This window comes from Mobula birostris, chromosome 10 (genome assembly GCF_030028105.1).
Source record: "Mobula birostris isolate sMobBir1 chromosome 10, sMobBir1.hap1, whole genome shotgun sequence".
NCBI lineage: Eukaryota > Metazoa > Chordata > Chondrichthyes > Myliobatiformes > Myliobatidae > Mobula > Mobula birostris.
This window is the reverse complement of record NC_092379.1, coordinates 103,150,114-103,726,829: the sequence shown is the minus strand read 5'-3', so window position 1 is coordinate 103,726,829 and position 576,716 is coordinate 103,150,114. Positions and strand designations below refer to the sequence as shown.

Below are 576,716 nucleotides of genomic sequence, written 5' to 3'. Positions count from 1 at the left end.
CCTTTGATAACTTTACTTATCAAGAACCTATCAATCTCTACTTTAAATATTTCCATTGACTTAGCCTCTATAGCTGTAAGTTGCAATGAATTCCACAGATTCACTACCTTCTGGCTAAAGAAATTCTGAAATATTGCTGGTATTTTCCACAGTGAAAATTGATGCAAAATACTTAAGTTTGTCCACTATTTCTTTTTTCCCCATTACTATTTCCAGCATTATTTTTCACCAGTCCAATGTCCATTTTCATCTCTCTTTTACTCTTTATATATCAGAAATTAAAAAGATCTTTTGGTATATTCTTTTTTATTTTAGCTAGTTTAACTTCATATTTCATCTTTTCTCCCCATTGCTTTTTTGAACTGCCTTCTGTTGGTTTGTAAAAGCTTCTCAATCATCTAGCTTCCCATCATTTTTTGCTGTGTTATATGCCCTCTCTTGCTCTGATACTGCTTTGACATCCGTTGTCAGCCTGGGTTGCCTCATCCACCCTTTAGAATGCTCTGCTTCAGAATAAAATGATCCTGCATCTTCCAAACTACTCCTAGAAAATCCTGCCATTGCTACATTGTTGTCATCCCTGCGAGTGTCCCTTTCCAGTCAACTTGGGCCAGCTTCTGTAGTCACTTACACTCAATTGTAATACTCATACATTTAATTTTAGCTTCTCCCTTGCTAACTGCATGGCGAATTCTATCAGAATATGATCAATGTCTCTTAAGGTTTCCTTTCCCTTAAGCTCTGTAATCAAATTTGGTTCATTACACAACACCCAATCCAGATTGCATTTTCCCTGGTGGGGTTAACCACAAGCTGCTCTAACAATTCTACAAGTTTCTTCTCTAGAGATCTAATGTCAGCCTGATTTTTCCTAATGTTACTTGTGTATTGAAGACCCCATGCCCTCCATAACATTACCTTTTTCACATCCCTTTTCTTTCTCTTGTTGCTACTTGTACCCCATATCCTGGTTACAAATCAGAGACCTCCATATAACTCCTATCTAGGTCTTTTTATCTTTGCTGTTTTTAAACTCTGCCCATAAGGATTCTACATCTTCTGATCCTATGTTACTTCTTCCTAAGATCTGATTTTATTTTTTACCAGCAGAGCCACCCCTCCCTCTCTGCCCACCTGCCTGACATTTCAATAAGGTATGTTTCTTAGAATCGCAAACACAAGAAAATCTGCAGATGCTGGAAATTCAAGCAACACACACAAAATGCTGGTGGAACGCAGCAGGCCAGGCAGCATCTCTAGGAAGAGGTACAGTCGACGTTTCGGGTCGAGACCCTTCATCAGGACTAACGGAAAAAAGATAGTAAGAGATCTGAAAGTGGGGGGGGAGGGGGAGACCCGAAATGATGGGAGAAGACAGGAGGGGGAGGGATGAAGCTAAGAGCTGGGAAGTTCATTGGCAAAAGGGATACAAGGCTGGAGAAGGGGGAGTATCATAGGATGGACGGCCTTGGAAGAAAGAAAGTAAGTGGCAGGGGAGCACCAGAGGAAGATGGAGAACAGGCAAGGAGCCATTGTGAGAGGGAGAGAGAGAAGAAAAAGAAATAGAAATTAGGGATCGAGTAAGAAGGGGAGGAGGGGCATTAACGGAAGTTAGAGGAATCAATGTTCATGCCATCAGGTTGGAGACTACCCAGATGGAATATAAGGTGTTGTTCCTCCAACCTGAGTGTGGCTTCATCTCAACAGTAGAAGAGGCCATGGATTGACATATTGGAATGTGAATGGGACATGGAATTAAAATGTGTGGCCACTGGGAGATCCTGCTTCCTTTGGTGGACAGAGCGTAGGTGTTCAGTGAAGCGGTCTCCCAGTCTGCGTTGGGTCTCACCAGTATATAGAAGGCCACAGCAGGAGCACCGGACACAGTATATCACACCAGCAGACTCACAGGTGAAGTGTCGCCTCACCTGGAAGGACTGTCTGGGGCCCTGAATGGTGGTGAAGGAGGAAGTGTAAGGGCTTGTGTAGCACTTGTTCCGCTTACAAGGATAAGTGCTGGGAGGGAGATCAGTGGGAAGGGATGGGGGAGACGAATGGACAAGGGAGTCGCATAGGGAGCAGTCCCTGCGGAAAGCAGAAAGTGGGGGGGAGGGAAAGATGTGCTTGGTGGTGGGATCCCGTTGGAGATAGCGGAAGTTACGGAGTGCATACGTTGGACACGGAGGCTGGTGGGGTGGTAGGTGAGGACAAGAGGAACCCTATCCCTAGTGGGGTGGTGAGAGGATGGGGTGAGAGTAGATGTTTGTGAAATGGGAGAGATGCGTTTGAGGGCAGAGTTGATGGTGGAGGAAGGGAAGCCCCTTTCTTTCTTTCTTAGAATGTTTTCTTTTAGCTCTGATCTTCTTTCAGCTATAGCTCTGTGTTGCCCAATTTCTAACTTTGCTATAAGCTCAACTAGATTGCTTCATATGTGTGCATTCATGTGATACTTTCTGTCCTCTATTCACCACTCCCATCTCAAATTGTCTCCACATTGCCTGAAGTTAAATTCTTATCTACATCTCTAAACTGTCTTTATTTTAATTCTCTCCTTCAGCGTGTTTCCTTCTTACTCTATTTATACTTTTCCAGTCTGTTGAACACCTTTTCCTCATTACTATATGATCTAATGCCCTATCTATTATATCTTGTAACTGTGCAAATTAATCAGAAGAAAAACAGGAGAGCCTGGGGATAAACGTGTCTACTTCGTTGACTTTAGTATGGTGATTACATATGATGTGGTGGCATAATAACGTATGCTATTCATATACTTTTGCATATAATCCATAATGAATTCTGTAAACAAGCAAAGAATGCTTAATCAAACAATATATTTACAATGTTATTCAAATATTACTGTAATATTGATTACAAAACAGTCCTCTCTGCTTAGCTATAAACTCCAATTTATGCATCTCAACTTATATACGTATATATTCTGTAAAAGTCTTAGGCACACTTATATATAGCTGGGATGCTTAAAACATTTGCCAGTACTGTGTTTATCAACATGGAGCGAAGAGCGAGTTTGTAAATCTGGCAGGAGCAAAGGATATTGGGATTAGGAAGGGTGGAGTGCTGCGGGTGCAGACACACCCAGTCCTGAGACACCAGGCAAGGTGATTTGATTCCAAACAATGAGTTTACTAATCATTGCAGAATATCTCTCTGGTGCTTCCTGCTTCCTCACCTCTCCCTTCCCCTTCACACTCTCAGTCCACAATAGAGACATATATCAGAATCCGGTTTTTCATCACTCACATATATCATGAAATTAGATTTTTTTTGTGGCAGCATTACAGTGCCATACATAAAATAACTATAGTACTGTGCCAAAGTCTTAGGCACCTTAGCTATGTATATGTGCCTTTGACTTTTGAACAGTATACTACATAATACAACTACTATATAGACATCCACAGCATAATAAATCTTAAATTGGCCCATTCAGGCTTAAAGATTTAATCTTAATCTTGTAAAATAGCATCTTTTCTGAGAAGGGTGTCACTCTGCTTGGCAGGAGGGACTTGTGGCTGTGAAACAATCTCAGGTTCTGGGGTCTCCCTCTGTGATGGTTGGAGGAGTTGACTGTAGGACTGGAGTAAGTGATTCTGAAAGCCTTGCAGACCTTTCTTCTCTAGCAATTGACTCTGTTCTCTTCAACTAATCGGTGTGTCATCTCCAGATGACATCAGGCGCAATCGTTACTGTGTAGGTGAGTGGTTAAGTCCCGACAGTCTTTCCAAGGACTCACTTTTGACCACCTCTGTAGTCCCTCAGCAGGAATGCTTGTCCAGGAGTGCAACATCGAACCTCCTCATTTGAGGAGCCCTCAATTTGTGTCAGCTGTTTGTCCTGCGTACTTCTCCTGAAATTGGCTTTGAGGAGATCCAAGTGTGAGCACAAGGAACAACCCAGGAACAGCATAGCTGGTGAATTGTTGGTTGTGGAATGTGCTGCATTGTGATATGCAAGGAGAAAATAGGTGAGCTTCTGATTCAGCGTTAGTGTGTGTTCTGCTGACACTGCTCGCAGTGCGTGCTTTAGACTTTGGACAAACCTTTCCACCAAGCCATTTGTGGCTGGGTGGTACAGAGCAGATGTAATATGCCTTATTACATTCATTTTCAGGAATGACTGAAACTATTCCACAACAAACTGTGGTTCAATATCATTGACTAAATGTCTTGGAACTCCAGTCCTTGAGAAGAGGCTTCTCAACACATCAAACTATATGAGGCTGTAGTGGAGGCTGGTGGAAACTCCTCTGGCCGCTTTGTAGCTGCACACACTACGACTAAGAAATTTGTACCCATGTATGGTACCCATGATTACCCATGAATGAATATTAAGAGGAATTGGTAGAGTGGATAGCCAACGCCTCTTCCCCAGGGCACCACTGCTCAATACAAGAGGACATGGCTTTAAGGTAAGGGGTGGGAAGTTCAAGGGGGATATTAGAGGAAGGTTTTTTACTCAGAGAGTGGTTGGTGTGTGGAATGCACTGCCTGAGTCAGTGGTGGAGGCAGATACACTAGTGAAATTTAAGAGACTACTAGACAGGTATATGGAGGAATTTAAGGTGGGGGGGTTATATGGGAGGCAGGGTTTGAGGGTCGGCACAACATTGTGGGCCGAAAGGCCTGTACTGTGCTGTACTATTCTATGTTCTATGTTTTATTAAATCCACAGAAATCCTCCATCGTGCCATTCCCAGGGTTGGAGGGGCACTGCTCTTGGCATCTTTGGGAAGTGTTGGTATTCCAATCAGTGCATGGAGAGCTGCTCGATCTGTCGATCTATCCCAAGGCACCAGACGAAGTTTAGAGCCAACAGTTTCATTTTGACGATGCCTAGAAGACTAGCATGTAGCTCTGCCAACACTTCAGCTGTCAGCTTGGATGGTGCAACAACTCTCAGTCCCCACATAAGGCAACCCCTGTCAAGGGCAAACTCATCCCAGCACTGGTAAAATTGGGGAACTGGAATTTCTACTGCACATTCAAGTATTTTGCGTGGCCATGTAGACTTGAGACAGTGTGGAGTCTTTTCTGGTTTCCCTTTGAGTCAGCTCTGCTGTAATAGGATGACTTTTGATTTGCGTTAGGGAAAAAACATGAAGAGGAGTGTCCTCTTTTGTAAATTTTTCAGGTATTTCCTTTCCCAAGTGTAAACAGGACAATCCATCAACATTTTCATGATTAGTCATCCTCTTAAATTCAATCTTGTGTAACTTCTGGTCAAGTTTTCCCTGCTAATGTTGTAGGGTATTTCATGTAATGGTCTTTCTGTAGAAGCAGTGTGTTCTGCTGGCAATGTTTGGGATACCGTTAAAAATAAGGAATGCTGAGGAATGTGTGTCACCCAGTCCGGAGAGCAGAACGGGGAGAAGGTTCTAGAAGAGTACGCGGGGGAGCAGTTTTTTGTGATGAACACTGAGGTGGGTTGAGGTCTTTGTTCTGTGGGAGGTGAAGGAGCTTGAGTGAACTGGCCGTGGAATTCCATCTGGTAGGAACATGCGATCCAGTGGAGCCCAAGAGGGAAACTTTTATTGGGAAGTGGTGAATAGGAGTGTACATCGAAAACAACGGCTTCTGGAAGATTTGAGCTTCACTGTGCACATGTATGATTGTTTTGTTTTTTTCTTTCTTTCCTTTAATGACTTTTTGCTTAAGTTAACATTCTTATATATACTTCTTTATAATTGTATGCAGTGAATGATCTGTTATTTCCTACCGATGGGCGATCGCTGGGGGCAGTGAATCACACAGCATTTAACAAACCGGGGTTTGGGTTGAAGAGACATTCCAACCTGACAGATTTGGTGCAACCAAAGTTCTATACAACTTAGACGTATAAAACCTGAGAAAGGTGGGTTCTCGCCGCGGAGTCCTGTGGCTGTTAGAGAGGGGCAAACGAGCTGCATTTCCAGAGACGCCCAGTAAAAAGGGGTTTCACTTGTAATTGTGTCATCCAAGAAAAGGAGCCCATCTCTGCATTCCTGCTGCTGCTGTTAATGGAACACCCTTCTGTGGATTGAAAATGGATACTAGGGGGTTGATGATCAGCAATGAGGGTGAACACTCTCCAATACAAGTACTGGTAGAAACGTTTTATATCCCAAACCAGATTCAAGGCCTCACTGTCAATCTTTGAATAATTTTTCTCTGCAGTGGTAAGAGAACGTGATATAAAGACTGTTGTATCACGTGATACACAGGCCGTTGTATCACGTGATACACTTCCATCACTCTTACAAAGTAAAACCAAATGACGTAGGTGACACCAAGGCTTTGCTCCCAGATGAACTCAGTGCCTTCTGTGCATACTTTGACCGATGTCCCTGTGATTTCAGTCTCGTGAGGCCGATGTGTGAGCATCCTTCAGGAGGGTGAACCCACAGAAAGCATCTGACCTAAATGGGGTACCTGGCCAAGTATTAAAGGCCTGTGCTGATCAACTGGTTGAATTGTTCACTCATGTCTTCAAATCTCTCGCTTTGCTAGTCTGAGGTACCCACATGCTTCAAGCAGGCTTCAATTATACCAGTGCCTATGAAGAAGATGGTAGCCTGTCTCAATGACTATTGTCCAGTAGCACTTACATCCACTGTGATGAAGTACTTTGAAAGGTTGGTGATGAAACATATCAACTCCTGCCAGAGAAGCAACTTGAATCTGTTCCAGTTTGCCTTGTGTCACAACAGGTCCACAGCAGATGCCATTTCATTGGCTATTCATTCAAACCTAGAACATCTGAACAGCAAAGGTGCATTCATCAAGATGCTCTTTATGGATTACAACTTGGCATTTAATACCATCATTCCCTCAGAACTAATCAATAAACTTCAAGACCTTGGTTTCAATACCTGTTTGTGCAAATGGATCCTTGATTTCCTTGCTTGCAGACCCCAATCAGTTCAATTGGCAGCAATATCTCCTCCACAATCTCCAACAACACAGGTGCACCACAAGGCTGTGTGCATAGACTCCTGCTCTACTTTATACTTATGTCTGTGAGGCTAAGCACAGGTCTAATGCCATATTTAAGTTTGCTGACAACACCACTGTTGTTGGCCAAAATCAACATATAAGAGGGAGATTGAAAATCTGAGTGTGTGGTGCCACAACAACAACCTCTCACTCAGAATCGCTAAGACCAAGGAAATGATCATTGACTTCTAAAGAAGGAAACAAGAGGCCTATGAGCCAGTCGTCATCAGGGGACCACAGGTGGAGAGGGTCAGCAACTTTGAATTGTTCACTGTTATCATTTCAAGCGATTTGTCCTATTCCAGCACGTAAGTCCCATTATGAAGGAAACAGGGCAGTACCTGTACTTCCATAGAAGTTTGCAAAGATTCAGGACGGCATCTAAAACCTTGACACATTTTATAGGTGTGAGGTGGAGAGTATTATGACTGGTTGTATCACAGCCTGGTATGAAAACACGAAGGGACAATCCTACGAAAAGTAGTGGCCCAGTCCCATCACAGGTAAGGCCCTCCCCACCTTTCGGTACGTCTATATGGAGCGCTAATGCAGGAAAGCAGCATCCATCAACAAGGACCCCCATCACCCAGGCCATGCTCTCTTCTTGCTGCTACCATCAGGAAGGAAATACAGGAGTCCCAGGGCCCACATCACAGGATTCAGAAACTGTTATTACCCCTCAACCATCAGGCTGTTGAACCAGAGGGATTACATCACTGAACTTCTCTTGCCCCAATACTGAACTGTTCACCAAATCTTTGGGAGTACTCAGCCTCTCACTGCTATGGGTGGAAGTTCCCACTTGCTTCAAAAGGCAACAATTATATCAGTGCCTAAGAAGAATAATATAAGCTGCCCAGTAGCACTCACATCTACAGTAATGAAATGCTTTGAGAAGTTGGTCTTGACTATACTGAACTCCTGCCTCAGCAAGGATCTGGACCCACTACAATTTGCCTATCGCCACAATAGGTCAATGGCAAACACAATCTCAATGGCTCTTCACATGGCCTTAGACCAGCGGCCCCCAGCCTTTTTCGCACTGCTAATCACGACCGGAATATAGATGATAATTAGCTAATACATTCAATTTCGTTTCTAAAAGGGTTTATCTAACGAATTTAGTATTAAACACACAGCGCATATTTTCCTCGCATGAACATAGTGATAAGTCAATTATCAGGGGGGAGGACAGGGGAGCTTGAAGTAAGTGTTGAACGAACTTCCAGTAGAAGTGGTAGAGGCAAGTTCGATATTATCATTTAAGGAAAAATTGGATAGGTATATGGACAGGAAAGGAATGGAGTGTTATGGGCTGAGTGCAGGTCGGTGGGACTAGGTGAGAGTAGCGTTCAGCACGGACCAGAAGGGCAGGGATGGCCTGTTCCGTGCTGTGATTGTTATATAGTTATATAGGTCAATAGTATCATAACATTTTAAGTATCGTTTGGATATTAAACAGGCAGCACATATTTTCCCCGTATGAACATATAAAATCATTGCAACACACCAATACTGCTGAATCAGTGAGAGCCCTGGGCTTGTTTTCCTGCAATGAGACGGTCCTATCGAGGGGTGATGGGAGACAGAGATAGTCGAACGGGGTTCCTAATGTCCAGTCTATTCCGCAATTTAATTTTCGTTGCATTCATTGCAGAGATATGTTGGAAATGGAAGCAACGTTTTCAGTGCTTTCGTGGCTATCTCAGGATATTTAGCCTTGACTTTGATCCATAATGCCGGCAGAGATGTTATGTCAAACATACTTTTCAGCCGGCCGTCATTTGCAAGCTCGAGGAGTTGATCTTCTTCCCGCGCTGAAATGGATGACGCGCGTGTAATGACCTTGCATGCGTAATGGCTCAACAGTGGGTGTGACAGGGAATGAGGAAAGGTGCAGCTGACTCATATCGCCAAATCATATCGTTTCCTCGCGGCCCGGCAGAGCATGCTCTGCGGCACGGTGGTTGGGGACCGCTGCCTTAGACCACCTGGACAATACAAACACTTGTCAGGATGCTGTTTATTGACTATAGCTCAGCATTTAACACCATCATTCCTGCAATCCTGATTGAGAAGTTACAGAAACTCGGTCTGTGTACCTCCTTCTGCAATTGGATACTTGACTTCCTAACCAGAAGACCACAATCTTTGCAGATTGGTGATAATATCTCCTCCTCGCTCATGATCAATACTGGTGCACCTCAGGGGTGTGTGCTTAGCCCATTGCTCTACTCTCTCTATACCTATGACTGTGTGGCTAGGCATAGCTGAAATGCCATCTATAAATTTGCTGATGATACAACCATTATTGATACAATCTCAGATGGAGACAAAAGAGCGTACAGGACTGAGATATACCAACTAGTGGAGTGGTGTCACAGCAACAACCTGGCACTCAAAGTCAGCAAGACAAAAGAGCTGATTGTGGATTACAGAAAGGGTAAGATGAAGGAACACATACCAATCCTTATGGATGGATCAGAAGTGGGGAGAGTGAGCAGTTTCAAGATTCTGAGGACCTAACTAGAACCCAACATTATAGCTATATGTAGCTATAAAGAAGGCAAGACAGCCGACTATACTTCATTAGGAGTTTGAAGGAGTTTTATGTCAACAAAGACATTCAAAAACTTCTATAGATGTACTGTGGAGAGCATTCTGACAGGCTGAATCATTGTCTGGTATGGGGGGATGGGGGAATAGGGGCTACTGCACAGGACTGAAAGAAGCTGCAGAGGGTCATAAATTTAGCTGGCTCCATCTTGGGTACTAGCCTACTAAGTACCCAGGACATCTTCAAGGACTGGTGTCTCAGAAAGGCAGTGGCCATTATTAAGGACCACCAGCACCCAGGGCAAGATACTGAATTTCAAGGTTGTATATGGTGAAATGTATGTACTTTGATAATAAATTTACTTTGAAATTTGACCTTTGATAAAACTTCACATAAAGTGATGTTCCAAAATTAATATCTGCATTGAGTGTTTGTAAGGAACTTCTCAGAACATCTAACACAATATCAAAAACTAGAAAGTGAGAAGTATTAATAACTTCTTGAAATATTACTTAATTGAAAATGTAGCTTAGTTTGAACTGTGCATAAAGATTACTAATCCTGATTGCTGAGAAGAGAAAAAGGAAGCTGAAGAGCTTAAAACTGGATTGCACCACAGTGTTAGCAAGTAAACATTTACATAGCAGAGAATCCAGATGTGTAAAGATGCGTAAAGATCATGGTGTTATTTTCACTGTGCATTACAGAATGTACAGATAGAAATGTGGGATACTCATTCAAATTTTGTCTTAATACATCTTTGTAACCTGATTATACACTGCTGCTCTTAGATTATCAGATAAATGAAGGATGGCTGTACAAATATTGAAGTGGAATGCCTTCTATAGGGTAGAAAACAGTTCAGAATGCTTCCATACTTGCAGCATAGGAGGAGGCCATTTCAGTCTACTACTTTCTAGGTGACCTTGGTGTGAGAGTGGAAATGGATTTTGAAGTGACAACTGGAAGAGTTTGACACCATGGAGATTTTAGCTATCCAGCCTCATTTTCATTCTCCTGAGCTCTGGAGAAGTGTTAAAGTAGCTAATACATTAGGGACATTTAAGAAACTTTTAGATAGGCACATGATGATAGAAAAATGGAGGGCTATGTAGAAGGGAAGGGTCAGATTAATCTAAGTGTAGGTTATAAAGTCAGCACAACATCATGGGCCGAAAAGACTGTACTATGCTGTATGTTCTATGTTCTATGTTGAAAGGCTGATAAAGTAGATTGAATTGGACTCACAGTCAACATACTTTATCGATTTGCATATATACCTTCACTTGTACTAAAGATTTTTTTCTATGAATTGCTAGGCTAGAACTTCTGCATAGGTGTCTTATCTCATTAAGAGGGTTGCTAACACAATCTGTCATGAGCATCCTTGTATTTTTAACCTGAATGTGATGTTACCGTTCTCAGTTTTTCCCACATTATCCAGAAGTTAAATATACTTTTGTGATACAAGTAAAAAGCAAAGTGCCACAAATTAACAGGTCTGGCTTTTTCTGTAAGGAGAGGGGAGAAGGTGATTGAAGAAAGCTGATGTTTTTTTTTCCAAATTGTATGTTCTGATTTAAAAATCGGAACATTAGAGCATGGAACATGTGCAGATCACAGGAGGAAGCTCTTTGGCCAATGATGCCATTTAGCTGCATGTGGTCCATATCCTTCGATTCTCTGCTTATTGATGAATCTATCTAAATGCCTTATAAGTGTTGTGGTTGTATCTGCTCCTACCACTCCCCTTTGGAGCGCATTCCAGGCAACCACCACCGTCTGTGTAAAAGAAAAGCGCCATGTAAATCTCCTTTAAACTTTCCTCCATTCTCTTTAAAATGGTGCCCTCTTGTATTTGACATTTCCACCCTGGGAAAAGGACTCTTATCTACCCTGTCTATGCTATTCATAATATTGTTTACTTTTATCATCCACAACAGTCCAGAGAAAACATCCAAATTTGTCCAACTTCTTCTTACTAATACTCTCTAATCCTAGCAATAAGCTGGCGAACTTCTTCTGCGCCCTCCCCTAAGCTTACACATCTTCCTGTTATGTGGTGGCCAGACTGCACACAAATGTGGGATAACCAAAATTTTATCCAATTGCAACATGACTTCAGCACCTGAACTGATGAAGAAGCATGCTCTATACATTTTTCACTACCCTATTGTTTCACCACCTTCAGGGAGTTATGGATTTGCAGTCCCAGCTCTCTCTGTATATTAATGTTTTCCGTCATCTTGCCTCTCAACTGCTGAGAATTATCCCAGCTGTCAAGGAGGTCATCATTGTTGTAACAAGAAAGGCCTTAAAGAACAGAAGCAGAAACAGCACTTTCTAATCCTTCTCTGCCAATATATAGAATTACTTGCTGAACAACTGCCCAAACCCCACAACACTTGATTGCACTGTAGCCCGAAAATCTACCTTAGTTTTGAAATCTACCTAGTTTCTGAGGCTTTAGTGACTCAGCCTGTACTGCCCTGTGTGTAAGAGAATTCAGAAATCTTGGAAAAGAAATTCTTAATCTTGTCCAGAAATTTTGACCCATAGTTCTGGGTTGTTCCACTGGGGAAGCATTCTCACAACACCTATCCAGTGACATCTTTCGGAAACTTGAATCCACTCCTGAATCTACAAAAGGATGCATTCCTGAAATATGCTTTATTAAGCAAAATTTCATAAATTTATAAGATCAGGTAAAATGCATTATGTACATCTCAGTACAATGTATTCTTATGCACCAAGAGTGGTACACCGTTCATAATGGCAAAAAAATCCTTCATAATTTAAAGATCATCTTGTAATAAAATTTGTAAATTGAACGTTTGTAAGTAATTACACCTTGTTCAGCTCACAAATTTTTGTTATAATGCAATTGATGCTCAAGTCAGTTGGTCCACAATTAGTCCAGTTCTCAATTTTTCAAAGGTTCATGAATATAAATAACGTTTACGAAATCAAACAAAATGGCAGTTATTCTGGAATAACTGGAAGTGCATCATGTGCTATAAAAAACAAAGGTGTTAAAGTGGAGTCAGTGGACAAAGGGTCAGTGGACGTGTGATGAGAAGACCCCCATGATCCCGTAAGTGAATCGATAATGCAGGAAAAGCAAGAGCAAATTGGGTGGACTTGAAAGAGGAAGAGTAGGTGCTGGATCTTCTGAAATTATCCATGTGTTCAAGGTTCACCATGGACAGATTTAATGTTTTGATAACAGTGCAAATCTGCATAATGTCTGTCTTGAGGTCAGATGATGTACATCACTTTGCTGACAGAAAATCTGAAGATGGCTACCCTCCTAAACAAGTGTTTAACATGATTGAATTATTTCAGCACATTAATCCCAAGGGATGGGAAAGTTCTCTTGGCTTCAAGGTAGTCAAAGAATGCTTTGCTCTTCTCCTTAGAAGACTGTAATCTTAAACCATTCATTATCTATGACTCAGAGAGACCGAGTGCCCTGATGTGGAACTCTACCTGAAGCTATCAGTGACTTTGCTGCTTTTCCACAATGTAATCATATAATTTCTCTCCATTTTTATTTAGCAATGTTATTTGAGGAGAAGCCATGACAACAGAGCCTTGTTCATTACAAATAATAGTCCTGGAATTCCAGTTATCAACAAGAACAAAGTTTACCACATCCATGTAGCATTTTTGAGAAAGCAAGGGTTTTCTTCGGAGGTAACAATCACGGTCTGGAGCAAAGATTTTGATGATGCTGCAAGATGGATAGTTCTATGTCTTGCTATAAGGAGATTTACCACTCAATACCTTCATAGCTGATCTGATTGCTACCTCAACTCTGCATTCCCATCATTTCACAGTAATATTTCACCCCCCCACCCCCCCAGGCTTAGCAACATTCTACCTCAAAGAAGAGACTGAAACCTCAAAAACCATTTGGGAGGGGACAATAATTTCCTCATCTCTGTGTGAGCCCCAGACAATATCTGTCTAGACAATGTAGTTATAGATCTCCCTCAAGATTATGTGCCCACACTGTCAAGATTCTTAAGACTATAAGACATAGGAGCTATTCAGGATGCTGTCCATCGACTATAGCTCAGCATTTAATACCATCATTCCCACAATCCTAACTGAGAAGTTGCAGAACCTGGGCCTCTGTACCTCCCTCTGTAATTGGATCCTCGACTTCCTAACTGGAAGACCACAGTCTGTGCAGATTGGTGATATATATCCCCTTCACTGACGATCAACAATGGCACACCTCAGGGGTGTGTGTTTAGCCCACAGCTCTACTCTCTGTATACACATGACTGTGTGGCTAGGCATAGCTCAAACACCATCTACAAATTTGCTGGCGATACAACCATTGTTGGTAGAATCTCAGGTGGTGACAAGAGGGCGTACAGGAGTGAGATATGCCAACTAGTGGAATGGTGCCACAGCAGCAACCTGGTACTCAGCGTCAGTAAGACGAAACAGCTGATTGTGGACTTCAGGAAAGCTAAGACGAAGGAACACATACCAATCCTCACAGAGGAATTCAGAAGTAGAGAAAGTGAGCAGCTTCAAGTTCCTGTGTGTCAAGTTCTCTGAGGATCTAACCTGATCCCAGCATATTGATATCGTCGTAAAGAAGGCAAGACAGCAGCTATACTTTATTAGGAGTTTGAAGCGATTTGGTATGTCAACAAATACGCTCAAAAACTTATATATTTGTACTGTGGAGAGCATTCTGACAGGCTGCATCACTGTCTGGTATGGAGGGGCTACTGCACAGGACCGAAAGAAGCTGCAGAAGGTTGTAAATCTAGTCAGGTCCATCTTGGATACTAGCCTACGAAATACACAGGGCACCTTCAGGGAGTGGTGTCTCAGAAAGGCAGCGTCCATTATTAAGGACCTCCAGCACCCAGGGCATGCCCTTTTCTCACTGTTACCATCAGGTAGGAGGTACAGAAGCCTTGAAGGCACACACTCAGTGATTCAGGAACAGCTTCTTTCCCTCTGCCATCCAATTCCTAAATGGACATTGAATCTTTGGATACTACCTCACTTTTTTTAAAAATGTATTTCTGTTTTTGCACAGTTTTAAAAATCTATTCAATATGTGTAATTGATTTACTTGTTTATTATGTTTTATTTTCTCTCTCTCTCTCTTTCTCTCTCTCTCTGCTAGATTATGTATTGCATTGAACTGCTGCTGTAAAGTTAACAAATCTCACGTCACATGCTGATGATAATAGACCTGATTCTAATTCTGATTCTGAGTCTGCTCTGCCATTCCATCATGGCAGATTTATTACCCTCTCATTCCCTTTCTCCTGCTGTCTTATCGTAACCTTTGACACTCTTACTAATCAAGAACCTGTCAACCTTTACTTTAAATATACCCAATGAGTTGCCTCCACAGCTGTCTGTGGCAATAATATCACAGATTCACCACCTGCTGGCTAAAGAAATTCCTCCTCATATCTGTTTCAAAGGAATGTCCTTCAGCTATGAGGCTGTTCCATCTGGTCCTAGACTTCGTTACTATTGGAAACATCCTCTCCAGGTCCATTTATCTGGGCCCTTCACTATTCAAAAGGTTTCAATGAGATCACCCTTCATTCTTCTAAACTGCAGCAAGTTCAAGCCTCAAGATCTTGTACTTTTCATTTGTTAAGTACTTTGTAAAGGCACATTAATATACATTATGTCTTTTGTTATCTTAATTTAAGATTTTATTAAGAAATTATATTGTTTGGATTCTTGTGCTAATGTATGTTTAAATGTTTTGACGTTTTTGACTGATCCATGAGTTTGGAATGCAATCAGAATTTTTACATTGGAAGTAATAAGAAACATACTGTTGAATTAAGAACTTCCCTATAATGCAATATTTTCATGGAAATCCTTTGTAAATCAAGGAATGCATATATATATATATATATATATATATATATTACAGTGAAAACATCAGATGACAACTCATCTTCTCTTTATCCAGACACAGACAAGTGTGGGGTCATTCCCCCCCCAAAAAAAACTTTTTTTCACAAACCTAGGATCATTAGGTAGAGTGAATATTATCCTATTCACCTTTCTATTAAAAAGATGTATTAAAAGCTTATTTTAACAAAATATTCATCAAATAAATGTTGTCTTTATGTTGAAAAATGGAATAAGCCAGAAATGTCCTTTTGATGTTTTTTGTAGATACTGAGCGTGCAGTGCAACTTCTGAGGGAATACTGCAGGAATCTTCCAGATTCAGAAGAAGGACAGCTTCGAGCAGTGATTGGCAAAGTTACCAACATTTTCAATAGTGATTTGTTCCAAGCACTATTAGGTAACACTTCTCTTTCAAGTTTGAGTTTTATTTTTAGCTTAGAACTTGCATATAATTATGAATGTATTAATTCTTTACAAACCTTTCATGAGCACAGCAATTCATTTATCTGGAAGAGTGAAAATGTTTGTTTTACATAGAACGCAGACAATAGGACAGCAGAGCACAGTACAGCCCATTGGCCAATAATGCTGTGCTCCTTTGCCCAACACTGCATTCTATCAATGTCTGTTACAACCTATGCAAAACTTTTTACATTATCCACAAACTTACCATCCTTTGTGTCATCTGCAAATCTACTAACCCACTCTTTTACTTCTTCATCCAGATCATTTATAAAAACCACTAAGTGTTGGGGTCCCGTTACAGATCCCTGCAGAACACCAGTGGTTACCAATCTCCAGGCAGGATATGCTGCTACCTTCTACTATCTGAATCCAGACAGCCAGGTTTCCCTGGATCCCAGGCCTCCTGACTTTCTGAAAGAGCCCACCGCAGTGACCCTTGTCAAACACCTTGCTAAAATCCAAATACACCACGTAAACTACTCTGCATTTATCAATTTGTTTTGTTGCTTCCTCAAAGAACTGGACAGGACATTGGTAAGATGTGCCCCTCACTGACTATCCCTAATCAAACTATATGTCTCCAAATGCTTGTAAATCCAGTCTCTAAGAAACCTATCCTATAGATTGCCCACCACTGACATAAGACTCACTAGTCTATACTTCCCAGGGGTATCCCTATTACCTTTCTTGGAAAAAGGAGTATCTTCTGATACTACTCCTGTGGCTAATGAAGACTTAAAGATCATTGCCAAGGTGCAGCAATCTCTTCCCTTGCTTGCTTTTTGTAGCAACTTAGGGTATATCCTATCCGGACTTTAGTACTTACCAATCCTAAAGTCTTTTAAAAAATTCCATTATATCCTCATCATCATGTTCCGCTATATCAACCTGTTCTACACTATCCCCACATTTACAAGGTCCCTCTTACTGGTGAATACGGAAGCAAATAATTTATTAAGGGCTTTCTCTACTCCTCCAACTCCATTCGATCTTACTCTCATTTAGTTATCCTCCTGTTCTCACACACCTGTAGAATATCTTGGGGTTTTCCTTAATCCTACTCTCCAAGAACTTCTCATATATCCTTCTAGCTCTCCTGAGTCCATTTTTCCTGGCTACCTTGTAACTTTCTAGAGCCCATCCGATCTTTGCTTCCTAAACCTTACGTATGCTTCTTTCTTCCTTTTTTCTAGATGTTCCATATCTATTGCAACCATGCCTACCATCCTTTCCCTGCCTCAATAAGACAAATGTATCCAGATCCCCTGAAAAAGCTCCCAAAACAAACTTCTCTGAATACATCTGTTCCTAGTTTATACTTCCAAGTTCCTGGCTAATAGAATCATAACTCCCCCTCCCCAAATTAAATACTTTCCCATACTGTCTGCTCCTATTCCTGTCCAAGACTGTGATAACAGTCAGGAAGTTGTGGTCACTGTCTTCACAATGTTCACCCGCCGAGAGATCTGTCGCCTGACCACACCTGTTGCCTAGTACCAGATCAAATATGGCCTTTCCTCTAGTCGACCTGTCTACGTACTGTCTCAAGAATTCTTCCTGGACATATCTAACAAATTCTGCCCCATCTTGACTTTTGCGCTAAGGAGGTGCCAGTCAATATTAGAGAAGTTGAAGTTACCCTTGACAACAGCCCTGTTATTTTGTTACCAGTTCAAAATCTGACTTTTCATCTGTTCCTCAGTGTCTGCCACTGTAGGATATTCTTTAGAATACTCCCAGTAGAGTGTTTGCTCTCTTCCTGTTTCTGACTTCCACACACACTAACACAGTTGACAATCCCTCCATAACATCCACCCTTTCTGCATGTGATTAGCAATGCCACTCTACTACCTCTTTTACCTTCCTCCCTGTCCCTTTTGAAATATCTAAACCCAGAAACATCCAGCAGCCATTGCTGTCCTTGTAGTGGCCAAGTTGCTGTAATGGTTACAATATTGTAGTTCCATGTACTGACCAATGTTCTAAGTTCATCACCCTTGTTCATGATATTTCTTGCATTAAAATACACCTATTTCAACCCATCCAACTGACTGAATTTTGCCTTCAGAATCAAAGACATTGGTATTACTCAATCAGCAATGTCATTTAAAGACTATATATGCATAAATTTCTGGGCTTTGTTCAGTACTGGGTACCACTGCATGAAAAGTAGAACTGAGTCATGGTCTGGCATTTCTGTAATGTTTCCAATTTGTTCTAAAAGTCATTTATTTTAGGCAATTCTCTACATTCTAAGTAAGAAGTTGCAGAAATTAGTGAACTCTGCCCAATATATCACGGGCACATCCCTCCCTCCATAGGAATGTAAAAAATAGGAGTAGGAATAGGCCATCTGGGAAATCTGCTCCACCATTCAATAAAATCATTGTTGATCTGGCATTTCCTATAGATACTGCCATCAGATCAAATATCTACATCTTTGATTCTGAAATAGCAACTTATAGGGACTTTTCAGATAGGTTGTATTTGGTTTAGCTATAGTATTTTCTCATCATTATGTAAGGAGATAAAAGAGTAAGAGATTTTTGAACATGATAAAAGGAAATTTCCCCTGAAGTTCCTTCGGGCCAGCTGGTGGTGCAATGACATCGGCGCTGGACCCGGGAGTGGAGGTTCCCGGGTTCGAAACCAGTCGGGTCTGCTCCCGAGTACGCTTTCCATCTGTGCTGGGTTGAGTGTCGAGATTGCAACTCAACCTCGTAAAATAAAAAGGGAAAAATACTGCGAAAATGTCTGTGTGAGGAGTGGCGCGCCACACAGTCTCTCTCTTGCTCTGCACCTTGTAAAAGCCATGAAAATGACGTCATCACGGACGCACGCACACGCACAGACTCGCACGCATGCAGGCACATGCCAAAAAAAAGGAATTTCCCAGAATGTTTCTTATAGGAATTGCAACAAATTAACCCTCCCAAAGGATTCAGTGACCAGGATTTACTCAATCTCAGTATTCTTGGCATGTCCTGCTTACTCTCTGCATATCACCGGACATTCTTTTCAGTTCTGCTGATTTTGTTATAGGTGATGCCCAAATCTTAGTGCGTTTTGTCTTTTACTGCTACTACTTCTTTTGCTTCCTGATGCAGTATATCCATCATGCCCAAATCTGCTGTTCCTTCTTCTCTAACCTGAGCTGTCACTGGCAAATGCTGCATTTCCCTTCTAAACTCACATTTTGACCCTTCTTCAGTTTCCTTCCATACACTAAGTTGAAGGCTTCACAATCTGCTGGCCACAACATTGTCCTCTATCTTCCTATGCTTGAGAGTCTTGGCTGTTAAGGTCCCATTTTCCAGTCTCATTCTAGCAGATTCATCACAGGCTCCTGGCTAATTAATGATATATATATATAGAGAGAGAGAGAGAGAGAGAGAGGCACACACACTGGGGATTGCAACAAAGAAAGAAGTTTGACTTTGAAGTTAAAATACAGAAATTAGAATTAAGTAAGTGATCTGGACATTGCAGTGTGAGAACTGTGTGTTAATCAATCACAGGAACAGATAATGAATAATAGAAAAAGGAGTCAAAAGAAAAGATTTACATATCCATGGATTCCTTTTATGAACATTTTGAGCCTACTAATTTTTTGACCACTGCTATATAGTCGTAATAGTAATGCAGGACACACAGTACTCAGTATGTACAGAACAAGTTCCTACTGTCAACAGTATAACAATAAGCAGATGATACGTTTTAAACTGTTGATTGATGGATAAGTATTGGCCAGTTTGTAAGAGTTAATTCCTCAGTTTTTTTTTCAAAGACATATTGATAATGAAATGTATATGTAAGTTTATTACTGTATTCAATGTATCAGTGCAAATTCTGGTCAATTGAGGAAAGAGGCATTGAGCATGAAATATGACATAGATTCATGCTCTTTTGGGTAGCGGTGATCCCTTCCTTCCAGCCTGCTACTGGCACCAGAAAGGAACTACAGACAACGTCCTCCAAATTCAGTGGGAGAATATGCAAAACAATATCAGAGTCCTCGTCCAGCGCAAAGTGCTGAGCCTTAAGGTGCCAAGTACACTCAGCTGCCTGCATTAGGTGTGCTATGTGATTCAAATATCCAATAGCAGACTCCCTTTTCTATGCTATGTCACAGAAAGAGTTTACCAGGCAGACAGAAGAAAAGATTCAATACAGTGAATTTTAGTTAATTGGGACACATTGGGACCAATACATTTTGACCCAATTAAGAGGCTGTCTCAATTAGCGAAGCTTCATGGAAATAGTTAAAACGGCTTAAAAAAGACAAGCTACTATTTAACAGAGTAACAAATTATAGAAACATAGAAAATAGGTGCAGGAGTAGGCCATTCGGCCCTTCGAGCCTGCATCACCATTTATTATGATCATGGCTGATCATCCAACTCAGAACCCCGCCCCAGCCTTCCCTCCATACCCCCTGACCCCCGTGGCCACAAGGGCCATATGTAACTCCCTCTTAAATATAGCCAATGAACTGGCCTCAACTGTTTCCTGTGGCAGAGAATTCCACAGATTCACCACTCTCTGTGTGAAGAAGTTTTTCCTAATCTCGGTCCTAAAAGGCTTCCCCTCTATCCTCAAACTGTGGCCCCTCGTTCTGGACTTCCCCAACATCGGGAACAATCTTCCTGCATCTAGCCTGTCCAATCCCTTTAGGATCTTATACGTTTCAATCAGATCCCCCCTCAATCTTCTAAATTCCAACGAGTACAAGCCCAGTTCATCCAGTCTTTCTTCATATGAAAGTCCTGCCATCCCAGGAATCAATCTGGTGAACCTTCTTTGTACTCCCTCTATGGCAAGGATGTCTTTCCTCAGATTAGGAGACCAAAACTGCACACAATACTCCAGGTGTGGTCTCACCAAGGCCTTGTACAACTGCAGTAGTACCTCCCTGCTCCTGTACTCGAATCCTCTCGCTATAAATGCCAGCATACCATTCGCCTTTTTCACCGCCTGCTGTACCTGCATGCCCACTTTCAATGACTGGTGTATAATGACACCCAGGTCTCGTTGCACCTCCCCTTTTCCTAATCGGCCACCATTCAAATAATAATCCGTTTTCCTATTTTTGCCACCAAAGTGGATAACTTCACATTTATCCACATTAAATTGCATCTGCCATGAATTTGCCCACTCACCCAACCTATCCAAGTCACTCTGCATCCTCTTAGCATCCTCCTCACAGCTAACAGTGCCACCCAGCTTTGTGTCATCCGCAAACTTGGAGATGCTGCATTTAATTCCCTCATCCAAGTCATTAATATATATTGTAAACAACTGGGGTCCCAGCACTGAGCCTTGTGGTACCCCACTAGTCACCGCCTGCCATTCTGAAAAGGTCCCGTTTATTCCCACTCTTTGCTTCCTGTCTGCTAACCAACTCTCCACCCACACCAATACCTTATCCCCAATACCGCGTGCTTTAAGTTTGCACACTAATCTCCTGTGTGGGACCTTGTCAAAAGCCTTCTGAAAATCCAAATATACCACATCTACTGGTTCTCCCCTATCCACTCTACTAGTTACATCCTCAAAAAATTCTATGAGGTTCGTCAGACATGATTTTCCTTTCACAAATCCATGCTGACTTTGTCCGATCATTTCACCGCTTTCCAAATGTGCTGTTATCACATCCTTGATAACTGACTCCAGCTGTTTCCCCACCACCGACGTTAGGCTAACCGGTCTATAATTCCCCGGTTTCTCTCTCCCTCCTTTTTTAAAAAGTGGAGTTACATTAGCCACCCTCCAATCCTCAGGAACTAGTCCAGAATCTAACGAGTTTTGAAAAATTATCACTAATGCATCCACTATTTCTTGGGCTACTTCCTTAAGCACCCTGGGATGCAGACCATCTGGCCCTGGGGATTTATCTGCCTTCAATCCCTTCAATTTACCTAACACCACTTCCCTACTAACATGTATTTCGCTCAGTTCCTCCATCTCACTGGACCCTCTGTCCCCTACTATTTCTGTAAGATTATTTATGTCCTCCTTAGTGAAGACAGAACCAAAGTAATTATTCAATTGGTCTGCCATGTCCTTGCTCCCCATAATCAATTCACCTGTTTCTGTCTGCAGGGGACCTACATTTGTCTTTACCAGTCTTTTCCCTTTTACACATCTATAAAAGCTTTTACAGTCCGTTTTTATGTTCCCTGCCAGTTTTCTCTCATAATCTTTTTTCCCCTTCCTAATTAAGCTCTTTGTCTTAAGCCCTTTATGTGTTTAAAGGAAATACAGAATAAATTAGAACACTACCAAAACTACTACAATACTAAGAAACTGTGTTTTAGTTCCAAATGGTTATCAACAAAAGAATTAATTCAGTGTACACTGATGCTCTTTAAGTTGACTGTAAATGAACAAAAGCAACACAGATACCTAGTGCAGATAATGGACTGCTAACGGTGCTTTTGATGGTTGCATCCTCCAAATATATATTTTAATTATAGCATTTAAGACGGTTGTCGATACCTTCAAATTCTTCATAGTTTCTTAAACTTGTTGAAATAGTGAAATTGCTTCATTTTCGCTCCCATCTGTTTCTGGCATTTCCAAGCCTGAATGCTTGAAATCACAGAGAGCAAAACAGTTCTGAATTGTTTTACTGTTTATTACTTGCTAACTATCAGTACAAAGATCACTGTTTCTTGAATACAAACATGCAAGTGATGCTATTTAAAAACTGTTCACTTTCAGTATGGTGTAGTGTCTAACGGTCACAAGATGTGCAGGCGACTGACGATAGTTAGAAAATGTTTAGCAACAGTCTCCTACCCCAGTTAAGTGGCGTCGTGTCCCAAGTAAACAAAGGGAATTCAGGGTATTTTCTCGATTAGTTTTGTCCTTCAAGAATGATCCCAAATAAGTGGCTGCCCCAGGTAAACCGATGGCCCATCTAACTGGAATCCACTGTTATTCCTAAAGTTGTCTGTAAAAAAACTGAAACATCCGGAGTGATTATTGGCTGGTGTCTATATATCAGATGCACACACAAAGTCCTGCTTAAGTAACAGAAGGAATGTTGCACCTCACCAACTACCATCCTCTCATGACAATGGTCACCTCCTGTCCCATCCATGGAAGGGAGTATGATTCCATCATTGGATTTATCAGCCATCTTAGAATCCACAAACATGAGGAGGAAGTAAGTAAACCTCAACCCCAATAATTTGCCTCAGGAAAGGACAAGAGATTCTCATCTATCAGATGACCATGCCACAAATCTACTTAGAAAATGTTGATTGAGGAATAAGTTTTGATCAGAGTAAGAGGAATACATCCTCAGCTCTTTATGGAAATAATCCCTTGAGATCTTTTACATCCATCTGATAGAAAAGATCTTGGTTTAAAATCTCATGCACGATGGTGATCTAGAACCCTGAGCCTCCTGACTCACAAATGAACTATTGCTGATATTAATAGCAACTGAGTGAACCATATGAAAATAGAATGGGAAAAATGAAGGAAATAAAAATAGACTACTTTCATCAGCAGTGGTACTAAAGATATTATAAAAGATTGTTCACTCTAGTATCATTCAACTCAGTCTGACAATGCTATACACCCATCAACAGTTACTAAAATCTTGCCTTGGTACATAGACCTTGAAAATAACATAGGCAAGTGTATAAGTACAGTATTATCAAACTTTTGTTCATTAGTTTACAACAAACTTCTTAAAAAGAGATAAAGAACTTAAAAAACTAACTTTGAAAATATTACTACATAATGTTGGAGTTATTTTGGACCATTTCTATAATGTGGGGTATATTCAAGCTTGAAGAATGACTCAGGTGGTAACTGGGTTGTGTATGAAAAGCTGGTTCCATGTGTGCTGGTTTGTTTTACTTTGAGAAATTTGGAAACATTTAGTAGGATAGGAAAGAATGATAATGGAAAGCAACTGTGAACGATAGAAGCCTGTATAGTAAATGTTGTTTGAGAGCCATTAGAATCTGAGAATCTCCAGCTTTCCTGTGTAGTATATTTAATGATGTGGATGAGTACTTTTTAAAATATAAAACTATTTTATAGGATAGTCCTGCAGGCAGAACTACCCCGACAAAAAGATCCAAAATGAAAACAATATGCCAGAACATCACAAAATGCTGGAAGAACTCAGCAAATCAGGCATCATCTATAGATATTGCCTAACTTGCTGAGTTCCCCCAGTATTTTGTGTGTGTTGCTCAAGGTTTCCAGCATCTATAGAATCTCTTGTGTTTCAAATGTGCCGGAAAACCCTTTGTTTAATGTATGGAATCAAGCTTCTCAATACCATCCTAATTGGTCCTACTCTGTTTTGACAAAGGATCTTTGATCTGAAATGTTAGATTTGCATCTTTTCCTTCAGATGCAGTCTGACATGTTGAGTATTTCCAGTGTTGCCTGGATTTATTTCAGATTTCCATCATCTGCAGTTTTTTTTTTGGGATGTTCACAGAAAGATCCAAAACTACTGTGGGGCAAATTGATGTATCTCTGAGTCTTGTCATCCAAAAGTTTTTTTTAAACTATGTGTTTTGGCACATAGCTGTGGCTGGCATTGCATTTATTGCCCTTGCCTAATCACCCTTGAGAAGGCCATGGTAACTTTCAATCCTTCCACAGTGTTATTGGGTAGTGAATTCCGGAAGTCAGACCTATTTACAGCAATGCACACATTGTACATTTCCGTGTCCGCGTTGTGCATAACCAGAACGATCAGTAGATGGTGGCATTTTCGTTAATCAGCTGACTTACCCATGGCTTGTCTTTGTAATGACACGTTCAACACGAATTGGAGCCAATTGGAGACAGTTGCATTCAATCAGGAGCACTTATCAACTGAGAATTTTTCAGTGCCTCTTCTACCTGGTTTCTTTCATTTATCACGCCAGCTTAATTATGGGTTCAAATGGCCAAGTACAACGCAACAGAAAATGCTGGTAGAACAACCAGAGAGAAAAGAGAATTTATATTGTAATGGTGGTCATAGTAGCCAAGGAGGTCAAAAATAACTCTGCCAAGTATGGATCATTTAAGAAGTGAAATGATTTGTATTATTGCCAAGTTTAATGATTAACTGGATTTTACACAGCTTCCTTTTATTGCTGTATCATGGAATTGAATGCACATTGTGACATTAGCTTACTTTTGATTTAATAGATTGTTCTGCTGTATTAGACATGCAGAACTGATAGCTTACTATAATGATGTTATTAATTATTCCACTGCATATATAAATATATAAAATGAAATATACCTCCAAACAGCATTTAGCTTCTCAAAGGAACACTGATTGTGTGTCTTTTCTTGACAGGTTCTGTCAAGTGCTGCAGATCAGAGGGTGAACCATTGGGTGGTTTGATGCATTTTCTGTAATTAAGAAAAGGACTCAAGTAAAGTTTGAAGTAAATTTATTATCAAAGTACATACATGTCACCATATGCAACCCTGAGATTTGTTTTCTTGTGGTCATACTCAGTAAATCTAAGAAACAAAATAGAATCAATGAAAGACCACACCCAACAGGACGGACATACAAACACTGTGCAAAGGGTAACAAACTGTGCAAATACAAGTGAAAAAATAACAATAATAAACAAATAAGCAATAAATATTGAGAACATAACATGAAGAAACCTTGAAAGTGGGTCTATAGGTTGCTTGAACAGTAGTTTGATGGGACAAGTGAAGATGAGTGAAGTTATCCCCACTGGTTGAAGAGCCTGATGGTTGAGGGTTAATAACTGCTCCTGAACCTGGTGGTGTGAGTCCTGAGGCTCATGTATCACCTTCCCAATGGCAGCAGTGAGAAGAGAGCCTGATCTGGATGGTGGGGTTCCTTGATTATTGTTGCTGCTTTCCTGCGACAGTGCTCCATGTAGATTTTCTCAATGGTGGGGGAGGCTTTACCGTAATGGACTGGGCTGTGTCCATTATGTTTTATAGGATTTTATAATAAGATTTGAATTGAATTGACTTTATTTCTTACATTCCTTACATAAATGAGGAGTAAAAATCTTTGTCTCCGTCTAAATGTGCAATGTGCAATCATAGTAACTTATAATAATTTATAATAAATTGAACAGTCAATGTAATATAGAGTACACTCAAATCAGCGTGAGTTAATCAGTCTGATGGCCTGGTGGAAAAAGCTGTCCTGGAGCCTGTTGGTCTTGGCTTTTATGCTGCGGTACCATTTCCCGGATGGTAGCAGCTGGAATAAACTGTAATTGGGCTGACTCGGGTCCCCAATGATCCCAAGGGCCCTTTTTACACACCTGCCATTGTAAATGTCCTGAATCATGGGAAATTCACAACTACAGATGCGCTGGGCTGTCCACACCACTCTCTGCAGAGTCCTGCAATTAAGGGAGATACAGTTCCTATACCAGGCAGTGATGCAGCCAGCCAGGATGCTCTCAATTGTTCTCCTGTAGAAAGTTCTTAGGATTTGGGGGCCCATACCAAACTTCCTCAGCTGCCTGAGGTGAAAGAGGTGCTGTTATGCCTTTTTCACCACACAGCTGGTATGTACAGACCATGTGGATGCCGAGGAACTTGGAGCTGTTTGCCCTCTCAACCCCAGATCCATTGATGTCAATAGGGGTTAGCCAGTCTCCATTCCTCCTGTAATCCATGACCTGCTCCTTTGTTTTTGTGACATTGAGGGAGAGATTGTTTTCTTGACACCACTGTGTCAGAGAGATGACTTCTTCCCTGTAGGTCACCTTGTTATTGTTTGAGATAAGGCCAATCAATGTAGTGTTGTCGGCAAATTTAATTAGCAGATTGGAGCTGTGAGTGGCGATACAGTCATGGGTATACAGGGAGTAAAGGAGAGGACTCAGTACGCAGCCCTGTGGGGCTCCTGTATTGAGAGTCAGAGGGGTGGAGGTGAGGGAGCCCACTCTTACCACCTGATGGTGATCTGACTGGAACTCCAGAATCCAGCTGCACAAGGCAGGGTTAAGTCCAAGGTCTCTGAACTTCTTGTCAAGCCTGGATGGAACAATGGCATTGAATGCTGAACTGTAGTCCAAGAACAGCATTCTCATATAAGCATCCTTCTTCTCCAGATGTGTAAGGACGGTATGTAGAGCAGTGGCTATTGCATCATCTGTTGATCAATTTTGTTGGTAGATGAATTGTAGGGGTCCAGTTTGGGTGGTAGAAAGCTGCAGGTGTAATCCTTGACCAGCCTCTCAAAGCATTTGCTTATTATTGAGGTGAGTGCGACAGGACACCAGTGATGTTACCTTGGTCTTTTTTGGTTCAGGGACAATGGTGGATAAGTTGAACCAGGAGGGCACTCTACACTGGGGGAGAAAGAGAGATTAAAAATGTCAGTAAACACACCTACCAGTTGTGCTGCGCACATCCTGAGGACTTGCCCCGGGATGCAGTCCATTCCAGCCTTGCGACTGTCCACTCGTTGGAAACATCTGCATACCTCAGCCTCAGAGATGACCAGGTTGCAGATTGTAGCGGTGGCTTTCCTCGGAGGCTCAGAGTTAGCGACATCGAACAGAGTATAAAAGTGATTGAGCTCATCTGGGAGAGAGACCGCAATGTTGGCAGCACCACAACGTTTGGCTTTGAAGTCTACGATGGTATGCAGCCCTCGCCACAAGTCACGTGTGGAGGGTGTAAATGAAAGATAGTACCTAACAGGGTAAGTATTATCTAACTTGTAGCAGTACAGTGCTGCATCTGTTAGAACCACTCTCTAAAAAGGACAGAGATCCAGATTTAATCCTTATCTTGAGTGTGTACATTCCTCCTGTGGCTGTGTGTGTTTCCTCTGTATACTCCAGTATCCTTGCATATCTCAACATCATGAGAGCTGATAGGTTAATTGGCCAGGGTAAATTATGATAGTATTTGGGTGTGTGGTAGTATCGGAGGAGCTGATGAGATGGTGGGGAGAATAAAGCGAATGCCACTAATGCAAGATTAGTGTAAGTAAGTGAGTGATGGGCAGCAGGAAATCACTGGGCTAAAGGAGTTGTCTATCATGTGTCCATGACGAGCATTTACTTGGGAAAGTCTACCATTCAAATGCAGGAGTATAGTTTGTGGAGAACAGCAAAAATGTTGTTTTAAAGTTTATAAATTTTGTGTTAAAAGGCAACAGAAAAAAGAGAGTAAATTGAATTTTTTTGGGCACCCAGGTAAACGTGAAAAAAAAACTTAAAAAATTTGGAGTGGCATTAGAAGTCAGAAAACACAGAAGGTTTTCTTGCGTATGCTTTTAAAGCAGACTCAGTTGTTGGCAAAGCCAGATGGTCTTCATGGGATTGCAAATCTATTCCTGAATGAAGCTAGGCATTTCACTTACTTAAGTGAAATTTAATGGGCCTGAAATTCTATCACTCAGCGTGTCTTTATGTGCCTTGTAATAAATTGGAAGTTAAATTGGAATTAAATTCAGTCAACACTTCCTAAATGTTCATTGGGAAACCACAGCAGTCATCCATGCATTACAGGCAGCCCATGTTTGACATGGCCAGTCTACTTAAATGTGTACAAGTACTTCAGAAAACATGTGGTCTTCAGCTGGCAGTAAAGTCTGCTTGCTCGCGAGCTATGTAATCTGTCTAAATTAAACCGCTGTTTAGAGATTTGCTGCTAAAGGTAACCTTGAAATCTTTTGTTATTTGTCCAATATTCCTGATAGCAGAGGTGAGGATTTTTAATTTCTTTGAGAATGAGGAGGAAGACTTGAACCATACCATTCTTTGTTATAGGTGTCCGTCATTCACATTGTCTAATTTGTGAAATGGTGTGCCTGCCAGTCTCAAAAATGATCCAGTTTCTCCCCACAACTTGCTATTGGTGGTTGGCATTGAAAGCTAACACTCTCAGAGCTGTACTTTCCTACTTTGCCTTCAGGCAACTTTGAAAAGTGTATCATTTATATAGGTAATAGTATTCAGGATGACCCTGTTGATGTTGATCTTCTGTACAGTATCATTTTAGCTTCTCCTGGTTTCAAAGATCTCACAGGGGCCCATTTTCACTTCTCCAACCCAGCACATGTGAAAGTAGTTTTTTTAAATGAAATGTTTAAAATGACAAATATCATGTAAGGAAGACGGCTGTGGAGGGTAAAAAGATCAATAAATAGAGCTCATGGACAAAAATGTTTTACCTTAATATTTTTATTAGCTTTCAGAGCACATTAATTATTAATGGAAGCAGTAAGAAAAATATATAAATTAAACCTTCATGAACAAGCAGTAAATTGAAGAGATTCCTCTTCACAGAAGAATGTTTTTTCTGGGTGAAATCTGTAAATTGAACTCAATTAATTCTTCACTTTAATTCTCTCTTGATAGAAGATTTCATCATACATGATAGCTGATGCACATCATGTACAGCATAATTCATGTCAAGGGAAATGTTTCAGCATTAAAAGCAGAGAGAATTTGAGCTTACAGAATTTGAAAAAAAAATATTTTTAGCAATTCTGATCTAAAAAATCTGCAGTGATTGTTGTGATGTTTCATTCTGAATATTTTTTACTAATTTTTGAACAAATTTTCAGAGTATCAAGCATCTTAATTATTGGGCTGTTTTAATTTTTAATTTCTAATGAAACCTAATCATTTATTGCAGCAATTGTTGAATTCTGTCACTTTAAAGTTATCCTACACTGAAGTGATTATAATTATATTCCAGTTAATTCTGCAGGAATTTGTGACCTCAGTAATGTGACAACTTTAATCAGTGTTAGATAAAGAAATAATCCCAGTGCTTCCTATATCAAAAGCACTCATAGGAAACAAATTTACATGGGCACAGCATTTATCAAAGTAGCTTTCATCTTTCAGCTGAGCATTGCTGGAAGTGGAATGGTGGCAGTAGATTATGGTTTGGGAAATGGGGAATCTGGGCTCAAGAAAAAGCAGCCTTCACTTTTCTACTCCACCAGTGGTCTCTTGCACATTGGTGTTCAAACCTATAGATAAAATAACTCCTATTAGGGAAACTCAACATTTTAAAGTTAATGGCAGTAAGGTTTATGTTCTTCATGTGATCATAATATCATACAATCAAATATAGAACGCATATACTTGTGACTTAGTAACAAAGCAAGCAAAAGCTAGCATTAGTAGTGAAGAAGTGCTGAAGAGATTTTGTGCTATTTGGTCCATGAGCCTAACCATGTGAAAAAATCAGTTGTTACTGGGGATTTCTAACATGTCTTACTATTGTACTTGTATGCTCAGAAGCAAATAGAATAATTCATTGCTGTATAGTCTAGATTCCAGAGTAATACTAAAACCAATAAACTGGCACGCTAATCTGTGAGAGCCAGATACCAATACTTCAGCTGCAAATGCAGTGTTGGACTGACTTCTAAACTGAAATAGGGAAATCATTCCAGGAATTCTAAAATTCTGTTACTGTCTACATTGCTGTTGCTGATACTGGCTACATATCCACTTGTTTGACAATTGACACCATCAAATAGTTTCAGGTAGTATCAGATGACATCTGCCAGTTCCCTTAACTGACAGTGAATAGTTCTATCAACTAAATCACAGACACTTTGTGTGGAATAATCAATTCACCCCTATGTAGACAGTCCTCAGGATCGGAATAATGAGTATCCACTCTGTTGATCTTGGATTTTGAGGTGATCGTTGGGGCCAATGTGAAAACTATTGTCTCACCTGCAGACAGGACAGGTAGCTGGGTAGTTTATGATGTGCTGCTCTCCTGTCATTTCGCTGGACTCTTGTGCTCACAATCTATGCACACCTATAGCATGCATCTGAGTTGTATTGCTCTGTAACTCTATGATTTAAATTTTCATTATCATTCCTATTGCTCCTTCTCCTCTCATAGGCTCCAAATGCAGACTTCAAAAAAAAAATCATTGGGAATTTTGCACATTTTCCAGAAGTCTTTCAGTACAGCATTGAAACTTTTCTGGTCAAGATGCCGCCAGCGTGCAATGCTCCCTTGGTCGACGTCTTTCAGATAGCTTACAGAAATAGCTTTTTCACTTCTTTTAAATCTGTTTTTCACCTTAAATGTGTTTCTGGGACTGTTAGAGCCTGCGATTTATGGCTTGGAGATCGCTTGAGTGATCCCGCACTTTGCGGGCTCCAGGAAGATTCTGGAAAGCAAGCACATACTCAGATGACCTCAATGCAAAGAAACTTCAAGACAGGATGCAAGCCGATGTTCGACTCTGCTTCACTGTTTAGAGCATCCATTAATTGCTGATTAAAGCATCAAGGAAGACCTAGACATCAAGGAAAATGCAGAAGGTGAAGGAGAGTTTCAGTGCTGACTGCCTGTCTTTTGATTGCTGCTGGAGAAGGAGTCTGTGGGTGGATTACCGCTGTGTGGCTCACTGTGGCAGGTGGGTTGGCCTCCCTGCCTCGTGTGGTGTGCCTCTCTTTCGATATTGGAGGGTAGTATCTTGGTTTTGCATTTATTTATGGACTGTGAACTTTTTCAGACTTATAGTTTCTATACTCTGTTTTTTTTTGTCGCCTGTCTTATGCGAAGGCAGGGTGTTTACAGTTTGATGTTCTGTTAGTTTTTTTGTCTGGGGGAGCAGTTATTTTTTGGGGGTCAAAGTTCCTGTTCTATTTTGTGCAGGGGAGGGGGGTTTGGAGGGGTTAATGACCGGGATGCCATTCTTTATTGTATAGGGGTGGGGGGAGGTTTGATGTTTCTCTTTGAATGACTTTCATGTTCTTTCTTTGTTTCATGGCTATCTGGAGAAATACAACTTTCAGAGTTGTATATGGATACATGTTTTGATAGTAATAAATGAACTTAGGAACCTTTTCCTCAGATTGCCTGGAATTGTCTTCCCAGTGCTCAGAGTAAAGTGTCTGTTTCAGGACTCCAGTGTCAGGCATATGAAGGTTAGTCAGTTCGTCATAGCTGTTGAGCTGAGAGAAGGCACTAACATTGGTATCCTTCCAGTAGATTTGGAAGAGTTTGCAGAAGCAATTTTGTGTTATGCTTCTAGGGCCTTGAGATGCTTACTGTAGATAGTTCAGATCTCAGAAGTAAGTAAGAAGCAAGCCAAGAGTTTCTTGCCAGTTTTGACATCTTGATCTTCAAGCACCCTTTCTCTCATTTGAGCAGACAGTGGTGAAAGTTGTTACTGTCTGCCTTCACTAAGAGATGATATGGCAATTGGACTTCATTTTCCATGGTTTTGCCCTTATTGTCAGAGTATGGTATTGTACAGCAGGGATATCTTATTAAAGGACATTTGCCTCGCAAGTGTAAATTGTAACGCCCACCTGCTCACAGTGGAGGACTCGTTGGTTTGGAGGAGAAGGTTTTCAGGCAGCCATATTTGACGAAAGTGCTCCACAGTTTCTTCTAGTCAATGAAGTCAAAGGCTTCCATAAGGTTGAAAGGGGTCACATTTAGTTTTACTCCCAGTATTTTTCTTGGAGCTGGTGCACTAGTGTGATAATCATGTGCACCATATACTGTGATTCAGTGAGCAGTTCTTTAACCACCCTGAGGAGGCAGTTAAGGAGGTCCTTATCATTGACGTACCTGTGGCAGTCTGTGGTTACTGCAGTTGTATTTGACTCTTTTATTAAAGTGGTCCTGATTGGAGCATCCCTGAGATCCTCTCGTATACCTTCTCCTCCCAGATGTAGATGATGAAATCATGACTAAATCCCTTCGTATTGAATTTTAAAACCTCAGCAAGAATACTGTCTATCCCCAAGGCCTTGATATTTATCAGCAGTGATATGGTCTTTACGACAGCCTGTCAGTCAGAGGTGGTGTTTGAGGCTTTCGGATATCGTCGTTACTGGCATCGGTGAAGATTCTACACACATCATAGTTGTCACTGTATTGCAGGTACTCCTGGATTTGATCCATATACCTTCTGTTTTTAAGCCATGGATATGCTATGGACCTCCAAGACAACCATGTCTACGTCAGCAGCCAGTTGAAGCCAGAAGATATACTTAATTCAGTCAAGTAGAAATTTTGAAACATTAGTAGTCTACCAGACAACATTCCATCTAATTTTTTTACCGCTGTGTGGACCAACCATTGTTATGAGCAGGAAATTTTTACACGCCCTGAAAACTGCATGGCATTTTTTTCGAATATGCATACCATGAAGATTTTTACTGCTATGCTGTAGGTATTTCATTTTAGCAGTCCTATATGAGCAGTCTGTTCTGTTTTTAGCATATTTGGGTTTGAGCTAAAGATAAGAGGCTATGTTGTTTAACTTAGGAATGTTATGTCAGCCAATCAGGATGGTGGAATTGGGAGAAGGTTCTAGAGAATGCTGGGCAGAGGGGTTTATGTGACAGACACTGGTGTAGGTTGAGGTCTTTTTTGGTGGGAGCTGAGAGAAGACAGGAGGGAGGATATCTGAGGATGTCATCCCTTTTGGATAAGGTGCTTGGTGCTGATGAATGGCTTCAAGGAGGAAGGACTATGGGGGAGCCCATTTTTTTGAGATGGAGTTCGAGTGACATTTGGATGGTGGTGTGTGCTTTCAGACAGGCCGTGGGTCCAGCACATGAGTTACAAACAACTTGAAGATGAGCTCCAACTTATGTGCACATTTGGATTGCGTTAACTGTAAGGGCCCTTTTTAATTTTTTTTCCCTACTAACTGTTTGATGAAACTGACATTTGTAAATATACTTTCTTTATAATTGTATGCAGTATATGATCTGTTATTTCTTGCCTACGGCTAATTGCATGGGACAGTATTTACACAGTATTCACACAGATCGGGATTTAGGTCGTCTAGACATCCCAACTTCCTGGTTTTGGTGGGACCCAAAGTCATACCGACCTTAGACGTATGGAGTTTGAGGAAGTTGCTTTTCTCACCATTGAGTCCAGTGGCTGTTAGTGAGGGGCTAGTGAGCCACATCTCTAGAGACGCCCGGTAAAAAGGAGTTTGAAATATTTAGAATGAAAATTGAAAAATCACCGTCTTTTTGAGATTATTTATTAATTGAAGTGTATAAACAAGTACAGTATAACAAAGAAAACCTTTCACATTTCATAAATTTTTTCTCTTCTGTCTTTATTACAAACTCATTGCCTTTAAACACTGTCCAGATTAATTTCATTCAGCAAGCCAGGGACTTATTAACAATGAGCGACTGACTTCCATTCTGTGTTTATTGTTACAGTTTATAACAGTGTTGTAATTTAAAACAGTGACAATGTAAATTCATTGAAGCTCTAAAATGTTTCAAAATAAAGATTGTGATACAGTCATTATTTAGAAAATTTGTGAATTATACTCATTAACACTATTACAGGTATTTTGCAATTATAATAAAATAGATTTCAAAATTATATTAGCATTATATAAAAGATAACTCCATGTGTGCAGCAACAAAGGCTATGTGCACAGGAGCATTTCAGTTACTGTGTGGCCATGTAACCGTGCAGCTTAGAGGGAGCAGTGCCACCAGAGGTGCCAAAGCATTCTCCTTGCATGTGATAAAGTGGAAATGCTGTTATGTGTGATGCGCATGAGTTAGTTTTAACATTATATCTGCAAAGATATTGAAGAATTCCCCCATCGAATAAAAAAAGCTAAGAAAGCTCCATGAAGACACATTGGCCTTTCCACAGTCCACCAATTGCCTCAGAAACCATTCTTACCACTTCCCTTCTCCTCTCTCTACTGGTCATCCTACATCTCCGCTCAGTCGTAATATGAAGTTTTGACCTGAAACATTGACAGAAGCTGATGGGTCTGGGTGTTGCAGCATGGGGGCAGTGGTGAAATGCCGCTTTAACTCCAAAAATGCCTGGTCAGCATCGTCTGTTCCATGGAATCCTCCTAGTGAGTGCATTTATAGGAGCTGTGATAGAGCCCAATTGAAGATTCCAGATGAAGCAGTGATAAAAGTTTGCAAACCCCATGAAGTTTGTCATACTTGTTTGACTGTAGATGGTTTGGATCACTCTGTTACTGCCTGTACTTTACTAGGTCCATTTGAACACTGGATAGAGTAAGTTTATGGCCCAGAAGCAACACCTGGTCTTTGTGGACCTCGCATTTCTCTGGCTTGGCATACAGGTTATTTTCAAGGAGTCATCTGAGAGCCCTGCGGATGTTTTAGATATGTTCCTGGTGCGAACGGGAATGTCGTCTAAGTACACAAAAACAAACTGGTTCAACATGTCCCTGAGAACATCGTTAACCAAGGTCTGGAAAACAGCAGGAGCGTTCGTGAGAAAAAAGGGCATCACAAGGTACTCATTAGAGGTGTTGAAAACCATCTTCCATTCATCCCTTCTCTCATTTGAACCAGATTGTAAGTATTGCACAGATTAATTTTGGAAAATATGGTTGCTCCCTGAAGATGTTTGAATGCAGACACCAGCAGGGGAAGAGGGTAGCGGTTCTTCACAGTGATATTGTTAAGGGGCTGATAATCGATGCAGGAAGGAGCTTGCCATTTATCTTGCTCAAAAAAAGAAGCCTGCTCCTGCTGGTGAGGTTGACAGATGGATGAACCCCATGGCCAATGCTCCTTTGATGTGTTTTCCATGGGTGGGTAAAGAGCCAGCCTGGGGAGACTAGTGCCAGGTAGGAGGTCTATGGCACAGTCATATGGCTGTTGCGGGGTCAGAGAAGTGGCCATCCTGTTACTGAAGGAGATTAGCATATTCAACCAGAATCCCAGACGGGTCCACATCCTTAGCTGACACAGGAGGTGATTGATAAAATGGAGCTTGAGCTGGACCCAAACAAGTACATAGGCATGCTGATCCCCACTCTTGCTTTAAGAGACCAGTCAATCCATGGGTTATGTCAGGATAGCCAAGGGAGGCCAAGCACCTATGGCAGTTCAGGTGAATCAAGCAGATTGAAGGAGAGTTCTTCACTATGGTTGCCTTTGAGCATGTTTGAGGGGTTCTGAGGAAAGGTGGATCTGGCCAGTGCCCTAAGGTCGACTGTCCAGGGCCTTGATCTTCTCTTTAAATTCCTGAGTCGGAACTCCCCCTCTTTGAGCTAGAGCGATGTCCGTGAGATTCCGACTGCACCAGTCGATAAATGCTTAATGTTGATGGGTTCGAGACCCCCATGACAAGGAAGCTGCAAGCATAACACAATTAGGGGAAGCTGATTGCAGAGAGAACTGACCCATCAGGACTCCCCCCCCCCCCCCCCCGCTGACGGGTTTCCTCTTTTCCAGGACACTTGGGACATGCCACCCGGAAATGTCCTGAATCACCACAATAGAGGCAGGAACCTGTTCTCCTGTGCCGCTCTCATCCTTCCTGACACAGGCGCATGTGCCCCACTTGGATAGGCTCTTCCGTGGAGTGGGTGCTGGGTGATGAGAAAGAGGGCAAGGTCGAGGAACGACGGTGATTAGAAGGTGCGTAGGAAGCCCGAGACATTCTTTCCCTGAGCCACTCAGTGACCTGGTCGTCAACACAAATAGCCAGATTAAACAGATCATCCAGACTATCCTGCTTGCCACAGACAGCCATCTCGTGCTGGACCCCTGCGTTCAGTCCATGCAAGAAGGCAGTGATGAGAGATCTCTCATTCCATGCTGCCTCTATTGCAAACATGCGGAATTTGACTGCATAGGACCTCACCGTTCCTCAGCCTTGGCATAAGTCCAGAGGTCAGTGGGCAAAACCTCCTGACCCCATACTGGAAGGTCAAAAACTCTTCCTAACTCTGCAACAAAATGCCAGAACGACTGGGCTGCAGGATACCCTTGCTCCTGTAAGGCATTGAACTGTCTTGAGTGGAGGTCCATCTAGAAGATTGGGTAATAAAATTCCTGTAGCCATCGGGATCACCAGAGTATCTGCCTGGTAATGGAATATTTGGTTCCTATATGAACATGGGAGTCAGTTCTGGACTGGTCACAGGAGTGGGAGCACTAGTGGCAGAGGTTGTCAGGGCAGCAGAAAAGGTGGGCCTGTGAGATGTTGGGAGTGGGACTGAGGCAGCCAGAGGCTGCTGAATTGCATTGGCAAGTACGCTAATTGCTGTCAGCTGGCTGTCCACAGTCAGTTCATGGACGGCGGCACTGAGAGTGGAAATCGCAACACCTGCCTTCAATCAACACACATCAAAGTTGCTGGTGAACGCAGCAGGCCAGGCAGCATCTGTAGGAAGAGGTGCAGTCGACGTTTCAGGCCGAAACCCTTCGTCAGGACTAACTGAAGGAAGAGTGAGTAAGGGATTTGAAAGTTAGAGGGGGAGGGGGAGATCCAAAATGATAGGAGAAGACAAGAGGGGGAGGGATGGAGCCAAGAGCTGGACAGGTGATAGGCAAAAGGGGATACGAGAGGATCATGGGACAGGAGGTCCGGGAAGAAAGACACGGGGGGGGGGACCCAGAGGATGGGCAAGAGGTATATTCAGAGGGACAGAGGGAGAAAAAGGAGAGTGAGAAAAAGGAGAGTGAGAGAAAGAATGTGTGCATAAAACGATGGGGTACGAGGGGGAGGTGGGGCCTTAGCGGAAGTTAGAGAAGTCGATGTTCATGCCATCAGGTTGGAGGCTACCCAGACGGAATATAAGGTGTTGTTCCTCCAACCTGAGTGTGGCTTCATCTTTACAGTAGAGGAGGCCGTGCATAGACATGTCAGAATGGGAATGGGATGTGGAATTAAAATGTGTGGCCACTGGGAGATCCTGCTTTCTCTGGCGGACAGAGCGTAGATGTTCAGCAAAGCGGTCTCCCAGTCTGCGTCGGGTCTCGCCAATATATAAAAGGCCACATCGGGAGCACCGGACGCAGTATATCACCCCAGTCGACTCACAGGTGAAGTGTAGCCTCACCTGGAAGGACTGTTTGGGGCCCTGAATGGTGGTAAGGGAGGAAGTGTAAGGGCATGTGTAGCACTTGTTCCGCTTACACGGATAAGTGCCAAGAGGGAGATCAGTGTGGAGGGATGGGGGGGACGAATGGACAAGGGAGTTGTGTAGGGAGCGATCCCTGCGGAATGCAGAGGGGGGGGGAGGGAAAGATGTGCTTAGTGGTGGGATCCCGTTGGAGGTGGCGAAAGTTACGGAGAATAATATGTTGGACCCGGAGGCTGGTGGGGTGGTAGGTGAGGACTAGGGGAACCCTATTCCTAGTGGGGTGGCGGGAGGATGGAGTGAGAGCAGATGTACGTGAAATGGGGGAGATGCGTTTAAGAGCAGAGTTGATAGTGGAGGAAGGGAAGCCCCTTTCTTTAAAAAAGGAAGACATCTCCCTCGTCCTAGAATGAAAAGCCTCATCCTGAGAACAGATGCGGCAGAGACGGAGGAATTGCGAGAAGGGGATGGCGTTTTTGCAAGAGACAGGGTGAGAAGAGGAATAGTCCAGATAGCTGTGAGAGTCAGTAGGCTTATAGTAGACATCAGTGGATAAGCTGTCTCCAGAGACAGAGACAGAAAGGTCTAGAAAGGGGAGGGAGGTGTCGGAAATGGACCAGGTAAACGTGAGGGCAGGGTGAAAGTTGGAGGCAAAGTTAATAAAGTCAACGAGTTCTGCATGTGTGCAGGAAGCAGCGCCAATACAGTCGTCGATGTAGCGAAGGAAAAGTGGGGGACAGATACCAGAATAGGCACGGAACATAGATTGTTCCACAAAGCCAACAAAAAGGCAGGCATAGCTAGGACCCATACGGGTGCCCATAGCTACACCTTTAGTTTGGAGGAAGTGGGAGGAGCCAAAGGAGAAATTATTAAGAGTAAGGACTAATTCCGCTAGTCGGAGCGGAGTGGTGGTAGAGGGGAACTGATTAGGTCTGGAATCCAAAAAGAAGCGTAGAGCTTTGAGACCTTCCTGATGGGGGATGGAAGTATATAAGGACTGGAGATCCATGGTGAAAATAAAGCGGTGGGGGCCAGGGAACTTAAAATCATCGAAAAGTTTAAGAGCGTGAGAAGTGTCACGAACATAGGTTGGAAGGGATTGAACAAGGGGTGATAAAACAGTGTCGAGGTATGCAGAAATGAGTTCGGTGGGGCAGGAGCAAGCTGAGACAATAGGTCTCAATCGTCTGCAGTGAGCTGCTGAACAGTTGCTGTGATGAATGATACTTGTTCCTCTAGATGAGATCGAGCCTGTTGGCATGAAATTATCTGCCTCATTGCTTTGGTAACTTCGCACAGAATATGTTCAATTGCCTATAGCTTGTCCACTACCTGACCAATGAATCTCAGGGCCAAGGTTATCTACTCTCTTTCTCTCTGCTGGGTGCATCTTTGTGTGGTCGAGACTTGCTGTCAGTATGTTTGGTTATGGCCCAAATGCAGAGAGAGAGGCACTGAAGCGGGTCGATCATTCACAGACTTTAATGCGAACAGTATTTTAAGGGAAAAGAAAACTATAAATGCTAGGCCAAACAGGGCCATTAACAAAATTTCTCAAATGGGAAACTAGATGCCAACACTGTAGCTGAAAGGAATATCTAAATATAAAATGAATACCGCTCGTCTTCAGCGTCAGTCGACTCGATAGTCCACTTTCTCAGACAAGGCTGAATGAAAGCTGGCAGTGTAATGTTGCTGTGCTTTGTACAAGTCTCGACAACCACTACAACGAAAAGAAGAGAGTTAAATACACCATAACGAAATAGTAATTAGCTGACATGTGTATATTCATGAGCACAATTGCCAAATCTGCTGTGCAACCTGCCTGTGGGAGCTCATAGACCCTACAGCAGAGTCCGTGGTTGTGACAGAATTAGCCTGAAGATTGGTATAATCTTATAGTGATTATCTTGCTCGACCCTGGTGACCGTAGACACATAATTAAGCTGCAATTTCAACTTTGTGCTCTGATATATCAAATGAATTCTTAAACTGCTTTGAAAATTGTGACTTGAAATTCACTGGCCTTCCTGCTGCATCCACACATGCTTACTGGAAAATTCCTGGCTGTTCTGCTACAGAATTGCAGGACACACATATGCCTGCATTTAATTTCCCTCTCATTAAATCTCAGGCTCCTCTTAAAGACTGGGGAATCAATATTTTCCGTAATGTTTTTTCGACTCTCCTGCCATTACTTCAGTCAAAACTTTCACCTTGGCAGAGTTCCAAACCCAATGCCAAAGCCTTTTAAGATATACTTAGCATGTCATTGACTTAATATTTCTGCTACACTAATGAGGCTCAGGGAGAACTTAGTAACAGGAACAAGACTGGGTGGGATGGATGAGGCTATTGTCCCTTAAGTCACCCCTGCTTGGTAGATGTCTCATTAAGAAAGCAGGATTAGCATTGTACCCTCTGAGGTAACAATGATGTTTGCAGCTCTCTGTTTGGTGTCCCTATATGTGGGTTCATCTCAATCTCTGCAAGACTCCAACTTACTGTATATGCAATGCTTGTAATCAGACAGATGCAGTGTAGTGTGGGAATAAATTATTGGTACTTTAATACTTTTCAGGTCTGATAACTGTTTTCTGATTATGCAAAATAGTGCAACAACACTAGATGTAATCATGGTAGATAAATAAGGTATGGGGCAAAACTGGGGACAACATTTGAACCCTTTCGGTGAGAACATGTATATAGGAGATATATTGTATATTCTTTAGTATCAAAGTGTGTGTGCTCTTAATGTAGATATCCCTGCTGTGAACTTCATTGAATAATTGCATTGCACAGCAATTCTCCTCGCAGACATTCAACACACAGGCACACCTCAAGGATGCATGTTTAGCCCACTGCTCTACTCTCACTACAGTCATGACTGTGTGGCTAAGCACATTTCAAACACCATTGATAATTTCACCAATGTTATTAGCAGAATCACAGTTGACAACAAGGAGGCGTAGAGTAATTAGATAGATTGGCTGGTTGACTGGTGTCACAAAACAACTTTGCACTCAATGTCAGCGAGACCAAGGAATTAATCATGAACATCTGGAAGGAGAAGGCTGGAGATCACGCACCAATCCTCATTGCAGGGCCAGCAGTGGAAAGGGTGAGCAGCTTGAAGTCCCTGGATATTAACATCTCAGGGAATCTATCCTTGGCCCAAAATATTAACGCCAATCATGAAGATGGCACAGCAGTGGCTATACTATGAGTTTGAGGAGATTTAGTATGTCACCAAATACTCTAGCAAATTTCTGCAGGTGTGCTGTGGTTGCATCACCACCTGGTATGGAGGTTCCAATATGCGGGATTGAAAGAGGCAGCAGAGGATTTTAGACTCAGTCACATCCACCATGGGCACAAGCCTCCCCAGTATCAAAGACATTTTCAAGGGGTGGTGCTTTGAGAAGGTAGCATACATCATTAAGGCCCTCACTACCCAGGGCATGCCCTCTTCTCAGTACTACCATCAGGAAGGAGGTACAGGAGCCTGAAGACTCACACTCAAAGTTTTAGGAACAGATTTCTGAATGGTCCATGAACCAATTAACACTACCTTGTTATTCCTCTTGTGCACCATTGATTTATTTACTCTTGTGACTTGTGGCATTTTTTTACGTCTTGCCACAAAACAACACATTTTATGATCTATGTCAGTGATAATAAACCTGATTCTGATTCTGAAAACAGGAAGCTATTTAGCCCACCAAGTTCATCAACTACCCTCAAGAACGTGAAGGGACACATGAATATGCAGGGAATATAGGCATATGTATCAAAGTTCTAAGTAAATTTTATTATCAAAATGCATATATGTCACCATATACTACCCTGCTTTCTTCAAAATTGCACTTATGTGCTGGGCCCAGGACAAGTCCTCTGAAATAGTAACATCTAGGAATTGTAAGTTACTAACTCTCTCTCCACCTCTGCTCCTCCGATGAGGACTGGCTCATAGACTTCTGACTTCCCTCTCCTGAAGTCTACAATCAGTTCCTTGGACTTATTGACATTGAGAGAGACGTTGTTGTGATTACACCACTTAGCCAGCTTTTCAATCTCCCTCCTATATGCTGATTCATCAACACCTTTGATTCAACCCATGACAGTGGTATCATCAGCAAACTTGGATATGGTATTGGAGCTGTGCTTAGTTACACAGTCAAAAGTGTAAATTGAGTAGAGCAGGGGACTTAGCACACAGCCTTGTGGTGCACATTTGCTGATGGAGACTATGGAGGAGATATTGTTGCCAATCCAAACTGACTGGGGTCTCCAAGTGAGGAAATCCAGGATCCAATTGCACAAGGAGGTGTTGAGGTCAAGGGCGTGCAGCCTATTGATTAGTTTTGAGGGGATGATGGTATTGAATGCTGAGCTGTCATCGATAAAGAGCATCTGGATATATGCATCCTTGCTGTCCAGGTATTCCATGATTAAGTGAAGAGCCAATGAGATGGCATCTGTTGTGGACCTGTTGCTCCGGTAAGCAAATTGGAGTGGATTCATGTCGCCTCTCAGACAAGAGCTATTATGTTTCATCAGCGTCCTCTCAAAACACTTCATCACCGTGGATGTAAGTGCAACTGGGTTATAGTCATTAAGGCAGGTCCCCACACTCTTCTTGGGCACCAGTATAATTGCACCCTGCTTGAAGCAGATGTGAAGCATATACTGCTGAAGTGAGAGCTTTGTGAATACACAAAGATCTCTGTGAACACACCAGCCATTTGATCAGTGCAGGTCTGTTGTACGTAGCCAGATCTTTTGTACGTCTGGTCTGGATGCTTTTTGTGGGTTCACCCTCCTGAAGGTTACTTGCATGGTCAGCTTCAGAGATGGAAATCATAGAATCATTAGGCAATGTGGGATTTCATGATGGCTCCTCCATGTTTTGATCAAAGCAAGCATAGAAGGTATTTCCACTTTGCCCATGAGATGGCTTTCCAAAGATTGTACCTGGCCCTCTTGTAACTTTCTTTGTCTCCAGGCTTGAACACCTCTGATCTGGCCCTTGGCAGATTTCAGATCTCATGGTTCATCCAGGGCTTCCGATTGAGGAAAACTCTGAATGATTTAGTGGGGACACACTTCCTCTACAGCTGTTTTGATAAAATCCATTACAACCACGGCTCTTTGGATGAGTGCTTAAACACGTCTCTTTCCACTGACTCAAAGCATCCGGTAACTGTTCATCTGCCTCCTCTGACCATGCCTTTGTTGTCCTAATCTCTGGAGCTTTGCACTTTAGCCCTAGCATATTTGCAGGTAGAAGCAGGAAGCCAAGTGATCAGGTTTCCCAAAATGCTGTCTGGGCAAGGAACAGTAGGCATTCCTTATCTTAGTGCAATGGTGGTCTAGTATGTTGAGACCTCTGGTGTTACAGGTTATATGCTGGTGGTAATTGGGCAGGATTTTCTTCAAACAAGCCTGGTTGAAGTCTCGAACTATGATTTGAAATGCATCAGGATGGGCTGTTTCTTGTTTAATTTCAACATCATGCAGTGTTGCGAATGCTTGATTATAGTAGGCCGTTGGTGGTATGTAAACTGTGGTCCAGATAATGGAGGAGAATTCCCTTGGTAGATAGAACAGATGGCATTTGATCACTAGGTGTTCAAGGTTGGGGAAGACAAGTTCGATAAAACCATCACGTTGGAGCACCAACGAGTTTCTCATAAAACACACACCTCCTCCTTTTGCTTGTCCCAAATCAGCAGTTCAGTCCATTCTGTGAATTAAGAATCCTTCTGTTTGACTGCTGAGTCTGACATGCCTGAAGAAAGCCATGTTTCAATCAAGCATACAATGGAACAGTCTCTCAGTTCTCTGCAATAAAGCAGTTCTGTCCTTGGGTCCTCAACTTTATTCTCCAGCGATTGCATATTTGCCAACAAGATGTTGGGTAGAGGAGGCCTCATCCCTCTGCACATCAGCCTGGCTTGGAGACCCCACACCCCCACCTTGCGTTCGGACATAGCGATGAACCTTAAAGGTGCTGCGCCTGACTGGTCCAGGTTTTTCAGTCAATCTTGAGATTTCAAGATCATTGAGTCGATTTAAAAGTCAGTTGTTTGGAGGGAAGTAATATGCTGCAGGTTGCAGTTAAGGTAATTCAAAGGAGCTATGTTTAAGAGAAATTTTGAAAGAACTTCCTGCAGTCCACAGAACATTGCCAATGACCATCGGCGCCATCATTCTACGTATGGGCAAAGATATTTAGTTTAATTCTGCATTATGTTTGGCACAGACATTATGGGCCGAGGGGCTTTTGTTCTGTGATGAAACTATTCAAAGATCTGTCCCAGCTCTTTTTGCAGCTTGTAACAATATTTTTCTCTTTCAAATATTTATCCTATTTGGATAAGTGAATTGATTTTCTCTAATCTATGAGCCAGTGCACTCCAAATCCTATCTACTGTATTTGTAGTCCTTCATGGTAACTCTGAGTCAGTTACCAGAAACATAAAATCTCTATCCTCTAGCTACCCTCTGGTTCTGCTACTACAAAGGTTTTCTGTTTAGTTATTCTTTCTAAAATCTTCATAGTTGTAAACAAGCCATAAAAATTGTAATCATAATTGCAAACGTGGCATAAATTACTTGTAGAATTGCTCTTGCAGAGACGTCCTCTGTATTACTATGTGGGTTGCGCAGAAAATAGCTTAAAACTATTTTAATAACTTATTATTAAACTTATAAACTTAACACCAATAACTTATTACGGGAAGATGCTGGAATCAATTATAAAAGATGTAATAGCGGCATATTTGGATAGCAGTGGCAGGATAGGTCCGAGTCAGCATGGATTTACGAAGGGGAAATCATGCTTGACTAACCTTCTGGAATTTTTTGAGAATGTGACTATGAAAATGGACATGGGAAAGCCAGTGTACCCGGACTTTCAGAAAGCCTTTGATAAGGTCCCACATTGGAGGTTAGTGTGCAAAATTAGAGCAAATGGTATTGGGGGTAGGGTACTGACATGGATAGAAAATTGGTTGGCAGACAGGAAACAAAAAGTAGGGATTAACAGGTCCTTTTCAGAATGGCAGGCAGTTCATCCAAACAATAAGCTCAGGAGTATTGCAGTAAATGTGCTTCTGGGAAAAAGACTGTGGACACTGTTAAAGATCTTATCTGTTGAAGAATTCTTCTCCTGCCTTTGTTCTATGTTGTTTACCTCTTTTATGAATATGACCTACAATAATCTGCCAGAAAAGCTGTCTTCAGTGTGGAAAATATACTAAGATTATTTAGTAATGTAGTTTTGTACAGGGTTCAGTATTGTCTAACTTTATAATGTCCTTTGCTATGGATCTATGATACATTTGGTAATGAAGTGAGTATTGTAGCTATGCAGAGTGCAGCGTTATGACAGAAAATTATGAGTTAAATAACATTCCAATTGTATGCAGTTATGAAACTATCAACATGATATGTTCATTAGTAAATCCATTATGATTTCATTTAAAGTTACTTAGAATGAAAGGGACTAGTCTTTCAAAAGTAAATGATCGGAAGTGTGTGAAGTAAAATCAATGGATTATCACACCTCAGTATGAGCAAGGGAAGATTCCAGTGTGAAGTCACAGATCAGAAAGAGGGTTTTAAAGACATGCTGCAACTTCAAAGAGAGATAGTTATTACGATAAGGCATAATGGGGATTCTTCTCCAGTTGAGGTCACCCATTTTTTTGAGTAGAATTTGGGAAATCCTGGTGAACTTTCCATTCTTAAAGCAGCCAGATGTATCAGTGGAAGGAGCTTCTGTCAGTACAGAAAATATAATGTAATATAATAAGAACCAATAGCCCAAGGACACTGATATTAATTATTTTCAGTTCTTTAGAAACATAGAAAACCTATAGAGCAATACAGGCTCTTTGGCCCACAAAGCTGTGCCAAACACGTCCTTACCTAGGGTTACCCATAGCCCTCTATTTTTCTGAGCTCCATGTACCTATCCAGGAGTCTTTTAAAAGACACGATCATATCCGCCTCCATCACCATCGCCGGCAGCCCATTCCATGCCCTCCCCACTCTCTGCGTAAAAAAACTACCCCTGACATCTGTGCTGTACCTACTTCAAAGCACCTTAAAACTGCGCCCTCTCATGCTAGCCATTTCAGCCCTGGAAAAAGTCTCTAATTATCCACACAATCAATGCCTCCCATCATTTTATACACTTCTATCAGGTCAACCTTTCATCCTCCGTCATTCCAAGGAGAAAAGGCCGAGTTCACTCAACCTATTCTCATAAGGCATGCTCCCCAATCCAGGCAACATCCTTGTAAATCTTCTCTGCATTCTTTCTATGGTTTCTACATCCTTCCTATAGTGAGGCAACCAGAACTGAGCACAGTACTCCAGTTGGGGTCTGACCAGGGTCCTATATAGCTGCAACATTACCTCTCTGCTCCTAAACTCAGTCCCACAATTGATGAAGGCCAATGCACCATATGCTTTCTTAACCACAGAGTCAACCTGCGCAGCAGCTTTGAGTGTCCTATGGACTCGGACCACAAGGTCCCTCTGATGCTTCGCACTGCCAAGAGTCTCACCATTAATACTATATTCTGCCATCATATTTGACCTACCAAAATGAACCACCTCACACTTATCTGGGTTAAACTTCATCTGCCACTTCTCAGCCCAGTTTTGCATCCTGTCAGTGTCCCGCTGTAACATCTGACAGCCCTCCACACTATCCACAACACCCCCAACCTTTGTGTCATCAACAAATTTACTAGCCCATCCCTCCACGTCCTCATCTAGGTCATTTATAAAAATCACGAAGAGAAGGGGTCCCAGAACAGATCCCTGAGGCACACCACTGGTGACTGACCTTCATGCAGAATATGATCCGTCTACACCCTCTCTTTGCCTTCTGTAGGCAAGCCAGTTCTGGATCCACAAAGCAATGTCCCCTTGGATCCCATGCCTCCTTACTTTCTCAGTAAGCCTTGCATGCGGTACTTTATCAAATGCCTTGCTGAAATCCATATACACTACATCTGCTGCTCTACCTTCATTAATGTGTTTAGTCACACCCTCAAAAAATTCAGTCAGGCTCGTAAGGCACGACCTGCTTGTGCCAAAGCCATGCTGACTATTCCTAATCATATTATGCTTCTCGAAATGTTCATAAATCCTGCCTCTCAGGATCTTCTCCATCAACTTACCAACCACTGAAGTAAGACTCACTGGTCTATAATTTCCTGGACTATCCCTACTCTCTTTCTTGAATAATGGAACAACATCCGCAACCCTCCAATCCTCTGGAACCTCTCCAATTGATGATGCAAAGATCATCGCCAGAGGCTCAGCAATCTCCTCCCTTGCCTCCCACAGTAGCCTGGGGTACATCTCTTCTGTCCCGGTGACTTATCCAACTTGATGCTTTCCAAAAGCTCCAGCACATCCACTTTCTTAATATCTACATGCTCAAGCTTTTCAGTCCGCTGTAAGTCATCCCTACAATTGCTAGGATCCTTTTCCGTAGTGAATACTGAAGCAAAGTACTCATTAAGTTCCTCTGCTATCTCATCCGGTTTCATACACACTGTTCCACTGTCACACTTGATTGGTCCTATTCTCTCATGTCTTATCCTCTTGCTCTTCACGTACTTGTAGAATGCCTTGGGGTGTTCCTTAATCCTGTCTGCCAAGGCCTTCTTATGGCCCCTTCTGGCTCTCCTAATTTCTTTCTTAAGCTCCTTCCTGCGCTGGCCCTATAATTTTCCAGATCTCTATCATTACCTGGTTTTTTGAACCTTTCGTAAACTCTTCTTTTCTTCTTGACTAGATTTACAACAGCCTTTGTACACCATGGTTCCTGTACCGTACCATCCTTTCCCTGTCTCACTGGAACATTCCTATGCAGAACTCCATGCAAATATCCCCTGAACATTTGCCACATTTCTTCCGTACACTTCCCTGAGAACATCTGTTCCCAATTTAGGCTTCCAATTTCCTGCCTGATAGCCTCTTATTTCCCCTTACTCCAATTAAATGCTTTCCTAGCTTGTCTGTTCCTATCACTCTCCAATGCTATGGTAAAGGAGATAGAAATGTGATCACTATCTCCAAAATGCTGTCCCACTGAGAGATATGACACCTGACCAGGTTCATTTCACAATACCAAATCAAGTACAGCCTCTCCTCTTGTAGGCTTATCTACCTTTTGTGTCAAGAAACCTTCTTGAACACACCTAACAAACTCCACCCCATCTAAACCCCTCACTCTAGGGAGATGCCAATCGATATTTGGGAAATTAGAATCTGAATCCCTGCTCCCTGTTCCAACCCCTCAGCCGCACATTTATCCTCCACCTCACTCTATTCCTATACTCATTGTCACGTGGCACAGGCAGTAATCTCAAGGTTACTAACTTTGTGGTCTTGCTTCTCAACTTCCTTCCGAACTCCCTGTAGTCTGCTTTCAGGACCTCCTCCCTTTTCTTGCCTGCGTTGTTGGTACCAATATGTACCATGACCTCTGGCTGTTCTCCTCCCACTTCAGGATATCGTGGATGCGATCAGAAACATTCCGGACCCTGGAACCTGGGAGGCAAACTACCATCCGGGCTTCTTTCCTGCGTCCATAGAATCGCCTGTCTGCCCTCCTAACTATAGAGTCCCCTATCACTGCTGCCATCCTCTTCCTTTCCCTACCCTTCTGAGCCACAGGGCCAGACGCTGTGCCAGAGGCACGGCCACTGTTGCTCCCCCAGGTAGGCTACCCTCCCCCCCACCAACAGTACTCAAGCAAGAGTACATATTGTCAAGTGCTACTGCCACAGGGGTACTCTCTAGCATCTGACCCCTGCCCTTCCCTTTCCTGACTATTGCCAACTTAACTGTCTCCCGAGGCCCCAGTGTGACTACCTGCCTATAGCTCCTATCTATCACCTCCGCACTCTCCCTGACCAGACGAAGGTCATCGAGCTGCATCTCCAGTTCCCTAATATGGTCCCTAAGGAGCTGCAGCTCGACACATCTGGCACAGATGTGGCTGTCCGGGAGGCTGGGAGTCTCCCGGACTTCCCACATCTGACACCGAGCACAGGACACCGACCTCACATATATACTTCCTGTCTATTCTACACAGGCAAGCTACCTCACTTCGACCCATTAACGCCTAAGCCCCATTTAGCCAAAGCCTTCCTACTCTGTTTTCCTCTACTCTGGCGCCCACCCTAATGACACCCGCTCTATAAAGCTGTCTCATTTTAAACTCTTCTCGCTGTTCTCACTGGCCGACGTCCACGCACTTGCCAGTGTAATAAAGAAAAAATACTGGGGAAACAAACATGGTGTCTGAAAGAAGGGGCTGTAAAGATGTTGGTGCATTAAAATTCTCTGGATTCTATAACAGACCTAGCGATATGGAAGTCAGACAATGTAACATCACTACTTAATAAAATTAATTAAGAACATGGTAATAAGAGTTTGAAACAGTATGTCGAGTCAGCATGTCTTCTCAAAGGAAACAGCGCGCTAAATAAATCTGATAGTTTAAAGAATCTAGCTGACAGGTTGGATAATGAGGAACTAGTAGAAGTAATTTATCAGGATTTTTACACCCTGATATAGAAAGCTTTTTACATAAAATAAGAGCCAGAGGGATTGTAAGATCGGTTAAGAGTTAAGCAAGGTATGAATGCAAAAGACTTTTTCAGGATTTTCATGTTGGCCAGTTGCTTCTAGTGGAGTAGCAAGAGTCTATCATATTTCACTGAATAAAAAGTACATTTTCACTTATGTGGTACTGGAATAAGCAGTTCCCCATAAGCAATTTTCAAGGTAGATTTACTTGAATTGAAATCAGTGGAGTACAGAGTCACGATATTCATTCCTTGTGTGAGGTGATTCAGTAAGATTAGCTTGCATCCGCCTTGATTCAGTCTTGCTCTTCCATTCATTTGGTTAGCTATCACTTTATTACTTTATTGTCGCCAAACAATTGATATTAGAGCATACAATCATCACAATGATATTTGATTCTGCGCCTTGCGCTCCCTGGAGACAAATCGATAGTAAATATAATAAAATTTAAATTATAAATCATTAATAGAAAATAGAAAAGGAAAAGTAAGGTAGCGCAAAAAAACCGAGAGGCAGGTCCGGATGTTTGGAGGGCACGGCCCAGATCCAGGTCAGGATCCGTTCAGCAGTCTTATCACAGTTGGAAAGAAGCTGTTCCCAAATCTGGCCGTACAAGTCTTCAAGCTCCTGAGCCTTCTCCTGGAGGGAAGAGGGATGAAAAGTGTGTTGGCTGGGTGGGTCGTGTCCTTAATTATCCTGGCAGCACTGCTCCGACAGCGTGTGGTGTAAAGTGAGTCCAAGGTCGGAAGATTGGTTTGTGTGATGTGCTGGGCTGTGTTCACGATCTTCTGCAGCTTCCTCCGGTCTTGGACAGGACAACTTCCATACCAGGTTGTGATGCACCCTAGAAGAATGCTTTCTACGGTGCATCTATGAAAATTTGTGAGGGTTTTAGGGGACAGGCCAAATTTCTTTAGCCTTCTCTGGAATCTACTGTCATTTTAATTTAGAGATTCAGCACAGTAACAGGCCCTATTGGCCCAAGGACCCCTGCTGCCCAGTTACACCCATGTGATCAATTAACCTGCTAACCTGTATGTTAATGGGATGCAGGAAGAAACCAGAGCACCTGGAGAAAACCCACACAGTCACGGGGAGAACCCAAACACCTTACAGACGGTGATGGGAATTAAGCCCAGGCAGCTGGCACTATAACAGCATTTTGCTAACCGCTACTCTACAATGCTGCTCCAAATTTTCTTTCACATGCCAAGCCATTTGTACAGATGACAACAATTAAAAAGGTTGACTGAAATACAAATATGTTAACAATATTTATTCTATGAAAAATCCATTCAAATTTGGACAGGATTTGTCCATAACAAAACCATGCTGATTATCATTGATTTATCCCTGTTTTTCCAGAAACAAAACCTGAGTAATGCAGATAAATATCTTTTCAATACCTGTTCTTACCTCTGAAATTTCCTTTCCATAAAATAACAAATACTCCTTAAACTAATGTCTTGCACACTGTGAAGATGAACAGGTAGTTTTTAATTATGATTATATCAAAGTAAAAGACAAATATTTTATAAAATATGGTATATGTATGAATACATAAGATATTGGTATTAATAAGAAAAGGTAATAAGACTATTATGCCAAGAAATTCTGTCAAAGAGTGCCATCTTTTTGTATGCTCCCTGATCTATTTTCCAGAAAGAATAAAATTTCCTTGAAAAACAGGGTTTTCATATGATTTTCACAGTTTGCCGTTTCTGTTCTGGATTGTTTGCCTTTGCTGCTCCAATGCACAAAGAACACATGGAGTCCAAGCAAGTCTGCCACCACTTTTACAATCCTCAATCTAACATGCATGATCCTTGCTATCTGCATTCCACACACAGAAACAAAGCTTCAGGCATGTTTCAGTATGACTTAAAACTGAGATTACTCACCCCATCTCCTTCAGGCACTAGCCCCTTCCCCAACCCAACCTCCAACCTCATCACCCCATTAACCAACAATACCACCACTGCTGCCCCTGAATTCCAAACCTACTTCTGGAACCCTGGCAGTAGACTCTCACCACAAAATATCCTCCTTCCCATGTCTTCTGACTGCAACCCCACCCCCCTTTGCCACATGATTTTCCACCTATACCCAAACTTCCATTTCAAATAGACTCCTGACCAAGTCCCGGACTTGCCTGTAGTTTTGTCCTTGTTGTTATTTATTTTCTCAGGGTGGCCTGCCGACCCAAAGGCTCATTGGTCCACCACAAAGTCCTGACGAAGGGTCTCGGCCTGAAATGTTGACTGCACCTCTTCCTAGAGATGCTGCCTGGCCTGCTGCATTCACCAGCAACTTTTATGTGTGGGGCTTTTATGAGGAATGTTTTTGAGCATATATTTTAGTGTGTGGTCTACTGCAGATTTTAAAATATCAGATTTTTCTTTGTGCATGCTGGAATGTCAGCCAAGCCTCTTGTCTGCTTCAATATCATAAAGAGCCAGAAAAACCGTGACTACTAAACACATAAACCTAGATTTTTTCAAACCACATTGTTTTAAAAGTCTAAACCGTAGAATTTAAAGCAAGAAGTGTCAGGGGAACTTGATTTATGTTGCTGGACAATTAATCATTGTCTCTGTCTTGCTTTCACAATTCTAATTAACCTTTGCTGTTTTTAGTTCCGAAGTGGTTTTTGACAGGCTTTTTTTTGTGTTAAGAGAAATGAAGTCCATTGTGTCTTGGTTTTGCTGACTGGTTCTGCAGAAAGATATATTTTAAGTTGTGTAGTAAGTTGAGCTTTTGGTTTATTATGTTCAAATGAGTCTCAAACAGCATGCACATGCCTCATTAAATCAGCATCTTTCCACATTGATACACTTGATGCCCCCATGCCTTTCCCTAAGCAGATCTGAAATTCCCATCCATTGCTTTATTACTATTGATGTGACTATTACATTGCACATCTGGAAGGCTTCCAGATGTTTAACCTTCATAAACTCCAGATCATAACGAAACACACTTCCATTTCCTCCCTTTCATAAGCTTCCAGTTCATCCATCACCCTTGTGCTTGCTGACCTTCATCTGCAGGTTAATTAGTGCTAATTTTCAATGTCATCTTTGTTTCCAATCACATTGCCTGACACTCCTCCTCATCCACCACCCCCCCCATCCCATCACCCCCAACCAGAATCAGGTTTGTTATCACCGGCATATGTTGTGAAATTTGTTAACTTAGCAGCAGCAGTTTAATGCAATACATAATACCCAAGAAAAATAATAATAAATAAATAAATTACAGTATATGCATATTGAACATTAAAATATTGCAAAAAGCAAATATACATATTAAAAAAGTGAGGTAGTGTTCAAGGGTTCAATGTCCATTTAAGAATTGGATGGCAGAGGGGAAGAAGCTGTTTCTGAATCGCTAAGTGTGTGTCTTCAGGCTTCTGTACCTCCTTCCTGATGGTAACAGTGAGACAAGGGCATGCCCTGGGTCTAGGGGGTCCTTAATAATGGATGCTGCCTTTCTGAGACACCACTTCTTGAAGATGTCCCGGGTACTTTGTAGGCTGGTGCCCAAGATGGAACCGACTAAATTTACAACCCTCTGCAGCTACTTCCGGTCCTGTGCAGTAACCCCACCCCCGCATACAAGACAGTGATGCAGCCTGACAGAACGCTCTCTACAGTACATCTATTGAAGTTTTTGAGTGTATTTGTTGACATACCAAATCTCTTCAGTCTCCTAATGAATTATAGTCATTGTCTTGCCTTCTTTACAACTGCTTTGATATGTTGGGACCTCAGAGATCTTGACACGCAGGAACTTGAAACTGCTCACTCTCTCCACTTCTGATCCCTTTATGAGGATTAGTATGAGTTCCTTCACCTTACCCTTCCTGAAGTCCACAATCAACTCTTTTGTCTTACTGACGTTGAGTGCCAGGTTGTTGCTGCAACACCACTCCACTAGTTGGCATATCTCACTCCCGTACGCCCCCTCATCACTATCTGAGATTCTACCAACAATGGTAGAATCCACCACCATTAATCTAATTTAATCCAAATTCATAACCTAACAATACATCTGCCCCTCTCTAATTCTGACCTCTTCAGTTCCCCTGGACGTGATTGCTCCATTGTTGATGGCAGAGTCACCAGATACCGGTAGGTTCTAGAACTCCTTTTCTAAAGGCTTCTGACTTCTTGCCTCTCTTTACTCTTGATGCCCTCTTTAAAATCTACCTCTTCACCAAACTTTTGGTCATTTGGTTTTCTCCTTCATTATGTGCATACTTTGAACTTTGGTCGTCTGAGCCCTGTTTCAGAATGTGCACTTTGGTAGTGTAACATCTTTTCTCCACAAGGTGGTGGTAGATGACAGTACATTGCATCAGAATGGTTACATTTTGTGTTTTGAATGAACGTTATGATGTTTAATACATCTTACAAGTAATATTAGTTTTCTAAAATATGACTAAATTTTGTTTTATTTTGATCAGCAGTACTGCTACCAAAATTGGTGATCGCTCTTTTGCCAATGTTGCAATAAATTGCTTGTCCAAAGTTAAAGTCAGGAGGAAGGTAGCATTAATTTTCAATATTCTTACCCCTGATGTAATTCCTGAACTTTTCTGGGCCATAATGCTGTGAAAAATGACAGGAATGAGCAAGTGAGCATTTATTCCTGCAAGCATAATACAGTGAGCACATACAATAATCTGAGCATCTGGTCTCTATAAAAATTAAAATTTTGCTACTTAATCCTAGCTGGCTGACATCTGTAGAACAGATACGGGTAGTGGTTAGCACAATGCTTTGCAGTACCAGAGACGCAGGTTCATTTCTAGCCGCTGTCTGTAAGGAGTTTGTACATCTTCCCTGAGACCGCTGGGTGCTCCAGTCTCCTCCCACAGCCCAAAGACGTACTGGTTGGTAGATTAATTGGGCATTGTAAATTGTCCCGTGATTAGGCTAAAGTTAAATTAGGGGTTGCTCAAAGGGCCAGAAAGGTCTACTCCATGCTGTATCTTAAAGATAAATAAGAGAGAGAGAGAATGCAAAGGACAGCAAAAGAGAGTGCAAAAAGCAGTTTACAAATAGAACAAGGGAAAATCGAAGAACAATAAATAAAGGCAATGGAGAGGAAAACAACAGGGACCAACAGAGAAACTATCAATTATTTCAATAATCAAACTTTGTGTTTGTAGTGTAGGTTTCTTACTCTATGTAACCTTGTGAGTAGACTGGAGAATATTAATAGAAATTAATTTTGTGTTGCAGAATCACAGTCATATTAGTATTGGATCTTGGATTTAATGTGAATGAAATGTACCAATCTATTTTGCATAATTTTCAAATATTTACTCACTTGTTCTAAACCATGAGCTTGTCATTGAGCACTTCTATCTGTTTAATGGAGCTCCACTGATGTTGTACCTAAATATCAACTGTCATTGGCCTTTTTAAGTTGACTTATGAAGATGGTGATTGAGAGAGAGCATTGTGTAAGATGTCAGCAATTCAGGAACAGCTTCTTCCCCTCTGCCATCTGACTTGCAAATGAACATTGAATCCATGAACACTACCTCAGCTTTTTTTTTCAGTTTTTGCAGTGTTTTTAACTATTTAATATATATACATATACTTATTGGAATTTATGGATGTTTTCCTATATTTTTCAGACTGTAAGATATAGGAGTGGAATTAGGCCATTTGGCCCATCGAGTCTGTTCCACCACTTCATCATGACTGATCCAATTGTCCTCTCAGCCCCAGTCTTCTGCGTTCTCCCCATATCCCCTCATTCCTTAACCAATCAAGAATCTATCAATATCTGCCTTAAATATACATATAGACTTGGTACACAGCCACCTGTGGCACAGAATTCCACTGATTTACCACCATCTCCTGAGGAAATTCCTCTTCATCTCCACCCTAAAAGGATACTCCTCTATTCTGAGGCTGTGTCCTCTGGTCTTAGACTCTCCCACCATAGGAAACATCCTCTCCATATCCACTCTATCAAGGCCTTTCACCATTCAATAGGTTTCAATGAGGTCACCCCTCATTAGAAACCATAGAAACTACAGCACAGAAACAGGCCTTTTGGCCCTTCTTGGCTGTGCCGAACCATTTTCTGCCTAGTCCCACTGACCTGCACACGGACCATATCCCTCCATACATCTCCCATCCATGTATCTGTCCAATTTATTCTTAAATGTTAAAAACGAACCCGGATGTACCACCTCATCAGGCAGCTCATTCCATACTCCCACCACTCTCTGTGTGAAGAAGCCCCCCCAATGTTCCCTTTAAACTTTTCCCCCCTCACTCTTAACCCATGTCCTCTGGTTTTTTTCTCCCCTTGCCTCAGTGGAAAAAGCCTGCTTGCATTCACTCTATCTATACCCATCATAATTTTATATACCTCTATCAAATCACCCCTCATTCTTCTACACTCCAGGGAATAAAGTCCTAACCTATTCAACCTTTCTCTGTAACTGAGTTTCTCAAGTCCTGGTAACATCTTTGTAAACCTTCTCTGCACTCTTTCAACTTTATTTATATCCTTCCAGTAATTTGGTGACCAAAACTGAACACAGTACTCCAGATTCGGCCTCACCAATGCCTTATACAACCTCATCATAACATTCCAGCTCTTATACTCAATACTTTGATTAATAAAGGCCAATGTACCAAAAGCTCTCTTTACGACCCTATCTACTCATGACGCCACTTTTAGGGAATTTTGTATCTGTATTCCCAGATCCCTCTTCTACTGCACTCCTCAGTGCCTTACCATTAACCCTGTATGTTCTACCTTGGTTTGTCCTTCCAACGTGCAATACCTCACACTTGTCTGTATTAAACAACATTTGCCATTTTTCAGCCCATTTTTCCAGCTGGTCCAAGTCCCTCTGCAGGCTCTGAAAACCTTCCTCACTGTCTACTATACCTCCAATCTTTGTATCATCAGCAAATTTGCTGATCCAATTTACCACATTATCATCCAGATCATTGATATAGATGACAAATAACAATGGACCCAGCACTGATCCCTGTGGCACACCACTAGTCACAGGCCTCCACTCAGAGAAGCAATTTTCTACCACCACTCTTTAGCTTCTTCCATTGAGCCAATGTCTAATCCAATTTACCACCTCTCCATGTATACCTAGCGACTGAATTTTCCTAACTAACCTCCCATGCGGGACCTTGTCAAAGGCCTTACTGAAATCCATGTAGACAATATTCACTGCCTTCCCTTCATCCACTTTCCTGGTAACCTCCTCGAAAAACTCCAATAGATTGGTCAAACATGACCTACCACGCACAAAGCCATGTTGACTCTCCCTAATAAGTCCCTGTCTATCCAAATGCTTGTAGATTCTGTCTCTTAGTACGCCCTCCAATAACTTACCTACTACCGACGTTAAACTCACCGGCCTATAATTTCCCGGATTACTTTTCGATCCTTTTTTAAACAACGGAACAACATGAGCCACTCTCCAATCCTCCGGCACCTCACCCGTAGACAGCGACATTTTAAATATTTCTGCCAGGGCCCCCGCAATTTCAACGCTAGTCTCCTTCAAGGTCCGAGGGAACACTCTGTCAGGTCCCGGGGATTTATCCACTTTAATTTTCCTCAAGACAGCAAGCACCTCCTCCTTTTCGATCTGTACAGTTTCCATGATCTCACTACTTGATTCCCTCAATTCTATAGACTTCATACCAGTTTCCTTAGTAAATACAGACACAAAAAACCTATTTAAGATCTCCCCCATTTCCTTTGGTTCCGCACATAGCCGACCACTCTGATCTTCAATAGGCCCAATTTTATCCCTTACAATCCTTTTGCTCTTAATATACCTGTAAAAGCTCTTTGGATTATCCTTCACTTTGACTGCCAAGGCAACCTCATGTCTTCTTTTAGCCCTCCTGATTACTTTCTTAAGTATTTTCTTGCACTTCTTATACTCCTCAAGCACCTGATTTACTCCCTGTTTCCTATACATTTCATACAACTCCCTCTTCTTCTTTATCAGAGTTGCAATATCCCTTGAGAACCAAGGTTCCTTATTCCTATTCAATTTGCCTTTAATCCTGACAGGAACATACAAACTCTGCACTCTCAAAATTTCCCCTTTGAAGGCTTCCCACCTACCAATCACATCTTTGCCAGACAACCTGTCCCAATCCACGCTTTTTAGATCCTTTCTCATTTCTTCAAATTTGGCCTTCTTCCAGTTCAGAACCTCAACTCTAGGACCAGATCTATCCTTGTCCATGATCAAATTGAAACTAATGGTGTTATGATCACTGGAACCAAAGTGCTCCCCTACACAGACTTCCGTCACTTGCCCTAACTCATTTCCTAACAGGAGATCCAATATTGCATCCCCTCTAGTTGGACCCTCTATATATTGATTTAGAAAACTTTCCTGAACACATTTTACGAACTCTAACCATCTAGACCCCTAACAGTATGGGAGTCCCAATCAATGTATGGAAAATTAAAATCCCCTACCACCACAACTTTATGTTTCCTGCAGTTGCCTGCCATCTCTCTGCAGATTTGCTCTTCCAAGTCTCGTTGACTATTGGGTGGTCTGTAATACAATCCCACTAATGTGGCCATACCTTTCCTGTTTCTCAGCTCCACCCATAAGGACTCAGTAGACAAGCCCTCTAATCTGTCCTGCCTGAGCACTGCTGTAATATTTTCCCTAACAAGCAATGCTACTCCCCCACCTTTCATTCCTCTGCCTCGATCACATCTGAAACATCGGAACCCTGGAATATTAAGCTGCCAGTCCTGCCCCTCCTGTAGCCAAGTTTCACTAATTGCTATAATATCATAATTCCACATGTCAATCCATGCCCTCAACTCATCCGCCTTCCCTGCAATACTCCTAGCATTGAAATATATACACCTCAGAAGATTATTACAACCACTCACAACCTTTCTATCAGTGGATTTGCTTAAACTTTCAACATCATTTATTTTCACCCCAGCCTCATTCTTCTGAATTCCAGTGAATACAGGCCCAGAGCCATTAAACCCCCTTCATATGACAGGCATTCAATCCTGGAATCATTTTCGTGAACCTCCTTTAAACACTTTCCAGCTTCAGCACATCATTTCTATGATAAGGGGCCCAAAACTGCTCACAATACTCCAAGTGAGGCTTCACCAGTGCTTTGTAAAGTGTCAGAAGTTTTCATAAAGAAGTTTTCATTGTACTTCTGTCATTAAATTAGTAAGTTTCATGACATATGCCAGTGACATTAATTCTGATTCTGAGATTTGCAAAATAACATCTGCTATTAATTGTTATTTTTCTGTTTGTTAACTTCCTCCATGATATCAGTTCGTATGTCCAAATTTATGAGGTAAATTCAAAATTTAGTGATGTTCCAGAAGTCCAGAATGTTGTTCTAGAAGTCCAGAATTTTCACCTGCCATAGTTTTCAAAGCAACTGGAATTTCTGATATCTAAACTAAAGATCTAAAAAAATAAGCTCATAAAACTTTAAATTGGGCCAGATACATGTCAATGAAAAGGACACGTTATACAACATTCAGATTAAAGGGTTAATGAATGCTACTAATTTCTCAATAACAAAATGCTGGAAGAACTTGGCAGGTCATGCAGTATCTACAAAAAGGAATAAACAGTCAATATTTCAGGCCAAGACCCTTCATCACAGCTGCATCCAGCATTTTTTGTGTGTTGCTCTGGATTTCCAGCATCTGCAAAAGCTCTTGCGTTTTATAAATTCTCATCAATTAGTTCAGTGATATCAATGCAGCTAAAATATTGTGTGCATTGGAAGATCTTATAAGTGGCTGGAGACCATGGTGATGGCGATAGGGCCTGATTGAGGGCAAATGGAGTAAGGTTCAGGCTGGCAGATGAGTAGCTGGCAAAGTCCTGGACGCTACATCCTCACATGCAATGCACTGCATTGGATACAATTGCGCAGTGCAGGTTGCTCCTTAGTTTAGCATGTCAAATACAGAGAGGACTAGGAAGGAAAATCATAGACATTACACCTTGTACTGGCATCCTTTTTTTTTAGCAAGAGCTAATTTTCCTTGAAATTTTCATTGAAATTGATTCCTGCACCTCTCAAAACCATGGTACCAAACAGTCCAATTACGAGGCAAGTGGCTTTTCCCATGTACATGTTGCACTGACTGTTTTATTTCCAAGTAAGATGTCATGAGGTGGTATTGAGCAGTTATCCATGTGTCTAGGAAACCAAGTGTGTGCTGAAACTAGTATAGAGAATTCTGACCCATAATATTGTATTTACCTGACATTGTTCCCTTTGGGAATACACAGAGGGAAAATATGAATAGGCAATAATGACTCAGACAGCATCTTATTTGTGACTTGACCAAAGAGTAATTTAGCTTGCTATGAATGCGGTCAACTGATATCAGCAAATTTTCATACATATTGAGAGAGCATTGTGATTTCATGAGACATTTCCACTTCCAATTTCCAGAAGTAATAAGAGCATTATTTCTGTTTCATTTCCTGAATCAACCTTTGGTTGTACTCCATCCCACAGAACTGGAAGAACTGGAAAATGCAATTAAGCCACTTTTTGTGGAGTGAAAGTAAGAATGCAGTTTTTCATTTTATAAAGCAGAAGAGAATTGACCTGAATTTCTTTTGTATTTATTATTATTTACTTTTGGAGTATCATTTGTATTGGAACATAGCTTTCTTATAGTGGGGGAGTCAAGGAATAGAGAGTCCAGCCTCAAAACAGAAGGATATCCCTTTAGGATAGAAAAGGAGGAGAAATTCTTTTAGCCAAAGTGTGGTAAATCTTGTGGACTTTGTTGCCATACCTAGCTGTGAAGGCCAAGTCATTGGGTATACAGTATTTAAAGCTGAGGTTGATAAGTTATTGATTAGTAAGGGTGTCAAAGGTTATGAGGAGAAGGCAGGAGTATGGAGATGAGAGGAATAATAAATTAGCTATGAGGCAGAGCAGACTTGATGAACTAATTCTGATCTATATCTTATTTGCTTATCATGCTGACTTCATGCAGCTATGCAGCCCTTTTAAATAACACTTGGTGAAGATAGTAATTCTCTACTGAATTAGTGTAAGAGCAGGTGAAACGGTGCAGTAGTTAAATTATCAGAAAGCTAAAATCAAAAATGAAAGGCTCTGCTCAGCTTATATTTGATTTGAAGACCTAATAATTAGCTTAGTGGTGCCAAGGAATCAGAGCAATGGAATCTAATGAGAACAGTTGTAATGGTATAAATGGGGATCTGGTGATTACTTTGCACAGAATTGCACAGAAAAAGCGAGTTAGAACTTTACAATGTCAGGGACCTGGGAGACATTGAGAAACAGACTGTGATGTACAAAACCATGGATCCTTGACAATGGCTGCACTGGTAGATAAGGTAGTGAAGAAGGCATGGATTCAGAATTGGCTTGTTCATAGAAGACAGCAAGTGGAATTATTCTGGCTGGAGGTCTGTGATCAATGGCATTCCACAGGGATCAGTGGTGGGACCTTTGTTGTTTGTGATATATGTAAGTGGCTTGGACAGCAGTGTAGATGGGTTGGTTAGTAAGTTTGCAGGCAACATAAAATAGGTGGAGTTACAGACAATGCAGAAGATTGACAAATAATATAGCATGATATAGATCAGTTACAGTTATAGGCAGAAAAATGGTAGATGGAGTTTAATCCAAGTAAATGTGAGGTGTTGCACTTGGTGAGGTCAAATGTAAGGGGAAACTATGCAGATAATGGCAGGGCCTTTAACAGCATTGATGTGCGGGAGGATCTTGTGGCCCAAATCTATACCTCCCTGAAAGTGACAACAGAAGTTGAGTGGTAAAGGAAGTGTACGGTATGCTTGCCTTCATCACAAGGGGCAAAGAGAATAGAAGTCAGGAGATCATGGACGGTAATGGACACTCAATGTTTTGGATTGAAACTTTGACTGTCCATTTTCCTCCATGGGTTCCATAAACTTAGTTTGTGTTGCTTCAAATTCCAGCATCTACATTCTCTTACATCTCTATTTTACGTGGACGCTGTTTGCACTAGAGTGTATTAGTTATAAGGAGGGGTTGGACAAACTTGGATTGTTATAACATGATCTTCAAACTCCTGTACTCAGTATCCTGACTTATGAAGGCAAACATGCTAAACATTTTCTTTATCATCCTGTTTATTTGTGTTGCCATTTTCATGGAACTGGGTGCCTGCATCCCTAGGTCTCTGTGTTCTACAGCAATCTTCAAGGCCCTACTGTTTTCTGTGTTAGTCCTGTCATGATTTGCCAAATACAACACTTCACATTTATCTGAATTAAATTCATCTGCCATTCCTCGGACCACTGGACCAGTTGATCAAGATCACATTGCAATCTTAAGTAAACTTCTTCAGTGTCCACCATTCTGGCAATTTTGGTGTCATGTGCAAGCTTACTAATCATGCCCCCTATATTCTCATCCATATCATTTATATAAATGTTGATCAACAGTGGACCCAGCACCATTCCCTGCAATGCACTACTGGGCACAGGCCTCCAGTCTATAAATCAGTCCAACACTCTCTTAAGACTTATCTAAGAAAGCACTTGAATTGCCAAGGCACAGAAGACAATGGGCTATGGCCTGAAAATGGGATTGGTGCAAATGGGTAACTGATGTTCAGCATTGGCCTGCTGAGATAAAGAGCTTGTTTTGTGACATTGAGTCTATGATGACTCAATGCCTCTGAGCCACAGGGGAGTGATTTTCATGCATGTCTTGATGCGTTTAAGTGGGCCATTAACTGCATACTGTATATTAGGGAGGCGCATATGAAGTGATGTCTTCTGCACAATCTCTTGCCATGGCTAACACTTTGACAGTGGCAGTACTCATTTGGAGCTGCTATCGGAAGGAGTGAGTTAACTTCCAGTGAAGTGGTGTGAAGACTTTCAGGAAAGATATATGAGTGAGCACCTCATATTTCCAGTTCCTAAATGAGTATCCAGGGAGAAGATCAAACTAGCTAGTCACGTCAGCAAAAAGAACTGTAATACTTGCTTGCAAAATGTATAAGTACTCCATGTTACATGAGACTTAAATCTTATTGACGTTCTGTGCTGGGTTCCACTGAGCACTTATAGACCTGCTTTTATTCCTTAGGGCTGGTTGCTTGAAGCCCAAAACACAAAATAATCTGCAGATGCTGTTGTCAAAGGAACACTCACAATGCGCTGGAGGAACTCAGCAGGTCAGTCAGCATCAGTTGAAAAGATTAGTCGACGTTTCGGGCTGAAATTCTTCGTCAGGACTGAAGGGAGAACTTTGGGGAGGGTTTGAAGAATGCTGGTAGTTGAAAAAAACAGTAATTTGAAAGACAAAGGGGTGGGGGAGGGGAAGCAGGGAGGCGATTGGCAGGAGAACAATGCGAAGTAGTAGAAGGAGGCGGAACTATGAGGGAGGTGATGTGAAATAGGGATAGAGGAAGGGAGGGGGAGGGAATTACCGGAAGTTGGAGAATTCTATGTTCATACCAAGAGGCTGGAGACTACCTAGACGGTATATGAGGTGTTGCTCCTCCAACCCGAGTTTAGCCTCATCATGGCAGTAGAGGAGGCCATGTATGGACATATCTGAATGGGAGTGGGAAGCAGAGTTGAAGTGGGTGGCTACCGGGAGATCCTGTCTGTTGTGGCGGTGCTCAACGAAGCGGTCCCCCAATCTGCGTCGGGTTTCACCGATGTAGAGGAGGCTGCACCGGGAGCACCAGATGCAATATGTGACCCCAACAGGTTTGCAAGTGAAGTGTTGCCTCACCTGGAAGGACTGTTTGGGCCCTGAATGGTGGCAAGAGAGGAAGTGTAGGGACAGGTGTAGCACTTACGCTTAAAGGGATAAGTGCCGTGTGGGAGATCCGTGGGGATGGACTTGCGGATAAGTGAGTCGCAGAGGGATCAATCCCTGCGGAAAGTGGAGAGGGGTGGAGAGGGAAAGATGTGCTTAGTGGTGGGGTCCTGTTGAAGGTGGCGGAAATTGCGGAGGATAATGTGCTGGATCCGGAGGCTGGTGGGGTGGTAGGTGAGGACAAGGGGAACTCTGTCCCTGTTGTGGTGGCGGGAAAATGGGGTGAGGGCCGAAGTGCTGGAAATGGAGGAGATGCAGGTGAGGGCATCATCCCCCTCCCTTCCTCTATCCCTATTTCACATCACCTCCCTCATAATTCCGCCTCCTTCTACTACTTCGCATTGTTCTCCTGTCAATCACCTCCCTGCTTCCCCGCCCCCACCCCTTTGTCTTTAAAATTACTGTTTTTTTCAACTACCAGCATTCTTCAAACCCTCCACAAAGTTCTTCCTTCAGTCCTGAGGAAGGATTTCGGCCCGAAACGTCGACTAATCTTTTCAACTGGTGCTGACTGACCTGCTGAGTTCCTCCAGTGCATTGTGAGTGTTGCTTGAAACCCAAACTAGCCCCACCTCCATGCTTGAATATTGCAACAATGATGTCAATCATGCAATGTATTGTCATTGCCATGCACTGAGCATCATTCATCTTTAGAGGTGCAATGCCCATGTAAGTGCATTGTATCAGATGCATTAAATCCTAGAAATTTCTGCAAGCAATTTTTGACCTCAATTCACTGATACAGCACAAAAGAAATCTTAAGTGTTTCATTGCACCTGTGCATACACGCTCTTGGTTATATGACAATAAACTTGATTTTGACTTTGTATTTGAGTTGGACTGCTTCATTATGTGTGAAGTTGCAAATGGTGCTTATCATTATACAGTTATTAGCAAACAGTCCCACTTCTGACCGTACAGCCGAGGAAGGTCAATGATGAATGTGTTGCTGACAATGATGACCTCCCACCATCACCTTCATCTTCCTCTGTGCTGGTTATGATTCCAACCAGTGGATTCTAAAACCAAAACTTGATATTCAGGGCCTCTCTGCCTGTAATACTGAGAGAGAAAGGGAGGGTCTTTGTGTTGACTGGATGTAGGTGACTGGAATGTAAACTGAAGAACAAGTCACAAGAGCAGATTCGGATCCTGAAATTGTTATCAGAATGCTATCAGTGGCTACTGTGAAGGCAGCAAGCAAAGGTTGCTGCAGCAGGTAAAGTCGTGTTTGGAATGGGAATGAGAGGCAGTAAAGTGTGTCCTTGATTGCTGTTGATAGATGTATTACAGCGGTGAGATTTGATCAGAGTGCTGGTGGCTGGGGAGCGGGGGTAGGATGTTAAGGGCTCTTGCTAATGTTGATTCAAACAGAGAGGTAGAGAGCTGTACTCGGAAATATATTAGTTAGGAAGTTAATGCTGGAACCCATTATTAAGGAAACAGTGCTAGCATATTTAGAAAATCATAAAATCACAGTCAAGCAGAGTTCAACATGGTTTTTTGAAAGGAAACCAGTGCTTGACAAATTTATTAGAATTCTTAAAAATAGAGGCCAGTGATCCATAGAGCCCTCCAGACACCCTACTTAAGAGTGTATTTGGAAGGAGGGGCAATGAGAGTTGATGCTGGAAAAAGTCCACAGGACATGGATGCACTAATGCAGAATGTTGAATGACCCTATACACCTTGGTTAAAATCAGTGAAGGTGCCTTTGAATGCAACATTACACCAAACGCTCAATGTACCAACCTACTACTGTTTAATTTCGATATTCTCAGTCTGCTTGACTCAGTAAGGCAGCTAGCACTGTTGCAAGCCTTAGGCTATTCATCCATAAGAGCTCCATTACCAAAGCACACATATGTAACATTCATTTATACATCTCCATCTCTCTTGTGGGACAAGAAAATCCATACTTTTGTAAACAGCAGTTGATTGAAGAACAGGTGCAGTTGGTTCACCTTAACCCATGCAGCAGATGGTGCTCATTACAACTGGAGAGGCTCTTACAAAACTAAGGTCAGTGGCAAACATGGCACTATAGGAGATTCTGATGTGATCAGACCTAATTGTCCTTCTTGCTCCTGAGATTTCATCTGATTTATGTACTGCACATCCCTCACTCACTGTTCTCTCCCCACAGTTTTACCATTCTCCCTTTCTTAAAATAGTTGAGAACTTCATCGTAGTCAGCTTGTGGTAGAGGAACAAGGGAATGAAGATTCCCTTGACAAACCGACTTAGGGAACTGGAGCTGGAGCTGGATGAACTTCGGATCATTCGGGCGGCAGAGGCAGAAATAGAGAGGAGTTACAGGGAGATAGTCACCCCTAAGAGTCAGGAGACAGGTAGCTGGGTGACTGTCAGGAAAGGGAAGGGGAATAGACAGAATGAGCATAGCACCCCTGTGGCCGTTTCCACCAATAATAACTACATTGTTTTGGATATTGTTGCTGGGGATGACCTACCGGGGACAAGTTGCAGTGGTTGCATCTCTGACACCGAGATGGGAACCTCAACTCAGAAGGGAAGGAGGGAAAAGAGGAGAGCAGTAGTGATAGGGGATTCGATAGTTAGGGGGACAGATAAGAGGTTCTGTGGAAGAGATCGAGAATTCCAGATGGTCTGTTGCCTCCCTGGTGCCAAAGTCCACGATATCTCGGATCGAGTCCTTGGTATTTTATAGAGGGAGGGTGAGCAGCTGGATGTCGTGGTCCATGTAGGGACCAATGACGTGGGTAGGAAGAGTGAGGAGGTTCTGAAAGGAGAGTTTAGGGAGTGAGGAGCCAAGTTAGAGGACAGGACCTCCAGGATAGCAATCTCAGGATTGCTACCAGTGCCACGTGCAGGCAGATTTAGAAGTAGTAAGATAGTGCAGATCAACACGTGGCTGAAGACATAGTGCAGGAGGGAGGGCTTCAGATTTATAGATAATTAGGCAGTTTTCCAGGGAAGGTGGGACCTATTCTGGCCAGACGGTCTACATCTGAACTGGAGGAGGACAAATATTCTTGCAGGTAGATTTGCATGAGAGGCTCCGGGGGATTTAAACTAGATACGAGGGGGGTGGGGAACCAGAATGTAGGAACAGATGAAGGGAAGAAGGAAGAAAAAAGAAAATAGTAAAATTGTTTGCACAGTTAGTGATAAACAGAGAGTAAGAAGTGGAAAATTTCTTAAATGCATTTATTTTAATGCTAGGAGCTTTGTAAGAAAGGTGGAGGAGCTTAAAGCATGGATTGATACCTGGAAGTATGATGCGGTAGCTATTAGTGAAACATGGTTACAGGAGGGGTGTGATTGGCAACTAAATATTCCTGGATTTAAATGCTTCAGGTGTGATAGAATGGGAGGGACAAGAGGGGGAGGTGTTGCATTGCTTGTCAAAGAAAATATTACAGTGGTGCTCTGGCAGGATAGATTAGAGGGCTCATCTAGGGAAGCTATTTGGGTGGAATTGAGGAATGCGAAAGGTGCAGTAACTCTTATGGGGGTGTATTGTAGACCACCAAATGGGGAGTGACAATTGGAGGAGCATTTTTCTAAGGAGATAGCAGATATTTGTAGTAAGCACAAGGTTGTGATTGTGGGAGATTTTAATTTTCCACACGTAGACTGGGAAGTCCATACTGTAAAAGGGCTGGATGGTTTGGAGTTTGTAAAATGTGTGCAGGATAGTTTTTTGCAGCAATACATAGAAGTACCAACAAGAGAAAGGGCAGTGTTGGATCTCCTGTTGGGGAATGAGATAGGTCAGGTGACGGAGGTTTGTGTTGGGGAGCACTTCGGGTCCAGTGATCACAGTGCTATTAGGTTCAATATAATTATGGAGAAGAATAGGTCTGGACCCAGGGTTGAGATTTTTGATTGGAGAAAAGCCAACTTTGAGGAGATGCGAAAGGATTTAGAAGGAGTGGATTGGGACAATTTGTTTTATGGGAAGAATGTAATAGAGAAATAGAGGTCATTTAAAGGTGAAATTTTGAGAGTACAGATTCTTTATGTTCCTGTTAGGATGAAAGGAAGGGTTAAACATTTGAGAGAGCCATGGTTTTCAAGGGATATTGGAAACTTGGTTTGAAAAAAGAGAGATAGCTACAATAAATATAGACAGCATGGAGAATATGAGGTGATTGAGGAATAGAAAGACTGTAAAAAGAATCTTAAGAAAGAAATTAGAAAAGCTAAAAGAAGATATGAGGTTGCTTTGGCAAGTAAGGTGAAAATAAATCCCAAGGGTTTCTACAGTTATATTAATAGTAAAAGGATAGTGAGGGATAAAATTGGTCCCTTAGAGAATCAGAGCGAACAGCTATGTGTGGAGCCAAAAGAGATGGGGGAGATTCTGAACAATTTCTTTTCTTCGGTATTCACTAAGGAGAAGGATACTGAATTGGGTAAGATAAGAGAAACAGGTAGGGATGTTATGGAAACTATGATGATTAAAGAAGAGGAAGTACTGGAGCTTTTAAGGAATATAAAAGTGGATAAGTCTCCAGGTCCTGACAGGATATTCCCTAGGACCTTGAGGGCCTTGAGGGAAGTTGGTGTGGAAATAAGGGCTCTAACAGAAATATTTCAAATGTCATTAGAAACGGGCATCGTGCCGGAGGACTGGCGTATGGCTCATGTTGCTCCATTGTTTAAAAAGGGTTCTAAGCGTAAACCTAGCAATTATCGGCCTGTGAGTTTGACGTCAGTAGTGGGTAAATTGATGGAAAGTATTCTTAGGGATGGTATATATAATTATCTGGATAGAGAGGGTCTGATTAGGAACAGTCAACATGGATTTGTGCGTGGAAGGTCATGTTTGACAAATCTTAATGAATTTTTTGAAGAGGTTACTAGGAAAGTTAACGAGGGTAAAGCGGTGGATGTTGTCTATATGGACTTCAGTAAGGCCTTTGACAAGGTCCCATACGGAAGGTTCGTTAGGAAGGTTCAATCGTTAGGTATTAATATTGAAGTAGTAAAATGGATTCAGCAGTGGCTGGATGGGAGACGCCAGAGAGTGGTGGTGGATAACTGTTTGTCAGATTGGAGGTCGGTGACTAGTGGTGTGCCTCAGGGATCTGTACTGGATCCAATGTTATTTGTCATACACATTAATGATCTGTAGAATGGGGTGGTAAATTGGATGAGTAAGTATGTAGATGATACTAAGATAGGTGGAGTTGTGGATAATGAAGTAGGTTTTCAAAGCTTGCAGAGAGATTTAGGCCGGTTAGAAGAGTGGGCTGAAAGATTGCAGATGGAGTTTAATGCTGATAGATGTGAGGTGTTACATTTTGGTAGGACTAATCAAAATAGGACATACACGGTAAATGGGAGGGCATTGAAGAATGCAGTAGAACAGAGGGATCTAGGAATAATGGTGCATAGTTCCCTGAATATGGAATCTCATGTGGATAGGGTGGTGAAGAAAGCTTTTGGTATGCTGGCCTTTATAAATCAGAGCATTGAGTATAGGAGTTGGGATGTAATGTTGAAATTGTACAAGGCATTGGTGAGGCCAAATTTGGAGTATTGTGTACAGTTTTGGTCACTGAATTATAGGAAAGATGTCAACAAAATAGAGAGAGTACAGAGAAGATTTGCTAGAATGTTACCTAGGTTTCATCACCTAAGTTACAGAGAAAGGTTGAACAAGTTGAGTCTTTATTCTTTGGAATGTAGAAGGTTGAGAAGGTAGAGGTATTTAAAATTATGATAGAGTTGATGTGGATAGGCTTTTTCCATTGAGAATGGGGGAGATTCAAACAAGAGGACATGAGTTGAGAGTTAAAGGACAAAAGTTTAGGTGTAACATGAGGGGGAACTTCTTTACTGAGAGAGTGGTAGCTGTGTGGAACGAAGTGGTTGAGGCAGGTTCGATGTTGTCGTTTAAAGTTAAATTGGACAACTATATGGACAGGAAAGGAATGGAGGCTTATGGGGTGAGTGCAGGTCGGTGGGACTAGGTGAGAGTAAGAGTTTGGCATGGAGTAGAGGGGCCGAGATGTAATTGTTATATGGTTATATAAGATGAAGGTACATTGTTCTTTGGTTTAATATCCAGGCCACTACGTTAGATGTTGTTACGTTGCACTAATTTAGAACTTAGTTTATAGCTGTGATCTGCATCGGGTTGAATATTGAGAATGGAATACCACCTCCCAGTGGGTGAACATGCACATGAATTATGCTGCAAAGGATTTAATGGAGCATTTGAGGGGGTAACCGACAGAAGCGTGCTCATGAGTTTGAAGTAGTACAGATTTGTCCAGAAGGCCTGTACTCAAAATCAACAAGTAGATTTCAAATATCAAGTACACTGGAAATTGTTAAATAGTACTTGTGTTATCGTCCTGGAATTGGGGAGAGTGTTTTTTTTTACTTTTGAGCTGTGTTCAGCTATATAGTGAAGGAAAAGCATGTGAAGGAAAAGCATTTAATAAATGTCAACTGTCCTCTTCCAAGACAAATTATCAAAAATAAATAGTAGAATCACCAAAAATTCCACTATTATTATGTTACATGTGTTCACCAGGGAAAGTAATTGGTTTTGGGGGCATGTTACATTGCTGGCAGAATGCAGTTTTAGTTCTGGTTCAGCAGTTTTGGTGTAGGTTTAAACTGAGATAAACACCAGGAAGTTAAACTTCTATCTTTGATTTATATTGTCTGTTTTACTTTCCACAGACATTAAGGAATTTTATGAAGTGACCTTAGTTGCTGCACTTACCGACCAGAAGTCTGTAGCAAGCAGTCAGTTTTCTGCTGACTTGCTGAGGACATCATCAGGGACAACCAGTGGAACTCTCAGTCCAGAGGTGAGCTATTTAATTGTCTCCATCAGTGCAAAATGATAGATGTTGGAAATCAAAAAGAGAAGTTACAGCTTAGATAAGTTCAATGTACCTTGAATTGAGTACACCATCTGTTATGATTCTGATAGACTATTATACAAGATATAGCCATTTGTTGAGAGTTTATCACCTTCATTAAAGGATATTTGGTAGATAGCTGATATTTGCCTTTGCAAGCGGAAACACTGAAGAGTCAACATGTTCTGTATAGTCATTTAGTTTTCAATGTGAATACGTGAGAGAGTATCAATATTGTGATCTTGAGCAAAGTTAAAGTTTGGGGCTCTCCAAACTGAGCAGTGATATCTGGGGGACAGCAATATAATACGTATGAGTGGCATCATCATACATAGGGAACAAGTGGAAAAGTTCATCAAGGTGAAAATAATGGAGTGGTCCAAGGAGAGTATACTGAACAGTGCAGCACAGCTATAGGGAACAACAGGAACACAGTACTGTTGGTAGTGATAAGGCAAATGAGATGATCATACTTTGAAAGGGAGAATAAAACTACATCTATTAGAATCCTTGCTGCATCTGCTGACCCTGTGATCCCTGTCTCGGAGGCTGATGACAGAACATCTTTCAAGAGGGCGAACCCTTGCAAGGTGTCAGGTTCTGGTGGTACACCTGGCAGAGCTCTGAAAACCTGTGCCAACGCAACTGACAGCACTGATCAAGGACATCTTCAGCCTCTCGCTGCTATAGTTGGAGGCTCCTTCCTGCTTCAAAAGGGTGACAATGATACTAATGCTTAAGAAGAGCAGCGTGAGCTGCCTCAACGCCTATTGCCAGTGGAGTCACATCTACAGTGATGAAGTGCTTTGAGAGGCTAGAATCAGCTCCTGCATAAGCAAGGACCTGGACCTGCTGCGATTTGCCTTTCACCACAGTAGGTCTGCAATAGATGCAGTCTCACTGGCTGTCCACTCAGCACTGGATCACCTGGACAATAGTAATACCTACGTCAGGCTGCTCTTTATTGACTACAGCTCAGCGGTCAACACCATCAAAATCTCAGAACTAATCAACAAGCCCCAAAACCTGGGCCTCTGTACCTCCCTCTGCAACTGGATCTTTGACTTCTTCCCTGGAAGCCCACAGTCTGTGCGATTGGATTTAACATCTCCTACTTGCTGACAATCAGCAGAGGTGCATCTGAAGGATGCTTAGCCAATTACTTTATTCTGTCTACACCCACGGTTGTGTGGCTAGGCACAGTTCAAATGAGGACTTTAGGAAGAGGAATTTGAGGGATCAGAAGTGAAAGGGGTGAGCAATTTCAACTTCCTGGTTGTCAGTGTCTCTGAGGATCTATCGTGGGCCCAGTACTGTATATCGATGCAATTGCAAGGATGCCATGACAGTGGCTTTATTTCATTAGGAGTTTGAGAACTGGTATGTCACCAAAGACACTCGCAAATTTCTACAGATGTACCATGGAAAACAATCTAACTGGTTGCATCACCATCTGCAAAGGATTGGAAAAAACTGCAGAAAGTTGTAATCTCAGCCAGCTACATCCACTAGCCTCCCCAGCATCCAGGGCACCTTTAATAGATGGTGCCTCAAACAGATGGCATCCATCATTAAGGACCCCCATCACCCTGGACTTGCCCTCTTCTCATTGACAATGAATCTTCAAATACTATCTTTGATATTAAATCTGATTCTGAGATGCTGTTTAGTCCACTGGCAGACGGTTTAAAAAGTCTGAGGCAAGGACAGTGAAAATTTTGAAGGGTCATTCTGATCCCCCACAGCCAGCGATGGCACATGCATCCAATGAGCAGAGAAAACAACTGGTGAATGCACAATCTTGCAGAAGAAATGGCAGGAAGCTGTGATAGCCAAACCTATTAGATTGGACGTTACAGGATCCCAAAGTACAGTATGTGCACAAGCAAATGAGCAGATTTAGGAAAGGACAGAAGGCCATGGAAGAAAGAAAAGGGGGGAGGAGCACCAGAGGGAGGCAATGGGCAGGCAAGGAGATAAGGAGATAAAGTGAGAGAGGGTAAGGGAAATGGGGAATGGTGAAGGGGGAGCATTACTAGGTTTGAGAAATCGATGTTCATACCTTCAGTTAGAGGATACCCAGACATTATATAAGGTATTGCTACGCAGACAGAATATGGTGCATGTCCATCACCTCCCTCTAGTGCTCCTTCCCCCCATTTTTTCCCGTGGCCTTTTGTCCTCTCCTAGTAGATTCCCCCTCCTCCTGCCCTGTATCTCTTTCACCAATCAACTTCCCAGCTCTTTACTTTGCCCCTCCCCCACTGTTTCACCTCTCTCCCTCCCCTCCTCCCCCCACCTTTTAATTCTACTCCTCATCTTTTTTTCACTGCTGAAGGGTCTCGGCCTGAAACGTCGACTGTACTCTTTTCCATAAATGCTGCCTGGCCTGCTGAGTTCCTCCAGCATTTTGTGTGTGTTGCCAGAATACTGCCAGGTTGGTGTTTAAAACTGTAAAGCACCTTTGCTCAAGGGCACCATTCTGAAGTGCAAGAAGCAATTCAGTCTTTTGTTGGTAAGAAAATGTAAATGAAATAGCTCAAATAGTTTCCTTTGAGGGAAGCAAATGATTTCAGATGAAATCAGCAGGGATCCTCTGAGTTATGGGGAATGTGTACTGTTTGGTTGCTGCCAGAGGCGGTTGAGTCCAGTTACCTTTCATGGCTCGGAGTCAGTAATCATGGTAATTGATTTTGCTGAATCACTCAGAGGCTAAGGGCATTGGGCAATGAGGAGATACTTCAGCCAGTTCACACGAGTGAGTTCAGTGGCTCAGCTCAAACAGACCACTGATTAGGTGGGCTTGAGAGAGCCAAGAAGTTTGCAAAAACAGCAAACCAGAATTTCAAGCTGAGGCTCCAACAAAATAGTTATGAAAAGCAGTATTTCATTGACAGTGAGAGGAATTACAAGCCAGGATGAAAATTTTAGTTTCTGATCAGACCGAGTGAAAAGAAAGCAACACACAAGATGCTAGAGGTCAAGCAACATCCATGGAAGAGTACACGTTCGACATTTTGTGCTGACACCCTTCTTTAGGACTCAGGGACGCTGCCTGGCCTGCTGAGTTCCTCCAGCATTTTGTGTGTGTTGTTTGGATTTCCAGCACCTGCAGATTTTCTCATGTTTGCAAGCGAAGGGAAGTTTCTTATGCAGGACTGGTGCAGGGTTTCAACATGAAGCTTTGACATTTGGTTTCCCAACCCCATGAACACTCTGACCCACTGAGTTCCCCCCCAAAGATTGTTGGTTGCTCCTGGTTCAGGCACCTGCAATCTCTTGTGCCTCCGGTTCATTATGAGTGGCCTATGTCAACGGGGTCATTTGAAGAGAGACTAGGCAGTCTCAAGACACGGGGGCTGTTTTAAATCTCCGTGGAAAGCAATTGAAAGGAAGAGGCACCAACCTGTCAGGTTAGCACATATCAGGCTGAAGTTTCAGGACAACAGCAAACAAGATGAGAATCAAAAGGTTCTCCATAACTGAAATTATAGAGTTTTAATCAGGCGTGGATAATATTGATGGAGATGGTGAGACTGTGTGAGCTCTGGGGAAGAGGTCAGTTTCTACTAGATTTTTTTTTGATTACAACATTGCTAATTGTCCTGAATCAAGTGGAGATTGAGCTGGATGCTTCAAGAGGGGACTACTTTGTGTTGTGTCAGCAATTCAAATGCACTGAGGATCCAATGTGGGATGTCACAACAAGTATCGATTTATTAGCATCAGCCAAAAACATTATAGTCAGGTTTTGTCAAAACAAACTAAAAACAGCCTTGGCAGACTTGTAAACTTGGAAACCATCCAGGAAGCAAGTCAGTGGAGCTGACTTTGTGACTTCAGACACACAGCTGGTACGGGGAAAGGCCCGATACCTGCAGAAAATCAGAGTATCAGACGATGCAAAAGCAGGGGCGCAAGTTAGAGAGTATGAAGAAGCAACAGAAGTTTTCATGGCTCTAACTGAGTTCACAGTATCAAATAATCTATCAAATACAGTGAATACTTATCAATAAGAATTATTAGCCTCTATGTTATGTCTAATGCAGAAATTATACAGGAGTGGCATCCCACACAGACTTCCAATCTGCGCCTTGTAAGACATGAAAATGCCCGACGCAGGCCTCTCATGGTCTGAGTCGACATTCCCCCTTCCTATTTATTACATAGTGGTCAAAATGTGCAATATCATATCCAAAGTTATGAAACAATTACAGAATAGGGCATGAGTCCAGGTATACTGTATTCGAAGACACTTTGGATTGTCTTCAAATTCGACTTAAAAGTACCTGGAAGAGATATTTCAGAGATATTAGGTGCAGCTCGCTATTAAGAGGTGAGTGAATGAGGAGAACAAGAGATCAAGTGATATTTATAGTCGTTGAGTTTCTAACTGTATATTGATATACAAAGTTAACTGATTGAATGTAATTGATGGTTTGGGCAGGTTTTTTATTACTTTTCAAAGGGGAAATGATATAGTGTGAGAAATGAGTGCACTTTGTGTTATGATTTTGATATATTGCACCATATGTTGTTGTTGGTTCAGAGTTTACCACTTCAATAATGATGTTCTATTGATAGCACCACCTTTACTGTTTGCCTTTGCAAGCTACAACTGAAGGACCTACAGGCACTACAGAAATAGGAAATGATGAAAGCAGTCAAATGTGCTGGAGAGAATAGATAAGTTAGTGGTCTGAATTATGTTCCTTTCATCCAATACTACTGACTCACATCTGGAATGACAAGAAAGAGAGAAAGAGAGAGAGAGAAAGAGAGGGAGAGTAAGAGAGAGGGAGAGGGAGAGGGAGAGACTGGACGTGAAGTGAGATCTGTAATTTTTTTTTCGCAGTTCAGATTTCTGTTTTAAGAGATGTGTTCTTAGCTGAGTTTGGTAGAAGGGCCTGTTCTACTTCACAAAGAGAGTAATAATAGATATATAGTCAGAATGCATATGAATATATTGATCTTTTAACTTATTATTTTCTGGGATGCTGTGTACCTTAGGACCTGTAGGCAGTCCAGAATGGAAGGAATGGAGTTCGGTAGGTTTATTTTCCTCTAGAGACCTATTATTTTTCAGTGAGTTACTACTCATCAATATTGTGCAGTAAATTTTGAATATTACAATCCCAATGTTATTACATTGTTCAAAGGAAATATTGTCCCTTTATACAACTTGCAAGCGGCCTATTCTGCAGTTTCTTTTAATCCCATGACCAACTTCAAAAGAGAAATCTAGAAACAAGAGTGAAAGAAAGTGCTGACACTAGAGCAAATAGACAAAAATTTGAAATGCTGCATTGACATTGTGAACTCAAATCTTCAGACTGAAATATTGATTCGAAATTCAAGACTGTTTAATGTCATTCCCAGTACACAAGTGTAAAAAAGAATGAAATAATGGGTATTCCAGATCCGATACAGCACAAAAAGAAACCACAATAATAATAAAACACAAAAACTATAAATACATAAGGTAGTTTTTATTTAAATAGATTGATTATATGTCCATGAAGTGATGCTAGGCACAGGAGTGTGTGTATATAAGGTAGCTGACAGGAAATTATAAAGTAGTGGTGGGTACAGAGGGGTGGATTAGTCAGTGGAGGTATTGATCAGCCTTATTGCTTGGGGAAAGTAACTGTTTTTGAGTTTAGTACTCCTGGTGTGGGTGCTACGTAGCATCCTCCCTAATAGGAGTGGGACAAACCATGAGCAGGGTGGATGGGGTCCTTCATGATGTTACTGGTGTTTTTCTGACACCTTTTTGGATGTTATGCCCTTGGTGGCAATAGGCTGGAGCTGGTGATGCATTGGGTTATTTTGACTACCCATTGTAGTGCATTTCTGTCCGCTGCAGTCCAGTCTCTGTATAGTGATGGAGCATGTTAGGATACTCCTTACTGCGCATCTGCAAAATGAAAGGAGTATAGGTGTGCATAGTCCAGCTCTCTTCAGCCTCCTAGAAAAATAGAGATGTTGGTGAGCATTCCTGATTGTGTAGAATGTGTTCTGGAACCATAGGAGGTTATGTGAGATGTGCACTCTCAGGAGTTTGAAATTGCTCGCAGTTTCCACTGCTAGGCCGCTGATGTAAAAAGGGGTGTGAGTGGTATGAGTTCTCCCAAAGTTAAAGTCATCTCATTTGTCTTGTCGACATTGAGAAAGAGGTTATTTGTCTGGCACCAGGCTTTGAACTCTCCACCTCCTCTCTGTAGGCTGTCTCATCATTGTTGGTGGAAAAGTATAGAAAAATAATATTAATAAGCCATGTAATCAAAATTGCAGGAGTGCAACAGCTTTATTGGATATGGTTTGAATAAAAGATCATAATCTTATAGTGTTCTGTGGTCTGCAATGTTTTATTGTGTGTGGGACCATGGTGAATCCCGATTGAAGTGTGAATCTGCATCATTGCTAACTGCCATCACTGAGTGGCACTTATGGGAACAGTGGCTCAGATTTAGCTTGGCATTTACCCCCAGAGGCACCTGCAAGTTTTGCCGATTCATTGTCTGACTCACTGAGCTCCATCAACAATTCCCTGTCTGCACTCTGCCTCTAGAGTCTGAAACTGTGACAGGAGCTTGCTGAGATTTTCCAGCACCAATGCTGGGAACCTGCTGTCATATCCATAAGTCAATTTATCTGAATGATGATTGTATAGCTTCAATGAGGAAATGTGAGAATATACTAAGTTAAATTTACCTGCATTTGCTCTAAAATTTTAATTATATAATTATGTTTTAAATCACTCTTAAATTTTAATAATTTTTAATTATTGTTTAATTTGTGAATGCCAGAGACATTCAGAAGCTTTGAAAAAAAGCTAAATAACTTTGTCAGAACATGTTGCTGGAAAACAGCTTTACCATTTCAAAGCTTTCCTGAGAGGTTTCATAGAGGACCAAGTTCTGATCAGAACACGATGCCCAATTATGTTGTTTGAGGCCCACATGTCACACAAGTCCTAATTATTTAGTTTCAAACGGGTCACTGCTGTAAGAAGTTGAAGCTAGTTGGATCTGGGCAAAGGTGACTGTAAGCAGTGAATATGAGGTATGTGCCCCATTTGTTAGCATCCGGGTCAGTAGCAATTTTGTACTATTAACTCCTTTTGGTACACCATACTACAAGATTCTGCAGCACAGGACTTGGAATATTTTGTTCCCTTTCGATCAAGCATTTGATTCATGTGTTGCATGAAATGAGTAGCCAACCACCAATCTAATTTTATCTCAGCTTGGATTGCAAGCCCTTTAAATTGACTTGTGTAGGCACTTTCTGCTCATAGTCCAGTGTCATACCAAGGAATGCTATGTTATTGGATTTGTAGTTATCACTTGTACCAGTAAATTAACTGTTTCTATTTCCAGTTACTCTGCTATTGGGAATATTAAATATAAGCATTTCTTGTTTAAGCCAAATTGATGTTTAGAATGTTACCAGTATAAACTTATTAAGTATACTTAATAGGTTAGTAGGCTTAATAGGTAAATAGGATTTTTTTTCTAGAAATTGTCACATTTTGACAATTTAAGATAATGTATAAATGTAGGTTTATTTATTTTTGTTATTCTCAGCCAGCAGACCGAGAATGAGCACCATAAGACAGCCCTATGTGTGAAATAGAACAATTAAAGAAGGAAGATGGATGATGCACTTGGACGTGATAGCAATAATTTCTCAAACTAAATCAACCTCTGCAAGAAAGATTTTAAAAATTGCACTCACTGGGGAATAGTACAAGTTAGTAATCTATCCTTGCAATCATATAACCACTGCGTCTTAGATTAACCCCACCTATCATATAAAATCTACTGATTGCTCCATGGTTAATTCTGTAATATGTTGCCTTTAATTGCATTGAAATACAGTAAACACAAGGAATTCTGCAGATACTGGAAATTCAAGCAACGCACATCAAAGTTGCTCGTTTTTAAATTGAAATACAGTGTCAGGTTTTAGGAAAATACTGATCGGCAGCAGAATGACTAGTGTTCCCGGCTTCTATCTTTATTTAAAATAGTTGGTTCGATATTTTAAGTAGAAGTGATAATTGGTAGAAGGCTCACTTTAGGTGGTTTACATATGGTGCAATATTCTCATCAGATTGCAATGAAAATCCCCAGACTACACTCCCAGCTATTCTAATTTGAACTGGACTTACTTTAATTGTTTGCTATCACTCAGATGTGCAACATTATGGATCTCATGACACATTATGTGGTAAGGACATGAGTAGTGATCTGGGGGTAACAGTCCAAACGTTTTCATTTTGTTTTGCTCTGAGTCAAATTCAAGTTGGATATTCATGATACAAAAGCATCATCTGATATTAGACTGAACAATATAAATAGCAAATGAGTAAAAACAGGAGCCTGCAATGTCATCTTTTAAAGTAGGCTATGAGTACTTAGCTATTGTTTAACTTACTTCTTGCCAATGAGAGCAGTAAGATTTCATCATGAGAGTTTACCTTAAAAGGTAACTGGAAAAGTGCAACTTCACTGTAGAGATTCATTTTATGGCCTTTTATAGAAATCTGTGTGTGGTAGTATTCAAAGCATTCTAAGACTGAGTGGATAATTCTGATTTGATTTTTCACTTTTGTAAAATAGGGTCCAAATTCAAAGATACTATCATAAATTGATCTTTAACTTGGAATAATATTTTTCAAATCATCATTCATAGTCTTCGGATAAAAGTCATGCTATAAATTGTGAACTGGATGATTTTGATGAAAATTAATTTACTAATATTTTTAAAAATTACTAGAACTGGAAAGTTAATGTTTTAAATAACAATTTTATGTTAAACAGTCCATTGAAAAAAACGTGGAAGGGCCCTTGGGTTTTAAAAGATGAGCTTAGTGGGCTAGTTGATGTATTGCTTTTATTCCTCCAAAATTGCACGGAATTGGGCAGCATCTTTATTCAAATAGGAGGCAGAAAGAGGAAATTACAGGCCACATCAGGACACTTTGGAAGCTATTATTAAACATGTTATAGCAGAGCTCTTAGAATGATTCAAGACAACCAGGCATAGCTCAATGTGGTTTTGTAAAATTGATATGATTCTTGAGGCACACCACGTACAGTATTACATCTCACCAATCGAGAAGAAAAAGATATTTGCAAGCTGCTTTACAGGTTTCTTTGGTCTCCTTTTCAGTTCTGATGAAGGAGGCAAGCTGAAATGCTGACTGTTTTTCTCCCCACAGATGCAACCTAACCTGTTGAGTAATTTTAGTATTTTCTGTTGTTGTTTTAGATTTCTAGCATCAGCAATTATTTACTTTCACCAAAATGTGTCTACTTTCTATTTGCTGTTAGTTAGTAAAACTTCTATCCGTAACAATTAATTACTTTTCAGACATGAGTTTTTATTTTTCACAATTATGCAGCACCTTATGAAATGCCTTCTGCAAATCAGTACAATATATACTGAAGAGGACAGATAGGTGATTCTGTAGACGTGATAAAGAAAAATGGATGGTAGTTTGCCTCTCAGGTGCCAGGGTCCACCAAGTTTCTGGATGCGTCCACAATATCCTGAGGAGGGAGGGTGAGCAGCCAGAAGTCATAGTACATATTGGTACCAATGACATAGGTAGAAAAAGGGAGGAAGTCCTGAAAAAAGAATACAGGGAGTTAGAAAGGAAGCTGAGAAGCAGGACCTCAAAGGTAGTAATCTCGGGATTGCTGCCTATGCCATGTGAAAGTATTGGAATAGAGTGAGGTGGTAGATAAATGCGTGGGTGAAGAATTGGAGCAGGAGGCAGGGATTCAGATTTCTGGATAATTGAGACCTCTTCTGTGGCAGGTAGGACCTATAAAAAAGGGATAGGTTGCACTTGAATCTGATGGGGACCAATATCCTGGTGGGTAAGTTTACTGGAGCTGTTAGGAATGGTTTAAAATTATATGGCAGTGGGATCAGAACCAGCATGATAGAGCTGAAGATGAGCCAGCAGGTTTACAAGTAGATGATGGATGTAACATGAATGTAAGGAAGGACAAGCCAAAATGGGGTATAAAATGTAGACAAAGCAAAGAATTAAATTGTACCACAGGGGCAAAATTCAAAAGGGTGAAGAATGCAGGACTGAAAGTGCAGTATTTAAATGCATGTGACATTCAGAATAAGGTGGACAAACTTGTGGCACAATTAGAGGTTGGTCAGAATGATTTAGTGGGGATCACTGAGTCATGGCTGAAAGAAAGCATTAGGATAGTACATCAAAGTACTTTGTATCAAAAGGACAGGCAGAAAGGCATAGTCGGTGGTGTGGCTCTGTTGGTAAGAGATGGAATCACATCTTTAGAAAGAGGTGACATAGAGTCAGGGAATGTTGAATCTTTGTGGGTGGAGGTCAGAAACTGCAAGGGTAAAAAATATTTTGGGAATCATATATAGGCCTCCAAAGAGCAGCCAAAATTTGGTGTTGAGATTGCAAAGGGAGCTGGGAAAAACATGTAATAAGCGTAATATCACAGTTGTAATGAGGGTCTTCAGTATGCAAGGGGACTGGGGAAATCAAGTCAGTGCTGGATCGCAGAGAGGGAATTTGTTGAATGCCTATAAGATGGCTTTTTAGAGCAGACTGTGCCTGAGCCATCTTAGATTGGGTGTTGTGTAATAACCCAGATCTTGTTAGGGAGCTTAATGAAAAGAAGTCCTTAGGAGGTAAGAATCATAATGTGATTGAATTCATACTGCAACTTGAGAGGGAGAAGCATAAGTCACATTTAACAGTATCGTGATAGAATAAAGGGAATTACAGAGGCATGAGAGAGGAGCTTCCCCAGGTGGATTGGAGGAGGATACTGGCGAGAATGATGGCAGAGCAGAGGTGGCTGAAATTTCTGGGAATAGGTCACAGGCACAGGATAGGTATGTCCCACAGAAGAAGTTATTCTCAAATGGCAGGGGTAGGGAACCATGGCTGACAAGGGAAGTTAAAAATTGCATAAAAGTGAAGGAAAAGTTGTAAAAGGTAGCAAAAGTGAGTGGGAAGTTGGATGATTGGGAAGCTTTTAAAATCCAACAAAAGGCAACTAAGAAGGCTATAAGAAGGGAAAAGATGAAATATGAGGGTAAACTAACCAATAATATAAGGCAGGATACTCAAAGGTTTTTTCACCTATGTAAAGAGTAAAGGGGAGGTGAGAGTTGATATTGAACCACTGGAAAATGTTGATGGTGAGGTAGTAATGGGGGGAACAAAGAAACGGCAGATGAACTTAATGTGCACTTTGCCTCAATCTTCACTGTGAAAGATACTAGCGGTGTGCCAGAGGTCCATGAGTGTCAGGGAGCAGGAGTGAGTGCCATTGCTATTACAAAGGAAAACGTGCAAGGCAAACTCAAAGGTCTTAAAGTAGATAAGTCACCTGACCAGATGGACTACATCCCAGAGTCCTGAGAGAGGTTGCTGAAGAGAAAAGGGATGCATTGGTCATGATCTTTCAAGAATCACTTAATCCTGGCATAGTCCCAGTGGACTGGAAAATTGCAAATATCACTCCACACTTTAAGAAGGTAGGAATGCAAAAGAAAGGAAATTATAGGCCAGTTAGCCTAATCTCCATGGTTGGGAAAGTGTTGTGGTCTATTATTGAGGTTGAGGTTTCAGGGTACCTGGAGACACATGATAAAATAAGTCAAAGTCAGTATGGTTTCTGTGAAGGGAAATCTTGCCTGACACATCTGTTAGAGTTCTTCAAGGAAGTAACAAGCAGAGTGGACAGCGGAGAGGCGGTTGATTTCATTTACTTGGATATTCAGAAGGCATTTGATAAGGTGCCACACATGAGGCTCCTTAACAAGATAAGATCCTATGCCGTTACAGGAAAGATACTGGCATGGCTGACAGGCAGGCGACAGCAAGTGGGAATAAAAAGGCCTTTTCTGTTTGGCTGCTAGTGACCAGTGGTGTTCCTCAGGGGTCGCTACTTTTTACATTGTTTGTCAGTGATTTAGATAATGGAATTGATAGCTTTGTGGCAAAGTTTGCAGATGATACAAAGATAGTTGGAGGGATAGGTAGTGCTGAGGAAGCAATGTGATTGCAGCAGGACTTAGATAAGTTGGAAGAATGGGCAAAAAAATGGCAGATGGAGTACAGTGTTGGGAAATGTATGAGAATGCATTTTAGTTAAAGGAATAATAGTGTGGACTATTATCAAAATGGGGAGAAGGTTCAAACATCAGAGCTGCAGAGGGACTTAGGAGTCCTTGTGCAAGATTCCCAGAAGGTTAATTTACAAGTTGGATCTGTGGTAAAGAAGGCAAATGCAATGTTGACATTTATTTCAAGGGGAACAGAATATAAAAGCAAGGAGATAATGCTGAGCCTTTATAAGACACTAGTCAGGCCGCACTTGGAATATTGTCAACAGTTTTGGGCCCCATATCTCAGAAGGGCTGTGTTGTCATTGGAGAGAGTCCAAAGGAGGTTCACAAGCATGATTCCAGAAATGAAGGGGTTAACATATGAGGAGGATTTGAGAGCTTTGGACCTGTACTCACCAGAATTTAGAAGAATGCATGAGGATCTCATTGAAAACTACCAAATATTGAAAGGACTAGATCAGGTGGAGGTGGAGATGATGTTTCCTGTGGTGTGGGTATCCAGAACTGGAGGGTACAGCCTCAAAATTGAGGGGCGTCCTTTTAGAACAGGGGTAAGAGGAATTTTTTTAGCTAGAGAGTAGTGTATCTGTGGAATGCTGTGCCAGAGATTGCAGTGGAAGCTAAGTCCATAGGTATATTTAAGGCGGAAATTGATAGTTTCCCGATTTGTCAGGGCATTAAAGGATATGGCAAGAAGGCAGCTGTGTGGGGTTGAATAGGATCTGGGATCAGCCATGATGGAATGACAGAGCAGACTCAATGGGCTGAATGGCCTAATTCTGCTCCTATGTCTTATGGTCTTATACACCATTTAGCCTTTATTGACAGCACATGTTGCTCCTTCAAAGAAGAACATAAGAATAAATTCTCATACCAATACAGAAAAACACCGTTTGCCCCATTGAGTCCCTTTGTAATGCAATTTGAGGGAGAATTAATTTGAATCCTTGAAGGCCAGTAACTTTCCATGTCTAAAGTTTAACTGGAGTTAAGTAGCAGCATTAAATTAAACAAAAAAAAATCCTTATGCCAAATCTTGGTGACTGGGAGAGAACAAAAACTTTTACAGAGAGTAAAAGTTACAAGATGGGAGCACAAAATATGATTTGCAAGGTTATTCAAAACAATGCCGAATAATTTTTAAAGTTATGTTAGGGGAGGAGTGATCAGAAGCATGAAGTGTTCTTTAAAAGTTACAGGAGGGAGGAGGAGACAGCAGCACGACGTAGCTCACAGTGGCCACTCCGGTGGTGTTGTCTGTTATTTGTCAAGTAGGGTGCCGTGCACAATCCTGGTTTGATGGAGACGGATGTGAGAGCACGGAGGAACATCTTTTAAAACTTCTGAAATGCCTGCTTCGCTGCTGCTGCTACTGTGTGGTCCAGAATCTCCGGGGGGGAAGGCCCTGAGTCCTTGGCTTTGCTTGTTGCTCGGCGGCCAGGGCGGGATCGAAGCACTCAGCAGAGGATGGTGCTTGGAGAGGCTGTGTCGTAAGGGCGGGTGGGAGGCTTGAAGTTTTCGAACAGACTCAGAGTCCGCTGCAGTCGGGTGCTTCCAACGGTGCTGCATCGGCAAGTTTGCGGTGCTTGGAGGTTCATGGCAGGGAGAGTTTCTCCCTTCTACTGCTTGTGTGAGATGATGAGGCTATTGGGACTTTGAGACTTTTTTTTACTGTGCCCATGGTCTGCTGTTTAGCAAATTATGGTATTGCTTTGCCCTGTTGTAATTATATGTTATAATTATGTGGTCTTGTCGGTTTTTCGTCTTGGTTTGTCCTGTGTTTCTTGTGATATCATTCTGGAGAAATGTTGTATCATTTTTTAATGCATGCATTTCTAAATGACAATAAACGAGGACTGAGTGTCCTCATAATCTACAAAAAACTAGCACTGTCATATTTTACATGAAAATAAGGCCACAAGTGGAAAAACTACAGGACTTACAGTTGTGAAACATCTTAGTAAACTGAATGTCCCAGGAACCTCACTGATAATAATGGCAAGATACAATAATGAAGAAAATAACACTAAAGAGACAACCTCTAAGGACAAGGTGGTTTCCATCACTGAATCTTAAATGAAAGAGTTGTGAACATTGCATGTACCCTTAGTGTAATTTTCTAAGTTTCTTCCGATTACTGAAACGTTTCTATAGATCAGAAGCTTACACGTCACTCTTTTATCTAGGAAAAGAATGTGCGAGAGTTAAATGCCTGTTAATGCAATGTCTGAAGTTGGGTCTCGGCCCGAAATGTTGGCTATTTATTCATTTCTGTTGATGCTGCCTGACCTAAGTTCCTCCAGCATGTATTGCTCTGGATTTCCAGCATCTACAGAATCTCTTATGTTTATAATCTATCGTCTGTTACCCAGAAATTAGAATATGCAATTGATGCATGAGTGAAGATTATGAATATGTTCATTTTTTTGAGTAAGAGCAATGTCACACTGGGTAAAGCGGATTGATTTTTTTTGAAGGGGTAACTTAAAAAAACAGAAGAATGTCTTATGGGAAGTGATTTCAGACAGACAATAAACTAAAGACGGATTTGTAGAATTGAAGGTGATCATTGAAATGAAATGCTTAGGAAATAGAGCAGCAAGTGATAAAATAAGTAAAGAGTGGGTACTCTGATTGACAGTATATCTCTAGTAACATTCTACTAGGGTTTTCACTGGGACCACAAATCATCATCATATTTATAGTCAAGTTATGGATAGAAAGTCACAATCTAAATTTTCTGGTGACACAGCAGTAAGTTGCATTGTTAGTGTTATCAGTTGAAATGGCATATTCCATAAGATACATAAAAAGATTAATAAAATAGATGAAATTGTCCCAAATGTGTATCAGTTGGAAAATATATAGTCATCCTTTATATGAAAAAAAAGGATAGGGAAGATGCTGAAAATTTCTATTGCAACATTCATTTTTGCTACTCAACAAAATGTCTGTTATAAACTGAAGCATGTTCAAACATTTATATCATGCACTTTTGCCTCTGGTAGTCCTCCTTCCAATCTTCACTGTATCTATGCACTGAATGCATCCAGGCATGTGCAGCAGAGCAAGCCTACACAATATATTGAAGGCCTTCTGTTATGGCTCAGGCACATAGAGCCTGACACTGGGAACTAACATTGCATAAGTCTGCTACAAGTGAAATATTTTCTCTTGTGGTGGCTCTTCCACAAGCCCTTTGCCCCTGTACCCCTAAACACTAAACTTGATCATCCTTGATCATCCTCAGCAGGGCAATTGTGTTCTTCCCTACTGATGTCAAAAGCTAATCTTTGATGTCTGCATATCAAAGCACCCTCTCTGCAATTCTGGAGCAAGCAAAGAACAGTCTCCTTATGCATATAAAATATACAAGATCTGTTTTCTAGAATTTAATACATATTTCCAGATTCTAAAGAATTTTCAGGCGAGTATGCTTTCTAAACTGTGATACCTGAAGAATTGGAGGACAGGAGATTCAGAGATCTGAATATGTTAATTATTAAAATAGCAAGGAATCTCCCAAAACAAAGTCAGATAAGCTAAAGAAATGCTAATTTTATACCTAAAGAACTAAAATACGAAGACAAATAGGGAACGTGGTTTTGCACATTGAAGTTAATGCTAAGTCAGTTATAAATTTGAAATCTGAGGTGAATACCTCAGATTTCAAATGTTTGTTAATTATAACTATTAAATCCACATCTATCTTGTTAAGCCACACATCAGCAAAGTCCTCAGTGAATGGTAGAATAATTTTGGAGGATGAAATGGCTGACAACTGATTTTTCCACTCGTATTCTTTTGTTCATATTGAGAAAATAAAGAAAAAATGTACTTGCCTATTTAGTTCGAACTAGGAACATTCCTGACTGGAATAAACTTTTCTCTGTTCTTTCTAAATATTAGCAGTGGCCAGAATCAGACCAGAGAAATTTATGTGTGACAAAGAAACAGCAGCCATTCTTAGTGCCGCCATATTAGGACTGAACTGACTGCTGGTTTGTGCTGAAGTGTGGGAGATCTTGTGCAATGAATCCATGCAATATGGAAAATAGATTGAGATTGCAACAAATGCAAGTCATAAAGGAAACTTCCAGACAAATGGGGCCTGAATGGAAGGGGGCAGTATAATAATTACAAACTTATAATATGTGGTAGCTACAGAAATCTTATACATAGTAGAAATACCTTTCATGCTGGTTGAACAGAAATCCTCTTCTTTTGGTCTATAAGGCTGTTCTGATATGTTTAATAGTACAGAGATGGAAATTAACAAATAAAAAGGGGTAAGTAATACCACATAGCCTATCATTCTTAAGAATTGAGTGACATAACAGCGTGACGGTTGGCACATCGCTTTTCCGCACCAGCGACCTGGGTTCAATTCCCACCACTGTCCTTACAGAGTTTCTACATCCTCCCTGTGACTGCATGGGTTTGCCAGATCTGGGTGCTCTGGTTTCTTCCCACACTCTAAAGATTTACAGGTAGATATGGGTGTAGTTGGGCAGTGCGAGCTTGTCATATCTCTAAATACATAAATAAATTGGTTTTGATGCGAGAGAGATTGCAAAGAATTTGATTCTATGTTTTTGGTAAAAGTATATCCATTGACTTTTTTTTACCAATAAAATAACACTGACCCAACGGCAAGGTACTGCAAACCTGAAATGAAAAAGAGAAAATGTCAGAACTGCCCAGTCGGTCAGAAGCATCTGTGTGAAGAGAGAGAAAAACTGAACTAATATTAATGATTGATAACCTTTCTTTGGAACTTCATACTAGATATTTGTCAGGAGCAGTGCAGATGTAAGGCCCTTAGTATTATTAAGGATCCCAGCATCCATCCAACATCATCTTTGCCTTTCTACCATCAGGTAGGAGAGTGATCATAAAAATAAGAACGGTCAGGATGGGAAACAGTTTCTTTCCTCAGGCCATTAGACTTCTGAACTCCCAGTCACATCATATTTGAATTGTCACTGGTTAATCTGTTCTGTACCTTACAGCACTTAATTTGTGCACTTTAGTTTGTTTATTTATGTGTAATCCATCAGTGGATTTTATCAACACACATCAAAGTTGCTGGTAGGCCAGGCAGCATCTCTAGGAAGAGGTACCATCGACATTTCGGGCCGAGACCCCTTCGTCAGGACTAACTGAGGATTTTATCTTTACTTTCACAAGTTATTGCGTGTTGCAGCCTGGCTCAGCGAAACGTTGTCTCATTTGACGATATATGTGTATACAGTTAAATGACAATAAACTTGACTTGACTTGAATTGAAATCATTCTGGTATATTTATTTGTGAATGGACCACACATAACCACTCAACGAATATTTGAAAAAGTGGGACTAAGAAGTAAAAAAATTACAGATCACAACATTTCGTTACTCTTTCCAGCAGTACTTTTTGAAATGACAGCAAAAAGAATGACCAGAAAAGCTGCTGTACAGCAACATACAGAGTAGCAGTAAGTATGGTAGATTGCAACTTGACAAAGAGTAATGGATTTTCTTCATCTATAGACTGCTGGTACCTGTAGTTAAGGTTAACTTCGGGACTTTGCTAATGGGGGAGTTACCATACATGTATTGCTATTTTAGTAGTCCATACATATCTCTATTATTTAAAACATGCCACTGAAACTAATTACTATTATCGCTGATGCTTTGGTCTCCTGTTGGTTTTGTTATTGCTTTTTTTTTGATGAATGTAAGATCTTCAGAAAATTACAAATATTTTAGACCTGGCAGATCCAAATAATTGCAAATGAAATGAAATCACAAAACTGTTTAGTACTGGTCTGAGATATTGATAACATCGTGATTGTGTGCATGGTGGCTTGCAGGACTGAAGGTGCTGTATTTAAAAGCACGTAGCATTTAGAATAAGGTGGATAAACTCGAGGCGCAATTAGTGATTGGTCGGTATGACGTTGTGGGCATCACTGAGTCGTGGCTGAAAGAATGCCATAGTTGGGAGCTTAACATCAAAGAATATACTTTGTATCAAAAGGACAGGCAGAATGGCTTAGGCGGTGGTATGGTTCTGTTGGTAAGTGATGGAATGACATCTTTAGAAAGAGGTGACATAGGATCAGAGAATGTTGAATCTTTGTGGGTGGAGTTCAGAAGCTGCAAGGGTAGAAAAACCATTATGGGAATCATATATAGCATCCAAATAGTAGCCATGATGTAGGGATGAAATTGCAAAGGGAGCTGGAAAAGGCATGTAATAAGGGCAATGACACAATTATAATGGGGGACTTCAATATGCAAGGTGATTGGGAAAGTCAAGGACTGAGATAAGTTGGAAGAATGGGCAAAAAGATGGCAGATGGAGTACAGTGTTGTGAAACGTATGATAATGCATCTTGGTAAAAGGAACAATAGTGTGGACTATTATCTAAATGAGGAGAAGGTTCAAACATGAGAGGTGCAGAGGGACTTGGGAGACCTTGTGCAAGATTCCCAGAAGTTTAATTTACAGGTTGGATCCATGGTAAAGAAGACAAATGCAATGTTGACATTTATTTCAAGGGGAACAGAATATAATAACAAGGAGGTAATGCTCAGCCTTTATAAGACACTAGTCAGGCCGCACTTGGAGTATTGTCAACAGTTTTGTGCCCCATATCTCAGAAGGGATGTGTTGTCATTGGAGAGAGTCCAGAGGAGGTTAATGAGGATGATGATTGGAATGAAGTGGTTAACATATGAGGAGCATTTGGCAGTTTTGGGCCTATGCTCACTGGAATTTAGAAGAAAGCATTGGGATCTCATTGAAACCTACCGAATGTTGAAAGGACTAGATAGGATGGATGTGGAGAGGAGGTTTCCTATAGTGGGGATATCCAGAACTGGAGGGCACAGCCTCAAAATTGAGGGGTCACCCTTTAGAACAGAGGTAAGGAGGAATTTTTTTAGCCAGATGTGGTGAATCTGTGGAATGCTCTGCCATAAGACTGCGGTGGGATCCAAGTTCATCCGTATATTTAAGGCAGAACCTGATAGTTTCCTGATCAGTCAAGGCATCAAGGGATTTGGCAAGAAGGCAGGTGTATGGGGTTGAATGGGATCCAGGATCATGATGGAATGGTGGAGCAGACTCAATGGGCTGACTGACCTGGTTCTTCTTCTGTGTCTTATGGTCTTCCCCCCTTCTTTTCAGTCCTGAAGAAAGATCTCGGTCCTTAATGTCGACTTATTCGTTTCTATAGATGCTCCCTGACCTGCTGAGTTCCTCCAGCATGTTGTGTGTATTGCTTTGGTGTTGTCTTATACTGGATCTCAAATTGCAAAACAGCAGTCTGCTCAGATCTGGTCAATTAAACAGCTCAATAAAGTGAAATACAAACATGGAAGCTTTTGCAATAGAGTTTTAACTGAAAAATAGTTTTCTTTCTTCAAACACTACTTCAAAACAGGAATAAACTACCATGAGTGCTCGCTATAAAGTTATCATGTCAAGGTCAGTGAAGATTGGAGAATAAATTATGTATGTCCAGAGACCTGCTTGAATTGCTGGTTCAAGCTGCCTTAGAAGGAATATTCATTCTGGTCATAGCTCAGTAACATTGCTGCCAAACTCTTCAGTGATTCTAAGAACAAATTTCTCTTGGGCTGCTGATGTGGTTTCTTATTGCTAGATCGTGTTTAAGTGCTAGACAATCTGAGGAAGCATATTAGAATAATGATGGATACATTTAAGGGTTAATTTTGGACAATGGTGACTGTTGGATGGCTGAAAGTGTAAGGATCTGATATCTAAGATTCAGGCCCTGGGGTATTTGTCTCTTGGGAATTATTTAAGCGCCAGAAATTTATTGTAAGGTGTATAGGGTGGGAGGAAGTGCGTGCAGAGCAGGACCCTTGGCATAGTAAGGTGTTTCAGGAGGGAAGATGGAGAAGGTCCCATCTAATCTTCCACCAGCCTGACCAAGCAGAGTTTGCCCTTGCCTCAGTAGCTTATCCGTTGCCTGTCGAAACCAGCAGTGTTAAAATGTGAGGTCAAAGGGAACAAAATGGTATCAGAAATAACTCCGTCCTAGTTGTTTCATCCATTCCTTTCTATCCTGGCAGAACGAATCACAAGTCTTCTACACTCATTCACCCTTTGTTCCAAGAGTATGAAAATAAGCTATTAAACTTCTGAATTAAAGCAGCAAGGCAGTAATGGAAAAATAACTGTCTTTGTAGCATAAACTGGATCTATCAGTTTTAAAACATTGGAACCATTTAAGCTGTAAATTGTATACAATAGAAGAAAAATAGTTCCCTTACCGGAACTATACTTGGATAAGAACCACTGCTGAACAAAAGCATCAATGAATCAGTGCATGCACTTTATTTCTATCCATACATATGCCTGTATAAAAAAGATTAAAATGTATGTACAGTACTAAAATATTACTAAACAATAAAATTAATGGAAGTTTTAAATATTGTAACTGGGGTCATTCACCCCAGTTACAATATTTACTCCCTTTAGGTCCAGAAACACTGTGATAAAAATTGGCATGTGCTGCCTGTGTTTTTATTTCCTACATGACTGCAGATAGATAATACAGGTAGAGGTGATTTCCATAATATCTAAAACACCTGAACTAGGAACTGTGTTGAAATTCTGAATTTTACAATATACTGCATTAAATTGTTTTCTGCATGACCACAATTTAAGTTTCTGTTTCTGCACCAGTAAAATTCAAGTGCCATATTTGAATCTTCCGGCTGAAACAGTGCCTGCTGGTTGTAGTGCTCGGCCTAGATGTACGAGGATACATGATGTCTCAGTTGAAACAGAACTGAACATACTTTGAATTCTAACATTTCGTTGCCACTGCAGTGCAGCAAAGAATTCTGTTCCTAATTGTTGCAAAGTGGTGACAAAGGCATTCTGTATCACCCCCACTGCATTGTGTTATGCTGGTGCTTTACTGATTAAATTTGACTGGCCAGAGGAGCTCTGAGTGAATGTAAAGAAGGTGAACAAAGCTCAAGTTGAGTCCTCAAATACTGGCAAAGCACAATCTCGCACTCTTGGATTGCTGCTTTCCATCAGTTGGAAACAGCTTACAGATGGAACATGACAAGGTTTACAGAGCAAACTGAATTAAAGAAAACATGTCACTGTTGCAGATTTAAGATATTTGAAGTTAAACATGTTTGTTTCTATCTGTTGTTATAAGCTGCATGGGAAACAGTCAGTAACATTTTCTAAGAGGTTGTTGAACGTGATGCATTCTTTGACCATTGACAGTGTTGATTGTAACTTCCATGCCTCAGAGATTACAGTGTCCCTGTATTGTGTCAACAGCTTTCATAGATTGATTTTGTGTTGGAGGCAGGCGGGTAGCACTTGCTCTCTCCCAATAGATTTTGCAAATCATGGGAATTACAAAATGAGTTCTTTTCTTTTGTACTCCTTACCCACCTTCCGAAGTCTTGGATTAGAGAGGCGTCCTTTTAGAACGGAGATGAGGAGGAATATCTTTGGCTAGAGGTTGGTGGATCATTGGAATTTGTTACCAAAGGTAAAGGCAGCTGTGGAAGCCAAGTCTTAATGTATATTTAAGGTAGAGATTGATAGATTCTTGATTGGTCAGGACATGAAGGGATACAGAGGAGGGGGGAACAGAAGATTGGAACTGAGAGGAAAATTGGACCAGCCATGATAAAATGGCAGAGCAGACTCGATGGCCAAATGGCCTAATTCTGCTCCTATATCTTATGGTCTTATGGTTTATTTATCTGTCAAATGTACATGGAAACATTCAAACATACAGTGAAATGCATTGTTTGCATCAAATCAAATCAGCAAAGATGGTGTTGGGCAGCCTGCAAGTGTCGCCATGTATCTAGCACCAACATAGCATGCCCACAACTTACAAATTCTAACCCTAACTGTACGTCTTTGCAAATGTAGGAGGAAACTACAGCACCTGGTGGAAACCCACGTGTCATAGGGAGAAATTATAAGCTCCTTACAGACAGTGGTGGGAATTGAACACCAGTCTCACAGCTGGCACTGTGAAGTGATGCGCTAACTGCTACACTATGGTGCCGCCCTCCTCCTTAATGTATCTTTGTTACAACCTGTGCTCCTTTGCTCCATTTAGATGCAGGCTATCTTCGATATAGCATGCAATACATAGCAGCCATCAATGTGTGGCAGTTTACCAGGGTAAGGAGCTCCCTGAGCAGCACAGGGAAAAATACCTCAGCTAGAACATTCCTCTCGTATATCCAGTATGGACTCTGATTGTGTCCTGGTCTTGATTATAGTAAATTGTTAGTGCTGGCGAGGCATTCCATCAAAAGTCTACAATCAACATCTCTGACCTAGGTTAGGAGCTCCATAGATGCTTCACATATTGTTGCTTCTTTGATTAGCTTGGGTACAGTAACAAAGTGGTATTTATTGCATTTTGGTGAGGATGTTGGCTTGAGTTTCGGTGTTCCATATTAACATGACTCTGATAAGCAACCAGGGAGATATGGCCAGTGACTCTTATAGCTGGTTGAAAGGTGCTTTTACTTAAATATGATAGGTTCAGTAATTTTCTTCCTGATTTTATTGATCTGGTTAATAGCTGAAGACTACAGTAGGTTGAAATGCCAAAAAGGACTCACAAAGGATTCCGAATATTATTTTCAAAATTGTGAATAAGAATTTGGATGAGACCATGTTTGTGAGTGCCACTTCCTTTCCCCATATCCTCCTACATTCTTTATTTGCCCTTTTTGTTTCTTTTGATTAGTTACAATCAGCATAGTACATGATGGAGGATCTATTCCAAATCACCTGAGATTTCACAAGGACAGTAATGTGTTTCAGGGAAAAGGATTTTGTGTGAGTTCATTTTTATGTTAACACACTATGCAGGAGGGAGCTCCATTTTTAATAAAAAGGTGCTTGGAAAACTCATCAAATGGTTCGTTACTTAATTTATTCCAAAGGATTTTGATTCATTCTTCTCTCCTTGTGCAAAGGAATTAGTTTTTTTCTGAAGGGTGATTATTACTTGGCACAGAGCAGTATTGAGTTCCAAAGTAGGTTGATCTGTTGTAAGTGAAAGAAAACAATGGCAGTTTCAGCTCACTATTATGTTCTTGAAAATTTTCAAAATCTGACACTTCTCTTTCCTTGCTCAATCTTAGTATGTTCACACATTATGAAAGTGGCTTCCAGGGACTGGGATGCAGAAATAAATGTGATCTCAAGATACCATTCCTGGTAATGGAAGCAACCGGGTATACCTTCCATAATAGCTGAACCCAACTGGCAGTTCAGGGCACCTGCTAGAATGATTATGAAGCAGATCATGCATCCACAGATCGGCTTTAACAACAAGCAGAGAGAACAGGGGTCATTGTCCCTTTACTTTAGCAACACCTCATTCCTGCTCATGAAATCCTATATTGTACGTCATCCTCAGAACAACCAGCCTAGAATTGCAGGTGGATGAAGAAATGCTTAGTTGTAACATGGATATAGTTGTGAGGAAGGGGAGGGACTGGAGAAGACCACTGTTGCTGGCTGGAGTAACATGAGCCTATAGTCTCATGTATTTGAAAGGTGTAGACTGGAGTAGGAATAGACAATAGAAATTATATTCCAGAATGTGATGCAAATGTTAGATCAGTGTAAAAGTCAGCTGTGTGATGTACAAATATTTGTTCATTAGTGCAGTGGTTATCAGCTCAGCCAGATATGCAGCAAATGCCCTCTAAAGTGATCTATTGTTCCAGCATATAGCATTGCACCTGAGGTTAGTATTAGGGATGCTTTGGTGTCCAAAGTGCAGGGATAACTCTTGGTGTTTTGATGCTTTGAATAGTACAGTATAATAGTTCAATCTGATTTACAGATTAATTAATGGCTAACTAGAGCAGGAACTTGGCAAGGTTGTCACATACAGGCATGCTGTCAGGACAGGTGCTGTGCTCTCATGTAGGTCATACACCTTTCCGGAGAAGTATTTTTTCTAGGTTGTCCTTGCAATTATACAGTTTGGGAAAGCTCCTTTATTATGTTCTTGGCTTACCCAGGACTCCCCAAAAATACCTGCTGTAAAGAACTAGCCAATATTGCATTGCAATTTTCCTTTAAAGGAACATAGAGGAAAAGTAGGTGAGGATTGAAGAGGCCAGCAAGGTTTAAAGAAGTGTAGATATGTTTGATTAGATTAAGTAGACGGAGTAGGAACTGAGGTAGGGATAAGTTCAAAGAGGAATAGGATGGGGAGTGGATGTTGTCTGATCATTGGCTGCATTGCTCAACAGAGGGCTAATATCATGAGTGGCAACTACAACATAAATCAAACGCGCACTCCCCAGCAGAAGGTAAAATGTGATTCCGAGGAGTGAGGAAGACTTTATGGAATTTTGACTGGTTGTGATTCCATGAGCACTGGACATACTTTAGCATCAGTGAAAGCATATTAATTGCCATATTACATTAATGGAAGCACTGCCCCCCAAAATACTGCTCCATGCACTAGACCCCCACCAGTCATCCATAAAACTTATTAGTGAAATACATAGCTTGACCATACTTTTAGAACCTCAGATTCAAGTCTCACACCCATATTTTCTCAGCTTTCACATGCTGCCAGCAATTTAGCAAATACAACTTCAGAGCCAAGAACATCATGTGGCGCTCACTAAAATATTTTCCTGTCTTTTACAGCTCAAGGAGGCATCTGATCAGAGCATCAGGGGCTTCTGGTAAACAGAGATGCCTGATGTGCTGCCTCACCGGAGACAATGTGCTGCCTATTACTAGAACAGCAAGTGCCAACGCTGTGGCCTGTGTTGTGGATCCATCCACTGGCAATGCTCATTTCCTTAAACCCAAACCCAAACCCAAACCCAAACCCAGTCCTCATGACTTGCATCTGATTTACACCACAATTTATTTTTGTTAAGATCTATAAGGGTTATTACTCTTTTGTTCATTTGAGAAATGCAACCACCTTTCCAGCAGATTGCTATGCTGTATATTCCATTATCTTTGTCAAAATTGAGTCAAGCAGTTTCATGACAAAATTGTGTTTATGCCAGGCAGTGGCTTTGAATTTGGGCACTGCCATGATCCAATTTCTTGCACCCAAAATTTAAGAAGTCCTTTCTCAGTTTTAGTAATACTTAAGCTTTCTTAAACTTTAGTCTTGTTTTCCTTCAGTTTGTTTTAATATAATTTAAGTTGTCAGTTATTACTTCCTAAAATTTACCATCTGTTTTCCTACAAGAATCTGCACCTTGTAAGGCATGAAAATGCCCGATGCAGGCCTCTGATCATGGTCTAAGTCGACGTTCCCTCCCCTCCTTCCTACAAGAATGTTAGGTAATTGTCATTAATATTTCCTGGAACTATCTAATGACCAATTGTAGTAGGAGTGTGGATAGGAAGGAGTTGTGTGTTGTGAAACTTCTAGAATTATGTTTTTCTTTGAACTGGCTTTGAAATCACAGCATATATTATATGGATTCTAATGATTAATGTACAGAATGATTGGAGCCGTTGACCTTTTGTTGGTCTGTCTTTATCATAGATTATGTTTTGTTTGGAAAATCAACAAACACCATGATTATGTGTTACCTTGTTGCTCAGGCAAAAATAATGAAATTGTTGCTTTTTTGATTATTATACATATGACCTCACTGATAGTTTTACATGATTTTAAGCTTATTAAATACATACACTGATGTTAACTTGATAAGACCCTGAAGGATAAAAGTTGAGGTCTGTGTTGCTTTTGATAAATGCTTGAAAGTCCTGAAACTAGCTGCTCTAATTTGTAGCGTTTCATTCAGGAGAAGGCAGTGCTGGTTAATTTCAGCATTCTAATACAAGGATCTTCAATCATTCATAACTGGCACAGCTAAGGATAATAAACCAGAAGTGTGTTCACTTGCAAGACCTGACATTTGCCATTCGATCATGGTTGTATCATTCCTGTTCTTATTAATCACGGCTCAGTAGATGGACTGTATCAACAATAAATGGTGCACAGGAACATTCAAGGTTACAGGTTTGGTTTTGTAACAGAACAACCTGGATGCCTGCACTTTCTGCTACAACTCTGATTTCATATGATAATTTCCAATTAATAACCCACGCAAAGATTACGTGATGGGGCACAGAAGTCACATGCAGGCAAATCTTCATCATTATGTCATCAGAAGGTGCATGTCCAGCCATCAGACCTTGCAGTACTTTTTAGCTGCAATAGAATAGATTTTTAATGCAAGGAGGAACGGGTTCTTTTGGATTTTAGTTGCTTATTTAGGAAGAAATTCTGAGTTTTTTTTTATTCATTGGGCTGATTCACTGAACAAAACTGAATGGGAAATGATTTTTTTTAAATGCAGATCCTGGAAATCAGAATAAAAGCAGAAAATACTTCCATCAGGTCAGGCCGCACTGTTACACTGAGATTCAACACAAATTCTTAAGGAATAGAAAGTTATCTTCGATTCAGGCACATTGCAGCTTCTGAACTCAGTATTGAATTCTATGACTTCAGATAACTTAAGTACTTTGTATCAGTCATTATCTGTGATATTGGCTCATATTGTTTATATTCTTTTTCAGTTTGGAGAAGCAGGACATGCCCAGTCTGATCTGCCCACCATATCTTCCTGCTCTGCATTTTTCCACTCCTGTATTGTTTTGCCTATGTTCTCACTTGCCAACTGCTCCCATTCAGTCACTGGCCAGATAACCTTGTTTACACTTTATTCCCATGGTCAGCCCAGTTTTAATAGAAATATCCCCCCCCCCCGCCCTCTCTGCAGCTTAATAAGCTTCTTTCCTCTCCTTCCCAATTCTGACAAAGGGTCTTCAACTGAAGCATGAGCTCGTCTCCTCACCCCACAGATGTAGCTGATCTGCTAAGCGTTTCTGGAATTTTCTAGTTTTATTTCTGTTCTTGTAAAGTGCATTTTGCTGAATCAGTTAGTACAATTACAAAGCTATTATTACTCTATCACCAGAACAGCCACTAATAAGGGATCTTGGCAATTTATTAGCATTTTTGTAGGCTGTGCCTTTCAAAGATGACTTACTACACAGCTTTTGTAATTAAGGTTTATCTTGTTTCATGTGCTCATATGGCGATAAAGTCATTTGCGTGGAATGCTTGATAGGCAGAGCATATTTTTAAAATAATTCATATGTAAATTACCCTGAAGTGCTTTGATGTGGACATGAATCTTTTAAATTAAACATTTTCTTGCGCCTCAGAGACTGCCTGAAGACCAAATGTTTTAATTGTATTCAGATATTGCTGACATAACCATATGTTGAGGGGATTGATCAAAGAATACAAATGCTGCAGTTTAATAGGATTGGAATACCTGCATATGAATAACATAATTAAATTGATTATTCCAAGATCCAAAGATAAACACTGAGGAGCAAAGCAGTTAGGCATGCCAATTCATCCAGACAACTCTAACTATTATAGCACCCAGCTGTATAAAGGATTCCAAGGCTTTTGCTTTCCAGAAGATTAAGTGGAATTAGAGACCTGGCATTGAAGGCATTATCTAGTTGAAGGGCAGAGAAGTGGTGTAATATACTGCCTAGCACATAGTTTCTCTGTGGTTCCACTTCTATGTTCCCCTCTCCCTTCTCTCCCCTCTACTGCTCGCCCTCCATCCTAATCTACAGCGCTCCCCCCTCCCCATCGTAGGAAGTTGCTTCTTCCCCGTCAGCTCTTAATTTCTATCTTTCTCACACTTAATATGATTCTCTTTTAGTCAATTAGATGCCTTTTTACCTACCCAGATACACATTGGCTCTGCTACCCATGCTCCTAGTATGCTGATAGTAAGTTGCCACCTATGTCAATTTTTGTCCACACAGTGCTCCTTTGCTAGACAATTGCGAGCTTCAGGTTTGCTGGAGCAGGGAAATGGGAACTACAGTGATACAGCTGAGGATGAGGTAGATGGTATGCAAGTAGATGCAATATATTGTGAGACTGTGAGGAAAGACAGGCAGATAATTGAGCAAAATTGTAGTCAGTGGGATGAGTTGAAGTGTAACGTAGGGGCAAAATTGAAAAAGGTGATGAATACAGTACTGAAGATGTTAAATTTCATTGTGCACAGTATACAAAATAAGATAGATGATCTTGTAGCGCAGTTAGAGATTGGCAGGTATGACCTTGTGGGCATCACTGAGTCATGGCTGAAAGAAGATCATACAGGTATTTGTGAGCTTAATATCCAAGGATACACATTGTATTGAAAGGACAGGCAGGTAGGCAGACAGCAATTAAAATGGGTGGCCTCCTGCCACTTATCCTTGCAAGTAGAACAAGTGCTACAACTGCCCCTACACCTCCTCCCTCAAAACCATCCAGGGCCTTAAACAGTCCTTCCAGGTGAGGCGACACTTGTCCTGTGAGTCTGTTGGGGTCCATTACTGGATTCAGTGCTCCTGGTGTGGCCTCCTGTATATTGGTGAGTCCTGACATAGATTGGGAGACCGCCTTGCTGAACATCTACGCTCTGTCCGCCAGAACAAGCAGGATCTCCCAGTGGCCACACATTTTAATTCCGCTTCCCATTCCCATTCCGATATGTCCATCCATGGCCTCCTCCACTGTTACGATAAAGCCACACTTAGGTTGGATGAACAACACCTTATATTCGATTTGGGTAGCCTCCAACCTGATAGCATGAACATCGATCTCTCAAACTTCCGGTAATGTCCCCCCAAACTCCCCCCCCCCACTTCTCTACTTCCCATTTCCTTTTCCCTCTCTCACCAATCAACTTCCCAGCTCTTTACTTTATCCCTCTCTGTCCAGGTTTCACCTATCACCTGGTGGGTCTCTCTCCCCTCCCCCAACCTTTTAAATCTACTCCTCAGCTTGTTTTCTCCAGTCCTGCCAAAGTGGTTTGGCCTGAACCATCAATTGTACTTTTTTCCATAGATGCTGCCTGGTCAGCTGAGTTCCTCCAGCATTTTGTGTGTGTTACTGTAGTGCTGTATTTCATAGGAAAGCATTCTGAAAGACATATGAACCATTACTTAAGACAGATGACCAAAGGTTTGCTGATAGAAGTAGACTTGAGGATTATGTTCAGGTAGGAAAAAGAAGACGAGAAGTTTAAGGAGTGAATACCAGAGCTTGAGGACCAAGCAAATGAAGGCATGGTAGTCAATGGTGGAGCAGAGGCAATAATTAGAGGTGGCTGTACCCAGTATGGTGATGAGGATAGAAGAGATTATAGAAAAAAATTAAAGCTGATTTGTAACATCATACGTATTTTAAAATTAAGGCATTACTCAATCAAGATGCAATATAGGTTAGCATGCAATGTGATGGAGAAACAGCACTTAGAGTGCATAATTTGAGATGAGGAGGCGACATTTGGAAACTGGCCAGGATTACAGTGGAGTTATCAGGTCGAGAGTTAACAATACCAAGGTGAAGATTTTTGGCATCAAATGAGCTGTTAAAAATTAGGAGGCAGTGAGTAACTCTGAAACATGTAATGTCAGAGTGAAGAGGAGTAGTATAATATTTGACAGTGCTTCAGGAAAGTTAATTTTGTGGTGGTTTTTGAGACTGAACAAGTGGCGTATTCCACAAGCTTCCTTCACAAATAATTCATCTTGATTCATTTTAGTGTTCCTTTTGGGGACTGCCACTTAAATAATCCTGTATTTTAGCAGCAGAATAAACTATCATAATTTGCACATCATTGTAATTCAGTATTATTTGATTAATTCTAGAACAGGATATCTGTTAGTCAAGATTAAAGTTCATTTGACATTTGTCTGGCAAATACGTTACCTGTTTAGAAATGGAATTTATTGGTCCATCCTTATTTTAACTTCATAAAAAATACTGACCTGTTTATACTTAATTTTAATATTCAGGTGATGAAGGGATATTAGATGCAGCAAGGTTACAAGTACTGATGCCTACATGCTTCCATTTAACAACTCCCCCACCCTGTACATCACACCTCCCACAGTTACTCTTTTTTTATAACCTTCTTATTTAGCCCTATGATTTACTATGGATTCTTTTGGGTTTCAACTTAATTAGGACTTTCTTCTTTGAGTTTATGTCAAAAGGTTTTCTAGTGTAATAAGAGCCAATATTACTTATAGAATAGCATGCTGTTCATTGGCACAAAGTGCATTTAAGCAGGCCCCAGCTGCAGCAGGGTTGAGTGGAGTCCAATTGTTGTAAAGTCAGACAAGCCAACAGTGTTGCTGAACCTTAATGCTTTCCTATAATATTGCAGAATATTAAACAGAACCGTCTGTATCCTCAGCTACTGGTTACAGAACAAAATCCCAAATCAAATATTTATTTGCCAGGAACTCAGTCCAACTGAAAGAGCACCAGTGTTCATTCAGAAGAGTAGTTTTACCATTGAGTTCTACTTGTAGCATTTCCATTCTAATCAAGCATCCACTATGACCGTGACATACATTTTCTCAAATAATAATTACAACAAAATTTGTACCTTTAGCATGCCAATTATATTGGCATGATATTTTCTGTGGAGAACATTTGAATGTGCCAGAAACATAAAAAAGCAACAAAATACAAGTGCAAATATAAAAAGAAACTGCAGATGTTAGAAATGTAAAATTAAAGTAGAATGCCCTGCAAATATTCAGCAGATCAGGCCATATCCATGGGAAGAGACGCTGTGCTTAATCAAAACTTCAACCTGAAGTTTTAACACTGCTTTTCATCCCACAGATGTGGACTGACCTCCTGAGTATTTCTAGCATATTCTGTTTTTAAAATATCAACGTAAATAGACCTCAGCTCAGAGGGCAATAGTAAGACAGTACTATTGTTGTAGCCTCTGCCAGTCAATGCTCTTCTTCCATTATGGCTCTGAAAATTGATCTGCCCAAAATTGCGGTGACTCTTCCTGGGAAGAGATGATGGTGCTAATCACTTGTGCTAATTAAAAGAGTGGGAATTCTCATGCCTCAAGGTTTTGATGTAAAAGTCTGTAACAATGCTCTAATTTCCTTCAGAAACTGGCAAATTAAAGCATTTATAATGTTGCTGTAAAAGAATTTCAATGCATTATAAAATCTTACAAACTCTTCCAAATTACTAATAATGAGAACTGAGTCAAAGTATCATAGAAATTTACCGTAAAGACGCTCATCACTTTCATGCCAAGAAGAAAGGAACTATTGAAATTAATTCAACTTCTCAGTTCTTAATCTATAATTTTGTAGATTATGGCCCATCAAGTCCTCATACTAAGGTTTATGCCTCAACTGTTCTTTCAAATAATGGATACCAGTTACCTGTCACTTAGTAGCATTCACCAAGCTGAATTGATTCTTCCTAATCACTTTGATCAATCCTTTTATACACCCTCATTAAAAATTTCCCGAATCTTCTTTATTCCAAAGAAAACAATTTTGAGTTTTCCCAGTCTTTCTTCTTAATTAAACCTCCATATCAAGCAATATCCTTGTAAGTCAATGGTACTCTGCTTGTGGCCTAACTGGTGCTTTACACAGTTGCGGCACACTAGAATGTACAGAACAAGACACGGGTAGGAGGAGGACACTTGGCTGGTCCCTTAAGTGCCCCCCCCCTCAGTTATTCAATAGGGTCATTGTTGATCTGCCCTGACTCTTGTTTGACAGTTTCAAATCCTTTTAATCCTTAAATCTTTCAATAATTTACCTACTTTCTCTTTAAATCCTTTGGTGATCCGGCCTTTGCAACCCTTTAGGCTGGAGAATTCCAGAGGTTCACTCTGTGAGATGAAATTCCTATGTACTTCAGATTTAAATAACTGTCCACTTATTTTGTAGCATTGGGCCCTGGTTTGAGACTCTGCTACTACTGCAAACATCTTAATATCTACCTGGTCATGTGTCAATTAGATTATCTTGCATTCTTATAAACATAAAAGGACAGAATTAATTTTTTTAGCTATTCATGATTAGACAGCCTTCTTATTTCAGAAATTAACATTGTGAATCTCTTCCAGATGGTCAATAAATCTTTCTTTAAGGGTAATAAAACTGTATATAGTATACCAGATGCAAAATCACCAGTACCCAGTACAATGGTAATATTTCCTCTCAATTCCTCAAATAATGAAGGCCAATATGCTGCTGGTCATTATTTTCCGTATCCACATGCTAACTCTTATGTTTTAAATAAAAGAAAGTCTGGACCCACTCTGTACTTCACTCATTTGATTTCTCTGTAGTTTGCCTTTTGATTTCTCCCACTGAAGTACATGACCTCACACTTTCCTACATGAAACTCCATTTGCCAAGTGTCACCTACTCATTCTACCTACTTCCTGTTGCAAAATCCAAATATCCTCTTTGTAACATGCACTCCCATCTATATTTTTGTGCCATCAGCAAACAGTTAACTCCTCCAACAAATCCCTCTCCTCCAACATATTAATATAAATAACAAATAATGGAGGGCTATTTGAGGCATTCCACCGATAACTTATTTATTCCAATGTTCTGTCTTGGATTGAAGAGTGGTTATCCAATCAATTTTAACAGCTTTCCTTCTTGGACATCTCAGCTTATGCATAATGGTGGCATGTTATCAAATGCCCACTGGAATTCCAATTGTACAATATCTACAGATTCCTCTCTATCAGCTCTACTTGTTTAGCTCTCAAAGCACTTTAAGATATAGGTCAAACTTGATTTCCATTTCATTAAACAATGTTGACTTGGTTTAATTGCATTAAGCTTTTCTAAGTGAATAGCTATTGCTTCCTTAAATGTAGCCTCCAGTATCTTCCCAAAAAGCTAACAGCCCCAGAGTTTCCCATTTTCTCTTCTTCTTCTTGAACAAGAGTCACATTCGTGTTTTTCCAATCCATGGGTATCTTTCCTGAGCAGGATATTTTTTGCCAAACATCATCCTGGCTCTGCTATTTCTATAGCCACTTATTTTAAAACCTTTGCTTGCAGGACATCAGGTCCTGCTGACTTGTCTGCCTTTATTCCCATTAGTTTTTTTCAATAATTTGCCTGTCATTATATGGATAGTTATTTCCATCTTTTTGAAACGAGCTCAGCTATTATAATTGTGATGTTTGCAGTGTCCATCGTCATGAAGACTGGTGCAAAGTATTAAGTATGCTGCTATTTCTTTTTTTTTTCCATTCACAGTTTAGTAGAGCAACACTTCGCATAGTTACCCACAACCAATCCAATCCAGGCAACATCCTTGTAAATCTGCTCTGCACTCTTTCTATGGTATCCACATCCTTCCTGTACTTAGGTGACCGGAAATGAACACAGTACTCCAGGTGGGGTCTGACCACGTCTTGTATACTGTACCATTACCTCACGGCCCTTGAACGCAATCCCACGGTTGATGAAGGCCAACACACCATACCCCTTCTTAACAACACTGTCAAATTGCACTGCAGCTTTGAGTGTCCTATGGACACGGACCCCAAGATCTCTCTAATCATCCATACCGCCAAGTGTCTTACCGTTAATACTATATTCTGTTTTCAAATGTGACCTACCAAAATGAACCACTTCACATTTATCTGGGTTGAACTCGATCTACCACTTCTCAGCCCAGTTCTGCATCCTATCAATGTCCCAATGTAACCTCTGACAGCCCTCCACACTATCCACAACACCCCCAACCTTTGTGTCATCAGCAAACTTACTAACCCACCCTTTTACTTCTTCATCCAGGTCACTTATTAAAATCACAAAGAGGAGGAGTCTCAGAACAGATCCCTGAGGAACACCACTGGTCACCGACCTCCATGCAGAATACGAACCAGCTACAACCTCCCTTTGCCTTCTGTGGGCAAGCCAATTCTAAACCTACAAAGCAAGGTCTCATTAGATCCCATGCCTCCTTACTTTCTGAATGAGCCTTGCATGGGGAACCTTATAAAATGAATTGTTGAAATCCATATACACTACATCCATTGTTCTACCTTCATCGATGTGTTTTGTTACATCCTAAAAAAATACAGTCAGGCTAATAAGTCACGACCTGCCCTTGACAAAGCCATGCTGACTAGCCCTAATCAGATTATGTCTCTCCAAATGCTCATAAATCCTGCCTCTCAGGATCTTCTCCAACAACTTGCACACCACTGAATCAAGACTCACTGGCCTATAATTTCCTGGGTTAGCTCTACTCCCTTTCTTGAACAAGAGAACAACATTTACAACCCACCAATCCACTGGTACTTCTCCTGTCCCTTTGATGATGCAATGATCATCGCCAGAGGCCCAACAATCTCCTTTCTCACTTCCCACAGTAGCCTGGGGCATAGCTCGTCCGGTCCCAGCAACTTATCTAACTTAATGCTTGTCAAATGTCCAGCCCATCATCTTTCTTAATGTCTATATGCTCAAGCATTTCAGTCCACTGTAAGTCATCTCCACAATTGCCAAGGTTCTGTTCACTTACAATAAGTATCTCTGCTACCTCCTCCGACTCCATGCACTCATTTCCACTATAACCTGATTGGTCCTATTCCCACACGACTCATCTTCTTGCTCTTCACATACTTGTAGATTGCCTTAGGGTTTTCCTTCATCCTGCTTGCCAAGGCCTACTCATGGCTCCTTCTAGCTCTCCTAATTTCATTCTTAAGCTCCATGCTGGTAACCTTGTAATTTTCTAGAACCCTATCAATACCTAGTTACATGAACTTTTCATAAGCTTTTCTTCTTAACTAGATTTTCCACATTCTTTGTACACCATGGTTTTTTTACCCTACCATCCTTTCCCCGCCTCAATGGAACAAATCTATGCAAAATGCCACGCAAATTTGTCACATTTCTGCCGTGCATTTCCTTGAGAATATCTGCTCCCAATTTATGTTCCCAAGTTCCTGCCTAATAGCTTCATATTTCTCCCTACCCTAACTAAATGTTTTACCAAATTGTCTGCTCCTATCCCTCTCCTGCGCTATGGTAAAGAAGATAGAATTGTGATCCCCACCTCCAAAATGCTCTCCCACTGAGAGATCTAACACCTGACCAGGATCATTTCCCAATACCAGATCAAGTGCCGCCTCTCCTCTGGTTGGCTTCTCTCTTTTAAAATTACCCCTTCTCACCTTAAATGCCCCCTCTAGTAGAAGACAGTTCAACCCTGGGAAAAAGATACTCTCTGTCTGCTCTAGTTATGCCTTTCAATGTCTTATAAACCTCTGTCAGATCTGCCCTCAGCTTCCGCAGCTCCAGCAAAAACAATCCAAGTTTATCCAGCCTTTCGTAATAGCAGATGCCCTCTAATCTAGGTAGCATCCTGGTAAATCAGAGAAGTAATAGCAGAGGACAAGGAGATGGTAGATGAACTAAATGAGAATTTTGCATTAGTCTTCATTGTGAAAGATACCAACAGTGTGCCAGATGTTGAAGGGTGTGCAGGAGGAGAAGTGAGTGCAGTTAATATTACCAGGGAGAAGGTGCTGAAAGACCTAAAGGTGCATAAGTTGCCCGGACCAGATGAACTGCACCCTAGGGTTCTAAAGGAGGTAGCTGTAGAGCTTGTGGAGTAATGATCTCTGAAGAGTCATTGAACTCTGGCACGGTTCTGGAGGACTGGAGAATTGCAAATGTCACTCCACTCTTTAAGAAAGGAGAGAGGCAGCAGAAGGGAAATTATAGTTCGGTTAGCCTGATCTCAGTGGTTAGGAAGATGTTGGACTCAGTTGTTAAGGATGAGATTCTGGAGTACCTGGTGGCACAGGACAAGGTAGGACAAAGTCAGCATGGTTTTCTTAAAAGAAAATCTTGCATGACGAACCTGATGGAAATCTCTGACTAGATTACAAGTAGGATGGATAAAGGGGATGCAGTGGATGTTGTATATTTGGATTTTCAGATGGCCTTTGACAAGGTGCCATACAAGAGGCTGCTTACCAAGTTAAGATTCCATGGTATTGCAGGAAAGTTACTGGTGTAATGCCCAGGTTCATATCCTTACTTTATGTTGAAGGTACTTAATTTAGCAGCTCTGTAAGAGCTGCTTTTCTGCTTTCAGCCTGTTTGGTTTATTGTTGAAAATAAGGAAGGATGTGGAATGTGTGTCATTCAATTAATGGGAGGTTTTCTTGGTGAGGGACAATATGGTTGAGCTTGAGGTTTTTTTTTGTTCGAGAGGAGATGAAGAGAGAAGACACTGGGGAGAACCGGTCGTAGCAAATGACTAGTGGGACCCATTTATTCGAGATGGATTGTGAGCGACATTTGGAAGGTGGTGTGTGCTTTCATGTTGACTGCAAGCCCAGCACATGGGTGACAGGGAAGTTCAAGATGAGCTCCAACTTGTGCACGTTTGACTGTTTAATTAAAAACAGCCCTTTTCTTTTTGTTATTCTTTACTAACCCTTCAGTTAAGATTCATAAATATAATTCCTTTAATCGTATGCAGTGTACTGTTTGCTATTTTGTGGCACTAATTTTTAACAGGATAGCAAATGACACAGCATCCACACAAATTGAGGTTTGGGGTGAGATCAAGTGCACCTCAATCTCATGAGTTTGGCGGGGCCGGAAGTTGTCTTTCCTAGACTTACGTAGCCAAGGAAACCGGTGTGTTTCACTGACATGGTTAGAGCATTGGCTGATTGATAGGAGGTAGCGAGAGGGAACAAAAGGATCCTTTTTTAGTTAGCTGCTAGTGACGAGTGGTGTCCTGAAGGGGACAGTGTTGGGACCGCTTCGTTTTATGCTGTATTCAATGATTTAGATGATGGAATAGAGGTTTTTGTTGCCAAGTTTACAGATGATACAAAGATTGGAGGAGGGCAGGTATTGTTGAGGAAACAGGAAGGCTGCAGAAGGACTTAGACAGATTGGGAGGATGGGCAAAAGAGTGGCAAATGAAATACAGTGTTGGAAAATGCATGGTCTTGCTTTTTGCTAGAAGAAATAAATGTGCAGACTATTTTCTAAATGGGGAGAAAATCCAAAAATCTGAGATGCATAGGAACTTGGGAGTCCTTATGCGCAACACCCTAAAGGTTAACTTGCAGGTTGAGTTGGTGGTGAGGAAGGCAAATGCAATGTGAGCATTCATTTCAAAAGGTCTAGAATACAAGCGCAGGGATGTGATGCTGAGGCTTTATTAGGCACTGGTGAGGCCTCACCTTGAGTACTGTGAACAATTTTGAGCTCCTTATCTAAGAAAAGATGTGCTGGTATTGGAGAAGTTTTAGAGGAGGTTCACAAGGATGATTCCGGGAATGAAAAGGTTATCATATGAGGAATGTTTGATGGCTCTGGCTCTGGCTCCGTACTCGCTGGAATATAGAAGGATGAGGTCAGATCTCATTGAAACCTTTTGAACGTTGAAAGGCCTAGACAGAGTAGGTTTTCCATGATGGGAGGGTCTAGCATCAAGATAGAGAGGTGTCCATTTAAAACAGAGATGCTGAGAAATTTCCTTAGCCAGAGGGTGGTGGATTTATGGAATTTGTTACCACAGGCAGCTGTGGAAGCTGGGTCATTGGGTGCATTTAAGGTGGAGATTGATAGTTTCTTGATTGGCCATGGCATCCAAGTTTACAGGAAGAAGGCCAGGGAGTGGGACTGAGGAGGGGAAAAAAAGGATCAGCCATGATTGAATGGCAGAGCAGGCTTGATGAGCCAAATGGCCTAATTCTGCACCTATGTTTTATGGTCTTATGGTCTGTATCTCTTCTGCACCCTCTCCAAAGTCTCAAGATCCTCCCTATAATGGGGTGACCAGAACTGTATGCAATTCTCCAGATGTGGCCTGACTATTGATCTCAGTCCTTCAATTAACAAAGGCAAGCATGCCACATGTCTTCTTAACCACCCTATCAACCTGTGTAGCCACTTTCAAGGAGCTATGAACTGAGACCCAAAGATCCAACTGCTCATCAACACTGCTAAGGATCTTGCCTATAACAGCGTACTATCACTTTACTTTTGATCAACCAAGGTGCAACACTTCATATTTGGCCGGGTTAAACTTAATTAGCGATTTCTCTGCCCATATCTGCAACAGACCTATATCCTTTTGTATTCTTTGCCAGTCATCCACGCTATCCACAACGCCACTGATCACTGCAGTACCTGCAAACTTATCAACTACATTTACTTACCATTTACAATTTCATCCAGATCATTAACGTAAATCACTTAGTTACCATATACAATTTCATCCAGATCATTAACATAAATCACAAACAGCAGCGGTCCCAGTATAGATCCCTGTGGAATACCACTAATCACAGCCCTCCAGCTAGAGTAAGTCCCTTCAACCACCATCCTCTGTATTCTATGGGCAAGCCAGTCCTGAATCCAAATAGCCAATTCACCATTGATCCTATGCATCTTGATCTTCTGGATGAGCCTGCCATGAGTGCCTTGTCAAAAGCCTCACTAAAATCCATGTAGACAATATCCACAGCTCATCGTCATTCACCTGCATCACATCATCAAGAAAATCTATCAAGTTAGTAAGACGGGACTTACCCTGCACAAAACCATGCTGGCTGTCCCTAATTAGGCCATGGTTTTCCAAATGCTTATAAATCCTTTTCCTAAGAATTCTCTCCAGTAATGTTCCCACCACTGATGTGTGACTCACTGGTCTATAGTTTCCAGGATTATTCCTGGTTTCCTTGTTGAACAATGTGTTGGATCTCTGTTTAATTTCTGATCCTTATGGTTCTTCTGGGAGTCAAAAATAGAGAGCAGTCTTAGTTTCAAGATTTCAGATTATTTTAGATTACAGTCAAACAAACAAAAAGACAAATCTTATAAAAAGTATTATTAAAAAAGATGGTGGTTTCCAACAAATGGAACAACATTTGCCATTCACCAGTCTTCTAGGACCTCACCTGTGGCTAGAAAGGACACAAAGGTATTGGTCAAATCCCCAGTAATATTGCCTCTCTCAATAACTGGGGGTTTATCCACCTAAATGCTCTTTAAAACTCCCTCCTCCTTTTCTTCAAAATGCCTTAGTACGAGTGGTGATTGATAGGTTCGTGGCCTAAGGTAGAAGGAGTCAATTTTAGAAAACCTAGCATATTTATTTTTCATATACACACTTAGTCCAGCGGTCGTGGAACGTACGGATCCCTTCTTTCTAGAAGTGCTCCACAGCAGGGGTGATTGATAAGTTCATGGCCTAAGTTAGAAGGAGATGAGTTATTAACTTCAAACTTTCTGCATTATCACTCAAAGAGTTGAACTGCACTTGTATGTAACAAGAGCTGTATAACTTATCTCCTTCTACCTTAGGCTACGAACTTATCAATCACCCCTGCTGTTGATCACCTGAAGGTCCAAGACACCCTCATTTTCTAAAATTGACTCCTTCTACCTTAGGCCATGAACTTATCAATCACCCCTCTTATATTAATATTCTCGGCACTGATCTCCTTACCCTCCAAGTCGTTCTCCTTGGTAAATACTGATCTAAAGTACTCATTAGGATCACACTTACATCCTTCACATCCAAGCAAATCTTTCCCCCTTTATCCTTGCATGGTTTCTCCCTCTCCTTCGTTATCCTCTTGCTCCTGATGTATGTATCGAATACCTTGGCATTCTCATTAATTCTACTTGCCAATGGGCTTTTCATGGCCCTTCCTGGCTTTCCCAGTTCTCTTCTTGGCTGCCTTGCCTGCTGAGTTCCTCCAGCATTTTGTGTGCATCACTTTGATTTCCAGCATCTGCAGATTTTCTCTTGTTGGTGAAACTCACATAGGTGTTTGGTGGACAGTATATTGACAGGCTGCATCACAGCCTGGTATGGAAACACCAATGCCCTTGAATGGAAAATCCTACAAAAGATAGTGCACACAACACAGTCCATCAGGGGTAAAGTCCTCCCCTCCACACCACCAGGTTCAGGAACAGTTATTACCCCTCAATCATCAGGCTCTTGAACCAAAGGGGATAACGTCACTCAATTTCACTTTCCCCATTCACTGAAATGTTGCCACAATCTATAAACTCACTTTCAAGGACTCTTCATCTCATGTTTTTGATATTTATTGTGAATTTACGTATTATTTCTTTTTTCTTTCTGTATTTGTACAATTTGTTCTCTTTTGCACACTAGTTGTATGGCCTGTTGGTGCGGTCTTGCATTGATTCTATTATGGTTATTGGATTTATTGAGTATGACCACAAGGAAATGAACCTCAGGGTTGTATATGGTGACATGTATGTACTTTGATAATAAATTATTTTTGAACTTTGAAACTGAAGTTCCTCAAACTCCACATGTGGTCGATGTTAACTATAATGACTTTTACCAGTTATCACATTTTTGTTAGCTAAAATACATCACCTGCCAGCTTCTGTGTCCCATTTAATGAATGAATTTGTGTGTAATTATTTCAAACATGCATTTCTTAGCTGTACTAACATTCCTTGATTTAAATCCCTTGGCCAATCTTCTACCTGTTATCTTGTGATGTCACACTTTGGTACAGCCAGAAGTTGATGGTGATTGGGGCCACTGTATCCCGACTCTCCTGGACTCCTGCTCTCTACTCAGTGGGTCTGTGTCTCCATATTCCCTCAGATGCCCACTCGTCACCCACCAGACCTATTATGAAATTCTTACTAATAAGTTCTAAAAACTATAGGCAAGTATCCCATGTGCTTTCTTTGATTCTTTGTTCTCTTGTCTTGCTACTTTTAGCGGTCTCTGATGCAGATCTATATTCCTCTGTTCCAATAGTTCAATTTATTTTAGCTTAACCGTGAAAATCTATAAAAAGTAATAGTTTAATTAGAAACAAATTTGAGGAACTTGGTGAGTCACAGCAAAATTTTTTGGAAAATTTATCTATAGTTTTCACAATGGCTAATAAGCAAAAGCTGTAAGAGTGTTTGATTCTGAATTTCTCAAGATTCTGTAAAGTTCTACTTTATTATTCACTCAAGGGATGAGAGTTTGGCAGGCTGAGCCAGCAATTATTTGCCCATCTCTAATTGCCCTTGAGAAGGCGATGTCGAGCTGCCTTCTTAAACTACTGCAGTCCTCAAAGTGTGTTTACATGCCTATAGTGTTGTAGGTAGAACTTTAACCCAGTAATGATGATGGAATGGTGACAGATTTCCAAGCTGGAGTGGTGCGTGGCTTAGAGGACGACCTCCAGGTGGAGGTGCTGTCTAAGGAGTCTTGGTGAGTTGTTACAGTATATCCTGTAGACGGTGCAAACTTCTGTGCTACTCATTGTCGATACTAGAGTGAATAAGTAGTTGTGGGTGGGGTGCTGCATGCATCCAGACAACCAGAGGGTATTCCCATCACACTCCTGACTTGAGGGTTGTAGATGGCACACATGCTGGGAAGTTACACACACAAAATGCTGGAGGAACGCAACATATCTATGGAATTGAATAAACAGTCGATGTTTAGGGCAAAGACCCTTCTTCAGGACTGGAAAGGAAGGGAGAATATGCCAGAATAAACGGTGGTGAGGAGGGGGGAGTGAGGAAGGAGGACTAGCTAGAAGGTGATAGATGAAACATGATGGGTGGGAAAGGTAAAGGTCAAATACAAGGGAAGAAGGAATCTGATAGGAGAGGAGAGTGGACCATGGGAGAAAGAGAAGAAGGTGGGGCATTAGAGGAAATGAAGGGTAGGTAAGGAGATGAGGTAAGAGGCCAGAGTGGGGAATAGAAGAAGAGGGAAGGGGGAAGGAGAAATCAATATTCATGCCGATGGGTTGGAGGATACCCAGATGGAACATAAGGGGCTGCCCCTCCACCCTCTGAGTGGCCTCATCGTTGCATCGTAGCTGGAGAATGAGGAGATAAGTTACTTGCTACAGGATTCCTCGCCTCAGACTTGTTCCTGTAGCCACATTATTTACATGGCTACTCCAGTTCAGTCTCTTGTTACAGGTAAAACCATAAGATATAGAAGCAGAATTAGGCCATTTGAGTCTACACTGCCAGTTCATCATAGCCGATACAATTTTCCTCTTAGCCCTAATCTCCTGCCTTCTCCCTGTATCCCTTCATGCCCTGACCAATCAAGAATTCTAGCAATCTCTGCCTTAAATATACATAAAGACTTGGCCTCCACAGCTGCCTGTGACAAAGAATTCGACAGATTCACCACTCTCTGGCTAAAGAAATTCCTCCTCATCTGCATTCTAAAAGGACACCACTCTATTCTGAGGCTGTGTCCTCTGGTCTTAGCCTCTCCCAACATAGGAAACATCCTCTCCAGATCCACTCTGTCAAGGCCTTTCACCATTCGATCACTATTCAATCGGTTTCAGTGAGGTCGCTCCTCATTCTTCTGAATTCTAGTCAATGCAGGCCCAGAACCATCAGAAGCTCTTCGTATGACAAGCCATTCAATCCTGGAATCTTTTTCGGGAACCTCCTTTGATTCCTGTCCCATTTCAGCACATCCTTTCTAAAAGAAGGAGTCCAAAACTGCTCACAATACTCCAAGTTAGGCCTCACCAGTGCTTTATAAGGTTTCAACATTCCATCCTTGCTTTTATATTCTAGTCCTCTTGAAATGAATGCTAACATTGCACTTACCTTCCTCACCACAGACTCAACCTGCAAAGTAACCTTTAGGGAAACCTGCACAAGGACTTCATTTGTGCCTCAGGTTTTTGTATTTTCTCTCCATTTAGAAAATAGTTAATCCTTTCATTTCTTCTACCAAAGTACAAGACCATACACTTCTCAACACTGTATTCCATCTGCCCTTTCTTTGCCCACTCTCCTAATCTGTCAAAGTCCTTCTGCAGCCTCTCTACTTCCTCAAAACTACCTTCTCCTCCAGCTATCTTCATATCGTCTGCAAACTTTGCAACAAAGCCATCAATTCCATCATTCAAATAATTGGCATATAACGTAAAAATAATTCATCCCAACACAGACCCCTGTGGAACACCACTAGTCACCGGTAGCCAGTCAGAAAAGGCTCTCTTTATTCCCACTCTTTGCCTCCTGCCCATCAGCCATTGCTTTATTCAAGCTAGAATCTTTCCTATAATACCATGGGCTCGTGGCTTGTTAAGCAGCCTCATGTGTGGCACCTTGTCAAGACCAAGTACACAATATCAACCAATTCTCCTTTGTTTATCCTGCATGTTACTTCTTCACAGAATTCTAACAGTTTGGTCAGGCAAGATTTTCCCTTCAGGAAACCATGCTGACTACAACTTATTTTATCACGTGCCTCCAAGTAACCCTGAGACCCAATCCTTAATAATATCTTCCGAACCACTGAGGTCAGACTAACTGGCCTATAGTCTCCTTTCTTCTGCCTCCCTCCCTTCTTGAAGAATGGAGTGGCATTTGCAATTTTCCAGTCTTCTAGAACCATTCCAGAATCTAGTGACTCTTGAAAGATCATTACTAATGCCTCCATGATCTTTGCAGGCACCTCTTTCAGAACTCTGGGGTGTACAACATCTAATCCATCTGACTTATCTACCTTCAGAGCTTTCAGTTTCCCAAGGACCTTCTCTTTCATTATGGCGACTTCACACACTTCATGACCCCTGACACCTGGAACTTCCACTGTACTGCTGTTGTCTTCCACAGTGATGCAAAATGCATTTTCAGTTCATTGCCAGTTTGTTATCCACCATTACTCCCTCCCAGCATCGTTTTCCAGTGGTCCGATATCCACTCTCGCCTCTCTTTTACACTTTTTGTATCTGAGGAAAGTTTTGGCATCCTCTTTCATATTATTGGCTAGCTTACTTTCATATTCCATCTTTACCTTCATAGTAACTTCTTTTAGTTACCTTCTGTTGGTTTCTAAAAGCTTCTCAATCCTCTAACTTCCCATTAATTTTTCCTCTATTATATGCACTCTCTTTGGCTTTTATGTTGGCTTTGACTTCTCTTGTTAGCCACAGATGTGTCATCTTTCCATTTGAATACTTCTTCCTCTTTGGGATATATATATCCTGTGCCTTCCAAATTGCTCCCAGAAATTCCAGATATTGCTGCTCTACCGTCAATCCCACCAGTGTTCTTTTCCAACCAATTCTGGCCAACTCCTCTCTCGCAGCTCTGTAATGCCTAGGATATTGAAGGCTTCTTGTGATGGTTATATAATGGAATGTCATGGGGTAGTAGCTGTTTGTTCTCTTGTTGGATTTTGCCATTGCCTGGTACTTGTGTGTGTTGAATGTTATTTGCTACCCATCAGCCCGCAGCGGATATTGTCCAGATCCTGCTGCATTTGGATGTGGATTGTTTCATTATCTGAGGAGTTGTGAATGGTGTTGAATATTGTGCACTCATCAGCGGACTTCCCTACTTCTGAACTTCTGACGGAGGGAAAGTCATTGACGAGGTGGGTGGAGATGATTGGGCACTGAATCACACCCTGCAGCACACAGGTGAGAGAAACAGATCCTGTGTCCCCTGGAACCTGATCCTCTGTTGCCTGGGCATGACAATGAAAACTTCTTTCTACCCTTCAGATGATATTTAAATGAAACGTTTATCTGACAATCACTCTTTTACTGTGATACGAAGGACTCCTACCTATTGGCTACCCAAGACTTGATTTTCACAGAGGAATCCTCTTGCTTCCCCTAAATAAAAATCGCACACTTATGCTGGGTTGTCCGTTTCTTCCCCAGCAACTGCTTTCGCTCTTATTTGATTACTTCCATGTGGGTCAGAGCCAGAGTGAAAGCAGTAGCCTATTGTGTTATCCAGTGACATACAGACCATTCTGTGACCTGGGTACCTGTCTTATTTTGCATCTCTCAGCATCTTTTGAGCAAGAAAATTGCCATCAATTTTTTATTTAAAATTAATTATTTACCTAGCAAAGATCAAACAAACTGCAGGAGCTCTGTAAAGACTACCCCACAACAGTTGCCATTTGCTGAAAATCTACTGGATTTCTGTAGTGTTGCTTCCCTTTAAAAAGCCCCAAATCTAAAGTTAGAATTTGCTCCTTTGGACTGGATTTCCCAGCTGATAGGAACTAATAATACATGCCATATGCTCATAGTTTGTGAATCTGTCATTGCACATTACTGTGCAAACATCTTTGGCACGTATACATAGCTAGGGTGCCTAAGACTTCTGCACAGTATTGTAGTAATTTTATGTATTGCACTATACTGCTACTGTTAAAAAAAAACAAATTTCATGACATATGTGAGTGATGATAATCTGATTCTGATATGGATCTCTATTGTGGACTGAGAGTGAGAAGGGGGCAGGGAGAGGGGAATCATGACTGGGAAAAGGTGAAGGGAGAAGGGACGGAGCGGAAAACACCAGAGACATTCTGTAATGATCAATCAGCCAATTGTTTGGTCTCTCAGGGCTGGGTTTGCCTGCACCCGTAGTAAACCCCACTGCTGGCATTCCTCTGCCTCCTGTCCCACACATCTCCTGTGGCATTCCACCCTCACCATTCCAAAAATCCTTTGTTCCCTTCAGGTTTACAAACTTACTCTCTGCTTCACATTGACAAATACAGTACTGTGCAGATATAATTCTTGTAAATCTTGTTCGCCCTCATCCCAGAGTAACCATTCATCCTTGAGGCATCAAATCAGTTACTCAAAGCAGATCTTCAGATTGCTGGATGTCATGAAAGTCAGTTAAGATTTGATTGCCAGATTCTCTTCAGAAACTCTTGATGTGAAATCCTTTGGTCACAGACAACTTCAAAGCAAAATACACAGTAGTCACATCAGCTCCATTTTGAAAAATGTCTTGCAAAACATTCATAGTTCTGAGAAAATATCACTCAAAAACAACCAGTATAAGGGATTTTGCATTTCTCTGGATGTCAGTACAAACTCTGGCTCTATTAGCAGTAGTATAATTCACATCTCTCTCGTGTAACCATTCACATCTAAAGCTCGTCAAAGATAAACCTAAGCTCTTGAGTATAATCAGCAGCATATATATTTTTCTTATGTATGACGGACTAAATGGCCTTCATCAATTCTGTGATGTTCCATTGAATGTTAGGTCAGAGCAGATAGATTTATTGTTATATACACCGGGGTACAATTAAATTCCTTGCCCACTGAACTCCCAGACTAAACAGTGTATAGTTAATAAGAAATACAATAATAAATAAAGCACAAACATAAAACAACAGAATCATGCAAAGTATGGTATTGCAAACTGAAGTAATGCAAAAAGCAAGGTTAAAGTGACACTAATTAAAGAGATAGATTGAATGCTTCAAGAACGTGGGAGCACCACAGGGAAGAGGATGGCTTACACTACTTCAGTTTGTTCTACTATACTCTACACCATTCGACTGGTGTCTTATTGCTGTCTTTATTATTACTGTACCAGGCAAGCAAAGTTGCATTGCACCCGAGTGAATATGGCAATAAACTCATCCGAATCTAACTCTGACCTCAGCAGCACCTTACCCGATATTCAATGGCAGGACATCGGAAAGGGCTAATAGCTGTGGCAATGATACTGTGTGACTGCAATCATCAAAAGTACATCTCTAACCAGACTGAAATGCTAAATCATAAAGGCCTTCTGGAATCATGAATCGGCATCCCATGTCACCTGTTGGTGACAGTTGATATGACGACTGAACACTTAAATGAAATTTCCATGAAAACAATTTCAATTTACAGGAGCCTGTAGACTGCACTTAATTTTATAAATTTTAATATGTTGTCAGTTGCTGTCCTTTGGTATAAACAAGAGGTTAGTCTATCCTTCCCAAAGTGCAGTGTTCAGAATTGCTGGCAGTTCTCCAGGTGCAGTCAAACCAGAGTTCCACATCTCTGTAGCATAACTTTCGCCACAATGCTCAGTGCTTTAGATGTGAAGTTAACATTCTGCTGGGCTATTTGATCACCTGCTGCCTCTTCAGTTTTTTAAGGTAAACTGGCAATGTTTCTATTTGAAGCAAAACTTAATTGCATTTGTCTGTGTCTAACCGAAAGACCACCTCAACAGCGCCACTGGCACACAAGGCTAATATGATGCCCAAATTCTTTCTAGAGATGCCACAGGGGACACAAGCATTATCAGTTAATCTGCAGTGCACAAATGCAGCAAGCAAGGCAAACATAGTCAGGAGTTTCTCCCAGAAATAAAGTAGCAAAATGATAACGTTTGGCAATTTGTCTTAACCTTACAGCACTCTCGCATTATTAATAGCACCCATGTAATCATTAAAGGTAATGTGTGCAATATATTACACCCTCTCAGGATCAGAGAAAACATTTACAAGATTTGAGATTGTTTAATGCCAGAACATAAGTGTAAAGGAGAACTAAATAGTTGTAACTCAGGATCCAATGCAGCACAAAAGTAACTCAATAAAATAAAGAACACAGTAATAAAAAAGCACAACAAAATATAAATACATAAGATAGCTTATATACTGTATATACACTCCAGGACTTTGAGGGAGACTAAAAAAGCATTGGTTTCTTTTTATTGATTCCTATTTGTACCTGGACGTCCTGATGAATGTCAACTTGGCCACTTTGCTATTTCATTAGCTACAAACCTCAGTGAACATGGAAGCACTATGCAGGAATGTAGTCAATGATGGAAACGCTCAGGTTCTTCAGTTCATTAAACAGCTAGCATGATGTACTTACGAGTGTTTGCGGCAAGCTATTGATGGATGACTGACCTAGAATTTTGTATGTTTATTGATGAAATATGGGCATTGCTATTAAGACTGGCAACATTGTTGGTCATCATTAATTGCCCCTGAAGTGAGACTTGCTAGGCTGTTACACAGGACTGTTGTGAGTCATCATTTCATGTGTCAGTTTTTAAATGACTCCAGATTTACTTATTTAATTAATTGGATTTAAATTTTCCACTTACCAAGATGTCCCCTGATGAACAGTGCAGGCCATTGGGAGACATGCTACCAAATCCTTGTTTGATTATGCCCTTTGGAAAAATATTTAGTTACATAACTCAGAGGCATTTTAAACATATTTCTTTAGTTGACTGTGTTCTCTTTTTGAGGAGAAACTCAACATTGCGGAAATGTTTGTTGGTTTTGTGGCAAGGCAGGCAATTGTTTCACTTCCTTAATTCAGAACTAGTGCGGTTTGTTCTGTCCCTTATTACCTTTTGAAATAGTAATGCATGTAAATATGTAAACTCTTTTCAGAAATTCTGTGTAACTCAGAGTTATAGGGTCATACAACATGGACAAAGGCCTGTCAGTCTACTCTACTGGCCATCAAGTACTCATTTCGTTTAATCCTATTCTAATCCCATTTTGTTCTCCCCACATTCCCATCCATCTGCCCCCCCCACTACCCCCGATTCATCTTATAGTGGCCAATTAACCAATCAACCTACATATCTTTGCAATGTGACAAGAAACTGGAACACCCAAAGGAAGGCAATGTGGTCACATGGGGAGCGTGCAACCTCTACACAGACAGTACCAGAGTTTAATATTGAACCCAGGTCATTGGTCTGTTAGGAGGTAGCTCTAATATTGTGGTCCACAATTTCTACAGCGGATAGCTGCAAATGGCTATATAGGGAGCTAAGAGATTGCTGTCACAGATCTCTACTTGAGTGGCAGAATGTTAATAATTTAGTTGCTTGGCTACTGAGGACCATTAAATATGACTCATAAAGAAACTTCACTCCATCTGAAAGGAAACCAATGTGGTGCCTGTACCATAATCCTAGAATTTTTAAGTAGGAATTCTCCCGTAAGAACCTAGAGTAAATAAATAAATCTTAGGTCACAAGGAAACCTTGGTCATCTCTGTTTCGAGTTTCCTGTTACTCCTACCTAACTATTTAAATAGCAAACTCTAAAAACTAATTTCAGCTTGCCCACAAGCAGCAAGCATGGTTTCACATCAAGTTTGGGTAGAATTGTCATGTGGCTGCTGTGAAAAGGCTAAAGAATTAAAATATTTTGAGCAATCTGGTACTCCAGCTGCAGTGCTGTCGACAAAAAAGCCTTGCAGAGGGTGGTTAGGGGAGCAGAGGAGGTTTTTGGGGTCTCCCTACCTTCTGTCCAAGACCTCTTTCAGAGTCGATACCTCCAGAAGACAGGGTACATCATTAAAGACCCCTCACACCCTCTCCATGAACTGTTTGTTCTTCTGCCATCAGGCAAACGTTACAGGAGCATCAAAACTAAAACCACAAGGCTACTAAACAGCTTCCTCCCACAGGCAGTCAGACTGCTAAATAGCTGCTCTACCTGACTCTGCTTTGGACACTTTTAACTTGCACTGGACACTTATAACTGATTTTAACTAACATGTGGCTGTTTTGTTTTACTATTTATTGTTATGTTTGTTATTTAGTGTTGCGTTTGTTATGTTATGATTACACTGCCCCTGAGAAACGCTGTCTCATTCTGCCCTGCAGAGCTGATGTATGGTTAGAATGACAATAAAGTTTTTTGAATCTTTGAATCAATGGGCAAGGCCAGTTAGGGTGCTGCCTGCTTTGACTATCTTCTGTGAACCCAGAGGCTAAGACACCACACTGGGTGTGCCTTGCACTGTGTAACAATCTTATCTGTAAATAAAGTTGGTAATTAATTTTATCATGGCTGACTTTGTAACTTGACGTTGTTTAGTGCAGTTTACCACCTATACCCACCAGTTGTCCTACGTATCTTACTGTTACTTTTGTAAAAGAACTTGCCGATCAGGAGAACCCACATCCCAGTTTGCAAGGTCTAACATACAGTAAAGACCTTGAGCAACCTAGTCCAGTCCCAGGAATGGGCTGGAGTATAGTCCTCTGACAAAACCATCAAGAGAATGTTTGATACATAGCAAAGCCAAGGTCCAATTAGTCCACCCCTGTTAAAGTTCTCAAATTATCTCTAAATAGGATTTAAAAACTATTGAAAATCTTTTAGCATTATATTAGAAAATTAACATGAAGAATTCAGAGTCGGGTTTAATATCATCGGCAAATGTTGTGAAATTTGTTAACATTGCAGTGGTACAATGTAATACATGATAATATAGATAAAAGTAATTCAATTACAGTAAATGTGTATTAAATAGTTAAATTAAAAATAGTGCAAAGTCAGAAATCATTTTTTTTTTAAATGAAGTTTCATTGTCCATTTAGGAATCAGATGGCAGAGGGGAAGAAGCTGTTCCTGAATTGCTGAGCTGTCTAGAGCACTTGAACTATTTTAAATAATTAAGATATTATAGCAAATAAAAACAAATTAAAAACTTGTATGTTACCTTTGAATTGAATGTCCTATCTGGCAAAGGATACACAAGCAGATTTCCCCAGTTTAAATGTTTTGTAAAACCTAGCAAATTCATGCTTCACCAATGGACTCTGCACAGAGTCTGCTAGGGGAGCATAGTGAAATGCTTAGGAACTTAGCTAGCAAGTTCACAGCTTTCAAGATCATCTGGGGGTCCTGAAATTGTTGGCTGTGATACTGAGAAATGCTATTAGTTGCTTTCAGAATGCTGAGTTTTATCTGTTTTGAGGGAATTTCCAATCATAGGTGCTAGAGCAGAATCTCTGTTCAGCTAGTTGTTGAATCTGTGTCTGTCAACTATTCTTTGGCTGCGTGCTCCTCCTGGATTTAACAGGAAGGCAGCAACTTCCATAGACTTCACAGTATTTTGGTGCAGACAGATAAATCTGCCAGCTAAACACGTGTAGGTTAGAACCAACATGACATCCAAGTGTCCATCAAGTAAACTGGTAACAACTGTATAGAAATGAGGATAGGCACATGTAGTTCCCTTTGTTTCTTAAAATGAGTTAATTTAAATGCATTTAATATTTTAATTGTTTACTAATACTTTCATTTTTATGCTTTTAAATAATTATGTCTTAGTATGGTTTAGATTTGAAAAATGTTTCAGGTACCTTTGATTGTTTACAATGCAATGTGCTTCTCAATGGATGAACGTACAGGGTAACTGCTCCAAGTATGAGCAGACTTTAAAGATGGGTTGATATCTATATACAGTATATATTATATGTCTCCCTCTCCCTCTCTCCCTTAAGTCAACAAGCATGCCTGTGATATTAAACCTGATTCTGAATTCTTCAGGTTAATTTTCTAATATCATGCTAAAAGATTTTCAATAGCTTTTGGATCCTATTTAGAAATAATTTGAGAGCTTTAGGACAGTGGTGGACTAATTGGACCTTGGCTTTGCTATGAAGTGCAGATGGGGCCATCTGGGAAGGAGGAGAGAGACACAACACATGAAATGCTGAAGAACCTCAGCAGGTCAGACAGCATCTGGGGAGTGAACTGTTTCAGATCAATTGGCCGCATGTGCACTTTTGAGTGGGCCTTCGAGTTTGCATGTTTTTCACCTCGGTGGTCCCAGTTTGTCACTCCCATGCTGTAATTTGCCCACTATGTGCCGTTACTAACGTGACTCAGTAACAAGTTTAATCTTAGTGTTCCATTGTTGTCCTTGCTCCGGGCATACATAGCAGGGAGGAGAAGTGAGCGGTTGGTATTTCAAGATCTTTTATCAGCACTCTGGGGAGAGGGAAGTTGAGAGACAGAGATTGGTGATTGATAGATGGAAACCGATAGTAAAAAAAAAGACAAATAGAGCCTGGTGGGAGCAGGAGTAAGTGGGGGGGGGGGGGAGATCTAAAAATAGAGGCTGGAAGGGGCCAAATAGAACCAGATAAGGGAGGTGTGGTAACTTCTACCTTGAAAAAGGCACACTCGACAACCTCATGCCCAAAGAAACAACCTTATCTCGAATGTCAAAACCGTTATGTATATACAGAGGCTTTCACAACCCGTACGGCATGGCAGGAACACTATATACAGAGCCCACCAGAAGTAAAAAGAACAAAAGTAAAACCCCTCATTATCCTAATTAGTATTAACTCACTTTTAATAATGCTCACATTACAACACTTCTCCCCCTTTAAAGTCCAACATTCTCCAAATGTAAAAACTAGGAAATAAAACAGTGGTGTTATTAACTTGCATACCCCTGAAAACTTATACTAGTATCTCAGCAACAGTTTATCAGTACAAAGCATCTGGAAAACATGACAGATTCAACATTCAATCTAACAACAACAAAAAAAAACTGTCCCGTCAAAGATTCAGTCTGTCAGGAGGTTTATGAGTGCGCTGTGATCTGCGCACTAACCCCATTGACCCAGTAGGCACTGCTGGTGAGGGTGTTTTGGGTGGGTCTGGTGGTGGGGGCATGAAAGGGGTCTGTGTGTCTGCGTGAGAATGTCCATTCTCTCCAGGGGACTCCGACCCCTCTACCAGTGTCTCGCCCTCTGGCAAAGTCACTGGTGGACATGCTTCCACAGTAGTCTGTCTCACTTTTGCCTTCATGTCCGGGTGCAGCAGGTCCAATCTTGACTTGGGCCTACGCCCCAACAGCATCTCTGCTGGAGTGCGGGCAGTCATAGTCTGTGGCGTGAGGTGGTATTTAAACAGGAAACGTGAAAGCCAAATGCTAAGAGAGTCTCTTGTCATCCGCTTCAGGCCTTCCTTCACTGTCTGAACAGCCCGCTCAGCCAAACCATTGGAGGCTGGGTGGGAAGTGGCCGTCCGAATGTGATGAATGCCATTCTGCTGCATGACTCACTGAACAGTTCACTGGTGAAGGGCGGGCTGTTATCAGTGACCAGAGTGTCAGGCAACCCATGGACTTCAAACACTTGCCTGAGTTTGTCTGTGGTTGAGGGGGCTGTGATGTTGCTCATGATGTGAGCTTCGATCCATTTAGAATGCACATATACCATTACAAGAAACATCTGCCCCATAAAAGGGCCAGCAAAGTCCAAATGTAGCCTAGACCAGGGGTGGTCTGGCCACTCCCATGGGTGCAAAGGAGCTGGTGGTGGCATATTCTGATTAGTCTGAAATCGCGTGCATGATTTTACCTTGTTCTCCAGATCCTGATCCATTCTTGGCCACCAGACGTAGGATCTTGCAAGGCTTTTCATTCGAGACACTCCTGGGTGAGTCTCATGAATTTCCTCCACAATCTGTGAATGGCCAGGGGGAGGCACGATGACCCTCGCCCCCCAGAAAATGCAGCCATCCTGCAGACTGAGTTCTGTCTTGCGTTTGGCATAAGGCCTGAGTTCCTCTCCTTCCACGACTCTGGGCCAACTTTGTAAAAGAAATGTTTTGACTTGGGACAGGACTGGGTCCCTCTCTGTCCACTGCTTGATCTGGGTCACCTTTACAGGTGTCTCTGGCAGCCTCTCCAATAAAAACACAGTTTCTGGAGGCACATATGTAGTAACAGGTATCTCAGGTAAAGGTAGTGGACTCAGTGCATCGGCATTTGCATTATCCTCCCCCGCTCTGTACACTATCGTGTACTGGTAGGCTGACAGTGTGAGAGTCCAATGCTGTATCCTGGCTGAGGCTAGCAGTGGGATGCATCTAGTCTCACTGAACAGGCTCATCAGTGGTTTATGGTCCGTATAAATTGTAAATACGCGTCCATAAAGGTACTGATGAAAACGTTTGACCGCAAAAACAATGGCCAGACCTTCTTTGTCTAACTGTGAATATCCCTTCTCAGCAGCTGTCAGGGTACGTGAAGCAAAACCAATAGGCTTCTCTGAACGGTCCTCCATTACATGTGGGAGAACTGCCCCGACTCCATCGGGCGAGGCATCGCATGCAAGGGTGATCTCCTTGTTTGGTTCATAGTGAACAAGCAGCTTCGCTGAGTGAAGGAGTTCTTTCACTTCCTTAAAAGCTTTCTCCTGCTCTTCGCCCCACTGCCACTTAGTGTCATTGTGAAGCAGCTTATACAGTGGGGTCAAAACCCTTGAGAGGTCAGGAAGAAACTTGCCATAATAATTCACCATGACCAAAAATGATCTGAGTTCCGTGACGGTCTTCAGGCTTGGGGCTTCCTTAATAGCTCTCACTTTGTCCTCCACAGGGCAAAGCCCCTCAGCTGTGATCTTATGTCCCAGGTAGGTCATACGTGATGCCAGGAACACACATTTTCCGCGATTCAACCGCAGCTCTGCATCTGAGAGCCTCTTCAGCATCCGTTTTAAATTAGCCAGATGCACCACCTCCGAAGCCCCCGTGATCAAAATATCATCAAGGTACACTGCTACGTGCGGAATCCCCTTCAGCAAAGTGTCCATTGTCCTTTGGAAAATGGCAGGGCTGGACGCCACTCCAAACATCAGGCGATTGTACTTAAATAATCCCTTGTGCGTATTAATTGTGACATACTCCTTTGAATCCTCATCGACCAGCAGCTGTTGATAGGCGTGGCTCATGTCCAGCTTTGTGAACAGCTTACCCCCTGACAGGGTCGCAAACAGGTCATCCACCCGTGGCAATAGGTACTCCTCCAGTTTAGAGACCTGATTCACCGTAAACTCATAATCCCCACATATCCTCACCGTTTTGTCTGCCTTCAAAACTGAAACAATGGGAGCCACCTACCTTGAAAACTGGATGGGCTCAATAATGCCCAGCCTCTGTAAACATTCCTGCTCCTCCTCGACTTTGCCTTTCATCGCATAGGGCACCGACCTGGGCCTAAAAAAATGTGGTGTAGCCTCAGGGTCGACATTGAGTTTCACTGTCACGCGCTTCAGTGTTCCCAGCTCATCCCTGAAAACATCACTGTACCGCTGCAGAATGTCCTCCGTCGTGTGTGCATACTTAATTTCATGCCAGTTCAGCCGGATTTTGAGAAGCCAATCGCGACCCAAAAGACTGGGTCCCCTGCCCTTAGCTATCACTAGCCTGGCTTCAGCCTTCTGACTCACAGCTGAAATGTCCACATATAACACCCCTGAATGAGGTATGGGCTGCCCCATATAGGCCCTAAGTTTGGGCTTTGATGGTCTAATGGGAGGCAGGTTGGACCCCCATGTCTCCCTGTGAGTATCCTCACTAATGACCGATGCAGTAGTCCCTGAATCAATCTCAAACTTAATGTCCTTTCCCCTGACAGTGACTGTGGCATAATATGGTTCAGGTGGTTCCTCATCTGTTTCCACTGCAAACATGTTGTAGGCACACGCTGCCTCTTCACTGCATCTTCTAGATGGTGTGTGGCTGCCTGAGCCTGTTGAGCTTTCCCCTGCCCAGGCTTAATCTTACCCTTTGAATTTCTGCACTTTTTAGCTAAATGTCCCTTTTTGCTACAAGCATGGCAGACAGTGTCTTTGAATTTGCAATCATTTGCATAGTGCGTCCCTCCACACCGGAAATATTCCACCTGCTTTGCCTGTTTACCAGTCCCCCTCCTGACTTGGTGCACTGCCACCGACTGTGACCTCCCATGTCCTTTCTGGATATCCTTGACATTATTAGCGGCCACCTCCATGCCTTGGGCAATCTCTAAGGCTTTCTTGAAAGTCAACGATAGGGTTTTCCCTAACAGGCAGCGTTGTATGCCGTTATTATTAATGCCGCATACCAATCTACCACGGAGCATGTCTTCCAACACCGCTCCGAAATCACAATAAAATCAGCCACAGACTGACCTGGCTTCCTGAAACGGCTGTGAAACTTACAGCGTTGGACTATCGCAGAAGGTTTCGGATTGTAGTGGTTCCCCACGAGCTTGACCAGTTCGTCAAATGGAATGTCCCCTGGTTTCTGCCGTGTGGCCAAATTCCTTATTGGCTTGTAAGTCTTTGCCCCACACACACTCAGGAGAATAGAGAGCTTCTTAGCCTCCTCAGTAATTCCATTAGCACAGAAAAAGTGTCCCAACCTTTACTCATACTCCGGCCAGTCCTCCGTTAACTCCACAAATTCAACGATAGTCCCAAACGTAGCCATCTGAACATGAGGCCCCTTATCAGTGCTGCTGCTCCCGTTCAAAACGTGCCAACGCATCCACAAAACCATTTCACCTCATCGCCAAAAATGTGTGGTAACTTCTACCTTGAAAAAGGCACACTCGACAACTTCATGCCCAAAGAAATAACTTTATCTCGAACGTCAAAACCATTATGTATATACAGAGGCTTTCACAACCCGTACGGCATGGCAGGTACACTATATACAGAGCACACCAGAAGTAAAAAGAACGGAAGTAAAACTTCCCATTATCCTAATTAGTATTAACTTACTTTTAATAATGCTCATATTACAACAAGAGGTATGATAGACAGATAGAACCTGGTGGAAATGGGAGTGATTAAAGACAGAGGCTCATAGATGTTGGTGATGGCAACAGATAAGGAAAAAAGAAATGTGAATCTGGTGGACTGATGGGAGTGGGAAAGGAAGGATGGAGATGCGGAATACCTGAAATTAGAAAATTCAGTGTTTGTTCCATTCAGTTGTATGCTGCTCAAGTGAAATATCACAGGTTGCTTGAAAAATTTGCATTCAACCTCATCGTGGAGAAGACTGACATCAGACGTGTCGGTGTGGAAATGGGGAGGCATTGAAATAATTAATTGCACATCCAATTGTATATCGCTTCAACACTCCTTCTCATGTTGTTGCCAAATGCAAACTCTAAGAACAGCACCTTATATTCCATCTTTTTTCCTTCATAGATGCTATTTGACCAGTTGAGTCCTTCCAGCAGTTTTCTTTTTTTCCAGCATCTGCAATCTCCTGTCTCCAGTATCGATTGGCAGCTGTGTTGCACAAACAATCAGAAAGCTCAGGTCTTTGCCAGTCATCAGAAGTTCTAACAAAGTATTAAGCTGCTTACAGAATCAATGCTTTGTCGAGCTCACAGGTCTGGAGCATTGATAGCTGAATTTTGGTGTCTTTCTCTTTTGCTTAAATTAGGAGCATTTTATAAGCCTGACTGCAACAATGAGTAACAATTATATACTTGCTAATTTAAAATCTTTGCAACACTCAGATACATTTTAAAAATGCTCAGAATTTCCATGTCCTTCCTCACATATGTATATGCCCTAGACCTGTGAGCAAGCTGTTGTATTTTTATAACTTTTAGTGAGTGAATTTATATAAAAATGCCAATTAAATTCTTAATCCCAAAGTTTACATTGTTGCCTGTGTTAATATGATTGACTTGCTAGGCCAAGTGAGAAGGTGCTCATCCCAGTTAACAGAAATTAAATTGATTAATTTGAACAAAGAGATAAACATTTAACTTAATGAGCCATTCAGCTGCCTGAATTATGCAAGAACATCTGTGATACAGCACCTTGTTATTCACAATTCAGAGCTGCCTTATTCATTTAATTTATCAGAACATGGAAGAGGAAAGCTTTTCAAGCTCATCCCTCCACTTTGTTGGTTCGTTATGTTCTGTATCGTATGGCACAGGAGATCATGGTCTTTCCATGACCATGATTGTTCTTAGCAAATTTTTCTACAGAAGTGGTTTCCCATTGCCGCCTTCTGGGCAGTGCCTTTACAGGACAGGTGACCAGAGCCATTATCAATACGCTTCAGAGATTGCCTGGCGTCAGAGGTTGCATAACCAGGACTTGATGATATACACCAGCTACTCATACAACCATCCACCACCTGCTCTCATGGCTTTGCGTGACCCTAATCAAGGGGGTAAGCTGGTACTACAACTTGCCCAAGGTTGACCTGCAGGCTAGCGGAGGGGCTGAGGGCCTTACATCTCCTTTGGTTGAGGTGTATCTCCACTTTGCCATCTGACATTCCTCCACTTCCCATGTGCAATCTTCTCTACTGCAGACTCTACTCTGCTGGAAGTGCGGTATGCTTTAAAAAGAAGTAAAACAATCACAGAAATATTCACCTATTTATCCATACAAACATTCAACCCTGACGTGCTCAGCAGAGAGAACTTTGTTGTTGGATCATCTTCCAATCAAATGAGTGAATATTCTAAAGAAAGCAGTCTTGTCACTGATAATTACTGTGAAGGTCTATCATTGTTAGGCCATCTATTACAATGTCCAGTGGAAGAGAGTGAACAAAGTGAGGAATGAGAATAAGAGTTTGGGTTAAATTGAAGTGGATCCTCACAGCAGCGTATGTTCAGATAGAGTGAGTTATTGTTAAAGAAGCTTGGAAATGGAGTGTTAAACATCATCAGCAATGCAAACACGGTGACTTTAAAGATGAATTCCTTATATGGAGTTAGTTTAGCTGTAAATATTGAAGGTGGCTTCTTTCAGTTGAATGCCAAAAAGCTGCATGCAACATGGGAAATCAAAGAGATCTGTAAATGTCAATTAATTATTTGTCAAAAGAAGAATTACTTAGAGGAGTGAAGGAAGTACATTGTCCATACAGATGTGAGCACAATACAGTCAAAAACAGTCGGGTTAACATTGGGAACTGGTGACAATGGAACAGGAAATAAGATGCTTCTTTTGAACTTCTTTCTTTTCCTATTCTTGTTGGGTACGTTGGGTTAAAATTTTCCTTACTAGGTGTAACTCGCTTCGGCTAGTGGTTTAATATAGGGGATGATAGCCCCCCCTGGCCCGGCCAAACTTAAGAAATCTCATTTGGGTGGGTGCTGCGCGGTGTCCCCTGTTACAAATCAGTACCACGAAATAACAAACAGTACACAATATGCAATTAAACGATTGAGCTTTATAATTCTTAATCTGACTATATGGTTAGTAAAGAAAACAAAAAAAAGAAAAAGGGCCTATTTTCATGAAACAGTCTAATGCGCAATGTGGGAGCTCACTGATAAACCGTTCATCCACCATTGACCTCCTCTGATCGTTGCTGACCTTCGGACCCTTGCTCCAAGTCCACTCCGTCTGACATCTACCAACTCCCTCCATTCACGTCTTCTCTCCTTATCGCTCCCCGGCAAAAGACCACAGATTCACGGCTCTCAGACACACAAGAAAGAACAACTTCCTGCTCATTGGCTAGCATGCCCCGTTATCTCTAGTCATATCCCAAACATTGCTGCTGCAGAGAAACCATTACCTCAGCAGTGGAACATTACAGAGAAGCCATTAAATTAGCAGTGAAACCTTACAGATGGTTACATAAGTCATTCTGCTACCCACTAAATTTTAAATTCTAGCTCATAGCTGGTAGAAACTTGTGTTCACTCATATACTTTCAGGGTATTCCGAGGAAAAGTGGGGGAGGGATGAGTCTTCAGATCTTTCCCAATGGCAGATTATAAGATCAAAGGAATTTCACTAAGCTGGTAACTTTTCATAGATTCTTTATTGTCCACAATTCACATTGCATTGTATCCCAGCATCTGAAGAAAAGACTTTCATCTTTTCATTGAAGTGAATGACTAGGAAATAACTACTTCATATTCTGATCTTTGAACCACATTAACAAAATCTTTCTAACTTGTGAATATTCTCACCATTTAACTAAAGACACAGAAGACTAAATTTATGTCATTCCTTGAAAATATTTCTATTTACTTTTGTTACTCTTAATCTCTTATTCAATTATTCTGCTTCAGAATCTTTTTATCCATAATGGATAGGTCACTGGTGATCTTAAATGCCTGCATATTCGTTGTTGAATATCTTTGTTTTGTCTTCTTTTTGATGTCTGTTGAAGCCTCCTTCAGAATGTTATTTCCTGCTCTTTCACTTTAATGAAAGAATAAAGGTCTTCTCTGCAGCTGCTAGGATACAGTGCAATCTAAATTTCGGACAATCAAAAAACTTTTTCATTAGTGAGTGCAGAACAGGAGGAATCAAAATTCTGTAGTAGAGGAGGGATTTCTATGGTCAGAGTAAATATACATACTATAGCTACTGCACTATAAAGGGTAGTCCACCTTTTATTTGACTTGTATTGTCAATAAAATGTCAGAATACTTAACGAAACATTACAAGGGAAACAGTACTGTTCGATTTCAGAAAGGTATTTTTCAGATATAAGTTTGGAAAATTCTCATGCCTATTGCCAAAGCAGATATGCACACATGTACACATATTGTACTCACACACAATCAACACACACAAGCACACATACACACTTAACACACACACGTCATTAATGAGATAGTATCTGGATGTACAATACATGTACAATAACCTAGGTTAGATTAAATCAGATTATTTAGTGTGGAATGTAAATGTTCTTAAACCTGGATGTCCAGGCTTTCAAAGTTCTGTATCTTCTCCTAGAAGACATATGAAAGAAAAGGCAATGACAGGGACCCTTGACAATATTGTTAGCCTTTGTGAAGCAACACACTGTGACGATGGACGGGATGGAAGAAAGTGATGAGCCTGTGATGGACGGGACCATATTTAGTACACTCCCCAGATCCATCATTCAAGAGGATACCAGTGGTTATACCTAACCAGTGGAATTCAAATCTAATTGCGCAAGAGCAAGAAAAAACTTAGCAAGAAAGAAACCCAGACCAATATTTTAAACAACACACACCAAAGTTTCTGGTGAACGCAGCAGGCCAGGCAGCATCTCTAGGAAGAGGCGCAGTCGACGTTTCAGGCCAAGACCTTCGTCAGGACTAACTGAAAGAAGAGCTAGTAAGAGATTTGAAAATGGGAGGGGGAGGGGGAGATCCGAAATGATAGGAGAAGACAGGAGGGGGAGGGATGGAGCCAAGAGCTGGACAGTTGATTGGCCAAAGGGATATGAGAGGATCATGGGACAGGAGGCCCAGGGAGAAGTCAAAAGTGGGAAACTGATAACCTCCAGGATCATTTACAACTAATCTGACAATGTCAACAGGGATCAACCGTGAGAATGAATATATCAGATCTTTGCCTAATTGTATAACCCTATTTTATATTATATAGAATGTATCTCCCACTTGAACAGCTAAAATAGGTGAATAGATCCTTGTCAGTCCACTACCTGCCAGCTGAAAGAGTTAAACACACATGGAGCAGTCTGCCATGGTGTATATTAAGCTTTTTAGATTAGGCAGGTTTAGAAATAGTTGTGCAGACCTTAAAATCTGAAACTAAGTGTGGACTACACAAGCTGGTGGCTTTTACTTTTGAAATTGTTATGCTATCTTTTCTGAACACATGGATAAAACTGTGCATTTCATCTTGGTAGAAACCAGAACAGCCACACATAGGTTGTTTCAGTTTCTTTGCACTATTGATATAGAGTTATGTAAATGATATTTATTTATAAATTTACATCTTGGCATCTAATGATTTTTTCACACATAGTATGACATAGTATAAACTGCGGCAGCATAATTAATTTAACAGCTTATTACAAATTAGCCAAGTGACAGCGCCTTCACTTTCTTAGAAGTTTGCACCAATACAACGAGTCATCTGAAATTTTGACAAACTTTTATAGATGCACAGTGGAGAGTCTGCTGACTGGTCACATCATGGCTGGGTATTGAAACACCAGTGCCCAAGAACGGAAAAGTCGACAAAATGTAGTGGCTTTTCACAGGAAAAGCCTCCATTGGGCATATCTACAAGGAGCGCTACCATAAGAAATCAGCAGCAGAACCTGCATGGATAATTTCACTCACCTCAACACTGAAATGATCACTGAACACAACCTATGGGCTTACTTTCAAACACTCTACAACTCATGTTCTGAATATTTATTCATTTATTGTATTTGCGCAGTTTGTCTTTTGCATATTGGTTGCTTGTCAATCTTTGTTTATGTGTAGTTTACTATTGATACTATTGTTTTTCCTTGTTCTACTGTGAATGCCTTAAAGAAAATGCATATCAGTGTAGTATATGGTGGTAGATGTGTGTTTTGATAATAAATTTACTTTGAATTTTTGAACTTCAAAATGTAGAGTTTGAAGCAGATCCAAATGGGCAGAACTTCTCCACAGCTTTATGCCCATTGTAGCAGTCTTTCCTGTCATCAAATATACAACATCTTCCATGTTGCTTTATATCTCAGAGCCCTGAGATTATAACTAATGCGTAACTAGTCTGAATAATGTCACTACATTAGTTTTGAGTGAGCATAGTTAAAAGACAAAAGGTGTACTCCAAGGTAGTAATCTATGTGATAGGGTAGGAATAAGAACATAGGACAGATGAATGAGTGGCTAAGGAAGTGGTACAGGGTATCAGATTTTTAGATTGTTACATAACCGGCAACAATGAATATTAATCGAGACAGGTTTTATGAAAACAACCAAACAATTATTAAACACATATAAACGATAAGGGAAAAAAAACAAAGGAAAACTTTAACCGGAGGTTAAACAGGTACGCAGCCGTTCATCAACTCCACTCGGTTCTGGTTCTTAAAGCGTTAAATGCGAAAACAGTTCTTAAAGCGATACAGTCAAATATAGTTCTTAAAGCAATAACTTCGAAAGTCCAACAGTTTTACACATTCAATTGGGAGAGACTTCTCTGGAGAAGGATTTCTTCACCGACGCACCTTCACTGCCAGTTCTGTCCACAGGATTCCCGATGCCGAAAATAAACAGTTTAAATCGACTGACCTTAAATTCCTTTTAGAGAGAGAGAGCCTTTGTGCATGAACTCATTGCGCTTTTACAAGAGTTATCTCGATGCAGGTTCTCTCCAACGAAAACTCAATAGGTCGATTCTTTATTAAACTGCCAAACGATGCCGACTTCTCTCGATCCTTCATTTCGATGAGTTCTTCACTCTCCCTTCAAAACTGTCGGAATTGAGTAAATTGGCACTTCTAGCCACAAATTTCCAGTCCAAATGCAATATCTTGTATGAGAACGCACCTTCCGTTTTAAAAATGAAACTGCGTCACAAAAACAAACACGCAACAGAAACAGAGGCACAACACGTTCTACCTGGAAATCTACAAACTCAAAAACCTACTGCGTCACCTGAGTCGACCCTTATATTGTCACGGAGCACATGTCATCACCTGACCTCACATCGGCAGGAAAATCACATCAGGTGACCTCCAAAAGACCATTACATCATTCTCACAAAAAAAAACAGATCTCCTTGAGCATGTAACAGGATCATTAGGATCTCTTCTGGGGAAGGTATTACTGTACAAAAACGACAGGTTACACTTGAACTTGAGGCGGACAAATATCCTTGCTTGGGCTTTTGGGCAGGGTTTAAACTAAGTTGGTAGGGGATGGGAACTACAGTGATAGAGCTGAGGATGGGGCAGTTGGTATACAAGTAGATAAGAATATAAGAACATAAGAAATAGGAGCAGGAGTAGGCCATCAGGCCCTTCGAGCCTGCCCCTCCATTCAATAAGACATTGGCTGATCTGTCCGTAAACTCAGCTCCATCTACCTGCCTTTTCCCCATAACCCTTAATTCCCCTACTATGTAAAATCGATCTAACTGTACCTTAAATATATTTAGTGAAGAAACCTCACTGCTTCCCTGGGCAGAGAATTCCACAGATTTACTACTCTCTGGGAAAAACAGTTTCTCCTCATCACTGTCCTAAATCCTCTCCCCTGAATCTTGAGGCAATGTCCCCTAGATCTAGTCACACCTACCAATGGAAACAACTTTTCTGTTTCTATCTTATCTATACCTTTCAAAATTTTGTATGTTTCTATAAGATCCCCTCTCATTCTTCTGAATTCCAGAGAGTATAGTCCCAGGTGACTCAATCTCGCCTCATAGGTTAACCCCTTCATCCCTGGAATCTACCTGATCAACCTCCTCTGCACTGTCTCCAAAACCAGTATATCGTTCCTCAAGTATGGAGACCAGAACTGCACACAGTACTCCAGGTGTGGCCTCACCAGTACCTTGTATAGCTGCAGCATGACCTCCCTGCTCTTGAATTCAATCTCTCTAGCAATGAAGACCAACATTCCGTTTGCCTTCTTAATAACCTGTTGTACCTGCAAGCCAACTTTTTGTGATTCATGAACAAGCACTCCCAAGTCCCTCTGCACAACAGCATGCTACAATCTTTCACTATTTAAATAATAATCTGTTCTTCTATATTCCTTCCAAAATGGATGATCTTGCATTTACCAACGTTGTATTCCATCTGCCAGACCTTGGCCCACTCACTTAACCTATCTATATCCCTCTGCAGACTCTCCACATCCTCTGTACAATTTGCTTTTCCACTCAGTTTAGTGTCATCAGCAAAATTTGCTACGCTACACTCAGCCCCCTCTACAATGCAGTGTGTATTGAGAATGTGAGGAAGAACAGGCAGATGATAGAGCAAAATTGCAGTCAGTGGGATGAGTTGAAGTGCAACATGGATGCAAAATCAAAAAGCGTGATGAATACAGTGGCATGCAAAAGTTTGGGCACTCCTGGTCAAAATTTATGTGACTGTGAATAGCTAACAGAGTAGAAGATGAACTGATTTCCAAAAGGCATAAAGTTAAAGATGACACATTTCTTTAATAGTTTAAGCAAGAAAACTTTTTTATTTCCATCTTTTACAGTTTCAAAATAACAAAAAAAGGAAAAGGGCCTGAAGCTAAAGTTTGGGCACCCTGCATGACAGTACTTAGCAACACCCCCTTTGGCAAGTATCACAGCCTGTAAATGCTTTTTGTAGCCAGCTGAGAGTCTTTCAGTTCTTGTCTGGGGGATTTTTGCCCATTCTTCCTTGCAAAAGGCTTATAGTTCTGTGAGATTCTTGGGCCGTCTTGCATGCTCTGCTCTTTTGAGATCTATCCACAGATTCTCAATGATGTTTAGGTCAGGGGACTGTGAGGGCCATGGCAAAACCTTCAGCTTGTGCCTCTTGAGGTAGTCCATTGTGGATTTTGAGGTGTGTTTAGGTTCATTATCCTGTTGTAAAAGCCATTCTCTTTTCACCTTCGGCTTTTTTACAGACAGTGTGATGTTTGCTTCCAGAATTTGCTGGTATTTGATTGAATTCATTCTTCCCTCTACCAGTAAATGTTCCCGTGCCACTAGCTGCAACACAAGCCCAAAGCATGATTGATCCACCCCTGTGCTTAACAGTTGGAAAGGAGGATCTTTCATGAAATTCTGTACCCTTTTTTCTCCAAACATACCTTTGCTCATTGCGGCCAAAAAGTTCTATTCAAATGGTTCAAAGGAACATCTAAACAAGCCTGATGCATTTTGGAAACAAGTCCTGTGGACTGATGAAGTTAAAATAGAACTTTTTGCCTAAGTAAGAAATCATTTGAAATGGGAAATATTATCAAGACTAATTTTTACGGTTGCTGTGAATTACTAAACAGAGAAGAGGCTGGCTACAGTGAGGACTTAAGCAATGTCTACTGATCTCTGTGCTATTGTACCACTCTTTGCAATAACACCACTGTAGAATATTCAGCTAGGTGATGTGGAATGTTTTTCATACTTTGTCTGAATTTAAACAATAAATTTAAGTATAAGGCACTTACCTTGCATATTTTACAACACAATGGATAATGGAATGAATATATTTAACAAAGTACTTGTAAGTAGGAACTTGCTCTTCATTGCTGTAGGAATCAGTCGATTTATTGCAGCATGGTAAGTTGCTGAAGAATATGTTGCCTGAGGAGGAACTCTTCCTGTACAGTGGAGCAGAACTCACACTGTATTCTTGATAATTGTAGAATGTTTAAAAGAAAAATTTTATAGATTTGTAAGATGTTGACATTAACGTGAATAAATGAAACAACTAATGACATCTTTATGGAGACTGAAGAGAGTGTAGATGCTGGAATCTGGAGCAAGTAACGAACTACTGGCTGGAGAAGCTGATGGCTCAGGAAGTATCCGTGGAGGGAAATGGATAGTCATCATTCTTGTTCAAGATCCTTGACTTTAGCTATCTTTAAATGAGCTCAGTTGCAAGAAAACCAAAAAAGTACACTTCCTGACTTTAATTTGAGATCATTATTTGAAGTAATAAAAGTAGAGATGAAGCTTATATAATGGCAGAGTTTAATACAAAATCTGATAAGCAATAGATGGACACAAATAGGTAATGATCAAGATGTACACTCATTGAAATGTTTAATCCCTGAACCTCCTTATCAGTATCAGCTAGTTTCTCCCGCCATTGCATTGCTGATGAAGGATCTCGGCCTAAAACGTCGACTGTTTATTCCCCTCCATAGATATTGCCTGACTTGCTGAGTTCCTCCAGCATTCGTTTGTGGTGCCCAAGATTTCCAGCATCTGCAGTCTCTTATGTTTAAGCTAGTTTAAACACTAAAGTGGATGTGATTGAATTAATAAAGTATGCAGTTAATCCTTTAAAGAAAAAGACAGTTTGGTGAGTTTTCTGAAGTGATGGTTGCCGTATGAAGTTGGCAATCCTTCATCCAGCCCTAAGGTGCAGTCTCCAGACATCCCACCTCTCCTGGAAGTTCCGGGAGTCTCCCGCATATTAATAGTGGCTCCCTGATGCCCGCAAATTATATACAATATCCCGGAAATCAATTTTTTTGAGAGCGAGCAAGAGAAAGCAAGAGAGAGCGCGAGAGTGACCACGAGAGAGAGCATGCAAGAGAGAAAGCAAGCGAGAGCGAGAGCGAAAACAAGCGAGAGCGTGTGAGCAAGAGAAAGCGAGGGCAAGCAAGCGAGAGAGCGAGAGAGAGCAAGAGCAAGCAAGTGAGCGAGAGAGAAAGCAAGCGAAAGCTCACAAGCGAGAGAGGAAGCAAGCAAGAGTGCTTGAGAGTGCGCGAGCAACCACGAGAGAGAGAGAGAGAGAGAGAGAGAGAGAGAGAGATAGAGCGCGCACCATGGCAGAGTGTTCCAAAAAAAGAAAATCTAAAACGTACGTCACCCCAGACTACCCTAAAGTGTACCCCTGCCTAATAGGGGTCAAAATAATGACAGTGTTGCTCACTGCACTGTTTGCAACAGTGACCTCTCTATTGCCCATGGTGGGTTAAAATGTAAAAGATATGTTGAGGTGAGTTTAACAGTGTCATTCGTTCATTAGCATAGCTAATGTTATTTAAACTAACAGCACACATCAAAGTTGCTGGTGAACGCAGCAGGCCAGGCAGCGTCTCTAGGAAGAGGTACAGTCGACGTTTCAGGCCGAGACCCTTTGTCAGGACTAACGAAGGGTCTCGGCCTGAAACGTCGACTGTACCTCTTCCTAGAGATGCTGCCTGGCCTGCTGTGTTCACCAGCAACTTTGATGTGTGTTACTTGAATTTCCAGCATCTGCAGAATTCCTGTTGTTTGTTATTATTTAAACTAGCTGGTTAGCTGCTAAGGAGCTACTCTATTGCAGACATCCCACCTCTCCCGGAAGTCTCCCGCAAATTGATGGTGCTACCTCCCTGAAATGAGTTTTTGCAGGGTGGGATGTCTGACTCTCTAAGGGCTGGATGAAGGATTACCAACTAAAATTCAGGGGCTAGCATTATTCTGCATTGGAAATATGTGTATCCTCTCCCCTTCTTGGGCATTACATGTACATTTAACTTGGATTTCCTCAATGCAATTTTCATCCTATTTTAGATTGGACGCCTGCCATTTGGATTTCACAGGGCTCGGAAACCCACCAATGCAATAGAAATGCATTAGAATGTAAGAGCCATTTTGTGCATTCTGCTGACCCATCAAGCAAGACCCGTTGCTGATTGTCACCCCTCATAACTGCAGCAGTTCTTCCCTCTTCACTATCATCAACCTCTTCATCTCTTTCTGACACAAAACTCATTTTAAATGTTGTAAAATGATTCATTTACGTTTCAAGATTCAAGATTGTTTAATGTAATTTCCAGTGCACAAGTGTAAAGGAGAATAAAATAATGTTATTCCAGATCTGATGCAGCACCAAAGAAATCCATACTAAGACAAAGTACATCATAAAAATGCACAATAAATATAAATACATAAGATAGCTTATATATGTATTCAAAGATTGATCGTATGTGCATAAAGTGACAGTTGGTACAGGGGTGCCTGTACATAAGGTGGCTGTGACTGGAAATGTTAAGTAGTGGTGATGGGGGATGTGGAGGGGTTGGTTAGCCGGTGGAGATGTTGATCAGCTTTACTGTGTTACGACGCACACCCATCTGCGCCAGTTTCTGAGGTTTAGACGCTCTAATTCTCCAGAGTATGGATAGCTGGCGTGGCCCCTTAAAGATACAGAACAGTTCCACTAATTGGCAATCACATTTTGGGCGCCAAGGATTGAGCATTTAAGGAGCACCTGAACTGAGGTTCAGTGCTCAATCGTTAGCCTCATCATGATTTCGTCTAGCATTTGTTTTGTTCTCAGTTTCTCGATCCCATTGGAAACTGTGTCTTGATCCCAGCCTCATATGCTCCAGCATTTGGGTCCAAGCCATCCTTGTCAAGGGCTCTCGTCACGTTACGATTGAGCTAATATGGACCCAATGGGATATTGGAGCCTTTTGTCAGCTGTGGCCAGCCACAGTGTGTATCTCAGAACATCGAGATACATGACCTCCAGGTCGCCGTATTCCATTATTGCAGGAGGGAAGTCAAAGTAGCTCAGGTGAGGCTGTCGGTCACTGCAGAGCCAGTCCATCTTCCGACCTCGGAGAGATTTAACAGTGACCCAGGTCCGTGCTGTGGCTTCCTCATCCAACTCTCCTTAGTGTTTGAACTTCAGCCATCCAGTTCCTTTCGGAGCACAGAAAGGTGGCTTTCATTATCTCTCTTTTGATTGGAAGAGCCTTGGCCTGGTCCTCCATGCATTAGGAATGCAGGTCCGAGATTTGCTTGGATTTGGAGGAATTCGTGGCCACCATGAGGAAGGTGTTTCATCACTTCGCCGGAGCCAGCCAAGAACACCTGATGAAGATTCGACATGGTGGAAGGGCAGTATCTGACTACGCAATTGACTTTTGGACCTTTGCCCAAAAGACTAGCTGGAACAGGCCTTGACAACGCTATACCACCATGGACTCTGAGATGAACTGAAGGATGCCCTCAGCTTGGGAGAACTGGCTGAGGACTTAGAGGTTCTGATCGACCAACCCATTCATCTTGATAATTGTCTGGCAGAGCGCAAGTGGGACTTCATCAAGAGGTTGAAGAGGGCTAGCCCGAGCCTTGTCTCAATGCATCATAGTTTCATGCCCCCGATGTCAGACCATGATCAGTTTATCTCCTGCTCAGAATCATTTTGAGCCCATGCAAATCAGCTGCATAAGAATCTCTGCCAATGACAGGTTCCAGTGTTGGAACCAAGGTTGCTGCCATTATTGTGGGGAAGCAGGTCACCTGCAGGCCAGATGTCTGAAGCTGCATGTGTTGGGAGAACTGAGATGGTGGCAGCCACCACCCCTGACCTCACGGATTTTGGTGTTATGGTGAGGGCAGAGATCTCCTGGTGTATGAACCGATGAGAGGTGAATATTTTTTGGGACTCTGAAATTTCCTGGACTGTGAGAGTCGAGTCAGTCCTTGCCTGCAACCGTTTTGGACGACCGCCCTCTAGGTTCCGGGCAGATCCAACAACAGACTGTGGTATGGCAGGTGAGGATAGGGATCATGTGGAAGACATTAGTTTCTACATTATTGACTCTCCACTCAGACCCCCTGATCCTCAGGTACTCTTGGCTGTCTCAGCAGAAGCTATCCGTGGACTAGAGGGAAGGAAGAATCACTACTTGGTCCAGCCATTGTAAGAAAGTTTGGTGTTCCAAACCCCAGACTTTCTTGAGACCAGCAGCCAACGAGGAACAGACTTCTGCTCAAAGTAACCTGGAGCCTTCAGGAAACCCAGTCCCACCTTCAAAGGAAGACAACCCGGCTACAGCCAATAGGCCCATGCCAGTCCCGACCCAGTCCAGTCAGGGGTGTGCTGGAACGAGATCTCTAGTTCAGGAGCAAACAAAGGAGCTGCCCAAAAAGTATGGAACTCTAGCAGCTAAGCCAAAGGGCTCCCTTTGCCGGGTCCTATCTAAGGAAACAGCCCCAAGACTGAGATCTTTGGAACCTAGTCCCAGTAGCACAACGACCATTTGTCGCACCTCGCTGCCAATGTCTGAGGAGACAGATGAGGATTTGGCTTCTACTTTCTCTAAAGACATTAGTGGACCAATGGGGGAGACTCTGGGGTCGGCCAAAATACCCCCGTAACCGATGGAGTCTCAGGAGTCACCTTGGAGGAAAGTTCAGATGTCCATGCAGTGCCCAAGCTGGTAGAAATCTCTCCCATCTACAAGGATTTGGAAGAGGTCTTCAGTAAGGGAAAGGCCTCGACTCTTCAACAGCATCAACCCTACGACTGTGCAATAGATCTACTGCCAAATACGTGTCCTCCGTTGGGTCAATTATATGCGCTCACAGGCTCAGAGAGAAGCACAATGGAGGAGTATATTAAGGAGGTTCATGCCCTGGGATTCATTTGGGCCCCACCCCCGCCACCTCTTCAGCCAGCACTGGCTTCTTTGAACAAAAGGAAGATGGAGTCTGTGGCCTTGCATTGATTATAGAGGGCTGAATCACATAACAGTCAAGAATCGTTACCCTCTTCCACTCATGAACACTGCTTTCAAGATTCTCCAAGGAGCAAGAGAATTCTCAAAGCTGGACTTGTGGAGTGTGTACAACCTGGTTCGCACAAAGGAGGGTGATGAGCGAAAGATGGCATTCAACACACCGACAGGACACTATGAGTATCTGGTCATGCCCTTCGGCCTTGTGAACGCGCCAGCAGTTTTCTGGGCCTTTGTAAACGATGTGCTCTGGGATGCTCTCCATAAGTACACCTTCATCACTGGGAATAGAGAACTGCTCATGGTCACGTGGGCTCTGGAGGAACAGGGTCCCTGGCTCAAGGGGGTCAAGAACCTTTTTATTGTATGGATGGACCACAACACCCTGGCTTATATTTAGGAGGCCAAGAGACTGAATTCCAGGCCAGCCAGGTGGTCTCTACTTTCACCATTTTAATTTCATCCTGATCTGTCGACCGGAATCTAAGAACCAGAAGCCAGATGCCTTGTCCTGTCAGTTCGATGAACCCGAACGAGAAAAGCAGCCTTGCACCATTTTGCCCCAAGCCAAGGTGATAGCGCCAATTCAGTGGGGGATCAATACACTTGTTCACAAGGCCCAGGAGCAAGCAGAATGGCCCCCCAGGCCAGCTGTTCGTTCCTAGCCCCATACGGTCTCAGGTTCTTCAATGGGGACAAGCATTGAGACTGGCATCTCACCTAGGGATTGCCAGGACCATCGGATCATTAAGAGAAGATATTCATTGACTGGAATGGTGAGGGAGGTCCGTCAATATGTACTGGCATGAAAGCTGTGCATCTGGAACAAGGAGCTTCCACCCAAACTCATGGACTCCTCCACCCTTAGCCTGTCTGGAAACCATAGGCTCACATCTCCATGGATTTTCTCATGGATCTTTCTCCTTCCAAGCAGAAGACCGTTATCATGGTAATTGTGGATTATTTTCGAAGGCCTGCAAATTTATCACCTTCCATCTGTGGCGGAGATGGCCAAGATTTTCCTGCAGCAGTTCTTCAGGATCCATGGCTTTCCAGTGGACATTGTGTCGGATCGCAGTCCACAATTTGTAGCACGTTTCTGGGGGGTGTTTTGCAAACTGATTAGGGCAGGGGTCCCCAACCTTTTTTGCACCGCAGACCGGTTTGATATTGACAAGATTCTTGCGGACTGACTGACTGGGGGGCGGGTAGGGTTGCCAACTTTCTCACTGTGTTTACCCCGAGAAAGACTACCATGACCATGAAGCCTTGTGCAGGAACCTGTGTGCGCATGCATGTCATACATTCCATGCACATGCGTGTACGTGCTGATTTTTTTCTACAAATCGTTTTTGGCAATTCTGCTCAGTGAAACTACACTGTACACACATTATTTCTACTTTATATAGGCTGTGTTTTTATCATATCACTCCTGCTTTTACTATATGTTAGTGTTATTTTAGGTTTTATGTGTTACTTGGTATGATTTGGCAGGTTATTTTTTGGGTCTGGGAACGCTCAAAAATTTTTCCCATATAAATTAATGGTAATTGCTTCTTCGCTTTACGCCATTTCGGCATGAAAGGTTTCATAGGAACACTCTACCTTAGCGAGGGAAATACGGGACAAAGGCGGTCCTGTATGGGACAAACCAATTTAGCCCAATATACGGGACGTCCTGGCTAATACGGGACAGTTGGCAATCCAATATCGCTGAATCAGTGGGAGCCCTGGGCTTGTTTCCCTGCAACAAGACAGTCCCGTCGAGGGGTGATGGGAGACAGCGATACTCGAACGGGGTTCCTTATGTCTAGTCTATTCTGCAATTTAGCTTTCATTGCATTCATTGCAGAAAATCCTGCTTCGCAAAGATATGATGTTGGAAATGGAAGCAATGTTTTCAGTGCTTTCGTGGCTATCGCAGGGTATTCAGCCTTGACTTTGATCCCGAATGCCCCCAGAGATGTTATGTCAAACATACTTTTCAGCCTACTGTCATTTGCAAGCTCGAGGAGTTGATCTTCTTCCTGCGCTGACATGGATGATTCACCAGGGACATTCACAAATCGGTCACGGGCCCACTCCTTTGCACGTCTTGGGTCATTTGCGGTTGGGAAGTAACGCTCGAATTCTGTCGACAGCGAAGTTAGGTGATCACGCACCAGCTGTGAGAAGGACGGTGCAGCCTCAGTCTCTCCCAAAATCCCAGCTAATGTTGGGAACATGTCAAATATGCCCCTGTCCACTCGCCGTCCCCACAGTTCCAGTTTGGCTTTGAAAGCAGACACTTTATCTGCCAACTTGAAGACAGTTGTCATTCTCTCCTGAAGTGACAAATTGAGTTCTTTGAGCAGGTTGAAGATGTCACACAGATAAGTGAGTTTTGCTATCCACTTCTCGTCAGTGAAGTGTGCTGCTAGTGGTGACTTTTTTCCTGAAAGAAATCTCTGTAGCTGCTCTCTTAACTCAAAAACCCTGGCCAGGGCTCTCCCCCTTTATAGCCACCTGACTTCAATGTGTAAGAGAAGGCGTTTGTGCTCTGCATCCATTTCCTCACAAAACTGCTCAAACAGACGTGAGTTAAGGGCTTTTGCTTTGATGTGATTGATAACTTCAACAACGTCACTCAATATGCTGTTAAGATCAGGTGACATTTTTCGGCTAGCCAGCATTTCCCTGTGTATGACACAATGTGTAGACTGACATTCAGGAGCAACCTCTTTGACTTGGGTAGTGAAACCAGACAGACATCCAGTCATAGCTGCAGCTCCGTCTGTGCATATTCCAACACAGAATGACCAGTCCAGTTTGCCTGATATGTAGTCATTCAAAGACTTGAATAGTTCTGCCCCAGTTGTGTTAGTTGGCAGAGGCAGTGCACACAACATATCCTCCTGAACATGGTCTTGAGATATATAATCGCACATAAACCCCCAGCATTGCCTTGTTGTCGACTTCGGTAGTCTCATCGACCTGGATAGCATACCATGGTGACTCGTTAAACCATTCCAACAGCTGTGCTTCGATGTCCTCCGTTATGTCATCGATTCTCCTTGAAACTGTGGTAGCTGAAAGAGAAACCTGTGCCATCTTGTTAGCTGCAGCTTCTCCCAACAGTTCACGGCACATGTCCTTGGCAGCAGGCAGAATCAATTCTTCACCAACAGTGAAAGGCTTCTTAGCCTTAACAATACAGCTAGCCACTAAGTATGACGCTCTCAGAGCAGCAGCATTTGTGGAGGTGGTGGCTCTCAGCACTTGCTTCTGTCCCGCTTGCTCACGTTTTTTTTTCCGCTCAAAAAACTCAATGGATTTGTCTTTAAGTGCAGGGTGCTTGGACATAAGGTGCTGAAGCAGTTTTGAGGGCTTCATTGCCTCATTGGACAGGTTGTCTCCACATATCACACACAAGGGGCTTGGAGCATGCGAGTCACCGGTTGCAATAAAGCCATATTTTATGTACAACTCATCGTATTTTCTGTTAAAGGAAGCTTTCTTTTTTTTTTGCAGTCTCTGCCTCAGCTGTCTCTGCGTTATCATCATCGTTAGGCCTTTTATGTCCTCTTCCAAAGAAATTTTCAAGCGACATTTGTTTTTTACTCGTACTGGCTGATGACCTCCGGTGTGGGTGATGTCCGGCATGGGTAATGACCATGCGTGCGTAATGACCTCAACAGTGGGCATGACAGGGAATGAGGAAAGGTGCAGCTGACCCATATCGCTTCATATCACCAAATCATATAGTTTCCTCACGGCCCGGCAGCACATGCTTTGCGGCCCGGTACCAGTCCGCGGCCCAGTGATTGGGGACCACTGGATTAGGGCAACAGCAAGTCTTTCCCCTGGCTTTCACCCAGAGTCCAATGGCCAGACAGAGCGGGTTAACTAAGATGTGGAAGGCCCCCTCAGATGCCTGGCCTCTGAAAGATCAAACAAGTGGAGCAACAACTTGATGTGGGCAGAGATCGCCCACAACACTTTACAGCATTCAGTCTCCTCTCGAGTGCCAGTTTGGGTATTCTCCACCACTCTCCCCTGAGCAGGAGGCAGAGGCTGGAGTTCCTATGGCTGAAAACCTTGTCCGACGCTGCAATGAGAGATGGACTAGGGGAAAAGAGATTTTCTTACTTCAGCCTTCCGGGTAGAAGCTGAAGGCTAACCACAATAGAAGACAGGGACCAGTTTTGCAGCCTGGGCAACAGGTCTGGTTGTCAACTCAGGATTTGTGTCTCCAAGCGAAGTCCAGGAAATGGGCGCCCAAGTTCATTGGACCCTTCAGGAGTCTCAGGAAAGTAAACCCAGTGGCTTACACCTTGCAGCTCCCCAAGACCCTCAAGATCAATCTCACTTTCCGTGTTTCCAAGTTAAAGCCTGCTAGCCCCACAACCATCAGCCCCCCCTGCCACCAAGGTTTGTTGATGGGGAACAGGTTTTCACTGTAAGAAGCATTTCGGACTCGCTTACTATTCGATGTGTTCAGCAATATCTTGTGAACTGGGAAGGATTCAGACCGGAGCAGAGATGCTGGGTGTCTGAACAAGACATCTTAGGTCTGGCTCTCATCCATGACAACAGTCATTATCTCTCCAAGCAGCCAGGGCCGTCAGGAGTTGGCTATAGGATAAGGGACTTGTTACCTCACACACCCATCCGTGCCAGTTTCTGCAGTTTAAATGCTCTAACTCCCTGGAGTATGGATAGCTGGCACAGCCTCTTTAAAGATTCAGGACAGTTCTGCTAATTGGTAATCATGTTTTGGGTGCCAAGGATTGAGCATTTTGGTAGCAACTGAACTGAAGTTCAGTGCTCAATTGTAAGCCTATTTATGATTTCCACTAATGTTTAGTTTGTGCTCAGATTCTCGATCCAGTTTGAAACTGTGGCTCGATCCTTGCCTCAGATACTCCAGTGTTTGGGTCCAAAACATCCTCATCAGGAACTCTCGTCGCATACTGCTTGGGTAAAGTAACTGTTTTTGAGTTTGCTTGTCCTGGTGAGGATGCTACCTAGTCTGTTTCTTGATGAGAGTGGGGCCAACAGTCCATGAGCAGGATGGGTGGGATCCTTATGATATCACTGGTCTTTTTCCAGCATCTTTCTGCATACCTGTCTTTGATAGTGGGTGGTCTGGTGCCAGTGATGTGTTGGGCAGATTTGTGTTGTGTTGGGCAGGTTTGTGTTGAGTGGTCTGGTGCTGGTGATGTGTTGGGCAGATTTTTGTTGGGTGGTCTGGTGCCGGTGATGTGTTGGACAGTTTTGACTCTCTGTTGTATAGCCCTTCTGTTCATTGCAGTGCATTTTTCGTACCATGCAATGATGCAGCCGTTAGGATACTCTCCACTGCGTTTCTGTAGAAGCTCATGAGTATTGATGTGCGTAGTCCAGCTCTCTTCAGCCTACTCAGAAAGTAGAGGTGTTGCTGAACTTTTTTGACTGTGTAGGATGTGATCTGGGAGCATGAGAGGTGGTGTGTGACGTGCACTCCCAGGAGTTTGAAATTGCTTACAGTTTCCAATCCTATGCCTCTGATGGAAAGAGCGATGTGAGTGGTGTAAGTTCTCCTGAAGTCAATAACCATCTCCTTCATCTTGTTGACATTGAGGAAGGGGTTTTTTGTCTGTTACCAGGCTTTGAACTCCTCCAGCTCCTTTCTGTAGACCCTCTCATCGTTGTTGGTGATGAGTCTCACCACTACGAACAGTTTCCTAAGCTGGAAGGCCATTTCCCAGTTTTGTGACCAAGGATGGGGATTCTACACGATATCATGATTGTGTGGGCATTGCTGTTGAACTCAAGTATGCAACTGAGTGAGCTGGATCTCTTCGTTCAATCCAGGGCAACACAAGAGTGCGGGGACTCTGGCTACTGATTTCAGGCAGAAGTCTGCTGCAATCCAGAACGAGATTTTTGTAATGAGATCTGTAATTTCATCTGAACACCATAAAAATAATTCCACTATGTTTAGTATACTTTTGTTTTTACTTGAATTCCTCTTTGCAGGTTTTTTATCACCTGTACTCAATACACAAGTTATATTTCTAAATATTACATACGATTTCACTTCCCATCTATGAACAGTTATGAGTTAAATCTTCTTTTAAGGATATCTTTGGGCAGAAGTATAAATGTTTACTTAGCATTCATGGTTTGTGCTGATCCAGTGAATCAGTCAAATAAAAATAATGCCACTTAGGCCTAAAGAACTGAAATCCCTGATGTTCAAAATAAGCTTTGAGTGAAGCTTAATATCTGAAGTTTACATTTTCAACAATTAAGTTGAATTAACCTGTTGAGTAATGTTGCTGAAATATTGTACAGTTCAATATTTTTATTTCTGACTTCTCAGAAGCTTGAGTTATCATGATTTTTTTTGTGAAATCTATTAAAAATCTTTCAACCATATTTGTATCTTCTGAACCTGTACAATTTATGAGTATTTCCCATTGTCCAGTTTGTTCATTATAATGTCGTGAAAGTTAAAAAGACAGGGTTGAAAAAAACTTGGGATTGTTTGTCACCAACCTGGGCACTAGTTATGCCCAGAGAGCTCCAAAGAGCTGCATGGATACTTGTGGGATTGCTCATTTGTGAGAGTGTCAGTTTGCCGTCATTGAACAATCACTGGAAACAGGAATGTAATGACGTACTAATCTGGAGTAGTTGTGTTCCACTCCAAGTTAGTGATGGTAATAGCAGTCATTATTTCCTCCCTTGCAGCTCATATATTTTGTACAGGTTGGTTTATTTAATTTTAATGACAACCTTAAGACCATCATATTTCATTTCTGCATTTATCAGATCCATTATTCTTGCTCTTTTATAACTATCTTTATATCATATAACCTGACACTTTCCCACCCACTCCAGATCCTTTCTGATCATAAATGGCAATCATTCATTAAGAAGCATATTGTATGCTTGTATCTCTAAAAGTACCTTGAACTTTTCTTGATGTTAACTGTCAGTATTTTTTATGCTCTCTTTGTCTTTCTAATTTCCTTCTTCCTCTTTCTCTCTTGTATAACTTCGGTATCTATAAAAATGAGATCTGGAACCACCTCCTCTTCACTCTGCTCCCCTCCCATCTTTTTTGCTTAATGGGAATGGAACTCTCCCAAAGATCGAGATCGAGTAGATTTTCAGACTACGTTTCCAGTAGCAGGAGAGCCTAGGACCAGAGGGCGTAGCTTCAGAGAAGAAGGACGTTCCTTTAGAACAGACATGAGGAGTGATTTCATAAGCCAGAGGGTGGTGAATCTGTGGAATTCATTACCACAGACACCTGTGGAGGCCAAACCACTAGGTATATTTAAGGTGGAGGTTGACAGGGACTTAATAAGTACAGGTGTCAATAGTTTTGGGGAGAAGGCAAAGGAATGGTGTTGAGGGAAAACAAGTCAGCCATGATTGAATAGTGAATAAGACTCGATGGGCCAAATGGCGTAATTCTGCTCTTATCAATAACTCCCCCTTGAATGCCTGCTCTGACATAGACTTGCCTTCTCTCCAGCCTATTTTACCCAAATCACTTCTCAGCCCAGTAAAATTGATCCTGCCCAATTAAGAACCATTATTTGTCTTTGTCTATCTTTGTCATTTTCCATAACTATGTACATTCTGAATTTTCTGAACTTACGATAACCAACAGACTTCACTATTTTGCTCTCTTTTTGCTCTATTTATTTACATTTTAAATGTTCTTATTGTGAATAGTAATTTAATCCCTTGCTCTGTACTGCTGCCAAATAACAACAAATTTCACAATATATGTCAGTGATAATAAACCTGATTCTGATTCCAATGCTGATCTTTAGATAGGGTTTTGTTAAGATTTCAGACCATGGTTTTGGTTAGATCTAAATCACTTTCATTCTTACTATAAAATACTTCCCTAAAGGGCTGTTAACTGCAGATTATTAACTACAGAAGTGCTTTGTTGGTTCCTCAAAATACTGGTCAAGAAAATACCTTATTTACACTACATGTATTTGTTTCCTGGTTTTATTTCTGATTTGGTTTTCACTGCCTGTATTTTACTTGATGTAAAGCTACTTCCCCATGTTACACTATGCCCCAATTATCACCGCCAATGTGGCATCTGGCAAAACTCTCACTGATGTTTTATGCCCCTGCTGTTTCATTGCTTTATTACAAATGATTTAACTTGATTACAACAATGTTGAAACAATTCACCAGAGGCAAAAGCTATAAATTGATATATTGGGCCATGATCCTGCATCTAGGTCTTAGAAGGTAGAGGAAAGTTTGACAGTGTCCAGCAGGTAGGTGGCAGAGGCTGGTAGGTGATAAGTCGAACCAGGTGAGGAGGGAATGATTGACAGATGCCTCTGGATGATGAGAGAAGCAGATGGGACAAATGAACAAAGGGAGAAGAAAGCTTGGTGCATGGGTGAATGTGTGCACCATAATGCAGGGGTTAGATTATCAGGTAGCAACACACACAAAATGCTGGAGGAACTCAGCAGACCAGGCAGCACCTATTGAAAAGAATAAACAATCGACCTTTCAGGCCAAGACTCTTCACGTGTCCTGATGAATCGTCTTGGCCCAAAATGCCAACAGTTCACTACTTTCCATAGATGCTGCCTGGCCTGCTGTGTTCCTTTAGTATTTTTTGTGTGTTGCTTTGGATCTCCAGCAGCGGCAGATTTTCTCATGTTTGTGGATTATCAGATTTCTCCTTCTCTCTCTGTCCTGATGCAGGATCTCAATCTGAAAACCTTTCTGAAACTTCAGTATCCTGAAATATTTATTACAGTCATGTTCACCCTTCTACATTATGTTTTAGACCAAATATTTCCCTAGTTATTCAATCACCAGGACATTTGCTCAAGCCCGGTTCAAGTGGACTTACCATAAGATCATAAGGCCATGAGATACAAAATCTGAATAGGCCATTTGCCCCATCAATCCTGTTCCTGCATTCAGTCATGGCTGATTTATTTTCTTTCTCAACCCCATTCTCCTGCCCTTACCCTGTATCCTTTGTTGCCTTGAGTAATCAAGAACCTATCAACCTCTGTTTTAAATATAACCCATGACTTAGCTTCCACAGCTGTCTCTGGCAATGAATTCCACCCTCTGGCTAAAAAAATTCCTCCACACGTCTGTTCTAAAGAGACTCCCTTCTGTTCTGAGGAGGGATCACCCTAGTATTGGTGTCCACGTCAAGGAAACAAAGCCATTATTTCTCACACTGTACTTTTAGTGATTCATTTAATTTCCTAATCAGAGCCAGAGTTAATATCACTGGTACGTGTTGTGAAATTTGTTGTTTTGTGGCAGCAGTACATTCCAATACAAAGTAATAAAAACTATAAATTACAGTAAGAAGTATATATAAAAAATAAATTCAATTAGTGCAAAAGGAGAAGGAAAAAATACTGAAGTGTTTGTGGGTTCATTGACCATTTAGAAATCTGATGGTGCAGGGAAAGAAGCTGTTCCTAAAACATTGAGTGCGTCTCTTCGAGCTCCTGTGCCTCCTCCTTGATGGTAGCAATGAGAAGAGGGCATGTTTTTTTATGTGATGGGGGTCTGTAATGATGGACGCCGCCTTTTTGAGGTATTGCCTTTTAAAGGTGTCCTGGATGCTCGGGAGTCTAGTGAGCATGACAGAGTTGGCTGAGTTTACAGCTCTCTGAAACTTTATCCTATTCTGTGTAGTGGCCCCTCCATACTAGTCAGTGATTCAACTAGTCAGAATGCTCTCCATTCCACATAATAATTCTACTGAAACTCCAAATTAAATATAGCCTCTGTTATGCCGTCTTTGTAATTGATCAATATGTTGGATCCTTGATAGATTTTCAGAGATATGACACCCAGGAACTTGAAACTGTTTTTCCTTTCCACTTCTGATACCTCAACGAGGACTGATGTGAGTTCCCTAGATTTACCTTTCCTGGAGTCCTCAATCAATTACTTGGTCTTACTGACATTGAGTGCAAGATTGTTGCTGCGCAACCTCTCAACCAGCACCTCTCACTTCTGTACATCCCTGTTACAATTAACACTCAACATCAATACCCAACAGCAATCCTGCAAATGAATAGTGAAAGTGTGTCCAAACATCATTCATTTTTATCACCTTACCTAATTTCCTCCCATCTCTACACAAGTGTACACTTCCGACAGAAGCCTCATCAGAATCAAAACCAGGTTTATTATCACTAATAAGCATCATGAAATTACTATATATATATATATATATATATATATACACACACACACAATATATTACAAAAAAACAAATAAATAGAGCAAAGCAGGAATAGCGAGGCATTGTTCATGGACCATTCAGAAATCTGGTGGCAGAGGAAAAGAAGCTGTTCCTAAAATGTTGAGTGTGTGCCTTCAGGCTCCTGTACCTCCTCCCTGCTGTAGTAATGAGAAGAGGGTATGTTCCAGAGGATGATGGATGTCACCTTCTTGGAGCAATGCTTTTTGAAGATGGTCTTGATGGTGAGGAGACTTGTACCCATGATGAAATTGGCTAAGTACACTACCCTCTGCAGCCTATTTCGATCCTGTGCATTGGAACTTTTATACCAGGCAGTGATGCAACCAATCAGAATACTCTACACAGCATATCAATAATACACAGTAATTGTTGTTGGTACATCACTCAACCAGACAATGTGCACTAACTGTTTGGTCTCTGATGAGGAAGTCAAGAGTCCTTTTGCAGAGGGAGGTACCGAGACCCAGGTATTGAAGCTTGTTGATTACTACTGCGAGGATTATGGTGCTGAACACTGACCTGTAATTAATAAACAGCAGCTTGACATTGACAAGTTGTTTATTGGAGAGCCAGTGAGAGTGTGTCTACTGCAGAACTGTTGTGGCAATAGGCTAATTTTAGTGTGTTCAGGTGCTTGCTGGGGTAAGACTTAATTGTAGCCCTGACTAACCTCTTAAAGCACTTTATCACAGCAGATTTGAGTGCTACTGGGTGATAGTCATTGAAGCAGTTCACCCAAATTACTAGGACACTGGTATGTCCCAACTGGAAATAACATCTCCACCTCACTGACACACTTCAAGGATGTATGCTTAGGCCACTGCTTTACTCTCTCTACAATGTGTGGCTAGGCATAGCTCAAGTGCCATCTACAAGTTTGCTGAAGATACAATCATTGTTGGCAGAATCTCAAATGGTGACGAGAGGGTGTACAGGAGCGAGATATACCAGCTAGTTGAGTGGTGTCGAAGTAACAGTCGTGCACTCAACATCAGTAAGACCGAAGATCTGATTGTGAACTTCAGAAAGGGTAAAACGGGGGAAACAAACCAGTCCTCAAAGAATCGGAAGTGGAAAGGGTGAGAAATTTTAAGTTCCTGGGTGTCAATATCTCTGAAGACCTAACCTGGTCACAAGATATTGATGCAGCTATAATAAAGGCAAGACAACAGCTATGTTTTGTTAGGAATTTGAGGAAATTTAGTTTGTCACCTAAAACACTCAAAGTTCTACAGATGTCCCATGGAGAGCATTCTGACTGGCTTCATCACCACCTAATATGGGGAGGGGGGTGGAGGGCGTGGAGGGGACTACTGCACAGGATTGAAGTAAGTTGCAGAAAGTTGTAAAATGTCAGTTCCATCATGGGTACTCGCCTCCATAGTATCCAAGCCATCTCAAAGGAACGGTGCCTCAGGAAGGTAGTGTCCATCAGTAAAGGACCTCCACCAACCAGGACGTGCCCTCTTCTCATTGTTACCATCAGGAAGGAGGTACAGGAGGCTGAAGGCACACACTTTCTAATTGGACATTGAGCCTAGGAACATGAACACTATCTCATTACTTCCTTTAAGATTTGTTTTTGCACTACTTATTTTAACTTAACTATTTAATATAAATATAATTTTCATTCAATTTCTTTCTATATTTATCATGTATAGCATTGTACTGCTGCCGCAAAGTGAACAAATTTCAGGACATATGCTGGTGATATTAAACCTGATTTTGATTTTGATGATTGATGTCCTTTTGAAGCTGGCGGTTGCCTCTGAATTCAGCATTAAGAGGTTGAAGATGTCTTTGAATACTCCAGCCAGTTGATTGGCCAGTACTCTGCCAGGTACACAATTGGAGCCTGTTGCCTTGTGAGGCTTGAAGGATGTTCTGATGTTGGTCTTCGAGACAGAGATCACAAGACTGCCTGATGCTGTGCTGTGTAGCTTTATTCCCCCTTTCATTTTGGTAATAAGAAGTGGCTCTGGGCTGAGTTTCCCTCCGAGGAACACAGTTGTAGGGATTCATTTTTAATCTGTTGAGATGAATTCATAAAACTCAGGCCAGATACCAAATATGAAACCGTATTGAAAAGTATTGTGTATTTATTAATTCAATAATATTTGAGTTGTGTTGGCGCATGGCCAAGTGGTGAAGGTGTTCGTCTAGTGATTTGAAGGTCGCTAGTTCAAGCCTTGGTTGAGGCAGCGTGTGTGTCCTTGAGCAAGGCACTTAACGACACATTGCTCTGCGACAACACCGACACCAGTGCCAAGCTGTATGGGTCCTAGTGCCCTTCCCTTGGACAACATTGGTGGTGTGGAGAGGGGAGACTTGCAGCATGGGCAACTGCCGGTCTTCCAGACAACCTTGCCCAATTCTGCGCCCTGGTAACCTTCCAAGGTGCTAGTCCATGGTCTCATGAGACTAATGGATGCCTATAATATTTGAGTGATTCTCCCTCTCTCCCTCCCTCCCCCTCCCCATATATATATATTCATTCATTCTATATATAGTTTGATTAAGCATTCTTGTTCATTTAAATAATTCATTGTGGGTTATATGTATAAATACATGAATTGCATACGTCATCACGCTACCATGTGATAGGTGTGCACCTTGTTTGAAGTAAAACAAGAGGCTGACTCATATTTCGGACTCCTGTGTCTTCCTCTGAATTAGTTTAAACCTACAGCACAATACAGGCCCCTTGGCCCACAAAGCTATGCCAAACATGTCCTTATCTTAGAAATTACCTAGAGTTTCCCATAGCCTTCTGTTTTTCTAAGCTCCATGTACCTATCCAGGAGTCTCTTAAAAGACCCTTTTGTATCTGCCTCTACCACTGTCATCAGCAGCCCATTCCACATACTCACCACTCTGCGTAAAAAAATTTACCCCTGACATCTCCTCCGTACCTACTTAAAGCACATGTTTAGTTTAACAAAACATAACAGTGGTGATGAAGTATTTTTGAAACAAATCTGAAATGGCTACTGACCTGTCGAAATAAAGTGACATTTGAATTTTTTTTAAAAAGCACAGCATGGAGTGGCGAGTCAAAAACAGTGGCGTGCAGCATGTGTAAAGACAGTTGAGTTTAAAAAAAAGGCAGTAAATGGAAGTATTCACTGGTTCATAAACAGTGAGTACTGACCAGGTGATAATAATCATAAAAAAGGAGCAGATATGGCTGGTTACATTGGAAAGTTAGACATGTTTGATTACACAACAGATAACAGTATTTTATATACCGAGCAAATTGGACAGTATTTTGAAGAAAATGGAATAGCCAATAAGAATCAAGTACCAATTTTGCTAAGTGCATTGAGTTTAAAGGCATACAATTTGCTTTGCAGTTTAACTGCTCCAACCAAACCATATGAAATGATCTGTTTGATATCGTGAAAGTGATGCAGGAACATTTAGAAGCCAAATCGTTGTTAATTGCAGAATGCTTTAGGTTTCATCAACAGAATCCAAAAGAGGGGGAGTCAATTTCAGTGTATGTGGCTGAATTGAAGAGATTGTCTGAGCATTGTCAATTTGGTACTGGGCTTAATGATGCATTGAGAGATCATATAGTTTGCAGAGTCTTACAAGAAAGCATTCAAAAACGGTACCTAGCTGAATCAGAGCTGACGTTTAAAAGAGCAGTTGAAATCACTGTTTCAAAGTAAACTGCAGACAGATATGCAATTGAGTTGCAGTCAGGAATGAAAGTGAGCTTGAACAAAATTGCAAAGTCTAAACTGAAACTGGCCTGGCTGAGCAAATTGTGACAGGAGCTCACATACTCCAGACCAATGCGGGTTTAAAGGCAAGACTTGCAGAAAATGGAGCAAAGTTGGACACATATAAAGAGCATGTTGGAAAAAGAAAAAGAAAAAGTGGACTGCACAGAGAAAAGAAAAAGATAAAAAGCCAGGTTGCAGTTTCAAAAAGAGCACTAATATGCATGCTGTTCATGAAAAATCTGATAATGATGAGAGTGACTCAAGACTGCGTACCTTTGAGACTTTCAATATGAAAACTAATAATAGACAAGTCATTGGGTTTACGCCAGAAGTGAACAGCAAATTAATTAAAATGGAATTGGATACTGATTCGGCATTTCAAAGATAGTAAACTGAAACCTGCAGTAAAAGTATCTCCTGGTTGAATGACATTCGTGACAGTGAAATAAACCAACCAACGAGCCACGTTGAGCTGGTATTGGTAAAAACAGAAGGACCTGCATTGTGGGGGGATGATTAGCTGAGACAACTATACAGGGTACAGGGTAACTGGGCAACTAGACAGGGAAACTGTACAGGGTATTGGTGAGGCCGCACCTAGAGTACTGCATGCAGTTCTGGTCTCCTTATTTGAGGAAGGAGATACTGGCTTTGGAGGCAGTGCAGAGGAGGTTCACCAGGTTGATTCCAGGGATGAGAGGGTTAGATTATGAGGAGAGATTGTGTTGCCTGGGACTATACTCGCTGGAACTCAGAACAATGAGAGGAGATCTTATAGAAACATATAAAATTATAAAAGCGATATTTAAGAAAGAGGTAGGAAAGTTGTTTCCACTGGTAGTTGAGACTAGAAGTAGAAGACATAGCATCAAGATTTGGGGGAGTAGATTTAGGACAGAGATGAAGAGGAACTATGTTTTCCAGAGAGTGATGAATTTGTGGAATTCGCTGCACAAGGAAGCAGTTGAGGCTACCTTAGTAAATATATTTAAGACAAGGTTCAAAAGATTTTTGCATAGTAGGGGAATTAAGGGTTCTGGGGAAAAGGAAGGTAGGTAGAGGTGAGTCCATGGCCAGATCAGCCATGATCTTATTGAATGGTGGAGCAGGCTCAACGGGCCAGATGGCCTACTCCTGCTCCTATTTCTTATGTTCTTATGTTAACTACAACTTGATCAGAGATCAATCCACCATTTGCATGCCACGTCTCTGCAATGAAGCCAACTGAAAGCAGATTAGAAAGGGTACTGAATGATGTTACAACTGTCTCTATGGTTTACACCTTGAATTGTTCTCCAACAGAGGGCAAACAGGCTTTGGTTAAGGAGACGGAGTGAAAGTAATGAGAACAGTGGTCCGACTACAAAACATCTGAGAAATTAATCAGAGTTACTTGTGAAATGTGCTTGTTTTTAAGCTGGAAGAGAGTTCAATGAGTTTCAGGAAAGTTGCCAGCATTTGGTATTTGTGAGTATGAAGAACCAGAATCTGCTCTGAGTGCATTAAGATTATTGCACGAACTTCAAGTGGGACACAAAAAGCTGCTTGTAAAAGTAGATGCAAAGACCAAAGCCCAGTTGGATGAATGGGGGGCCAAAAAGAAAGGACTCAATGAAGATAAAAATAACAGGATCTGTCAGATAATATGGTTGATGAGGAAACCAAGAGGAGAGATCAGATCGTAAAGGGAGTAATAAGAGAATACCTAAGTGAACTAAATAGACCTTCCCAAGATCAAGATGCACAAACCAGAAGAAAGGTGGTTACCGCTGTCAGAACCACTTTCTTAAGTCTCAGAGTCAACCTTTACAACCGCCACAGAGGAGGCCCCAGAACCTGAGATTGATTCACAGTCACGTCCTGCCTGCTAAACAGAGTGAATCCCTGTTGTCAGGAAAGACGTTATGCCATAAGAGTGAGAAATCCTCAACAGCATTTAAATCGTTAGGCCTAAATGGGACAATTTAAAATTTACTATTCTGTGGATGTCTGTATATAGCAGTTGTATTATATAGTGTATATAGTTGAGATGCCTTGTCTATTGAGTTGTAGTTTATAGCTAAACAGGGAGGAGTGTTGTGTATTTAGTATTTCAGAAATATTTAAGTAATATTGTGTGTGGCTAAGCGTAGTTCAAACAGCATCTATAAGTTTGCTGACGATATGACCATTGTTGGCAGCATTTCAGGCGGTGACGAAAGGGTGGGCAGGAGCAAGGTATACCAGTTAGTTGAGTGGTGTCACAGCAACAACCTTGCACTAAACGACAAGAAGACCAAAGAGCTGATCGTGGATTTCAGAAAAGGTAAGATGAGGGAACACAAACCAATCCTCATTGACGGATCAGTGGAGAGGGAACAATTTCAAGTTCTTGGGTGTCAGTATCTCTGAGGATCTGACCTGGATGCAACATATTGATGCAGCATTAAAGAAGGCAAGGGAGCAACCATATTTAATTAGGAGCTTGAGGAGATTTGGTTAGTCAATTGAAACACTCAAACTTCTACAAATGTACCATGGAGAGTATTCTGACTGGCTGCATCACCGTGTGGTATGTGGGGGGGCGGGGGGTAGCCTATCGTACAAGACTGAGGAACCTTGTAAAATTACTCAGCTCCTTCATTTTGTAACCTAACCTCCACATTTTGTACCAGCCTCCACATTATCCAAGCCATCTCAAAGGAGTGGTGCCTTAGGAAGGTGGCATACATCATTAAGGATCTCTCCCACCCAGAACACGCTCCCTTCTCACTGTCACAGTGGGAAGGAGGTACAGAAGCCTGAAGGCACACACTCAGCAATTCAGGAACAGCTTCTTCCCTCTGCCATATGATTCCTAAATGGACATTGAACCTGTGAACACTATCTCACTACTTTTTTATTTCAATTATTTTGCTAAATCCTCTATTAAAGACTGCAGGGCTGCAACAAAATAAACGTGGAGCTGGCAGTATCTGCTCACAGCTAAGATCATTAGCTGCAGGTGAAAGTGCATATTCTCACTGTCATTCTCATTTTCTTGTGGTACTTCCCATGGTTACTAACAAGCACCATATTAAAAGGCAGTGCTATGCAGTCTTTCCTATTCTCAGAAAATTTTCTAACATGGCAGAAAATGAAAAAGATGAATGGCATTTCATTTAAAATTTCCTTATACTTCTGCATAATTTCAAACAGATACTGAATTCCCTTTGTAAATAGTGTCAAAAAAAATGGAGAACTAAAGTTAAGTATTTGTAAAAACCATTAAAATCTTTTGGCTGTGGCACATGTGTCCAAGTGAGGCAAAAAAGTGATGGCATGTGGGAATGAGCTGACAGTGGAGTGAAGTTAGATTACAAAATGGATCTATATTGGTAGACGCTGGCAGGAGAATGAGCAGAGATTTCAATTGCACTTTTAAATATAAGCTATACTTCAGTTTGGAGCCGGTTTTAAATGCTTTCTTGTATGATTCCCCAAACTATAAACAATGTCTCAGTGCATCATTAAGCCCATCATTAAAATGACAATGTTCAGACAATATCTTCAATACAACCACGTATGCTGAAATGGACACCCCTTCCTTCTAATTCCACTTATGCGATCTAAAGAATTATGCAATTAACAATGACATCAGTTCTAAATGTTCGTGCATTACTTTCACGATGTCAACAAAGCTCATTTTGACTGGTTTGGTCAAACTCCTAAGCAAACTGTATGTCTTTAAATCAAATACACACAAGGAAATTGGTACTTGTTTCTGATTCGTTATTTTATTTGCATTAAAATATTACTCAATCTGTTCGGTATACTAAATCCAATAATCTTTAGTACAATTAAACACACCAATCCTTCCAATGTAGTGAGCCATTTTGCTCTTTTTTATGAATATTATCACCTGGTATTCACCATTTATGAATCAATGAATTCTTCCATTTTCTGCCTTTTTTTAAACTGGAGCATGTACTGCGCTGCTTCTTTTAAAAATTCGACCGTTTCTTGTTGCACTTTTTTTTAAAAACTCAAACATCTCGCTGCATTTCAACTGTTAGTCATCTTGGATTCATTTTAAAAATACCTTGTCACTACTGTAGTGCTTTCTAAATTCAAAACGTTAAAAACTAATTGCAATGAAAATATGGGAGCCCAAGAGAATGGGTCTGACTTTGCTTTTACTTTAAGTGAGCAGACACGTATCATGTGGTAGGGTCATGATGTTTGCAATTCACTTATTTTAACCAATAACCTCTAATGAATTATTTAAATGAACAAGAATGCTTAGTCAAACAATATACTTACTCAAATACTACTGAAATATTAAATACACAACGGTAAGTGAAATATGCCTGGGGAGAATTACATCATCGTGGCACCTTTTATGAATTAACCAGAGTATTATTGAATTATAACATTTATTCCTGAATACCAAGGCTAACTTTTAAGCTTGCTAAGGCTTTAATCAGATGACACAGAATTCCAGTTAAGCTTGCTGCATGAGTGCAGACTCTAGACCTGATTATATTTTGTCATTGCCCGCCATGGCCCCATTTTCCTTCATTTTTATTCCATTGAAGTAGTTAACAGCTAGAATGAATGAGATTGTTTGCATTGATCTATTTTTAAATGGGCAACATTGAAAATGTGTATTAATGTAACATCCTTAATCTAATAAAGCATTGCAGGAAAATTACCTAAATCTGAAACTGAGCTGCAAAAGAATGTAACTGACCAAAAATAAAGTGGTAGTTTATAAGGAGTCTGATGTAAAAAAAATGAAAGGGAGGAGCAAAAGATTTAGGGTGATACTTGTTGAGTCTAGATGATAGTGTCCATGCCAATGATGAAGCAAATAAAATCTAGGGCGAATATGAGGCCAACATTGGGGGAGCACAGTTATGACAAAGGATTGAAAGTCTGGAAGGGACTTCAAAATCAAAGAGGACAAGGACATGGTGGGATTGAAAATGAGAGTTAAGGAGTATTTTTTAACTTAAGGATGTATTGAGAACTAAGTGGTGGACAGGAAGATTTTATCCAAGGTGTACTGAAAGTCACCTAAAGCAGGGGTTCTCAACATGGGGCCCGTAAACTTGGATGGGAAAAAATTTACATCTTTATTTACACTAACCTCTAACCAAAATTTTGCATTTCCTTCAATTATGAATGTAGGTAACAAACCACAGTAGTATTAGCAGTACCTGTGACTTTGTCACTCATAGAAATCACAGGCATTTTTATAGTGGGGTACTGCAAGACTCAGTGCTGGGACCCCAGTTGTTTACAATATATATTAATGACTTAGACCATGGAATTAAATGCAGCATCTCCAAGTTTGCGGATGACACGAAGCTGGGCGGCAGTGTTAGCTGTGAGGAGAATGCCAAGAGGATGCAGGGTGACTTGGATAGGTTAGGTGAGTGGGCAAATTCATGGCAGATGCAATTTAATGTGGATAAATGTGAGGTTATCCACTTTGGTGGCAAGAACAGGAAAACAGATTATTATCCGAATGGTGGCCGATTAGGAAAAGGGGAGGTGCAAAGAGACCTGGGTGTCATTGTACACCGCATGCAGGTACAGCAGGCAGTGAAAAAGGCGAATGGTATGCTGGCATTCATAGCAAGAGGATTCGTGTACAGGAGCAGGGAGGTTCTACTGCAGTTGTACAAGGCCTTGGTGAGACCACACCTGGAATACTGTGTGCAGTTTTGGTCCCCTAATCTGAGGAAAGATATTCTTGCCATAGAGGGAGTACAAAGGAGGTTCACCAGATTGATTCCTGGGATGGCAGGACTTTCATATGATGAAAGACTGGGTCGACTAGACTTATACTCGCTGGAATTTAGAAGATTGAGGGGGGATCTTATTGAAATGTATAAAATTCTAAAGGGATTGGACAGGCTAGATGCAGGAAGATTGCTCCCGATGTTGGGGAAGTCCAGAACGAGGGGTCACAGTTGAAGGATAAAGGGGAAGCCTTTTAGGACCTAGATGAGGAAAAACTTCTTCACACAGAGAGTGGTGAATCTGTGGAATTCTCTGCCGCAGGAAACAGTTGAGGCCAGTTCATTGGCTGTATTTAAGAGGGAGTTAGATATGGCCCTTGTGGCTAAAGGGATCAGGGGGTATGGAGGGAAGGCAGGTACAGGGTTCTGAGTTGGATGATCAGCCATGATCATACTGAATGGTGGTGCAGGCTTGAAGGGCCGAATGGCCTACTCCTGCACCTATTTTCTATGTTTCTATATCATATTACAGTTGTTACAAATATCTTAAATTTTGTTTATCTTGATATCATCACCTCAAAATTGTGGTAATTATTAGACCCGCCGCTAGATCGAATGTAGTCAGTCTCCCTCTCTGCAGATGCTCGTGCGATGTGGCTAGCCAACTATCAGGCAGCCCTGCACTTAGTAGTTATTCAGCCACAAAATGGTGAAGTCACGTGTTCTCACACTTGTGGCCCAACGTCTATGTTGGCCTCCATTATTCGTTATCTACAATCTTTGTTGATCAAGGTGTGGAAGGAGGTGAGCCATTTTTATCATTTGTTAAAGTTTTGCAAAACTGGACAGTTCAAGTAAGAATTCTTAACTCTCCATAAGGCCGCATGGCCTTTTGTAATACCACATGACTCCACACGTAACAATGGCTGAATTCCAGGAAAGACACAATGCTCGAGCTACTGCTGTCTATCCAAGTATCTAAAAGCCATTGAAAGTGATACAACTTTGGATAAATTGTAAAACAAGCCTTATTTTGCTTAATGGCATACAAATTTCTTGAAAGTCTCAACTTCACTTAATGAACTTCCAGATTATTTATTTCTTTGCAGATTTATCAAACAAATTACTTAAAAACCATACAAAAATATTGAGTTTCAAAAAAATGTCAATTGAATCAATTATTTCAAAGTTTGGAAGTACATTTATTATCAAAGAATGTATGTATTATACAACCTTGAGATTTGTTTGCTTACAGGCAGCCACAAAGCAAAAAACCTGAAAGAACCTCCATTAAAAAAAAATAAAGACCAACACCGGATGTGTGGAGAAAAGGAAAAAAAAAAAACACCAATCATGCAAACAATACAAGTGAGCAACAACATTCCAAACCAAAATGACTCCTCAGATCCGAATCCTGGAGCAACCCAGAGAAGGCCCAAAGCCTCGGTATCAGTTTATCATACTAGCGGGTACAGAGCACAGCAGCCAGGGCAATCTTCATAGCCTCAGTGCCATGGAGAGAGGAATGATCATCATGGGAGAGCAAACGAAATTGGCTCTCTTCTCCAATCTCAACCCCCCCATCTTCATTTTTTTTAAATTTTATTTTAACTTAATAAATTTTATAATTTTTTGCAGACCCAATTTAAGTTGAAATGTGGAAAAAATGGAGGTATGATGAAAACTATGTATTATACGGTTTCACTTACATTAATGGACACGATGGGACACAAAAGCCAGTATTTTTTGTGCAGAAAAATTTTTGTGAATGGAAGTATGAAGCCATCAAAACTGAAAGTGCATCTAAAGATGTGGATTTTTTCATGGTACAGTTCCAAAACATGGATTTTTCATTTCACAAGAAAATATTTTCTTGAAGCACCCTATAAAGTTTCTTACTGGATTTCCAAACAGAAGAAGCCCCACTCTGTTGGAGAGACTTTACTAAGGCCACGTGCACTGGAAATGGTCGAGCTGGTTTGTGGACTGGAACAGAGGAAGAAACTGGAAGTGTTTCCTTTATCAAGTAATGTGATACAGTTTAGAATAGTTGATATTTTAACATTTTGAAGTAGATCACTGAGGAATTTGCAGCCTTACAATTCCCATTCAGTATGCAACTGGATGAAACTACAGGCATCTCTTAATGTAGTCAGCTCCTTGTTTTCGTTATGTGTATGCTGACACCATCAAAGAAGAATTTTTATTTTGTGAGTCCCTTTTGCAAACTATATAGGCTGTTGAGATTTTGGAAATGGTAAAAAGTTTTTTGTGAAACAAGACTTTGATCAACTTCATCAACTTCATACTCTTTGCACAGATGGAGCTCTTGCGATGGGTAATACATCTGGTTTTGTTAATTCGGTTAAATTGGAAGCTCCTCATGTCATCATCACTGATTGTTTCCAGTGCATGTTTATGCAAAAAAACAAAGACTCTTCCAACAACCCTGTAGAAGTTTTGTAAACAGCCATAAAAGTCATTAATTTTATTAGAACCAGGTCTCTAAATAATCACAATTTTAAGACTTTGTCAAGAAATGGGTGGAGAATATGAAGAGCTTCTCTACACACAGAAGTTCACTGGATTTCAAGAGGACAAGTTTGAAGTGCTGTTCAAAATAAGGACAAGCAGTTAAGCTCTTTCTGAAAGAAAAAGAGAACCCACTCTTGGAACAATTTGAAATTAATGATTGTATACATGAGTTGGCTTATCTGGCATATATTTTTAACCAAATGAATGAAAATAAGTCTCTCACTTCAAGGTCCTGGAAGTCACCATTATGGATGTTACTGAAAAATTACACGCTTTCTTTGCTAAGCTGCCAATATGGAAGAAGAGAGTAGAGGCCAATATCTGCAAACTTCCAAATGCTGGAGGAAGTGATTTACCAAGATGCAGTTGAGATACAAAATTCTGTGTCAATTTCTTTGAAGAGAGGCATCCACAAACACCTGGAAACACTTCAGAACTCTTTGAGAAGTTATTTCCATCTTGATGGCATTAAAGTTGAACTCTGGATCTGCATCCTTTTCCTTCTAAACAAAAAAATTATAATCGATTAGATGTCCAACATGACATGTGTGTTGCTTTCTCAAAGACCACAGCACAGTTTATTCTTCTTATTCAAGCTAAGCAACAACAGCCTTCACACTGATATGTCTTTAAAAATAAAATTGAATGCACAGTCTTGTTATTTAATGCACTATTAAAGAAGCACATATTACTATATCACAAATCTGTTCTCTAATATATTTTGATAACTGTATTTCAATATAATTGGTTTATTTTGTAATCCTATGTATTTATTTCATACACTTAAATACATTATTCTGAGGAAGAGCCCATAGGCTTCACTGGTTTGCCGAAGGGGTCCATGGCATTAAAAAATAGGTTAAGAGTCCCTGATCTAAAGGAAGCAATGGCAGGATGAAGAATTTAACTAGTAACACATATCAGGGATCAAGTTACATAGAATAGCATAGGATATGAGCAGACCCTTTGGCCCACAGTGTCTGTGACCACCGTGATGCTAATTCAAACTAATCCCATCCAATAAGGACTAAGGATGGAACTAAGTGGACGAAGATGTGATAGATACATAGCTATATTATTGGAAGCTCATGGCAAGGTCAAATATGACACTAAGGTCACAACAGTGTGGTTCAGCTGCAGCTATTTTCCAGGGAGAGTGACATGGTTGGTGAGAGAATCAAAAGACAATTGATTCATTCTTCTCAGTATGAGATAGACAAGCTAAGAGGCAATTTAGTAATAGTAGAAGGTGAAGAAAGATGCTGGTGGTGACATTGAGTTATTATGCTTAAATAGATGTCATTGAATATGCATATATGATAGCAGTCACGTAATGTGTATACAAAGATCCTAAATTCTTGCAGCTTCCAAGGTATTTGACATGAAAATCTTGTTACAAATATGGTAATCAATTCCTCCTGCATTCAAGTAATCTCCACATGAGATTAAGAGCCTGAAGTAATTCAGTTTTAAATTTCAAGTCCCTCGTATCTGGTTCTAATAGGTTCTTGTTTGTAGGCATCACTCTCCTCTCTCTAGTGTCTCCTTGCCTCTGTTCTCTATGTTACAGTGCTTGCACAGATAGAATGCCAAGCATGAGAAGCTAGTAAACACGAGAGACTAATTTTGCACCTGACATAACTGGGAGTCAGTGGAGCATTGTTTTTTGCCTCCAAAACTCCACATAAAAAGTGCAAGTCAGAAGTGCATGTTTTCTTTTCACACAGCAAGATTAAAGAGGACTGAAAAATAAATGTCCCGGCCATGTACAGACTCCAGAAAATGGTTTAAATTTCACACTAATCTTCAGAAAATGAAAGCCATTGTATTTTCTCTTGAATATTCACTATTTTTGTTCAAAAGTATTGTTGTAAATGTATTTTAGGATCTCAGGTTAGAAAAGTATAGACTTATTTTTTTCTTTATGTGTATTGTATTCACTGAAGCCAGTCATCAAGTTCCATTTTCTATATTCTTGTGCAGAGATGTAATCATCAAAATGAAGATAAAGTGCTGATCAATCATCATCACTTTAACCAGAATAGCATCAAAGATATGCCAGAGCTCATACAGATCAAAGAGAAAAGGATATCTGAAGTTAGAAACGTCTGTAGCTATGTATCGCAGGTGTATACGTCCTATCCGCAGGTCAGTGTCATTTACTCCTTTCTGCTTATAAGTGGCATTATCAAATGTCAGAGGATAATGTGAAATATGGTGATACAGTACATTAGAGAATACTTGCTTTGATATAGGTGCAGTGCAGCTTTTTAAATCGTTCATAAAATATTATGTAACAGTCTTGACCTGGTTCTAATTTGTGATTGAAATTAGACTATTTACCAATGGAATATCAGGATAGTATTTGCTACAATGTGAAATTGCGTTTTATATATATATATATATATAAATGTGTGTGTGTGTATATATATATATATATGTATATATGTAAATATATATATATATAAATAATAATGTTCAATAATAAATGATTTTCTGTCTATCTGTTCATGTTGTATCCCTGTTTGAAAGGGGGGCCCTGGAACTTGAGAAGAGTTGAGGGAGCCGTGGCCAAAAAACGGTTGAGAATCACTGTTGTACACAATCACACTAGAGTAACAGTTGCCTTATTAAATTAATGAATTCAAAATAAAAACCTGGTTGTTACTCACCAAAATTTGTCAAGGACATTAACAGGGAAGTGGAGTTATAGAACATAGAAATCTATAGCACATTTCAGACCCTTCAGCTCACAATGTTGTACCAAACGTACTTACTTTAGAAATTACCTCGGATTACCCATAGCCCTCTGTTTTTCTAAGCTCCATGTATCTCTCCAGGAGTCTCTTTAAAAAACCCTATCATATCCGCCTCCACCACCGTTGCCGGCAGCCCATTCCACGCACTCACCACTCTGTGTAAAAAAAAAAATTACCTCTGACATCTCCACAGTACTGACTTCCAGGCACCTTAAAACTGTGCCCCCTCGTGCTAGCAATTTCAGCCCTGGGAAAAAGCCTCTGACTATCCACACGATCAATGCCTCTCATCACCTCATACATCTCTATCAGGCCACCTCTCATCCTCCGTCGCTCCAAGGAGAAAAGGCCGAGTTCGCTCAACACATTCTCATAAGGCATGCTCCCCAATGCAGGCAACATCCTTGTAAATCTCCTCTGTACCCTTTCTATGGTTTCCACATCCTTCCTATAGTGAGGCGACTAGAACTGAGCACAGTACTCCCAAGTGGGGTCTGACCAGGGTCCTATATAGCTGCAACGTTACCTCTTGGCTCCTAAACTCAATCCCACGATTGATGAAGGCCAATGCACTGTATGCTTTCTTAACCACAGAGTCAACCTGCGTAGCAGCTTTGAGTGTCCTATGGACTTGGATCCCAAGATCCCTCTGATCCTTCACACTGCCAAGAGTCTTACAATTAATACTATATTCTGCCATTATATTTGACCCACCAAAATGAACCACCTCACACTTATCAGGGTTGAGCTCCATCTGCCTCTTCTAATCCCAGTCTTGCATCCTATCAATGTCCTGCTGTAACCTCTGACTGCCCTCCACACTATCCATAACACCCACAACCTTTGTGTCATCAGAAAATTTACTAACCCATGCCTCCATTTCCTCATCCAGGTCATTTTTAAAATCATGTAGAGCAGGGGTCCCAGAGCAGATCGCTGAGGCACACCACTGGTCACCGGCCTCCATGCAGAATATGACCCGTCTACGACCATCCTTTGCCTTCTGTGTCCACAAAGCAATGTTCCCTTGGATCCCATGCCTCCTTACATAGTCATAGTCATAGTCATACTTTATTAATCCGGGGGCAAATTGGTTTTCGTTACAGTTCCTCCATAAATAATAAATAGTAATAGAACCATAAATAGTTAAGTAGTAGTACGTAAATTATGCCAGTAAATTATGAAATAAGTCCAGGACCAGCCTATTGGCTCAGGATGTCTGACCCTCCAAGGGAGGAGTTGTAAAGTTTGATGGCCACAGGCAGGAATGACTTCCTATGAAGCTCAGTGCTGCACCTCGGTGGAATGAGTCTCTGGCTGAATGTACTCCTGTGCCCACCCAGTACATTATGTAGTGGATGGGAGACATTGCTCAAGATGGCATGCAACTTGGACAGCATCTTCTTTTCAGACACCACCATCAGAGAGTCCAGTTCCATCCCCACAACATCAATGGCCTTACGAATGAGTTTGTTGATTCTGTTGGTGTCTGCTACCCTCAGCCTGCTACCCCAGCACACAACAGCAAACATGATAGCACTGGCCACCACAGATGCGTAGAACATCCTCAGCATCATCCGGCAGATGTTAAAGGACCTCAGTCTCCTCAGGAAATAGAGACGGCTCTGACCCTTCTTGTAGACAGCCTCAGTGTTCTTTGACCAGTCCAGTTTATTGTCAATTCGTATCCCCAGGTATTTGTAATCCTCCACCATGTCCACACTGACCCCCTGGATGGAAACAGGGGTCACCGGTACCTTAGCTCTCCTCAGGTCTATCACCAGCTCCTTAGTCATTTTCACATTAAGCTGCAGATAATTCTGCTCACACCATGTGACAAAGTTTCCTACTGTAGCCCTGTACTCAGCCTCATCTCCCTTGCTGATGCATCCAACTATGGCAGAGTCATCCGAAAACTTCTGAAGATGACAAGACTCTGTGCAGTAGTTGAAGTCCGAGGTGTAAGTGGTGAAGAGAAAGGGAGACAAGACAGTCCCTTGTGGAGCCCCAGTGCTGCTGATCACTCTGTCGGACACACAGTGTTGCAAGCACACGTACTGTGGTCTGCCAGTCAGGTAATCAAGAATCCATGATACCAGGGAAGACTTTCTCAATAAGCTTTGTATGAGGTACCTTGTCAAATGCCTTGCTGAAATCCATATACACTACATCTACTGCTCTACCTTCATCAATGTGTTTAGTCACATCCTCAGAAGATTCAATCAGGCTCGAAAGGCACGACCTGCCTTTGACAAATCCATGCTGACTATTCCTAATCATATTATGAATCTCCAAATGTTCATAAATCCTGCTTCTCTGGATCTTTTCCATCAACTTACCAACCACTGAAGTAAGACTCACTGGTCTATAATTTCCTGGGCTACCTCTACTCCCTTTCTTGAATAAGGGAACAACATCCGCAACCCTCCAATCCTCTGGAACCTCTCCCGTCCCCACTGATGGTGCAAAGATCATTGCCAGAGTCTCAGCAATCTCCTCCTTCGCCTCCCACAGTAGCCTGGGGTACATCTAGTCTGGTCCCGGTGACTTATCCAACTTAATCCTTTCCAAAAGCTCCAACACATCCTTTTCCTTAATATCTACAGGCTCAAGCTTTTCAGTCTGCTGTAAGTCATCCCTACAATCAGCAAGATCCTTTTCCATAGTGAATACTGAAGCAGAGTATTCATTAAGTACCTCTGCTATCTCCTCTGGTTCCATGCACACTTTTCCACTGTCACCCTTGATTTGTCCTGTTCGCTCACGTCTTATCCTCTTACTCTTCACATATTTGCAGAATGCCTTGGGGTTTTCCTTAATCCTGTCTGCCAAAGCCTTCTCATGGGCCCTTCTGGCTCTCCAAGTTTCATTCTTAAATTCCTTCCTGCTAGCCGTATATTCCTCTAGATCTCTATCATTACTTTTTTTTTTAACCTTTCGTAAGCTCTTCTTTTCTTCTTGACTAAACTTACAACAGCTTTGTACACCATGGTTCCTGTACCCTACCATCCCTTCTCTGTCTCATTAGAAGGTACCTATGCAGAACTCCATGGAAATATCTCCTGAACATTTGCCACATTTCTTCCGTATGTTTCCCTGAGAACATTTGTTTCCAATTTATGTTTCCAAGTTCTTGCCTGATAGCTTCATATTTCCCCTTACTCCAAATAAATGTTTCCCGAACTTGTCTGTCCCTATCTCTCTCCAAAGATATGGTAAAGGAGATAGAAATGTGATCACTAATTCCCACTGAGAGATCTGACACCTGACCAGGTTCATTTCCCAATACCAGATCAAGTACGGCCTCTCCTCTTGTAGGCTTATCTATATATTGTGTCAAGAAGCCTTCCTGAACACACCTAACAAACTCCACCCCATCTAAATCCCTCGGGAGATGCCAACCGATATTTGGGAAATTAAAATTTCCCACCACAACAACCCTGTTATTATTACACCTTTCCAGAATCTGTCTCCCTATCTGCTCCTTGATGTCCATGTTACTATTGGGTGGTCTACAAAAAACACCCAGTAGAGTGTAAAACAATTTTATTAGTAAAATAGTTTCTACTGCTAAATCATCATTGTTGCTCTGCTTTTGGGTCAAGACCTCTGTACATTTTGTGACTGAAAGATTTACTTTTAATCTTTTCATATTATGATAATGTATGTATGTATCTGCTGTTTTCTTCATCATGAACTCACATTGCTTAGAAGTAAACCTATATGGCACAATAACCTGCTGGCTTTTCCAGAGAATTTGGAATCAGTTGTGTCCATTGTAGATTGTTGCACTAACTCTTGGAGAAATACATGATGTAAGCCTTGCAAAATATTTATGAACTTTATGGGCATTTCTTGAAGTGATTGCAATTAACAAAGCAAGATAATTCTCCTCATACAACCTTCCTGTAACATTACAGCATGTTTTATCACATGAAAGTAACTTCAAATCTCCATTTTTTAAATATTTCGTTTCCTTGAGGACTGTAATCATTCTTGCTATCATTCTGCGAATCTTTTCCATCATATAGTGTTTTAACATTGTGTGATTTAAATGGCACACAGTTGCCAGAATTAGTATCACTGGTTCCTAGATAATGTCATCAAAAGTTGATCTGAAGCAATCTGCTTTTCTATATTAACAGATAGAACATATTCTTGTTATGATTAGTTACCCTATCTAATTATTTCCCTTTCTAAGCCTCCTTTGAAGACAAATTTCATGACATCTATTATTTTCCTTTTATACTGCATCTAAGATTCCTTGCACAATGTATAATTGGTATGTTTCTATTGAAAATTCTATTGATTGCATGTTCTGTCATTGCTAAATATTATAATAAAAGAACTGGTGCCTGCCTATTGTTGTTCAGGATCTCTTGTTTCTGGTCTATATAAATGGCATGAATTACATCCTCAAAATATGATAGATTTGCTGCATTTTGATTGTTTTCTGGATTTGTTGGCACTAGCTGTTATAAATTAAGCAGAAAGAGTATCCATCTTTATTGGCAGTGGAAATTAAGTTCAATATCGATAAAATCAAAGAACTGCAGAAAGTAGCAGTACTACAAGTCTGTGATTCAATTAATTGTAGTAGAAGTTGGAAAATACCTAGCATTATCAATTGATATATCATTTTTGTGCTCAAATAGCAAGAGGCAGCAATTAACAACACAATTTGAAGGTCAAATGATATTGTCTGTTCATTTGAATTAAAATCAAAAGCATTGATGGTGAACTGTACTATACTGTGACCTTGTAAGATTACTGGTCACTTACTTCTGGACAATGAAACCATGTAGTCCTGAGAAGTACTTCAGAAAAGAGCAAACAGTTAATCCTCTTGTCATAGACAATGACAGAAATAAAACAGGACTAAGGTACGAGGGTGTTTATGTTGATACCTGATAACTTTTCCAGTCTCAAAACGGGACTGTCTGGGAGTCTTACAAAAGGAAGTTATGCAAAAAGATTTGCATTTATGTAGTCTTAAAAGCTCCTTGCACATCTGAAAGCATTTTAAAGGCAATGAAATGCTATTATTCTTGTAGCCAGTTTACCTACAGCAAGTTCACCTCAACAACAGTGTGAAAAGGATCAGATAGTTTGTTTCGGGTTAAATATATCTAATATGAGGAGCAAAACCTCAACTCTTTGGGATCTTTCTTTCCAACTTAGTAAGCAAAGGGTGCTTTGCTTTAATTTATCAGCTGAAAGACATAGACCACAGAATTGCTCCATTACAATGGAAGTCATTTAGTCAGCTAGTCTATACTGAGTGTTTCTAGAATAATCTCATCATTCCCATTCTCCCATCTCTATCCATAATGTTGTAATGTATACTTTCTCAAAGTGCCTATACAATTCCCTACTGAAGGCACTGACTGATTCAGATTCCACTACTCCTTTAGGCACTGTGTTTTGGATTATAATACTGTTTAGGTGGAAAAATATCCTCACATTCCCCTTGTATCTTTTTCCAAATATTAACAACCTATACCCTCGCCTTGGATCATACACTAATGAGAACAGTTTCCCTCTACTTACCGTATCTAAGTCTGTTCTATTGTCTAAGCTCTTACTAAATCTTCTTGGATCTTTGTTCCAAGGGAAACAACTCCATTTTCTCACTTCTAACCTTCATCTGAAATCTCTCATTCCTGGAAAGACTCTATATGTTCCTCCTCAAGTGCAGCAACCAGAAATAGACACAATTTTCAGCTGAAACCTAACCAGTGTTTACAATGGTATGCATACTAACAACTCTTTCATCAAGCCCTTTCTCTTGGAAGGATTTAAGCACTTTTATTTATCCAGACTCCCCTGTTTCTGGACATCTTTTGAAACTGTGTCATATATTCTCTAAACACCTTTTGTTCTGAAATATTAAGTGTCTAGGTCTATAATCATGCTTCAATTTTTGCAATGATATGATAGTGTGGAGACCTATTTGTACTTGCAGCTCACCAAATCCTAGGCTAGAAATTTGTCCACACAGCTTCTAACAAACACGCTCAGATTATCCCAGGGTAGAATTTCATATTTACTCACAAAACAAATAGATTTTACCAGCCTTTTTTTCCCCAGAAGCCCTGCTATTAAAGGATGAACACTCAAACTGCATTATTTGTTCATACTGACCTCTTAGTGTGATGGTTTTGGGTTCAAAAAGCCCTCAACCCAAAGGGAGATTTGAAGTCCTATCTGATATAGGTATCTACAGGTACCCTCACTAAAGGGAGGTTATACTATATCCACCTGCTCTTCAAGGACTAACTTACTTCCCTGTCTAGTCTCTGTGACGAGGTCTAACTGCCAATACTCACTGCTTGAGTGGTGGATCCTCTCTCCCTACCAAGGAAGGGATAATTCCAGCTAATGAGATAGCTTAAACACAGCTTATTTTTAATGATTTAAATTTAGACAAATAGTTCTTAACATATTTAAAGCTCACAAAGGATTTCTGATTTATAAAAGATTTCAAATTCCAAAAGATTTATAAACTACAAAGGATTTCCAAATATAGGTGCAATTCTTAAGAACTTAAAGAGTATACCAACATGTTGACTGTCACAGAAACTGAAGGTTCATGAGTGAATTCTAGTTCTCCTTCTGCCATTCTGTCTGTCTGTCACTAACTGAAGAAGTTCTTCCTTCAGTTAGTCCTGACGAAGGGTCTCGGCCTGAAACGTCGACTGTACCGCTTCCTAGAGATGCTGCCTGGCCTGCTGCATTCACCAGCAACTTTGATGTGTGTGTTGCTTGAATTTCCAGCATCTGCAGAATTCCTCGTGTAATAGTATGACAGATCTCTGTGATCCTTTTGCACAAGGAACATATCACTTGTGGGCCACCTTCTTTAACGGCCTTTCCAGTTCCCTTTGTCTTCATGGCAGCACTCCAACACCATCTCACACCATCGCAGCATCTATTTATTCAATAGCAATACTCTACCATGGCTGGAGGACTGTTGATTGTCTTGTCGTATGTCCACTTAAGACCTGACTTCAATGTATGCTGGTGCAATTATTCATGCTGAGAACTGAATGAACATCAAATGGGGGCGACCCTTTCAAATTGACTATGCCAGTAATTGACAGCATCAGCTGCATGTTGGCATTGTACATGAAAATGTGACATTGTTGTTCTGTGAACTTGGCATTTGAAGCCATTCTGTGGCTTTCATGGACAATGTTAGAATTGCACACAATGTCATTTCAATGGCTGAAGCAATGTGGGATGATTCCTCAGCCTTTTGTGGTTATGTACATGCAGTTAAATCCATTTTTATATGACTTAGAGCATACAGCAGCCCAGCACAATACTGCCCTTCAGCCCACAATGCTGTGCCGAGCTAATTAAGAAAATAATACCTAGTAAACGTAAACCACACATGGTTCACATCTCCCACTCTCTGCATATTCATATACCTACCTAAGATCATCTTAAATGTTAATTAAGAAAATAATACCTAGTAAAAGTAAACCACACATCGTTCACATCTCCCGCTCTCTGCATATTCATATACCTACCTAAGATCATCTTAAATGTTTCTAATGTATCTGCACCGCCACCACCAGCAGAGCATACCAGGCACCCTCCAGTCTCTGAGTAAGAAATACCTGCCCTGCACATCTAAGACACCATTAGACAATTCAACACTGGGGAAATATACGAGCTGTCTATCTATGTCTCTCATAATTTTATAAATCTCTATCAGACCTCCCCTCTGCAATTCTAGAGAAAATAATCCTAGTTTGTCCTGCCTGTACTAATAGCACTTGTCCGCTAATCCAGGCAGCATCCTAATAAACCTGTATTGCACCCTCTCCAGAGCCTCCACATTCTTCCTATAATGGGACAAACAGAACTGAATGCAACACTCCGGATACAGCCTAACCAGGGTTTTGTAAATGTGCAACATGAGCAGCACAGTAGCGCAGTGTAGCGCGCCGCTTTACAGCACTAGCTGCAAGACTGGGGGGTCGATCCCCACCGTACAGAGTTTGAAAGTTCTACCAGTAACTCGCATGTGTTTCCTCCGGGCGCTACAGCTTTCTCCCATGTTTCAAAGATGTATGGTTAGTGTTAGTAAGCTGTGGCCTGCTCCATCAATGCTTGTGGTTTGCTCTGCAACAATTCTCACTGAGTTGACACAAAGCTAATTTTTAATCTTTAATCTAATGTTTGGTATTACTAATTGAATCTTGAACTCATTGCACTGACTAATAAATGCAAGCACGCTGTGCTCTTTGTATCAACTTGTGCAACCACCTTCAGGGAGCTGTGGTCTTGGAAAAGCAATAAGCAGGGTAAAGAAATAACTGAATGCAGAATGAAGTGCAACAGCTACAGAGGAATTGAAGTGCAGGTAGATAATAAGGTGTGAGATCATAATGCGGTAGATGTGAGTCCAAGAGTATTTTATTTTGCTAGGGAACCATTCAAGAGTCTGATAACAGTGGGGTAGGAATTGTCCTTGTATATCAATGATGTTAAGGCTCCAGCCATTGACTATGTACTTTCACTTTACATTTGATCTTCTAAAGTGCAACAACTCACACTTATCCAGGCTAAATTCCACCTGCCATTTTCCACCCATATCTGCAACTTATCTGTCTCCAGCTGTATCCCTTGGCAATCCTCTGCACAATCTTCAAGGCCACCAACCTTTGTGACTATCTGCAAGGTTATTAATCCATCCACCCACACTTTCATCCAAATCTCATATCACAAACAGCAGAGGTCCCAGAGTGGATCCCTACGAAACACTATTAGTCATAGTAACACTTCTGCTTGAACAATTCTCAACACTGGTACTTCAGGAGGTTGTGTTTTCAGGCAAGTTTCTGCTCTAACTACATCTAAAAATTTGTAGATGATATCACTGTGGTGGGACACATCTCAAATACCAATGAGTCAGAATACAGGAAGAGACTTGGTAAGAACAAACTTACCCTCAACACCAGCAAAGCGAAAGACCATAAGACATAGGATCAGAATTAGGCCATTTGGCCCATCGAGTCTGCTCCGCCATTCAATCACGGCTGATTCTTTTTACCCACTCCTCAGTCTCACTCGCCAGCCTTCTCCCCGTAACCTTTGATGCCATGTCCTATCAAGCTCTGCCTTAAATACAGTGTTTATGAAAAGTATTCACCCCCCCCAGAAGGTTTCACATTTTATTGCTTTACAACATTGAATCACAGTGGACTTAGTATGCTTTTTTGACACTGATCAACAGAAAAAGACACTTTTGTATTGAAATGAAAACAGATCTCTACAAAGTGATTTAAATTAATTACAAATATAAAACACTAAATCATTGATTGCATAAGTATTCACTCCCTTTAATGTGACACACCGAATCATCACTTGGTTTTGGAGGTCACATAACTAGTTAAATGAAGATCACCTGTGTGTAGTCAAGGTGTTTCAATTGATTGTGGTGAATATGCACCTGTATCTGGAAGGTCCAACTGCTGGTGAGTCAGTATCCTGGCAAAAACTACACCACGGAGACAAGAGAACACTCCAAGCAACTCTGTGAATAGGTTATTGAAAAGTACTAGTCAGGAGATGAATACAAGAAAATTTCCAAGTTACTGTATATCTCTTGGAGTATAATTATGGCAATCATTAAGAAATGGAAAGAATATGGCACAGCTATAAATCTGCCTAGAGCTGACTGTCCTCAAAAACTGAGTGACCGTGCAAGAAGGGGACTAGTGAGGGAGGACACCAGGAGGTTTGTGACAGCTCTGGAGGAGTTACAAGCCTCAGTGGCTGAGATGAGAGAGACTGCATACAACTGTTGCCCGAGTGCTTCACTTGTCACGGCCTTGTGGGTGAGTGGCAAGGAGAAAGCCACTGTTGCAAAAACTCCATGAAATCTTGGCTAGAGTTTGCCAGAATGCATGTGGGAGACTCTGAGGTAAGCTGGAAGAAGGTTCTATGGTCTGATGAAACCAAAATTGAGCTTTTTGGCCATCATCAAAAACACACCATCCCCACTGTGAAGCATGGTGCATCATTTTGTGGGGATGCTTCACTGCAGCAGGCCCCGGAGGGCTTGTGAAGGGAGAGGATAAAATGAATGCAGTAAAATATAGAGAAATCCTGGAGGAAAACCTGATGCAGTCTGCAAGAGAACTGCGACTTGGGAGATTTGTTTTCCAGCAAGACAATGACTCCAAAGCATAAAGCCAAAGCTGCACAGGAATTGCTTAAAAACAACAAAATTAATATCATGGAGTGGCCAAATCAGAGTACAGACCTCAATCCAATTGAGAATTTGTGGCTGGACTTGAAAAGGGCTGTTCACTCATGAACCGCATGCAATCTGACCGATTGAATAGTTTTGAAAAGAAGAATGGGGAAAAATTACAGTGTCCAGATGTGCAAAGCTGATAGAGGTCTGTCCACACAGACTCGTGTCTGTAATTGCTGCCAAAGGTGCATCTGCTAAACACTAACTTGAAGGGGGGTGAATACTTATGGCAACAATTATTTGGTGTTTTGTATTTGTAATTAACTTGGATCACTTTTTGGAGATCTGTTTTCATTTTGACACAAAAGAGTCTTTTTCTGCTGGTCAGTGTCAAACAAAAGCCAAATTAAATCCACTGTGATTCAATGTTTTAAAACAATAAAACATTAAAACTTCCAAGGGTGGTGAATAGTCTTTATAAGCACTGTACACCTAATGACTGGGCCTCCACAGCTGTCTGTGGTAATAAATTCCACAAATTCACCAACTTCTGGCGAAAGAAATTTCTCTGCTTCTCTGTTTTAAATGGACACCTCTCTATCCTGAGGCCTGAGGCCTGTGCCCTCTTGGCCTAGACTCCCCCAACATAAATAACATCCTTTCCACATCTACTTTGTCTAGGCCTTTCAGCATTAGAAATATTTTAATGAGGTCCCACCCCTCCATCCTTCTAAATTCTAGTGAGTATGGACCCAAAGCTATCTAATGTTCCTCGTATGATAACCCTTTCATTCCTGGAATCATCCCTGTGAACCTCCTCTGAACCCTCTCCAATGCCAGCACATCTTTTCTTAGATGAGGAGGCCAAAACTGTTCACAATACGCAAGGTGAGGCCTCACCAGTGCCTTATAAAGACTCAGCATCTCACCCCTGCTCTTGTACTCTAGAACTCTAGAAATGAATGCTAACATCAAATTTGCCTTCCTCATCACTGACTTTACCTGCATTGGGTTACAAAATACACGTGGACTAAGAGGTAGACTGTCCTGTGCTATCACCAGTGGGATCATCAGTTGATCTGCCACCTATCTTCAGGAGTTTTGGCTCTCTTATTCCCTCGAGGTGGTGGGCCAGCAGTGCTAAAGCACCACCTCCCACTGGTGAGCTTAACAATTTGGCACCTGCCTCTATCAGAGTTTTTGGTCACTTCCATCCAACAGATAGTCTGCTCTTCAGGTGTCTATGCAACTACTGAAGGGTTTGCAAGATATGTATACACTGTCTGACTATCTGCCCCTCTGGACATACTTGGTCCACACCCATGCTGATCCTTTCTCTGCTGCCTCAGCTACAGCCCTGCTGGTTGACTTGATCTCTCTTCTAGTGAAGCCAAGGTCACGCAGCCACTTCTGGAGAGTGAATGCAATAAACCCACAGCAGTCTACTTCAAATGGATAGCATGAGACCTTCCAACCTCTGTCTCTGCACTCTGATCTTAATTCTGCATACTTGGTTAACTTGCGCTCATGGGCTTCATCGAAGTTGTCTTCCCAGGGGACTGTGAGTTCACCAATAACCACTTCTGTACTGGTATCAGACCATACGATTATATCTGGACGCAATGTTGTGAAATCTATTTGCTCCGGGAAACTGTCTTTCCCGTCCAGGTCAGCCTTGACACACCAATCATTGGCTGAAGAAAGTATGCTTGATCGTGAGCCTGTGCTGTACACCCTTGACTTGGAGCCTTCTTTCACAAATGATATGCGATGTTCTGTGCAGCATGGGGTATGAGATAAGTTGTGCTGCAGTACTCTCTGCTCAACCGCTTCTGTTACAACTTTGAGAACATTGTTATGTCTCCAAGTGTACATGCCACTGGAAAGATTGACTCTGCATGCACTCAAGATATGTTGAAGTGTTCCCTTCTCGCCAAAAGCATCACACCTGTCTGTCGTATCTTCATACCAGGTGCTGAGGTTGGCAGGTGTTGGGAGCAGATCGTACGCTGCTCTGCATAGAAAAGAAATGCGGAGCGGTTCCATCTGCCACAGAACATTCCAAGATAGATGTTGTTATTCAACACTTTCCCACCAGGTCCAAGCCCCTTGTTTAGCCAGGCCAGCTGTTTTAGTTAACCTCTTCTCCTCTTCTACCTCTCGTATTTCCTGTGCAAATTAACCTTTAGGATGTTCTGCACAAAGACTCCCAAGTCCCTATCCATCTCAAATTTTTGGATTTTCTCCCTACCTAGAAAATAGTCCGCACATTTATTTCTACTACCAAAATGCATGACCATGTATTTTCCAACATTGTATTTCATTTGCCACTTTCTTGCCCATTCTCCTAATCTGTCTGAGTCCTTCTGTAGCCTACCTATTTCTTCAACACTACCTGCCCCTCCACTAATCTTCGTCTTATCTGTAAACTTGGCATCAGAGCCATCTATTCCATCATTTAAATCACTTATATACAGCATAAAAAGAAGTGGTCCCAACATCGACCTCTGCGGAACACCACTCATCACTGGCAGCCAACCAGAAAAGGATCCTTTTATTCCCACATCCTGCCTCCTACCAATCAACCAATCCTCCAACTATGTCAGTAACTTTCCTATATCATGGGCTCTTAATTTGTAAACAGCTTCATGTGTGGCACATTGTGAAAGGCCTTCTGAAAGCTCAAATATACAACATCCATTGCATCCCTTTATCTATCCTATATGTAATCTCGTCAAAGAATTCCAACAGGTTTGTTAGGCATGATTTTCCTTTGAGTAAACCATGCTGACTTTGTCCTATGTGTCCTGGGTCACCAGGTACTCCATAACTCCATCCTTAACAATTGCTCCAACATCTTCCCAACCACTGAGGTCAGGCTAACTGGTCTATAATTTCCTTTCTGCTGCCTTCCTCTTTTCTTAAAGAGTGGAGTGACATTTGCAATTTTCCAGTCCTCTGGCACCATGCCAGAGTCCAATGATTTTTGAAAGATCAATACTAATGCCTTCACAATCTCTACTGCTACCTTTTTCAGAACTCTGGGGTGCAGCTCATCTCTCCAGATGGCCTTCCAATTTTTTGAGCACCTTCTCTCTTGTAATACTAACTGCACTCACTTCTCTTCCTTCACACCTTCAACATCTGGCGCACTGTTAGTATCTTCCACAGTGAGTAGTGATGCAAAATACTCATTTAGTTCATCTGACATTCCGCTTAGCCCCTGTTATTATTTCTCCAGCCTCATTTTCTTGCGGTCCTATATCCACTCTCATCTCCCTTTTATTCTTTTACATACTTGAAAAAGCTTTTACCATCTACTTTGATATTGTTTGCTAGCTTCCTTTCATATTTCATCTTTTCCTTCCTAATGATTCTTTTAGTTGCTCTCTGCAGGGTTTTAAAAGCTTCCCAATCCTGTCTTTCCACTATCTTTTGCTTTGTTGTATGCCCTCTCTTTTGCTTTTACATTAGTTTTGATTTCCTTGTCAACACGGTTGTACTATTTTGCCATTTGAGTATTTCTTTGTTTTATCATCCTGCACCTGCCTCATTTTTCCCAGAAATTCACACCATTGCTGCCGTGCCGTTATCTCTGCCAGCATCTCCGTCTAATTTATTTTGGCCAACTCCTCTCTCATACCATTGTAATTTCCTTTACTCCACTCAAGTACTGCTGTGTCAGACTTTACTTTCTCTCTATTAAATTTCAAGTTGAACTCAAATCACCTTGTGATCACTGCCTCCTAAGGGTTCTTTTACCTTGGTCTCTCTAATCACCTCTGGTTCATTCCATAACACCTAATCCAGTATAGCTGATCCCCAAGTAGGCACAATGACAAACTGCTCTGAAAAGCCATCTCGTAGGCATTCAGCAAATTCACTCTCTTGAGATCCATTACCAACCTAATTTTCCCAATCAACCTGCATCTTGAAATCTCCCATGACATTATCCTTTTGACAACCTTTTGTATTTAATGTTGTAATCTGTGGTCTGCATCCCAGCTACTGCTGGGAGGCCTGTATATCACTGCCATCAGCATCTTTTTACCATTTCTGTTTCTTAACTCAACCACAAGGATCCTACATCACATCCTTTTACTGATTTGATGCCATTCTTTACCAGTACAGTCATACCACCTCCTCTGTTTAGCTTCCCATCCTTCTGCCACTCCCAAGTACAACCATCCTTCTGCCAACTTTCAGTGATGACCACAACATCATACCTGACAATTTGTAATAGGGCAACAAGATCATCTATAATACTCTGTGCATTGAGATATAACAATTTGAGTACTATATTTGCTACCGTTTGTGATTCTGCATTGCTAATGCACTGATACTCACCCTGCTGGCTGCAATTATGTCCTATCATCTGCCTGCCCTTCCTGACAGTCTGACTGCACGCTATCTTACCATCCATCCTATCCTGAGTCCCTTCACTCTGCCTCCCAACACCACCCCCCCCCACCAAATTAGTTCAAACCCTCCCAACAGATCTAACAAACCTGCACATGAGAATATTGGTTCCCCTCGGGTTCAGGTGCAACCTGTCACTTCTGAACAGGTCATACCTCCCCCAGAAGAGATCCCAATGATCCAGCAATCTGAATTGCTGCCGCCCGCACCAGCCTCTCGCTTACGCATTAATTTGCCAAATCATCCTGTTTCTACCCTCAATGGCGTGTGGCACAGGCAGCAGTCCAGGAATTACTACTCTGGAGGTCCTGCTTCTCAGCTTTCTGCCAGGCTCTCTAAATTCGCTTTTCAGGACCTCTCTGCGTTTCCTTCCTATGTCATTGGTACCAATATGTACCAAGACATCTGGCTGCTCTCCCTCCCCCTCCAAAATGGTGTGGACACGATCCAAGACATCCCTAATCCTGGTACCTGGGAGGCAACATACAATTCGGGTATTCCATTCTCATCCACAGAATCACCTGTGTGTTCACCTGTCTGTTCCCCTGACTACTGAGTCTCCTGTCACTAACACTCCCCTCTGCTCCCTCTTTCCTTTTTGTACCACGAACCTATGCTCAGTGCCAGTAACCTGGTCTCCATGGCATTCCCCTGGCAGGTCATCCCCCACAACAGTATCCAAAACAGTATACTTATTATTGAGGGGAACGGCTACAGGGTTGCTCTGAGCTAACTGTGCTTATTCACATTTCCATTTCTCCTGTAGGTTCGAGGTGACTGCTTCCCTGTAATTCTGATCGATTAACTCCTCACTCTCCCGTACAAGTCAAAGGTCATCCAGCTGCTGCTCCAGATCCCTAACAGTCTCCAAGGAGCTACAGCCAGATACACTTCACGCAGATGTAGTTCCATGGGAGCCTCAGAGCCTCCCGGGACTCCAACATCCGGCATGAAGAACACACAACAGCCATTTGCTACAGAAAGACGGGGAAAAAAAAGAGCTGGTCATTGACTTCTGGAAGGAGGGTGTTGCACATGCTCCCATCTTCATCAGTAGTACTAAGGTTGAGAGGGTTGGAGCTACAAGTTCCTAGGAATGAATATCAACAATAGCCTATCCTGGTTAAACCATGTAGACAACACATCCAACAAAGCTCAATAATGCCTCTGCTTCTTCAACAGGCTGAAGGAATTTGGCATGTCCCCATCAACCTTGCCATTTTCTATTGATGATCATAGAAAGTATCCCATCTAGATGCACTATGGTTTGGCATGTTAACTGTTCTGTCTGTGACTGCAAGAAACTGCAGAGCTGTGGACAGCTCAGTACATCATGGAAATCTTATGGATTTTATCTATATTTCTTGCTGCCTCGGTAAAGCAATCATCTATCCTCCCCTATTCCATCGGACAAAAGATGCAAAATCTTGATGGCACGTACCACCAGGCTTAAGGACAGTTTCTACCCTGCTGCTATAAGACTCTTGAAGGTTCAAGAGTACAATAAATTAAACTCTTGTCCTCACATCGACCTCATTATAACTTCAGACTTTAATGTCTACCTGCACTTCAATTTCCCTGTAGCTGTTGCACTTCATTCTGCATTCAGCCATTGCTTTACCTTGTTGTATTTGAATGCACTGTGTAATGCTCTGATGAGAATGAGCATTATGAAAGATACTCTTTTCACTGTACCTTAGTAAGTATGAGAATAATAAACCAATTCCAATTCCATCGACTGCTAACCTCTGCCTTCTATATGCAAGCCAATTCTGAATCCAAACAGGCAAGTCCCATGCATCTTAATAATGTGGACGAACATACATTGAGGGATGTTCTTGAATACTTTACATGCGGATAACATCCAACACTCTACCTTCATTACCACTTTGAAAAACTCAGTCAAGTTAGTAAGATATGATCTGCCTCGCACAAAGCAATGCTGATTGTCCTTAATAAGGCCATCCTATCCCTAAGAAATCTTCCTAACAGCTTCTTGATCACTGTGATAAGACTCATCTGTTTATAAATTTCAGGATTATCCATATTGCTCTTTTTGAATCAAGGTACTACAGCTACTTGCCAGTCTTCCAGGACCATGTCTGTGGCTAGATAGGACACAAAGATCTTTGCCAAGGACCCAGCAGTCTTATGACTTGCCTCTCTGAATATCCTGGGGTACATCCCATCATGTCTTAGGGACTTAATTGTAAAGTTCTTCAAAAAAACCAGCAATACCTCTTTGTTTATCTCAAAATTCCCCCGTGCATTATTATGCTCAACACTGATCTCACTATCCTGCACATTCGTTCTCCTTTGTGAATACTGATTCATTTAGGATCTCTCCCATTCTCTGCCTCCAAACACACATACTTCCTCCTTTATCCTGGAGTGATTCTACCCTCTCCCTAGTTAAGCCTTTGCTCTTGATATATATTCCAGTTTGAGATCTAATATGGCTCCTCCTCTAGTTAGGCTATCCATGACAATTTCTAAAAACCTTTTTGAATGCAACTAACAAATTCTATCCCATCTAACCAACTTGCACTAAGGAGGTTCCAGTATATAACAGAAAAGTGAAGTCACCCATAATAACAACCCTGTTGTTTTAGCAGCTTTCCTTAATCCTCCTGCATATCTATTTCTCAATGACCCAGTGACTATTGGGATATCCTTAGTAAAATCCCATCAGAGTGATTGCATCTTTCTTACTTTTCAGTTCTACTCACATAGACTCAGTAGATGATCCTCGATATTGGCTCCTTTGAGGCCACTTGTGATATGTTTCCCGATTAATAGTGCAATTCCTCTTCCTCTTTTACCTCCCTCAGTCTCCTCAAGAACATCAAACATAAGTAGGTGTATTTGCATGGACATGCATTTTCATAACCCTAGAATTGCTTTTCATTGTTGTCAATTACTGACAAGTGCATTAGATTAAACAGAGTGGGGGCCTTATCAAGTCTGGAAAAAAAACTATGTTCATTTAATATTTGATGATAAAGCAAAATATGTTGGATGCTGGAAATGTGAAATAAAAATTGAAATTGCTGGAAATACTCACCAATTCAGACAACATTTGAGGAAAGAAAGATACTGATTCAAATCAATGCTTTTCATTTTGTTCCAATTCTTCCATATCTCAGTCAATCCATCTCAGATTTCCTCTAACCCTTCAAGAAAAACATATTTCTCTGACTTGTACCCCTAATGTCCCTTTATTCCCCAAAATTTGCCTGATAACACTCCTCTAAAACAGATTAGGATTTTCTAAATATGAACAGCATGAATCAAATGTAAATTGTTACTTTTTTTTGCTGAAGGCATCCAGAACTAACAGGAATCATGTGTAGTCCTGGAATGACTAAAATGACCTTAATCTAAGTCTGGATGTGAAGGTGCAGCATAAACGTTGACAGAATGTGAAAACAGTAGAGAATATTTGTGATGATAAAAAATTTCAACAGAGTGTGGAAGAAGACATTGTCTCTGTCTCTGATAAGGTTGTACCATTTCTGGTGGGTTGAAGGGTTACTGTTTGTAAATGCTAGGATCCTCTTTCCCTGTCTTCATGTTTTAGTGGGACTGATCACCACAGGTATAGACATTTTGTTCAGTGTTGGTGGTAAAGTAATCATCATGCTGTGGGTAGATTTAACCTGGGTCTGTGCAGAGAAACCAACAGCAGCAGAAGACCACAAACATACACTCCATGGCCACTTCATTAGATACAAGAAATATCTAAAAAAGTGGCCACTGTATGTATAGTCACTTCCCTCTTGGACTCTCCTTCCTGCAGTTGTTGGCAAACTGGTAGACACTAATTTTTGTGGACCTTTCTGGGGCATTTAAACAAGTGTCAGTTACAATCACTGAAAACCTCCTAATGATGCTTGTTGGGAGTCAAATAATCTGACAGGACCTGCTTCAAACTGAAAACCCCTCCCCATAGAGTGGATATGGAAGAAAGGGGTTTTGGGAGATGAGACTGAAGGAAAAAGCAGCATCTTTTCTATATACAGTACTGAACAAAAGTCTTACTTATAGTTATGCAGCTAAGGTGGCTAAGACTTTTGCACAGTAACACGTACCCTGATCTTTCTGCAGAGAGAGATGAAAGGTCAGAATAAGTTATAGTGCATGCTGCAAATAAACTCAATGCCATTGCAGAGTGAATATCAGGCATCCCACCTCTCCCGGGAGTTCCGGGAGTCTCCCGCATATCAATAGCGGCTTCCTGGTACCCGCAAATTATATACAATATCCCGGAAATCGATTTTTTAGAGAGGGAGGAGGAAAAAAAAGAAAGAAAGAAAATGAATGAGTCCTGCTTGATCTCTCTTTGTGCTAAGTAGACCTATTAGTTTTCTCTGTGGGCGGGCTTTACAGTTGACCTCTCTCTCTCTTCCATAGTCCATCAGTTCAGTTACTGCCGTCTGTAATGACGCTGAAATAATCCAGACAACTGTCGGTGATGAAGTACAAAAGCCTGGCGAAGAAATTTCCAAGGCTGGTGGTGGCAATCTGACTACACGAGGCTATCCTATACGGGTGGGGCACATTGTCGTCTTAAAGGGGATTAGAGCGGGGTTTAAATTGGAGCGAAGTTCCAAAATCGTTCGCTAAGACATCTTTGACAAACGCGCTCACAGCAAGCAAATTCTTCGGGGTTTTTTTTTCCTGAAACACTTCCACTTACAGGTACATCGAAGCCCGCCAGGGGCTGGGTTTAAGCGTTTTCAAAAGAAAAACCGATTTTAATAAATACCCGGCCCCCACCGAGGTCTCGTCATTAGGACAGCAAACTGTTTACCTGTGCTGCGCACTTTATATGCATTTTAAATTGTACTTTATTAAATAATATGGTAATATTTTGTTTTATGTGGTGTGCGTGATATATGTATTGTGGCTACACCATGGTCCGGACAGAGGTTGTTTCATTTGTGGACAATCAGCCCGATGACAATAAACTTGAACTTGAAGGTACAGAACTTCTAAATCACTCATTTAAAATCCCCCATTTCGATGTTAAAAAGTAAGTTCTGATCCCGACTATTGCAGGCTGTGTGTGTGTGTGTGTGTGTGTGTGAGATAACAGACGTATATGCAATTGGACGTTGTCCGAATGGACGTTAAGCAGCACACACCTGTAATAAGGATACACCTCATGCTTTTATTTCTTTTAGGGACCACAACATATTAGGGAGGCTCAGCGCAGGGAAGGCTGGCTCAACTATTTCACAGTTCTTTTCAGTAGAAAACCAAAGTCTGACAGAGAAGGTCACCAGAGCTGAGGTGTACTTTACATCTTCCATCGTTGAGCATAACCTACCATTCCAGGTGTGTAAGCACACAGGCAAGCTATTCAGGAAAATATTTCCTAATTCAGAAATAGCAAAAAACTATGTCTGCTCATCAACCAAGACAGCAGCTATTGTGAACACGGCACATTAAGAGAGAATTCAGAAGTCAGCTGTCTCACAAACCACTTGTGAATCTGATGTCTTGCAAGATTAACAAATTCATTGACTCAGACTGCTATGAGGTTGAGAATTCCGGTTGAGACCTCCCTGAAATGACTTTTTGCAAGGTGGGATTTCTAGAATATGATGCAGTAAAGTTTGTATATTGCCTGACTTGCTAGATTCTGATGTGTGAGATCAGACTGTGTTGTCTGGTTGAATTGCAGAGAAATCTGTACAATCAAAAATACAATTGTCAGAAAATTTCATGAGTATGATTGGGAAATCAGGGATGGAGAGTATAAATGTATTCTTAAAACAGATGAGTGATTGATGTGGACAAAAGATGAGAGCCAGAAAATGCTACTAAAGAACAGTTACGTACCTGCTTTACTTGTTGACTTTTTGACAAAGCTCTTTCCAGTTGTATAATTGCAATTCAACTACTGGTGGAATCGAGCTACTTAATGCAGATCAATGTAAAAATATCTCAGCAGGATGATACATCGGCCAGTCTCAATCTTGCAGCTGAACATCATATCATTTGAGATTCCAGTTTGTTCCTCTATTAATCCCTCCAAAGTAGAAGTAATAACTTGTTACTGATTAAGAAAGCAACTGCTGAGGACCCTTGCAAAGATGTCAAATAGTCCAAACAAAGAAATAAAGAAGCTAAGCGTATGGTGATGTGTTTTGCAATATGCAAAAAGCAAGGCTCAGCAGAGCTGAAATATTGAAGACTGACACAAGACTGTAATTATAGCATAGACCTTTCATTCAGAGTTATTCATTGTGTGTGCAAATGAGAAGCAGCAAAGAACTGCTTCTATTTTGAAGACTAACAAAGTGCTGCCTTTATGCAGTCTTTAATTTAAGAGATTGAACAGTCCTTTTGTGTTCTGTTTGTACATGGTTCCTGGCAGGTTGATAACAATTTGTAAAGACAAAAATACTTAAGCCTTATGCTGGCGTGCTGTTGAATTAACTACCTCTCCGTAACGCGTGAAGAAACACTGGGGGACTGATAAATGATCCAGGGCACTTGAATCTGTCTCTCAGTGTACATTGTTTTGACCCAGTCACACAGAGATTGCCAGCAGTACATCACTAATCTGAATAAAGGAAGGACAATGCTGTGCTTACATTTATCTCATTTTGCTTTCTTGAATACTCATCAGATAATTCTTAACTCTTTATAGGAAGTAAATCTAGCTGGGAATTAATCAGGGTGAAAACTAGCCCTTAAATAATATTTTCTCTCAGCTGTCCTCCCTAAATGTCCACTTGAATCTGTAATTTCTTTAAGAATAACACATGCGACTAAATAAATCTCAATTCTGCACAATGCTTGATTTTTCTACAGGAAGTCAATCCCAATTTACAGAAGCTGGGGCAATTGAAATTCTCAAGATTGAGATAGAGGAGGAGTATCACTGGATATAGACAGAGCCAGATAAGTAGATTTGAAGCACCAGTTAGCTCTGATGTAATTGAACGGCAAAAAAACAGAATAGATATGAAGCAAAACTGCCTACTGTTGCTGTTATATCCTCTTGATTATCTCTAGAAGTTTCCATCCCACATGACACATGAAAAATTCTTTCAACATTGAGTCAAAATTTCCATTGCTATCCTTTATCCTTTATCAGTCTGCCATGTCCATTTATAATATTATTGTCCTCATTCACTCAGTTTGTTCTGCCAACATTCCCCAGGTTTTTGGAACACAGAATTGATATACCCAAACCATTGCTTCTTAATTGGGTTCTTTGAAGTTTTATGCTGATTCCAAGCACTGGTTTGTCTTCCAGTTATACAATCGTATCCAACTCATCTTTTGCCTTTGATTTTAGGCAGGTAACTCAGATTGTCCTCTTTTTAAAATAAAGCAATAATTTACTGTCCCTTCAATTTAAAATTTACTTGCATTTATGAACTATCAAACTGTCTTAATTTGCTCCTCCTTTTTCCCCATGAAATTCTCCTGACAATGATTTGATTGTGCTAATTATAAAGAAGGATTCCTTCTTAAACTCTCCCTGTCCGTCTCAGTCAAATCCAACATGACATATTGTTTGTTTCCAGCTCTTGTTTCATTCATTTTCTAACATATGCTTTTAATTTATCTTCTCTTTACAATTGTGGTTGTATCTCGTTCTGTGGCTACCAGCCTTTGTGTGGGAAGAGAAAGAAGGAATGGTGTGGTGTCTGAGCAGAGCAGACCGTTACTGTGTGGCATCCTGCCAGTTTCCCCAAGCTTTTCAATTGCCATTCTTAGCCATGTTGATGTGGGGAGGCATCTGCTATGGCGGAAGGGACAATCAAAGGGAAAGCAATCTGCTTCCATACACCATTTAGTAACAGATTTTGAACAGCAGTAGCAGCGTTATAAAAGCAGTCACCCTCTGCTGCCTTGCTCTCAGGTGAGCAAGCAGATTACACAATTAAGAAAAGGATACAGAGTCTTAGGAAAAAACATTCATTGGGAATTTTAATACAGTCTATCTAATGAAACACAGGCAAGTGGGAAGTTGAAGTTGTTCATAGAACTACTTGTTTGTACCCCACATCAGCTTCACAGGCTCTAATTTTACCCTGCTCGTCTGGACAGTATGAAGGCCATCTGGCAGTCGTCAGCAGGATCCTTCTTTAAGTATGCTGATGGTACAAAGGTAGCTCAAGTGCTGAGAAGGGAAGCAGAACTGGCATTTCCACCAAGGTCAAGCCCATGGGAAGAGTCCAACAGAAGAGTAAGCTTTTGAACTTTTACTTACTTTGTCAGGTCAGGATGAACAGAAGTTCTCTTCCAGATCCTGCACCTCAGCCATCTCCTGCTAAATGCATGCCCATGTGAAACTGCTGCTCCACTGTTTTACCTGACCAATACCTGCTGCAGTCTCTCCTATCACTTACATTGCAAACCTGCCAGTTGGGTGCTGGCATTTGGGCAGAATATTTAAACTCCCATGACTCAGCCCAGCAAGGTCAGGTGGATTCCATGCTCCGGGGGTTCAGTCCCTAATGTATCAGGAAATGTGTATGACCTGTAAATTTGTCAGTTTATTTTCAAAGGTTGAATCTGTTGACTGGTCCCAGGTCCCACTCTGGGCTGATTGTAATTAAAAGCTTGTAGATCACTATTTGTTTTTTATTATTATATAATTGTTGGGGTTCTGGACACATTCCAGCAATTGCCAGATGGTCATTGGTTTTACGTGAACCTTGGTAGTGAGTGTTATCAAATTGCCTGTATTGAACATCACATGATGGAATGCAGGCTGGTGTAAGACAGCAGCTGGGTTCATAAATATGCTTATCCATACATATGCTTCTATCGCCTTCTATGTTCATTAAAAGCTGCTCACCTATCTTTAATTTGGAGTTTCTCATGCCAACTTGGCTCCAGACCTCGCCATGTCTTTGTTCTGTAGAGAAATAAATTCCAGACCTAACTACCAACACAAGAAAATCTACCAAAACAAGGAAATCTGCAGATGCTGGAAATCCAAAGCAACACACACAAGATGCTGCAGGAACCCAGCAGGCCAGGCAGTATCTGTGGAAAAGAGTAAAGGGTCGACATTTTGGGCTGAGACTCTTCATCAGGACCCAAAACATCGACTCTACTCTTTTCCATAGATGCTGCCTGGCCTACTGAGTTCCTCCAGAATTTTGCATGTGTTGCTTGGGAATTATCATCCTTGACAAGAGACACTTCGCTGAGGGCATCACTAAGTATCACTGGCATTCCATTGATGGAAATCATACTTTTCATTCTTCACTCCTTCAGGACAAAACCATCCACTCAATTCATGCCCTGTCCCCAAGCTAAACTTCTATCCGCTCTAGCTCTGGTGGGCAGTGGCAGCGCTACGTACCATCTATAAACAGCATTTCAGTTATCAGTCCTGTAACCTCTACCATCAAGAAGAACAGGGCATGTCTTGTAAGAACACTGTCATCTTTGGATTCTTTGAATGTTGTCTTGACTAAGAAATATATGATCAGACCTGATAGTGGACGAGAACTGACAAATGGCTTTTAATGTAGATGAATGTGAGATATTGCATTTTGAGAGATCAAACCAGAGTAAGACTTGTACAGTGAATTGTAGGGCCCTGGAGACTGATATGGGACAGAGGGATCTGGGTATGCAATGCATATTTCACTGAAAGCAGAATCACAGGTAGATAGGGTGGTGAAGAAGGTATTTGGCATGCTGGCCTTCATCATTCAGGGCATTGATTAGAGAAGCTGGAAATGTTGTTGTTATGTAGGACATTGGTCAGGACACTCTAGGTAGAGTTTTAGTCACCCTTTTATAGGAAAGATGTTATAAATCTAGAAAGAGTGTAGAGGAGATTTACCAGGATGTTATCTGGACTTGGAGGCCGGAGTTACAAGAAGAGGTTGCATAGAATCGGACTTTATTCTCTGGAATGTATGAGATTGAGGGGTGACCTGTTAGAGTTATATGAGATCATGAGTGGCAATGACATGCTGAAAACACATAGCCTTCTTCTCAAGGAGGGGATACTAAAAACAAGAGGGCACAGGTCTAAGATTAGAGGTGAGAAATTTAAAAAGGGCATTGGGGCGGCTTGATTGTTCACATTTGGAATAAGTTTTCAGAAAAAAGTGGTCAGATGGGCACATTAGCAACACATAAAAGAAATCTAGGTTAGTACTTCAATTGGAGAGGTTTATAGAACTACAGGCCAAACATGGAGGGATGGGACTAGCTTGTTGGGCAACATAGTTAGCCATAATGAATTGGGCTGAAAGGTCTGCTTCCATGCTGTGTGAATCTAAGAGATCAGAATGGTATTCATGTCAGTCATCCACATTTATTCCACCAATGCTTTTGCATTCACTGTCAACATTTTCCAAATCATTTTTCACACTTGTATTTTATCTAGTACTGCTTTGAGGGTTAGGATATTGATATGATGTCATACCAGCAGGATACTCAGCCTTCTAGGATCACCCAAACATTTTCACTGCTACCAAAGTGGTGGTACTATGCAGGGGTTTTCTAGTCATATATGTGTCCAGCTCCTCACCATGTACCTGATAAAATACAGACTTTGTTTTTCTTCTCCTCTTCCTTCCTCTCCTCTCACTCACTTTCCTTTGCTTCCATTCACTCTTGTAGATTCTGAGGTGAGTGTTGAGGGTAATGCATAGCCTGTAGACTCTTCTATAGATGGGTTAGGAGCTGCCTACCAGGGCAAGTGGATGGTTAATGTGTGAGGCAGTGTGCTCCTTCTACTGTTTGAACTGGGATCTAAAATCTCAAAGTTGTCAGTGTTATTCCAAATGCTCCTCCACGCTCAGTCAAGGATTCACAGGAGTCATGAATGCATTCAATCAAAGGGGCTATTTCCATGCTTTATAACTCTACAACTCTCTGTATAAATGGAGAAAGTTGTGAGATTTTCCTTGAATCTTGTTCACGGTCTTCTGGTAATCTCTTCCTGTGACAAAGCTCAGAAAAGAGCATTTGCTGTGGGAATCTGGTGTCCCAGTACTGAGGTCCTAATTAACAAGCAATGACATTAGTAGCATTTACAATTGTTCAAGGAAAAATCTAATGGAAAGCACAACTCCAAACTAAAAATAAGCTAATTATCCTATTGGAAATCCAAATAATTTATGTGAGTGTCCACATGTGACAGATATCAGCAAAATGAGACTGAAGGAAGGTTCACCAAATTATCTCAGCCTTCCTACCTGGAACAGGAAGTGTGCATAATGCACCTGAATAAGAAAGAACAGTGGCATAAATGTTTATAGCTAGAACTTCATGCCCTGTCAAGAGTATTGCTTCTGAAATATTGTAGCGGTACCATACTATTGAGAACTTGATTTTGCTCACAGAATAGAATGTGCTGTTATTACTATATAGCCTGTTGAGAGCTACCATCCAAGGATGAGATTCCAGGCATTATGCCCAGAATATGCAGCAAGATTGTTGCATGAATAAATTCACATTTTGTTCATGTACTACCGATTATTAAAACAGTTATTCTACAATAGAACAAACCAGGTTGTTGAATTAAATTCCAGCATTTATTCATCATAAATGTTTGGCTTCCTGCTGTAGCAGATAGTAGGATTAATTTTAATGCTACCCATGTAAACTCTCCCACTTCCCATTGTTTCTTCTGTGATTCTGACTGTTTCATCTCCAAATGGATCCTTTACTCCACAGTGAAAATCAAAATTAAGTGGAATTGAATTTGTATCCGAAATGTGTCTCTTGATTTAGGTTAATTTCTATCCATATTTCTTTGTTATTCGCAAATAAGCAAGAAAAATAAAATGACTTTTTATGGATAATTATTCTGTCACTCATATCTCTGCAGCTTTTCTTTCATATGTGTAGTCACTCCATTTTTCATCTCTTTTATAATTTGTCTTGAGTTTTGCTTTTTTGACATCTCTATCTTTGTAATGCATCATTGCTCCCATTATTTTCATTCATGGAACTCTTAGAAAATAGTTTTATCATACTTGCCAATAATATTAGAAAGGTCCATGAGAAACTATAATTATTGATCTTTAAGCAGGTCCTAAGAACTGCAAGAGGTTATAATATCCTCTGGATGCCAAGGCAATGGGCATATCTTTATATTTGAAGCTCCATGTTAAATGTGGCAAATGTGGTTCAATGTATGCTGTTTTTTAATCTTCTGAAAACTTGGCTATTATTTGGTGTGAATTTTTTTTTTGTTTAGTTGGTTTATGGCTCCACTCCCTCTTTTACCAATATAGAAGCTTCTCAGTTTCATGCAATTATATACCGTCTTATTTTGGTTTCTCACAAGTCTGGGAAATGCACAATTTTTCCTTATTTTAGAAGTACCATAGTTGTGAAATGTGACACCTTTTTCATTTGATGATGGGAGATGAAGTCACTGAAAATTTCCATCATTCTGAGTTCATGGATCTTTGACATTTTGTGAATTTAATGAATGGGATTATGCTTCTAATCATGCTTGAGTATTGGATTTGAAATAAGCAACGGATTTATATTGTGTATACATATTTATTTTTCACTCATTCTCAAATCTGGAACAGTTTTATTGGTGAATTTTAATGTACAACCTGTTCCTAAGCTTTCAGCATATTAACATTCTGTCAATACAGCTGGTTTCCTGTCTCATTTTTCATGCCTTGAAACAGAGAAAGAAAAAACTGAATTCCCCACAATACAGATTTTTTTTGCTAATATGAATATGCTTAAAGGATAATATAACTGAAAGAAAATGAATGGATAATCAGAAATAGTATTCAAACTCTACTGGTCCTTATAATTACTGGGTCAGTCAGTACTACTAGCAAAAACTTCTTGCATAATTCCAATTTGCTATTTGCGTTTGGAAAAATTATATTGAAAAGAATTGCAGAAAATTGCTGTGGTCAGATGGAAGTCAGTTGATGTATTTACTGAACCAAAGTAATCAGAAATTCACAATCATTGTGGCATTGGGCAAAATTGCATTATTGGGCTCTCAGAATTCACAGTTGTTTACAAGACAATTCAACTTTTTTACCAAGAGGGGGAGATAAGCTAATCAGAGCTGATGATCCGTGGAGTTTTCTGTGAATGAAATGGGACCTTGTTCAGTCCAAGCTGTTTGATTGGATTATGAATTCAGTATGCCAGGAAGGTTTTAATTATACTGCACAGAACACTGATGCCTCTTGACACAACAGCATACTTAACTACATACACGCAAGGGGAAATGCTTGTAGAACAATGTATCTGTCCCCCTTTTAGGGATTGAGCTGCCCTTTGTAAACATATCCCTCAGTCCCTTCTCCTTATTGCGGGAATCACGTTTATTTCTCTTGAATATTTTCCGACAGGCTGCTTCAACAGCTTCCCCCCTTCTAATTTATTCTACAGTTGTAGTGCAGTTAGAATGAAAAATTTCTTTGAGATGCCCCTTCATGCTCTCAGCTTACTCATTTTAAACTTATCCAGCTTCATCATATTGAATGTTTTGCCATTACTACAGTACATCGTTACGTAAGTCTGCGAATTGAATCTATCATTTCCCATTCTCTTGTGGAAATTTTGAATAAGAGTGATTTAACTGGGTAGAGCATGTTAACAGTTATTTCATGATGAAATGGTGGATATGATAAATTGGCTGAGGTTTTTCTGGTGTTTTCCTGGAGTCAGGCAGTTTATATGTTGTTTATACCATCTTTCCCTTGCCAGCAGAATAAATTGGAGTTTCAAAGTGAACACTCACAAAAAGCAGGAGTACAGCTTGCTGAAGTATCCAATGAAGCGCTCATGGGGAAAGACGGACATGAAATAAATAGAGCCTTTACGAATATGATAGGGTTAATGTTAGGGAAGGCGATAAAAAGACAAATTTACAAGCTACTTAATTGTAGATATAAAGTAGCAGTCGAACCAAATTCAATGAATTAACAGAAAAAAGTACAAACCACACGCATAATCTGATAGTCATCATGGAGACATGGTTACAAGGAAATCAAAGATAGAAAAGCAACTATTTTATCTTTTAGAAAGGATATTCAGTAAGGAAAAGTGGTAAAAAGAGATTAAATATGTACAGTTATGAGAGGAGTTTCAGGCATAGAAACTGTAGAGTCCATTTTGATGAGGGTAAAAAAAAATCAAAGGGAAGCTATTCTTGCAGTAATATTTGATTTCTGACTGAGCAAAAGCATAAGCCTATGAGGACCAAGGATTGTAAGAGGAGATGAATCAACAATAACTAAACAGAGAAGTTAAGGTTATTAAATTGAAAGAGAAAATACACAAGGTGATAAAAATTAGTTGTAGGTCTGAAGATTAGGATATTTTGCATCAGTCCTTATGGTAGAAGATGCTATGAAAAAATACACATTATCGGTGAAATACTTTGGCATCTCTAGAGAATTAGTATTATGCAAACTAATGAAGCTAAGGGGTAAAAGATTCCCTGGAGCTGATGCTTTATAATCTCTCCAGTCCACGGACATTTCAGCAGACAAATGAAGGTAGTGCTACTGCACTTTTCATCCTCAATGTGCAAGGCTCGTGGATGAGAAAAATATTTTGGAAGTGGTGCAGTCGGGGTAAAGGATGGGATTTCAGGATCAGGTTTCGGAGGGGGGGAGATGTGGTGCAGAAGGAGTTCAGCAGGGTAAAGGCTTAAAGCACAGTGACTTACTGGAAGTGGAGTAAAGACCGAGGAATTACTTTAAGGAGCAGGATATGGTTACCGTGGCTCCCCACATTGCAGCACATCAGAGAAGATGCATCTGAGGTGAAGAGCGCAGCGGCATTGTACTCTGTTCACAAGTCCTCAAGCTGGAGAGAGCATGGGAAAAGTAGTATTCGATTTTGACTGCTAAACCAATTAGTGTGCTGATGTCATATCCAAATGAGTTGCTCCACAGTAAAAACATAAAAATATTGATGAAGTTTATGGCTTCTTTTTCATTCTGCAATTAGTTTTTTGCCCACATTGGTTTTATTAGTGTGAATTTTATACCGTATCTGAAATTTCGTGATGGTGAATTTCCATTCTTGAATGACTATAATGTATAAGACCATAAGACAGAGGAGTAGAATTAGGCCATTGAGCCCATTGGGTCTGCTCTGCCATTCCATCATGGCTGATTATGGATCCCACACAACCCCATACACCTGCCTTCTTGCCATATCCTTTGATGCCCTGACTGATCAGGAAACTAACAACTTCCCCTTTAAATATACCAATGGACTTGGCTTCCACTGCAGTCTGTGGCAGAGCATTCCACAGATTCACCATTCCCTGGCTAAAAGAATTCCTCCTTGCCTCCATTCTAAAAGGTCGCTCCTCAATTTTGAGGCAGAGCCCTCTAGTTCTGGATAAACCCACCATAGAAAGCATCTGCTCCACGTTCAGCTTATCTAGTCCTTTCAACATTGGGTAAGTTTCAATGAGATCCTCCCACATTCTTTTAAATTCCAGTGAGCACAGGCTCAAAGCTGCCAAATGCTCCTCATCCTTTCTCAGATATGGGGCCTAAGACTGTTGACAATACCTCAAGTGCGGCCTGACTAGTGTTATAAAGCCTTAGCATTATCTCCTTACTTTTATATTCAATTCCCATTGAAATAAATGCCAACATTGCATTTGCCTTCTTTACCACAGACTCAATCTGTAAATTAACCTTCTGAGAGTCTCGCACAAGGACTCCTAAGTCTCTCTACACCTCTGATGTTTGAACCTTTTCCCCTTTTAGTTAATAGTCTGCACTATTGTTCCTTTTACCAAAATGCATTATCGTACATTTCTCAACACTGTATTCCATCTACCACTTTTTTGCCCGTTCTTCCAATTTGCCGAAGTCCTGCTGCAATCACATTGCTTCCTCAGCACTACCTACCCCTCCACCTATCTTCATATTATCCACAAACTTTGCCACAAAGCCATCAATTCCAATATCTAAATCATTGACAAACAATGTGAAAAGTAGCGGTCCCAATACTGACCCCTGAGGAACACCACTAATCACTGGCAACTAACCAGAAAAGGCCCACTTTATTCCCACACACTGCCTCCTGCATGTCAGCCATTCTGTTATCCATGCCAGTATCTTTCCTGTAGCATCATAGGATTTTATCTTGTTAAAGCGGCCTCATGTGTGGCACCTTATCAAACGCCTTCTGAAAATCCAAGTAAATGACATCCACTGTCTCTCTTTTGTCCACTCTGTTTGTTACTTCCTTGAAGGTCTCTAACAGATTTATCAGGCAAGATTTCCCTTTACAGAAACCTTTGACTTATTTTATAATTAGTCTCCAACTATCCTGAAACCTCATCCTTAATAATAGACTCCAACACTTTCCCAACCACTGAGGTTAGGCTAACTGACCTATAATTTCCTTTCTTAGGCCTTCCTCCCTTCTTAAAGAGTGGAGTGACATTTGCAATTTTCCAGTCCTCTGGGACCATGCCAGAATCAAGTGATTCTTGAAAAGTCATGTCCAATGCATCTGTTACCTCTTCAGCAACCTCCGTTAGGACTCTAGGATGTAATCCATCTGGTCCAGGTGACTTACCCATGTGAAGACATTTGAGCTTGTCTAGCATTTTTCTTTTGTAATAGCAATGGCACTCACTCTTGCTTCCTGACACTCAGACCTCTAGCACACTGCTAGTGTCTTCTGCAGTGAAGACAGAAGCAAAATACCCATTAATTCATCTGCCATTTCTTTGTCCCCCATTTCTACCTCACCAGCATCATTTTCCAGTGATCTGAATATAAACTTTCACCTCCCTTTTACTATATAACTGAAGAAGCCTTTAGTATCCTGCTTTATGCTATTGGGTAGTTTGCACTTATGTTTCATCTTTTCCCTTATATGTCAGCTTTTCCCTTCTTGTAGATTTCTTAGTTGCCTTTTGTTGGATTTAAAAAAACATCCCAATCACCTGTCTTCTCACTCACTTTTGCTACCTTGTCTGCCCTTTCCTCGACTTTTATGCAGTCCTTAACTTCCCTTGTCAGTCATGGTTGCCTACCCCTGTCATTTGGGAACTACTTCTTCTGTGGGACATACCTATCCTGGGCCTTATTCTCAGAAACTTCAGCCATTTCTGCTCTGCCATCATCCCCGCCAGTATCCTCCTCCAGTCCACCTGGGCGAGTTCCTCTCTCATGTCTCTGTAATTCCATTTAATCCATTGTGATACTGATACATGTGACTTATGCTTCTCCATCTCAAATTGCAGTATGAATTCAATAATATTACGATCACCGACTCCTAAGGGTTCCTTTACATTAAGCTCTCAAATAAGATCTGGGTTATTGCACAAAGAAGGCCTTTCCCTGAGTAGGCTCAGGCACAATCTGCTCTAAAAAGCCATATCATAGGCATTCAAGAAGATCCTTCTCTTGTGTTCCAACACCAACCAGATTTTCACGATGCCCTTGCATATTGAAGTCCCCCATTACAATTGTGACATTACCCTTATTACATGCCTTTTCCAGCTCCCTTTGCAAACTCAGCCCCACATCTTGGCCACTATTTGGAGGCCTATATATGATTCCCATAATTTTTTTTTTACCTTTATAGTTTCTTAACTCTACCCACAAAGAGTAAATCTTATTATCACCTTGTGTCATAAAGTGGTGGCTGAGAACGGACCCAAGTGCAAGTCACAGACACTGAAGTACTAGGGACAGGACTAGGATACAGGGTGAGGGCTAGGACATGGACACGAAAACCGGGAACCTGGAACAGGACTGGACAAGAGAGCTAGGAGCCCGGGCTTGGACTCTGAGCTAGAGACTGGACAAGGACTCAGAACCTGGGTCTTGGGTCTTGCCTCTTGCTCGGACGCCAGAACTAGGCAAGGACGTGACTCAGCTGGCAGGCAGGACGAGGCTGGAGTCTTTAGGCTTGAGGTGAGGCTAGAGGCTTGAGACTTGAGGCGAGGCTTGGGGTCTTGAGGCGAGGCTGGAGACCAGAGACTTGAGGTGAGGCTGGAGACCAAAGACTTGAGGCAAGCCTGGAGACCAGAGGCTTGAGGCTTAGGGTCTTGAAGCTTGGCTTGCGGAGAGGCTCAAGGCTTGTGATCTTGAAGCTCCTCCTGGGCAGGGTGCGGATCTCCACCCGACGGAGGCAAGGGACAGGAAGGGACAGACCCAACCGCAGGGTAACGGCAAGACAGCCTGGCTTACCCAATGGAGGCAAGGGATAGGAAGGACAGAACCAACCGCAGGGTAACGGCAAGACAGCCTGGCTTAACCGACGGAATCAAGGGACAGGAAGGGACAGAACCAACCACAGGGTAACAGCAAGACGGCCTGCCTTACCCGACGGAGGCAAGGGACGGGAAGGGAGCTAGGTACAGGGTGGCTCCAGGACAAGACTTCAGGCGAGATGAGCAAGAGTTACCAGCAAGACAAGGCAAGGCTTGAGGCAAGGCAAGGCGAGACAAGAACTTCAGGCGAGGCGAGGGTTACCGGCAAGACAAGGCAAGGCTTCAGGCGAGGAAACAGAAGGCATGGGAAGGGATACAAGGAGTAAGGACAAGAACAATCCAGCAGCCACACCCTGGTCTCTGGACGTATTTATGCAGCCAGCCCCAACGAGAATCAGCTGCCTCAATTAGTGCTCAACAGGAACAGAAACAGGGTAGACAGGCAAATCTGGAGCAAGGGTCAATGGACCAGACCGTGAACCGGAATGCGGACTTCACGGACGGACCATGACACCTTGAGTAAGGAGATCATGGGTTCAAATGTGACCCCACAGATTTCAGTCTGTCCAAAAACACTAGGAATGCCTGACTGTGAGAGATGGTGGCTTTCAAAATGAGGACTTAACCACTCACTGAAATGGAAATAATGTAGATGGTTCATATGCTAAAAGCCAGAGAAAAACAACTTGGATTTGATAAAGGCCAGTTGTATCAATAAGATATTTTTGATGGAATACCAGATGGAAGATTAAACAAAGGTGGTTATTGTTTAGTCTTCTATCTGGTAATCTTCCGTGAAAGAGTGAGATACGTCAACTAGTGGAGTGGAGCTGCAGCAACAACCTGGCACTCAACATCAGTAAAACGAAAGAGCTGATTGTGGACTCCCAGAAGGGTAAGACAAAGGAACACATATCAATTCTCATAGAGGGATCAGAAGTGGTGAGCTGTTTTAAGTTCCTAGGTGTCAAGATCTTTGAGGATGTAACCTGGTCCCAACATATCAATGTAGTTATAAAGGCAAGACAGCAGCTATACTTTATTAGGAGTTTTAAGAGATTTAGAATGTCAACAAATACACTCAAAAGCTTCTATAGATGTACCATGGAGAACATTCTGACAGACTTCATCACTGTCTAGTGTCAGGGGGCTACTGCACAGGACCGAAAGAACCTGCAGAGTGTTGTAAATTTAGTCAGCTCCATCTTGGGTACTAGTTTACAAAGTACCCAGGACATCTTCAAGGAGCGGTGCCTCAGAAAAGCAACGTCCATTATTAAGGACCTCCAGCACCAAGGGCATGCCCTTTTCTCACTGTTACCATCTGGTAGCAGGTACAGAAGCCTGAAGGCACACACTCAGCGATTCAGGAACAGTTTCTTCCCCTCTGCCATCTGATTCCTAAATGGACATCGAACCCTTGGACACCACCTCACTTTTTTAAAAATATATAGTATTTATGTTTTTGCATGATTTTGAATCTATTCAATATACGTATACTGTATAAAGTATACTGAATAAGATTTACTTATTTACTGTAATTATTATTATATATTTCTCTCTCTGCTAGATTATGTATTGCATTGCACTGCTGCTATTAAGTTAACAAATTTCACGTCACATGCAGGTGTTAATAAACCTGATTTTGATTCTGATTACCATGCCTAAAGGCTTTGAATAAAGTGTCACATGATAGTGTTATCAGGAAGATTGAAATCAATGGAATAAAAAACATAAATAGAAAATTAGTCCAACATTCAACATAAATTTGTTATCAAAATACATATATGTCACCATATACTAACTTGAGATTCATTTTCTCGTGGGAATACTCAATAAATCCAAAATTGAATAAAAACTATAATGGAATCAATGAAAGACTACACCAGCTTGGGCATTCAAGCAATGGAAAAAGACAACAAAATGGTCAAATAGAAAAAGAAAGAAATAATATAAATAAATAATAAGCAATAAATATAGAGAACATGAGATGAAGTGTCCTTGATAGTTGGTCCTTGGCTTGTGGAATCAGCTCAGCGATGGGGCAAGTGAAGTTGAATGAAGTTATTCTTTTGGTTCAAGAACCAAATGGTTGAGGGGTAATAACTGTTCCTGAACATGGTGGTGTGAGTCCTGTGACTCCTGTACCTTCTTCCCGATGGCAGCAGTCAGGGAGAGCATCACCTGGGTGGTGGGCGTTCCCAATGATGGATGCTGCTTTCCTGCAACAAAGCTCCATGTAGATGTGCTCAATGGTGGTTAACTCATGTGGTATTGAAGTTTTTTTTTACACAGGAAAATGCACTGTGGTGTTCCACAGGTAACTGGGGCATTGTTTTTTTTAATATACAGTATATATTAATGCTTTGGACTTGGGTGTTCAGTGTACAATTTCCAAATCCACAGATAACATAACTTAAAGGCATGGTGAGTTCTGAGGAAGCTAGTTTTAGATTCCACGGATAGGTGCAGAATGATGATCTCTTGTACGTGAAGATGAGGTGCTGTTTTTCAGACTTGAGATACATTGTAGAAGGCCAAGGACGATTTTAAGATGCAGTGAACAGAGGAGGGAAGGTGAGAACATAAGCGGAGTCTTATTGGGGTGGAAGGTTGAAGATTAAATGACAAAAGGGTAACAATGCAAAGTGAAATAACATGTATTGAAGTTAAAGGCATACTGAAGAAGAAAACATGAATTACCTAATCCTGCAGTCCTTATACAGAAATTCTACTTGAAACATTGAGCATCCATCGCCTCAACAGATGCTGTCTGGCCCACTGCATTTCTCCAGCTGTTTATTTTTTGCTCCTGGCACCAGCATTTGCAACCTCTTGCGTCGCCATCTTGCAGAAGAAAATTATGCAAATGCTAGAAATTTCATAAAAATTGCTGGAAATGCTGATGATCTGAAATTATTATGTTCAGTATTGAATGTAGAAAGCCTAGAGGAGAGATATAGTACAGCTCTTCAGATTTGTATTGAGGGTCATTGGAACAATGCTGAAAACCAAGAACACATGGACTGTTCTCCAGCCCCAACCTTCTTAGCTCCTGTCCTCCAGTATTCATTCAATTAGCTTTTTGTCACATTGGACTTGAGGTTAAATGTAGAGAGGTAGGGTATCCACGGATCACACAGGACCACTTCCAGATAGATCCTTTATTTGAATCATGACCATGCTTATTCTGATATTCCACCATTCTGAATTTTTGCAGCTTCCAATGATTTGATATCTATTTTACAGACACATAAATATGCTCTAATCTCATGCAAATGAAGATCAGCAACCTTTGTACTAATGGCGAGAAAAGGTTGCAACCATTTCGGAAAGATTTTTATATCATTTCTTGCTGATTTTCTAAATGCGTCTTCCAGTGGAAGTTACCAGCAGAGATAATTATTAGTCAAACCATGAACAATCATTTCTGTTGCTGTGCAATCCCCCACCCCACCCCATCTAATATTCTTTTAAACCGAAAATAGATTCGAATCCTCAGTTGTCACTTTTCTTTTCCCTTGGACTGCATGGGAAGTTGGTAACTCCCCCAGACAGAAAATGATGATGTCATTACTAATGTGTTAATGCTTTAGCCCAGATGCAGTTAAGGCAAATCAAATGAAGCTAGAATGAATGTAAAAGCCTAAAGTCGGAGATGTGCAGTTTTGCCATGACCCCCTTGTTGAGTTACAGTATGTAGTACCTCTGGAGTTTTATTCTACCCCAACAGCCTTTGGTTTTTCCAAACTAGTGTGTTGTGCAATTTCAGGCTTGAATGTTTATTGAAAATATTCTTTCATCAAATGCAATATTTAATGCATAGAATTAACAAGCAGTTAAATTAGAATATAATAAAATATTACATGATATCTCTAATGGCCAATGCTTGTGGACTCACTGGGGCATTGAGGCTTCCACCTAAGTTTCAGAAAGCCCATCTCACTGATTTTTTTGATTTTCACTGATTTTCTTCCTAACTATAGCAGAGAAGACCATTTGGCCCATCAAGTCCACAGTGCCCCCCAGTAAAGTATTTTTTTTCACGCCCATTGTCCCTCTTTTGATTTTACTGTATGCCTCTCACATAAGCATTGAGTTCCCTTTGATTTTGTGCCTGTTGGCTATAAAATAAGAGGCCATTTACACCAGTCAATTATCCTACCAATGTATGTTTGGGATGAACTGGAATACTTAGCAGAGACCGATGGAAAGAAAGTACACATTTCACACAGGGAACATTCGAGATTAGGATTGAAACTAGGTCTCTTTGCCTCTGAACAATAGCAGAACAACAGGATATTTCAGATGAATACGTGGCTTGAAAAATGGTGCAAGGGGGAGGGATTCAAATTTCTGGGGCATTGGAACCAGTTCTGGAGGTGGTGGGACCAGTACAAACAGAATGGTCTGCACCTATGATGGACTGGAACCAATGTCCTAGGGGGAGCGTTTGCTACTGTTGTTCAGGAGGATTTAAACTAATGTGGCAGGGGGATGGGAACAAGTGCAGAGAGGCAGAGGGGTGTAAAATGAGGGTAGAAGCAAAAAGTAGTAAGGTGAAAAGTAAAAGTGGCAGGCTGGCAAATCCAGGACAAAAATCAAAAAGGGCCACTTTTCAACATAATTGTATAAGGGCTAAGAATGTTGTAAAAGCAAGCCTGAAGGCTTTGTCTGTCAATGCAAGGAGCATTCGTAACAAGGTGGATGAATTGAATGTGCAGATAGTTATTAATGAATATGATATGGTTGGGATCACAGAGACATGGCTCCAGGGTGACCAAGGATGGGAGCTCAACATTCAGGGATATTCAATATTCAGAAAAGATAGACATGAAAGAAAAGGAGGTGGGGTGGCATTGCTGGTTAGAGAGGAGATTAATGCAATAGAAAGGAAGGACATTAGCCGGGAGGATGTGGAATCGATATGGGTAGAGCTGCATAACACTAAGGAGCAGAAAACGCCGGTGGGAGTTGTGTACAGCCCACCTAACAGTAGTAGTGAGGTTGGGGATGGCGTTAAATGGGAAATTAGAAATGCATGCAATAAAGGAACAGCAGTTATAATGGGTGACTTCAATCTACATATACAAACCCCATTTCCAGAAAAGTTGGGATATTTTCCAAAATGCAATAAAAACAAAAATCTGTGATATGTTAATTCACGTGAACCTTTATTTAACTGACAAAAGTACAAAGAAAAGATTTTCAACAGTTTTACTGACCAACTTAATTGTATTTCGTAAACATACACAAATTTAGAATTTGATGTCTGCAACACACTCAACAAAAGTTGGGACAGAGGCATGTTTACCATTGTGTAACATCACCTTTCCTTTTAATAACACTTTTTAATCATTTTGGAACTGGGGATACTAATTGTAGTAGATTCGCAATTGGAAATTTTGTCCACTCTTGCTTGATATAAGACTTCAGCTGCTCAACAGTCTGTGATCTCTGTAGTCTGATTCTCCTCTTCATGATGCGCCATACATTTTCAATAGGAGATAGATCTGGACTGGCAGCAGGCCAGTCAAGCACACACACTCTGTGTCTACAAAGCCACGCTATTGTAGCCCGTGCAGAATGTGGTCTGGCATTGTCCTGCTGAAATAAGCATGGATATCCCGGGAAGAGGTGTTACCTTGATGGCAACATATGTCTCTCTAAAATCCTAATATATGCCTCAGAGTCAATGGTACCTTCACATACATGCAACTCACCCATGCTGTGGGCACTGATGCACCCCCATACCATCACAGATGCTGGCTTTTGTGCCTTTCACTGATAACAATCTGGATGGTCATTTTCATCTTTGGCACGGAGAAATCGACGCCCGTTTCTTCCGAAAACTAGCTGAAATGTGAATTCATCTGACCACAGCACACGGTTCCACAGTCATTTGGTCCATCTGAGATGAGCTCGGGCCCAGAGAACTCGCCGGCATTTCTGCATAGAGTTGATGTATGGCTTCCTCCTTGCGTAATACAGTTTCAAGTTGCATTTCTGGATGCAGTGACAGACTGCATTGAGTGGCAATGGTTTTCCGAAGTACTCCCGAGCCCAGGTGGCTATAATTGTCACAGTAACATGACTTTTCTGTGCACTTTTCAATCTTATTTTAACTCTGTCTCAACTTTTGTTGAGTGTGTTGCAGCCATCAAATTCTAAGTTTGTGTATATTTACAAAATACAATTAAGTTGGTCAGTGAAACGATTGAAAAACTTTTCTTTGTACTTTTGTCAGTTAAATAAAGATTCACGTGAATTAACATATTACAGATTTTTGTTTTTATTGCATTTTGGAAAATCTCCCAACTTTTCTGGAAATGGGGTTTATAGATTGGGTGAACCAAATTGGTAAGGGTGCTGAGGAAGAGGATTTCTTGGAATGTATGCGGGATGGTTTTCTGAACCAACGTGTCGAGGAACCAACTAGAGAGCAGGCCGTTCTAGACTGGGTATTGAGCAATGAGGAAGGGTTAGTTAGCAATCTTGTCGTGCGAGGCCCCTTGGGTGAGAGTGACCATAATATGGTGGAATTCTTCATTAAGATGGAGAGTGACATAGTTAATTCAGAAAGAAAGGTTCTGAACTTAAAGAAGGGTAACTTTGAAGGTATGAGACGTGAATTAGCTAAGATAGACTGGAAAATGATACTTAAAAGGTTGACGGTGGATATGCAATGGCAAGCATTTAAAGATTGCATGGATGAACTACAACAATTGTTCATCACAGTTTGGCAAAAGAATAAACCAGGGAAGGTAGTGCACCCGTGGCTGACAAGGGAAAATAGGGATAGTATTAATTCCAAAGAAGAAACATACGAATTAGCCCGAAAAAGCAGCACACCTGAGGACTGGGAGAAATTGAGAGTCCAGCAGAGGAGGACAAAGGGCTTAATTAGGAAATGGAAAAAAGATTATGAGAGAAAGCTGGCAGGGAACATAAAAACTGACTGTAAATGCTTTTATAGATATGTGAAAAGAGAAAGATTGGTTAAGGCAAATGTAGGTCCCTTACAGTCAGAAACAGGTGAATTGATCATGGGGAACAAGGACATGGCAGACCAATTGAATAACTACTTTGGTTCTGTCTTCACTAAGGAGGACATAAATAATCTTCCGGAAATAGTAGGGGACCGAGGGTCTAGTGAGATGGAGGAACTGAGGGAAATACATGTCAGTAGGGAAGTGGTGTTAGGTAAATTGAAGGGATTAAAGGCAGATAAATCCCCAGGGCCAGATGGTCTGCATCCCAGAGTGCTTAAGGAAGTAGCCCAAGAAATAGTGGATGCATTAGTCATAATTTTTCAAAACTCTTTAGATTCTGGACTAGTTCCTGAGGATTGGAGGGTGGCTAATGTAACCCCGCTTTTTAAAAAAGGAGGGAGAGAGAAACCGGGGAATTATAGACCGGTTAGCCTGACATCAGTGGTGGGGAAAATGCTAAAGTCAGTTATCAAAGATGTGATAACAGCACATTTGGAAAGCGGTGAAATCATCGGACGAAGTCAGCATGGATTTGTGAAAGGAAAATCATGTCTGACGAATCTCATAGAATTTTTTGAGGATGTAACTAGTAGAGTATATAGGGGAGAACCAGTGGATGTGGTATATTTGGATTTTCAAAAGGCTTTTGACACAGGAAATTAGTGTGCAAACTTAAAGCACATGGTATTGGGGGTATGGTATTGGTGTGGATAGAGAATTGGTTAGCAGACAGGAAGCAAAGAGTGGGAATAAATGGGACCTTTTCAGAATGGCAGGCAGTGACTAGTGGGGTACCGCAAGGCTCAGTGCTGGGACCCCAGTTGTTTACAATATATATTAATGACTTGGATGAGGGAATTAAATGCAGCATCTCCAAGTTTGCGGATGACATGAAGCCGGGCGGCAGTGTTAGCTGTGAGGAGGATGCAGGGTGACTTGGATAGGTTATGTGAGTGGGCAAATTCATGGCAGATGCAATTTAATGTGGATAAATATGAGGTTATCCACTTTGGTGGCAAGAACAGGAAAACAGGTTATTATCTGAACAGGTTATTATCTGAATGGTGGCCGATTAGGAAAAGGGGAGGTGCAACGAGACCTGGGTCTCATTGTACACCAGTCATTGAAAGTGGGCATTCAGGTACAGCAGGCCGTGAAAAAGGCGAATGGTATGCTGGCATTCATAGCAAGAGGATTCGAATACAGGAGCAGAGAGGTACCGCTCTCTGCTCCTGTATTCGTACAAGGAGCCTTGGTGAGGCCACACCTGGAGTATTGTACAAGGCCTTGGTGAGACCACACCTGGAGTATTGTGTGCAGTTTTGGTCCCCTAATCCGAGGAAAGACTTTCTTGCCATAGAGGGGGTACAAAGAAGGTTCACCAGATTGATTCCTGAGATGGCAGGACTTTCATATGATGAAAGACTGGATCGACTAGGTTTATACTCTCTGGAATTTAGAAGATTGAGGGGGGATCTGATTGAAACGTATAAACTTCTAAAGGGATTGGACAGGCTAGATGCAGGAAGATTTTTCCCGATGTTGGGGAAGTCCAGAACGAGGGGACACAGTTTGAGGATAAAGGGGAAGCCTTTTAGGACCGAGATGAGGAAAAACTTCTTCACACAGAGTGGTGAATCTGTGGAATTCTCTGCCACAAGAAACAGTTGAGGCCAGTTCATTGGCTATATTTAAGAAGGAGTTAGATATGGCCCTTGTGGCTAAAGGGATCAGGGAGTATGGAGAGAGGCAGGTACAGGGTTCTGAATTGGATGATCAGCCATGATCATACTGAATGGCGTTGCAGGCTCAAAGGGCCGAATGACCTACTCCTACACCTATTTTGTATGGTTCTATGTTTCTATAAACAACATTTTTGAGCATGACTAATGGGGCAGAAACTGACCAGATTAGAGTTGTCCTGCTTTTTATGGATAGGTCAGAACTGGGCAATTTTACACATTATTGTGTAATTGGTACTGTGCAGCTATACTGAGACAGCTTAGCAAAGGGCATGACAGATTCCAGAGCACAAATTTTCAGTTCTATTGCCAGAATATTGTTAGAAACCATACTTTGCTGTATCCAGAGCCTTTAGCTCTTCCTTGATATCAAGCAGAGTGAATCAGATTGGCTGGAGGCTGGCATCCATCTTGCTGGGGGTCCACTGGAGGAGGTTAAAATGGGTCAATCACTTGGCACATCTGGTTGAAGATTATTACAAGAGATTTAGCTTCCTCTTTTGCACTGGGCTGTCCCATTGTTGAAAATTAATATATTTATGGAGCCTCCTGCTCCAGTGAGTTGTTAAATTGTTTATCACCATACACAATTGGATGTGCAGAGCTTAGCTATAATAATCTATTAATTGTGGGATCCCTTAGCTATGCCTATTGCATGCTGTTTATATTATGTTGCATGCAAGTGGCCCTGGTGTGTAGCTTCACCAGGTTAATCCCTCGTTCTGAGGTATGCCTGGTGCTTCTCCTGGTAAGTCATCTTACACAACAGCAAAAACTGTCGTGGGTTCTTTATCTTATTGTATTTATTTCTGTGCTGCATCGGATCGAGAGTAACAATTATTTTGTGCTCCTTTACACTTGTGTGCAGGAAATGACACTAAACCATCTTGAATCTTGATGACACACATAAAAGTTGCTGGTGAACGCAGCAGGCCAGGCAGCATCACTAGGAAGAGTTACAGTCGACGATTTGGGCTAGACCCTTCGTTAGTCTTGTTGAAGGGACTCGACCCGAAACATCTACTGTACCTCTTCCTAGAGATGCTGCCTAGCCTGCTGCGTTCACCAGCAACTTTTACGTGTGATGCTCTGACTAATCAAGAATCCTTGAATACACAATCACTTGGTCTCCACAGCCATCTGTGGAAACAAATTCCACAGAATAACCACTCCCTGGCTAAAGAAATTCCTCCTCATCTCCCTTCTAAATGAACGTCCCTCTATTCTGAGGCTCTGTCCTCTGGTCTTATACTCCCCCACTATAAGAAACATCCTCTACACATCCACTCTAGCAAGACTTTTCAACATTTGATAGGCTTCAATGATACCCTCTCTGATTCTTCTGAATTCCAGGGAGTACAGAACCAGAGGCGTCAAATACTTCTCCTGTGATAAGCCTTTCAATGATGGAATCATTTTCGTGAACCTCCTTTAAAACCTCTTCAATGTCAGCACATTCTTTCCAAGATAAAGAGCCCAAAACTGCTCACAATACTGCAAGTGGGTTCTCACCAGCGCCTTATAAAGCCTCAACATTACATCCTTGCTTTTATATTCTAGCCCACTCAAAATGAATCTAACATTGCATTTACTTTTCTCACTGCCGATTCAATGCGCAAATTATCCTTTAGGGAATCCTGCACGAGGACTCCCAAGTCCCTATGTATCTCAGATTTTTGAATTTTCTCTCCATTTAGAAAATAGTCTACACTAAAACCGAAATGCATGACCATACACTTCCTGACACTGCATTCTATCTGCCAATTCTTCTAAATCTGTCTAAGTCCTTCTGTAGCCTCTCTACTTCCTCAAACCTACTCCTCTCCCACTAATCATCATATTGTTTGCAAACCTGGCCACAAAGGCATCAATTCCTTCATCCAAATCATAGTCAGTCAGTCAGTGGGTGCCGTCGCGAATCCGGGGTTGGTGGTTATGCACCTCCATTTTCTTCGATCTTGCGACAGCACCGAGTACAGCCTCTCCTCCAGTTTGCTCTTGCTGGCCGCCTTGGCACCGCCCGCCGCCGCCCCCCCCAAACTCGAGCACGAGGCTGTGTCGGCCTCCAGCTGCGGCCGCTTCTTCGAGCTCAGCCCTTCCTTAGGCGGAGGCCTCGGGCAGGTCCAGGCACACGGTGCAGCGCCCAAGTTCATCATGTCTCTTCTAACTAGGTGCATAGCGTACGATTCGTAGATACGTGGTGAGGCTTTAATCTCTTCCACGGACCAAATCATAGACATATAACTTAAAAGGAAGCGGTCCTAACACCGGCCCCTGTGGAACACCACTAGATACTGGCAGCCAACCAGAAAAGGTTCCCTTTATTCCCAGTCATTGCCTGCTGCCAATCAGCCAATGTTCTGTCCATGCTAGTATCTTTCCTGTATACCATGGGCATTCGTTAAGCAGCCTCATGTGTGGCATCTTGTCAAAGGCCTTTTGAAAATCCAAGTACACAACATTGACCAATTCCCCTTTGTCTACCTTGTCTGGTATTTCTTCAAGAGTTCCCAACAGATTTCTCAGGCAAGATTTTCTTTCAAGGAAACCATGCTGACATTGGCTTATTTTATCATGTGCCTTCAAGTACACTTCAACTGCATCTTTAACAATCGAGTCCAACATCTTCCCAACCATTGAGGTCTGACTAACTGGCCTACAATTTCCTTTCTTCTGCCCCCTCCCTTCTTGAAGAGTGGAATGACATTTGCAATTTTCTAGTCCTCTGGAATCATGCCAGAATCTATTGTTTGCTGAAAGGTCATTACTAATGTCTCCACAATCTCTTAAGCTTCCTCTTTCAGAATCCTGTGGTGTAGACCATCTGGTCCAAATGACTTATCTACCTTCAGACCTTTCAGTTTCCCAAGCACCTTCTCCTTAGCAACTTCACTCACTTCTGCCCCTGACACTCTCGAACTTCCAGCATACTGCTAGTGTCTTCCACAGTGAAGACTGGTGCAAAGTACTTATTTAGTTCTTCTGCTATTTCCTTGTTCCCCCATTACTACTTCTCCAGCATCATTTTTCAGTCATCTGATATCTCCTCTCTCCTCCCTTTTACACTTTATATATCTGAAGAAACCTTTGGTGTCCTCTTTGATATTATTGGCTAGCTTACCTTCATATTCCATCTTTTCCTTCTTTATGTTTATGATTTTTTAGTTGCCTTCTGTTGATTTTTTAAATCTTCCCAGTCCTTTAACTTCCTAATAATTTTTGCTCTATTATATGCCCACTATTATATGGCTTTTATGTTGGCCTTGACTTCTCTTGTTAGCCACAGTTGTGTCATCTGGCCTTGAGAATACTACTTCTTCTTTGGGATGCACCTATCCTGTGCCTTCCGAATTTCTCCCATCGCTGCTCTGCTGTCATCCCTGCTAGTGTTCCCTTCCATTCAACTTTGACCGGCTCCTCTCTCATGCCCCTGTAATTCCCTTTACTCCACTGTAAAGGACTTCAGCTTGTCCTCAAATTGTAGGGTGCATTCTATCATAAATTACCTTAGGGTTTCTTTACCTTAAGCTCTCTAATCAATTTCAGTTCATTGCACGACACCCAATCCAGAATAGCTGATCTTCTAGTGGGCTCAACCATGAGCTATTCTAAGAAGCCTTGCTCACAACATCATACATGCCAATCTGTAATTGTGCTACAAGTTCATCAACCTTATTCTGTAAACTGTGTGCATTTAAATATAACAGGTTCAGTCCTGTATTCATCACTCTTCTCAATTTCATCCTCCTTTTACATTACACTTCATCCTGTTCACTACAATTTTGCCCTGTCATCGACCTCTCCTTGCTAGCAGTCTCACTGCACACTGCCACTACTGTCTGAACTACCCATCCTTAGCCCTATCACTCTGGTTCCCATCCCCCTGCCAACTTAGTTTAAACCCTCCCAAGCAGCTTTAGCAAACTTGCCCACAAGGATATCGGCCCCCCCCCCCCGGGTTTAGGTGTAACCCATTTCTTTTCTACAGGTCATTAATTCCCCAGGAGAGATCCCAATAATCCAGAAATCTGAACCACTGCCCCCTGCACCAATTCCTCAGCTATGCATTCACTGCCAAATCATTCTATTCTTACCCTCACTGGTGCGTGGCACAGGCAGCAATCCAGAGATTATTACACTGGAGGTCCTGTTTTTCAGTTTTCGACCTAGATGCCTAAAATCTCTCTTCAGGACCTCCTCACCTTTCCTACCTATGTCATTGGTGCCAATATGTACCAAGACTTCTGGCTGCTCACCCTCCCCCTTCAGAATGCCATGGACACAAATCCGAGAATTCCCTGACCCTGGCACCAGGGAGGCAAAATACCATCCGGTTGTCTCTAACATGTCCACAGAACCTTGTCTCTATTCCTCTAACTATGGGATCTCCTATCACAACTGCAGTCCTCTTCAACTCTCTTCGCTTCTGAGCCACAGTGTCAGACTGAAATGTCAGAGACCCAGTTGTTGTGGCTACTCCCGGGTACGTCACCCCCCTCAACATTATCTGAAGTGGTATACATATTGAGGGAAATGGCCATGGGGTACTCTGTACCTGCTGTCCATTTTCTTTCCTTCTCCTGACAGTTACATGCCTCCTGCAACCTAGGGGTGACTAGCTCACTATAACTCCTATCTGCCACTTCCTCAGTCTCCAGTATGAGCCACAGGTCAGCAAACTGCAGTTTCAGTTTCTTAACATGTTCTCTGAGGAGCTGCGACTTGGTGCACCTGGTGCCAATGTGGTTATCCGGGAGGCTGGAGGTTTCCCAGAATTCCCACATCTCACACAACACAGCCCTGGAGCCATACTGGTTGCTCTAACTGTGCCCTAACAGGTGGGGAATGAGGAATGAAGCATGAAGAAGAAAGTTACCAGATACTTACCTCGCCCAACCCTGATGACCCATAGCCACCCCAACGCTGGCCACTCTGCCATGTCGAGATTAATAATCCAGTGGTAATACCACAGTGCTTTGCCTCCCCTTCTAAGTACAGAAGGACTAAAAATCTAATTCAGAACCCACTGAGTCTTCAAGGAGTACCTTACCATTTATTTATTTATTTATTGAGATAGTGCAGAATAAGCCTTTTGAGGTGTGCCACCCTGCAATCCTCTGATTTAATCCTGGCTTAATCATTGGACAATTTACAATCGCCAATTAACCTACCAAATAGTATGTCTTTGGACTGTGGGAGGAAACTGGAGCACCTGGAGGAAACCCATGCAGTCATGGGGAGAAGGGAGATTTGAAGCAGAAAATGCAAGAAAAAATTCAGCAGATTGGATAGCATTTGTGGAAAGAAAAACAAAAGTAATTTTCGAGTGTGGTGACCTTCTGTTGTGGGTGCCATGGCAGTGTAGCAGCTAGCATGATATTACAGCTCCAGATGGCAGAGTTCAGAGCAAGCCCTGGCGTTCTCTATATGTCTCTGTCCATTCTCCACGTGAATTGTGTGGGTTTTTTCTGTGTCATCCTCCCACGGTCCAAAGACATACCAGGAAGGTTAGCTGGACATTGTAAATTGTCCCGTGATTAAGATAAGGTTAAATTTGGGTTGTCAGGGGTTCCTGTGCAGCACAGCTCGAAAGGCAGGAAGGGCCTATTCTGTGCTATGTCTAAATTTTAAAAAAGAACTAAACTTTGAAATTGTTCTATTAATGTTAATATTAATGTTTGATTTTAATGACCCCTATAAACTGCACGTTTACACCATCTACATTTTGGAAACCAGAAGAAGATGCAGGTTGACAGAGGGTGGGGAGCAAGAAAGCAGATTTGATATGAGGAACATGAGATTCTATAGAAGCTGGAAATCCGGAGAAACACCCACAAAATGCTGAAGGAGCAGATCAGGCAGTTTCTGTGGAAATGAGCAAAGAGTCATCCTTTTGGGCTGGGATCCTTCATCAGGACTAGAAAGGATGTAATGTTGAGACTTTATAAAGCACTGGTGAGGCCTCACCTGGGTATTGTGAGCAGTTTTGGGCCCCGTATCTTTAAAAAGGAATGTGCTGAAACTGGAGGGTTCAAAGGAGTTCACAAAAATGATTGCAGGATTGAATGGCTTCTCATATGAAGAATATTTGATGGTTCTGGGCCTGTATTTACTAGAAATCAGAATAATGAGGGGTGACTTTATTGAAGCCTATCAAATGGTGAAAGACCTTGATAGAGTGGATGTGGAAAGGATGTTTCGTATGTTGGGAGAGTCTAGGATCAGAGGGCATCCTTTACGGAGATGAGGAGGAAATTCTTTAGCCAGAGCATAGTGAATCTGTGGAACTCTTTGCCACAGGCAGCTGTGGAGGCCAAGCCTTTATGTATATTTAAGGCAGAAGTTGATACGTTGTTGAATGGTCAGGGCATGAAGGCATACGGGAGAAGCAGGAGACTGAGGCTGTGAGGAAGATTGAATCAGCCGTGATGAAACAGTGGAGCAGACACGATGGGCCAAATGGCCTAATTCTGCTCCTATAACTTATGGAAATGAAGGGGGAAGAAGCTTCCCGTTGATTTGATGTGATCATCCTTTTCTGTCAGTTCAGCCCTAATAGTAGTCATGGTCACAGCAAAATCTCCTGTAGTGATGTTGAACACCGTCTTTTCAATGAGAACAAAATTATACAATTGTGTCCGTGCCCTACTTGTCATCTGCTCCTGCCTCCTATTATTCGTCTGCTTATGTTGCAAGACAAGGAACTAAGCCATGAATGGCATGTTAGACGTTTGAGTGAGGTGTCGGAGATTGTTGAAATAGCTGGCAGAGTGTCCATGCTGTGAGATGTGCTGCAGTGCTGTGTAGTATATCTGAGGTGAACCGACGAATGTTACTTATGAAATTTGATTGAAACGAATTGCTGGTAAATGATTGATGGGTGTGTGGTGCATTAAGGAGTCGATGAGGCTGCAATTGGGAGTATGTGGCATTTGAAAGCATTGTCACTGAGCTTAACCGCATGTGAATTAATTGACTTCTTATTCAATAAAATCACACAAAGTAATACTGAAACAGACCCTACAACCTATCAAGTCTGCTTTGACCGTCAACCACCCATTTTACACTAATCCTATATTGATATAATTTCTTACTCTCTCCACATCCCCTTCCACTCTCCCCAGATTTTACCACTCGCCTCCACATTATGCAGGATTTACAGTGGCTAACTTACCATTCAGCACATCTTAAAATGTGGGAGGAAACCAGAGCCTCTGCAGGAAACCCACATGATCACATGGAGAACACACAAGCTCCATTTAGACAGAACCTGAGGTCAGGCTTGAAACTGGGTCTTTGGAGTTGTGCTGCTATACCTCAAACTCTCAAAGCAGTTCAAATCCTGAAAATTGTCATCATATGATTCCAATTCCTCAGCAACAGGGATGTGCAGAGTGGGGAGGGGCCACTGTCGTCAAACAGCCCAGTTTTATTCTCACTAACTCCTGCATAAGAACCACAGTTACAGCACCACTTTTCCCATGTTCTCCCAATTCATTGATGTCTTTGCAGAATGCCTGCCAGCATCCGTTTCAGCCACCATGCACCTCTTAAACAACTCATTACAGTACCTTGCACTTAACAATGTTGGCCAATAGCTCATGAGCCAAAGGTAAAACGAATAGGGGTGCAATCAACAAAGGAAGTAAAATTATTGGATTTAGCATGGGATGGGATTAACTGGTAATATCGTTTTATTGTCATATGCACAGAGGTACAGTGAACACCTTGCCTTGCATACTAATCTTACAGATCAATTCGATACAACAGCCATTTGGAGTAGTAGAAGGTAAAACAATATCATAATGCAGAATAAAGTGCTACAGTGCAGAGAAAAGTTTAGCACGGGTAGGCAGTAAGGTGCCAGGTCATAACAAGGTAGGTTGAGGACAAGAGTCCATTTTGTTATCCAGGGATCCATTCTTTAATCTTAAACAGTGGGACAGGAGCTGTCTTTGAGCTTGGTGATAGATGCTTTTAGGCTTTTATATCTTTTGCCTGATGGGAGGGGGTAAAAGTGAGAATGTCTGGGGTGGATGGGGGTCTCTGATTAATTTTGTTTTCAATGTGAAACGTTGGAATGGATTTGACAATACAGCAGGTTAAAATGGAAATCTTTGTTATTGAAGCAGACTAATTATGTTGGTATAGAAATTGGTCCATGTCGTTTTCCAAGTGTAAAAACAGAGCCCTGGGTCACCTGATGTTGTTAGTGAAAGTTGACTTAAAGGGCAGCAACTTTAATTTGAACAGAAACAAATAGTATTGTTGGGTTACATTGAATAAGCAACATTTCTGTTGTTAACAGGCAGCACTGAGATGAGTCTGGGAAACTGAGTCAAGTCCATAAAAGATCAAATCCAGATCACAAGCAAGAGAAAATCTGCAGATGCTGGAAATCCACACAACACACACACACACACACACACACACACACACACACACACAATGCTGGAGGAACTCAGCAGGCCAGGCAGCATCTATGGAAAGAAGTATAGTAGATGTTTCGGGCCCAGAACCATTCAGCAGGACTCAGATCCAGATCTTGAAAAGGGCTTAAGTAGTACCTGGCAATTACATTATTTGCATATGGCTCAGTCATTTCCAAGTATAAAATGGATAATGTATGTCATCAACAACAGGACATGAAGTACAATTAAAGAAGCAAAATTAAGCAAAGGCCAGAGCTCACTGTATGCAGAATTGCTATCCATATCATAGCAAACATGCTGAAACAAATATTGTCAGTCAGGTATTCTTGTAGTTTTCACAATGAAACATTGAATGTACATTTTTTACAGTCAACTCTTAAAAGATTTCTTTTTACCAGCTACAAGTGGGGCAGCACGGTTGTGTAGTGGATAACACAATGCTTTACAGTACAGGTGACACGGGTTCAATTCCCACCACTGCTGTAAGGAGTTTGTGATCACACATGTTTCCTCTGGGTGCTTTGGTTTCCTCCCACAGTCCAAAGATGTACCAGTTGGTAGGTTAATTGGCCATTGTAAATTGTCCCTTGATTAGGCTAGGATCAAATCGGGGGATTGCTGGGCAGCGTGGCTCAAAAAGCCAAAAAGGCAAGTGAAAGACGGCAGTGTGGAGGTGTTACTAAGGGAAGCTAGGGGAACCTGAATAAGCTTATGAAGAAGCATTTCAAGAAGTATGTTCTTTTAGAAGGATTCAATGGAGACCCTCCTGTTCACTACCAGTCTCTCATGTTAGGAAGATACCAGTGAGACCTCAATAAGGATGTTAGGTCGGTTATTGGATGTCTGCAGTTTTGGATCATTTTTACGCTCTAGTTGTTTCAATAGACTGAAGAAAAGGTAGATGAAGTCTCCATTCTATGATTATTAACTTAGAATGACCTTGAATCAATTGGGTGAGTTTGTCTGCTCTTAAGTGCATACTAGACTATGAGACGGGGCAGAGATTAGAACCAGCAGACTGGAAACATCTTGTGATAGGAAGCATAGAATGACCGTAAACCACCATGGGCAAAACAGTCAAGATGTGAAACTTCATTTAAGGTCCTGGGAATCAATGATGACAAATAATGTGGTTTTGAGTTTTGGCTCTTTAAATAGCTCAGTTTCATGAAAGGTAGTTGAAGCTGCTTGTGTCTGAGTAAACAGCAACAACCACCATTACTTTTCCAGGTGAAATTACAAACATTCTACAAACAAGTTTTGGTAAGTTGGTTTATTATTGTCTCATGTACCAAGGTACAGTGAAAAACATTGTTTTGTATACCATGCATACATTTCATTACATCAGTGAATTAGGTCATACAGTACAAGAGAAAACAATAACAGAATGCAGAATGAAGTGTTAAAGTCATGGACAAAGTGCAATGCAGAAAGACAATATGGTGCAATTATGAAGTAGATTGTAAGGTGAAAAGTCCATCTTATCGTACAAGAGGACCATTCAATAGTTTTATCACAGTGGGATAGAAGCTATTTTTGAGCCTGGTTGTACATTTTTCTGGGCTCTAGAATCTTCTGCCCATTGGATCCATCACACAAATACCATTACAAAGTAGGCACAGCAGCACCTCTACTTTCTTAGAAGTTTGAGAAGATTCAGCATGTCATCTAAAACTTTGACAAACTTCTATAGATGCAAGGTGGAGAGTATATTGACTGGTTGCATTGTGACCTGGTATGGAAACACCAAAGCCTGCAAAAGGTGGTGGACACAGTCCAGCCCATCATGGGTAAAGCCCTCCCCACCATTGAACACGTATGCAAGGAACACATACAAACACATGCACACACGCACTAAATTTACTCTGAACAACAGGGTGGTGGGCAGGAGGAAGGTTGATGAAAGAATATTTAGGGTGGGTGAGGTATTTGATTATATTGGCTGCATTACGAAGGCAGTGAGTTGTAGTCAGAATCCATGAAGGGGAGGTTGGTTTCCATGATGTTCTGAGTTGTGTCTACAGCTCTGTTGTTTTTTGCAGAGCAGTCACCATACCAAGCCATGATGGAATGATAGGATAGGATGCTTTCTGTGGTTTTGCATGTTGCACTACTTTTGATGTGAACTGAAGAAGTTTACACTCAAAAAAGCTATGACAGGGATGAAAATTCCATCAAGATATGTGGAGTCATATTTCAGGATGGGTACTAAAGTGTCCAAAAATATGTACAAAGTTGCTGTTCTCCTATTTATTATGATTTTCAACCGCTCAGCACCATTTTTATCTGGAGTTACTTGTATAAACTTCTCTTCCATTTTTCTGTCTTTGCTTTCTAAAGGTTATAAACAAAATGGTTTTACAAATTTAAAATCAAAGCATGCAGCTGGAAAAGGTTATTTTATCCACTTTAAATAGCCCATTAAATCTCTGAAGGGGAGCAGTGTAAAGTGAAAACCTCAGAAAATCTATCAAAATCTTACGTTTGTACATTCTACATTATTCAACCTTAACTTGTCAGTTGCTTTGACTTGACATTTCTAAAGTGCCAATATCTCAGAAATCATTATGTTTCACACAGCATTGAATCAACTTTATCCAAATTTATTCCTGAAACCCTTCAATTTTCATCTAGTTCGAATACCTACTTAGGCTTTCTAATGTGCTAATCAGCACATCATTACGTTTTTCTGCCAGTGTTCTATTCATATTTTTAATACTTTTGGGGAAGAATAATAGTAGCTGGGTCTCAATTTGGTTACAGTCAAGAGCGTCATAACTCAGATTACCATTGAAATGTCAACTTGACTCATAGAAATCTCAGAGATGGCTGATAACAGAGTGGTGGGGACTTTGTCATTTTTAAGGTAGTTCACACCATTACTAATCTCGAAATATTTGATGAGACGGTGCATGACAGTGAAAGCAAGTGGTAGTGTTGCACAATTGTTCAACACTAAGACTTGCTTTCAATAAGTAACTAACACATTTTACCTTAAAGAAAGCAAGATGTATCCATTATTGTGTAGCGGAATAGAAGAATGAGGGGATAGCTCTTTATCAGAGATGAATGGTGACTATCATGACTCTGTGAACTTCCTCTGAGACAGCTGGCAACAAAATAGTGGGAAATAACCTAATGATGTTCTTCTATCAAAACTTTGGCTGTCCATAGATTTTCTCACAGGTTTATCATGTACTTTCAATATGCAAATTGGAATTCAATGTCTGATTTAGAGACAATAGAGCATGTGTCATGTGGATATCCAGCAGAAGAGGAATGGTGGGACATTTAAAGTTATCCTGTACTTCCAGGAGAAGTAGAAATGCTCCTCAGTACCTGGCAGGAAACTGATTGTCCCTTCCTTTTTCAGAAAATGGGCTGGCCTTGAATTAGTTTACTCCAAGGAGTCAAAATACTGTCTGATTACAAGAAAGCCACCAAACAGTACTTAGAAATGTCCCAGTGCTACAGAATCAGAGATGCAGCACAGCAGAAAATGCCTTTGGCCCACTAATTCCATGTCAACCATTAACTGCCTATTTGTACTAATCCTATATTAATCCCATTTTTTATTCTTGCCACTTTCTTTTTAGCTCCTGACAGGCTCAACCACTTAGGTACATGGCGAGAGCAATTGACAGTGGGCATCGAACCCACCCACCCACACATCTTTGGGATGTGGAAGAAAATGCAAGAACCCAGAGGAAACACACACAGTCACAGGATGATAACTCAAACTCCACCCAAACAGCACCCAGGGTCACGTCTCTAGTGCTGTGAGGCAGCAACCCGACTGACTGTGCCACTGTATGACAATTGCAGAATTAGTTCGCCGTGGTCAGAGGTGGAGACCTGCGCAAGGAAGATTTTAAAGTGCCACAGGGGGTGCGCCATTCCCAGTAGCACTATCTTCACCATGATGAGGTAAATCCTGGTGGCAAGGGTGATCCCAGGACAACCTGTCCCACATCTTGGCTGCAGGAGGCTGCCGGGTCCTTTGTCTGTTAAGGCCCGCCTATTGTGCGCCGCCAGCGCATTGTTTTTCTGTCGGGGTGTGCTCCCTTAGCCTTGTCTCAACAGACTTACCACAAGGCAGTGGGGCTATTTGCCCATAGCTGGGACAGTGGTTGACGGGCGCTAGGGCGTGTCCACACAGTGGCGGGGCCCACTGCTGCTCCGAGATCCCCTGTAGTTTAGCCTGGGACTGTAGGATACCCAGTTTCCGTGTGTGGCCCCGAGGAGGCACTGCAGGAGTCTTGGTGGTGGAGAGGTTCTGTACTGGCAGGAGGAGGCTTACACACTCGGCTCCTCTTTTCACCCTCTGTTGAGAAGGCTAGCCAGCGGCAGATAGCTTTAAGCAGAGAGCACTATACGGCATGCAGCATGCGGCATGCACTAACTACAAGCACCACTACACTACTGCACTAAACGCTTCACACGCACCCTGTGAGCAAATACTCCCACCCACACACAACCACTTTGACATCAGGAGGCTCCATGCAACCACCAAACTCCGTAGAGAGCGGGTCCAGGAGCTGCAGTATGCAGACGACTGTGCTCTTGTGGCCAACACTCTGGAGGATCTTCAGACTGTCCTTGATGTGGCGGTGAGAGCGTACAGCAGGATGGGGCTGACTGTCAATACCATCAAGACAGAAGTGGTTTGCCAGTGGAGTACCGGTGTCCCACCCACTCTACCTGCCTTCACTGTTGGTGATGAAAAGCTGCCAGTAGTGCCATCTTTCAAATATCTGGGGAACATTCTCTCTGAGGATAGCAGCATTGACAACAACATCCAGAGCCACATTAAACAGGCATCAGCTGCCTTTGGGAGACTTCGGTGTAGAGTCTTTCAGAACAGGAGCCTTCGTCCCTCCACAAAGGTTGCCATACACCATGCAGTCTGTGTCACCACCCTCCTTTATAGCTGTGAAGCTTGGGTAACCTACAGCCATCACATCAAGTCCTTGGAGCGCTTCCACATAAGCTGCCTCCAGCGCATTTGGGGAATTACCTGGCGTGAGCGGGTGCCTCACACTGAAATACTTGTAAAGACCAACTGCAGGAGTATTGAGGCCATGATCACCCAGCATCAGCTGCAGAGGCTGGGGCACGTGATAAGGATGCCCCCATGTCGGCTACCCCGCAGAAAGTTATATGGCCAGCTACATCATGGTCGACACTCAGCTGGAGGGCCGAAGAAGCGCTATAAGGATCAGATGAAGAATGCTTTAAGGAAGTGCAAGATCAGACCCGAGGACCTGGAGGAGGTTGCTGCTGACCGTACCACTTGGTGACAGCTGTGTAGGGATGGGGTTCATATTCTGGAGATGGAAAGAACAACCAGAAGACAGCAGAAGAGAACCAGGAGAAATGCAGCCATGGTTGCCACCACTACCACATATACATGTCCCACCTGCAATCGAGCTTGTGGGTCCAGGATAGGACTGTTTAGTCACCAAAGATCTCACCGTTAAAGGAGTGGACGTTGTCATCGGATTTCGATGGACAACCGAAGAAGAGAAGATGACAATAGCAGAATTAGTTGGAAGGATTGTTGCTAAATTGGAAAGAAATTACAAGCTTGTCTGGGGGAATCAGAATAGTTAATAGCTGCATATCTATTCCACCAAACCTTCTGTAATGACTCAACTTCTGCAAAAAGAATATGGTCACAACTGCAGTAAAAACAGAAACACTTGGTACCAGACAAGTATTTCATATGATCTTGTCTGGTTTTCTGTGTAAGACTACTTCAACAAGAATAAAAATATTATTTGCATGGTCCCTGCACCAAAGTCAATGCATATATACATGAAGCAAATTATAGGAATGCAAACTATCAAAAAACTTGAGTGTAGATTTCATTGTTCATAGAATTGTACAGCATATAAAATCACTGGAAACTGAGCAAGAGTCCAAAGGTCTCTCTATTCGTCAACTGCGATTTCCTCATAGTGAGTCCAGAATTGGAATCAGGTTTATTATCACCGGCATGTGTGGTGAAAGTTGTTAATTTTTTTGTTGGAAAGCTGTCCAGCCACAGTTCCAACTGCTCTAGGCAGCCTGACAAAAGTTGCAACTGAGCACCATTCAGCCTAACTCATCCAATGAGCTTCTATCACATGCTCACCATCACATCCATATCCTAGTTATTCACATATTTTACAAACAACAAGAATCCCAACATTGAGTCCTGTGGGACACTACTGGACACCAATAGCCATCAAATGATGAAAGGGGGGACCATGTTTGATGTCCATCATCATATGATACCTCATGTTTCTCTAGCAAAAATTTAAAAACCTTAACCAGAACATTGGCAATCCTTTCCCTTGTCTCCCACTGCAGCCTGGGATAAATCCCATCAGCACTTGTTTTTATGTTACAGTATTCTAGGATTTTTAACTTCTGTTTAAGGGATCCGCTGCATTTTCAGTGCATGTTAGTATTTGAAAACATTGAGGGTTGTCTTAATTTCTAGTATATATACTTCTCAGGCTGTATATTTAAATTTTAGCTTTTGTTTTTTTTTCCTTTTCAAAGCCCAGGATAACTATGGAGGATAGTAGACAATAAGAAACAAGCAAACGGGTGGAGAATTGGTGTAAGAAAGGGTACGCGTTTAGAAATACTTTTGGAGGTGGAGATGGAATGAGTTTTGATAGCATTGAAGAGTGGCTCTAGCAACTTCGCAGAGTATTACTGCTGAATGAAACATGCATGTTTTAGACAGTGAAGTGTTCAAACAGAGTACTATGAAGCACACTTTGATATGGTCACATAAGGACAGACTATCAAAGTCATTGTTTGAGGTACCCGTTGATGAATATGAAGGACAAATGTGAGATAAATGGGTCGTGAGAAAGAAAGGTTTTGGAAGGGAAGTTCAGAGGTCCGTTCCCTGGGCAAAGACTCTTCATACTGTCAGAATGCCTCAAGTCTGACTTGTGGTGAGAGTTATCAAGATTCACCGTAGTGGGTTCAGAGTGGCTTTGTGCTCTGCCAACATTTGGAGCGAAAGAGACTGGAATAGTAATAAATCATGAATTAGATTAAATTCTTTCAGTCTGTGCAAGTTCCTGTTTTAATCCCAATATAATCATACAGAAAATTTTAAACACTGACTAGACAACGGGGTGACCCGTTGGGGCACCCTTTGAGAGAAGGGTAGTGCAGTCTGATGTGACCAGAATGAACATTAAGTTTTCCTGAATGCTATTGGTATCGCTTTGCTTTGGAAACTGAAGTAGAAAACCTCAGTTTATTAAAGAAGAACGACGCATAGCAAAGTAAATATAGCTCCTCCTCGTTTAACGAAGGACACTTTTAATGGCATCATTTCTGGCTTATCTGCCATCCAGGACATCTCAAATGTCCTCTTTTTTTAAGGATCATGGTTTCCCTTCTGCCATCATCAATGATGCCCTCACCCGCATCTCCTCCATTTCCCGCACTTGGGCCCTCACCCCATCCTCCCGCCACCACAACAGGGACAGAGTTCCCATTGTCCTCACCTACCACCCCATCAGCCTCTGGATCCAGCACATTATCCTCCGCAACTTCCGCCACCTTCAACAGGACCCCACCACTAAGCACATCTTTCCCTCTCCACCCCTCTCTGCTTTCCGCAGGGATTGTTCCCTCTGCGACTACCTGGTCCACGCGTCCCTCCCCACGGATCTCCCACCGGGCACTTATCCCTGTAAGCGTAAGTGCCACACCTGTCCCTACACCTCCTCTCTTGCCACCATTCAGGGCCCCAAACAGTCCTTCCAGGTGATGCAACACTTCACTTGTGAGTCTGTTGGGGTCATCTATTGCATCCAGTGTCCCCAGTGCGGCCTCCTCTGCATTGGTGAAACCCGACGCAGATTAGGGGACCGCTTCGTCGAGCACCTCCGCTCCGTCTGCCACAACAGACAGGATCTCCCGGTAGCCACCCACTTCAACTCTGCTTTCCATTCCCATTCGGATATGTCCATACATGGCCTCATATACTGCCATGATGAGGCTAAACTCAGGTTGGAGGAGCAACACCTCATATACTGTCTGGGTAGTCTCCAGCCACTGGGCATAAACATTGAATTCTCCAACTTCCGGTAATTCCCTCCCCCTCCCTTCCCCCATCCCTGTTTCACTGTACCCCCTTCCCAAGCTGTCTATCACCTCCCTCATGGTTCCGCCTCCTTCTACTACCCATTGTGCTTTGCCCTATTCCTTCTTCACCTTTCCTGCCTATCCCCTCCCCCACCCCTTTGTCTTTCCCTTTACTGGCTTTTCACCTGGCACCTACCAGCCTTCTCCTTCTCACCCTCCCCCCACCTCCTTTATAGGGCCTCTGCCTCCTCCCTCTTCAGTCCTGACGAAGGGTTCCAGCCTGAAACATTGACTGATCATTTCCACAGATACTGCCCGACCTGCTGAGTTCCTCCAACGTGTTGTGAGTGTTGCTCTGCCACCCTTGTGCCTCTTGTTGTCATTCTGGAGACCTGCAGCCCTTTCATCCCCCAACTCTTCATCTCTTCTGCAGTTTGTTGTTTGTCTCTGATCCTGGAGATGTGCATGCCTCTCCTCCTCTGTCTCTTCTTCTCTCATCGTTTTTTATCATGACTCTTTGATCCTGGAGTCATGCGGCCCTGGCCTCATCTGATTCTTGTTCTCTCCCTCTCCTTGCCACTTCCCAACGATGTTTAGCGTCATCTCTTGACCATAATGCCCCCCTTCCCTTTCCACGTGGCATAATTAGGCTGACCATTTTTTTTTACCCTAATGCTGGGTAGAAGATACGAAGCAGTAACACCAAAGGATGCTGATTATTCTTGATGATGTGGTTGGCGCTCTCCTAAATGGACGTAATATAGTCACCGCTGTCCTTTGACTGCAGCAAAGGGTTTTATGGGTGTCTCGAAGTATGTCATTACAATAAGATTTAATTATCTCTTATTGATGGGTGGCAGTTAGATCTGTCCCAATCCTGCACCTGCTGATGGTGGCGATTAGCAGAATGTGACCCCTCGAAATAGAGCTGCCCTGCCCTTTTGCTCTGGTAGGTGTCGCTGTTGAGGCTGGCCGTGTGCATGCGTCGGGCTGTCGCGTCCCAATTTCCATGATGGCCGATCGGGTCTCGGGTTAAAAGGGAGTGTGTTTGTTTTGGCGAATGAGCAATTTTTTACGAATATCTAACCCTGAACTTTGCCTGCATTCTGTAAGTCAGCGCATTTTAATTCGATTTAGACAAAAAAAGTGCCACTGTAATGCACCGTTTATGCTCATTGGAGGTCACAAACAGACAAACAGACAGACAGAGCATAAGACTTTTAGTAGTATATAGATACTCAAAATCATTTTGGGAACCAATCTGACATTACATGGACTTTATGGCAAGAAAGCTGCCATACATCAATGGGCACCTCCTATTTCTCTATCTACCAAAGCTGATCAGCTTGGGACCGTCTGATTCCCTGCCGTGTCCAAACACCTCAAGTGCTGATGATACCCCTGTGTTCTTTATACCTAGTCAGCAGCTCTTAAGATCAACTAAAGCCAAAAAGGATAAGCTTCTCATAGGCTGTCTTAAGTAGGTAATGCAGCAACCGTGCAATAAATGTACTGTAAATCATAAAAAAAAGACAGATGCTGGAAATCAAAATTTAAAAAACTGAAAACACTCGGCAGGCCAGGTAGCCTGTGGGAGGTCAAAGATTCCTCCTCAGAACTGGGAATTCACTATCAAAGATATTCCATATCTGTTGCCAGTTCTGATGAACGGTCTTTCATTCTGTTTTTCTTTCCACAGATGCTGCTTAATGTTCTGTGTTTTCAGTTCTTATTTCAGCTGCCATGTATTACTTGAGTATGGTGTGGTTTTACGTCACATTCCTCATGCCTAATCAAATGCCTAGAAATTTTATGTACAGTAAAACACAAATGAAATGTACATTTCTCAAGTGTTGAAGTGTTTGTGACTGTTTCCTGTTGAAGTCCCAACTATTAGAAAGTAGTGCCATTCGCTTTCTCTCAACATTCATGTATTTCATCTCAGTTTCATGTACTATGTGTCATGATATCTTAATATTCATGGCTCACTTTAATTGAATAATGACAGAATCTGATAAAAAATGTTGCGGCTTGTAGTCCTCTTAAGTATAGTCATTCACAGTAGGACAAGGTGGACATCAAACTGAATGTAATAAAACATGCTTGATTTAACACGTCTACCTCAGAATATCATCTTTACATTCAATAACTTCTCTAAAAAATTTAAGAAAATTAGTAAAGACTAGGCCTTTTGTGAATTAACAGATGTAGTTCACAGATCCCTTAATCCATAGACAAATCACAACTGAATATTATGGCTAGGGTCCACCCATCGATCACAGGCCACACTGAGCTCACGTCAAGCTCCCGAAAGATCCATGCACACCTACCATCCCCACTTATACCTTCACAAACAAGAGGAGGAGCGCCAGGGTGGGGGATGAAATGAGTGCAGACATACCCAGCCCTGAGACCCAAGCAAGGTCATTTGATTCCAAACAATTGGTTTATTCATCATTACAGAATGTCTCTCTGGTGTTTTCCGCTCCATCCCCTCTTCCTTCCCCTTTTCCTAACCATGATTTCCCACTCCTTGCACCTGTCCCAATCTTAGTCCACAATAGGAAAGGTTCAAAGGTCCTTACGAAAGGTTCAAAAAACCAGGTAATGCTAGAGATCTAGAAGATTATAAAGCGAGCACGAAGGAGCTTAAGAAAGAAATTAGGAGAGCCAGAAGGGGCCATAAGAAGGCCTGGCTGACAGAATTAAGGAAAACACCAAGGCATTCTGTGAAGAGCAAGAGGATAAGACATGAGAGAGTAGGACCAATCAAGTGTGACAGTGGAAAAGTGTGTATTCAACTGGAGGAGATAGCAGAGCTACTTAGTGGGTACTTTGCTTCAGTATTCACTACGGAAAGGATCTTGGCGATTGTAGGGATGTCTTACAGTGGACTGAAAAGCTTGAGCGTGTAGATATTAAGGAAGAGGATATGCTGGAGCTTTTAGAAAGCATCAAGTTGGATAAGTCATCGGGACAAGACGAGTTGTACCCCAGGCTACAGTGGGAGGTGAGGGAAGAGATTGCTGAGCCTCTGGTAATGATCTTTGCATCATCAATGGGGACGGGAGAGGTCCCGGAGGATTGGAGGGTTGCGGATGTTGTTTCACTATTCAAGAAAGGGAGTAGAGATAGCCCAGGAAATTATAGACTAGTGAGTCTTACTTCAGTGGTTGGTAAATTGATGGAGAAGATCCTGAGAGGCAGGATTTATGAACATTTGGAGAGGCATAATATGATTAGGAATAGTCAGCATGGCTTTGTCAAAGGCAGGTCATGCCTTACGAGCCTGATTGAATTTTTTGAGGATGTGACTAAACATATTGATGAAGGTAGAGCAGTAGATGTAATGTATATGGATTTCAGCAAGGCATTTGACAAGGTACCCCATGCAAGGCTTATTGAAAAAGTAAGGAGGCATGGGATCCAAGGGGACATTGCTTTGTGGATCCAGAACTGGAATGCCCACAGAAGGCAAAGAGTGGTTGTAGATGGGTCATATTCTGTATGGAGGGCGGTCACCAGTGGTATGCCTCAAGGATCTGTTCTAGGACCCCTACTCTTCGTGATTTTTATAAATAACCTGGATGAGGAAGTGGAGGGATGAGTTAGTAAATTTGCTGATGACACAAAGATTGGAGGTGTTGTGGATAGTTTGGAGGGCTGTCAGAGGTTACAGCGGGACATCAATAGGAGGCAAAATTGGGCTGAGAAGTGGCAGATGGTGTTCAACCCAGGTAAGTGTGAGGTGGTTCATTTTGATAGGTCAAATATGATGGCAGACTATAGTATTAATTGTAAGACTCTTGGCAGTGTGGAGGATCAGAGGGATCTTGGGGTCCGAGTCCATAGGACACTCAAAACTGCTGCGCAGGTTGACTCTATGGTTAAGAAAGCATTTGGTGCATTGGCCTTCATCAATTGTGGGATTGAGTTGAGGAGCTGAGAGGTAATGTTGCGGATATACAGGACTCTGGTCAGACCCCACTTGGAGTACTGTGCTCAGTTCTGGTTGCTTCACTACAGGAAGGGTGTGGAGACCATAGAAAGGGTGCAGAGGAGATTTTACAAGGATGTTGTCTGGATTGGGGAGCATGCCTTATGAGAATAGGTTGAGTGAACTCAGCTTTTTTTCCTTGGAGTGACAAAAGATGAGAAGTGACCTGAAGTGTATAAGATGATGAGAGGCATTGATCATGTGGATAGTCAGAGGCTTTTTCCCAGGGCAGAAAGGTTCTGAACTTAAAGAGGGGTAACTTTGAAGGTATGAGATGTGAATTAGCTAAGATAGACTGGCAAATGACACTTAAAGGATTGACGGTGGATATGCAATGGCAAGCATTTAAAGGTTGCATGGATGAACTACAACAATTGTTCATCCCAGTTTGGCAAAAGAATAAATCAAGGAAGGTAGTGCACCCGTGGCTGACAAGAGAAATTAGGTATAGTATCAATTCCAAAGAAGAAGCATACAAATTAGCCAGAGAAAGTGGCTCACCTGAGGACTGGGAGAAATTCAGAGTTCAGCAGAGGAGGACAAAGGGCTTAATTAGGAAGGGGAAAAAAGATTATGAGAGAAAACTGGCAGGGAACATAAAAACTGACTGTAAAAGCTTTTATAGATATGTTAAAAGGAAAAGACTGGTAAAGACAAATGTAGGTCCCCTACAGACAGAAACAGGTGAATTGATTATGGGGAGCAAGGACATGGCAGACCAATTGAATAATTACTTTGGTTCTGTCTTCACTAAGGAGGACATAAATAATCTTCCAGAAATAGTAGGGGACAGAAAGTCCAGTGAGATGGAGGAACTGAGCGAAATACATGTTAGTAGGGAAGTGGTGTTAGGTAAATTGAAGGGATTGAAGGCAGATAAATCCCCAGGGCCAGATGGTCTGCATCCTAGAGTGCTTAAGGAAGTAGCCCAAGAAATAGTGGATGCATTAGTGATAATTTTTCAAAACTCGTTAGATTCTGGACTAGTTCCTGAGGATTGGAGGGTGGCTAATGTAACCCCACTTTTTAAAAAAGGAGGGAGAGAGAAACCGGGGAATTATAGACCGGTTAGCCTAACGTCGGTGGTGGGGAAACTGCTGGAGTTAGTTATCAAAGATGTGATAACAGCACATTTGGAAAGCAGTGAAACCATCGGACAAAGTCAGCATGGATTTGTGAAAGGAAAATCATGTCTGATGAATCTCATAGAATTTTTTGAGGATGTAACTAGTAGAGTGGATAGGGGAGAACCAGTGGATGTGGTATATTTAGATTTTCAAAAGGCTTTTGACAAGGTCCCACACAGGAGATTAGTGTGCAAACTTAAAGCACACGGTATTGGGGGTAAGGTATTGATGTGGATGGAGAATTGGTTAGCAGACAGGAAGCAAAGAGTGGGAATAAACGGGACCTTTTCAGAATGGCAGGCGGTGACTAGTGGGGTACCGCAAGGCTCAGTGCTGGGACCCCAGTTGTTTACAATATATATTAATGACTTGGATGAGGGAATTAAATGCAGCATCTCCAAGTTTGCAGATGACACGAAGCTAGGTGGCAGTGTTAGCTGTGAGGAGGATGCTAAGAGGATGCAGAGTGACTTGGATAGGTTGGGTGAGTGGGCAAATTCATGGCAGATGCAATTTAATGTGGATAAATGTGAAGTTATCCACTTTGGTGGCAAAAATAGGAAAACAGATTATTATCTGAATGGTGGCCGATTAGGAAAAGGGGAGGTGCAACGAGACCTGGGTGTCATTATACACCAGTCATTGAAAGTGGGCATGCAGGTACAGCAGGCGGTGAAAAAGGCGAATAGTATGCTGGCATTTATAGCGAGAGGATTCGAGTACAGTAGCAGGGAGGTACCACTGCAGTTGTACAAGGCCTTGGTGAGACCACACCTGGAGTATTGTGTGCAGTTTTGGTCTCCTAATCTGAGGAAAGACATTCTTGCCATAGAGGGAGTACAAAGAAGGTTCACCAGTTTGATTCCTGGGATGGCAGAACTTTCATATGAAGAAAGACTGGATGAACTGGGCTTGTACTCGTTGGAATTTAGAAGATTGAGGGGGGATCTGATTGAAACGTATAAAATCCTAAAGGGATTGGACAGACTAGATGCAGGAAGATTGTTCCCGATGTTGGGGAAGTCCAGAACGAGGGGTCACAGTTTGAGGATAAAGGGGAAGCCTTTTAGGACCGAGATTAGGAAAAACTTCTTCACACAGAGAGTGGTGAATCTGTGGAATTCTCTGCCACAGGAAACAGTTGAGGCCAGTTCATTGGCTATATTTAAGGGGGAGTTAGATATGGCACTTGTGGCTACGGGGATCAGGGGGTATGGAGGGAAGGTTGGGACGGGGTTCTGAGTTGGATGATCAGCCATGATCATAATAAATGGCGGTGCAGGCTCGAAGGGCCGAATGGCCTACTCCTGCACCTATTTTCTATGTTTCTATGTTTCTATGAAATGGCTAGCACAAGAGGGCACAGTTTTAAGGTGCTTGGAAGCAGGTACAGAGGAGATGTCAGGGGTAATTTTTTTATCCAGAGAGTGGGGAGTGCGTGGATTGGGCTGCCAGCGACAGTGGTGGAGGCGGATACGATAGGGTCTTTTAAGAGACTCCTGGACAGGTACATGGAGCTCAGAAAAATAGGGGGCTATGGGTTACCCTAGGTAATTTCTAAGGTACAGTAAGAACACGTTCAGCACAGGTTTGTGGGCCAATGTGTCTGTATTGTGCTGTAGGTTTTCAATGTTTTCTGTAGAGACCCATATTAGAATCAGCTTTATCATCACTCACATATGTCATTAAATAGAATTTTTTGTGGTAGCAGTACAGTGCAATACATAAAATTACTACAGTACTGTGCAAAAGTCTTGGGCACCCTAGCTATACATATGTGTTGAAGACTTTTGCACAATACTGTACATGGTATAGTATACCCCGAGACAGTGTTAGGGGACAGTTAGAAGTCGAACCAGAGTGTTGACCTGCTGATGAAATTGTGTCCAAGAAAAAATACAAGTGAAAGAACTGCCAAGCTTTAGGCATTCTCAATATTAGGCCCCAGCCATATTTATATTAGACATTCAAGTCAGACACTTACTCTGAGATGAAGTGGATTTAGCAAAACTATCAAGTTACAGATGAATGGGAGGGAAGTTATTGGAGAGAGAGGGGAGGTGATTGGAAGGTATGGAAAAGCCACCAGGAAGAGCTAAAGGTGAGTAGGAATCATCAAGCTTTGATAAAGTGTCACTGTAACTATGTTCTATGTATTTCTTGTGTATTAACATTCAGAATAGTGAATCTTCTTGTTTTCAAACTAATGTACTTGACCTGTTGATTTCAAAGAAAGCAATATATATAAACCTTTATAAATCTAGCCATTTCCTTTCCTTTTACATCTTGCATAAACCTTGAACCCAATTTAAAATTTATTTGTCAGGCTTCCTGTGGCCCCATTATTTCACTTTCTCACCATTCTGTCTACTTCACTCATCCTTTGAATGTATAACTTTTCTCTTCTTCCTCTTCCATATTTTTGTCTTTATCCCTCTATATCTCTTTGCTTGTCCTTGCCTTTCATTCCATTTCTTTGTGTTTTTGTCAATCGAGCTTTCTACTCTGCCTTTGCTTGACAGTCTCTGATACAGTCAATATCAGGCATTCATTAGGCATCTCTTTAGATTATAAAGACATGTAGTCCTCTTTTATTGTCATTTAGTAATGCATGCATTAAGAAATGATACAATATTTCCTCCGGTGTGATATCACAAAACGCAGGGCTCCAGTGTCTTGCTTGATCCCTCTCTTCCTCTCGGGCCTAAAAATTTTACGTACAAAGCCTTTCCTTTTAACTACAGGGACTGGTTACTTGTTGGACCTTTTGATGAAATGGGTCAGTATTAGCGTCACACCGTATGTACGTAAGAGCCCCCTGGCGGTGACATTTCAAGAGCTCAGCCACCCCCGAATGTTAAGACACAAGAAATCTATTTCTCTAAATACTATACTTGTTAATTTGTTTTCATTTTATGCTAATTGTTAACCTGGGGGTGTTATTGCTGATGTTTCTCGTACCACAAAGCACCTGTGTCTTCAGGACAACTTCATTGTCATCATGGTGGGAAAGGAGGTCTGCCTTTTGATTGGATTTTAAGGAGCAGCAGTGAGAAAGACTAGGTGTGGTGATAGGATTTGAACTGGTGCTTGATGCAGTCAGAGCAAGTGATACTGTTCCTTGCCAAAAATAAAGAATAAGAGCAAACGTGAAGGGAAAGCAAAAAGAGATGAGTGGGTGCTAAATGTAGCTACTGTTTGTTATGCAGAGTGTGTAGAGTTTGACTGAAATAAGAGGAGAAAAGAGGCAAGGTGTAAAAATAAAATCCTTTGTGACATCTCTTCCAGCATCACCACTCACAACGCTCTCCTCTCTGTCATAGGCAGCACACTTATTTGTCCTCCGAACAGTAAACTGGAGCAGGCTCAGCCTCCTCAGTTCTCTGCTTCCTGTTGCATCTTGTTCATGACCCTCTACAAAAAGGGAGTAATCAGTGATGATGCTGAGAGGAGCTTTGAGACAGTGTCTGTAATAGTCGTGTGGAATAAATGAGGTGTGGTGAAGGGAAGATTGCATAAAGTAATGGGAGTATGAGTTGCAATATGCGTGTAACAACTCTAATCAGACCAATTACAAGCATATTAGTATACTATAAAAATAACCAAGTGGATCAGGGAAGAAAAATGGAAATAGGTTGGCAGATATTAGGTGGAAGCAAGAAAGAGGTTCACTTCTTGGAGTTCATGGCCTCCTCTACTGCCACAGGCAGGTTGGAGGAGCAACACCTTATTTTCAGTCCGGGTGGTTTCCAGCCTGATAGCATGAATGTCAATTTCTCTTAACTTCTGGTAATTTATCCCCCTCCCCAATCTGCCCTTTTCCATTCTCCATTCTTGCTCCCCTCTTATCCTTTCTCCTCTCTTCACCTGCCCATCACCTCCTTCTGGTGCCCCTCCTCTTTCCTTCTCCCATCGTCCACTCTCCCCTCCTGTCAGGTTCCATCTTCAGCCCTTTATCTGTTCCACCCATCACTGCCCAGCTTCTCATTTCATTCCCCCCTCCCCCACCGACCTACCATTCCCCTCACCTGGTTAAATCTATCCCTTGCCAGCCTGTACTCCTTCCCCTCTCTCCATCTTTTTCTGGCTTCATCCCCATTCTTTTCCAATCCAGATGAAGGGTCTTGGCCCGAAACGTCACTGTCTATTCCTCTCCATAGATGCTGCCTGACCTGCTGAGTCCTCCAGCTTTTTCACTTCCTGGTCTGTTTTATTGGGATCTGCGTGATTATTCAGCTCCATACTAAAGGCAAATATGAACAAAGGGATAGATCAGAATAATGTGTGGCTGATGCGTTAATGCAGGAGACTGGGTTTTGGGTTCCCCAATTATTGAGACCATTTCTGGGGAAGATGATACAAGCGAGATGGGTTACACCTTAACCAGGGTGGGACCAGTATCCTTGCTGGCAGATTAAGTAATGTTTGGGAAGTTTAAACTGAGTTAACTGGGAAAGAAGAATCAGAGTAATTGTCCGGATGTAAAGATACAATCACCCAGAGGAAAAATAGCAAGTCCAGTGTGCAAAACAAATGAGTAAGTGCACATCAAGGGAATTCAAAGCTAAACTGCATCATTTTTAATGCAAAGAGTATAACTAGTGAAATATATGAATTCAATAATTTAATTAACACTGATTGAATGATATTGTTGCCATTATTGTGAATAGTTGACTGAAAGGTAGGACTGGAAACTCAGAATGTCAGGGTATAGAATTTTCAGACGAGACAGGGTGGGAGTAAAAGGAAAGGAATTGTTGCACTGTCAGTCAAAGATTGCTTTACTTCATTATTTGTGATAGGATATTCCAGAAGGCTTCTCCATCTATGCCATATGGAGATTTCAGAACATCCTGGTGAATCTCTTCTGCATCCTCTCCAGTGCTGTCACATCTTTCCTATAACTTGCAGAGCAGAACTACACCAGTGCTCTAACTTCTGTCACTTGTATAACAGACAACTCATCAATCAGCAGGAGATAGAGGAGCAGCTGTTAGGAAAGTCTGAAAGAAGTAATAAAAATAGAGCTATTGTGCTGGCAGATTTCAATTTCTTTCATATTAACTGTGATTGCCTTAGTGTTAAGGCTCAAAGAGGATGGAATTTTTGCGTATGCAGGAGAGTGTTTGATGCAGAATGTAAATAGACCAATGAAGGAAGAAGCAGTAAGAGACCATCTTGGGGATTGCTGCTGGACAAGTGGACGGAGTGATAGTGAGTTTCATTTTGGAGATAAAGACCATAACTCCATATGTGAATGCCCGTTGTTGCCTTTGTCTAACACTCCCTAGCCTGTGTGCCTGTTTTCACTCTTCAATCTGCCAATAACCCCAGCTCATCTTGATCAACCTTCCTGTCTCTACCTCTTCCCTTCACCTCTTTTATACTGGTTATCTGCCCGCTACCCTTTCAGCCCAGATGAAGGACTGATTCGTCAGATTCCTCCTGACCTATTGAATTCAAAAGCTGGGAGATTATGCTTCAACTTTATTAAATCTTGGCTATACTGCAGTTAGAGTACTAGTGTAGTTCTGCTGAGCAAGTTATAGGAGAGAGGTGACAGCATTGGAGAGGATGCAGAACCAGGAAATTGTCTAGGATGAAGTCGTTCACTTCTGAAGAGAAACTGGAGAAGAGGGAACGTGACTGAGGCATACAAAATTATGAGCGGTATAGATAGAGTAGTCTGTTGGAAACTTTTTCCCAGACTGGAAGTAGATAAAACTAAAGAACATAGATTTAGAGTAATGGGGAAGAGATTTAGATGGGCTATGAGAGGTGTCTTCTTCACCCAGAGAGTAGTGAGTACCTAGAACGCACTAATTTAGACAGCAGTTGAAGCTGGTCATTGGCATCATTCAGAAATTGTCTAGATGTGCACTTGAGTCACCTCTGCAGAAATGACTAAGGAGAGCTGGGAGGAGAGATTAATACAAGAAGCTTCCCACTAGTTGCCACTGACAAGCTGGGCTAAATGTCCTGTTCCATGCTTATAGTTCATGACACAGTGACTGTCCAAGATGAATGCCAAAGGTGAGTGAGATTGATTGGCTCTAAAATGTAGCACTGAAGAGCAATAATAAAATTGAACTCACTGGGATTTTGGAAGAAAACACTTCTGGAACTAGAGCGCCAGAACAGATAGCGGAGTAGTAAAGGAGAAAGATGTTTTTAAGGCTTCGTACAAAGTAAGGAATCAAAATGTTGAACATGGTGGGACAAATATTCTGAGCTGTGTATATTTCAATGCAAAGAGTTTTGTAGGAAAGGACTCTTTGCATTGAAATATACACAGCTCAGAATATTTGTCCCACCATGTTCAACATTTTGATTCCTTTCGACTTTGTTGCAGGAGGGGCAGAACTGACAGCTCAATATTCAGAGGTTCTGTTTTAGAAGTGACAGAGTGGGAGGGATTAAAGGGGAAGGGGTGGCATTACTTGTTAGGGAAAATGTCAGGATAGATTGGAAAGCTGGTCTAGTGAGGCTTTATGGGTAGAACTGAGGAATAAGAAAGGTATGACCATGTTTTTTCCAATATTTTTATTAATTTATATATAAGAATACAGAGTACAGGAAAAAATATATATGTCAATACGTTAAACTAAATTGCATATAAAGACTCCTTACCCTATATTTGTACAAATCAATTAGTTCGTAACATTGAAAAATAATAATTTTTTATATAAAGAAAATCTAACCCACTACCAAGACCAAAGCTGATTAATAGAGAAAAAAGAAAAATGATTGTTAGTCATCATCTGTGCTTTAACAGCAAATCAAAGGTTTTGAAAATAATTCAAAAAGGGTCCCCACAATGTTTGAAAGTCTTGATTAGTTTCAAAGATTGAACATCGAATTTCTCTAAGTGCAAACATGACATCACATCACGTAACCATTGGGCGTGAATAGGAGGGGCCACATCTTTCCATTTAAGCAAAAGCGTTCTTCTGGCTATAAGAGACATAGAAGCCAAAATGTGCAAATCAGATCGCTCTAAAACAATATCTTTTCCTCCAACAATACCAAATAAAGCAGTCAAAGATATTAGGCTTGAAATTTACTTTAAAAAGTATCAAAAAGGTTTGAAATACTTCTTTCCAATATTTTCCAAGACTCGGACATGTCGAAAACATATGAATGAGTGAAGCTTCTCCATTATTACGTTTATCACAATACGGAGATATATCTAAATAAAAACAAGACAACTAATCCGTAGTCACATGGGCCCTGTGGACCACTTTAAATATGACCATGTTAATGTCATTATATTATAGACCACCCAAAAATCTGCAGGATTTAGAAGAACAAATTTGTAGAGAGACTGCAGACTGTTGCAAGAAACATAATGTTGTGATGGTTGGTGATTTTAACTTTGCACATACAATATAGACTGAGGTCCCCATACTGTAAAAGAGCTGGATAGGAAAATGTTTGTCAGATGTGTTCAAGAAAGTTTTCTTAATCAGTACATAGAAGTCCTAATTGGAGAGAGTGTGTGTGTGTGATATTAGATTTATTTATTTATTTTGAGCTACAACATGAAGTAGGCCTTTCCTGCCCTACAAGCTGTGCCACCCAACAACACCAACAACTTACAATGAGCAATTAACCTACTAACAAGTATATCTTTGCATTGTGGGAGGAAACCAGAGCACCCAGAGAAAACGCACGCATTCCATGCAAAGAACATATAAAATCCTTACAAAAGACGCCAGAATTGATCTCTGAACTCTGACGCCTTGAGCTGTAATAGCATGGCACTAACCGCTACACTGGAGTGGCTATTAGGTGCTCCCTAACCGCCGATCTACCATGCCATAGATCTCCTATCAGGAAATGAGATAGGGCAGATGACAGAAGTTTGTGTAGGGGAACAGTTTACATCTCGTGATCATAATGCTATCTCCAAAATAAATATGGAAAAGGATAGGTCTGGTCCTTGGGTTGAGGTCCTTAATTGGAGAAAGGCTAATTTTGATGGTATCAGAAGGGATCTGGCAAGTGTGGATTCAGACAAATTGATTTCTGGCAAAGATGTACTTGGTAAGTGGGAGGCCTTTGAAAGAGAAATTTTGGTTGAGATAAAAAAAAGGGGCGCAGATCAGTTAATAGGTGGGCAAGAACAAATGAAGTACTTGAGGACTATAAGAAATGCAATGAAAGAAATAAGAAGGAAATCAGGAGGGCTAAGACATGAGGTTGAAGACATGAAGACATGAGGTTGCTGTGGCAGAAAAGGTGAAGGTTGTAAATCTGTACAGTAATCAAGGATATGCTGGTAAGTGCCACGTAACATTTGCATCAGACAAATGCCATGTGACCATTTCTAACAGGAGAGAGTTTAATGCTGGAGTTTGATGGCATTTCTATCATTAGATTTCCCCATCATCAATAGCCTAAGAGTTACCACTGACCAACAAGTTAAATCAACCATGAAATTAATATTACTAGTGCATTTCAGAAGCTGAATACTCTGCAAATGTTTTCAACAAGCTTTTGCACCAGCTGCAGTGACTTCTACACTTGCTTTGGTGAGTGCAGATACAATAACATTCAGGGAAATTGATATCATAAATCAGCTTTCTTAGTGTCCTATCTACCACAAATATGCATCCTATGGCTACTGTCTATGTCTCAACAACATCTCCCAATCCCATAACCTGACCTGCCTACAAGAATAAAAGTGCCTAGTTTTGGCAACACTACCATATGCAGCACCTCTTCCAAGCCTCACGCTTTCCAGACTTAGTGTATCATCATTCCTTCAGCACTGTTGAATAAAATTCCCAGGCTTACTACCAAAAGGCACCTACATCACACAGACAACTACAGTTCAAAATGGGCACTCGCCAGTCTTCTCTAAGGCAACTCGACATTGACAACAAATGCCCATCTTGCCAATGATGCTGACACCTCATAACTGAATGCGAAAAGAACAAATGAGGTGGCACAGAGTGTGTTCCAGTGAGGAGACGAAGCCGAATGGCAACAAGTTTGTAGAGATTATGCAAGTTGTGTGGCAGAGGACTGGGTCAAGATGTAATGAATGGGAAAGCCATCGAACATTTTCCAGGTTTGAAGACTTGACAGAGGTACATTCCTACTACAGTGGATTCTGGTTAATTCGGGCACATCGGGACCAGTACATTTTGGCCCAATTAAGCAGCTGCTCCAATTAGCCGAAGTTTCATGGAAGTAGTTAAAAAGGTTTAAAAAAGTCAAACTACCATATAACTGAGTAACAAATTATGTACTTAAATAAAATACAGAACAAATTAGAACATTACCAATATTACTACAATACTATAAAACTGTAGTTCATAATAGTTATCAAAGGAGGAATTCATCCAGTGTATGCTACCATTTTCTTGTGATTGACTGTAAATGAAGAAAATCACTGCAGACACATAGTGCAGATAATGGACTGCCTTCATACAATGCTTTTGACAATGGCATCCTTCAAATATTCATTTTCATTGTAACATTCAAGATGATTGTAGATATCTTCACATTGTTCATAGTGCTTAACTTGTTGAAGTAGTGAAATAGTTTACTCCTGGTCATTTCTGGCATCTCCAAGCCTGAATACTTGGAACTGCAGTGAGCAAAACAGTTCTGATTTGTCTTACTGCATATTTCTTACCATTTGTGACAAACATCACTGCTTTTTGAATACAAACACATGCAACCGGCACTATTTAGAAACTGTTCAGTCCAAGTATGGTGAAGTGTTTAACGGCCACACACATGGACACAAGTAACGCCAGTTAGAAACTTAAGCAACAGCCTCCTGGTACAATTATGCACATAGTGTCTGAAATAAACGAAGGGAATCGTGGCTATTTTCTTGATTAGTTTGTGTTCTTTAGGAATTGTCCCAAGTAAGTGGCTGCCCTGTCTAACTGATCGCCCAAATAACCTGCAATCCACTGTACTTTTTACCCTGATCAACTCATTCCTATTGATGAGGTGTCTGTCTTGCTGTTCCTGAGATGTATAGCCTGGCCTCTAAATCATTAAGTGCCAATGATTTTTTAAAAAAAAGTTGTAACCCAAGAACCTAAATAACCTAACTGGACCTTTTCCAGGTATTCTGGACCTTTGATAATGGCGCCATGCTGTGAAGACTAAAAGCTGCAAGCTGTCTTAAGTGGGGTCAGTCAAGCCAAAAATTCCACCCCAAAAAACAGAAGCGCAGTCAATCAGCACTGTGTGTAGTGCTGGCTGCATGTCTGATTTATGATAATAAGTTGTCACCGCCAATGCGCAGTGGTCCCTGTGACCACACAAATGCCCCTCCCCCATTGCAAGCTTATTCCTTGATGCAAGTAATTTCTGAGTCCTCTGAATGCAAGTAATTTCTGAGTCTCTGATCTGCTCTCTCTCTCTCCTCCTCTCTCACTCTCTCTACTCTCTCTCTCTCTCTCCTCTCTCCTCTCTCTCTCTCTCTCTCTCTCTCTCTCTCTCTCTCTCCTCTCTCTCTATCTCTCTCTCTCTCTCTCTCTCTTCACTCTCCTCATCTCTCTCTCTCCTCTCTCTCTCTCTCTCTCTCTCTCTCTCTCTCTCTCTCTCTCTCTCTCTCTCTCTCTCTCTCTCTCTCTCTCTCTCTCTCTACACTGTGTAATCCTCTCAGATCAGCCTTGTATTTCTCCCTTTGGCTCTGAAAATGTATGTCCTATTCTGTTGCTAGTAGTAGGCTACAATGTTAACAGCGGGTCGCCTGTGCATGGAGGTGTTGTACACGTGTCTGTGTTTGCAAGCTGTGGTTGGATTGGGATGATCAGAGATTACTGAGTGTTTGATCTTTTTCTGTCTGAATGCTGTTTAATATTCAAACTGCCTCCTGTGTATGAACAGCAGCTGCATGTTAAAAATTTTGGTTACTCTGATTGTTTAAAATCACACATTTTGGGTTCATAAAAACCTAACCTTAGGACAGTGGAAATATCTTATTTTGTAGAGAATTTATTGTAGGCCTTTGAGGAGAGATAATATGCTGGTTTTACAAACGTGGATTGCTGATTAATTATGCAGCTACACTGTGGCTAGCTGATGCTTTTTTCAATACGATACTTAATATGTACTTGGAGCATTGAACAGATCCAAGTGATGGCACCCTGCTTCACACCATTCAGGCAGATGTAAATATATTCTATTTGTAAAATATCCATTTTAATCCATTTGAATTTTTGTTATTGTGTTTTTTTAAATATCAAATGACTGGATTTGTCTTTAATTTCACTTGATGATCTCAGAGGACTGGCAGAATTTCCCGATCCATGTCCCCAGTGACAAATAGAAATGTTCTTTATTTCTGAAAGAAGATTAACTTCCACGCTATGGCAGGTATATTTAGCTGACAAACATTAAGTTTCTAGATTCAGAATTGACCCTTATTCCCACATGAAAACGAATGTTAAATCCAGCCAGGTTTGTTCATGACCTCATCAACAGTACGCACCCTGATGCCCTTGATATTGCCAAACATCTCAACACATAATCTTATGGTACTGTTTCAAGTAGCTTTCACCGCCCTCGCATTTTCTGTGAGTACATGCTTTGCCCACCTACCAAACATAAATCAGATGGATTCCTGCGACTCCATTGCCATCAACCCTCTGATGCTATGGAAACAGCCAGAAAGCTAACACCACCTCCTTGTAATGAGCCCACTCACTGCTGTTTTTCTCTCTGCAGCATTCTTTTTTCACATGAGATGTGATCGGTGCCCTGACTCTGGCTAAAACGATGTTCCTCAGCCTGTTCCATGACGCAGGCATCAGCACCAGTTCATCCTGAGGCACAATACTAGGGCCAGTGACAAACGGTTAATTTCAGGACAAATCAACCTGCATTTCTAACTCCCTGTAAAGAAACCCAGGTTTAGATCCATGTGGTTCCATCCTGTTAGTGTCTCCAAACTAAATCAATTAAGAGCAGTGTTTTGAATCATTATCTGGATCACAATCAGACATCCCTTGTCGATCCCTCGAGAAAGAACATTGACAGGATGAAAGAAAGTATCAGAAAAAGAAATAGAATAAGGGAATTCAATTGACAATGAATGTGATGGGATGGTGGTAGTGAAAATGACTGGAGCAAAAAATGTAGAGAGATCTGCCAATTTGTCTACACTTACCAAATGGATTGTAGTTTGCAATAATTTGAGGTCTCCCTGTACAATACTAAATCACCTATAGCCCTCCACCAAGTACCTGGTAGGAGCAAAAGGTAAATAACGTTCAGGAGATAGCAATAGGAAAACTGATGAGATGATTTCTTTGCACTGTCAAGTGGATTGATAGGCATGGAACTATTTCATCTACATTTAGAAGAATAAGACTGAAACATATAAATCATGTTGGGCATGGCTTAGAAAATACTGAGAATTTGTTTCCACGGGCTTGAAGGTGTAAAACCAAAGCTTATTGTCTCTGGGGAAGAGAAAAGATAAGCCATTTGTGAATGAGATGAAAAGAAAATATTTTCACTCAGATCATTGTGAACCTTGGGAATTTTTTAGATCAGGACTGAAGATGATGTTTATATCCAAGTCCCTTGTCTCTCCATTTTACTGCTCTACTTCAAAGTTCCTTGAAGGTGTACTGACTTTGAAGTAATCTTCTTCCTCTCTTTGTTGGGATTTCTGTGAGACCCTCTTTCATTGCTCCCCTGTAATGCACTTTTGAAACGAACTGATGTGTATGAACAAGTTTTTCACTGTACTCAGCACATATGAAAATGATAAATCTATTTACCTTTTTATTTACTCCCTGTAGTTTCTACTGCTCTTCTGCTCTTACTAAGACTGACTACCATAACCATGTGTCCTTCCTGAACACTTGTTTTTACTGCCATGTTGTCAGGCTTGGCTTCTGTTCCATTTCCAGACCTCCTGTTCAGCCCTCACCAGAATCTCAGGTATGTGCATTCAATAACCACTTTTCCATACAGTTTTCCCTCTGTTCCCTGTTCCCAGTCCCCATGCATTGGTTCCTTCTGGTTCTTCCTCTTTCTCTCACACAATCCAGCTCTCACTTTCCTAGCTGTAGCAGGGTCTGCAACTATTCATCATCCTTCGCCACATCCACTCTTTCAACCAGTCTTCCTCAATTTTTCTGATTTCCACAAAGGATCAGAAGCTCACTCAGCTCTAGGCTCCTGATGACTCATAAGAGTATCCTTGTTCTCCTATCCAGCCCCAGGCTCCCAAAGCCTTGATGAGCCTTTCCCCTTCCTCTGCCTGTTCTCACCAAGGCCTTCCACCATCCTCTGAGCTCATATTCCCAACTAGCCCCAACACCACACTTCCCCTGCCTCCACCCCTCTTTCCTCTGAGCTTCCCTCCCCACAGCCTGTCCCCCATTACCATCCTTTGACCCCGCACTCTGTCCCACTCTGATCTTTGCCAGGTTTACACCATTCCCCCGACCTCCCCATCTCCCAAAAGTATTTACTTTTGTACCCGTACACCTGCACCTCATTGTGTTCCAGGTCGGACATGATCTTGAGCAGAGAGACCTCACCTACCACAGATAATCCCTTCTTGTATCTCCAAATTTCCCCTTGTTCTTGGACAAGGCTTGTCATCTTTCCTTAAGCTTTTCATTTCCATTTCTCATTATCTCAACTTCTTACCCACCCACTCCAATCTCACCCATTTGCATAGAAATACTCTCACTTTGCACCAATACCAACCTAGCCAACACACTTCTAAGGTGGTGCCTTGTCCCGATGAAGGGTCTCAGCCTGAAATGTCAACTCTTTATTCCTTTCCATAGATGCTGCCTGGCCTGCTGAGTTCCTCTAGTGTTTTGTGTGTGTTGCTTTGGTGCCTTTGTAGTCTATGGACTAACTTCCATGTTGCAGAGACCAGATGGCAGCTCTCAGACACCTTCTCATACCTACCAGTAGACCATGGCCTAACAAATAAACACCAGGTCACTGCCTTCCATACCGCCATGGACCTCATCATTTCAGGAGATCTTCTCTCCACAGACTCCATTCTGATAGTTGCCCGGCCCCACACTTCCTGCTTTGATCCAACCAGTTACACTCCACCATATTCTCATCCACCCGGCACAACTTGTTTTTACCCTGAACAACTTCTTTTTTGATCCCTCTCATTTCTAGAAAACCAAAGGTAGAGTCAAAGGCTATTGCTATACCTGTGTTTTCACAGACATAGCAATGTAGAACAGTCCTTAGGTCCAAACTTTTCTGGTGCTATTCTGGAATCCCTTCTGTGGCAAAGATGACCTGAGGGACGGGACTCACTAAACTGGAGGGAAACCAAGATACTGGCCGGGAGGATTGCTAGTATGACTTGGGAGAGTTTAAACTAGATTGGCAGGGGAATGCGAACCAGAGTTCAAAGTTCAAAATAAATTTTAATATCAAAGTACATATATGTCACCATATACAACCATAAGATTCATTTTCTTGTGGGCATACTCAAGAAATCTATAGAATTATAACTATAACAGAATTAATGAAAGACCAACTAAGGTGTTTAACCGGAGTGCAGAAGACAACAAACTGCAAATTCAAAAAGAAGAAACAATATTATAACTAAATAACCAATAAATATTGAGAACGTGAGCTGAAGAGTCCTTGAAAGTGAGTCCATTGGTTGTGGGAATATTTCAATGATGAAGTTATCCGCCTTTGTCCAAAAACCTGATGCCTGAGGGGTAGCAACTGTTCCTGAACCTGGTGGTGTGAGTTCTGAGGCTCCTGTAACTTCTTCCGGGTGGCAGCAGCGAGAAGAGAGCATGCCTGGGTAGTGGGGGTCCCTGATGATGGATGCTGCTTTCCTGTGACAGCGATACATGTAGTTGTGCTTAGTGGTGGGAGGGCTTTACCCATGGTGAACTAAGCTGTATCCATTACTTTTTGAAAGATTTTCCTTTCAAGGGCATTAGTATTTCTTTCAGAAGGAGGAACAAGAATGGCAAGGTAAGAGAACCTTGGATGTTGAGAGAAGTGGTGAAATTAGTCAAGAATAAAAAGAAAAAGGATGTAGAGATTAGCAAGCGAGAGTCAAAAAGACACTTGGAACATTTATAATGGAGCTAGAAAAAGATTCAAGAAGGGAATTAGGAAAGCCAAAAGGGGCCATGAAAAGTCCTTGGCAAGGAGGAATAACGAGTGTGCTACAGCATTCTATACATACTTTAGGAGCAAGGGGATAACTAGAGTGAGGCTGGGCCACTCATGGATTGAAAGGGGAACATTTGCTTGGCTGTGAAGCATGTCGGTAAGGTCCTTAATGAGTACTTTGCATTAGCGTTTACCAGGGAGAAGGATGTGGAGGATAGTGAGACCAGTGCCAAGAGTATTAATAAGCTAGTGCATTTTGAAGTCAAAGAGGAGGTAGTGTTGGGTCTCTTAAAGAGCATTAAGGTGGCTAATTCCCCAGGGCCTGATGAAGTATATCCAGGTTATTGAGGGAAGCAAGAGAAGAGATTACTGGGGCTTTGACCAATATCTTTGTGTCCTTTCTAGTCACAGGCAAGGTTCTGGAGGACTGATGAGTAGCTAATGTTTCATTTTTTTCAAGAAGGGAACCAAGAATAATCCTGGAAACTATAGACCAGTTACTGTAGAGAATTTTTAGGGATAGAATTTATGAACTGTTGGAAAACCGTGGCCAAATTAGGGAGAGCCAGTATTGAGCTTTTTGATGAGGTGATGAGGGAGATTGATGAAAGTAGAACTGTGGATTTTAGTAAGGCATTTGATAAGGCCCCTCATGGAGGCTCATCCAGAAGATTAAGATGCATGGAATCAATGATGAATTGGCCATTTGGATTCAGAACTGGTTTACCAATAGAAGGCAGAGGGTAGAGGTTGAAGGGATTTATTCCAGATGGAGGCCTGTAGGGATTTGTTTGTGATGTATATTAATGACCTGAATGAAACTGATGGGTGGGTTAATAACTTTGCAGATGATACCAAGATTGGTGGTGTTGTGGAAAGCGTAGATGACTGGCACAGAATGCAGATGGATATAGATTAGTTGTAGATATGGGCAGAGAAATGGCAGATGGAGTTTAACTCAGCAAAATGTGAAGTGTTACACCTTGTTAGGTCAAATGTAGAGAGACAGTACACTGTTAAGGGCAAACCTTTAACAGTGTTGATGAGTAGCGAGATCTTAGGGCCCAAGTTCTTAGCTTCCTGAAAGAAGCTACAGAGGTTGATAGGGTGGTTAGGAGGCATATAGAGTGCTTGGCTTCATTAGTTGAAGCATTGAGTTTAAAAGTCAGGAAGTTATATTGCAGCTTTATAAAACTCTAGTTTGGCCACATCTGTGGTACTGCATACATTTCTGGTCATCTCATTATAGGAAGCATGTCGAGGCTTTGAAGAGGGTGCAGAAGAGATTTACCAGGATGCTGCCTAGATTAGAGGGCATGTGCTATAAATAGAGCTTGGAATAACTTGGGTTGTTTTCTCTGGAGCAGTGGAGACTGAGGGCAGATCTGATAGAGGTCTATAAGATTATGAGAGGCATAGAGTAGACAGACGGTATCTTTTTTTCAGGGTTGAAATGTCTAATATCAAAGGGCTTGCAGTTAAGCTGAATTTAAAGGAGATGTGAGAGGCAAGTTTTTTTCAGAGATTGGTAGGTGCCTGGAATGTGTTGCCTGGGGTGGTCATAGAGGGAGATAGGCGGATACAGTAGTGACTCTTGAGAGACCTTTAGATAGAAACATGAATCTGAGGGAAATGGAGGGATATCAACGTTGTGCAGACATAAGGGATTGGTTTAGTTGGCTATTTGATTATTAATTTCTTTGGTTTGGCAGGACATTATGGGCCAAAGGGCCTGTTTCTGTACTGTACTGTTCTATGTTCTATATTCTCCAAATATTTTCTTGATTAATTGTCAACTGCATTGATGCTGTTTCCTGTACCCGTGAGGGACTTGTCAATTTTATCACCATCACTAGTAGTTTCCACCCCGCTGTCAAATTCACCAGTACCATTTCTGATACTCCTCTTTATTTTCTGAATCTCTGTATCTACATCTCAGATAATCCCACTGAGATTCACAATAAACCCACTGACTCCCACAGCTACCTGCACTACACATCTTCTTACACAATTTTGTAAGGATCCATTTCTATCACTTTCTCTTTCTCTGCCATATCTACTCTCAAGATGAGACCTTCCATTTCAGGACATCTGAAATGTCCTTTTTAGTAAACATAGCTTCCCATCTACTGTAGTTGATGGAGTCTTCTGTCATATTCCCTCTTGTTTCTCGGAGTCTTCCATATACACCTGAAATTTTCCCAAAACGTCACCTAAAAAGAGAAGTTGATGTACTGCATCACCTTGTGGGTATCACTAGGAGGAAGTGAGGAGAGGCATAGAGCAATACAGCACTGATACAGACCCTTCGACCTAACAAATCCATTCCGACAAATGTACCCGCCCTGCTAGTCCCAATTTACTGTGTTCAGCCAATATCCCTCCAAGTCAGACTCTTCTATCTATCTAAGTGCTTCTTAAATACTGTAGTAATATACCTGCCTCAACCTCTTCCTCTGGCACCTCATTCCATATACTCGCCACCTTCTGCATGAACATGTTGCCTTTCAGATCCCTTTATAATTTTTGAGCTCTCTAAATTTACGCCCCATTGTTTTGGTCTCCCCACTTCTGAGGAAAAGACCATTTTATCTACCATCCACTTTATAAGACAATAAGATATAGGAGCAGAATTCGGCCATTAGACCCATCGAGTCTGCTCCGCCATTTCATCGTAACTGATCCATTTCCCTCTCAGCCTCAGTCTCCTGCCTTCTCCCCGTATCCCTTCAAGCCCTGACTAATGATGAACTTATCAACCTCTGCTTTAAATACACCCAATCACCTAGCCTCCACAACCACCTGTGGCAATGAATTCCACAGGTTTAACACTCTGTGGCTCAAGAAATTCCTCATCATCTCTGTTCTAAATGGACACCCCTCTGTTCTGAAGCTATGTCTTCTGGTCTTAGACATCTACCACCATAGGAAACATCCTCTCCACAACCACTGTATCAGGCCTTTCGACATTAAATAGGTTTCAATAAGATCCTCCCTCATTCTTCTGAATTCCAGTGAGTACTGCCCCAGAGCCATTTCTGATACGATAAGCCTTTCAATCCCGGTATCATTTTCGTGGGCCTCCTTGAACTCTCTCCAATATCAGCACATCCTTTCTTAGATTTGGGCCCAAAACTGTTCTCAGTACTCCAAGTGAGGCCTCACCAGTTCCTTATAAAGACTCAACATTAGATCCCTCAAATGAATGCTAACATTTCATTTGCCTTCCTCACCAGCAACTTAACCTTTAGGGAATCCTGTATGAGGACTGACAAGTCCCTTTGCATTTCTGATTTCTGAATTTCCTCTCCATTCAGAAAATAGTCTGTGCTTTTATTTGTTCTACAGAGCGCATAACCATACACTCCCGAGACTATATTCCATCTGTCACTTCTTTGCCCATTCTCCTAATCTGTCAAAGTCCTTCTGTAGCTTCTCTGCTTCCTGAACAATATCTACCCCTCTACCTATCTTCATATATAAGTATTTTTCCTATAATACCATAGGCTCTTAACTTGTTAAGCAGCCTCGCGTGTGGCACTTTGTCAAAGGCCTTTAGAGAACCCAAGTACACAACAATCACCAATTTTCCTTTGTCTATCCTGCATGATATTTCTTCAAAGAATTCCAACAGATTTGTGAGGCAAGGTTTTCCCTCAAAGAAACTATGCTGACTTCAGTCTATTTTTTCATGTGCCTCTGAAACCACATCCTTAACAATCCACTCCAGTGTCTTCCCAACCACTGAGCTCAGACTACCTGACCTATCATTTAACTGACCACTCTCATAATTTTAATCATTTCTATGAAGTTGCTCCTCATTCTCCTGCATTACAAGGTACTGTATAAAAACCTAGCCAGGCAACCTCTCTCTATAGCTTAGGGCCTCTAGTTCTGGACACAACCTTGTCAATTATAAATTACAACTGTAGATGGAAAAGCATGCCAAAATGGCAATGGTACATGGGGGATTTCAATTTGAAAGTAGATTGGGAAAATCAGGCTGGTGCTAGATTCCAGAAGGGGAAGTTTCTAGAATGCCTACAAGATGGCTTTTTAGAGCAGCTCATGGTTGAGCCCGCTAGAGGATCAGCTATTCTGGACTGGGTGTTGTCCAATGAACCAGAAGTGATTAGAGATCTTAAGGTAAAAGAACCCTTAGGAGAAAGTGATCATGATATGATTGAATTCATTCTGACAAATCTGATAGAATTGGCAGGATAGTCAAATGAGAATCAGTTGATGTGCTGTACTTGGAATTTCAGAAGGCCTTTGACAAGGTGCCACACATGAGGCTGCTTAACAAGCTACGAGTCCATTGTATTACAGGAAAGAATCTAGCATGGATAAAGCAGTGGCTGATTGGCAGGAGGCAAAGAGTAGGAATAAAGGGAGCCTTTTCTGGTTGACTCCCAGTGTCTACTGGTGTTCCACAGGGGTCTGTGTTGGAACCAGTTCTTTTTACATTATATGTCAATGATTTAGCTGCTGGAATTGATGGCTTTCTTGAAAAGTTTGCAGATGATATGAAGATAGGAGAGGGGCAAATAGTTTTGAGGAATTAGGGAGGCTGAAGAAGGACTTAGGGGAATTAGGAGAATGGGCAAAGAGATGGCGGATAGAATACAGTGTCGGGAAGTGTATGGTCATGCACTTTGGTAGAAGAAATGGAAGAGTTGACTATTTTCTAAATGGAGAGAAAATACAAAGAACTGAGGTGAAAGGGACTTGGGAGACCTTGTGCAGGATCTCCTAGAGGTTAATTCATAGGTTGAGTCTGTGCAGAGGAAGGCAAATGCAACGTTAGCATTCATTTCAAGAGGACAAGAATATAAAAACAAGGATGTAATGTTGAGACTTTATAAGGCACTGGTGAGGCCTTACTTGGAGTATTGTGAGCAGTTTTGGATCTCTAATCTTAGAAAGGATGTGCTGAAATGAAATGGTTCAAAAGAGGTTCACAAAAATGATTCCAGGATTGAATGGTTTGTCATATGAAGAGTGTTTGATGACTCTGAGCCTGTATTCGCTGGAATTCAGAAGAATGAGGGGTGTCTACATTGAAACCTATCGAATGGTGCAAGGCCTTGATAGATTTTTATGGAGATGGTGTTTCCTATGGTGGGAAAGTCTAAGACCAAAGGACACAGCCTCAGAATATAGGGGTGTCCTTCTAGAACAGAGATGAGGAGACATTTCTTTAGCCAGAGGGTGGTGAATCTGTGGAATTCTTTGCCACAGGCAGCTGTGGAGGCCAGGTCTTTATGTCTATTTAAGACAGAGGTTGATAGATTCTTGATTAGTCGAGGCATGAAAGGATATGGGGACAAGGCAGGGGATGGGGGCTGAGAGGGAAATTAGATCAGCCATGATGAAATGGTGCAGTAGACTCGATGGGCCAAAATGGCCTAATTCTCCTATATCCTATGGCCTTATGGTAAATCTTTAATGCATGCTTTCCATTTTAAGTACTTCTTTCCTATAACAAGTTGATCAAAACACACAACTCCAAGTGCAGCCTCACCAGTGACTGAAAGAACAGCAACATCATGTCCCAACCTTATAGACTCAGTGCCCTGGCTGTTGAAAGACAGTGTGCTAAACACCATTTTCACTAACTTTTCTATCTGTGATGCTGTCTTCAACAATCTATGCACCTGTTCTCCTAAGATCCTCTGTACCATTACACTCCTAGTGCCCTACCATTCATCGAAGTCCTACTCTGGTTTGACTTACCAAAATGCATTACCTCACTATCTGTATTGAAATCCATTTGCCACTCGCCATCCTACTTTTCTAACTGATTAAAATCCTCTTGTAATCTGCAATAAATTTTTCACTATCAGCAACACCTCCTATTCTTGTGTCATCCTCAAACATACCGATCAAGCCTTGAGCACTTGTGTCCAAATTATTTATATAAGTAGTGAACGACAAGGGTTCCAACACTGACGCCTATCGCACACCACCAGTCAACGGCCTCCATTTTGAGAAACAACCTTTAACCACCATTTCCTGCTTCGCACCTCCGAGCCCATTGTGAATCCACTGAACTAGCTTTCCCTGCATTCCATGGGAACCTTCTAGAACAGGTGTCTGTGCTGAACCTTGTCAAAGGCCTTGCTAAAGTTCAAACAGACAACATCCACAGCCCTACCCTCAGCTACCCTTTTTTGTTACTTCTTCAAAAGAATTCTAAAGCTTCAACAAATGATTTCCCACATTCAAAACCATGCTTACTTCTCTTTTCAGACTCTGTCTATTTATAAGCTGGTGAGGATAGTCCCTCAGAATTCCCTCCTGTAACTTCCCCACTACTGATCTCAGACTGAAAAGCCTGTAGTTCCCTGGCTTGTGCTTGCTACCCTTTTAAACAATGGAACAACATTCCAGTCTTCAGGAACTTCACCAGTGGCTAACAATGATGCAAGTATCTCTGCAAAGACATTCGCAGTTTTTTCGCTAGCTGTCACAAAATCCAAGGATGCACTTGGTCAGGCCCTAGGTGTTTATCTATCTTCATGCACTGTAAGGCTAAATATACCTTCTCCCTGGTAATATGAATTTTCTCCAAAAGATCTCCACTTATTTTCCTTATCACTTGGACAACCATGATTTTTTTCCGTCGTAAAACAGGAGAAATATTATTAAAAATCCCAGTCAACTCCTCCTACTCAAGATATAGGCAGCTCTGCTGATCCTTAAGGGAACCTAGCCACCCTGTTATTCTTAAGATTTCTCTTAACTTTACCTGCCAGATCCTCGTTTTGCCTACCTGATTTCCATTTTAAGATTATTCCTAATTCTTTTACAGTCGTCAAGGGATTCACTCAATCATGACTTCCTAAACCCAGATGATGCTTCCTTTGTTTTTCTTGACCAGAGCTTCAATATCCCTTCTCAGCCTAGGTTTTGTAAACTCGCATGGTTTACTTCTATCCTGAACAGGGTCATGTTGGTCCTGGAGTCCTGATAACACTGTCGTTACACACTGTTGATAACACACAATTGACCTCTGCTGGATCTTATCTAATCCCCAAAAAATTAGCCCTCCTCCTGTTTGGGGACCCTAACTTATGGACCTGCCTCACCCTTTTCCACTACTAACTTATAACTAAAAGAACTGTGGCCCAAGAGCCAAAGTGACTGTCCCAACTGTCACTTCATTACTTGCCCTGCCTTGTTCCAGTATTGGAGCCTGCCGAGTAGGGCATTCTGTATGTTAACTCAGGAAACGTTCCTAGACACATTTTACAAATTCCACCCCATCCAGGCCCTAAACTCTCTGGATGGCCCAATCAATATGAAGGAAATTATGATCTCCCACTAATACAACAATCCTATTATTCTTATAACTATAAATAATTTCTTTACACACCTTCTCCTCAGGTTCCTACTGACTACTGGTTGGTCTATCATACAGCCCCAATAGAGTAAACCCTCCACCATTCCTGTTCCTACGTTCTACTCATGTGGCATCAGTGGACAATCCCCAAAGAATGTGATCTCTACATACTACTGTCATGTCCTCCTTTATTACGAAGGCTACACCCCTTTCTCATTTATCTGTATCTGTCATACCTTTAACATTTATATCCTGAAATATTGAACTGGCCGTCTTGCTCTTCTTTCAGCAACATTTCTATTATGGCTATAACATACCAGTTCTCAGAGCCAGTTCACACTCTGAATTTCTCTGATATACCTGTTAAATCATTGTGGTTAACTGAGTACAATGGCAGCCATTTATGTCAGACAACCCCTTAAGAACAAACACTAAATTGAGAAAATAGCCAGTATTCCATTTATTTATTTGGGACAATATGCTGCTTAATTGGGGCAGGAGACTATTGCTAAACAGTTTCTAACTAGTTCAGTGCGTGCACTTGTGTGGCCTTTAGACTCCGTACCGTCAGTATTTAAATAGTGTCAGTTGCGTGTATTTGTGTTCAAAAAGCAGTGATTTCTGTCGCTCATAATTGGCAAGAAATAAGCTGTAAGACAATTCAGAACTGTTTCACTCACCGTGGTTTCTAACATTCCGGCTTGGAAATGGCAGAAATGGCTGGGAGTGAAAATGAAATGATTTTACTACTTCAACAAGTTAGGAACTATCAATAAATCATCTTGAATTTTACAATGAAAATGAAAATTTGGAGGATGCAGTCGTCTAAAGCATTGTATGAAAGCAGTGCATTATCTGCACCCGGTGTCTCCGCTGATTTTGTTCATTTACAGTCGATCAAAAGAAAATGGCAGATGAATTCCTCTGTCGATAACTATTAGGAACTAATACACAATTTTATAGTAATGTAGAGCTATTGGTAGTGTTCTAATTTTTCTGTAGTTTATTTAAATACATAAATTAGTTCTCAGTTAAACAGTAATGTGTCTTTTTTAAACCTTTTAACTATTTCTGTGGGCAGCCACTTATTTGGGCCAAAATGTACTTGACTCCATGTGTCCCAATTAACCAGAATCCATTGTATTCCTTTCCCTGCCTTTACTGTGGCTATCATGTTTACCAGACATGTTCTCACTGACTACTGTTTTATCCCATGACTTGCTCCTGCTCACATCTTGGTGTCACATCTTGGAGTCTCTTCTGTGGCCACAGAAACTCCTGTTTGTCCCTCTCACTATTGTGTCTCCTATAACTATACATGCTTATTGACTTTTCATTATCGTTTACTTTCCTCTATATGAAGAAAATGAGAGCTTCTGTGAGGCAAGATAACACCCCCCCCCCCCGCATCTTCCTATCCCCTCTCCTATCCTACATCTTCTGGGCATGTCCCTCCTTCTCTAGTCCCACTTTACTAAGAGTCACCAAAATTCAGAACTTATGAACCCTCTCCTTTGGCCTCTAACTCTTGCAGAAATATTCCACTGGGTGTCAAGTCATGCGCCAGCTGCATTCAATGGAAATAGATAAGTGGTACCCACAAATATTCTTCATGAAAATTACATTTAATCAGAACTCAAGTACTAACCTTTCAGATTTCTCACCCCAGGCAAGTTCAAGCAAATTATGGTAATCAGCAATTAGGATCAAAATTGCTTACTAAATCCAGACTTTCAGCCAAGTTCATCTATTAACACGGCATTCACTTAGAGCTTGTTTTCACTTATTCATCAAACCAAAATGCTCTCCAATTTGACATGTATAATGCCAGAGGAAGATTGATTGGCATCTCACTGAGACTCTACAAAGTTTATACATCTCTAAACTTTGATTTCCTGCTGTCACATTTCTATTGTCCTATTAATTTCAAAACATCTGTTTGTGGGTTTTGCCTGTGAAAATTCACCACAACAGCCATTTTTTTTGCAGTCCTCAAAGGAACTGCACAATCTTTTCTGATAGATACTGTAAGTATAAAGCTTTTACTTTCCAGAAATAGAATTTTGAAGAGAGTGATGTTCAGTGGAAAAGCTGCAGGGCTTTCATCCATATACAACCTCCCCTCCTGATTTCTTCTGATTCCTTTCGTGCACCTCCCCCCTCCCTTTGACCTTTAGCCAACATAATATCAGCTTCTGCTCCTTCTGTAAGCAGTAAGCTACCAATTAAGCACAGAAACAGCCTCTTCAGCCCACTGTGTCCATACCATTATGCCAATTTAAACTAATCCCATCTGCCTGTACGTGGTCTATATACCCTCTATCCTCTGCCTGTTCATATGCCTCTCTAAGTGCCTTTTAAATGTTGCTATCATATCTGCATCTACCACCTCCCGCCAGCACTTTTCAAGTACCGATCAATCCCTATGTTAAATAGGTTGCTTAGCAAATCTCTTTTAAACTTCCCCTCCTCCTCACCTTAAAGCTACATCTTCTAGAATATAATGAGCTGCCAAGGGAAGTGGTTGAGGCAGGTGCAATAGCATCATTTAAGAATCATTTGGATAAATACATTGAGAGCAGGGCTTAGAAAAGATAAATGCCTAACACAGGGAATTGGCACTAGCTGACTGGATACCCTGGCCACCATGCACTGATTGGGCCATGGGGCCTGTTTCTGTGCTGTATTACTATGTGGCTCTGTGGTTCTTTGCCATTAGTATTTGACATTTCCTCCCTGAGAAATAGACTGTATCTACCCCATCTTCTGCGCCTTTTACAATTTTAGATAATTCTATCAGGTCACATCTCAGTTCTGGAGAAAAGTAATCCCACCTCTCCTTATAGTCTCTAATCCAAACAACATCCCAATGAACCTCTTCTGTCCACCTCCCCCCCCCCCAGTACAAATCCTCCAAAGCCTTCACATACTTCCCATAACATGGCAACCAGGACTGCACAGAATATTCCAAATATGCCCCAGCCAATTTTTTGTAGCTGCAACATGATGTCCTAACTTTCATACACAATTCTTTGACCAATGAAGGCAAATACACTATATGCCTTATTTTCCACCCCATCTTCCTGTGTTGCCACTTTTAGGGAGCTAAGGATTTGCACCCCCAAGATTGCTCTGTTCATCTGTGCTTCTAAATAATCCTGATATTAACACTTAAAAGGTGTTTAGGCAGGCACATGAACTGTCGCTGGATGGAGGAGAATAGACCATGTGCAGACAGACAAAATTAGTTGCAAACTGGCATCATGGTCAGCACAGAAATGCTGTGCTGAATGGCTTGTTCCTGTGCTTAATTGACAGCTAACTGGTTATAGAAGGGGAAGATCAACCTGATAATTGTGTTGGCTGAAGGTAAACTGGAGGGGGAAAGGTGCATGAAAGGAATTAGTAAGAAAGGTGTATACGGATGAATGCCCTTTCCACTTACATTTGACTTTCCAAAGAGCAACACCTCACACTTGCCCACTTAAGCGCTATCTGCACCCAGATTTCCAACTGATCGATATTCTACTTTGTCTTCTGACAACCTTCTTCACTAATCAGAACTCCACCAATGTTTTCATGTCATCTGCATTCTCACTAATCAGCCCATCTGCGTTTTCATCCAAGTCCTTTATGTATAGAGGTCGCAGAACTGATCCCTCTAAATTGCGTACACCTAGAGGTAGAGCTAGATTTATGACTTTGGAAACAGTCCATATTTTGACGCACTTTACTTGCCTAAGAGAAGTACCAAGTCAATCGGAACATGATCTTAAAATATACAGGTGGCTATCTGCATAGAGGGAAAAGAGAGTAGCAAAGGCCCTGAATGTTACAGGGGCTGTGAGGAATTGACAAGGCTTGGACCTGGAGTTTCTGCTAGGTTTAATGGAACAACTTTAGAGTACTCCCCATCTTGCTGTCAACTGGTTGGATCCATTGACCAGCTAGTGGGTAGAAACTGTTGGCAGGAGGCCACAGTGGAAAAATGATGATTCACCATCACTTGTAAGGGCAGTGTGGGATTGCTGAATGGACGTAGAAAAATGGGGAGACTGAGCACAATCCCAGCAAGGAGAGGTTGCCTATCAGGCTAGTGGAGTTAGGACTGACTAAGGTCATTGCAGAGGAGAGATACCATCAGCCATCACACAGAAAATGAGAGGATATGCCAGAAGAAGGAAATATGCTTCTGCCCAAGGATCATAAATACTATCATTAAAGGTCTCAATACTCTGCAGTACTAGCATTCATCTCCTTCTCAGCCACTGGAAAATATATCTGCCATATTTAAAATGGAGTTGTGCTTCATTTTCATACAGAAGTCCATCAAAGTACATTAATTAAATATTCTACCATACAAAAATAGGAAATTTGCACAGTATAAAACAGCTAGCAATAAATAGAACACAAAATATTACTGAATGAAAAAAATCAAAAGAAATCCTGAAGCATTGAAGGAAACATTAGGCAATCTGTGCATAGGGCCTGAGGATGTTGGTAATATCGTAAATGAATAACATAAGACCATAATACATAGGAGCAAAATGAGGCCATTTGTCTCATAAAGTCCGCTCCACTATTCAATCATGGCTGATCCTTTCTCCCCCTTCTTCAACATTCACCAGCCTTCTCCCCATAACCCTTGATGCCAATCAAGAACCTATTAATCTCTGCCTTAAATACACCCAACAACCTGGCCTCCACAGCCGCCTGTGGTAACAAATTCCACAAATTCACCACCCTCTGGATAAAGAAATTTCTCTGCATCTCTGTTTTAAATAGATACCCCTCTATCCTGAGGCTGTGCCCTCTTGTCCTAGGCTCCCTCACCATGGGAAACATCCTTTCCACATCTACTCTGTCTAGACCTTTAAACATTCAAAGGGTTTCAATGAGATCCCCCCTCATCATTTTAAATTCCAGCGAGTACAGATCCAGAGCCATCAAGTTGTCCTTGTATTATATCCCTTTCATCTTTGTGAACCGCTTCTGGACCCTCTCCAATGCCAGCACATCTTTTCTTAGATGAGGAGCCCAAAACTGTTGACAATAATCAAGGTGCAGCCTCATCAGTACTTCATAAAGCCTCAGCATTACATCCCTGCTCTTGTATTCTAGCCCTCTTGAAATGAATGCTAACATTGCACTTGCCTTCCTCACCACTAATTCTACCTGCAAGTTAACTTTTAGGGTGTTTTGCACAAGGACTCCCAAGTCCCTTTCTTCTACCAAAGTGCATGATCATGCATTTTCCAACATTATATTTCATTTCCCACTTTCTTGCCCATTCTCCTAATCTTCTGCAGCCTAACTGTTTCCTCAAAACCACCTGCCCCTCCACCAATCTTTGTATCATCTGCAAACTTAGTTTGTATCTTTATATCATCTGCCATCTATTCCATCATCTAAATCATTGATATACAGCATGAAAAGAAGCGATCACAACACTGAAACAGCAGAGCACCACTAGTCATTGGTAGTCAACCAGATAAAGATCCTTTTAGCCCACTCACTGCCTCCTACTAATCAGCCAATGCTCTAGTCATGTTAGTAAGCAACTTTACGTGTGATACCTTGTCAAAGGCCATTGGAAAGTCCAAATATACAACATCCACTGCATCCTCTTTAACTATCCTACTTGTAATCTCAAAGAATTCCACCAGGTTCATCAGGCAAGATTTTCCCTTAAGGAATCCATGCTGACTTTGTCCTATCTTGTCCTGTGTTACCAAGTACTCCATAACCTCATCCTTAACAATTGACTCCAACATCTTCCCAACCACTGAGGTCAGGCTAACTGGTCTATGATTTCCATTCTGCTGCATTCCTCCTTTCTTAAAGAGTGGAGTGACATTTGCAATTTTCCAGTCCCATGGCACCATGCTAGAGAGTACAATGCTTTTTGAAACATCATTACTAATACTTCCGCAATCTCTAACACGACAATTGTAGGGATGACTTACAGCGGACTGAAATGATTGAGCATATAGACATTAGGAAAGAGGATGTGGGAATGATGAGATAGTCACTGGGAATGGATGAGATATACCCCAGGCTACTGTGGGAAATGAGGAAGGAGATTGCTGAGCCACTGGCAATGATCTTTGCATCATCAATAGAATGGAAGAAATACTGGAGGATTAGAGTGTTACAAATGTTGTTCCCTTGTTCAAGAAAGGGAGTAGAGATAACCCAGGAAATTATAGAGCAATGAGTCTGACTTCAGTGGTGGGCAAGTTGTTGGAGAAGATCCTGAGAGGCAAGATTTATGAACATTTGGAGAGATATAATCTGATTAGGGATAGTCAGTATAGCTTCGTCAAGGGCAGGTCGTGCCTTACAAACAATACACATCGATCAGGGTAGAGTAGTGGATGTAGTGTATATGGATTTCAGTAAGGCATTTGATAAGGCTCCCCTTGCAAGGTTCATTCATGGGATACAAGGGGACCTTGCTTTGTTGATTCAGAATTGACTTGCCCACAGAAGGCAAAGGGTGGTTGTAGATGTTTTGTGTTCTGTATGGAGGTCGGTGACCAGTGGTGTTCCTCAGAGATCTATTCTGGGACCCCTCCTCTTTATGATTTTAATGAATGACCTGGATGAAGAAGTAGAAGGGTGGGTTAGTAAGTTTGCTGATGACACAAAAGTCAGGGGTGTTGTGGATAGTCTGGAAGTTTGTCAGAGGTTACAGCGGGACATCGATAGAATGTAGAACTGGACTGAGAAGTGGCAGATGGAGTTCAACCCAAATGAAGTGGTTCATTTTAGTCAGTCAAATTTGAAGTCAGAATATAGTATTAGTGGTAAGACTCTTGGCAGTGTGGAGGATTAGCATGATCTTGGGGTCCGTGGGATTGAGTTTAAGAGCCATGAGGTAACGTTACAGCTATGCAAGTCCTTGGTCAGACCCCACTTGAAGTACTGTGTTCAGTTCTGGTCACTTCACTACAGGAAGGATGTGGATACTATAGAAGGAGCGCAAAGAAGATTTACACGGATGTAGCCTGGGTTGGAGAGCGTGCCTCATGAGAATAGGTTGAGTGAACTCGACCTTTTCTCCTTGGAGCGACGGATGATGAGAGGTGACCTGATAGAGGTGTATTGATGATGAGAGGCATTGAACATGTGGATAGCCAGAGGCTTTTTTCCCCAGGGCTGAAATGGCTAACATGGGAAGGGGGGCATAGTTTTAAGATGCTTGGAGGTAGGTACCAGGGAGATGTTAGAGGTAGGTTTTTCACACAGAGAGTGGTGAGTGCGTGTAATTTACTCCTAGTGATGGTGGTGGAGGTGTATGCAATAGTCTTTTAAGAGACTCTTAGATAGGTACATGGAGCTTAGAAAAACAGGACTAAGCAGTAGAGTAATTCTAGGCAATTTCTAGAGTAGGTTACATGGTCAGCACAGTATTATGGGCCAAAGGCCTGTAATGTGCTATAGATTTCTATGTCTATGAAACCCTAAGGTGACTTATGTACCCTTTGGTCTTTCAGTTTTTTGAGGACCTTCTTCTTGTAATAGTAACTACATTCACTTTTCTTCCTTCACACACTACATCTGGCACACTGCTCATGCCTTCCACAGTGAAGACTAATGCAAAATACTCATTTAGGTCATACTTACCTGTATTCACAATATTCACTGTATTGTGGTTGGAGAATTCAGGAAGAAAGATGGTGACATGACTGCAGGACAATAAATCCAGTACCTTTATTTAAGAAGAGTAGCAGGTGCAGGTCAGATAATTATTGACCAGTGAATCCAATGTCAGTATTGAAGAAGTTATTGGAATAATATCTCAAGGATTGGACTAATCTGTACTTGAATAATCAAATGTAATCAGCATGGCCTTGTTAAGAGTTGATAAGGAGTTTGGGGAGATCTGGTCTGTCATCAAAGACTCTTGCAAATTTTTGTAGATGTACAACAGAGAGCATTATGTTTGGTTGCATCACTGCAGTATGGAGACTCCAGTGATCTGATCCTGATTCAGATCCTGTTTGGGGAATATTCTATCCAGCCAATTTCATTTAAGATGTAACTAAGTGTACTGATGAGAGCAGTGGTTTGACATATGGCACAACACAAAATACTCTGCAGATGCTGTGGTCAAAGCAACACTCACAACACGCTGGAGGAACTCAGCAGGTCGGGCAGCATCCGTGGAAACAATCAGTCAACGTTTCGGGCCGGAACCCTTCGTCAGGACTCCTCTAGGAAAATTTCCTGAGTTAACATACAGAATGCCCTACTCAGCAGGCTCCAATACTGGAACAAGGCAGGGCAAGTAATGAAGTGGCAGTCAGGGCAGTCAATTTGGCTCTTGGGACCACAATTCTTTTAGTTATAAGGTAGTGGTGGAAAAGGGTGAAGCAGGTCCATAAGTTAGGGTCCCTAAACTGGAGGAGGACGAAGGGTTCCAGCCCAAAACATTGACTGATCTTTTCCACGGATGCTGCCCGACCTGCTGACACATGGCACATAGGCCTCAGTCACGTAATGGAGACCGGTCCAAAGCGTTAGAGCCAATTGGGTTCAAAATTAGCTTGGTTGTAGGAGCTGAGGGGTCGTTTATGTGACTACATGTCTGAGACCACTGGTGTACCACAGGGATCACCGATGGGAATCTGACTATTTCTTATTTACAAACGTTTGTATATTAATAATTTAGATATGGCTATTGGAGGTATAATTGGTATAATTAGTTCACAGATGACACAAAAATCAGTTGCGCTCATAGTGAGGAGGGTAGTGTTAGGATACAGGATATGTTGGTTGATTAATGCTGTCTTCTCACTGCTGCCATTAGGAAGAAAGTAGAGGAGTCCCAGGACCCATGTCAGCCGGTTCAGACATAGTCATTGGCCATCAACCCATCACGCTCTTGAACCAGAGGGGATAACTTCACTCAACTTCACTTGCCCCATCACTGAACTGTTCCCACAACCTATGGACTCACTTTCAAGATCTCTTCATCACATGTTCTCGATATTTATTGCTTATTTATTTATTATTGTTATTTCTTTATTTTTCCTTCTTTTTGTATTTGCACAGCTTGTTGTTTTTTTGAACGTTGGCTGTTTGTCCATCCTACTGAATGTGGTCTTTCATTAATCCTATTGTGTTTACTGTGAATGCCCATAAGAAAATGTATCTCAGGGTTGTATAAGGTGATATATATATGTGTGTGTATATATGTATATATATATATATATATATATATGTGTGTGTGTGTGTGTGTGTGTGTGTGTGTGTGTGTATGTATGTGTGTGTGTGTGTATATATATATATATATATATATATATATATATATATATATACATACACACACACTTTGAACTTTGGTCAAAGCAATGGCTGGTAGTAATTAAATTCTGATGGGTGAGGGAAGGCATGCTTATGACAAACATATTGAATGATAGTGTGTATCAAGGACAGAACAATTTTGGTGTATAAGAAGGATGAACAAGCTTTAGAGATGGTGCAAAGGAGATTTACCAGGATGTTACCTGGATTAGAGAATGTGTCTTTTGCAAATAGGTTGAGCGAGCTTGGGCTTTTCTCTTTGGAGTGAAGAAGGATGAGTGGTGACTTGATAGAGTTGTACAAGCTGATAGATTGAGTGAATAGCCAGAGACTTTTTCCCAGAGCAGGGGGCATAAGGTGATTGGAGAAATGTATAGGGGAATGGCAGAGGTGATTTATTTTTTTTTACAGAGAGTAGTGAGTATGTGCAGTTCCCTGCCAGGGGAATTGGTAGAGGGAAATACATAAAGGGCATTTAAGAAACTCTATAATAGGCACATGGATAGTATAAAAATGGACAGCCGCTGGATGTAGGAAGGAAGGGTTGGATTGATCTTTGAGTAGGTTAAAAGGTTGACATGTCATCATGGGTTGAGGGGCCTGTACTGTGCTGTAGTGTTCTATGTTCTATGTCGAAGGAGGTGGCGACAGAGGTAGAGAAAGTGATAGGAAGACATACAAAATCCATTAGCTGTGGAATGGAATGGAATAGAAAATAAAAGCAGAGAGGTTATGGCGTAATTTTATAAATTGTTGTTCGGCCACAGCTGTGTGCCTTTCTGGTCACCAGCCTATAGGAAGCATGCAGTTGCACTGGAAAGGGTGCAGAGAAAACTCACCATCTGGAATGCACTGTTTCAGCTATAAGAAGACATTACTTAGGCTGTGTTTATTTTCCTTGGAGTGCAGGAAACTGAAGTGGGATCTGATTAAGAAATCCTTCGTTATTTTGTATACTGTATCTTAGATGGAGCAATCGCTAAGTAAGCTTTTCCCTTGCGGAGCTTTCTGAAAACCAGACAGCATAGCTTTCAGGCGAGAGCTGAGAGTTGTAGAGGTGATCTGAGAAAAAACTTCACTCACAAGATGATTGGAACGTGCAACACACTACCTGACATGGTGGTGGAAGCAGAACGATTTATAACGTTAAGAAATATCTATACAAGCACTTCACTTACCAAGATGTAAAAGGCAAATGCTGGAAAATGGGATGAATATAGATGGGTACTTGATGGTCGGCATGGAAAGAGTGAGCGAGCAGGAGCACATTTCTATGAAGTTTGACTTTGACTTTAAAAATACTAAAGGGCGAGTATGCAATGCATTGAGGATGCACTTTTTATACTTAATTTTCTTCAGCCTATAGCTGGCTAGATAAATCAGGATCAAAGAGTACATGAATCTAATTTTTCAGTTAGATTTATTTTAAAGTCATGAGCATCCATTTATCTTAATTGTCTTTCTTATTCCTTGTTTAATTTCTATAAATAATTATTTTTGTCTTTAAAAGGTTTTCAGGTACAAAGAAAGGCCTGGAAAGTTACACACAAGACACTTTATTTAAATGCTATGTTTATGAATAATTGTTATTTCTGGAGTAATACAGGCTTGCCAGGTGGAATAATGCCAATCCAGGAATTTGACTGGACACTTCCTGTCATGAATTGCACTAGTGTTGCCCAAGAAATTAGGTCAGATTGTTCTGAGGTGCACCTATCGTTAGGCATTTCCAAAACAACCATGTATTTATAGCACTGCTTATCAAGCAGGACCCAGTTCCCTGAACATCAGTCAGGGAAGTTCCCTTACTTACCTCATCTCTCTTCAGCGTTCCACTTAGCCGTGCTCACCCACACAGATGAGGACTCTCCTCATTCACTGATCACGTTGTCCTCCCTTCCCTGATCTTCCAGGTCTGGCAGACCTCAATCACCCTACAATATCCCAATTGCCATGCTCACCCTGATGTCATCTAGACACCACAGATCATGGGATCTCTGCCCTCAAGACAGGTACACTGGCTCATCCAAGATTTTATTTTCCAGTGGCTTAAGACCCTGCTAGCAATTTCAATTTTCCATTCAATTGCGCTGCCATCTGGGGTAGTCCCCATTCCCCTTATGAAGCCATAAAGACTACATTTCTGTTCAGCGGTTCAACGCCCAGGCCCACTCCCTTTTACAACTGGAGGACACTTCCTGGAAATGTCATAAACATTTCTTTTGACATAACGATTCTCAGTCTTTAGCAAAAAAATGATCAATAGTTGATACCTTATACAAATAAATTGTGTCTGCCATGACTACGATGGAGAACTAAGAAAGTTCTTTAAAAGTGGTGTAAATGCATGAACACAAGAAATTCTACAGATGCTGGGAATCCAAAGCAACTGACAGAAAAAGCTGGATGAACTCTGCAAGTCAGGCAGCATCCGTGGAAATGGACCTACAGTCAACGTTTCAGGCAAAGACCCTTCTTCAGGACTGGAAAGGAAGAGGGAAGACATTCTTTTATATGGATAGATGGGGGGAAGGGAAGGGGATAGGTGAAGCGAGGTGGATAGGAAAGGTAAAGGGCTGGAAAGGAAGAAATCTGATAGGAGAGGAGTGTGGACCATAGAAGAAAGGGAAGGAGTAGTGGCACCAGTGGGACGAATAGCTAGGTGAGAAGAGGTAAGGAGCCAGTGTGGGAATAGAAGAAGAGGAGAGAAAATTTTGTTTTAACATCAGGTTGAAGGCTACCCAGAAGGAAGAGGAGCTGTTCCTTCTCCACCCTGACGGTGGCCATGGATTGACGTGTTGGAAATGGAATGGGAATCTGAATTTAAAGTTTGGGCTACCAGTAAGTTCTACTTTTGGAGAATGGAGTAGAGGTGCTTGATAAAGCAGCTCCCTAATTGATAACGGGTCTTACCAATGTATAGGAGGCCATGTCGGGAGTACTGGATACAGTAGATGACCCGGGCAGATTGGCAGGTGAAGTGTTGCCTCACCTGGAAGGGCTGTTCGGGGCCCTGAATGGAGGTGAGAGAGGAGGGGAACGGGCAGGTGTAGCACTTTGGCCACTTGCAGGGATAAGCGTTGCGAGGGATGAATGGACAAATAATCATGGAGGGAGCAATCCCTACAGAAAGTGAAGAGAAGGAGGTCAGTAAAGATGTATTTGATGGTAGGATCCCTATGGAGATGACGGGGTTTGTGGAGAATGATACGTAGGATGCGGAGGCTGATGGGGTGATAGGTAAGGACAAGAGCAACTCTATCACTGTTAAGGTGGTGGGAAGTTGAGGTGAGCATGGATGTCTGAGAAGTGGTGGAGATGCAGGTGAGGGAGCATCAATGGTGGAGGAAGGGAGACCCTGCTCTTTCAAGAAGGAGAATATCTCTGATGTCCTGGGAAGCCTTATCCTGGGAACAAATGTGGGTAAATGCCTTATCCTGGGAACAAATGTGGGTAAATGCATTTTGCCTTTTTCTCTCGTTATCTAATGGCTCTTATACCATAGCAGGTGAATGGGGAAATCCTCCAGAAATGGCCCTATGTCTGATGTATTATGTAAGCCACTTTCAAGTCAAGTCAAGACACTTTTTATTGTCATTTTGACTATAACTGCTGGTACAGTACACAGTAAAATCGAGACAACGTTTTTAAGGACCATGGTGTTACATGAAACAATACAAAAATTACATTGGACTCCGTAAAACAACACAAAAACTACACTAGACTACAGACCTACCCACGACTGCATAAAGTGCACAAAACAATGCAGGCATTACAATAAATAATAAACAAGACAATAGGCACAGTAGAGGGCAGTAGGTTGGTGTCAGCCCAGGCTCTGGGTATTGAGGAGTCTGATGTTCTACAAAATACATCATTAACTGTACGATATTAAAGCTCATCTAACACATTAAACTGAATTTTACTGAGTTATCTTGGCATTTGTGTACAAAATAATGAATTTCATGACACCTCATTAAGATGATATGAAAGGTTATTCATTGATTAAACTCTTCTGGCAAAAAGCAACCATGCCCCAGGAAAATTTCATTAGGAAATGATGGGCTCATGCACCTAATTTAGCAATATAAGTTAGCCCTGTAGTACAAAGGTTTTTACTGTTCCAAGCAACAATGAAATTTTGCATTGAGCCAACACAGGTGAAAGACAGGATATGATTCATTTTGCTTTTCGCAATAGGAGAATTTCTTCGAGATAATATGTATTTCATGAGGATTTCTTCTGGTTGAGTTTCCTAAAAAGAATATAAATATGATTGAGTAAAATAGGGAGCAATTAATGAACATAGTGAACATTTGAAAGAAACTGCAAGCATATCTGCCTAAGTGAAGGCACTCTCTCATGTATAAAAGTTGGATATGCAATATAGTAGACTGATTAAAAAGGCCTGCCTCTTTCTAGGCTTCATGATTCACAACAGCCAGCGATGTGGCCTGCTTGTCAGTCTTCTGCAACATTATGACTGGAGCAACTGCTGTGGAATGTTATGGCTACAGCGAGCATTCTGTGTCATTTAAAATAGACTGCAGAGGAAGCAATCAGAAAAAGTACAATAGGCATCATTATCCCTGCCAAAGGAAATAGTCTTTCATTTTTATCATCCATGTAAATGCAGAATTCTAGTGCCGATTACCCTCAGCTGCTGAAATCAGGTTTTTGAAGTAGATCCATGGCTTGCCATTGCTATCCTAGTCCAACTGCACACAAATGCGTCTATGCTTCAAACAATTAGAAACATCAATTTTAGGAGACACATGACATGGTTACAGACATCTCCAGATGTATATTAATATGCTACCTTCCGTGGCAGGCCTGAATAGTTGCCATAGCAACAGACAATTATTCAATTTAGATATACTTACATAAGAAAATTAGAATTGTCAGTAGCAGTAAGAAAAATTAGACTAGGAACATTCATCACTGTTTTTATGGATCAGCTCAGCTGCTCTGTTTCTTTTTTTTTTCATCCATTCCCTCTCTGGAAACATATATTTGCTAATTTAACCCATTGTTAATTATCCATTCCAAAGGCACCTTAATTCTCCATTTTAACCAGTATCACTTTAAAAGTTTAACGAAATGGTGAGAGGTTGGAGAGCACTGAGATACAGGGTGATCTGGGAGCCCCAGAGCAGGATCTGTAAAAGGCTGGTAGGTGTATCCAGCAAGTAATTATGAAAGCTAACAGCCCCTTTACCTCTTCGACCTATCAACTTACAGCTTCTGACTTCATTCCCTAGCAGCCTCACCTGCCTACCTTCCCCCTAACCTATTACTTGCCATCTTGTACTCCTTTCTCTACCCCCAACACCATCTTCTTATTCCCCTTCCTTTCCAGTCCTGATGAAGAGTCTTGACCTGAAACATCAACTGCTTATTCCTCTCCGTAGATGCTGCTTGACCTGCTGAGTTCCTCCAGCATTTTGTGTGTGTGTGATTTCCAGCATCTGTGTTTAGAATTTTATCTTTTATTGCTCGGGCAATTAAATGCAAAAGTCTGCTACAAAGGGGACTGGTGCACCCACATATGAAATACTGAGTACAATGCCGGTGTCCTTATTGAAGGAAGAATATTAATGCATTGGAAGCAGTTGAGAAAAGGTTTAATGGACTAACATCTGAAATGATTGTGTTGTCTGATAAAGTTGGATGGGCTAATTTTGTATCTGCTGGAGTTAAAAAATATAAGAAAGAACTGGACTGAACCGGTAAGAGGCTAGGGAACTTGACAGGTTGAATTTAAATGATGTTTGCTCTTGTAAGAGAACCCCACTGTTTAGATGAAGCATTTTATTTTTTTCTCCGAAGACTGATGAGCGAAGGGCTGAAAAGTTACTGCAGGTAGATGACAATGTGAAGTTGAGATTACAATCTTATTGAAATGTGAAGCAAGCTTGAAAGCCTGAGTGGTCCACTGCTGCTTCTAATTCATATGTCTGTATTCATAAAATACTCCACTTTTCCGTTTTTCAACTAAAGTAGATGATCTCCTCATTTTTCCAATTTATATTTCATTTGTCATTTTTTTGCCTTCAATTGCTCTAGCAAAATAATTTCTTGAGCCAGGGGATGATAAATCTGTGGAATTCATCGCCACAGGTGGCTTTGACGGCCGAGTCATTTGGTATATTTAAAGCAGAGATTGATAGGCTCTTGATTAGTAAGGGAGTCAAAGGTTGCAGGGAGAACTCAGGAGAACAGAATTAAGAAGGAAGCTATGATTGAATGGCAGAGCCAACTCGATGGGCCAAATGACCTAATCATGCTCCTATGTCTCATGGTCTTCAACTACTGCACAGAGTCTTGTCATCTTCAGAAGTTTTCGGATGACTCTGCCATAGTTGGATGCATCAGCAAGGGAGATGAGGTCGAGTACAGGGCTACGGTAGGAAACTTTGTCATATGGTGTGAGCAAAATTATCTGCAGCTTAATGTGAAAAAGACTAAGGAGCTGGTGGTAGACCTGAGGAGAGCTAAGGTACCAGTGACCCCTGTTTCCATCCAGGGGGTCAGTGTGGACATGGTGGAGGATTACAAATACCTGGGGATATGAATTGACGATAAACTGGACTGGTCAAGGAACACTGAGACTGTCTACAAGAAGGGTTAGAGCCATCTCTATTTCCTGAAGAGACTGAGGTCCTTTAACATCTGCCGGACGATGCTGAGGATGTTCTACAAGTCTGTGGTGGCCAGTGCTATCATGTTTGCTGTTGTGTGTTGGGGCAGCAGGCTGAGGGTAGCAGACACCAAAAGAATCAACAGACTTATTCGTAAGGCCATTGAAGTTGTGGGGATGGAACTGGACTCTCTCACGGTGGTGTCTGAAAAGAGGATGCTGTCTAAGTTGCATACCATCTTGGACAATGTCTCCCATCCACTACATAATGTACTGGTTGGGCACAGGAGTACATTCAGCCAGAGACTCATTCCACTGAGATGCAGCACAGAGCGTCGTAGGAAGTCATTCCTGCCTGTGGCCATCAAACTTTACAACTCCTCCCTTGGAGGGTTAGACACCCTGAGCCAATAGGCTGGTCCTGGACCTATCTCATAATTTACTGGCATAATTTACATATTACTATTTAACTATTTATGGCTCTATTACTATTTATTATTTATGGTGCAACTGTAACAAAAACCAATTTCCCCCGGGATCAATAAAGTATGACTATGACTATGACTATGACTTAACGTGTTTTTGCCAATTCACTTAAACGGTCCACCTAACCCATGAAGCTTCTTTCTCATTTATAAGCAGCTATTGATCAATTTTGATGTTAGCATTTTTGACACTTTCATTTGCACCTTGCAATGTGCTATATTTATCAGTTTGTGAACATTGCAGGGCAAGCCAGCTTTAATTGCCTATCTGAAGTTGCCCTTGAAACAAAATAACTTGTTGTCATTTCAGAGGGCACATTATGAGCATTGGTGCTAATCTGAAAGTCAGATATCTGCTAAGCTTTTCATTAACAATCATCCTACACATTTAAATTGTCAGATGTCAATCCTATGCATCATATATGGTTACTTTGATTGATTTGGTCAAAATGCAGCAGACCATTTCCTCATTTGTTGATGTAAAATAAGATTTTTTTTGAATTTTGAACTTGCAAACTTATTTTGATAAATATTGTACACATAGTGACTATTGGAAAAGCAATCATGGTGTTTTCCTTAATGGTACTCCTTAACATGGAAAACTACAATATAAAATAATTAACCTAAGAGTAGTTTGAATATAATTTTTCCTCACTCTACAGAGACAATGAAAAATACCAAACTTGCATTGACATCTGATAATAAACTGTATAGTAATCCTTAGAAGGTTTTAGCTATTATTAATCAAAGATTTTTCTTGCCTTTGGAGTGTTTATTTTTGTTTAATTTGCTTTAAGAAATAGACATATGGTAAAAATATAAATAAGGAAGCATGAATTAATCTTGATTTTCATTTTGAAGAAAGGCTCATTGTACACAGTCTGCATTAGCTACTATAAATCCTCAAAATGTAACTAAATTTAATTTAACAAATTATTCATCTTCAGTTTTCTGGAAATAATTTTTGGTTACTATAAAATCCAAATCAACTGATAACGAATCCTAAACATTCCCAATCTTGACTCCTGTTGAAGTCAATGAAAAAAAATCACCAAGACTGACGTAAAATGAGATATTTATTTAACTTTTTGAATGGACAATATTATTCCTATTGTGTGTTTAACATGAATGTTATGTTCATTAAAATCCATTGGCAACTAGTCACCTCGTATTTAAAGAAGAGAGATTTATGAGCAAACAAACGTGGCGTTTCTGAATAAAATTAGCCCAGCCGGGCAGCTGATAGCTCACACGTGAGAATTCAGGGAACGTGCAGATTCAAAATTTCTACCTTTAGGGATTTAGTCGTGAGAGAGATTTTTGTCATTTCATTTAGAATAAGATCCCACTCTCTCTCTCTTCATCTGTCATATCATTACAATAGCTGTAGCAAGCAGTTAAAAGGTCCTGATGCTGAGTGGTTAGGGTTTACTAATCGAGTCCCGAGTTACCCATCACAACATATTCATCGGTGCAGATGGGTTCTCATAACAACCAAGGCATTCAGGGCAACAGTTGCAGTCCCCAGAGTCATCATCATAATGCAGCTGAATATTGGTGCTGCAATTTCTCAGAGTAATTTTACCAGATTTTTAGCAGCTGGATGCACTGAAGTAATACAGGTTATGGATGCTGCTGCTGACAGAGCTGGGTATCTGAATGCAATCCTGTGCTGCATATCGATTGGTGCTGCCTGAGATAAGGTTGCTGGAAGGATGCTCGCATCCTCAAGTCTTACACTAGCCAACATCGAGCGCTCTGCAGTTCCAGCATTCGCCTCCGCTGACAAGGTCTGCCATTAACAGCAAGAAGCAGAAAAAAAAAGAGACAAAGAACAGGGACTATTTCCTTCTGGATTGAAAATAAAAAGGAAGCATTTGATTTTTTTTTCATTCTGACTCCAAAGGTGGAAAATAATAAAATTTTAATTCAACGATAGTGTCGGTCATGAAAGCAAATTTGCACAAGAACCATCACTGCTGCAAGTGCCCAGAGTGCTATGAGGCGACCAGGATGGCAGCTCTCCGACGTATGGAACCACAGAACTACACTGAATGGCAGCACGAACCGTATGGATATGGTGGCTTCAGTTCCCAGACACTGCCATCTTCAACAGCAGCTGCCGGCAGGAATAAAACCAAGCTCATCCCAACCTCCCGTGATAGTGGGCCGATTAAAAGCCAAAATAAGAGCGTACCTAAGGTGAATGGCAGCAGTGGGGGATGGTGGCCGGAGTGTACTTGTTCTACACGTGACTGGTACGAACAGGTATGGAAAGTGATATTATGTTCATTCAGTCCCTTTTGAGATCTGTACGCTGAGGGCTGCTGCCTGCTGCAGCACAAGGGTTTGCTGTATTTATCTGCTTGAATGGTTTTTATAATACAATCTGTTATATGTGACTTCAGTTCGTGTGTGAACATTTGTAGCAAATGGTTAGAATGGATTTTTATTATCTAGATGCTGTAATGGTATGCAGGAGCTGATTGTAAATCATCAGAGGGCTTTGGTTTTATTTTTATTTTGTTTTTTGTGTTCTCATTTGCCCTTTTTATATAACACACTAGTATGGTTCAGTGATTTTTCAGGAAAATAACTGGAGACCAGTTCTATTTTATTCATATTTTAATTCTAATCAGTGCAGAAGGAAGATATAGTAAACTCTATGGAGTCAGAAATAAAATGGAGACTGAAACATCATTCACAATGCAATACGAATAGGAGCTGTTAACAGCAAGTGCCTAAAAAAGGTTTTCGTTGGGGCTGCTGCTAGGATACACTAGCGTCTTATTGAAAACATGTTACAGTGTGGATAGGTACATAAATATATATGTGTAGCCTGTTGAATTTATGCAAAAAATTCTGAGCAAGATTCTTTTTGCTGTAATTTCAGCTAATTTGGATTTAGTTGTGTATGCTTCATTGATATTTACAGTGTATTTCATATTCAACTATTTTTATCTGATTAGATTATAGGCTTTGGGTGTCATTTCATTTCCCCTCCCCCAAAATACCAACACTGCTGATTATATTAGACTTACATCTAATATAGTGTTTGTGCAGGGCTGCACCATCCTGCAGGAAATGGGGAACAATGCAATGGATAATCAACGTTCCTGCTTTGAACACTGCTTCTGCTTATAGTTCAGTAATGCCATGATTGTCTATTCAATGCACCAACTACAATTTGACCTTTTGTGTCAATCACCCTGTACAATTTCAGCACACCCTGCTTTAAAATAAATATGCAGCATCCTGAGTTCTTTAAAAATAAAAGACGACATAGCTCTGATGTGAGACGTGGAGTCGCTCATCTGTGATGTGTATGACATCACTGCTGAGCGCATCATACACACAAAATCCAAGCCCTAACTCAAATGAGTGCTCTCTTACAGTAGATTCTGCTAGATCCAAAATGGAGACTACTATTAATAAGCATTAATTCTCTGCTAGCTAAACTGAACTGGATATGGAAAATGAGCCTTTTGCTGTCTTTTCCATGAACTGGCGAGTAACGTGCTGCTGAAGCACCAAACAAAGCAACCTGAGAGTACATCTGTTACTGATTGATTTCCATGTTAATCCTAATTCTGATAAAAGGTCATTGACTTAAAATATTAATATTGCTTCTTCACAGACACTGCCTTACCTGTTGAGCATTTCCCGCATTTTCTGGTTTTAAGTCATTGAATAAGGATGAAGATAATATTGAAATTGTTTACATTTAAAGTAATATATGATTTAAGTAAACATGAATGACTCCATAGCTAACAACTATCTTGATAAGCACATTCAAGTCATAATGTTTCAATCATTCAGCAAATGGGGTTCCATCTGAAGAATACACTACCTGTCACCTTTTTAATGAACACATGGAAAGGAAGAAAAATCATCTTTGACTTCTGAGGAAACCTTGCAAGACCCTAACCTGTATGTTCTACTAAAATCTAAGAAGTTAGATACTCAGTATGGGGAGGTGACTCAAAACTATTTGCTGATATTAATGCTTGCACACAGCATCAGTGGCCAAAGGTGAATTTCTTCCACACATCTTCTCTTGTCAGCCTTCTGAGTAAACCTTCTTTTGGTGTTAGGTTTATGGAAACGTATAACACAAAAGCCCCATTGTATCTGTACTGGCTTTATCAAAGAGCTCAGCAATATGCCCCACTTTTCACTTTTACCCGTTCACCCGGCAAACTTCCTTTTGAACTATTTATCCATTTCTCTTAACATTAATATTGAAAGTGCCAACATTCTTCTTTCAAATAGTACTTTATGTAGAGTTAGTAGTAAGTTCCCTGTCCACATTTTGTGTAAGAAGGCTTCTAGGTGATGAAATAGGGGGTCAAAACTGTATTTTATGTGTTATGAACTGTAGGATATGCAGAAGCAATATATGTATGTTGTGCCATGCTTCTGGTATTCATTTCAGAGTGAGGTTTAACACATTTGTGTAACTATATCACAAATTTAACATATAAAATTAAGGACCACTTTTTACACCTATTTATTAAAGGATGCTTTTAACATGAGGTTGGTCTGTACTCAGTTGCAGTGTTAAAAATGCTGGTAGCAGTTGTAAAGTTTATTAGTTTTTATAATGTATATTAAAACCTTTTCAAAGGAACAGAAGTTCTTAGCAAATCTCAATGACTGGCAAAATAGATATGGAGATGAAAAGTTTGTTTGTGGTCAAATGCTGTGTTCTAACCAAATAACTTTGCTATGCAGTTGCTTGCAGTAAATCACAGCAGCTAGTTTACACATAGCACTTGAAACAAGTGACCAACTTTATTTGATAGCTTTCTTTGATGAATAGAGGTCGGGTGGTTCGCTAGGTGGACACCTTGTTACTCATTGAATACTCATTGTAGATACGGACGTCTGATGGCACAGCAGTTAAGGCTGTTGCTTTACTGTTCTGGTGACCTGGGTTCAATTCTGACCTGAATGTTGTCAGGGTTGAGCTTGCATTTCTGTGATTAAGTGGGTTTGATCCAATTCCCTCCCACATAACAATGACGCACAGAGTTAATTGACTACTATGAAATGTTGCTTGGTGTAGGATAATGACAAAAAAAATTAAAGGGAACTCGATAGAAATAGCGACAGAATAAATTGGAATAAATAAGAAGGGAAATGGGATGAATGGAATTACTTGCTGGGAGTGGACATGGATCAACATGAGCTGGACAGCCTTGTTCTTCTGTGAGGTAATATACAGTGCCTATAAAAAGTATTCACACCCCCCCCCCTTGGAAGTCTTCATGTTTTATTGTTTTACATCGTTGAACCACAGATAATTTAATTTGGCTTTTTTGATACTGATCAACAAAAAAAGACTCTTTCATATCATAGATCTCCACAAAGTGATCTAAATTAATTAAAATATAAAACACAAAATAATCGATCACATAAGTATTCACCCCCTTCAAGTCAGTATTTAGTAGATGCACCTTTGGCAGCAATTACAGCTTTGAATCTCTGTGGTTAGATCTCTTTTCAGCTCTGCACATCTGGACAATGCAATTTTTCCCCTTTCTTCTTTACAAAACTGCACAAACTCCGTCACATTCCATGGGGATCGTGAGTGAACAAGCCCTTTTCAAGTCAAGCCACAAATTCTCAGTTGGACTGAGGTCTGGTTTCTGAATTGGCCACTCGAAGACATTACCTTTGTTGTTTTTAAGCATTCCTGTGTAGCTTTGGCTTTATGCTTGGGGTCACTGCCTTGCTGGAAAACAAAACTCCCAGGATTATTTTACCCTCTACGTTCACAAGCCTTTCAGGGCCTGCTACAGTGAAACATCCCCAAAGCATGATGCAGCCACTACCATGCTGGTCTGTTGGCCAAAAGGCTCAATTTGGTTTCATCAGACCATAGCACCTTCTTCCAGCTGACTTCAGAGTCTCCCACATGCCTTCTGGCAAGCTCTAGCTGAGATTTCATTTGAGTTTTTTTTTCCAACGGTGGCTTTTTCTTTGCCACTCTCCCATAAAGCTGCAACTGGTGAAGCACCTAGAGAGCAATTGCTGTATGCACAGTCTCTCCCATATCAGTCACTGAAGCCTGTAACCCCTCCAGAGTTGTCATAGGTCTCTTGGTGGCCTCCCTCACTAGTCCCCTTCTGCACAGTCACTAGGTTTTTGAGGACAGCCTGCTCTAGGCAGATTCACAGCTGTGCCATATTCTTTCCATTTCTTGATGATTGACTTAACTGTACTCTAAGAGATACTCAGTAATTTGGAAGTTTTCTTCTATCAATCTCCTGACTTGTGCTTTTCAATGATCTTTTCACGTAGTTGCTTGCAGTGTTTTTTTATCTTCATGGTGTAGTTTTTGCCTGGATACCGACTCAGCAGCAGTTGGACCTTACAGATACACGTGTATTTTTACTGCAATCAATTGAAACATCTTAAATGTACACACATCTCCATTTAACTAATCATGTGACTTCTAAAACCAATTGACTGCATCAGTGATGATTTAATGTGTCATATTAAAGGGGGGGGAGTGAATATTTATGCAATCAGTTACTTTGTGTTTTATATTTGTGATTAATTTAGATCACTTTGTAGAGATCTGTTTTCACTTTGACATGGAAGAGTGTTTTTCTGTTGATCAGTGTCAAAAAGGCCAAATTAAATCCACTGTGATTCAATGTTGTAAAACAATAAAACATGAAAACTTTCAAGGGTGGTGAACACTGTTTATAGGAACTGTATGTATTTTAATATATATAATATATGAAATAAAAAATTAGCCGAACAATTCAAATTGTTCTCCCATGTGATTTAGTAGGTAACCTCATAAGTTGCTTTGAACTGAGCTATACAAGTCAGGATGATCTCTGGCTGTTTTCTTAGTCTGATACAGCAGATGAAGATGAGAGAGCAGAAACAATCTGAACTCTCACTCTTCCTGGCTATTCTGTCCACGTGGAATGTTTAAGGATGTTGAAAGCAAGTGTATTGTGCACTAGGTGTCGGCAAAACTAAATTCCTCATCATGCGGTGGGTTATCTTTATTCCATAATGAATTTTAATGTTTGTATTTATAGTAGAATTGCCCAAATAAACTAATCTGAATAAAATTTACACCCTCCCAACAGTAGGCCTGCTTTAGTTTTGCAAGTGCATGGTGGACTGGATCCCTAAAGATCTGAAGTGTTAAAAATCATTCCTGTTGATTGGCTGTTAGCTTATATGTCTGAGGATATCGTAATTGTAGTCTTAGCATCCATCTTTCCTAAAGAAATTGATGCTGACATTTCTGACAGCTAGAAATGTACTGGAAGAAGCAATTGCACACAGTTGTCCCACAGAAATAAGCCATCTTCTTACTAAGAACAACTTCCATTATGCAATCTTAACCCTTTATTAAGTATGGTAGATCAAAAATATGGTAGACCTTTTGTAAAACTGGGTATCCACAGGACTCTGTCTAACTGAGGACATCACCAGTCTTCCAGTTTCAGTCCATGACAAAGTATGAGTTTGTGGCCTGCACACTTATCATGCTTGGAGCAACAGTTTATCTGGTGAAGCTGCAGAGGAGTATGACTTGGATACTAAACTGTGAAATCAACAACAATCTGTCATTCTGGCAATAGCTCTGCAAGAATGACCTACCCAGCAGAGGACAGTTAAGCCACACAAAGACCCTATGAAAACTCCCTTTTCAGTGGTGGCAGAACCAGCTTAAGCAGAAGAAGCGTTGTGATCTTCTGATGGTGCGTCATCAAGTACTATTCAGTCAATTTATTTCATTCCCTGGGTTATTGAAAAGTATCAAGTCCAGTGAACAAGCAAAGGGTATCTTTCATAACAATATCCCATCCTTAGTGCTGAAGATCAATGCACCAGAGCTAGGTACAGTTCTAGTTAATCTGCTTTCCTTGAAATACAGTATTCCCTATCTACTGCAACAAACAAACAACCCTCAGTTGGACAATTACTTTTCTATCAGACTGCACACATACATAAATAAAATGATTGAAGTATTCAGTGAACATGCTATCAAGTAGCATTTTTCACCATTACCCTATACACTAATCTTTAGTTTAGGTCTTGCCAAGACAATGGTGCCAGACTTAATTAAAACCTTGGTCCAAGTACGAGTACTGAAGCCAAAGGATAGAAGTAGCTGCCATTATCATCATGCCAACATTAAGCCAACAATGGAACCAATGAATGCAGTCCAAGCAAAATCACAGACAATCAGGGAAACTTTCCACTGACTGAAGAACCAAAGTGAAAAGACCTTTCATCTCAATCCTCAGGACTGGCAGCAGGAGATCATCAGAGCTATGTCCACAGCTGAACAACCTTTGAATTTTCATCAAAGCTTTATAATAACCTCATTTGTAGTACAGTCTGCTAATGATTGCTATAGAGTCATAGAATCCTATGGCACTGAAACAGGCCTTTGGCTCATCTAGTCCATACCAAACCATTAATCTCCCTAGTCCCATAGACCTGCTACTGAACCATAGTTCTCCAGACTACTCCCATCCTTATACCTGTTCAAATTTCTTTTTTATGTTGAAATTAAACCAGCATCCACCAATTGTGCTGGCAGCTCATTTCACAATCTCACTATCCTTTGAGTGGAGAAGTTCCCCCTCATGTTCCCCTTAAAATTTCACCTTTCACCCTTAACCCATGACCTCTAACTGTACCCTCACCCATCCTGAGTGGAAAAAGCCTGCTTGCATTTACCCTGTCCGTACCCCTCGTAATTGTGTATACCTCTGTCAGGTCTCGCTGCCGTCTTCCACATTCCGGGAAATTTAATCCTAATCTATTCAGCCTTTCCCTGAAAATCAGGTCCTCAAGTCCCAGCAATATCCTTGTAAATTTTCTCTGCACTCTTTTAACCTTATTTACATCTTTCCTATAGGCAGGTGACCAAGACTACACATGATACTCTAAATTTGGCCTCACCAATGTCTTATGCAATTTCAACATAACATCCCAACTCCTGTACTCAGTACATTGATTTATGAAGGCCAATGAGTCAAAAGTTTCTTTATGACCCTACCTACCTGTGATGCCACTTTCAAGCAGTGATGGATCTGTATTCCCAGGTTCTTCTGTTCTACCACACACCTCAGTGCTCTACTGGTCACTGCGCAAGACTGATCTAGTTTAGTCCTTCCAAAGTACAGCTCACACTTGTCTGCATTAAATTCCATCTGCCATTTCTCAGCCCTTTTTACCAGCTTGTTCAGATGCCAAGCTTTAGTAATTCTCCTTGCTAACGACTACGCCCCCAATCTTAGTGCCATCCGCAAATTTGCTGATCCAGTTAATCACGTTATCATCCAGATCTTTCATATAGTTGGCAAACAACAATGGACCCAGCACCAGTCCCTGTGGCACTCCACTAGTCACAGGCCTCCAGTCAGAGAGGCAACTATCTACCACCACTCTCTGACTTCTCCAACAAAGCCAATACCTAATTCAATTTACTATCTCATACTGAATACCAAGTGACTGAGCCTTCTTGACCGACCTCCCATGCAGGTACTTGTCAAAGGCCTTGCTAAAGTCCATGTAGACAAAATCCACTGCCTTGTCTTCATCAACTTTCTTGGTAACTTTTATATTGGTTAGACATGGCCTACCATGTACAAAGCCAAGTTGACTATCTCTACTCAGTCCCTGTCTATCCAAATACTTACAGTACATATCCGGTCCCTTAGAATAGTACCTTCCAATAACTTTCCAACTCCTGATGTCAGGCTCACGAACCTATAGTTTCCTGGATTAATCTTTGAGACTTTCTTAAACAGCAGAGCAACGTTAGCTATCCTCCAATACTGTGGCACCTCACCAGTGGATGAGGATGTTTTACATACTTCTTGCCCCTGCAATTTCTGCACTAGCCTCCCACAGGATCTGAGGGGACACTTTTTCAGGCCCTGGGGATTTATCAACCCTAATTCACCTCAGGACATCAAACACATCCTCCTCTGTAATCTGTATAGTATCCATGATCTTGCTGCTGCCTTACCTCACTTCCATAAATTCTCTGTCTTTTTCCTGAGTAAATACAGATGCAAAAAATCTGTTTAAGATTTCCCTATCTCTTTCAGCTCCACACATAGATGATCACTTTGAACTTACAGAGGACCAACTTTGTCCCTTGTTCTCCTTTTGCTCCTAACATATCTGTAGAAGCCCTTAGGACTCTCCTTCACTTCGTCTGCTAGAGCAATCTCTTCTTTTAGCCTTCCTGATTTGCTTAAGTGTTCTCTTGCATTTCAAGTACTTGCTTTGTTCCTACCTGCCTGTGCCAGCCATGCACCTCCTTTTTTAACCAGGGCTTCAATATCTCTTAAAAACCAAGGTTCCCTAAACCTGTTATCCTTGCCTTTTATTCTGACAGGCACATACAAGCTTTGTACTCTCAAAATTTCACTTTTGAAGGCCTCCCACTGACTAAGTACACCTTTGCCAGAAAACAGCCTGCCCCAATCCACACTTGCCAGATCATTTCTGATAGCATCAGGGTTGGCCTTTCTCCAAGTTAGAATCTCAACCCAAGGAACAGACATACTCTTTTCCATAATTACCTTGAAATTAATGGCATTATGATCACTAGATGCAAAGTGTTCCCCTACACAAACTTCCGTCACCTGTCCCGTCTCATGCCCTAATATGAGATCTATTATCACACTCTCCCATTTGGACTTTAATGTACTGATTAAGGAAACTTTCCTGAACACAGTTGGGAAACTCTTTCCCATCCAGCCCTTTTACAGTATGGGAGCCACAGTCAATGTTTGGGAAGTTAAAATCACCTACTATCACAAGCTTATTTTTCATGCTACAGTCTGTGATCTCTCTACAAAATTGCTCCTCTAAATTCCATGGATTGCTAGATAGCCTATATTATAATCCCATTAGTGTGGTCAAACATTTCTTATTTCTCATATCCACCAGTAAAATTTCACTGGATGGGCTCTCCAGTCTGTCCCGACTGAGTACTGCCGTGACATTACTTTCACTAGTAATGTCACCCCTCCCCTTTTAATCCCTCATTCTCTATCACATCTAAAACAATGGAACCCCAAACCACTGAGCTGTCTGTCCTTCCCTCCTGCAACCAAGTCTCACCAATGGCTACAACATGATAATTCCACCTGCTGATTCATGGCCTAAGCTCATCCGCCTTTTCGACAATGTTCCTTGCGTTGAAATATACACAACTCAGGACATTAGTCCCACCATGCTCAATCTTTTGATTCCTGACTTTGTATGTAGGCTTAACAACATCTTTCTCCGCAACCATTCCTCTATCTGTTCTGGTGCACTGGTTCCCATCCCTCTGCAACTCTAGATTAAAACCCCCAACCCCCCTGGAACACAAGCAAAACTAGCTAGTGACAGCTGTGGTTTTCTGTACATTGTCCCACCTTACGTGGAAGAGATCACAATGATCCAAAAGTGTGTGACTTCCTTCCAAGTTGCACACTTTTCTGTTCCTTTTATCATTGTTATAATTTTGTATAGTTTGGAGAGAACCATTGCCACTACAATGATTCAAGAGAAATATCCAGAAATCCCTCATGAGCAATTGGAATAGTCAACATATGACACCTTGTCATTGATGTCCATCTCCAGAGAGTATAAAGATAAATGCTTCTATGATGAATATGATAAGCGGCAAAGAAACAAACAGTACAGAAATGTACATTCTCTGTGTGTGTTACAGCAATTTTCTCTCAGCTGACGAACGACACATTTTAAAACTATGTAATTCAGTACAATCTAAAATGTTTGACATGCATCATTCAGTTTGGTATGAAATCCCCACCACAGCATCCATGGACATAGTGGAAGAGTGACCTGAATTTAGCACAGTGTAGTCACCACAAAGGATTTAGTACTGAAACTCGGACATCAGGTGATTGAGTATCTATAAAGTAACAAGAATTCACACCAATGTAATAAGATCCTAGCAGTAAATTAGAAGGCAATAACTCTCTGAGGAGACGGCTGTAACCATGCCATGTGGACTTGGCCTGATCCTTTTCCCTAGAGAAGAGCTGGATGGAACACAATTCAGCTGAGTGATGAAGAAGTAATTTATTCAGACTCAGCCACAGGTTAGTAGATGATGAACAGCAGCTCTGTTCTGCATACAACAGCAAAGAATTTTTAAAATCAGACGTGGGTGATAGATTCAGCTACTAGAATCTATAAATTCCAAGTCTTGTTCTGGTAACATATTGAAATCAGGCCTTATACCATTTATAGGGTACCCTATAATTATTAATAATAAAAACTTAATATATTTGCACACTTAAGAAGAAATAGAGGGTTAGAAATCCATTCTCACTCAGTGTGTATTCCTGTGTTCCATTTCATTCTGGAAATTCATTCACAAAAAATTGCAACTGCAAGCAGCTTCAAACTTCTGGGAGTGCATATCACTCACAATCTCTCATGGTCCTAGAACACTTCCTATGCAGTCAAGAAAGCTCACCTATGGCTCTACTTTCTGAGGAGGCTCATGAGAGCTGAACTATGCACATCCATACTCACGTCATTCCATAGATGCATGGTAGAAAGCATTTGACAAGCTGTTTGGTGTGGAAACTGCACCGTGGCCATCAGGAAGGCTCAACAACAGTCAGTCAAAACTGTCCAAGGTATCACAGGCACCAGCCTACCTGCCATCTCGTACATATAGAAACATAGAAAATAGGTGCAGCAGTAGGCCATTCGGCCCTTCGAGCTGCCATTCAGTATGATCATGGCTGATCATCCAACTCAGAACCCTGTACCTGCCTTCTCTCCATATCCCCTGATCCCTTTAGCCACAAGGGCCATATCTAACTCCCTCTTAAATATAGCCAATGAACTGGCCTCAACTGTTTCCTGTGGCAGAGAATTCCACAGATTCACCACTCTCTGTGTGAAGAAGTTTTTCCTCATCTCGGTCCTAAAAGGCTTCCCCTTTATCCTTAAACTGTGACCCCTTGTTCTGGACTTCCCCAACATCGGGAACAATCTTCCTGCATCTAGCCTTCCGATCCCTTTAGAATTTTATACATTTCAATCAGATCCCCCCTCAATCTTCTAAATTCCAACGAGTATAAGCCTAGTCGATCCAGTCTTTCATCATATGAAAGTCCTGCCATCCCAGGAATCAATCTGGTGTACTTTCTTTGTACTCTCTCTATGGCAAGAATGTCTTTCCGCAGATTAGGGGACCAAAACCACACACAATGCTCCAGGTGTGGTCTCACCAAGGCCTTGTACAACTGCAGTAGAACCACCCTGCTCCTGTACTCAAATTCTCTTGCTATGAATGTCAGCATACCATTCGCCTTTTTCACTGCCTGCTGTACCTGCATGCCCACTTTCAATGACTGGTGTACAATGACACCCAGGTTTCGTTGCACCTCCCCTTTTCCTAATCGGCCACCATTCAGATAATAATTTATTTTCCTGTTATCCACCAAAGCAGATAACCTCACATTTATCCACATTAAATTGCATCTGCCATGAATTTGCCCACTCACCTAACCTATCCAAGTCACCCTGCATCCTCTTAGCATCCTCCTCACAGCTAACACTGCCGCCCGGCTTCGTGTCATCCGCAAACTTGGAGATGCTGCATTTAATTTCCTCGTCTAAGTCATTAATATATATTGTAAACAACTGGGGTCCCAGCACTGAGCCTTGCGGTACCCCACTAGTCACTGCCTGCCATTCTGAAAAGGTCCCATTTATTCCCACTCTTTGCTTCCTGTCTGCCAACCAATTCTCTATCCACATCAATACCATACCCCCAATACCGTGTGCTTTAAGTTTGCACACTAATCTCCTGTGTGGGACCTTGTCAAAAGCCTTTTGAAAATCCAAATATACCACATCCACTGGTTCTCCCCTATCCACTCTACTAGTTACATCCTCAAAAAATCCTATGGGATTCGTCAGACATGATTTTCCTTTCACAAATCCATGCTGACTTTGTCAGATGATTTCACCACTTTCCAAATGTGCTGTTACCACATCTTTGTTAACTGACTCTAGCAGTTTCCCCACCACTGATGCCAGGCTAACTGGTCTATAATTCCCCGGTTTCTCTCTCCCTCCTTTTTTTAAAAGCGGGGTTACATCAGCCATCCTCCAATCCTCAGGAACTGATCCAGAATCTAAAGAGTTTTGAAAAATTATGACTAATGCATCCACTATTTCTTGGCTACTTCCTTAAGCACTCTGGGATGCAGACCATCTGGACCTGGGGATTTATCTGCCTTTAATCCCTTCAATTTACCTAACACCACTTCCCTACTAACATGTATTTCCCTCAGTTCCTCCATCTCACTAGACCCTCGGTCCCCTACTATTTCCGGAAGATTATTTATGTCCTCCTTAGTGAAGACAGAACCAAAGTAGTTATTCAATTGGTCTGCCGTGTCCTTGTTCCTCCTGATCAATTCACCTGTTTCTGACTGTAAGGGACCTACATTTGTCTTATTCTTTTTCTTTTCACATATCTGTAAAAGCTTTTACAGTCAGTTTTTATGTTCCCTGCCAGCTTTCTCTCATAATCTTTTTTCCATTTCCTAATTAAGCCTTTCGTCCTCCTCTGCTGGACTCTGAATTTCTCCCAGTCCTCAGGTGTGCCACTTTTTCTGGCTAATTTGTATGTTTCTTCTTTGGAATTGATACTATCCCTAATTTCCCTTGTCAGCCACGGGTGCACTACCTCCCCTGGTTTATTCTTTTGCCAAACTGGGATGAACAATTGTTGTAGTTCATCCATGCGATCTTTAAATGCTTGCCATTGCATATCCACCGTCAACCCTTTAAGTATCATTTGCCAGTCTATCTTAGCTAATTCATGTCTCATACCTTCAAAGTTACCCTTCTTTAAGTTCAGAACCTTTGTTTCTGAATCAACTATGTCACTCTCCATCTTAATGAAGAATTCCACCATATTATGGCCACTCTTACCCAAGGGGCCTCACACGACAAGATTGCTAACTAACCCTTCCTCATTGCTCAATACCCAGTATATATACCCAATATATACAGAAAGGTGCTGGAAAAAGGCCAGTAACATCATGAAGGATCCCATTCACCCTGTTCATGGATTATTTGCCCCACTCTCATCTGGGAGGAGGCTACATAGCATCCATGCCAAGACCAGCAGATTCAAAACAATTAATATCCCAAATCAGTAAGGCTGATCAACACCTCCACCCGCTAACTCCACCACTACTTTATTATTTCTTGTCAGCCACCTTATGTACATCCTAGTGTCACTCTATGGAGAGACAATAAATTTATATAAGCTATCTTATGTATTTATATTTATTGTGTTCTTTATCTTTCATGTTTTATTTTTGTGCTGCATCGGATCTGGAATAACAATTATTTCATTCTCCTTTACACTTGCTAACAGGAAATGACAGGATCTTGAATCTGGTCTTGGCAATTTCCTTACAAACATTTTGTCACCATGCAGTGAGATATTGTCAGTGCCCACTAATGATGTCTCCTCACATGGGTATGAAAAATTTGCAAGTAAATTGGAGAAAAACTCAACCCAACCATCAACTGCCCAAGCTACACATCTTCCAAATTATTTTCAATCTTGAATCTTGAATTAACTCTTTTTCTTGTTCCACAGATGTGGCCAGATCTGATGAGTGTTTACAACATTTATTTACAGGTGTAGACCTCAGCTTAAATTAAATCTGATTTTACTAAGACAGCCCATCAGATGTTTTTTCTTGAATTTTGCATGATCCTTCTTGCTGTGTTTTGTAACTCCAAAACATAAAACTAATTGAAAGAAAAATACAGAGCCAGGAGATACATGTCTCACTAGCTACACCCAAGGTGCAGGATACAGGAGACGGGGTGACAGTCAGAAAGGGGAAAGATATTAAACAGCCAGAGCAGAGACCCTCTGTGGCCATTCCCCTCGACAACAGGTATACCACTTTGGATGACCAAGCAGAGGAAAGTCACAGCGGTCAGGTGTCTGGAACTGAATCTGCCTCTGTGACTCAGAAGGGCAGGAGTGAGACCAGAGGTGAGCTAGTGAGAAAGGGCATATCGAGTTAGGGGAACAGAAAGGGGGTTCTGTGGATAGAGTGAGATTCCTGGATGGTATTTTGCCTCTTGGCTGCCAGGTCCAGGACATCTCAGATCAAAGTCCTCAGCACTGCTAGGTGGGAGGGTAAGTAGTCAAAGGTTGTAGGCTATGTAGGTACTCATGACATAGGTAGGAAGAGTAACAAGTTCGGAAAAGTGAGTTCAGGGAGTTAAGTGCTGAGGTACAGGGCAGGACCTCCAGGGTTGTGATCTCAGGTTTGCTACCTGTGCCATGTGCCAATGAGGCCAGAAATAGGAATATCCTACCGTTTAACATGTGGTGAAGGTGTTGGTGTGGGGGGTGCGGGCTTCAGATTTCTGGATTATTGGGCTCTCTTCCAGGGAAAATGGGACTTGTACAGAAGAGATGGTTTGCACCTGAACTGGAGGGGAAATAAAATCCTGACGGGAAGGCTTGCTAGTGCTGCATGGGGGAGGGGACATCTAAATTAGAGTTGCAGAGGCATGTGAACAGATAGTAGAGAGGTTGTGGAGACAGATGTTGTTAAGACCTCAGACAAGGAATCAAAAGGTTGAGCATGTTGCGACTAATGTCCCTCATTCTTCTGAATCCTAGTGAACACAGGCCCAGGCCCAGAGTCATCAAACGCTCTTCATATGACAATCTATTTAATCCTGGAATCATTTTTGTGAATCTCCTTTGAACCCTCTCCAGTTTCAGAACATCCTTTCTAAGATAAGCGGCCCAAAACTGCTCACAATACTTCAAATGAGGCCTCACCATTGCTTTATAAAGTTTCAATATTACATCCTTGCTTTTATATTCTTGTTCTTTTGAAATGAATGCTAACATCACATTTGCCTTCCTCACCACAGGCTCAACCTGCAAGTTAATCTTTGGGGAATCCTGCACAGGGATTCCTAAGTCCCTTTGCCCCTCATTTTTTTTTTTTTTGTATTTTCTCTCCATTTAGAAGATAGTCAGTCCTTTCATTTCTTCTACCAAAGTGCATGACCATACACTTCCCGACACTGACACCAAGATTGGGGTTTTAGTGGACATTGAGGATGACTATCAGAGCTTGCGGTGGGATCTGGACCAGCTGGAAAAATGGGCTGAAAAATGGCAGATGGAATTTAATGCAGACAAGCGCAAGGTGTTGCTCCTTAGCAGGACCAACCAGGGGTAGGTATTACACAGTGAATGGTAGGGCACTGAGGAATGTGGTAGAGCTAACGGATCTGGGCATACAGGTCCATAATTCATTGAAAGTGGTGGCACAGGGGCACAGGTACAATACCTATAAAAAGTATTCACCCCCCCCCGGAATTTTTCATGTTTTATTGCGTTATGCGGCGTGCAAAGGGTGGGTGGATCACCAATCTAGTTGTAGTTGCCCCAGCCAACCATGCCCCATAATGATGGCCCTTCTGTTTTTACCACATACAAGCCCAATGTGGCTCATTGGGGGTTGCATTTCACTGTTACAAATGTCATTCCCATAGGAGTTATTTTTCCTCCAGTGTAAATTCTGTATAATGTATAATATAATGCATCTTGGAAATGCCATTCAAACTCATTTTGTGGAATATCTGAAACAGCTAAGCCAAGCCAGTGTCCAGTACCATTTTAGTTAATTTGCCGTTCACTTCTGGTGTAAGCCATGTTGCTTGTTTCCTGTAGTTTTCACATTGTAAATCTCAAGTCCCACGTCACTCTCATCTTTATCAGGTTTTTCTTCAACAGCATGCAGAATTCTTTAATCTGCAACCTACCTTTAAACCTGCATTGATCTGGCCTAAGTGAGCCCCTGCCACAATAGTAACACAATTTGTTTCGCCAGGCAGGTTTCTGTTTAAACATTGCAATTTTGTTCACATTCACTTCATTCCTGACTGCAACACAATTCTGTCTCTGCAGTTTCCATTGATACATTGATTTTAAATATGAGTTGTGCTTCAGTTAGAAGCCATTTTTGAATGTTTTCTTGTAAGATTCCACAAACTAAATGATCTCTCAGTGCATCAAGCCCATCACAGAATTTTCAATAATCATTTAATAATTTCAGATATTCATTTCAATGTAGCCATATATACTGAAATGGACTGCCCTTACTTTTGATTCTGTTTCTGAAACCTAAAGCGATTTGTAATCAACAATGACTTTGATTCTAAGTATTCCTGCATTACTTTCATGATATCAGCAAATCTCATTTCGGCTGTGTTTGTAGAAGTGGTTAAACTCCTAAACAAACTGTATGCTCTATGCCTATTACCCTCAGCAAAACTGACACTTGTTTCTCATCAGCTATTCCATTTGCTTTTTGAAATACTGCTCAATCTATTCAGTATACACCAGCCAGTTATTTTTTGTGCAATTGAATGCATCTATCTTTCCGATATAGCCAGCCACTTCTGCTTTTTTTAAATTTATGATTATTATTTCCTGGTACTCACTGTTTATGAACCTGTGAATTTGACTGTTTTTTGCTATTTTTTAACTCAACCCTCTTCTCTCTTGCGAAGAAAGCACGCTGCACTCTTTTAAAAAATCTCTTACGCCTCACTGTGTTTCAATAGGGAGCTAGTCAACTTAGGTTCATTTAAAAAATACCTCCTCAACACTGTTATGTTTTGTAATGCCAAACCATAAAACTAATTGACAGAACCAGGGGATGTGCGTCTTAGTTTTGTTTTTACGTTAAGTGAGGCGCACACCTATGACATGGTGGCATAATGGCATACGCCTTTCATTTACTTTTACATATAACCTGTTATGAATTGTTTAAACAAAGAATGCCAAAACAAACAAAATATTTACAATATTACTCAAATATTACTGAAATATTAGATACAGTACACTTCCTTTTCACAGAAAGAACTCATAGCAACAAATCTGTTGCAGCAGCTGTCATGCCCCCTTTGTAAACTGTAGGACAGGCTGTTTAACCTTCTCTGACTTTCCTGTAAGACAACTGTGTAATTAACTAGTATTTTCAGCATTTATATTTGAAATGCCTTCAGGCATTTGAAAGTCTTTTGTTATGTGGTGAATATTTACTTACTACACCTTTGTGCAATCTTGCACTAATTAGATACTTAGCAATTTATGTGCTTATAAAAAAAGGAATTTTAAATAAAGATATATCTCCCAACTGGATGTTGCTTTCAGCTTCAGATGACGTTTCAAAGTACATTAAAGCCAATGAATATTTGTAATTTAGAGATCCCATTGTAACAGGCCCTTCCGGCCCACCAAGCCCATGCCGCACAATTACACACATCTGACCAATTAACCCACTAACCGGCATGTCTCTGGGATGTGGGTGGGAACTGGAGTACCTGGATGAAACCCAGACAGTCATGGGGAGAACATCCAAACTCTGTACAGATAGCAGCAGGAATTGAACACGGGATGCTGGCACTGTAGAGTGTTAACCTAACTGCTACGCTACAGTGTCATCCAGTGCCGAAAACAAATGTGACAAAAAGCATTAGGTAAATAAACTGGTACCTGTATTAGTTTGGTCCCAAGACCAGGAGAATTCCTGTGCTTTTCTTCCAATTGTTCCATAGGATTATTTCACATTCAACTACAGGGAAGGATGGAACAGTGGTTAAGTACTTACCAGAAGAATAGTGTCACTGTCTGTATAAAACTCCTGCAGTGCTGCACTGAAGCATTAGGTTAAACTATGAGGGGGCCTATAGCTAAATTGTGAAATTTAGTGTTAAATAGCATGGTCCCTTTAAGTATTGGGCCGTGCCTCCCTTGTTTCAAAGATGAAGTGTTAAGTATCTCCTATGTCCATACCCTTTACAACTACATAAGAGTCAAATGACTTCAGTATTCTTCTATTAATTGGTACTCCCCCACACAGTGTGATCTAGGTAGCAGGCAGGTATTAAAGAAACACACCTCTTTATTTCTTAGAATCATTTGGTATACTAGCAAGTTGTCTTAAAGTTGACTTGACCTGTTCATCTGTACTTCTTGTCTTTATTTGCCAAGATTCTGGGAAGTTTACTTTATCAGTAAAGTATTGCAAGGACATAAAATACACTGTAAACAAGTTCATGATTTGTAATCAAATTACAAACAAGAGAAAATCTGCAAATCCTGGAAATCCAAGCAACACACACAAAATGCTGGAGGAACTTGGCCCAAAACGTCAACCGTATTTTTTTCCACAAATGCTGCCTGGCCTGCTGAGTTTCGTGATTTGTAATGATAATTCTTCAAAATTTGTTCATTTTAAAAAGTTGCTGGTATTTGCAAAAAAAAAGAAATGTGTGCAATTATATACAGTAGTGCTTTATAATCTCTGGATAAACCGAACTGAAGAACATGATTTATAGACTCTGAACGATGTTTTATGATGAAGAAGCTGACATAATGTGTTAAAATGCTTTAAGGCGGGGGTTTCCAACCTGGGCTCCATGGACTCCTTGCTTAATGGTTTTGGACCATGGCATAAAAAGGTTGGGAACCACCGTTTTAAGGCCTTCTTGATTAGCTTAGCAAGTTACTGCCCCAACTTCTGACCAACTGTGAAAACAATTTATTACAAGGCAGGATTATATCACTATTTACTATCTTAAGGAGTTTAATCAGATCTTAATTAGATCCCTTAACCTCTGAGCTTCATGAATAAACCTTTTTTATAACTGTTCCTTTATTCCTCTTAAAAGTCTGTATCACTTTTTCCATTTTGTTTAAACTTCTGCCAGCAGAGTTAACAAAAGCAGGCACAATATTTCAAAATGATCAGGGTTTTGTACAAATTCATTATTGCCTCTTTGTTTACCTCTGTCAATGCGTACAAAAGCAAGAGTATTGTTTACTTTTCTATGAATCTCTGCTCTTTTTAAAATATTACTATTTAAGGTGTATTAGCATTTCTTAATTCTTGAGTTAAAATAGATTTGATAATTCTGTATAGAAACAAAGGCAGCTGTGATTTCACCTGAGATATTTTATGTGCATTTGACTCAAGGGCTGAAAATGATGCTAAAACAAACGATTGTTCTCCATTTGAAATCCAGCTGTGTATATTGTAAATAATATTGTTCAGCATGTACTTGAAGGCTATTACATGTCTGAATGACATTGCTGAATTGTTTAACTTTTGCACTACAGTTTATGAGGGAACCTCATCATCTGATGTGTTAATTCGAGTAACACAATAAATCAATGTACTGGAGGTATGTACACTATAAAATGATTATGAGGTGGTAATCTCATCGGTGGTTTCACACAACATAAATCATGAATAGAAAGTGGTTTACCAAGCAATTTTGAGCCATAAAACACAACATTAATAGATGTAGGTTACACTAAAATCAGAAAAGCATTTAGCTCTGAAGATTACTGGAAATTACTTCACTTTCATGAATTTAGTAATTTCATTTAAAATATGTTGACTGAGTTAAATTAAAAACAAGAATGGTTTGCAGACCTTGAAACCAGCAAGTTAGTTAGTTCTTTCAGCCAGAATGGTTTAAGGTAGGGCAACAGCTTCAGCAAGCCCTTGACTATATTGGTTGGTTGAATGGCAGGCAGCTTGGTAACAGAGTGAAGCCATAAAAATTGCCCAGATTTTAATATCTCTTAGGTATAGAGGAGTGCTTCCCAACTCAGTTAAAATGGAAGCAGGGCTCTTCATTTCCTGCCTTCTTTATCATCTGTCCAATGGATCTTTTAGTTCCTTTTGATATTTTATGCCTCACAGACTCTGTTAGACCATCCTGTATATTTATCAATATCTGTGTATTGTCAGAAATAACATGATGCCAGCTATCCTTTTATAATGGCAAATGTTTTCATATATGACAACAAAGACTAAAATTGAGGTGCAGTTTATTAAGTCAACACACACAAAATGCTGGTGGAACGCAGCAGGCCAGACAGCATCCATAGAAAGAAGCACAGTCGATGTTTCGGGCCGAGACCCTTCGTCAGGACTAACTTTTTTCAATTAGTCCTGATGAAGGGTCTCGGACCGAAATGTCGACTGTGCTTCTTCCTATGGATGCTGTCTGGCCTGCTGCGTTCCACCAGCATTTTGTGTGTGTTGCTTAAATTTCCAGTATCTGCAGATTTCCTCATGTGTGCAGTTTATTAATTTTTTTACAGTTTTGAATACTTTTCAAATATATCTTCCCAATTCAAACTCATTTAGCAATTCCACATTGTTTACATTCTCTTATGCTCATCTACAGTAAGATCTCAATTTGATGGACCTTTTCTGTTTGGTTTCAGGTAATATCCATATTTCCTTGTGAGATAGGAGACCAGTTTGGTCTATTGAGTCTATGCCAGCTCAGAGAGAAATCACATTCCCCAGATTCTATCACATGCCTACTTCATAGTGGCCAATTAGCCAAACACTCCACAAGTCCTTAGGCTTTAGAAGGAAGCTGGGATGCCAGTGGTTCCCAATGGAACCTATGTGGTCACAGGGAGAATGTGCATGCTATAGTTGACACCAGAGGTTGGGATTGAACCAGAGTCACTGAAACAGTGAGGCTGCAGCTCTGCTAGCCATGCCACTTTGTTGCCCATGATGGTTGGATATTGTTATTGTATAATAATGAATAAAATTGCAAACAAGACTCCAGGAATGGCTGTACTTCATTACATATGAAGTTAAAAGTAGAAAATATTGGGAAAAGCCTATCTGAATATCTCTAACTTTGCAGGTTAAGATTACCCAAAATTAACCTGGACAGAATGTACATAAATGCAACTGGTCTTAAATATCCAATCCAATACTGGGTAAACCTCATCAAACTTTTGTATGATAGGTCATCTCTCAAATGTAAGGGCGTACCTACATCAATCATATCATAGGTGTGCTGTTTTCCAGGACCAGTGAATTCAACATTGTCATTTAAAAGGAAACAGAAAGAGCTCTCAGTTTTTGCAGTGTGGCAAGCCACCATTACAGTAAGTCACAGAGCAGTGAGGAAAGCATCTGTGTTTGAGCAAATTGACTGTGCAAGACCAGTCTGACTGCATACTTGTGCCCTATGTCCTCCTACTACCAATTTAATTCTATTCACATAAAGGGCAGCAGTGCCATAAAAATGCAGATGGTCTAGAACCTTGAAAATAGAATCATGTACATCAGTGCTTGTTGCCATAGCAGCTGCACAATTCCTTCGTCCAGCACAGTCAGTGGTGCCAGCGTTATCTCCAGAGGCAATTATTGAAGATCCAAAGATATGCATTTGTAGTCATAGATCATGATATCACTGTTGCACCCAATGAAATTGCAAAAATATTGAATTGCCTCCCAGCATACCAACTATTTTAATGAGGTTGACCAGATAAAAATAATAGTTCAACTTCCATGACAAAAAAGGAAAAGAATGTTAATAACCAACCAAGCACAAAGAGGATAAAGTCTGGGATAGATTGTGCTCACGATATTAAGGGAGGTTAGGGAAAGGGCCTATTAGTCAATCATAAAAATTCATTAGGAAATATAATACTGCCAGAGAACTGACAGACTGTTAATATTATTTCTATATTGAAACACACAGGAAAAAATAAAACTACAGAGCAGTGAGCTAAATATTTGTGGAAGGATAAGTAACAGAATCTTTACATTAGCAGCACTATCTTAATAATGAATGTGACAACAATAACCAGCTATTTAAACTATAATACACAGTGGTTATGATATCTTTGCAAAGGGAAGTAAAGATTGATCAGCCTTGGAGAATTATTTAAAGAAGTCACAGAAAGAACAGGCAATGTAAGTGAATTTTTGTAACTAATTTGAATTTTCAAAAGCTTTTGATAAATTTCTGCAGAGAAGATTCATTACAGATCAGACCTTGTGGAGCTTTGGGACAATTGGCAGAATGTATAGTAAGATATGTACAAAACAGAAATAGGGAGTATTGGTTAAAATGAAAAGCAGTTTGCCAGAGGCATCTATGATTTGGAGACTATAAATATTCTCAGCTATATTAATGATTGGGTTTTGGGAATTAAAGGGAAAGGTTCGAGATTAATGGATGACAGAAAGTTTGAAGCGTTTTTATAGCCGTGGAAGAATGCAGCAATTGCAATTGGAATTAATAAATGTACAAAAAGTTCCCTATCATCAGAGAGATTTCTTCCAATGCACATTTAGTTAATTTACCAGTGTTCTTTAATGCCACACACAGTCAAACTCCGTGCAAGCAGGTCCTCAAATTTCACACTTTCTTCCACATTTGGACATACTAGCTTATGAATCTATGTAGTCCTGGAAACACAAACATCAATGAGCATGTTATTCTCATAGAGTGATCGGTATCTCTGGGGACCAAACCTGGACACAACATTGATGCAGCTATAAAGAAGACAAGACAATGGCTATATTTCATGAGGAGTTTGAGGAGATTTGGTTTATCAACTAAATCACCTGAAAACTTCTACAAATGTTAGAGCAGTAGGTGTAGTGTGTATGGATTTCAGCAAGGCATTTGATAAGATACCCCATGCAAGACTTTTTGAGAAAGTAAGGAGGCATGGGATCCAAGGGGACCTTGCTTTGTGGATCCAGAATTAGCTTGCTCACAGAAGGGAAAAAGTGGTTGTAGACAGTTCATATTCTGCATGGAGGTCGGTGACCAGTGGTGTGCCTAAGGGATCTGTTCTGGGACCCCTACTCTTTGTGAATTTTATAAATGACCTGGATGAGGAAGTGGAGAGATGAGCTAGTAAATTTGCTGATGACACAAAGGTTGGGGGTGTTGTGGAGAGTGTGAGGTCTGTCAGAGGTTACAGCGGGACATTGATAGGATGCAAAATTGGGCTGAGAAGTGGCAGATGGAGTTCAACCCAGATAAGTGTGAGGTGGTTCATTTTGGTAGGTCAAATATGATGGCAGAATATAGTATTAATGGTAAGACTCTTGGCAGTGTGAAGGATCATAGGGATTTTGGGGTCCGAGTCCATAGGACACTCAAAGTTGCTGAACAGGTTGACTCTGTGGTTAAGAAAGCATATGGTGCATTGGCCTTCATCAATCATGAGATTGAGATTAGGAGCCGAGAGGTAATGTTGCAGCTATATAGGACCCTGGTCAGACCCCACTTGGAGTACTGTGCTCAGTTCCGGTCGCCTCACTATAGGAAGGATGTGGAAACCATAGAAAGGGTGCAGAGGAGATTTACAAGGATGTTGCCTGGATTGGGGAGCATGCCTTATGAGAATAGGTTGAGTGAACTTGGCCTTTTTTCCTTGGAGTGGCAGAGGAGATGAGTGGTGACCTGATAGAGGTATATAAGATGATGAGAGGCATTGTTTGTGTGGATAGTCAGAGGATTTTTCCCAGGGCTGAAATGGATAACACGAGAGGGCACAGTTTTAAGGTGCTTGGAAGTAGGTACAAAGATGTCAGGGGTAAGTTTTTTATACAGAGAGTAATGACTGCGTGGAATGGGCTGGCAGCGACAGTGATGGAGGCAGATATGATAGGGTCTTTTAAGAGATAGATACATGGAGCTTAGATAAATAGAGGGCTATGGGTAACCTTAGGTAATTTCTAAGTAAGTACATGTTCAGCACTGCATTGTGGGCTGAAGAGTCTGTATTGTGCTGCAGGTTTTCTATCTTTCTATGTTCCTGTGTACTGAGGAGAGCATTCTGACAGGCCACATCACCTTCTAGTATGGTTGGGAGGGGGGCTACTGCACAAGATTGAAGTAAGTTGCAGCAACTTGTAAAATCAGCTCCATCATGGGTACTAGCCTCTGCAGAATCCAAGGAATCATCAAGGAGTAGTGCCTTAGGAAAGTGGTGTCCATCATTAACGACCCCCACCAGGTCGGACATGCCTGCTTCTCACTGTTACCCTCAGGAAGGAGGAGGTACAGAAGCCTGAAGACACACAACCAGCAATTTAGGAAGAGCTTCTTCCCCTCTGCTATGCAATTCCTAAATGGACGTTGAACCCATGAACACTACCTCACTACTTTTTTATTTCTGTTTCTTGTTGCATTACTCATTTTAACTTAACTATTTAATAAGCACGTATATTCTTAACCGAAATTAATTTTTTCTCAATATTTATTTATCATATATTTCATTGTACTACTGCCATCAAATTAACAAAATTTTCACAACATATGGTGGTGCTATTAAACCTGATTCTGATTCTGATAATGAGTAAATTCTACGTGTTAGAACGGTCAAAAGCACCTTCACTCATTTTACTAATGATTGAAAGTAGACTGATTAGTTGGTAATCCACTAGACTGGATTTGTCCTGCCTCTTCTGGACAAAACTGGCCAAATTTTAACATTGGCAAGCAGATGCTTAAACTGTAATTGAACGCCAGCAGCTTTGTTGAAGACTCTGTTATTTCTGGAACACAAATTTTCAATACTACATCTGAGATGTGGTCTGGTCTCATAAGCCTTTACTATATTTAGTACTGTGGACTATTTCTTGCCATTATGTTGAATGAATGAATTGGCTGAATCTAATCTCAAGAGGACATGTTACCTTGCATAACCTGGTCATGTCGTTGAATTAATTGTAGCATTTATCTGTCTGTAGTCATGGAGGTGAGACAATAGGCACTCTGTCTGCATCTTCCTCCACATGGCGTGAGAGCTTTTTTTTCTTGGAAACTAGCTTCTGTGGACATGCTGTAAGCTGTCATTGGTGTGCAACTTTTGACTGACAGGGATTTTTATGTCTAGCTTATTGTAATTCTGGGTACTGCTTTTACATTTGTGTGTTATGCCCTTGTCTGTTCTGTTAGCTGCTTTGACACAAAATACTCATGGGACTTCTGTTCAAGGTAGTTGACTTAATTGACTAACCCAAGCACATTGTTATTTACCTTCTGTTTCCCAGTCTGTTACGAGATTATTTTTGAAGCGCTCAACCTAATCTCTAATCATTCCAGCATTCTACATAAATCTAATCCTCATGGCTTCTTCGATGATATGCAGAAGAGCTGTTCTTCCAAATACTGGTGCAAATAGATGAGCAGACAGTGAGGTACTGGCCCAAATGAGCGCAGCCGATTGCATGAAACTTCAGATCCTTAATGCTCATTTGTGGCTTTGGCTGAGAAATTTATTCTTCTAGGTCAGAAATAAACAGTGCTGTGCAGGTGAAAATGCGTTTAACATGGAGTAGAGTAAAATTGTAGCCACATCGTCTCAATGCCAAGCAAGAAATTCCACCCTGAATTTTCATCAAGGTTTTTATCAGTGATTGCAATATGATTTTTGCATGAAATTCACCACAGTAATATGCATTTTCCGCTTTCCAGAGTGATCTTCAGCCTCACTGATCTGAAGGATAATGATCATTGTTTATTCATCAGATCTCCAGATTCAAAATTCCTTTGGAATTATACTATTTAAAGGGTCAAAATTTATTTTTTATTTGCCAGACTGTCCCACAGAATTCAAATGCCTCACTGCCTATCCTACACAGTTCACACATAAGACTAAATCTTTCTTACACTTTCAATAAAATTTCTGGGCTCAAAACTAACATTCAGTGGAATCACTCAGCATGTCAAGCACGATCTGTGGAAAAATAATTAATGTTGCTGGTCAAGTCATTTATGGGACGTTATTATGGGAGATTTCAGCAGTGTATGCTCAACCAAAGAACCATGTTGTTTGCCTGCCAAACTCAACAGCAGTTTTTAAAATATGGTCATTTTAGGAGAGTGTGATCCCACTAATATCTTGGAAAACAGTCTGTAACTCATGCTATACTGTTTTAATGGTCTGTGTTAAGGGCTGCATTTTTTTTAACAAAATCACATGAATGATATTAAATTCTGTCTCTGTCTGTGGCGTAGAAATTATTATTGATTACCGTAACAAGCTCTTGGTACATTCTTAAAGCATTCTCTTTCAGCTATTTTAATATAGTTGTTTGCCTGTTTATTTCATTGGATTGTTATAAACCTCATATGTCCATTAACCTTATCAAGCTTAATTTCTAAGCCTACATTTCTAATATCACAAAAGGGATATGCTTTGACTGATTATATGAGTTACATATTGTTGAAATAATACAAACAGAAAATGTTGGAAGTACACAACAGTAAGAGAATATCTGTGGAAGGAAAACAGAGCTAAACCTTCAGGTTTAAGACCCTTTGTCAGAAGATTGAAGGATGGAAAGAAATCAAGGAAAAATGGGGAAGGGAATGTCCTAATAGAATAAAGCTGAACTTGGGCTTTGTTAAAAGTGTAACAATGGGTATTCACATTGGTCAAAACATTGCCTATTTTTTGTAGGATATGAGGAACAATCACACTTACATGGGCCCAATCTTTCATTCACATCAACCACCCTCTTCTTACGGCATTTTCCCTCACAATCACAGGTCGTGCATCAGATATCCTTTCATCTTTTCCCTTCCCACCATCGAGGAACCCAAAACATCTTTCCAGATGATGTGGAATTCACTTGAACTTCTTCCATTCTAGTGCACTGCTCATAATGTGTTGTCCTCTACACTGGAGTAATTAAATGCAGATTGGGTGATTACATTGCAGAGCACTTGCATCCTGTCCACAGGGGCTCCATGAACTTCCTGTTGTCTGTCAGTCAGATTTTGCATTTCCACTCCCTCCGATCTATGGGCTCCTGTGCATATTTTACCCACTTTTTTCCTCTGGAGGGCGAGGGCATGCATAGCTTTACTTGCCAGCATTGACTTCCTGCTCTGCATCTTGCAACTCCTACATTCTCTGGTGAGCAACACTCACAACACGCTGGAGGAACTCAGCAGGTCGGACAGCATCCATGGAAATGATCAGTCAACGTTTCGGGCTGGAACCCTTCGTCAGGACTGAAGAGGGAAAGGACAGTGGCCCTTCTTTGGTGGGCAATCTTTTGTCTATCTCCTCACTCTCTAACTGCTCCCATTCACTTCTTGACCAGATAACATGGTTACAGTTTATCCCGTGGCTCACACTCTTTTAAGGATTTTCCCCTCCCCCAACAACCCTGCAGTTCAACCAATGTTTTTTTGTCTCCTTCCCAGTTCTGACAAAGAGTCTTCAACCTGAAATGTTAACTCTGTTCTCTTCCCACAGATGAAGCCTGACTTGTAGAATCTTTTGAACATGGTGTGTTTTATTTTAGATATCTAGCCTCTCCAGTTTAAAAAAAAATTGCTTTGCCTTACTAACCTGCGTTTGATTATTAGCTGTGAACATTTACTATCTCAGTAGAGAAAGGAAGATATCACGTCAAAACTGAAATCACTAAGTCCCCTATGTACTTAGAAGTGACTACCTTTCAAGTTATTCAGAGTTGAACACTGTTTTACAAAACCCATTTGGCTCATTTTGGCATTGACATTACCTTACAAATATGCACAAGGATGTGAGTGAAATTTAAGAATGACCCAAAAGAATAAATACTGCTCTGCAGTTCCTTAAGCTATCATACACTAACTATGGTACCAATCTAATGTTTGCAGTTTGAAAGCCCATATTGGCCAAAGTGATTCTATTATCAATTGTCAATAATAACACATTAATTGCATTTACGATGTAACAAAGACCAACAAGTTCATGACTTCAGCAAATGTCTCCAATAGCTGAAGTCCCAGTCCCAGACACAGTATGTCACTGCTTTGTCCATGGGATTGTGTGGAAAAAGGAAAAGGGGATTAGTTTAGTGGTGGAGAAGGAATTTACTGGGGTTCCTCAGAGGTGGAGAATCTCATTGCAGTTCCTCTAGTTAGTTAGAATTAATGCAGTGTTTTCAAACTGGGACTATGAGAAAGAAAGGTAAGAGCAACGTTACTTAGATTCTATAATAATTTGTTTGCTTTAATGTTTTTAATTATGTAAGTGCTTTCAGTTGACTTAACATTAAAAAATAATAACTTATTAAATTCTTTCAAGCATTTAATTGTTTTTGGTACTTTTTGCAAATGACAATTGGATCTTTATGCATTGAATTCAGGCACCATACATTGCAATCCTAAGACTTTTAGCTTTAGATTTCCATAAATGCTCTGATATTTTTAACAGTGTGCATGATAATTATCTATATCAAAGCATATCTTGAAGATAACAGTATCCTTGTGGTGCTTAGACGGGATATTTTTGCTATTATGGATGTGTGCACTTTCAGTCTATGTGAATATGTACAAACCTGGCTACTTGATGATATGAGAAAGGATATACAGTGGATTCCAATTAGTTGGGACACATCAGGAACGGTACACTTTGGCCCAATTAGCTGAAGGCTCACGAAAATAGTTAAAAAGATATTTAAAAAGGCAAATTATTCTTTAACTGAGTAACAAATTGTGTATTTAAGTGAAATACAGAACAAATTATAACACAAATACTACTACTGTACTATAAAATTGTATTAATTCCTAATGGCTATTGACAGCGGAATCCTCCCTGTGTCTGCTGATGCATTCCTTTGATTGACTGTAAATGAACAAAATCATTGCAGACACCTAGTGCAGATATGGACAGACTTCATACAATGCTATCGATGATTGCATCCTCCAAATCTTTAGTTTCCCTGTGACATTCAAGATGATTGTTGACTTCTTAAAATTCTTCATAGAGCCTAACATGTTGTGGTAGTGAGATTATTTCCTTTTCACTCATGCCCATCTCTGGCATCTCCAAAACTGAAAGCTTGAAACCGCGGTGAGCAAAACAGTTTTGAATTGTCCTACTGCTAATTTTTTGCAAACTATCAGTGACAAGTATTACTGCTTTTTGTCTAATTGCCATACAAGTACATGCGTCTGACACTAGTTAGAAACAGTTGGGCAACAGTCTCCTGCCCCAATTAAGTAGCATAGTGTCCCAAATAAATGAAGGGAGTCCTGGCTATTTTCTTGATTAGTTTCTGTTCTTTAAGAGTTGTCTCAAATAAGTGGTTGTTCTGATTAACTGATTGCCCAACTAACTGGAATCCACTGTATAAGAACTCAGGAAACTCAAACAGGACTGGGCCAATTGGCCTCTTGAAAGGTGGCATTTTCTTCAATTATCCTGATATTTCTTGATTTCTCTGATAGCTAAAAATCTACTGATTTCAGTCTTTATTGATTGAACTTGTATGGTTCTTCAGGATAGAGAATGTCAAATGTTCACTGTCGTTTTAATGGGGAAGTTTCTTCTGATCTCAGCCCTAAATAAACCAAGATGGCTTACCACTTATATTGAAATCGTGACTCCTCACCCATTATAAATACGCAAGCTGCGAGAAACATCCTCTCCATAGCTATCCCATTGAGCCCTCCAATGAATAGAATACTAGCCCATCCCAGGAAACAAATTGTTAAGTTGATTTATTGCACAGGAAGGAAAAGTGAAGGAGCATAGAATGGAGACCTGGCTTACCAGGTATCGTAAGTGTAGATTGGTCCTGTTAGATGGCGCTTTTGCAGCCAGGTCTACAGAGTAGTTATTACTGCTCTAGCCAGTACTAGAGAGGCTCACATATGCATTAGAGCTACCCACAATAATGTATTTACCATTGAAGTTGTCACAGAGTGATGGGGGACCACAGCACAGAAGCAAACCTTTGGGCCCACATGCTGAACTGTTATTCTGCCTTGTCCCATCAACCCATACCTGGAACACAGCCCTCCATACCCATCCCATCCACGTATTTATACAAATTTCTCTGAAATGTTCAAATCAAACCTGCAGCCACCATTTCCGCTGGCAGCTTGTTTCACACTCTCACCACCCTCAGTGAAGAAGTGCCCCTCAGGTTCCTCTTAAATATGTCATCGTTCATCCTTAACCCATGACCTCTAGTTCTAGTCTCACCCAATCTTAATGGAAAAGGCTTGCTTGCACTTAACCTATCTATGCCCTCATCCTTTTGTATATCTCTATCAAATCTCCCCTCATTCTCCTACGCTGCAGGGAATAAAATCCTAATCTATTCATCTTCCCCCGTAACTCAGGTTCCCAGTCATCATCATCATCATCATCATCAGGTGCCGTGCCCAGTTTGAGCTTTGACTGCCATGAATACCAATTCATCAGTATTCATTTCCAGTTCTCTGGCTGCTGTCTCCATCATCATTTGTCTTTGCCTTCATCTTGCTTTCTTCCCTTCAATCTTTCCCATAATTACCGTGCATTCTAACTCCTCTTTCCTAATCACATGTCCAATGAAGTTACGTTGCCTTTTCATGATCTCATACATTATTTCTCTTTTTGTAACACACATCAAAGTTGCTGGTGAATGCAGCAGGCCAGGCAACATCTCTAGGAAGAGGTACAGTCGACGCTTCAGGCCGAGACCCTGACGTTTCAGGTCCTGACAAAGGGTCTCGGCCTGAAACGTCGACTGTACCTCTTCCTAGAGATGCTGCCTGGCCTGCTGCGCTCACCAGCAACTTTGAAGTGTGTTGCTTGAATTTCCAGCACCTGCAGAATTCCTGTTGTTTGCATTTCTCTTTTTGTGCCTGCTCTGTTCTTGACATCCTCGTTAGATATTCGTTTCGTCCATGATATTCTTTGCGTCCTCCTCATCCCAGTAACACCCCTGTAAATGTCTTCTTTACCCTTTCAATCTTATTGATACCTTTCCTACAGATGGGTGACCAGAACTGAACACAGTACTCCAAATTAGGCCTCAGCAATGTCATGTACAACTTCAAATTAACATCCCATCTCCCGATCTCAGTATTTTGATTTATGAAGGCCAATGTGCCAAAAGCGCTGTTTATGAGCCTATTTACCTGTGATGGCACTTTCAAGGAATTATGAATTTGTATTCTCAGATCCCTCTGTTCTACTGCACTCCTCAGTGCCCTAGGGTTCAATATGCAAGTGCTACCCTGGTTTGTCTTCCAAAATTGCAACATTTCACAATTGTCTGCATTAAATCTCAGCTGCCATCTTCAGCCCATTTTTCCAGCTTGTCCAGATCCTGCTGCAAGCTCTGATAGCCTTCCTCACTGTCCACTATGCCCCATTCTTGGTGTCATCCGCAAATTTGCTGATCCAGTTTACCATGTTATCATCCAAATCAATATTATAGATGTCAGACAGCAACAGACCCTGTACTGATCCCTGCGGCTCACTACTAGTCACCTGCCTCCAGTCAGAGAGGCAACCATCCACTATAGTTCTTTGCCTCCTCTTGCAAAGTCAATGTCAAATCCAATTTCCTACTTCATCATGAATGCCTCGTGATTGTGCCTTTTTGACCACCCTCCCCTGCAGGACTTTGTCAGAGGCCTTGCTAAACTCCACGTAGCTAAGATCTACTACCTTTCCTTCATCAAATATCCTGCCAACCTCCCCGAAAAACTCTAGAAGATTGGTTAGACAATACCTCCCATGCACAAAGCCATGTTGACCGTCCCTAATCTGATCGTGTCTATTCAAATACTAATATATCCAGTCTCTTAGAATACCTTACAATAATTTCCCCTTTACTAACGTAAGGCACACCGGCCTATAATTTCCTGGCTTATTTTTAGAGCCTTTCTTGAATAATGGAACAACATTAGCTACCCTCCAGTCCTATAGTTCATCATCTGTGGCTAAGAATTTTTAAAATACCTCTGCCAGTGCCCCTGCAATATTTGCACTGGCCTCCCACAAGGTCCAAGGACACGTCATCAGGCACTGGGGATTATTGCATTCTAATTTGCCTCAAGACAGCAAGCACCTGCTCTTCTGTAACCCAGATACATTTCATGAACTCACCACTATTTTGCTTCTGTTCTATAGTCTCCTTATCTGTCCTTAACGCTGTGAGTGAGGCCTGCAGACACAAAGATCTTGTTTAACATAATCCAGTCATAAGCACAGGTCAGAACAAGATTATTACAGTCTTCTGAGAAACCCATTGACAGAATTACACCTAAGATTTTCTATCTGTTAAAGCTGTCAGAATCATCCAAAAACTATTAAGTGCCATCTTACAATAAAATAATTTAATAACAATGTTAATAAATTAAATCAATTAAATAAATTAAAAACTAAAGTGTTTTCAAATAAGTAAATACGTTATAGCAAACACAAATAATTTAGCAATTCATTACCAGATGAGCGTGATTAGCCAGGAATTCCTCAATCACATGTTGAAGCCTCATATTTGGAAACTATTGTGCTACTCCTTTTTTTCCCAATTTTTTAATTAATTTTTATATAAGAATACAGAGTACAGGAAAAAAATATATATGTCAATACATTAAACTAAATCGCATATAAAGACTTCTTACCCTATATTGGTACTAATCAATTAGTTCATAACATTGAAAAATAATAATTTTTTTATATTAAAAAAATGTAACCCACTACCAAGACCGAAGTTGATTAATAGAAAAAAAGAAAGAAGATTGTTAGTCATCAACTGCGCTTTAACAGTAAATCAAAGGTTTTGAAAATAATTCAGAAAGGGTCCTCACAATGTTCGAAAGTCTTGATTAGATTCAAAGATTGAACTTTGAATCTTCTCTAAATTTAAACATGACATCACATCACGTAACCATTGGGCGTGAATAGGAGGGGCCATGACTTTCCATTTAAGCAAAAGCGTCCTTCTGGCCATAAGAGACATAAAAGCCAAAATGTGCAAATCAGATCGCTCCAAAACAATATCTTTTCCTCCAACAATACCAAATAAAGCAGTCGAAGGATTAGGCTTGAAATTTACTTTTAAAAGTATCAGAAAGGTTTGAAATACTTCTTTCCAATATTTTCCAAGACTCGGACATGTCCAAAACATATGAATGAGTGAAGCTTCTCCATTATTACGTTTATCACAATACGGAGATATATCTAAATAAGAACGAGACAACTTATCCTTAGTCATATGGGCCCTATGGACCACTTTAAATTGAAGGAGAGAGTGCTGGACACATAACGATGAAGTGTTGACCAATTTAAAAATTTGATTCCATGTTTCCTCAGAAATTGAAGTCTGTAAATCTTGTTCCCAACGATTTTTAATTTTATCTAAAGGAACACTTCTCATTCCCAACAGCATATTATAAATATTAGATATAGATCCATTATGAAAAGTTTTTAGATTAAAGATTACATCTAGTAGATCCTTATCAGGACTTTTAGGAAATGTACTTATTTGAGACCATAAAAAATCTCTTATTTGTAGATATCAAAAAAAAAGAGTTTTGGGTAAACTATATTTAGTTGACAATTGCAAATGAAAAAAGACTTCCCTCTACAAAGCTACTCCTTTTTAAAGGCAATCCCTGCCTTTAGCCAATATATCAGTACAATTCATCTGATCAAGAAAATGATATAATGAAGTTGAGTTTTGGAATACTATACTTTCCCTTGTGTCTACCATTGACCTGTGAATTTTCTTCTTCTACTATTACATGCTTGCGATGTAGCAGAACCATGGTGATTGAGGTGACATTTCCGTGTTTCTCACTGAGCTTCATTTCCCCTTTAAGGGGGTGGTTAATGAAAGTTCTCAGCATGCGTCACATTGCACACAAACCAGGCATCAGAAGCAGTGTTCATTGTGGGTGAGAGCAGGTGCTAGGAATAAGACGCGTGTCAGCTGAGTCTTTCACTGCTTCCTTGCAAGTTTGGCATGAGTCAAGGAACACTGGTGAAAAACGTGAAGGGTTTTTTCTGCCTTCTCCTGCATATCACTGGTACATTTCAACAAGGAGACTGTAACGGTGGATGGAAAGAAGATTTTCAAATGTGCTTCTCTATCAGTTATGACAATGTCCTGTTATCCTTCAACTTCTGTGATTAACTTTTTTCTGACACTTAACATCCATGGTCCCCGCTGAGTTGATGCTCTGTTTCTTGTTGTAGTGAAACTGCTCCGTGTGCTATTTATGCCTGGAAAGGACGTAAAACTTCCCTGATAAACAAGTAACCACAGTAATACATTGTCCTCAAAGCTTTACAAATTGTTTCACAATTAGTGAAACACTTTTGATGTATAGTTATTGAAGTAATACATAGAGTATGGCAGTTACTTCACACACAGCTAGATCCCACAAGTCATTGGTCAGGTAAATGGCCAACCATTCTCTTTAAATTATGTTTCAGGAAAAGTATTGGTGAATATACTGAAGTGCCAGAGGATTCCGAATGCTAAATTAATAATGGAGCAAAATAATAAAAGATTTCTTTGCCCAATGAAGCAGTGGAGGCTACCTTAGTAGATATATTTAAGACAAAGTTGGATAGATCTTTGCATAGTAGGGGAATTGAGGGTTATGGGGAAAATGCAGGTAGGTGGAGATGAGTCCATGGCCAGATCAGCCATGACCTTATTGAATGGCGGAGCAGGCTCGATGGGCCAGATGGTCTACTCCTATCTCTTAGTTTCTTATATTTATTTCCCACCCGTTCTCCAGAGTTCTGTGCTGTACAAAACTTCTTCCTATGGCCAGAAATACTTGCTGAGTCTATCCAGCATTCTCTGTTTCTACTTCTGATATTCAGGCTAGTTAATGGTTAAGCCATGCAGTTTCCCCAGTGCAGTACCTGGGTTTAATCTTGCCCTTGAGTGCTGTCTGTGTGAAATATGCACATTCTCCCTGTAATCATGCGGGTCTCCTCTGGGTGCTCCAGTTTCTGCCCACGTCCCAAGGACATGTTGGCCACTGTAAGTTGCCCCAGGTGTGCAGGAAAGTTGATCATATGGGGAGAATTTAAAAATGAGATCAATGTGGGATTAGTGTAAATGTGTGGTTGGTGGTCAGTGTGCTGAAGGACCTATTGCAATGTTGTCTCACACTATGGCTCCAGCAGTGGATGCCTAAGGTCCATCTGCAGTCCTGGGTGTTCCTGCTGACATTGTTATCATTAGTTGGCTCAGTGAAGTCAGGTCAGCTTTCATTAGGGAATGAGGAATTTAGGTGCTCAACCTTCTGATTATAAGTAAAAAGCAAAAGCATATATATCGATGTAAGAGATCAGAAATGATAATAGAAAACATTGAAAAGTCATCACTTCATTGCTCTCAACACAGATTTTGCCTGATTTGCTGATTTCTCTGTTTTTATTTCTGATATTGAAGCTAGTTAATGGTTCAGCCATATAGAACAGCATTAGAATTTGATTCCTGGCTTGCATTGAATTATCTGGTTGAGAGGGAAATGAGGCATTACATTTGGGGTCTACTTCAAATAAGGACATAATCAGATTGACAATATGGCTCCTCATGCCTGAAGGGCCTACTAGCTTTGATTAACGGCTGCTGGACATGGCTGTGCTCAGCTCTGGTTACCTCACCACAAAAAGGAAGCGGATACTATAGAGACAGTGTAGAGGAGATGTTGCCTTGATCGGAGGACATGCCTTATGAGAATAGGTTGAGTGAACTTGGCCTTTTTCCCTTGGAGCGATGGAGGATGAGAGGTGACCTGATAGAGGTGTATAAGTTGACAAGAGGCATTGATCATTTGGATAGATAGAGACTTTTTCCCAGGGCTGAAATGGCTATCACATGGGGACATAGTTTTAAGGTGCTTGGAAGTATGTACAGAGGGGATGTCGGTAAATTTTTCATAGAGAGAGTGGTAGGTGCGTGGGATGCACTGCCAGCAACGGTGGCAGAAGTGGATTCAATAGGGTCTTTTAAGAGACTTTTAGATAGGTATACGGAGCTTGGAAAAATAGAGGACTATGCGGTAGAGTAATTCTAGGCAGTTTCTAGAGTAGGTTACATGGTCGGCACAACATTGTGGGCTGAAGGATCTGTAATGTGCTGTAGATTTCTGTGTTCTATGGTATCAGAGAATGTCTCGATTTTAGCAAACCATATCCTGATATACATAGTTAGGGGAGAATGGATAAATTAGTGGACAAACAGAGAAAGACAGCTAAGACATGAATGCCATGCTCTTCAATATTCATCACAAAATAAAAAAGGCTCACGTACTACCAGCACAGGACCAAATACTTACTCTGGAGGTGGCTCTGATTGTTTCTGCCATGCTGTACGTCTCAAGGTGAATTTCATGGAAATGATAGCTTATCATGCAGTATTTAATTGATTCATGGATGCAGCCACAGCCTATTGAGCTGCAAAATGCCAGATACAGCTTATGGAACACTTCATTACAGATTCATTGAGGCTGATCCCCACATACTCATGAGTAAATTCCTACAGCCTGTAATTACACTGTGGATCACTATCATGTCATGCTGGTCTGGAAATCTTGTCTTAATTGTGGTGGTAGACATGATTACCCATTTAAAATGTACATGCCATGCCTTTGTTACAGTAAAGGAAAGAGGAATTCACATTGCCTAAACATTATATTTTTTCTCTTCTTTAGTGTTCTGAATATGTACTCTGTACAGCTGTAACATCAAATTGATCAATTGTACAAAACGATGAAAATGGCTAAATATATGTTAAAAACCGCCAGGGTGGTTTACATCTAGAATCATAAACCACAATGGGACCCACACATTTCCTAACAACAGCTAGATGAAATGTATTCAGCTGGCATGTCTTTGGCACAGTAATCACTAGGAAACACAATAGAGATTAAAGCACATGCCTTCCAGGAAAGCTGCATTAAACACTGCTGAAAGGTGAGAGAAAATACAGGGAGGCAAGGCACAGTAATCTAAAGTATATATGGGTACCTCTGGATCACTCAAATGCCGCAAGTGACCCCAGGGCGCTTCAATTTGTGTGTCATTAGAGTAAATTGCACACAAACATGCCAGTATTAGTTGTCAAACTAGCTAGATTTCATCTGGAAATGTTCACTGGTTCAATAAAAGCCAGGCCAAACAATTGTGCAGGATCTGCGGAAGAAAAACAGGCGCAAATGAATTAATTTCCAAGGCTAGTATTAGGGTTCAAGTGCTAGAGCTTGTAATCCCAGAATCTTGCTGTGATCCCCAGATTTCTCTTCTTTTTAAGAGGAACAGAAGATTGGGAGAATTGGAATGCTCTGCAGTCATGTTGGCATTAGGATCTCTTTTCTCACTATTTTCTTCCTCAATGTTTTCAAATTTTTGTTTAAAAATTGTTATATAGGATCACGCTATTACAATGAGATAGTACTAAATAATTAGATTAGATTAGATTAGATTATGAGGACACTCAGTCCTCGTTTATTGTCATTTAGAAATCCATACAACGTTCCTCCAGAAAGATATCACAAAAACACAGGACAAACCAAGACTAAAACTTACAAAACCACATAATTATAACATATAGTTACAACAGTGCAAAGCAATTCCGTAATTTGATAAAGAGCAGACCATGGGCATGATAAAAAAAAGTCTTAAAGTCCCAATAGCCTCACACTATCTCACGCAGACGGCAGAAGAGAGAAACTCTCCCTGCCATGAACCTCCAAGCACCGCAAACTTGCCGATGCAGCACCATTGGAAGCACCCGACCGCAGCGGACTCTTGAGTCCGTCCGAAAACTTCGAGCCTCCAACCAGCCCCTCCGACACAGCCTCTCTGAGCACCATCCTCTGCCAAGCGCTTCGACCCCTCCCCAGCCGCCGAGCAACAAGCAAAGCTGAGGACTCGGGGCCTTCCCCTCCGGGGATTCTGGACCACACAGTAGCAGCAGCAGCGAAGCAGGCATTTCAGAAGTTTCACCAGATGTCCCTCCGTGCTCTCACGTCTGTCTCCATCAAATCAGGGTTGTGCACGGCACCCTACTTGACAAATAAAAGACATCACCACTGGAGTGGCCGCTGCGAGCTGTGTCGCGCTGCCATCTTCACCTCCCTCACTTCTTCCTCAGAGCTATTTCTTCATCAGAATTTTTTGCTTCTGAAATTTGGGGAGTTGAGTACATGGCATCCCCAATGATTTAACATGCCATCTCCATGATCTCTCATTTGGTCATTTGCCTCATCAGAGTGGTCTCCATTACTGTTATTCAAGCCTTCTTTCTTTCAATCTAATAAATATCATTTGATTTCTGCCTCTTCTAATTGTGATTTCTCACTCAAACCGGAGTTAATTTTTATATGTGCAGTGTTGAAAAAAGGAGAATAGCAAAGTTGTAGTATTTGTTAAGGTATATCCTATTTTTACTTCCATGAATGTAAATTTTTAAAAAATGTGAGTTTGGATTTAAAATGAATTTCCTTTTTCCTCTTATCTGTCCTTTACAATATGACTCAGGCTAAGGCAAAATTCTCTTCATTCTTTTTTTCTCTTTGCCTTTCTCTCTCTTCCTTCCCTTTTTATCCCTATTTCACGCTGTTTTCTTCAATAAGGCATCATTTCCCTATGCTCCTGCACCTTTTCCTTAAGACATTTTGAAATGGATTTAATGTACATGGGTACATAAATGCAGATCCTCATTTTTTATATGTATGGAGATCTCTCAGCATAATTCATTTCAAGGAACTGCTATATTGGCTATAAAATTACCTACACAGGATATACCTTGGACTGCTTAAATTCTTGGTTAAAAAAGGACTGCTTTGTAAAATCTGCATATTTCCACAATTAAAGCACTAAGTGGCAAAATTAGGACTTCATTGTTTCCACTGGATGCTTGCTAGATGTCTGACTTCCTTCAATGATTTTTACTTTTTTGAACTTGATAGATACGGTACGGGAAAATACATTGGAATGCATTATCTAGATCTTGGTGCTGGATGAGTTAAATAACTCAAGAGGTTGGGAATAAATTCATTCTGTTGGCATCCCACATCAGGTAGGGTTAGTTGTGGGAGGTTCTTGCTGTCTTTTTAAAAGCATATAATGACAAGACAATCTGGAAAGAAAAGCAGAAGCTATAATTACACGACCTTGTGACCGTCAAAAGATGATGTGAATTTGCATTTGTGATGCAGTAATCTCTGAGGTTTGGAATGTTCATACCCACACTCCCCAAGCAATTACCACTATTATTGTATGGCATTCTTATCAGCTCCAGCTCTACGATGTTCAGATCTGAAGTGTAGGCCACAGATGTAGGTGCACTCACTGCTCACAGCAGCAGGCTACAGAAATCATTCCTGAAGTAAAAAGGTTTATGCTATCACAAACTCTTTGCTATTATTATTTATTATCCAGAATTCTATTGTTAATTCCTCTTTTTGCCCCTTTATTTTGAACCCTATTCTCTTTAATAATTCTCTTCCAGGAGAAATTAGTAGGGATCCACCGAGGTACCTGAGAAGACATCGTGGTAGCACAGCAGTAACCGGGGCTGCCTTGCACTTCCAGAGACCCAGGCTTGACTGTGATCTTCGGTGCTCCCTGTATAGAGTTTGAACATGCTCCCAGTGATTGCATGGGTTTCTGTTGGGTGCTCTGGTTTCTCTCACTTTCCAAAGACACTGAGATGTTCATTAGTCACTGTAAGTTATCACATAGTGCAGGTTAGTGGCAAAAAAATCTAAGAAAGTTGACAGGCATGAGAGAGAGGAGGAGGAAAGTGAGGCAGGAAATGGGATTGATGGGAGTCTTCTGCTGGGAACTGGCATGAACTAAATGGCCTCTTTCTGTATTGTACTAAGTAATTTCTAAGTAAATATCGTTACAGTCCAACAAACCAGCTTTGCAGTAAATGTATTAACTAAACAATATATTCAAAAATGTCTCAATTTGCAAAATAATGATTGCACAACCCCAAATTTAGCTATTTATTTATAGTTCTAAACTATTTATAACACATACATCTCTCAAAATAGGGTGTGTCTGTTAAAATTTATGAAATGCATTTATGACACCAAGTTTTGTCCTTATTTATAAATCTTTGTTGTCATTACATTAGTCCAAGTTATAGCCCAAATTTGCTTCAGCTTCATACCCTATCCAAGCACTCAGCTATTTTGATTTTTGTAAGAAGTTTACTAAGATATGGATTGGGAGTAGGATCAAAATGTTGATTGTAGAGAGTGGTCCTAAAAAGATGGTGATATTTGGAAAGGATTTTTCCTAAAAAGCATGACTGGAGTAGCCAAAGGCTCTCGTAGCAATGATGAAGCAGGAGGAAAAGGAGAGATTCACAAAACAAACAGAATCAGAAGAATGCAAACAACAGGAACTCTGCAGATGCTGGAAATTCAAGCAACACACATCAAAGTTGCTGGTGAACGCAGCAGGCCAGGCAGCATCTCTAGGAAGAGGTGCAGTCGACGTTTCAGGCCGAGACCCTTCGTCAGGACTAACTGAAGGAAGAGTGAGTAAGAGATTTGAAAGTTGGAGAGGGAAAATCAGAAGAATGTTTGGAAGGGGTCTGAAGCAAACTGGAGAAACAGATTGGAGAAAGGTCATAAAGACATAGATTTATAAATAAGGATCAAACTTGCTATCACAGTGCATTTCATTATTTTTAGAAATAAATATTGTGTTGTAAATAGATGAAAACTGTGAATAAAAAGATGATTTGGGGTTTATGCAATTATTAATTTGCAAATGGTGTCATGACCAGACATTTTTTAAAATTCAGGAAAATCAATTAAGCCCAACAAAAGCATTCTCTCCTGAACTGAATAATCTAGATAAGTTACAATGCAAACTATATAAAGCCTACAGAGGACACCTTCCAGAACATCAGAGACATCAGTAAAGTAGAATGACAGAAAGCCTTGATTAGTGAATGCCATCTTGGACATTAGTGTTGTTAGTGAACATTAATAATGCAGATTAATAATAATCTATTATTAATGAATGGACTAGTGAAAGATGTCAAGGTATCTATTAATGAATGTGGAAGCCATTGTTAGTGATTGATAGTGGAGTACAATCAATTTTTAATGTACGTGAGCTTGCAGATTGTTATAAACGAGTTATGCAGCAACAATAGAGGTGTGCTGTTGCTAACATACGTGAAAGGAAATTCTAAAGGTATGGTTAATGTGTTATAGAGCACTTATTGTCCCCAGTAGCAGTGAGTTTAATCACGAAGCTTAACATTCATTAGCAATATCTCTGCTGAGGAAGAAGTCAGGAATGTGACAGAATTTTGCTCAGTTGCTTGGTTGAGATATGCTCAAACAATTATCCATAACCTTGGCATCATCTTAAACAAGGCATCCTATCTACTGAGCATTAATTCCATCTGATATCAGAAGACTGTATTGCAGTGCATGCTAACTTCAGAAAATACCACAATAATTTGCTCAAACCTTTCCAATGGCATTCTAAACCTGCAACTTCTATCACCAAGAATACCACCACCTTCAGTTCCCACTTCATGTCCTGCGCCAGTTTGGCTATTCCAACTCTGTCACTATTTCTAAATTCTGGAACTCCATAGCCAACAACTCCAGAAGGACTCTAGCAGCAGTTCTAGAAGATAGATTATTATCTCTTTTTCAACAGCAATTAGAACTGTGCAATAAATTTTCACTTTTCCATTGATCCCTACTTGAATAAGGTAAATGACTGAAAAACAAGAGGATTGCTTCACCAAGCTGGTAGGGCGAGGTTTACAGCCATGATTCCTCACATGGTCAATTCTAGACCAGAGCTTTAAGGAAACTCTTAAGTTAAACCTGTGGGAACTGTAAGTATTTTAGTGTTTAAAGCTGTTATGACTGTTTTCTCACACTCTATAGGGAACTTTACAGAGAGATGCTGACAGAGGTAATACATTAGGTCACACATCTTCTCAGCTGGGAATTGTGTGCAAGGTGATGAGTCTTTTTTAGGATTCCACCTATGATTCTCTGTCATTTTTTTTTTGCTTCTCTCTGTGAGAGATAACTCCACTTAGGAATGGAGCACTTCTCATTTTTCATACAGCAAAACAGATAATGCTACAAAAGGGCAGTCAAAGAAAAAGATAGGTTAAAGTAGAGGAAATAAATTTACACGATTGTGCAATACAACACTTCAAAACACACAGCCAAAACAGCAAAAGGAGAGGGCCATCTATTCAACTTTAAAGGCAGTAACAGGATTTAAAATGCAGGAAACATGTGCTTTCTGTTTTTTTGATAACTTACAATGTCACATAGGTGAGAAGACATAGGAAAGAAAAGTAAACATCTTTAACCATTTATTTCCATTGTCAACTATTATTTCTATTTCTTGAAGGCAGCATCCGCAACATGAAGGTCATATTAGCATGAAATTATCATTGTACTGAAACTAGACAAATTAACAAGCCTTGATTATGCAATATGCACTTCCATCAGGCAGTAGTCAAACTTGAATGGATTGATTTTAACTTCCCCTAGATTAAAATGGAGACGTTCCTGTTCCAAATTAGCTGTCTGAAATTTAAAACTGTAGGATATAAAGACATTGGCCTTTTTTAAATGTGCAGATCAGACAATGATTCTGATTCTGATTCTGATTCTAAGGAGGGTCCAAATGCTAATTGTATTTGAGGCTCAATCCCAGTGGGAGTACGGGTTTTCCCAGTACCCGGTAGGTATTTGGCCTGCAAAGGAGTCAAAGATTTTGAGGAACGGGTTATAGGTCAGATTATTCAGGCTCCAGGGACCATTTGATACTCTAGTGCTCCTACATATTAAGCCAACAAATAGAATAAAGTCGCGTAGAATATAAGCCATTTGGCCTACCACATCCACAACTTTCTAGTGCTATTTATACTGACCCCAATTTATTCCTTGCATCCCTATCAACTTTCCCCAAGCATACCCTGATTTTACTTTTACCTTATTACACCAGGAGCAATCAACAGTAACCAATTAACCTCACAACCAATGCGTGAGAGGAAACTGCATGATCATGGGCAACCCTACATAGTTATAAGAATAACATACGAGTTCCACAAGGACAGCACTCAATGGTAGGTTCTATGGAGGTGGTGAAGTAGCCAAACAAACTGCTACATCATTGTGCTGCCTATCAATTTGGGTTTAATTTGCTATTCAGAGTACTGTCCCTTATAGAATTGTAACGTTCAACAATGTTTCTCAAATATGGGGTGCTCATTTGTTGAAAGGTTTTGTTGGCATGATTCACAGTTGTACTTTATACTTTATTGTCACCAAACAATTGATAATAGAACGTACAATCATCACAGCGATATTTGATTCTGCGCTTCCTGCTCCCTGGTGTACAAATCAATAGTAAATATTGAAAATTTAAATTATAAATCATAAATAGAAAATAGAAAAATGGAAAGTAAGGTGGTACAAAAAAACCAAGAGGCAGGTCTGGATATTTGGAGGGTACGGCCCAGATCCAGCTCAGGATCCATTCAGCAGTCTTATCACAGTTGGAAAGAAGCTGTTCCCAAATCTGGCCGTACGAGTCTTCAAGATCCTGAGCCTTCTCCCGGAGGGAAGAGGGACGAAAGGTGTGTTGGCTGGGTGGATCGTGTCCTTGATTATCCTGGCAGCACTGCTCCAACAGCGTGCGGTGTAAAGCGAGTCCAAGGACAGAAGATTGGTTTGTGTGATGTGCTGCACCGTGTTCACAATCTTTTGCAGCTTCTTCTGGTCTTGGACAGGACAACTTCCATACCAGGTTGTGATGCACCCTAGAAGAATGCTTTCTACGGTGCAGCTGTAAAAATTAGTGAAGGTTTTAGGGGACAGGCCAAATTTCGTTAGCTTTCTCAGGAAGTAAAGGCGCTGGTGGGTCTTCTTGGCAGTGAACTCTGCTTGGTTGGACCAAGTCAGGTCATTTGTGATATTGACCCTGAGGAACTTAAAGCTTTTGATTAGGTTAGATTAGATTCAACTTTATTGTCATTGTGCTGAGTACAGATACAAAGCCAATGAAATGTATTTAGCATCTGACCAGAAATGCAAAGAATAGTGTTATTTACAAAATAACTGCGAATAAAAAATGTGCTACAGCACACAAATATAAAAGTACTGAGACAATACAATACGGATGCAATACTGCTTAGCGCTGTGATGAGAGGTTCAGCAGTGTCACAGCCTCAGGGAAGAAGCTCTTCCTGTGCCTGCTGGTGCGGGAGCGGAGGCTCCTGTAGCACCTACCAGATGGGAGGAGAGTAAAAAGTCTATGGTTAGGGTGAGATGCATCCCTGATAATGCTTTTCGCCCTGGCCAGGCAGCGTTTATGGTAGATGTTCTCAATGGTGGGCAATTGGGTGCCGATAATCCGCTGGGCAGTTTTCACCACACGCTGGAGTGCTTTGCGGTCCAATACGGGACAATTGCCATACCACACTGAGATACAGTTGGTGGGTATGCTCTCAATGGTACAGTGGTAAAAGTCCATCAGTATCCTGGGACAGAGGTGAGCTTTCTTGATGCTCTGCAGGAAATAAAGGCGCTGTTGCACCTTTTTGATCAGGATGGAGGAGTTCAGGGACACGGTGAGATCCTCGGAAATGTGGGCACCAAGGAATTTGAAGCTTGATACACGCTCCACTACAGTTCTGTTGATGTAGATGGGGATGTGAATATGACTCCTGGCACACCTGAAGTCCACAATGATCTCCTTGGTCTTCAAGTGGACCTGTTCCACTTGCGCACCACCAATGTAAATGGGGTCATGCGGTCCGCTACTCCTTCTGAAGTCAACAACCAATTCCTTCGTCTTGCTGACGTTGAGGGATAGGTTATTGTCTTCACACCATGCCACCAGGTTCTTAATTTCCTCTCTGTACTCAAACTCATCAGTACCCGAGATAAGGCCTACAATTGCGGTGTCATCAGCAAACTTATATATTGAGTTCGATGGAAACCTGGCTACACAATCATGGGTTAGTGCATGAAAGTTGGAGCAGTTTATCTGCCTGCAAATATTTCCCGTACTTCTCTACACCTGGTTGCTGGTCAGTGTGTGAAAGTGGACCTGGTTAGGTCAGTGCCTCTTTGGTTGTGGGTTACTTTCTCACTTGCTGTACCTTTTAGCTTTATGTACTACACCAAAATCATGACTTATTTAGATAATTAATTCAAGTTCTATAAACTGGCAGTCATTTACAATAAAGCCAAATTTTGTGTTGTATTTTTACAGGCAAACCCTCCTCCCATTATTGTGAATGCTGATTCCCTGGATAGTGGACCTTATGTAAGTACTTTAAAATTTCCTTATTGTTTACAGTTTGCCATGAAAAGATGGAAATGGGGTAACTGCAACTGGGAATGTCTTGAGGCCTAATCAAACATTTTCTTCACATTGTGTTCACAGCAGCACTAACAAATTGTCGTTGTGACGATACAGCAGCGAGTACTGTAATCTGCAGCAAGGTCAAGCCCTGTTGATCTAAATCTTTGCACTGAATGCTTAATGATTGCCACAAGATGTGTTCCTAAAACAATTGATTCCATTGGCACCCCAGAACATGATCCGCTGAAGATCTATGCAGTTATTCAGCAGCTGCTGCTAGCTGCTTCAGAAAAGTGATAATAAAATGGTGCTGAACAGAAATCACAATGCCCAAATGCTTCAGATACTAAAATGAAACTGCCTGTCACAATCGTAGGGAAATCCGATCAGAGAGCAGGTATATATACCCAATTTGAACAGAATTTAGCAGGTGTATAAAGGGTCAAAGAAGACTGAGTCATAGTCATACAATATCAAAACAAGTGCTTTGGTCCACCTGCTCCATGCAACCAAAATACCCCATCCAAGCTAAGCTCATTTGCCAGTGTTTGGCTCATAACCTTCCAATCCATGCACCTGTCCAACCATCCTACGGGATTTTACTTTCCAAGCTATAGCACTTTTCCCTTAATCTGAATTGTACTCCATTTGCCATTCCTCAGCCTACTTGCTCAGCTGATCAAGATCTCCCTGTAGTTTTGACGGTTTTCTTCATTGCTCAAGCTTACTGACCGTGCCTACATCTCCTTATCCAAATGTTTGACGTAGATGACAAACAACAATGGGCCCAGCATGATACTCAAGGCATACCACTAGGCTTCCAATCTGAGAAACTACTTTTGACCATCACCCTCTGCTCTCTTCCATCAGGCTCATTGTGTATCCAATTAGCCAATTCTCCATGTATTCCATGTGATCCAGAGTAGCCTGTAATGTGGAACCTTAACAAATGCCTTACCAAAGGTCATATAAACCACATCTACCACCATGTCTTCAGCATCTTTCTTGGTCACCTCATCAAAAGAACTCAGTTGGTTCATAAGTACTTTTACACGCCATGATAGTGTATTGGTTAGTGCACCTCAGTAGTGGTTAATGATGATGCAAATATCTTAACCAGGGCTCCCACAATTTCTTTTCTAAACCCCTACAGTGTTCTTGGATAAAGCTGGAGGTTTGCCTACCTTCATACCTTTTAAGACATCCTGCACCCACTACTGAATTGCAAACTTCCCCAAGACCTTCACATTTACTTTCTGAATTCCCAAAATCTTCATGTCTCTCTCCATGATAAACTAGAGGGAAAATATTCATTAAGGACCTAGCCCACCTCCTGCAGCTCCACACAAAGGAGGTCTCCCTTTGGTTTTTGAGGGGCCCAATTCTTTCTCCAGTTACTCTTTCCCCCTTATATAGTTATGCATTTTCTTTAAATTTTCCATAATCTTCTCTGCTGAAGTTATCTTATGTGCCTCCTTTGCCCTCCTGATTTCATTCTTGAATACGTTTCTCCTCCAGGGATTCACTTATTTTATTTGTATTTATTTAGAGATGCAGCATAGTAACTAGCCCTTCCCACCCTATGAGCCTGCACCACCCCTGTGACCAATTAACCTACTAACCCGTACATTGTTAGAATGTGGGAAGAAATTGGAGCACCCAGAGGAAACCCACGTAATCAAAGAGAGAATGTACGTACAGAGAACAGGAGTATTGAACCTGTGTCACCAGCACTGTAATAGCATTACTCTAAACACTACGGTACCTTGCCACTCACTTAATCTCAGCTACACATACCTGATGCATGCCTCTTTTTCCCTGGCCAGAGTCTCAATGTCCCTCGTCATTCAGGATCCCCTACTCCTACCAGCCTTGTCCTTCATTCTCACAGGAATGTAGGAGCCATTCATCTGTTTTCTATCTGCTTTGTGTTCTGTCTTGTGCATTTATTATGTTTATTATGGTAGCTAGTTACATGGGTGGGTGTGTGGTAAAAGTGAGGGGAATAAGTAACATATTTATGCTTTGTTCTGGGAAGTTTAGAGCTGGGGATATTCGCGTCATATCTTTTGTTGACCACTTAACTCTACTTAACTTCGCTTAATTATATTTGAAATCACTTAACTTTGCTTAAGTCTGCCTAAGTATGTTGTTGTTGTTGTTAGTTTTAGTTTCATCACTTCAAGATTGTATGTTTTGCCATTTGCTAATGAAGCATCAAGTACATTTCTTCGACTTTTCTGAATATTATCGTTGGATTCATCAGACGGTGCATCCTACAGGATAAATAGCCATGTGGTTGCCAGCAGCAGCATTGGTTTGTTCGAGTTGCCTCTGCAAGGAACATGGGAACTTTGAGCTCTCACTACCTCACCTTTATTAACATCCCACTTGCCTGTGGTCCCTTTCTCGATGAAAAACTCCTTCAATATTTGCAAGCTCCTGTTTCACACTGTCAGAATTTGCATTGCCCCAGTTTAGAACATGAACCTGTTGACCAGTTTGTCCCTTTCTGTAACCATATTAAAACTATTAGCACTATGGTCACTATTCCCAAAGTGCTCCCCCACTTTACTTCAATCACATGTCCCGGCCTGTTACCCAAGGGTAGGTCAGGCTTTGCTCTCTTCCAAGTAGGGCCCTCTACATATTACCCAATAAAACCTTCCTGGCAGCACTTAACAAATTCCACCCCATCTAAGCCCATAACAATCTGGCAGTTCCAGTATATGTTCAGAAAGTTGAAATCCCCTGCTATGACATCCCTATTATTTTAACAACCCTGCACAATCTCCCTGCATATTTGTTCTTCTAATTCCCAGTGGTCTCTTTGAGGACCTATAGTACAATCCCAGTGATGTGATCATCCCTTCTTATTTCTCAGCTCCACCCATAAAGCCTCACTGGATAATCCTTCAGTAATTCCAACTCTGACTACCACAGTGACATTCCCCTTCATCAAAAATGAAAATCTGCCTCCCGCCCCCCCCCCCCACCTCCGTTTCCTCCACCTCTCTTCTGCCTTAAGCACTTGTAGCCTGGAACATTCCTGTGTTTCCCTCAGGCATGTTTCCGTAATGGTTATAATGGCACACTCCCACATGACTATCCCTTAGTCATCCACCTTAGCTGAGGTCTGCACTTGGAAGCGGGTGCCTGGGGACCTGTGATGCAACAGGGCAACTATCTCTTAAACTTGGTGAGAAGAATGATAAGCTTAAGGATGGGTAAGATGCTGGGCTGACTGCCTCTTGAACACGCTGAAAGGTAAGTATCTTTCACAAGTTACCATAATTTTTTTACACTATACTGATCTCTGACCCTTTTACCAAGACACAGAGTCCATTCAGAATAAAGAGTAAGGAGTGCCAATGGAGCCTATTTTTCTTCTGGGAACAGCATTTACGACAATATTTAAGCAATCAGTGTTAAGATTCAATCAACATGTTTTGACCTTGCTGGCCTTTGTAAATAATGTACTCATTGAATATCAGTCATAGGGCTTACTGATGCTAGAGACCTTAAGTGCCATTTTACAGCTGAAAATTAATTAATGAATCATGCAGGATAGATAAGAGGTGCATAATGCATCCCTACATCCTGACAGGTCTTTGAAAATGTTAGTTGCACTCACTCATGCTTTTGTGTCTAGGAATACAGAAAAAGGCTTTCGGCGTTGTTTTTTCTTTGTGTTGGTTTTTATGATATAAGTGGAGATTACGTGGAGCTAACAGTAGGAGAAAGTTGTTCTGAATTCAGAGGCTGTAACTTACATCCAAGAAAGGATCATCATTCCATGGGTATTAGTTGAGCTTTCCCTGGTACAGGATCCTGATAAAGTGTCTCATCCCAAAATATCAACCGTTCATTCCTCTCCATAGATGCTGTTTGACCTGCTGAATCCCTCCAGGATTATGTATGTGTTCCTCTGGATTTCCAGCATCTGCAGAATCTTATTTTTTTGTAGAGTCATAGAGCATGGAAACCTGGCCCATTAACCCAATTTGTCCATGCTGACAGTGCTGCCCATTGCCCAGTCCCATCTACCTTTGTTTGGTCCATAGCCCTCTAAACATTTCTGATCCATGTACTTACCTGGATGGCATTTAAATTTTGGCCCACCACCCCGAGGGAATTTTGATCATAAGCGGGCCGAAACTCCTGAAGACATGTGGCAGAGCAACTGATGATCCCACTGGTGATAGCACAGGACAGTTAACATCTTAGTCCAAGTGTATTTTCAACTCTGTTGACAATATACCCACCTCAACCATTATTTCTGGCAATTCATTCCAAATGTACAGCATTCTTTGTGGCCCTTTTAAACCCCTCAAGATCTCTTGTGTGCATTATCCGATTGCTTCTTCAACAATCCAAGGGTTTTACTAGCACCATCCAAATGATTTGCTGTCCTCGATCCAGCATCAGTGCTAAATTTGCATTCCACTAATTTAATTCTCTGACCTTTAAATTCTTTGTCACAGTTTAATTTAAAAGTTTTCTGAATCTATTTATACAGTGCAATTGGTTATCATTTATAAGCTGATAAGATCACCTCTCCCTCTCAAGTTACCGCCATCCAAAATGAGAAACGCAAGTCTTTCCTACGTACTCTGGAACCATGAAGGCTGAGGGGAGACCTTGTTAGAGGTTTGTAAGGTTGTGAGAGGCATAGATAGAGTAGACCGCTGGTGTCTTCTTCCCATGGTCAAAATTTCTAATACTAGAGGACCTGCTTTTAAGGCACCACACAAAAGAAGGAAAGTCTTACTGCCGAAGGGCTTTGACCCGAAACATCAACTGTTCTTTTTTCTATAGATGCTGCCTGGCCTGTTGAGTTCTTCCAGCATTCTGTGTGTGTTGCTCAAAGAAGTGCTAGGCGATTTATTTTACAAAGAGAATAGTAGGTGCCTGGAACACACTGATGGTGGTATTAGTAGTGACAAATATGATAGAGGCTTTAAGATGATCTTTATATAGGCACAGTCTGGTGGGGTGGAGATACATCTCTACCAAAGGAGGGGAAAGGCGCTCCTTCACTCTGCTAGCCTGCAGGTCACCCTCCCCCCCAATCAGGGTCACGTGAAGCCAAGGGAGCAGGTGGTGGATGGTCGTTTGGTGGCACATGGTGCTCACACCAAATATGTGGCTTTAAGATCTATTGACACAAGAGAAAGTCTAGTAAAGGCTTTCGTTATACAAATATTCCCATATCTGTAATTTGGCAGCATTTCCTGTCTCTTACCTCAGCACCAGCAACAACATTGTCCTCCTCTTGTTGTGCATGACTGTCTTTTCCCATTCTGTGTCGTCACCTTGGTCCACAGCAATCCTATTGTTCCTCTTTCCATGTACAGAGCAAATGGATGAGTCTGCTTGTATCTTTCAAGCTTGCCATTGTATCTATTACAACACAGTCAGCCACTATCATCATCATCATTAGGTGCCATGCCCAGTTTGAGCTTTGACTGCCATGGCCAACACACTCCTGTTTCGGGTCAAGTGGATCAATTCATTGGTATTCATTTCCAGTTCTCTGGCTGCTGTCTCCATCATCATTTGTCTTTGTCTTCCTCTTGCTTTCTTCCCTCCAATCTTTCCCATAATTACCGTGCATTCTAACTCCTCTTTCCTAATCACATATCCAATGAAGTTACGTTGCCTTTTCATGATCTCATACATTATTTCTCTTTTTGTGTTTGCTCTGTTCATGACATCCTCGTTAGATATTCATTTCATCCATGATATTCTTTGCATCCTCCTCAAAAACCACATCTCTGCTGCTATAATTCATTTCCTCATGTTACTAGATATTGTTCAGCATTCTGAGCCATATAACATAACTGGATAAACATAACATTTCAGTACTCTGAGGCGGGTTGTCATGCCTAGTTTAGTATTGGACAGTATACTCTTCATTCTCATAAAGGTGTCTTTTGCCATCCCTATTCTTCTTTTGATATCTAAGTCGCACCTGCCATCTGACATCACCCAACATCACCCAGCTTCCTAAGTAGCAGAAGTTCTGTACTTGTTTTATGCCTTCCCCATTTATTCTCAGCCTGCAGATAAGATTCTCCTTCTTTTTGGATATCACCATACAGTCTGTCTTTTTGCAATTGATAGATAGACCCATTTTTGCACTTCCTTCAACAATTATATCAATTAAGTTTTGTAGTTCTTCCTCCGTACTTGCAATTAACACAGTGTCATCTGAATATCTGAAATTATTGATGTTTTCACTGCCAACTTTGATTCCCAAGATGGCTCTTATTTTTTGTAATATTGTTTCACTGTACACATTAAATAAATCAGGGGAGAAAACACACCCTGTCTACCGCCTCTCTTGATTTTTGTAAACTGACTCACTTCTCCATCTATTCTTACAGCGGCAGTTTGTTCGCAGAACAGATTTCTGATGAGGCGGAGGTCTTTCGAATCTAGATCTAGAGTTTTCTGTAATATTTCAAATAACTTATTGTGCTTCACTTTATCAAATGCTTTTGTGTAGTCGATAAAACAAACAAGCAAATCTTTTTGCACTTGAATAGCTCGTTCTGATAGTACCTTAACATCAATATTGTGTTTCTTGTACCTTTGTCTTTCACAAAACCATATTGTTCTGTGCCTATTTCAGCTTGTATCTTACTTTCAGCTCTTGTCATCAAAATTCTTAGAAGTATCTTGGTGATATGACTCATTAAACATGGTCCTATGTAATTCACATTCTATTGCTCTAGCTTTCGTAGGAAGAGTGATAAATACTGATCTTTTTCAACTCTTCTGGTATTATTCCAGTCTCATAAATGTCATTGATTAAATCAGTAAGTTTTTCAATTCCGTAATCTTCAAGGGTGATAATTTGTTCTATTACTAATTCATCAGGACCTGCTGCCTTTCCTTTCTTCATCTTATTTATTGCATTACAAACTTCAGATTTTAAAATACTTGGACCTTCAATGTTTTTCTTAATTTCTGGTTTTTCGCTTCGATCGTCTTCAAACAATACCTGAATATACTCAGTCCATCTGTTCATAATCTTGTCTTTTTCAAAGATAATCGTACTGAATTGCTTTCAAACATCCACCTGAAGAACAGAGGAGCTTTTTACCAGTGATATTCTTGATTTGTTGATGCAACCTTCTTGGATCTGTAATAGGGATTCTTCCTAGTTGCTCACATTCCTGGTTTAACCATTCTTCTTTGGCTTTTTGACATAAGCTTTTAACTTTTTTATCTAAGGACTTATAGGATTTGCTTTCTTCCTTCTCCTTTCTTCCATTTCTTCCATTAGATTTTTGATTTCATCTGTCATCCATTTATTCTTCGTGCTTTTTTGTTTTTTAGGAATCACTGACTTTGCTGATTCTACCAAGGCCTTTAGAGAGTTAAATTTCATTTCTACATGATTGCTATCATCTTCAACAGATTCAATTTCTAGACTTTGAAATCTATTCCTTACTTCAATTGTAAATTTTTGTCTTAAGTTTTTTTCTTTAATTAATTGCATGTAGTCAAGGGATTGTTCAGGTTTTTGCTTCTTTAGTTTTTTAAGTTTTACTTTTACATGACATACTACTGGGTTACGGTCACTATTACAGTTTGCACCTGGATATGTTTTGCATTGAGTCACTGAGTTTCTAAATCTTTCGTTTATAGTAATAAAGTCAATTTGATCTCTAGTGTTATCACCTGGACTTTTCCAGGTCCACAAGCGTCTTGGATGGTTTTTAAAGTAGGTATTCATAATGACCTGATTATTCATCTTACACCATTCTACCCATTTCTCACCTCTTTCACTTCTTTCCCCTAGTCCAAATTTCCCTATGGTATTGCCATCAGCACCTTGTCGTACTTTAGCATTTAGGTCTCCCATGACAATAACAATATCTTGAGATTTGCATCCATTCTTTGCTTGTTCAAGCTCTTCATAGAATTTATCTGTATCCTCATTTGTTCCATCTGTTGTTGGTGCATATACCTGTATAATTGCTAAATCAAATGGTTGTCCTCTGAATCCATCAAGGAGCACTCTTTCTGATATTGCCCAATATCCTAAAACACTTTTTGCCATGTTTTCATCCATAAGAATTCCTACTCCATTAGTATGGATGTTCTACAAGAATAAACTAGTGTTTTATTTCTAATCTGACATGTTCCAGCACCTATCCAATGAACTTCGCTAATTCCCATGATGTTAATCTTTAGTCTTTCCATTTCATTTATCACATTGTCCAATCTTCCTGCTTGATATAGCGTTTACGTTCCAAGTGGCAATAATCTTCTTTTGTGTTACTTGAATTTTATGAGCAGTAGCTTGATGATGGTCGGATATCCCCTGCTGGCCAGAATCAACCCTACCGAGCGAAGCATCTTCAGAGTTGTCTTGAAGATCCTCTTGACGCTGTTGTTGTGTGATACATTTTGTGAGTTTGACCATGGTTTTCTTAGCAAATAGCAACGGTGGTTCGCTATTGCCTACCGTTGGGCGAACTAAAGAAATCGCCATTTCTCTTCCCAAATGGTCATCCGCCTATACTATAGCCGTTGACATTTGAGGTCGTAGCTCATCCACCTTCTCCGTCATAAGTTCAGTTACTGAACCTGCCGGATCCGCCGTTGGCCTTCGCTCGTATCCTGAGCAGGAACCCTTGCAGGTGCTACCGTTCCGGGTCAGAGCAGCCCTGGGAGCAATGAATGACTAAGGGTAACTCCACTTTCCCCAGAGCTCTCAAAGTCCCCAATCAGAGCCTCATCACCAGTTGCAGTTTAGAGTCATACCCAGGACTGCAGTCACTATCACTGTTCTATTTTCGAAGCTCCATTCTCTATAGTCTTCTCATTGGATCTCAGTCTTGCTGCCCCTCAAGCAACAATACTTAAAACTTGATACCGATGTCAATGCCTACTGTGTATTGATTCCTATTAGTTACAACAGAGAAATTCATCTGGTGCTTGCTGCATGTATGGGCTCACCTTTAGTCTCTACTGGACATTCAGCGCTCACCTGTGGCTCCAAGTATGGGACAGCAGCCTCACTCCAGTATACCGCTTCAACGGGTGGGCTAAACCAGGTGAAGGTAGCTGGCAGGCCTCAAAACCTAGTGAAATATGGATACGTCTTTTGTATCATGTGAAATCAGCTCTGGTAGACTGGTGGATGAGATCAACGTTGATATCCAAAGGCCCAGAAAGGAGAACAAAGGCATGATAAGGCACACCCACTGTAACCAAGGAAGACCCCAGTTCGTGTCTACTCATATCACCAGACCCTGACTTCAGAAGTCGGGAAAGGTGAAACTGACACAATGCGATGGCTTTTCCATTTTAAAAACTATCCTGCACAGCTTTCACTTTGTTGGATAAAGTGTACAACCAACCTCCTGCCATATTTTTTGATTGGCTGTAAATGAACAAAATTACCGCAGACACCTGGTGCAGATAATGGACTGCTTTCATACAGTGCTTTTGATGATTGCATCCCCTAAATCTTCATTTTCATTGTTACATAGGACCGTAAGATATAGGAGCAGAATTAGGCCATTCAGCCCATCAAGTCTGCTCCACCATTCCATCATGGCTGATCCCAGATCCCTCTCAACCCTGATATACCTGCCTTCTCGCCATATCCTTTGATGTCCCGACCAATCAGGAAACTATCAAATTCTGCTTTAAGTATACCCACAGACTGGCCCCCACTGCAGCCTGTGGCAGAGTATTCCACAGTTGCATTACTCTCTGGCTAAAAAAAAAATCCTCCTTACCTCTGTTCTAAAAGATCATCTCTCAATTTTGAGGCTGTCCCCTCTGGTTCTGGATACTCCCACCACACATCCTCTCCTCATCCACCTTATCCTTTCTTTTCAATGTTCGGTAGGTTTCAATGAGATTCCCATGCATACTTTTAAATTCCAGTGAGTACAGGCCCAAAACTGCCAAGCGCTCCTCATATGTTAAATTGCAGTATGAATTCAATCATACTATGATCACTGCAATCTATGGGTTCATTTATGTTAAGCTCCCAATCTAAAATAGCCTTTCCCTGAGTAGACTCAAGCACAAGCTGCTCTAAAAAGCCATCTTGTAGGTATTCAACAAATTCCCTCTCTTGAGATCCAATGCCAACCTTCTTTTCCCAATCACCTTACATACTGAAGTCCCCATTACAATTGTGATATTACCCTTATTACGTGCCTTTTCCAGCTCCCTTTGCAAACTCAACCCCACATCTTGGCTACTATTTGAAGGCCTATATGATTCCCATAATTTTTTTTTGCCCTTGCAGTTTCTTAACTCCACCCGTAGAAATTCAGTATTCTCTGACCCTATGTCACCTCTTTCTAAAGATGTAATTCCATCTCTTACCAACAGAGCCTCACCACTACCTATTCCTTTCTGCTTGTCCTTTTGATACCAAATATATCCTTTGATGTACTATCCTGGGGTCTTCTTTCAGCCACGACTCAATGTGAACAATCAAGATGATTATCGACACCTTAAAATTCTTCATAGTGCCTAACTTGTTGAAGTAGTGAAATTATTTCATTTTTACTGCTACCTGTTTTCTGGCATCCCCAAGCCTGACTGATTGAAATCACAATAAGCAAATCAATTCTAAGTTGTCTTGTCTTAATGCTTATTTCTTGCTCACAATCGGTGACAAGGATCACTGCTTTTTGAACACAAACACACACAAATGATGCTAAGCACAGTGTAGTGTCTAACAGCCACACATGTTCACGCAATAGACTCTATTTAGAAATTGTTCAGCAACAGCCTTCTGTCACAATTAAGTGGCGCAGTGTCCCAAATAAATGAAGGGAATACCGACCATTTTCTCAATGTTTTTGTTCTTTAAGACTTGTCCCAAATAAGCGTCTGCCCTGATTAACCATGGACCGATTAACCTGAATCCACTGTACATGGACACTGAATGTGTAGAGATATATCAATACACATAGAAAATAGAACAATGCAGCTCCTTCAGCTCATGATGTTGTGCCAATATTTCAATCTATCCCAAGGTTGATCTAACACTTCCCCTTTGCATGGCCCTCCATTTTTCCTTCATCCATGTGCCTATCTGAGTCTTAAATGTCTCTAATATATCTGCCTCCACCATAATCCAGCACATTCCACAAACCTACCTGTTTAAAAATGAACTACTTCTGACACTCCCACAATACTATACTCCAATCACCTTAAAATTATGGCCCCTCATACTAGGCATTTCTGCTCTAGGATAAAGGTTCTGGCTGTCTACTTTCTCAGTGCCTCTTATCTTATACACTTCTATCAAGTCCCTCTCATTCTCCTTCAATTCAAATGGGAAAACCCTAACTCATTTAACTTATCCTCATGAGACATGTTCTTTTAGCTGTTTTGTCCAGGTAGAAATCTAGTTAAATCTTCTTCACACTCTCCACATTCTTCCTATAATGAGTTGACCAAAACTGAACACACTACTCCAAGTGAGGTCTAACCAAAGTTCTATAGAGCTGCATCATTACCTCCCAGCACACGTACTCAATCCTTCAACTATTAAACGCCAACACACCATATAATTTCTTAACTACCCTATCAACTTGTGTAACAACTTTGAAGATGGAGGATATGGACTCTGTTCCTCCGTTAAGAATCCTGCCATTAATCTTGTACTCTGCCTTCAAATTTGATCTTCTAAAGTGCATCACTTCACACTTTTCAGGACTGAACTCCATTTTCCACTTTTCAGCTCAGTTCTGTATCCTATTAATGTCCTTTGGTAACCTGTGATAACCTGCACTTTTCACAATACCACCAACCTATGTGTCATTTGCAAACTGATGAACCCACCCTTTCACTTCCTCATCTAAGTCATTTATAAAAGTCACAAAAGTTGGGGGTCCCTGAACAGATCCCCATGGAACATTACTGGTCACTGACCTCCAGGTAGAATATGCTCCATCTGCTACCACCCTCTATCTTCTATAGGCAAGCCAATTTTGAATCCACAGAGCCAAACTTCTCTGGATCCCATGCCTCCTGCCTTTCTAAGTGAGCCTACCATGGGAAACCTTGTCAAATGGTATACACACAATATCCACAGATCTCCTTTAATCAATTTACTTTGTCGCTTCCTCCAGTAATTCAATCAGGCTCTTGAGGCACGACCTGGCCCTCTTAACGCCATGCTAATTATACCTAATCACACTATGCTTCTCCAAATGCTCATAAATCCTGCCACTAAGAAGCCTTTCCAATAGTTTGCCCACTACTGACATAAAAGTGACTGATCTATAATTAACTGTTTTGAACAAAGGAATAACATTTGCCACCCTCCAATTTTCTAGTACTACTCTTGTGGCCAGTGAAGACACAAAGATCATCGCCAAAAGTGCAGCAATCTCTTCTCTCACTTCCTATAGTAATCAGGGGTATATCCCTTCCGACCATAGGGACTTATCTATCCTATTGCATTTCAAAAATTCTAGCACATGCTCTTTCTTAACATTAATGTGTTCCAGCATATTAGCTTGTTCCATGTTGGCATCACGTTAGTCAAGGTTCTTCTCTGGTGAATACTGAAGCAAAATATTTATTAAGGACCTCTTCTACCTCCTCCAGTTCCAAGCATCTTTTATCCATGATTAGTCTGCCTTCACTCTAGTCATTCTTTTTTATGTGTCGAATGCCTTGGGTTCTTCCTTAACTTTACTTGCAAATTCTTCTCATGTCATCTTTTAGCTCTCCTAAATCTCTTCTTAAGCTCCATCCTCGCTACTTTGTAACTTTCTAGAGTCCAGTTTGATCTTTGCTTTCTACACCTTAAATATGCTTCTTTTTTCCTCTTGCCTAGATATTCCACATGTCTTGTCAACCATAGTTCCTTCACCCTACTATCGTTTCTCAGCCTCAATGGAACAAACCGATCCAGAAGCCTGTACAGGTATCTCCAAAACAACATCCATATTTCTGTTGTGCATTTCCCTGAGAACATCTGTTCCCATTTTACCCTCTCAAGTTCCTGACTAATAGCATCATAATTTGAGCTGCACCCCCTCCACCCCTTCCAAGGAATGGTAAAAGTCAGAGAGCTGTGGTCACGCTCCCTGAAATATTCACCCACCAAGAGGTCTGTCAACTGACCAGCTTCAGTGCCCACTATTAGATCCAGTATGGTCTCTCTTTAATTGGCCTGTCTAAATATTATGTCAAGAATCCTTCTGGACACACTTAACAAATTCTGCCCCATTTAAGTAATCAATATTAGGGAAGTTGAAGTCACCCGTAATAATAGCCCTGTATATAAGACCATAAGACAAAGGAGCAGAAGTAGGCCATTCGGCCCATCGAGTCTGCTCCGCCATTTTATCATGAGCTGATCCATTCTCCTATTTAGTCCCACTCCCCCACCTTCTCACCATAACCTTTGATGCCCTGGCTACTCAGATACCTATCAATCTCTGCCTTAAATACACCCAATGACTTGGCCTCCACTGCTGCCCGTGGCAACAAATTCCATAGATTCACCACCCTCTGACTAAAAAAATTTCTTTGCATTTCTGTTCTGAATGGGCGCCCTTCAATCCTTAAGTCATGCCCTCTCATACTAGACTCCCCCATCATGGGAAACAACTTTGCCACATCCACTCTGTCCATGCCTTTTAACATTCGAAATGTTTCTATGAGGTCTCCCCTCGTTCTTCTAAACTCCAAGGAATACAGTCCAAGAGCGGACAAACGTTCCTCATATGTTAACCCTCTCATTCCCGGAATCATTCTAGTGAATCTTCTCTGTACCCTCTCCAACGTCAGCACATCCTTTCTTAAATAAGGAGACCAAAACTGCCCACAGTACTCCAAGTGAGGTCTCACCAGCGCCTTATAGAGCCTCAACATCACATCCCTGCTCCTATACTCTATTCCTCTAGAAATGAATGCCAACATTGCATTCGCCTTCTTCACTACTGACTCAACCTGGAGGTTAACTTTAAGGGTATCCTGTATGAGGACTCCCAAGTCCCGTTGCATCTCAGAACTTTGAATTCTTTCCCCATTTAAATAATAGTCTGCCCGTTTATTTTTTCTGCCAAAGTGCATAACCATACACTTTCCAACATTGTACTTCATTTGCCACTTCTCTGCCCATTCTTCCAATCTATCCAAGTCTCTCTGCAGACTCTCCATTTCCTCAGCACTACCGGCCCCTCCACCTATCTTTGTATCGTCAGCAAACTTAGCCACAAAGCCATCTATTCCATAATCCAAATCGTTGATGTACAATGTAAAAAGAAGCGGCCCCAACACTGATCCCTAGTGGAACACCACTGGTAACCGGCAGCCAACCAGAATAGGATCCCTTTATTCCCACTCTCTGTTTCCTGCAAATCAGCCAACGCTCTATCCACGTATGTAACTTTCCCGTAATTCCATGGACTCTTATCTTGTTAAGTAGCCTCATGTGTGGCACCTTGTCAAAGGCCTTCTGAAAATCCAAATATACAACATCCACTGCATCTCCCTTGTCTAGCCTACTGGTAATTTCCTCAAGAAATTGTAATAGGTTTGTCAGGCAGGATTCTCCTTTAAGGAATCCATGCTGAGTTCTGCCTATCTTGTCATATGCCTCCAGGTACTCTGTAACCTCATCCTTGACAATCGACTCCAACAACTTCCCAACCACCGATGTCAAGCTAACAGGTCTTTTTGCTTCCTTGCCCCCTTCTTACATAGTGGAGTGACATTTGCAATCTTCCAGTCTTCCGGAACCATGCCAGAATCTATCGACTTTTGAAAGATCATCGCTAATGCCTCCTCAATCTCCACAGCTACTTCCTTCAGAACACAAGGGTGCATTCCATCTGGTCCAGGAGATTTATCTACCTTTAGCCTATTCAGCTTCCTGAGTACTTTCTCTGTCGTAATTGTGACTGTGCACACCTCTCTTCCCTGCCACCCTTGAGTGTCCGGTATACTGCTGATGTCTTCCTCAGTGAAGACTGATGCAAAATACTCATTCAGTTCCTCTGTCATCTCCTTATCTCCCATTACAATTTCTCCAGCATCATTTTCTCTCGGTCCTATATCTACTCTCACCTGTCTTTTACTCTTTATATACTTGAAAAAGCTTTTAGTATCCTCTTTGATATTATTTGCTAGCTTCCTTTCATAGTTAATCTTTTCTCTCTTAATGACCTTCTTGGTTTCCTTTTGTAAGGTTTTAAAAACTTCCCAATCCTCTGTCTTCCCACTAATTTTTGATTCCTTGTATGCCCTCTCCTTTGCTTTAACTTTGGCTTTGACTTCTCTTGTCAACCATGGTTGCATCCTTTTTCCACTCGAAAATTTCTTCTTTTTTGGAATATACCTGTCTTGCACATTCCTCATTTCTCGCATAAACTCCAGCCACTGCTGCTCTGCTGTCTTTCCTGCCAGTGTCCCTTTCCAGTCAACTTTGGCCAGTTCCTCTCTCATGCCACTGTAATTTCCTTTACCCCACTGAAATACCGACACATCAGATTTCAGCTTCTCTTTTTCTAATTTCACAGTGAACTCAATCATGTTATGATCACTGTCTCCTAAGGGTCCCTTCACCTCAATCTCTCTAATCACCTCCGGTTCATTACACAATACCCAATCCAGTACAGCCGATCCCCTAGTGGGCTCAACAACAAGCTGTTCTAAAAAGCCATCTCGCAGACATTCTACAAATTCTCTTTCTTCAGATCCAGTGCTGACCTGATTTTCCCAATCTACTTGCATGTTAAAATCCCCCACAATTATCATAACACCACCCTTCTGACAAGCCTTTTCTATTTCCAGTTGTAATTTGTAGTCCACATCCCTGCAGTTATTTGGAGGCCTATAAATAACTGCCATCAGGGTCCTTTTACCCCTGCTATTTCTTAGCTCAACCTTTCGTGTTAGGATATAATGTACTGCATTATACTACATAACATAATGTACTGGGTGGGCACAGGAGTACATTCAGCCAGAGACTCATTCCACCAAGATGCAGCACAGAGCATCATAGGAAGCCATTCCTGCCTGTGGCCATCAAACTTTACAACTCCTCCCTTGGAGGGTCAGACACCCTGAGCCAATAGGCTGGTCCTGGACTTATTTCATAATTTGCTGGCATAATTTACATACTACTATTTAACTATTTATGGTTCTATTACTATTTATTATTTATGGGCAACTGTAACGAAAACCAATTTCCCCCAGGATCAATAAAGTATGACTATGACTATGACTATGACTATAAGATGATATATCCAGTGCATTTATGGTTTATTTTTAGGAATTTAAAAAAATATACTTACTGTTTTCCTCTGACTTAAGTCATGCATGGTGTCTGTTTTTTCTATGTTTAAGTGGGCAATAAGTACAGAACATGTTTAATTCCCACTACAGTGTGATTGACATAATAGGCACAATATTTTCATTTCAGGGTGCCTTCTTGGGTCAAAGCTCACACATGTTGTCCAACCACACACCGAAGTCTCACCAAGTCATTTTTGATCTGGAGAGCCTAATATTAGTGACATTTTAGTCTCTTTCCATCAGGAAAAAAGAGACCTTAAGATTATGAGTTTATAAATTCTGTGCCATAATACAAGTTTTTGTTTACTATAAAATCAAAGCTAAGCAAAAAGCCCATTTTCCCCTTACCCTAATGTGCAGGTTGAGTCTGTTCTAATAGAATATTGTGGAAGAATATCCATTAAAGACGTAGCACCTGCACCAGTGTCACATTCACAGACAGTTTAATGTCACTGTTTTGGTGCTGAACAATTTATAGGCCTTGGCCTAGATATTTAATCTTATCCAGTTGGAAATGTCTGTTATTAATTATGTTTTGTGTGAAGAATTGAACAATCACATTAGACTTAGCCTTTACCAAGTTATTTTTATAATGCTTGTTCTGCTTACTTGGCCTCTTTTGAAATAGGATTCCACTACACATCTCATGGACACCTGGAAAGTCCTATTTTGTTACACTTTCTTCAAGTCTGGGAATCTTAAGTTTTCTCACAGTCCTTCCTGTGTACTAGAGATCAGCCTTGTCACACTTCGCTGCCCCTCTTCCAGAGATTAATAATTCCTTTACGCTTCAGTAACCAGAAGGAGTATCTGAGCCAACAGTTTCAGCATGACAGCTTCACTGTTGCACACTGCTGAGTGCTTCCTTGCTGATTGATCTTGTGCTTCAGTGCTTCAGTGCAGTGAGAGTGTTCTCACATCAGACGCGGGACACTGATGTCGAGCTCCACTCCACTCACCTGACCACTCAAATCAAGTAAAGTACTGATGGAATGTGGTACCTCTTCAGTTTTTATATTCTGGATCTCCTGTTACTATCAGGAACTGCCTCGTAGTTTGCCTGCATTGGATCTGTGGCTTCACTTAAAAAAGACTTCATTGGCAGGAAGCATTTAAGAGGTTTGCAGAATACGAAAGGAGCAGCAAGGTAGCGTAGCACTTAAGCGAAATACTATTACAGTGCCACTGATAACTAGTTGGGGTTAAATTCATTCCCGTCGCTGCCTGTAATGTTTTTTTCTGTGATAGATGGGTTTCTGCCCACATTCCAAATATGTCCAGGTAGGGTTAGTGAGTTGTGGGTGTGACATGTTGCCACTCGAAGCATGGCCGCATGATCCTTGCTGATTTGATTTGGCACAAACAACGTATTTCACTGTACTTTTCTGTGTTTTGATGTATATATGACAAATAAAGTTAATATCTTTAATCTTTAATAACAGTCTTTTTTTGCAATCAACACAATTTTGCAATTTATGACAGATTCCCAATCAATGTGGCTCATTCAGTTCCTGTTTTTAAATAGAATGTAGGATTTTGATCTTAACTTCACTGATTTACGTGTAATTCTTACCTGTTTTGATTTCTCTGGTAGGTTTTTGGTGTTTCATTCTCAGAAAGTACCCCCCCCGTTGATTATTTCCTTCTTTAGACATATATTGTTTTACAGATTCTAAGGGAAGTTGAGTTGACTGACTGTTCTATAGGAATATCTATAGGTTTCCATATACCGGTTTTTACTTGCCAAAATAGCAACATATCAATTAAGTGTGCTTAGGAAGGCTGCAATTTCCTTGTGTATCTACTTGCTTCCTTAAACCAGTAGCCCAGCTTTCCAGAGCCATCCCAATGTGAGCATTAAACATTAATTCTGCATTGCAAGCTGGATCATATTTTCAGGGCAACCACATTTCCATGTAGATCTCAAATATCACTAGCCAGCTTTCCTCAAGTGCAGGTACCACTTTTCCAAGAAGACTTTTACTTTCTGTAGGTGATTCACATTGAGCTGTTTCTTCGTGAGCATGATTGACAAGAAGATGACCAAGTAATACCAATCAGATTAAATAATTCCAGAGACTAAACCATCCATTTGTGATGGCAATGGCAAGTACTTCTTGGTTAACCACAGTTCCTATTCATTCCAGTGAAAGGTATTCAGCTGCAAATCCTTTTCTATAGCGTGGCATTGTAGGATTGACTTTATTGCATACATAGGACTATAAATAATGGAGTGAACTTCTAAAACCCACCAGGCACAGCACATTCTGAGTCATCAGCCCCAGCACCTGAACATTTGTTTCATGGCTTTTAAATGGCAAATGACTGTTACCCGCCTCAGGTGACATCTCACTTGCACTGGATATCTCCTGACTCTGAAGACAGCTGCAACTAGCTCCTCATCTTGGCCTCGGCTCTTCTCACTTCTTTATGTAGCCACGGAGTAGTTTCCACACGTTGTCAATACGCTGGAGTTTGGAAGGAAGGGAGTTATCTGTTGGAAAGATAGTAGAATAAAGAGATGACATTTCACAAACATTTTCTGATCTGTTACAACAAAATAAAGGATAGAGAAAGCCAAGAAATAAATCACTCAATGCTTTTGGTAATCTTAGAATAAAGCACCTTTATGTGATGCAATGACTAAACTCATTTGAACCAGGAACTAAGCAGACATATAAGGAGAAATTTTCTATCTAACCCTTCCTCTTTCTCTCAGTTTCTCCCTTCAACTTGCTCAATCCTTTTTGTGAGGAATGGAAGATCAGAAGATGGGACTGTACCTTTGTTTTGGTTGTACTTCTTTGATGATTCTGAAATACTTTTACCTTTAAAGGGAAAGTGGAAGTGTAAACATCCTTTGTTCTGAAATACAATAAAGGATTTAAGATATATTATTTAATGTATGTGACAGTTGGTATGGCAATGCAGGTATGGCCTTGTCATTCATTTCTAGGTTATGAGCAAAAGAACATTTTCAGCAGAAGGAAAGGAAAGGGTTGTTAAGATTTTGTTTTGTATCTTCTTAATATTTCAAGCAAGCTAAAGAGAATGCTCATCGCACAAGGTCAAGGTCACTGTAAATTTGAAATATGCATTATTTCAAGCTGTGGTGGTCTCCTTGCACTTTGGCTTACTTAGTGGCATTATTAAATTATTAAGTAGCCATCTGGGATCACTGTAGGTGGCACCATTGCCAAAGCCAATTTCTTGCAATGTGAGCTTGCAGCATACCTTAGATTAGCTTCCTTCTGTCACTGCCACGGGATATGGGTATTGTTGAGCATTCATTGCTTGTCCCTCCATGTCTATAAACTAAGTGGCATGTTATGGTATTTCATAGGGAAATTAAGTCACAAAAGACTAGCTCATGTAAGGACAACAGATTTTTTTTACTGCAGAATGCTAGCGAATCAGATTTTGTTTTACAGCAGTCCCACAGTTTCACAATCACTGTTAGTTATATCAGAATTTCTGTGAATTACATGGTTGAATTTAAATTCTCTGGATATCTTGATAGAACACAAACTCATATCTACCAATAAATAGTACAGCATAGTACTCTACATCAATGTAATATACTGTCCCTTTGTCTTATTTTGAATAATTGTACCACTACAGAAAATTTCAAAAGCTTGAAGGTTCTAGTTAATTTCTTTATGTACAGCTTTTCACCTGGATAAGTGCTAACTGCTTCTTTTAATGTGCTGTATTGATTTCTTTCTCCTACGGCTATCCCAACATTAACTTGCAAAGTTTGCTCTGACTGTTACAATTAATTTAACCAAGGTAAAATCAGTTAGGTCAATGTGAAGTCACATATCTCTTGTATTTTTAATGATCAACTGCCAAACAGTACTGCTAACATAGCACATAGTATTAATCAGGAAATTAGCATCATAATTTAATAATAATAATGAGACTTTAATCTACATATTGACTGCACAAACAAAATTAGTAGTATTAATGTAGTGGATGATTTAATAGAGTGCATATGAGAATGTTTTCTAGATTGATATGTTGAGGAAGCAACAGACCTATTATAGTGAGATGAGAAAGGGTTTATTAATGATTTAGGAGTTAAGAGTCCTTTAAGGCAGAATGTTCATATGACAGAATATTATTGAAAGTAGTTCAGTCTGAAACCAGTAAACTATTTATGTATGAAATATGCATTGTTTCAAGCTGTGGTGGCCTGGAGAAAGATATGAAAAAATATAATAATAAATAAGCAAAGACTAACCTTTACAGAATGTTAAACACATAGATGATAATAAATATTATGCCTTATGAAGCATAGAAAGGGGAAAGGTGGTCTTGCTCTGACTCACAAGGCACCTTGTAGATCATCAAATCTTGTCATCTATAGGAAAAGGCTGAGATAATTGAAAATTATAAAATGCATCTGGGACCAGAAAGGTTAGATGCAAGGATGTAGCTTATCCTGGTATGGCTAACCTTGAACCTGATTCAAATATGTGGTTCACTGTTCAGGATGGAGATAAGAAGAGAGAAATGAATCCTTGGAATTCTTTGAATTCTTTTTGCAATAGAGCTGTGGAAAGTCAGTTATGATGAGATTCACGAGAAGATATTATTTCCTGCTTGGCCTGCCTGCCTCACCTCCAACAGTGCCCTTAGATCAGCTATTCTTAGGTCATAGAATATGTTCAAAGTAAATATTAGTAGTTTTTTGTATATTAAGGAAATCAAGGAGTATAGGATTAGTGGATGAAAATAGCATCGATTAAAAGATCAACAATGAAGCGATTGATTTGGTGGAACAGATACCATGACCCACAAGGTTTACTCTTGCTTCTTTTTCCAATGTCGTGTTCTAAACTATACTATTGAAAAAAATCCAACCCACAGTGGCTATGGCCATGGAAACCAAAGGCTCTCCCACCCATGGTGTAACATTTAATACTGGAGTATTCAAGACACCAGAATTGGAAGGGCACAAATAGAGAGGCACTGAGCAGATTGCAGTGACTATAAACAGCAAGGCCACAGATGGATTCGAAAGTGACAATAAGAAATTTAACACCAAGGTGTTGATTCATTGGGAGTCATTAGGTCAGTAATCACAGTTAATGGTCTCAGTCCAAGTTAGGATGTGGGCAGCAGAGTTTTGAAAGGAACAAGGTTCAAACTATAGTGTGTAAAGAATGTCTTCTTACAGAGGGGGTGAGCTTCAGAAATTTTGCACTCAAGAAGTTAGTGGAGGCTAAATTGCTGAAGATTTTTAAAAAAAAACATGAGTCCTGGATTTTTCAAGAACATGAGGAGGCAAGGGGAGAAAAAAACCAGAGGACATGGGTTAAGGGTGAGGGGGGAAAGGTTTAAAGGGAACATTAGGGGGGGCTTCTTCACACAGAGAGTGGTGGGAGTATGGAATGAGCTGCCAGACGAGGTGGTAAAGATGCATGTATGTTCTTTTTTAACATTTAAGAATAAATTGGACAGATACATGGATGGGAGGTGTATGGAGGGATATGGTCCGTGTGCAGGTCAGTGGGACTAGGCAGAAAATGGTTCGGCACAGCCAAGAAGGGCCAAAAGGCCTGTTTCTGTGCTGTAGTTTCTATGGTTTCTATGAGCTATGGTCATATTGAATAGTGAGCAGACTTGAGGGGCCAGGTTGCCTCCTGTTTTATTCTGCTCTTGTGACTCTTGGGTACGTCGGGCCAAGAGTTTCTTGTAATGTAAGAAATTAACCTTAAAGGTATCTTCTCCTTTCCCTTACATTCTGACTTCCTGAGCAGATGCGACTAATTTATTCAAAACAAAGCACTTAAGAAATATGGTTAATTGTTTGAAATAATGAAACTTTTTTATTGATTTCTTTCCCAGGCTAATGGAAGTGATGGAATGTACAAATATGAAGAAATTATCCTGGAACGTGTGAGTAGTGTAACTTATTTCATCAAGTGATTAGATAATAATAGTTACATTTCTTTCAACTGGGATCATTCTAATGTCTAACCCTGCCTATCTAGCAGAAACTTAACAAAATTCTGCAGTTAAAGATCACCAAATTACCTGGCAGTTCCCAGATGTTCCCAGTTTTACCCTGCAGGGTTTTGCAGACAGATAACACTGCCGAAAGCATATTTCCAGAAATTTAGCCATTAACTGGTAGACAGCCAGGAACCATTGCTGCTCTGATGGCCGAGTGGCACTCTGAAATTCAGACCTTGAATCTAAATGGAAATAGAACATGATTTAAAAATTAATTTCAGGGGTTAAAAAAATCTACAAAATTCCAGTCTAGATTAAAAACAGTCCCTTAGTTTCAGTCTTCCATTGAGTGATTGAATTGTGTTCTAGATAAATATACTGATTCAATTGCAGCATTATAATTAAAGGGATTAAACATGGACAATATTTTGTAGACTTGCGCTTAGATACATGATGCACTGTGACCTCTTCCTGCTCTAGGTCTGTTTTCTTCAATACTGGTTCTCTAGTAAATGAAATTGCTCAATCATTAGGATATAGTGACCAATAATATGTGCTTTCATTGATAGATGGAAGCATTTTTCTGACCCTTGGATGTAATCAATATAGCCACATGCATTTATTTGCAGACCTATTGATTTTTGACAAGGGAAATAGACCCTTTAGTCTCCCTTTATTACAGCCCCAAAAGCAGGTGCTTGTAGCACAGTGGTGACTAGATCTATTGTTCCGTTTCTAAATGTCAGACTTAGTGACAAAGCAAGTAAAAATCTGGACCCTTCAGCCAGTGTTTAGAATTCAGAGAATGTCCTCGCCCCTGTGTATAAACTGTGGATTTACAGCTCGGTCAATGCAAACTGAAACAGATTCTGCAGGAGGAAACACAATGTATCTTTTTAAAATTGGCTAAATGCCACTGTGTCTGGAAAGACTCACCTGCAGAAATTAATGAATTATTTCCAAGAGCAAGAGGAAAATTGCATCTCATGAAGGGCTTTAACTTATTAAGTGCCCACATATGCAAGGGCTGCTGCTTAGAGAAGCTGGGACATAAACAACCCATACATTTATTATTGAATCTCTGCACTCGGCATCCCCAAATATTCACACTGGTTATTTTCTTCATGACTTGACATTAGATTTTTGGCAAAAGTTAGGTTCAAGTTTATTGTCATTCTACTGTATACATGTATACTGCCAAACAAGACAATGTCCCTCTGGACCAAGGTGTACAACAGGGAACATAAAACTCACACACAACGCACAAAGTAATATTACCACAAATAAGATAACAAGTAAAAAGGTGCATTTTTAACACAAGTTAAGAAAATAAGCCGGATAACGCTACTGACGCTTCATATGTGATGAGGCCTGGGTAGTGGCGGAGAGTTCAATAATCTCTCAGCTCGGGGGATGAAGCAGTCCTTGTCCTTATACTATGTAACCTTCAGCCTAATGGTAGCAGGTCAAAGATATTGTTGACACAGAGGAGAGATCACTGACAGTGCTAAGGCCTTGTGTACACAGCACTCCCGATAAATATCTCTGATGGGTGAAAGAGAGGCCCTCGCAAACCTTCGTAGGGACTTGCAGTCAGACACATTGCAATTCCTGTACCAGATGGTGATGCAGCTAGTCAGAACAGATTGATGGTGCTGCTGCAAACATTGATTGGAATAGGTTGGGGGTGTAGGGAAACATTCGCCTCAATATCCTCAGGAAATGGAGATTTCTTGACTACAGAGTTGTGCACTCCCAGAAACTTGGGACTCCTAATTCTCTCCACAGAGGAGCCACTTATGCACAGTGAGGAGTGGTCAACCTGCAGCTTCCTAAAATCCACAATCATCTCTTCGGTCTTGTCCACACTGTGTCTCAAGTTGTTGTGTTTGCACCATTCTACCAGCTGCTTTACTTCCTCTCTGCATGCCATCTTGTGGTTGTTGTTGATGAGGCCAAACCCTGTTGTGTTATCAGTGAACTTGAAGATTCGTTTTGAACTGGATCTAGTAGTGCAGTCATGTGTCAGCAGTGGGCTAAGCACGCAGTCCTGGGGGCACCACTGCTCAGCATGATGGATCTAGAAGTGTTTTCCCATTTCCAGTAGGCTCTCAGTTTAATTCTCAAATTAGGCTTTTTTTTCTCAAATGTTATATGGTTTAGTAATAATACTTTCATGACAATAAATGTTGATGCCCAGAATTAATGTACATAAAACATTGTGATTATTCAATTCAAGAATTACAACTGTGATGATAACACCATGGTCTTTTCTTTATGTGACAGTGGGATGTACGAGGGGTGATTGATAAATTTGTGGCCTATGGTAGAAGGAGTCAATTTTATTAAAACTAGCATATTTATTTTTCAACATAGTTCCCTCCCACATTTACATACCTAGTCTAGTGGTCATGGAGCATACAGATCTTGGACCTCCAGAAAGTGCCTACAGCAGGGGTGATGGATAAGTTCGTGGCCCAAGGTAGAAGGAGATGAGGTATTAACTTCAAACTTGCTGATAAATCACTCAGAGTTGAACTACATGTGCATGTCACGATAGCTGTGTAACTTATCTCCTTCTACCTTAGGCCACAAACTTATCAATCACCCATCTGTGGACACTTTCTGGAAGTCCAAGATCTGTATGCTCCATGACCGCTGGTCTAAGTGTGTACATGTAGGAGGGGACTATGTGGAAAAGTAAATGTGCTAGGTTTTCTAAAATTGACTCCTTCTACCTTAGGCCACGAACTTATCAATCACCCCTCGTAGTAGAATCTAGAATATACATGCATCTCTACCACATGTTAATGCTGCCATTTTTTTTTTGTTTCCAGGTAGCCCCCTAGATCCTTGTCTGTGGCTACCACCCTATGATTCCATCTGAGCTGGGATATTCTGATTCCATGTTCTTCTTATTCCCAGCCTCCCACGATGCTTCTCCACAGAGCACAGGCTAATCCCCTTTCTAGCTCCCAATTATGTGTGGTCGCCTTCTTCATTCAAAGGCATATTGTCAGTTTAATCAACACACCCATGCCCATACATACATACAGGCCATATATATGCAAATATGCAATGTCCATTTGTCATGACTGAGATCTAGGCTGTTTAGCCCATAACATTTATAGTCCAGATGCATGCTGCTGGATTAGGACCATGTTGTCCCGACCTGCTGAATGAGGCAGTCTCCCTCCACAAATTAAACCAATTTCTCCAAGCTTTGCATAGGGAATGACAACTCAAATTGGTCCCTTACTGATTGTCATTGTATTTCAGTCATGAAAAAATGTTACAAAACATTGAAAAAGCAGAATTGTACAATTGAATTTCTAGTGAATGGAATTTTAAAATAATGAAAATTACAGTCATTATACAGAGCTGACAGCTTCACTTGTACATTGGGCATAGAACTTGACCCAGTTACAAACATCATGGGTTCCAGGAAAAGCAGTAAATTCAGACCAATGCAACACACACAAAATGCTGGTGGAACGCAAGGCATTCCACCAGCATTTAGTGTGTGTTGCTTGAATTTCCAGCATCTGCAGATTTCCTCTTGTTTGCGTTTTTAAATTCAGACCAAAGTATGTCTTTAAAAGAAAGAGGGTATAAAGGTATCCAGAATAGGGTGTTTGAGAGTGAATGGTCAATGCTGACACTGTACTGCAAAGGCTTTCCTTATTCCTGGTTTTATTTTCTAGTTATATCGATTAAAGTCCAATTAATAAAGCTAAAAATGTCTAACTGCAAAACACAAAGTGCTTAAAATATTCTATCAGCTTCCCTAGATGGTCAGTGAAATTCTTCAGGAAAATCAGTCTCCTTTCTAATCCAATATTGTAATAAATTAAGTGATTTAAAAAGCATTTGATGCCATTTAGTAATTTAGAATATCCAATAGGCACTTCAGGAATTGTCCAGCATTAGATATCATGAAGGTACACTCTACATACACAAGGTAAAAAAAGTAGATCTCATGGAGAGTGCACAATTTCTGGGTCTACATCAAAAAATATTAAAAAAGATTGATATTAAAGAATGTTATTTTGCAGCCCTTCTGCTATATTGCAACCAGAAGTGATCTTGAACATGATACTTTGCAATCCTTGAAATAAAATTATTCATCTCAAAGTCAGCTCATTTCAGTGCTATTGAGTTATATAGCAACTCCAGTGCTGACATAACAACTTGGTCCTCAGGTGCCTTTTTTACTTATTGCTTCAAAGAGAATCTTCAAGGCATGCAGGATCTTGACAACACAGGTTACAGAATTACAGATATTTTGGTTAATGTAAAATACCAAAGACATGCATTTATATTTCTGATCATTGAAGGTTATGTAGCAAATTTACAGCTTTTTTTAAAAACACATTTGCCGTATTTTTTCTGGGGTTTGTTCATGTTAAAAATTTTCGTGTATCACTAATTCAAAATAAAATAAATGATTTCAAAGTAATTGCATGGGTGAGAATCTTTAGCTATAACCTTGCTAATCGATATTTGGTAAGATCAAGTGTCTGTGAACACGAATGTTTCTGATGAAGTATGAGTGTCCGTATAGATAATTTAGGACTGGTCTGAATTGCAGTAAGGGACAGCCAATGGTTGAACAATTTGTTAATGAGGTCCAAGCTTCAGTCTTGTATAATAGAGCAGATTTTCCACTTATCTGCAGCTACTGAGGACCGGGTCATATTAAATTTACAGAAGACCTTGGGCTTCAGTCTGATGCCATTAACTGAAAACTGAGGCTCAGCTGGCCATAGTAATCAGGAACTGAGTTTAATTTTAACTGAGTGATGTGTCCTTTTACAAGTTTATTGATTCTTTGAGTTTTGATTGGTTTAAAAATTGACAAATTTCTGTCCTTGCAGGGTAATTCAGGCCTGGGGTTTAGCATCGCTGGAGGAATCGACAATCCTCATATTCCAGATGATCCAGGGATCTTCATTACGAAGATCATCCCTGGTGGGGCTGCTGCTATGGATGGACGACTTGGGTAACTAATAAGTAACTTTCAAAGAAGGAACTGTTCAATAATATGTATTGTTCAATCAGCTATCACACTTGTTGCTGCATTGTGAGGTGCTCCTACTGCTGGTGATCAGCTTTCGGTGTTTCACCTTTGTATTTCATTGAGTTGAAGCTGAAAGCTGTATATGGCAGGATACAATCATAATGTTCATTGGCTTGCTCAGGATGATCCACCTGAAGTGATGGAGCAAAGCCCAGTCTGTCAGCACACAAAAGAGTGCTAATTCCCTGCATTAGTCAGTTTGGCAAATATTCTTCTTAATATGTTTTAACAGTTACTGCATCTTCCAATACTTGTGTTCTCATTCTCTCAGAGTGCATTCTAAGTCCAGTTAAATTTCATGCTTTATTGGTGTTTCTGGTTTGCCAGGTAATTACTCTTTAAGTTACTCCACCAGGATGCATGTTTACTCAAAGCTGTGTGCTTAGCCCACTGCTCTACTCTCTCTACACCCACAACTGTGTGGCTAGGCACAGCTCAAATGCTATCTATAAACTTGCTGATGACATAACTGCTGTTGGCAGGAATTCAGATGGTGTTGAGGAGGCGTACAGGAGTGAGATAGACTTGTTAGTTGAGTGGTGCTGCAACAACAACCTTGCACTCAATGTCAGTAAAACTGAGGAATTGATTGTAGACTTCTGGAAGGGGAAATCGAGGAACACACACACCAGTCCTCATCGAGGGATCAGAAGTGGAAAGGGTGAGCAGTTTCAAGATTCTGGCTATCAACACCTCTGAAGATCTATCCTGGGTGCAACAAATTGATGCAATTATAAAGAAGGCACAACATCGGCTATATTTCATTAGGAGTTTGAGGAGAATTGATATGTCACTAAAGACTTGCAGGTTTCTACAGATGCACTATGCAGAGCATTTTTACAGGTTCCATCACCATCTGGTATGGAAGGGCCATCGCATAGAATCAAAAAAAGTTGCAAAGATAGCCACCTCCAGCATGGGAACTAGCCCCCCCCCCCAGCATCAAGGACACCTTCAAACGTCAATAGACAATAGACAATAGGTGCAGAAGTAGTTGATGCCTCAAAGGGGCAGCATCTATCATTAAGGACCCCAAAAGCTAGGACATGCCCTCTTTTCTTTGCTACCATCAAGGAGAAGGTACAGGAGCCTGAAGACACACACTCAATATTTCAGGAACAGCTTATTCCACATCACCATCAGATTTCTGAATGGACAATGAACTCATGAACACTACCCCACTATTTTATAAATTCACTCCCCTTGGAAGTTTTTGTGTTTATTGTTTTACAACATTGCATCACAGTGGTTTTATTTGGCTTTTTTGACAATGATCGACAGAAAAGACTCTTGTGTCAAAATGAAAACAAATGCCTACAAATTGGTCTAAATTTATTACAATTATTAAACACAAAATAATTGATTGCATAATTACTCACCCCTTTCAAGTCAGCATTTAGTAGATGCACCTTGGCAGCAATTAAAGCTGTGAGCCTGTGAATAGGTATCTATCAGCTTTGCACGTCTGGGCACTGCAATTTTTTCCCATTCTTATTTACAGAACAACTCGAGCTCTGTCAGATTGCATGGGGATCATGAATGAACAGCCTTTTTCAAGTCCAGCCACAAACTCTCAATTGGATTGAGCTCTGGGATCTGACTTGGCCACTACAGGGCATTAACTTTGTTGCTTTTAAGCCATTCCTCTGTAGCTTTGGCTTTATGCTTGGCGTCATTGTCTTACCGGAAGACAACTCTTCTCCCAAGTCACAGTTCTCTTGTAGACTGCATCAAGTTTTCTTCCAGGACTTCCTTGTATTTTGCTGCATTCATTTTACCCTCTACCTTTACAAGCTTTCCAGGGCCTGCTGCAGTGATGCATCCCCACAGCTTGATGCAGCCACCACCATGCTTCACAGTAGGGATGGTGTGCTTTTGATGATGTGTGGTGTTTCGCTTACGCCAGACATAACGTTTAGTCTGATGGCCAAAAAGCTCAATTTTGGTTTCATGAGACCATTGACACTTCTTCCAGCTGACGTCAGAGTCTCCCACTTGCCTTCTGACAAACTCTAGCCAAGATTTCATGTGAGTTTTTTCTTCAACAGTGGCTTTCTCTTTGCCACTCTCCCATAAAGCTGTCACTGGTGAAGCACCTGGGCAATAGTTATATGTGCAGTTGCTCTCATCTCAGCCATGAAGCTTGTAACTCCTCCAGAGTTGTCATAAGACTCTTGGTGACCTCCCTCACTAGTCCCCTTCTTGTATGGTCACTTAGTTATTGAGGACGGCCTACTCTAGGCAGATTTACAGCTGTGCCATATTCTTTCCATTTCTTGATGATTGACTTAATTGTACTCCAAAGGGTATTCAGTGACTTGGGAGTTTTCTTGTATCCATCTCCTGACTGGAGTTGTTCAATAACCTTTTCACGGAGTTGCTTGGAGTTTTCTTTTGACTTCATGGTGTATTTTTGCCAGAATACTGACTCACCAGCAGATGGACCTTCCAGATACAGGTGTATTTTTATTACAATCAATTGAAACACCTTGACTGCACACAAATCTCCAAAAACAGATCTCCATTTAACTAATTATGTGACTTCTAAAACTAATTGGCTGCACCAGTGATGATTTGATGTGCCATATTAAAGGGGGGGCGGTGAATACATACGCAATCAATTATTTTGTGTTTTTTTATTTGTAATTAATTTAGATCACTTTATAGAGTTCTGTTTTCATTTTGGCACAAGTCTTTTTCTGTTGATTAATGTCAAAGAAGCCAAATTAAACTCACTGTGATTCATTGTTGTAAAACAATAAAACATGAAAACTTACAAGGAGCGGTGAATACTTTTTATAGGGACTATAAATCTGACTGCAATCTGACTCTTTTGTTGTTATCTGTTGACTTTGTTGATTTGTGTGAATTATTATCATATATTAGCATTTTTTTGCAATAACTTATAGCTATTTTGAAATATATATTGGAGCAATGGTATCTAAATCAAACAGTAAATAAAATCTGTATAGTGTAATACATATATGCCATTGTAAATAAATATATTCCTTTGAGGGAGTGTTAGGATTGGCAGCTCAGTGGTATATTTGCTTAGGATCGTTTGATGCACAGGTAAGAGAGCTCAAGTTCAAGTTTAATTGTCATTCAACCATATGCAGGAATACATCCTCAAAAAAGCAGCTGCTACACAGCTTGGCTCTGTGGTTAAGAAGGCGTACGGTGCATTGGCCTTCATCAATTGTGGGATTGAGTTTAAGAACCAAGAGGTAATGTTGCAGTTATATAGGACCCTAGTCAGACCCCACTTGGATTACTGTGCTCAATTCTGGTCGCCTCACTATAGGAAGGATGTAGAAACTATAGAAAGGGTGCAGAAGAGATTTACAAGGATGTTGCCTGGATTGGGGAGCATGCTTTATGAGAATAGGTTGAGTGAACTCGGCCTTTTCTCCTTGGAGAGACGAAGGATGAGGGGTGATCTGATAGAGGTGTTCAAGATAATGAGAAGCATTGATCGTGTGGATAATCAGAGGCTTTTGCCCAGGGCTAAAATGGCTAGCACAAGAGAGCATAGTTATAAGGTGCTTGGAAGTAGGTACAGAGGAGACGTCAGTGGTAAGTTTTTTACGCAGAGAGTGGTGAGTGTGTGGAATGGGCTGCTGGCGGCGGTGGTGGAGGCAGAAACGATAGGGTCTTTTAAGAGACTCCTGGATAGGTACATGGAGCTTAGAAAAATAGAGGGCTATGGGTAAAACCTGGGTAGTACAAAGGTAGGGACATGTTTGGCACAGCTTTGTGGGCTGAAGTGCCTGTATTGTGCTGTAGGTTTTCTATGTTTCTATGTTTACTAAAACAGTGTTTATCTGCGGCCAAGGTGCAATATACAGTACCAACAGTCACACACAGCACATATAGCGCATATAATTATGATAACAGAAAAACATAGAGTTACAAAAATATATTAAAATATTAATAATATACCTATGTGCTTGAGTGACATGGCCAAAAAGAAAGGAGTTTATGAAGGACATAACCCTCACGGACATGAAGGACATGTCAATGGATGACATAAGTGCTGTGGAAATGGAAGAGGATAAATAACACCTGATTTCTTGAGAAATTACAAAATTCAAAAATACAAGAAACTTGAAGAATAAAAGAAGGTGAGGAAAAGAAAGACAAGAAGTTGAAAAGAAGAGGTAGAGAAAGAATGTGGGCGAAAAAAAGAAAGGTGTAAAAGAGAGAAGGAATGTGATAAAGAAAAAGAGTGGGAATGAGAGCGTGAAAAGGATCAGGACCACCAGTGAGACCATGACAGGAATTGTGAAAGAATCAAGGATAAAGAAGGGGAGCACAACTGAGAAAGGGATCGAGAGTGGGATAAATAGAGGGAAACAAGCCGGGACCTGGAGGGAAGCAAGGATTAAAGTAGATCCAGAGAGAAAAGCGGAGAAAATGAAAGGGTATCCAGGGCTGTCAGAACCACTTCCTGCAGTGCCAGAGTCAACTCCCACAACCACCACGGAGGAAGCCCCAGAACCTAAGATTGTTTCTCAGCCACAAGTCTCACCTGCCAAGCAGTGTTACCCCCTGTCAGGAAAACTGTTAGCCCATGTTATCCCACAAGAGTAAGAAAGCCTCTACAGCAATTAAATTTGTAGACCTGCTAATGGCAATTTAAAATATACTATACTGTGGATGTATATATATATATATATATATATATATGTGTGTGTGTGTGTGTGTATGTGTGTAGTATATAAAAGTGTTGGTGCGTGGCCAAGTGGTTAAGGCGTTCGTCTAGTGATCTGAAGGTCGCTAGTTCAAGCCTTGGCTGAGGCAGCGTGTGTGTCCTTGAGCAAGGCACTTAACCACACATTGCTCTGCAATGACACCAGTGCCAAGCTGTTTGGGTCCTAATGCCCTTCCCTTGGACAACATCGGTTGCATGGGGAGGGGAGACTTGCAGCATGGGCAACTGCTGGTCTTCCATACAACCTTGCCCAGGCCTGCGCCCTGGAAACCTTCCAAGGTGCAAATCCATGGTCTCACGGGACTAACGGATGCCTATATGAAGTATATAAACTGAGAAGTATTCTATATTGATTTGGAGTTTTGTATATTTAATATTTCAGTAATATTCGAATAATATTGTAATACAGATTATATGTAAAAGTAAAAAGCATATCATGTCATGCGTTCTCACCTTGCTTAAAGTAAAAACAAATGTACATGAGTTATCTCCCAACTCTGTTATATTCCTTTCAATTAGGTTTTATGTTTTGAAGTGAGAAAACATAAGACAGATGCCTATGGAGATGAAATCATTGGGTATATTTAAAGCGGAAGTTGGTAGATTCTTGATTAGTGTCAAAAGTGTCAAAAGTTATGGGGAGAAAGTAGGAGATTGGGATTGAGGGGGAAAATAAATCAGCCATGATTTAGTGGAGAAATAGACTCGATGGCCAAATGGCCCGATCCTGCTCCTGTACCTTATGGTTTTGTGGAATCTAAAGCTAGATGAACTAGAAGACCTAATAAAGTGGGCACTGATTGCACACTCATTTTCTTCTGCTGCTGTAGCCCATCCACGTCAATGTTCGACACATTGTGGATTCAGAGATGTTCCATTGAACATCACTGTTGTAATGCATGGTTACTTGAGTTACTGTCACCTTTCTCTTCTGGCCTCTCTCATTAACAAGACATTTTGGCCCACAGAACTGCCACACACTGGATTTTTTATTTGTTTTCCACACCTTTCTTGTAAACTCCAAACATTCTTATGCAGAGAAATCCCTAGTGATCAGCAATTTCTGAGATACTCAAACCACCCCTCTGACACCAACAATCATTCCATGGTCAAAGTTCAAAGTAGATTTATTACCAAAGTGCATCTGTGTCACCATGTAGTATTCTAAGATTCATTTCCTTTTGGACATTCAGAGTAAATAGAGAGAAGCACAATAGAATCAATGAGAAACCTCACACGACAGATGACCAAACAACCACTGTGCAAAAGAAAACAGTGTAAATACAAAAATAAAACAATAATAATAACAAATAAGCAATAAATTCACTTAAATCACACTTCTTACCCATGCTAATGTTTGGTCTGAACAACAACTGAACCTTTTGACCATGTCTGCATGCTTTTATGCATTGAGTTGCTGCCACCTGATTGGCTGATGATATATTTGCATTAACGAGCAGGTGAGCAGGTGTACTTACTAAAGCGGCCAGTGAGTGGAGATTTTAGTTCGTTTTATGGAAGAAGAAGCTGTAGAACTGGGCACAATTACGATGTTTAAAAGACATTTGGACAGAGATATGGGCCAAACTCTGACATGTGGGACTAATTTGAAAAGGTATCCTGGTCAGTTTGCACAAATAAAGGCTGAAGGGCCTGCTTCTGTGCTGCATAACTCTATGACTATTATAAACTCAATGAAATACTAAGAATTCACAATCTCTGATAAATCAGTACATACTACTTTGTTTTGCTTTAACTTGGAAAACTTTGTTCCATATCTTCTAATCTTGATTGTGTCTTTTTTTTTTAATTTTCATCCCCTCAGCTCATTTATGTATCATGACCAACACTGTCAAATTGTATTCCTGCCAAATATTTTCACAGTTAGCTCTTATAACTCAGGGGCAGTTGAATCAGCACAACTCATGAGGAATGTTTACTCAGAATGACATTATTGATTGTTGTTTGTGTTTTAGGGTCAATGACTGCGTGCTACGAGTCAATGATGTGGATGTCTCTGAAGTTGTTCACAGTAAAGCAGTGGAGGCTCTGAAAGATGCAGGACCTGTTGTTCGACTCTTAGTCCGCAGAAGGCAGCCAGCTGCAGAGGCTATATTAGAAGTGAATCTTCTAAAAGGACCCAAAGGTAAAAGTATGTTATTACTGACTATTCATCATCTTGAAAACTCAAAACATGGCTTCCTTGTTCTTTTACTGTAGTAGAGTCTCTGGAGAAGTGTAGTTAGCCCTACTTACAGAATCTACTCAATGTTATTATAGCATTGGACTTGCTCCAAAATATTAACAATGAATTTTGCACACATAACATAAATAGTAGCTCACTGTTCCCTGCTTCACTAACACAAATAGCACCTGGGCTTTCATATTCTTAGCAACACAATCATGCTCAGTCCCAGTAGTAACACCTGCATTTCTCCTGTATTATTAATACTGAAGGCCCGGCAATCTCAGACTCTAATACCAAATTGATGGGTACTTCCAGCTTGCATTGTGTCCAGGCAGTTCCAATCCCTGTAATACACAGTGGCTGAGCATAGCAGTACTCAGCAACTGAAAATTCCTCACCTTGGTAGTAGATAGTGTCTGGGCAGCTGCAGGCATGATTACATGAAGAATCCTTAACCTTAAAAGTTACCTAACCAGCTGAGTGTTTCCAATGTTTTTTGCTGTCAGTTCTACAGTATGAAGAGTCCAGTGCTAGCAATTTACAGTGACTGGGGATTCCTGTTCTCGTAATATGTAATGCATAGACATTCTCAGTCTTGAAGTTCTGAAAGGAATGGATATAGGAGTGGAGAATGCCCTGGTTATCATTGTCCAAAATTCTGTAGATTGATAGGATGATCATACCATGTAGTTTCAGTTGGAGTGTGATGAGAAGATTATCCAGGAATACTAAGGACCCTCACAGGAGATTGGTGAACAGGTTGAGAGCACATGAAATTAAGGGTGACATGCTACCAAAGTTTAAGAGGTGGGAATTAAACAGTAGGAATAAATGAGTTCTCTTTCAAGTTGACAGTCAGTGCCAAGTGGGTTTTTACTGTTTACTGTTTGGCACGAGGGGACTAAATGTAAAATATGCAAGATATTAAGTAAGAATGTGAGTAGATGCAAAAAGGTTTCAAGGGGATATAGATAAGCTGAGTGATTGCACATCGACATGGCATGAGGGGTAGCCTACACCAAAACATGAGGTTATCCATCAGTAGAAAAATTGCTGAGATAGAGTATCTTAAATGTTCAGAGACTTGATTGCCCTTGCACATGAGTTGTTGAAAGTTAACAGGCAGGTGCAGCAAGCAGTTAGGACTCAGATAATATTTTGTTGTTAGTAAGCATCTTTTCCAGCCCTCTCCTCCACGATTTACCTCTAATTCTAACTTGGTGATTTCCTACTGTTATGGCCTTCGCTCTACTTCTGTATTGTTCAATGGTAACTTAACCCGAGATTGAATCCAAGGATTAATTTCTGAAGTGAGATTGCATAAGATAGCGTTGTTTTCCCTTGAAATTTGAAAGTTCTGAAGGGATGTGATGAAATTTTGTTTAGATTCTGAGAAGGGATGATTTGTACTTGTACTGTTCCGGTTCTTTGGGGAATTTGAGACTGAAGGCATCTTGAGGACTGGAATGGGTATTTCTGCAATTTGAGAGGGAGAAGCATAAGTCACGTCTATCAATATCACAATGGAATAAAGGGAATTACAGAGGCATGAGAGAGGAACTTGCCCAGGTGGATTGGAGGGGGATACTGGCAGGGATGATGGCAGAGTAGAGGTGGCTGAAGTTTCTGAAACTAGTTCACAAGGCACGGGATAGATATGTCCCATAGAAGGAGTTGTTCTCAAATGGCAGGGCTAGGCAACCGTGGCTGAGAAGGGAAATTAAGGAATGCGTAAGAGCCAAGGAAAGGGCATATAACGTAGCAAACATGAGTGGGAAGTTGGATGATTGGAAAGCTTTTAAAATCCAACAAAAGGCAATGAAAAAAGCTGTAAGAAGGAAAAGATGCAGTATTAGGGCAAACTAGCCGATAATGTAAAACAGGATACTAGAAGTTTTTTCAGTTAAATAAATACGAGTAAAAGGGAGGTGAGAGTCGATATTGGACCACTGGAAAATGACGCTGGTGAGGTAGTAATGGGGAACCATCAAATGGCAGATGAACTTAATAAGTACTTTGCTTCCATCTTTACTGTGGAAGATGCTAGCTGTATACCAGAAGTCCGTGAGTGTCAGGGAGCAAGAGTTAGTGTCATTGCTATTACAAAGGAAAAAGTGCAAGGCAAACTGAAAGGTCTTAAGGTGGGTTAGTCACATGGATCAGATGGACTACATCCCAGAATCCTGAAAGAGTTGCTGAAGAGATAACAGATGCATTGGTCATGATCTTTCAAGAATCACTCGATTCTGGCATGTTCTCAGGGGGCTGGAAAATTGCAAATGTAACTCCACTATTTAAGAAGGGGGGAAGGTAAAAGTGAGGAAATTATAGGCCAGTTAGCCTAACCTCAGTGGTTGGGAAAGTGTTGGAGTCTATTATTAAGGACGAAGTTTCAGGGTATTGAAGATTAATGATAAAATAAGTCAAAGTTAGTATGGTTTCTGTAAAGGAAAATCTTGCCTGACAAAACTGTTGGAATTCGTCGAAGAAGTGACAAGTAGAGTGGACAAAGGAGAGGCAGTGGATGTCATTAACTGAGATTTTCAGAAGTTGCCTCACGTGAGGATGCTTAACAAGATAAAATCCTAAGGTGTGACAGGAAAGATACTGGCATGGATAGAGGAATGGCTGACAGGCATGAGGCTGCGAATGGGAACATAGTGGGTGTTTTCTGATTGGCTGCCAGTGACTAGTGGCATTTCTCAAGGGTCGGTACTGGAATCACTACTTTTCACATTGTTTGTCAATGATTTAGATAACGGAATTGATGGCTTTGTGGAAATTTTGCGGATGATACAAAGATAGGTGGAGAGGTAAGTGGTGTTGAGGAAGCAATGCGATCACAGCAGGGCTTAGACAAATTGGAAGAATTAGTGAAAAAAGTGGCAGATGGAATACTGTTGAGAAATGTATGATAATGCATTTTGGTAAAAGGATCAATAGGTAAAATGAGCATCATAGGAAGTCATTCCTGCCTGTGGCCATCAAACTTTACAACTCCTCCCTTGGAGGGTCAGATACCCTGAGCCAATAGGCTGGTCCTGGACTTATTTTCTGGCATAATTTACATATTATTATTTAATTATTTATAGTTTTATATTGCTATATCTATACTCCATTCTTGGTTGGTGCAACTGTAACGAAACCCAGTTTCCCTCAGGATCATTAAAGTATGACTATGACTATGACTAATAGTGTAGACTATTATTTAAATGGAGAGAAAGTTCAAACATCAGAGGTGCATAGGGACTTAGGAGTCCTCTTGCAAGACTCCCAGAAGGTTAATTTACAGGCTGAGTCTGTGGTACAGAAGGCAAATGCAATGTTGGCACTTATTTCAAGGGGAATAGAATATAAAAAAAGGAGATAATGCTGAATCTTTATTAAGACATTAGTCAGACCGCACTTGAAGTATTGTCAACAGTTTTGGGCCCCTATTCTCAGAAAGGCTATTCTCAGAAATGACTATTCTCATTGTCATTGGAGAGATCCAGGGGAGGTTCATGAGGATGATTCCAGGAATGAAGAAGAGGTTAACATATGGGGAGTGTTTGGCAGCTTTGGACCTGTACTCAATGGAATTTAGAAGAATGCATGGGAATCTCATTGAAACCTACCGAATGTTGAAAGGACTAGATAAGGTAGAGGTAGAGAGGATGTTTTTTTGGGAGTATCTAGAATTAGAGGGCACAGCCTCAAAATTGAGAGGTAACCTTTTAGAACAGAAGTAAAGAGGAATTTTTTTAGTTTGAGTATGGTCATTCTGTGGAATGCTCTGCCACAGACTGCGGTTAAGGCCAAGTCCGTAGGTGTATTTTAAGCAGAGGTTGATAGATTCTTGATTGGTCAGGACATCAAAGGGTATGGTGAGAGGGCAGGTGTATGAGGTTGAATGGGAACCAGCATCAGCCATGATGAAATGGCAGAGCGGACTCGATGGGATGAATGGCCTAATTTTCCTCCTATGTCTTACGGTCTTGTTTCGAAATGAATGAAGAAATGCTTCCACTTGCAGAGTCAGGTAGATGTAATTCTTAAATATTAAGTCAGTTGGTAATTTTGGGCATACAGTTGATATATTTTTTTAAGCAAAGGAATTAAGTGACATGGGGTGAGGGAGGTCTATGTTGTTATGTCACAGATAGGACCTATCTATAGGATTATTGATCTTGAAACCATTTGGATAATAATGGACTGACAGAGAGAAGTAAATCTGTACCGTTATGACTAAGATCTAAGATCGCCATGAGCTACAAAGAACATATCTTCTGGTCTAGTTACTGACAGATGATGAGTCACATTCCATTTGAAATCTTGCTAACATCAACCTGCAAGCTTTGCATTCTACTCCTCTGTGTAAAAAATTGTGATATAGCTGAATGGGCAGCAGAAGTCTTCAATGCATGAAATTTTGAGGAGCTAAGGGTGTTTATATGTTTACAGACAAACTTAAGATGTTTGCTTAAAAATTCACAAAGTTAAAAAAGTATTGGAGGAACTGAACTGATTAGCAGTCCAATTATAAGGTTATGTTAGGAAGAAAAACAGTGATAGAACAACGAATAAAAAAAAGAGATCATCTCATATTCTCAGGCTTTCCTTCAGGACTGAAGATTAAGCTTGCTTGCACTCTTTTTCTGTGGGTTGTATGGTGACTAAGGAATTGCAGATTCTTCCACTGGGTGCAGGGGTGACTGACTGGCAGACAGATGGGCAGCTTGTGAGGTGAATATAACCCTAAAATTGCAGCCCAACACAAAGTGACTAATACTTAGTCACTGACCTTTCAGCAGGAAAGTGATCAGACTTTGTTTGGAATGGTGTGGGATGAGCTCAATGAGTCCCATTTAATGTCGGAGGAATGTATACAATGTACATCCAGACATTCTTTACCTCCGCAGACATCCACGAAAACGGAAGAGTGCCCCAAAGAATGAATCACAGTTAAAACATTCGAGCCCCAAAGCCCCCCCCAACTCCCCCTTCCCACGTGCAAGCATCAACAAAGCAATGACCTTGAGAAGAATAATCCCAATGACTGTCTAAGATTCCTGCTGATCTATGAAAAGCGAAGAAAAAGATTAATGCCCATCATGTATTAACTGTTCTCTGCCATTACTTAGCCCCCTGCAATAACACTCAAAAGAACAAGTTAGATGCCATTGATGCAATTCTGATGTGCAATAGAGCTTGACATTCTCAAGTACCATAATGGGAGGGTATAATAGTGTATCTCCTGTTCATTTAAACAACATAAAGAGCTTTTTCCATCTTTGTGCAGTCATCTTCAGGCTACTGCTGTGCTAGTGAAGCAGCAAAGTCCTCAGACTGGACAAACTGGGATGTAAGAAAATGCAGAGATATTGAATATTTAAAGAATACTTATTGCCATTCTTCTATACTACTCCCTATTTAAATGTAGGTACTTATTTTTTATAGTCTTCTCAGAGATAACTATGAAAATCCCCATCAGCACATGCAGTATAACCATCAAGTGGTGTGTTTATCCCCTGCTGTATTTGCTTTAGACTTGTGACTGTGAGGCTAAGCACAGCTCCAAAGCCATATATAAGTCTGCTGATGACACCACTGTTGTTGGCCGAATCAAAGGTGGTGATGAATATAGGAAGGAGACTGAAAATCTGGCTGAGTGGTGCCACAACAACCTCTTAGTCAATGTCAGAAAGACTAAGGAGCTGATTGTTGACCATAATGGAAACTAGAAATTCATGTGCCAGTCCTCACTGGTGGATCAGAGGTGGAGAGGGTCAGCAACATTAAATTCCTTTGCATTAGCATTTCAGAGGAGCTGTCCTTTGTCCAGCATGGAAGTGGCATTACGAAGAAAGCACAGCAACGCTTTTACTTTCTTAGAAGTTTGCGAAGATTTTGTATGTCATCTAAAACTTTGCCAAACTTCTATATACTGACTGGTTTTTTCATGGCCTGGTATGAAAACACCAATGAGCTTGAATGGAAAATCCTATGAGAAGTAGTGGCTAAGGCCCAGAATATAATGGGCAAAGCCATCCCGACCATTGAGCACATCTGCACAGAGGCCTGTCGTAGGAAAGCAGCATCTATCATCAGGATGCCATCACCCAGGTCATCAGCAAGAAGGTACAGGAGCCTCTGAATCCACACCACCAGGTTCAGGAACAGTTATCACTCTTAACTATCAGATCCTTGAACTAGCGGAGATAACTTCACTTGCACCAACACTGAACTGTTCCCACTTTCGTATGGACTCACTTTCAAACACTCTTCATCTCAGGTTCTTGATATATATTGCTTATTTATTTATCATTATCTTATTATGTATTTGCACAGTTTGTTGTCTTTTTCACATTGGTTGTTTGTCCATCTTGCGTGTGGTTTTTCATTGATTCTATTGTGTTTCTTTGCATTTACTGTGAATGTCTACAAGAAGATGGATCTCAAGCTTGTATGTAGTGAAATACTGTACTTTGATAATAAATTTACTTTGAACTGAACTTGGAGTTGTCTGACAGGCTGTGTTCTTGGAATATTTCAAAATGTTAAACTTAAAACAAGAGAGGTATATGAAAAAAATGTCAACCGAGTGTCCAGTTCACTAGTTTTGCTAATAAGTTGTTTTCTTTAAGTCTAAGAATAAGTAGTGAGTTAAGAACAATCTCTATTAAAAAGAGTCTTACCAGCAATCCTTAATGAAGCCACACTCTAAAAAAAATCTCTCAGGAGGCAAAACACAATTAGTGAAGTGTAAAGGATTGCAATCATCAGATAATTTGCAAAATATTGTACAGCTGGCTCATTAACATGTTTCTGTGATGCTCCTGGCAAGTCAAGATTGATATATTGGATCTGCTTTCGGGGACAGGAGCTAGAATGTTGCACGGCAGCCAACTGTGAACATTCTGTTTCCATATATCCAACCCTTGAATTACAACCTTGATACAAAATACCCTGATTTATATATCACGACCTTTTGGGAGAGGGATCAGATCTCATTGGTTGGATTGGGGTGGGCAGGAAAAGAGTAGACTCAATGATCACTAAAAATAAGTTGTGCAGGTGATTATGGAGGTAAGAATCATGTTCAAGGATTGGAAGGGCAAACAGTAAAGTAATTTGGGCATGGGATTGCTGATCAAGACCTTCATTAGAGTGTCAAGGTTGAAATGGATTTCTTCTCACATCTTTTTCTCAATTACTCTATGAATTTACTTATGTTCATGGATAGAGTGTCCATAACTTACAGAGATCTTTATTGTATTAGCCAAATTTCCTGAACTGCAGGGTTATGATTATTGTGATTCTTTTAAAACCAAACATGTACAAGAGACTATTGGGTCCCTTGCAGTCTAAACAATAATTTAACGCTCTGTTTATCATGGTCTGAATCTTATATGGCCTCTTTTCTAGCATTATACTGCAAATGAGTAATTAATGCTATTCTCCTAGGCCTAGGTTTCAGTATTGCTGGCGGGATTGGAAATCAGCACATTCCTGGAGATAACAGTATCTATATAACCAAAATCATTGAAGGTGGAGCAGCCCAGAAAGATGGTAGGCTGCAAACAGGAGATCGGCTACTTGCCGTAAGTTTTCTACGTCTGAAAAACTTCACTGTTCTCAATTACTTCGTTCTTAACAAATGTGAAGCTAAACATATTTTACAAGTAAATTGCATCTCGAGAAAGCAAATTCAGAGGAATGAAACATTTTGGAAGGAGAATGAGCAGAATGAGAATAAAATCAGTGATACAATTCTAGTGTGGGTGCAATGACAATGAGATCTGGGGCTTACATACTCAAAATTCTGCAGGTGGGCAGAGATGATAAGAAAGGTGTTTATAAAAATAGCTTATAGCTATCCATAGTTTTGGTTATGGAGGTAAAATGTGAAAATGCAAATGCATAATTCTATACTTTTAGAAATCAATAGCTGGGCATCAGTTGGAGCATTCTGTCAAGTTCTGAGAAGCACTCTTTAGGAAGAATACTGGCCTAGCACAGATTGTAGAAAATATTCATTGGAACTGTACTGCAGATAAAGAACTTCATTTAAGAATTAAAATTAAAGAAACTGGGATTGTTCTCTTCAGAGCAAAGAAGGCTTGGAAGATTTAATAGAAATATTCAAAACCTTATAGCAAATTTGAAAGAGTGCTTTGGAGAAATTATTTCCATGGACCTTAGCAGTTAAAGGAGACACTTAGCACAAGGACCAGAGAGGAAATAAGATTTTTTTAATAAAATAAATGTTCGCATCTTGAATATCCTGTTTCTAAAGGTAGTGAAAGCAGATTTGACCATTACTTTCAAAACTGAAAGTTTGCTGAGCATTTTTGCACGATCAAGGAAATAGAGCTAATTGGATATCTCACGGAAAGTTAGCACAGGCACAGGTGGAAGTGTGAATTGTGGAGATGGAGGTGCAGGATTGGCTGGAGGAAATTTACAGAGCTCACTTTTTGTTCTGGACAGGTCAATAATATCAGCCTGCAGGAGGTACGGCATGAAGAAGCTGTGGCAGCTCTCAAGAACACTTCAGATATGGTCTATCTGAAAGTTGCTAAGCCTGGCGGCAGTCACCTTAATGATGTATATGCACCTCCTGACTATGCTAGCAGTAAGTATTTACTGTTTTATCATTTGTATTGGCATTACTTTTGTCAAAGTGAGAGAGGAAAATGGGCACAATATAATCTTTGTGTGGAAATTCTGAAGAGGCTAGTTTCCTGTCCCTTGTTAATTTCATGACTGTGATTGGTAGTCTTTCTCCATCGACATGTAACCCATGAACACATGGAAAGTGGAGGAGATAAGTGAAGCCACATTCTCATATGACTGCTGCACTCATTTCTGAGTTATACCTGATCTTAGAGTACTGTGCGTAAGAGAGGATAACTGTATCTATATAACCAAAATCATCAAAGATGGGCCAAGCAGCTTTCTGTCATTGGGTCAGGCAGCATCCATCGAGGCAAAGAGATGTTGCTCATTTGGGTCAACACCTTATGTCAGAACTCTCATGCATGGTCTCGGTCCTAAACACTGGCAGTTCCTCTGCCTCTACAGATGCTGCCTAACTCCTGAGTTCTTAAAGAGATTACAGCATTTTGTGTCTCCAGCTTTCCATCTTTAGTAGGAACTCGGGCAGAGGGGTATTAAACTTAGTCAAACTTAGTTCACATAGTCTGCATGGACCTTGGCAATATTTTCACGCCATTTATGAAGCAATGGGTGAGAACTGAATGCAGATTACTACCCACTTGCCACAAAACCAGCTAGAATACAAATCAGCCCCCAATCTTCTGTCAGATCTGATTCTAGATTTCTCTGCCTGGTGCATGAAGCATCTAGCCGTTTTCCTTTGATTTGTGGAGATGGAATAGAACATGGGTGTGCTGCCCATTCCACTGAACGTTCATGTTGGATTTAATCTTTTCCAAGACGCTACACCCTGACGCATTCCCATCTGACCTACATCACATTCTAACATATCATCACTTGGTATATAGTTTCCTGATTCCCATCCTGGGCTACCTTTAGCCTAATATAACTCATGGCTGGTCACCTTTCTCACTGTCTGACCTCTGATAAATGAAGGAAAAAAATAGGTGCTTGTATTTGTACATCACCTTTGAACCATAGTATATGTTGCAGCCAATTTAATATGCAGTCACTGTTGAATTGTTGAAAACGTGCTGGCAAATGTGTGCATAACGAGTTCCCACAGATAGCAGTGCAATAATGAATAGATAACTCATTTCAGTGGTGTTGATTGAGGAATAAACGTTGAGTAGGACACTCCCATGTTCTTCTTGAAAAATCTTGTCATTAGATCATTTATATCAGTTTTGGATAGCAGATTAGTTTAATGTCCTATCGGAAAGATATCACATCATAATAAAGAAATCTTTTAGTAATTCCCTTGGATATCAGCATGCTTGAGTGCCTAAATGGGAATTAATTCCACAATTTTATGATTCAGTGAAAGTCCTATCAACTGAACATGACTAACATCTGCAAAGTAAGCTTAGTGTGGAGCAAGGAGTTGCCATTTCCAAATTCAAAACAACCATTTTGCTGCTCCAATACGCTGCTATAGGGCAATATGTAAAAAGTCACATTTACTCTGGCTCTGTTGTTCTTCGCTAATTCAATGCATTTATCTTTGCGTTGCAGCATTTTCAACCCTCACAGAGAATCATGTGAACACTGGTATGAATTACATGGGTGGAGTTGAAAGCAAACCCACATATCCACTGCCAGCAATCACATCAGGACGTTATTCTCCAGTTCCTCGGCATGTCATGGGAGATGACGACTTTACAAGGTCAGTCTCTGTTAAAGCCGTGCAATAGCATGCTAGTCTGTAGCCTTACAATTGTACGTGGAGACCGTAATTTTTCTTTGAACAAATTTCATAGAAGGTTCAGATTGCTTGGCCATTCTTGATGGAAAAATGATTTCCAAAGAAATTCTATTGTCCATTTTATTTTAAGGTCCAGTGGATTAAAATTTAAATGTTATATTTCAACGTTTGAGGTTGCATGATTACAGTTTGGACGATAACATGAAAAGAATTGAAAGATGTGGAATGGATTAACTGCTGATTAAGACAAAACAGAGTAGCACATGAATTATTACCACAAAAGAGAATAAATGCCATGTTGTCTTAGAGACTAGAATCCAGGAATTGATTCAGAAAAACAGAACTTCGGTCTTAAATGTAATTTTGAACAATATGTGGACATATTTCTCAAATATTTGCATCATAATTAACAAAAGGCTTCAAAAAGTGCAATGTGTGTTTGTTAAATCTTGTTACTGTCAAACGTAAGGTGAAGGTGAGGACACAACTCATCATTTTTTTTCCCTCCTTGGCTGTTAAATTTTGACTGGAAATGTCACATATGAAGAAATATTCATTGCCCTGCTACTAACAGGCTTTTTTAACAGATTTATTCAAGTTATGCCAACAGAATTTGTTACATTTCTTAGGAAGTTATCCTATGATGTTTTAAGCCATAATTAATACAAGAGTGTACAGGACATTGGATTATGCCATTTCTAATCTTTGTCGTCTTGTGGATTGGAACAGAGGTATTTTAAAATGATAGCAGAGGAGCAGAGCTTGCGTGTGGGATATAATGTTGGAGTGTCATCAGGTATGTTTGAGTAAGTAAATGAATGACAAACAAAAATTGAAAGCATGAGAATAATTCCTTAGAAAGGAGGACCTCCACCCATGACTTATTGGCCTTGCATGTTCTTCGAGGCACTGGCCTCATGAGGCCAACGGTTTAGATGCGTCCTTCCTCTCAAAGCTGATATTTGCTCTTTCTTACTGATTGTAATGTTTTAATAGAAGCTTATGGAAAAAAGATATTTACTGAAAAGAGGAATGAGAAGGAAGGCTTGTGTCATCAAAGGCTTAGTTCCCTCTTATGTGTCTGAGTATATATCAAGCAGGAACCTTATATGGATTTTTTTGCCTGATATTTGTAATGGACCATCATGTAGCATGTCATCTTGTTTATGGTGTTGGAATTTAAATTGAGCAGTTTGCAAATTGGTGTACATTCCTCTCTTTAGAGGCTCATGTAAAGTCTAAGTTGAAGTTTTACTGTCCTGTTAACTCCTCTACCTTCGGAATAATGGATTGTTTTTGATCTGGCCAATGCACTGCTTTGCCCTCCCCATATCCTAGCCAAACTGTTGCAATCCCATGGATTGGATTGTAGAATGACATAGAATGTTCTATGTCAGTGAAACCTTAAAGCCCACTGGTCCTTTGAGGCCTATGAAACTTTCTAAATGACTCAGGTTATCGGAGACAATTAAATAGTGTTAAGATAGATTTAAATACTTATAAATAAAGAAACAAACAAACAAATATATAAATGCATAAAAATTTAACTATACATATTTAAACAATATTTAATTGGTATGATGCAATTAAAGACCATTAATATAAATTAAAACTATTAAAACATTTATCTTTTCAATCTAGTTTGGCATTTGCATTCAGAACAGTAGGCCCTGACAAAATGCATTAGCACAATTAAACTCAACACAGAGTGAAGTGACAAATCAGGAAGTCAGATTCACTAACATCTAACCTCTAGAATGTTCTGAACTTGCAAGTTACAGTGGCAGTTCATGGTAGTTGAGGATGTGCTGAAGAACAAAGGGCAGGTGGGCAACATTTCCTCACTAAACCACCAGCAACATAATATAAACTGTCTCATATGTTTTAGTGTTTTGATCTGATTTTTAAACGATACATTTTCCAAAGTCTCATGCTGTCAGTATGACAGTGTATTTCAATATCTGAGGGGTAGATTTTAATATTGGATGGTTTCTGAGCTGTGGGTGAATGGAGTGAGTCAACCTCCTACGTGATTTCAGGACAGAGAGGTCCAAGTCAAGCCAAGCCAAGTTTCAAAACCACTAGTAGGTTAGCCAACATTCCCAGCAGTTGGAGGGCTAAAATTTTTTTTACAGCCAGCCCTATCTTAATCAGTGAATGTATCATTTAGTGTTTTCGCTGCAGTTTGAAGATTTGGGCTTAGAGTCTGTTGCAGACATAAGTAACCATGTTTGATCACCCAGCAAAACAAATCTTAATGCAGATTTTTATACATACAAATGGGTTGTCTTTTCATAGATGTTTAAAGATAGATTACATGAGTGAAGCAGCTGAGATTGTCAACACCCTGACCATTGCCATTAGATTAGTTCTGCGGTGTTATCAGTGGTTATACGTGACAGTAAATGTACTCCTCTTTTACTCTTCTTTCATCACAGCACTTGCTCTGCCATCTAACTTTTCTGATATTTTCCAATCACACTTCTCAATTACAATGGGGCAATCCTCCTCTTTCAAATTACGTCTTCACTCCAGGCCCCACACCAGAACTTGACAGGTTTTGTTTATGACCAGCTCCCTTCCTATTCACAGCTTGCTTCTTCTGCCTGCCAGCCTGCAATCTCAATGAAACAAGCTGTGAGCACATCTCCTCTCTTGTCTCCATGTCAACCAGTACCTGGCAATATTCCAAAAGCCTGCTGTTGGGCACCTGTAGAGCGCTTACCACAAATAAATACTTCTGGGGTTCTGATTTAAATATCAGAGGCTTCCATGATCCGTGCTGAAGCTGCAGAGGCAACGTAAGTTTCACACAAAAGAACGACTGCAAATAGTTGAAAGTATTGGTTTAGACCTTAGAGGAAGGATTAGATCAACTGCAGTGTTGATTAACCATCTGAAGCCAATAAGCTCTAACTGCAGGTAGCCAACAGCTGTCGGTCCATTCTAACTCTTGTCAAAATCTTCCATGTCAGATGACTGAAGACCTCCTTGCTCTGTGGTAAATCAAAGGCTGACTTTGAGGTCTTTCTTTCCACCTCACCATGACACTATAAATTCCATGCTCATTGGCTAAAAGTAAATTGAACCCCAGCCATAAAATCAAGAAGCAGATTTTGATTTGCAGCATCAAAGTCGTTCAGGGATGGAAAACTCTGGATTATAGTCATTTAGTGACTCTCTGGGAAATTTTTATGCATTTCTATGTTGAGCTGATGGTGATTAGACACCAAGAGATTAGGATAGCCACAGGAGCTGTCTTAATGTTATGTGTTGTAATCATGCATGGCTGTGGTCAGCCAAGGTATGAACTTGGGGAAGCTTGCATTTGTGGCAGGACAATTAGACATTTACTGCTGGCTGCAGGTGGCAGGAGTGTATTTAGTATTTCAGTAGTATTTAAATAGTATTGTAAATATATTGTTTGATTTTGTATTCTTTGTTGTTTACATAATCATTAGAGGTTATATGTAAAAGTACATGAATGGCATACATCATCACACCACCACATGGTTTTACAAATCATAGCAGTGGCCGTCAGGAATATTTATAACTTTACCAGCCTTGGCAAAAAAACAGTGTCAGCAACTTATTGATAAATTAATCAGAATCAGGTTTAATATCACTGGCATATACTGTGAAATTTGTTGTTTTGCGGTAGCTGTACATTGCAATACATAATAATAAAAACTATAAATTATAATAAGAATATATAAAAAAGAAACAAAATAAATAAGTCGTGCAAAAAGGAAGAGGGGAAGATTGAAGTAGTGTTCATGGATTCATTGTCCATTCAGATATTAGATGGCTGAAACATTGTGTGTGTGTCTTCAGGCTCCTGTACCTCCGCCTTGCTAATAACTGTGTGAAGAAGACATGTCCTGGGTGATAGAGGTCCTTAAGGATTGATACTGCCTTCTATAATCTGGAAAGAGTCCAAGGCAATACTGGCAGACCATTTTGCTCACATTCTCAAAGACTGTGTCTTGCCAGCTGAAAGCATGTAGGAAAGCAGTGGTTCAGGATGCTACTGCCTGCGCACACATTACTTTCCAAGCCCAGACTACCCTATTCCAGAATCAGAAAGGAATAGCCATTCTTTAAGTGTGTGGAGCCCTTATATACTGGGGAATCCTCTTGAAATGTTTGAAGCAGATTAAAGCAGGACTACGGCAGTTTCCAGAGCAGTACAATTCACCAAAATAAAATCCAGCCAAAATAACTATGGTTAATATTCTGAGTACTTGCAGATGAGTGTCCCTTTAAATTGTGCTAAACCAGGTTTGTGCAAGTTATGCTAAGTAGTAACATGTAAAATACAGATTTGTATCCCTGCATCTGTGTTTTATATTAAAACTGCAACACCTACATTAGATACTGTCTTGGTTTTCCCTGCTAATTCAGGTGAGCACCTAAGCTACCTTAATGAAAGTCCTGAACATAATGGTAGAGTTTTTGTGGAAACCAGACAGTTAATCATATACCTTTATTTAAGTGTTCAGAAAAATATAATCCCTTGTTCTTCTTCCAACCCTGCATCGAGATATTACATGTCTCTCTGTATCTCTCTCTCCCTTCCCCTCTCTCCCTTGCTCTCCTTCTTCTCTCTCTTTCCCTCCCACCCTTTTTCCTTCTCTTTCTCTCCCTCTCTCTCTCTCTCTCTCTCTCTCTCTCTCTCTCTCTCTCTCTCTCTCTCTCTATCTCTCTATCTCTCTTGCCACCCCGCCCCCTCACCAGGACCTTAATCCCCTCCCATCTCTACTGTTGAATTTAAATTTTCTTTTATCTCTCTGGGCCACTGCATTTAAGTGTTCTAGCCAGCATGGTATAGGATTGGATTGCTGTGTGCCTGTAGGTGGAGTGATGGATTATGCAATAACCACTGTGCTACAGAAGTTAAAATCAAGTTCAGGGTGTGGGCTGGAAACCGGAGCAGTTATGTCTCAAGATATTCAATACCAAGGGACTGTGTGAGTACTAAGTTATTTTGTGATATTCTTCAATGAATGGTACGTTGTCTGAGGCTTACAAATGTGGTAAAGGTGAAGTATAGCAATAGCAAATTAGCTAATTTGCACCTTTAGGAATGTACTTCCTGGTTATGGAGCAGCCTGCAGGTTTCCAAACCTATGGGCGGCACTCTATACAGAAACTAGCAAAGCATAAAAGGTGCTTGTCAGTTGCTACTAGGAAGCACTACTTGATAGCACCACTGAGATCCAGTGCTCAGAATCTAAACAACTGTAATATTTAGCAATATCTCCTCCGATACAAAAGTTAGCATTACAAAGTAACTTGAGGGAGTGCAATATAAATCCTGTAACTGTAATCCTGTAAAACTTGGATGTCAACATTTGTAATATTGTGTGAAATTTCAAGCACCTTGGACTGTAGAATTCTGGAAGGATGACCAGTGAATCTAAGTTTTGAAACAACGTTATTGGAGCATCCTGCAATACCATGGATATTTAGCACTTTACTCAAGATTATAGAATGTAACCCTTGCAAGGCCTTGCACCACCTCTGGGCCTTACACATGGCTGGCGTTTACTAGAGACAGCCAGTCAATCTGCCCAGAGTTTCTCTTAATTTATTTCAATGTATTTCTGGTATTCTAGTATATTTGCACGTGCAAAATTTATTTGTTGCATGTAAAATTTACTCCTGTGCAGCTAAAGTCAAACTTGAAGCTAGCGAGCTAGTGAGCTGAATTTTGGAGAGTGAGGGAGAAATTAATTTGAAAAGGAACATTTTCCTTCAGAAACTATTTATGTCGCAGGGCTGATGCAGAGTTCCTTTCCCCCCCACAGATGCTGCTGGGTCCAAAGAGTACCTTCAGCAGATTGTTATTGGCTCCAAGTTCCAGCACCCTCTTAAGTCTTTAAAGCACCATGATGTTGGCATGAATGTTGAGTGGATGTACAACAATATCATACAAAGGAAATGTATGAAACTGATTTTTGTTTTTTAAATTAACCATTAAACCATGTTAATCTATGATAGATAAGATATTGGTTTGTTGGTGTTCAGCTTTTGGGCATTATGAGTATCTGGAAACTCCAAAGTGTCATCTGCATAGCATATAAGACAGCTTGCAGTGGACACCATGTTTGTGAGGATATTACTGCACATGGGTGTCTGTCCACCACTAGTTTGCAAGGTAGTCCAATCATAACAATAAAGGTTGTGGAGTGTTGATCTGACCCCAATGCTGCATTTTGGAGTTCAGTTCTCCAGCCTTTAATTTCCAATGACCTCTTGTGATTAGTGCATACAACATCAGGAAAGTTTCCTATTCAGTCAAATAGCTACTAACACCCGCACCTCCCCCAAGCTCCCTAGCCACCCGCACTCCCAGCACCAGGCCTGTTTATGGAAAAAAACGGGCAATTTAGTGGTCAGCTGCTAGTCAATGTTTTTTTTTCTGTCTGTTGTGCCAATTCTGAACCTTCCTGGTGTTTCCAATGCTTGGTTCAAATTGCGGAGTTCCATGGATTACCATAGTACGTAGATGGTGAATGACACACTTAAGGTTTTCAAAACATTTGCACACATCAAAAAGAATACAGTGTCTCTTGGAGATGAGCCGAGAGAATGACGAGCAGGAGAAGATGCTGAAACTGTATGAAAGTCTGGAATCCACACAACATATTTAGGGAGCAATTCTTCAAACTGAACCTCAGAAAAGAATGAGGTGTGAGATGGTCTGGGCTGCCATGGATAGTAGTGGAAGTTGATAAGCTAGTGGCATTAATAAGGCTTTAGAAATATGAATATGCAGGGAATAGAGGGATGTGGATCATGTGCAGGTAGAAGAGATTTAATTTGGCATTCTGTTCAGCAGAGATATTGTGGGCTGGAGTGTCTGCTTCTGTGCCTTGCTGCTCCTTGTTCTATATCAGCAAGTTCTTTAGAAATATTTTCTCACTGTAATTGGTGGAAATATCTAAACTAGTCACACTCCTGCCAAGTGCTACCTCTGATAATCACTATGCGACACCAGGAGCTGCAGAACATGCAATAGCAGTGTATTGCAGACTAAGTACAACTAACACATGTGCTTACACACACATATGTTATGCCATTATGTCACATTTAAACTCACTCAATAACCTATTTACATTCAACTGTACTACATTGTTTGCCCCCTTTGAGGAAGTGTTTCACAGATAAGCAGCAATTACAGATTTAGTCTGTTAACTGGCTTTCTCAGATGGTTAGACATTCTTAACTGCATTTTCTCTGCCATTGTACAGTAGTTACTTCTTGATCTGATGAATTTCTTACATCCTGACAATTCACTATTGATATGTCTCCACTTCAGTAGCTGGTCAATATCCACCTGAAAATAGCCCATCATCACATATTTCCTCAGTGAGTTCTCATCAATCTCTTACTGCAATCATTTGACGATCATGGACTCTTCTGACTTTTTCACCAATTTGCACGAGATATTCTTCAGTGTATACTACACACTTGTAAAGTCTGACCAATCTCTCACTTCTCCATGTCCATATGTGTTTTGTCAGTCTCAAGCCTCTTACTGTCTTGTATTGTCTGAAGTTGTCTTTGCCTCTTCTTGATAGGTTTATGAATCATGATTTTGCTCTTGTTTCAACACTTGTCTCTGCAATCTCTCTTCTCAGCTCGGCTACACTGAACTCAAACATATTGAGATCTATGGCACAGCTGCAGCTGACCTAGTGTGAATTCTGTGGTGAAATATGGTGCTTTGCTTGAACAGGAAGTTAGCTAAATGCTTATTCATGGCTAGACATGAACAATCTTGGAAAATGTATCTCTTCAAAGATCCCCAAAAATTACAAGCAACCTTTTGGCCAAAAGAGACTGGATGGTATGAGAAAATTAATAAATAAATTCATCAATGATTCTTGCACCTTTCAAACAGATATAATGTGAATTGAGATTGCTGTGTGATAGCATGTGATTTCTTTTCTCACTTTCTTTATAGAGTGCAAAACACAAATGCTATTAGGCTCTCCTAAACATTATCCTAAACATTTACAGCAGACTGAAAAGCTTGAGCATATAGATATTAAGAAAGAGGATATACAGGAGCTTTTGGAAAGCATCAAATTGGATAAGTCACCAGGACCAGACAAGATGTACCCCAGGCTACTGTGGGAGGCGAGAGAGGAGATTGCTGATCCCCTGGCAATGATCTTTGCATCATCAATGGGGACGGGAGAGGTTCCGGAGGATTGGAGGGTTGTGGATTTTGTTCCCTTATTCAAGCAAGGGAGCAGAGATAGCCCAGGAAATTATAGACCAGTGTGTCTTACTTAAGTGGTTGGTAAGTTGATGGAGAAGATCCTGAGAGGCAGGATTTATGAACATTTGGAGAGGCATATTATGATTAGGAATAGTCAGCATGGCTCTGTGAAAGGCAGATCGTGCCTTATGAGCCTGATTGAATTTTTTGAGGATGTGACCAAACACATTGATGATGGTAGAGCAGTAGATGTAGTGTATATGAATTTCAGCAAGGCATTTGACAAGGTACCTCATGCAAGGATTATTCAGAAAGTAAGGAGGCATGGGATCCAAGGGGAAATTTTTTTGTAGATCCAGAACTGGCTTGCCCACAGAAGGCAAAGAATGGTTGTAGACGGGTCATATTCTGCATAGAGGTCAGTCACCAGTGTTGTGCCTCAGGGATCTGTTCTGGGAACCCTTCTTTTCGTGATTTTTATAAATGACCTGGATGAAGAAGTGCAGGGATGGGTTAGTAAATTTGTTGATGACACAGAGGTTGGAGGTGTAGTAGATAGTGTGGAGGGCTGTCAGAGGTTACAGCGGGACATTGGTAGGATGCAGAACTGGGCTGAGAAGAGGCAGATGGAGTTCAACCCAGATAAGTATGATGTGGTTCATTTTGGTAGGTCAAATATGATGACAGAATATAGTATTAAAGGTAAGACTCTTGGCAGTGTGGAGGATTAGAGGATTCTTGGGGTCCGAGTCCATAGGAAGCTTAAGGCTGCACAGGTTGACTCTATGGATAAGAAAGCATACGGAGCATTGGCCCTTAGCAATCGTGGGATGGAGTTTAGGAGCTGAGAGGTAATGTTGCAGCTGTATAGGACCCTGGTCAGTCCCCACTTGGAGTACTGTGCTCAGTTCTGGTTGCCTCACTATAAGAAGGATGTGGAAACCTCAGAAAGGGTGCAGAGAAGATTTACAAGGATGTTGCCTGGATTGAGGAGCATGCCTTATGAGAATAGGTTGAGTGAATTCGGCCTTTTCTCCTTGGAGCGACGGAGGATGAGAGGTGAGCTGATAGAGGTGTATAAGATGATGGTCATTGATTGTGTGGATAGTCAGAGGCTTTTTCCCAGGGCTGAAATGGCTAGCACGAGAGAGCACTGTTTTAAGGTGCTTGGACGTAGGTACAGAGGAGGTATCGGGTAGGTTTTTAACGCAGAGAGTGGTGAGTGCATGGAATGAGCTGGCAGCAACGGTGGTGGAGGCAGATACGATAGGGTCTTTTAAGAGACTCTTGGACAGGTATATGGAGCTCAGAAAAATAGAAGGCTATGGGTAACCCTATGTAATTTCTCAGGTAAGGGCATGTTTGACACAGCTTTGTGGGCTGAAGGGCCTGTATTGTGCTACAGGTTTTCTATGTTTCTGTGTTTCTATTATCCATGTTATAACATACAACAACGACTACACCATAGTGTGAGGCATCACACACAAACTTCTTATCATGTTACATACAGTATTTTAAGTGTTGCTAAACTACTAGAATATTGAATTATATCTAAGAAAGGCTCTGTGCTCAGTCATATTTTGTTCTTCATTCTTACAATGATTTTGTCCTTAATTAGTTGTGAATATTTGGCATTCTTCTTTAATGCAACTGCTACTTGGACAAAGACTCTATTTAAGTTTCATGTTATAGTGATGAAGTTGCTTGAAAACCTCCTCTACAAAGTGAAGAGTATTTTCCTCACTGGCTTGCTTACAATATCAATGTCTCTGCCATGCAGATCTTATCATTTGCCAACTGAAGAATGTATTGCAATTAGACATTAGAGGAAAGATTCTTTTGCGTATTTATGCTAAGACTCTTGCTGAACCAGTTTTGATGTTTTGCAGACTCCCTCTTATAATTTTCCTGTGAGATATTTTTTTTTCCTACACTACACGATTGGTGGCAGTGCTCTAGTTACAGTGTCTATAAAAAGTATTCACCCTTCCCAGAACTTTCATGTTTTATTGTTTTACAACATTGAATCACAGTGGATTTAAGTTGACTTGTTTTGACGCTGATCAACAGAAAAAGACTCTTTCATGTCAAAGTGAAAACAGATCTCTATAAAGTGATCTAAATTAATTACAAATATAAAACACAAAATAATTGATTGCATAAGTATTCAGTCCCTTTAATATGACTACACCAATGGGGCGCTCAACAAAACCCCAGCTTGCACCTGTGGTGCCCCAACCCAAGACGTCCCCCACCTGGTCCAAACAGGCCATCTCACCAAGATCTGAGATGGCTTTACAGCATTGCCACAGTCCATCGATGTGGCCACAAGCTGGAGGGGTGGCTTGACAAAAGCCAGTTAAAAGTCTGAAGAGAAAAACACCTGACATATGAAACAACAATAAATATGATACACCAATTCATCACTAGGGTAGCCAATTGGTTTTGGAAATTACACAATTATTTAAATGGAGATCACCTGTGTGCAGTCAAGGTATTTCAATTGATTGTAGTAAAAATACCATAACAGCATAAAACATAGGAGCAGAAATAGGCAATTTGGCCCATTGAGGCTGCTCGGCCATTCAATCATGACTGATCCTTCCCTCCCTGCACTCTCCAGCCCCACTCAACGGCCTTCTCCCTGTAACCTTTGATGCCATGTCCAATCAAGAACCTATCAAGCCTGCCTTAATTACACCCAACGACTGGCCTCCACAGCTGTCTATGGCAACAAATTCCACAAGTTCACCACCCTTTGGCTAAAGGAATTTCTCCGCATCTCTGTTTTGAAAGGACACCCCTCTAACTTGAGGCTGTGCTCAATTGTCTTCGACTCTCCCACCATGGGAAGCATCCTATCCTCATCTACCCTGTCGAAGCCTTTCAACATTCGAAAGGTTTCAATTAGATCCCCACCTCATCCTTCTAAGTTCCAGCGAGTACAGACCCAGAACCATCAAATGTTCCTCATATGTTTAACCCTTTCATTCCCAGAATCATCCATGAGAAAACGCCTCTGAACCCTCTTCAATGCCAGCACATTTTTTCTTAGATAAGTAGCCCAAAATTGTTGACAATACTCAAGGTGAGGCCTCACCAGTGCCCTTCTAAAGCCTCAGCATCACATCCCTGCTCTTGTATTCTAGACCTCTTGAAATGAATGGTAATATTGCATTTGCCTTCCTCACCACCAACTCTACCTGCAAGTTAACCTTCAGGGTGTTCTGCACAAGGACTCCCAAGTCCCTTGGCATCTCAAATTTCTGTATTTTCTCCCCATTTAGAAAATAGCCCACATATTTATTTCTTCTACCAAAGTGCATGATCATGCATTTTCCGACATTGTATTTCATTTGCCACTTTCTTGCCCATTTTCCTAATCTGTCCAAGTCCTTCTGCAGCCTATCTGTTTCTGCAATACGACCTGGCCTTCCACCAATCTTCATACTATCTGCAAAATTGGAAACAAAGTAATTTATTCCATCATCTAAATCATTAATATATGGCATAAAAAGAAGTGGTCCCAAATCTGACCCTGTGGAGCACCACTACTCACTAGCAACCAACCAGAAAAAGATCCTTTTATTCCCACTTGCTGTCTCCTACCAATCAGCCAACGTATTAACCATGCCAGTAATTTTCCTGCAATACCATGGGATCTGGATAAGTAGCCTCATGTGTGGCACCTTGTCAAAGGCTTTCTGAAAGTCTAAGTATGCAGCATCCACTACATCTCCTTTATCTATCCAACATATAATCTCCTCAAAGAATTCCAACAGGTTCATCAGGCAAGATTTTCCCTTAACCATGCTGACTTTGTCCGATCTTGTCCTGTGTCACCAAGTACTCCATAACCTCATCCTTAACAATTGACTCCAACGTCATCCCAACCACTGAGGTCAGGCTAACCAGTCTATGATTTCCTTTCTGCTGCCTTCCTCCTTTCTTAAAGAATGAAGTGACAATTCCCGTCCTCTGGCACATGCCAGATTCCAATCTCTACCGACTGTTTCAAGGCCTGTATATAACAGCCATTAGGTTCCTCTTGCTCTTGCAGTTTCTTAATTCAACCCACATGGATTCAACATCTTCTGATCCTATGTCACATCTTCTACTGACGATGTCATTCTTTACCAGCAGAGCCATGCCACCCCCCTCTGCCTACCTTCCTGTCCCTCCAATACAAAGTGTAACCTTGGGCATTCAGCTCTGAAGTACAACCATCCTTCAGCCACAATTCAGTGATGGTACAATATCATACCTGACAACCTGTAACAGTGTAACAAGATCATCCACCTTATTTCTTATATTCCAAGCATTGAGATATAACTTTTTGAGTACTATATTTGCTACTCTTTTTCATTCTGCATCCTTAATGCACTGATCCTCACCTTGCTGGCTGCAATTTTGTCTGTTCATTTGCCTGCCCTTCCTGACAGTCTGACTGCATGCTATCTTTGGTTTTCGCCATCGTCCTATCCTGAGTTCCTTCACTTTGGTTCGCACACCCCTGCTAAATTAGTTGAAACCCTCCCTAACAGCTCTAACAAACCTGCCCGTGAGAATATTGGTCTCCCTCGGGTTCAGGTTCAACCCATCTCTTTTGAGTACCTTCCCCAGAAGAGTTCACAATGATCCAAGAACCTGAAGCCCTGCCCCCTGCACCACCTTATCAGCCACACATTATTCTGCCACATCATCCTGTTTCAACCCTCACTGGCACATGACACAGGCAGCAATCCAGAAATAACTACCCTGGAGGTCCTGCTTCTCAGCTTTCCACCTAGCTCTCTAAATTCTCTTTTCAGGATGTCTTTGCTTTTCCTTCCTATGTCATCGGTACCAATATGTACCCAGTCATCTGGCTGCTCTCCCTCCCTCAACAAAGTGCAGTGGATGCTATCTGAGACATCCCTAGCCTTAGCACCAGGGAGGCAACATACCATTCAGATATCCCGTTCACATCCACAGAATGTCTTGTCTGTTTCCCTGACTATTGAGTCCCCTACCACTACCGCTCCTCTCTTCCTCTTTCCCTTCTGCACCACAGATCTATGTTCAATGCCAGTAACCTGCTCTCCATGGCATTCTCCTGCGAGGTCATCCCCCACAACAGTATCCAAAGCAGTATATTTATTATTGAGGGGAATGGCCACAGGGTTGCTCTGAGCTAACTGGCTATTCACATTTCCATTTCTCCTGCAACTTTGGGGTGACTGCTTCCCTGTAATTCTGATCGATTAACTCCTCACTCTCCTTCACAAGCTGAAGATCAACCAGCTGCTGCTTCTGTATCAGGAATGGCCAGCTGCTGGTGAGTCAGTATTGTGGCAAAAACTACACTATGAGGACAAAAGAATACTCCAGGCAATTCCGCAAAAAGGTTTTTGAAAAGCACAAGTCAGGAGATGGGTACAAGAAAATTTCCAAGTCACTGAATATCTCTTGGAGTACAGTAAGTCAATCATCAAGAAATGGAAAAATACGGTGATATGCAAAAGTTTGGGCACCCTTGGTCAAAATTTCTGTTACTGTGAATAGTTAAGTGAGTAGAAGATGACCTGATCTCCAAAAGTCATAAAGTTAAAGATGAAACATTCCTTTCAACATTTTAAGCAAGATTAGTGTATTATTTTTGTTTTGTACAATTTTAGAGTGAAAAAAAGGAAAGGAGCACCATGCAAAAGTTTGGGCACCCCAAGAGATTTGAGCTCTCAGGTAACTTTTACCAAGGTCTCAGACCTTAATTAGCTTGTTAGGGCTATGACTTGTTCACAGTCAGTGTTAGGAAAGACCAGGTGATGCAAATTTCAAAGCCTTATAAATACCCTGTCTCCTCAAACCTTGTCCCAACAATCAGCAGCCATGGGCTCCTCTAAGCAGCTGTCGAGCACTCTGAAAATTAAAATAAATGATGCCCACAAAGCAGGAGAAGGCTATAAGAAGATAACAAAGCATTTTCAGGTAGCCGTTTCCTCAATTTGTAATGTAATTAAGAAATGACAGTTAACAGGAATGGTGGAGGTCAAGTTGAGGTCTGGAAGACCAAGAAAACTTTCCAAGAGAACTGCTCGTAGGATTGCTAGAAAGGCAAATCAAAACCCCTGTTTGACTGCAAAAGACCTTCAAGAAGATTTAGCAGACTCTAGAGTGGTGGTGCACTGTTCTACTGTGCAGCGACACCTGCACAAATATGACCTTCATGGAAGAGTCATCAGAAGAAAACCCTTTCCTGCATCCTCACCACAAAATTCAACGTCACAAGTTTGCAAAGGAACGTCTAAACAAGCCTGATGCATTTTGGAAACAAGTCCTGTGGACTGATGAAGTTAAAATAGAAATTTTTGGCTGCAATGAGCAAAGGTATGTTTGGAGAAAAAAGGGTGCAGAATTTCATGAAAAGAACACCTTTCCAACTGTTAAGCTCGGGGGGTGGATCGATCATGCTTTGGGCTTTTGTTGCAGCCAGTGGCACGGGGAACATTTCGCTGGTAGTGGGAAGAATGAATTCAATTAAATACCAGCGAATTCTGGAAGCAAACGTCACACCGTCTGTAAAAAAGCTGACGATGAAAAGAGGATGGCTTCTACAACAGGATAATGATCCAAAACACACCTCAAAATCCACAATGGACTACCTCAAGAGGCGCAAGCTGAAGGTTTTGCCATGGCCCTCACAGTCCCCTGACCTAAACATCATCGAGAATCTGTGGATAGACCTCAAAAGAGCAGTGCATGCAAGGCGGCTCAAGAATCTCACAGAACTAGAAGCCTTTTGCAAGGAAGAATGGGTGAAAATCCCCCAAACAAGAATTGATAGACTCTTAGTTGGCTATAGAAAGCAGTTACAAGCTGTGATACTTGCCAAAGTGGGTGTTACTAAGTACTGACCATGCAGGGTTCCCAAACATTTGCTTCGGGCCCTTTTCCTTTTTTGTTATTTTGAAACTGTAAAAGATGGAAATAAAAAAGTAATCTTGCTTAAAATATTAAAGAAATGTGTCATCTTTAACTTATGCCCTTTGGAAATCAGTTCATCTTTTACTCACTTAGCTATTCACAGTAACAGAAATTTTGACCAGGAGTGCCCAAACTTTTGCATACCACTATATGGCACAGCTGTAAATTTGCCTAGAGCAGGCCAACCTCAAAAACTGAGTGACTGTGCAAGAAGGGGCCTAGTGGGGGAGGCCACCAAGAGACCTATGACAACTCTGGAGGAGTTACAAGTTTCAGTGGCTGAGATGGGAGAGACTGTGCATACAACAACTGCTGCCCGGGTGTTTCACCAGTCGCAGCTTTATGGGAGAGTGGCAAATAGAAAGCCACTGCTGAAAAAAAAACTCACATGAATTCTTGGCTAAAATTGTCCAGAAGGCATGTGGGAGACTCTAAAATCAGCTAGAAGAAGGTTCTATGCTCTAATGAAACTAAAATTGAGCTTTTTGGCTATCAGACTAAAGGCTATGTTTGGAATAAGCCAAACACCGCACATCATCGTGAAGCATGGTGGTGGCTGCATCATACTGTGGAAATACTTCACTGCAGCAGGCCCTGGAAGGCTTGTGAAGGTAGAGGGTAAAATGAATGCAGCAAAATACAGGGAAATCCTGAAGGAAAACCTGATGCAGTTTGCAAGAGAACTGCGACTTGGGAGAAGATTTGTTTTCCAACAAGACAATGACCCCAAGCATAAAGCCAAAGCTACACAGGAATGGCTTAAAAACAACAATTTTAATGTCCTGGAGTCGCCAAGTCAGAGTCCAGACCTCAATCCAATTGAGAACTTGTGGCTGGTCTTGAAAAGGGCTGTTCACTCACAATCCCCATGCAATCTGACAGAGCGTGACCAGTTTTGTAAAGAAGAATGGACAAAAATTGCAGTGTCTAGATATGTAAAGCTGATAGAGACTTATCCACGTAGACTCAAGGCTGTAATTGCTGCCAAAGATGCATCTACTAAATACTGATTTGAAGAGAGTGAGTAATTATGCAATCAATTATTTTGTGTTTAATAATTGTAATAAATTTAGACCAATTTGTGGAAATTTGTTTTTACTTTGACACTGTGGATCAGTGTCAAAAAAGCCAAATTAAATCAACTGTGATTCAATGTTGTAAAACAATAAAACATGAAAACTTCCAAAGGAGTGAATAAAGCAGGTGCTAAGTGTGGGCTCTCTCACCTCTGCCCCTCTGACTCTCAACACAGGTGCCCCGAAGGGTTGTGTACTAAGCCCCCTCCTTTACTCTCTGTATACCCATGAATGCGTCACCACCCATACCTCCACTTTCCCACATTCTCTTAGAACATTAACTAGTTCCCTTTTAATGTGAGCAAACACTTAGTGTGATGAAACATTGTCATTCTGGCCATATACACAATGAGGGACACGCATGCCCAATTGTACAATTCCTAGGCTATTTATATATTCTGTATGTGCTTTGTCTGCCATTTTCCCCCATTTCTTGCCTCGGTGATGATATTGCTACACTCAAAGGTTCTCTATTCTATGCTTATCACTTCTATGCATTTATTTCTCCTATTATTAGTGTTTCTGTCTGCTCATTTTAATTGCGATTCATCATGCACCCTGGAAGAACGTCAATGGCAGAGCCATTCTCTCATCCATGGATGCAAAATTTTGAGTTCTGTAACTCAGAGCCGTTAATTAGCAATGATCAGTAGACACTTCAAAGAATTTTTGAGCTGACAATCAATCTTTCAGTAGTTGACCATTATGTGCAGATGGTCGGTGAGATGACATTGTAGTGCTAAAAGTTTCCATCAACAGTGAGAAACTCAAGGAACTTCAAGAATACGTGTGTGCACTTCATTGCAGACTGGCAATAGCCAACACATTTGCTTGTTATGTGTAAACATAATTACTTCACATGCACAAGGTGCTCATTCATGTACAGTATTTACATACAAGTGCACCTCACTGAAACCACCTGATGAACCAGCTGCAGTCCCATACAAGCAACAACTGCATTGCCAACAGCTGTCATGGTCACTGAGTCCATCAACATTTACATATCTGGCGCCTTTCAGGCTAGAGTTGAAGATATTTTCAAAATTTAGCAAGATGTCTCCAAAGTATGGCGACTCATTGCAAGCTGCGTCCACAGATCATAAAATCATAGAACCATAGAACACTACTGCACTGAAAACAGGCCATTCGGCCCTTCTAGTCTGTGCCAAAACATTATTCCGCTAGTCCCATTGACCTGCTTCCAGTCCATAACCCTCCAGACCTCTCCCATCCATGTACCTATCCAATTTATTCTTAAAACTTAAGAGTGAGCCTGCCTTTACCACATCAGATGGCAGCTCATTCCACACTCCCACCACTCTCTGAGTGAAGTTCCCCCTAATGTTCCCCCTAAACATTTCCCCTTTCACCCTAAAGCCATGTCCTCTTGTATTTATCTCTCCTAATCTATTCACATTTACTCTGTCTATACCCCTCATAATTTTGTAAACCTCTATCACATCTCCCATCATTCTTCTACGCTCCAAGGAATAAAGTCCTAACCTGTTCAGTCTTTCTCTGTAACTCAACTCCTGAAGACCCGGCAACATCCTAGCAAATCTTCTCTGCATTCTTTCAATGTTACTGATATCCTTCCTATAGTAAGGTGACCGGGAACTGTACACAATACTCCAAATTTGTCCTCACCAATGTCTTAAACAACCTCCCCATAACATCCCAACTCCTGTACTCAATACTTTGATTTATGAATGCCAGGATGCCAAAAGCCTTCTTTACAATCCTGTCTACCTGTGACGCCGCTTTCAGGGAATAATGTATCTGAACTCCCAGATCTCTTTGTTCCTCCGCACTCCTCAGTGCCCTACCATTTACTGTGTATGTCCTACCTTGATTTGTCCTTCCAAAATGCAACACCTCACACTTGTCTGCATTAAGTTCCATCTGCCATTCTCTGGCCCATTTTTCCAGTTGGTCCGGATCCCTCTGCAAGCTTTGAAAGCCTTCCTCGCTGTCCACAATGCCTCCAATCTTAGTGTCACCAGCAAACTTGCTGATCCCATTTACCACATTATTATCTAGATCATTGATATAGACAACAAACAACAATGGTCCCAGCACAGATCCCTGAGGCACACCACTAGTCACAGGCCTCCAGTCTGATAAGCAATCATCCACTACCACTCTGTCTTCTCCCACATAGCCAATTTCGAATCCAGTTTACAGCCTCTCCATAGATACCTAGTCTCTGAACCTTCTGAACTAACCTCCCATGTGGGACCTTGTCAAAGGCCTTACTAAAGTCCATGTAGACAATCCACAGCTTTTCCTTCATTTACTTTCTTAGTAACCTCCTCAAAAAACTCTACAAGATTCGTTAAACACAATCTACCACGCACAAAACCATGCTGACTGTCCTTAATCAGCCCTTGGCTGTCCAAATACTTGCATATCCGATCTCTCAGAACACCTTCCAATAATTTACCTACTACTGATGTCAGGCTCACCAGCCTGTAATTACCTAGTTTACTTTTGGAGCCTTTTTTAAACAACGGAACAACATGAGCTACCCTCCAATCCTCCAGCACCATACCCATGGCTAAGGACATTTTAAATATTTCTGCCAGGGCCCCTGCAATTTCTACACTGGTCTCTCTCAAGGTCCAAGGAAATATCATGTCAGCCCAGGGGATTTATCTACCTTTATTCACTGTGAGGCAACAAGCACCTCCCCCTCTTTATTCCCTATATGTTCCATGACACTGCAACTTGTTTCCCTTCCTTCCATATACGCTATGCCAGTTTCCTGAGTAAATACTGATGCAAAAAAAATTGTTTAAAATCTCCCCCATCTCGTGAGGCTCCACACATAGACGACCACTTTGATCTTCTAGCGGACCAATTTTGTTCCTTACTATCCTTTTACTGGTAATATACTTCTAGAAACCCTTCAGGTTTACCTTCATATTACCTGCCAAAGCAACCTCATGTCTTCTTTTTGCCTTCCGGATTTCCTTCTTTAGTATTTTGTTACATTTTTTATATTCTTCAAGTACCTCATTTGTTCCTTGTTGCCTATACCTGCTATACACCTCTTTCTTTTTCTTAACCAGATCTACTTATTACTTTTATTATAATCATTTTACTCTTTTACGTCTAAGTTGTATTCACTGTCCTTGCTCTGTACTGTCACACTTTATTCTGTGCCCTGTTATTGTTTCCCCCTCATAGCACCTCCATGTACTGATGTGATGAAATGAAATGTATGGATGGCATGCAAAGGTTTTCATTGTACCTCAGTGACAGTAATAAACCAGTGAATGAAGACTCTGTCTCAATTATTCACGTGAATTTGGCATTTCATCCTCTTCTCCTGGAGAGCTGTGTGAAGAGAGAGGATACAACCTCGTCAGAACTGTTGGCTGTTTTGTGCGAGCTGCACGGCCACTCTGCCCTCTTTTTGAGACAAAGAGGGATTCCACTTTTCACATTTTTGTGAGGCCCTAAGCAGCAAGTGGAAGCTGTCACCCAGTATCCTAGCAACAGTGATGGTGCTTCCCTTCCATGTTCTGGTTGGATTGAGCTGCTGTAACTTAGCAACTACCAGTCAGAAGCAGGATGAATGTGCTGATTTTGTGGGGTTTTTTATTCCAGTGGCCAATCCGTGCACATGGACAACATGAAAATAATGGGAGCCTTACAAACATGTGACAGCGCTGGCCTTTCTTGCGCTGAAAGAATGTGTTGGTAGCTATACAGCACAATGTGCTGTGCTGCATGCTACACATCCTTTTGGATCTTATTGTTGTTTTATTTTAGAGATATACCTCTGGTAACAGGCCCATCCGGCTCAATAAGTCTGTGCTGCCTAATTACATCCATGTGACCAATTAACCTTGGGACCCAAATGCCTTTGCAATGTGGGAGGAAACTGGAGCACCCAGAGGAAACCCGCATGGTCGCGAGGAGAACGTACAAACTCCCGACAGACAGTGGGGAAATTGAACCTGTGTTGCTGGCACTGTAGTAACTGCTACACTACTGTGCCATTTGGTAGGGTATGTGAAAGCCCACAGTGAATAAGTGATGAGCAGAAGTGGTTGGCGAAAAGCATCAGAATGTACATGATGAAAAGGAAAAGGAAAGGGGAATGCAACTAGGAGAGACTCTTTCTGTCCTGGCTATCCAAAAATGACAGTATAATATCAATAAAGAGCAGTAATCACAACCCAGATTCTCTGCTGTTTAAAGGTCATGCACCTTTCAGTCTTTGAGTCACTGATCATCGTAGTATTTCTGTTTTTATACATCTTTTTATTTCCTGGCAGGTCTCATAATTGACTAGAGCTTTGTATTTTTTAAACACTTTATATTCCAATTACTTAATGAAGGAAAATAATCTTGAACATGCAGGCTTGGAGGACTCAGCTATTCCAAAGGTTTATTGTAATTGATAGTGTTGTACTTGGGGAGAAGGAGTCACCCATGGAGTGCAGAAAAGATTCACAAGGTGAGTGATGTTTTTGCTTGAGGAATATCTGATTCCATTGGTACAGCAGATAAAATATGGCATATGAAATGTTCAAAGTTCAAAGTAAATTTATTGTCAAAAAACATATATGTCACCATATACCACCATGAGAATGATTTTCTTGCAGGCATTCACAGTAAATTCAAGAAACACAATAGAGTCAATGAAAAACATCACACAAAGTCAAACAACCAATGTGTAAAAAGCAACAAACTGTGCAAATATAAAAAGCAAAAATAATTATTATAATAATAAATAAATAGAGAACATGAGGTGAAGAGTACTTGAAATTGACTGAATCTGTATTCTGCTTGGGTAGGTTACAATCCGATGTTTACAGTCCATTGTGCATTGAATCAGCTTAATGTTGGGCAAAGTGAAGTTATTCCCTCTGTTTCAAGAGCCTGATGGTTGAGGGGTATTAACTGTTCCTGAACCTGGTGGCAAAGGTCTTGATACTCCTGTACCTCCTTCCTGATGGCAGCAGCAAGAAGGGAGCATGGCCTGGATGCTGAGGGTCGTTGATGAGGGATGTTGATTTCCTGCGTGGCGTTCTTTGTAGATGTGCTCGATAGTGGGGAGGGCTTTACCAATGATAGACTGTACTGTATCCATTACTTTTTATAGGCCTTTTTGTTCAAGAGCATTGCAGTAACAAGTCAGTATATTCTCCACTTCACATCTATAGATTTATCACAAATGATGAATCAGATTAATGTTGGTGGGATGTGTTCAGTAAGGGATGTTTCCCAGAAGTAAAAGAAACTCATTACAATACTCTACTCCTCTTCTCAGTGCCAAGATCAGAGAGGATGTGCAGGAGTCTTGCTCAACGTTTTAGAACAGCTTCTCCTCCACTGCCATCAAATTTCTGAATGGCCAATGAACGTTAACTCATCATTCCTTTTTTTGCACTATTTATTTATTTTTAGCAACATAATCGCTTCTATGTCTTGCTCTGCACTGCTGCTGAAAAACAACAAATTTCACAACATATGCCAGTGATCACAAAGCAGATTCTGATTCTGAATGGCACTATTATTTTGCAGCCTGGGGAAAAGTACACACGCAGGAGAACAAATACTTTTTTGGGTCTTAAATTCCTTTATCTGTTTTAGATATTTTGTTGCAGAAAGAGGGTATCAAAATAAAAACGACAAAATAAATTAAAACAGTTCCCGCTATTGCAATCTCAATTTAACTCCAGATGACACCCTTGTTACATATGCAGTATGAAAATAACTAAAACAAAATATACAGAACCAATACGGTAGTGGCAATTCTAAAAATGAACAATACAAACAATGTTAGAATCCCACCAACCCTGTACCTTATACACAACATCGAAAATATGAATAAGTACATCTCATTTTATCTAAGAGATATACTCACATTTGGCACACACGTGCTTAACTTCCAGACACATATAGGCTAGACCTTGAAATGAGTTCTCCTCTCTCACGCTACGTGAACAGAGATTAACACATTCACATTACTCTGTTATATTCACTTTTGGTCATGAAACAATAGAGACAAATGAACTTTTATAATATATTGCCTTGTAGCTAAATTACTAAAAAACTAACCTAGTTGGCCAATTAAGGAACTTCACAATCTCGCTATCCAGCGCTGATCAATTTACTCGCGAAAATCTAAAGCATCCACAAGTAAAACACGTCAAATTACTGATGTTCTAGATTCACAAACAAAAATAAACGAATTTACATGGATATCATCAACCTTTCCTCACCAAACCTGAGAAAAGCATTCTAACATCGTCCTTTCTAGAACATGGTAACTCTTCGTTCTACTCCACCCATGCAAAATGACATCACTGTTTTCTCTTAAAGGCACAGGCAGCTATTTTAACATTACCAAGGTGAATATATAAGTGCACTTTAACAATTAAAAAATGGATATTCAACGGTCACCTGGTTACAATTATCTTGTGTTATCTTCAACTTCAGCTTGCTGACCACTGCAGATCACGATGGACTGCTAACAACTCGAAGAAAGTGCAGTGCTTTGTTTGGCACATCATGACATTTATGGTCACTGTGTTTAGTGATTATAACCAAAGTGTTCTAAGTAACTGAAGCAAATCGGTGACCTGAATAGTTTGCAGATTTTATCATTACTAGTGCCTCATTACTAGTGTGGGTTGTAATGTATTGTCAAAGCATTCTCTTCCATGTATTTGATAAGCACAGGATAAATCAATCATATGCAAAGCCATATGTCAAAGGAAAAATTTTTAAATGATCCCCAAACAGAGTATGTAAAACAGGGAAAAATGTAGTAAAATCAAAACTAATTTTTATTTCGTAGACTACATTAGAATTTGGTTTATTTAAAAAATTTAATTCTGTGGACTAAGTCACAGTCTAAGTCAGATCCAAAGGCACATTGTAAGTCCAAATGAAGCGTATCAACCCAAAATGTCAACTGTTAATTTCCCTTTACAGATACTGTCTAACCCTTCAGCAGCTTGTATTTTGCTCCAGATTCCAGTCTCCAGTATACTGCAGTAGTGACTTGTCTCTCTCTATTATACGTCAGTCTGATTTTAAGTATTCAGCTGTAATGTTACTACAGCACATTCTCTAGGATACCTGTTTTACCATTGTAGGCTGAATCTTCCCCACCAAATGCAGGAAAATTCTTTCTAGTTTTAAGGCAATCACAATCACATGAAAACGTAATATAGTTCCATCCAGACTGCCCACTTTGCCTCCCTTCTACAGTTCTTAAAGATTCACAACCCTGCTTAGTCCTGCCTATAAAATTCCTATCAAATTTCTGGCTACCATATTCACTGTTGTTAACTCCTGGCTACTTTAACATAGACTAAACAAACCTGGTACTTTTCACGCCAACACGTCTTGCTTAATGGGGAAAATCTGAGAAAAATGAGAAAATGCTGAATCCCAGTGAATCTTCTCTCCATTAAGTGAACAGCAAAGTTCCCTATCATCTACCATCTCAACACTGGTCATGATGTCCTTGACAACAAGTATAGTAGGTCAGCTTGAAGGAGATGAGTGTGAAGAATCCTTATAAACCAATGACTCTCTTTATCAATGTTTGGAACGCTTAATTTGCTACCACACTCAAAGAATCTCAAAGACAAAATAAATTTATTATCAAAATGCATATATGTCACCATGTACAACCCTGCAATTCATTTTCTTGCAGTCAAATTCAGTAAGTCCAAGAAATGTAATAGAACCAATGAAAGACCACACCGGACAATGCAGACAAACAACCAATGTGCAAAATAAAGCTAACTGTGCAAATACAAGAGAAAAATAAATAATAATTAATAAATAAATAAACAATAAATATCAAAACCAAGAGATGAAGAGTCCTTAGAGTGAGTACATAGGTTGTGGGAACAGTTCAGTGATGGGGTGAATGAAGAGTGAAATTATCCCCACTGGTTCAAGAGCCTGATGGTTGAGGGTTAACAGCTGTTCCTGAATTTGGTGGTGTGGGTCCAGAGGCTCCTGCGTCTTTTTCCTGATGGCAGTGGTGAGAAGAGAGTATGACCGAGGTGGTGGGGATCCTCGATTATGGATGCTACTTTCCTGCGACAGTGCTCTGTGTAGTTGTATTCAATGGTGGTGAGGGCTTTACCCATGATGGACTGGGCCATATTCACTACTTTTTGCAGGCTTTTCTGTTCAAGGGCATTAGTGTTTCCATACCAGGTCATGGTGCAACCAGTCAATATACTATCCCCCACACATCACAAGGAGCTTGTCAAAGTTTTAGACGTCTTGTGGAATCTTCACAAACTTCTATAGAAGTAGAAGTGCCGGAGTGCTTTCTTCATAATTGCACTTACGTGCTGAGATGAGGACAGATCCTCTGAAATGATAACACCAAGCAATTTAAAGTTGCTGACCCTTTCCATCACTAATCCCCCAATGACGGTTGACTCATGAACGTCCAGTTTCCTCCTCTTGAAATCAATAATCAGCTCCTGGGACTTGCTGACATTGAGTAAGAGGTTATTGTTTTGGCACCACTCAGACAGATTTTGAATCCTATAGTGGAATTACATTCTTTAAAAGCCTTTGTATGCATGAAAACACAAGCATTTGCTGATATAGTTAGATTAAGGAGTAAGGAATGAGGATCATGTGATCCTTAAGTACTAACTTGGTTGAATTTATGCAATTTTCTGATGTACCACTGTAGAAAACTGGTCCTAAATATCCCGTTTTCTATCATTGAGTTAGAAAGAATGCTCATTTTTTTGCAGATTCAATTCAATTTGTATATATAACTGTCCAAATTGATTGGAGTTACTTCTAGCTAAACAGAACAGAATGAAGAATACATGCTGTCCCACTCTTTTACATGTTAGGGCGAACAGCTGAAGTTGCGTCTGGTAAAACTAGTCCTGTTGAAAATCTACAAGGTCAGAACAGGATTCTTGTCAAGCAGTATCAGTGAAGGGCAAGGAATTTAAGGTTTCAACCCAAAATATTGATGATTGTATATTGGATATTCAGTTGATAAATATTTATAATTGAATATTGATAACTAATATTGACTTTGACTTTGAGTTCCTCACCCTGCCCACCACTTCCTCACACCTGGCTCCCCACCCGCGAATGTTACTCAACTTGCTGAGTTCCTCCAGCAGTTTGTTTCTCACTCCAGATCCTGACATCTACTTGTGCCTCGCAGATCCTGGTTATGTCAAGGATCATCGGTGAGGCTGAATTCAATCACATCTCAAAATGGACGTGGTGATCAGCACACAGAATTAATCCACACCTGCTAAATACTATGCAGGCAGCCAGCCAACTGAATTCCATTTTCTCATTTAAATGACTACTGCATTCAGCCTGTGCTAACTGCATTGTTCAATGTGTGGATGCGTCAACACTGAGAATGCTTAGCGCCTGTGAATGCTAGCTTGACTACTCAAAGGGAGACTTATTGTTACTCATTGCAGGAGCTGTCGTTTGTGCTTGAAGTGACTGATGTGAAAAACTGTGAAAAATAGCAAAGCAAGTATGCGTGCCAGATTTTCAGTTTTGCTCTGATGGCCTTGATAAAGGAGGTGAAAAGTGGAAGAGATGCACCATATCTGCAAAGAACCAGGAGGCTGTCCAGATACATGCTGAGAGACAGTAGGAGAACAGTACAATAGAAGTCAATGCCTGGAATAAAATTGAGAACCCAGATGAAAAAATAGTTCAATGACTTTGATCAGTATCAGTGAAAGCATCTGGGTACAACATGTAATTGCCATTACAAAAAAAAAGGCATGGCAGCATCTCTACTTTCTTAGAAGTATGTGAAGATTTGGCATGTCATCTAAAATGTGGACAAACTTTGAGATATTGCTCGCATAGCCTCTGGAGGTGTTTCACTGAGAGCTGGGATTTGCTGTCAACTCTTTCTGCTATGTTGAATGAGTTTAATGTCCCTTTCTTGTTCCATGGATTCTCATCTTTTCAAGCATTTTGTTCTGTTGGAACGATGCATAATCCAAGAAAAGAATGAAAACGCCCAAGAACAGCCAAATTTGTTTGTCCTTCTGTAGGATTTTCTTGCCTACTGCTTCTTAGCTTGTTAATAGTTACTTCATTGGACATGATTCTGTAGACATGTGTTGTGATGAAGCGTATAATGCTCCATGACAAAATGTTGTTCATCATTGTATAGTGCTTCTTGGTTTTGTGTATGAACACTGTACACAGCCCTTTAGCTACGTGCTTTAGCACAGCATGTAATGTTCCTTTGATGTGTATGGTAGCACATTGTGTAGAATAACTTCGTGTTTTCTGCAGCCATCGGACTTGGAACAGTACCCCAGGAATTCATTTAATCTATTCTGTTAGTCATGAAATACAGAAATCTTCCTCTTCATTATTATGTTTGTTTTATTTTAAACTTTGTAATAATTAAATTTAACAATTCTAGCATAAAATGGAACCAGTCTTGCTGAAACAAACTTCTGCCTGTTTCCACATATTCCCTCATAACATAAAATACTAACTGGAATGACCTTAACTGCTTTTACTTTGCAAATATATTATTTCCTAATTTGTAACTATACATATGCATGACAAAAATAAAAGTGATTTTAGTTGCACATTTCAAGTAAATGTTCCCATCTGCTACCAATGCCGGTAAAGTGAGCACATTCTCTGTATACCAGAAATGGCTTTGTGGTGTTCCAATTCATGACACTCACATGCCCAAAAATCATTTATCTAAATTCTGAGCTGTCAGATTTACAGAAAACTCTTGGCAAAAGTTGTTGTTCTTTGGACTAGTGGATGAAGTGAGGAGTCTTAGAACGTGTGGTAAATTTGACAACAAATAAGACTGTTTCAGACAGATTAGAATTGAAACACCCAGTTGTCAGTGTTGAGAGTCATTGCTGTAATCAGATCTTCCTGTCCCTTCTTCCATAGGCTCACATAACAAAACAGAATCACAGAAAATATATAATATAGCAGGAAGTTATTTAATCCAACATATGTTGCTCAAAAAAGAGTTATCTACCCTAATCCTACCTTCTAATATTTGATCAATGGTCCTGTCTGTTCAAGAACAATATAATGGTGGCTTCTGCCTCTATAACCCTCTCAGAGAGTGAAATTTAGACCCACCAAAATCTGAGTGAAATGTTTTTGACCTCTTAGGAGAAATAGTCCTCTGTATTTATACTATTCATACTGGCTGTGTGGTGAAAAAAGCACAACAGCGCCTCTTTTACCTCAGACGGCCGAAGAAGTTTGGTATGAGTCCCCAAAATCCTTGGGAGTTTCTACAGGACCATTGAGAGCATCCTGACTGGCTGTGTCACTGCCTGATATGGGAACTATACTACCCTCAATCACAGGGCACTGCAGAGAGTGTTACGGACAGCCCAGTGCATCTGTGGATGTGAACTTTCCTCTATTGGGCACATTTAGAGCAGCAGGTGTGTAAAAAGAGCCTGGAGGATCATCAGGGACTCTAGCCATCCCAACCACAATCAGCTGCCTCTGTTTGACAAATGGTACAGCAGCATTAAGGCCAGGACCCATAGGCTACGGGACAGCTTCTTTCACCAGGCCATCAGATTTATTAAAACACATTGATCTGATTGCATATCTGACTATACTTTGTATCTGACTGTACATACATGTATACAAAACAAATATTTATACAGTCTTAGTGTTTGGGCAATATCCTCCCACATTACCCTTCATTATTGCTTGTACATAGCAACGGAGAAGCAACATAAAGATTTTTTACTCCCTCACGTTGTGAGATGGATGTAAGAAATAAAATTCTAATTCTAATTCTACCATCAATGCTTTGCATGGTTCTATGCACCCCGGCTAAGTCTCTCATCAACTTCCGTGTTCCAAAACTAATCACTGCACCTAATCCAATTTTTTCTAGTTCCTAAAGTTTTCCAGTCCCAACAAAATCTTTGTAAATCTGCTCAAACGTTCCCCGAAGCATTTATGACTTGGGATTGGAAATATGTTGTTTCTTAGTAGTAAGAACTTTTACCCATGTAATATACAGTGTACTGCTGTGATGCCAATGTAGGGACGTGGGTGAGTTAGTTTGCCTTAAAGCTGCAAGATATTAGTTGTTGCGCATTGTAGCATTGATGTTCTTAGATAGTTACTGCATGCAGTTAGGTGCAGTAAGGTATGGAGATGACCTGTGTAATGATATAACATATGGACAATATTATCAGTACCTGAGAGTAGGGATGACTTGGAGAGCTGGAATTTAGGGAAGAGCTCAGATTGCCAGGTTTCTGCTCTGTTTGTATTAAAATGACCATCAGTTGGTACAGATTGATCTTCTACTTTTGGTCACTTCAACATTTCCTCAGTGTCACCCCTACATTACTTTCTGGACTAATCTGGGATTTGATCTCACCCCTACCAGTAAAGCCAACAAAACACTCATGAGTGGAGAGTTACTTTGGGATGAGGTAAGTGTCTTGGATCTCACCAGCTGAATAAGAAAAAAAAAGTTAACTCCCCCCCCCCACCCCACCCCCAGCCCACTGAACTGATTACTTTCATAAGCCAACAGTTAATTCCCTTTGGGGCATTATAGAAAGGGCACTCAATTTACTATTTGACCTTTCTTAACTCTGTATAGTACCATCAACATAGTATGACACCTCTGGATTTTCTATATGAATGTGTCACTGTTGTTCCCTTTGATTAGATTAATGGCACCATACCCATGATTTATGATCATGTCTCTGTCCAAAGAAATAATGTTGCAAGTCAGTTGACTGCGAGCATGTTAAGCCTAGATGCTTACAGAAGAATGGGAAGATTTAGTGAGGTAAACAATACACGGATAGCAATGCTGAGCATGTAAAGATGATCTTAAATTGCCATTTACATTTTTAAAAACTTTTTTATCAATAATATATAAAAATCAAATTTGCTGTACAAAGGATATAACGTAATATGTATATAGGACCACATACTTAAAGGAATATCTATTTTATTGGAAGTCTATCTCTTTGGCATTTCAGAGGTATTTAAATTGAATTCAGTTTCAGCAATGTTATATCCACGTTGATGCATTCAATTTCAGCCACATGTACAATTTACAGATGAGGTATTATAGGGCCATAAGACATAGGAGTAGAATTAAGCCATCTGGCCCATTGAGTCTGCTCCGTCATTCAATCATGGCTGATCCCTTTTTTTTAATCTCCTCCTCAGTCCCACTCCCCGACCTTCTCCCTGTAACCTCTGATGCCATGTCCAATTGAGAACCTATCAATCTCTCCCTTAAATACACCCAATGACCTGGCCTCCACAGCTGCCTGTGGCAACAAATTCCACAAATTCATCACCCTTTGGCTAAGGAAATTTCTCCACATCTCTGTTTTGAAAGGGCGTCCCTCTATCCTGAGGTTGTGCCCTCTTGTCCTAGACTCTCCCACCATGGGAAACATCCTTTCCGCATCTACTCTGTCTTTCAATATTCAAAAGGTTTCAATGAAATCCACCCGCCCCCATCCTTCTGAATTACAGTGAGTACAGACCCAGAGCTATCAAACGTTCTTCGTATGATAACCCTTTCATTCCTGGAATCATTCTTCTGAACTTCCTCTGGACCCTCTCCAATGCCAGCACATCTTTTCTTAGATGGGGAGCCCAAAGCTGTTCACAATACTCAGGATGAGGCCTCATCAGTACTTCATAAAGCCTCAGCATCACATCCTTGCTCTTGTATTCTAGAACTCTTCAAATGAATGCTAACATGCATTTGCCTTCCTCACCACCGATTCAACCTGCAAGTTAACCTTCAGGGTGTTCTGCACAAGGACTCCCAAATCCCTCTGCATCTCAGATTCCTGGATTTTCTCCCCGTTTGGAAAACAGTCTGCACATTTATTTCTACTACCAAAGTGCCTGACCATTCATTTTCCAACATTATATTTCATTTGCCACTTTCTTGCCCATTCTCCTAATCTGCCTGAGTCCTTCTGCATCCTACCTGTTTCCCTAACACTACTTGCCCCTCCACCAATCCTCATATCATTTGCAAATTTGGCAACAAAGCCATCTATTCTATCATCTAAGTCATTTACATACAGCATAAAAAGAAGCGGTCCCAAAACTGACCACTGCGGAACACCACTAGTCACTGGCAGCCAACCAGTAAAGGATCCTTTTATTCCCACTCGCTGCCTCCTACCAATCAGCCAATGCTCTAACCATGCTATTAACTTTCCTGTAATACCATGGGCTCTTAGCTTGGTAAGCAGCCTTATGTGTGGCACCTTGTCAAAGGCCTTCTGAAAGTCCAGATATACAACATCCACTGCATCCCATTTATCTATCCTATGTGTAATCTCCTCAAGGAATTCCAATAGTTTTGTCAGAAAGGATTTTCCCTGAAGGGAACCTTGCTGACTTTGTATTATCTTGTCCTATGTCATCAAGTACTCCGTCTCCTCATCCTTAACAATTGACTCTGACATCTTCCCAACCACTGATGTCAGACTAGCTGGTCTATAATTTCCTTTCGGCTGCCTTCCTCCTTATGTAAAGAGTGGATAACATTTGCAATTTTCCTGTCGTCTGGCACCATCTCAGAGTCCAATGATTTTTGAAAGATCATTCCTAATGCTGCCAGAATCTCTAACGCTACCTTTGTCAGAACCCTAGGGTTCAGTTCATCTGGTCCAGGTGACCTAAGTACCTTTAGGTCTTTCAGCTTTTTGAGCACTTCTCTCTTGTAACAGTAACTGCACCCACTTCTCTTCCTTCCACACTACAACATCAGGAATACTGCTAGTGTCTTCCAAAGTGAAGACTGATGCAAAACACTCACTTAGTTCATCAGCCATCTCCTTGTACCCCGTTATTATTTCTCCTGCCTCACTTTCCAGTGGTCCTATATCCACTCTCATTTCTCTTTTATTTTTAACAAACTTGAAAAAACTTTTACTATCCACCTTGATATTATTTGTTATCTCGCTTTCATATTTTACCTTTTCCCATCTAATGATTTTTTTAGTTGCTTCCTGTGGGTTTTTAAAAACTTCCCAATCCTTTATCTTCCCACTAATTTTTGCTTTGTTATATGTCCTTTCTTTTGCTTTTACCGTAGTTTTGACTTCCCTTGTCAGCCATGGTTGTACTATTTTACCAGTTGAATATTTCTTCTTTTTTGGAATACACATGTTCAGCACCTTCATCATTTTTCCCAGAAATGCATTCCATTGCTGCTCTGCTGACATCCTTACCAGCAGCTCCTTCTAACTTACTTTGGCCAACTCCTCTCTCATACCACTGTAATTTCCTTTACTCCACTGAAATACTGCTACATCAGACTTTACTTTCTCCTTATCAAATTTCAAGTTGAACACAATCATATTGTGATCGCTGGTTCCTAAGGGTTCTTTTACCTTAAGCTCTCTAATCGTCTCCAGTTCATTACATGACACCCAATCCCATATAGCTGATCCCCTAGTAGGCTCAATGACAAACTGATCTAAAAAGCTATCTCTTAGGCATTCAACAAACTCACTCTCTTGAGATCCATTACTAACCTGGTTTTACCAATTGACCTGCATGTTAAAATCTCCCATGACTACCATAACATTGCCCTTTTGACTTGCCTTTTCTATTTCCTGTTGTAACCTGTGGTCCACCTCCTAGCCATGCCATCAACGTCCTTTTACCCTTGCAGTTTCTTAATTCAACCCTTAAGGGTTCAACATCTTCCGATCCTATGTCACATCTTTCTACTGATTTGATGCCATTCTTTACCAGTAGAGCCACACCACCCCCTCTGTCTACCTTCTTATCCCTCTGATACAATGTGTGATCTTGGACATTCAGCTCCCAACTACAACCATCCTTCAGCCACGATTCATTGATGGCCACAACATCATACCTGGCAATTTGTAATATTGCAACAAGATCGTCCACCTTATTTCTTATACTACGCACATTTATATACAACATCTTGAGTACCGTATTTGCTATCCTTTCTAATTTTGCATCCCTAATGATTTGATACTCAGCCTGTTGGCTGCAACGAAGTCCCATCACCTGCCTGCCCTTCCTGATAATCTGACCGCACGCTGTCTTTACTTTTTTACCATCCGTCCTATCCTGAGTCCCTTCACTCCGGTGCCAAGTTAGTTTAAACACTCCCCAAAAGCTCTAACAAACCTGCCAGTGAGAATATTGGTCCCCCTTGGGTTCAGGTGCAACCAGTCGCTTTTGAACAGGTCATACCTCCCCCAGAAGAGATCCCAATGATCCAAGAACCTGAAGCCCTGCCTCCTGCACCAGCTTCTCAGCCACATATTTATCTGCCAAATTATCATGTTCCTACCCTCAATGGTGCGTGGGAGGTCCTGCTTCTCAGCTTTCTATCTAGCTCTCTGAATTCTCTTTTCAGGACCTCATTGCTTTTCTTTCCTATGTCATTAGTTTCAATGTGTACAAAAACATCTGGCTGCTCCCCCTCCCTCTCCAAAATGTTGTGGACGCGATCTGAGACATCCCTGACCCTGGCACCTGGGAGGCAACATACCACCCGGGTGACCCATTCACATCCACAGAATCTCCTGTTTGTTCCTCTCACTATTGAGTCTCCTATCACTACCCCTCCCTTCTTCTCTCTCTTTACCTTCTGCACCACGGACCCATGGTCAGTGCCTGTAACCTGGTCACCGTGGCATTGTCCCAGGAGGTGATCGTCCACAAAAGTATCCAAAGTGGTATACTTGTTTTTGAGGGGAATGACCACAGGGGTGCTCTGCTGTAAACCTATTTCCATTTCTCCTGACAGTCACCAAGCTACTCACCTCCTGCAACTTCGGGGTGACGACTTCCCTGTAACTTTGATCAATTATCTCCTCGCTCTCCTGTACAAGCCAAAGGTCATCCAGCTGCTGCTCCAGATCCCTAACACGGTCTTCAAGGAGCTGCAGCCGGATGCACTTCACCCAGATGTAGTTCCCCGGGAGAGGAATTATCATGAACAACATTCAGGAGCATCGAGAAGGATAGCAGAAAGAAATCTGCAAATGCCTAATCTGACAATTTTTTTGAAGAAGCTGTTAGATATTTAAGACCTCATTACTTATATATGTGACTATTCTAGAACCTTTGTAATGCCTGGACCATTTTTGCACAATCTGAAGTCTATTCCATAAGAACATTATAATGACAAGGATCAAGGCATTGCAAGTGGACAGAATAAATAGATTTACTCTACTGACGAAATGTAGTTGGTGGCACGGTTCAAACACAGATATTGGAGTCTGTCCTATTTTGCATAAAAATAAGCTTTGAACACATTTATCAAGATTGATGGTTATAATATAATCTGGCCCAGTGCAAAATATCTGATGGAGAATACAGAAGGATACTGATACCCAAGTGTAAGGTAAAGTTGTATGTTTTGAGAATAGGAATACCTAATGACAGAAGAAGGGGAATAGAAAGAACTAGGGTTGCTCTTGCGGTGGTTTTAAAGCTGAAACTATAGATCATAAATGAGGAAATTAGTCTAGATTTTAGATAAAGTGAAAATGTTAAAGCTACTATTTAGACTAGAATGGTGCTGTGAACCTATTGTACATCTCCCAGAGAGTAAAATGATGTAATTGTATTCTTTGGGGAATCTTCCTGAAGTTTTCAATAGTTGAAGTAGAAGAAATGAAAGGTTATTTCTATTGTTCGAAAACTTTTACCTTCAGATAGAAAGATACTTTATTGATCCCAAAGGAAACTAAAGTGTGTCGCAGCAGCGTTACAAGTGCACAGATATACAAATATTAGAAGAGGAGTAAGAAAGGATAAAAAAACGTTACCTCAAACAGTCTAACGGGGGGGGGGGGGGAATCATCACTTCACCGGCTGCAGATTGACTCAGTCTCATGGCTGAGGGGAGGAATGACTTCATACAGCACTCCATGGAGCAGCACAGTTGTCAGAAAGTGTGAGGTTAGCTGGAAGTTTTGATGTAAGGGGTTATTAAAAGAAATGGCAGGTGACTATTGAAACTAAGTTAATTAGATAGGCAAGGAAGAAGAATACTTAAAGTTATGGAAATAATCATAGAAAAAGCGGTTACGCTAATCCAGAGCTGTTTTGTGACAAATTTACTAAGACCAAATTATCTTCTCCATGCTGTAATTTAAAAATTATTTTTATTGCTGTTTGTTCTATGTGGTGTCTTCTCTGCTTATGGTATCAGCTGCAGGTGCTTCCATTGACATGTTCACTCTTCCTCCTGCATCACAATCTGATCTTGGTGATTCTTTCAGTATTGACCAGGTCTTAACCTTTTTAAAAGCATGGTGATCAAACAAAGTGGCCAACTTGAGCCAACTGCATCTCCCATGTGACAGTAAATTTTGTAACATGTATCCTTGCTTGTCAACTGGTCCTGCTTGTAACTGTGTCAGCCAGGGAGTAGATAGTACAGGTTGAGTATCCTTTATCCGAAATCCAAAATCCACAGACCTCCAAAACCTGAACTTTTTTTGATTGCTGACATAATGTCACAAATCAAAAATTCCACAAGGCGCTGGGAAGGTTCCCAGGCAAAGTGCAGATTGTTGCACACCTCGGACAGTTCTGAGAAGTGACCTCACATATGTAACGAACAGAAGTTAATGAAAAATAGAAAAACACTGCATAAAGTGAAAAATTAATAGCTTGCTCATGTATTGAAAGAGTCGATTCGTAAATGTCTGAGTGAACTATAGGGGTGAGCACAACGCTTTACTGTGCAGATTACCCGGGTTCATTTCTCACACTACCTGTAAAGAGTTTGTACGACCTCCTCATGACTGGATGGCTTTCCTCCAGGTGCTCCGCTTTGCTTCCACAGTCCAAAGACGTGCCAGTTGGTAGGTTGATTGTCATTGTAAATTATCCCATGATTACACTTGGCTCAAAGGGGCAGAAGGGCCTATTCTATGCTGTATCTTAATAAAATAAATGTTTCTCAAAACATATGCTGCTGAACAGTATGCTGATCATGAAACAAGAAAAGTTCTATCACAACGAACTGAATATTGAAAGTAATTGTGAATATTCTGCAGAGTGGTTGCAGAAATTTAAGAAAAAATCACGAGGTTAAATTTTTAAAGCATCTGCTGATCACGAAGCAGCAGAGAAATCCATTGAGTTTGCCGAAATCATTGCTGATGAAAATTTACACCAGGACGTGTCTACAACGCTGATCGTTCTTATACTTTACATAAAACCTATATTAAAAAAGTAATATACAGATGCAGTGTACTGTAACGTTTGAATAAAAACGCGGTATTTTGGGTGGAGACTGGGAGCCTGCCTTTGTTGTTGTACAACAGCTGATTCGGGTATTGTCTCCCAAAGCTGCTGTACCGCTTCTGTTACCCTACACACACTACATTAATGGTATGTAATAATTTTTACTGCTAAGTACATATGTGTGATGAGCAAATGTAAGACAAAGACTTCTTATCAGTAGCACATAAATTCATTCGGGGGAAATGATGGCAATCCCATGCTATCTCATCATATATTCCAAAATCCGAAAAAATCTGAAATCCGAAACACTTCCACCTCCAAGCATTTCAGATAAGGGGTACTGAACCAGTATCTTCAGCCGCTACTGACACAGCTTCAAAACCTTCAGCGTATGCAAGCTGCTTTTGCCCCACAGAGATTGATGTGTTGATTAATACCTGCAACATGGCTACAGTGTGGCCTGCTGTTAAAAACGAGCATGCTTTCACTCTTCAATTCAGAACAATGCAGTAATTAACAATTAAAAAGTGCAAGGATGAGTGTTACAGAACTATGGTTCCTAGACCTTCAGCAGTGCAGAGAATTAGCACATTTCAACCAAACAACTTGACATCGATATATTTCCCTTGCAATTTGTGAAGTGGGAGCAGCATAAATACCATCTCCCAAATGGTTCACTGAATTAATTCAGGAGCATGGCTACAGTGAGAGTAACATCTGGGTGTTTGAATTAACTTTATTTTCTCCACACCTACTTTCTATTGTGAGGGAAGTACATTTAAAACAAAACAATCAGCAATGATCAGTGTTCAAATTGGTCACATAAAGTTAACTTGTTTCACATCAGTGTCACACATCGCATGTGATCTACCCTTGTATCAAATCTGTTGATAAAGTCAGCAATTTTTCTTTGCTGAGGGGAAACTGAACAAAAATGTAATAAAAGTTTGGTTCCCACATTAGCCGGCATTGTAATGAAAGCTTCTTATTAACTATAAACACTAAATTGCATTTGAACAGCAAGTTAATACCACTACCACCACGACTTACTCCTGCATTACTGGTTAGGAAGTGTGTAGATCTGCCAGTCTGGCTGTGAATAACAAAGGCAGAAGGGGAATAAAGGGGGGAATGTGAAGCCCAGAAAACTCCATCAGTCCCATTTGCCAGTTCTTGGTATCCAAGATCATATTTTTTAACATGATCTAGTGCTGTCACACAAAATTTACAAATAATAATCCAAAACTGAAAACTTATCCAACCTTGACATCTCAATGAAATGAAAAGTTCACTTCAAAAAATCAGATACTTCAGAATCAGGTTTATTATCACCAGCATGTGATGTGAAATTTGTTAACTTAGTATCAGCAGTTCAATGCAATACATAATCGAGCAGAGAGAGAGAGAGAGAGAGAAAATAATAAATAAAAGAAAACATAATAAATAAACAAGTAAATCAATTATTGAATAGATTATTAAAAAATGTGCAAAACAGAAATACTGTATATGAAAAAAAGTGAGGTAGTGTCCAAAACTTCAAAGTCCATTCAGGAATCAGATGGCAGAGGGGAAGAAGCTGTTCCTGAATCGCTTAGTGTGTTTACTTCCATTAGGATATAATTTTAAAAGAGAGAATCTGCCATGAATGCTCATTGTGGAGAGAAATTTTGATTATTCTTTGGAATTATTACTAATTTAGTATTATCTTATTTCCATTAATATGGATCTTAAGGTGAATGCTGCTGGCTCTGTCTGACTCTAGTTTACTAGACTGAATGCTGAAATCATACTGAAGAAATAAAAATTCATTGTATAATTCAATTTACATCTAAAATAAACTCCTTGTTTCTCCTTTGTCACAGACTTGCAGCCTATCACGCTGAAGCAAATATGTGATACAGAGTAGAGTTAGAATTACTAATGATCAATGTTTAGAGCTCCATTTAAAAAGCAGTCGGTAAAATGCAAAGTACCTTCCCTTAATCTCACTTTGACAATCTATTATAATAGTCTCCAAATTAAGTTCTGTTAGATTCATAGAAAATCTTAGATCTTGAGGCAATGACTGTTAACCAAAATGACTAAATCAGCATGATGATTTTCTAATAATAGTTTGAACGCAATCAGATTGCTAGATACTGACAGTGTAAAGAGGTCAATGAGCTATATCACAGAATGTCTTTCAATTGTCTTTGCTACTTCACATTGTCGAAAACAAAACAAAGATCTCTCCCCATGTACCTGCATACTGAACCCCTTTCATTCTGTTGTTTTTTAACCCTGTCTTAATTTAGGATCAAGCTCAACTCAACATGTGGTTGCACTTCCCAATGTGTACAACGTTCTACTGTGTTGGTGCTTTGATGAAATTTATGCTAAAAAAGATACACATTTTCTACAACTAAATACCAAGCTGAGCACAGGCACAATTGACAGCCCTCATGAGAGGATCTGAAACTTTTGGGTAGTTTAACTCACTAAAACAGATGACTGAGGTAGTAGTTAAAATGCAACAAGGACAGAATCTAACCTGAATTCACCCACTTCTGATTGCAAAGAAGTCAGGAAGACAGATGGATCATTAATCTTCTAATCTGCAGGGCCCTTAGCATTGTCAATAATCCCTCCCATCTGTCCAACAATCTCTTTGACCCCCTACTGTCAGGCAGGAGGTACCATAGCATTAGGACAAGGACTGTTCAGATGGGGAAGAACTTCTTCCCCCTGGCCTTTCGACCCCCTGCTACCACCCAGGTCTCATCACTAATGAAGTGTCAGTAGTGTTATACTGTTTACTTTTTCCTATGTCTTATGTCTTCTGGTTTTATGTGTTGTCTATGAGTTATTTGTAGTATGTTGTCCATCTTGGTCCAGAGGAACATTGTTTCATTTGGTGGTATATGTGGATATGGCTGAATGACAATAAACTTGATTTTGAACTTGAACTTGCTCACTGGAAGTGAGTTGGTCACTTAAGTATTATTGTAAGATTACATATCTTTAACAGATATTAGGCTATATAAAGCTATTAAAAACAAGGGTCTTGCAGTCCATTTACAATTTTCCTAGAGTAGAGATAGGGGTATATCATCACACCCGAAATGAAATCAGACTAAGCAATTCCTGGCACCATTTGCACACCAAATGACATCATCAGTCACATAAAGCTCATTTCCATACCACCATCACCATGAAACAGGCTCACTAGAATTAAGAGCAAATATGTAAGTTTATTATTTTTTTCTCTTAAAGTTTCACCTCAAGAAAAGTTTTCTTTATTTCCAGGAAGCTTACAGAACTCTCTCATCTTGAGTAGACTGCAATATTTTCAGTAGCCCGTATTACCAGCAGGGATCCTGGAGAATAGAAGCTCCCCTTTACTTCTCTGGCTCTTCCAATCAGTACATCCTCCAATCACAGCAGCCAAGCGCAGATATGGAAATACCCTGGAAGGAGTGAAAAGCATCAATGGTTTCCTTAAGATGACCATTTGTGGCTTGAATAAGACCTTCACATAAAATAACACTTTTTGTTGGGGATCTCCACTCAATAGGTGTAAACTTTGACTTCAGGTCACCATGATACATTGTATGAGGGCATGAAAGTTTTTTCAGCATTACTTCATTATGTGAGGATCCTTTTTCCAGGAAGAGACTGCAATAGCCACCTTTTGCCAGGTCTTTGTTTTGGTGAATGTTTTGCCTCCCTTGATACATTGAACATGTATCTCAACCAGGACTGGAATGTCTTTTTGAGTCATTGTGGAAACGGGGTCCCTCCCCTCTATATAGCTTCTGTCTACTCCATGAAAATTGAATGTGTATTTCTACAGTGTGGCTATCTTGCAGAGTGTGCTTTTAAGGAATCATCCCACATCTAATTGCTGTAAGGCAAATTTTTGGGAAATGTGCAAGACTGGCACTGTCCCACTGGAAATAATGTGCCTTGTTTTATTTCTTGCATTCACATGCCATTTCAGACTGGATTTTAGCCAATCCTGGTATATGTTTATGGTGAATGATTAGGTGCAATACAGTTTGTAGATAGTTCAGCTTTTCAATGAGTGGTTTAGTTTACCCAGACTCTGGGAAAACAGCAGATGAAAGCAGCTGCTAAGGCTGAATTTCTAAAGAGAGTACCTTTAAATCACTGTTCTTTGCCAGGACAAGGAGGCATATCTCAGCAACACTCACAACACACTGGAGGAACTCAGCAGGTCGGGCAGCATCCGTGGAAACGATCAGTCAACATTTCGGGCCGGAACCCTTTCTCAGGACCCAGCAGCCAGTGGACCTTGAACTAACTGTTTCCCCATTCAGTAGTCCATTCTTACCATCAGATTCCACAAACACTATTTACTAGCCCAAGTTACTATTGAACCACAACTAGACTATTGCTCATAACAGAGATCACCCTACTCACGCCCTCCCCTAATCACCACCACACCCACAAGCTCTTCTCTTTTAATCAAAAGATCCTGCTAACCTTCCCCATCCCTTCAATTCAACGTTTTCTCTTATGGAATAGGCTTCCTCTCTGAAATCACTCAATCAGATTGTCTGGAAGTAGAACCCAGCCTGACAATTTAGCACATTCAAGAAGCCGATTATTCTGGGCTGCCCAACTACAACACCTGTTGCACAGGACTTCTGAAGGTATTTTGAATTCCATGCCCCAAATGGAATCAGCATGGTTGCAACCTCAGTTCTCTCTAACTGGCAGATAAACTTCTCATAACTTTCATATTTCCTTATGACCTGAAAGGATGCTTCATATAGAAGCCAAAAAGAACCTGCATTTCTTTACTAATTATCTTTTTCTATTAACCTTAATAGAGAACACCCTTAAAATAGATAACAAAATAGAACCAATTTAAAAGTTTAGTATCATCAGAGAGCAGTAGGTGTTTTAGGCTTCCTTACAACTTCCAAATTACTATAATATACATATAAACTCTTCTCAGGCTTTCAACCGGGTCCCGGTGTCGAATTTAATTGACATTTCGATGACCAACTCCATCATCTTCTAGATGGTGGCATGTCTAGTCTGGTGGTATAAATTCTCAACTCCTGTCCTCTGTCCCTCCTTATTGGTTTGTCTTCAATCTTTGACCCACATAAACTGAGATTTGAGCTTTCTTACGAGTTTTTTGGAGAGTATTTATCTGGTTTTCCTTCAGGATCCTGGTGATCCTTCCAGAAACCGTGGAAATATAGGGAAGATAGGTGGTAACGACGCGTTCCTCCTCGTTGTTAGATTTCCTGGTTTTTCCATAAGGAAGCTGAAATCCCAGCTTATGTGGGCCAAAGATGACCTGGGACTTAGGACACCTGGAATTTGCAGGATTCCCTGTGAATGCAGAGCAGTGTATATCAGCCAGACAGGGCACATGGTGGAAACCCGCATCAAGGAGCACAGGAGGTATATCCTATTGGGCTGCCCAGAGAAATTGGCAGTAGCAGAACATTGCATTCACAGTGGCAATAGGATTGACTTCAACAGTACAGAACTATTGTGCCTTGCCTATGGCTTTTGGGACAACCTGGTGAAGGACGCCATTGAAATAATGGTGGAGTTTGTCATCGAAATGTCAATTAAAGTTGACAGCTGCACCCGGGTGAAAGCCTGAGAGTTTATACGTATATTATAGTAATTTGGAAGTTGTAAGGAAGCCTAAAACACCGACTGCTCTCTGATGATACTAAACTTTTAAATTGGTTCTATTTTGTTATCTATTTTAAGAGAATAAGAATTTCAACAAAAACAAAAACCTTGCTCCAAGTAAGAACTGGAATATGACAGTGGAAACCTGATTGGTTGAAGACTAACCAATCAGGAGGGACAGACGACAGGAGTTGAGTATATATACCACTGGACTCGGTATACCTAGGCATCACCCCTGGCAGAGTTTGTCATTGAAACATCAGTGAAAATCGTCAACTGGACCCGGCTAGAAAGTGGAGAAGAGTGTATGCATCATATTCACCAGAAAGCACTAGATCCTTTTTTTTACTGTAATGTAGTCCTAATGACAGCCATATGCTTTGTGTTACATAACTGACTACACTTGCAGACATTGCTATGTAAACATTATCTTCTTATTTGTATCAATTCTTATAGTAGATCTCTTGCTGGAATTCCAGGAGAATATAACTTCATCCAGATCTGAATTGTAGAACTTAGTGCAGATGCTAGATTATTAACAAACTCCAGATATTTTGTTTTGATACTAACACAAATTTTATTTTCATAATATGAGGATGTTCAAGCCAATGTTGCTTTAGATATGGCCTATACAATTTGTTCTTGCCCTCCACTTTCAAGATCTACATATTTAGTTGTAAGTTATTCCTAACAAAATAAAACTGTTATGATTCATAACTCTTATGGACATACCAAGGTACTTTTGTGCCCAGTTAAATCATTTTGAAATGTAATTGGTTTGATTATGTATGCGGGCATGACTGGTAACTAGAGGATAGAACTTACAAACAGAAAACAAAATAAATGATCAGCTGATCTGTTTTGAATGGTATAGTTTAAAGTAAGAACATCTGTTGGAAACTAAGTTGATTTTTATTTATCTGGAATCAACTACGATTTAACTTGTTCTGGGACATTCCAAATCAACACAGTTATTCAACCAAATACTTCAGATATGAATCAACCTTGTGGCTTGATTTGACTATGATTGGGCACTCTCAGACTACTTCCTTTATGAGCATACTATATTCACCCTATTTTTCTTCCACCTCCTCTTCTGCACTCAGCCCAGAACTCATGATCCACCCTATTCCAAAAGCTGTTTGTCATTTCCACCAACATTTTCTTATTGATCTTTGAGCAGTTGACCTGCTGATCCAACGCCCTAAATATCAGATCTGATCCATCCCTCAATTCATCGCAACCGTCGAGGAGCAACACCTTATATTCAGCCTGGGTAGCGTCCAACCTGATGGCATGAATATCAAGTTCTCAAACTTCGGGTAATGCCCCCCCCCACCCTCACCATTCCCCATTCCCCATTCCCCATTCCCCATTCCCATTTTCCTCTCTCACCTTATCTCCCAATCTGCCCATCACGTCCCTCTGGTGCTCCTCCCTCTTTTCGTTCTTCCATGGCCTTCTGTCCTCTCCTATCAGATTCCCCCTTCTCCAGCCCTATATCTCTTTCACCAATCAACTTCCCAGCTCGTCACCCCTCCCCCCTCCCGGTTTCACCTATCATCTCGTGGTTCTTGCTCCCGTCCCCCCACTTTCTTACTCTGACTCATCTTTTTTTAATTAGTCCTGATGAAGGGTCTCGGCCCAAAACATCGACTGTACTCTTTTCCATAGTTGCTGCCTGGACTGATGAGTTCCTCCAGCATTCTGTGTGTGTTGCTTCCTTTTCTTTGATTGGCCTGTATTGATGAAATCTTTAACTGCTAATCACAATTTATTACTCCCATTCTCCAAACTACTGCTCCTGACCATTTCTTCCCAAGCATCCTGTGTTCATTGGCACAGTGCTTCCGGTTGCCTAAATTCTCCTTCCCATTCTTCCCATTTTGGCATACTACCCTATTATCAACTTGAGGAACAGTGCCTCCTTCTCTACCTGGGTGTGTTGTAACCTCTTGGACCAAATAACATTTTCCATAACTGAAGGTAACCACTTTGTCTGCCTGCATTAGAATAAGCCATTGCTGCTGGTGCTGGAAGCCAACTATTTGCCATATTCATTTTCTCTCTCTCTCTCTCTCTCTCTCTCTCTCTCTCTCTCTCTCTCTCTCTCTCTCTCTCTCTCTCTCTCTCTCTCTCTCTCTCTCTCTCTCTCTCTCTCTCACTCTCTCAATCTCTCCCTCTCCCTCCTCTCGCTGACTGGATAACTTGTACGAGTGATGCCCTGGCACCACTGACAGTACTCAGAAATATTTTCTTTGTCCTATTAATCCTACCCCTCCTTCTTTGCAACTGAAGAAGTATCTGACAAACTGCCACCTCCTAGACAGAGGAGCCATTTTCTTGATTACTGTAACACCTGCATTAAGAACACTTACTTTCCATCCTGCCTGCACTTTGGCAGGTTCAATGATCCGGTCATGAAGCATATCAACTCCTTCCTCAGGAATGACTTGGATCAGCTCCAATTTGCCTACTGTCACAATAGTTCAACAGCAGATGCCATTTCTTTGGCTCTTCATTGAGCTCTGGAACATCTGGACAGTGAGGATGAGTACATCAGGATACACTTTGTTGACTACAACTCAGCATTCAATGCTGTCATTGCCTTGAAAATAATTAATAAGCACAAGGACCTTGGCCTCTATACCTCCTTGGGCAACGGGATCCTCAATTTCCTCACTTACAGACCGCAGTCAGTTCGGATCTCCTCCAACTTTTCCTCCACAATCACCATTAGCACAGATGCACCACATGGCTGTGTGCTTAGCCCCTGCTCTACTCACTTCATACATGTGACTGTGAGGCTAAGTGCACCTCTAGTACCATATTTACGTTTGTTGATAACATCACTATTGTTGGCTGAATCAACAGTGGTGGTTAATTGGCACAGGGGAGGGAGACTGAAGATCTGGTTGAATTGCGCCACAACAACAAACTCTCACTCAACATCAGCAAAACCAAAGAGCTGGCTATTGAATACAGAGGGAAGAAACGAATGGAAAACCAGTCTTCATTAGGGATGTGGAGATGTAAAGGGTCAGTAAGTTTAAATTCCTTGGTGTTATCAATTCGAATGATCTGTCCAGTACATAAATGCCATTACAAAGAAAGCATACCAGTATCTCTATTTTCTTAGAAGTTTGTGTAGGTTCAGCATGTCCTCCAAAACTTTGACAAACTTATATAGATACACCTCACAGAGTATCCCAACTGGACGCATCATGGCCAGGTATGGAAACACCAATGCCCAAGTATAGAAAAGCCTACAAACTCTGGTGGATACAGTCCAATCTATGATCGGAAAAGCCCTCCCCTTCATTGAGCACACCTGCAAGGAGCAATGCCACAAGACAGCAGCATCTAGCATCAAAGACCCCATCATCCAGGTCAGGCTCTCCACTTGTGCCAACATTCGGAAGAAGGTAGAGGAGCCTTCGGTTCCACACCACTAGGTTCAAAAACAGTTATTGCCCTTCAACTATTAGGGTTCTGAACCATAGTGGATAACTTCACTCACCTCAACACTGAACTGATTCCACAACTATAAACTCATTTTCAAGGACCCTTCATCTCATGTTCTCAGTATTATTTATTTATTTATTTATTTATTGGTGTTGTGTGTGTTTGCACAGTTTCTCTTTTGCGCACTAGTTGCTTAGTTAGTGTTTGTGTGTCATTTGTCATTGATTCTATTGTATTTGTTTGCTCTACTGTGAATGCCTGCAAGAAAATGAATCTCAGGGTAGAATATGTTGACATGTATGTAGTTTGATAATAAATTTACTTTGAAATTTGACTGTACTTCTACTCCCAACATAAAGGCAGACTGAAGACTGCAGCCCCATTGGTGAGGTCCACAAAGGTATGGTCAAAGAGGTAGAGGAGCATTTGCAGGACTGCTTTGAATCAGTTAACTGGACGATATTCAGGGATTTATCTTCAGATCTGAATTAATATGCCACAGCCGTAACTGCCGACATAAAGATCTCTGTGAATGAGTGTGTGCCTTCAAGAACATACCCAAACCAGAAAACCTAGATGAACCAAAGGATTCGTTTCCTGCTGACAGCTACTGTAGATCTGATATTCAAGACCAGTAATTTAGAACTCTACCAAAAGTCCAGGTAAAACCAACGGAAGGCCATTGTGAGAGCGGAAAGGGAATTCCATGCGAAGTTAGAGACACAATCGGATGCACGACATCTGTGGTAGTGTTTGTGTGCCGTTACTTCCTAAGGCAAAATCTAACAGCATAAATGCTTCACTCGCTGATGTGTTCAGTGCCATTTATGCACATTTTGAAAGGGAGAACGTGTGCAAATTCCTGCAGCTTCTGGTATCTGTCTTGGAGGCCGACGGCAGAACATTCTTTAAGAGGGTGAATATCGCAAGGCATCAGGCCATGACAGTGTATCTGGCAAAGTACTGAAAACCTGTGCCAACCAGCTGGCTAGACTGTCGCAACAACATCCTTGCACTTCAGCATTGGTAAGACCAAAGAATTGATTGCAGACTTCAGGAGGGGAGGTTGGGAGAACACCAGTCTTCATTGAGGAGTCAGCAGTGTAAAGTGTGACCAGATTCAAGTTGCTGGCTGTCAACATCTCAGAGGATCTATCTAACATATTGATGTAATCATGAAGAAGGCTTGCCAGTGGCAATACTTCATTAGGAGTTTGAGGAGATTCAGTGTTACATCAAAGACTCTTGCAAATTTATACATATGTACAGTGGAGTACAGTCTGACTCATTGTATCACTGTCTGGTGTGGAGGCTCCAAGGCACAGGGTTGAAAGAAGCTGCAGAGAGTGGTAAACTCAGCCTGCTCCATCACAGGCACAATCCTCATCACTATCGAGGACATCTTAAAGAGGCAATGCTTCAAGAAGGCAGCATTCCTCATTAAGAACCCTCACCACCCAAGACATGCTCTCTTCTTGTTATAACCACCAGGGAAGAGTATACAAGCCGGAAGACCAGCATCCAATTTTTTAAGACTAGCTTCTTCCTTTCTGCCATCTGATTTCTGAATGGTCCATGTACCCATGAACATTACTCAGTATTCCTCTTTTGCATTTTTTGTAGCTTATAGTAATGTTTATGTTTTGCACTGCACTGCTGCCACAAAACAACAAATTTCATGAAACATGTCAGAGGTAATAAACCTGATTTTGATTCTGATGAAGAGTAATTGACCTGTAACGTTTCTCTTTCCACAGATGCTACCTGTGCTGTGTTTCCATTATTCTCTGTTTTTATTTCATACCTCACACTCCCTATCCTGACCCATCTCCCAAAGTCTGTTCTCTGATCCAACTCACCTCCATCTTCACCTTCCAAACTGCAGGGCTCTGATGTCTCCACACTACCACTGAATATCCCACTCTGACTGCCACAGCTCTGCCCTTTCTGTATCTGCCCTTTAGAAAACATTTTCAGCTCACTAAGGCTATTAACAGAGGGACAAAAACAAAAATATTTATTGATTTTCTGCTGCACCTAAAATGGTTCACTCAAATTGGGCACAGGAATGCAACAAGTGCTAAGTCTGCTTCAAGATTTCCTATAATTGAAAAAAGATTCCTGTGAAACTGATCTGAGCACAAGTGTGTGCATGCTTAATATAAAAAGGCGGCGGTGAAAAGAGGTGACTAGAAGTGGAAACTGAATCAGCTGACTCAATGATGCTGCATTTGAAATGAAAACCAGAGCTTGTGTTGTATGCCCTATCCAGTGGGATGCATCGTGCTACACATTCAGCATTACTTAGTTTGCACTTACTTCAAATCTTATCACCAGTTCCACCAATGTTTCAGAGAGGGGCTGTACAGCCTCTTAGTGACAGTGTTGACTGTAACTAAAGCAGAGTGCTAAAATATACATATTACCATAAAAGACCTCTTACCAAGAGAGAGATTTCCTGATACAAATTGAACAGCAGAGTCTTATTTTCATTAGCTGCCGGTGCTGAATTAAAGTGACAAGGAACAGTCATCATGCCGTGTGGCTGACATCTTTGTTGCTAAATTATCTTGTTGGTAATGAAGACATCATTCAATTTAAGCAAACAGGTATCTAGTTAAAGTTTAAATTATTGTTGCAGGATAAGGTATTGTAGTTTCTTTTTGAAATATTGTAACTAGCTGATCGTAGGAAAGATACAGCCTTTGAAGCAGTGCAGAGAAACCTGTACAGAAAATGTCTTACAAACATTTTTTGTTTCTTATCCAGATTGCTTACACTGAGAATTTCAGAAGTGTTTCAGTTTATTGACAGTTGGGACAGAGAATTGTATAGCTCTTATTATCTAAGTATCAAAATAGATGTGTTTTTTATTACGTCAGTAAAGGCACATATTTTGCTGATTCAATGATGCTATGTTGGAAATAGTTCATGGCAGTATTACACTAACAATTTCAAAATTCAAAGTAAATTTATTATTAAAGTACTTATACTGTATGTCACCATATACTACCCAGAGATTCATTTTCTTGCAGGCATTCACAATCATCATCATCATCATTATGTGCTGTGTCATATGCAGTGGGTGATCATGGTCTTTCCATGATTGCTCTTGGCAAGTGTTTCTACAGAAGTGGTTTGCCATTGCCTTCTTCTGGGCAGTGTATTTACAGCCAATATCAATACACTTCAGAGATTTTCTGCCTGGCATCAGTGGCTGCATAACCAGGACTTGTGATATGTACCAGCTGTTCATACAACTATCCAACACCTGCTCCCATTGCTTCAGTTGACCTTAAGCAGGGGGCTAAGCAGGTGCTACACCTTGCCCAAGGGTGACCTGCAAGCTAGCGGAGGGAAAGGGTGTTTTACACCTCCTTTGATAGAGATATATCTCCACCCTGCCTCCCATTCACAGAGTAAAGAAATGCAATAGAATAAGTGAGAAACTACACACAAAGACTGACAGACAGCTGATGTTCAAAAGAAGACCCGTGCAAATACAAGTAAACAAACAAACAAGCAAACAAATAATAGTAGGAACATAAGTTGGAGAGTCTTTGAAAATGAGTCCATAGGCATCAGTAGTCATTGGAATCAGTTCAGAGTTGAGGTGAGTGAAGTTATCCATGCTGGTTTAGGGGTCTGATGGTTGAAGGGTAATTGAACCTGGTGGTATGGGATCAAAGCTCCTGCACTTGGTGGTGTGGAACCTAAGTACACTCGACAATAGTCATCAAGTAGGTTTACCATGTTCTTCGTAGAGACTGGTATAATTGAAGTCTGCTTGGTGCAGTTGGGAACCTCAGACTGGTCCATGAACCAGTCCTCATTGGGGCACCAGAGGTGGAAAAGGTCAGTAACTTTAAATTCCTTGGTGTTATCATTTCAGAGGATTTGTCCTGGGACCAACACATAACTGCCGTTACAAAAATGGTATAACAGCGCCTCTACTTTCTTAGAAGTTTGTGCAGATTTGCCATGTCATCTAAAACTTTGACAAATTTCTATAGATGTACAGTGGAGACTATCTTGACTGGTTGCTCATGGTCTGCTATGGAAACAGCAATGTCCAAGAATAAAAAATAGGTGAACGCAGTCCAGTCCATCACAGGTAAAGCCCTCCCCACCACTGAGCACATCTACAATAAGCACTGTCACAAGAGCCCACACCATCAAGGACCCCCAACCATCCAGGTCAGGCTTTTCTCTCACTGCTGCCATCAAGAAAGAGATACTGGAGACTTGGGTCCCACACCATCAAGTTCAGGAACAGTTATTACCCGTGAACGATCAAGCTCCTGAACCTTCCTCACTTCAACTCTGAACTGATTGCACAACGTATGGACTCCCTTTCAAGGACACTGTAACGTGTTCCCAGTATTATTTATTTACGTATATATATTTTTTTTCTGCAGTTTGGCTCCCTTTGCTCCATTGGTTGTTTGACAGTCTTTGTTTGCAACAAGTAGTATTTCCCAGTGGCCAAACATTTTAATTCCAGTCTCCATTATCATTCCAACATGTTGGTCTATGGCCTTCTCTACTACCACAATGAGGGCACTCTCAGATTGGAAGAGCAAAGCCTTATATTCTGACTGGGCAGCCTCCAACCTAATAGCATGAGCATCAATTTCTCAAACTTCTGATAATTTTTCCTCTTCCGCCATCCCTCTTCTTCCATTCCCCCCTCTTACTTCTCTTCTCACCTGCCTATCACTGCCCTCTGTTGCTCTCCTCCTTGCTTTTCTCCTATGGTCCACAGTCCTCCCCTTTCAGATTCCTTCTTCTTCAGCCTTTTATCTGTTCCACCTATCACCTCCCATATTCCACCTTCATTCCCCCTTCCCCTCAACTGGCTTCACCTATCACCTTCTAGCTTGTACTCCTTTCCCCTCCCTCCACATTCTGGCTTCTTCCCCCTTCCTTTCCAGCCCTGATAAAAGGTCTCAGCTCAAAACGTTGGCTGTTCATTCCTTTCCACAGATTTTGTATGTGTTAGTATTTGTCTGTGTGTAGTTTTTCAACAAATCTATTGTATTTCTCCATTCTACTGTGAATGCCTGCAAGAAAATTAACCTCAAGGTAGCATATGGGGAAACGTTCATACTTTGATAATAACCTTACTTTGAACTTTGAGCCAGGATGTTGCCCAGATCTGGGGGCATGAATTACAAGGAGAGATTGCATTGACTATGACCTTACTCCCTGTAAAATAGGAGTTTGAGGGATCACATGATAAAGGTATATAGATCATGAGGGGCCTGAACAGGTGAAAGCACACAGTCTTTTTTCCAAGGAAGGTATGCTAAAAACAAGAGAGCACAGGTTTAAGAACAGAGACAAAAGGTTTAAACAGGACATGAGGATCAGCTTCTTCACACAAAGGGTGGTGCTTATATGGAATGAACTGCCAGAAGCAGTGGTTGCAGCAGCACATCCACTGCATTTAAAAGTCATCTGGATAAATACAAGGACAGGAAGCACTTAGAGAGCTGTGGGCCAAATGTGGGCAGACAGGACTAGCTTGATAGGCTAAAGAGTTGGTATAACAAGTTGGACCAAGGGGCCTGTTTTCATGCTCTGCATGACTCTAAGTTCTCATTTCAAGATCTTCTCTCTCAGATTCTTCTTCTGTTTGTGACTCAGGAGTCTCAATTCTGGCCCTTTCTGAAAGCCAGAATTGTGCACTACAAGGCAATGTTGAGATCACTGTGGAGAGAACCAGGGATTTCTGGTATAGTGGAATACCCAAGAAACCCTGGGTTCTCTCCACAGTGCTGTGAAGAGAGTTGAACTTTAAAAGTTACACTATGACTTCTGTATCAGTTGGACTGCATTCAAGCCTCATTCAACAACTGCAGCACACAATTCTCATTAGCAGTGTAGCATGAATGCTACACAGTTAGAGGTGTTAGCTTGGAGCTCATCACCTTTCTCCAGTGAATATAAGGGATTTAATGATCCCATTCAAAATATATCAGACCACTTCTTCCGCTTCCTGCGTAACATTTATATCCCAGTCTATATCTCAATACCTATTCAGTCCCTTTTCATGGGCATATCACCTTGCAGATTTTCCAATGTAGTAACAATTATTACCATTGGAAGATACCATTGAGAGCTTCAAGTTCCTAGGTGTGAACGTTGCCACTAGCCTGTCCTGTTCCAGCCACATTGATGTCATGGCCAAGAAAGCCCACCCATGCCTCTACCTAGGAGGCTAAAGAAATTCGGCATGTCCATAAGACCATAAGACATAGGAGCAGAATTAGGCCATTTGGCACATTGAGTCTGCCCTGCTAGTCAATCATGACTGATCCTTTTTTTCTCCTCCTCAACCCCATTATCCGGCCTTCTCCCCGTAACTTTTGATGCCATCAAGAACCTATCGATCTCTGCCTTTGACCTGGCCTCCACAGCCGCACATGGCAACAAATTCCACAAATTCACCAGCCTCTAGCTAAACAAATTTGTCTGCATCTCTGTTTTGAATGGGCACCCCTCTATCCTGAGGCTGTGCCCTCTTATCCTAGACTCTCCCACCATGAGAAACATCCTTTTCACATCTACTCTGTCTAGTCCTTTCAACATTCGAAAGGTTTCAGTGAGATCCTCCCTCATCCTTCTAAATTCCAACGGGTACAAACCCAGAGCCATCAAACGTTCCTCATATGATAACCCTTTCATTCCTGGAATCACCCTTGTGAAAATCCTCTTGACCCTCACCAATGCAAGTACATCTCTTCTAAGATAAGGAGCCCAAAACGGTACACAATACTCAGGCTGAGGCCTCACCAGTGCCTTAGAAAGCCTGAACATTACATCCCTGCTCTTGTATTCTAGAACTCTTGAAATTAATGCTGACATTGCATTTGCCTTCCTCACCACCAACTCAACCTGCAAGTTAGCCTTTAGGGTGTTCTGCACAAGGACTCCCAAGTCCCTTTGCATGTCAGATTTTTGGATTTTCTCCCTGTTTAGAAAATATTCCGCTCATTTATTTGTACTACTGAAGTGCATGACCATGTACTTTCCAACATTATATTTCATTTGCCACTCTCTTGCCCATTCTCCTAATCTATCTAAGTCCTTGTGCAACCTACCTGTTTCCTCAACACTACCTGTCCCTCCACCAATCTTCGTATCATCTACAAACTTGGCAATAAAGCCATCTATTTCATCATCTAAATCATTTATATGCACCATAAAAAGAAGTGGTCCCAACACCGACCCCTGCAGAACACCACTAGTCACTGGCAGCCAACCAGACAAGGATCCTTTTATTCCCACTTGTTGCCTTCTTCCAATCAGCCAATGCTCTAACCATCTTAATAACTCTCTTGTAATGCCATGGGCTCCTAACTTGGTAACCAGTCTCATGTGTGGCACTTTGTCAAAGGCCTTCTGAAAGTCCAAATATACAACATCAACTACATCCCCTTGATTTATCCTACTTGTAATCTCCTCAAAGAATTCCAACAGGTTCATCAGGCAGGATTTCCCCTTAAGGAAACCATGCTGACTTTATGCTTTCTTGTCCTGTGTCACCAAGTACTCCATCACCTCATCCTAAACAATTGACTCTAATATCTTCCCAGCCGCAAACTGATCTTGCCATCTTCTCATCTTCCCAAACTGGTCTATAATTTCCTTTCTGCTGCCATCCTTCTTTCGTAAAGAGTGGAGTGACATTTGCAATCTTCCTGTCCTTTGGCACCATCCCAGAATCCAATGATTTTTGAAAGATCATATCTAATGCCACCAGAATCTCTAATGCTACCTCTTTCAGAACCCTAGGGTGCAGTTCGTCTGGTCTGGGTGACTTATGTACTTTTAGGTCTTTCAGCTTTTTGAGCACCTTCTCCCTTGTAATAATAAATGCACCCACTTCTCTTCCTTCACATACTACAACATCTGGCACACTGCTAGTGACATCTACAGTGAAGAGTGATGCAAAATACTCATTTAGTTCATCAGCCATCTCCTTGTCCCTCGTTAGTATTTCTCCTGCCTCATTTTCCAGTGGTACTATATCCACTCTCATCTCTCTTTTATTTTTACATACTTGAAAAAGCTTTTATTATCCAATTTGATATTATTTGCTAGCTTGCTTTCATATTTCATCTTTTCCCTTCTAATGATTCTTTTAGTTGTTCTCTATAGGTTTTTAAAAACTTCCCAATCCTCTGTCTTTTGACTACTTTTTGCTTTGTTGTATGCCCTTTTATTTTTATATTAGCTTTGACTTCCCTTGTCAGCCATGGTTGTACTATTTTGCCATTTGAGTATTTCTTCACTTTTGGAATACACGTGTCCTGCACCTTCCTCATTTTTCCCAGAAACGCACGTCATTGCTGCTCTGCTGATATCCCTGCCAGCAGCTCCTTCTAATTTACTTTGTCCAACTCCTCTCTCATACCACTGTAATTTTCCTTACTCCACTGAAATACTGCTACATCAGACTTTACTTTCTCCCTACCAAATTTCAAGTTGAACACAATCATATTGTGATCACTGGTTCCTAAGGGTTCTTTTACTTTAAGCTCCCTAATCGCCTCCAGTTCATCCCATAACACCCACTCCAGTATAGCTGATCCCCTAGTAGGCTTAATGATAAACTGCTCTAAAGAAACATTTCTTAGGCATTCAAACTCACTCTCTTGAGATCGCTTACCAACCTAATTTTCCCAATCAACCTGCATGTTAAAATCTCCCATGACTATCATAACATTGCCCTTTTAACACACCTTTTCTATTTCCTGTTGTAGCCTGTGGTCCACCTCCCAGCCACTGTTGGGAGGCCTGTATATAACTGCCATCAGGGTCCTTTTACCCTTGCAGTTTCTTAACTCAACCTACAAGGATTCAACATCTTCCAATCCTATGTCACATCTTTCTACTGATTTGATGCTATTCTTTACCAGTAGAGCCACACCTCCTCCTCTGCCTACCTTCCTATCCCCTCAATACAACGTGTAACCTTTGCCTTTCAGCTCCCAACTACAAACATCCTTCAGCCATGATTCAGTGATAGCCACAACATCATACCTGACCATCTATAATAGTACAACAAGATCATCCACCTTATTTCTTATACTCGGTGCATTGAGGTACAAGACCTTGAGTACTGTATTTGCTACCCTTTTTGACTTTGCATCCCTAGTGTACTGATACTCACCCTGTTGGCTGTGTTCCCATCACTTGCCTGCCCTTCCTGACGGTCTGACTGCACACTATCTTTACATTTTTGCAATCTGTCCTATCCTGAGTCCCATCACTCCAGTTCCCACCCACCCCCTGCCAAATTAGTTTAAACCCTCCCCAACAGCTCTAACAAACCTGCCTGTGAGAATATTGGTCCCCCTCGGGTTCAGGGGCAATTTGTCACTCCTGAACAGGTCATACCTCCCCCAGAAGAGATCGTAATTATCCAAGAACCTGAAGCCCTGCCCTGCACCAGCTTCTCAGCCATACATTTATCTGCCAAATCATCCTGTTTCTACCCTCACTGGCGCGAGGCACAGGGAACAATCTAGAAATTACTACCCAGGAGGTCCTGCTTCTCAGATGTCTACATAGCTCCCTAAAATCTCTTTTCAGGATCTCTTTGCTTTTCCTTCCTATGTCATTGGTACCAATATGTACCCAGTCATCTGTCTGCTCTCCCTCCCCCTCCAAAATGCTGTGGATGCGATCTGAGACATCCCTGACCCTGGCACCTGGGAGGCAACATACCATCCGGGTGTCCCATTCGCGTCCACAGAATGTCATGTCTGTTCCCCTTACTATTGAGTCCCCTATCACTACCATTCCCTTTTCCTCTCTCTTTCCCCATCAGCTCTAATCAATTTTTATCAAAGCATCGTGGAAAGCAATCTATCTGGAGGCATAAAGCTTTGGTATAGCAACTGCTCTGCACCTGACCACAAGAAACGGCAGAGACAGCTCAGCAAATCACAGGAATGAGCCCCCCTTCTATGGATTCTGTCTATACCTCTCCACCTCAGTAAAACAGCCACCATCATCAAAGGCCCCACCCACCCTGGATATTCTGTCGTTTCCCTTTTCGCAGATACAAAAGCCTGAAAGCACATTACCTTCAGGCTCATGGACCACCTTCTATCCCACCATCGTCAGACTCTTAAACTGCCTCACGTTTGATGAGAGAATCAGAGCCGCACATTCTATCTCGATGTGATCTTGCACTTTATCGTTCACCTGCACTGCACTCTTTTGGTACCTTTTACACTTTGTTTTATCGTATTCTACTACTTCTACGTCGACTCAAGCCTAGGGGGCCGGCGTCGGGCACGATGACGGTCTCTGCACTTCTCCCTCTCCCTCATCAGTGTGTTCAGTTCATCTACATTAGCCGCGCCGCTGTCTTCTAGGAGCGTGTTGACCATAGTCTTGGGAGGGCATCCAGGGTTCATCCTCACGTGCTTGGGCTCCCATACGATGACTAGGCTGGCAAGTAGCCCGGGGTGGCACAGACAGTGCCCCGCTGGTTGCAGTCTCCTTGCCTCAATTTTAGTGGTGAGTATCGGTAGGTCGTCACAGAGCTCGACGTTCGTCATGTGCTGTTCGTCAAGAGCCATCCGGAGCATTCGTGTATAGCAACCATCTAGAGACTTTCGCATAGTCTTGGTGAATGTCCACGTCTCGCATCCATACATGAGAATGGACTCTATGACTGCTTTGAAAATCCTCTTTTTAAGCCCTCTGGTCAGGTTTGACTTCCAGATTTCCTTCACGTCGTTCATAGCCCTCCACGCCAGCGCCTTCCGGATCTTTATGTCCTTCTCCGAACTCATCATTCTTGACCCGAGGTACTTGTAGTCAAAGACTTTCTTAATGGTATCATTCTCTACGGTCTTGAGAGTGCTTTCGTCGCAGTTAAACTATGTATCGAAAGGTACTGTGTAATGAATTGATCTGTATGCAAGACAAGTTTTTCACTGTATCTTGGTACCTGTAATAATAACAAACCAATTCCAGTTCTACTACCTGTAATTGATTAGTTGTGATGTGCTTTCCATCATTCTGAGTGTGTGAGTGGCTCTACAGCACTCTGTTAGGTTCAGAATAGATGCAATTGCAATGTTCACTCACTAGTAGATGTAAGCCCTGCTAAACTGCTCCCACATAAAACAGGGGCTCTTTGCAACTTTATTAATTGGCTATTAAGAGAATTTTTTTATCCATATGAAGCTGAGGTTTGACAATCAGTATAAATATGGGTGTAATCTGTAGTTCCAAGCTTTCAGAATTGCTGTAATCAGATAAATGATAATACCCTACTTAACCATTTGTTTGGTTTCTGCCTGGTATGTAACCAATTTAACTAAGCTGTCAAACATAATTTGAGGAATGGGCAGTAAACCAGTTATCTGGAAGAATCTGCCCCTCCCCCATTGTAATCCCCAGCCCGGAATGTAAGTGTTATAGTGACTTTCTGATCCTTATCCCAGTGCCTGATAAACTTTGTAGGGTTTTCTGTAACAAGATATTTGAAAGTTTCCACATTAAAGAATGTGTGCTTGTTTCTATCTGAAGGGATATATTTAAATAAAAAATTTAAATAAATTTTTCTGGAACTATGCATCTCAGTAGTCTGAGTATGTGAGAGAGGATTGGGATATTCTGCAGTTTGTTTCTTCGATTGGTTGTGGCTCAGATGATGGCGAGCTGCTCTCTGATTTAGAAGGTACCAGACTCCAATCTAATCCAGTCTAGTCATGACAGAGTGCTGCAATATCTTTTGATTGAGTTATTATACAAAAGACTCATCTTTTAGATAGATATAAAAATCCCAAGTATTTTAAAGCAGAGCTGGAAAGTTATTCTTGGTGTACTTATTAATATTTTTGAATGAACTATCTGGTCATTATCAGATTGCTTTTTATGGGAATTTATTATGCACAAATTGAGTAGCAGGAGCTTCAAAATGAAAAAGCAAAATATATTAATGGAAGTCCAATCAAAACTAAAACTTTAAGTCTTTCTGGTAGCAAGCTGTTATTGGGATTACAAAAGTTTATCTCAGTATCTACTCTAAAATGCCCTTGTGACATGTTTGGCTCTTGTGTTATGAATCTTAGAATTTATACTTTACTTTATACTTTATACTTAGCCAAAGAACTTCCATTCATTGGCGTAGATGAGTTTTTGTTAGCGTGTAGATATTTTTATCAGAAGTGCGGGAGCCACAACTTACTTAAGGATTGAGAACTAAATGCTGGACTTCTACCTTCTTACACTGTTAGAATTTCAGTGCCTTTGGTGTTTGGAGATCCAGGCCATCACTGGAAATATGACTGAGGAAGCAGGGAAATTATTTCTGTCTGGTAAACTGTGCCTAAAGATGTGCTAAAAACCACCTAGGTTAAGGTTATGGTTCTCTCACAATAGCAAAGGCTTGTTTCCATACCCTCTATACTTATTTGTTTTTAAAGGGTAGATAGATGGAAGAATCACATCTTACAACTCACAGAAATATCTGGTATAGTTTTTCTGCTCTTTCACTGAACTCCTTTATTAGAATAGAACTGCAACTTGCTAGTAACATTTCCAGCTTCTTTATTTCTTAGTTTCTGTCAGTGATTTCCATTCTTAATTTGCCAATACCAGGAGGTCCGTTTGTTCAATAAATGTAACTACGATTGCTATCCATCAATCTCCCCTCAGTATTGAGTGGAAGATTTTGTTATGCCTATTCCCAGCGCTTATCAAATCCTGTCACTAGAACCCATGATTTAAATTCATTTGTGTTGCAGCAAAAAAAAAATCAGAACTGCCTTTAATTTAGCAGTGGCTTTCGGAGGCTGTTCGAGGTGCAGAGAGTTATGGAGCAATTAAATGTCATGACATTTTTCTAAACATGAGCTTGGATAAGGCTGCTATGTGTGGAGCTTGCAAACACATTCATGACATACCATACACGCAGCAAAGGAAAGCACAGAAAAGAACAAGAGCACCAGAGACGGGATTCAGTAAATGGCCATGTTCACCGTCAATGTATCTTCATCCATGACAATCCCACGAAATCCAGCAGTGAAGTGGCAAGGATTTCCAAAAGCACAAAGAAACGTATATCTTAGAAGGTAATGTAGCATTTTTCTCAAGTGACTATATGTTCATCCAAAGAAATGTTTGATTTGATTCACATCAGTTGAACATCAACATACATTTTATTGTATATGCACATCCCTACATGCAGTCTAAGAATTTACAATGTTCAAAGGATATATGCTTGTTCAATAACTTAAAATAATAGCAGGATTAGTGCATGATTTTGCATGCACTTGAAGTACATTGCTTTGTTTAAAAGTTGTATCGAATGTTGACTCTAATTTCTAAGAGGTTTGAACATTGCCATGTTTGCATATTATTTTTTAAAAAAAAAAGAACTCCATGATTGATCTTGTTGCTGTAACATCTAAGTTTGAAAATGTTGTTAAGGACAAAATTATCTTCAAGTATGCGTCAAAAATGCCTTCACATGCAAATGGTTTTTAAGGGAATTACATTGATCAACCTTGGTAAAAATATTTCATGATGGAGGATCATGTAATGGGAGGAAGTGGGGTGAATGGCGATGGTATAGCTTTTCTGATGACCTGCCAAATTTCAGAAACCTCTGGCACAAGGGATTCAGAATCAAAAGCAAATCTAATACTTGTTTTTATTCATAGAAGTTGTTTTTTATTCTGCAAGGGCACCGGAATAATATGATATTCTCAATGGGTTTCATATTTTGTTCAGAACACAAAACATAAGTGCAAATGATTGTATATTCAGATAAGGCACAGTGGGGCATTTTTCTCCATGCTTCACACATTTCAACTCCTGCCTGCTCTTGCTGCAAAAATTGTTCTGATGCTGTGATCAACTGAATACTGCTTTGTGTCTGTTACAACTACTAAACTGAAGACAATATAATATTTGAATAGAATCAGAAACTGTCTGATACAGACAGAGGAGAGCAAAGGAAGAAAATTCATTTATGCAGAGCTTTTGTGTTTTGAATCAATTAAATGTCCAGTATTCCAAGCTTCCTGAATTTTATTGCGGATGGCATTACTAAAAGATGGAATAATGCTGATGGCAAGCTTTAGTAGTAGACACGTTATCAAATTTTAGTTACTCTGAATATTACTATCTCTGCAAACCTAAATTGAAGACCTAAACCTCTTCTCATTACTGCCATCTGGGAGGCGGTACAGGACACTGAAGATGTACACTCAGTGATTTAGGAACAGCGTCTTCCCCTCTGCCATTAGACTCCTCAATGGTCCATGAACCCATCAACTCTACCTCGTTATTCTTTCTCTTTGCAATTGATAGTCATTTTTATGTTTTTGCACTGTACTGCTGCCACAAAACAATAAATTTCACATCAAGTAAACCTGTGATAATAAATCTGATTCCGATGCTGATTCTGAGAAAAAAAGGTAGTGCTGATTTTTATGAATCAAGGACATGCTATCTTTATGAGGAAGCCATGCAGCCTTTGTCATAACTGAAACACTACCTCACCAACACCACCTCACTATTCCTCATTTTCTTTCTTTCTTTCTTTATTATAACTTATAGTTATGCCTGCACTGCATTGCTGCCATACAACAACAAATTTCATTACTTATGTATGTGACCATAAACCTGATTCTAATTCTGATCCTATTTCTGAAAAAGTTTGTAAAGCTACAGGGAGATTGGGAGTGGGGATTTTTCTGAGAGGGTAAAACCGGTGTGACCATGGCTAGTCCTCCTACTCTACATTTCATGTCACCCACATCCTTTGCTCCAAGTCTTTTGGCCATTTTCAAACACCTCTTATTGCCTCCATTCACTCATTGATGAGGTAACCTTGTTTACAGGTTAGCTCCAAGTTAATACTGTGTTACCCCCCCCCATCAGAAACATCTGTCTCCCCCCCCCCCCCAAGTAGACTTAATTTATCAAACCTGTTTGTTGTCAAGCTAAGTAGTGCAAGGTCCATTCCCACTTCCTAAATCTGAGGGACAGAAACTAATTCAAAACCAGTCATTGATCATCTGTCCACACTTCTGCTTGGATAAAGTCAATATCAGTGACTGACCCCCACCCCCCAGAGGCCTTTTAGACCAAGAATTTAAAACATTTATCTGAAACTTATAATTTGAGACTGTGACCACTGGTTTTAGATAAAGCCAGCCAAGAGGAACATCAACTCTATATCCATTGACTGGAGCCCCACAAGTATTTCAAACTTTTCAATAAGATCACTTTAGCAACAGAGAGAGGGGATAACTGTGGGTTCCATTACTTCATCACCAACAACAGCCTAAAATTTCTGTTTCTCGTACCACAACATAAGGGGTTCATTATTTTCAGTTGCCTGGCATCTCCTGAGATCCAGGGACATAGATTGACTGGCATCTCCTTAGAAATAGGGGTTTAGTTGGGGTGGAGCTTGTTAGATGTGTTCAGGAAGGTTTCCAAATGCAATAAGCCAACTAGAGGAGAGGCTGTACTTCATCTGGTATTGGGAAATGAACCTGGTCAGGTGTCAGATCTCTCAGTGGGAGAGCATTTTGGAATTAGTGATCACAATGCTATCTCCTTTACCATAGTGCTGGAGAGGGATAAGAGCTCACAATTTGGGAAAATATTTGATTGGGGTAGGGGGAAAATATGATTCTATTAGGCAGGAACTTGGAGCATAAATTGCGAGTGATGTTTTCAGGGATATGCATGACAGAAATGTGGTGACAGAAATGTGGTTGCATGGTGTTCTGCATAGGTACGTTCCATTGAGGCACGGAAAGGATGGTAAGGTAGAAGAACCATGGTGTACAAAGGATGTGGAAAATCTAGTTAAGAAGAAAAGAAAGGCTTATGAAAGGTTGGAAAAACTAGGTACTATTAAAGACCTAGAAAATTACAAGGGTGCCAGGAAGGAGCTTAAGAATGAAATTAGGACAGCTAGAAGGGGCCATGAGAAGGCCTTGGCGAGCAAGATTAAGGAAAACCCCAAGGTATTCGACAAGTATGTGAAGAGCAAGAGGATGAGCTTTGTGAGAACAGGACCAATCAGGTCCGATAGTGGAAACGTGTGCATAGAGTTGAGGAGGTAGCGGGGGTACTTAATGAATACTTTGCTTCAGTATTCACCAGGGAAAGGGACCTTGGCAATTGTGGAGATGACTTACGACGGACTGAAATGCTTGAGTGTATAGACACTAAGAAAGAGGATGTGCTGGAGCTTATGAAAAACATTAAGTTAGATAAGTCCCCGGCACTGGATGAGATGTACCCCAGACTACTCTGGGAAGCGAGAGAGGAAATTGCTGAGCCTCTTGTGATGATCTTTGCGTCATCAGCCCGGACGGGAGAAGTACCGGAGGATTGGAAGGTTGCAAATGCTGTTCCTTTGTACAAGAAAGGGAGTAGAGATAACCCAGGAAATTATAGACCAGTGAGTCTTATTTCAGTGGTGGGCAAGTTGTTGGAAAAGATCCTGAGAGGCAGGATTTATGAGCATTTGGAGGGACATAATCTGATTAGGTATAGTCAGCATGGCTTTGTTATGCAGGTCATGCCTTACGAGCCTGATTGAATTCTTTGAGGATGTAACAAAACACATTGTTGAAGGTAGAACAGTGGATGTAGTGCATATGAATTTCAGTAAGGCACTTAATAAGGTTTCCCATGCAGAGTTCATTCAGAAAGTAATGAGGCATGTGATCCAAGGAGACCTTGCATTGTGAATCCAGAATTGACAAAAGGTGGCTGTCGATGTTTCGTATTCTGCATGGAGGTCGGTGACCAGTGGTGTTCGCAGGGATCTGTTCTGGTACCCTCCTCTTTGAGATTTTTATAAATGACCTGAATAAAGAAGTGGAAGGGTGGGCTAGTAAGTTTGCTGATGACACAAAGGTTGGGGGTGTTGTGGATAGTCTGTGGGTAGTCTTGGCAGTGTGGAGGATCAGAGAGATCTTAGGGCCCGTGTCCATAGGACACTCAAAGCTGCTGCGCTGGTTGACAGTGTTGTTAAGAAGGCGTATGGTGTGTTGGCATTCATCAACCGTAGGATTGAGTTCCAAGAACCATGAGGTAATATCACGGCTATGTAAGACCTTGATCAGACCCCACTTGGAGTACTGTGTTCAGTTCTGGTCACCTCACTACAGGAAGAATGTGGATGCTGTAGAGAGAGTGCAGAGGAGATTTACAAGGATGTTGCCTGGATTGGAGGGCGTACCTTATGAGAAGAGGTTGAGTGTACTTGACCTTTTCTCCTTGGAGTGATGGAGGATGTGAGATGACCTGAGAGAGGTGTTTAAGATGATGAAAGGCACTGATCATGATGAAAGGCATTGATCATGTCGATAGTCAGAGGCTTTTTCCCAGGGGGCATAGTTTTAAGGTGCTTGGAAGAAGGTACAGACGTGATGTCAGGGGTAATTTTTTCACACAGAGTGATGGGTGCGTGGAATGTACTGCCGGCAATGGTGGTGGAGGCAGATACGATAGGGTCTTTTAAGATAGGTACATAGAGCTGGGAAAAATAGAGGGCTATGCAGAAGGGTAATTCTAGGTAGTTTCTAGACCAGGTTACATGGTCAGCACAACATTGTGGGTCGGAGGGCCTGCAATGTACTGTAGATTTCTATGTTCTATGCCTCTCCCATTTCACATTGGAAAATAAAATACTGAACACTACAGCACAGGAACAGGCCCTGACGTCTACACTGAACATCTTGCCAAATTAAATTAAACATCTTCTGGCTGTACAAAATCCAATCCCTCCATTCTCTGCATATTTATGTTTCTATCTAACAACCACTTAGAAGTTACTAATATCTTACTTGCTTCCTACCTGGCAGCCTATTCCAGGTAGCTATCAACTCTGTAAAAAAAAACCTTGCTCTTAAAAGTGTCACACACAAAACACTGGGGGATGCTCTCAAACGCACCTCTCCTATTTCACGCACATCTGCTCTCACCCCATCCTCCCGCTACCCCACTAGGAATAGGATTCCCCTTGTCCTCACCTACCACCCCACCAGCCTCTGGGTCCAACATATAACTTCTGCCACCTCCAACGGGATCCCACCACTAAGCACATCTTTCCCTCCCCCCCTTTCTGCTTTCCGCAGGGATCGCTCCCTACATGACTCCCTTGTCTATTCGTCCCCCCATCCCTTCCCACCGATCTCCCTCCTGGCACTTATCCTTGTAAGCGGAACAAGTGCGACACATGTCCTTACACTTCCTCCCTCACTATGATTCAGGGCCCCAGACAGTCCTTCCAGGTGAGGCGACACTTCACTTGTGAGTCAGCTGGGGTGATATACTGCATTCGGTGCTCCCGATGCGGCCTTCTATATATGGTGAGACCCGACGCAGACTGGGAGACCATTTCGCTGAACACCTACACTCTGTCCGCCAGAGAAAGCAAGATCTCCCAGTGGCCACACATTTTAATTCCACGTCCCATTCCCATTCTGATATGTCTATCCACGGCCTCCTCTACTGTCAAGATGAAGCCACACTCAGGTTGGAGGAACAACACCTTATATTCCGTCTGGGCAGCCTCCAACCTGAACATTGACTTCTCTAACTTCCGTTAATCCCCCACCTCCCCTTTGTACCCCATCCTTTATTTATTTATTATTATTATTATAAATTTTCTCTCTCTCTCTCTCTCTCTCTCTCCTTTTTCTCCCTCTGTCCCTCTCACTACACCCCTTGCCCATCCTCTGGGTTTCCCTCCCTCCTCCTTTTCTTTCTCCCTAGGCCTCCTGTCCCATGATCCTCTCATATCCCTTTTGCCAATCAACTGTCCAGCTCTTGGCTCCATCCCTCCCCCTCCTGTCTTCTTCTATCATTTCGGATCTCCCTCTCTCCCTCCCACTTTCAAATCTCTTACTATCTCTTCTTTCAGTTAGTCCTGATGAAGTGTCTTGGCCCGAAACGTCGACTGTACCCCTCCCTATAGATGCTGCCTAGCCTGCTGCATTCACCAGCTGTTTTTATGTGTGTTGCTTGAAATTCCAGCATCTGCAGATTTCCTCGTGTTTGAGGAAGAAATACAATGTAGTAGATGATAGGTGAAACCAGGAAGTGGGGGGTGGGGTGAAGTAAAGAGCTGGGAAATCGATTGGTGAAAGAATTAAAGGTCTGGAGAAGGAGGAATCTAGTAGGAAAGGACAGAAGGACATGGAAGAAAGAGAAGGGGGAGGAACACCAGAGGAAGGTGATGGGCAGGTAAGGAGATAGTGATAGAGGGAACAGGAATGGGGAATGGTGAAAGAGGGTGGGGGCATTACCAGAATCTTGAGAAATTAATGTTCATGCCATCAGGTTGGAGGCTATCCAGACAGAATACAAGGCGTTGCTACTCCAACTTGAGTGTGGCATCATCACACCAGTAGAGGAGGCTATGGACTGACATGTCGGGCTAGGAATGGGAAGTAGAATTAAAATGGGTGGCCGCTGGGAGATGCTGCTTTTTCTGTCAGATGGAGCATAGGGGATCGGCAAAGCGGTCTCCCAATCTACGTCAGTCTCACCAATGTACAGGAGGCCACACCAGGAGCACCGGATACACTAGAGACCCCAACAGCCTCAAAGGTGAAGTGTCACCTTCACCTGGAAGGACTGTTTGTGGTCCTGAATGAGACCTATCCGTAGCTCAATGAAACCATTTCCCACTAGTCCATGAACACCCAACTCCCCATGCATACTGATATCGTCCTTTCGGGAATTGTTCCTTCTCATTTTCAAAACTACCAACAGCATCTATGACCTCTGTCAATAAAAAATATCAGTCTTTCTCCAATATCCCTTCACAGTTGTTTTCTCATACAAGTTGTTGCTTCATATTCCCATGCCTATCTGCCTTGTAACTCATTGTTTTGGTCCTTACATGGCAGCAAAATCACACCGATCAAATTATTTTGTTGTTTGTGCATTATCAGCTTTATTTTTCCATTATTAAACACCTAGATTCTTGCATATTTCAGTTAACTATCCTTGGCTGTTTGCACTGTATTATTCTTATGCTGTTGCTTGGTCCACTCGTTCACAGACAGATTTTGTTTTCACTGAAGCCTTCTAATTCATTTTGACTATTTGCAGTCTTTATAAATCTATTACTAATAATTGTCTCTATAAGCTATTATTTCCTTCAAGTTGTATTAGTGGGATGTTCTTCATTTTAAGTTCTTTTTAAATGATATACAGATCTTAATGGATTGGATTTTTGAGAGTATACCCACTTCCCTGTTTCAAAGTATACCTGCCCTATCTTTGCTCTCTGTTCTGTTCACATAAATTTAAATTTTGTCTCCTTCTGTTGCAACTGACAAAAATTCGACTTCCTTTGTTTAGTGGTTGTAAAATGTTGTTTAGTACCATTGTAACTGTAGTCATGAGTGTGTGAATGAGAACAGATTGTGGAGTGATTATTGAGTTTGTTTTACCTATGTGTCACTGTCTGCTGCTGCAGAGAAGGATATATACAGAAGCATACACGCACAAAATAGTGTGCAGCGTTCACTAGAGAATCAAGTGCTACCTTCCTGCTGTGTGTGTCAGGGTTTCTTCTATCCCAGAATGCAGTTTAGTTGCGCAGCAAACCTGACAAAAATAGAATACTGGAGCTACACTGCACTGATTTCAGAGGCGCCGATAAAGCCAACCAGGGTTTCAACAGTACAATCCGAAGGATTGCTCATTGAAAGGAACATGAATAGTTTTGATGAGAGTAAATTGTCAGATATGGTTTGTAGGATTTTAACAATTTTTTATTGGTTTCTCAAATGACGAACTGATCAGGAAAATAAAAGCCCATGGATCCATATGAAAGTGACAAGATAGATCTCATGCTGATACAGGAAGGAATAGTCAACAGGAAATTGCTTTTGTAATTGTAAAGCAGTTTGCATTGTGGTTCTGCAAATGTTTTCTGCTGTTCAAAGTTCAAGCTAAATTTATTATCATTGTACATATGTGTCACCATATACAACCTTGAGATCCATTTTCTTGCAGGCATACTCAGTAAATCTATAGAATAATAACCATAACAGAATCAATGAAAGAGCACACCGACCAGGGTGTTCAACCAATGTGCAAAAGACAACAAACTGTGCAAATACATAAAGAAAGAAATAATAATAACAAATAAATAAGCAATAAATATCCAGAACATGAGATGAAGAGTCCTTGAAAGTGAATCCATTGTTTGTGAGAACATTTCAATGATGGGACAAGTGATGTTGAGTGAAGTTATCCCCTTTGGTTTGAGAGCCTGATGGGTGAGGGGTGATAACTGTTCCTGAACCTGATGGTGTGGGTCCTGAGACTCCTGTATATTCTTCCTGATGGCAGCAGCGAGAAGAGAGCTTGGACTGGGTGGTGGAGTGCTGCTTTCCTATAGCATTGAGATGTGCTCAAAGGAGGGAAGGGCGTTACCCGTGACAGAGTGGGCTGTAAAACAAATTTTTGTAGAATTTGTTTGTTCAAGGGCATTGCTGTTTCCATACCAGGCTATGTTGCAGCCAGGCAGTATATTCTCCACTATACATCTATTGAAGTTAGTCAAGGTTTTAAATGTCCTGCTGAATCTCTGCAAACTCCTAAGGAGTAGATGTGCTGCTGTGCTTTCCTCGTAATTACACTTACCTGCTGGGCCCAGGACAGGTCCACCGAAATAACACCTAAGTTGCTTACCCTCTCCACTTTTGATCCTTCAATGAGGACTCGCTCATGGGCCTCTGGTTTCCTTCTCCTGAAGTCAATAGTTAGCTTCTTGGTCTTGTTGACATTTATTTACTTATTTATTAACTAACAGCACAGAGTAGGCCTTCTGGCCCTACAAGCCGCATTGCCCAGCAATCCCTCAATTTAATCCTAGACTAATCACGGGACAACTTACAATGACCAATTAACCTTCCAAGCAGTACGTCTTTGGACGATAGGAGGAAACCAGAGCACCCGGAGGAAACCCAAGCGGTCATGGGGAGAAGATACAAAACTCCCTACAGGCAGTGGTGGGAAATGAACCCGGGTCGCTGGTACTGTGAAGCGTTGTGCTAACCACTACACTATCGTAACATGTTGTTGTTGTTGTGGCACCACTCAGCCAGATTTTCAGTCTCCCTCCTGTATGCTGATTCATCATCACCTTTGATTCAGCACCTTTAATGTTTACAATATTCAAACTTTTAGATGGTGAAACAGTGGTGGTCTGTTTGATGGTGAGGCAGAAAGCTTATTGATGAAGAAAAGGAAGGCAGAGAAGTGGCTGACCGAGTTCAAATGTAAGTTAATGTATTTCAGGAGAACAAACAAGAAGGTAGAAAAGATGACACCGAAAGATGCAGAACAACAAAGAAATCAGTGTTGAAGTTGGGAGGGAAAATGGCATATATTCCTTTCCTAGTTATTCAAAAGTATAAATCTCCAGTTAAGTCATACTAGAGTGCTAATCACTCCACCACATTACAAAAATGAAGTGATAAAAATAAGATTTATTAGGATGTTGACCGAAGAATCATTAACAGTGAAGAGAGACGGGCTAAGGTGAAGCTTTTTTTTGGCCATACCTCTCATATTCCTAACTGCCCAAATTTAATTTGCATCATACCACTTACTTCTGTTCATATTTGGACATAAGAGAAAATGAGTAGGTGTTCTAATAGAATTTGACACCATGTTATTTCACAGCTTCTGGAGAGGGAACAGAATGAAGCTTTATCTTGTCATCTATGTTCTATGTTACCTCTTACAGGCTTTATCTTTATCCTTGTAGAGAGAAGCAGAAGTAAATCCTCTGATTTAATTCTACAGCTTCTGAAAAGCCATGTTAGTTTGGCAGAGAACAGCAGACCCACAAGCATTTTGCTTTGTTAACCCTCTCTTGCAAACATTTACAGTTCGCGACTGTGTGCTGTATTTTTGGATTTACACACGTCATGTGCTCACGTCCTGCCGAAGGGTTTGGCCCGAAATGTCGACTGCTCTTTTCCTAGACGCTGCCTGGCCTGCTGAGTTCCTTCAGCATTTTGTGTGTCTTGCTCATTGTCTTTCCTTCACTCAAAAGAAAAGTTGTAGCTGAGTTGAAAGAGTTCTGGATGAGAGAAAGTTACGGTGGAGAGAGATCCAGAAAGCTAGGTGTCTGTGGAACCTCAAGAATCAGTCTGGATCATTGGGAGAAGTGGCATTGGCTGCTGATAAGGGGTGAAGAGCAGGCTAGTGATTGGGGAATGAGGGAGGGCAGAAGTGATGTAGTCAGATAGTAATTAGCAGAGGAACTAAAGGCACAAGGGATGCAGATACTGTAATCTAGAGCAAAACACAAACTGCTGGAGGAACTCAATGGGCCAGCAGCATCTATGGAGGCAAAGGGATAATTACTGTTTTGTGTCGTGACCCTGCATTAGGACGGTGTAGAGAAGGGCAAGGTTCCTGATTTTGAGTATATAGTGTGGTATGTGAGGGTTAAGATTTGAGTTGAAGCATAGATTGGGGATAGTTTGAGGAATAGCTGTCACGGATGGTAACTATTCGTTTCCACTTGGGGTGTGCTCCTAATCCCACAGCCTGGGACCTAATCAGGTACTATAGGTATATTTTAACTAACAAAGAAGCAGGTATGTTTCTTCATGAGTAACTCCTGCCTTGTCCAACCTTGCACACATTAAACTTACAGAAGTAGCATCAGAGCACAGTTTAGGTGTTGTTGTTCATTCAGTGCGCATCTGGGCAGCTCTATGTTCCATATCCTCACACAATATAGGAACTGGATAGGATATTATAGACAAAGTGGACTTCACAGGAAATCCAAGGTTTTCTTTGCCGTATTTTCCCTATTAAAACTGTACTGTGTTGCCCACAATCCTATCACAGAACAATTTCTAGACCAAAATAACTTCCAGCTACGGAAGAGTGGCTTGACTTACAAGGCAGTTAGATGCTACATGAACCATTAACTGACATAATAATGCTCAGTGGAATGTTCCTTGTCTAACAATTATGCATTTGTGGCACCTGTGTACCAACACTTTGCAGAAGCATTGTATGTGGAGAGACTGATGTACAACTCCCAGTCAACATCTTTATGTTTGTCACTGTGTTTGAAATTAAGCTAATGTTGCTATAAACTGGATAAGTATTAAGGGTAAATTTATCATTGCCTTCTCGTGTTCTCATCACCATCTGAAGTTCTGCCAACAATAGTTGTGTCTAGCTGATATATCTATAGTAACGCCTGGGAGTGACATGATTGCCCTCTAATAACTACAACTATCTTCACTGTGTGAGGTACAACTCTGATTGCACAACTGTTTTCGACTTAATGTCCATTGACTTCAGTTTTACTACGACTCCAGTCAAATGCTACCTTAGTGTCAAGAGCAATCACTCCTACCTTATATCTGGAATTAAGATCCATGTTTGGACTAATACTTCGACAAATTTTGGAGCCAAGTAGCCATAGAAATTTCAAATTGGCATTGTTTACTTGTTGTTTGTTGAGTTGTTTGCTTGTTTAGGAGTCAGGTCAGGGCCTTGCCTTGCTACTGGCACCACGTAGCCCAGTACTACCTGTCTCGGGTCGGGTTGTCAGCGACTCAACCGGCACACCCCCCCGGTGCACTCTGGTTAACCGGGGAGGAGGGTGTGCAGGCACCCAGCAGGACTAACACCAAAACCTGTCAAAGGGCGGATGAACTCTTTGTGAGTCAACGGCCACCTACTGTCTGTGTGAGGAATGGCGCGCCACACAGTCTTTTGTTTCGCGCCTTGTAAGGCACTATGATGACAGACAACCCAACAAACCCTATACTTCCAGAGCCGGGAGTGCTCAGGAACTCTGCGGAACGCCCAGACCCTGGCCTAGACAGGCAGTATGAAGATGCAACCTCAAACCCCACGGGGAGGGTTGAGTCCGACAAGGGGGCCGAGCAAACTGTGCCTCTTTTGCGTTGTAAGGTAAAAACGATCATCTCAACCTTCAACGCAGACACCATCCGCCTCTTGCCACGATGCACAGAGTTTGCATCACAGGCAAGCAGCTACGAGATCTCCAGCCTGGAGATCCAAGAATACCATCATGTATACCCTGACGTAGAGATTTTTTTGCCCGACATCGGCCCCCTAGGCCTGAGTCGACGTAGTAGTAGTTGTTGAGTTGGGGCAACTTAATGGCAAATGCTGATAGGACCTTCACTTAACAGTGCTGATGAGCAGGGGGATTTTGGGGTCCAAGTCCATAGCTCCCTGAAAATGGCTACACAAGTTGATACGGTGGTTAAGAAGGCTTATGGCATGATTGCCTTTGTTAGTCGAGGCATTGAGTTCAAAAGTCAGGAAGTTATGTTGCAACTTCATGAAACTCTAATTCAGCCACATCTGGAGTATTGCATACAGTTCTGGTCACCCCATTATAAGAAGGATGTCGAGGCTTTGGAGAAGATGCAAAAGGAGTTTACCAGGATGTTGCCTGGATTAGAGGACTTGTGATATAATGAGAGGTTGGACAAACTTGGGTTGTTTTCTCTGGAGCGGTGGAGGCTGAGTGGAGATCTGATAGAGGTTTATACAATTATGAGAGGCATAGATAGAGCAGACAGACAGAATATTTTTCCCAGAGTTGAAATGTCTAATACCAGAGGGGCATGTCTAATACCAGAGGTGAGAGGGAGTAAGTTAAAAGGAGATGTGAGGGACAGAATGATGGGTGCGCTGCCTGGGATGGGAGTAGAGGCAGAAACATTAGGGACTTTTAATTGATGTTTACATAGGCTAATGAATGCAAGGAAAATGGAAGAACATGGACATGTTGTCGGCAGAAGGATTAACTTAGTTACCCACTTAATTACTAATTCAACTGGTGTGACAGAACATTGTGGGCTAAAAGGCCTGTTACTGTACTCTTTGATGTTCTGTTATAAATTTATTCTCAAAGTACGTATATGTTACAATATACTGCATTGAGATAAATTTTCTTACTGGTATTTAAAGGAAAAATGAAATAAAGTGGAATTTTACAAAGAAAATACATAAACTGGCAAAGACTGACAACAACCAAAAGATGACAAACTGTTCAAATAAAAACAATACTGAGAATTTGAATTATAAGGTGGTAGTTAGTGAAGTTCTCCACAGTTAATGTCTGTTCCTGAACCTGGTGGCGTAGGATCTAAGGATTCTGTGCCTCCTCGTGGTGGTAGTATTGAGATGAAGGCATGGCCCGGATGGTGGGGATCTTTGATGGTGGATGTTGCTTTCTTGTGTCAGCACTCCATGTAAATGTAGTTAATAGTGAGAGGGCTTTGCCTGTGGTGGGCTGAGCTGCATCCACCACTTTCTGTAGCCTTTCTATTCCTGGGCATTTATGTTTCCATACCCAGCCGTGATGCAGGATACTCTCTACTGTGCAACTATAGAAGTGTATCTACATTCATGATGGTGAATTTCAGAGCAGTTGCTACATCAAAGCAGTTTCAGTGTGCAGGATGGCCTTGCGGGCTGACTCGACTTGACTTTCCTTTAAGAACATGATAATGTCTGCCTCAACTATTCTGAAAAAGCCTGCCATCCTGTAACATGTAACCACTGATCAATGTTCAGCAATTTGGATTAGTCTGATCATCATGCAATTTAAATTTTTACCTTATTTTAAAAATTGATTGACAAATAAACCTTCAAAGGTACCTTCAAATGCCACTCATCTCTGCACTAAACTGAGGCTGCAGCCTGCAACTAGCAGGCTACTGGATCGGCTGTAGTAAGGACTGGCTTCCTGCCTGTGGACCACTTTCATGAACTTCAGTTCTGAATATTATTTCGTAAACATGAGGAATTCTGCAGATGCTGGAAATTCAAGCAACACACATCAAAGTCGAAGGGTCTCGGCCTGAAACGTCAACTGTACCTCTTCCTAGAGATGCTGCCTGGCCTGTTGAATATTATTTGATTACTGCTATATTTGCAAGATTTTTTTCTGCACATTGGGTGTTTGACGGTCTTTTTTAATGGGTTCTTTTGGGTTTCTTTGCTTTGTGGCAGTTTGTAAGGAGACAAATCTTGAGGTTGTATATAGTATACATACTTTAATAATAAGTGTAATTGGAAATTTGAACCTTAAAATGATGCCCTCGTGTTTTAGCCATTTCTGTTCTGGGAAAATGCCTTTGGCTCTCCACTCTATCTATGCCTTTTATCATGGTGTACACCTTTATCAAGTCACCGCTCATCCTCCTTTGCTCCAGAGAAAAGCCCTAGTTCACTTAACCTATCCTCATAATGCTTGCTCTCTAATCCAGGCAGCATCCCGGTAAATTTCCTCTGCATTCCCTAGAACTTCCACATCTTTCCTATAATGAGGCAACCAGGTTTTGACACAGTATTCCAAGTGTGGTGTAACCAGAGTTATACGGAGCTGCAACATTACCTCACTGCTCTTCAAGTCAAGTTTATTGTCGTTTAACTATATACATGTACAAACATTTGTATATAAAATATATAACCATATAATGTGTATAGCAATGAGACAGTGCTGCTCCGAGCCAGGGTATAAAACATAGTAGTACACATAACACATGATAACTTATGAAGGCAAGGATAAAATCTACAGATATGTCATGCATAATTAACAAACTAAAATGCATAAATTGTGTTGTAAGGTATGGAACAGATTAACCAGTGACACTTCGAATACAATGCAGCAGGGAGTTCAGAAGCCTAATGACCTGAGGGAAGAAATTGTTTCCCATCCTGACCATTCTTGTTTTTCTGCATTGGAGTCTCCTGTCTAATGGTAGAAAGTCAGAGACGATGCTTGGTGGATGGGTGGGATCCTTAATAATACTAAGGGCCCTGTGTACGTGGTGCTCCTGATAAAGGTCCCCGATGGATGGTAGGGAGACCTCAATGATCCTCTCAGGTGCTCTCACTGTCCTTTGTAGGGAATTCCAGTACAATGCTTGGCTGCACCCATACAAGATGGAGATGCAACTTGTCAGGATACTCTCTATGGTGCTCCTGTAAAATGCCGTTAAGGTGGAGGAGAGGAGGGAGGTGCCTCGCTTGCCTTAATCACCTTAGAAAGTGGAGGCACTGCTGTGCCTTCTTGTTCAGAGAGGTAATATTAAGGGAGCAGTTGTGGTCATCCGTGATGTGAACTCCCAGGAGGGGGCTCAATCCCTCAACTAATGAAGGCCAACACACTATATACCTTCTTTACCACTCAATCAACCTGCGCAGCAATTCCATGAGATCTATGGATTTGGACCCCATGATCCCTCTGATCATGCACACTGCTAAGAATCCTGCCATTAACCTAGTACTCTGCTTTCAAGTTTGACATTCCAAAGTGTATCACTTCACACTTTTCCAGACTGAACTCCATCTGCCGCTTCTCATCTCAACTCTTTATCCTGTCAATGTTTCATTGTAACCTACGACAACTTTCTACACTGTCCATTGAACCACCAACCTTTGTGTCATCTGAAAGACTGAAAATAAAACTCACATTTTCTTCTTAAAATGTAGAACGAACTAACGTAATGTGGAGAGGTAACCTGAGGTTGCAAGGGAAATAGTACTTGGGATAAATAAGCAGAACCCTGAAGGGAAACTGTGCAGGAGCAGTTGAAGGTATTAGATTGCAAAGTTATTTCTTTTTTTGTTGGAGACAAGGGACATTTCCCGTAATTTATTTCAAAAATAGTGTGATTTGCCTGTAACTTGCTTTTAGAAATTACAATGGTTTGGAATCTGGGAAGGGGATATTAGATCCACCAAATTAATGTGATAGCTACCTTTCACCAGATCCTTCCATCCCATCCTACAGACTCACTTCATTGTTCCTTGAACATGCTTATGATTTTCATGTTGGTCATTAAACATGTCAGCTGTTGCCTGAGAAGCAACTTGGATCTACTCCAATTTGCCTACTGGAGCAACTTGTCCGCAGCAGATGCCATTTCGCTCAACTCTGGAATATTTGGACAGCAAGGATGTGAATATCAGGATGCTCTTTATTGAATACAGCTCAGCATTCAATACTATCACCCCTCAAAATTGATCAATAAGCTTCAAGACCTAGGCCCCAATATTTCCTTATGCAATTGGATCCTCATTTTCCTCACTTGCAGACCCCAGTCAGACCGTATTGATAACATCTCCTCCACAATCTCCATCAGCAGAGGTACACCACAAGGCTGTGTGCTTAGCCCCCTGCTCCACTTGCTTTTCATTTATAACTATGCAGCTAAGCCCAGCTCCAATGCCTGTATTTAAGTTTGCTGATGACACCACTGTCATTGGCCGAATCAAAAGTGGTGATGAATCAGCATATAGAGGGAGATTGACAATCGAGCTGAGTGGTGCTATAACAACAGCTTCTCTCTCAGTGTCAATCAGACCAAGAAGCTGATTATTGACTTCAGGAGGAGGAAACCGAAGATCGTGAGCCAGTCCTCATGGGGATCAGAGGTGGAGAGGGCCAGAAGCTTTAAGTTCCTTAGTGTTATCATTTCATAGGACCTGTCCTGAGCCAGGCATATAACTGCAATTATGAAGAAAGCATGGCAGCACCTCTACTTCCTTAGAAGTTTGCAAACTTTCGGCGTGACATTTAAAACCTTGACAAACTCCTATAGATGTGTGGTGGAGAGTATATTGACCGGTATGAAAGCACCAATACCCTTGAGTGGAAAATACCCTTACAAAAAAATAATGGATACAGCCCAGTCCATCATGGAAGAGCCCACCCCTCCACCGAGGACATCTACGTGAAACGCTGTCGCCAGAAAGCAGCATCCATCATCAGGGACCCCCACCATCTAGGTCATGCTTCCTTCTCGCTGCTGCCCTCAGGAAGACAGTACAGGAGTAGCCTCAGGACTCACACTAGCAGGTTCATGAACAGTTATTAACCCTCAACCACCGGGCTCTTGAGCCAGTGGAGATAACTTCATCCAACTTCACTTGGCCCATCACTGAAATGTCCCCACAACCTATCGATTCACTATCAAGTCTCTTCATCTCTTTCTCTCAATATTTATTGCCTATTTATTATTATTTATTTTTTCTCAGCTCAAGCCGGTAAAACCTGAGGTATGAGCATAAACAAGCACATGCATTATTATTATTATTTCTCTTTCATATTTGCACAGTATGTTTTCTTCTGCACATTGGTTGTTTGTCCGTCCTGTTGGGTGCAGGCTTTCATTGATTCTACTATGGTTCTTGAAATTATTGAGTACGCCTGCAAGAAAACTAATCTCTGGGTTTTATATGGTGACCTATATGTACTTCGATGATAAATTTACTTTGAACTTTGAACTGCCCACTCTCCAGTTCCCCAAGGATATGTGGCATTTTGAAATGTAAATGTAGACCTATCAGCAGTTTGTTTAAGCAAGTTAATTTCCTGAGTATGAGAAGTCCTTGAGAAGTTTCATTACAGAATCCAAACAATATTTAGGCCATTGAATTATATTTGGCTGTGTCTGATAGAAGAACTAAAATAAAAATAAAATAGATAGCTCTATGGATAGTTGGCTAATAAATAAACAAATGATGAGTGACACTGACACACGGTTTGCATTCCCCTCTGCAAATGCACCTTTGTTATACAGGTTCATGGTGGCAATTAATGAAATGTTTGGGCAGGGAGCTCGCCCAGAGACTCCCTATTCCAACTACCACCACAACCACTGGTGAGACCGCTGTTGGGCTTGAATGTACTACCGGCACATAATTGAAGAAAACATTTCCACACCTGCCTTGTTACCATCATCTCCCTGATGTGCCATCAGAAAGGAATGATAATGGTGTTGCATTCTCTCAGTGCTGAAGTGATGGGAGGCAGTTGGTGAGATTCTTGAGACCTCCTCCACTTTGTCCGTTCAGAGCTCTGCTAAAATCCTTGAATGATCCTGACCACTTTGCGCTGTTCAATTCACCCAGCATTTTATATTTCACATTGCCATCTGCTCGTTATGAAAACAGTTCTCCACATTGTATAAAAATAACATCATCTTAGCGATGGGTGTCTGATCTGTATTTTTTTAACATTGATTTGGAAGTAAATAGACAGAAGAATGTGCTTTCTAACATTTTTGAATATGCTAAGTAGAACTAGTAAAGTTATCAGAATTGCTTTTGATGGAAGTGACTGTTAGCAATTTGAATGCCACTTGCACTTGGTATTATTATGGAAAAAAGAATTGTACTCACTGAAATCAGAGACAACAGTACTTCCATCAAATGTTCATCCATGTAAAATATAAAGTATATGCTGGATGTCTGAAATACAAAGGGAAATTGTTGAAGTCTGTCAGCAGACATGAGAAGTAGCAGGAATCATGTTCTATGTTCAAGGCATCATCTGAAATCAGAATTTTGTTGTGTGTTTCTAAGACTCTTATTATGTTGTCTTTTCTTTCGGATTTTCATCAACCTAAATTTCTAATGATTTCTGTTTTTATTTAGCACTCACACAATATGACATGTTCATCACAACACATATTGTTCACCAGTTGTATAAGATCATTTCACAAGCCCTGCAAGAAACATACTGATAGTCATATGAAACTGTGAGGTTTCTGAAATAAGTTAGAAAAAGTACAAAACCGGGCACTGTGAAACAGGTAATAGGGCCTCTACCTCAGATCACAAGGGAGCTTGGGTGCTCTCTGTGTTTGCACATTGTCCCTGTGACCTAATGGGTTTCCTCTGGGTTCTCTGGTATGTAAAGAACGGAGACAATGACTCTGTTTGCTGTGTCACTGTGTCACACTCATGCTTTTGTCAACCTTAGAGCCTACAATTATTTGAGTGTGCTGCAGTGAGTAAGACCTGGCAACTCAATAATATTTGCAACAAGAATGGCGGAAGAAAGGCCAATCCCGATATGGGGTGCTCTCCTTGTAGCTGGATTGCGAGCTGCAAAATCAGGATGGAAATGATAACACAAATATACAACCCTGAAAATATGTCTAAATTATTAGCATCAAGTGAGACAACGAGACAAAATTCTTTATGTGGCACTCTGAAATAATATGGCTGCTATCCTTTTACACTGTTGTCAGAAAGAATTTATTCTTTTAATAAAAGGGTTAGTGTCTCACTTCCTCAGTATGGATTGGATCATGAAAGTCAAAATAATCATTACCTATTTGTAACACTGAGCTCTGTTTTGATCAACGTTGATTCAGTCTAAAGTTAAGAAGATGAAGGTAGGAGTAGGCGCCACTGGTTATGATGCTGTGTGCTATGGAACTCTTACCAGTTTCAGTATTACTATGTTCACCTCAAAGCACAGTTTAAAAAAAAGAGAGTGTGTTCAGCATAGAATGTTAGGGGGGAAAGCCAGTGCTTCTTTCCCCAATTGCAGTATAGTCAATCAGCATGAATAGCAGCACAAAGGCATAAATGGCTGTAATACTTCACTCCCTGATGACCTCAATGCCTTTTATGTACACCTTGAAAGGGAGAACAAAACTACATCTGTGCAAATCCCCACAGCAGCTGGCGACACTGTGATCTCTGTCTCCGAGACCAATGGCTAAACATCCTTGAAGAGGGTGAAACCTCACAAATTGTCAGTCCCCAGTGGTATACTTGGCAGAAAACCCATGCTAACTAACTGACCGAGGACATCTTCAATCTCTCACTGCTGCAGTCTGAGGGCAATGTTCATACCAGTGCCGAAGTAGAACAGGGTGAGCTATGACTACCGATCGAGAGCAGTCAACTCTACATAATGAAGTGCTTGGAGAGTTTGGTTGTGATTAGAATTAACTCCTGCCTGAATATGGATCTGGACCGTCTGCAATTGCCAACCACCACATCAGGCCAACAGTGGACACCGTCTCACTGGATCTCTCGGCTTTGGAGTGCCTAGACAACAGCAAAGCATACATCAGGGTGGTGTGTACCAATTACAACTCGATGTTCAATACCATCATCCTCTCAGTATTAATGATCAAAGTTCTAAACTTGGGCCTCTACCTCCCTCAGCATCTGAATTCTTCACTTCCTCATTGAGAGACCACAGTTAGTATGAATTGATGATAACTTTTCCTCCTGAATGGCAATCAACACAGGCACACGCCAAGGATACTTGCTTAGCCGACTGCGCTACACTGGGTTTGTGGCTAAGCACAGCTCAGACGCCATCACAGCTCGGTAAGGAAATTCCAATGCACAGGATTACAAGAGGCTGGAGAGCATTTTAGACTCAGTCAGCCCCATAACAGGTGTAACCCTCCCTGCCATTCAGGACATCTTCAAGGAGGCAGAGTCCTTCATTATGGATCCTCACCGTTCAAGGCATGTCCTCTTCTCATTACTACCATCAGGGGCCTGAAGGCTAAAACTCACTGATTCAGAAACAGCTTTTTCCCCTCTGCCGTTAGATTTCTGGACAGTCCATGAACACTCTCTCTCTATTTCTTTAGTCATTTTGTAATTTAAAGTAAATTAATGTCTTTCCACGTACTGTTGCTGCAAAACAACAAATTTCACACCATGTAAGACATGATAATTAATAAATCTGATTCTGATCCTGACTTTTTAAAATGTTTGACTGCACTGTCTGGCTCACAACACAGCAGAATTCCACGATTCTTTCTCCAAGGTATTGTTACTCAGCAAGGTTGGTTTTCATGGAATGATTGATAAATAATAAAATTTGCATGACATGTAATTTCCAAAAAGATACCCGGAGAGAAATTTTGTAAGTCAGGCAACATTTCTGGAAGAGAATAAATAGTTGATGTTTCGGGCGGTCACCCACATTGTAAAAGAATGGAGGGGGAGGTGTGTAATCCAGCAGGTGATAGGTGACACCAGGTGAGGAGGAAGGTCAGTGGGTGGGGAGGTGGATGAGATAAACCACATGATGGTGAAGATGGCACATGGAATTCAGAGGGAGAAGTGACGAGAGAAAAAGTCAATCAAATCATGTGGCTTCTAGCTCCATTTCCAGGCCTCCCTCCCATTTTGGGACCAGCAGGAGTCCCAGGTACCTGCATCCGATTGACTGCTTCTCCTGCTGTTTCTCTGTAAGGATTCTATACACCACCCTCACTGCAATGCAGCTTACTCCATCCTCTTCTCCCACCTGCACTTTCCCCCTCACCTGGTCTCACCTTTCACCTGCTCACTGAAACTCCTTCACCTCCCCTCACCTGCTTTTTCTGGCTTCTGACTTCTTCCATTCTAGTCCTGATAAAGGATCTCGGCCTGAAACATCAACCTTTTTTTTGCCCCTCCATAGATGCTGCCTGAGTTGCTGAGTTTCTCCAGCATTTTGTGGGTGTTGGTCAAGATTTTTATCATCTGCAGAATCTCTTGTGTTTATCGAAAGAAATTGGGTTAGTTAACACTATTTTTGGGTGACAAGTACCACCAGAGGTACATGATATGGATAAATATTTATGGGTTAAATAATATTAGACAGATGTTGATAGGGCCATTCCTGATGCCCAGAAATGTGCAAAGCTGATGGTAACATCATTTAACAACATCAACGGTGCCATCTTGGAACCCAACTCTCCAGCTACTGCCCTCTCTATTCAACAGGAAGCACCCCCAACAGGTCCAGTTAAATTAAATAGCAACTGATTAGTTGGTGACTGATTTTTTCAGTTGTTCGCTTCTATATTAGGTGTTTTTCAACAGATGTTCCCAGTTGCAGAAGTCTGCAGGGAGTGATTTGTCAAATGCTAACTTAAAGGGCTCTGCAGAGAACAGTTACCACAGGACATACCACATTAGAAGACATTTCTCTTACTTGGAGCAGTACTGGGAGAACGAGCAGAGGATACCCAGAGGAGCAGCTGCCAGAAGGAGGTGAAGGAAGTAGAAAAGGCTCCTCAGCAGGAACCCACCTCTGCTCAAAGTGCACTTAATCTCAGCAAGGCACTGTGGATTAGATGTCTGCACTATGGCAAGGAAATCCTCTTTAAAAACTGCCAATTGCATGCAATCAGAACTGTAACTGGAGCAGGGTTAGGATTACATTCCGGGTGGACGTCAAGTATACATTGTGACACTTTATCCACTTTTACTCTCTTGCCAAGGACTTTGGCAGGATTGCAGCCCCCACCCCCACCCCCCCATTCCATGTTCAGGGTCCAGTTAACTCAATGCAGGGTGCTTTGTAGGTGCTGAATGTCTTGTTGCCCTGTATCACAGGTATATTCCACTCCATTAGCATCCAAGTGGTATGTGACCGTGAGCAGTATGTAAATGGAGAATTTACTGGACAGGCCATAAGGTTTCATTCTCTGACAATTGGCTGAGGCACCATGGCAACCTGAAGAATGGCTGCAGAATGGCATGGCTATTCTCTGACAACAACTTTGGTGCAAAGAGAACATGATGACATGTAAAAAAAAAAGTCTGATGAAGTGGATCATTTTCTTGCTAAAATAGTGCTTCTCTTCCATGCAGGAAATGGGCTTGCAGTTACACCTGAACCCATTCACTTAGTCTCGGCCTCATTTTTTGTGATCTTGCCCTGCGGGAGAGAGGGAGCGTGCTAGTAAATGTGATACAATCTGTTTCATTGCTATGCACTTCATGGTGAAAATTAGCTGGTACTGAATGCAGGCTGCAAGACGTTGAGGTGAAGCTTGTAACAATGCAATGTATTGGAAGATGCTTCTGTGAAGTGACGATTCAGCAAGGGAGCTCATTAATAGGATTTGTTGATAGATCCGTGTGAAGACTTAAGCAGTTTCGAATGAAGACACATTCCTGATTGTGGCCATTTCTTCAATGCCGTTAAATATTTTATGGAACAGTGGCTAGTCTTTGGAACTCATCCACAGCACATGGTTTTTCCCAGTTCACTCCTAGATCAATTGCCAAAATTTGTTCCAGCTATAATACACCTCTGCTTTAACAGGCTCATTAAGCATTGGCGAATACTAACTATAGCTAGACACTCAAAGTGCTTGCTGATGCCTCTAGCCAATGAACAACATAACTGTTACTGACAGGGCACCAAAACATTATAGTAATCTGAGAACGTGAAATTGGTGTTGCAGTTAATATGAAAGGGTTATTCAAGCATCAGAAGGCCAGCGCCTGTTTTTATAGAACATCATCATCCTAGTACACTTTATTCATTTTTGGGAGTTCAGAATGTGAAACTGGGAGTTATTTTGCAACACAGTATGAAGCATTGATGTCAATGAGTGATCATATTTATTCTGATTTATCATCCTTAATTTCCACAGAAATATTCATTCCACATTGACTCCAGAAATACTTGTAAAACCAGTCAGTGCACTGCAGCTCCTGGCAGTGTGAAAAGATCTGATGCTTAAAAAAGACTTGCCGCCTTTATACCCTCCTAAGCTATTTCACATCCAAAGAAAAACTTTTGAAGAGAAGTTACCATTTTAATGTGGGGAACCATGACAGCTAGCTTGCTCACAGTAATGTTCTACAATTCCCTGAGATACTTGACTAGATAGTTGGTTTTAGTGGCATTGGTTGAAGGGTTAGTTAGGACACTGGAAAACTGTGACTGCTTTTATTTGTATGGTGTAATAAATATTGTTCATTTTTTTCCTTTCTTGAATGTGAATGAAACAAAATATAATGTTGAATCTTCAGGAGTGGGCATTGCGGAGTCTATTGTAATGCAGAAGGAGGCCATCATGTCTGTTCTGGCCAAAAGTGGCCTTTATATTAAATCCGAGTTCTTGGTCTATAGCCTGGCGGGCTATGTCACTAGTAGTGCTTATCAAGCCACTTGCTCTGGTATGTACGGTGCATGATTCAGAGCTGATTCTGACCATTGTATCAAGGTGAAAGAGCAGAAACCAAACTTGCAAGTAAGATATAATGACTGTAAGGTTTTGTGGCAGATGTGCAAAACTGATATTGAATCTTGCACTGCTAGTTTGCTGGACTGCAATGGCTTCACTTTTCAGCATTGTAGTTTTTAAAAATGTCACTACATTTGGAAGGCCACAGGAGAAGGCAAGGAAACATTACTAAAAGCTGTAGATTGTTCCATCCATATCTGATTCTGTCATCTGACAGTCTGATAGAAGTCAAGGTCCATTCACTTAATCACATTTATTTACCTTTCTTTCTGACCACCTTCTGAATCAAACATGCTCTTTGCAAGCCACTCCTGTGAAGTTTTAACTTTACATTATGATACTCCAAAATTCTCTTTGCTGTTCATTCTTCCCTCCTACTTATATGATTTTGCCACTGCTTTTTCTCAGCTCTATAAAATTTTAAATGAGGACAGTGTATATGTTTTATCCATTTTACCTGTGTGTGCATTATCTTTCCTTAATATCCACAACTGAACAAAGACAGTAATTCCTCTGTGATTCTGACATATCTGGAACTGCCGATCAGCAGGCAAAACATCCTTAACTTCCTGTATTCAAAATGTGAATCTATTGACAGTCAATGAACTGGACCTATTGCTTACTTTGTTGAAGTATTTAAAATACTTCATGCTTGCAGCTCTCTTGGGGCTATTGAAGAGTTTGTTGAATTTGGCAAAAATAGTATGATATTTTACAGAAAAAAGCATTGTGCATATTAATGCTCCAGAGTGCTGTGCAGGTGCAGTATTTCTAAGAACTGAAAGTAGTCTTGCAGTGAAAGGTGGTGCTTGCTGCATGGAGCAAAATGATAGCCAGGTAAAAGCAAACACATTGATTTTTAAACTTGGTAGCAATTGAAAAAATTTCTGAGATCAGGATCAAAGATGCTCTTCATTTGTAACCACGGCAGAAACCTGTCAGAGTTTCTGCTTTCAGTGTGAGAGACCATTTGTAGATTGTATACAACATTAGTACCTGCTCTTTCAAGTTCACAAAGTTCACAGTGAGAGATAACAAATAGATGTTTAGGTTTACCAGCCACTGTTTGTCTTGACACTGATGGAATGGGCTGGGATTTGAGTTAGGGAAATAGAAAAGAATTTATAAAGATAAATTCTTGCTCCCTACTTCTGACCTTGAATTTCATTCCATTCCCAATATCATTAAGAGACTCCTCAGCTATGTTGACCAACTTTTGAAACAGTGTTTCTAAAGTTCTTTCTCTCACATCCTTTTAAAACCTTTTGAAATTCATTCTTTGCAGCTTTCTTCTCTGTTAATTATCTAGTTATTTTTATCTGTCCAATCTTGCAATTGAAGTACTTTGCAAAAGGAAGTTGGATCATGAGGCTTTAGAAGCATAATATTAGTTTTGCCCAGAGCAGATTCTGATTATTTTCAGGAGAAGTCGCATTAATTATGAAAATTGAGCGGGTACAATATATTTTAATACACTAGTCTAGACCTTTTCATAATTTCAGTCATTGACTATATTCCATTATTGTTTGCTAACACTCATTTCCAACTGAACGGTAAGTTGGAAGTGAAACACTGATGGAATAAACTCTGCAGAAGCAGAAGCACCTTGCGCTTACTTATTGTCTTTCTTGATATTTAAAGAAACATTCTAAGAAAATTGGGAAACCTAACTGGTCACCTTCAACACCAATTGCAAGTTGCTCAAATGCCTTTTAAATTCCAATGACCAGAGAGTATTTTCTCCGGCATTTCTTTTCTTCTTAATATATTTCTTTATATCATTCTATCTTTCTTTTTTCTCTCTTTCTTTCTTTCTCTCTCACTCACTTTCACTCTCTTTCTCTATTTATTTATTTATTTATTTATTTATTGGTAGATCAAATTTAGTCATTAACATTTATTAGCAATCCCTAATTGCCCTTGAGAAGGTGGTGGTGAGGTGTATACTTAAACTGCTGCAGCTCTTTTGGTGAAGGTACTGTACTCCCGCAATGCGGTTGGGTAGGGTGCACCAAGATTTAGACCCCACAATGATGAAGGGAAGGCAAAATACTTCCTAGGCAAGATGGCATGAGATCTGGAGGTAAATCTGCAGGTGGTGGTGTTTCTATATCCTTCTTGATTGTAGAAGTTGCAGGTTTGGAAAGGGAATTTGCAATGGTGAGCATCTGTGCTACATTTTGTAAATGGTACCCTCAGCATCCATGGTGTGCTAGTAGTGGTGGGAATGAATGCTTAGGGCAGTTAATGGCTCGCTTTCGGTGAACTGATTTTTCCTGTATGGTCTTGCTTGAGGGTTGTTGGTGCTGCATTAATCCAGGCAAATTCAGAATATGTTATTATGTGTTTCACATTGTGTTCTTTCTTGTTTAAAGAAAAGTTGTGTATCATTTATATTTAACTTATGTTTTCTTGTGATTGCTAATACAGTGCTATGTGTCTGTGATGTTGCTGCAAGTATGTTTTTCATTGCACCTGTACATACATTTACTGGTGCATACGACATTAAAGTCAGCTTTGACTATAATGTGGTAGAAAGGTCTTGGGAGTCACAATCAAGCCACTCATCACGAGATGTACCCACTCTCTGATACAGAATATACTGTATATATGGCTGGCCCTGTTCTGTTCAGTTACTGGTCAGTGATAACCCTCAGAATACTGATTTTGGAACACTCAGCAATGTCAAAGGTGGTAGTTTGAGTTTGTCATGCTACATTATTTCATTTCTCTTTCCATTTCTTTATCAATGAGTGATTGTCTTCCAAGTTTTGCTTCATTCTGGCAAGGACTGTTCCATTTGCTGAGGTGTTGCAAATGAACGTTATGTAACCATCAGCAAAATCCCCACTTCCAACTTTATGTAGGAAGAAAGGTCATTAATGAATATGGTTTGGGCTAGGATGCTGCCTTGAGGAACTCACATAGTGGTACCCTGGGCCTAGGATAATTGACCTTGACCACCAAAATCACCTTTATTTGTGCAAAGTATCACTCCGACCACTGGATTATTTTACCAATGAAGCACATTGACCAGTTTGTTTTTAAAGGCATTGCGATTTAATTATTTTTTATTTAGAGATACAGCATGGAATAGGCCCTTCTGGCCTAGCAAGCTGCACTGTCCAGCAGCACACCAATTTAACCCTAGCCTAATCACAGGATAATTTACAATGACCGATTAACCTACAAACCGATATGTCTTTGGAATGTGGGAGGAAAGCAGAGCACCAGGAGGAAGCCCATCTGCTTACAGGAAGGATGGCATCAGAATCGAACTCTGAACTTCGACACCCCAAGTTGTAATAACATCACACTAGCATGGCACCCTCACACTTCCTCAGGTGTTCCTTTGATGCCAAGAGTCACTTCCAGTTCATCGCAAAGACTTAACTCTTTGGTTTATGTTTGGACCAGGACTGTGATGAGGTCGGAAGCCAATGTTGTCATGGCAAAATTCGTGATGGTGGGTAGTCTCCATTATTTTGCTGATGGTTGGGAGCAGACTGATCAGATTTGTTTTCCATTTTTGTTATGCAACATCCATTTAGTGAGTACCTCAGTGGTGACTCGCCGTGAGCAGCAGTTCAACATGACTGGAAATGACTCTTTGGCTGTGGCTAGCCAGTCAAAGTAGATTGAAACCTCATGACAGGAGACAAAGGCATGCCCATAATGGATGCTTACTTCCTGATGATCTTCAGAGGTGACACAGCCTTCCTTTCTGATGAGCAAGTATTCATGGACTTAGATTTTCTAAGGTGGACAGAATTCCGGTCAGTTAGTGCTTCACGGTAAGGGTCAGATCCCTAGATATTTTAGTTGGATCAAGAATAATGTGTCAGTTTCTAGCATTTTGGTAAGTGCTTCCAGTGGGTTACCAGAATGACTAAATTATTAAAATAAATAAGCAAAAGGTACAGTCTCTGAAGCTGTTCATTTAGATTGAATGTGGGTTGGTCTTACGGATTATTTGAAGTGCCCCCCATTTCCTGCAGAATGAATTTATTCCCTACACATTAGCAACGATGCACATCCTCAGTTCCTCATCTGTTGAACTGAGAATTTCCTCAGTTTAAACATTCATGTCATTGAACATGCTTAATAAAATTGCTAAATCCTTTTATGTGGCTGCATCTACAATATATTAATGCCCATGGAATGAACGGAATCATCTATAAGTATCAGGACTTTGGGTTTATCCAATTGTTTGGTTAATTGGCTTCTTTCTGATGCTGTGTTTTACAGAGAGCCAAGAAAGATTGTTCTCCACAAAGGATCGACGGGTTTAGGCTTTAACATTGTCGGTGGCGAAGATGGTGAAGGGATCTTTGTTTCATTCATTCTGGCGGGTGGCCCAGCGGACCTCAGTGGAGAGCTACGAAGGGGAGATCGGATATTATCTGTGAGTAGTAACCATATTTATTGAGGTTGAAAAAATATCCTCAATATCAGTAAAGTGTTATCAAATGGGGCAGTTATGCTTGGATAAAATATCATTGAAACTAACTGGCTTACTGAAACTAATTCTGTCTCTCTGAAGATGAAGAGAAGATGGGATTAGCAGAGTTTTGCCAGGCATTAGGGGGTGAGATAGCAATGTGGAAGAGCAGAACAAAGTCTCAGATCAGGTTTCAATTGTACACGCTTCTCTGGGGCTGTTTTGCACCCTGACCATCAGGAAGGAATCAGAATCAGGTTTATTATCACTGACTTATATGTTGTGAAACTTGTTGTTTTACAGCAGTAGAAAAGGGAAAAGACTTATAATTACTATAAATTTCAAAATAAGTCAATAGTGAAAAAAGAATAATGAAGTAGTGTCAATGAACCATTCAGGATTTTGATAGCAGGTGGAAAGCAGCTGTTTCTAAGATGGCATGCCCATATCAGAGAGGTACTGCTGCACAGTGGCTGAGGTTGGGAGGAGCGGAGTGAATTGTTAAACCGATTTTTCCTGGTACTGAAAGCAACTTTATTCAACTGTTAGAAATGGGCCCTTCATGATAGGGAGGAAAGCTATATGTTTCTGTGACTTACCTCTAAATGATGAAGACCACCTTAAAACATGTCAAGGTACCTTCCTATGGAACAGCAACATAGTAGTTCATAAAAAAGGGCTGATATACCTAATGTTCTCATTAATCCTGGAATGTTTGCTGGAGGGCCATTGAATGGAGAATTCTTATCTGCATTTAAACAGATGTGATTCTTGACCTGGTCTTGCCTGAATGAGCTTTACTTTGACTGGCTATTACCTCACTGGAGGAAGCACAATGCTAACTGTAGATGCTGGAAATGGGAAGGGCTCCATTTCTTATTGTTTATATTCCATACTTATTGAAAAAACTACTCTCAGAAATCTTTTGCATCTTTAGGCCTGTGTAATTACGTGCAAGATGACTCTTGCTGTTAACCAAATTATTGGTTCTGACATTGTTTTATTTATGCAATCACAGAATGTGGACATCGCTAATAAAACCAACACTTACTTTCCATCCCTAATTTCCCTTGAAAATGATGCGGTTCATAATCTTTTGTGTGATGAATAGCATTATTAAAAAGGAAATTCCAGGATTTTACCAGTAGCAGTGAAGGAATGGAGGATTGTGTATAACCGGCAAGTGCTAATATTTCAATGTGCTGATTGCCTTTCTGGGCAGTGTAGATCATAGATTTTTGAAGTGCTGTTGAAGAAGCTTTGATGAAAGGAAACTTGAAGGAATGCAGTATCCCCACTGATTCCTGAGAGCCTTTTGCCCATGACTACTCAACAAACATTCAAGGTTGAACTGGGAACCTCCAGGTTATGCTTTGACTGTGCTTAGAAGCTTTATTTAAGTGGTGGAAGGACCTCCTCACAAACTACCAGCCTGTCTGTTCAGTCAATTACCTCCTGCTCTTCTTTGGAAGAGTGCAGTTCCCACACTTACCTCATTAGCCAACTCAGAAACCTTACACCCATAGAGGAAACCAGTCATCCACCATCACAAAATGCTGCCTAAGGAGAAGAAGGTTATTTGCGCAGTGTATCGACAGCTACGTTGCACTAGCAGTGAAGAGACTGAATATGTGAGAGGTGCATTGTATGTCAATTAAGCATCCCTTTTGCTGCATTTAAAGTACCCTTATCTAAGTGTCTAAAAAGTATTCCATCACATTCCTGAATCTTGCCTGGTCAATGATGGAAGCACTTTGGGGAATCAAGAGATGAGTCACAAATCACAAATACCTCAACTCCATTTTGCTGTTGGAGCCAAAATATTTTTGTGTTTAGTCCAGATACATTTTTAGTCAATGGTGACTTCTTTGGCATTGAAACTGGGAGCTTAGAAATTGACATGCCAGTGAATGTCTAGGGGACAAAGTCGGATTCACTTTAGTCTGCCATTTTGTGACACAAAATGTTATTTTCCACTTGTGTTCATGTTTGAATATTGTGCAGGAAATGCTTTGTTTTCAAAGGAGCTCCGGATGAAGCTGATCACAGAGCATACATTGGTGAACATCTGTACTTCTGGAATAAGTTGCTGAAGATGGTTGGTTCAAGGACACTGCCTAGTGGAATTGCAGCAGATGGGATGATTAGGCTTTTATAGCCAGGACCACCTTCATGCTAGATCAATCAAATCAAATCAAATTCAAGTTTAATTATCGTTCAACCATACGCGAACACAGCCAAACAAAACGGTGCTCCTCTGGGGCCAAGGTGCAAAACATACACAGCACATTCAAAATAGCAAGCAGAAAAAAACATAGTCATGCTAAAAAAACGTATATAGCCGAAGTCCCTGAGCGGTATGTCTCGCAGATTGATGGTGTAGTGCTCAGACAAATATATGCTCACAATCCAGCCTGTCATTCAACCAATCAAACACTGGAGGGCAGCACTGACGGGAGAGACCAGCTCCCATTCAGTCAGGGACACCACACTACATGGCTTCCGGCGGTCTGAGGCCTAGTCCTCCTACAACTGAAGCCACTCAACTGCCCCGCCACCAAACAAGGGAAACCGGCCTGCAGCATCTTACGTTATCATTGTCCAACAGTGTCTTGTGATCTCAAGAGAAACGCCCAAGACAATCACCCATGGTTACACTGCATGCCACCTTCATGCACCATCTCCTGCGGGCAACAACATGGTCTGCACCCAGTCCAGTACTTCTGCCAATGAGCAGGTCACTGATGGGTTTAGACCTGCAGTACCTGAAGTTCTTGGAGTCCAGCATTGTCTTGCAATTGTAAAAAAGACATTAAACAAAGAAAAGATATTACTCTACCCATTGAAGAGTTTTGCCCCTATTTAATGGCAACTCCTGGATGCAACTTGAGTTCTGTGTTTCCTGTTGCCTCTCACCTTAGTTTTGGAATTCAGCTTCTTTGCTATGTTTGGACCAAGACTGCTTTGGTCTAGAGCCAAATGATCCTGCAAAATCCAGATTTAGAATCAGAGAGCATGTTATTACTAAATAAGTCCTGTTAGAAGCACTATAATAAATCTCCATTCACTATTTTGTTGATTGAAAGAAGACAATTGAGCAATAGTTGACTAGATTAGATTTGTCTATTTGTTGACTAAATATATCTGTGTAATCCTGCACTATATCAGGTAGATACCAAAACTAGAAGTATTTAGCCAACGATACAAGTCCTCAGTACCCATAATCTTTGTTATCAACCATTTCTTTATACAAGTTAGATCAAATCAATTTGGTTGAAAACTGACTTCAGTGATATGAGGAGGGTAAGACACAAAAAGGGAAGAATAATATTCACTCAAGATGACTGCAGGGTAAAAGTAACAGATTTCTTCCTAATTCTTGTGTTGCTAAGACTTGCATAGATTATGTGAGCCACTTTCTCATCAGTACATTTCTAGCATGTGAGTGTAAAAGACAAGACTGCAGAATTTGTAGCCATCTTCAGCCGATAATACAGAATTGAAAGGAAGTCTATGTGGGCTGGTACATTGGACTCATATGAAAGTAGCTGTCAGGAAAATCCAGTCCTCAATATTGGTTTTTCATGGGACCATCTCTTTTTAGTCATCCATCACCATTCACAACTGGATTGGGCATGACCTTCAGATCCTTGATCTGACCTGAAAATCAAAAATCTGCTGATACTAGAAATCTAAAAGCAGAAAATGTTGAAAACATTCAGCAGGTCAGTCTGTATCTATGGAAAGGGAAAACCCTTTTCAGAACTGATCTGATCTTCTAATTGTATGGTTGATTATTTCTCCCCATATCCTAATACATCTTCCACTTACCATACGTATTATCCTATGTTAGGGCTTTAGCAGGTTAGCACCTTGGTTTTATGTAAGGTCATCGACACCTCAAGTATGTTGTTATGTGTTTCTCATTAAATCAATGTCTTTCACAGCCCATGAAATTACAAATTGTCATGAAATTAACATTCTCCTATCTGCGATATAAGAGATTACAATGTTAATGTCCAGCTGTGAAGTTTTGGATCTGCTCTGAATCTAACTTATAAAGGAGCCGAACAATATAATGAAGGATTTTCTCGCCAATAATATGAAATTTTGTCTCCACAAGGACCCTGTAGTGGTTAATTCTACAGATACTAAAAGGCTTTCCCTTCTGTTGTTTCATATTGTTTATATATCATGGATTATTAACAGACTCTGCCTTTACAATTATAGTACTTTGATTAACGTGTCGATGACTCAGTTGTTCCTCATCGACCCATATCTAGCAGAGGGCTCTGGAGGAACACAACAATGTCTTTCAGATGGAGGCAGTTAACTTGTCTGCATTCTACAAAATGTCCTGTGCGTCAAATCTGCACCAGTAACAAGTGCATCCCTGCTTTTGATATTTCTCTGTAAGATTTCTATTTCAAGGCACTAACCATTACGCATGTTGCAGAGAGGCTGCCAGCTGCTTTGACCATTTGTGATTCAGAATTAGGATGGAGTTGCTATGGTAACAGTTCTGTCTGAGATCTATTCCCCCCCACCCCCCATCCTACATTTATTCCAGAACTAAGAATGGTCTGTTATTCATACTCGACTAAAATCCATCTACTACTTAAAATGTTTTTGGAAGTCCTGCTCCCCAAGTGTGCCTTTCCTAGAATAATGCCCATCAGGGTATCTTCTTACTTTGTTAGTAATTCATTATTACATCAATATCCCAAGCTACCGTTCACCAAGCTCTTCTCCTCGCTGGTACATTTTATTTGAACTTATTTTTCCTGAAGCCGAAGGGAAGTTAAGACAGTCCTGCAAAGAGAAAGAAAAAATTCTTAAAAATAATTAACTAAATTCTAATTTGAGAAGCACCATATCTGTAGCCCTGAGACAAGTTAATTCTTCAGTAATATGTTAGATCTGCATTATTGCTACAGGGGTCCATCAACTGAGTGGGAACTTGACTGTCTTGGGTATGTTTTAAATAATTCTGCCTGTTTGTTTCAGGTAAATGGTGTTAATCTACGGAGTGCTACACATGAGCAGGCAGCAGCTGCGCTCAAAAGAGCTGGTCAGACTGTGACTATCGTAGCTCAGTACCGACCTGAAGGTAAGCACGTGCGGATTAGGGCAGTTGACTTCATGTTACTTTTGATGTGCTGCAATGATACAGCAGTTTTCTTTCTGTTGCACCTTATACTGTCAGTTTTAACGCACAGATATTTAAACAAAATCTAATATGTAGTTGACACAGAAAATGCTGGAAGAACTCAGTGGGCCAGGCAGCATCTATGGAAAAGAGTAAACAGTCGACGTTTCATAAGAACATAAGAAATATGAGCAGGAGTAGGCCATCTGGCCTATCGAGCCTGCTCTACCATTCAATAAGATCATGGCTGATCTGGCCATGAACTCATCAAACATCGTCAAACAGACCTGTCCTGATGAAGGGTCTCGGCTCAAAATGTCAACTGTTTACTCTTTTCCGTAGATGCTGCCTGGCCTGCTGAGTGCCTCCAGGATTGCGTGTGTGTTGCTTGGATTGCTAGCATCTGCAGATTTTCTCTCATTTCAAACTTACAGTATTGTTTAATTATTGTGATTGAGTAAGAAAATGCCTCAGATTAAACTCTACAGCTGTAGAAGTGTCTGAAGGTAATATCAATATATTTGTATACTTTTTCAAGATATTCATCTGCGCATTCAAGAAACAATGTGGGAAATTATTGCATTTCTGAGTGTATTGATAAGAGGCTCTTAGCCATTCTGTCTTATAGTAGTACCTAAACTTCCTGTGTAGTTTTCTAATAGTAAAATGTTTTGGAAGAATTGAGGCAAGGAAAGGTGCTGTATTAATGCTTGTCCTTTTCTCCTTTACAAATGGCCCAATATTTACTGCCTCTGGGAGTCCCCAGAGAACTATGGAAACAATAGTAATAACAACACAGGAAACTCAGGGAAAAGATCATTTGACTTCTCTGCCAAGAGTACAAAATAATACCATTATTTATTGGTGAACAAATATCAAATAAGTGCGTTATTTGAAGTAATCAGAGATTGGCATGATCAGGTGAAAACTGGAACTGGCAGAGCACCAATTTTATTCTTGCTCATATGGGGATCTTGTTCATTCCTCAAGAAAAATTCCAAACACTTCAAATACAGAGAATTACTTTACCGGGGCATCACTGGTGTTACTTAAATGCAAACAACACTGTTTTTATAGACAACGAAAACAATCACATTTTTTTTGGTGATGTTAATTGACAAACAAAGCTGGTCAGGATGTGTGGTGAATCTCTTGCCTTCCCTTAGATAATCTATTGAATCTTTAACAAGAGTGGCGATCAGAGAGGGGTGTAGGAGAGTGCACCAGCATCACCCAAAAGAAAAAGCATGATTCTCTTTTGGGCTATGAAATAGCTGGAAGTAGGGGTGAAGGGTGGTGTTTGGTGGGTGGAGGGCTGGGCTATGGTAAGATATAAGGTGCTGCATTAAAGGGGGTGTTAATCTGACATAAAGGGTTCGAGATTTGTGTCTGTGGCAAGTTTGAAATTCAATACTTTGAATGGCAATTTCAGGAATTATTGATTTAAAGCCATCATTCTCCTGGCCATAAAACGTTACCCATTGTAAATGTTCAATGCCAATTACATAAAGGTTAAAGATTAGCTTGATTGTCACATGTACGTCAAGACATACAGTGAAATGTGCCATTTGCATTAGCAACCAACACAGTTTGAGTATGCTCTGGGAGCAACTGGCAAGTGTCACCATGTTTCTGGCACCAACTTAGCATGCCCACAACTTACTAGCACCAACCTGTACCTCTTTTGAATGTGGGAGGAAAACAGAGCACCCAAAGGAAAGCCACACGATCAAGGGGAGAATATACAGACTCCTTACAGACCATGGTGGGAATTGAACCCCAGTCTTACAACTGGTGCTAAGCGTTATGCCCCACTACTTGCTTCTCTTCAACCCAATTCTATTAGGTATCCAAGTGTATCTAAATAAAAAGCAGTCTGCAACTTCCTGTCTGGCACTTGCAATTATCGCAGTATGTCTTGGTGCCCCAAGAAAGTTACATCAGGGGTTAAATGTGTTTGGTGGATTGGAATCGCAGCTGAGTCTGAACAGACCAGCATGGGAATTTCACTTCCTTTCTGTGCTATTCATTATTAAACCAGCTTGCTGTTTACAATAAAACTCCAGTTATCCGGCGTCTAATTTTCAGAAGTCCTTCTGGTCTGGCAGATGGCTTGCTCACTATGAACTAGTTCATGGCCAGAGCCAAGATTGGGGTTTGCAGCTGGAGCAGAGATCTCTACCTCTTGTGTATTTCCCATTTCCTTTTAATTTATTAGCCTTGCTAGAACATTTAATACATGCTGTATAATATGTTATGAAAGCAAAATAAAAGTAGCTGGGTGTTACCTAGGAATACTACATAAAAGTCCAGAAAATCCACTGGTCTCGCATTATCAAGATCCAAGATCGTAGATTATTGGAGTTTTACTATATCAGGTTCACTTAATTCAATTTTTTAAGCAGCATAGCACCAAAACCATTAGAATCATGCCAGTATAATATCCACAAATACTAACTTTGGCTGTATCTCAGGTAAAGCTGTAAGCCAGTTCTGTCCAACTGCTTTGCAAAAGTACACTGAGTACTTAAAGAGCAACAAGAGCAGTTCTTTTTTTACCTGTATTATTAGCATAGTTTATAATCTGTCTCTAGTAACATCAAATACAGTTTTGGTTCATCTAGAATAAATCTTTTCATGAGAAACGTTATCCTGCTTTTGCCCATTGTAAATAAGTTGCACTTCACTAGATCAGCAGGGGTGAAAAATTCCTTGTAGTTTGGAGTTTCTTGTTATGCTAATAAATGGGTCGTGTTAGCTGTCAATCTGCTGGAAGGTGTGTATAGATCTATTCTTTGGTTCTAATATTAAAAGACAAGATGAGGGGGAAAAAAGAACTGTAGCATCTGGTTTAAAAAAACTTTAAGCTGAATTGGTAAATTAAACTGGTAAATTGGCTTATTATTGCCGCATGTACTGAAACTTCATTTTGCATGCCATCCATACAGATCATTTCATCACATCAGTCCATTTGCATTACCCAGAGGATCAGAGAAGTGAAGCGAGCAGCTTTTCTGAAACTTGCTTTTCGTTAAGAGGTTGCCTGTACAGATGTTTTATGTAAGTGCGAAAGGAAAGCAGGCTCTAGCAGACAACCATTTCAGAACTGCCAATGTTGGGAGTGGTCGTGTTTGAGGTGTAAGTGCCGTGGTTGAGTATACTCTTAAGTGCTAAGGCTTTAGTCCAGGGGGCTTCAGCGAAAAGAGGCTCAGCAGGTAGGCGCAGGTGAGGTTTTCTTTAGAGTTATTGTTCCCATTAAAGTAGCTGCAATGTCAGTTAGGGCTGTGGTATGCTCCTCCTGCAGGATGTAGGAGATCAAGGCAACTCCAGTGCCTGTGATGTACCCAGCTGCAGCTCCTGACCCTGTCTATAAATATTAGAACCAAAGGATAGATCTGTACACACCTTCCAGCAGACTGACAATTAGCAGCACATGTTGGATGCAGTTAGATTCTTCTGGGATACTGATAGGACCGTAGATACTGATAGGTTTTAGTGATGGGTCAAACCTAAGGTACAGGCTGCAGATAGGTGGGTGACCACCGGGAGAGGTAAGCGGGAGAGACAGTGCAGGACCTCTGCTAGCCATTCCTCTCTGCAACAGGTTTACCCCTCTGGATACTGCTGGAGGCAATGTCATGTCAGAGCACAACAGCAGCAGGCAGGCCAGTGGCATTGTCGTCAGCTCCAAGGCTCATCGGGCAGAGCAATAGTGAGATTCTGTGACAATGAAAGAGATGTCAGGAGGGTGTGTTGCCAGGGATGAGGCTATCTCAGAGCAGTTGCAGAACATCATCAAAGGGGGTTTTGGGGATGGGTGAGCAGCCAGAAGTCATGCTGCACATTGGCACCAATGGCAAAGGTAGAAAGGGGAAGAGGTCCTGTGCAGTGAAAATAGGGAGTTAGGAAAGCGGCTGAAAAGCAGAGCCTCAAAGATAGTACTCATGGATTACTTTGGTGCCAAGTGCTAGTCAGGGTCGAAATGGAAATTTACAACAGATGACTATGTGGCTGAGGAAGTGATGCAGGAGACAAGATTTCAGATTCTTGGATCAGTGGAACATCATCTGGGGTAGTGGTGACCTGTACAAGAGGGATGTGTTGTGTCTTAATTGCAACAGAACCAATATCCTGGCCAGGGGAGGGGGTGATAGAGGAGGTTAAACTAGTTAGGCACTTGGATGGGAACCAGAGCACTAGGTCAGAGAGTTGAGAGATTGAGAGCAGGGTAAATGACATGACCATGGAAATAGACACAGTGGAACAGATGGGTTAAACTGTGTGTACTGTAATGCTAGGAGTATTTTGGGTAAGGGTGCTGAACTTAGAGCATGGATAAGCACATGGAACTATGATGTTGTGGCCATAACAAAGACTTGGTTGAGAGAGGAATATACTGGACCTGGTGCTGGGTAATGAGCCTAGTTAGAAATTAGCTTTCAGTTGAAGAACAGTTAGGGAACAACGATCGTAACTGCTTAAGTTTTAAGATATCTATAGATAAGGATAAGTATGGATGGACCTTGCAGCAGAGTATTAATTAAGAGCATGGTAACTTGCAAGAGAATTAGGCATTTTGAGATGAAATATTAAAATGGATAGGTCCCAAGGTCTGATGAGCTATACCCCAGGTTACTGAGAGAGGCAAGTGACATTTCTGCAGCCTTGACCAATAACTTCATGTCCTCTCAAAGTTCAAAGTAAATTTATTATCGAAGTGTAAATATGTTACCATATACAATCCTGAGATTCATTTCTTGCGGGCATACTCAATAATTCCATAAGAGAATAATAGCCATAACAGAATCAATGAAAGACCACGCCAACTTGGGTATTCAACTAGTGTGCAAAAGACAACAAATTGTGCAAATACAAGAAGAAAGAAAGAATTACCTCTGATCACAGGTGAGGATGAATAGTGAATAGATGTTGTTCCCTTCTTCAATCAGGAATATAGGGATAATCATGGAAACTATAGTCCAGTTAGTCTCACATCAATGGTAGGAAAGTCACTGGAGAATATTTTTTAGGCATAGGATTTATAAGCATTTGGAAAAGCATGGCTAATCAGAGACAGCATGGTTTTGTGAGGGCTATTGTGTCTGGTTAGCCTCCAACCTACTGGCATGAGCATCAATTTCTCTAACTTCCAGTAATTGCTCTCCCTTCCCTCTTTTATCCCTTTTCCCATTCCCCATTCTGGTTGCCCCCTCACTCCTTCTCATTTCCTCAACTGCCCATCACCTTCCCCTGTTCCTTTCCTCCTTCCCTTTATTCTATAGTCCATTGTTCTCTCCTATTATATTCCTTCAGACTTTTACCTCTTGCACCTATCACCTCTCAGCATCTTACTTCATCCACAGTCCCACACTCACCTACTTGCCCTCTCATCTGGTCTCACCTAACAGTTACCAGCTTGTATTTTTCTCCCGCTCTAAACCTTCTTATTCCTTGTATCCCTTCCTCTACATATATATATACCAGCATGAAAATCTAACGGGTACTTTAGTAAGTTTGTAGAGATTACAAAGATTGGTTGTGTTGTGGATAGTGTTGACAGCTGCCAAAGTGTACCATGGGTTATAGATTAGTTGCAGATGTGTGCAGAGAAATGGCAGTTGGAGTTTAACTTGGCTAAATATGAAGTGCTGTACTTTTGAGAGATCAAATGGAAAGGGATAATACTTCGCTGATTGCAAGGCCCTTAACAGTGTTGATGTCCTGCAAGGCCAAGTCCATAGCTCTCTGAAAGTGGCTACACAGGTTGAAAGGATGGTGAAGAAGACATGTGGCATACTTGCCGTTTTTAGTCAAGAAACTGAGTTCAAGAGTTGTTACAGATTTACAGAACTCTAGTTAGGCCACATCTGGATTATTACATTCAATTCCCATTAGCCTATTATAGGAAGAATGCTGAGGCTTCGAAAAGGATGCAGATGAGATTCACCAGGAAGTTGCCTGGATTAGTGGGCATGTGCTGTAAGGAGGAGTTGGACAAACATGGGTTGTTTTCTCTGCACCTGATAGAGGTTTTTAAGATCATGAGAGGCATATGGTTAACAGGCAGTATCTTTTTCCCAGGGTTAAAATGTCCAATACCCGGGGGGGGGGGGGTCAAGACCCTTTATCAGGACTCCTAGGGAATTGTTGAATAGTCTTATAACAGCAGGATAGAAGCTATGTTCGGGCCTAGTGGTACATGCTTTTGGGCTTTTTATGTTCTGCTCAATGGACGGTGGGGAGAAAAGGAATGTTTAGGGTGGGGTCTTTGAACATGTTGGCGACTTTACAGAGGCAACAAGAAGAATACAAAGTCCACAGAGAGGACGCTGGTTCCCATGATGTGCTGAGGGGTGTACACAACTCTCTGCAGTTTCTTGCAGTCTCAGGCAGAACAGCAATTGCTGTACAAAGCCATAGTGCTTTCGGTAAGGTTGCTTTCTGTAAAAATTAGTTAGTATCAAAGAAGACGTGCCGAATTTTTTTAGCCTCCTGAGGAAGGAGAGGCATGGTGAACTTTCTTGGCTTTGGTGTCTACGTTCATGGTTGGACTAGTTCAGACTACTGGAGATATTTGATTCTGGAAAACTTAACCTTGTGACTGTGGGTCCAGGTGCATTGAAGGCTGTTGGTGAGAGTGGAGACATTCCATTTTCCTTTCTGCTCAAAACATGCACAAGACACAGAAGGCTCATCAGGAGGGGATGCATTGTTGTTGACGATGGTGCCTGATTTTGTCTTGCAGCCTGTAAGGTTTGCCACACCTGACAGCTAGCGTGGGACTTAATTTCAGACAGGTATTGTCCCTTGACATAACTAAAAGTTTTATGAATTTCGTGACTTGATTTGTCGTACAGGTCAGGATTTCCTGATTTGAACACCACAGTCCTGGAATTCAGTAAGAAGTGACCTCCTGATTTATCCATAATTTCTATTTTACGAACACTTAGACTGACCTTTTTTTTTAACCCAGTAAGTTCTCTGATGCTGGTGACATGTTCATCTAGATTGGCTGCTGAGTCTTTGAATACAGACTAGTCTACTGACTGAAAGCAGTAATGTAGAAGATCATCTGTTCCTCAGACCAGCACTAAGCAACTTTCTGTACCAGATCCTCGGGTTTCAGCTTCTGTTTATATACAGCAAGAAGGAGCACAGCCTGGTAGACTAATTGACCAAAGAGAAACTATGAGCTTTATTTGTCAAAACAATGAAACTTACACTGAAATGCATCGTTTTGCAGTGAAGACCGACACATCCTCACAACACAGTCTGAGGACGTGCTGGGGGCAGCTCACAAGTATCACCATGCTTCCAGCATCAATATAACATGCCCACAATTTACTAACCCCAACACATATGTCTTTGGAATGTGGGAGAAAACCTACACAGTCACAGGGAGAACATACAGCAGCAGGAATTACTGGTGCTGTAAAGCATTACGCTAACCATTACACTACCCTGATGCTGTGTGACCATCGGTGAAAGGTCCTATAGTGACCATCGGTGAAAGGTTGGTTGATGGGTGTATAGCAATGGTCCCTGGAGGGACTGGAGCAGTGTTTGGGTACCTAGTGGGACTTGAGCAGAGCCATTAGTATTTTCATAACACACTCACTTCTCCAACACACCTCTGAAATTGGCCTTGTAGAAGTTACTGGTAATGATGAAGGGGGCCTATTCATATCGCATTTCAGGGCTGTTGATCACTGAGTAATAGTTTATTGAGTGCAGGCTTCACGTCCACTCTAGCTGAGATGTGAACTGCTATAAGGATGGCTAAAGTGAACTCCCAATAAAACTCCAATAACCTAAAAACAGTTTGTTCAGAAATCTTCATGATCCAACATTTGGCTGACTAATTAGTTTAGAGTGTAAGCCAGAGATCCAGAGGGAAGTAGTATCTGCTCCCAGAGCTGGAATCCAGTCTGTGGACCAAGTGTAGTGCTGGAGCCAGGGTTGGGATCCATAATATCAGAGATCATAACATAGTGAGTTGGTGGCCAGAGTCAGGGTCTTGTATAATGTCTGCTCCTTTTAAACACCAAGTTCATTGGAAAATTTACTTTTCTATTGTGTAACATGTAAAAGGTGAAATAAAAGTATGCCGAATATTCATATGAGCAACATCCATTAGCACAGCACTAACAATGTATCAAGGGAGTTAATGTAATACTAGCCCATGTCTATGCAATGTATGTAAAGGGGTAGTTTATCTTCCATGAGTAAATCAAACAGAAAGAAAGATTATAGTGCAGGAATAGAATTTTAATTGATGACAGAGAATAGATGGAGAAACTTCTACTGGGAAAACATGAATGATTTGATATCTACATTTAAGTTGTTAAATGCAATTTATGTGCTAGAAATGATACTGCACCTAAAGAGACTCTTTATGATTGTGTTATGAGGGGACAGGAGAGGCGACACTTCACCTGTGAGTCGACTGAGGTGATATACTGCGTCCGGCGCTCCCGATACGGCCTTCTATATATTGGCGAGGCCCAACGCAGACTGGGAGACCGTTTTGCTGAACACCTACGCTCCGTCTGCCAGAGAAAGCAGGATCTCCCAGTGGCCACACATTTTAATTCCATGTCCCATTCCCATTCTGATATGTCTGTCCATGACCTCCTCTACTGTCAAGATGAAGCCACACTCCGGTTGAAGGAACAACACCTTATATTCCGTCTGGGTAGCCTCCAACCTGATGGCATGAACATTGACTTCTCTAACTTCCGTTAATGTCCCACCTCCCCTTCATACCCCATACGTTATTTATTTATTTATTATATATATATATATATATATATATATATATATATATATATATATATTCTTACTCTCTGTCTCCTTTTTCTCCCTCTGTCCCTCTCACTATACTCCTTGCCCATCCTCTGGTCTTCCCCCCCACCCCCTTTCCTTCTCCCTAGGCCTCCCGTCCTATTATCCTCTCATATCCCTTTTGCCAATGAATTGTCCAACTCTTGGCTCCATCCCTCCCCCTCCTGTCTTCTCTTATCATTTTGGTTCTCCCCCTCCCCCTCCCACTTTCAAATCTCTTACTAGCTCTTCTTTCAATTAGTCCTGACGAAGGGTCTCGGCCCAAAACGGCAACTGTACCTCCTCCTAGAGATGCTGCCTGGCCTGCTGCGTTCACTAGCAACTTTTATGTGTGTTGCTCATATATGATAGAACAGCCTTTGTATACATGTTTGCACAAAGTCCTTTGCCCACTAACACCTGTAATTGTAGAACGAGTGGAACAAGTAGAAGGTGAGTTGAACTGTGGATTATGAACAGGCAGAGAGGGTAGTTGACGAGGTTTGTGGGGTAAGCATGAGATGGGTGAAGGCAGGATTGGGAGAGGTGGAACAGTATTTGAGATGGAGAAGGGAAGATCAGATTGGAGTTGTAGGATGATCAGACAAATAAATAATGGAGCCAGGATCAGTTGGCATGAGCTTCAAGTTGTGGACAAGGAGATGATCAGATGTTGGATGGAGAATGTGATTAGAAGATTCAGCTATGGAGTAGAATTTCTGGAGGACTTGATAGATGGCATACTGCATGAGCCTTACTGCAGCTGACTGCTTAGAAATGCACAGCAGCAGGTTATGTCTCCTTACTATTTTCCCCAAGGTCAAATCTCCAGCCACCATTGACATGACAGTATGGATTTTGTGAGAAACATACATGCTGAACGGATTAATACAGCTTCTTACTACAGTAACATTGCTGAATGTTCTGACTAACCAGTACTGCAAAGGATTCTTATAGATCTTGTAATACATGGTGTGTGACAAGTGGCACGCTGGCTGAATAAATGATAATGGATCAATAACTAAAGAGAACAGCTTACAGCACTGAAAACCAAGAACATTATAAGCTAAATGCCAGTCCTGAATTAGCTAAATTTACTTTATAGTTGCACACATTATGTTTTCTGAAAATGACCACATTTTTTCTTTCTCTTTGCCTGCCCAGTGTTTGTAATTCTTGTGGTTGATTAGAGGATCTACATAATGGCATTAGCTAACAGGTGGGGTAACCATTTTTAGGCACTGTGGTCTTTTCTTGTCCTTCTTCATATGTTTATAGATAAGTATTTTTAGCTAATTGGGGCAGAAATCCCGCTGGCTTCTTTGCATACTATGCTTTATTTACTGATGTCCAACCTTGTAACTCTCCAGGAGCTCGCTTGTCAACATTACATTTCTCATTGTGCTGGTACTGGTGCATTCTACGTAACCACAGGTGTTACCTGTGAAACTGATGTGCTAATGTAATGGCTGTTTTTATCTTAGACACTCTGGAGCATTCCCTTTCGATATAACAAACAATAGAACCTGGTGTGTAATTGCTGTAGTCTTCTTGCCTCCCACCAGGAGGCCCTCTAGTGCTCAATTTACAAGATAAAAGTTCCAAGCAGGAGAAAACCTTTTGCTCATCTTTCCATGGGTATTCCCTGGGTCCATTTCTAATTATCCTCAATCCCATTTGTTGACAAGAATCTAATTAGTTCCTTCTTAAAAACTAATAAGCTTTCTTGCTCTATCATCTGGTGTTTGCAATCTGTTCTCTGCACCTTCCTCCCCTTTTTGCTATATTCTTTTGTCTTCATGATCCTCTGTGCTTAAACTCTGTACACAATAGCAAAGTATACCCAAACGTAGCTTATCCCAACCTTACATAATTTTAAATTGTTCTATCGTACCTGCGCTACATCTTTTCATTTTAGAGGTGTAAAAATCCAGTTCTCTTTATTTGTTCATTATTCCTTTAGTTAAATCATGGAGGCTTTCATTTCAACAAAATGAATACACCATCTAAAATAAGAAAAAGCACACTAATCTCTTGATGTGAGTTCTCTTTTGAGTGTTCTTTTTCTGCACTTTTCTATGAACATATCATCATGTTTTCTTCTTAGCAGCCCTGGAATATTGTACTGATAGTTTTAGTGATCTGGCCAGTAAATTCCAGGGATTTCTTTCTTACTCTGATCATAAAAGCAATAGAACGTGGATTCTGATGTTATTCAACCCCATTTTGTGCTTAATCCACATCAGTTTTTTTTCTGTTCCTTTTCTTAAACTTGTGTTTCCTATTATTAAATTGATCTGCCATAGACAAGACCCTTTTGAATTCAAAGACCATGATTTTTTGGCATTTGTCACTGTTCCCAAATTATTATTGTTTGCAGTTTTAAACAATCCAGACATCATTCCCTTATCTAAATAATTTTACATGAACCTTGTTGTTTTAATTCCAGGACGTGCATTTCTTCACCTGCAAAAGGAAGTACTATAAGCATACACACAAGAGATTCTGTAGATGTTAGAAATCCAGAGTAACACACAAAATGCTGGAGGAATTCAGTAGGTCAGAAAGCATCTACAGAAAAGAATAGAATCAATGTTTCGTGCTGAGACCCTTCATCAGGACTAGAAAGAAAGGAGGAAGATCAAAATAAAAAGGTAGGGGAGGGAGTACAAGCCAGATGATGATGGATGAAGCCATATGAGGGGGTAGGCAGGTAGGGTGAGAGGGGGTGGATGAAATGTGAAGCTGGGGGGTGTCAGGTGGTAAAGGCAAAGTGCTGAAGAGTAGAAATCCAATAGGAGAGGAGACTTCCTCCTCCATTAAAGAATGGGACTTCCCTCTCCACCAATTTCAGGTCCTGAAGTGTGAGTTTCGGGAACTAGGCAGAAGGCTGAAGAACAGGACCTCAAGGGTGACGTTCTCAGGATTGCTGCCAGTGCTACGTGACAGTGATGGTAAGAATTAGAGGAGATGGCAGTTGAATGCGTGGCTGAGGAGTTGGTGCAGGGAGCAGGGTTTTAGATTTTTGGATCATTGGGATCTCTTCTGGGGAAGGTGGGACCTGTACAGATTGGATGGGTTGCACCTGAACTCAAGGGGGAGCAATATCCTTGCAGGCAGGTTTGCTAGCATGGTTCAGGAGGGTTTAAACTAATTTGCAAGGGGGATGGGACCTGGAACGATAGAGCAGTGAAAGAAATGCATGGAGTAAAGCCAGATCTAACATATAGAGAGGCTTTGAGGAAAGAGAAGCAGAATAAAGGTGTAAAGGTAGTAAGGTAGAAGGGCTAAAGTGTGTGTACCTCAATGCAAGAAGCATCAGGAACAAAGGTGATGAACTGAGAGCTTAGATACATACATGGAATTATGATGTAGTGGCCATTACAGAGACTTGGCTGGTACCAGGGCAGGAATGGATTCTCAACCTTCCTGGATTTCAGTGCTTTAAAAGGGATGGCGGGGGGGGGGAGGGGAGAAGGGGTGGCATTACTGATCAGGGACACTATTACAGCTACAGAAAGGGTGGATAATGTAGCAGGATCCTCTTTTGAGTCAGTATGGGTGGAAGTCAGGAACAGGAAGGGAGCAGTTACTCTATTGGGGGTATTCTATAGGCCCCCTGGCAGCAGCAGAGATACAGAGGAGCAGATTGGGAGGCAGATTTTGGAAAGGTGCAAAAATAACAGGGTTGTTATCATGGGTGACTTCCCTAATATTGATTGGCACCTGATTAGTTCCAAGGGATTAGATGGGGCAGAGTTTGTTAAGTGTGTCCAGGATGGATTCCTGTCACAGTACATTGATAGGCCGACTAGGGGGAATGCCATACTAGACCTAGTATTAGGTAGCAAACCGGTCAGGTCACAGATCTCTCAGTGGATGAGCATCTGGGGGACAGTGACAACCGCTCCCTGGCCTTTAGCATTATCATGGAAAAGGATAGAATCAGAGAGGGCAGGAAGATTTTTAATTGGGGAAGGGCAGATTATGAGGTTATAGGGCTAGAACTTGCGGGTGTGAATTGGGATGATGTTTTTGCAGAGAAAAGGACTTAGAAGAGCAAGAAGGGGGCATGAGAAGGCCTTGGTGAGTAGGATAAAGGAAGACCCCAAGGCATTCTTCAATTATGTGAAGAACAAAAGGATGACAGGAGTGAAGGTAGGACTGATTAGAGATAAAGGTGGGAAGATGTGCCTGGAGGCTGTGGAAGTGAGCGAGGTCCTCAATGAATACTTCTCTTCGGTATTCACCAATGAGAGGGAACTTGATGATGGTGAGGACAATATGAGTGAGGTTGATGTTCTGGAGCATGTTGATATTAAGGGAGAGGAGGTGTTGGAGTTGTTAAAATACATTAGGACAGATAAGTCCCCGGGGCCTGAAGGAATATTCCCCAGGCTGCCCCACGATGCGAGGGAAGAGATTGCTGAGCCTCTGGCTAGGATCTTTATGTCCTCGTTGTCCACGGGAATGGTACCAGAGGATTGGAGGGAGGCGAATGTTGTCCCCTTGTTCAAAAAAGGTAGTAGGGATAGTCCGGGTAATTATAGACCAGAGAGCCTTACGTCTGTGGTGGGAAAGCTGTTGGAAAAGATTCTTAGAGATAGGATCTATGGGCATTTAGGGAATCATGGCCTGATCAGGGACAGTCAGCATGGCTTTGTGAAGGGCAGATCATGTCTAATAAGCCTTAAAAAATTTTTTTGAGGAGATGACCAGGCATATAGATGAGGGTTGTGCAGTGGATGTGATCAACATGGATTTTAGTAAGGCATTTGACAAGGTTCCACACGGTAAGTTTATTCAGAAAGTCAGAAGGCATGGGATCCAGGGAAGTTTGGCCAGGTGGATTCAGAATTGGCTTGCCTGCAGAAAGCAGAGGGTCGTGGTGGAGGGAGTACATTCAGATTAGAAGGTTGTGGCTAGTGGTGTCCCACAAGGATCTGTTCTGGGACCTCAACTTTCGTGATTTTTATTAACGACCTGAATGTGGGGGTAGAAAGGTAGGTTGGCAAGTTTGCAGACGACATGAATGTTGGTGGTGTTGTCGATAGTGTAGGGGATTGTCGAAGATTGCAGAGAGACGTTGATAGGATGCAGAAGTGGGCTGAGAAGTGGCAGATGGAGTTCAACCCGGAGAAGTGTGAGGTGGTACACTTTGGAAGGACAAACTCCAAGGCAGAGTACAAAGTAAATGGCAGGATACTTGGTAGTGTGGAGGAGCAGAGGGATCTGGGGGTACATGTCCACAGATCCCTGAAAGTTGCCTCACAGGTAGATAGGGTAGTTAAGAAAGCTTATGGGTTGTTAGCTTTCATAAGTTGAGGGATGGAGTTTAAGAGTAACGATGTAATGATGCAGCTCTGTAAAACTCTGGTTAGGCCACACTTGGAGTACTGTGTCCAGTTCTGGTGGCCTCACTATAGGAAGGATGTGGAAGCATTGGAAAGGATACAGAGGAGATTTACCAGGATGCTGCCTGGTTTAGAGAGTATGCATTATGATCAGAGATTAAGGGAGCTAGGGCTTTACTCTTAAGAGAGAAGGAGGATGAGAGGAGACATGATAGAGGTGTACAAGATATTAAGAGGAATAGATAGAGTGGATAGCCAGCTCCTCTTCCCCAGGGCACCACTGCTCAATACAAGAGGACATGGCTTTAAGGTAAGGGGTGGGAAGTTCAAAGGGGATATTAGAGGAAGGTTTTTTACTCAGAGAGTGGTCGGTGTGTGGAATGCACTGCCTGAGTCAGTGGTGGAGGCAGATACACTAGTGAAGTTTAAGAGACTACTAGACAGGTATATGGAGGAATTTAAGATGGGGGCTTATATGGAGGCAGGGTTTGAGGGTCGGTACAACATTGTGGGCCGAAGGGCCTGTAATGTGCTGTACTATTCTATGTTCTATGTTCTGTGTCCTATGTTTGCTGCCCACGCCACATCTCCCTCAATTCCTGGAAATCTGCCCTCACCCCATCTTCCCATCGTCTTAACAGGTATGAAGTTCCTCTTGTCCATACCTCCCACCCCATGAGCCTCCAGATCTAGTACATCTTTCTTTACAGCTTCTACCCTTGGGATCCTATCATCAGATACATCTTTATCTCCCTCCTCCCCAATTCTCTAATTTCCAAAGGGATCGCGCTCTCTGTGATTCCCTTGTCCATTCATCCCTCTCTACTGACTCCTTCCTGACACATATCCATGCAAGTGGCAAGATTGCTACACCTGCCCATTCGCTTCTTCCTTCACTTCTGTTCAGGGCCCAAAACCGTCCTTCCTGGTGAGGCAACACTTCAACACTCCAGGCCAGGTCATCTACTTTATGTGGTTCTCTCAGTGAGGCCTCCTCCACGTCGGTGGCAACACTTTGTCGAGCATCTTCACTCCATCTGCAACAAGCAAGATCACCCAGTGGCTAACCATTTTAAGTCCAATCTCTATTCCTATACTGACATGTTGATTCACGGTCTCCTCTACTGCCAAGATCATTCTCAGGTTGGAGGACCAATATTTCATATTCTGTCTGGGTAGCCTCCAGCCTGAAGGAGAAATCAGTATTCATGCCAATTGCCAGCAATTTCTCCCACTCCCCCTTCTCTCTTCTTCCATTCTCCATTCTGACTCCTCTCATATTCTTCTCTTCTCTTTACCTGCCTCCCACCTCACCCTGCAGCCTGCCCCCTTGCCTTTTCCCGTGGTCCACTTCCCTCTCCAATTGGATTCTTCCTTTTTCAGCCCTTTGCCTTTTACACTTATCACCACCCAGCTTCTCACTCCTTACCCTCTTCCCCAACCCCACCTTTGTATTGTGGCTTCTTTCCCATTCTTTCTAATGCTCTCAGCTCTTTATCAAAACATCGACTCTTTATTACTTTCCATAGCTGCTGCCTGACATACTGAGTTTCTTCAGCATTTTGTGTGTGTTACTATAAGCGTAAAGTTCAAACACTGGTTGTGAAATATAAAACATTGATATGTTCCAGACATGTGTATGCTAGAAACCTTTTGTGCTGTAACCCCTTGGGGGTGGGGCAGTGGGGAGGAAGAATCAGGTTTAGTTTTGAACCCACCAGTTTGCCTACTGTGGGTGCAGAGGAAGTTGTCAGATTAGTGGTTAATGTGGATTTATTGCTTTAGTTACAAGTTCTGCAAATGTGCCTTTAAAAGAAACTATTCCAGTTACACAGGACTCAGGTGCACCACTACAAAATGCTAAGTGATCCAATACCCAACAGATCTGATCTGAAGAGCTAGCACATTTAATTATGACAGATTTTAGATAATTAAACAACCTCACTCCATACAGATGGCATCTGAAGTTTTCGAAAATATTCAGTCCCAAATAGATTGAGCCGCTTCTCATGTACTTCCTCTGTGAGGAATAGTATCTCCTCTCAGGAAGAGTTGCTGAAGTCTCTGTCCAGTATAAGGACACTTATCTAATGTTTTCACTGCTACTACATTCTACTGGTGAAGGAGAGTTTTTTTGGGAAATAATGCCTTGAAGGATGTCACACAAAGGATGTAGTTGTATTATATTGTTAAGGCTTTGACCATGGTTATGTAATGTTTGAATGAGCTATGTCTCTGAGTTTCTGATACAAACTCATTCACATCAGATACAGCCAATTCCCAACATTGTCCATTACAGATCCATTACAATATTGGGACAATGGGACTCATTATCTTCACTCCAATGAATTGTTTCCAGGATAAACTAAGTATTCCATCCTTAAACTTTATGGACATACAATCAATCTATGTACATAAGCTATTTTATGTATTTATATTTATTGTGTTCCTTATTGTCTTTTGTTTGTGCTGCATCAAATCCGGTATAACAACTATTTCATTCTCATTTACATTTGTGTACTGGAAATGACAAGCAACAGTCTCGAATCTAGAATCCAGACAGATGGGGTATTTTTCTTGAATGTAGTTTCCAATTGTGTTTCTAAGTAACTTGGTCATATTTGGCTGATTCAACTCTAGATTTGACTATCAGTGAGCAAGTTAAATTGGCAAAACACAAAATGGGTATAGTTTTCCACTTTGGTTGATCTCTAATCACAGGGTTATGTAACACATCAACATTCCCACTTCAAGTGATTTAAGTACAGAAGCTGGACTTAGCAGCCCATAGCAGGAAGTCCTGTTGAGCAGGAACTATGATGTTGTGGCCATTACAGAGAGGAACAAAGAAGTTGCATCCATTACAGAGGCATGGATGACTCAGGGGCAGGAATGGCTGCCGAGTGTGCAAGGATTTAGATGTTTCAAAAAGGACAGGGAGGGAGGCCAGAGAGGTGGGGGAGTGACACTGCTAATCAGGGATAGTATCATGGCTGCAGAAAAGGAGGAACTCATGGAGGGATTGCTGCTGAGTCATTGTGGGTGGAAGTCAGAAACAGGAACGGGCTATAACTCTATTGGGTGTTTCTTATAGACGCCCCAAAAGTAACAGATAGGGAGGCAGATTCTGGAACGGTGCAATAACAAAAGGGTTGTTGAGATGGGTGATTTTAACTTTCCTAATATTGACCGGCATCTCCCTAGAGCAAGGGGTTTAGATGGGGTGGATTGGATAGGTGTGTTCAGGAAGGTTTCCTGACACAATATGTAGATCAGCCAACTAGAGGCTGTACTTGATCTGGTATTGGGAAATGAACCTGGTTAAGTGTCAGATCTCTTGGTGGGAGAGCATTTTGGAGATAGTGATCACAATTCTATCTTCTTCACCATAGTGCTAGAGAGGGATAGGAGCAGACAATTCAGGAAAACATTTAATTGGGGTGGGGGAAATATGATGCTATTAGGCAGGAACTTGGGAGTAAATGTTCTCATGGAAATGCACAGCAGAAATGTGGCAAATGTTCAGGGAATATTTGCATGGCGTTCTACATATGTATGTTCCATTGAGGCAGGGAAAGGATGGTAAAGGACCATGGTGGAAACATAGAAACATAGAAAACCTACAGCACAATAAAGGCCCTTCGACCCACAATGCTGTGTCAAACATGTAATTACTTTACAAATTATCTAGGGTTACCCATAGTCCTCTGTTTTTCTAAGGCCCATTTACCTATCCAGGATACTCTTAAAAGACCCTGCAAGGATGTACAAAGGATTTAGAAAATCTAGTTAAGAGGAAAAGAAAAGCTTACGAAAGGTTCAGGAAACTAGCTACTGTTGGAGCTCTAGAAGATTACAAGGGTGCCAGGAAGGAGCTCAAAAATGCAATTAGGAGAGCAAGAAGGGGCCACAAGAAGGCCTTGGCAGCAGGATTAAAGAAAACCCCAAGGTATTCTACAAGTATGTGAAGAACAAGAGGATGAGCCGTGTGAGAATAGGGCTAATCAGGAGCAAGAGTGGAAAAGTGTGTGGAGCCAGAGGAGGTAGCGGAGGTAATTAATGAATACTTTACTTCAGTATTCACCATGGACAAGAACCTTGGCAATTGTGGGGATGGCTAAAAGTAAACAAACACTTGAGTGTATAGACATTAAGAAAGAGAATGTGCTGAAGCTTTTGAAAGGTATTAAGTTAGATAAGTCACCAGGTCTGGACGAGATATTCCCCATGCTACTGTGGGAAGTGAGAGAGGATTTTGCTGAGCCTCTGGCAACAATCTTAGCAAGAGAAGTACCCGAGGATTGGAAGGTTAGAAATTTTGTTCCCTTGTTCAAGAAAGAGAGTAGAGATAACCCAGGAAATTATAGACCAGTGTGTCTGACATCAGTGGTGGGGAAGGTGTTGGAGAAGGTCCTGAGAGGCAGGATTTATGAGCATTTGGAGAGACATAATCTGATTAGTGATAGTCAGCATGGCTTTGTCACGGGCAGGTTATGCCTTATGAAGCTGATTGAATTATTTAAATATATAACAAAACATATCGATGGAGGTAGAGCAGTGGATGTAGTGTATATGGATTTCAGTAAGGCATTTGATAAGGTCCCCATATGAGGCTCATTTAGAAAATAATGAGACACGGGATCCAAGGAGACCTTGCTTTGTTGATTCAGAATTGGTTTGACCACAGAAGGCAAAGAATGGTTATGGATGATTTGTATTCTGCATGGAGGACCGTAGCCAGTGATGTTCCACAGGGATCTGTTCTGGGACCCCTCCTCTTTGTGATTTTTATAAATGACCTGAATGAGGAAGTACTTAGGTGGGTTCGTAGGTTTGCTGATGATACAAAAGTTGGGCGTGATGTGGATAGTCTGGAGGGCTATCAGAGGTTACCGCGGGACATCAATAGGATGCTGAACTGGGCTGAGAAGTGGCGGATGGAGTTCAACCTGGATAAATGTGAAGTGGTTCATTTCGATAGACCAAATTTAGAGCCAGAATGTAATACTAATGGTAAGACTCTTGGCAGTGTGCAGGATCAGCGAGATCCTGGGGTCCATGTCCATAGGACACTCAAAGCTGTTGCACTGGTGACAGAGTTGTTAAGAAGGCATATGGTGTATTGGCATTCATCAAACATGGGATTGAGTTTAAGAGACGTGAGGTAATATTACAGCCATATAAGACCATAGTTAGACCCCACTTGGAGAATTGTATTCATTTCTTTTTCTTCTTTCTTTCTTTTTTGTTTTCAAATGTTTTTATTGTGAAGGAACATCAGCTTAACCACAACCGACAATGTCCTAAAGTACAATGCTTCTTTTTTCTTTTCTTTCTTATAACAACATAATGAAAGTCAAATGAATATATGTATAGTAAACAAGCAAAAAGCAAAGGAAACTCTACCACCCCGTCTCCTTTCCCTTTCCCATCCTGCTGTTTAGGTCCTGCTGCCCCCCACACTTACTTCAGCTGTCAGTCTCCTCTGAATACAACAGTAATGGTTGCCAGATTTTTTCAAATTCCTTGAGTCTGCCCTTGATAATGTGTCTTATCCTCCTAGATGCAGAGTATCCATTAACGCAGCCAGCCATTGTCTGAGTGATGGAGTTTCCTCCTTTTTCCAGAACATCAGTATGAGTTTCTTTCCATTAACTATGCCATAGGTCAGGAGTTGTTGCTGGGTAGCCTGGAATTTATTTGGCCTTGCAGAAATTCCAAAAATTATTAAAATGGGGTCTGGTATTATCTGAATCTTCAGTACTTTCGATAGGACATCAAATATTTGTTTCCAATACTCTTGTATCCTGGGACATAAAGCAGAACTATTTAACAAATTTGCCTCCAAGGACTTGCATTTCTCACACATTGGGGACACCTCTGGGAATATTTTATGAATACTTACTTTTGAGTAATGTAGTCTATGTAGGATCTTAAATTGTATTAAACAATGCCTGGCATTGATGGAGCAGGAGTTAACATACTCCAAAGCTTCATTCCATATAACCTCCTCTATCTCCGTACCCAACACCTTTTTAATATTATCCATTGTTGTATGGCACTTGTTTTGTGTGGCATCACACAGATAGACGATGATGTGTTGTCCCTAAACATGATCTTATTTCATAATTTACTGGCATAATTTACATATTACTATTTAACTATTATGGTTCTATTACTATTTATTATTTATGGTGCAATTTCCCCCGGGATCAATAAAGTATGACTATGACTGTGATCTTAAGTGATTATCTAATTTATCAGGTTCTGCCATCTCAAAACCAGAAAGATTTTGTATAGTTGTCACAGTGGGGGGTCATTGGGAGCAAGGGTGGACCCAAATGCGAGACACAGACACTGAAGTACAAGGAACAGGACTTGACTAGAGTAGGGACATGACAGGATACAGGCAAGGAGCAGGGGCAAGACTGCGGACTTGGGCTAGGGAAGGCGGGACCAGGACTAGAAAACATGGACTAGGAGACAAGGCTTTGACTCTGAGCCCGAGACTGGACGAGGACCCAGAATCTGGGTCTTGCCTCGGGCTCGGACCCCAGAACCAGGCAAGGATATGACGTGGCTTCAGGACAGGACATGGCTGGGGCCCAGAGGCCTGAGCTTGGAGAAGGGCTGGGGTCTTTGCTCCTGAGGCTTGAGGCTGGGGCCTTGGGTCTTGAGCTTGGCTTTGGATCGTCGAGGCTTGTGTTCTTGGAGCTTGGCTTGGGATCGTCGAGGCTTGGGTTCTTGGAGCTTGGCTTGGGATCGTCGAGGCTTGGGTCCTTGGAGCTTTGCTTGGGATCGTCGAGGCTTGGGTCCTTGGAGCTTGGCTTGGGATCGTCGAGGCTTGGGTTCTTGGAACTACTCCTGGGCAGGACGCAGAACTTCACCCCATGGAGGCAAGGACAGGGAGGGATGGACCCAACTGCAGATTAACAGCAAATGGCCTGGCTTACCTGATGGAGGCAAGGGACAGAACCAACAGCAGGGTAACGGCAATTACAGCCTGGCAAGGACAGGAACGGAGCTCAGTCAAGGGTAGCTCTGAATCTCAGGGCAGCCAGCAAACTTGGCTGGCTACAGAAACGGCCAAATCCATACCACGATGACTGCTCCAACAAGTGGCAACAAGGCTCCATGAAGCGGTGGTCCTCCAACCAAGACTAGAGATCATAAGTGGTTTCACTAGCCCTCCATCAACAGGTTGCTCCAAGAGGGACTGACAAGACAAACCAACAGCCCATACTCAACCCCAAGGCTACTTATATTCCAAGCCCCAAGATGGGAATCAGGTGCCTATGCTTAACTCAATCAAAACAAGGGACAGCTGGAAGACCCAGAGTCCTGAGTCCACGGACCGGACCATGAACTGGAATACAGACTTCACGGACCAGACCATGACAATAGTGTCTTATATAGTGTCTTAGCTGGAGGTACCTGAAAAAATGACTCTTTTGCATCCGAATTTGTCCTGGAGCTGCTGAAATGACGCAAAAATCCTTTGCATATATAAGTCTCCAACGTTGCATATCCCTAATTCTCGCCATGCATCAAAGGCCCCATCTATACATGAGGGGATAAAAGAGGGGTTCGCTGATATAAGTACAAGAAAAGATAATGTTCTGAGTTTCAAATGCTTCCCCATTTGTCTGCACATCTGTATGGCACTATGGATAATGGGATTGCCTCTATAACAGGCTTTATTTAACCGAATAGGGGACATAATGATTGCCCCTATGGAATATGGTAGGCAATCCTCACGCTCCATCTCCAGCCATCCGGGAAGTACAACTGTATCATCTATCCAGTATGCTATATGGCTAACATTAGCAACCCAGTAATAAAAAAATAAAGTTGGCTAGTGCCAGCCCCCGACTAGTGTTATTCTTGCAGAGATGTTCTTTCCTAATTCGATGGGCTTTATAATTCCATATAAAAGGTAGAATTATTGAATCTAATCCTTTAAAAAAGGTTTTGGTAAGATAGAGGGGCAGGTTCTGAAATAGATAGAGCAGTTGGGGAAGAAAGATTATCTTGACTGCATTTACTCTACCCACTAAAGAAATTGGGAGTGTCTTACAAAATTCTATTTTCTTTTTAATCTTTTTAATTAGAGGGATAAAATTTGCTTCAAATAGAGAACTATAGTTTTTGGTTATTACAGTTCCAAGGTAAGTAAACTTCTTAAGGGTTATTTTGAATGGAAATTGTTTAAGCCCCTCCTGTTCTTCTACTCGGACTGGGAATAATTCACTTTTCCCCCAGTTAATCTTATACCCCAAGAAAGTGCCAAATTAATTGACTATTTCCAGCAAAACTGGAATAGTAATATATGGTTTCGTTACAAACAACAAAACATCATCCGCATAAAGGGAAATTTTGTTGATAGTGTTCTGTATTTTACCTATTAATTTCAGGGTGAGAATGTATAGTCTCCGCCGGTGGTTCCAGGGTCAACGCAAACAATAAGGGACTTAATGCACAGCCCTGTCTTGTGCCCCTGTGCAAACTGAATGGTTCTGAGAGGGTCTGATTAGTTAGTATTTTAGCACTAGGGTTACTGTACAGTAGCTTAATCCAAGTTATAAATTTGTCTCCCATCCCAAATTTTTTCAAAACCTCTTAGAGGTATTGCTATTCCATTTGGTTGAATGCTTTCTCAGCATCTAAATATTATAATGTCTTCCTTAGGATGCCTTGGGGAATGCATTATATTAAGGAGGCGCCTGATGTTATGGAAATAATTCCTTTTAGGGATAAACCCTGGTTGACCTGAGTTACCAATTTATTTATCTGCTGACTGAGTCTCCTTGCCAGCGTTTTAGCTAAAATTTTCTGATCCGAATTTAGCAATGAAATCGGCCTAGAAGATCCTACCTCCTCTGGGTCTTTGTACTTCTTCGGAATAAGCATGATAATGGCCTCGTTCAGGGTTTGGGGTAACCTGCCAGTTTCAAACGACTTTCTATACATCCTTACCATATAAGGTGGGGAATAGGTTGGGTATATTTGGCCCTTTCTCTTTGGAGCGATGGAGGATGAGAGGTGACATGACAGAGGTGTATAAGATGATGAGAGGCATTGATCGTCTGGATAGCCAGAGGCTTCTTCTCAGAGCTGAAATGGCTAACACAAGGGGGCACAGTTTTAAGGTGCTTGGAAGTAGGTACAAGGGTGATGTCAGAGGTAGGTTTTTCACACAGAGTGGTGGGTGCTTGGAATGTACTACCAGTGAAGGTGGTAGAGGTGGATACAATAGGATCTGCATGGAGCTTAGAAAAATAGAGAGCTATGCATCAGGGAATACTTGGAATACTGAACATCTGAGATTTGAATACAGACCAGTACAGCATCGTCCCTTGAGGTCTATGCAACCATGATGCAAAACAAGATCAGAGCGGAATGGTTTGTCTATTCATCTCGTAGACCTGGATTTTATCTTTTCCAAAAGATGGCTAAAGAAAATAGAGTTTGAATTCTTATTTGCAATTGTGTGTATATGTGTATAATGTTAGAGTTAGACAATCTACACTTGGGGTGCATGGAAAGAACTACTTTTTAATTATGGTGGTGATCGAGATTTTGAAGGCAGAGTTTTGCAGCAGTTTTTCTGAATTGAGAAGCGACCAATCAGCAAGAGGGATTCATCAGAAACAGCCAATAAGAGTAATTCAAGTGCAAATGGGGCAGCCATTCTTTTGGAGAGTGCCAGTCTCTAGAGTGGCTTTGATTCATAACGCTTGGGTGAAGTGCATTGTCTTGTAAGTTACTCTCCCGCTGTCCTTATTTGTTCATTCCTCATCTGTTATGGCATATTAGATCTGTGAAAATGGCTCCAGGGGCAGCATTTTGTACACTGTGTGGGATGTGGGAAGTTTGACCATAAGACATAGAAGTAGAATTTGGCCATTTGGCCCATCAAGACAGCTCCGCCATTCAATCATGGCGATCCTTTTTTACCCTCCTCAATCCCACTCCCAGCCTTCTGCCCGTAACCTTTGATGCTGTGACCAATCAAGAACCCATCAATCTCTGCCTTAAATACACCTAATGATCTGCCCTCCATAGCTGCCTGTGGCAATTAATTCCACAAATTCACTAATCTCTGGCTAAAGAAATTTCTCCGCATCTTTGTTTTAAATGGATGCCCCTCTATCCTGAGGCTGTGCCCTCTTGTCCTAGACTCCCCCACCATGGGAAACATCCTTTCCACATCTACTCTGTCTAGACCTTTCAGCATTTGAAAGGTTTCAATGAGATTCCCCCTTTTCCTTCTAAATTCTAATGAGTATAGACCTAGAGCTATCAAACGTTCCTCGTATGATAACCTTTTCATTCCTGGAATCATCCATGTGAACTTTCTCTGAACCCTCTCCCATACTAGCACATTATTTCTTAGTTGAGGGGACTAGAACTGTTCACAATATTCAAGATGAGGCCTCACCAGTGCCTTATAAAGCCTCAGAATCACATTCCTGCTCTTGTATTCTAGACCCCTTGAAATGAATGCTAACATTGCATTTGCCTTCCTCACCACTGACTCTACTTAGAAGTAAACCTTTAGGGTGTTCTGCACAAGGACTCCCAAGCCCCTTTGCACATCAGATTTTTGGATTTTCTCCCCATTTAGAAAATAGTCTGCACATTTATTTCTTCTACCAAAGTGCCTGACCATGTATTTTACAACATTGTATTTCATTTGCCACTATCTTGCCCATTCTCCTAATCTGTCTGAGTCCTTCTGCATCCTACCTGTTTCCTCAACACTATCTGCCCCTTTACCAATCTTCATATCATCTGCAAACTTGGCAACGAAGCCATCTATTCCATCATCTAAATTATTGATATACAGCATAAAAAGAAGTGGTCCCAACGCCAACTTCTGCAGAACACCAGGAGAGGATCCTTTTATTCTCACTCGCTGCTTCCTACCAATCTGCCAATGCTCTAACCATGCCAGTAACTTTCCTGTAATACCATGGGCTCTGGATAAGTAGCCTCATGTGTGGCACCTTGTCAAAGGCTTTCTGACAGTCCAAATATACGATATCCCTTTATCTATCCTATGTATAATCTTCTCAAAGAATTCCAACAGGTTTGTCAGGCAAGATTTTTCCTTAAGGAAAGTACATTGACTTTGTCCTTTCTTGTCCTGTGTCATCAAGTACTCCATAACCTCATCCTTAAAAATTTACTCTACAACATCATTCCAACCACTGAGGTTAGGCTTACTGGTCTATAATTTCCCTTCTGCTGCCTTCCTCCTTTCTTAAAGAGTGGAGGATATTTGCAATTTTCTAGTCCTCTGGCACCATGCCAGAGTCCACTGATTTTTGAAGGATCATTGCTAATGTCTCCACAATCTCTTAACGCTACTAGGTGCAGTTCATCTGGTTTGGGTGACTTATGTACCCTTAGGTTTTTCAGCTTTTTAAGCACCTCCTTGTAATAGTAACTGCACTCACTTCTCTTTTCTTGCACCATTCAACATCCAGCATCCTACTACTGTCTTCCACAATGAAGGCTGATGCAAAATACTCATTTAGTTTATCTGTCATCTCCTTATCCCCGGTTATTATTTCTCCAGCCTCATTTTCTAGCGGTCCTACATCCATTCTCATCTCTTCTATTTTTTTTACATAATGAAAAAGCTTTTACTATCCGCTGTAATATTGTTTGCTAGCTTGCTTTCATATTTCATCTTTTCCCTCCAAATGATTCATTTAGTTGCTGTCTGTAGGTTTTTAAAAGCTTCCTAATCCTCTGTCTTCCCACTAATTTTTGCTTCGCTGTATGCCCTCTCTTTTGCTTTTCTATTAGCTTTGACTTCCCTTGTCAGCCACAGTTGTACTATTTTGCCATTAGAGTATTTCTTTGTTTTTGGAATACATATATCCTGCACCTTCCTCATTTTTCCCAGAAACTCTCACCATTGCTGCTCTGCTGTTACCCCTGCCAGCCGCTCCTTCCAACTACTCTGGCCAACTCTTCTCTCATACCATTGTAACTTCCTTTACTTCACTGAGATACCACTAAGTCAGACTTTACTTTCTATCTGTCAAATTTCAAGTTGTACTCAATCATATTGTAATCACTGTCTCCTAAGGGCTCTTTTACCTTAAGTTCCCTAACCACCTCCTGTTCATTACATAACACTCAATCCAGCATAGCTGATCCCCTAGTAGGCTCAACAACAAACTCACTCTCTTGAGATCCATTACCAACCTGATTTTCCCAAATGACCTGCATGTTGAACTCTCTTATTGATATCATAACATTGCCCTTTTGATGTACCTTTTCTATTCCCATTGCAATCTGTGGTCCACATCCCAGCTACTGTATGGGAGACTTCTGGTCTCCCAGATAAACACATCTGCACCAGGTACACTGAGTTGTAGCTTCTGAGAGAATGTGCTAAGGAACTGGAGCTGCAGCTCAATGACCTTCAACTCATACAGGAGAATGAGGAGGTGATAGACAGGAGCTACAGGGAGGTAGCCACCCCTTGGTTGCAGGAGTCAGGTAACTGGGTGACTGTCAGGAGAAGGAGGGGAAGTTCACAGCCAGTGCAGAGTACACCTGTGGCCATTCCCCTCAATAACATATATATAAATGTAGATACAATTGGGGGGTGAGGGGGGTGGGGGAGCCACAGTGACTGGGTCTCTGGCACTGGCTCTGATTCTGTGGCTCAGAAGTGCAGAAGTGAAGAGGACTGCCGGGTTGGTAGGAGGTTCCATAGTCAGAGGAACGGAGACGAGGTTCTGTGGGTGTGATAGAGACATCCAGATGGTGTCTTGCCTTCCTGGTGCCAGGGTCAGGGATGCATTGCATCAGCTCCATGGCAGTCTCAAGGCTGAGGGTGAGCATCATATTGGCACCAGTGACATAGGTAGACAAGATGAGGAGATCTGAAGAGAAATTTTAGCAAGCTGCATAGAAAGCTGAAGAACAGGACCTCCAGGGTGGTAATCTCTGGATTGCTGCCTGTGCCACAAGCCAGTGAGGATGATTTGGCAGGTGAATGTATGGCTGAGGAACTGGTGCAGGGGGCAGGGGTTCAGATTTATGGATCATTGAGATCTCTTCTGGGGAAGGCATGTCCTATACAAAAGGGACAAGTTACACCCGAACCCGAGGGGGTCCAATATCCTTGCGGTCAGGTTGGCTAGAGTTGTTTGAGTGGGCTTTGGCAGGGAGATGGGAACTGGAGTGATAATACTGAAGATGAGGGAGTTGGTTTACAAAGAAAGGCAATGTGTAATGAGATTCCTAGCAAGGAGAGGCTGAAGTGCAAAATTGCAGTCAATCAGATGAGTTGCAACGTAAAAGTTAGACAAAATTGAAAAGGACTGAAGGTGTTATATTTGAATGTGCACAGTATATGGAATAAGGCACAGTCACAGCTTGGCATGTATGATATTGTAGGCATCACTGAAACGTGGTTGAAAGAAGATTATAGCTGGGAGCTTAACATCGAAGGATGCAAATTGTATCAAAAGGAAGGAAGGCAGAGGAGCTGGTGTTGCTCTATTGGTAAAATAGGAAATCAAGTCCTTAGAAAGAGGTGACAGAGGGTCGAAATGTGTTGTATCATTGTGGAACTTAGGAACTGCAAAGGTAAAAACTCCTCCAAGGGAGTTGTATTCAGACCTCCAAACAGTTAGTCTACAAATTACAACAGGAGATAGAAAATGCATGCCAAAAAGCCAATATTACAATAGTCATGGGGGATCTCAATATGCAGATAGATTGGAAAAATCAGGTTGGTGCTGGATTCCAGGAGGAGGAATTTCTAGAATGCCTATGAGAGGCTCTTTAGAGCAGCTCATGGTTTAGCCCACTAGAGGATCAGCTATTCTGGATTTGTGTTGTGCAAAGAGCCGGAATTGATTAGAGGGCTTAAGGTAAAAGAATCCCTGGAGCAAGTGATAATAATATGAATGAATTTACCCTGAATCTTAAGAAGGAAAAGCTGAAGTCAGATGTATCCGTATTATAGTGAAGTAAAGGGAATTACAGAGGCATGAGAAAGAAAATGGTCAGAACTGATTGAAAAAGAACACTGGCAGAGATGATGGCAGAGCAGCAATGGCTGGAATTTCTGGAAGCAATTCAGAAGGCACAGGATATATACATCCCAAAGAGGAAGAAGTATTGTAAAGGCAAGATGACACATCTGTGGCTAACAAGAGAAGTCAAAGACAACATAAAAGCTAAAGAGAGGACATATAATACAGCATAAATTAGTGGGAAGTTAGAGGACTGGGAAGCTTTCAAATACTAACAGAAGGCAACTAAAAATGTCATTGAGAAGGTAAAGATGGCTTACAAAAGCTCGCCGATACCAATAATATTAATGAGAATAGCAAACGTTTCTTCTGATATATAAAGTGTAAATGAGAGGTGAGAATGGATATTAGACCACTGGAAAATGATGCTGGAGGTAATAATGGGAGACAGTGAAATGGTGGATGAACTGAATAAGTATTTTGCATCAGTCTTCACTGTGGAAGACTCTGGCAGTATGGTGACAGTTCTGGGTGTCGGAGGTCATCAAGTGTGTGAAGTTACCATTACTGAGGAGAAGGTTCTTGGGAAACTGAAAGGTCTGAAGGTAGATAAGTCACCTGGACCAGGTAGTGTTCTCTCCAGGATTCTGAAAGAGATGGCTGAAGAGACTGTGGAGGCATTAGTAATGAGCTTTCAAGAATCACTGGATTCCGGAATGGTTCCAGAAGTCTGGAAAATTGCAAATGTCACTCTACTCTTCAAGAAAGGAGAGAGCAGAAGAAGACCATAGGCCAGTTAGCAGTTGGAGTTGATTTACTAAGGATGTGGTTTCGGAGTACTTGAAGACATATGATAAAATAGGCCGCAGCCAGCGTGGTTTCCTCGAGGGGAAAATCTTCCCTGACAAATTTGTTGGAATTCTTTGAAGAAATAACAAGCAGCATAGACAAAGGAGAATCAGTTGTTTTGTGTATTTGGATTTTCAGAAGGCCTTTGATGAGGTGTCTCACATGTGGCTGCCTAACAAGCTACAAGCTCATGGTATTACAGGAAAGATTCTGACATGGAAAAAGCTGTGGCTGATTAGCAGGAGGCAAAGGGTGGGAATAAAGGGAGCTTTTTCTGGTTGGCTGCCGGTGACTAGTGGTGTTCCACAGGTGACTGTGTCAGGACTGATTCTTTTTACGTTATATGTTAATTATTTGGATGATGGAATTGATAGCTTTGTTGCAAAATTTGCCAATGATACGAAGATAGGTTGGGGGCAGGTAGTTTTGAAGAAGTAGAGTAGCTGCAGAAGGAGTTTGACAGATTAGGAGAATGGGAAAAGAAATAAATATGTTGTTAGGAAGTGTATGGTCATGCACTTTGGCAGAAGAAACAAAAGGGTTGACTATTTTCTAAATGAAAAGAAAATACAAAAAGCTGAGGTACAAGTGGACTTGGGAGTCCCTTGGGACTTGTCCAGGATTCCCTGAAGGTAATTTGAAGGTTGAGTCTGTGGTGAGGAAGGCAAATGCAATTTTCACTTTCATTTCAAGAGGGCTGGATTATAAAAGCAAAGATGTAATGCTGAGACTTTATAAAGCACTAGTGAGGCCTCACTTGGAGTTTTGTGAGCAGTTTTTTGCCTCTTATCTTAGAGAGGATGTGCTGAAACTGGTGAGATCTTAAAGGAGGTTCACAAAAATTATTCCAGGTTTGAACAGCTTGTTTTCTGAAGAGTATTTGATAGTGTTGGGCCTGAATTCACTGGAATTCAGAAGAATGAGGGATGATTTCATTGAAACCAGTAGAACAGCGAAAGGCCTTGATAGAGTGGATGTGGTGAAGATGTTTCCTATTTTGGGATAGCCTCAGAATAGAGGAGCGCCCTTCTAGAACAGAGATGAGGAGGAATTTATTTAGCCAGAGATTGGTGAATCTGTGAAATTCTTTGCCACAGACAGGTGAAGAGGCCAAGTCTGTATGCATATTTAAGGCAGAGGTTGATAGATTCTTGATAGGTCGGGGCATGAGGGTATACAGGGAGAAAGCAGGAGATTGGGGCTGAGAGGGAAAACGGGTCAGCCATGATGAAATGGTGGAGCAGATGCAACGGGCCAAATGGTCTAATTCTGCTCCTATGTCTTATGGTCTTGTGTTGGATGGACTATTCACCAGGTAATAGAGAAGGGATGAGGGGACAGGGGGCTGTATGGTGGAGATTGGGGGGAGGGTGTTTTGAACAGGATTCTAAACAGGATTTTTAAATAATCTATATATTTATCAACATATGTAAATATAACACGGCTTTCATAGTGTGAGGACTTGAGGGCTGGCTTTGCCATTTTTGAAAGTCCTTTGCAGAATCTGGACATTGAATTCTCAAAACCTTATATAAAGCACATGGTTCCATTTATCATGAAATTTTATTTTAATTTGTTATGTTAAAATTACATTGGAATGGGTAAGAAATGGGTCTTGCAGTTCATCTATTAACACTGTTTTCCTTTGGAGTGGCAGGGGCCAAATTTGCCGGGTGCAGTGGGGCTGTAGTATGGGTCTGGTGGGTGGTTGGGATGGATTTTGCTGGTTGTCAGAGAAGAGTAGGAGTGTTAGAGAATGAACTTGCCATGTGCTGTGGTTGTGGTGGGTGGCTGGGACAGGATTTGCTGGTCGTCAGAGGAGTAGGAGTGTTGGGGGGCGAGTGCATAAGCATCTTTCCTAATCCAATGTTTTTGCTCTGTTTCAATTTTTCTAATTTCCCTTTTCTTTAAATACTTTGCTAACATCCTTAAATCTTGCTATGTTCTCTGTTTTGAATACAAGCTCTGGCAGAGCTTCTAAATATCTCAACATTCTATTTCAAAAACTGTTTCCTCTCCTGCTTTCTATCTTAATTTGTGCTGGCACTAATTCTTGCATTTTAGATCTAAAATTTGTTCAAATCCTTCCATTACAACTGAAATCTAAATAATTAAATGCCTTTGGAGTAAAAAGAGTAACTCCTGGGCTGTTATAAGACCACTGATATCAGTTAAGGGAAGGAAATCTTCCATGTATGCCCAGTTTGGCTAACATGTGAGTCTGGATCCATCAATGCAGTTGACGTTGAACTAATCTCTGAAGTCAGCAAATAAATTATCAGTTCAAGAGCTAATTATGAAGGCTAGCCAGTGGTGACCACATGACAAGAGCAAATAAAGTAAGATGTACTTTTTCATCTTGATCAAGCTTAGCCTGTATTTATGGACTCTCCGTTTTAAGCAGATTAAACCACCACTTATTTCCTGTAACCTCAATTTAAAAAATCTTTCTTTATAATTTGTATTCCCTCATATCTGGAAGCAACCAGCGAATTTGTGCTGTATTTTCATCTCAAACTATATATCCCGATGTGGAGATAAAAGCAACACACACACCAGCTGTGGTCATCTTAAAATTTTGCATAGATTCATCATTACATCTTTATTAATAAATATTTCTAAATGTCTTATCATAAAATTTCACTTTTTTTAAATCCACATGCTGCTACTTTTAATGTCTTGTGAAAGAGGATGGAGGTGTTCAAAATCCCATGTCTTCCAGCCTTTCAAGAGCATCTCTGCAGCTGTTCATTTTCCAGAATATATTACATCAATCTCTTTAATGCTGGTACTTTGATATAAATCATTAAAGGAACAGAAGAGATCTGTGGTATCCATACTGAAGATAGAAAACACACTGAAGAGGCTGTTTAAAAAGCTTATGGAAATCTTGGCTTTATTAATAGTCGTGAAGTACAAAAGTAGGAAAATGATGTTCAGTCTTTTTTTAAGTACCAGTACTCTCTCTGCTTCGCTAGATCGCTTTAAGCACTACGCATCAGGAAAGCTGCCAGCGCTTTGGAGTGCTGCATGAAATTTACTAGAAGCCTACCGATGTGAGAGGTGCCAGTTCTGTCCAGAAACTGGATTTCCTCTTCCTGGAGTGGAGAAGCTTGACAGAGATAAAGATAAAAGATTAGTTTTATTTGTCACATATATACTGAAACATACAGTTTGCGTCAAATCAGTGAGGATCGTGCTGGGCAGTCCGCAAATGTTGTCACACTTATGGCACCAACATAAGCATGCCCACAATTCACTAACTCCAGGCCATACACCTTCGGAACGTGGGAGGAAACTGGGGCACTTGGAGGAAACCCATGTGGTCACAGGGAGAATGTATAAACTCCTTGCGGACAGTGACGGGAAGCAAACCTGAATCTTAACAGCTGCCTGTGTAACGCAGTGCGTTGACCGCTATGCTGCTGTGCTGTCTGCACTGTGCTACCACATGACCCATGCTTCTTTTTGTTCAGGGTACATCAAATGTTCAGAGGGCATGGCTTTAAGGTAAGGGGTGGGAAGTTCAAGGGGGATATTAGAGGAAGGTTTTTTACTAGAGAGTGGTTGGTGCGTGGAATGCACTGCCTGAGTCAGTGGTGGAGGCAGATACTCTAGTGAAGTTTAAGAGACTACTAGACAGGTATATGGAGAACTTTAAGTTGGGGGCTTATATGGGAGGCAGGGTTTGAGGGTCGGCACAACATTGTGGGCCGAAGGGCCTGTACTGTACTGTGCTGTACTATTCTATGTTCTATGTTCTAAATAAACTGCTTCCTGTGACTGAAAACTAACCAGAGAATACAATTTTAAGGTCCTTAGAAAATAGGAACAGGCAACATGAAGAAACAGTTCTGATGAAGGTCCATTGACCTGAATAACATCTACTCCACAGATGCTGCCTGGCCTGTTGGGTATTTCCAGCACCTGCAGACTTCTTGATTTTCATTGAGGAAACAGTTATCTTACTGAGGGATTTGTGAACTAGAATGAATTACTGCAACAAGTGGTGAGAGGAGATTCAATAATAGCTTTCAGAAGGGAATTGATAAGTACTAGGAGAAATCACAGGGAAAACAACAAAGAAGTGCAACTAATTAGATAGGCATGAGCAATCAAGTGAAGTCTTCTTTGCTGTTTCATTTAATGTCACCACCTTCTTACCCATACTCTCTTGCAACTTTTGTTTTTACTTAAGATTTTTTGCCTTCTATTGGCAGATATATAAATCTGACCATCACACCTTAGAGTCCCAAATCCAAATCACTGAAATACTGAGAGTGGAATTAAGCTGAAGAGTTAACTTTAATGTCAGCTCTTTGTCTTTCCTCACTAGTATGCAACTACATGAGCTAGTCTGTCTACCTTCTTTAATACTGATACCACGTTGAAGACATGGAACAAAGGCAGATGAGGTAAATGTTGATTCAATTCATATCATGCTTCGTTAGTCCCCCTGGCCAATCTATGGTATTCTGTCAATAGGCTATGTTGGCCATGGCACAAATCACTGACCTTATTATCCATTTTAAGCACCAGAAAGCTTGCTGCATGGGAGAGAACTCTTCATGAAACAAATTTTGGGCCAGTGTTATGAAGAAAAATGCTCGTGCAAATTTGGGTGTTATAGACACAAATATTTATTAGCACAAAAACAAACGAGGCAAACATAACTGGGAAGAAAAATTAACCTAAAAGAAATACATTTGTCAGAGAAACATTAAAATACAGGAGTAGACTACTCACCCTCTCGCAGTTATTTCTGCCACTCAGCTATATCGTAGAAAACCTAACCTACATCCTCCATGGTTCCATAACGCTTATTGCCAGCATCTTATCAGCTTCAATTTTCATCTTGCACTTTATCGTTTACCTGCACTGCACTTCCCAGGTAGCTTTTACACTTTTTATTTTGAATTGTTTTATTTTACCTTTTCCCAGCTCAATGCATTGTGTAAATGATTTGATCTTTATTGACAGTATGAAAGACAAGCTTTTCACTGTGCCTTGGTACATGTGTCAGTAATAAATCTATACCAATACTCTTTAACAGATTTTTGGGGAGAGGATGCATGTTCACAGAAATACAGATGATTCCTTGCTTGAGTCTATCCATCTGGTTGTGGGAATTGCCTTTGAAGATGACATGTAATGATCTGAGGAATTTAACAGTATAGATTTTAGATTAGTCATGGATGGAACATGTGACAATCTAGATGCAGGTAATTATTCTTCTATCCCTGCCTCCACTTGATCCTCCTCACCAGTTTATTTTTAGTTATATAGTAAACACTTCTCTGTCGTGCTAGCTGTGTGATATTGGTGAGCAGGCTAAAGGGAGCTACGAGATGCTGTTGTACTCTGAATCACACGCAGTGCTGCCAGTCTTCATACGCTGTAAGATAGTAGTTTGAAACTGTGCAAACAGGAAGCATTTGGGTACCTATACTGTAATCATGCTTGTTAATTTTCCACATTTTGTAAATAGCCCTTTGAGGACTGTCAGTGTTAATGATCAACCTCTTAACTCTACGATGGTCCCAGCATGTCTTAAACTGAGTGTCAGTGAGCTGGATGTTTATTTAAATAGGTATTATGGTATGATGTCATTCTCTTGTCCCATGTGATCACACGGCACCTGGTTCTGGTCCCACCACACCAGGTCTGTGTTATAGACCCTAGAATTAAACATTCTGTCAGCAAACATCCTACTGTTATTATGGTATAGAATGATGCCATTCAGCCCATCAAGTCTACACATTCCTTGTACAGCAATTCAATCAGATTGATTCCTCTGTGTTCTCCCCATAGTCCAGCAAATATATTTTTGTCATGCATTTTCAATTTCATTTTAAAATCATTTTTGAAACACATTTTTATTGTGGATTTATACAAGTGACTAATCTCTGTAGTTGAGCAGAGTCGTAGTTGAGGAAGTCTTTCTTTTCTTCCATCAGGTGCTGACTGCCTCTCTGTCCTGATAAGTTTACCTCCTTTCTTGTCTCTTAAGCAGAATCTGGATGTTTAGGTCATGAGACAACCTTGCCAAAGCTGAACAATGACTGCATGTCATGTTATCAGTGGGTTACCTGGAAGGATCAGAATCGGGTTTATTATCATTGACATTTGTCATGAAATTTGTTGTCTTTTGGCAGCCGTACAGTGCAAAACGTATAAAATACTATAAATTACAAAATAAATAACTAGTGCAGAAGATGAATAACTAAGGACAGTTCATTGGTTCACGGACTAAACAGTATCGTGATAGCAGAGGGGAAGAAGCTGTTCCTGAAATATTGAGTGTGGGTTGTCAGGGCTCCTGTGTCTCCTCCCCAACAGTAGTAACATGAAAAGGCCATGTCCTAAGTGGTGCAGGTCTTTAATAAAGGGTGCTGCCTTCCTGAGGCACCACCTATTTAAGATATCTTCAAAGGTGGCGGGGGGGGGGTTATTCCAGTGGGGGAATTGGCTGAATTAACGAGCTTCTGCAGACTCTTGTGATCCTGTGCATTGTAAGCTCCACACCAGGCTGTGATGCAACCAGTCAGAATGCTCTCCACTGTACATCTGTAGAAATTTCCAACCATCTTATTTTTTGCGGGGTTTTTTTTGGACCTCAGCCTTCAGGTGTCTGTAACTGTTCATTTTCTCTTTAGAAGTAGTATAATTTCTGATTTTAAATGTATTATACACATGGTTAATGTGTTCCTGGATCTTCCAGTCATTCTCATCAAACCAGAGGAGTAACAAGAAGCACACATTAATTTTAGGAGATAAACTCCTCAGAAATTGTCTTTCTGGTCTTTTATCTTACAGGGATAACACTGGACATCTGCAGGTGAATTTAATTGCCCCACAAATCGAGGCAAACAGCCAATGACAAAATCATCCATTTTGTAACTCTGTGCCATTTTCTTTAAGAATACACAAAATAGAAGCACGAGCAAGCCTTTTTGTCCTTCAAACCGACTCCGACATTCAAAAAACATAGCTTAATTACTTTTCTGCCAGCCACTAGCTGTAGTTGAATACTTTGAGTAACTTTATTCCCACTTATAAATATTTGCAGCAATACAAAATGACAGTATACCTCCAAATTAATGTGCACTGGCCTGATTCCGTAGCAAAAAGATGTCAGACCCTGCAAGAAGTTCTTTTCTCAGACCGTATGAGCTTAAATCCAGATTGAATATGGCTGTAGTGCAACAGATCTTGATTAACTTGGATTTTAACAAACTAACCCAAATCTTATTTCAGTGATTCGTAAGCACACTGCCTGCAAAAGAGAAGATTTCAGTTAAACCTGGGAATGGATATCTACCAAAAATACCAGGAGTCAAGGGTCTAGCAAGGTTGGGGAATTGTTAAAAATAAAAGCACTAAAGAAATTGATGAAGTTAATAAATTCAAAGAACCTGATGAACTACATAACAGAATTTTGTTCAAGTTGGTGAATGCCTTAGATAGCATCTTTTAAAATGCTTTGGATGCCGGAATGGTTCCTGCAAGTGAATGGTAGCAAATCATACCCCAAAATTCAAGAAAGGACGGGGAGAGGAAACAGAACTGCTATCCTGTTAGGCTAGTGTCAGCATGCTGGAGTTGATAATACAGCATCTAATGGCAGAACACCTGAACAGGAAAAGTTGGATTGAACAGAGTCAGCAAAAAATAATGAAAAGGAAAAGGGTTGATTCATCTGCTGGAATTTGTTGAGGATGTGAGTAGTTAATTACATTAAATGGAACCAGCAGATATGGTAGTTTTAGCTCTTTAGAAGGGTGAAATTCGTTACCACAGAGGGCTGTTGAGGCCACAATATTGGGTGCCTTTAAGTAGAGATTGATAGGTTTTTGATAGGCTGTTACAGGGAGAAGGCAGGAGAATGGGGCTGAAAAAACTCAACCATAATTGAATAGTGGAGAAGATTTGATGGGCCAAATGGCCTAATTGTGCTCCTATACCCATACCTTATGGCCTTTCTATAAGGTCCTACAAAGAAATTTGTCAACAAAGTTAGTTAATGTGGAATTGGAGGTTATATACTGATACGGGATTAAGACCAGTAAAAAAAATTCGAAGAGTGGTAATAAATGGATCTTTCTCAGGTTGGCAAATGAGTTACAGTAGGATTAGTGCTTGGCTTCTAGCTATTCACAATCTATACCAATGATTTTCCTGAAGGACCAAATGTTACATCTCTAAGTTTGCTGATGCTACAAAATTAGATTTGATAGTGAGCAGGAACAAGTATGTAAATGGGCTTCTCGGCATGCTCAGAATGATTGAAGATATGGTACATAGAATATAATGTTGAAAAAGGGGAGACTATCTACCTGGGTGAATAACATGCAATCTGCTGGAGGAACTTAATGGGTCAAACAGTATCTTCTGGGGGAAAGGAATTTGTCCATGTTTTAGGTCAAAACCCTGCATCAGGATTGAGACAGCTGGTAGAAATAGTGAAATAGTGGTGAGAAAGACCAGAGGTTGGTGGGTAGGTGTTGAAGAGTGGTGGGCATATCAAGCCAGGTCATGGTGGGAGGAGACCTGAAGGAAGCAGACGGTAGAAAGGAGGAAGCTGGAATCAGGAGGGAGTTGGGTAAGGTGAAGGTGGAGGGAGCTTTATAGGGTGATAAACAGGATCACGAAGTCCTGAAATCTGGTAAGTAACGAATGATCACACAGGGGAAAGGTGAAGTGCAGATGAAGTCAGAACCAACACACACACAAAATTATGGAGGAACTCAGCAGGTTAGGCAGCATCTACAGAGGGAACTAAACAGTCGACGTTTTGGACGGAGACCCTTCATCAGGATCCGATGCTGCCCAACGTGCTGTGCTCCTCCAGGATTTTGTATGTGTTGCTCACGATTTACAGCATCTGCAGATCTCTTGTGTTTATGAAACTGGGACCAGATGGGGAAAGCTGGTGGGTAACAGGGCAAATTTTTTTTTAAATGGTGTTTTGAGAAAATCAAATTTCAAAGGGAACTAAACATCCTTCTAAGAAAATATCCTACTGAAAGCAAATATATGGTTGCAGCAGACAGTTGGGAAGACTCTTATTGTGGGAGGGCACGATGACTAGGTTACAAGAATGAAGATATCACTGCACTGTACAACACTTTGCTCCTTAAGTACTGATAAGTACTGAGTGCTGTTTTGCTATCTAAAGAAGGTTCTACTCACCATAGAGGGAGTTCTGTGAAGACTAGTCCTTGAGATGGCAAGTATGCTATCTCAAGAAAGATTGACAAGGCTTTTAGAAGAATGAGAGAAGGACTCATTGAAACTTTGAAAGGGAATAAAGGAGTATATGGAAAGTCCAGAAAAATAGAGCTGAGGTAGAATAATAACACATTGCTGGAAAGGATCAACAAGGTTGAGACCTTTGAGTTCCTAGGTGTGAACATCACTAATAGCTTGTTCCTAGTCCAACCAAGTTGATGTCACAGCTAAGGAAGCTCACCAACGCCTCCACTTCTTCTGGAGTATAAAAGGATTTGGCATGACCCCATAGTCTCTTACCAATTTTTATTGATGCACCACAGAAAGCAATCTGTCTGGATGCATAATGACACAGCTCGACAAATCACAGGAAGCAGCCTCCTCTCTGTGGAGTCTGTCTATACTTCTCGCAACCTCAGTAAAGCAGCCAACATAATCAAAGACCACACCCACCCCAGACATTTTCTCTCGCATCAGGCAGAAGATATAAAAAATTTGAAAGCACATATCACCAGGCACAAGGACAGCTTCTATCCCATTGTTATCAGACTCTTGGACAGACCTCTTGAAAAATGGACTAGTTGGACAGTTGGCCTCACTATCTTTAAGATCTTGTACTTTATTGTTTACCTCTACTACATTCTTTTGTAGTTCTTACAATTTATTCTGTATTATTGTTTTACCCTTATTCTAATACAATGAATTTGGAATGATTTGATCTGTATAAAAAGAATGCAAGACAAGCTTTTCACTGTATCTCAGTACATGTGACAATAATAAACCAATATCAACACGAATACAATTTACTTTGGTGCATAAAACGGTGTTTATAAAGTTATCGGCCTGAAACATTCGTTCAGATTCTGCTTGGCTTGCTGAGAATTTCCAGAATCTACTTTTTTTAAATTTTAGATTTCAAGCATCCTCCATTTTTTTTTATTTTCCCAGGTGAGGTAGAAGATTAGCCTTGATCCTGATGATTAGCAGAAGAGAGTGGAAGGGCCAGGTGGCCGGCGCTTGCTCTTAATTCCCATATTCTTATGTGCTTGTATTTTATCTGTAAACCCACAGGGCTCTGTGAGGTACATAAGTAGAGTTGCGGTTGTTAAAAGGAACTACGGAATATTTTAAAAGCAAAAATCAATGCTCCGCTACGAATTGTTAGTAATAGGCGGCTTGCTGATATGGGAGGGGCTCTTTATGCTAATAAATCACATGGCACAGATCCTATTGGCTGGCTGTGTCGAGTCAGGTTGTGTTTTACTCTTTGATTTTCATAAACCAGTTTGAACCCCGCCGAGCAAGAAAGTTAATGATTGATTTGTGTGGCCTCGCCTTGTTCACCTAACCTGTACTCTGGGAAGAGTTTCGGCCATCTATCACCACTTTGTGGAACTGCTTTACTTGCACAGGGATTACCCTGGTGTGGACGCCGGTGATTCGGCTGCGCCCCTGCCTCCAAGCGGGGGGGTTGCACAACCTTCAACTGGACTTTGTCTGCATCGGACGAAATCTCTGAGCGGTGTTTGCGTCACTGCAAGCTTATAGAGGGCAGGTCAAAGCCGAGCCAGTACAAAGTCGCGAACAGCCAGCTTTTATCCTTCCCTGAGCAGCTCAAATTCCAGCCGCTGGCGGCCTGGAGGGGGAGGGAAGAGGAAGTGATCGCAGAAAGTGGGAGCCCAATCTGGGCTGATGTGTGCGTGGATGTGGGAGTCTCTTCATCATCCCATGCTGCTGTACCAGTGCAATTCAAACTTGCAGACAGTTCCCCAGTAACCACAGCTGACACTTGAAGAGGTGGGTATTTTCTCACTGATCCTGTGGGGGAGGTGTGATACGGAGGCTGAGGATCCTTTTTAGAAATGTTTAATTCTGCAGCAGCTGCTGGGGCCTTTGTTTTAGGGATTTACCTCCTGAAAGGGATTGACCACGAGATGTGCTAAGGAGGTTTCGGCGGTGCGGAAAGCTCGGTGTAGCCCTGAAAGCATTAAAGATGTGTCATTAACCAAAATCGCTACAAAGACTCCAGATTTGAAACTTAATATACCGTACTGTTTGACTCTGTTCGTGCCTCACATTTTACTGCAACTTCATGCGATTTCGAATGAACTCTTCCAGGCAGTTCTGGATAGGTTTGTTGGCACGGTTTTGGGGCAGATACTGGATGCCAGTCTGTTGTAAGTGCCGAGAGAGAGAGAGAGCTAGTCCTTTCGGGGTTCTGCTGAGTTTCCAGAACGCTAACTGTCCGCAGTTTACCTGAGGATTGGGAGAATTACCTGAGCGTTCTGCCTTGCGCTCAGATGCAAACAAAAACGAAATCACGACCGCAACCAAAAGAAAGGAAACTAACTAAACACGTGTGCAAGCGAGGGATGGAAAACGGAGGTTATGTGGTGTGTGTGTGTGGGGGGGGGGTCACTGAAGAGGTAGTGCACGGTAAAAATACTGGAGAAGTTTAAAAATAAAATCAAACTGGAAAATGCTGGAAATACGCAGCTGTTTAGTCAGTATCTGGAGATGTCCTCTATTCTGTTTCTAATCATTGAAGAGGTAGATCATTGGCTGCGAATTTGTTTACTGCCATTCTCTTAGTATTAATGTTATCAGTCGTGATTGTTAATACTGTGATTATAGTTCAGTGAATGTTCGATATGAGATTTATCACTCTTGTCCACAGTTATTGAAGCTGTCATTTATCCAGCTGCACTGTTATTTTAGCTTTAGTTCTGCAGCAGAGACTGAGAGTTAAGGCACACGGTTTGTTACAAACAGGAGATTCTGCAAATTTGGGGCTAAGTCCTTTCTTGAGGGCTGGAAGAAGGTAGAGGGAAGGGAAGGAGTTCAAGCTAGAAGGTGATGAGGAAAGTTGATGGGTAATTTGTTATAAAATGCTGTACTGTAGGACTGTCAAGCTCTGGCACATTGTATGATCTTGGTTATGATAACACTTCTGGAAGTGGCTACATTTAAGACTGTACTTGGGATGGTGCGTTTATACAGTGGCTCTCTCAAAGTGCTTGATGAGCTCAGCAGGTGAGGCAGATTCTGAGAAGGGAACTGAACAATGGACTTTTTGGACCAAGGCCTTTCATCAGCAACTCCATACAACAGAGCTCTTTTCTTTATGAACTAAACAGGATGTTTTTATTTTCAATGAAAACTTCAAATTTATTTCACAAAGGAGGGAGTGCTGTTGTGCAACGAGATATTTTTGTGTCTTTGGAATATTGTTTTAAGATGAAGGATGAAAATTCTTAGTAAAATCAAGTCGGGCAATCAATTTGTTTTATGCCCTAGTAAGCAAACATGCATAGTAGTCTTTGTAACTGGACTCTCCTAAATTCAGCTCTAGATGCAATGCAGTGTTATCCCTGCCTTTGTCAGTGAGTTATCTTACTTGGGGAGAATTATACCAGAATTTGCAAATCCTAAAGAAAGCTGTTCAAAAAGCCCCATTCGTCTCACACATGGACTTGATCTTTTGACATGTTATTGTCAAGAAGCAGATCAAGGGCATCATTGGAGTCCATCATCAGTGATGTTGTCAAGCTAGTTTAGCACCATTTCAATAGCCTGGAAATAATATGCAGGTTATACCATTCAATTTTTGTAATTTTAATAGAAAAGTGAAAGAATGTCTGAGACCCTCCCATGGGATGGGAACCGGAATGATAGAGCGGAGGAAGGGGAAAACAGAAATAAATCTAAGATAGTGAGCTGTAAAGATGTCAGGAAAGACAGGCAGGTGATGGGGCAAATTTGTAGCCATTGGGATGAGTTGCAGTGAAATCAAAGTGAAAAGTACCAAATACTGGTCTTAAGATGTTATACTTAAATGCAGGCAGCATAAGGAATAAAGTGGATGATCTCGTCGTACAGCTACAGATTGGCAGGTATGATATTGTGGCCATCACTGAGACGTGGCTAAAGGATACATGTCTCTGGGAGCTGAACATCCAAGGATACACGGTGTATCGGAAGGATAGGAAGGTAGGCAGAGGGGGTGGCGTGGCTTTGTTGGTAAGAAATGATATTAAATCATTAGGAAGAGGTGATATAGGATCGGAAGGTGCAGAATCTTTATGGGTTGAGCTAAGAAATCGCAGGGGTAAAAGGACCTGATGGCAGTTATATACAGGCCTCCAAACAGCTGCAGGAATGTGGACTACAAATTACAACAGGAAATAGAAAAGGCTTATCAGAAGGGCAGTATTATGATAATTGTGGGGGTTTTTAACATGTGAGTGGATTGGGAAAATCAGGTCAGCACTGGATCTCAAGAGAGAATTTGTAGAATGTCTGCAAGATGGCTTTTTAGAACAGCTTGTTGTTGAACCCACTAGGGGATCGGCTGTACTGGATTCGGTATTGTGTAATAAACCGGAGGTGATTAGAGAGATTGAGGTGAAGGAACCTTTAGGAGGCAGTGATCATAACATGATTGAGTTCACTGTGAAATTTGAAAAAGAGAAGCCGAAATCTGATGTGTCGGTATTTCAGTGGAGTAAAGGAAGTTATAGTGGCATGAGAGAGGAACTGGCCAAAGTTGACTGGAAAGGGACACTGGCGGGAAGGGCAGCAGAGCAGCAGTGGCTGGAGTTTATGCGAGAAGTGAGGAAGGTGCAAGACAGGTATATTCCAAAAAAGAAGAAATTTTCGAATGGAAAAAGGATGCAACCATGTCTGACAAGAGAAGTCAAAGCCAAAGTTAAAGCAAAGGAGAGGGCGTACAAGGAAGCAAAATTTAGTGGGAAGACAGAGGATTGGGAAGTTCTTAAAAGCTTACAAAAGGGAACCAAGAAGGTCATTAAGAGAGAAAAGATGAACTATGAAATTGTTGTACATCAACGATTTGGATTATGGAATAGATGACTTTGTGGCTAAGTTAGCTGATGATACAAAGATAGACGGAGGGGCTGGTAGTGCTGAGGAAACAGAATCTGCAGAGAGACTTGGATAGATTGGAAGAATGGGCGAAGAAGTGGCAAATGAAATACAATGTTGGAAAGTGTATGGTTATGCACTTTGGCAGAAAAAATAAATGGGCAGACTATTATTTAAATGGGGAAAGAATTCAACGTTCTGAGATACAACGGGACTTGGGAGTCCTCGTACAGGATACCCTTAAGGTTAATCTCCAGGTTGAGTCAGAGGTGAAGAAGGCGAATGCAATGTTGGCATTCATTTCTAGAGGAATAGAGTATAGGAGCAGGGATGTGATGTTGAGGCTCTATAAGGCGCTGGTGAGACCTCACTTGGAGTACTGTGGGCGGTTTTGGGCTTATTTAAGAAAGGATGTGCTGACGCTGGAGAGGGTACAGAGAAGATTCACCAGAATGATTCCGGGAATGAGAGGGTTAACATATGAGGAACGTTTGTCTGCTCTTGGACTGTATTCCTTGGAGTTTAGAAGAATGAGGGGGGGACCTCATAGAAACATTTCGAATGTAGAAAGGCGTGGACAGATGGACAGAGTGGATGTGGCAAAGTTGTTTCCCATGATGGAGGGAGTCTAGTACGAGAGGGCATGACAAGGATTGAAGGACACCCTTTCAGAACAGAGATGTGAATAAATTTTTTTTAGCCAGAGGGTGATGAATCTATGGAATTTGTTGCCATGGGTGGCAGTGGAGGCCAAGTCATTGGGTGTATTTAAGGCAGAGATTGATAGGTATCTGAGTAGCCAGGGCATCAAAGGTTATGGTGAGAAGGCGGGGGTGTGGGACTAAATGGGAGAATGGATCAGCTCATGATAAAATGGTGGAGCAGACTCGATGGGCTGAATGGCCGACTTCTCCTTTGTCTTATGGATTAAAACAGAAATCAGAATACTTTAATTTAAAAACAATCTATGTATATTTTAGTTAGCTGAATGAAAATGTATCCATGGAAAATTGGATCTGTTGAGGCGTGATAATGATTAATCTTCAAGGATTCACATGCACAAAGATGAATTTTCAAGCAACACACATCAAAGTTGCTGGTGAACGCAGCAGGCCAGGCAGCATCTGCAGGAAGAGGTGCAGTCGACGTTTCAGGCCGAGACCCTTCGTCAGGACTAACTGAAGGAAGAGTGAGTAAGGGATTTGAAAGTTGGAGGGGGAGATCCAAAATGATAGGAGAAGACAGGAGGGGGAGGGATGGAGCCAAGAGCTGGACAGGTGATTGGCAAAAGGGGATACGAGAGGATCATGGGACAGGAGGTCTGGGAAGAAAGACAAGGGGGGGGGACCCAGAGGATGGGCAAGAGGTATATTCAGAGGGACAGAGGGAGAAAAAGGAGAGTGAGAGAAAGAATGTGTGCATAAAAATAAGTAACAGATGGGGTACGAGGGGGAGGTGGGGCCTAATGAATTTTCAAGGGTAGTTTTGCAGTGAAAATATGTCATCGGTTCATTGATTATGGTGGGGAAGGTTGCAAAACCAAACACTAAGCAGAGGAGCAGGGGAACTTTGGCAATAGCTTCTGGATTTCTCTGCAGCTTCACGACGCCGTCACTGATTTCAGTGCCAGTTTTACTGCCACTACACCTGTATACTAAGGACAAGTAATTATTACGTAGTGTAAAGTTTAATCTTCCTAAGGTTTACCCAACAGCTTTCCATTTTACACTAACTGAATACTCCTATTTTAATTTTGCTCTGTTTACAGCTGCAGGAGATGATCTACAGTAGAACAGCACCTAGTTAATGAGGCAGCTGTTACTTTTGCTGATACGGTCTTAAAAGGCATTTATTATCATCATTCTTTGGGGAGAAACAACTTCAATGCCAAATCTATCAGCTATCTTTCAAATCAGTCCCCTAGTAAAGGTTGTATCGAAGATGGCTACAGAGCAATCCTTCGGTCATCCTTGTGTAGGGAAGTGATAACCGAGGACTGATAAATAGATGTTTTCATTAAAAGGATGAGCCCACGTAATGACAGGGTGTCAGTTTAATGTTGGAGATGGGAAAAGTAGTGAAAAACAAAGTATTCTCAGAGGGAAATCTGGATAAAAATGGGAGAGTAACCATGGAAAATTATGCCAGCAGACCTAATTAAGATCATTGATGCAGTGGAAAGTACTAGTGAAGGTAGTGTAGTAGAGATGTATTCAGAGGGGCAGATGTGCCAGTGGTTGCAGGCATTAAATGCCTGGCAGAGAGGCTGCTCCAAGATGTTCCCTGCTTCCAGAAATCATTCTATGGACTTCAATGGAATTGAGTTTCAAAAGTGAAGAATGATGTGTTGTAATTGTGCCATTGAACACTTAAGACAAAGGAAATATTTCTAGGCAGATTTGCGGTAAACCTCCATGTTACTTGGCAGTGGTAATTTCAGTTTGGAATTGACTATGGTGTTAAGAGCAGGGGTCCCCAACTTGGGGTTCATGGACTCCTTGCTTAATGGTATTGGTCCATGGCATAAAAAGGATTGGGAACCCCTGGAGAGGAAGAGGTAACTGGATTTTTCTCTGACCAGAGAGAAGAGTGCACTGTTTTCCTTGGCAGTATTTAAACCAATATGTACAAATCTCTTCTACCTGAATGTTGAGAGTATGGATTAGGTTACTGTGGATGACTCAAAATGTGACATACACTAGAAAGTGGTAAAGATATTGACAGATTTCCAAGGGAGATTGGTGAAATGGAAGGCTACAAGACAGTTGTAATTTAAGACAGTAAGACATAGCAGCAGAATTCAGCCATTCGACTCATCAGGTCTGCTCCTCCATTCAATCATGGCTGATTTACTTTCCCCTCAACCCCATTCTTCTCGCTTATCCATAACCTTTCATGCCTTTACTAATCAAAAACCTATCAACCTTTCCTTAATGTACCAAATGGCTTGGCTTCCACAACCATCTGTGACAATGAATTTCACCAATTCACCACCCACTGTCTAAAGAAATTCATCCTCATCTCTGTTCTAAAAGGATATCCTTTGTTTGTGAGTGTATGCCCTTTGGTCTTAGACTCTCCCACTACTGGAAATGTCCTCTCCATTTTAACTCTTACCTAAGAGATTCTCTCTCTCTCTTCCCCCCCCCCCCCCGCCCCAGTTCTGCTGAACTCCAGAGAGTATAGGCCCAGACCCATTAAATGCATCTCATACATTAACCCTTTCATTCCTGGGATCATTTGCGTAACCCTCCTCTGGGCACTCTCTAGTGCTAGCACATCCTTAAAGGGGCCTCAAACTGGTCTCAGTACTCCAAATGTGGTCTGACCAATGCCTTACAAAGCCTCACATTACATCCTTGCTTTTATGTTCTAGTCCTCTCAAAATGAATGTCAACATTACATTTGCCTTCCTTAATACTGACTCAACCTGTGTGTTAACCTTTAGGGAATGGTGAACTTGGACTTTTGAATTTTCTTCCCGTTTTTAGAAAATAGTCAATGCTTTTATTCTTTCTGCTGTATATTTCCCTGCACTGTATTTGATTTGCCACTTTTTTGCCCCTTCTCCTAATCTATCTGAGGCCTTCTGCAGACCCCTTGCTTCCTCAACACACTCTGCCCATCCACCGATCTGCATACCATTTGCAAACATGGCCACAAAGACATCAATTCCATCATCCAGATCATTAGCATATAACATAAATAGTGGACCAACCCCTGTGGAATACCACTGGTCACCAGTGGCCAGTCAGAAAAGGCCCAAGTTTATTCCCACTCTTTGCCTCTGCCCGTGCCAGCATCTTTCCTGTGATTTTTACCACGGGCTTTCATCTGTTTAGCAGCCTCATGTGTGGCACTTTGTCCAAGGCCTGCTGAAAATCCAAATAAACAACACCCACTGACTCTCCTTTGTCTATCCTACCTGTTATTTCCTCAAAGAATTCAAACAGATTTGTTAAGCAAGATTCCCCCTTAAGGAAACCATGTTGTATTCAGACTATTTTATCATGTGCTCAAGTACCCCGAAAATTCATCCTTAGTAATGGACGCCAGCATCTGGCCTATGACATCCTGTTATTTGTCTCCCTCTCAAGGAGTGGTGTGACATTTGCAAATTTCCAGTCCTCTGGAACCTTTCCAAAATCTATCACAGTTACTACTAGTACCTTCACAATCTCTTCAGCGACCTCGTTCAGAACCCTGGTGTGTAGTCCATCTGGTGCAGGTGACTTAGCTATCTTCAAACCTTTCTGCTTCCTAAGCACCTTCTCCTTAGTAATAGCAAATGCACACACCTTCTGCCCCCTGATATTCAAATTTCTGGCATATCACCAGTGTCTTCCACAGTTTAGACTGGTGCAAAAAATTAAGTTCATCCCCTATTACTACCTCTCCAGTGTCATTGTCCAGCTGTCTGATATCCACTCTCACCTCTCTTTTTATATATCTGAAAAACCTGTGGTATTCTCTTTTGTATTACTGGCTAGTTTACCATATTATATCTTTTCTCTCTATGGCTTACTTAGTAGCCCTCTGTTGATTATTAAAAGCTTCTTAATCTTCTAGCTTCTCACTGATTTTTCACTATATTGTGTGCCCTCTCTTGCTGTTATACTGCCTTTGACTTCACTCATCAACCATGGATGCCTTGTGCTCTTCCACCTCCCCTATGTAGGCCGTCTCATCATTGTTGGTGATGAACCCCAGCACTGTCGTGTCATTGACAATGTGATTGCTGGGGTGTTTGGTGTAGTCAGCTGTGAGTAGAGTGTACAGTAATGGGCTTAGCACACTTAGGGCAGTTGTGTTCAGGATGTTGAGGAGCAGTTATACACTTGACTATCTGAAGTCAGGCTAACTGGCCTATAATTTGCTGTCTTTTGCCTCCATCCTTTCTTGAAGAGTGGAATGCCATTTATGATATTGCATTGGACCAGAACTATCCTAGGATCTAGTAATTCTTGCAAGATTGCTACTAATGCTTCCACAATCTCTTCAGCTACTACTTGAGATACAGTCCATCTGGTGCATATAGCTTACCTATCTTTGAACTTTATCAATAAGTACTACAATCACTTTTGCCCCCTACAGTCCTGAATTTCTGCAATACTATTAGTGTCTTTCAGTGTTGGCTGACACAAAATACTTATTCATTTCAGCTATTTCTTTGCTCCGCATTGCCTCCTCTCCTGTGTCACTTTACAGTGATCTGTTATCCACTCTTGCCTCCCTTTTATTTTTATATCTGAAATAAACATTTGGTATGCTCTCTTGTATTATTGGCTAGTTTACCTTCAAGTTCATGTTTTCTCACCTTATTGCTTTTTTATTTGTCTTTTGTCAGTTTTTAGAAGCTTCACAATGCTCAAGCTTCTCACTGATTTTTGTTATATTGTATTCATTCTCTTTTGCTTTTATGCTGTCCTTGACTTCCCTTGCCGGCGATGGTCACCTCAGCCTCCCTTTAGAAAGTGTCATTGTTAGGATGATCTGGTTCTGCATCTTCTGAATTACTTCCAGATACTCCAGCCATTGCTACTGTGCTGTCATCCCTGCTAGTGTCTCCTTCCAATCAATTTTGGCCAGCTCCTCTCCCATACCTCTGTGGTTACCTTTACTCAGCCGTAATACTGATACATTTGATTTTAGCTTCTCTCTCTTAAACTGCAGGGTGAATTCTATCATATTATGATCACTGTCTCCTAAGGGTTCCTTTACCTTAAGCTACCTATCTGGTTCATCGTACAGTACCCAGTCCTGAATTCCCTTTTCCTAAGTGGGTTTGGCCACAAGCTGCTTTAAAATTAATATCATAGGCATTTTATAAATTCCTTCTTTTAGGATTCAGAATTAACCTGTTTTTCCCAGTTTACCTGCACATTGAAATCTCTCCCCCCCCCCCCCCCCCCGGCCATAATAACATTAACCTTTTTATAATTTTACAATTCCTGTTGTAATTTGTACCCCACTTTCTGGCTACTGTTTGGAGGCATGTACAGTATATAACTCACATCTTTTTTCCCTTGTAGTTTCTCATCTCTGCCCACAAGGATTCTACATATTCTGATTCTGTGTCTCTTTCTAAGGATTTTATTTCTTGTTTTTAACCTAAAATCCACTCTGCCCACCTACCTGTCCTTTTGATATGATGTGTACCCTTGAATTTTAAGCTCCCAGTTGTTATCTTTTTTTTTACACCACAAATTTGAATCAGAATAGTCTGAGATGTGGACATTGGGGGTGGGGGAGAGAACACAAAGTTGGAAACATCTAAATGCTGGTACTGGGCAGTAGGATAAAAATAGATCTAAGTTACATATTGTCAAATGTTTTGAAGGTGACAGGGCTAGCAGATATATTGAATAAGAAAGATATCTAAAATACTTGGCTGTGTATCTTGGGGCTTTAAATGCAAAAATATTCAAGTTATTCCTTGTCTCTAGATATCATTGGCTAATCCTCAACACTGCTTACAATTCTGGACACATTTGTGAAAGGGTGTTGGCCTTGGGGAAGACAGAATAGCTCACCAGGATGATGACAAGAATAAGGCACTTAATTTGTGTAGACAGATTGGGTATGGACAGCACTGAGAAATCTATTTCCTCTGACAAATGGGTTGATGACAAAGTAATTGGCAAAATAACTTGGGGAAAATAGAGAAAAAGTTATTCATGTAAAGGGTGGTCAAGATCCGGAACAGATTATCTTAAAGCTACTTGACAGGAAGATTCCTTAAAGACTTCCAAACGGCAATGGGAAATGTGGCTGAATAATTTACAGGGTTTTATTTTAATAAAAGAGCATGGGTACACATTAAATTGACACTTTTGAAGAACCTGTGTAAACGTGACAGGACAAGTGGCCATTTCCTGCACTGAAGGTTTTTATAATGTAATTTTTGAAAAGACTTTTGAAAATAAATTAGCTTTTAAAATTCAGAATTTAAATATAAGACTTCCTTTCATAAGGATCTTTTTTTTTAAAGATCAATCTTGTAATAAGACACCTGCATTGTTTACATAACAAATTCTGCAGATGCTGGAAATCCAAAGCAGCATACCCAAAACCTGGAGGAGCTCAGCAGGTCAGGAAGCATCCATGGAAACGAACCGACAGTCAATGTTATGGGCTGAAATCCTTCTTCAGGACTGGAAAGGAAGGGGGAAAATGCCAGAATAAAAAGGTGGGGGTGTGGTGGTGGTAGAAAGATTGCTAGAAGGTGAAGCCAGGTGGGTGGGAAAGGTAAAGAGCTGGAGATGGAAGAATCTGATAGCAGAGGAGTTTGATTATCTCTTTGCATTGTTTTATGATCTCCTATTATGTGGCCTCAAGGTCTAATGATCACTGTAGTAAATTCCGTTATTTATCAAGCTATGCTTTACTGTGATCTCTGTTATAAATCATGCTGTTTCCTAAAGTTGTTAATTGTAATCCCTGCTGCATTATAATGTTCTTGATTTCAACGTGGTATATTACTTTATTTCTCATGCTGTTTGAGGTTCTTGCCAATAGCTTACAGAATTACAAGGGTTTGAATTGTAATATTCTTCAATATAATACTGAGGAATCATTGCATATTTTGGATATGGACATATCTCAAAGTACTCTGAGAAGAACAATGTCCAAGCCAATATTTCTCTGTCAGCTAACATTGATGAAGACACTGACAGGCTGCTGATGACTAGCAGATGAACCCAACATGAACTGCTGGTCACTTGCAGTGTGTATGTCAACGCATTCTGAAATTCCAGGCCTGTGCGCAGCTACACAGTAATCATGAATGTGTTGAACATCAAATGTGTCCTGTCACTCTGTATTTTCTGTTGAGTTCCACAAGTTATGGAGCTCGGGATTCAGATATGTTTTCAGCAACGGCACATCTATTGATGCTCCAGGTAAAGGGACTCTGTGTTACAGCCAAGTGGATCATGAAAGTCCACTCTTACAGAATTCACAAACAACCGTTGAAAAATTTGACAAACGGAACCAAACAAGATGGGTTTTCAGGGAATTTGTTGGACGACAGTGCAGATAACCTGGCTTTGTATTATGGGAAATTGTGATATGGCCTGTTTTCTAGAAGAGCAACACCCCTTCACTCCCCCCCCATCCTGTAAAGTGGGGGTTTCCTGTATTTGATTGGAGTTACTAATCTTAATTCTGTGCATTTTTAATTATCAGTCATTTAATGAGTTTTTAAATGAATTTATTATTTTTAAGAACACTTTTTTACAGATATTGGGAAACAGTTAATGGCCAGGGCCTGGCCTTTGGCTGCACAGCCTGAGGTCTGTTTCCCATTCACAGTCATCTATGTTTCACAGAACAACTGTGGCAGCAAGGTCTCAGCATTTGGAAGCTGTGGATCTGCAAAAGATTACAAGGCTTTTACAGGGGATGACCGCATGGTCCATATTGGCTCCAATCTGATTTGACCCAGTGATGATTCATTAAATTTTCCATTGGGACTTCATTCTGTGGAAACTGCCTTTGACACTTGGCTGCATCTCTTTCCAAAATGCTTTGTTGGCAGTAGAACTCGGGGATGTTGAGCGATTATGAAATATCCCATATACATTCTTCCTGCTAGTTACAGATTGAGGATACAACAAGGATTCGGTTGGTGAATATTTTAACATGTTCATTGCGATGTCTTGAATATTGTCATACATTGCTGCTATGTTTTGCATCCAGAAAGTTGATGATTGGTATGCCTAGAGATGGAAACGTTGTTTTGGAGGGAGCAGTTAATATTATGAAGCCTTGTCTGGCCACAGATGTTTATCATCTAGGAAACTTTTTTTTTTGTTTTGTTGGGTCTTCATGCCTTTACACACCAGTCACAAAGTTAATAAACAGGTACCGCAAAAGTTTCAGATGATGATTTGTATTTTGGCGTTAATTAGAGCAAAAATAAACTCGTAAGCAGGGCTGTGGTCAGATTGCATCTGGAATATTGTCTGACTGTCTCAGAAGATATACTTAACATAGAGCTAATGTATTGAAAGTTCAGATTAAATTGCTATGGTGATAAGAGCCTGTAGATGCTAGAATCTGGAGCAAAATAAACAAACTTCTGGAGATCAGGTAAAAATGTGGAGGGAAATGGACAGCTGACATTTTGGGTGGAGGTCCTCTGTCTGGATGATGAAGGTCTTGACCCAAAATGGTTTATTTGCTGTTGTATCCCAGGGTGACAAGTGTATTGTATGAGGGAAAAGTGAATCAGATTAATAATGAGAGATGATCTCACTGAAGCATACAGAAATTCTTTTATTGTTTAACAGGATAGTTGCAGTGAAGTTGTTTCTCTTGGTTAGGGTGTCTTGAACCAGGAGGCCTTAAAATAGGGCAATGGGCTTAAAATAAGAGATAGGCCAACCAAGACTAGGATGAAGAGTAATATCTTCACTCAAAGGTTAGTGAAGTTCCAAGCTACAGGGTTAGAGTGGAGAACCAAGGCTTTGGATAGAGGGCAGAGGCTAGACTGAGGTTTCTGCCAAGTTTCTCCTTCTTTATTATTGTAGGGCAGCATTGTGAAGATCATGTTTTTTGATTTCTTAAGTGCCTCAATACCATACAGCCCTCATTGCTGGGAGAAAAGCTCCATTCAATGCAGGTTGGCACTTCCACTGGATACTGGCCTACCTAACTGGCAGACCACAGTTTGTGCAGCTTCAGAGCTGAGTGTTAGACGTGGCGAAAAGTAGCAACGGGGCTCCACAGGGGACTGTAGTGGCTCCCTTCCTGTTTACCCTGTATACCTCAGACTTTAGATACAACACTGAGCATGTCATCTGCAAAAATTCTCTGATGCCTCAGCAATAGTTGGGTGTATAAATGGAGGATGAATACAGGGCCCTGGTGGAAAACTTTGTCAGATGGTGCAACCTGAATCATCTGCATCTCAACATTAGGATGACAAAGGGGATGGTGATGGACTTTAAGAAGACTAAGCCTGCACTGCTCCCTGTTACTATTGCTGATGAGGACATGGATGTGGTGAGGACCTACAAGTACCTGCGGGTGCACCTGGATGACAGACTTGAGTGGAGCACCAACACAGAGGCTGTGTATAAGAAGGGCCAGAGTCACCTCTACTTCCTGAGGTCCTTTGGAGTATGCAGACCTCTCTTTCACATGTTCTGCCTGTCTGTTATCGCCAGTATAGTCTTCTAAACGGCGATGTGCTGGAACAGTGGCGTCAATATGGGTGATGCCAACAGGCTCAATAAACTGATTAGAAAGTCTAGCTCTGTTATAGTAGTCAAATTGGACACAGGCTGTGGGTAGAACAAAGGACTCTACAGAAAATCCTGCTAATTGAGAACAGTGTTTCTCACCCTCTGCATGCCACCTTGTTTGAGCAGAAGAGAACGTTTAGACTAAGACAGCTGTGCTGCTCCACGGAGTGCTGTATGAGGTCATACTTGCCCTTGGCCATCAGGCTCTATAATGAGTCAACCTGTAGCCGGGGAAGTGATGACCACCTCCTGTTAGACTGTTTGAGGTTTTTTTTTATTCTTTCTTATTTCTCTTCTAATTGTATATCTGTGCACTTGTAATATTACTGTGACACCGTAGTTTCCTTTGGGATCAATAAAATATCTATCTATTGCATAGGTAGAGCAGTGAGACTGGGTCTCAGGGTAATGCTGTGCTCCCCTTGCACAATGGGGAAGACTGGGAGATCTCCTGTGTTCCTGATGACTATACCTGTGAGAAGTGCATCTGGTTGCAGCTCGTTACAAACCAGATTAACGAACTGAAACTGGATAATCTACAGATCATTCAGGAGAATGAGAGGTTGATAGACAAGCATGACAGGGATGCAGTCACAACTAAGTACAGAAGGCAGGTAGCTATCAGGAGAGGGAAACAGAATAGGTAGACTGTGCAAAGTACCCCTGTGGCGGTTCCCCTAAATAATAATGATATTGTTTTGGATACTATTGGGGGGGGGGGGTGATAGGGAATGGCGTACCAGGGAAAAGCCACAGGGCTCTGGTACTGAGTCTAGCCCAATGGCTCTAAAGAGAAGAACAGTGATGTTAGGGGAACAGAGAGGAGAGTTTGTGACATGAGAGACTCCCAGATGGCATGTTGCCTCCCAGGTGCCAGGGTCGGGGAGATCTTAGGTTTGGTCCACAGCATTCTTAAGGGAAGGATGAGCATCCCAGAAGTCATTTTCCTTTTTATAAAAATAGGAAAAATGGTCTCTGAACCCAAATCCATCAAAAAACTCGTGTGTGCATTCCACCCGAGGAATCGAGAAGCAGCTCGGAAACTCAAGATCTTCTGGTGTGGGAAGGAGCTCGAACACCATCTGACTCCAATTTACCTGGGCGTGACACTGGATAGGATGCTCTCATTTGCCACCCACATCCAAAAACTCCGAGGGAAAGTTGGCTTTTGCAATTCTCTCTTGGGGAAAAAATTAGCAGGCACAAAATGGGGAGCTAATGCTCACACACTTAGATCAACTACTCTAGCGCTCTGCTATGAAATGCAGAATAATTGTGCACCTGTGTGAGGCAGATCAGGTCATGCGAAGAAAATAGACCCATTTCTTAACGAAGCCTGCTGAATAATCATGGGCACACTGCGCCCCACACCCGCTAACATCATTTACAGACTTGCAGGAATTGCTCCCCCAGAGATCTGAAGACACACTACAACACAACTTGAAAAAGGTAAACAGAACTCGGATCCACGGCACCCACTACATCATGTGCCAATTTCCCACTGCCTAAAATCGAGAAACAGCTTTGCTACAGTGGAGGAACTACCGCACAGAATATTCCCCCCCCCCCCCCACCCCCCAAACATACAGGATTGACCTCTGGCATTAAACAGAAGTCAGAACCCCACCAAACAATACAGTGCAAGACCCCACAGAAATGTTGCCAGTCGGGGCACTGCTTGACAGACGGAAGTGGTGCACTCTCAACAGAGCGAGGGTGGGAGTTTGTAGGACGGGAAACAATATGGTGAAGTGGGGTTTAAAAACCAGTGGATTCTGTGAGTGTGGTGAAAGGGTGCAGAACATTGAACACGTTCTGCGCAACTGCCCACTCTCACCTGATTTAGCTGACACTGACCTGCTCAACGTCAACCAAACAACACGAGAGTGGCTAGCTGCCTGTCTGGTGTGACAAGCTATGATGATAATGGTATATATTGCTACCAGTGACATAGTTAGGAAAAGAGTGAATATAGGGAGCTAGGAAGCAAGCTAAAAAGCAGTACCTCAAGGTTAGTAATCTTTGGATTGCTGTCTCTGTGCATGCCAATGAGGGTAAGAATAGGATGATATTGGAGATGAATTTGTGGTTGAAGAATGGGTGTAGGAGGCAGGGTTTCGTATTTGTGGATCATTTGGGATCTCTTCTGTTGAAGCTATGACCATTACAGAGGGATGGGTTACATATGAACTTGAGGTATCAATGTACTTGCGGGCAGGTCTGCTAGAGCTATTGATTTGTTAAGAGGATGGGAATCGGATTAATAGGTTAGCAGATGGGGTGGTTTGTGTACAGATAGGTGCAATATGTAAATAGAAAATGGATGGGGCATAAATGCAGTGTGTTGGATGGATTGAATTGTGTTTACTGCAAGAAGTATCAGGAACAAGAATGATGACCTTAGAGCACAGATCAGTATGTGGAACTACAGTGTTGTAGCCATTACAGAGACTTGGGTGTCACAAGGCCAGGAATGGCTGCTGGATATTCCTGGGTTTAGATTTTTCATAAGGGACCGGGTGGGGGTAACATTTCGGAGACAGTGACCACAACTCCTGACCTTCAGCATAACCTTGGACAGGATTAGAAATAGATGGTATTGGAAAGTATTTAAGTGGTGGAAGACTAATTATGCTATTAGGCAGGAACTTGGGAGCATAAATTGGGACTGGGGTAATTTACAACCGAAATACAGAGATGTGGAGGTTGTTCAGGAAGCACTTGCGTGGGGATCTGGATAGTTTTGTCCAGATAAGGTAAGAAAAGGTTGGTAGGGTGTAGAAACCATGGTTGACAAGAGAAGTGTAAAGAGAAAGAAGGAAGCATACTTAATGTTTAGGATGTAAAGGTAAGTCAAGGCTCTAGAGACTTGCAAGGGAGGAGCTTAAGAATGGATTTTGGAGAGGCTAGAAGGAGACATAAGAAGGCCTTGGCTAGGTAGATTAAGGAAAACCCCAAGGCATTCTGCACATATGTGATGAACCAGAGGATGACTAGATTGAAGGTAGGACTAATCTTGGGTATTTAAGAGACTCTTAGATGGGCACATGGATGATAGAAAAATGGAAGCATGTGGGAGGGAAGGGTTATTCTTTAGTTTTGGTGAACTGTATGATTCTGTGGATATGTGTCTCAACTGGTTGCACTTGTGTCTCTAGGTCAAAAAGTTCCAGATTCAGGGCCCTGCTCAGGGACTTGGAACACAAAATGCCAGCTGACACCATGGTGCATTTCTTGGTTAGAACTTCAATGAAATATGAAACAGGTCCTGCTTCCACCTGTGTCAACTAGGCATAACAAATACCACAAGTCAAAGAACAACACCAACCTTTTTCCTGGTGTTTTTTTTTGGCCAACAGATTAATCATTCAACACGAAACTCTCCTTGTCATTAGCACATTGCTCTTTGTGGGAAATTATTGTGTACAAATTGACTAATTTCTGGATTACCACAGAGCCTGTGAAATGCTCTTGTATGTCATGAAGTTGTGGAAGTTACCATATGAATGCATGTGTTTTTACTTTCTAAAAAGGACTGTTCATGTAACAGCTAGCAAAAAATGCATTTAATACACTGTTTCCTTGGCACCTCAAAATTAATTCATAAACATAAACAAATGTAAGCAAATATAAGCAGTGAGATAAGTTGGAGCTATATTAAGGCTGACCAAGTTTAGAAAGCTGGTATCAGTGAGGAAGGTTATTAACATAGAGAAAGAAGGAATTATATTTTGGATTAATGGGATTATGGACTGCACACTGGAAAAAGTTGCAGAATTGGTGTATGGAAAGGCCTGCAAGGATTCCCCTCCCAATTTGTGTTTAATTCCAGCTATTGAGATCCTCTGAAAATCCCCTAAATTCCTTAATTTGCCTTCCCTGCCCACAGCATGTAAATAAGTAAACTACATGCACCAGATGTTGTCCCTCCCTCTTCAGCCAGTGTAGACTGCTGATGACTGTAGAAAAGTTAACTATTTGTTCAGATTCCCTATGGGGAAAGTTGCAAATATTTCTACAGCTTTTTGTAAAAGCAAGTATGTAACCGAGATGCCTGAGTGAGTGAAAGAAATCTGTATCGATATGTGCGCACAGATCAACCATCTGATAATGGCTGCAGAGTTTGATTATTTAGGACATAATGTATCTGTTACCACAAAGTGGATTTTATGAAATGACAAAATTCTGTAGTGGTGACCAGCACCTTGGCCCCCTCATTCCTTTTATTTGCTCCTAATGAATGAAGCTTCTCACTGGAGCATAAATTTGACATATACTATTTGGGCGTTGATTAAGTCAGGATTGAGGAATTAGAATTAATGCTCTATTAACCAAAGTAGTCCCATCAATGTGGTGAGGACCAGTATCCTGTTCCTCTCCAGTTTCTGCTTCTCCTCATTACGGACATTGGACAGGATACTGATATCCTTCAAGGGGAGGAAATATGCCGTCATTACCCAGTCTTTTGACCCGGGCCACATGTGGTTAAGTTCCAAAAGCCTTTGAAATGGCAGCAAGTCCACAACATTTAAACAGGAGGAATTAAACTGGATGGAGAGCACCTAGTGCCAACAGACGCAGCAAAGTTGCTCCCAGCCCAGTTAACCTTGCAAACTGGTGATTAAATTGGGAGAGCTGCCTAACAATCCAGTCAAGTAACAGTGTAGCATATATTCGTAAAAGTATAACTTACAGACATTCCTAGGGAATTTCTTGTCCCACCATGTGGTAGACAAGTCAGAGGGAGTAACTCTTGGAATGCTTAATATTGACTTCATATTTCCGAAAACCTCATGGCATCTGGTCAAACACGGGTAAGGAAACTGCCTGGTTACCATGCTGATGTCTGGAACTGCAGACATGCCAAGTGGGATAATCTCAGGTCTGGCTACTCAAAACTAGGCATCCATCAGGCACCATCTGCAGAGGTCATTGTAAACTGTAACCTTATGGCTCAGTGTATCCCTAACTCTGCCCTAAGTATCATCTCTAACTCGAGTGGCATGCTGAAGGGCATGCTGACTTGATGAAATGCCATTTCAACAAAGCTGCAATAGAGACCATTACACATAGCCAGCGTTGCACTATTGCCCAGAAAATGAACAGGTGTGCAATGGATGAAGCTAAGCCATCTCACGATCAAAAGATAAGATGAAAGTTCTACCACGTGGTCAAGTATGGTGTTGTGCAGTAAAGCAGTAAATGGGAGGGACAAGGTTCAAAGAGCATACCCAAATGAATGCTACAGACAAGCTTGCAATATTCTGTGAGAAGTGCCAAATAGGTAATCCATTTCTAGTTGCTCCTGAGATCTCCATAAACACCGCTGCCTATTTCAAGCCAAATGGATTGGCTGCACATGATACTGAGCACTAAATACAGCAAAGGCCATGTAACCAAGAAACATTCCAGCTGTAGTACTTCAGAACTAATTGTTCCACCTACAACACTGGTATCTACCCAATATTGTGGAAACTTGCCCTGATATGTCCTATTAACAAAAAAAGGACAATTCCAATTCATCTCATTACAACTCAATAAATCTGCTCTCATTCATCAGCTCAGCAGTAGAAGTAATTGTTTGACGTTACCAGGTGGCACTCACTCACTGATAACAATGGACAGCAAATGTTTGCGAAGTGTGCTTCCTCAGGAATTTTTTTTTCCTGGCTATGATAGACCACTTGAAGCTGAACACAAGTATAATTTCAGACTACTTGTATCACTTAGAATTTGGGAAATCATAAGTTTACTTTTATTGAATCTAATTCATTTAGTTGTATAATGATGGTGATGCTTTTTAGTAGTTCGACTAAGCTAAAAATGTTTTGTTGATTACTTTCATTTGTTCTCTGTCTGAGGCTTCTCACTTAAGAGAAACATGCACAAAATGCGGGAGGAATTCAACAGGTCAGGCAGCATCTATGGAAATTAATAAACATTCAACATTTTGGGCCGAGGCCCTTCTTCAGGACTATCACCTAACTAGTCCTCCTTCCCCTAGCCACAGCTTTTTATTCTGGTGCCTTCCCCCTTCCCTTCCAGTCCTGCCCCAGTACATTCTCTATCAAAGATTCAGTTTTATTTATCACGTGTACACAGAAACGTACTGTGAAATGTGTCATTTTCATGAACATAGGCAACCTGAGAATGTACTGAGAGTAACACACAAGTGTCGCTACGCATTCTGGCGCCAGCGTAGCTTGCCCGCAATGCTCCCCAGATCAACACACAACACAACACAGTAAGCAACAACAGCAAAACGAGCCCCTTTCCTGTCTCCCATTCACCCAACCACACACACAGATAGTCCTCCAACTCCAGGACGGTCCTCCGGGCTTCCCGTCTCTATGCTTAGGCCATTGTCTAACTACTTACTCTTTAAGTTCAGTGACATCACCATCACCAAGCGTCCATCAACAATATGCTTTGGGTCACCGCTGACCAGAAACTCTGTTGTATCAGCTATATAATATTGAGGCTATAAGAGCACATCAGATAACCTGGTATTCTGCACCTGACACCACAGGGTCTTTCCTCTGTCCATAGGGAGCAAGATGCTCTCCACATTCACTTTCTCCATTGGCAGAGTTCAGCAGCTGAAAGTCTGCATCATCAAAATGTACCCAAGTCTGCTTTGACAGCTCCTGCCAAAGCTGCAACCTCCACTGCCAACTCCAAAGGCAGAGGGTGTACAGAACACTGCAGCCTGTACGTTGCTTTTCCATCCTCATTTGGAAATGTGTGGCTAGTCATTCACCGCCACTCCGCCGATGTGCTGGAACCCTCTTGTCAATAGCACTTTGTAGGTACCTTCACCAAAAGTAGTTCAGTCGTTCAGAAAGGTGGCACACCACTTCTTGGCCATGTGGAGGTGGGCAGTGAACTGTCAACGAAGGCCACATTTTGTAAACAAGTGAAATGATAAAGTTGGCGTTGATGTTTCTACCTGGGGGAATTAGCTGCTACAGGCTGGCATCTGTAATATTGTTCTCACATCATGAAAATATTTTAACTTTGATTCTCTTTCTTCTCTTTTGGCAATGACTCAGCTGCCTTCAATATAGAGCTAATTGAATTTAGGAGCAAAGTCCCAATGAAGAGACTGTCGATTTTAAATATCCTGCCCTCTAGCCCAGCCAGTTCAAGTTGCTTCTGTTCTACTGCAAAGACATATGCGATTCATTCTTTTTTTTCATTTAATGCAGAGTACAGTCGCTTTGAGTCCAAAATCCATGACCTTAGGGAACAGATGATGAATAGCAGTATGAGTTCTGGATCTGGCTCCCTGCGGACTAGTGAAAAACGATCACTTTATGTCCGGTAAGTTCTATATACAGTGAAGACAGTTAATTTCCCTTGGATATACTTGAAGGATCCCAGTGGATAATGATTTTAGCAACCACTAATCAATAAAAGCACTAGCTGATCATTTATCTTGTAGATTTGAGCTGCTGCTAGCACTGAATGCTATGCATTGTCATAATAATAGGCATTGCATTTGGGAGCCTGTTTTATAAAGATGGTAAGACTTTATTAAATGGGGCCTTTTTTTCCAATGAATTCCCAGTTAATTCATGTGCCTGTGTTATCATTTGTGTCATGAAATAAAATCTAGCTTTAAATCATTGAGATATTGATAAATGTATTTGTAACATGGTTTTAGTCTAATTACTTAACTGTTTTAATAATTAGAATTTCCCATTTCGAGTTTCAACTGTAGAAATTTGAGGTCTATAAGAGCAGTTTTAGTGTTTAATAGACACAGGCTAAAACTTTAGAAAAGATCAATCTTTAATGATCCATTTAAGTGTTTAGAAGATCAATTCCATTGTTTTATGCACCTGCCAAAATAATTTGATAACTACCCAACTCCATTTGTTCCCTCGGCCAATGTCTAAGGTTGAGCCAGGCTTTTGAGGACAGACTTCACAAGTTTCTGAGCTTTTCTTCTAATCCTATATTTTCTGAATTCTACCAACCTCTGTAACAACACTCATTTCTGACGCTGTCTCAATTCATTGTAAATGTTCAATTAACATATAGAAATGCACAAATAGACTAAATGAGTGTAGTTGTGGTAGAATAGCTTTCTCCCAGTTTCCATGTAATCAGATAACATTTTGTTCTTTTTTTTGTACCTTTATCAAGCTTCTCTTCAATGTAATCAATTCATTGTTGCAACAAATTTTACATTTTAATCATCATTCTAGTAAAATTCTATTGAATTCCCATTCGCTTTTGAGTATTTATGGTCCCTACTTTGTTTACCAGTGCATTGGTATCATCTTCACTTCCTGTACCACATTGTTTTTGATCATGTTAAAATTTTTTATTATATGAAACTTCTTTTGGAGAATAGGCCCAGCTATCCATTCCTTTCCTAATAGGTAGAACTTCTCAGGCTTGGTATTATTCCTTGTATTTTCCTGGTATTTTTTGCAATTTTTACATAATATTCTACTTTATAATCTATTCATAGTCTAACCATAGTAAATTTAATCTGACATTATTGTTTTTCGATATCATGAATCTCACTATTTTGTATGTGACATTACTAGTTTATATTAACACATTCATCAATTTGTGCATCTAACTGCTGCTTTTTCTTATATAGATCTGGAATGTATGTCCTTTTTTTGCTAAAACATAACCCCTTAACATTTTTCTAAATTGATCTTTTATAATCTTGCTATTTTGCCACTTTATTACAGTTTATTTATAACTTGCCATCTTACTCCTTGCCAAGTTTTCAAACCCTGATGTACAAAAATAGTGAATCCTGGTTGTTAATACAGCTTCCCACCTTTTGTGTCTGAACTACTTCCTTTATTGCCTTCTGTTTTCTGTGTTGTGTCCAGCTAGCTAATTATTTATCCTCCTAAGAGTCCATAATACTGATACATGTCAAAGATTTTTGGCCATTCATATGCATTGTATCTAGTGTGCTACCTTTGCCTACCCTGTCTGCTAACTTTTTTTAAAAAAATGGTTGATCAAATGTGGCCTTCCGTTTTGAAATCTGTGCCATTTTTTTTTATAGGCAGTTCTCTCTGATATCTTTAACCCAGGAATTCATAACATCCATGACAACTTAATAGGTCTCTGGTTCCATGGGTTTGCTTTAATCTTTTTAAATGTAGGAATTAGCTCTTCAGACTTCTTAAGCATAATTTCCTTCTGGAGTGAAATGTTAGAAATCATAAATTCATAACCTATTCACAGGTTTTCAGAGTCCATTTGTTCTTAGAAGCACCTGTATACATATTTTACTGAATTAAACAGTAGGTGGTATTCAAAGTGTGGACTATTCTTATGTGACTGTGATGTCTCTCTGGTTCTATCTCACACTTGGAATTTGTTTCTTTTTGCAATATTAATAACAGATGAGTTGTACTCTATATTTAAGTAGATCAGAACTAAAACTTGCAAAAGAGCAATGTTGCAAAGGTTCACTTGGTTGATTCTTGGAGTGAGAGTACTGACCTATGACAAGATATTGATTTAAGATTGACGAATACCCTTTGTAGTTAAGAATGAGTTTATCAGTGCAGTTAGGTAAGCAGTGTGTCCTGACTTTGAGTATAATCTCCATTTAAGTGTTACCCATTTAGAACTTCAGGATCTGATGAGAAATTTTGTCACTTAGGTGATGTGAATCTTGGAATTTTTCATCATGAAATGTTTGTGGACACCCATGATATTTAATAGGATCATGGAAACACATTGCCTACTCCTGCTTCAATTTCTTATGGTCTTATGATTAAATAAGTGGTAATGTAATGGGAAATAGTGTTTCATATCAGGAAACTATTGTTCCAAGCAAGAAGAGTGGATCAGAGTATTTTGGATGGCACAGTGGTGCCGGAAACCCAGCTGCAATCCTGACCTCAGTTGCTGCCTATGTGGAATTTGCCAGTTCTCCCTGTCATCTTTTAGCTTTCCTCCAGTTATGCCAGCTTCCTCCCACATTCCAATGACATAAGATTAGTCACTGTAAACTGCCCTTGGGTGTAGATGGGTGTGATGTGTAATGAAAAGGCGAAAGTGTTAATGTAGGTTTAATGAAAGTGAGTGCTTGATGTTTCAGTGGGCACAAAGGCCTGTTTACATGCCATACGTCTCTATAACTCTATTTTTCTAAGTCATACAAAGCTAGGGAATAAAGAGCTAAACATAATTAAGGGTTCAAGTACAAAAATCATCCAAAAATAGTGGATGGGTACAAACATAGAATAGTACAGCACAGAAACAGGCCCTTCAGCCCACAGTGCTGTGCTGATCCAATGACATTTGTAATCAAATGGGCAACCTAACTAATCCCCTCTGCCTACACAATATTTTTAAAATGAAAACTTAACTTTTATTTCCTGGGCGATGGAGTTCAAAATTGTGGAAATTTTACAACTGACACTTGGAAGTGTGCTTACACTTCTTTGGGCCATTGTGTTCGATTCTGGCCATCATAGCTCAGAAAATATGTCTTTACAAGGGTTCCAGCACAGAATTGTAAGGGCTGAATGGGTTAATCATGAGCAAAGCTGAATAAAAAACCTTGCATTGTAAACATTAAGATTCCTGTAACACGATCTAAAGGGGGTGACACAATTGAGATAATTCAGTGTTATGTGGCAGAGATTATTCTTGGTGTAGGATGTCTGGAATTAACTAGAAATTCCCTTATAGAATTAGATCTCATCTGTTCAGGGGTGATGGAGTCGTAGAGCTCTACAGCACAGGAGCAGACCCTTTGCCCTGTCTAGACCATGCCGAACTGTTATTGTGCCTGGTCCCATCAACCTGCACCTGCACCACAGTCTTCCATACCCCTCCCATTCATGCATTAAACCAAACTTCTTTTACATGTTGTAGTTGAACTCGTATTCACCACTTTCACTGGCAGCTCGTTCCACAGTCATTCCACCCTCTGAGTGAAGTTCCCCCCTCGGGTTTCCCTTAAATATATCACCTTTCACCCTTAAACGGGATAAAGGTAAAGGAGGATGTACTTGAGCAATAGAACAAGTTGGAAAGGCTGAACAACTTCCTGTCTTCCAGACTTACTCCCCAAGCTTAATGAATTTGTTTCCTTCTCATCCTGTAACATTCCTCAGTGGTAATTCTCAGGAAAAACGGTCGCACTGGTGTATTGTTATCTGACATTTTGTTTTGTATCCATAGTTGTACTGTAATTAATCTAAAATACTTGATGCGGTTTCCAGAGGGAGCTTTATTTTGACTTAACCAATGTTGTGCTTACATGAACATACTGCTCAAAACCCTGAGGGAAATTCTGTAGTCCAGCTCTTCTAGTGAGGAGCAGTGCTCACCAGGATTTCAGAAGCAGGTTATTACTAAGGGTATATTAGAATTTATAGTTGGGTAATTAATGGTGATCTGTGACATTCTTTGTTTGAGAAAGGCTTCATATAGGTGCTGTTCCCAGCTGGAAATACTTGATTATCTTGAGGGTGCAGGGTTAGGGTAGGCAGGATGAGGTGAGATTGGTAGTCATGGTTGTTTCTCTGCATCTTTTCTGCTCTGAATCTTGCTTCATTGCATTTTTTCTTTATTCAAGGCTTTGGAGAATGCTTCCTTGTTGATCTTGGCTCATAAAGACTGGTGGCTATAAATAGTTATTGTTCATTGGGGTTAAACTTGAGTCCATGGACAGAGTTACAAGGTGTACTATTACTTCACGTTTATAGGTTTTGGATAATTTCCTCAGTGACTGTTGCATAATTTCCTGTATCTTCTGAACTTGTAATTTCTTTTATCTTTCTTTTTAGAGCTCTCTTTGACTATGATAGGACCAAGGACAGTTGTCTGCCGAGCCAAGGACTGAGCTTCTTGTATGGTGATATTTTACATGTCATTAATGCCTCTGATGATGAATGGTGGCAAGCACGACTTGTTACACCTCATGGTGAAAGTGAGCAGATTGGTGTCATACCCAGCAAGAAACGGTAAGTGAAAACTTCTGCTGAAATGTCAGTGAATTGAGTCACATGATTTTTCAATTTGCTTCACATTTTTTGAAAGGGCAGTAAAGCTATCAAATCTGTACAAATAGAATATAATATTGTTAAGAGTAGAGCTTCTGGTTCTTTGAGTCTTTTCCATCACTCAGTGGTCAGAATTGCCCACTTGCTGCCCAATTTCCTTGTGCGATTTCCTAAGTGTCCAAGAATTCTATTGTTCTCAGCTCTGAAAAGAGTCTAAAATTGGGCATTTATAACATTGAGATATAGAATATCTTCTACGAACAATTAAATAATAACTTGCCTTTGCAGTTGCCGGAAAGCAGTCTTTTTTTTGGCATGTGCCTGCGTGCATGCAAGTCTGTGCATGTGCGTCTGCGTGTCCGTGATGATGGATTTTTCATGCCTTTTTTTTTACAAGGCGCAGAGCGAGAGAGAGAGAGAGAGACTGTGTGGCGTGCCATTCCTCACACAGACATTTTTCACAGTATTTTCTCTTTATTTTACGAGGTCGAGTTGCGATCTAGACACTCAACCCGGCATGGATGGAAAGCATACTTGGGGGCGGACCCGACTAGTTTCGAACTCGGGGACCTCCGCTCCCGGGTCCGGCACCGATGTCATTGCGCCACCAGCTGGCCCCAGAAAGCAATCTTAATGAGCATTGCTCCTCACTAGAAGAGCAGGATTGCAGAATTCCCCTTGTTGTTCTGAACATTCTTCTACACTCCACTGAGTACTGGCATATCCCAGGCCATCTTATCCTGCTCTAGCCCCTCGTGCTAGAAATTACTGTAGTGAAACTGTGCTGCATTACCTCTGAGGCAAATGTATTCTTTCTGTAGTACGGGCAGCATGTGCACATTTCTCCATAATTCAAGAAGACAATGTCCAACTGCACAATATTTCTTTTTCTCATTCTAACCTCCTTGCAATAAAGACCATATATTAATTGTGCTTCTGGTATCCTCCTGTTTCTGCATGTTAATTTTCCTGACGTGGCTTGTGTGCTAACATGTACTAGTTCCTCACAATTTAAACATTTTCTCTTTTTCTTCTCATCCTAGCTAAGTCAAAAATCCTATATTTTCCTGCATCATTTTCCATCTGCTGCTGCCTTGTTCACTCTCTAGCCTGGCTACATCAGTAAAGAGCCACATTTCTAAGTCTAGTACTAGAAGTACCTTTTATAGTACCTACACAGTGAATCTGGTCAGATGACTGAGTGGGTGAGCTTTTCAGAGACAATCACCACATCTTCCTGACCTATAGCTTAGCTATAGGCAAGGCAATATGGGAAGGTATTTAACTGGGAGAGGACTAATTAGGATGGTATTAGGCAAGAACCTGGGAGCATAAATTGCGAACGGATGTTCTCAGAGAAATGTACAACAGGAATATGGAGGTTTTTAGGGAGCAGTGGCATTGGGTCCTGGATGTGTTTGTCCCTCTGAGATGGGGAAAAGGATGGTGGTGTGGAGGAACAATGGTTGATAAGGGAGGTGGAATATTTAGTCAAGAGAAACTTAAGCTCTAGGAAACAAAGGTTAGACAGGGCTCTTGAGAATTCTAAGATAGCCAGGAAGGAGTTTAAGAAGGGACTTGGAGCAGGAAGGGAACATGAGAAGGCCTTAGCAAGTAGGATTAAGGAAAATCACATTTATGTGAAGAACACATAAAAAGAGAAGGTAGGACCACTTAGGGATAAAGGGGGAAATATGCCTAGAGGCAGAGCAGGTAGGGTAGGACCCTAATGGATATTTTGCTGCAGTGATCACCAGGGAGGGGAACCTTGATGAATGTGAGGTCAGCATAGAGCAGGCTAGTGCACTGCAGCATGTTGCACTTAAGAAACAGGTAATGCTGGAGCTTCGGAAAAACACCAGGGTAGTTAAGTCCTCAGGCTGGATAGAATAGGATCCAGGTTACTATGGGAAGCAAGGGAATAGATTGCTGAGGCATGATGATGGATTGAATCTTGGCAAAAGTTGCTCTGTTGTTCAGGAAATGTAATGGGGATAATCCTGGGCTTTATAACCATCAAGTTTTACATCATTGATGGCCAAACTAAAAGACAGGATTTTAGGGAGAGTATTTCTGAGCATTTTGAGAAGCATAACCTTATTAGGGTTAGCATGGCTTTGTGAATTGAGGTCTTGCCTCATGATCCTGATTGAGATTTTTGAGGAGGTGGCAAAACAGATTTATGAAGGTAGAGTATATGGATTTTCGTAAGACATTTGACAAGGTTCCCATGGTAGGCTCATCCAGAAAGTCATGAGGCGGGGAAACTTTGCTGTATCGATTCAGAATTGACTTGCTCACAGAAAGCAAACGGCAGTAGTAGATGGAGGTCAGTGAGAAGTGGTGCCCTGCGGGGATCTGTTCTGGGACCACTGCTCTCGTGGCTTTTATAAATGAGTTGGTTGAGGAAGTGGAAGAGTGGGTGTGAGTTAGTAAGTTTGAAGATGACATGAAGACTGGATGTTGTGAATGATGTAGAAGGTTGTCGTAGATTACAAACAAACTCTTTAGTAATTTCGGCAAAACAAAGGAGATTGTTATTGACTTCAAGAGAACTCACACCACTCACACCCATCCTTTACATCAGCAACACAGCAGGGGAAACTGCAAGCATTTTCAAACTCCTGGGAGTGCACATCACATGGTCCCAGAACACATCCTACACAGTCAAGAAAGCTCACCAATGTCTCTTCTTTCTGAGATGGCTGAAGGTAGCTGGACTTTGCACATTCATATCACTTCATTCTCCAAATGTGAAGTAGAGAGCATCCTAACAAGCTGCATCACTGTGGTGGACAGTAAGGCTCTACAATCGGTAGTCATAATTGCCCAACCATCACTGGCACCAGCCAACCCTTCATAAGACATAAGATCAGAATTAGGCTTTTCGGCCCATTGAGTCTGCTCGTCATTTGATCAGGGTTGATCTATTTTCTTCTCAACTTCATTCTTCTGCCTGCTCCCCATAATTTTTCTCTCCTTGATTTATCAACAATCCATCAGCTTTTGCCTTTTAGTAAACTCAATGACCTGACCTCCACAGCCAGCTGTGGCAGCAAATTTCACAGAATCACCACACTCTGGCTATAGAAGTTTCTCCTCATCTCCGTTCTAAATGGACATCCCCCTTTTCTGAGGTTGTGCCCTCTGATCCTAGACTCCCGCACTATAAGAAATGTCCTCTCCACATCCATTCTATCTAGGCCTTCCAACATTAAATAGGTTTCATTGAGATCACCCCCCTCATCCCACCGAGTGAAGGCCCAGAGTCATCAAACGCTGCTCGTACAGTGAGCCTCTCATTCCCAGAACAGTTTTGTGAATTTCCTCTTCAGTGTTAGCACATCGTTTCATAGATAAGGGACTCAAAACTGCTCACAGTATTCTAAGTGAAGCCTTGCCAATACCTTATAAAGCCTCAGCATTACATCCTTGTTTTAATATTCTAGTCCTCACGAAATGACTGCTAAAATTGCATTTGCCTTTCTCAGTACTCACTCAGCCTGCAAGTTAACCTATAGGGAGTCCTGCGCGAGGACTCCAAATCCATTGGCACATAAGATTTTTGAATTTTCTCCATTTAGAAAATAGTCTACGCTTTTGTTCCTTCTACCAAAGTGCATGATCATACACCTCCCAACACTGTATTCCATCTGCCATTTTGCCCATTCTCCTAATCTGTTTGTCCTGCAGCCTCCCTGTTTCCTCAACACTATCTGTCCCATCACCTATCTATGTATCATCCACAAACTTAGCCACAAAGTCATCAATTCTGTCATCCAAATCATTGACATACAACATTTTAAAAAAAAGGCAGGTCCAATGCCAACCCCTGTGGTGCACCACTAGTCACAAGCAGCTAATCAGAAAAGGCTTCCTTTATTCCCACTTTTTGCCTCCTGCCAAATTAGTTTAAACCCTCCCCAACAGTCCTTGCAAACTGCCCAGAATGATATTGGTCCCCCTCAGGTTCAGGGGTAACTCGACCCTTTTGTACAGGTCTAACCTTCTCCAAAAGCAATCCCAAAGATCAAGGGCATATACACAGAAAGGAGCCAGAAATGGGCCACTAACATCGTGAGAAATCCCATACACCCTGCTCATGGACCATTTGGCCCACTCCCATCAGGAGCTGGACTAGGTAGTATCCAACATCTGCGGATTCTCTCTCTGTACTTGGGCATTATCCACATCAGGACCACCAAACTCAAAAACAGTACTTTCCCCAAGCAGTAAGACTGATCAATACTTCCATCCACTAACTCCACCACGACTTTATTTCCTATCCATCGCCTTATGTACAGCCACATCTCACTTACCGACTTTCAATCAATATTTGTGTATAAGCTATCTGATGTATTTATATTGTGTGTTTATTATCATTATTATTGTGTCCTTTATCCTCTGTGGGGGTTTTTTTTGGGCTGCATCAGATCCAGAGTAACAATTATTTCGTTCTCCTTACACTTGTGTACAGGAAATGTCATTAAAAATCTTGGTAGATACATGGAAATAAGAAAAATAAAATCATGGAGGAGGTTTATACAGGTCGGCACAACATTGTGGAATGAAGGGCCAGTACAGTGCTGTAATGTTCTACGTTCATCTTCAAAGTTTGTTTTCCTACCTGGCTTTATGTGAGCAATAAACTTGTATTCTGTCCTTTAATCTAAGCCACTGACACAGATTGTCCTTGGCAGAGAGGCCATTACTGGTCCCTGTGGCAGATAACCAGTAAATAGCCTACCAACCTGAAATTGACAACTGTTTACTCCTGTTTTTTGTTTCCTGTCTTTTAACATTCCTCTGATCAGGCTATTCCCTCGCTCTTAATCCCATTAGGCATTACGTAACAAGGAACTCAAATTCCCTTCCTGGATTGTGATTCTATCTACTTCTCTGGCAGGATTTAAGGCTGAGACAGATTATTCGTAACAACATTGTTCATTCCAACCTTAAAGAGATAAGAATCCCATTTTTTTTTTCTTCATCATATACGATTGTTTCTTACCTCTGTAAAATCCCAAGCTATGCAATGTCCTTCAAAAACATTCAATTCCTCCAACCCTGGCAGTCAGAGATCCTATTCTCTTTATTCTACCATGAATACCCTTGGCTCTAAGATATACTACTGGTGATGCAATTTTCGACCCCTTATATTATTTCTAACCAACTTTTACGTCATTTTGTTCTAATATTTCCCTCTTAAGTTCTTTATTAATTTTTGTCTTTTTTTCAGTGAATGTGATAATTTTCTTGTGAATTTGGCCTAACGTTTTCAATATTTCCCATTACTTCATTGAAAAAATTATTTCTCCATCTTGCTCAGTGTTAATGAATGGACTGTAATGGTTTAACATTTTATTATCATTAAGCAAAAACTTTTTTAAATGGTTTAGTTCAACTCTAGCCTCAAATTGCCCAGGGTTATATTGTTTGTAAGAAATGTTCCTCAAGAATGGGTCCAAAAGGTCTTGTTTCCTTTTTTCAAAGAGAGCTGCAGATTTAATGTAGTTCTTGGTGAATGTGGCTTTGTTAGTGGTGTGTATCATGTGTAAACAGAAAGCACCATCCTGTGCGGATTCCTAATTACTGTAAATAATTTTAAGACAGAAAGCAGAGTCCACTTTAGACAAGCACACCTTGTATTTTGACTGTAAAACTTAGTCTCATTCAAGAGTCATGAGATATATTCTGAATCCTCATTTGATTATGAGCAGGTCTTTTTTCAGCCTTGTAGAATCTGCTCGACTATAATGGCCAGTTTTTATCATTAAAGCATGGTTGTTAGTATTGAAACATTTTCTGTGCATTTACTATTTTGGCACTGAACTTTCTGTATGTTATTTTCTTGCCCTTTGTTTATGCTTTACTCATGTTGAGCAGATTTTGGGAAGGTGCAAAAATAACAGGGTTGTTATCATGGGTGACTTTAACTTCCCTAATATTGATTGGCACCTGATTAGTTCCAAGGGTTTAGATGGGGCGGAGTTTGTTAAGTGTGTCCAGGACAGATTCCTGTCACAGTATGTGGACAGGCCGACTAGGGGGAATGCTATACTAGATCTCGTACTTGGTAATGAACCAGGTCAGGTCACAGATCTCTCAGTGGGTAAGCATCTGGGGGACAGTGACCACTGCTCCCTGGCCTTTATAATTATCATGGAAAAGGATAGAATCAGAGAGGACAAGAACATTTTTAATTGGGGAAAGGCAGATTATGAGGCTATAAGGCTAGAACTTGCAGGTGTGAATTGGGATGATGTTTTTGCAGGGAAATGTACTATGACATGTGGTCGATGTTTAGAGATCTCTTGCAGGATGTTAGGGATAAATTTGTCCCGGTGAGGAAGAAGGAACCATGGGTGACAAGTGAGGTGGAAAATCTAGTCAGGTGGAAGAAGGCAGCATACATGAGGTTTAGGAAGCAAGGATCAGATGGGTCTATTGAGGAATATAGGGAAGCAAGAAAGGAGCTTAAGAAGGGGCTGAGAAGAGCAAGAAGGGGGCATGAGAAGGCCTTGGCAAGTAGGGTAAAGGAAAACCCCAAGACATTCTTCAATTATGTGAAGAACAAAAGGATGACAGGAGTGAAGGTAGGACTGATTAGAGATAAAGGTGGGAAGATGTGCCTGGAGGCTGTGGAAGTGAGTGAGGTCCTCATTGAATACTTCTCTTCGGTATTCACCAATGAGAGGGAACTTGATGATGGTGAGGATCATATGAGTGAGGTTGATGTTCTGGAGCATGTTGATGTTAAGGGAGAGGAGGTGTTGGAGTTGTTAAAATACATTAGGACAGATAAGTCCCCGAGGCCTGATGGAATATTCCCCAGGCTGCCCCACAAGGCGAGGGAAGAGATTGCTGAGCCTCTGGCTAGGATCTTTATGTCCTCGTTGTCCACGGGAATGGTACCGGAGGATTGGAGGGAGGCGAATGTTGTCCCCTTGTTCAAAAAAGGTAGTAGGGATAGTCCGGCTAATTATAGACCAGTGAGCCTTACGTCTGTGGTGGGAAAGCTGTTGGAAAAGATTCTTAGAGATAGGATCTGTGGGCATTTAGAGAATCATGGTCTGATCAGGGACAGTCAGCATGGCTTTGTGAAGGGCAGATCGTGTCTAGCAAACCTGATAGAGTTCTTTGAGGAGGTGACCAGGCATATAGATGAGGATAGTGTAGTGGATGTGATCTATATGGATTTTAGTAAGGCATTTGACAAGGTTCCACATGCTAGGCTTATTCAGAAAGTCAGAAGGCATGGGATCCAGGGAAGTTTAGCCAGGTGGATTCAGAATTGGCTTGCCTGCAGAAGGCAGAGGGCGGTGGTGGAGGGGGTACATTCAGATTGGAGGATTGTGACTAGTGGTGTCCCACAGGGATCTGTTCTGGGACTTCTACTTTTCATAATTTTTATTAACGACCTGGATGTGGGGGTAGAAGGGTGGGTTGGCAAGTTTGCAGACAACACAAAGGTTGGTGGTGTTGTAGATAGTGTAGAGGATTGTCAAAGGTTGCAGAGAGACATTGATAAGATGCAGAAGTGGGCTGAGAAGTGGCAGATGGAGTTCAACCTGGAGAAGTGTGAGATGGTACACTTTGGGAGGACAAACTCCAAGGCAGAGTACAAAGTAAATGGCAGGATACTTGGTAGTGTGGAGGAGCAGAGGGATCTGGGGGTACATGTCCACAGATCCCTGAAAGTTGCCTCACAGGTGGATAGGGTAGTTAAGAAAGCTTATGGGGTGTTAGCTTTCATAAGTCAAGGGATAGAGTTTAAGAGTCGTGATGTAATGATGCAGCTCTATAAAACTCTGGTTAGGCCACGCTTGGAGTACTGTGTCCAGTTCTGGTTGCCTCGCTATAGGAAGGATGTGGAAGCATTGGAAAGGGTATAGAGGAGATTTACCAGGATGCTGCCTGGTTTAGAGAGTATGCATTATGATCAGAGATTAAGGGAGCTAGGGCTTTATTCTTTGGAGAGAAGGAGGATGAGAGGAGACATGATAGAGGTGTACAAGATAATGAGAGGAATTGATAGTGGATAGCCAGCGCTTCTTCCCCAGGGCATCACTGCTCAAGACAAGAGGACATGTCTTTAAGGTAAGGGGTGGGAAGTTCAAGGGGGATATTAGAGGACGGTTTTTTACTCAGAGAGTGGTTGGTGCATGGAATGCACTGCCTGAGTCAGTGGTGGAGGCAGATACACTAGTGAAGTTTAAGAGACTACTAGACAGGTATATGGAGGAATTTAAGGTGGGGGCTTATATGGGAGGCAGGGTTTGAGGGTCAGCACAACATTGTGGGCTGAAGAGCCTGTACTGTGCTGTACTATTTTATTTTCTATGTTCTATGTTTTTCTGAAGAGTTGATGATTATTTCTGAATTACTGTTTGCTGCCAACACGGTTGTGGAAGTGGAAATCTTTTTCACTCTTTCCACTGTTGTATTAACCAGGTAAAGAGCAGATTGCACACAGCCAAAATTGGCACTTTCAGACATCATCAACACATTTACAAGTTTCATTTTTCGATTGAGCACCTGCCTTCGTAGAACGTGACACCTCCACAGCAGAGGTCTTTCTTTGTCAGCTCTGCTTCCCTGCAAACACACAGACTTGAATTCGACCAACGCCTGCGAATTTGACTTGCAAGCAGCCTCGAGGCTCTTTAAATCTGAAGGTCAAAACAGCACTGAGCTTTCATACGATATATTCTTTTCAGGCTTTGGGATGAGACATTGGTCCAGCAAGACCATCTGCACTTTATATGTGAAAAGAGCAGTTGACTGAGATGTGTTTGTCACTTTTCCTTATTGCAGTGTAACTCTCGCTTTGGCTAGCAGCTTAATATGGGGATGATAGCCGCTGGCCCGGCCAAACTTAAGAAATCTTGTTTGGGTGGATGCTGCACGATGTGTCCCCTGTTACAAATCAGTACTATGAAATAACAAACAGTACACAATATGTGATTTAAATGATTGAGCTTTATAATTCTTATTTTGACTATATGGTTAGTAAAGAAAACAGGGGAAAAATAAAAGGGCCCATTTTCATGAAACAGTCTAATGTGCAATGTGGGAGCTCACTGATAAGGCTGTTTGTCCACCATCGACCTCCTCCGATCGTCGCTGACCTTCGGACCCTCGCTCCAAGTCCACTTCATCTGGTGGTCTACCAACTCTCTCCATTCACATCTTCTCTCCTCATCTCTCCCCGGCAAAAGACCGTGAACTCCCAGCTCCCAGACACACAAAGAACAACATCCCGCTCATTGGCTAGCATGCCCTGTTATCTCTAGTCATAACCCAAATACTTCTGCTACAGAGAAACCATTACCTTAGCAGTGGAACATTACAGAGAAGCCATTACATCAGCAGTGAAACCTTACCGCATGTTACAAGTTAACATTAAATGGAGAGGACCGAGCACTTTAATTACCTGACAAGTTTGCCAAGAGTCCAGGACACTTAAGATGAAAAGCTATATACCACCAATATGTTCTGCACTTAACCATAAGCAGACAAGAACACAAGGGAGTACATAAGAAATGTTCTGGTGACTCATGATCACAGAACTATGACCCTTATTACTAATATCAAGATGCTCTCCACTGTTCATCCATTATTTAAAATGATAAATGGAGGCATTCCATTCCTCAATTCCTGGTTTTTGGAATGAAGAAAAAAATGAGTCCTGGAAGAAGGTCCCATAGGATACTACATCTTCTAATTAGATAGATGAAGTAGCCTTTACTCCCAGACAGTCTCCTTGCTTCCAGGCAGTTTTAAAATCCATTTTATTACCCTCCTTTTGATTTCAAGTTTCTCCGCCTTTTTTTTTTACAATTTTTCAGCCACTTTATGCGACTGATTTGTACCTATCAGAGCTTCTGTGATTTCTGCATCCCTGTTTCATGTAACTTCAGACTGTATTTCTTCAAAGAATCATTGTGTGTTTATGAAAACTATTTAGATTCAAATTGCTCCTGTAACAACAGTTCATCTCTGTGCAACAGGAAAACACACATCATCATAGAATGGTCTCTGTTTTATTATTTTGTAAATGATTATCACACATTATTGCAAATTATTGCACATTGGTAAATTATTATTGGGTATATTCTGTATTATTAAGTCTGCACACTGCTAAGTGTGTTTTAAAATGTTGCTGCTGTAACGGAAGTCTTTCCCTCTTGGGATAATAAAGTATTATTATTATTATTTATTGTGACTTAGTTCATCTGTTCTAATGGTTACACAGTCACAGAAAACAGGTCCATCAGTTCACCGAGTACTAATCACATTTCTCAGTACTTGACTTCTGGTCTCCTTTACCTTAGTAATTTGAGTGCTCAACCTGGTACTTGTAGTAGGAATACCTTTTCCAGTGCCTCATCAGTCACAGAGGCATAAGCCCTTTGGCTCACTGAATCCACACTGACTGTCGATATTGAGGGAGTACATTCTAACTTCCAACTACCCTCTTGATGGGAAAAATTTCTTCCCAGTCACCTCTAAACTTAAGAACACTTAGCTTAAACCTGTGCTGTCTGACACACCTCTACTCAAATCTGGAGGAGTAAAGATGTTGCATCAGAGTAAATGTTAACTTATCATTCTGGTATCATGAGGGGGGGTCTTTTCTGGGACCCATTCTTTTCCGCATCCCCTAATGGCCATTAACTTAGATGCTTTGAATTTCTTAATATCTCCCCAATCTATGCTCCTCATCAAATTGTATATCTTCGTCAGGTCACCCCTCCGTTTCCTTGGCCAAAGGAAAACAAAAGTAACTGATTCAGTCTCTCTTTAAAACTGAAAAATTTTGTTCAATCTCCTCTGTGCTCACATACTTCCTGTGGTGAGGTGACCAGAAATGCACACAGTACTTCAGTTCTGGTCAAATCAATGTTTTATAATTGTAGCTTAAACTCTGTGGCATTCTGTGTCCTAGCAAATGAAGATGAGTATCCAGGGTGGTTTCTTACACACCTTGCCATTTTCAGGGATCCTTGGCCATACACACCAAGATCCCACAGTTCATTGTCTATGTCCTACCTTTATTTGTACTTCCAAAATACGTGACCTCACTCTTATCTATGGTCGATATGACTCCGGTTCCACCATACCAAGAGAGCCGCGATGTTTCAACCCACACCTCCACCCTAATCTGAGAGAATACTGTGTAAATGTTGCCCACTTGCAGTTGCCCTTCAGCAAGAAATAACAGATGGTACACTGCATAGAATTATAAGAAAAATGTGTTTATGAATGTCACTTAATCAAGCAGTAATTAAAGGGGGAGAAAAAGGAAAACAAATAAAACGGCCCATTATAATTAAAATAGTCAAATATGCACAAAGTTGGAGCTCAGATCTTCCTAAAGCTGAAGGTATCCATGTACTCACGGCGTGAACTCCTTTTCATTGATCACCGATAGAACTATCCATCTTGGACTCCATCGAATTGTGCATTCTTGCTGGATCGAATCCTATCGCCAGTTCTCTCCATCTCCCACTGAGAGAAAAGACCTTGACCCCTTTAGTGTCAGTCACAAAACCTCTCCTCCCCCCCTCCCCCCAGCTTTCTCTGGAACCTTCTCTCAATTCCACCATCCTGATTGGCTGACCATTCCTAAGCTGAACATCGCAACCCCTTATCTTTAACAATAACTCAATAACTCAAACACCACCGGCAGAACACACTGCTTCTACAGAAAATGATTATATGAAATATCCTACAGCATTAGCAGTAAAAGCTTAACCAGTGTTAAATTTATTAGAATTAAATTCCAGCTGCCAATGTTGTATCCAAGACCACAACCCTCAGTATTTACAAAAAACATTTATTTTCATTTCATTAGCAAACATACTAATCATAACTCCTAAATTCACACCATGATGATTAATGTATACAACAAACAGGAGGGTCTCATCACCATTTCCAATGGAAGCCTTTGACTAGTGGTCTACTAATAAAAAAAAAAACTCCTATTATCAAGCAAATCCTGGATCCAGTTTGCCATCTTGCCCTGGATCTGATGGTTTTTAAGCTTTTGGTAAATTGGTTTATTATTGCCATATGGTACATTCAAAAAGTTTTGTTTTGCATGCCATGAATACAGATCATTTTATTACAATAGTGCATTGAGGTTACAAGGGAAAAGCAATATCCGAATGTGGAGTGAATTGTTCCCGTTATAGAGAAAGTGCAGACCCATTTCAGACCTTGCCAAAGGCCTTGCAGAGGTCCATCATTGCCCTCATCAGTTACCCCTTTGAAAAGTTCGGTCAGTGGGTCTAATAGAATCTGCCCCTTATAAAGCAATGCTGACTGTTGTTAACTAATTTCTGCCTGTCCTAGTGTACTTAATCCTGTTTTTTGGGATTTCTTTTCCCCCAGTAAGTTTCAATAATTTGAATTGGCTGTTTGGATTTATAACTGGCTTGCCTATAGAAGACCGGGTAGTGGTCAAAGGGACTTATTCTAGCTGGAGGTCTGTTATTAGGGGTGTTTCACAGGGATCTGTACTGGGACCACTGCTGTTTGAAATGCATATAAATTAACTGGATGAGAATGTGGATGGGAGGGTTAGTATGTTTGAAAATGATATGAAGATTGGTCATGTTATGGATAGCTTAGAAGACTGGTAAAGAATACAGCAGGATATAGATCAGTTGCAGACATGCGTGGAGAAACAGCAGATGTGTTTAACCCAGCCAAATGTGAAAGGTTGTACCTTTGAAGGTCAAATGTAAAGAGAGTGATGATTCCTCTAATTAGCAGAGGGATCTTGGGGTCCAAGTTCATAGCTCCCTCAAAGTGGCCACATTGGTTGAGTGGGTAGTTAAGAAGACATATGGCATGCTTGCCTTTATTTATCAAGGCATGGAGTTGAGAAATCAGGAAGATGTGTTGCAGCTTTATTCTGGAGTGGCAGAGGGTGAGGGGAGATCTGATAGAGGTTTATAAAATTGAGAGGCATAGATAGATGGACTGTATCTTTTCCCCAGGATTGAAATGTCCAGTGCCAGGGGGCTTGCACTTAAGGTGAGGAGGATATTTTCAAAAAAACGATGTGAGGAGCAAGTTTGTTACATGGAGATTAGTGGGTGCCTGGAATGGAGTTCAGGTTTCCCCCGCTATCCAAAGGTAGAGCATTCCTATGAAACGGTTCGTAAGCCGGAATGTTGTAAAGTGAATAAGCAATTACCATTTATTTATATGGGAAAAATTTTTGAGCGTTCCTAGACCCAAACAATAACCTACAAAATCATGCCAAATAACACATAAAACCTAAAATAACAGTAACATATAGTAAAAGCAGGAATGATATGATAAATACACAACGTATATAAAGTAGAAATACTTTTCTGCAGCGCTGTCTAGCGCAGCGAAAATCTTGCGGAAGCGCTCTCGGCAAAAACACGGCACAAGCATACTCGGCAGAAACGCTCTCTCCAGTACCCTTTAAGCTATGAAGCTGCCAAATCATACCAAATAACAGATAAAAATACACAGCCTATATAAAGTAGAAATAATGTATGTACAGTGTCAATTTCACTTACCGGAATCGAGAAGTCTCCAATAAATTGCAGCTTCATCACAGTTAAATACTTGCTTATACGAATAGGCATATGACACAATCAGCAATCGCCTCTGATCTGGGCCGACATTTATGTGCCGGGCGGCACCTAATTAATCAGCTTGTTTATTTCTCTTAAAGATGAGCTGGGTGCGTTCCAGCTACTGCTGCACCGCTGCGTCCTTCGCGGCAATGTATCGGTCTGCGGCCCGGAGGTTGGGGACCACTGCTTAAACTATGAAGCTGCCCTCACCTCAGAAACCGATCAGACCACCCATGACTACCTTTAAATTCCACTTTCGCAACACTTCCATCACCATCATCCAGTGCTTTCTGTTTCAGCTTATTAAAAAGACTGACTGATTTCTCCTTAAGTATAAGAAAACTTAACGGAACACCATGCTTCGTACACTCATCAATCCACTCAAGCAATAGACTTTCCATTTTATCCATTATTGGATGCCGACTAAGAGAGACCACTTTGCTACGAGCAGAACCAACAGTAACATCGGCAGCTTTCAAAATTCTTTCTCTCTGCGTATAAATAGTGCGAATCGTGGACGCAGGCAGTTCAACGTGCAGACAATGTCCTTCGTTCACAATCGAAACACTTAATTATGTCCAGTTTTACACTAAGTGTAACACCCTTACGAGCTCTTTTAGGCTTTTCCGATACCTTAGTACTCATTTTGCTAACAGAAGCACAAAATAAATGGAGGTAAATTGCGTGCTTAAGCAATGGCGGCTAGAATGCAGTTCCGGGGGAGGAGCTTGGCTGTTCAGGCGCGCGCTGTCTATATTCGTAACAGTGAAAACACCTTCTGTTAGCGAAAACAGGTAACTAATGTAGGTCTTTCGTAACAGTGAGGTTTCGTAAAGCGAACATTCGAAAAGCGGGGGACACCTGTATCTGAGTGGTATATTAGGGACTTTAAAGAATAATTTAGATAGGCACATGAATGTGAGGAAAATGGAAGGATGTGGACATTGCATAGGTAGAAGACGTTAGTTGGCCATTTGATGACTACTTTAATTGATTTGGCACAACATTGTGGGCTGAAGGGCATGTTCCTGCATTGTGCTGTTCTATGTGCTAAGTTCCCAACCAGCTACAGCCCATCTTTGTTTCGTTCTTGTATAAAGGTATCACATATGCTGTCCTCCATTCATCTGGCACCTCAGCTGTAAAATCTGTTATGGCCCTAGTAATTTCTTGCATCTCATAGCAATCTTCTTCACAAACAGTAGAAAAGTTTGCAGGATTAAAGTGCAATGTAAACAAATATATGTGCCTTTTTGTCATGCATTTCTGAATCAAGTGAATTGGTCCTGCACTTGGGTGGTGAGGCTGTGTCTGTGGATATGGAAATAGATTAACGTTTCAGGTGACAGCCCCATTGTCAATTCTGTCTTTCCACAGATGCTGCTTAACATCATGACTGTTTCTAGCACTTTTAGGTTTTATTTCGTATTTTTAGCATGTGCCTTTTTTAAAAAAGAAAATGAACGTCCTTGCGGCATACTGGTAAGAACGCTAAATGATTCAATCCTGTTGAATTCCAAGAGCTGAAATTTTACATTGCAGGTTTCTCTCTGTGCCCCTTGAGGCAGCTAGGAAGTGTTCCTGGCTTAAGTAGTTATGTCTCATCAGGTTCCACTTACAGATGTCTGATATTTTGTGTTTTTATTTCTTAGAGTTGAGAAAAAAGAGAGGGCAAGATTAAAAACGGTAAAATTCCATGCCCGTCCTGGAGTAATTGAAATGAAAGGGGTAAGTTGAATAAAAGAACACAAACACAGATAACCAGCATATGAGGAAATGTAAGAAGTTTGAGATCCATTCTTGCTAGATTGAATGCCACCATCTCCCAGATCTATTAATGTTGCATTAATCTCCTAGTTAGTAAAATAGTTCTAAATGGAATTGAAAGATCGGTTGATAATGTTCCACAAGGTCTGAAAAGTTTATCTGAATTTTCATAACTTGTTCATCTGCTTGTGATTTATGGATGGAATGAGCAAGTGTTAGCATGATCTTGCAGATGGGACCAGTTGAAGCCACCTCTCTGGGTGACTGCATCTAGCCTTATGTGGCAGTAAACATGGATTATCTAGCCTCATCTGATGGAAGCTGTAATGAATGCATTGCTGCTTCATGATAAAATGCCTTGCTACCCTTTTTGCAGTCTGTGACCCCTCTGAGTTGTCCCATGCTCCTGCTTGGATTTGACACACAGTCCCTTGCTCCCACTTGGATTCAGTCCTTCTGTCTTTTGCTTTACCACCACAAGTGAAACCCCTAACTTCAGAAATGCAATTAAACGATTTGAAATTGGAAGCAGAACGTGTTCTGTTTTGGTATCTAGTTATTGACCTGTTGAGACCCGAGAGAAAATAAATCATTACCTGACATCAGTGAAACATGACTATGCCAGCGGCTGCTCACATTTATCCACGTTCTCACAATCCTTCATTGTAGAGCCCGGCCTTGCACCCTTCTCGGATGTACTCATTCACATGTACACTTCTATTTATTCATTAATTAATTCTCATAGGCACTCATTAAAGATCATTCTTCCAGTTGGTAATTCTCAGTGCTGGCTCTTTTTCCAACAATTTCATCTGAGCCAAAATCAAGATTGAAAACAATTCTCCCAGAATAAAGAGATTTATGAACAAACAATTATAGCAAGTGGAACTTAAGATAATTAATCACAAGGTAAGAGCAATTGAATGGAGAGGACCTCTGGTAACAAACTATTTAAACCTTATCTGGCCAATCAAGCTTATCTCTAATACTCCACTTAGACTAACATTGAGTAGCATTTTGACTGCTGTGATTTTTAATTACAATACTTTACAGTAAATGATATCATTTGTGGGTAAAGATTCTTCTCACGTTAGTGCTTATAAACTTGCATTCCATAGATAAAAGGCTAAAGATTTAATAATGTCTGTTGGATATGATGAATCAAACAACTTGCACAAACAAAATGCCTTTGGCATAGTGGAGCATAGACATTTTAAAATCAAAAGCAAATGGCAATTAAGCAACCTTCGAAGGAAAAAATAAGAGAAGTGATTGTTATAGTGGTCAAAATAATTTAAATGCTATTCCCTTTCTCAGTTCCTTTGTCTCGACTGCGTCTGTTCCCAGGATGAGGTTTTGTCTTTCCAGGACATCAGAAATAACCCTTCTTCAAAGAACGGGGTTTCCCTTCCTCTACCATAGATGCTGCCCTCACTCACATCTTCCTCATTTCTTGAACATCCATGCTCACCCCATCTTCCCGCCGCCTTAACAGTGATAGAGTTCCTCTTGTCCTCACCTGCCACCCCATGAGGCCCCGCCATTCTCTACACGCCATTCTCTTCAATTTCCACCATCTCCAAAGGGATCCTACCACCAAACACATTGTACCTCTTCCCCCATCTCTGCTTTCGGTAGGATCACTCCTCCTGTGATTCCCTTCTCTATTCATCCTTCTCCACTAATCTCCCTCCTGGTACTTATGCCCACACCTGCCCAGTCACCTCCTCCCTTACCTCTATTCAGGGCCCAAACATTCCTTCCAGGTGATTCACCTGTGAATTTACTGGGGTTGTTTACTGTGTTGGTGCTCCCAAAGCGGCCTTCTCTGCATTGGTGAAATCTGTCATAATTGGGGGGCTGCTTTGACAAGCAGCTCTGCACCATCTACCTAAAGTGAAACTTTCCAGTGGCCAAACATTTTAAGTCCAATTTCCATTCTGACATGTTGATCCATGGCCTCTTCAGGGTGGAGGAGCAAAACACTTCGTATTTCATCTGGGTAGCCTCCAACCTGATGGCATGAATATCGACTTCTTCCGGTAAAAAAAATACCCTCCCCTCCCCTCTTCTATTCCCCACTCAGGCCCCTTGCCTCTTCTCACCTGCCTCTCACCTCTTACTGGTGCCCCTCCTCCCTCCTCCTTTCTTTTCTCCTACGGTGCACTCTCCTGTCCTATCAGATCCCTTCCTTTCCTGTCCTTTACCTTTTTTACCCACCTGGCCTCACCTGCCACTTTCAAGCTTATCCTCTTTCCCCTCCCTGCACCTTTTTATTGTGGCATCTTCCCCCTTCCTTTCCAGTCCTGAAGGAGGAAGATCTTTGCCTGTTCATTTCCATAGATGCTGCCTGACCTAATGAGTTCCTCCAGCATTTTCTGTGTGTTGCTTTAGATTTCCAGCATCCGCAGAATGTTTACGAGTTTACAATCATTTTCGTGCTAGATTTTGAAACTAAATGGGTTTTGAACATGAAAAGAGTTCATGAGACTGGAAGGCTTAGAATCCAGGTACAATGCTGAATGTTTTTCATGGTTATTGTTAAGGGTATGCATAAGAGGGAGAGTAAGAAAAGCTTGAAAATCTGTCCTTGCCCAGAGATTGAGAATGCAGAGATAAAGTGGAATCAGTCATTAGTGAAAACAGTTGTTCTGAAATTACCGCATCGGATGAGCTGAAATTTAAAGTAGCTGAAAGGAAGTTTTTCATAGAATGCTGTGAATTTCTTCCAATTGGGATCTACCCTGTAGAGATAGGGACATCTTTGAAGAGAGGTAGAAACTCAATCACATATGCAGGTGTCACACCTACTTCAGTTAACCAACTCCTGTCTATGTGAGAATGCATCATGCTGCTAGGCATACATGTTGTTAAAATGCAGCAATAAAATTGTAAAGTGTATGCCTTCTTGGCATGGGTTTGGAAAAAGTGACAGACAATGGTATGTACTGTATAATGAAATTTTTATATGCAAATTTCCTAATTGTGCTCTTTGCCACTGCTCTGTTCCTGTGTCTTGTAATGTTGTGTAGTTTTGATAGTGCTGCCTCTGGAGTTATGAATACCCTTATGCAACGGTTTAACTACATTTAACAGCTGTCACACTTGGTTGAGAGTTCCATTCCTCTATCATTTCCTGTGAATTTTCTTTTTATCTCTGTGCTGGCTTTTGTTTTTCTTCATCTCTTCAAGCACTGCAAAAGCTGAAAGTTTGTGTCAGCCATGCTGATGTTTTAAGATGTTCGCGTGTATTTAAGCCTGCATGTGTATGACCGTTTTGTTATGACTACATTCCTCTTAACTTTGAGGTATCTTTCAGAACTATATATGGTCATGATTTTTCAGCCATTATCATTGCTGTATCTAAAATCTACTGTCATCTTTTAAATGAAGTTCAGGTACAAGATTGAAGCTTCCAAAAATATGCTATATGGCTATTTGGTACATAGTTTCCAAAATCAATTATATTTTCCTCATTCTGAAACCAATGTAAATAGTGATTACAGTTCTTTAGCATAGATTGAGCTGCAAAAAGCAACACAATGATTATTCTAGCTCAGTACATGAATATGCGGTTTTGCAATCCCTGGCTAATGTGACTTTTGCCTTTTTTGGGGAAAAAAAAGGTTTTGTTTAGAAACAGGAGGTTGACTCCACCCAACTCTTGGTCCTAGGGTGCCCAAAAGTTAAAATTTGCATCCTCATTTTATGACTAACCATCTCCAGCCCTAGAATTTCCCACCCTTCCCCAATAAAACTTCCAAGAGGACTCCCTTCCCCCCCATTCCTTCCTCCATCTCCTTTGCAAACCCCCTATTGTTGCTTCGTCATTGTTGGCTGTAGGATATGCTAACTGGCTTCCAGTGCCTATGAATGCCTCTGCTTCCCCATCTCCTATTCCTTTTGCTCACTGTGATCTCAAACTGCCCCCTCCCACATCCACGTCTTTTCATTTGTTACTGCATCCATTGTCTGATTTTGTCACTGTAAAGAACCTTGAGATGTTTTCCTCATTTCAAGGATAGAATGCAAATGCAAGTTGTTGATAATGGTATTTGGTGGCTCTGAGCTCTTCAAATATTTATAGCTAACAGAAAAACAGCAGAATTTCATGTTAATAGATTCTTGCTGGCAACACATTCCCATCCATCTTGTATCTGCTCATGCCTGCATGTCATGTAGTAGTCATGATTTCCAATATTGTCTTCTGATGCACCTGAATTTTGAGGATTTTTATTGCAATATAATTTTAAAGTTTATGTTTCATTCCAGACCAACACAGTAAATTTGAAAGAAAATATTTTTTAAGGAAATCTGAATAAAAGCAGAAAATATTGCAATTAATCAGCATGATTTTTTTGGAGAATTGCTTGCAGACAAAATGCCTTTTGTTTATCGGCCCGTAGATATTACCTAACCTCAATATTTTCCAACATTACTGTAAATCAAAACATGATATTGATTTTTATTACTGTACAATGGTTTTATGAGAAAACCTAATCAAATTGTCTTGTTCTTTGTTTTATCATAGACAAGGAGGGGCATGTTGTCATTTTATGGGGTTTTATATTTGGTACCAAATGTGAGATATTCCCATTGGACAGGTGCAGGCATATGTACAAACTTGTTGCATCTGGGGGGTACAGGTTCTCTCAGTGGATTGTTGTTATAGTATAATGGGAACATAATGGGAACATTGTTGTTATAGTATAATTGGATTCTGATAAAACATAGAAGGATTTATTCCTGTGTTTGGAGTAAGGGTGGTAAAGCTACTTGCATCTCTTAGCTCGTATAAATATTGTCCTGGGGGAGGATCTTTTCAAGTAATAGTACATTAGCTCGTTAAATTATAATCGAAATTTTATGGATGATCATTAATACAGGTGGCTGAAGATACTGAAATCAAAATCATTGATGTTCTTCTGGCTGCTCATGTTTCGTGGCTACTTGAGATCTACATTAAATTTCATGATGTTTCCTGCTCCCCGAGTTCCAGCCTCTGATGCTCCTGCCAAGTGTATGAAAAAGACAGTTGAGCTCCTCTAGTTGCAGGTTCTTTTGTGACCTGGTGACAGTTAAGGGATTCAGGCTAGCTAGTAAGGCAAAGTTTGCAATCAGCCGTGCTTGTCTTTTGTTCAGATCTGCTCAGTACAACATACCTAACGCAATGCTACTCAATTGCTTAAACCTATGGTTGGTCTGGAATGGTTTCATCTGTTACTTTTTTTCTATAATGTTGTCATTTCAAACATTTCCCTTTTTAAATCTTGTAAACCTGGTGATGCAGTGACTTTAAGTTGAGAAAAAAAACATACTTCTTCTGTGGATACCACGTGCGAATGTTGACTTCTGTAAACCAGTAGTTGGAGTGGGTATGGTTGAGGCAGATAAAGGGTTCCTGTGTAGGTTCCTAGATTGAATTGGCACTGAATTGGTTGAAATCTCTCCACAGAGTGAAGGAGATCATTAATACCAAAGTATTGGTTGTTAAAATGTTTTTTGTCCTTTTTACTATATTTTAAAATGTAGTAATTATATTCAGCTATCAAAATCTTCCTGGTATTGAAATTTCATTTGCTCTTGCAAAGGTTTAATTTAGAAGATTATTTGAGACAGCGCATGGCCTGAAGCATTTAAGTGATTTGGGGGTATGTAGTTATTAGAGCCTGGGCATTGCTAATTATCTGACTATGGTTGGAAAATAATAGTCAATGTGTGCTGGGCTGTTCTACTATTTGAAGGGCTATTTGTTTACATTGTGAACTCTTCAAATTGACCATAGATTCCAGTTGTAGGCATACAACATCAGAAATACATTATTCGTTATGCAAATATCACAAGCATTATGTGGGCACAACTAGTTTCAGTGTAGTCTGTGCCTAAATGAGATGCTGGAAATGAAAGGTTGAACATATGTTTTGGGTTTTAATCAATCTTTCAGTACTAAAGCATTAGTTGGTGATGGGGAACATTGATCTTACCTGCCTGGCTGTGTAAAATTTGAAACTGGGTGGCTATCTGTAGGAAATGGGATGGTACAGAAGTCAAATACACTTGTTTCTGGCGGGTGGCTTACCACGTCACTGCTTATCCATATTTACAACATGTTTTGCATGAATGATACATCCATTTGTCCTCCTGTGTCCTCCATCCTCTTCTCCTTCACAGTCATCCAGAACCAAGCGTAAAAAGAGCTTCCTCTTGTCTCGAAAGCTTGCCTTCTACAAGAGCAAAGAGAATATTGTGCAGGAGCACACAGGTGACCATGACCGTAAGTAACTGTGTAGGTTTACATGAATTCTGATTAGAGGGAACAGCGTGCTTTAACCATTAATGTTACATGCCTGTACTATGGTTCCAGTGTTCTGATCGGGGCCCCAGCAGTTCCACACTTGAGTATAGTTTTGCAAAATGTTACAAGGAACAGATAAGCAACATTTTCTGCGAATTAAATTAATGCTTTATTTTATCAAACAGTTTCCAAACGTTGCCAGCATATGGACAATCTGTGTAATCTGTTTCGACATGAACACAATTTCAAATTGACATCCTTGCAATTGTATACCAGTTAAGACTACTGACATTCATATCACTAGCTGCAGTGGTCCCGATAGCTGTCTCTATTCTGCTCTTTCACTGCAGGTCCAGCTGTTAATTGACTGCTTTCCTCTGTTTCTGTATCTCTGTTTCTGTACTATTTCTAATTTTTTGCTATCCGGTGATTGGATCCAGGAGTTCCCTGGATTGAGTGATGACTATTACGGGATGAAGAACCTGAGTAAGTGAGAGACTAGCATTTGTGAATGTAAACATCACAAACATCTAAGTTTGAAAATCTGTGCTAATTCAACACTTCATTTTCTCACTTCCACTGTCACCTCAAGTAATTTTATTAACTCTTCCAATGCCAGGTCAGGTTTTCCTTCATCATATCATCTCCAATATGTAGATACCTTCTTATGATTTGAGTTAGTTGAAATTTTTTTTTGCTGTTCAGTTACACCATAAATACTCCATGGAACAATTGCACTGTATATATAATGCTATCTAGATCACAAAACACATTACAGTGTACTTGGGATTTATTTGCAAAATATACAGTATACTGATTTCATTAAAAATATAAGTTCTTGTGATGTATAGTTGTCTACAATTTATACAACGAAAGCTGAAAATTGAACAAGTTACTGTTTTGGTTTCATGGATATTCTTGTTGGCAGATTACTTGCTGTGGGTACTTGCATGTGCTGGATGAGTCATCCGGTTCCCTTTGGGTTGAAAGTGGAGTTAACCAGGGAATAGTCATTGTTGGACACCAACAACTCACCGAGAAAGATACACAGGAGCGAAATTAACTTCATCTGACTCCGGATGGAATTACGGATGAAGCTAGATTTTAGAACATAGAACACTACAGCACAGTACAGGTGCTTCTGCTCATGATGGTGTGTCGACCTTTTAACCTACTGTAAGATCAATCTAACCACTCCCTCATACAGAGCCCTCCATTTTTTTTTTATCATCCGTGTGCCTATCTAAAAGTTTCTTAAATGTCCCTGATATATCTGTCACTACCACCACCCTGGCAAGGCGTTCCATTCACCCACCACTCTGGTTTTTTAAAAAAATCTTCTGTACTAAGCCATCAGCCTTTGGCAATGAAGTGTGCCTGTTCCTTGTCCTCTCTCTATGGCTAGGAATAGCCAGGATCCTTTTTGTTTTTACATTTGGGGTCCATTACTGACACCAGGATAGAGAGAGCTGCCAAGGGCCAACAGAGTCCTACAACATTGAGAATCAGGTGTTAATCTTTGATCAGCATGTTCTTTAAGCCCACATGAAAATATTCAGTGTGAGCATTGTGCAGGAAGCTACCATGGTACATTGTAATCACAATTCTATTACAAAGACAATTGGTCCATCTGTTGTTTACTCCTTTATAACTTGCAGCTCTAGCACATTCCTTTTAATTTTACAGAGTGTATGACATCCAACACCAGTGACAGTGAAAGCAGCTCCAGTAAGTATTCTTCATCTGTTGTTCAACCCCTTATTGGAGTTCATTTATATCCAAAGTCTTAGGTGATGTAGCCAGTCCAGAAATTCAGGACACACACAGCCTTATGCAACTCTTCATTTATTGCCCCTTATCTTTGATTCTTTCTCTCAGCCCTGTCCCTAAACACTAACCTGACCCATAACTCCCCCCACCGTCCTCAAAATCATCCCTACGTACCTAAGAAATCAACTAAGCCTGAGCCATGACCTCAATGGACATCGCAGCTTGGCACCATCTTGAATATATAGGGTTTCGACCTGTAACCGACAATTTCCCCCTCTCCCACCACCACTAAGGTGCTGCTCGACCCATTGAGTTCCTCCAGCAGGTTGTCTGTTGCTGTAAAAAAAAGTTTTATTTAGAGTAATTGGGGTTGAAGAGAGAGGGGGCTTTCAAATGGATAGCTGACAACTGCAAATTATCTGGTTGGATCAGTATTTCTAACCTGAAATGCCTGAAATTCAAGATGCTGTTGTTTACTGTTTTAATTTATTTCGTGATTTGCCATATATTACACATTTAACAAAGACTCCACCCACAGAGCTTTAATCTTCATTCAAATGATGAATTCTCAGGGACAACTCTATGAGCAATCCTTTCCTATTCCAAATACTTTAGTTGAATAGGTGGAAAGCTTAAGTTTCTTGTGAGTAAGAAATTGATGAAGGAAGAGCAGCGGGTGATGAATTGGTGAAAATGATGTCAGCTGTTCATAATGCTTTCCTTTTTTCCTTATTTCAGAGGGTCAGGATGATACTGTTCTATCCTATGAGGCAGTAACACGCCTGGAGAGTAAGTAAATCATTTTTGGACGTTTGTATTTTTAATACTCTGCATCATAAGGAATGGGATGAGTTGAATAGCTCTACTTAAGAACCAGCATGATGGAGTGCAGTTTTAAATCTGATAAGTTTTGTGATAATTGAATAAGAGTGTTGATAAGTCTACAGTGGCTCTAGAAGACCGGTTCTCACCACCTCCTCAAAGACAACTAGGTTGGTGAGCAATTGTTACTCCTAATGATGTTCTCAAAATCAATATTTTTGCCAATATTGAAGAAAGGTGATCTGGCAGAGTGTGGAAATTATCATACAATCACTCTCATTCCTCGTGCCAGCAAGATTTTACTAAAGATCATTCTGAAAAGGCTTCAACCTTATTTAGAGCGGGAACATCCTGAAGTGCAAGCTGGTTTCAGGAAAGGAAGGGAAACAAGAGACATCATTGCAGATGTGGGATGGATTTTCAAAGACAAAAGAATACCAGAGGGACATCTATATGTGCTTTATCGACTACAGCAAGGCCTTCAACTGTGTCGACCATGATAAACTGTGGGTCACATTAAGACATATGGCAGTACTGGAACATTTGATCGTCCTTATGCGCAATCTTTATATCAATCAAGAAACTGCAGTTCAAATGCATTAGGGAGAAACAAAATGGTTCAGGATCTGTAAGGGGGTATGACAAGGCTGTATTCTTTCTCCCTGCCTGTTTAATTTGTATGCCAGACAAATCTTCAGAGAGGCAGGAGTATATAAGAAGAATCAAGGGGGGAGAATTGGTGGCAGAATCATCAATAGCCTTCATTATGCTGATGACAAGACAAAGCTGGCTGAAAATGAAGAAGACCTGAAACAACTGCAAACCAACATCAGAACATAGCCTCAAAATGGGTCTGCACCTTAACTGAAAAAGACTAAGATTATGATGACTGGCAGTACTACTGATTTCAGTCTCGATGAAGAGGAATTGAAGTGGTTGACAGTTTCACTTTACTTTGATCAATAATTAACATCAAAGCGGTCAAGAAATCCAATGAAGAATGGCCCCTGGCAGAGTAGCCCTAAAGGATTTAGGGAAGATCCTTGGGAACAGGAATCTATCTCTATATACAAAATTTGACTTGTGCAGGCAATGGTGTTCTCAACGACATTATGTGGATGAGAAAGCTTGGCGGTGAGAAAGAAGGATTGGAAGCATATCAATGCCTTTGAACTGTGGTGCTGGTGAAAAATATTATACAACTTGTGGACTTCTCACAGAACAAATAAATCATTCTTCATCAAGATCAAATCGAGTCTGGATGCTCAAATGGCAAGACTCCACCTATCGTACTTTGGGCACATCATGAGAAGCAACAGCTCCCCAGGAAAAGATACCATGCTTGGCAAGGTGGAAGAAGGAAGGTCACTGATCAGATACATGGACACAATAAGGACAGCTATGAACATAACATTATCTACATTGAGCTGCCTTTGCAAGGATCAAAGTTCATTTAGGGCAACTATCCATAGGGTCGTCAAGAGTCGGCGATGACTCAGTGGCTCTTAACAACAACAACAACAACAACAACAACCTGTCTGCTTGTATTCGTTCTTCAGGACCTCATCCCTTTTCCTACCTATGTCATTGGTACAAATATGTACCACACCATCTGGCTGCTTACCCTCCCCTTAAGAATTCTGTGACTAAATCTGCGATGTCCCTGACTTTGGCATCTGGGAGGCAACGTATCATCTGGATATCTCATTCACTTCTCCTAACTGTTGAATCCCCTTCACCTTCCACCTTCCCTTCTGAGCCTCACAGCCAGACTCAGTTGGAGAGGCCTGGTCCCCGTGGCTTCTCCCTGGTTGGTCACCCCAATGTTATCCAAAGTGATATACCCTATTATTGAGGGGAATGACCTCAGGGGTACTCTGCACTGTCGTCCTATTTCATTTTCCTCTTCAGACAGTCACCAAGCTACCTGCCTCCTGCAACTTAAATATGACTGCCTCCAGAATGATCTGCTGGTCACCCAGCTCCAGTTCCCTCACACAATCTGTAAGGAGCAACACCCAGATGCATTTCTCACAAATGTACTGATCAGCAACACTGAAAGTCTACCAAATTTTCCATGCCCTGCAAGAGGAGAACACCACTGTCCTGGGATTCACTCTCTCTGCTCTAGCTAGGTACTAATAAAGAAAGAAACAGAAACCTTAACTTAGCCTTTTCTCACTGAAGCCTTGAGTGATATGGGCCAAATATGGGAAAATGAACTAGTTCAAATAGACAACTCGGTTGGCATTGCTCAGGTGAGCCAAATGGCCTGTTCTTGACTGCCTTACTCTCTGATTCTAACCTAGAATCAGAATAGAATAGATCCTGTATAGAAGATGCTGTTGAGTGCAGTTAATCCATTCTGTCCCTATTAGAACATTCCTGTCAGTCCCGACTATATCTTTTCCACACTACAAAGAAATGAATTATCCATCAGAGATGGATTATTTTATTCAATACCTGACCAGTGGCCAATCCAATATTTTCTAAATGTGTAAAAGACAGCAAGCTGCAAATACAAAAAGAAATAATAAATAAATAAATAAGCAATAAATGTCAAACATGAGATGAGTCCTTGAGAGTGAGGTTGTGGGAACAGTTCAGTGATGGGGCGAGTGAAGTTATCCCCTCTGGTTCAAGAGCCTGATGGTTGAGGGGTAATAACTGTTCCTGCACCTGGTGGTGTGGGTCCTGAGGCTCCTGTACCACCTTGATGACAGAAGTGAGAAGAGAACATGGTGGGGATCATTGATAATAGATGCAGCTTTCCTGTGACAGTGCTCTGTGTAGGTGCGCTCAGCGGTGGGGAGAGCTTTGCATATGATGTACTGGGCTGTATTCACTATTTTTTGTAGGCATTTCCGTTCAAGCACATTGGTGTTTCCATACCAGGCCATGGTGTAACCAATCAATACACTCTCCACTGCACATCAAGGGAGATTATCAGACTTTTACATGGCATGCTGAATATTTGCAAACTTCTAAGAAAGTAGAGGTGCTGCTGTGCTTTCTTCATAATGGCAGCTGCATGCTAGACCCAGGACAGATCCTCTGAAATGATATTACCGATGAATTTAAAGTTGCTGACCCTCTGTTAAGTCCTTACTAAACATCCATATGGATAATACCATCTCTAACTTTGAAAAGCTTCCCCGTTACAAAGCAAATTAGTATTCACTTACCTTGTTGTTATGCATGTCCTTACAGAAGTGTCATAGTTACCATCTGTTTAATGCTGGCATCAATTTCATCATCTTTATTTATCAGTGAGTAAAATGCATTGAAAATCAACTTTTTACCTTGCAAGTGAATGGCTGCAAAAATAGACAAGTAGTACAACTTTTGAAAGGAATCACTTCGTCAGGTGATAATGACTGTTACAGAGTCATAGAACACTACAGCACAAAAACAGGCCCTTCAGCCGACCTAGTCCATACTGAAATATTAGTCTGCCTAATTCCATTGACCCACAGCCAGACCATAACCTTCAATACTCCTCACATCGACGTACTTATCCAAATTTCACTTAAATGTTAAACTCAAGCCCGCATCTATTAGTTCCACTGACAGCTCACTCCAACTCCTGTCATCCACAGGGTGAAGAGGTTCCCTCCCTGCCCTCCCATGTTTCCCTTGAACATTTCACATTTCACCTTTCACCCTTAAGCTATGGTGTCTAGTTGTTGTCTCACCCAACCTCGGTGGGAAAAAACTGTTTGCACATACCTCTCATAATGTTTTGTACATGTACCAAATCTCCCCTCATTTTTCTACACTCTAGGGAATAAATTCATAACCTATTCAACCTTTCCCTATAACTCAGGTCCTCAAGTCCTGGTAACATCCTTGTGTATTTTCACTGCACTCTTTCAATCTTATTGGCATCTGTCCTGTAGGTAGATAACCAAAACTGCACACAATACTACAAGTTAGGCCTCATCAGTGTCTTATATAACTTCAGCATAACATCCCAACTGTTGTACTCAGCTCTTTGTTTTATAAAGATCAATGTGCCGAAAGCTTTCTTTACAATCCTATCTATCTGTGACACCAGTTTCAAGGAATTATGGATCTGTGTTCCCAGATCCCTCTGTTCCACTGTACTCTGCAGTGCCCTACCGCTCACTGTAAGCCCTGCCCTGATTTACCCTCCCAAAGTGCAACACCTCACACTTGTCTGCATTAAATTCCATCTGCCTTTTTTTTGTTTAGCCTTTTTCACTAGCTGCCCAGGGTCCAGCTGCAAGCTTTGATAGTCTTCCTTGATGTCCGCTACACCCCAAATCTTGATGTCATCTGTTGATCCAGTTAGCCACATTATCATCTGGATTATTGATATAGATAACAAATAACAGTGGAGCCAGCACCGATCCCTGTGGCACACCACTAGTCACAGGCCTTCCGTCATAGAGGCAACCATCTAGGATCACTCTCTGGCTTCTCCCCGCAAAGCCAGTGTCTAATCCAGTTTACTACCTCAACTTGAGTCCCAAGCGAATGAAACTTCTTGACCAACGTCCCATACAGAACCTTGTCAAAGGCCTTGTTAAAGTCCAGCATCCACTGCCTTGCCTTCATCAACTTCCCTGGTAGCTTCCTCAAAAGACTATAAGATTGGTTAGACTAATCAGTCCGTGTCTTTCCAAATACTTATATATCCAGTCCCTTAGAATGCCTTCCAATAACTTACTACTGATGTCAGGCTCATCAACCTATAATTTTCTGGCTGATTTTTAAGAGCCGTTCTGAAACAATAGAACAACATTAGCTGTCCTCCAATCCTTCAGCACCTCATCTGTGGCTGGGGGCATTTTAAATACATCTGCTGGGGCCCCCGGATCTTCTGCACTAGCTTCCCACAAGGTCCAGGAGAACTCCTTGTCGGGCCCTGTGGATTTATCCACCCCAATTTTCCTCAAGAGCAAACACCTCCTCCTCTATAATTTGTATACGGACCATGATGTCACTACTGCTTTGCTTTACTTCTATAGACTCTGTGCCTGTCTCCTGAGTAAAATAGTTGCAAACAATCCATTTAAGATATCTCTATTTCTTTTGGGTCCATGCTTCATTGACCAGTCTGATCTTTCAGAGGACCAATTTTGGCCTTTGCCATCCTTTTGCTCTTAATATAATCTGTAGAAGCCCTTGGGATTCTCCTTCATCTTGTCTGCTAGAGCAACCTCACGTGTTTTAGCCCTCCTGATTTCCTTCTTGAGTATTCTCTTGTATTTCTTATACTCAAATGCCTCATTTGCTGCTCCTTGCCTATCTCCTCCGTTTTCTTAACCAGGGCCTCAGTATCTCTTGAAAACCAAGGTTCCCTAAGCCTGTTATCCATGCCATTCATTTGACAGGAACTTACAAACTTTACTCTCAAAATTTCACTTTTGAAAGCCTCCCACTCACAAGTACACCTTTGCCAGATCTTTTGTCTTTACTAGATTGTTTCTGATCCCATCAGAATTGGTCTTTCTCCAATTTAGAATCTCAGACAGAGGACCATCGGTAATTATCTTGAAACTAATGGCATTATGATCACTAGATGCAAAGTGTTCCCCTACACAATCTTTTGCCACCTGCCCTGTCTCATTTCCTAATAGGAAATCTAGTATTGTACTTTCTCTAGTTGGGACCTATATGTACTAATAAAGGATTGAGTCCTAACCTCATCCACCTTTCCTACATTACTCCTTGCATTGATGTCTACCTTTGTATGTATGCTTAACAACATCGTTCCCAACAACCACTCCACTATCTGTTCTGGCGCTCTTGTTCCCATCCCCCTGTAACTGGAGTTTAAACCTGACCCCAACCCCTTCTGTACAGGTCCCACCTTCCCTGGAAGAGAGTCCAATAATCTGTAAATAGAAGCCTTCCCTCCTACACCATCTTCTTAGCCATGTGTTATACTGTATGATCTTCCTATTTCTAGCATCACTAGCGTGTAGCACAGATAGCAATCCCGGGGTCATAATCCTGTCCTTTAACTTAGCACCTAACTTCCTGAACTTTCTTTGCAGGACCTCGTCACCCTTCCTACAAATGTCATTAGTACCGATGAAGACTATAACCCACCCTGTCCACCCTCCCACTTAAGAACTCTGTGAACTGACATCCGAAATGCAACAGACCATCTACGATTCTTGTTCTTGTTCACAGAACCTTCTGTCTGCTCCCCAAACCAATGAATCCCCTATCACTACAATTCACCTCTCCTCCCCCTTCTCTTCTGAGCCAAACTTAGTGCCAGAGACTTGACAGCTGTGACTTTCCTCTGCAGGCCATTCCCCCACCCCCAAACAATATACAAAGCAATACCTTTTGTTGAGGGGAATGACCACAGGGATACTCTGCACTAACTACCTATCCCCTTTCCCCGTCCCGACATTTATCCAGTTACCTATATCCTGCTGCTTGGTTGTAACCTGTTGATCAACAGCTCAGCCTCCTGAATGATCCAGAGTTCATCCAGCTCCAGTTCCTTAACATATCTGAAAGAAGCTGCAGCTGGATTCTCTTCTTGCAAGTGTAGTCATCAGGAATACTACCTTCCCACGCCATGCAAGAGGAGCATTCCACTACCCTGCCTGGCATCTCTACTGCTCTAACTATGCAATAAGAAAAATGAAGCAGAACTGTCCACTCCTCCCTCGCTGAAGCCTCTATGTTCTTTAATGTCTTTTCACATAAATCAATGAAGTCAGCACAACTGGTGTAGGAAATCAATAACTTCAAGGCCATCTGCATTTGCACTGATTTTAAACTAGCTTGAATGTAAAGTTTGCTTGCAATGTTGTTTAAGAGAAGACACAATGCAGCAAACAAGAAGATTTGTTCAAATTGATGAGAAAAGAAAGGGAGAAGGTTACCCAACTAAAAGTACTATGACCTCCACCAGCAGAGACTTTCACTGCATACATTTCCAGGTTATCATGACAGGAATTTCTGATGCAGAGTCTCATCCTTAAACACTGACAGTTCCTTTTCCCCACAGATATTGCACTGAGTTCCTTCAGCATTTTTAGCTCATTTCGTGTTGTTGTGTCTAAAAATCCTGTTGTTGTAGAATGAAGAAGTTTTTTCTTTTGATAAGTCCTTGAAGAAATGCTTTTATTTTCACAATACCAGCACTTAGCGTCACTTCCTAACTATGTAGGCAGATAAAACATTAAGAATACCAAAATCTGCGAATCTAGCTCATTAGCGAGCAGAATAACGAAAGTGTTGCGGAGTTGCAGACTAACATGGGGAGTGGGCTCTTGCTGCGGTCTGCTACAACCACTCAGAAGCAGTGGGCATGAACACGTAAGTGCAGTCAGCACGCTGGTATTAAAGCGAGACATAAAGTGGATCACTCCAGGCCCACACTCCTGTCGATTCTAGTAGCTTACGTCCATTCGCTGGAAGATAAACTGGATTTCGTGCATCTGCATCTGAACCAGTGGGAGATGAGTCACTGTTGCACAGTTGTCCTGACAGCAACATGGCTTCAAGACATGATTTCAGACTCAACGATCCAGCTAGAAGACCTAATCTCCTTTCAGAAATGCTATGACCTCCAGTAAGATCAGTATGGGAGGTCTTTATCTCTACATCAATAAGGACTGGTGTATAATGGCACACTGTTTGCCACAGGTAAAGTTTATAATGGTGAAGAGCAGGCCCTTCTACTTACCAAGGAAGTTCCCTGCTATTGTGATTATTGCTGTTTACATCCCCCTGTGTTGGTGCTGGAGAAGTGCTACAGGAGCTGTGCAGTACAATCTGCAAACTTGAAGCTGCTCAACCCGATGGTGTCTTCATTGTTCCTCGTGACTTCAGTCATGCCAACTTAAAAACAATCCTGCCAAATTTCTACCAGCACGTCAACTTTGCAACCAGAGGAGAGGATGTATTAAATCTGTTTTATACCAACACTTGTGGACCCTACAAAGCTAACCCCACCTTCACCTCAGATATTCATACCACATAATCCATTTTGCAATCTCTGCATAGACGACTGGTTTAACGAGTCAAACCAGTTCACAGTGAGACCAGGACCAGGCCAGAAGGTGACATCTCTGTGCTGCAGGACTGCTTTGAAATAACAGGCTGGAGCATATTCAGGGAGGCAGCTACTGATGATCATCATGTCAACATTGATGAATATTCAGGATCAGTGACTGGCTACATAAGAAAATGCATTGAGGAAGTTGCCATGATTAAACACGACACTGCCAAGGTAAACAAGAAACCTTGGCCAACTGCAGACGTTTGTGCACTGCTTAAGGATCAGGACACTGCCTTCAGATCAGGGGACAGGGTAACACTAAGGTCAGCAAGGGCCTCACTCTCCTGTGCCATCAGGAAGGCAAAGCACGAGTGCGCAGATGAATCCACAGATGCCTTTGTGACTCCAGGGACATGCAGTGCATGTGGCAAGATATACAAACCATAGTGAATTTCAAGTCCACCCTATGTGTCAGTGACAGCGATGCCTCCCTTCTTGATAGGCTGAGTGCTTTTCATGCACGATTTGACCAATTAAGTGATGTGACATCGAGGATAGCCCCTGCTCTTCCTGAGGAACAGGCACCTTTTCTGGCCGCAGCCAAGGTAAGGTGTACCCATGCAAAGCTGCAAGGCGCACAACGTAGCTGGTTAGATGCAAGGAACTATGCAGCCCAGCTAGCCAAAGGTCTTAGTGACTACTACTACTACGTCGACTCAGGCCTAGGGGGCCGGCGTCGGTCTTAATGAACATCTTCAGTATTTCTCTGAAACAGTCGACTGTCCTTGCAGGTTTTAAGGCAGCCAACATCATTCCGGTGCCCAAGAGGGCCTAAATGATTTCTATCCAATGACACTGACTTCAACAGTCATGAAGCGCTTTGAGAGGCGGGTAGTGGATTCTATAAAGTCCTACCTTCCAGCTACATTGTTCCTTTTCCAGTTCACCGACCACTAGAACCGGTGCACTGATGATGCCATTGCCTCGGCCCTCCACTGTGTCCTGTCCCACCTAGAAAACGAGCCCTCATGTACCAGGATGTTGTTCATTGACTCCAGCTCGACATTTAACATGATCATCCCTCAGAGGCTGGTGGGTAAGCTGTGCTTGTTGGGACTCAACACCCCTCTGTATAACTGAATCTTGGACTTCTTGACAGAAAGACCTCAGTCAGTCTGAGTAGGCAGCTCCATCATGCTGGAGAGAGGGAAGGGTCCAACGTTCCTTGATGTGCACAGTTCCAATAAGGCTTAGGGTCCAACCTTCCTTGTTGTGCACAGAACAGATGATCTGACCTGGAACTAGAACACCAGCTCACTAGTCAAGAAGGCACAGCAGTGTCTACACTTTTTAAGGAAGTTGAGGCGTGCAAGGCTCTCCATACCCCTTCTAACAACTTTCTACAGGAGCACCATCGAGAGTGTCCTGCCTGGCTGCATCATTGTGTGGTACAGAGGCTGCAGAGCAACAGACCACAAGACCCTACAGAGGACAGTAAAAACCAGTGAGTTCTCCTCCCTCTAATTGTGACATTTACCAGGAGTGATCAGACAAAGGGCCCAGAGCATTGTTGAGTATCCCTACCACCTATTCTACAATCTTAGACCAACTACCATCAGGAAAAAAGGTAAAGAAGCATCAGGGCTAGGGCTGCCAGGCCAGGTAAGTTTCTTCCCTCAGGCTGTGAAATAATGGGGGTATACCTGGATGTCAGACTTGAGTAGAGCACGAAACAGAGGTTGTGTATAAGAAGGGCCAGAGTCACCTCTACTTCCCGAGGAGACTGAGGTCCTTTGGAGTATGTAGGCCTCTCCTTCCCATGTTCTACCAGTCTGTTGTTGCCAGTACAATCTTCGATGTGCTGGTGTGATGGGGCAATGGCATCAACGTGGGTGATACCAACAGGCTCAATAAACTGATTAGAAAGACTGGCTCTGTTATAGGAGTCAAACTGGACCCAGTGACAGAACAAAGGACCCTATGGAAAATCCTAGCAAGGTTTCTCGCCCTCCGATGCCACCTTAGCTGAACAGAGCACTTGTAGTAATAGACTAAGACAACTGTGCTGCTCCAAAGAGCACTATGAGGTCATTCTTACCCTCGGCCATTAGGCTTTATAATCAGTCAACCTATGGGGAAGTGATGAATCCCTCCTTTGTGGTAACTTGTATTTTTATTCTTTCTTAGTTTTCTTATAATATTTTCTATATCTGTGCACTTGAAATGCTCCTGTGACACTGTAATTTCCTTTGGGATTAATAAACGATCTCCCTATCTGATGAATGCCCTGCCACTATCAAGGTCTCATCACTAAGACAACAAACTTTGCTGTTTACCTGTGCTGCGCTTTAATACATGCAATTTGAATTATGCTTTATTAACATATTTTAATATATTATTTTGGTTTATGTGTTGTGTATGATATATATTATGTGGGCACACCGTGGTGCAGAGGAATGTGGTTTTATATGGTTGTATATATGTACAAATGACAATAAACTTGTGTAAACCACATTGGTGGATCTGGTGTTGCATATTATACTCTACTCCACACAAGGATGGCAGATTTCATTCCCTGAACGAATTTGTTAACCAGTTGAACTTTGATGACAGTCAAGCAGTTTCATAGTTAGTGTTGTGCCCTTTTTAAAAGAAAATCTAGCTTTTACTTCATTACTTGAATTTGCATTCCTCGCTGCCACTGAGAGATTCGACCTTGTATTTGTGCATCAGAGCACTAGCTGATATTCCAGGAGCACAATGACAACTTGCTATTCATGCTGTTTGACATTAATTATATGATTTATTCAATAAGTACTGCTTGAATCTTTTGAATCTTTGAAGTAAGCCAGTTATAGTCCCTGTGATGCTCGTAGAATTCTCACTAGAAGAAGCCTTTTTCAAAAAAAGAAGAATAGATTTGGGCTGTGAGCATCTCTGGCAGAACTGTCCTACCCTAGTTGTGCTAAGGAGATGGTCAGCAGCTTTTTCCTTCAACCACTACAATTTTTTTTGATGAGAAGTTTTGACCAATACAGTAATGGAAGTCATAACAGCCAAAAATAAAAGTGCTTGATCTTGTCAGATCTCAGAAGCTAAGCAGGCTCAGGCCAGGCTGGTATATGGATGAGAAACGGCTTGGAAATGCTAGGTACCATTGGTGGCACAGAGTTGCAGCTTGTAGAGATGATGCATTGTAGCTCCAACCACCACAAGGTGATTCTGGCATAAAGTGCTGTATTTTGAGGAGATTGCACATCTTCCCTGTGAATGTGAATTCTCTTCACTTCCCTCCCACATCATAAAGTTGGTCAAATTGGTCGGTGTAAATTGCCCCTAGAGATTGTGGAAGAATTTGAGCGGAATCTGATGCCATTGTGAGAATATAACTGGATTAGCATAAATGGGTGCTTAAGCGGCACAACTCGGATTTTTTCTGTGATGTAGTGAATAAATCTGTGCTGGTTGGAGAGGAACTTGGAAGTAGTGCTGTTTCTATATATCTCCAGTCCTTGTCGTTATAATAGAGGTTGCAGGTTTGTGAAAGTTTCACATAAAGGTCTTGCTGCAGGTTATTTACATGGTGTGTATGGAACATGGGCTGCTTGATTACATTCTTTGATATAAATGTTGGTCTCTATTCATGTTTTTAAAATTTCAGTTCATTATGCTCGACCAATAATAATTCTGGGACCAATGAAGGACAGAGTCAATGATGATCTGATCTCTGAATTCCCAAATAAGTTTGGTTCCTGCGTACCTCGTGAGTACTCTGAATTCTGATCTTATAAGTGCTGTTAAACTAACTTTTGTATTTGTTATCCTGGAACTTTCCAGTTTTGGACTGTTAGTCTTAAAGAGGAATCGGTTTTCTATTCCTTGGCCATAGATGGTTGAAATCTAAATTTGAGAGAAATATAATTCCTCTATTCATATATTGTGAAAGTACTAATCTACTCAAGACTATGTAATTACTAAAAGTTATTGCAGTCAATTGGTTTGCCACTATGCTTCTGTGAAATTAATCTTATAATAAAAACAGTTATAAGAACATTTTTGTCCGGACATTAAAGCAGTGGAGAAAATGTCCCAAAATACACAGATCAGTCAGCTGAATAGTGTATAATGAAGGACCTCTAGTGGCCAAATCCTGATAGATATGTCAATGTAATTTACTGGGATTCGCATTAGGATGAGTATGTTTGTCCCAATTAAGCTGCTGCCACAATTAGTTGAAGTTTCATGGAAATAGTTAAAAAGGTATTAAAAAAAAGGACAAACTGAATAACAAATTACAATTTATAAGACCAAAAGACATAAGAGCAGAATTAGGCCATTTGGCGCATTGAGTCTGCTCTTCCATTCAGTCACGGCTGATCCTTTTTTCCCCTCCTCAGCCCCACTCCCCGGCCTTCTCCTTGTAACCTTTGATGCTGTGTCTAAGCAAGAGTCATTTTCTGCCTTAAATTCACCCAATGACCTGGCCTTCACAGCTGCCTCCACATTCTACAAATTCACCACCCTCTGGCTAAAGAAATTTCTTTGCATCTCTGTTTTAAATGGATGCCCCTCTATCCTGAGGCTATGCCCTCTTATCCTAGATTCCCGCATCATGGGAAACATTCTTTCCACATCTACTCTGTCTAGGGTTTTTAACATTCGAAAGGTTTCAATGAGATCCCCCCCTCATCCTTCTAAATTCCAGTGAGTACAGAACCAGAGCCATCAAACATTCCTCGTATGATAACTCTTTCATTCCCAGAATCATCCTTGTGAACCTCCTCTGAACCCTGTCCAGTGCCAGCACATCATTTAGATGAGGAGCCCAAAATTGTTCACAATATTCAAGGTGAGGCCTCACCAGTGCCTTATAAAGCCTAGGTATCACAAATCTGCTCTTGTATTCTAAATCCTTTGAAATGAATGCTAACATCACTTTTGCCTTACTCAACACCAAATGGATGTATAAATTAACCTTTGAGTGTTCTGCACAAGGACTCCCAAGTCCCTTTGCATCTTAGATCTTTGGATTTTCTCCCCATTTAGAAAATTATGATTTAAATGAAATACAGAACAAATTAGAAAACTACCAATACTACTGCAGTACTACAGAATTAGTTCAACCGTGTTGTGTACTTTTGACTGTAAATGAACAAAATCAGTGCAAGCACCTAGTGCAGGATGATGAACTATCTTCATACAAAGCTCTTGATGCCTTGTAATTCTTTGTAGTTTTTAACTTGTTGAAGTAGTGAAATCGTTTCATTTTCACACACTGCCATTTCCAGCATGTCCAAGCCTGAATACTTGAAACCACAGTGAGCAAGACAGTTCTGAATTGTCCTATTGTTTATTTCTTGTGAGCTGCCAGTGGCAAAAGTCACTGCTTCTTGAACACAGACACATGCAACAAATGCTATTTAAAAATTGAGCACTGATGCTAGTTTAAAAACTGTTCAGAAATAGTCTGTCCAACTTAAGTGGCATAGTTATCTAGTAAATGAAGGGAATCTCAGCTATTTTCTCAATTTATTTTTGTTCTTTAAGAGTCGTCCTAAATAAGCGACTACCCCAATTAACTAATGGCCCAATTAACCATAATCCACTGTATCTGATTACCTAGGAGGGAAAAAATCTATTTACTTTTGTTGTCCCGTGTTCTCCCCTTCCAATTTGATATATAAGTGGCACCTATATATAAAAAAAAACATTGTTTTTTTACCCTCTTCCAGACAGCACTTGGAGGCATAAAGATCAGATAAACGTGTCCTCAGTTATGACCACCAGTACATCTCCAAATTTAGTTAACTTATCATTAGTGATTGTGAGTTCTGAAATTCCATCTCTACCCAAATGTGCCCTCACCTGGATCTGATGATCACTTGCCAGCTCTTGTCTCACCCATCCCTCTCACCTTTTTATGCTCAGTCTTGATGTTGGGTCTTGAATTGAAACACAAGTGCCTCCACTGATGCTGCCTGACTTGCTGAGTTCTTTCAGCATCTTTTTTTTGCACCTCCTTAATCATACCTAGTCCTCTATCTTCCTCTAGGATAGGATACTACTTTAAATCTGCCAAATTTAGTGCATGAGAAAGAAATAGAGTAGTTACGTTGAAACTTGGATGAGGAAGTGTAGGAGGGGACTTGGGAGGAGGGTTGATGCTGGCATGGACATAATTGTTCAAATAACCTGATTCGTTTATCTGTATTTTATGTCATTCATAACAAATTAATTTAATCAGCAGCTGTTTTACTTCCACCAGACACCACCAGATCAAGACGTGAAAATGAAATTGATGGGCAAGATTACCATTTTGTAACCTCCCGAGAGCAGATGGAGAAAGACATTCAGGATAATAAGTTCATTGAAGCTGGGCAATATAATGACAATCTTTATGGGACAAGCATTCAATCTGTTAGAGCTGTAGCTGAGAGAGTGAGTACGGTTGAGTGTTACCACAATTTTTTTTTGTCATTGCTAACTTGCAATTGGAATTCACTTTAATCATAAAGCTAATGCCACTAACTGTAAGGAAAATTGCATGGAATACTCTCAGATGGAATATCTTAATTTGTGTTCAGATAAATTCAATTCACTATACCAGTGCAGATTCACTTTGGCAGTGAACAAAAAAAGGTAACATGTTGAGTTAGAGGTACAGCAAAAAGAATTGGAATTAAGCTTGTATATGTGTCCAATACTGTCAGTGGAAACAACATCAATTGTCCCAAGGAAACCTACAGGACCAAAAGCAGAATTATGTATTATACTCCTGGTATCAATTAAAATTATCACTAAACGACATTATTTTCATGAGAAATGTACTTCCTGATGTCTCAGAATGTTCAAAATGTAAATTGCCTGTATAAAGCAAAACATAGAACATAGAAATCTACAACATATTTATAGGCCCTTTGGCCCACAATGTTGTGCCAACCGTGTAACCTACTCTAGAAACTGCCTAGAATTTCCCTATCACATAGCCCTCATTTTTCGAAGTTTCATGTACCTACCTAAGAGACTTGTAAAAGACCCTATTGTATCCGCTTCCGCCACCGCTGCTGGCAGTGAATTCCACACACCCATCATTCTCTGTGTGGAAAAACTTACCTCTGACATCCCCTCGGTACCTATTTCCAAGCACCTTAAAACTCTGCCCCCTCATTTTAGCCATTTCAGCCCTGGGAAAAAGCCTCTGGTGATCCACACGATCAATGCTCCTCATCATCTTATACACCTCTATCAGGTCACCTCTCATGCTTCATTGCTCCAAGGAGAAAAGGCCAAGTACACTCAACCTATTCTCATAAGGTACTCCCGCCAATCCAGGCAACATCCTTGTAAATCTCCTCTGCACTCTCTCTATAGTATCCACATCCTTCCTGGAGTGGGGTGACCAGAAATGAACACAGTACTCCAAATGGGGTATGACCAAGGTCTTGTATAGCTCTTGTATAACATTACCTCACAGCTCTTGGACTCAATCCCACGGTTGATGAATGCCAACACACCATACACCTTCTTAACAACACTGTCAACCTGCGCAGCAGCTTTGAGTGTCTTATCGACACAGACCCCAGGATCTCTCAGATCCTCCACACTGCCAAGATTCTTAATATTTATATTATATTCTCTCTTCAAATCGGACCTACCAAAATGAACCACTTCACACTTATCTGGATTGAAGTCCATCTGCCACTTCTCGCTGTAACCTCTGACAATCCTCCAGACTATCCACAACCTCCCCAACCTTTGTGTTGTCAGAAAACTTACTAACTCACCCTTCTACTTCTTCATCCAGGTCATTTATAAAAATCACAAAGACGAGGGGTCCGAGAACAGATCCCTGTGGAACACCACTGAATACGATCCATCTACAGCCACTCTTTGCCTTCTGTTAGCAAGCCAATTCTGAATCCACAAATCAAGGTCTCCATGGATCCCATGCCTCCTTACGTTCTGAAGGGGCCTTGCATGATATCATTATCAAATGCCTTACTGAAATCCATATATACTACATCCACTGCTCTACCTTTATCAATGTGTTTTCTTACAAAAGATCTGTCATTGTGACTATCAAATATGCTACCAATCATGAGGTAGCACTCTCTGTTCCTTTTATCCTACCCTTTGACATTCTGGACAGCTCCCTCAAAAGCTTCAGTTATCAGAGCCCGCTGCACTAAAACACTTGAGAGTAAAGCTGTACTATTTTATATTATCGTCTGCTGAGCTTTACTGTTATTTTCCTGCTAGTCTTCTGTTGCTGAGATTTCTAGGTTGATCTACATGCTGATCAAAAAGAAGTCCAAGATTGAATCTCTTGATTATGATGTCAAGGAGCCAAATGATACTGCTTCACATGCTTCTGGATCTTACTTTGGATGTGGGGCTAGGTTGGAGTAAACGGGTGGATTCTATGCCTTGATTGCAATCATAGAAATGAATGGCACAGGAGTCAATTCAGCCGACATCTGTGTCAAACAAAACTAGACCATGCAATTCCCACTTCCCAGCTTTTGGTCTGTACCCTCGTAATAGCTCTTCAAAAAGCTCTAAGTACCTTTAAGTGGAATAATGGTCCTTGCTGACACTGTTCATTCAGGCAGTGAGCTCCAGAACCCAATCACCCTTTCCTTTAATTCAGTTAGAAAGGTTTTATATCACCTAATTATGATCTCTCAGCCAAGGAAGTAGCTCCCTCTTTCACTTTTATCTCATTATTCACTACACAATTCCCATGTCATCAGTGTCTTCACATTAATGCTTCAGCAGCATCCACATAAATTTTCAATGAACCCTTCAGTCTGATTACTTTTGTACTGTTGTGACCAGAACTGCACACTATTCTAGTACCTTATATCATTCTAGAATAACTGCTTTTTATATTCTATGCATCAACCAATAAAAGCAAGTTTCCCATGTGCACACTTAACTACTCGTCGTGCTGCACTTAGGTGTGGAGACGTACCTCAATACAAATATTTTTCTACACTTCATAGCAGTTTTACCATTTATCAACAAGGTATTCTCGTAAACACGAGATTCTGTAGATGGTTGAAATCTTGAGCAACACGCACAAAAATGGGGAGGAACTCAGTAATGACCCAAATTTTGTGAAGGTCTTCTCTTGCCTGCTAGCCTCTCAAATTCATTTCCTTGCTTTTTTTTTTCAGAATTAGTTACATTGATTAATATTTGCCTGCACTCAAACATTTTATTCCTCATTATCAACAATATGGCAATTTTGGTATCATTGGCAAATTATCGCATGTAAACCCAAGTGAGTAACATAATATGGTCATAGCCTGGTAGAGTACTGTGGAGGTGCAATGAACATAGCCCTTTAAGTCACTAAACCTCCTGTTGAAAAGTTAACCTTTTTTCAATTTTTTGGATCCACCTTGCACTCTTCAATGCAGATTATAGGTTTTTGCTTTCCCAATCAATATCCATTGTAAGACTTTGTCGAGTTCCATCTTATGATTCCTGTAGACTGCACTTAAAAAGTGCTCCCCACGTCGGCCATCCTTAGTAAATCATTAATAAAGTATAACCCTGCCTCCTTAAATCCAGACAAGGGATTCTGCAGATACTGGAAGTTTTAAGGAACACACACAAAATGCTGGAGAAACTCCAAGTCAGGCAGCATCTATGGAAGGGAATACACATTCAATTGACGTTTCAGTTTAAGACCCTTTATCAGGACTGGAAAAGAAGGTTGGGGGTAGGGGATGGGTGGAAGAGGTAAAGGGTTATAGAAGAAGGAATCTAATTAATGGAAATGGATCATGGAAGAAAGGAGAGGAGGACCTGAAGTTGGTGATGGGCAAGTTAAGAGAAGAAAAGGGATGAGAAGGCAATCAGAATGGGGAATGGAAAGAGAGAGGAAAAATTATCGGAGTTAGATTAATCATGTTCATGCCATTAGGTTGGAAGCTACCCAGACAAAGTGTGAGGTATTGCTGAGTTCCTCTAGTATTTTATGTCTGTTGCTTTTTATATCCATGTTGACTGTCCTTATTTAACCTGTGCCTCTATGTACTAGTTTCTGCTGCTCCTCAGTATTTTTGGAATAATTTGGCTACTAACAGTGCCAGACTAACAGACCTGTGGCAATTTGGTCTGTTGCTTTTTTTTGTTGTTAACAAAGGTACAACATGAATTATCGTTTGGCATCATCCTTGTGGCCAACAGGGTCGGAAAATGATTGTCAGAGATGTATCATTCTATCCCTTGCTTCTTTATGAAACCTGCAATTATATTTATCAGTCACTTAACATACTCTTTGTTTATCAACTACAATATGACAATTCTTCCTCTTTAATTTCAATGCTTGTATTAAGTATTCATTTGAAATCATGCAAGTTTTTTTATGCGAGAAACTTACTACATTTAGTCCTTGTGATCTTCATCATCAGTTTTGATTTTAGAACTCATCATCAGGATGCACAAATTTAATTAACTGAGTGGAACAATATAGTGCTTATCACTTTAATCTAGCTTTACTTTCATAGTGTGATCTTAATTTTTGAATTGCAACCCATTTCATTGATTTTACATAATTGAGGTTATCATTTTTTTCTGTACAGGGAAAACACTGCATCCTTGATGTGTCTGGGAATGCAATTAAGAGGTTACAGCTTGCACTACTGTATTCTATTGCCATTTTCATCAAACCAAAATCTGTTCAATCCCTCATGTAAGTATGAAGTTTTGTCTCTGGCTTCAAGAAAGGCTATTTTAATTCCAGTGTCTTGATTTCTAATTCCATTATCTAAGTTTCATTTATCTGGCTCCAAGGAGTAAAATGGTCAAAGACACATGGGTAGGATTTTTTGAACTATACTCTTCAGTGATGCCTTAACATGTGAAGCTTCCATTTTGTCACAGTTGACAGGTGAAGTTCAGTTACTTCTTGTTCCTTAAGGTTTTTCCTCATGGCTTGGTATTCCTTAATATGAAATTCCTTAATAAGAAACACAAGAGTTTCTGCAGTTGCTGGAGAAACTCAACAGGTCGGGCCACATCTATGGAGGAGAGTAAACAGTTGACGTTTTGGACCAAGGCCCTCCATCAGGACATGGCCGCTTCTAATGCCATGAGGAGGCCAAACTCAGGTTGGAAGAGCAACACCTCATATTCCATCTGGATAGCCTCCAACCTGATGGCATAAGCATCGATTTCTCCAAAGTGGTCATTTCTTCCCCCTCCCTCCCCCATCTAACCCCTTATCTTTTCATCTGCCTGTCACCGTCCCCTGATTTCCTTTCCTCCATGGTCCACTGTCCTCTCCTGTCAGATTTCTTCTTTGGCCCTTTACCTTTTCCACTTACCCCAGCTTCTTGCTTCATTCCCCCTCCCCACTTGGTCTGCTTGTACTCTTCCTGTTCTGGCTTCTGTCCCCTTTCTTTCCAGTCCTTATGCAAGATCTCAGTCCAAAATTGTCATTGTTCGTTCCCCTCCATAGATGTTGCCTGGCTTGCTGAGTTACTCCAGCATTTTTTGTGTGTTGCTGCAGGAATTGGAGCTAATATGTACTATACATTCTTTGGTAGGGCTTCCATTTTTGCTTAAAATAATCATTCTTCAATCCTTCCTCATTTGAGATTTAGTTACTTATTAAGAGACATATGGTAGCTACTAGAAGTTTCTGACAACAAATGAGTCTGCACAGCTGGATATTTTTGATAGCTTTAAGTGAGTAGTAATTAGGACCACCTGGGATGTCACTGACTGCATCTGTAAATGACATTCACTCAAATGTCAGCAGGTTTCCTTCCAACCAACTTATCTTCACAGCAAGGAAAGAAACATCTAGTCTATTTAGTTACATTCAATTCCAGTTTCAAACCTGGCATATGTAATATGCTGCAAGTGCTCCAGTACTAATCCTACACTTGAAGTGCAACACTTAACATATTGCTCCATGAATTTCTGAGGTATGGGCAGCAGAGGCCTTCAGAGGTTTTATATACACTCAATAATTTAGAAGTAGCTGCTTCCCCACTGCCATTAGATTTCTGAATGGCCTAGAAATCCATGAATGCTAACTCATTATCCTTTTTTTGCACTATATTTTGTGATTTATAGTAATTTTATGTCTTTGCAATGTTCTGCTGACATAAAACAACAAATTTCACTTCTGTATGTGACCTGGTTATGATGGATCTAGCCCAGATGTGGGCTGATTGGGGAGCAGGTGGGGGGACAGCATTCTTGGAAAAATGAAGTTCCTAAAATATTTTATATATAACAACCTAATCAACATTTGGCATTAACTGCCCCTACAACCTTGTCCTGGTGGTGACAAATATAGTTAATCTGTATGTTAAAATACACCTGGGAAATACTGCAATCAATTGTGTTACTTTGATCCTTACTGTTTTCTGGTACAGAATCAAGGTACTGTGGGTGCTGAAAACCTTAAAAATACAAAATTCAGGAAGTATTCAACAGATGAGGCTGCGTCTATGGGAGAAAATCACTTAATGGTCTCAGGTTGACCCTTTATCTCTTTACCTTTGCCGGCAGCCATGTTGATTATTTCCAACACATTCCGCTTTTTTAAGAGTTCTTCTTACTTTTCTAAAGCACAGGATCCTCTACTTTTAGCTGTAGCTCTGTAGATTTGTTTTCTTTCTCCAAAACTTTTAGTGAATTATGTGATTTTTTTTTTGTACTAATTCTTAGTTCCAATATGAATTCCTCATGATCACTTGCTCCACAAAGAAGCACTCGTCTGCCCAGTATTTGCCATTTTCCAAGCAAAATCAATTTTTCAGAACAATGCCTTGTTAAACAAGCATTTGATATTTCAAAACCATTCAAGTAACCTTCAAATGTTAAAGATCCAAGAGTTCAGTGTTGAGTTTTTGTTTCAATAGGGAAATGAATAAACGACAAACTGAAGAACAGGCAACCAAAACTTTCGAGAAAGCATTGAAACTGGAGCAGGAATTTGGAGAGTATTTCACAGGTTGGTGTGCTCCTTGCAGTTTTACTGTGGTTTTTTTTAAAATCATTAGTGAAAGATCAAACATACAAGCATTTTAATCGATAAAAGTTAAACGATAGGGAAAATGTACAAAAGTGCAGAAAATTATTAAATTTTACACTTAATCCAAATTTCCATTTGATGTTCCAAAAAGATTACTGTTCCACGAAAACCAATAGCAAAGAGAAATCTAATTTGTTTCTTGAAAGTGATGGACCTCCTTTGCTTTCTCTTGCTAAATTTCAATTTAACATGATTGAATATAACCAATGCAATGGTGAACTTTATGTATTAAAAGGTTTAGAAAGACAAAACTGCAGTTTTAGTCTTTACAATCCAGTAAGACTGCTGAGGTAATAGAGCAGGTATATACCAGAATAAGATAGTTTGTCAGCTGATACAGGAAATAACAAATATGAAAGCTTGGAAAAATTGGGTTGTTATATTTCAGCATTAGAGAACAGGAGATGCAGCTCGATGATCTTTGTCTAGTTGGGGAAAGTGAGGAGGTGATAGGAGCTATCGGCAGGTAGTCACTGGGGCCGCAGGAGACATATAAGTGGATAACAGTCAGGAGAGGGAAGGGCAGGAGTCAAAGGCTACAGAGCACCCCTGTGGTTGTACCCCTTGACAAGTACTCCAGTTTGAATACTGTTGGGGGGTGGGGGGGGGGTAATGGCCTACCTGGGGGGAGTAACAGTGGCCGCGCCTCTGGCACTGTGGCTCAGAAGTGTAGGAAAAGGAAGGGGGTGGCAGCAGTGATAGGGTCTCTATAGTTAGGGGATCAGACAGGCGATTCTGTGGATGCAGAAAAGATGCACGGATGGTAGGTCCGGGATGTTTCTGATCACTTGCACGATATCCTGAAGTGGGAAGGAGAATAGCCAGAGGTTGTGGTACATCTTGGTACCAACGACCTAGGTAGGAAAAGGGAGGAGGTCCTGAAAGCAGACTACAGGGAGTTAGGAAGGAATTTGAGAAGCAGGATCACAAAGGTAGTAATCTCGGGATTGCTGCCTGTGCCACACGACAGTATAGGAATAGAATGAGGTGGAGGATAAATGTGTGGCTGAGGGATTGGAGCAGGGGGCAGGGATTCAGATTTCTGGATCATTGGGACCTCTTTTGGGGCAGGTGTGACCTGTACAAAAAGGACGGGTTGCACGTGAATCTCGGGGGACCAATATCCTGGCAGGGAGGTTTGCTAAAGCAACTGGGGAGAGTTTAAACTAGAATTGTTGGGGGGTGGGAACCAAACTGAAGAGACTGGGGAAGAGGTGGTTGGCTCACAGATAGAGAAAGCTTGGAGACAGTGTGAGAGGGAGGATAGGCGGGTGATAGAGAAGGGACATGCTCAGACCAATGGTTTGAGACGTGTCTATTTTAATGCAAGGGGTATGGTAAACCAAGCAGATGAGCCTTAGAATGTGGATCAGTACTCGGAGCTATGATGTTGTGGCCATACAGACTTGGATGGCTCAGGGGCAGGAATGGTTACTTCGAGTGCCAGGCTTTAGATGTTTCAGAAAAGACAGGGAGGGAGGCAAAAGGGGTGGGGGCGTGACACTGTTGATCAGAGATAGTGTCATGGCTGCAGAAAAAGAGGAAGTTATGGAGTGATTGTCTACGGAGTCTCTGTGGGTGGAAGTTAGGAACAGGAAGGGGTCAATAACTCTCCTGGGTGTTTTTTATAGACCACCCAATTGCAACAGGGATGTTGAGGAGCAGACAGGGAGACAGATTCTGAAAAGGTGTAATAATAACAGTGTTGGCATGGTGGGAGATTTTAATTTCCCAAATATTGATTGGCATGTCCCTAGAACGAGGGGCTTAGATGGGGTAGAGTTTGTTAGGTGTGTTCAGGAAGGTTCCTTGGCACAATATGTAGATAAGCCTACAAGAGGAGAGGCTGTATTTGATCTGGTATTGGGAAATGAACCTGGTCAGGTGTCAGATCTCTCAGTGGGAGAGCATTTTGGAGATAGTGATCACAACGCTATCTCCTTTACCATAGCATTGGAGAGGGATAGGATAGAAAGCATTTAATTGGAGTAAAGGGAAATAAGAGGCTATCAGGCAAGAATTTGGAAGCATAAATTGGGAACAGATGTTCTCAGGGAAATGTACAGAAGAAATGTGGCAAATGTTCAAGGAATATTTGCATGGAGTTCTGCATAGGTACGTTCCAATGAGACAGGAACAGGATAGAGGAACCGATGGTAGGATACAGGAACTGTGGTGTACAAAAGGCTGTTGTAAATCTGGTGTAGAAGAAAAGAAGAGCTTATGAAAGGTTCAAAAAACTAGGTAATGATAGAGATCGAGAAAATTATAAGGCTAGCAGGAAGGAGCTTAAGAAAGAAATTAGGAGAACCAGAAGAGGCCATGAGAAAGCTTTGGCGGACAGGATTGAGGAAAACCCCAAGGCATTCTACAAATATGTGAAAAGCAAGAGGATAGTGAGAGAATAAGACCAATCAAGTGTGACAATGGAAAAGTGTGTGTGGAACCAGAGGAGATAGCAGAGGTACTTAATGAGTACTTTGCTTCAGTATTCACTACAGGAAACGATCTTGGGGATTGTAGGGATGACATGCAGCGGACTGAAAAGCTTGAGCATGTAGATATTAAGAAAGAGAATGTGCAGGAGCTTTTGGAAAGCATCAAGTTGGATAAGTCACCGGGATAGACGAGATGTACCCTAGGCTATTGTGGGAGGTGTGGGAAGAGATTGCTGAGCCTCTGGCAATGATCGTTGCATCATCAATGGGGACGGGAGAGGTTCCAGAGGATTGGAGGGTTGCGGATGTTATTCCCTTATTCAAGAAATGGAGTAGAGATAGCTCAGGAAATTGTAGACCAGTGAATCTTACTTCAGTGGTTGGTAAATTGGTGGAGAAGATCCTGAGAGGTAGGATTTATGAACATTCAGAGAAGCATAAGATGATTAGGAATAGTCAGCATGGCTTTGTGAAAGACAGGTCATGCCTTACGAGCCTGATTGAATTTTTTGAGGATGTGACTAAACACATTGATGAAGGTAGAGCAGCAGATGTAGTGCAGGGGTCCCCAACCTTTTTTGCAACACAGTCCGGTTTATTACTGACAATATTCTTGCGGACTGGCCGACCCTGGGGGGGGGGGGGGGGGGGGGCAGGGTTGCCAATGGACAAGAGTAGCAATCAAATATGTTGTGTTTACCCCAAGAAAGACTACAATGACCATGAAGCCTTGCGCGGGCACCAGTGCGCATGCGTGTACATGCCGATTTTTTTCTACAAATCGTTTTTGCCGATTCTGTTCAGGGGGTGGGATGTTAATCACGACCGGAATATAGGTGATAAGTGGCTAATACACTCAATTTCATTTCTAAAAGGGTTTATCTAACAAATTTAATATTAAACACACAGCGCATATTTTCCTTGCATGAATATAGTGATAATTATCAGGGAAGGACAGGGGAGCTTGAAGTAAGTGTTGAACGGACTTACAGTAGAAGTGGTAGAGGCAGGTTCGATATTATCACTTAAAGAAAAATTGGATAGGTATATGGACAGGAAAGGAATGGAGCGTTGTGGGCTGAGTGCAGGTCGGTGGGACTAGGTGAGAGTAGCGTTCGGCACAGACTAGAAGGGCAGAGCTGGCCTGTTTCTGTGCTGTAATTGTTATATGGTTATATAAGTCACTTATAAGTCAATAGCATCATAACATTTTAAGTAACGTTTGGATATTAGACACACAGCACATATTTTCCCCGAATGAACATATAAAATCATTGCAACACACCAATGTCGCTGAATCAGTGGGAGTCCTGGGCTTGTTTCCCTGCAACACGGTGCCATCGAGGGGTGATGGGAGATAGCGATACTCGGAGGGGGTTCCTTATATCTAGTCTATTTGGCAATTTAGTTTTCGTTGCATTCATTGCAGAGATATGTTGGAAATGGAAGCAACGTTTTCAGTGCTTTCGTGGCTATCTCAGGATATTTAGCCTTGACTTTGATCCAGAATGCCGGCAGAGATGTTATGTCAAACATACTTTTCAGCCCGTCGTCATTTGCAAGCTCGAGGAGTTAATCTCCTTCCTGCGCTGACATGAATGACGCGCGGGTAATGACTTCGCGTGCGTTCAAGCTGAACAGTGCATGACAGGGAATGAGGAAAGGTGCAGCTGACTCATATCGACAAATCATATCGTTTCCTCGCAGCCCGGTAGCACATGCTTTGCGGCCCAGTACCGGTCCGCAGCCTGGTGGTTGGGGACGGCTGATGTAGTGCATATGGATTTCAGCAAGGCATTTGACAAGGTACCCCATGCAAGGCTTATTGAAAAAGTAAGGAGGCATGGGATCCAAGAGGACGTTGCTTTGTGGATCCAGAACTGGCTTGCCCACAGAAGGCAGAGAATGGTTGTAGACGGGTCATATTCTGCATGGAGGCCAGTGATCAGTGGTGTGCCTCAGGGGTCTGTTCTGGGACTACTCTTCATGATTTTTATAAATGATCTGGATGAGGAAGTGGTGGGATGGGTTAGTAAATTTGCTGATGACAGAGGTTGGGGGTGTTGTGGATAGTGTGGAGGGCTGTCAGAGGTTACAACGGGACATTGTTGGGATGCAAAACTGGGCTGAGAATTGGCAGATGAAGTTCAACCCAGATAAGTGTGAGGTGGTTCATTTTGGTAGGTCAAATATGATGGCAGAATATAGTATTAATGGAAAGACTCTTGGCAGTGTGGAGGATCAGAGTGATCTTGGGATCCGAATCCATAGGCCACTCAAAGGTGCTGCGCAGGTTGACTCTGTGGTTAAGAAAGCATACAGTGCATTGGCCGCCTTCAATCATGGGATTGAGTATAGGAGCCAAGAGGTAATGTTGCAGCTATATAGGACACTGGTCAGACCCCACTTGGGAGTACTGTGCTCAGTTCTGGTCGCCTCACTACAGGAAGGATGTGGAAACCACAGAAAAGGTGCAGGGGAGATTTACAAGGATGTTGCCTGGATTGGGGAGCATGCCTTATGAGAATAGGTTGAGTGAACTCGGCCTTTTCTCCCTGGAGTGACAGGGGATGAGGGGTGACCTGATAGAGGTGTATAAGATGATGAGAGGCATTGATCGTGTGGATAGTCAGAGGCTTTTTCCCAGGGCTGAAATGGCTAGCACGAGAGAGCACAGTTTTAAGGTGCTTGGAAGTAGGTACAGAGTGGATGTCGGGGTAAGTTTTTTTATGCAGAGGAGTGGTGAGTGGAATGGGCTGTCAGCGACGGTGGTAGAGGCGGATATGATAGGGTCTTTTAAGAGACTCCTGGACAGGTACATGGAGCTCAGAAAAATAGAGGGCTATGGGTAACCCCAGGTAATTTCACAGGTAAGGACATATTCGGCACAGCTTTGTGGGCCAAAAGGCCTGTATTGTGCTGTTGGTTTTCTGTGTTTCTACATTGGAAACTCGGAAGTAATTTTATGTTGTTTAAAATTAGGAAGGAATGGGACAAAATAAACAGAATCAGTATTCTAGTGCTTGGAAGTGTTAAGAACACGGTGCATAGATTTAAGGTTAAATGGATCTAAGGTGAAGAGATTTTAAAGAATTGTCATGATTTAAAAATTAGGCTAGAGTCATTGAAGAAAAAGTAAATTTAGGAATGTGAGTACGATAAAATTAAGACTAGTGTTCCTGTGGAAGAATAAATGCCAGCATGTTTTTCTCTGCTTCCGTTTAATTCTTGCCCAGTGTGACCCAGCCCTTTGAGTGTTTTGTTTAATTCAATTTAATCTGTTCCTGGATTCAATTATAGTTCATTATGCCTGATACTTACTCTCTGTGCTTTATATATTTTCCTCCTGCTTTCTGTTCATACATTCCTTTCTAATATTTGCTGACATTACAGTATTTTGCATTTTATACTGTTGCAATTTTTGTTTTCTACAGCCATTGTACAGGGAGATTCATTAGAGGAGATATACAACAAAATTAAGCAAGTCATTGAAGAACAGTCTGGTCCCTACATCTGGATTCCTTCATCTGAAAAACTCTAAGCATGTCCCAATGTTTAGAGAGAAGATGTTGATGGGGGAAATGTATCCCCCTTTTAAGATATGTTGCATATCAAGTTTTATCTTTCTCATTATGTTATTATGAATCCTCACCGTCGCTGTGGCTGTTTCCATACTGCATGGTTTTTATGGAATTCCATCAACAACATGGAAATGCACACCTGAGTATTTTAAAGAACATCTTCAGGAAACGGGACCAGGATTGCATTGACTTTGTATGTTTGTATTACCTGAAGATCAGCTACGACAGTTTCATATGGACTAAGCTGTGGTTTTAAAGAACCAGTGTTCACAGGGTTATCAGTACCATTCCTCAAAAATGATCTTTCTGAAATTTCCTATTGCAAATGGGTTTGAAAGGAGAAAGGAAACCACTCTACTCCTCTGTGATTACACATAGCAGTGCTTTTAAAGACACAAATTGTATACAATTCCTCACCTCAGGAGGAGGAGGAACAGAGTGAAAACTAGAATTTAAATCATTGTGGTACTTTAGATGAAAATATAACATGATAATTTTCAACATATTAAATTGCACATTGTTTTACACATCAAAACATGGTTGTCTGCATGGACATTTTACATTTTTTGCTGTTTTTTTTAAAGTTATTTGAGTAAAAGCTGACAGATGATAAATTGTAAGTTGCTCTGACTGCTATTCACACACGGCTTTGTATGAATGAAATGGAAGAAAATTGTGTCTTTGTCCAGAATGCCCTTTTGTGAAATCAACTGGATTTAATTTGAATTTGTAGTGGTCAGGAAGCCCATCTTCTATATCACTACCAAACTCAAAATAATTTTACAAATATGATCATAGATCTAATCTACCTTTTTTTGTCAATACACAATGTGAGTACTTAGTTCTTTTAATGTATTTATATACAATTGTTGCACAAAGTTCTCTGGTAAGGGAACAAAGATGGAACTTCTGTTTTGAAGTTCTCCAGAGTAAAATTAGAACAACCTATTAGAAATTCTGTGTAAACAACTGGGCCAGTTGTTTAACCATAAAGCATGAAGGATTGTCAGTTTGGCTTTGTTCAAAGGTAGTCTTAGATTTTTTTTTGAACTGGCATTTAAATTGGGCAGATTTGAGTGCATTCTTCTTAAAGCGCTATGCCTATTTTTACGCAGAAAAGTTTTGGTATTTTATTGGGGTAGGATGTAAGCAGGAGACAGTAATGTTATTTGTGGTGAAGACGTTATTGATGTTTGAAATACAAGATGTAAATTTTGAAATACATGCCAGTCCCATGAATTAGATGCATCTTTGGGCATGGCAATCATTTTAAATAGAAAAGCAATATGAGAGTTCAGAAAACTCTTCAGCTGCCATACTTCCCCTTGCAATTTGTTAGGTTTATCTATCTTTGGAACATATGACTGACTCCTGTCTATCACAGACATTGGTTTTAAACTTAATCACAATAACAATTGCTGCAATCCATAAGATATCAACATTGCATGTAAACTCTTAATTATATATTTCAAGTGTAAATAAGCTGAAACTTTGATCAACAAAGTAATTAACCAGTAGATATCCCCACAAGATGACTGTGTCAACACATAAGTGCAGTTATATCAGGCCTTTCATGTGGACTACTGTTTTATGTTCAGCTGTTGTTACCTATTATGTAAAATTCATTTTCTAACGGTAATTAGAATAGTTCACACAGCAACAAAATGGATAGGTAAATAGGATACATCGCTGAATTGACTGAAAGGAAGCCTTGCTGGCTTCCATTTTATTTAGTCCAACTTCATATAATGACAGGCTTAGACCAATGTGTAGTAAATGATTCATAGTTATGGGCAGAAAGGGAGATCAAGTGCCTATGTTGTAACACTGAAGGCCATTCTGCATTGGATTCATTCCCTTCTTAATTGTACCACAGGAATATCTTTCAAATGTTCCACTTTTGTGGTTGGGTTTTGCTTCCTTCCAGGTTTGCAGATAACAGGCTATGATATTTTATTTTTAATTAAACAAACATTTTTAATTCTCAGGGTTTTCAGTGAAGTAACTTTGATAATTGGCCTAAACCATGTCCACTAGAATGCGGTTTGTGTGCCTATCTAATTAGGCAATTATTGTATATAGTAATAGGAATGACAGATTGGAATGCTGACTTGCACGCAGTGGAAGGATACTTACCGATATATTGCAGGTGGACTCCTATCCATTTTTCCTATTTTTTTTCTGGTGGGGTGAATATTTTACTTCTATCACAAAATTTCCCGAAGTGAACCAGCAACCAAGCAGCATCATTAAATAGTATACAGTTTTCAACTACTGCGCCTAGTTTTTTACACTCAGTTATAACTATACTTTCACAGTTGACAACTGCACAATATTAAGTGATTAATTCTGCCCAATCACTAATTCATAGAGATCAACAAAGTAAAATGTTTAAAAAAATACTAGATGCAAATGTGGTAGATCTCAGTGAAGTGAAATGCAATTTGTCCAATGGAAAAATCCAAAAGTTTAGTGTTCAGAATCAGAACTCTGAAATTAGGGACCTTTGATTTGCACTGAGTGTAAGCCGATTCCACCCAGTGGCTAGTTAAAATAAGCCCTGTGCCTAAACTTCCAGTGATTCTGCTTATTTATCCCAATTCATTTTCCTTTAAATAAAAGTTTTATCTTAAATTTTGATATCTCAATCAATGAAATTAGTAGTCATTTTACTTTTAAAATATTTGTAGCCTGTGTTAATTTATCTGAGCAACATGTTTTAAAGTTATTTTGCCACATTAAAACAATGTAAAAGTTGCATTTCACTGGTGGTTTTAAATGTTATAACCCCTGCATTATCGTTTTTCTGCATATTACAGGCCAGGCTGGAGGTTCTCCTGGTGACTTCTATTGTGCAAAATATTTGATCCTCAAATTGTCAACAATATAATTGTTACTAAATTCAGTAGTAATTGACTCTTCTACACTTACCAAAACCTCATTCTGCAGCCAGGTTTGTTATGCAAGTACTAAGTTCTAGAAGTTGCACTGTGTTAAGGTCTTTAAAATTTCTTTGTGCATTGTTTTAACAAAAGTATTAACTGTTTTTAAAATGGAATTAGTCTAATTTCTAAGCTAAATTGTGCCGTATACCTGCTGTCCAGTTCCAGTTGATGATTATTGTGCAGTTATACATATTAGAAATCAGCCTGCACATATTAGTCCAGCAAAGCAATTGAAGACTCTGGATAGAGAATGCTTAAAACAAGAAAAATAAATAACTCATAGTAAAAGTTAAAATTAAACTTGGGGTAATGAGAGGGCTAGCTGTTTTTAATTTAATTGTTTGCTATTTGCAGTACATGGTATAAGATTGAGGTGGGGGGGGGAAGAATTCTGGTCTTTAAAAGAGAATCTCTTTTTCAGTTAGTATTTCCATGTCTGGAAATACTAACCAAAAAATATTACTAGATAAATTGAGGAAAATGCTTTCTGACTGAAGTTATGAAGCTGGACATTTTTATGTGCACCACACAGTAAGTATAAGCTGTAAAGTTTATTTTAAAAGGTTTGCAATACGATTCCAAGGGGCAGTAAATTGTTTTAACTGGTGTTTAAGCATGATTGCAAGGATTTTTTAAAAACAGAAAATGTTATCATTATCATTTATCAAGACATACATTGGGATTGGTTTATTTGGCAAATTTCCAATAAACAATTTCCATAGTCTGTAGCTATTAGAAAGATGTTAGTGATTTCATCCCTGCTAAATAGTTCTAGAGCCAATCTAAAGTTTGTTACTATTGCTTCAAAGGGCTAAATTCTACACAGTCAAAGCATTCTCAGATTTTTAATTATGAGGGAGAATTTGCAAGAAAAATTTAATCATATGAACTCAGTAGTGAAATGTTTATATCGATATGATGTCTGCACACTGTCACTAAGTAACAATTCTCTATTGCTATTTGTCATTATGCTACATGTATTTAGGTTGGAATTGGGGAAAATACTGTATAGAGAATGTTACCAGTATAGTTACAGCATAATAGGTCATATGGGCATGAAGCAAATGTGAATACATTTGATCTAAGCAATCATGCCACTGGAAGTAATGGAAAAAGTAATGAATATTACTAGCAGACCAGATTTTTTTTTAAATTACCAAGAGCTTGAAAGAACTACGTAGACAAAGATCATCTATGCCTCTTAGTACCTGTGATTATATTACTTACATTTAGTCTTTGTAGTAATGAAAATTCACGTGGTATCCAGGTGGAATCACATCATTAGCATTATTGGAGTTTGAACTGACAAATTAATAGTCAAATGGATTAGTGTGCTACACGTGCATATATTTGAATATGGTACTGAGGATGACCTGCAGGGGCTTGCCTGCAGATCATTCAACACACAGATTTTTGTTCTGATTGGCAATCTGAAGCCCAGGTAAATTAAATTTTGCCTTTAGTTGTTATGTGTTCATTTTATGCCCAGCAAAATAAAAGCTGCCGAAAATGGTCTGCAGCATTGGATTTTGATCCTTGTGTCATAAACATACATATATTCCATTTACGAAAATATAGCTGTGGTTGGGAATCACATGTAGTACATAATAATGAAGCCATTCTTTCTCCCAGCTCTGCAGTTATATGCAAATAGTTGGAAAGTAATCTAGGAATTATGATGAAAGACTCCTGGCTACAGCTGTAGAAGAGTTTTTATAAACCCATTAATCCATAACATTCCCTGATTACACTGTGTGGAATTATTTTAGGGTTCCAGTTATTGGAATAGTGGCAAATTGAAAGAAACAATGTTTTATTCCATATTATTTAAAACAAAATGGCTCTGGCTATAAAAAAATAAAACCTGTTTACTTTGATCAAAATCAAATTAAACTGTGGTTGTCGTTAATTTCAAAACATCCCCAAAGATTAATGAATCCAGTGTTACTTAAGTTTATTATCTGCACAAATAAGTGTGTTCTTCCTTTATCATTCTCAATCCTACTCAAGATTTAATCCATCATGCAGAGGAAGCACTAACCACTTTCTCTTGGTTTCAGGCTGCTGCTCTGCAGCCATTAGTGTAATCAGTATCTTAATCCAATTTTATTTTGTGAATCCTACAAGTATGAAAAGGACACTTGGTATTGTTTTATGGTAGATAAATCCAACTACCAAAACCGTGATTTAATAGTAAGATTTATTGTCTAATTATAACACTGATATAAGGTTCCCTGCTGCAGTAATTTTAAAAATGGACACCCTATTCACTAGTTTTGGAAAAGAGAATACACTCTAAAGAATCCAGTAGTTAGTAACAAAATGTTCTTTGCAATGAGGCAGCTGATTGCAACAAGAACACAAGGTAGGACTAAGAGTCAGCACTTCTAGGTCTAGATTGCAAATAAAACATCTTGCTGTAGTCAGCATGCATAATAATTATCGCTATTAAGTGCACATATAGTAGATATTGGCATAGTCAAGACTAGTTTGTGATAATTTTCCTTCATTCTCATCATGGTAAGTTGAAGGGATTCAGGTGGTAGAAGGTATCTGAAAAAGAATACAATCACAGACCTGTGTCTTAACAGGTTAGTATCTTTTGAGAGTAATCTGGAGAAATATATCAGGTCTGTGGATCAAATTACTTTCCATATAGTCATTTTTCATGTATGAAATGGTTCCAGAAGACTGGAAAATGGCAAATGTCACCCCACCGTTCAATAAGGGAGAGAGGCAGAAGAAAGGAAATGATAGGCCAATTACTCTGACCTCAGTGGTTGGGAAGATGTTCGAGTCGATTAATAAGGATGAGGTCTCAGGGTACTTGGAGGCACATGATAAAATAGGCCATAGTCAACATGGTTTCCTCAAGGGAAAATCTTGCCTGACAAATCTGTTGGAATTCTTTGAAGAAGTAACAAGCAGGATAGACAAAGAAGAATCCATTGATGTGTACTTGGATTTTCAGAAGGCCTCTGACAAGGTGCCACACATGAAGCTGCTAAACAAGCTACAAGGCCATGGTATTACAGGACAGATTCTAGCATGGATAAAGCAGTGGCTAAATGGTAGGAGACAGAGTGGGAATAGTGAGGGTTTTCTGGCTGGCAGCTGGTGACTAGTGGTGCTTCAAAAGGGTCTGTGTTAGGACAAATTCTTTTCACTTTATATGTCAATGATTTGGATGAAGGAATTGATGGCTTTGTTGCAAAGTTTGCAGATGATATGAAGATGGGTGGAAGGACAGGTAGTTTTGAGGAAGTAGGCCACAGGCCTTTGACAGGTTAGGAGAATGGCAGATGGAATACAGTGTGGTCATGGACTTTGCTAGAAGTCTATTTTCTAAATGGAGAGAAAGTATAAAAAGTTGAGATGCAAATCTAAATGTTAATTTGCAGGTTGAGCCTGTGGTGAGGAAGGCAAATGGGATGTTAACATTCATTTCAAGAGGACTAGAATATAAAAGCAAAGATAGAATGTTGAAACTTTATAAAGCACTGGTGAGGCCTCACTTGGGAGTTTTGTGAGCAGTTTTGGGCCCTTTATCTTAGAAAGGATGTGCTGGAACTGGAAAGGATTCAAAGGAGATTAACAAAAATGATACCAGGATTGAATAGCTTGTCACGTGAAGAGTGTCTGATGGTTCTGGGCCTGAGTTCAGAAGAATAAGGGGTGACCGCATTGAAACCTATTGAATGGTGAAAGAGCTTGATAGAATGGATTTGGAGAAGATGTTTCCTATGGTGGGAGAGTCTAAGACCAGAGGACACAGCTTCAGAACAGAAGGGCATCCTTTTATAACATATGAGGAGGATTTTGTCTAGCCAGAGGCTGGTGAATCTGTGGAACGCTTTGCAATAGGCAGCTGTGGAAGCCAAGTCTTTATGTATATTTAAAGCAGAGTTTGATAGATCCTTGATTGGTCAGGATATGAATGGATACAGGGAGCAGACAGGAGATTAGGGCCAAGGGGAAAATTGGATCAGCCATGATGAAATGGCAGAGGAGAGAGACTCGATGGGAAAAATGGCCTAATTCTGTTCCTATATCTTACAGTATCAACGAAATACAAACATGAAGTGTTATCAAGTAAAATATCACACTAACCTGTGGAAGGAATATTAGAATAAATAACCAAATCCTTTGGTGATACCCAGTGTAACAGAAGAAGCTGGTGAAAATCCTTGCAGAACTGTAACTGAAGACAGTAATTTAGTACTTAAAATGCTCTGTGCAAATGTTTAGAATGGGAAGGATCCACAGCAAGTGCTGTAGGACTGGAAGGGTCTATATTTTTAGGAAAGGATTTGAAAATGAGAATAAGAATTTTAAAACTGAATCATTGCCTGGAATCAGTGCAGGTCAGGAAGCTGAACAGGATGGATTAATTGAGCATACAGGTAGCAGAACTTTTGAGGACTGAGCTTTAAGTAGAGTGCAAAATTAGATATAAGCAAATGAAGTAGATTTTTTTTTAAAAACCACAAGAAGAGTTCATATTTTTACTAACAAAATCAATTGTTGGAAATATTAATTATTTAATACTTCAATCTTTCTAAAGCTATTTTATATTTCAGGTAACATTATCGTATTTTCCTTACTTAGCCCAACCTCCCTCTCCCACAATCACTGCTTATATCGTGTGTAAAAAAAGTTGGAATATTTATTGAAGGATATAATAACAACTTTAAAAGGATTGAGCACGGATGTATGAAAGGAAGATCAGTTTTGACAAATCTGGAGTTCTGTGAGGATGTAACTAGAAGAAATAAGGGGAACCTGTGAAAATGGTGTGTTTGGATTTTCAGAAAGTGTATGATGAAAGTCCAAAAGCAGAAGTGATTATCAAGGTTAGAGAAATGGGAATTGGAGGTAATAGTACTGATGTGAATTGAGAACTGCCATTCAGAAAGAAAGTAAAGAGTGAAAATAAATAAAAGCATTCTCTGGTTGGCAGGCTGAATTGATATAATATCACAGGATCAGTGGTTGGGCCCTAATTTTTCACAATCTATATCAATGACTTGGCTGAGGAAATCAACGTGAAGAGGTTTCAAGGATATATAAGCAGGCTAAGTGAGAGGAGAAGACAGAGTTTGTGCAATATAACTTGGAGAAAGGAGGTTATCTGCTTTGCATATAACAGAAAAGCTGAGAATTTAAGTGGTATGTTAAGTGACAAGATACTGGATGAAAACCTAAATAAGGAATTGTTGCAATTGTACAGGCCCTTGTTGAGGCTTTTGCACTCATAAAATATAACATTCCCAATAACCGAGTACACAACAGACCTGCATAGAAAAGGAACTAGTTCTCTATAGCTCCATATTAATGGTTATATAGGTGGACCCTCAGCAACATCACTCAAAGTTTTCACCTGCAAACTAACAGATCTGGATTTACAGCCCTATACTCCAAAATGGTAAAAATCTACATTGCATTATTCAGAAAAAACATTCCATCAATTCACATCAAGCAGTTCGAGGCTCTGGATATCACAACAAAAGCTTTCACATCTACTGGATGGATAAGCAAACCAACATTGGAGTCCACTTCCATGCCAGAATTCCCAGTACTAAGATCCTAACAACATTTAGTCAGTTTTGTTGCACAAGCCATTTTGTTTGCATACTCAACATATTAGATCCAGAAACAGTTTCTGATTCTGGATAGAGAATGGCGAACTCTATACTTACGAACTGATCAGTGCAGTGACAGTACCCTCACCACAACCTGCAAAGCAAATGAAATGATGCACTTTAAACTGTTTGTGTTCAAACACAAACATTGAATGGACAACTCTACACTTCATATTTATCATGCTGTAAAAACACTCACAATTTATTGCAAAATATTCCAAAGAAGGGCAGAACCATTGTTCAAAATTCAATGTAAATCAAAATATGTATATATCACCTATATAGTACTCCAAGATCCACTTTCTTGCGCAGGCATTCACATTAGAACAAATAAATACAACAGAACCAATTTTTTTAAAAAAACTACACACAAAGACTATCAATATTCAGAAGACAAACTATGCAAACAAAAAATTAATAATAAACAAATAAATAATTCTGAGGACACGAGTTGTAGAATTCTTGAAAATGAGTCCATAGGTTGTGGAATTAATTCAGTGTTCCGGTGAGTAAAGTTATCCACACTGCTGCAGGTGATGGTTGAAGGGTAATAACTGTTCCTGAACCTGGTGGTGTGAGACCTGAGGCTCCTGTACCTCCTTCCCAATGGCAGAAGAGGGCACGGCCTGGACAGGCAGGTGGGGTGGGAGGGTGGGGGGAACACCTTGATGATTGGTGCTGTTTTCTTGTAACAGCACTCCTTGTAGATGTGCTCAATGGTGGGGAGGACTTTTTGTGTGATGGACTGGGATGTATCCACTACTTTTTGTCAGCTTTTCCATTCTTGGGCATTGGTGAGTCCATACAAGGTCATATGCATCTCATCAGGATACTTCCACTATGATCTACAGAAGTTTGTCAAGGCTTTGATGACATACCAAATCTACACAAATTTCCAAGAAAGGAGAGGCGCTACCGTACCTTCTTTGTAATGGCATTTACGTGCTGGTCCCAGACAAATGCTCTGAAAAGATAATGCCAAGGAATTTAAA

The 576,716-nt window shown here is 41.1% G+C and overlaps 1 protein-coding gene across 4 annotated transcripts; it reads left to right on the top strand.

The window, feature by feature from the left end:
- Window positions 1-164,803: 164,803 nt before the first annotated feature.
- dlg3 (discs, large homolog 3 (Drosophila)) lies at window positions 164,804-569,771 on the top strand. Of its 4 annotated transcripts, XM_072270742.1 has the most exons (21): window positions 164,804-164,896; window positions 314,558-314,611; window positions 336,812-336,862; window positions 341,797-341,921; window positions 348,690-348,859; window positions 356,348-356,484; window positions 357,374-357,518; window positions 359,078-359,228; window positions 445,034-445,190; window positions 450,234-450,336; window positions 510,984-511,098; window positions 515,565-515,741; window positions 531,058-531,133; window positions 537,344-537,446; window positions 539,154-539,195; window positions 539,976-540,026; window positions 551,717-551,818; window positions 554,321-554,493; window positions 558,651-558,760; window positions 560,946-561,037; window positions 566,991-569,771. In XM_072270742.1, the coding sequence occupies exons 1-21, from the start codon at window positions 164,804-164,806 to the stop codon at window positions 567,095-567,097; spliced, it is 2,334 nt and encodes a 777-aa protein (XP_072126843.1). In that variant the 3' UTR covers window positions 567,098-569,771. The 4 variants fall into 4 exon arrangements, with proteins under 4 accessions (XP_072126843.1, XP_072126845.1, XP_072126844.1 ...); XM_072270744.1 differs by lacking the exons at window positions 164,804-164,896; window positions 314,558-314,611; window positions 336,812-336,862; ... (3 more) ...; window positions 357,374-357,518; window positions 359,078-359,228 and adding an exon at window positions 364,168-364,237; XM_072270743.1 differs by lacking the exons at window positions 164,804-164,896; window positions 314,558-314,611; window positions 336,812-336,862; ... (3 more) ...; window positions 357,374-357,518; window positions 359,078-359,228 and adding an exon at window positions 416,875-417,037.
- The last annotated feature ends 6,945 nt before the right edge of the window (window positions 569,772-576,716 follow it).

What these genes read in the sequence shown, in the direction of transcription:
- dlg3 (XM_072270742.1), top strand. Translation starts at nt 164,804, where the DNA reads ATGCCAGAGCTCATACAGATCAAAGAGAAAAGGATATCTGAAGTTAGA. An exon ending in AGCTCAGTACCGACCTGAAG is followed by an intron (nt 450,337 to 510,983) that starts GTAAGCACGTGC and finishes CATTTAATGCAG; the next exon opens with AGTACAGTCGCTTTGAGTCC. An exon ending in GGCAGTAACACGCCTGGAGA is followed by an intron (nt 540,027 to 551,716) that starts GTAAGTAAATCA and finishes TTAAAATTTCAG; the next exon opens with TTCATTATGCTCGACCAATA.